The following is a 510,928-nucleotide window of genomic DNA, read 5'->3' on the forward strand; positions in this document are numbered from 1 at the left end:
CACCTGCAGGGGACTTCCAACTGCAACTCCCTTCATGCATGGACTATCTCCAGTCTGGCTGGTTACGTCTAATTCCCTCCTCAGTCCCTGGACAGCTGTTAGTTCTCCCCCTCTTTGGGGATTATTTGCTTCATTGGGCACTTCTCTCAGAAGAATCCAAGATGGCCCCGACCAGCTCCCTCCTGGGGAAACACACAGTTCATTCCCTGTTTAGCTCTCAGAATTTCAACTTCTGACACAGGTTGCTTCTACCAGACTCTCCTCTAGTGACAAATTTTGTAGCATAAACTTTGCCTGGTACCTTCACCTCAAAACGCTAAGAGGCACAGGTCAACTATTCTGAGTGTTTCTCTAAAGTTCCTTACATGGTCTTCCCTCCTGTATGGGGAAGAGAGGGGGTGACAGGCATACACTGTATATCAACAACTTTCTCAAAAAAAAAAAGCTTTCTTACCCAAAAAGGTCTCCCTTTTCAACCTCTCCAGTCTTAAGAGGTAGATTTTAATATTTGAATTTACCTTTAGGTAGATATTAAGATCTTAAAATTGAAGACTCAAATGTGAGGCATTTCATTAGCCAAGGGATCTATCAGCTTTGCTTTGATTACTCTCAGTCTTTGGGACCCTTAGCCCAAAATGAAATAGAAAGGGTCCCATATTGCCATCCTATTTTTTTTTTTTTTTTTTTTGCGGTACGCGGGCCTCTCACTGTTGTGGCCTCTCCTGCTGCAGAGCACAGGCTCCGGACGCTCAGGATCAGCGGCCATGGCTCACGGGCCCAGCCACTCCGCAGCACGTGGGATCTTCCCGGACCAGGGCACGAACCCGCGTCCCCCGCATCGGCAGGCTGACTCTCAACAACTGTGCCACCAGGGAAGCTCCATACTATTTTATATTGATGTAGCACCTGGTTATCCCTCTTGCTACCAGCTGGAGAACACCACAAATCTCTCCCAGAGTCAGACTACTACTTATGAGTTTGTGGGATGAAAATGTGCTTTTCAGAGTTGCTGTCATCCACATTCTAATCAGTTCTTATGCAAGGTTTATCTACCTCCCAATGACACAAGACAAAATTAAGCCTCCATAATAGGTATCTTAGACACCTCTGGGAGGACAGAAACATAAGGAGAAAGCCACCCTAGAGTAGAAGTAAACCCAACCAAGAGTGTATGTAAATGGAATCAGCTTGTGGCTATGCAATCTATGTGTTTAACACCCAGCATAATGGCTGGCATATAGTGAATATTAACTATGTTGCATTTTTCATGTCATCCCTACCGAACCTCACTTTTCAAATGAAGAAAACAATACCAAGAATTTGCCTATTTTTCCCCATTCTGAAGAGAAAGATCACATGATGTAATACATATATAAGAACATATAGCCTCTTTGTGTGTTGTGCATGTATGCCATCCAGAAATATTCCATGAAACTAATTATCTGATGGAATGGATTAAGTGCTAATTTTGAAAACAGGGTGAAATCTGCATCTACATCCGTCATGTGAAGAATGCATGAAAGATAATATTTCCATTTGACACAAGAAAAATAAGACTGAAGTGGTGGTTATGGGCCTTACTGAAAGTCGCACAAATCAGAGGCAGATTTCTCCTCATTCCAACACTAGACAGAACAATGAGGGAAGCACGAGGAGAAGCTCTACTTTCCAACTTTAGAAGAAAGGCTAGGAGTTGGGGTGGATTCCCCGATGATCCAGTCTCATTCTTATAGACATAGCTATCCACTAAGGCACCCATTAGCACAACTCATGACTGAGAGACAACGATGCAACCTGTTTTCATCAAAGAAAGAAAGAGAAGATTGCCAGGGAGTTGTACATAATTTAGGATATATTATAACATTTGTCAGGCTTTTTCAGCATTGCCATTTTACTTATAAACAGTTTAGAGGAGGAGTATTTATAGCCCTTGGACCTCTCCCACTGGCCCTGAAAGAAATTGGATTTCCAACCAAATCTATTTACAAGGAGAGAGCCATTCATTCTAATAAAACCACATGGTACGTACATTAAGTAGGAAAAAAATGTCTTTTGATAAACAGAGAGACATTATACCCACAGGAATGGCAGCAGACTCAGTGAACGTTAAGCTTGGCTGCTTCTGACCTCACCTGAAATTTTCCCAGCCCTTAAAGCATGGCAGTACCACAGTAGGTACTACAATAGACTGCTTCAGAGTTACAAGGTCAGGTAACCACAGGGCCCAATTTCAGCCTTGACAGTTGGGGCATGAGGTGATGTATGAAGAAGAAAAATGCCGCAAACCCCTTAAAAGGAATTTCCAATTTGAATCTACTTATATATAGCCTTAGCACCAGAATTAACATGGAGGGGTTACCAGAGGATATGGAATATGATATTCACCTTTGAAAAATGTTTTATCTATTTGGAGAGAAAGGACCAGCATATGCAAAATAGAACATTACACAACTGAACATGATTGAACGTTAAAAACAGACTGTCAACTATTAGAGCAATTTGGGCAAATTCAGATGAACTTCCTTGTAGTTCACCTGTAGGTGAAAAGAATATGAACTCAAAAGTTTGGAGAAAATATAGACTGAGCTTGGAAATTGAGAAGAAGTGAGAAAGAAGAAGGTATTAATGATTACACGCTTGTTCCTGACCTAACAGACTTAGTGAATGGTGGTGACATTCACTAAGATGTGTAACACAGGGTGAGAATTGGGAAAAACTATGATGGGTTAGTTTAGGTGTGTTGAGTCTGATTGTTCTACAGGGCACTCAACGAAAAAGTCCAGCAGTGGTCTGGTAATATAAATGGAGTCCAATAGACATATAAATGCTGGAGATGAAGAACTCACAGTTATTGGGAATTAAGATCAACTCTAAAGTATCAATATTTTGCTTTCCTTTCAGATTATATGCGTTCACAGTTCTTTGTTAACTTCACCAAATTCTAACCTTGTCTTAAAGAAAGATGTGTTATATTTAACAACACATAAATTGTTAAACAAATAACAATACATATACACATAATATTCAGCACACATAAAAATACTCAAATATTGCTTTAGAAAAGACATCCCCAGATTGTCCGTAATTTTTAGATGAGCTGTCAATGACTCTCTAGATTCATTTTTAGTTATTTCTGGCAACACTTCTGGAATTAAGTTCCTGAAAAGAATCAACGTTGGCTCTCTGTAGGCCAGGTAGCCTATAATTCTGTGTTTTCCAACTTGGGAAAGTCAAAGAAATATTCCACAAGATTCAGTTATTTGTAGCTGCTGAATTGGGGGACTGTCACACTCTGGAACTGGGTTCACTCGTCCAAATACTAGTCAGTAGAGTGTAGCTAGTGCTGTTTCTGCTGGGTGATCCAGAAGCAGCACCAAAATCAAAGAATATAAGTAAAACAGCACACACACAGATTTCAGCCCTCAGTGACTACGTCATAAATGGGCATGAAAAGTCCCAATTAAGCTTGGAAAAGACAGGGAGGAGAAATTATACATCAGGCAGCAAATGGGACTTGGAGAGTACATGACAAGAAGCAGTTGCTTCTTTACCTTACACAAAAGTCTTCCAATATCCCTAGGTACTAGAAACTAAAACTAGTTTCTTTACCCATCAACAAAATGAAAGAGCAAGTCTACATGTGTTCTGATGAGAAGTGGAAAGAAAATTCCAGTTTTTCTCAGCAAATCTAAGCAGCTGATTAACTAGACCAAATGGAACAAACAGGGGAAAATAAGTACCCTGAGAAATACCAACATAGAAGAAATGGACAGGGAACAGGATGTCTGCAAAGATGTTCCAGAAGGAGACAATAGGACTCAACTGAAATTAAAATAATAAACTTTGGGGTAATAAGAATACCTAGGGGATCTGATCTAACTGGTGGATAAAAGTGCTATGTGATTAAAATATTATTTGTATATAATTAATGCAACAAGACTGTAATTCAGTGTATAATATAGAAAAGAATGAGGTTAGAGGACTGTGTGTGCAGAGAAGAACCCAATAAGGACAAGATGAATCTCCCTAATCTCAGTGGGAAAGAAGTTTCTCTCACTCTGGAGATTTCAGAGAAATTTTTTTTTTTTAACTCAGGTGCTTGGATATAAACAAAGTTTAAATAAGCCATATTTATGATATTGTGTAAAATCGGTGGATTCTTGGCAAATGGAAAGTCAGATCCTAGCCCAATAAATGTGGAAGAGAGTTGGTGCCAAGGAAAATGAGAGATGTTCGTGGTAGAGCAGGAGAAGTGAGAAAAAATATTTGACCACGCCACCCTGTGTTTGGGGAAGAGTTTCTACCCTGCCTGTGAGTTTGATTTCCTCTTCAAGGTCACCATTACTTAATGAGATTGTTAATATACTTCTAAGGGGGCTTCTGATTCAAAGCAAGCTACGTAAACCCTGCTATCATATTATTTACTTTACTAATATCCTACGAAAACCTTATGTTAATAGGATTGTGCAACAGTAAAAATTTTTCCAAGTTCAGTGACAACAAACCTGCAGCCAAGTCCTGCCAAATACGACTCTGAAACTTTTAAATGTTCCTTATTTTTTCATTTGCATTGACTTGCTGCTGCCATTACTCTCTTGGACTTTTCTACCCACATTCTACATTTCTATCTACATTTCTCCTCTCTGCCATTCATCCTTCACACTGCCACCAGAAAACAGTGTTAAAATTATTAGTGATCTACATAAAAATAAATAACTATTCACCTTCTAAAAACAAAATGCATTTTTCTCCCCATGGTACTCAAAACATAAAAAACTGGTCCCAGCTTTTTTTTTTTTATCTGCATCCTTTATCGCTACTCCATCCTCCATCATCCCACCACTCCATCATCTTTTCCAGTTTGAGGGCTGGATAAATCACAGCTTTCTGTGGACTACTCTGCTATGAATTTATGTAATCTTGATGTTGGCTGGTATCTCCCTACCCTTAGATATTTTGGAAGTTTCGTTAGAGTTCTAAATTATTTACTTCTCCTTGCTGTAAAAAGATCAAATCTTTCCACCACACTGAGATCAGGCCTAGCTATGTGACTTGTTTGACCAACAAAATGTGAACAGAAGTAACATTTCTTTGCAGAAGGTTTAAGAGCCATGACATAATTCTGACACTATTCTTTTTCTTTTGCCATGAGAACAGCATGTCCCGGTTAAGGGCTGCTCCCTCAGCTTAGAAGACAGAATGGAGCTCTGAGGTACAGAGCTAAGTGAACCCACACCCAACATGAAACACAGGCTAGATTGCCTTTGCAAACTACTCAGCAAAAGTGGACTGATGCAGAGATCTGGCTAAATAAGGTCCCAATACTAGCTCCAGGGCTATGGCAATTCAAATCCCTCCCCAACTTTTCATGTCTTACTTCCTCTTACATACTCTTCTCTGGTTCACTTCAACGAGTCTACCTGAATTCTGTCCCATATAAAACCTACACTCAATGCACAGCCCCTTTATAGTCCTCTGTAAGAAATCTAATCATTCTCAGGAGTTTAAGAAGTTGGCAACATTCAGGAACATTTCTATGGTTGAGAGATTGGATGGCGTCTCGCAGTATACAGTCTTCTGTTCTCGCTGTCGCAGCTCCTCATATGCCATGGCCTTCCAAAACCTTGCTGCAAATCAGGACTCTCCACCTCCCACAGTGCTGCCCTGGGACGGTAAGTCAGCAACACACTCCTCTTGCGTCTCTGTCTTGCCCCACAGAGCAGCATGTTTTCCCCAGACATATTCCCGTTATTTATTTAAACCAAAATTCCATTTGCTATGAAACTGTATTTTAACGCTATTACAAATAATGTTCTACCTTGACAGATAATACCTAAAATCCTATCAGACTTCTCCACTGCAAAAGCACTTTTAAATCCATTATCTTATCATATCATCTCTATTTTTCCCTCCATCTCTGTGAAGGCAAGTGCCTTGACTCATAGAACATGGAGTCTGCAGTTCTTTGCACAATGCCTGACATATAGTGGGCACTCAATCAGTATCTGTGGGTAAATAATGAATGAATAAAAGAAAACATGAACATCGTTATTAAGTGACAAGCCAAGTATCTAAAGGTGCTTTTGCTTCTAAGGAAGCTAAGTAAACCCTGCTGCCATATTATTTACTCAGTTAATAGCCTTTGTAAACCTATGTGAATAGGATTATGCATAAGTAAAATTGTTTCTATCTCAATGACAACATAAGGGGCAGAAGTGGGATTTCAGCTAATGTCTCTGATTCCAGGCCCCACGGCCTTACTGCACTCTGCCTCTGCCCCAGACTCACAGCACTTTTACTGTGGAGGGGTGTGAACAGAGGTAGAGTGAACACAGTCCTCTGATTTCAAAGGGGGGTTAAAGTGTCAGACAAGAATTGAACTAAAAGGTCCTCAAGGTTACTTACAAACTGAAATTTTAATGAGAAATCTAAGAATAATCTGAGATTTGCTATAGGTAGCTGTGAAACTGGGTTTTCCTCTAGAACATATTTTGTTTACATTCATGAAACTGTGTGGATGCAGATCTTATAAATTCAGCTCACCTGGATATGCCAGAGGGACAATCTAGAATGAGATGTTAAAGTCATAAATTCTACAAGCAGACACTGTCTTCCTCACTCTGCAACGATAGATGACAAGTTGTTTTTGCCTGGTAAGTAATTCATCCTCCTCAGTGTTTACAGGTTGACAAACACAAGAGGATTTACACTTTCATAATCACACTAAACTCTCCATTTTGAAAGCCTAGAGTCAGTTTTTGTAAATGCACAGGTTTATTATTCCCTGGCTGTTGTTGTCACAGAGTGAATAGAGTCATAATTCTTTCCTAGAAACATATAATCTGGAATCAGATGACCTGTATAGAGGTTTTAGCTCAACTACTTATTGACTGCGTGACCGGGGGCAAGGCACACAAGTTTCAGGTTTGTGATCTCTAAAGCAGGATTACTAATAAACATAAGTGAGCAGTGAGGATCAAATGAGATAAGACAGTGACTTACAAACTCTATTCTATGGAGACTCAGAGGTGGGGAGAGGCCAAGGAAGAGAAGCCACAGCCCCTTCCCCATCCTCCACTGCTTGGACCAGAGAAAGTCAGCTTTTAGCTTTTCAGGTCTCAGCTTCAGGCCTTCAAATCTCCAATTTAATTTTTTGTCGACCACATCTGTGGTTGCTTCCAATAAGAACACTCTCTTGCAATTGTCCGATGCTGTAGAGTTCATAGAGCACATCTGCATACGTTATCTCATGTATAATCCTTACCATGACACAAGAAAATTATCTCTCCCACTTGGATGCTGAAAGACTGAGCCCCTAAAAGATCAAGTGACTTGCTGTAGTTCCCAAGATGAGGCCGCAGTAGCTCCCAACCAGAGAGGGGCGTGCTCTTCCTGCAACTCTGGGCGGCCTTCACACATTCCTGTTTTCTCCAATACATAAGATACCATCTTTAATTTGAAAACTATTTGCCTTTTCAGATGACCTATGTTCTCACAATAAATAAGCCACATTTTCATTTTTCTTCAAAGAATGAAACTTCTGGCTTATCTTAAGAAGAAGGTAAAAGCATTGATTAAAAATCTGATAGGACTTATAACACAGCCCATGTTTCTCTTTGTAAAGCCATAAAGAACACATTGTCCCCAGAGCATGGACAATCCTGGCCCCAGCAGAGCACACTGGGAGGGACAATTGTGACTAGATGGAGACAGCAAACGTATCAGCAGCAAGTGTCACAGAATTTTCTTGTCAATGATACTACTAACTTTCTTCCCATTTAAGAGGAGCAACTATCTGGAATTTTTTTTCCTAGTTAACATTCTCTGTCCATCTCCACTGTAATCCCAAATGTATGGATATATTAAGACATTTTCTCTACTCACTGAATTCATGAATCCATTCATTTATTAAATAAGCAGTAAGTACTTATCCTATGCAGGACATGGGGCTAGGAATTGTGAATACTGAATTTATAATAACCAGTTCCTGCCATCAAGATGTTCACAGCCTTGCTAGGAAGAACTCACATGTATAAACACAAAGCAGAATGAGGTAAGTGCATAAGAGAGGTACAAAGAGTTCTGAGAATGCAAAGAGGAAAGACCACTTTTGACCTAGGTTATCAGTAGAAGTTTTTGAGGTGAGACAGTCCAGGTGCTGCAAGTTCATGAATAGAGAGAATCTCACTAGGTGAAAATGGGGGAGAGTCTATTCATGTTGGAAGGAACGGCAAGGCCAAGGAGACAGTCTGAAAGGCTTGGAAGAAGCAAAATGTGATATTAAAAAATATCAGATTGTAGAGTTAAGGAGTCTAGAGTTCCAGCTCCAACTTACTCATCTGCTATGTGATCTTGGACAAGTTATTTGATCTTCCTTTACCTTAATTCAATCATTTTTAAACAGAGATTAGATGTCTTGTTAAAAAACATGGACTTTCAAGCATTGCTTCGGTTAACTTTTGAGGTTCAGCTTTAAAGGCCCCTGATAAGGCTTGTTACTAATTTAGATACATTAACTGGCATAACTGATAGGCTTCGAAGGGCTGGGCTGATATATAACCATTTAAAAACTGGACTTCCACATTAAAGCCAACTGTTAAAAAAAGGTAAGGTAAAAGATTATACAAATGCCCATGAAAATAATGAATTAAATGTGATTTCAAAAGTGCAAAGGCTTGGGCTTCCCTGGTGGTGCAGTGGTTGAGAGCCCGCCTGCCGATGCAGGGGACACGGGTTTGTGCCCCGGTCCGGGAAGATCCCATATGCTGCGGAGCGGCTGGGCCCGTGAGCCATGGCCGCTGAGCCTGCACGTCCGGAGTCTGTGCTCCGCAACGGGAGAGGCCACAACAGTGAGAGGCCCACGTACTGCAAAAAAAAAAAAAAAAAAAAAAAAAAGTGCAAAGGCTTGTATTTACCTAATATTATTCCTTGCATTACTCTAACAGCCTTTAGGGGAGAATGAAATTTTCCTATCTCCTTTAAGAGATGTTACCCATGTTTTTATATTAAGAGGAAGTAGTACTTGCACCTCCATAATGAAAATTAAATTACAAGAATCAAGAATGAAATCAAAGAAAAGTTTCTTTGTAGAAATTGACAGGCTGATTTTGAGATGTACACAAAAATTCAAAAAGTCAAGAGTAGCCAAGACAGCTTGAAGAACAATGTGTGAAATCTTACTCTAATGGATATTAGATTCCAAACTAGGTAAGGTTTTGTTTGTTTGTTTGGTTTTATTTTTCTTTTCTCTCTCTTTTCTTGCTGCCTCTCCACAACACACTAAAATTGCCAGAATGCTTACTTTTTATCCTGGGGAAATAATCTTTGGTGTCCTCAAGCTTATCCCAAGTTCTCAAGTATTCCCTACGGTCATCATTGGCTCTGCTCCCCATGTAAACTTGCATAGCAAAGACACTTCACTTTGAAAAAAACTATTTCCAGGTTCCTCATCCAGGACAGGAGGTTTAATGAGACAAAATGAACTTCTGGAAGTATCTTAGGAACCAATTAAGAGTGAGAATTTTCATAAAAGGAATCCAAATCAGAAAAGAAGAAGTAAAGCTGTCACTGTTTGCAGATGACATGATACTAAACATAGAGAATCCTAAAGATGCTCCAAAAAAACTACTAGAGCTAATCAATGAATTTGGTAAAGTAGCAGGATACAAAATTAATGCACAGAAATCTCTTGCATTCCTATACACTAATGATGAAAAATCGGAAAGAAAAATTAAGGAAACACTCTCATTTACCACTGCAACAAAAAGAATAAAATACCTAGGAATAAACCTACCTAAGGAGACAAAAGACCTGTATGCAGAAAACTATAAGACACTGATGACAGAAATTAAAAATGATACAAACAGATGGAGAGATATACCATATTCTTGGATTGGAAGAATCAACATTGTGAAAATGACTCTACTACCCAAAGCAATCTACAGATTCAATGCAATCCCTATCAAACTACCAATGGCATTTTTCACAGAACTAGAACAAAAATTTTTACAGGGGCTTCCCTGGTGACGCAGTGGTTGAGAGTCCGCCTGCCGATGCTGGGGACATGGGTTCGTGCCCCGGTCCGGGAAGATCCCACATGCCGCAGAGCGGCTGGGCCCGTGAGCCATGGCCACTGAGCCTGCACGTCCGGAGCCTGTGCTCCGCAACGGGAGAGGCCACAACAGTGAGAGGCCCGCGTACCACAGAAAAATAAAATAAAATAAAATGACAGCCCTCAGAATGGGAGAAAATATTTGCAAATGAAGCAACTGACAAAGCATTAATCTCCAAAATTTACAAGCAGCTCATGCAGCTCAATACCAAAAAAATAAACAATCCAATCCAAAAATGGGCAGAAGACCTAAATGACATTTCTCCAAAGATATACAGACTGCCAACAAGCATATGAAAGGATGCTCAACATCACTAATCATTAGAGAAATGCCAGTCAAAACTACAATGAGGTATCACCTCACACCAGTCAGAATGGCCATCATCAAAAAATCTAGAAACAATAAATGCTGGAGAGGGTGTGGAAAAAAGGGAACACTCTTGCACTGTTGGTAGGAATGTAAATTGATACAGCCACTATGGAGAATAGTATGGAGGTTCCTCAAAAAACTAAAAATAGAACTACCATATGACCCAGCAATCCCACTACTGGGCATATACCCTGAGAAAACCATAAATCAAAAAGAGTCATGTACCACAATGTTCATTGCAGCTCTATTTACAATAGCCAGGACATGGAAGCAACCTAAGTGTCCATCGACAGATGAATGTATAAAGAAGATGTGGCACATATATAAAATTGAATATTACTCAGCCATAAAAAGAAATTGAGTTATTTGTAGTGAGGTGGATGGACCTAGAGTCTGTCATACAGAGTGAAGCAAGTCAGAAAGAGAAAAACAACTACTGTATGCTAACACATATATATGGAATCTAAATAAAAAAGAAATAGTTCTGAAGAACCTATGGGCAGGACAGGAATAAAGACACAGACATAGAGAATGGACTTGAGGACATGGGGAGGGGGAAGGGTAAGCTGGGACGAAGTGAGAGAGTGGCATGGAGATATATACACTACCAAATGTAAAGATAGCTAGTGGGAAGCAGCCGCATAGCACAGGGAGATCAGCTCTGTTCTTTGTGACCACCTAGAGGGGTGGGATAGGGAGGGTGGGAGGGAGACACAAGAGGGAGGAGATATGGGGATACATGTATATGTATAGCTGATTCAATTTGTTATAAAGCAGAAACTAACACACTGTTGTAAAACAATTATACTCCAATAAACATGTTAAAAAAAGTGAGAATTTTCAAAAGAAAACATAAATAATCCACCAAGAATTCGGAAGAAAAAGAATAATACCTTGTTAGTCTTTAAAGGCACAAGTAATAGAAGGGAAATATTTTTCACCAGAATGATTTTATTTGATTGTAGCATGTGGTTTCTTATGAAATGCGTAAATAAACTTCAGATAAAGGGAGTAGAAGGAGGACATAAAATTGGGAAACGGAATAAATCAGAGTTTGTGAAAACCTGTTATCCCAATAGTATTGGGCCAATATGACAAATCTGTTATGTACACACAGTGAGCAGTGGTGTTCTAAAATAAGCATAAATCGATCCATGTTATGTCCTCATCATTCCACTTCATGTACTCTACATTCTGGCCAGCCACACATACTCACTGTTCTTCACATAGGCCCCAGACCACTTGCCTCCATATACTTCCTCTCTCTACAATCCTCAATATTCCTCTTTGCATTCACATAAATACCAGGCCCAGGCCCAGGTAACTTTTCCATTTATTTAATTTTAAAATAAGTATTCTACTCACATGTGTCAAAGTTTCACAGTCTCCCTCCCACTACTATTCCCCAGCTACCAGTTACCTCCATAGAAGTGACCAAGAATGTAGTTCCCTGTGTGTTCTTTAGTCAAGAGGGATATTTTATAAATACGGGTGTATGTTTCTATATTTTACACAAACAAGTCGTATTAACTGTATGTTACTTGGGCAAATTATTTAACTTTCCACAGCAGTCTCCTCATCTGTAAAATGGGGGAAAAGTAATACTACAGGCATCATAGTGTTATTCTGAGGATTAAATACGTTAACACTCTCTCTCTCACATACACATGCACACACACACATATATATGGCAATGTTAAAATGGCCTTTAAAAGAAATTTATAGGCAAAATGGCAGCATAAATAGACGTAAGAGCTTCTCCTCCAATTTCAAACCACCAAAACTAGAATTTATTTTTATTGCTCAAATTAAAGAGGAGGGATTTTCTAAGTCCCAGGAATGAAGAAGGAACACTTAGATGTAGTAGTGACCCCTACTTGAAATTATGGAGCCTATGGGGGACTGGAATCTGAAACACACATTAGGGACCAGACCTTTAACTTCTACATGGAAGCTAGAATTGGGGCTAGACATCCCACATGTCATAGGAATCTAGCAGTGGACATCAACTGAACTGGAACACACTTGTCCATTTCCCAGGATCACAGAAAAAAAGCAAGTCATTTATTCCAGGCTGTGATTGGAAAGAGAATCAACCACCAGAAATTAGAAACCTAGTTTTATCCCAAGTTTATATTAACTGAGTATTATTTCCAAAACTCTGGAGACAAGAACCTAGCCTAAAAGTTGGTTAACAGTGGATAATCCCATGGAACTGGCAGAGTCATCTGTGAGATCTTTCAACAGGGAGGCTTCTAATGCCCAAAGCATATGTGGAAATTTTATGAAATATCTACAATGTTAGTTTAAAAGAGCAGAGCACCAAGAAAGCCAGCCTATGGAATTAACAAGTGGAAGGATTACATTGCGGAAGTAGAGACGGCAAAACTTTAGAATAAGTATATGTGAAATACGCAAGGTAATAAAAAAATGTAAATATTCAAAAAGAAAACAAAAGAGATTATAAAACTAAAAGAAGCCAAGTGAAAATGTATAAATTAAAAAATAAGGAGAGGGCTTCCCTGGTGGCACGGTGGTTGAGAGTCCGCCTGCCGATGCAGGGGACACGGGTTCGTGCCCCGGTCCGGGAGGATCCCGCATGCCGCGGAGCGGCTGGGCCCGTGAGCCGTGGCCGCTGAGCCTGCGCGTCCGGAGCCTGTGCTCCGCAACGGGAGAGGCCACAGCAGTGAGAGGCCCACGTACAGCAAAAAAAAAAAAAAAAAAAATAAGGAGAATGTAACAATTCAGGGAAGTAATAAGGAATTTGGAAGGCATAGCTGAAAAAGTTAACAAAAACATAATACTGAAAGTTAAACAGGGAAAAAATGTGAGAAAGAAGTTAAGAACACGAAGAGCAGGTGTAATTTCTAACAAAACTTTAAAATGAGTTCCAGAAAAAGAGTAGAGAACATGGAAGAGAAGTAATATGAAGAAATTTGAAGAAATAATGGTTCTAATTGAAGGCAGACATAAGTCTTCAGATTTAAAGGGCACAGTACAAAACACTATAAATCAAACAGATATACTTCTGTGTATATTTAGTGAAATGTCGAGTTTCAAGAATAAATAGAAAACTTTTAAAGCTAACAAAGAGTAAGAAATGTTTACCCACAAAAGAAAAACAATAAAGAAGACAGTAGACTTATCATCAGCCACCATTAATGTAGAAGAAAATGGAAGAAAAAAATAAGCTTTACAAATATGTGTAAATATACCAGTAATCACAATAAATATACACATACTAAACTCACCAGTTAAATAAAAGACCCTCAGGTTTAGGCGGGATGAACCAGTTGTTAGTAGACAACTTCTCCCTCCTAGAACAATGTTAAAAGCCAGATAAAAAACAAAAATCATCTGCTTGAAGACAGCTGAAGCAAGAGTAGCTAGAGAAGCTATGACTCCCAAGAGAGAAGAAACTCTGAATAGTGACCTTTATGCAGCACTCTTGAAAGACAAAACTGAAAGTACAAGATATACCAGAATAGGAACTTGCAGACTATTATACTAATGAGCCAAAGATGGCCTCTGTGTGTTGGCCCCTAGGTTGTTTATTTCTTCACTGCAGGCTGAGACCCTTAGCTCAAAAGCCTGACTGCTCCAAATTCACATTTTTACAGATCCAATTATTTTTAAAATAGCTGAAACATGCAGATTTTTAGCCATTTAGAGTCTGCCTGCTTTGCATACCCCACAAAACCTCCCTGGACAGTTACTAGTCATAAGGCCCCAGATCACTGTTCTCCTTTGGAGCTCCCTGACCCTGATACTCCCCACCCTGCTGCTAAGTCTCCTCTTTGATTCTTCTGTCACTTAGGAGTTCCCTTAACCTCTTCCCTTTCTGGCTGGTGGCCTCCATGCTGTAAGTCTCTGGAGGGTCTCATAAAGTAAGGAGCTTCCCGTTTCATGCCACCCTGTCCAAATGCCACTCAATAAAGGTTGTTGTGTATTACTACCTTTCATGGTCATATATTTTAATGTGATTAGCCCCAAATCCCTCAAACTCCTTACATAGACTACTCCAGGCTCTCAGTTTAAAACTCTGAAAAGCCAGGAGTGAATTTATAGTAAGCCCAGCCTCTCTAGAGCTCACATTGGGACAGTCCCTGATTGAATGAAAGCAATAATCTATCACTATCTACTAGCTAAAAAAAGAATGAGCCCATTCTAGAGGGAAAATAACCTCTAAATACTTTCAGTATACAACCTTTGTCATTCAATCAAAAATTAATAGATATGCCAAAAGAAAAAAACTATATAACTGGAATCCATGCAGGGAAAAAAAACATTAGAAACAGATACACAAGTGATGAAGATATACTTCATAAGGATTTTAAAATAGGAGAAAATAGATATGATTGTGGAGGATTTACTAGAGAATTGTAATCTATTAGGAAAAAGATAGAAGTGCTTCCACTGACAATTTCTAAATCTGAAATTAGGTTAGATAATATTGTAAACTAGAGGTCCAGAAGGATAGGAGAAAAAGAATGGAGAAGAAGAGAGAATGACTGAAAATTTTTTCCTAAAATATACTATCCCACAGATTCAAGTATCTCTGAAGATTTTAGAAAAGAATATATACAAAGAAAACTGACCCAGAGCACATAATAGACAAACTGGTGAAAAACACAGGAAAAGAGAAACTTTTAAAACTAGCTAGAGAAGTAAGGATGCATTACCTACAAAGGAGAATATGAAACTGCTGACTTCTTGATGGAAAAAAGAAAGGAAAGATATATTTAAAATTCTGAAAGGAAAAGAAATGCCAAATGAAATTCTATATTCAGTAAAAATGTCATTAAAAAATGAAGATGAAGTTATCATGTTTTTAGATCAAGAGAGAATCTTCCACCAACAAACCTGCATTAAAATAAATCTACTAAAGAGAAATGTTCAAACAGAAGGAAAATGATCTCAGAACCTAACATGTAACTGCAGACTGAAATAAAGAGAAATAAAACAGGTAAATAATTAGGTAGATATAAATGAATATTGAGTATCCAAAATAATGATAATAATTGTGGGATTTAAAATGTATATAACATTAAAACACACAACAAAAAACATTCACACACACACACTTATAAAAATAAACAAATACACATAGAATAATGACCAGAAAGAAATATAAAATGATAGCAATGGTAATTGTTCTCGTTTGTTGGTGAGTTGCAAGTAACACTTTTTGGATAAATGATTCTAATTTTCTTTTCAGTGTATATATCTCTGTAGTCTCTGTGTGGCACCCAAAACAGGTAAAAATCTCTGCCTTACCTCATGAAGGTAGTTGGGGAAACAAACATTAAAAATACTTAAGTAAAATATATAATAGAGCAGATGGCAATAAATCTACAAGCAAAGGAAATACACACACATTTAAAGATGCTGATTACCAAAGAGTGGGAAACTCAGTAAACAGCCCTTGCAGCTCACTTTACAGAATGCTATTCAAAGAGCCAGATTTCCCCCTCCACACAGGCCGATCCCCTACCCCCACTATCTCCAAGACCTGGGGGCTTTATAAATCCCCCAGTGGATGATCAGGTTTGCCCCTGTACCCTGCCCTGCCCAGGGACTTTTCTGGTTTTAATATTTGAAAATCCTGTATCCCAGGAATCCCTTCAGTATCGGCCAAACCAGAACAGTTTGTCAACCTGCAACCTAAAAATAAAACCATTTGCTCACTCTGTTAGTTTACAGAGCTGTCACCAATGAAACTGTTGCCATTAGAAGCTGTGCTTATTGGTCACAGCATCTGCCTCTGGATGTGGTATTCAAAGTTAGAATAACCCCTTCACAAGTCATGGAGAAGAACTGAGATGTCTTCAAGGAATAAATTAAAATGGTACAGTGACATACATTGGATTGTCACCACTAAGTACTAAAGTAATCCCACATCTCTCTCTCATTATCCTCAGTTTTTCTTCCTTAATGTTGGATAAAAATATACCCCTGCTTCTTGTCAGTGTTGGCTCTCCTGAGAACTGTTCAGGATCATCCCCCCCTTTCTAAGCATGTTTTGTAGTAACTGACTGACATATCATTTTCTGAGCATAGATAACAGATGACCAGGGATCTAGGCATTTCACACATATAATCTCATTTAATTCCAAAAACAATCCTGCAAGATATATATTGCAACTATTTTACAGATGTGTTAACTGACATTCAGAGCGGTTCAGTAATTTGTACAGAGCCAAACAGCTAGCAAGGGCCAAGACGGAGAGGAAAACCATGGTCTAACTGCAAAGTTCAATTCCTTAATAATCTATCCTAAAATTTACTTTAAGAAGCTTTATGCGTCATCAAACACGAAACTGGGGTTTTAAAAGTGATTAATTCTTATAACCTTTAGTTTTTCTTTATACAATGCTTTCTGTTCTGAGCTGAATAGACTTAAATGATATGATCTAAATTAGAGGATCTATGCATCTATTTCACTCAGGCACACAAATGTCTCTCTGCTATACATTGCTCTCTAAATAGAAATTGCTTTAGATAAAAAATTTTAGTAGCTGAAATAATTATATAGTTTCTAGATGAGTCATTCCGCAAATCTTAGTCTTTGGGAAGATTCCATATTTCTGGTTATCTGCTATGAAATGGTTTCCAGCTACCCACTTATGTCCTTGGTAAAATTACAGCCCATTATTAAACAGTTTTTTTACTCAATACAGTTGATTTATTTATGCATCAAGCCTACAGTTAAAGTTCACACTAAAACCAAAGATGTATTTTAAAGTTTTGTCAGGGCTTTTCAATAACTTCATCAGGCATTTAACCACATTTGACTAGATAGTACCCTGGGAAAAGATTAAATTTAGGCAAAAGATCTGTTGATTAAATTTAATTGAATTCCACAGATATTTACTGCCTTCCTCCTTCCTATACAGTAGGCACTCACCCTGCTTCCAAAAATACAGAGGTGAGATGTTGCTTCTGTCTCAATGAACTCTCTATCTACTTGAGAGACATATCAGCAAATAAATGCTCAAATAGAGTGGCAAATGTATCAATAGAAGTGACACAGAGTAACGTGATACTGAAGGTGGGGAAAGAATATCAAGGAGGGCTCCCCAGAAGTAATGATGCCTAAGCTGGATTTTGAAAACGTTGTTATGTGGAAATCCCCAGGACCTACTAATTGATTTGATCCCTCTCCTTCAGTTTACTTCCAGTTTTGGTCAATCAGAATGATCACAGATGTCCCAGGATTTTTTTCTCATACATTCAATTCAGAATCAAATGTCATCATCCTGCTTTGCTTATAGTGCATGAATCCTACTAGGCCACTATCAGATGCTACTACTTTCTGAAAACGTCTCCTATCACAATTGTGCATTAACTTTCTCTCCCTTTAGAAATAACACTTAGATGCTCTGTTATGTCACTTATCAAAATCCTGCTTTGTGTTTGGGTTATCGGAACAATCGTTCTATCCTTAATAGGTGGTATGCTTTCTGAAAACTCAGAACAAACTTCATTAATATCACTACCTCTGTCTCCTCACATTCATTTACCCATCACTGACTGCAACACTGAGCCCAGTATCTGCAACAGAGTAGGGATTCCATAAACAGTACATCTTTGAGAAAGGAATTTTTGCATGAGAGATGAGCCTTGGCATCCCTTGGCAGGAAAACAGGAGAGGTTTTCACTCCTATAGCAGACGTGTGTAGTATAAATGGAATTTTAAATTAATTCCAAAATACACAAAATCAATATTAAAATGTACTAAGATGTCCCCGTATAAATGGATTCTTTCATGAAAAACTAATAATTCAATAATGCTTAGTTTCTGATTTTTAATCAGCAATAGAAGGACTGAAAGAAATTTCCTTTCTTGACTTGTCCCCAGGGCTCACACTCACTCATAGAACTTGGTTTATTTTAAGTTCTAGAATATAAAAGGGCTCTTGAATGCCTGGGATCTAGATGAGAGAACAAGATCTAAAAAAAATCAGGAAATTCAAGGAAAGAAAAGAACAAAAAAAAAGTGTTGAATGCTTCTGATGGTCAAGAAGAGAAAGGATTGTAGAAAAGGCATCAGGTTTTATGAGGCGGAGTCAGGTGGCAAAATCAACGAAACATGACAACAAATTTATTTCAGCAGGGAAAGAGGGGAAATAAACATTTTTTGGAAAGATAAATAAATTTGGAAGATGCCAAATAACTGAAATGTTATAATAGTGAAAGTTAGAATAGGATATTATTAAGCCCAGGAACTAGCTTCGCAAATAACCCAGTATCTCCAAGGACCCCATAAATGATTTATGTCTCTTCTTCAAAGGATCACAGCGCCAATTTCTTTTCAGTGAAAAAGGTGAGATATTCTCATTTCCTTATTTTATTAAAAAAAAACCCTGAAATTTAAAATGTAGGAACATAGCACATTCCTAAATTTCCCCCTTAATATTGTTCAAAATCTATAATTTTTATTCAAGTCTTGGCTGCCTGCCAAGAACTAAAACAAACAAACAAAAATGCTAGAAGAATTTCTTAGGAAACTTAGATTATGCATTCTACTTCAGTGCACAGAACAGTTCCTTGTAAAATTAAATATCTCCCTAAAGCTAATGGGGAAGGTTGATGAAAGACATACACTTTGTATTCAAGGTCATTTTTTACTTTATCCTTTTGATTATGTTCTATTCTTTTCTACAACCTGACATAATTCTTTTAATGAGAGAGATGGAAAATTACTTAGAAAAGATTTATATTTGTATCTATCATGAAACCACTTTAAATATATATTTAAGAACTTTGATCAGAAGATTTTATAAAATGAAAACAAGTCCAGAGAATTGCTTGAGTAACCTCTGAGGGAGCAGCCAGTAAAAGTCATAGGTAACCAAATATAGCTAGAAAATTGTCTCAGTAATACTCAGTGTGAGATTGGATTATTATTCTTTTCTTTCTATCATAGCAGGAAATAAAATACCACATTGTGTTCAGAGCTTGGAAAATACCAAAAAGGTAAACTATCAAATTCCAGTGTATTAGTTATGGTAGGCAGACTGCTATAACAACTAAACCCTGAAGTAAATATCAGCTCAAGCACAATAGACCCTTGTCTGGTCCTAGACTAGTGTAAAGGTCAGTGGAATGCCTCCTCTCCACACAATCATTAAAAGACCTAGGCTGTCAGAAGCTCTGCTATCATGAACATGTGGTTTCCAAGGTCACCGCATCCCTTGTAGGCAGCCAGAAGAGAAAAAAAAAATCATGAAGGAATACAAGTGTTTATGGGTCAGGTCTGGAAGTGACATATTATTTTGCTCACATTTGCTGGTCACTTGTCTGCACATGGAGGTTGGAGTAGATTTGCAGAGCTGTATTCCCAAAATTGGTAGACACCTCCCATAGTAATTCTACAATGCCAAGGAAGGGGAACAAGTATTTGGTAGACAACCTTCCATCTCAACCACAATCCTGTACATTGCAGGAAATAGTACCAAGTATAAACACTTGTCAGTGGATCTGTTGCTGTGGGTACCTGATCTGGAGTCAAATAAGTTTAGAATATGTCTTCAAGTTCCCCTTTCTCTTGTTTGTGGGTGCAAAGTTTATGCTTCTTGAAAAATTAAACATATCTATATAGATATATAGATATAGACAGCTATATAGATAGATATCTATATATCCATACACTTGAAGCTGTGGGCAGGATTCAGGAAGATTTCCAATACAGAGTTAATACAGACCCAGTCACACAGCACAAATGATGAATCTTGGGTTAATGTCATAACCTGTTTTTTCATTGACAGCTTTTTATGTCATTATTCTACAGCATTATTTAAATGCTGCATGGTATACTACCATATAAAGTTACCATAATTTATTTAATATTGCAGTTAAAACATATAAATATATTCTATGATCCAGGCTCCATTCTAATTTTTATATCATATCTCGTTTATCCCTCACAACCATGCTATGAAGTGGGTATTTTTATTATTATCCCCAACTAACAAATGTAAAAACTGAGATTCCATAACATAACAAAACTTTTACAAGATCATATATTGATTATATTTTTATTTACCTGCTTCTAGAATCTTTGTCTGGTTCAACTCTATTTCCCAAGTAATAACTGCATTTCAAGCATTCCTTTGTGCTCTAAATCTTAACTCCGCCACAGAATTGGGAGAACAAAAGGAATTTAGATCAGCACAGAAAAAAAAAATCACATTTATAAGCCTGCACCATAAGATGCAGTTTATTGCAGCCCCCAAGCTAGTTTTTAGAAAATACTTCCACATGATCTACGGCTTAATCCAGAAATGGACCAAGGAACTGGACTGCTGCCATGCAATGAATCTAAGAAGGCTATTTTAAAGTTCTTTTCTTGAGCGAACTCAGTAAAATAATACAGGCTTCAAATGATTGATTTTTTTAAAGATGACAAAGTTTTGCTCCATAAAGAAAGCACTGAGTTTACTTAATAGACTTTAGGAGTCCATTATTACATTAATAATGCACAGTTCTATTGCTGTTACTCATTCACAAACATGTTGCTGTGCAACGTTCACATCATCTGCAGGTAAAGCAGGTATCCTTTGGTCAGGGGAGACACTCACAGTCACCCAGTAGTAATATTGGGACTTTATCCTTCAAGTTCTAGGCTTAAAGTCCTCACTATTTTTTATCACTCCAAGCCTCTTTGCAATTTCCTTCCTGTCCTTCAAGTCCCAGGGAGCCTTATTAGTTTTATAGTTGTATCTTTTTTCTGTTGGGTTAAAACAGTAAATGAGGAATTTGAGTTTCATACATAAATTCTTGTTTGATGCAAAAATACTGGCAAATACCTTAAACCTTAAAACAGTCCCAGAAACAGAAGTCAACATAAAGAGTTCAGAAAAGAAAACTGAGACAACTTTTTAATCCCCCTTGTGTTAGGGTAGTTTGGCATAAACGTGGCATGCGTGCTTAAAGGAGGGAAAGATCATGCTTATTTGGAAGGATGATAAAAATCTTCTGGAGCAGGCTTCCCTGGTGGTGCAGTGGTTGAGAGTCCGCCTGCCAATGCAGGCGACACGGGTTCGTGCCCCGGTCCGGGAGGACCCCACGTGCCACGGAGCGGCTGGGCCCGTGAGCCATGGCCGCTGAGCCTGCGTGTCCGGAGCCTGTGCTCCGCAACGGGAGAGGCCACAACAGTGAGAGGCCCGTGTACCACACACACACAAGAAAAAAATAAAATCTTCTGGAGAAAGTTACATTTTTTAAATGGGTCTAGATGTAGTGCTGAAGGAGAGTCCCCATGCAGAAGACCATAAAACACAAGGTCTATGTGCCATAGAGTTTGTATCTAAATTCACTGAAAACTTTTATATGAAGAATGATATATTTGATACACGTGGGGACTCAGAAAATAAATCTTGATCTACACGCTCAAGTTGGCTTGGAAGAAACTTCTGTTAAGAATAAAGAGAAAATAGCACCACTGTACTTCAGTTCTTTAACATAACAAAATATCAGTGGGGAGGGAGGATGGGTCAGGATAGTAGACATAATATGGAAATAGAATTTGTAAAATTCACAAACTGAGCACAGAAATTGAATAGGCTTTTAGAGCTATTAATACACCAGATTCAAAGAGGGCCAACTATTGAAAGTTTGGGTATTGGTAAGATACTTTATATATCTCTAAGATTTTCCATTAGACAATATAAATGTTTCTTCATTTATCGATTCAATTACTTTCTCTATATCCTGGTAACGTGTCCATTTTACCAAGAAGGAACTCAAGGCGCAGTGAAGCCACATACCTGGGCAACTGAATGTGCTCCAAACTCAGCTAAAGTTGCCTGGACTCCTGGTTCTTCAAATGACAGACCACTGAACCACTTCATATTTTCTAAGAAAGCCAGGTGGGATGTTTTAAGTTTACTTGTGGAGTTCTCACATGAATAGCTCTCCTTTGGGAAAGGTTAATTAAGAGATAACAAGTAGAAATCCTTCACACCATATCAATCTTTGCAGGTAGAAAGGATTACTATTTTAGCTCTCCACCTTCTGAACTCATCTAAATAAGATATTCAACATCATTGATTAGATAGTAACTATGATGCACTCACTTTGGAATGCAGGGTGGCCTTGCTTAAGGAGAGGCAGCAGAGAAATGCATAGGGTTAAGAGTGTGGGCTCTGATACCAATCTTCTCAGGTTTAAATTCTACTTCTATTATTCTACTACCCATGTGACCTTGGGCAAGTTACTTAATATCTCTGTACCTCAGATCCCTAGTCTATAAAACTGAGATGGTAAGAATATCAGCTATTAGATCCTTCTGAAGTTAGAGGCAGTCTTACCTGTCCTGGTTAGAAGAGTGCCTGTCACATAACATGTTGAATATAACATGTATGCACCTGGTTTCCCTAACTAAACAAGTAAGCTCCTTGACAGAAGGGAAATGACTTAAGTAATTAATTTTGAACCTCCTATGATTTCCAGCATAATACATTTAGGTTGAATGAAACAAAACCATTCTAGAGAGCTTTTTTGGTCTGCAGAGATTCTCTGACAGCACAAACACTCAGTAGATGGCAAGGTCTAAAGGGGCAATACATTTTTTCTCATTGAATAAAGGACAATTCAGAATTCAGGATTCCCAGGAAATTGAGAATGTTCACAGGAAGTTGCTTTTGGTTATTATTACTTTGCCTTCATATACTTTAAGTGAACTGATAAATGCCACACTGAGGCAATAAGCCAGTTAAATATAGCTTGTTCCAAGAAGCTGGCCCTGAAAAGAAGTTTTCTGTTAAAAGCCAGCTTTTAACGTCACAAGCAAATCTATGAAGGGATTGAAGAAGAGAAGGAACTTCGATGCTTGAAAGAACGTAGAATTCAGTCAGCCAGACCTGCATTAAAATCCAGGTTCGACCACTTCTCAGCCACGTGACAAACATAATACCCATCCATCCTCATATATACCGAGTCACAGACACACACACACACACACACACACACACACACACACACACACACAATTTAATAGGTTTCCTAAGGCAAGAATTTAATGCATCTCTCCAGCCAATAATCCACATAGGTAGTGACTGTTTATACACATCACATAATTTTCTGAATGTATACTTAAAACTTATAAAATAAAAACTAAAATTTCTACATTTAACCTTAAATATCTATCACTTATTTTGACCTTAATATGACAACTCATGCATGTTTTCATGAATGATATGTTTCTAAGCATTTTTTATTTGATTAAATAAGCTATACACATTTATTAGCTTTTTAAAAATACGTTTTAAAGCTTTAAAAGGTGTCAAAATGGCTAGATCATGAATTAGATCTCAAAGAAATATAGATTAAATGTTAATGATACGTTAGGAGAGAGATCAAACAGATTACAGGATAGAGTTGAAGCTTTTGGTGATAAAGGACAGAGAACTCTGATGAAAGAAAAACAGTGATGGGAATGAGAAGAGCGCTCCCTCCATACTCATCAGGAGGAGGAATCACCCAAGCTGCAATGCGGATGAGCACTGCCTAAGAAATTCATGTTATTGTGGCCTAGCTGCAGGGCAGATTACTGGGGACAAGAATTCACTAAATCAGGTAGATCTAATTATAGTGTACTAATCACTACTAAGACTTGGTGAAGTGGAGTATGATACATTAGGCACAAATGACTGGCGACAAAATCCCTTGGATCTTTAGTTTCCTCATGTCTAAAATGAGAAGAATAATGACAACCTTACTTCTCCCTAGGAACTTGGCTGGGATGGTCAGTCATCACCATGGGGAGGGGAGTGGCAGCCCCTCCACCCATTGGCAACCACCCCCCTGGGAACGGCAGAAACTTGAAAAAGGTCTCTCCTTGCCCTGCAGACGAAGTCAGGTCTAAGTAAAGATGATGCGGCTGGTGTTTATTAAGTGTTTGCAATGTGCCAAAGGACTGTGATGAGCACTTTATGCACATTATCTATTTAATTCTCATGCCAACTTTATGATAAACATATTATAAATGTTCCTGGCCTAAGGATAAGAAAATCAAGCCCAGAGATTTGGCCCAAAACACTTAGTTTAGTAAGTTGCAGGGCCCAGACTTGAACTCAATGAGTAGGTCAGTCCTTGACCTTAACCATGGCACTACACCGTCTCTAGAAGAGATAGTTCCCCAGAAAGCTGAATTCTGAATCTCTCTGAATTCACCTTAAACCAGAGGTAATTCACCTTAAACCAGAGTGCAAAGCCTCACCAAGAATGAATCACATGAATTCTTATAACACCAGGTTCTTAAAGCCTCAGTGATCAGCTCAGCTTCTGATTCAGGAAACTTAATGCACATAAGAAAGGAAGTCCTGGTAAGACTGAGAGCCAGGTAATCCGTGGAAAATGGGTTAAATAGAAGATAGGTGAGCTTAACTTGTGATGAACATTTATTTCATCTTTATTCCTTTTTCAAATGTTATTTCTTGTGTTGTATTCAAAATTAATATATTGCTTATCCTTCCTACTGCACAAAGATTGCATTTTTTAGAAAAAGAACTAGTTGGGGTACTTTGACTCTACACTTGCCTATGAATAGATGTCTGTTTTGTCTGAGTGAATCTAACAATAACCAAGGCACTTCCTCAGAAGGCAAGCATCAAAAATCAGCCATTTTGTGCAGGACCTCAAACATAACGGCAAGTAAACAATACAGAAGTTACTTGTGCAAGCAGCTCTCATAAGAGAAAAGGCTTTAATGTTATGGGTCAGCAGACCTGGGTTCAAGGGCATCCCAAATGGTAATTAAACTCTGCAGCTTGGCATGGGAGTTCTTCTCACTCTGCTCTCCCAGCATCACTGAACTGAGAGCTCTCCTGGGAGCCTTTATCTTCCTCACCACCAGACGGCAGGTCTCACGCTTCCATAAAAGGCCAGTTCAAATGCTACTTCTTCATCAAGCATGTCTTGATTTCTCCTCCCCTGTCTCTCACAGGCTAGGATGCTCAATGCACTTGGCTGAAGCAAAAACCTGAAATCATAAAGAGAGCTCACCGTACCCACTGAACCACTTGGAAAGGAAAATGTTACAGTTATGCCTAGAACGTGTGGATATTTGAAGTGAAACGTAGAATGTAGAGATGTGAGTTATGAAAACAGAATGAGTTCACAAATGGTCAGGTGGCTTTTATCATTTGGGGGCATCTTTTATGTGCCAGGCGCTAAGCTCATGTGAGTAAACTATAAAACTAGACCTGAATATCAAATACGTGGAAGTCAGCCAAGATAAGAAAACAAGAACTAGAAAGAATGAGCAGAATGCTATGAACATAAAAAAGTAGAGACTACACCAAAGCAAGGGCAGCCACTCAGGTGGGAAGGATGGATGGATGAAAGAGGCCTCCTAACACACATGTGCTTTACCCAATTTACTTAGCCAGGAATTCCGGACTAATGAAAGCAAGGTCACCACAGCGCTATACAGAGCAGATGCCTGTTGGTCTGCAGCCTTTCCTTGACCCAGTGTTTACAACGGGCCAACTGCCTCTAGTGGCAGGTGAGGTGCACCTAGGACTGAGAAAGAAGCCAAATTTTTGCTGCATCCCCACCCTTTCATTTCATTTCATTTCATTTATTTATTTATTTAACTGGAGTATAAAAGCTGAAAGCATTTCCTCTAAGATCAGAAGCAAGACAAGCATGCCACTTCCTGCCCTTTTATACACAGGTAAACATCACCGTTTCTGAGTAGCTTACACTAGCATTCAATGCTCTTCCACATTTACATTTATACTTACAAATAGCACCAGTAAGGCCACATCCTCAGCTAGCGGAGAGAAAGCAGAATCAGTGCCCAGGGACCTCAATAAATTCCTTGCCTCTGTGTAGCTCTCCAGCACCCCGGAAAACTTCTGTCCATCCAAGCAGCTTTCAGAAACAAGGCAAACATCTTCCATTTGTGCCTCAGCTATTAGGATGTCCCTCACAGACCTCCAGTTAAAGGGACTATAAATGACTGAGGTCCCCAACTACTATGCTCTGACTTTGCACGAAGGTTCTGCAGGGATACTGAGACAGGTCCATCTCAGGGAGACTCAGTACTTCTTGGACCAAAATTGGCTTGAGGATTCTCCCACGTCCTTTCCCCACTTTCCTTAGGCTGCTCAGCAGACTAGGATGCTTTAACCTCCCCCCCATTTCTTCCCTCTCCTTCAGTCCAGGTCAGATTTCCAACAGTCCGATGGGCCTCCAACCTTTCCCAGCTCCCACTTTACTTTCTCTCACAGGTGTTTTCTGTAATAAAGCACTTCCACCTTTAATCCTATCTTGACACTTGCTTCTCAAAAGACCCAGGATAATATTTTCTATGTACAGCTATACATTTGCTCATTTATTCACTTATTGAAATAATTATTAAACATGTACTATGTCTCAAGCATTGTACTAAATACTGTATGGGCACAAAAAGGAGACTTAGCCCCTGACTTCAAAAAGCCAGGGGTGGGAGGCAAATAAATAGACATTTATAGTACATAGTAAGTGTTTTAATAGAGGGAACCACAGAAAAATGTGGAGGCTGATGATCTAGAACTGTAGAAGAGAAAGGAGGCGGGTTCTTATGGACTTCTGAGCAGAATTCTAAAAGAAGGAAGAGGAACTCTGCTTAAGTTGGTCTGCATTATGGTTTGTCCCCTTGAAATAGATCTTAATGCTACCTTGTTAGTTGGGCACCTATAGAGAAAGATCTATGGGCACAGAGTCTTGAGGATGAGGCAGATCTCTACCCCTACTGTTTCTGAGTAGATTTTACTTACCTTTAGAAAATAACCTAACTTGCATAATCTACAGACACTGCCTAGTCCTTAATCCTCCAAAACAATAAAGGAGCACAAAAAAACCCTCTACTTCTACCAAAAAACCTTTCGTCCCCAAAGTCATAATGTGCCAGAGCCATTAAAGCAGTAGTTAGTCCTCAAGCTTTATAAATATATATCAAAAACCTGGATTTTTAAATGGAACTTTGTGTTTCAATAAAAATAAAGAATCTCGTTTAGGGGAGAAAAAAAAATTTGGACTCCCTGGGAGGCAAGGTAGGATGTGTGGATACAGCCAAAGCTGCACCTCATCCTCATGCCTAAGGCTCCATCAGTGTCCCAGATCTGTTCTAGTTCCGGCACTGCCCGTCTCAGTGTGGCCTTGAACAGCTTGCTTTACCACTAGCCATGTTTTCTCATGAGTCTAATTATCTTCAAGTTCACTTCCAGCTCTAGCCTTTTAAGATTTTAAATTTAATTAACTCAAGAGCAAATGACAAGTTAGAGCTTCATGAGGAGAGAGTCTGAAAATGAAGACTCCAGGTGAAGAAAAGGGAATTCAGTACTTGGAGTAAGAGGAAACTTATGTGTTTGACATCAATTGGGTGGTTTCTGTGCCACTGAACGGACATAATCCTATGTCTCCTTTGTTGATAATTCCGAACAACACCTGACAGAAAATGTCCCCAGTATTGTGGGTGGGTAGCCAAAGCCCAAGGAGAATTTTAGATTCTAAGCAGCTACTGAAGGTGTAGCCTTAACTGAAGGTGAGATTTCTGGGCCTCATAGTTACAAGGTGGACAAGTATTCTCCAAGGGCAGCCTCTTATACACACAATCACACTTCAAAGTGTTGATCTGAGAAAGAAAATGACAAGGAGTCCCCCCAATGGGACCCAAATAAGAGAAAAACAGCCCTAAGTAACAGTCTGTAAATGAGATCAAAATATAATATTTTAAAATATATTTCTCAGGAAAGTTGAACACTTTGAAGTCTAACACTCACAAAGATCACTAAACACATTTTAATGGAATGTGAGTCACAGATAAAAGGTGGGTGTGCAAGAGCAAAAGCAAGAAGTTACACTGGAGGCAAGGTTGGGTGTTGGGGATTTGTTTTTGAAACATTCTTGTTATTTTGTTAACAGGAACACTCTTAGTCTTCCAACCCAGAATGTCAGGCCAGTGCCAACATCAAGTCACAAATCTAGGCCAAGTGTGTCTGTCTACACCCCTTGGAAACAGTGATAACTTTTAAAAATTAAAGATTATTTATTTTCAGGTCATAAGACTATAAAACATTAGATCTAGGAAATATCTCAAAAGTCATCAAGTCCTCGCCCCCTCATCTATTGGGTAAAGTCTAGGAATAAATGACGAGTCTATGGACATGCACTAGATTGGAGTCCGAGCTGAGGAGAGAATTCATGCCTCTGTTCCCTGCTTTTCCTACGATAATTTGCTGTCTGTGGGGAGAATGATCCCAGGAAGCAACATCATTACATTCTCCCCCTCAGGCCAGACTGGTGGTCATCCTACCCAGGGTCATGATGTGCTGAGGCTGCTCAGCCAATGTCCGACAACCAGATGAACAGAGACCACCTTTACAGAAACACGGCCAAACCATGATTTGTAGTCACTCTGAAAGCTCAAAATAAGCAAAGTGATCTGTTACATGCCACTAAGTAACAAACGACTAAAAGAAAACGGTTATGTTTTTTAGTTCATGTTCAGGACACTGTGGGAGTTATATACCTGAAACAGGTCTCCTGTATCCATTTTTATCAAAGCTATCATTCAGTCAAGGCAAAGTTCCTTAATACACTTAAATATTTGCTTTAAGTTCTTCCAGGACAATGTTAAAAACTTCCCAGAAGTGAACTTTTTAAAGGAAACAACAGTCCCTGGCATCAGAACCTTCACCCTCTCTACAAAGTTTCTGCTTTAATCTTAACCAGCCCACAATGTGCCCTTCTTCTCTGAAAGCAGGGCCCATTGGGTTGAACCCTGCATGTCACAGAAAGTCACAAACTCATAATTTAGACAGAATTATAATTTATGAAGATACATGTAAGTGGAGACCCAGAATGAGTCTGAGTAAGAATCACCCACCTCTAACACTTAGCGCATCTAAAAACATCTCTATCTCCACTCATGATGGTGATCTCAGGCAGTCTCGTGGCTTGAAATATCATTTATGTGCAGATAACAGCAAATACACATCTCATCTCCCACCTCTTCCCTGGGCTTGGCATCTATTATAGGCTGCATGTGTCCACCCCAAAATCCATGTTTTAAAGTCCTTAACCCCCATTACCTCAAAATGTGACCTTATTTGGAGATAGGGTCTTTATAGAAGTAATCAAGTTAAAATGAGGTTAGTACGGAGGGTCCTAATCCAGTGTGATTGGTGTCCTTATAAGAAGAGGAAGTTTGAATGCAGATGTGCGTTGAGGGAAAATGATGTAAAGAGACGGGGAGCGGGGGTGGGGGGAAGACAGCCACCTACAAGCCAAGGAGAAAGGCCTGGAACACATCCTTCCCTCACATTCATTAGAAGGAACCAACTGACCTTGATGTCATGGACATCTAGCCTCTTCAACTGTGAGAAAATAAATTTCTGTTATTTAACCCACCCAGTTTGGGGTACTGTGTTACAGCAGCCCTAGCAAATTAATACAGCATCTCTACTTGAATATCTAATACTAATACCTCAAACTTAAAATGTCCAAGCCCATAGCTTGTATACCACCTGCTCCGACCTGGTAGTCTCCAATATCCCCTATTTCTATAAACGGCAATTATAACCCATAGGTCTCTATGACCAAAAGCAGTGAAATCATGCTTGAAATCACAGCTTTCCTTCAGATTCCTTAAATAATTCATTATTTGATTACCGTACTTTTAAATAATATCCAAAAATGGACCACTTCTCACACGAGTCCACTCAGTCATCCAAATCAAACTACCATCACCACTCACCTGGATTTGTGTAAGAGTGTACCTGTCCCTTTCCTTCCAATCTGCCCTCTTACAATCCAATCTCCATACAGCCCCAAGAGTGACACTTTTAGGTGAGATCATCTGAATCCTCTGCTCAAGACTTCACAAACGTTTTTTATCTGTATTTATTTATTTAAAGTCCTACCAAGGTGTGCAAGGCCCTGCTTGAACTGTCATCCTGGGTAACCCTCAGTCCCCTTCTCTTATCTCTTTCTCCATTTCACCCACTCTGTTCCAATCAATGTAGCCTTCTTGCAGTCCCCAAGGGCTCTTGAACTGACTGTTTCCTCTGACATAGAATCATCTTCCCTTATATATCCATTGTTCCATCCCCTTTCCTTATTCATGTCTCTGCTGCAATGGCACCTGACCCAAGCCTTTGTGATCATCCCATCTAAATAGTACCCTCATATATTTGGTTACTTTTTGTTATGTTTCTCCCACAAGACTCCCTGAAAGACCAGACATTGTATATTCTGTTCATTGCTATGGTCCTACCATTTAGATAGCACCTGGCAACTGGTACGTTTCCATAAAATATTTGTTGAGGGAAATAAAGGAAGGAGGGAAGGAAGGAGAAAGAAAAAAAGGAAAGAAAGAAGGGAGAAAGGAATGAATTCATATGTATCTGAGCATATCAGTAAGATTATGGGGCAACCTTTCAGACAAGTACCTCCATGAAGAATGAGGAACTTTCTGAGATTAATCCTAAGCGAAGGAAAAAGGCTTCCTGACATTGAGTCAATAAGCAAATCCTGAGTCATTAAGGGGAAAATTTGATCTGACTATAACATGGAAACTATCTCTAGGACTTATCTTCTGGCCCCGTCCTCACTGGATTCAGGGGTGCTGTATGTAAATTCTGAAAGAATCTTTATACTAAAATTCTATACAACCTTGGGACGCAGGTGCATTGCTGTAACACTGGGGAAGATGTGCATCTTTCACCACATGTCATAGAGCAGCCTTCACATCTGGAAGGCTCAAGTATATTGGTAGAATCCTTGATAGAAACTGATATCACACTTTGCCCAGTGGAGTTTATAGTGTCCAGGGGGCCCAGCATGGCAACACAGTGGCCAGAAAAACTGCAGTGATAGGCAGAGCAAACACTGCACCCAGTAGGAGCAGAATTTTTTCCAGAAACAAGTAATATACTCCCCAGGGACTTCTAGAAACACTTAGGAGGGCAATGGTATTATATAAGGTGTATGTATAAGCCTGTGAAATTTCAGTTTCTATTCCTGTGACTTCGTCGGCCCCCCAAATTTCGGAGTCCTGTGAAAATTCAGCATATATGTGTGTAATATCTTCTAATGAAGATATCTGAGATACAAATCTTCCAAAGAATTAGCATGATTTAGCTTTTTCCTACCAATTGAGGATTTTTATTAGGAATATTAATATGCTGTTATCTGCCCTGAAGTCTCTAAAGTATGTGATAGGATCGCCCCTCAACTAAATGTCCCTATGAGTACTTGTGTTTACTGTTAATTTGTGTCAGAAGACATATTTAAAATTAGAATTATCAGTTGTCACTTTGTGTTGCTGTCAATGTGCCTGCTGGTATAAAATGCATATTTCCTTCTACTTTCTGTTTCCATTTTGCTTTAAGAAACCAAATCCCAGGCTACAATTCCTACTAGCAATTCAACAGATACATGGATAAGAAAAGTCCCTGCCCTGTCCTGCCCTCACAAAGCTTACAATCACTTATTCTTTGTAGTATGAAGAAAAGCCTTTCAAGAAAGTTGGAGGTGACAGAGACAAAGGGGCGCTACATTTGTAATGAAATTTTAAGTGGGCAAAAAATATGTTTTGGCAAACAGCATTGACTACTTTAGAGGGAAATTTGTTTGCCACTCAGGTAGCCTAAATCTGTTGGTGTGGGAAGTAAAGCAGGACTTGAGAACCAAAAGAAAGAAGTGATCTGTCTGCACTGTCCCCTCAGGCCAGCATGCTCAGAAGCTAGGGTGAGTCAGGTGGGAGGAAGGTACAAGGTTGTTCTAGGACCACTACCTCCTTCGTAACAGGAAGAAAGCAGAATGTTCTTCATTTTCTAGAACCAGATATCTTGAAAAGGAGCCACTGATCATAGTTCAAAGTCAAAGGAAGCCCTGGTCCCACCCTTCCTCAGTTCCTGCTAACAGGGGGAAGACAGGGTGTGAACAGGAAATGGTAGTCATGAAGGAACAAGGATATCAGCCAAAGCAAGAAGCAAGGGGATGAAAATGATGTTTGTCATGGAACCCAAAGTACTCCTGGCACTAAGGCAGAAATTCATAGAGCTCTTCTAAAATTCAAAAACTTTCATTTATGTATCTGTCTATGTAAGTGGAAGTTTCCAAAGAGGGCATCCTAAAGGCAGCCCTTGGCAGCCAGAGAAATAAGCTCAACAGAGCAATGGTTATGGATCTGTGTCCAGGACCACCATCAACAGTGCCCCATTTTAATGAAGAACAGATAGGCAGGAAAATTTTGATGTTGTGTATACATGTAGGGTGGAGACGTAGGTAGAGCTAAAGACAGAGATAGGATGAGAGAGAGAGAGAGATTAGCGCCTGTGTTCCTATACTCAACAAACCTTTTGAGCCCTAGCATCCTGTGCTAGATACTTGGGATAGAATCATAAATCAGACACGGGTCTGAGAAATTGTCACAACCGAGAGGAGCCTAAGGAGACATGATGACTAATCCTAATGTGGTATCCTGAATGGGATAATGAAACTGAAAAAGAGCATTAGAGGAAAACTGAGTAAATCTGAATAAAATACGGACTTTAGTGAATAATAAAGTATCCATATTGATTAATTGTGATGAATGTACTATACAAATGTAAGATGTTGATAATAGGGAAACTGGATGTGATATAGATGGAAACTGTACTCTCGCCTCAGAAATTCTCAAAATCTAAAGCTATTCTAAAACAAGAGGGCTATTTTTAAAAATTGGATTACGGTCTGAATAAAATCCAAATCCCTTATTACCATCATGATCTGGCCCCTGCCCACCTTTCCCACTTGACCTTGCACCTCTCTCCTTTTTGCTCAATGATCTTTAGCCAGATGACCCCATCACATCACGTTCCTTTCTGTTTCAGGGCCACTGCACATATTGTTGCAGCCTCCTGGGATGTTCTTCTCATGACACCTGATCACTCAGGTCTCAGCTAAAGTGTCCCCTCCTCAGAGAGAGGCCTGTCCTGAATCCCCAGCGCACCTCGTATGCCCTCACTCTGATATCCACTCTCTCATAAGTTTATGTTCTTTTCTTTCTTAGAAGGTATTATTAGCTGGAATTCTCTTTTTATTAGAGTGCTTATTTAATATCTCTCTCTCACCACATATTAAGTTCCCTGTGGGTATAAGTTATTTCTGGCTTTTTCACCATTGAACACCCAGCTCCTAACCTAATGCCTGCCCTATGATAAGTGTTCAAAAATATATGTGGAATCAATTAATTAAATGAGATATTGTGGGTAGGAGGGTCTATTTTAATACTTAAATCATTTTTTACATCCCTGTACACTAAGCATCCAACATAGTATCTATTATGCCATGCACATATGCTCAATAATGATTTCTTTATTGTGCTAGATGCCTGGGTTACAGATACAAATCAGACACAGGTTTCCTTTCAGAGGCCACCGATTAACAGAGAAGACTAGAAAGCAAATGAGTGATTATAATTCAGTGTGATACATGCCTTGGAAGCACTGAGGGTGGACATTTAGTCTGGAGGTTCAGTCTCCTTTCACAGAGTAATGCTGAATATTGAGGCCCAGCTCTATCACTTGTGTTCTATCTGGCTGTGGACAAATAACTTCATAAATCCATGCTTCAATTTTCTTATTTCCAAGTTGATAAAAATGAACTAAAGACAATCTAAGATCCATTATCTAACATTCTTCAATTCTCAGTGTGGTGCAAGCTTTATGAACTACTCTATAAATTTATAATACAAGGAGTTTACAAATGTGTGGTTCTTTATAAACAGGTAATTTCCTCAAATCTCTTATATATATAGTGGGAAAGCATGATGTCCAAAACTTTCAAGTTGTTTTCTGGTCTAAATGTTCTTCTTCTGGTAATCCTGGATCACATAGTGACAGTTCTTATTCCAACATAATTCATCTTAGTGGACTTATGAATATTCAAACTAAAAATCTGGAAAGAAGTGTAAAGGGTGTGAAATTAGGAACCTTCCATTTGGTGATAAAGTAGACTCTGTGTTGTTCTCGTAACAAGGGCCATGAAAGTTTCTCATTGCCAATAAATAAATTTTCAGCTTCTGTGAGCAAAATCAGCCACAAAAGTTTTGGCTTTTTTTTTTGAATTTTTGAATTTTATTTTATTTATTTTTTTATACAGCAGGTTCTTATTAGTCATCAGTTTTATACACATCAGTGTATACATGTCAACCCCAATCGCCCAGTAAGTTCTGGCTTTATTATGTTATCCAGCTGATATTTCTTTTTGAACTTCCATGAGTACCCCAATACATACCTTGTTATTAAAAATGAAAGTACTGAAATACGGCAAAATGCGTGGTTCTAAGAATAGCACCTGGCATGTAGTTGCCATTTAGTAACTATCTACTCATTTAATAAACATATATGAAGCACTGTATGAAGATTTGAAGATAAATGATCTGTAGGGATGTGACAAAGAGAGGCCTAGTCCACAGTCAGACACTTCAGAGAGATCAGGTAGTATGAAGACTAGAAAGTACTCCCTAGATCCCCAACATAGGGGTCAGTAATGACCTCAGAAAAACTACCTGAACTGAAAAATTGGACATCAAATCCAGATTACAGAGAGCTAAGGAATGAGTCACTGAGGAAGTAGGTAAAATTTCCATTAAAAGTTTGGCTGTAATAGGGAAGAAAGAGATACAGTGGTAGCTGGAGGGGTAGATAGTATTTAGGTGAAAAAAATGTTTAAACTGGGAGAGATTCATATAAGTTAAAATGCAGATGATAAAAAAGTCTACAAATAATAAATGCTGGAGAGGTGTGGAGAAAAGGGAACCCTCCTACACTGTTGGTGGGAATGTAAATTGATACAGCCACTATGGAGAACAGTATGTAGGTTCCTTAAAAACTAGAAATAGAACTACCATATGATCCAGCAATCCCACTCCTGGACATATATCTGGAGAAAACTCTAATTCAAAAAGATACATGCACCCCAATGTTCATAGTAGCACTATTTACAATAACCAAGACATGGAAGCAACCTAAGTGTCAATCGACAGATGAATGGGTAAAGATGTAGTATGTGGAATATTACTCAGCCATAAAAAAGAATGAAATAATGCCATTTACAGCAACATGGATGAACCTTGAGAGTATCATAATAAGTGAAGTAAGTCAGATAGAGAAAGACAAATATCTGTTATCACTTATACATGGAATCTAAAAAAATGATATAAGTAAACTTATTTACAAAATAGAAACAGACTCACACACATAGAAAACAAACCTATGGTTGCCAAAGGGGAAGTGGGGGAGGGGTAAATTAGGAGCTTGGGATTAGCAGATCACACTACTATATGTAAAATAAACAACAAGGTACTGCTATGTAGCACAGGGAACTATATTCAGTATCTTATAATAATTTATAATGGAAAAGAATCTGAAAAAGAATATATATATATATACATATATATAAAACGGACTCACTTTGTTGTACAGCAGAAACTAACACAACACTGTAAACCAATTATACTTCAATTAAAAAATGCAGATGATAATAGTCCCATAGAGAGGATGTTATTGTATATAGAGGAAGGAGAGAGGAGATAATCAATGTCTCCCTCTATATATAGAAGAATCAACATCAGGAGACAATGAGGGGCTCAGAGAAAACTAAGTTGAGAAACACATTAGGATGGATTATCCTTAGGCAGGAGAAGCAAGAGAAGTTCCACCATTTGTACTGTAACATAAACAAGGAATTTGAAAGGAATGTACTTAAGTTGGGAGGTAGCAGGAACATTTTCTAAGACTGACTACAGCTCTTCAGGCTGCTGTTTCCTTCCTGGACCTATTAAATCAATGGGTCCAGTAAGGATGTGCATTCATCTCTCTTCTTCCTAACAAAATTCTAATAAACACTTGGAGTAGTGGTAAGAAAACTGGGGTAGAAAGCATGAAATATGCTTTCCAGTCACGATGCTACCATTTATTGGGCTTTCATCTCTGAATATAACGCAATCTGAGATGTACAAAAATGTTTCCATATAGCACAGTGCTTGAACACAACAGTGATCCATGGGAATGGATGCAAATTCCCTACCTGCCTTATAGTGCTGTTGTATGGATATGTAAAATAATGAGTGTAAGAGTGCTTCATCACAAAGTTGGCAAAATCTATATACAGGTATAGGATTACTGGTTTCTTTGTTTTTTTTCCTTAGAGAATCTACATTTCAAAACAGTTTTTTAAAAAAGAGGAGAACAGTGAAAGCATTAACTTAGAGCACACCAAAGTGTGGGAGGCTGGGGGGGAAGGAGAGCATGCAGGCAATTCCTCTACTGCACATTCAGAGAGTAAACAACAAGTTTTGGAACTGAGAGCTATAGCCTTGAAACCACCCTGACAGGCAGGCAACCCAGCCAATGAGAGCAGCGCCCAAAGGAAGTGGAGCAAGAGTGGCCTTCAGCCAAGTGTAGATCTCACTTTCTAATCTGAGCTGTACTTAAACCTCACCTCGCTTCCCCTCTTGGCATATATCCTATCTTAAATAAAACAGGAGACAAAGTGCTCTGTGTGAGAAGGAGGTAAGCCTCAGGAAACATTATTAATGACCCACCCCTAACCTTCAGCCAGCAGAAGCTCAGCTGCCCAGAATTCTCTTATGAATCTGTATGGCGTTTGTCCAGAACACTGCATTTCCTATAACTACCTCCACTCTATTCACTGTCATTGTATGAACAAGGACAACAGTGAGACTCTATCCTTTCCCACTTGACTCCAACCCTCCTCTAGTATGGCTTCTCAAGCTCATTCACTACATACTTGCTTCCTGGCAAGGTCAGTGTTCAATAAATATTTGATGAATAAAGAATGAATGAATGAATAAATGAGTAAATGAATGACCCTTCTATGAACACCACCCTGTACTGCATGCTGGGGAATGACAGGACACTTAAGCTTGGCCCTGGCCTATGGGAAACTCATGGTGGCTTACCATGAGCCAGCTTGGTTTGGCCCCCATCAGACCTTGAACAGTTCTCATAATCAGTGTACTCTAAAGCTCTGTAAGTGGAAGGTGGGTTCAGATCAGTCCAGTAGCTTTTTAAGCACAGTGTCAGAGGAATGCACACGTTCATCTCCTCCCTGTCACTCCTCTGTTTTGATGTTGGAGGAACTGTGTCTCTTAGATGAAGAGTGTATGAAGAAAACCTATAGCAATAATAACTAAAACTTATTGAGCATTTACTACTCTTCTAAGCATTTCACATATATCCATTTGGTCCTTTCCGAGGATTCAGGATTTTATAACCTCCATTTTACAGATATAGAAAATGAGACAAAGAGAGGCTAAGATACTTGTCCAAGCCATACAGATTATAAGTGGGAGACCTAGGAATCAAATCTAGGCAGGCTAATGCCCAAGCCTGCACTCTCAACCACTACAGTTTACTGCTCTAAGAGGAGAGAGGAGGAAACAGCAGGACCCCTGAGGATAATGAAGCTTGGACTAGACTTCAGAGACAAACCTAAGCAAGTACACACTCAAGGGTAAATGTGTCTTGTTGAAGGCTGTGTTTTTGCAAAATCACATGGAACTCTTATTATGCACAGGGCACCCTACAAGGCGCAGTGAGATGATAACAGTCAGCAACAATTGAGTACCTGCCATGAACTTTACATATATTCATACCAATCTTGAAAAATATCTTGCATTTTACAGATGAGGAAGGTGAGACTCAAATACTAGACTAGGTCACATAACTGGCCTGGCAGGGACAGGATTCAAACCCAAGTCTGTCTGACCCTGCAACACCCGAGCTCCTCCATGGTAGCACATGGCTCTCCAGGAGAGAGATGAAGGTGTCCTGCTTCCCAAACTGGATTCTTGAGATCCTGATGGCGGCACATTGTAGTGTCCTGGGTTATCGTCCCTACTCCCAGGTTTTCCTGCCAGCCTCCTTTCAGGCTACTTACAAGCTAAAACATGACAATCAAGTGGACAGTCCACACTTGCATAACCCAGATATCCACTGAGGTATCCTGTCCTTTTCCATTTCTAATGAAACTGGCTCAAACATCCTTCTCCATGTGATTTTCACCCCTTATCTTTCCAATATCTCCAAGAAGTTTGGGTGTCTTCTGAGCATGTACAGACTTCTCTTCAAACATTCCCACATGAAATAATGCCAGGAAGTATAGGGGGCTTTTCCACCCAGATCATGGCTTGTCCACCTCCCTCCTTTGGCCAATTAGGAAACTTCCACCCGCATTTTCTTACTGGATGCTGGAGACATTTCTTCCCACCCTCCGCTCTACGGTGATAACATCCATATGGGGTCTCTTCAAACCTGGGGAAAGTTTCTTACCTTCTCATTTGTCCAGGACAGTAGGTTGAAGCCCAGCTTTGTCTCCCAACATTCCTCTTCACCCTTGGAGTCAGAACTCTCTCCTGGAGCTCTGACCTCCAAACACTAAGAGGTATTATTATGGAGGGTCACTGTCTACTCTCTCAGAGTCTTTACCTCCAAAAAAGAAATGGGAAGCTCTGGCAATGAGCTGGATCACTACTACAGAAATAGATGGCTTAGCTTTCCAGCCTACTTGCATATTCTCATCCTTCCCAAGCCTCAGCTTCCACATGATTCAAGCCAGATTCTCTTGGCAGTGAGATTCTCTCTCCCAGTGTGAGTCCATTCACCTGAAAATTCTTGCTCAGTTGTTTGATCAATAGCAAGCGTATTTGCTGTGGAACTCCTAAGCCCTCCTGGACAACAAGAAATGCAAAGAAAGTAAGGACACAGATTTTGGTTTCCAAGATTCTTTCATGCCTAATTGGCTAGAGGATTTTCTTAGCTAAAATGTTTGCAAAATACTGTATATAACTGATGATCTGTGTGAAATATGGAGAGAGAGATTAAACTATGAGGATAATCTTAGAATTGTTTCATAAATTCCCTCTGACTTTGGGCTGGTATTCCAAGGAGAAGTACAGCCCCCAGGTTGGTTAGTGTGTCTTCTCCGGTATCACGAAACTCTTTGGCAGCCATCATACGAACATGCTAGGCTGCATCTTAGAGTAAGAATTTTGTGTAAAATAGAGTTGAGTACGGTAAAGTGAAAGCTCGCTGACAAAAATTATAAACTGAGTGTTATTTGATGTGTTCTATCTTATGAAAAAGGCTCAAACGCATTTGTTTTCCAGTAATCAACTCAGGGGTAAGGAGGAGAGCAGTTGGTTTATGACTCAATTCTTGATCTTAGTCATGGTTTCCATAATATTAGTTGAGGTTTTTTGTTTCTTTTTTTTTTTTTATCATACCATCATCCCCGCAGTGGTATCCTTGTTATTCAATATGTTGACTCTGGTGTAGAATGCACCCCAGAGGCCGCCGGCTGCCCCACGGGCACGGGGCGGGCCCTCAGCGGGGAAGGGCGGCGTGCTGAGGCTGAGGGACGATGGGACGCAAGGGCTTGTCGGGCTGGATGGGGCGCCGGGGAGCAGACGGACGGAGCAGGGGCGGCCGGGCCGGGGGGGCTGGGCTGGCGCGCTCCGGCTGCGCCCTCCCGGGGGCCGTGCTGCGCCCGGGCTGGGGGCCGACGGCGGCCTAGGTCAGAGGGGCCTCGGCCTCACTCGGGTGTGTGTCTGGAGGAGGGGCGGCCGCTGGTCCCGAGCCCACGGGTGGCCCGAGCGCAGGGCTCAGGCGGGAGGGGAGACGGGGGGGGGGGCGGGAGCGGGAGCCAGGCCTCCCCTGAGGACCTGCTGCGAGCCCGCTGTGGCCGGGCGAGGCCGGGCCTCCCAGGGGTCGCTCCCGCGGGTGAGGCCGGCGGCCAGACAGGGGCCCTGTCTGTCTGGCACATTCATGAGATGAAAAATACGCAGCTTACTAAACAGACTGATCCAGATATAGACCGGCCTCCAGGACTTACTGCTATCTGTATTTCAGGGCGGTGGGGAAGAGCGTGGGGGTGTCTCAGTGACGACAAGCGGGTCACACACGTGGGCACCTGTGCTCCTAAGTTACACACAGCTTCGGGACGACGTCCAGGGAGCTGCTGGCAGCGCTTCTTCTGCGTTTGGAACGTGGTTCCTGGGGCGCAGAGTGGAAAGGGGGGCGAGCTTTTCACGAAGGCCTTTGAACACTCGGAATCGGCTAGAAGCAGCAAGATACGCACGTCTGACAGCGTCCCGGGAAGTCTTTCCATCTTGCTGTCTTGTGTGGCGGTGGATTGGCGTGTCAGCGGGAAGGAGGCAGAGCGCCGCGTGTGTGCTTTGTCATCCTGAAGATGCGGCCAGGCCGCTCCACCAAGATGCCCAGTCCAGCCGGCCCTCTGTTCTGCGGAAGGCTTCTTGTGTTCTCCCTGAGGCTGATATATTTATTCTTTTAGTTGGAATTCCAGTTGTTACAAGGCAAATCATACTTTTGATTTTGTGGACAAGCTAAAGACTTTATCTGAAACACTGCTGAACTTGTCCAGTGTTCTTCAGAGCAGCAGAAATGGTCAGATGCTCCACCAACTGCAGGAAGCCCTGAAAAACGAATTTATAAGAAGCCTTTCTAGAAAGCCAGCTGCACATTGATGTAGACAAAAGGACAGAAAAGCTCCAGACACTCGGAGGGAAGCTGGCCCAGATGCTGAACCGCATGGGTGCTGGACGCCTCCACTCCCTGGGCCGCATCCTGGCCAACCTGACCTTCTGTGTCCTGCTGACTCTCTTCCAGGGCCTGACCTTCGCCACCTCCCTGGAGGCGACCTCAAAGGCCCTCATGCGGAAGAACAGCTTCTTGGCCAGTATCATTTTTAACAGTTCCTTAGTGGGTAAGAACCTCAGATCAGAATCTCTCCAGCTGCCTCTCCAGGTTACGTACGGCATCTGGACAAGCATTTTGTACAGCATGAGGACGGATCTGGTGAAAAACCCTTTCTGGAAGTTCCACCCTCAGAGCCTCCCAGCCGATGGGTTCAAGTATAACTACATCTTTGTCCCATTGCAAGACATGATCGAAAGAGCTATCATCTCAGCGCAGACGGGGCAGGAGGCCCTGAACCCGGCTGTGCAGGTGCAGGCCATCCCGTACCCGCGTCACACCAGCCAGCTGCGAGTACCTGGTGGGACCGAGCTCCTGAGGGCCCCCGACAGTGGGAGAGGCCCTGTGTTTGGAAACCAGGTGGAGAAAAATCCTGGAGCTTTTGTATAGCCATTCCACCAAAGAGCATTTGGGGATGATCCATTCTCCTTTTTAATTTCCTAAGGCTGAGCCATCCAGATAGAAGAAAAATTGTGGAGATAATGTGGTCAGTTAGATTTGACACCAGGCATCTGTAGCTTCAGACACCCTTCAGAATAAATTTGATGAATCATATTCACGGGGGATTCCTCCCACCTGAACTAGGGAATCAGAGGAAGCTTATTTCCTCTTCATCCCAAATCCTTACAGTTTGAGCCTGTGCCACCCACATGCTGGGATGGAGGGATTCCCAGAGGCCTGGGAAGGGTGACCTCATAGGTGGGGTCATCTGAGAACACTCACGAGTTGAATTGGGTGATTCAGCGGGTGACTGTAGCTCTGACACTCCTGGGGTGAGAGTGAGGGGAAGCTCAGTCGAAGGGACTTGGGGCAGCGCTCACCGTTGGGACGTCCTTCCATGTAAGATGCTTCGGAGCCGAGACCCAGGCAATGTTTCGGGCGGTGCTGTGTTCAGAGAGCGGTGCATTCACGAGCCCCCTCCTCCCTGACTTTCCCAAACGGGTCAGCAAACAGCACTGAGCAAGAGGAGGACGGCAGCAGACCCTGCCCGAGGCTGGGGGGCCGCACTCTTCTGTGCGTGACTCCGGCACAGGCTGGTGGGAGGACACAGCCCAGACGTGAGCCTGAAGGTCCCTGATTCACCACTTCCTGTGCCGGGGAGGGCGGTGGAGACACAGGACCTGCAACAGCCCGCTGGCCCGAGGTTCGGGGTGGGGAGAAAGCTTCGGTCCTTCTCAGCAGTACCCCCCACCCACATTGTCCTGGGCCCGGGATCAGGGTCCTGGGGGTGGGGGGTGGATGGAGGGAGAAGCACAGGAGGCAGAGCCGGGGTGACATGGGGAGGGGCTGGGGGTTGGCCACCACCCTGCACTGGCACCGGAGTCATGCATCTCAAGAGACAAAAACAAAAGCTGAGCCATTTTTTTTTGGATTCCATATGTATGTGTTAGCATACGGTATTTGTTTTTCTCTTTCTGACTTGGTTCGCTCTGTATGACAGACTCTAGGTCCACCCACCTCACTACAAATAACTCAATTTCGTTTCTTTTTATGGCTGAGTAATATTCCATTGTATACATGTGACACATCTTTATCCATTCATCTGTCAATGGACACTTAGGTTGCTTCCATGTCCTGGCTATTGTAAATAGAGCTGCAGTGAACATTGTGGTACATGACTCTTTTTGAATTATGGTTTTCTCAGGGTATATGCCCAATAGTGAGATTGCTGGGTAAAATAGTTCTGAGGAACCTAGGGGCAACACAGGAATAAAGACGCAGATGTAGTGAATGGACTTGAGGACACGGGGAGGGAGAAGGGTAAGCTGGGATGAAGTGAGAGAGTGGCATGGACATATATACACTACCAAATGTAAAATAGATAGCTAGTGGGAAGCAGCCGCATAGCACAGGGAGATCAGCTCTGTTCTTTGTGACCACCTAGAGGGGTGGGATAGGGAGGGTGGGAGGGAGGGAGATGCAAGAGGGAAGACATATGGGGACATATGTATATGTATAACTGATTCACTTTGTTATAATGCAGAAACTAACACACCATTGTGAAGCAATTATACTCCAATAAAGATGTAAAAAAAAAAAAAAAGAATGCACCCCCTTTCCTTGATATCACCATCTCTTCATCTTACTCCAGTAATAAACAAACAAATAAATGAATAATGAATGAATACAAAAATAGAAGATACAAAACAGACTTTTGTTGTTCTTATGCACTGAATTTCAGCCCCCCACACCACATAATATGTTGAAATGTCAACCCATAGTACCCGTGTATATGATTTGATTTGAGTATAGGGTCTTTGCAGATGATCTAGTTAAGATGAGGTCATTAGGGTAGACCCTAATCCAATCTGACTATATCCTTATAAGAAAAATTTATACACAGAGACAGAAATTTGGACACTGAAACAGAGACATATAGAGGCATGATGACGTGAAGATTCAGGGAAATCAACATATACAAGCCAAGGAATACCTAAGGTTATCAGGAGTTAAGGGAGAGGAATGGAATAGATTCTACCTCATAGCCCTCTGAAGGAATCAACCCTGCCAAAACCTTGATTTTATACTTCTAGCCTCCAGAACTGTGAGACAACAAATTTCTGTTAAGTCACCCATTTCCGTGGTACTTTGTTACAGAAGCCCCAGGAAACTAATAGAGCTGAGTAGCAGATTTTACTGAACATTGACACACTGGCACAGGGGGAAGTTGGTTTACATGGTCATGATAATAACACTTAAAATTAAGTATTAAACATTCCTCCTCTTTTAATATCGCTCAACTATCTCTGTCATTTTAGGCAACAGTTCCCTTTTCCCCTTGCTCCTCCCTCCACCTGTGCTTTGCTAAGATTCAGGCATACATTTCTTTTCACTTGCAAAGCAAAGAGATAATGCTGTCCCTCCTGATTTCTGGACTCCAACCAATCCCTGGTTTTAAGGTCTCATCCTCCAACTTCAAAAAGCTAATGAAGGCATTTATCTGAACAAAGAGTATCATCTCCCTTCATCTCTTCCCCTGAAGCACTCTCCTTCTTTATTACTGAGTAGGTATTTCCAATAGACTCAATGCAGCCCATATACCACATGCTTATCTGAGTGTCTAGGCTTATGACCCATGCTAGGGGCAGAGTGACTGTCTCCGTGGTCTGAAGCACTCACTTTAGAGAATCAAGCTGGTTACATGTTTCCAGAAGAGACGCCAGAAGAGAAGCCATCTCTCAGATGAGAGCTCTGTTCCTACTTATTTCCTCCTCTTCCATTCAGCTGCTTTGTAAATCTCTCTTACATACCACACCTTTGTTTCTATCAGTCCACATATCCTTCATGGGAGCAACTGTCTGATTCTAATTTAGAAATACAGAAGCCAGACAGCACAGAAGAAGCCCAATGTTAATCTCTCAAAGTTCTTAGACATTAATTAGAACAGATAAATAAAAATATCCAGAAGAGACGCCAGAAGAGAAGCCATCTCTCAGATGAGAGCTCTGTTCCTACTTATTTCCTCCTCTTCCATTCAGCTGCTTTGTAAATCTCTCTTACATACCACACCTTTGTTTCTATCAGTCCACATATCCTTCATGGGAGCAACTGTCTGATTCTAATTTAGAAATACAGAAGCCAGACAGCACAGAAGAAGCCCAATGTTAATCTCTCAAAGTTCTTAGACATTAATTAGAACAGATAAATAAAAATATGACTTGCAGTTTTCTTGCAGTAGCAGTTTAATACCCCACGCAATTGTCTTCTTCTCACTTACGTCACTATCTTACCTTTCCTCCACAGCATAACAGTAGGTTTGTGAACCTGTAATTCTTCACTCCATCAATATAATTTTCTTCTGTAACCTTGGCTGTGGGTAAGTACTCATGATTCTTCATTCCTTTTCCAGTTTAGAGGGTATCAGAATCAGTGGGGCACTACTGTTTCTACCAAGTGCTGCACCTAAACAAAATCATTCAGCAACTCCTTCTATCATTCACTTCAAGTCAAAACAATGAAAACACGTTAGGGATCATGAGGTAGAGACAGTAGTCCTGAATTAAGAATCAGAAGTCCTGGGTCTGATTTTCTTATTCTGTGTGATTTTTGGCAAGTTACTTAATCTCTCAAGATCTCAGTTTTCTTACCTGTAAAATGGAGATTATAATACCACATACCTTGTTCTCTTCTCTACTTTAATAAAATTTTCTTGCTCCCCATGTAGAATGAATTTTGATCCATATCCCTGCTTTAACCTATCTCTATCCAATCCATCACCAAATGCATCTACTTCTCAAATTTCCCATAAATTGTCCAATTCCAAATTGTACTGCCAAAACTCTAGTCCAAGTGGTATAATCTCTTGCCAATAGCATTAAATATTTTCTCTATTTGAGATCCATTGAATTTCTCCAAGACGTTTTCAGGAGTGTTTTTTTTTAATATAATTCAGACCATGAAACTTCCCAGATTGAAAACCCTTTAAAAATGTTTTCCAGGGTCAGCTATGCTTTATTTACAAATATATCAATCAGTGATGGCAACCTAGAGGCTTGAGCCTCTGTTTGTTTTCCCTGAAGAGTATTTCAAGAGGATTTTAATTAGATCCCCGCATTTATAAATGAGGAGATTTCATATAAAATTCAGATTCCCAAGTCTCTTGGAAAATTAGAAGATTTGGTCACACTATGACTGATTTCCTGTGGCAACAAGAAGTTGGAACAGAGTAGTTATTCCAAACTTGGACAAGACATGCCTCTCCCAGTTTGCAACACCATCCACCATTATTGTCTTCTAGGGGGCCCACTTCATTGAAGAATATACCTTGCTGGTTTCAATATGCATTTGAGTTTTTAACCTCTAGTCTGGATCAACTGAGCTGGATTTTTCCAGTCTATGTCAAGTTCCCGGCCCAATCCTAGAAATGACTTTCTCAGGACTGGCATGTATCCACAGCTAGACATATTGACATAGAGCTTTCTAAGTCTTTATTCTAAAAAACATGTAGTACAAAGGCTCATTGGGGAACTGACAAATATACGTGTATTTTTCTTTCATAAAAATCATACCACACACCTATTTAAATGGCCAGAATCCAAATACCTGATAATATCAACTTCTGGCCAGGATGCAAAGCAACAGAAACTCTCATTTATTGAAAAATGAAACAACTATTTTGAAAGACAATTTTGCAGCTTCTTATAAAACTAAACACAGTCTTACCATACTATCTAGTTATCATGCTCCTATGTATTTACCCAACTGATTTTAAAACCTATGTCCACACAAAAATCTGAATACAAATATTTATAGTAGTTTTGTTCATAATAACCAAAAACCAGAAGCAACTAAGATGTCCTTCAATAGGTAAATGGATAAACAAAATGTGGTACATTTATACAATAGAATATTATTCAATGATAAAAATAAAGGTTTGAAGCCATGAAAAGACATAGATGAATCTTAACTGTTTATTTCTAAGAGGAAGAAGCCAATTTGACAAGGCTACATACTATATGATTCCAATCATATGGCATTCTGGAAAGACAAAACTATAGAGATAGTAAATAGATTAATGGTAGATCAGCTTGCCTCTAAGTTGAATGAATAATAAAATGAAGCAAGAAAAAACTTTTCCAAGGACTTGTCCTTTTCTCCTAGCTAAGGGTACCTGTCCCTTTACTGCTGCTGCTTAACTGGGATCAACTCTATTAGTGGCCTCCAACATCCAATAGTCTCAATGTGTGTACTCTCTGGTAAAAACTGGACTAAAAAATATAACTTGAACTTAATGCTACAATCACTACACCATTTTACATAGAGTTTAGAATCCAACCAAGAGGAGAATTTCTCTGGAGAGTAGATTTCTTGTCTGTTTTCTTACCCACTTGCAAGCAGAGAAGCTTACCACCTGCAGAGAGACACTGAAGATAGCCCTTGGCCCTCTTCTTTAAGAAGGAGGAGGAAGACAGTGAAATACAGAAATGGGATGGAGACAATCGACAACTTTAGAGGTCAAAAGTAACACTGCAATGTAAAATATAGCCTTATAAATGTTAGCTTCTAGACAACCAAAGTAGCCACTACCTCTCCTTTGAGGAAGAGCTACTAAATGGTAGAGAGAGAGGTAGAAGTTTCTTCCCTAGTACTTCCCTGAGTTGGAAGAACATGAGAAGAGAAGAAGGGCTTCCCATCCATTCCTGTTTGGCCCAGGCCAAAGGAATTTTGCCATTTCATATATAAACATTGATAGCAAATGATAAGTGAGGTTTGCAGCAGAGATGTTGCACAGTAAATCCCTGATGGAAGATTTGCAATGACCTGATGCAAAATTTGTAATGATGGTGGGAACAGAGAAGTCCCCATATCTTTATGCTATCCATATCATGAGGATTTTTTGTCTCTCCTTGCTTGCCAACCTCTGACCCCCTCTCACTGTCTCACACCCACCTACCCTCTACATATACACAGACACAAATTGAGGACAGCTCTGTAGCTTCAGTTTGACAAAGAAGAAAGCACACTCCTGAAAGCACATTGCCAGGAGAGGTCTTTGGTCATCCATATCCGGAAGAGAACAAGAGGCTTCTGAACCATATATGGTAACCAAATGTCCAGGTTTACCTGGGAATGAGGGGTTTCCCAAGAGACAGGACTTTCAGAGTTAAAATTGGATAAGGCCCAGGCAAGTCAGGATAAGTTAGGTACCCTAACTTAGGCAAGCTGATGAACAGCTCTTATCCTTGCTATATCAGACTTATCCTTGAGGCTTTAGGTTAAAGGCAAATACGAAAAAAGCCAAATTCCTCCTTGCCCAGCATGACTGGGATTCTTTGCGCTCCTTACTCTAGGTCAAGGAGAGCAGTACACTAGGCCCGTCTTGTGTATCTGCTGACAAATCTTCAGGAAAGAAAAGAACAAGATTATAACAGAGACTTAGAGCCTCTAAAGTACTTTTAACAATTTCCTCCCACTCCCATAGCTACAAAAGTCAAAGTTGGTAGGAATGTTATGTGGAAATCACACATCCTTATGCTCACAGAGTCAGGTCAAGATAGACTCCGAAGTGGAAGTGGATCCTGAGAAGGCAAAAGAAAATATGTCTTGGTGAGGGAGAGAAGGCAGCAAAACAGAGAGGTGATTCCTTTATCAAACAAATAGATAATGTGAAGAAGATAGAATAAATTACATTAATGCACTTCAAAGAAAATACAGCATCTTGAGAAAATGGAGGAAACTGGATAAGAATGAAGAAAAAAGGCAAGATAGGAGATGACAATTCTGTAAATTTTCACAAGACAAAAACAACAACCACCTTAGCCAAATTATATTTACAATAAGAAAAGTCTGCATGTGTGAAGATAAAAGTTTGGAAGGCAATGAGGGTCAAGACTATGCAAAGATAAATCATGCCAGACAAATGATTACTCTTAATATGGGTATTACAAAGCAGAGGAAAGAAAAACAATAACTGCAATAGATCTTGATTTGTATTAATTGCTTGACATTGTCTAATGAAATCACATTTGAAACATTAATTGAAATTGTCTCAAATTAAGGCAGGAATTGCAAAGAAAGCTTTGTGGGAAACGGTAATTAACTGGGTCTCTTGGGAGGTAAGTGGTTAGATGACATTAAGTTTGGTGCTGGATCCAGCTCAGTTTGTGTTTCCAGTAATGATGTATTGAAGGCAACCACAATGACTGAACTACAAGCCTCAGCCTTACTTAACTGGTGGTGGGAGGGTGAGGGAATTGAGTGGGGAGTTGGTGAAAGACACATTCATGAAAACAGACAAATCCCTTAGCATCCATCTACCCACAACAGGTGAGCACTAGCAACACAAGGTCATTTAATTCTGGACCAGCATTTCAGATAGGTTGAAGGACCTGTGGTTCCCATGACAGCACTGGGGTTTTTTAGGACTATGAGTGTTTCTGAAGAGTTTTGTTGTAAAAGAACTATCTAGAGAGAAATACGGGGTCTAGAAAGTCTATATTTTTAAATAGGGAAAAAAGTACCTTGCCATACATAGAAAAGCACTATAATCATTAACTTGAGATATCTGTTCTTGGTGACTCTCAGTAATTTTTCACCAAGATGTACACTCAACTGCATGTACACCCTAACAAAAATCACATATAAACTAGCTTCCCCCCTACATCTTTGGAGCAGTTCCTCAGAGCTATCTGAGAGGCTATCTCCTAGTTTATAGTCCTCAATAAGACTCTGAATAAACCTTTATTCACACACACACAAAAAAAAGTACCGCTGGTTCTTCGTTGTTATTGTTGTTTTTCTGATGGGAATGTAATAAAGAAAACAAAAGGAATTTGAGAAAAAGAAAAAATAATTGCTTGAACAATTTCATGGAGTAGACAGAAGCATTTAATCCTTTATAAGAGCACTGATAATTTATATCTAGTAAGGGAGAATATTTGGGAAGGATGCATGGGTAGATATATGTGATGGGTATGAGAGAGGCCTCTTCTGACTTCTCTGTTTTCAGGGATATGGAGCAGTGTCAGTAGATTGTGGCCTACGGACAGGCACTGGTCCACCACCCATTGTTTTCTGGCTCCCAATAAAATGAGGACATAATTGAGAGTATGTGTTTAGAAAGTATTATGACAAATTGTCAGAGTACTCTTATGTCTGTTGAATCTAATATTAAAAATCTAAGGTTCATTTTTTTGGTCTGTTCTTGTTTTCTTCTTTTCCTTTTTTTGCACATCAGAATAAAAGCTTATAGTATTTTTAAAAAGTAGCAGATTGAAAACTTTTTAAATTTAGAACTCATAAAAAGGAGCAACAGACTAGAAATAAAAAAGAAAAATCCTTCCCCACTCACAGTCTGAGAAGCGCTGATGCAGGATTCAAGGTCACCACCAACTGAAAGTGCGGATAATAGAAGAGGTGTTGGTAATGAGGCTAGAGGAGATATGAAGTAATTAGAAAAATGAAAGAATGAATGGACTTTGGTAGCAGATCTTGATGGGTGGTCATTAGACCAGCAGCATCAGCATCATCTAGAAACTTGTTAGAAATGAAAATTCTCCAGCTCCACCCAGACTAACTGAATCAGAAACTTACAATATGTGTTTTGTAAAGCCCTCCAAGTGACTCTGATGCTTACTAAAGGTTGAGAATCACTGGAATAGGAAAATGCAGTAGAATTACTGGGCACAGCACTAAGAATCCATTTGAAATCTGGACTCCTAAATTTAAAGTGAGTTCAGACAGCATGACTTGGAATTTTCTCCTTTTAACACTTCCATTTGAGGACTTCTGACTTCCAAAATTGTAAATTAATAAGTTTATCTTGCTTTAAGTCACTACGTTTATGGTTATTTGTTACAGCAACAGTGGGAAGCTAATACACACTCCTTCCAGGAAACCAGATGAACGTCCCACAGTCTTCCATACTCTTTCTTCCCCCACCCACAGTATAGGCACAGAGGATCCAGGAGAGGACCCCAAGTCCCTGCTGGAGGATGACACCACAAGATGCAGCAGCCTGAGCCCTGGAATCACCACTTAGGAAACCACCTGTATTTAACTGTTATGTAGGAGAGAAATAAACACTATTCTGTTAAAACTCAGGGATTTGGGGGTTTATGTTAGAGAGCAGCCAGCCTAGACAGACTAATATTGAGAGTGATCTTGATGGTGGTAAAATTGTGAGTGCTGGGAGGGGAGTGAGAAGCAAAAAGAAGTCTGACAAGAAGTGCACAGAATACTGCAGCTTTCTCTTCACTTCTGCCAAGGGTGCTATGGAGACAGGCCACAGGAGAACTGGTAGTATTGACATATAATAACTACAGCCTAGCTAAGGACTATAATCACATCAAAGGAAAATAATTAGCACATATATTAATGAGGTTCTTTTGTAGTCCTAATGTGAATGGTAATTGTTTGTATATTAAGACTTAATGCCTTGATCAGGTGCAAGAAATGTGAAAACAGTCACTCCCAACTCCCTGATGAGGATTATTTAAGTCCTCCTCTACACCTTTACTTGGGACACTAAAGACTGTCAGGAAGACAAAAAATAAATAAAGACTGAAGTTCAAGCAAATCAAGTGAGCACAGCTGGCTTAAGTGGGTAAGTGTTAACCAGTAACTGAATTAATTCTTCTTTCTTTCAGATCTATCTTTAAACTTGATTCCTTTTAAACATATACCCATCTGCACCAAGCTTCATTCTGTCTGCCTTCTAAATTTCCAAAGTTTGGTTTAACCAAAACACTAATTGCCTCTCCTCATTCACCTACACATTAGCCTTAGCAATAGATACATCAAAAATCCAAGAAAGCAGCACCATAGAAATGAAAAACAAGTTTCATACATTAGAATACTTGGAGTGTCTATAAGGAACAGCAACTAAGACAATGGGGTAAAACTCAGGTGAAAGTCAGTAATTTAAAATCAAGTTGTAAATAAATAATAGAAAGTTAAACTATCAAAAACAATTATGCGGTGGTAGCCTAGATTAAATAAACAATGGTAGTGATGGTGAGAACAGGTTAATCCTCAAAATTTGTTCTGAAATTTTAAAAGATTAATGATTGGCATTTAAAAGGAGGGAGTTTCATTTTCTATTTTAATGCAAAAAATAGATTTTAAAATAAAGGATAAAAAATTTTGTAAATTGAAACACATTGAGGTCATTGTCAAAGATCTTTGGGAAGACTAGAATAAAGCTGGATACTGAAGGCATAATAATACCAGAATTTGAGTGGCGAACCACACCAGGAATTTCGGGAAAGGAGTAACATTTCTTAATCATCTCTACATCTTCAGCATCAGTCACAGTACCTAAAACAAGTTTTCAAAAAATACATTTATTTTAATGAACAGAATATATGATCACTTCATTTGTACCACTTGGCAATATGGGTTTTCATTCCATTAGAATGAAAAGTCTCCATGCCAAAAAAAAAGGAATAAATCTAATAAAAGTCAGCCGTTTGCAGAAATGCCCAGTTAATTCCACTTTTGAAAGTGGCTGACAGAATGTAAACAGTCCTCATTAGACAAAGATAGACAACCGAATGGAAGTAGTACCTGCCATGCCACCACCAAGGTACAAAGCTATGACACGTGTATTCTCGAATTTGTAGTTTCTTTTTGTTCCTGTCTAATCATGATGTTTCCTTGCTGAAATCTGAAAGAACAACTAATATTAGCTGAGACTTTAGGGAGGATATTCATTTTAAGCTACAGCCAGCTGAAGGACAAAAATCATTGATTTTCAAAGGCATTTTGAACCATGACTAAATTATGTGGTCAGAGTTTGCAATGATGAGCAATAAGTCAAAGAGAGCAATTTTTCTTTTTTAATAACTGTGTAGACAGTGACGGCCCATGCTGACATTCAGAAGTCAAATTTTTAATAACTCAGGGGTTTTAATTTAACCTAGTCCCCACTTCCTACCAACACAACGTATATAGATGCAATCATACTTATTTCACTTTTATACTCTCACCCCCCCTCTCAAGAATTCCTGACGGATTTCTCTGACCTACCATGTTGTTTTGGGCTCAATTATGTTTCCCCAAAATTCATATGTTGAAGCCATAACCTCCAGATGGGCCTCAAAATATGACTGTATTTGGAGATAAGGTCTTTAAAGAGGTGATTAAATTAAAATGAGGTACTTAGAGTGGGTCCTAATACAATGTGACTGTTCTTATAAGAAGAGGTGATTTCGACATCCAGGGAAACACCAGGGTTGCAGGTGCACATGAGAAAGACCATGTGAAGACACAGCAAGAAAGCAGCCATGTGCAAGCCAAGGAGAGAAGCCTCAGAAGGAATCAAACCTGCTGACACCTTGATCTTCAACTTCCAGACTCCAGAACTGTGAGAAATTAAAGTTCTGTTGTTAAAGCTACTCAGTCTGTGGTATTTTGTTATGGCAGCCCTAACAAAATAACACGCATCAGGTCTGAACTCTCTCTGGCTTTAAAAATCTTGCCCCAGCCAACTTCTCTGATCCAAATTCCCAAATTACCAACATGCACCCTCAGATCTCACCTTAGTGTCCTACACACCTCTGAGAGGTCCTATATTACCTTTCACCTTGGATGCCCCTGCTAGGGATGCTCTTTCTCTTCTTATGTCATTCGTAAACCCCAAGTCAGGAGTATCACCAAGTCTGCCTTAGCCCAGCCCAGGCTCATCTCTTCCTCCTCATAACACCTACCTGGTGGTACTACACTGAAAATGGAATTATTCTCAAAATCCCAAACAAATTCAATTCTACTGAGAACCATGAGGACGGTACCACCAGTGCCTAAAACGAAGTATAACATAGAGAAGTGCGTCAAAAATACTGGTTGAATGAATAAACTATCCAGAGAGGGCTGTATTATTTCCTTATTTTTCACATGATAATTTTTATATTTCTTAATTTACTCATCTAGTTAAGCAGTAGTGCATGAGCCTCTTGTGTGTTTCTGGTTCTGCACTAGGCACTGAGGTTACAGAAATAAATGGTATGAATTAGGTCCTCTGACTTACAGATAAGTAAACTGATTAACTATTACCTTTAACCCTCTCAGGAACGTCAGGGTAGATACTGTACTGAAACTACTGAACAGATGAAGAACTTCAAAGTCTGAGAGGTTGCTTCACTTACAAATGATCCAGGATCATTTGGAGAAGAAGTGGCAGACCTCGGCAGAAGCACAGGTCTGTCAAATTCAGCTCCACTTGCTCTGAATCACTGGGCTATCATTCTGTTCTGGGGGAAGTGCAGGTGAAGAGGTGGTGCGGCGTGGGCTTGTAGGGGAGAGTTCTGAAGACCTTGCGGTGGAGCCCTTTGGGATTGGGGGCTGAGTGGTATGGGGAAGCAATGCTAACTTTGGAAATCAATTAAGAGCAGAAGGAAGTCCGAAAGTATGGAAAGGGCCTTAAAGGGCCTGGTTTTCTTTAAAACTAGACCTAGGCTCCCAAAGTGAAAGCAGAGAGGAGAGGGCTCAGGTAGGGTTGCCTGATAAAATACCAAATATCTAGTTAAATTTGAGTTTCATGTAAACAATGAATATATTTTACTATACGTATGGTATATATGTGTATATACATATACATGATGGGTTTTTTTGTTGCTGTTATTAAATCTGGCAATCCTAATTTCTGATCTTCTTTTGGATGTTTCTTCAGCTACATTCCTCGGGTCAGGAAGTAGAAGGGACTCAGGAAAGAGCCCCATCTAGAACGTAGTGTGCATTTGGTCACCGTGTTGCCCATGTGTCACCCCTAAAGACCCTGGGACTTCTGTGCCAGGGAGGAAGCTGACAGGCTGTAGGAGGATCAGAGGGCATTAACCCAGCTGACCTCAAAGCCTGAAATGTGCTTCCTCTTCCCACTTAATCCTATATTTAAAGATCAAATTTCCAAGGTAAACTCAAATCCAAAATACCTGATTATTAATTAGCTTCTGCTTAGATAGATTTAATGCACAAATCCCAATGTGAGCCAAAACCAGATAATCCCACAAAGTACATTAAGCATGACCTTGTTTCCATGCAATAACTCCTTATAAAATAAAACCCACACTATTTGGCATATATCCAAGGCTGACCTCAAACTACATTTCTAGACTCAACTCTCTCCACAACAGCTCCAGAGTTGTGTGAAATACAACAGGTCCTGGAGTACAGTCAAACCAGTGACAGCTCCAAGTCTGCCTATGCTATTCCTCTCCCCAACAGAGACCCTACACTTCATTTTTGATTGTCAATATCCAAGGTGAGGGAAGTAATGACAGTATCAATACTTCCCCACCCTTGCCTTCTAGCCCATCATACCACCAAGATACCAGCTGCATGCACTGTTATTATTCACACTCTATATAGCCAGTGTCACTGACTGAGAGTTCTCAAGGAAGTAGACATTGATATGGAGTTAAGAGTTCAAAGGGTTATTGACAAATAATACCTGTGAAAGGAAAAGGGAGGAAGCAATACTGGACAGAGGAGAGAGCTACCAGGGAGATGCCAATCTAATGATGCTTTGCCATCCCAACAGGGTACTCCAGAGCAAAAATTGCCCATCAGAGAAATCCCAAAATGGGCAGAAATGGTTAGGCCCTTGTACTACTGCGCTGCAGCCTTTGGCCAGAATCCAGCCTGAGAACAGCATGACCAGAGCTAGAAATGAGGCATACCCTGACAATGCTAATAGTTGAAAGCTATCAGCTGATCACATCCCACAAGTAAAGAGTCCTTTTTTTAAGGAGGACCCTGAGAGGAACATCTACATGGCTGTCACAGCCAGAAAGGGACTCCTAGGCAGGGTTAGTCCTTGAAATGACTTCAGAGGCATCCCACTCTGAAACATCCCCTAAAACTGACATAACACCTGAATTCTGCCATTCAAGTGTCATCTCTTTTAGGATATTAAAGATCTTTGGAATTTCTGAGATTCTCAGTGTATTTCTTAAAATACATATACACTCCTAGACTAAATCCATCAGCACATGTAAACAGAAAAAATTCATGACAATTGTGGCAGTATTGGATGATAACTGATGCCATGGGTGTACGGTTTGACAGCCCTGGATATGAGTGCTTGTTAAAGGAACACATAGTTAATTGTCTTCCGCCACAGGAACTAGGCAACAGTTGACCTGTTTGTTTGCGTTCAGGAATGCAAAAGGAAAAACAGAAGGCTAAAAAGAGGCAAGGTAGATAGGGGATTCATACTGAGCATGATTCTGACCCATATCAGGAGTGCTAAGATTCCCCAGTTTGCTACTCAGTGACCCAAGCAAGTTAGCCCTGCCAAAGAATCCTGCTGGAGAGGAAGGGCTTTCAATATATAGAGTCCATTCCAGGAGCACAGGACTTAGTGGAAGGATGTGAGCTGTTCAAGCTGAATAGGCGTCTATGGTTCTCTGGCCCCCGCTGGGGCAACATGACAGATGAGATAGAATCTCTATGGTAATGAAATTTCACACAGACCAAGAAGTAAATGCACAATGTCAATCAAGAATAAAGAATACTACTAAATATGTGAGAATAGGGTACTGTAGAGTCTCTCAGGAGGGCATGAAATCCTTTCTGAGAGTTCAGAGGAACCTGCTTCCAAAAGGGAAATTCAGAACAAAATTCTAAAATGTTTTAAATTTGGCCAGAATAGTGAGAAAGGTTTACAGGAAGAAGTATATGCAAAGGCTAAGAGGAGGAAGTATAACATGTTTGGGAACTGCCAGGTGTTTGGTATGCCTGGAGTAAAGAGGCTGAGAATTAAAAGAGAGGAAACAGAAACATTGAGAAATGTGGCTGGAGTGCTAGGTAGGGGCCAGATCCCGAAGGGCATCGCTCTTATGTTAAGGAATTTGTATTTCATCCTGACGGCAATAGGGAGTCACTGAGTGATTAGTGCCATGCCTATAACACATAGAAAGCACTTATTAATATTACAAGTTATTCAATCATTAATTCAACAAGTGCTTACTGAACGTTTAAAGGACTATGTGCCAGACACTTTCCTACGATGGGATTTAAAAAGATAGTGAATAAAATCTGGAACTGAATCTTTTTCCTTGGAGAGGCCTCCTATCTAATGGGAGAGTCAAACATCAATAAAAACTAACACACAAATGTAACACTGCAACCAAATTAGTGCCATGAAAGAGACATGTATAGTACTGTAAGGTTTCTGTGAAGAATTGGTAATGCCCTGAGATATAAAAGAATAGTAGCCATGACTAAGGAAAGCAGGTTAGTGGTAAGAGTGCAGAGCAATGGGAAAAGCTAGAATAAGGACCTTGAGTAGGGATGCTGCATGGCTCGACTAAGAGACCAAAAGAAGATCAGATGTCTTGAGCCCCAGCAGCTCAAGAAAGTATGGAAAGAGATAAGGCTGGAGAAGGAAGAAGGAATATCCCCATCCAGGGCTTGTATGCAAGTGATGAGAACTTAAGTTTTCATTGTGTGAGTAATAGGAAGATAGGGAGTTTTTTAATCTGCGTGCTAAGAGAGATACAACAGATACATGATGTAATGTGACTCCTGAAAAGATCTGTCTTGTTATAGTATGAAGAACAGAGCAAGGGAGGCGTGGGAGCCTTTGGAAACAGCAGTTTTGAAACTGAAAAGAGATGATTGTGACTTGCACTTCGATGATGGCAGTGAAGATAAGCAAAAAGAAGCAGTACGTATCAAAATAACAGGACTTTGATGGATCATATATCACATAACCGGGTGAATGATGCTGTCATTTACTGAGATGTGAACTCTGCATCAGACTTGGGGAAGTCATGAGTTCAGCCTGAAATATGTTAAATTTAGCTGATATTGAGAGAGATAAATAGAAATGTCAATTATGCACTGAGCTCTGACTTTATAAAATATATATATAAAGTATATATATATATATATATATATATATATATATATATATAAATCTGTGTGCAGTTCGTAATTGATCCTAGGTTAGCAGATGAGCTAACCTAGGGAGGAAGTGTAAAGTGAACTAATCTGATTTGCCTTATGCAAATGTCACATGGGCTACAGTATAAAGAATGGATTGGAGGAGGAGTTCCCAAGATGGCAGAGTAGAAAGACTCTGAGCTCTCATTCGCTCAGGAACACAGCAAAATTACAACTATTTATGCAACAACTATCAATGAAAAAGAAGGGAATCTACCAGAAAAGATCTTCTACAACTAAAGTTATAAAAACTGAATCACAACAAGATGGGTAGGAGGTACAGAGTCACGGTATAGTCAAGACCCAAAACCCCAGGTGGGCAACCCGTTAAAGGAAAAATAATGACAATTGTAGAGGTTATCCCTCAGGAGTGAGGGGTCTGAGGCCCACATCAAGCTCCCCAGCCCACAGGTGCTGCGCTGGGAAGATGAGCACTGAGAACATTTGGCTTTAAAAGCCAACAAGGCTCACTTTCAGGAGACCCAGAGGACTGGGGGAAATAGAGACTCCACTCTTAAAGAGCACACACAAAATCTCATGCTCTCCAGGACTCAGGGAAGAAGCAATAATTTGAGAGTAACCTAGGTCAGATGCGCCTGCTGATCTCAGAGTGTCTCCTAGAGAGGCAGGAGGCAACTAGAGGTCACCTGAGGATACAGACACTGGTGGCAGCCATTTTAGGGAGCTCGTTCTACCATGTGGACATTGGTGCTGATAAGCGCCATGTTGGAATTCTCTCTAGCTTATTGGCCTCAGGATCCAGCCCTACCCCCACTCACCATTCTGCTGGCACCAGAACTGGAAAGCCTCAGGTCAAGCAACTAACTGGGCAGGGACAGAGCCCCACCCACCAGCAGGGAGGATGCCTTAAGACCCCCAGAGCCCACAGCCATTCCTGGACACAGCCCTTCCCACCAGAGACCCCTGGGACCCAGCTCTACCCACCAGTGGACAGGCACCAGCCCCAGAATGCCCTGGGGCCCCAGCCCCACCCACCAGCGAGTGTTAACACCTATTTTTCTCAAACTATTCCAAAAACTTGCAGCAGAAGGAACACTTCCAAACTCATTCTATGAAGCCAGCTTCACCCTGATACCAAAACCAGAGAAAGCTATCATAAAAAAAAGAAAATTATGGGCCAATATACCTGATTAACATAGATGCAAAAATCTTCAAGAAAATATTAGCAAACCAAATCCAACAATACATTAAAAGAATCATACACCATGATCAAGTGGGTTTTATCCCAAGGATACAAGGACGGCTCAATATATACAAATCAATCATTGTGATACACCACATTAACAAATTGAAGAATAAAAACCATATGATCATCTCAATAGATGCAAAAAAAGCTTTCAGCAAAATTCAACATCCATTTATAATAAAAATGCTCCAGAAAGTGGGTATAGAGGGAACAATAAACATTAAAGAACACAGTCTTAAACAAGAAGTGGGCCAATTAAGAGATCAGAAGGGAAATTTGTAAATATCTTTAGACAAGTGAAAATGAAAACACAACATGTCAACATTTATGGCATGTAGTCAAAGAAGTGCTCAGATGGAAGTTTATACTTGTAAATGCTTACATTAAAAAAGAGAAAGGTCTCAAATTGACAACCAACGTTACAACTAAAAGAATTAGAACAAGAAAAACAAACTAAGCACAAAGGTAGTGGGAGGAAGGAAATAATAATAATAAAGATTAAAAATAATATAAAGATTATAGAAGAGATAAAGAAAGTAGAAAATAGAAAAAAACAATAGAATAAATCAATAAAACCAAGAATTGGCTTTTTGAAAAGATAAAAAACTGAAAAAAAATCCCTCAAAACTTTAGCTAGATTCACTAAGAAAAAAAGAAAGAAGACAAATAACCGAAATCATAAATGAAAGAGGGGACTACAAATGTCACAGAAGTTTAAAAAAAAAAAAAAGTGTGCTATGAACAATTATATGGCAACAAACTGGATAACCTGGATGAATAAGACAAAATCTGAGAAACAAACAACCTACCAAAACTGAATCATAAAGAAGTAAGAAATCTGAATAGACCTATAACTCATAAGGAGATTGAATCACTAATCAAAAACCTCTCAATAGGGGCTTCCCTGGTGGCGCAGTGGTTGAGAGTCCGCCTGCCGATGCAGGGGACGCGGGTTTGTGCCCCGGTCCGGGAAGATCCCACATGCTGCGGAGCAGCTAGGCCCATGAACCATGGCCACTGAACCTGCGCGTCCAGAGTCTGCGCGTCCGGAGCCTGTGCTCCGCAACGGGAGAGGTCACAACAGTGAGAGGACCGCGTACAGCAAAAACAAACAAACAAACAAACAAAAAACCTCTCAATAAGGAAATTCTCAGGGCCAGATGTTTTCATTGGTGAATACCAGCAAACATTTAAAGAAGAATTATTACCAAAACTGCTCAAACTTTTCCAAGAAATTGAAGAGAAGGGAACATTTCTTAGCTCATTTTATGAGGCCAACATTATGCTCAAATCAAAGTCAGACAAAGACACTACAAGAAAAGAAAACTACAGACCAATATCCCTTATGAATATTGATGCCAAAATCTACAACGAAATACTAGAAACCTGAATTCGACAGCATATTAAAAGGATTATATGCCAAAACCAAGTGAGATTTATTCCTGGAATGCAAGAATAGTTTAATGTACAAAAATCCATCAATGTAATACACCACATTAACAAAATGAAGGGGTAAAAACACATGATCATCTCAATTGATGCAAAAAAAGAGTATTTGAAAAAATTCAATACCTGTTCATGATAAAACAGTAGTCAATAAATTAGGAATAGAAGTAAATTACCTCAGCATAATAAAAGCGATATATAAAAAACCCACAACCAATATCATATGCAATAATGTAAGCTTTTCTTCTAAGAGCAGGCAGTAGAAAAAGATGCCTGCTTCCACCACTTCTATTCAACATAGTACTGAAAGTCCTAGCCAGTACAATTAGGCAAGAAAAATAAATAAAAAGCATATAAATTGGAAAAGAAGAAGTGAAATTACGCTTGCAGACATCATGATCTTTGGGGTAGAAAATCTTAAATTACACACACACACATACATACTCACACACCTCAGAACAAATGAATTTAGCAAAAGTTGCAGGATATAAAATCAACACACAAAAATCAATTGCACTTCTATGTACTAAAAATGAGCAAACTGAAAAGGAATTTTTTAAATTGCATTTACAATAACATCAAAAACAATAAAGTAAATAGGAATAAACTTAACCAAGGAGACAAAAGACTTGTACACTGAAAACTATAAAATGTTGCTGAAAGAAATTAAAGATTTTAAAAAATGAAATGGATTCTGCTCATGGATTGCAAAACTTAATATTGTTAAGATGTCACTATTACTCAAAGTGTTCTGCAGTTCCAACACAATCCCTACCAAAATTTCAATGACCTTTTTTTGAAGAAATAGAAAAAGTTCACCTAAAATTCCTATGAAATGTCAAGGGGGTGCTCAAACAGCCAAAACAATCTTGAAAAAAATGAACAAAGTTGGGAGTCTCACACTTCTGATTTTAAAACTTATTGCAAATCCACAGTCATCAAAACAATGTTGTACTGGCATAACAACAGATACATAAACAGTAGACTAGAACAGAGATACCAAAAATAAATCCTTGCATATATGGTCAAATGATTTTCAACAAAGATGCCAAGACAATTCAATGGGGAAAAGAGTCTTTTAATAAATAGTGATGGGAAAACTGGATGTCCACATGTAAAAGAAGGAAGCTGGATCCTTACCATACACTATATACAAAAAAATAACTAGAAACAGATCAAGAACCTAAACATAAGAGCTAAACCTATAAAATTCTTTGAATAAAACAGTGGCATGGACTTCCCTGGTGGCGCAGTGGTTGAGAGTCTGCCTGCCGATGCAGGGGACACGGGTTCGTGCCCCGGTCCGGGAAGATCCCACATGCCGCAGAGTGGCTAGGCCCGTGAGCCATGGCCACTGAGCCTGCGCATCCAGAGCCTGTGCTCTGCAACGGGAGAGGCTGCAACAGTGAGAGGCCCGCGTACCGCAAAAAAAAAAAAAAAAAAAAAAAAAAAAGAGTCTGTGAATAATTTAGTAATTAACATTGTCTATATTTGCATTTATTTGCATAATGCTTCTTAGCTTATGAAATGTTTCCACATCCATTTTCTAACATAATCTTTCCAAGATCCCTATGAGGTACAAAAAGCAAATACAATCAGCATTTTATAGAAAAGATTCTGTCTTGCCCAAAGATACAAAACTGGATAGTGGTGATGTTAGAAATAATACTCAGATTTCCTGTCATCCTGTGTAGAACTTTTCCCACCGGATCACCCTTTGACCAAGGTGAACAACTGAGCATTCACTTTGGAATCCAACCATTTATAGCTGTGGGCCTGAAGTCAGGTTTTTTAAATTTTTGAACTTCAGTGTCCTCTTTTGTAAAATTGCAATAATTATTATTAACCTGACTTCCCCAATCAAGTCACATTTACTAAAATATCTATTAATATTAATCTGCACTAATATAATACGTTAATTTAATAATAGAATTAAATAGTATTACTAGAATAATATTAATATTTATTGAGTCATATTTATTCTTTTTATTAAAAATAAAAGTGCAAAGAAGATAAAATACTGACTGAATCCGATGTAAAAGTATTAAAATTCTGAGGAAGAAATGAGAAATCTTCCCCAAAAAGCAGAGAGATTTGACAAGTAATATCTTTCCTAAATTCTTCTCCTTGTTTTCTTCTGAGCCTAGGAGTCTAGTGGGGTAGAGCTGTCTGTTATGCCAAAGCAGCCCTCATCAATAATTTAGGAAGCCTCCAGTATCCAGCCTGGTTAGCTCTCCCTGCACTGCAATCCAGGATTTGAGCTGCACTGCTGATTCTTTAACCTAGCTCTTCACTACCATATTAAGAATGCCTTTTGGTAATTATTCATATTTATGTAGAATATCTCATATATCCAAAAAGGGGAGCTGCTTTAGATGGTTCTTCAGTGGGCTTTCTAACTGCCAGACAAAAAGTCACACCCGTTTGCTAGCTACTGACCAGCATGACCTATGGATTAAGAATATACTACCTTATGACGTTATGGGCAAGCATCAGATGGTTTTTCCAGTTCTGAAGAAATTTGTATTAACTTCCTAGGATTTCAAGGGTAGTCAAATCTAATTTGTAAGAACACACGAAGTCAACAGGCCTATGAAAATGTCAGGAATTCCTTGCTGAGGATAAATGTATATGGGTCAAATGGTGAGTCTGAATCCACCCAAATTTCTCACTGCCTTCAATGTAAATCCTCAACTCAAGCAAACAGCACTATTCACCTACTTCTAGCATCCTCGCTCTGCCTGTGATTAAACTCACTCAGGCCCGGAATGCCTTTTCAACTCCTCTGCAACCATAAAAGTAATGGTTGCCATTTATTATTACCTAATAGGGTGCACCAATTCCCAAACTGAAGTCACTAAAGGAATTGTTGTCTCCATTTTACAGATGATGAACCAGAGGCTTGAGGAAGTTAAGCAGTGTATGCAAAATGCACAACTAGTGATGGAAGCAGGATTTACATTTTGTTTAAGTCAAATGCATGCTCTTCCCGTTATGCTTCTTCTCTCAGGACTAGCTCAAAGCCCACCTCCTTCCAGAAAGTTTCCTTTGAGCATGCAACTCTGAATGACCTCACACTTCTTTCTTCCCCACTCACTGAGTACTTAGCACACTCTGCCTGGTGGTGACTCCTGGTCTCTAATGCTGTCTTCCACTCAGCCACAGAATTCTTGGGGACAGAATAGGCTCTTATATTTCTGGTATATCTTACCTCTCTTCCACCATGTTTTTTATCCCATTAAAATAAAACTTTTTGGTAAAGACAAACATCTACTTGGATGTCCTCTTGATCTCTGCATACCTTTAGATGTTTTCAATAGTGCTGTGTACAAAGTAGACATCTAAAAACTGGATGTTGACACGAATATAAATTGGATTTAGACTAAATATCCATTTGAAAGACAAAGAAAGTAGGATGCAAAGAGGTTAAAAGCCAAAATTCTCACAGAAATTTTCTGCCAGGGCTAGGTCTCTTGATTCACTGACCAGTGGATTTTTTTCCCCACATTATATCTAGGGCGACCTTTCAATTTATTGCCCAAACTTTGATATTTTTAAGAGTCAAAGTGAGTAATATTTAAAATTTTTCTAGGACAATAGGCATAAACTACAATGTATCATCACCTAATTATTTCTCACGGCCTTCACCAATAGCAATAAGGGCTGCACATGCTTATATACAGTGCATACAATGTGCCAAGTGCTGTTCTGAGATTATAAATACTATCTATGATATAGTTATAGATATACATGTACATATAAAACAACTTGTGTAATCTCCATAAATAAGTACTATTATTATTCCATCGTACAGATGAGAAAACTGAGGCACAGAGAGGATAAGTAACTTGCCTAAAGTCATACATCTAACAAATACTGGAGCTAAAGATTTGAACTCAAATAGTCTAGCTCACAAGCCATTGCTCTTAACCACCAGAAAATAGACAGCAAGTACTCAATAATATCTGATGGCTGTTTATTCCTCAGATCACTTCCCTTGACCAAGGTGCCATATTATGGCATAGTAGAAAGAGCCCAGGGTCAGGAAGCAAAAGAAATGGAATCCAGTGTCCACCCACCCTCTGAATCACCAGGTCACACTCCTCAGTCTTCCATCTTTAAGAGTATTAGACTACTCTTGAAGTCCACTAGCTTGAGAGACTCCGTTTATAGGATCGATGGATATGATTTTACTTCAGGGTTTAAAATGGCCTAGCACATGATGGGTACTGAGAGAGAACTCACCTTAATCTGAGTCCTGAGGGACAGTTATCCTTGACTTCTGAGGGCCTTGATGACAGTATGCCAGGTTACTCACAACAGCCTGTGAAATTGGTACAGCATCTCCAATTTCAGATGGGAAAGGAGAAATTCAGGAAAACTAAATTATTTACCCAACGTCACACAGTTATATGGAAGTATATGGAAGACCCAGGATTGGAAGCCAGTCTATCTAACTCCAAAGCTGTGATCATTGTACTAGAGCACTCTGGCAGACAAATATCACCTAAGTTCACAAACACAGCTTGTTTTTCCAGCTCCTCAATTTCATGATTCACTAGTTCTGTGGGTCAGAAGTAGTAACATCCAGAAAGCACAAGAAGCATTGTTTGCGGGGGAGGCAAGGCAAGAAAAGAATTCCATCCAATTCAACCAGCTTTATTTAGTACCCGTGCCATTCCTATTGCTCACACATACTTAGAAACTAGATATAATAAAGGTGCTTATGGAGACACCACAGAAGTATACTGCTGAATTTCTGAGGTTCTATGGTTGCCAGGGAAACAATGATCTTCTCTTACTTACAGGAAAGCTTCTTTGAGAGTGGGACATGACTCAGAGATACCAGGAACTGGAATCTTTACAGGGGAACTGTCTGTGTGAAGCATGCAGAGTCATCACCATATACCTGTCTGACTTGAGTTTCCCAAAGTCCATCTCCATCTCCCAAAGATTCTTCCTGCACAAATGCTGGAGTTTGGGTCCCCCCACTGTTATTCAGTCTGCTGAGAACAATGGGTCCCAAGCCCAGTCTGGTTCCTTTAGAACTCTTCCCCCCTCTTAGTGAGAGGCACCAGGACCAGAACAAAAGGGCATTTTGGGGGATAAGCAGGGCTCTCAGATATAGATCCTGAACCATCTTCCTGGCCCACCTTAGAACTGGCTCCATTCCTGACTTTCTTTGTGGCTGGCTTCTCATTACAGTTTCTGTTTATGTCCCAATTTCCTTTCTGCTCTGACCTGCAGTATCTGTTCCACTCCTGGAGATCTCTGTCTTCCCTCATCCAGAATTTGGGATTCTGCAAGACAACCCTACAAGAAACGGTGTTCCCCTACCCCTGTTTTCATTTCAGCTCTCAGAAACTTTTAGGTAACACTTGCCCTTTCCCTAGTAGCCAGAATGCCTACTGCCATGGGGCAGAGTCAGCTCAAAGAAAGGGTCTTAAGAGTCACAATTCCAGTGCTCAGCCTGATGACATCCTCCCCTCTCTACCATCTCAGTAAGAGGACAGCCAGCCCTTGCTGTCCTGCTTGGGCTGTTCCCTGTCAACCAGCTTTGGACAGCTGTCAGAGTGTCTCCTCATTGGTCTTGGTCCTGCCCTTTAGGCTGCACAAAGTCTAGCCCCACCCCTCTGGCCCAGGAAGTTCCTTGAGAGGGGTGCTGGCCACCCTCAAGCCCCCTGCCCCAAGCCCTCTCCTCCAGCACCTGCCCACAGGACCACACACCATTCCTGATAGGAATATACAGATAGTGCTCTAATCCCTCACCAGGACTTTGGTTTCTTGATGGAATGACCATAGAACATCCATGGGACAACACGGGAACATCACATCCCATTCTTCCTGAGGTTCCTCACTGACATTTCTCACACAGGACCTCAAGTCCTGACTTGTGTTTTCAGGCTTCCTTGTGCCTCCTTTCCCTCAGTCTGAGTGCTGTCTACTAGGGAAATCTCAGTCCTTTCCATGCCCATGTTTCTATTTTCCACAAGGAAGCAGTAACTTTCCACAGGTCCTTTTCCCTCCCCCTCTCTAACACCATCCTCTCAGAGTCAAACAGCACGTATTGAGTACTTACAGTCATCTCACTTCTGACCAGCTTTATGAGGATTTCCTGGGGTAGATACTCTGAACTCTGCCGTTAACACCCACTGGTGAACATTGCCTTGGGGAAAAGAGAGTCCCTTCCCTTCTCAGCTATAAGAGTATCTGCTCAACTTCATGCTTTTGAACCAGACCAACTACCCCGAACCCTATGGACTACTCCCTAGTGGCCAATAAAAATGAGCCTTGGACATTCCAGCCCCACTGATGACAAATGTCTCTGAACTCTCCCTTCACCCTTCTCCTTCTCTCTCACCTCTGGAACCATCCTTTATCTCCTTGACTCCCAGCTTCCAGAATCTGCCCCACACTAGTCATGCCTTGGAATGAAACCCAGGTTTGCTTTTTGGTACTGCTCTTGACATATTTCTCTGACAAGGTATGTGTTCACCCTCCCCATTGTGTTAGCTTGCTTGCCCGGCTACCTGCACAGTTTGAACTAGGCAGGCACCAGTGCACACCCTATGCAATGGGTCAAGTTTTGAAGATACAGCTAGACACGTAAGATCCACTTTAGCAGTGACACCAAAAAAAGACCTTGTGTGGAAGTCACAAGCAGTGGCCCTGCAAAGCTTCTTTGGTCAGTAGGAGCTTCTCACCGAGTTTCTAGCCGTCACTCCATGCTCATGCCCTTGTCTCTTTTCCAGGCAGGCAAGTTGATTTCCAAAGCCTAACGCAGAGGCAAAGGACACACTGTACATCCAGAATCACTAACCTCCTTCCTGGTCAGCCTCAAAGGTGCTTCTGTGGGTGCTGCAGCTGGCTCTCTACCACACAGGCCAAAAGGACCGATACCCACTTAATGAAACCTCAGTCTGGCCAAATGTGAAATCATTTCATTCACTATGCAGAGGTTAGTTACACCTCATGAAATTTTGGCCAGAAAATTTTGTTTTCATTTTCAGAGGTAATGATGGCCTGACTGAAAAAAATTATAGCATTTTAAACAATACTCCAGTAATAATTTATGCATCCATCACACAGAAGTCTTATTAGATATAGACTATGTTTGATGGAATCAAAATCTAATCAGAAGCCCCTCTTCCAAAATATCCAGCTGAAGACCCAGGTGGGAAAGTAAGTCTGTGGAAGGACAAAAATGAAAGCAGCAAACAAGCAGAGTTTTATCCTTAGAAAGCATATGTTGTTACAATTTTTAGTCACCATTGGAATGTTGGGTTGTCAAAAAGAAAAAAAATATATATATATATATATAGAGAGAGAGAATTAATTAAAAACAGCCATCTTAGGCGCCTATCAGTCTTTTCCCCAGGAGAGCACAAACTCCTCGAGGGCTAACTCCCTAGCCAGGCATGAGACTCAACAACTGAACTCTGTGTCCTTGTTCTCCACTCACCCCTTTCACACCTTAGGTTTCCTCTGTTCTGAGCACCTCATCATTCTTCAAACATGACTGAACCTATTCTAATGTCTGGACCTGGATTCCTCCACCCTATATACAAGGCTTCCCAGCTTTGCCCTTCCCAACTCTTCCCATTAGTGAATTCCAAACTAAAATTCCTCCTCCCTCAAGAAGGCTTCCTAAATAGATTCAACCCCCAAACTTCTCCCCCTCTTCACCCATAGCGTATACAGACTGTGCCAGTAAATTAGAAATAAAATTGGCCCTTCCTTAGTACACTGTCTCAGATTATTGTCTCATTGAACTCCTGAATCTCCTAATTTAAGATTGATCTCGCTCACTTTCAAAGACATCGGCAACCACTTCACATCCACTAGGAGGGCTATTATGGGAAAAACAGAAAATAAGAAGTGTTAGAGGGGATGTGGAGAAGTTGGAACCCTCGTGCACTGGTGGTCGGAATGTAAAATGGCACTGCCACTGTGGAAAACAGTGTGTCAATTCCTCAAAAAATTCAAAATAAAAGTACCACATGAACCCTATTACCATATGGTAATAAAATTGTCATATAATGTAAGTGAAAGTAATTAATGCCACTGAAGTCTACACTTAAAAATTGTTAAGGTGGTAAATTTTGTTATGTATACTTTACCACAACAACAACAACCAAAAAATAAATAGAGAAAGAGACTGAGACTGAAGGAAGAAAAACTGACTTTCTTAATGTCTCCTGTGTTAAGTGATTTTCATAGACTATCCTTTTTAATCTTTGTAACAACTTTGATTTTAACCCCATATTTCAGATGAGCAGATGAAGCTGAGGCTGAGTATGTCAGTAATTTTCCTATGCTTTCCAACTTGCAGAAAATGCAGATTTCAACATAGGCCTATCTGACCTATGACCACTGCTCATATGTTCCTCCTCAACGTTTCTCCTTCCTTATACTTATGCTCCATCTCCTCACATACAGCTTACTACCCTGAGAAAGGGGAACATGCCTTAAATGCTGGTGCCTCCTCATTAGCATAGCCAAAGCTAAAATGGGTGCTTCATAATTGTTTATTGAACTGATTCTCCTCCTTGCTTACTTAGGCAATGAATGACCCAGAACTGGTGGGTGCTTCGGTGTCATTTTTACCTGAGATTACTGGACTCAACTCATGGCAAATCTGTGGTCAGCCAGGCTGCCAGGCTGTGCCCTTCTCCATTGCAATCTATGATCTGACAAAAGAAAGAATCTATTTTAGGATTTCCCACGTCCGCTGTGGTTCTGAGTAATGCCTGAGATTTGTTATCTAGCAATTAAGCAAGAAAAGATGGGAAATTGTATTTACATTTTCCACACTGTTGAGCTTTCTATACCTAACCTTGAATACTTAATACTGTGCTGAGTTATGACTCATCAAGGAAAGATAGTTTTATTTATAAAAAAGGAAGCAAAGCTTAACTGTCAGTAGGATGGTTACCTCACAGAGAAAAGAGAGTAGAACATACATTTTTAAATTGTAAATGTTGAAAATGAAAAATAAACTACTTCTCTTACTGAAAGCGAGGACTTTTCAGAGCTTCTCTTGATTCCTAACCTTCATCAAAATAGTAATAATAGTACTAATTTCTCATTTTCATGACTTATCCATCTGGAAAGCCCCTACCCTAATAGCTGCATACTCAAATCTCATCTTCCTTCAAGGTTCAGCTCCATACCCTTCTTCCACGAAGACTTCTCTGACCAGCTCCCCATCTCCCTTCTTTCCTGCCATTTACCTTGTCCAGTAGTCTGCACTTTAATTTGCTAATGCTACTTATTTACGTCTCACATCTTCCCTTTAAACTCGGTCCTATTTCAGAATAAGAGATTTTATTTCTTTAAACCATAGCCCAAGACATTGTAGTCACTCAGTAAGTATGTACTGTTGACATATACTTCACATATTGTGTTTATTACATTTCACTTGTATATATAGAATGCAGAGTTTAAATCTATCCAGTTTCCTTTAGAACACAGGGCAGAATATCTACAGTTATTGCCAGTAATATGGTTTTTAAAGGGCTGCCAGTTTTACTTGGGAAAACTATTTATGATGAAATGTCCCCTCTTATGCATTTATATCACTGGACCCAGAAGAAGCCAGGACAAGCACAGACAAGGGTGGACAGGATGTGGTACTTCCTGGGAATGCTGTTAGATTCCATTTTTAAGGTTCTTCTAATGTTAAGGGCAGGAACTTCAAGAACATGTAGTAACCTGGTTAAATATTAATGCTCCACAGGCTAGGAGATGAGACTGATGTTTAATTTTCAGTGCTTTACTTCCCTGCCATCTTCCAGACAACAGAAAATTAAATTCTGACTTTACTGCAGTGCTTTTCAACCTACTTTCAGTTTAGAATAATCTGAGGTGATATGGAAAAACACAAATTCCCCAGCCCTACCTCCAGAGATTTGGATGCAATTGATCTGGGCATCAGTATCTGTTGAAAGCTCCCAAGGTGATTTTAAAGTGTAACCAGAATTGAGAACCACTGATAAAATGTTTGATTTATCAATTCCTCACTCTGAACCTACCCTAAGTGCCAAAAAAAAAAAATTAAAAAGTAACAATCCAGCCTCCATGCTGCCTCAGAAAAATGGGAATTTATTAGGTTTTAACAGAAAGAATATAGTAATAAAAGATATGGTACAGGATGGGCAAATGTCCAATGACATTTCCAAGTCTGGGTACCTTGGGTCTTAGACACTTCCTCCTCTGCACAGAGCCACACTGTGGCTGTTAGAATAAATACCTATGATTTTTGAAATCAACCAAGAAAAGACTTCCCTGGTAAGAAGTTGGCAGTCCTTACCACCCAGAAAAATGACACCAACATATCACTAGGCATTTCAGTCTTCATTGCTTATGAGTGATGGAATATTGAAGCCATGTAAAACCATTTCTTGCTAAAAGCAGAGGAAAGGTCATTTTTTATGTCAAGTACTCCCTTGAACAATTGGAACAAGTTCACAACTGGGATAGAGATGGAGGCAGAGATATGGGGACTTTATGAGAAAACACAGATTTATTGTTGACCAAATTATGATCAGAAGAAGCAGAAGGCATCCCCACCAGCAACATGGACTAAATTAGACTTCCCAGGGTAGGCTGGACTCTTCCAGAAAGAGTAACAGACCTGTTTGCTTGTTGCGTGAGATGAATCACCCTTTAGTGTTAGTCAACAAACAATTGACTTGGTTACAAGGGGACTCTTGGTTATAAGAAGAAAGCATAAAATGCATTCAAAATGGTCCATTTTGCAGGTGAGATGATTAAAAGAAACATTTTAACTCAGAACATATACAAAATGGGGGGATCTAAAGAGGTATAACAAGAGCATTGGGGCAAAAGCCCCTCAGACCATATATTCTTTGGGTTTCAGTTGTCCCTACATGTCCCTCAAGCACCTAAAATTCGGCCAGTGAAAAATTGAACCCAACTCCTCTCCTCTATTCTCAGTCTTGGATGGTAGCACTACCCAGAAGCCTATGTTAGAAGCCTAAGCTTTACCTTGATTTTCCCCCCTCCTTCCTCCCATCCATGTCCAATTGCTTACCAGGCTTTACTAGTTTCTCTGCCTTGAACTAGGCCTAGTTGAAGTTAGGTCTTTATCATTGCTTGTCTAAATCATGGGTTACCAAGCCAGAAATCTTGGAACAAATCCTGGCCCTCAACCTGTTTTTGTAAATAAAGTTTTATTCACATATCATCTAGGACTGCTTTCAAGCTACAATAACAGAGTTGAGCAGTTGCAACACATAACACACGTAGTCCATAAAGGCAAAAATATTTACCATCTGGCCCTTTACAGAAAAACCTTGCTAACTCATGGTCTATGTCACTGCAATATTCTTCTAAAAGGTTATCCTAGTCCACCCTCTCCCCTACATCCAAACTTTATCCCTCACACTGTTAATAGAATAGTATTTCAAAAATAAAACTCCAATCATTTCCCTCCATAGCTTAAAAGGATGGCTTCTCATGAAAAGTAAGATCCAAATTGTCAGCCTGGCATTCAAGATCCCACACTATATCTTCTCACCCAATCCCAGGTTCCCTCAGCTCGTTCGTTCTCTCTTCTGAGCAGCATAGCTTTTCTTTCCTTGGGAAATCTATGCTCCAATTTGACATGAAGTCCATTCAGGCATGTTTCAACTCACAGAGGGCTTATCATATCATCACTTCAAAAAGCAAACACTCCCCTAAAGGAATTTACTTTCCAGTTTATTCTACTTACTTTATTATGTAATGGCCTTGATAGAGAAGATGATCAGAAAGCTTTAACAGAGGTAGATCTTCAAGTGGCAAGAGTTTACCAGGTATTAGAGATTAGAGAAGGGCTTCAGAGACAAATGTTGGAACAAAGCTAAAAAGGGAAGGTATTCTTGAGAAACAACAAAAAGTTTGCTGTGTGGTGCTGAATAGCCCCAGATAAGGACGGAAAGGTAATTTGTAAAATTTTAATGTCATAGTAAGGACCTTGTACATATCCGATACCAGCCAAAATTCTAATGATGGTAGGATCTTGAAAATCATCCCACATGTGGAAAACCAATCCAAGACTGCTAAGCAAGGAAATTCAAGGATTAGATTCTCCTTATAAAAAGGAAGCTGGTGAGAGTGAGAAATAAGGGAAGAAAAAAATAAAGGCAAAGAATCCAGTATAGAAGTAATTATAATAGCCCAGTGAAAAATGAAAAGGCCTGAACTTGGGTGGTGGCAGCTGAAATCAAAGATGAATTAGCAATTAACTGGATCTAGGAACTCTGGATGAAAGAATGAATGCTGAATCTAAGGTTTCTAGTTTGTACAATTAGCTAACTGGATAGAGGGACTTGTAGCCAAGATCAAGATTACAGGAGAAGGACCTGATTTGGAAGGCAAGTGGCAGATGCAGATAATAAGTTTCATTTATACATGTTAAATCCCAGATTCTGGAGATTATCTAGGTGGAACTACCAAGGATGAAGTTAAAAATGTGTACCTGGGGCTTCCCTGGTGGCGCAGTGGTTGAGAGTCTGCCTGCTAGTGCAGGGGACACGGGTTCGAGCCCTGGTCCGGGAGGATCCCATATGCCGCGGAGCAACTGGGTCCGTGGGCCACAGCTACTGAGCCTGCGCGTCTGGAGCCTGTGCTCCACGGCAGGAGAGGCCGCGATAGTGAGAGGCCCGCGCACCGCGATGAAGGGTGGCCCCCGCTTGCCACAACTACAGAAAGCCCTCGCACAGAAACGAAGACCCAACACAGCAAAAATAAATAAATTAATTAATAAACTCCTACCCCCAACATCTTAAAAAAAAAAAAAAGTGTACCTGTTCCTCCAGTGAAAACCTGATGCTAGAGATTAAAATACCATCAAGTTTGGGGAGTGGTAGAAAGCTTGAGAAAATGTAGCCATGTCATCTTGGCTTCAAGGTTGCCCATAAGCATCTTGGTTCATGATCTTGGTTGGCTCCATGAGCCTTAGGAAAAGAAATTGTAAACCAATCAGAGAAAAAAAGTTCTGATTCTCTCAACCAGAAACTTTAAAATGAAATAGAACTGAAGAGAATGAGACCACTTAGAATTTAAATTCAGTGTATGTTTTTGAAAATAACCCACAAATAAAGAAAAGGGAGGGGTATTATATAAGAAAATGTTAAGAGAGGATTATTCATGAGTAGATCAAAGGCCTAATTATCTGGGTACCAGTAGATCTGGAAAGTTAAAGAGATACAAATTCTCCACATGAGATGAGGAGGTAGCTGCATCTCTGCTTCCTGGGAGGGGTCATCCCAGTTTTGCTGTAACAGGACCAGGAGGCAGAATGGTGAGCTGTACCCTCAGGGGTAAAAGCTGAGAGAAGAAAAATGTTCCTACGGTCACCTCAACGGAGTCAGGAACTAAAAGCCAAGGGGAACGTGAAACTGGGAACTTTGATACTTCACTTTGAAATTTCGGCTTTCCTTTGCTTCTCTCTCACCGAAATCATCCATAAAGCCCTTATAATAAAAAAGGCCTGTAAATGTATTTAGGGGTACAGTAAAGAAGCAGATAACTCTCAGCGGACAAGACCATGCTCCGCTCTACAGCAGTCTGAAGAGAGGGAACCCAAAGAGATCAAACAGGCGGGGATAGCCATTATAGGAGAGAAATGCAAGCTGAATTTCTAGGTTCTACATCAAAGAAATAAAGGAGATCCTGAAATGTCAGTCTATAATTAAGAAAGGGGCCAAGAAATAGCTCTCATTCTCTCTCATATTTTTAAAGAGGATATTATGGAAGGTACCAAAAAGACAATGCATCTAATGGCAAAATATAGTGTGTCACATCTTTACCAAGGAAGGGTGGAATCCAGAAACCACTAAAGTTTCCAGAGACAATCAAGGGGAATATTGAAGGGGTTCAACGGTCAAGCAATGGCTAGATCCAATACTCAAGTTGAATAATTCTGATGGGATAGAATTAAGGCATAATACTCAAACTAAAGTTGGCCTCCTCTTCTCCATGAAGAATAATCTCAGTTTGTTCACTCAAGAAACATTAATTAATCATGTATTTGTACAAACTACTGTATTAGATATTCACAGAAACACACACAGTCTCTACACTTCAAAGGGATCACAGTCCAAGGAAGGATACTAAAGCCAAGTGAAGACAAGGCCACAGACAAAAATGAAGTCATATGAGAGCACATGGGCACTGTCAGGCCCAGTCGAATCCCCCAACCCTAAAGTGTGATACACAGCACAGACCCACTGCTTGTGTCTCTGAGGCACAGAAGGGGATGAGGGAGATGCCCAAGACTGCAAATGTAATGACAAAAAGAAAAAAATATACGCCTCATCAACAGAAGACCCACAGGTTGATATATTTAGACTGGTCAGCTGTCAGGGCCAGCCAGGCTAACAGGGCCAGAGGCTACATCTTGGCTGCATTCTGATTCTCTGTTGTTCCTTCCTCTTTCACATAGACTCCTGGAAAAAGAATTTTTGCTCCTTCTTATGAAGTGACAAGACACAGTGGAAATAGCACAGGCTTAGCAGTCTGACCAATCCCTCATCCTTCACTTGTTATCTATATGATCTTGGCTACATTTTTTAACCTTCCTGAAACTCTGCTTCTTCATCTATGAAATGAGAATAAAAGTTCTGTCCTCAAGTTTGTTGTAAAGATTCACTGAGAAAGTAAATTTAGTATTTAGTTCAGTGTTTGGCAAATAATAGCCAATCGATAAATATTATTCGTTATTATACTGTCATCCCTTTGCCCTCAAGTACAAGCATACTTCCCTTACCACCTTCTGTCTGGTGTAGCTTCTCCCTGTTTGACTAGGAAGTCACACAGGTGTATTTTTGTGTAGCAGCTATAGCAGCTCTGCCACCATCATAGCTCAGGGGATGATTGTCAGATAGGAACCGTGGACACAGTTCCCCAGCCTGAAGACCTTGGTGGTCCACCCCTCTCCACGCTGCCCTCTGCTGACCACAGACAGTCACTGCAATTGGCCTTTCAGGTCCTAGCAGTGTCAGACTATAGGAGAGATCCTTACCGCTGACAGATTTCTAGAATTAGTTTTTGATAAACAGGTCATCTACAGTCATATAGCAAAGAAGGAGATGACCACCAAGAGTCACAATGGACTCACTAAGAAAATATCTCCTGCTAAATTAACATCATTCTTCTGTGTAATGGCGTTATTAGTCCGATTATTAGAAAATATATTAAACAGAATTGCCATAAAACACTTGCCAAATGTTTTCTAATAACCTTGTGGAAAAGATGTAACTATTAGGTGAAATAAATATCAGACAGGAGGCTCCACGGCATGGATGAGTAATCAAACTGTAGAATTTATGTTAATGAATCTTGAAGGTTGCTCCAAGGCTCCATCAACAACCCTATCCCACTCAACATTTTTATAATTGACATGAATGAAGATAAAAGATATATCATATTCTCCAGTGATACAATATTAGGCTGAACAGCTCATGTGAGACACAGACTCCACCTTCCAAAAATCTCACCAAACTCAATTTAGTAAATAGTTACTGAGTTGCCTCTATCTCCCAAGCACTAAAGACAGATTGACAAACAAGGACTCTACCCTCATAGAGTAAATGCCTTGTGGAAATTCAAAACTGTATTTGGAATCACCTGAATTAAAATGTTGGAAAGCAAGTTATTTTTTAATATTTGGCCTAAACAAAACATACCTGTTGAAAGATATAAACCACAAACAACTAGTTTGCAATACACAGTCTAAATCAGCAATATTTACTCAGTGACTAAAATCACTATTTAATCATAGGTGAAAGTCACAGAAGAATTCATATAAACATGAAAGCTCCCTGGACATCTGTCCTAGTTGGACCATATATGGGTAATTGTAAAATGGAAAGAAACCTATGCTGACAAACTAGAGAGTGGCCACAGTTTGGTGACCAAGAGGGATCTAGATACCTTGCCTCAGGAACACTCAAAAAAGACCATGTTTGTTGGGTTAGAGACAAGAAAACTAAGGAAAGAGGCAATGTGTGTTGTGTATGTGTGTGCACACATGTGGGCATATTTGTGTTAGGGATTAAGAAGCAGCATAGCTTTTTTCAAACACTGAAGATATGTCATATCTTTCACCATAGTGGACTGTGGTAGATGGATACAGTTTTCACTACAGGTACACTTTCCTTTCACTGTGTCTTCTAGTAATGGAAGCCTTTTTCCTGTGGGAAATTTATTCCACATCGTCCAGTTAGGGCTAAGTGCTAGGCTTCCCCCACTCCAAGCAACACCCAGCTCCGATTTGGGGTGTCACATGACCCTAACCTTCTTCCACTAAAGTTTTGCTCGTGTTATCAGGAAAAAGGCACTTTTCATATCTCTGAGAGTCCCACTAAGGTTCACATAAACCAGGAGCTACCAAGGATCATCTTTCCCATCACTTAGAGCCCAACAGAGAGGGAAAAAAAAAAGAACTAACAGAGAAAAGTAGAGCTCAGAGATTTAAAGAGGGGAATTGCTGTGACATGGTTTACGTACCTGTATCCATCTTACATGATGTTAGACCCATCACTGTATCTTTTCAATAAGTTATCTTTTGGTTTAAGGTACTTTGAGGGGGTTTCTATTATTTACCCTAAAAAAATCCTGACCATTATTTTCACTAAACACTAAGTACTTTACGAACTGTGTCTTCCTTACTCATCTTTATAACCCAGTGTGAAGCAGAGACCTTAAGATATAGTAAGTACTAAACATATATATATATATATATATATATATATATATATATATGTATGTAGTAAGTACTCAATAATTGCTGTGATAAATTGCAGTGAACCAAAACTTGAAGGAGGCTGATTTTGACTCAGTTAAGGGCAGTCTTCCTGAAGACTGGCATTGTTATGGACTGAACGTGTCCCTTCCAAGTTCATACGTTGAAACCTAATCCCAATGTGATGCTATCAGGACTTTTAGGAGATGATATAAGCTTCGAGGGTGGAGCCCTCCTGAATGGGGTTAGTGCTCTTATAAGAGACCCCGGAGAGCTCCTCCGTCCCTTCTGCCATGTGAGCGCATAGCAGGAAGACAGTCATCTATGAACCAGGAAGGAGGTCCTCATCAGACACCAAAGCTGCCGACACCTTAATCTTGGACTTCCCAGACTCCAGAACTACATGAAACAAATGTTTGTTGTTTAAGTCACCCCGTCTATGGCAATCAGTTACAGCAGCCCGAACTGACTAAGATAGGTATGGTCCAATATCAGTACCACAAAAAGCATCACTAAAGGTGTTCAAGCTGAGACTGTGACTGTTCAGGCTGCTGAGGGTGGGTACTTGGGGAAAGCATCCTATAAGCGGGTTCCTTCTGGTCCAGGGTCTGTGATTCTAGGGAATATGTACCTTCTTTCCATCACTGAAAATACCCTTTATGTTGTTTTTCTATCCGATTTCATTAAAATTAACTTATCTTTTGGCCTTTTATTCATTTGCTTTACTCTATAAGTTCTATGAAACAGTAGTTCCTGGAAAGGTTGGCATAAGGCAAGCTGAAAGAAAACTGAAGCAGCACTGAGAATAGCCCCATTAGAGTCTCAGCTCTGCTTGAGATTCTGAATGATCACAGACAAGGTGATTTAGGCTTCCTATCTATATATGTTCTGTTAAAGAGATAGCATGTAAAACTATTTAAAATAAGAGTAAAATCAGAACAATGTGTGACAAGGTGATTTACACTTCCTATCTATACATATTCTGTTAAAGAGATAGCATGTAAAACTATTTAAAATAAGAGTAAAATCAGAACAATGTTTAGTTGTGTTTGAGGACTGTCTGAAGGAATGAATATATGAGAAGAAAAGTAAAAGATGGGGAAGACATAAATAAAAATTGGAATATTCAGGTGCAGAACTGTCAAAAACCAATCTTGTTTGATTTACTAATCTCTAGGTAGATACCACTGTATCAGTCATATATTTTCATATTAAATAGTTTCCATAATCAGAGCATCTTTTAAAAAAGAAAGTTTAAATGAATTCAATCTTTAATTTTATTGTCTTAACTATGCTCTCAAAATCCTATGCTGACTATTACGTTTTTATCCTGGACATAAATAAATGTATAAACAAAAATCTGAAAACAAAGCAAAGGTTGGTTAAAGATTTATTATAAAATATAAGCCATGAAGCATTTTTACCATCAAAACTGAGACTTTGTTTAGTGATTAGAAAATGTGATCCAGGGCTTCCCTGGTGGGGCCGTGGTTGAGAGTCTGCCTGCCGATGCAGGGGACGCGGGTTCGTGCCCCGGTCCGGGAAGATCCCACATGCCGCGGAGCGGCTGGGCCCATAAGCCATGGCCACTGAGCCTGCGCGTCCGGAGCCTGTGCTCCGCAATGGGAGAGGCCACAGCGGTGAGAGCCCCACGTACCGCAAAAAAAAAAAAGAGAATGTGATCCTGTATACATCGTTATCTCCACACCGGCTTAATGGTTCTGCATAGAAAGTAATCATCAGAAATGATCCTCACGGACCGTTGTTCAAGTTCTTAATCTGCTTAGCAGTTCCTTCATGTGTGATTTACACTTTCCCTTATTGCCAGGCAGCTGCAGCAAACACCTTTTTTTTCTGGTCTTTGGGAATCGTTTTGTTGCAGTTGGTAATACTAACTCCGACAATACTATGACATCACTAATACTATTTGTGATGTGTGCTTGCAGCTCAATCCTGCCACCTTTTCTGCAGAGCAAACTTGACTCATATCTACGCAGATAAAATCGCAGCCTTATGTCCTCACTGAAATAAGTGAATCACTGTGATATTTCAGTAAATATTGAGAAGTATCTATTCTTTTTTTGTACCTAACTATCATCTAGAATTCTGTGTGACATGCACAGGCCAGAGATGGCAGGGTAGAAAGAAAAAGAGGCAGCGAGCCTGGGCAAGGGAGAAGATGGAAGAGGGAAAGAGACATATTGCAAAGTATAAGGATATGAGCATTTCGTTTTTATAAGAAAATTACCCCCGAGTTCTAGAATAAAACTAGTATTGCTATCATCTACTTTGCTACCCTGAAAAGGAAGACAAATGTGCTTACAGGAAGGAAAAGAAAAAATTATGCTACAAGATTTAATTCTACATTCTGACCATTCTCTTTTTGGTCACATCCACTATACAATCATGTGAGAATATCATTTTAAATGACCTTAAGTAAAAGGGAAAGTACAAGATGAAAATTTATATAGGACCAAGGGCATTATTTCTCTCTTTTGCAGAGCTGTCTTATTGTTCTTGTAATAAAAAACAAAAAGACCTTTAGATACCAGCAAAGAAATTTTGCTTTTGACTACTATTTTCCTAGCAACATGGCAAATATTTGGTGGGGTAACATATACATACAAAAATAACTCATGAGTCAAAAAATCATTCCTGTGGGAAGTACTTTTGAAAGTATATAATTAACCTCAAACAAAACCAAGTGAAGGACACCTTTCAAAGGAAACATTTCCGCACTGGAGAATTAGTTTGCTTTTCTTTCTTTTCCAAATACAAAATGACTTTCCTTGATTCTCCTCCCACACACTAATTCAAATAAACCATGCAGTATGAAGCTTTTTAAATACTGAGATATTTCAAAGGTCATATTAACATCTGAAAATGGTCCTTTAACATTTCGCAAATATTTAGAGATTTTGCACACAAATTCACTAATTTTCTAATTTTTGATTGTCAGCATTCCCTAATAATTGAAACCTTAGAAGATTAGAAAATGCTGTGCACGTTGCTATCTTGTCCTCAGCATCATCAACCATGCGTAGGGACATAGCTAAGGGAAGATGTCAATATTCCAACCTGAGAGATAGCAGAAGAAATGATCATCTTGCCTACTCTTAAAATAAGGGCTGAACTCGGTGAAAAGAATTTTGGCAAAGCAAAATTATAAATATTTCACCATACAAACAGTCAAACAAATTAACATAGTAAATGAGTCTACTTTTCAAGATACAGGAGCACAGTGTCCAGGGGAGGACCCTGAGGTTATTCTGCCCCTGACTTTTTTCTTCTTGATACTGTCTACACGGCAGATATTCCCAGTGACACCATTCCTACCAGGATATCACCAACATTGCCAACTCAACCTCAGAAATAAAGTGTTTTCTTTCTGAAACTGGTAAAGCATACTTTTGACAATGCCAGGGTATATGTCAAAGACTAACTTGGGCCAACAGATAAACAGAAGATTGTCACATATAGAAGTAAGTTTTGTCACAGGTGCTTCGGGGCTATCATTTTTAAATCTGACCCCACATTAGAATCACCCAGAGAACTTTAAAAATGCAGATTCCAAGGCCCGGCTCCAGAACCAAGCTTTCTCAGGGCACCGGAGCTGGGGGAAATGGGGGTCAGAGGCGCCTATGAGGCTTTCTCGTGTTCAAAACCACATGGCAAGCAAGAGACAGAACTAGAAGAACTCAAGTCTCCTATTACCAAAGATATTTAGTCACCATCTTCTCTGTGCCATAATACACACTTTATCCCAAATTAACGAGCTGGATTACGTGATTTCTCGGTCTTCCTCCTGCTTTTATTCCAATTGCTTCCAATAGCAATAAGCACAAAATCCAGCCTCCTCACCATGGCAGGGCCTGCTTCATGGGTGGATGGCTCACACAGTCACACCGGGCCCACAGTAAGAAGGGCCCGCGCTTAGTTAATGCTGTGTGGTCTTCGTCTTGAAATCCTTAATAATTTCTTATAAAGGGGCCCTGCGTTTTCATTTTGCACCAGGCCCCACAGATTATGCAGTCAGTCGTGCCTGGCAGGACCCAGGATCTGGCCCCAGCCTCCTCTCACCCCACCTCCCTTGGTTCTTCTCCTTCACTGGGCTCCAGCCACCCTCGCTTGCTTTCTGTCCCTCGCACATGCTAAAAAACTAGGTCAGACCACCTAGAGGGGTGGGATAGGGAGGGTGGGAGGGAGGGAGACGCAAGAGGGAAGAGATATGGGAACATATGTATATATGTATAACTGATTCACTTTGTTATACAGCAGAAACTAACACACCATTGTAAAGCAATTAGACTCCAATAAAGATGTTAAAAAAAAAAAAAAAAAACTAGGTCAGAGCATAAGGCTTAGCTTAGAGACTGCATGAGGTCTCGTACATCCCTTAATTGTAACTTTAGCTCTCAGGATCCTACCATCCTCTGACCAACACCAAAACAATGACGATGTGCTTAGTGGTGTTTGCAAAGAGAGAGATGGTAGAGCTCAAAAAGGGGCCTTGACTCTGCCTGCCACCCTGCCACGTGGTCAGAAGGGAGACAAAGTGCTACTTGGTACTCCTGCCTTTTGATCCTTGCTGGTAACAAAGAGGAAATGTGTCCCAAACATTGACCTGGGAATTGAGCAATCAGGTTATCAATGATTCCTGGAGGGACGGGAAGAGAGAACTGGAGAGACTGCAGGGGGCAATAAAGAGACGAGGTGAAACAGCCTCTCCTGCCATCAAATAGATTTTAAAATACATTCAAATGTATTTCTAAGCCACTATAATATAAGCTAATTAGGGAGAAAGAGAGGCTAAATGTAGAAAGTCTCAATTATGCTAAATTTCAAAGAACTTAAGAGAATTGTATAAAGCTGCTTAGGGGCTCTGCTTCAGTGAACCACAACAAAGAATTTCCAAGTGTGAAAAGCCAGTTTCCTTGAGTAGATAAAAAGATCCTGGCAATCTGGCATGCTATTAATTTGGTAAGCAAACCTGTTCCTTATAAATTGAACAAGAGTGACTGCACATTTCAAATCAGTGGGTACTGAATCCCTGTGTAGTACATTTCTCCTCTCCTTAGTGCAGGACGATTCTAGAGCCAGTGCTATACTCACACACCCACTACTCCTGGAAATCTGAACTATGAAATCCCCAGGAGCACCAAGAGAAGCTAGTGTTTCAGTTAGGCGCTATGCCTTTCCGTGACAGCTTTCTCCAAAATTGCCCCATGTTAGGGGCATGGCAGAGAATATATTTTAAATATTATTAGAGTACTCCTGAGAGACTGAGCAATCCTTGAAAGGCTTGAATCCCAAATGTTGACAAGGGAGTTGAGTTCAAGGACAACCCTCCAGGAAAGACAGCAAAGAGTAATAGAAAGACAGTAGTCTTTAAAGGTGACCTACTTGAATGCCAACTCTGCCATCAGCTCCCTGGAGAACACAGGAAAGATATTTTGACAGAGAGGTTTCATCTGGTGAATGAAGGAAGGACCCTGTCTTGAAGAGTGGCTGGGAGAACCAAAGGCGCTAAAAAAGGTAAGATGAGCGTGGGTGATCTCTTAAACTATCATTACATAGGTTGAAATTCATGCTATAGTTTTTCTTTAAGCATCTTCACTAAAGAATATAGGAGCTGGAAAGGATCAAGAGAAGCATTTCAAATGATGCTTTCATGTAGCAGATGAATATCTGAGTCTTGCCTAGCATCACATTGATAGCTTTGGAATCATGTAGGGGTTCAGAACAAGTTGCCCCAAGATGTGGCACTCTGGCCTGCAAATTCATATGTGCTGAAAACAATCAAGGCCCAAAAGACTTAGGAAGAACCTCTGACCTTCCTCCTCATGCCTAAAAGAATTTAGATAGAGAACTTATTCCAGGAAGGCAACTATCACCATGGTTCCCTTGGAGCCTTCAGCCTTCCGTATCCCGTGTTGTACAGTCAGCATCCTCAGATTCAACCAACCCAGACTGAATTTCTACACCATTTTATATAAAGGACTTGAGCATCCATGGATTTTGGTATCTGTGGGGATCCTGGGACCAATCTCCATGGATACAGAGAGACAACTGTATAATATGAATTAGGTGCAGTGGATAGGTAAGAATCTAGCAGAGCCTGTTTGATCAAAGGCCTCTTTATGTCCCATTGTTTCTGGATGACCCTGTAAACGTTTGTTTACCAAACATTTACTCTTTTCATTCTTCTTGTGAATTGCCTTCCTTCCCTTTGAAATCCAGACCCCTAACACTCTCTCTTTAGTCCGGAATGACATATAGACGTACATACCTCATTTTGCCTGACTGTCTTTGGAGTCTCCCATGTTTACGCAGATTCCCTGTATGTACATGATTCAGTTTAGGGTATTTTTTCTCCTGTTAATCTGTCTTATGTCATTTTCATTATTCAACCAGCCAAAAGAACTAAGAGGAAAGGAGGGAAATTTTCCTCTCCCCAACAATAGCAAGAGGACATGAACCCAAGGTCATCTTGCTTGGGGCCCTTTCTGTCACTTCCTTCTTCACTGGGGGCCAAGTCGTAAGGACGAAGACTGCCTTAAGCAGCAAAGCTAAAAGGAAACTGTCTTCGTCCAAAGTTGTACACAGCCCAGCCCATCTTGCTAGATAATAATAAAAATGATAGCTCCATTTTTTGAGCGGCTGACAGGTGCCAGGCACTGTGCTAGACATCTTACCTTGCCACCCTCCTCACCCATTCACAGCAGCCCTGCCTTTACAGACAAGAAAGGTGCCACTAGCAAGTGTCAGTTATGTCCTCAAGGTCACACAGCTGGTACCAGACAGAACCTCGATTCAAATTAAAGTCTGCCTTTGCTATGGACCCTGCTCTTTTCAAGTAAGGGAATGGAAGAGAAAGTGTGGAACCATGAAGAAAGTGAATCCTGCAGGAGGTGACAGCGACCCTGACAGGTCCTCAGAAGATGAGAGCCCCAGCACCGCTGGTGTCCACTGCAGAGGCTATATAACACTGGCCTGCAGAAGGAGTGCCCGGTAGGCTGCAGGTGCGGACCGGCAGGAGGATGTTGCTGCGGCCTGGGAATTGTTACCTTTTTTAAAAACCACCACGCTGCTCACCGCAGAGAAAAAAAGGCAATATCAAGTTTTCAGAAACTCTGAATTGGAGATCAGCCAAGGGGAACTCAGTTTGCTGCAGAGGATTCGGTAATAAAATGCTGTGTGCATTTGAGCCGGATGTATGGGGAAAAGCAAATGCAAGAGGGCAGAGTTTTTAGCTCTAACATTGTCTTCAATAATTGGACAGTGGGGTTTACAGTTATTGGAAGTCCTTGATGGGGAATTTAAGAGAAACCCTCCTGCAGGAAAAAGAAAGGAAAAAAAAAAAAAACAACCCAGAACATTAAAGAACCCACAGCTGTTTTCACCTTGGGTCCAGTTCTCCAACTGAAATTGTTCTCCCAGCGGCAAACCTAACATGATACCAGCACTGTTCTATAGAAAACATTTGTCTAATCAGGAGTTTGGTTTTGGTCCCATCTGTTTAACAGAATTGCTCATCACCTCAAAGTTAACTGAAATCTGTTTGTTATCAACAAATTACATAAGAACGTGGTAAATATTTTATAAAGAGAATTGTAAATATTTCCCTCTCTGTTCAAGGAATGAGTGATTATTTACCCGTAGCCTGCTTGGCCGCCTCTTGTAGGTGATCAAGAGGACATTTTCAAAGCTGCTGTGGCTCATCATGAAGGGGAGAGAAATTTCCAGCCTCCAGGACACGATTGTCGCTGTGAGGTCAAAGAGTCCGGTAAGTCGAGAAGACATAACATCATGATATCAGCTTAACAGGGCAAAAGAAAATTCGAGAGGGAAATTATCATTGCCTTCAGAGATTATGCAGTGTGGTCCAAAGAATACAGACTTGAGAGCCAGACAGACCTGGGCTTGAATCCTGGCTCTGTCACCGACTGCTCTGTGGCCTTAGGAAAGCTACTTTACCTCTTGCAGCCTCAGCTCTCCGCACAGGGTTGTTACCATCTGGTACGCAGGTTGCCTAGAACAGTGCGGGGCACAGAGTAATAACAACAGCAATGACGATACCAGTAGAAGCACTTGTTCAGTAATCACTCAACACATCTGACTGGCCTTCCTCCAGCCTCCTCTCTTCTTTGTTTTTTTTTTTTTTTTTTTTGCGGTACGCGGGCCTCTCACTGTTGTGGCCCTTCCCGTTGCGGAGCACAGGCTCCGGACGCGCAGGCTCAGCGGCCATGGCTCACGGGTCCAGCCGATCCGCGGCATGTGGGATCCTCCCGGACCGGGGCACGAACCCGTGTCCCCTGCATCGGCAGGCGGACTCTCAACCGCTGCGCCACCAGGGAAGCCCTCCTCTCTTCTTTTCAACCAAGTGTTTCCTGCGTTAGGTAGTGAAACCAGCTGACCTCTGAAGCGTCTTCCAGCTCTAAGGTTCCAAACAAGTCCACCAGGCCATGTTAGTTACTGGTCTTGTCACAAGAGTGCAAGGCAGAAGAAGTGCTTCTTGGGAATGACATCCTGGAAGATGGGCCCCCCACTGTGTCTTTTCATCCATTACTGCATGAATGGATGAATGGATGGATGGAGAAAAACATCCAGCCTAGGACCTTGACTTGCAATGAACAGTTGTGTGGCTTGAACCTAGCCCTATAGGAGCCTAGGTTTGTGTATCAGCCTTGGAAAGGCAGCAGTGAGAGAGTGGAACCAAATGAGGCACAGGACACGTCAATGGAAAACGTAGGTCCATGTTTTCAGCTACCAGGGACTTCTCTGCTTGGACCAGGAGGTAAACCCACAATCCTTGAAAATCAGCAATGCCTGGGTTCTCACCACTGAACCCCATCAGCACACAGTTCTCCATACCATACCCATGCCTGTGCTCTGCCTTTCTATTTTCCAGGGGTGCCTTGGCACTTGTAACACTTTTTAGCACATATTTAAAACTCTTCTGCTGGACTCTTTGGGTTCCCTGAAGTTTGGAGTGAGCTAAGAGGAGCCTGCATGTCTATCTATTAAATGTTCCCTGGCACAGAACAATCCTGGGAGGCCTCAGTCAAGGCCTTGCAACTTCAGGAGACCTACTCTCCATTCTCTGCCCACATGGAGTCCCCCAACTCCACACAATCTAGCTCCTGATGACAGATATGCCAGAGTGTCTTGTGTCCCAGAGCCCTGCCTATCCCCATGAGAGTGAAGGCTCCTTGAGGGGAGGCACAGAGAACACATCTGCTTCCTTCTCTCAACTCTCCATTTCCCACACATAGAAGGTCTGGCTGATTAACATTCTGCTGCAGCATCTCTGCCTCCTTCCACAGGGGTTAGATTCTTCCTCTCTGAGTCGAGGACCCGCAGCCTTGAGAGCCTAAGGGGGAGGAAGGGGTGAGATCGAAGGCTGAGGGACCTGGGCTGCTCCTGCCCCCAGTGAAGATGCGTGTGCATTGCAGGGGGAGGTCTATGGACCAGGGCAGAGGAGGGTGAGGGCCAGACCATTTGGCCCCCAAGGACATGCCCAGAGTCAGGGAACCTATACTGCAGACAAAAGATAATCCTCCAGAGATTTCCATGTGTTAAAGGCACAAAGCTCCTTTCCCAAAGGGTGAAACTCTGGACAAGCCCATCCCAGAGGCCAGTGACTGGCCTCAAATGGCCTAGAGGACATGAGCAAACATGGAAAGTTTGTGGATTCAGACCCATCCTCTGCTCCCACACTAAAGAGGGCAGTGGGACACTGGACCCTTGAACACAATTTGTTCATTGTCCTCATCTTCACAAGACAGAAATAACTTGTGATATAGAGACAATTAGAACAGAACTGTCTAGCAGCAGTCACTAAATGACCTTGAGTTTCCAAAGCCTCATGCAAGTAACTACTTAACAGGAGGCTGGAAGAGCAAACCAAAGTCTTTCCTTCCACTGTCTTGCTTGCCAACTTTAAATATTCTCCATATTTTTTTCTATAGGATTCTTCCTGGGCTTGATGTTCTGACTAGATTTCCATGCTTTGGAAAGACCTGAGTTGTACCCAATAATTACCAGTTGGCTGTTAATTACCTCCAATTACTCACTTTTCACCTCTAGCCTCATCTTTACCACAGAGCTTCCAGCAAACAAATCTATTAGCATAAACCCACCTACACTGGGCCATCCCAACGAAGTAGGTAGTTTGACCTTATGAAGTAAAGGCTGTTTTCCACAGCTCAACCCTCTGAGGTTTCTACATCCCTTGGGATGTAGAATTTGATCCAGGGAATTTGATCCAGGCCTTTGGGGCTATGATCAAACACGGCCATGTTTAGCTACTCCCCACACTGTCATTTACCACTGGGTTATGCTCCCACAAATCAAGTCTCCTGGGAAGGTTTTCAAAGAAGGTCTTTATTTGAAAATCAAGTTGTTCCCTCCCTTCTTTGCCCAGCCCATGGGAGCCAGAAGATTTTATTTCAAGGTGAGAAGCGGGGCAGCTAACAGACTATATTCTTCTGAATTTTAGAGGCAGCATTCATTCTCTGCCAAAAATAGGGGCTCCAACTGCCAATCTGCTCCATTTCCAGGGCATTCATTGAACTCCTTAAAACCACTAATTATATCCTGTGGAAATCATAATCCTTCCTACTGGCTTTTGGGCTTGCCTATTTTCAATGAAGTCAGTAGGCCCCAAATGCTGACTCTCTATGAAAGTTCTTCCATATGAATAGAGGGAAAGTAGAAGGAAGAAATAGTCTTGCCTTGGAAGTCGGAGACCTGGATGTTAGTCTCAGTTCTGACATTAACGGTTCAGGGGACTTTTATTCATGTGCACCTATTTCCTCAATTCTAAAATGAAAGATTGGGAATGATATTTTCAGTGTCACTTCCAGTCCCAAACAATGCTAAATTAGCCCATAGAGTCATCCTTCCATGGGCTCTCAAAGTTTCTCTGAGCAGAGAAGCAAGAACTTAAGCCCTGGGTCTGAGGCAAGGGGAAGCAGCTAGTACAAGGGAAGAAAGGAAGGCAACGAATAAAAGCTAGGATATGTAGGACATCGTTTGCCAAAATATATTCCAGGAAACAACATGGCCCTGGAAAACAACAGGTGCTGCTATCTTTAAAGGGTGTTCTATGGTCAAATAACTTCGGAAAATATTCAGTTAACAAATGGCTTCCTTTACCCCGGGTCTTCTCACAGTAATTAAAATGCTAGTATGAATTATAGATCTCCCAATGGTGCACACAGCATGTATGACATCTCAAAGTTATATTCTGAAGAAACCACTCTGGGAAATGTTAACCTAAGAGAAGCTACAACCATCAACAGAGCTGTTAGCAAACAGGGCAAGATATCCCTGGAGATAACATCTAGGGAAAGGTAGATTGTCACTGTAAATGAAATAATAATGGCTATGGATTCCTTCTGTAGTAAAGATTTGAATATCTAGGAACTCAATTCTTTCAATCAGTATTTATTAAATGCTTCCTATGGATTTAGGCCTGTGCTGGGAAAGAGAGAGTATTTTTAAGTGAGTGTGTGTGTGTGCACGTGCACGTGCACACACGCATGCATACACTGGGCAGAGGTAGGGAGTGGAGGAAGTGTGGTAAAGAGAAATACTTGATCAAAGGCCTCAAGACGTAATCTGGTGAGTTAACCTAAGTTAATTATAGAAAACTATGCAGGGTACCAAGCTTTGTGGTCAAGACAATGTAAGAATGTGTATCAAGGAGAGCTGGCACAGGCAGGAAAATCTTTGTGGAGAGTCAAGGCTCATACTGGTCTGTTAGAAATTCAGTTAGTATAGATCAGATGATAACCTGACACCACTGACACGTAAGATTTGTCTCCATTTATAAGTTAAGAGCTGACAAATATTTCTAAGCACCAACAGTTAGAACAGAATAATTGGAAGTGCTGCCATAAAGTGTAGAATTACTTGTCTCTGCCTCTAGTAAGTTGCAATGTATGGCCATTTCTCACTACCACTTTAGTATATAATTCTTCCTGTTCTCCTCCTACTCTATGCTATCAATCCCACTCCCTGTACTCTGGGTTTCCCTCGATTCATGTAAATTAATGACCATTTCAAGCCCCAATTTGTGGCCAGTCTCTTAAGAGGTCCTGGAAAAAAATCCCATGCACCTCGTTTATTCCTTCATTCTTTTCCATTGTGGATTTCCTGGTTTCGTGTGAGCTCACTGTGTATAATATGCTCACAGGGAGTGTGCTCATGAGCATTCACCCCACTTAAAGCTGAGATGAGTCCTCCAACACATACTGGGAAAAGGAGATAGTTGACCATCCACGTTCTCCACAACTGTCATGCCGAAGAACCCCACGTGCTCTCTTTGCATAGTATTTACCAGGGTATGTGAGTGCTGAGAACTTAACCTGGTAAATTTCAATAGGCCAGACGATTAAAAAAAAAGAAGATCGGGCTTCCCTGGTGGCACAGTGGTTGAGAGTCTGCCTGCCGATGCAGGGGACATGGGTTCGTGCCCTGGTCCGGGAAGATCCCACATGCCGCGGAGCGGCTGGGCCCGTGAGCCATGGCCGCTGAGCCTGTGCATCTGGAGCCTGTGCTCTGCAACGGGAGAGGCCACAACAGTGAGAGGCCCGCGTACCGCAAAAAAAAAAAAAAAAAAAAAAAAAAAAAGATCATGCTCAATCAATTGCTATGATACATAACAGGTCTTCAGGATGACCCCCCATGAGTCACACCTCCACGTGTTCACTTCCTTTGTAGTCCCCTCTCCCAGTGAATTTTAGGTGGCCTTGTCTAACCAATAGAACATACCAACAATGATACTCTGTGACTTCTGAAGCTAGTTCATACAAAGCCTTGAAGTTTCTGCCTTGGTCTCTGGGAACAATCACTTGAAATGCTCACGCTAGATGAAGTCAGCCTTCATGTAAGCATTTTGACTACCCTGAGACTACTAGGCTTCAAAAAACTCAAGCCACCTGGAGGCAAGCTGAAGATGCCAGGTGGAAAGAGTTGATGCTACAGAACACTGAGGTGACAGAGGAATGAAGAAGTCATCCCGGAAGTGGATCCTCCAGCCCCAGGCACCCCAGCTAAGGTCCCATATATCAGAGGTAAACTGCCAGATGAAAGCTTTCCTGAATTCCCAACCCATAGAGTCATGAGCCAAAGAAGATGTTTTCGTTAAGCCACTAAGTTTCAGGGAGTTTATTATGCAGCAATAAATAATGAGAACACTTGCTCTCATCCAATGCAGGAGTTAACTTCAAATGAAAGGAACACACAGAATAGGTTTTGATTGTTGACATAAGAAGAAACGGAGGGCTTCCCTGGTGGCTCAGCGGTTTAGAATCTGCCTGCCAATGCAGAGAACACGGGTTTGAGCCCTGGTCTGGGAAGATCCCACATGCCACGGAGCAACTAAGCCCATGTGCCACAACTACTGAGCCTGTGCTCTAGAGTCTGCGAGCCACAACTACTGAGCCCATGTGCCACAACTACTGAAGCCCACACACTTAGAGCCCGTGCTCCACAGCAAGAGAAGCTACCGCAATGAGAAGCCCCGCGCACCACAACGAAGAGTCGCCCCCACTTGCCCCAACTAGAGAAAAGCCCACGTGCAGCAATAAAGACCCAACACAGCCAAAAATAAAATAAATAAATTTATTTTTTAAAAAAAGAAAGAAGAAGAAACTGAGATGAAAGTTTAACTGCCTGACAAGGGCAACGGTATCCATATTTTTCCTAACTGAGAAACTGTCAATTCCAATAAGAGCAAATGAGATCTAGACTATCAAGCAGTGTGAGTAATTTGAAGGAGCACCATAGAAGGAAACGTGTGTGGAGCACTTGATATTTTCAGGTATGGTTGCATGAATTCTCTCACGTAAATCCGCATAATAACCTTGTTTTAGAGTAGTATCATGCTGCTCACTTTATAAATCAGGAAACTGAGCCAGAGAGAGAGAAGAATGGGCTGCCGGGTCACAGAGCTTGAATGAGTATGCTGCTTCTCACAGGGCTGAGAAGTAGACCTCACAAGCTAGCAGCTAGGTATTATTCTGAGTGCTCCCTCAAGGTTGATTCTGAAATTAAAGGTAGTAACAGAGCTAGCAGCCTGTGGGTAGAGACAGGATCACTTCCAGGGAACCACTTAAGAAAGGGATAGAAAATCCAAGCCCCATGTAAAAATCCAGTTTTAACTCCCTGAACTCCTGCTGAGGAAATTCCTTTCCACATATATTTATTGAGTGCCTCCTGTGCTAGGGCTCCAAAGATGAGTCAGAACTACCCCTGACTCAAAGAACTCGTAATCCAGTAGAGAAAGCATTCATGCCAATTCACTAGTGTTAGGAGGGCTGTGCAAAATGTCTCAGGAGCAGCTGCCCTTTGCCCCACCTGAGGGGTCTGGAAGCGTGTTCTAGAAGAGCTGCTGGCTACACTCATCTCTGCAGGACTGCCAGAAGTCAGCCAGCCCGAAGGGACTGAAGATGTCCTCCTTGTAGGCAGACACTCCGCCTTTGGCCTCCCCGCCTCTCACTTCTGGATCCTCTGTGATAAACCTGCAGAAAGGTATGACTGCTTCTTTCTTTCTATTAAACCTGTCACTGGAGTTTCTAGTACTTTGTCAAAATATAATGCACACATGAAGCCTGAGGAGGATGATAAATTGAGAAAGCTGAATTCTCTGTGTGCTTTGAAAATAAAGCCCAAAGGAAAATACCTTGAATACTGATGGGAGGTTTAATACTTCATTTTTATCTTTCTCTCAAAGCACACTTCACATGCCACTGAACTAGTTCCTAGATCCGGCTGAAAATCTTCCATTTTGTGCGCCTCTGCTGGACATGGTCGTTTACCCCAAACGCTCCTACCTCTCAACATAAAACTTCATTTCTTATCCCTTTTTAGAGAAGAGCTCTCGCTAAACCCAGACATGAAGAACTGAAGAGGAAAAATGCTATGTCCTCCAACTTTGGTTCTCCCTTTCTCTTTTTTCTCCTTCCTCCCTCTATCTCTCTCAGCACTTCTCTCTCTGTCTAGCCCTCTCTCTGCCTCTGTCTTCCTTTCCCTCTTTTTCTCTTCTCTGAAACCATATCTCCAACTCCCTTTTCTCTTTATTTTCATCCACCCTTTAAATACATTTGAATGTAATGAAAAAGTCAGCTTTTGAAATCAAGTTGATTCCAATCTTCTTACTGAACTTACACACACACACACACACACACACACTTGCACACGAAACACACATTTGCATGCACATGGCACCATGTTCTTTGCATATTCTCTGTTCGTTCTCTTCTCCCTCCTCTTTCCCTTTCCAAATCCTTCTGTCCTTTCAAGTTCATATCCTAGCTCCTTCAGGCAAGTCTCTTCAATCCTTCCAGAAGTTTCTTCAATCCTTCCAGGCCACAGAGACCTCTCCCTCTTTGGAGTTCTGATAGCATTTATTTCTGTACCATCTATCACAGCATGAAATTAACCATTGTCTAGAATTGTTCTCCCATAATACTTTTATTCTTGAGAAGATCGATTCTTCTCCATAGCTAAAAATGTCTCCTGTACTGCAATCCCCTGCTCAAGAATCTTCAATGGTTCCCTGTGGCCTATAGCAGTGTTTCCCTAACTCTTCCAATGAAGCACAGACCGCTAAATAGAATGTACGCATACTGTTCGTGATTCTGGGGTAGGTCCCAACTGCCCCCTCTCACAAAATGTACTTAATAGCTCATGGTTTCACTTTTTAAATGCAGGCAAATTTAACATTATAACTTATAGTAAAGCTTTCTGTAAATCTGTACAGATGAACTCAAATTCATGAGATATGAAAATGTGGGAACATTCGAGATAATTCAGTCTAAAGCCTAATCCTTTCACAGAAGGGTAGCAGTGAGGAGAGGAAGCCCATGCTTTAGAGACCACTGCAGGGCCAAGAGTGGCCATATCAGTGCTGTAAATTGCTCTGTGGCTTCCTAGCACTTGCACGATGTAGACCAAACTCTCTAGCATGACATTCAGTACCATCTGTGACTTGGCCACTCTCTGCTTCTCCAGCCTCACCTTTCATGCGCATCTCTCTGTCCTCATGCACACTCCACTCTAGCCATAAGGAAGTGCATGCAGTGTCTTACATACACCTTGGCATTCACATTTCATGATGCTCTTTTCCTGAATGTCCTTTCATATCAACCCTCCACACACATCTCTCAGTCCCAAGCCAGCTGGTGAACACTTTCTCCAGGAAGGTGTTTGGTGCTAACGATGTACCAAGCACCATCCTGTTTTTCCACTTTCTATTACAATGTCTCTTACACTATTTCACTCATTTGTTAAAAGAGAAAAGAATTGCTCAAGCCCCTCACCCAATAAGGAGCAGGTGAAGCATAAAGCAAGGCAGTGCAGTAATACTGACTTGTAGGTTTTGGTAGAGCAGTTGGTACGCGAAAATATGTACAAATAAAAAGTCAGCTTTTCATGGAATGGGAACTTTTCCCATAGAATGGGAAAATCATTTGATGTTAAAAAACAAAAACAAACTAAAAACTTTGTTGGGGGAGGGGAATGCAGAGGTTCTGTATGTAGCCATTCATCTAAGATGCATAATGCACACTAGAACAACAGGTGCTAATCCTGGGAAATAGTCCAAAGGGGAGCAGACCTGTCTCCTGAGTGTCTCAGGCAGCCTGGAAACTGGCTCTTGCTCTCTCCCTTCCTCCTCAGCTCTTCTCCCACGAGGTGCTAGAAAGAGAATACAGCATGTCCCAGACACTCAGGAGCTTTCAGGTGAGTTGAATGGCTGAGTCATACACATATACTTTAAAAGCAGTGTAACAGCTTTCCAAGAGCTACATAAAGTGACCCAAGAGCTACAGTTTCTGAGGGAAGAAAAGAGTCCAGTGCTGGCGGGTTAGGGAAATCATCCTGGAGGAGGGCAGAATCCTTCAGAGATGGGAGCTGGTCTTGGAATTTTTCAAGGCCATTTTTGCTGCTTGTGTATTCTGATGTCAAAGGACGCAGCCTTGATTTCCACTAAGTTCTTGTTTAAATACCATGGCTCACAGTGGAATGGTCCTTTAGTACTGCTGGACTTAGGGGATGGGATTTCCATGAGGAGCCACTATCTTAACCTATACCCTCTGCACTCCCACCCCCCAAAGAAGAAAGGGGCTCACATTTCTTGAGTATCCACCAAGTCCAGGAACACATTTAGCATATAAGTACACGTTTACAGTAAATCCTCCCCAAAACCTGTGAGATATGCTCATTTTATAATTGAAGAACCTCTGGCAAAGCCCAGTTAAGCAACTTGCCCAAGGTCATACAGCAGGTAAGGAGCATACCTGAGCTTTAAACACAGTTTTTCTGATTTCAAAGCACATATTCCTTCTACAACATCAGGAACTGCATTGGTGTAACATTATTCTGTGCTTTATTTTATTGAGATACAAATGTCATTGAGCTCATAACTGTACATAACTACTGTCCAAAATATATATTGTATTAATATACCCCAAACTCTCTAAGTTTAAAAAACATTTCCATCAACTTACTCTGGGCTAAAGCTTTCCACAGTTACATCATTGATGAACTCTGCAAAGGGTAAACCATGATTTATCTGGCAGTATTTTGCATGATTCCTCCAAACTTTTTTATTTAACTCAATGCTATCCCTGAACTCCTGTCTACCTTTCTGGGAAGAAAATGCAGCAGAATCACCTGCCTTAAGGTTAGGCATAGCTAAATGTTAGCCATAAATAGTATGTCTTACAATCCCCATGTTGCTAATGATTTTCTTTGGATTTTAAAGCCAGCTAATTAAAGAGCTGAAAGCAATGTAATATTGCATAAGTCAACCTTTATATAACATTTAGTCCTTGGTTTTGGCCTCTCACTTATATTGATCACCTTACGCATGAAGAAATTAGTTGGGGTTAAACAAATGTATGAACCATGTAAATATTCACTGGCAGTTCTGCCTTGCCCCCAGAGTACTCCTAGAGGTGGGCAGCACATCCCAATTAGACCCTGGGCACAGTGCTGCACAAAAGCAGTCATTACATGGGAAGCTCATCATGTGACTCCCCTTAGCAAGCCTGCTTAAGGGCCTTCCTACCTGGTCCTAACACCCTTCTCATGGATAGTGGGTCTAAAGGAAGTTACATGCAGGGTCCTCATCTGATAAGCTGGGGTCCCATGGGATAGTGGGATCAAACCAGGATTCAGACCAGCCTGCTGGAGTGAGGTGGGCTGTGACAGGGCACAGGCGACGTGACTACTATGAAGTGTAATGGAAACTCAGGGAGGCGTTATGAAGAATCTAATCAAGGGGGGACTTTAAGTAGGACTGGCAGCAGATAATGGGCCCCGGGGTACATTACTCAGTGGCCATGGAAGGAATTATGAGTGGACAACAAGGTAAAGGGGGTCCAGAAGTACCAACCAGAGAACAAAAGCACAGAGGGCGAGGCAAGATGGAGTTTCTGAAGAGAAGGATCCCAGTTACCAGAGTGAAGGTACAAGTTAGAATAGCTCAGGCACTGAGAATCACTTGATGTTGAGCTACTGATTTAACAAAGTGTGTTTATAAATATCTATGCCTTCTTATTCATTTTATTTCAAACACTCATACTGCTTTCTGTGCTTCAGTCACCTTTTAAAATACTCACAAACATTTATTTAAAAGCTGTAACAACCCTTAGAGGCAGATACTAGTATTATCCCCACGTTATTAGTTAGGAAACTGAGGCACAGGGAAGTTAAGAAACTTGCTCAAGGTTACAGAGTTAGAAATTAATTATTATTTTAAATTTTACCTAGAACATGGTGAGCCTTTTCAATTTGCAAACAAGTGTTCATTTCAACTCCATAAAATTATATATCTAATATATTGTTCATTATTGTCTACAATCTGTCGCTCAGTTTACTTTTTTCTTCAGAATGACTATTTTTCAAGGATTGGATATTTACTTTGTGATCCACACATCTATTATCTTTTTGTTCATGTTTTTATTTTGTCCTTTTCTCTGCATTTGAAGAAAGTATTTCAAATTTATCTTTGATTTCTTTTTTTATACCTTTCACTTCTCTTTTTTCCTTCCACTGCAGATTTTTATTTCAATATTATATTTTTACTTTCTCAAATTCTTTTATTTCAACCAGTCTTTTTTTATCTCTACCTTCCCTTCAATTTGGTCTCACCTTATGACTGCCTATTCCTTAGATTGAGAACAGGCCATCTTACATTTTATTAAATGCATCTAACAAGGGGTTTCTGAAATTGTCTTCTAGTTTCTGGAGTAAAATTTGTTTTCTAAGGTATCTTATTCTGAGTATTTTAGATTATTCTACTTTCTTGGAGGTTTAGAGAAACAATATGTGGAATATCCTTCCAGCCACCATCCCCCATATATACACACACGTGCGCACGTGCACGCGCCTACACACATGCCCATGGTCCACTTAGGTTTCGTCACTCAGATATATATCTGGAGTAAATATTGATGTGTATAACCTTGAGTCCAAATTCTGAGACCTAACACAATTCAGTGTAGCTCTGGTTGGTCTAGTAGGAGATGTTTTGTTCTTGATGTCAGGTTTCCTGTCACACCACAAAATTAGAACAGGCTGTAGCTCTTCATTGAATAACTATAGTATTCAAATGGCTTCTCATTGCACAATATATTGTACAAAAGAAATTCTAGGGGAAGGAGAAATATGTTTTCACACACACACAACAAGAAAAAACCTGGCCAGAGGAGAAGGAAGTATCTGATGGATGTGGTGTGCCTTGGGGCAAAAGATTTTTACATTCCTTCTGATATATTTCATACTTGGAAAAACAAACAAACAAAGCCACAATCCATCAGACCAGTGATAAGGCACTAGATGCCTTCTCGCTCCCATAGTCCCTAAGAGTTTAAAGCTGAATGAGTAGATACTACACTTGCTCCTTTAAAAAGGAGGTCTATCCTGTTACTGTAGCAGATGGTACCATGCTCAATATCAGAGCAGTTTTCAACAGTGAGAGAATTCATGCTGGCTAGTTCATTACATACATATCTGTTCCATTTCTTCTTTTGGGCAATCAGGCATATGGGAAGTTTCGATTTTGACAATGAATCTTGTTGAATGATACATATGAAAAGATATCTTGATATCAAGGTAGCATGTTGGTCAGGTAATGACCTAGTAACAGAAAGAAATGTCTAGGAAGAGGACTTCATTGATCATACTGTGAACAATATTCTATATTCTATCCTTGTCCTGTTGGAATAGTAGCCTTAATGGTATGGAAATTCTTGGAGTGACATCTCAAAAACAAAAACCAGTTTGGATGAAGAAATACAAAAAGAGGTCCAGATGGCTTTTGTTGTGCTCACCATTGTAAATGAGGGTGGCTGTCCATAGCAGCCAGAGTGCATCTGTTCGCCATTTTATTCAATTACTCAATTAGAATAATGTTCTCTCCTTAATTGTCACTGTTTTAATAAAACAGAATATCAAAGTAAAGTTGTTATTCGATATTTTCTAAGTAGAGTTTAAATGCATAGGAGGAAAGCATCATCCGATATTTCACTGAGTCTCAAATACATGTCCCTCTCCCTCATCCTATAGAGTTAATTCTCCCATCAGATGTGTAAAGCTTCTGTTTAAGCAGAGGAAAATTTGGGGCCAAACTTCTAATGTTATCCCCTCCATCAGATCTATCACTGTGTTGTTGAGGAGAGAAAGTTGGCAGCAAGGAACAGCATGATTAATCACATTGTTGTTTCTTTAACTTAGATAAATCCATCTCACATGCTTTGTGAGAGTTGTCCACTTGGTAAAATAGGATATAAATGAGCAAGCCTAGGAGTGGAAATCCCCTGGTAATATGGCAGATATCCAGAAAAACACTGTCTACTTCTTCGGAGTTATGACACTTTTCAGAAACCATTCTGCATCTCCATAGTTAAATGCATTTATAAGGTTGTTATGAGAAAGGGTCTGTCCACCCTAAAAGTTAAAAACAATTCTTCAGCAGCGAAGCAAGACTGATAAGCTATCAGGAGCCCTCTGAATGCAAATCAAAAAAAAAGAAAAAAAGAAAAAAAAGAAAAAGTTACTGCATCTTCCATCTATCATGGGTGGGCTATGAGCTCAGGATCTTGAGACCTATAGATTCACAGCGCTGAAAGAGACCCCAAAGTCCATTCAGCCCACATGCAAACTCCCTGGGATGCATTTTAAGAATACTGATACTTTAACCTCACCTCATACTACTAAATCCAAACCTTTCAGGAAGGGACTGGATATCGGTGTTCTTAAGACACCCCCGGGAGATTCTAATGTGCAGCCAGGATTGAGAACCACTTGCCTCTGGCCAAATGAAGCAAAAGAAGAATCGGGGAATTCAAATCACCCGATTGGAGAAAGACCATCATAGGGGATGCAGATGGCAGATATGGGCGTCTGAAATATCTCCCTATCCAAGCTGAATGCAAGTTGCACATGTTAAAAAGAAATGATGATGGGGCAGTTGAAAGCAACAACAACAAAAGACTACTTTAGTTTTATTTAGAAGTGCCTAGAAGGCAGTTTAAAGTCTCTTTCTTTCAGTTAGGAGCTGTTGATGAGAAAGTTGCTCTCAAGGACCGAAGCAGCCCAAAAATGTGTGTGTGCCCTTGAAAGAATCAAAGGTTCTAATTTAGTAAAAGTCAAAACAAAACAAAAACATTAAATTTTACCTAGATTATTTTAATTCTTAACCCTTTCTCTGATTTGTATATTTCCTTTATATTATTTAGTATAACCATTTGGAATTAATAAGTAGTTAATTCTATGATTTCAAGAGGATATTTCTTTTGGTGGAGAAAGCCTGAGTGGGTATTAGAGAAGCCAGGGGATGGGGAGCATAGGGGACTTACTGGGCCATGGGAGTGGGGAAGGAAGCAACATTAAGAATTCATTTTTTTCTTTTACTAAATCCAAGAGAAAAGAGCCATGGTGTCAAGGCTGAAATTTTATTTTGGGCCCCTCAGCACACATTTCACAAATGGTGTCTTTCTCCTAGACCAACTGCAAGTCTGTAAGTCCATTAACTGCCCTGGTAAAAGTTCACAACTACTGGGCTTCCCTGGTGGCACAGTGGTTGAGAATCTGTCTGCTAATGCAGGGGACACGGGTTTGAGCCCTGGTCTGGGAGGATCCCACATGCCGCGGAGCAACTAGGCCTGTGAGCCACAACTACTGAGCCTGTGCGTCTGGAGCCTGTGCTCCGCAACAAGAGAGGCCGCGATAATGAGAGGCCCCACGCACCGCGATAAAGAGTGGTCCCCGCTTGCCACAACTAGAGAAAGCCCTCACACAGAAACAAAGACCCAACACAGCAAAAATAAATAAATAAATAAATAAACTACCCCCAACATCTTAAAAAAAAAAAAAAAAAAAAAAAGTTCACAACTACTGCCTAGAAGCTTCCAGAAGCTGAGTGGAAAGAGATCAAGGAGACCCATGAGTCAAAGTGGGCTAGAAATTCAGGCTCCAAGTCTCAGGCTCCCTCCAAACCTTCTGACCTGCTGCCGCTACCCACTGGGTCCCAGGGAGGCCCTATACCAGCAAGCTCTGCCATCTGTCCAGAAGTCCCACGTGGGACCAACTACCATTTGTATTTCAATTTCACCACTTGGTCTTCTGTAGAGGTTTACCTGCATTCGTTTGTACAAGATTTGATTGGGATTTATTTGATTTTGATGAATAACTGACTTGTGGTTTAGTCTTAGAACTAATGATGCCAGACAGTTCCTAAAGAATCTGTCTTCTGGGGAGGGTGGGAGGGAGGGAGATGCATGAGGGAAGGGATGTGGGAACAGATGTATATGTATGACTGATTCACTTTGTTATAAAGCAGAAACTAATAAAAAAATAAAATTAAATTAAAAAAAAAAAAAAGAATCTGTCTTCTATGATTCACAGCCAACTTCATAGGAATTTAGCCCAGACATAAATGTAATAAATCCGAGATTGATCTGAGGAAGATTACATCATTCATGTTTCTCTCTGATATTTGACATAAGCCTGTTTTCTGTTGAGGATACCAGTGTATCCACTGTAACTTATTTTTGCTCTGAGCATGGCTTAAACTGTACTGATGCCCCTCCTCCTTGGTGACTCACATAAGACAGTTCAACTGCCCTGAGCCGAGCAGGATCTATTATGTCCCCTCTGGCTAGAGCTGCCCAAGCCACAGTCCTTGGCTCAGAGAAGTAGTGGCAGCCCAGGTCTTGTACAGAGCTGGTGACTCACTGAAGCAGCACTGGCTCCTGACCCAGACGCTGGACTCCCATGGCTGGCCAGCAAACCATGAGAGAGCCTATCATGAAGGCACGGCCAGCACAGGTGATAGATACTGACCAATCAGAGAAGCAACCTACTGCCTTTGAATTAGCAACTCCAGAGAGGACTGGCCAGACAGGAACAAACTGAGCATGAAGCACTCCCACGCAAAGAAGCTTAGGCCCCACAAAAAAGAGAACTTATGGGTCCCAGAGCTGCCCTGGGCCCTGAATAGACTCCCAGTCCCAGAACCACTCCACCAGCATTCCACTCCAAACCCACTGTTTCTCTGTATGGCCTGAGAAAATCTCTATTCCCTACAACTATAGATCTCACGCAATGGAATGAATTCTAGACTTGGAATTGTGACAAACTGGATCAGAGTTCTAGTTCTGTCACTTACTAGGTAAGTCAACTTGTTTAATTCTTTTGAATTTGATTTCCTAACTTGTAAAAGAGGAGAAATGTCAATTACCTGGTCCCAATGTTAAAAAGTTGATGTGAAAAAAATTTTATATTAAACTTAGAGCAATGTATTGCACATAGGTAGTCAACAAATGTTAGATATTGTTTTTATTGTGATGATTATATAAAATAAGAACTGCTTCAGGCACACAGCAGACACTAATACATGGTAATCATTAGAACAGTCTCTACAAATAGAAGACAGGCTCTAAAGCAACATCTCTATCATTAGCAAAGAGTTATTTGTTACTCAAGTTTTTCTCTTTAACAAGTGGAAACAAGGGAGGAGGGTTGCTGAGAAGCCCACAGCCCAGTGCTCTGCTGGCAGGCATGGTGAGAAGCCCCCTCCTGCGGAAGAGGCCAGCATGCACTGTCTTACCCACTTAACAGAGAATGTCCTATTGCTGTCACTACCACTCCTTCCTACTAGAAGAATAAGTGTTATTGATATGGAACAATTTAATTTAAATCCAATCTAACTGCAATAGGAATATCTATTTTCAGCAAGACTCCCAGCCAACTGAGCTAAAGAATGCTAACAGGGCTTCCCTGGTGGCGCAGTGGTTGAGAGCCCGCCTGCCGATGCAGGGGACACGGGTTCGTGCCCCGGTCCGAGAAGATCCCACATGCCGCGGAGCGGCTGGGCCCGTGAGCCGTGGCCGCTGAGCCTGCGTGTCCGGAGCCTGTGCTCCGCAACGGGAGAGGCCACGACAGTGAGAGGCCCGCGTACCGCAAAGAAAAGGAAAAAAAAAAAAAAAAGAATGCTAACAAATTTGGGAGGAGATCCTTGGAGAAAGAAGGTCATGAAAATGTGGCCTCCTGCTCTGAATCTGTTACACAAGGAAAGTTGGGAAAGGGGGCTGGTGGAACCTGATGGTCGCCACTCAATCCCTCAAGTTCTGACAGAGGCGCCCCTGGCCTGCCCAGTTCCAGCCTCCTGTGGGTGTGAGGAGGAGGGCAGGTGAGTGAGCTAAGACACGAGGCAGAGGAGTCTATGGTCCCTTCTCACAGAGTACTTTTGCTGTGTCTGTGGATGCTGTTCAAGCTCAGAAGAAGAGGGGCTGCAGATTGGGAACATTTGCCAAAGGATGAAGAATAGGAAGGAGCTGAGGCTTGGAGTGTGACAGAGTGAGCACAGGAGAAGGAGAAAAGTAAACCTTTTTAACGTTTATGTAAACATAAACGGTAAACATTGATAGACTTGATTCGTTTCTTAAATCTGTAGCCTCTTTCACACTTTGGGCAAGTTGCTTCTATAATTTTACCTGTCTGAGCCCTGCTAAGATATTTTCTGATCGTTCAGTTTCAAAAAAGAAAACGGAGAACCAGAGCCAGGCACCTTACAAAGTGCAATGAGATGCGCTAACCGTCCATTGCCTTCACCGTGAGAACAATGCAAGGGAAGTAAGTTGATCATGACCTAACATAGTCTGTGTTTGCAAAGTTGGTTTGGTTCACACTTTTAGCAATTTTTCAGAACAGTGGCTATTATTAAACCAATCTGGATTCTTTTCTCTGTTATCATAGTCTCTTAGAGATGAAAGAAACATTGGAGCAGTGTTTTTTTACAAGCTGTGTTCCGCAACAAAGTAGTTCCAAGAAATATGATGGGTACTACAAGAAAAGAGGATTCTCTTTGCCAGAAAAGTTTATGAGATCACAATGTGCATAAGGATATTAAAGGCTTTAGAAGTCCTACAGTAAAAAAAAAAAAAAAGAAAAGAAAAACCAAAAACTATGAAGCTTGGTTTAACTCAGCATTTCCTAAGCTTATTTGATGAAAGTATCCTATTTTCATGAAGCATTTCTCTAAGATCATGCAGAACAGGATCCACATAACATTGGTTTAAAAAACACTTCCTTCAAGTGTTTTCTTACCAAAATATCTGGTCCTGTAACCCACTCAATTAAAAAACAGCTTCTTTAACATCCCTGACAAAAAGACTTTCAGTTCACACTCTGCTTAGCCATGTCCCATGACTAGAAAGACTTTACCTCAGGGGACATCTAGTTCCATGTCTGAAAAATGATGTGACAAGAGCACGGAAATTGGAGTTAGAAGACCTGGACTCTAAAACCCTACTGGCCATAAGCTTTTCTCCTCTGAGCCTTGGAGTCTTTCTGTGTAAAATGGCCATGATGACACTACCTACTTAAAACTATATAAAAGTTTTATAGTTTATTGTCTCTACTGGTATTCTACTAGTAGCCAAGAGTTGCTTCCTGTAACTTTATTTCTGTCATCCTTATCTTGTCTTCTGGAGACAAACAGAACTGAGTGAAAATTGTCCCGGTTTCACATAGTATTCTGTCAGTTAGATCACAGTTACATTGAACTTCTCAAAATTCCCTTTTCTGGGATATACTCATGTTATTTAACTACAGCTTGTAAAATAAGAAGACATAGTACCAAGTTCCTTCAAAATCATGGGATTTTTCTCTGCAGATACAATTGCTTAAGGCTCTTCCTAATATTTTTTATCAGGAATTAAACCTCATATTTCAGGTTTGATCTCACACCAGCAGAAAAGAGTATCACTCCCACCATGCACCAATTAGTAAAACTAAGTTTAGGTTCATGTATTAACAGTCTTGGGCTACTTAGGGCTCAACTGATCTTGTGGTCAATTAAAAGCAAAGTCTTTCTGGCAGAAGTGCTACCAAGCTGTGTCTCTCTGGCTTGTTCAGTTGACTATTTAAACCTAAAAGCAGTACTTTACCCTTTACCTTTTAAAGGTCAAACTTGCTGGTTTCAACCCAGCATCCTGGCCTCTTGTTTTCCTCTTTGATTCCAATACAAAGGCTGTGTCATCTGCAAGGCGGATGAGCGCCTCTCTCTCTTACACAGCCTCATCCAAGTCTTAGCTAAAAATGTTGATCAGAGGCTCATCAGCAAAGTCAGTTGTCCAGCAACAGCAGCGTCCTCAACTTTCAAACCAGATTACAGTGAGGAAGTTATGCCATTTGACACACACAGGGAGAAGGGAAATTGCAAACTACTGCCAATAATCCACTCTTCCTGAAAGTAAATAGAAATGGTTTTTAAAAAAATCCGCCAAAATGAAGTTGAAGATATATTAAGTTTTTCTCCTTCAATAGTAGGCAAAAAGAATGCCTGAGATATTGCTTCTTTGTATTCCTATGAACTTTCGCTGTGAATGTCAAACAGAATAAGCAGTCATCTGCACAGTCTCATCTGAAGAGGCGCAAAAGACTTTTTATTTTATTTGTGTATTCATTCATTGTCAGTCAATAAGTCATCAAGCATATATTATGTGCTTGTTGTATTCAGGAAGTGTAGTGGGCTCAGGACATTTAAGATAAAGCATATCTCTGCCCTTGGGAGCTTAATCACATAAAGGGGGTAATAGAAACTCAAATGAGTGAAAGAAGCGTTAGAGAGCTTTACCACCTATTAGAGTTTAATAAGGTGATATAAAATTAGGATACAATAATACATAGTGTATCTATATATCTTTTTTTTTTTTTTTTTTTTTTTTTTTTTTTGCAGTATGCGGGCCTCTCACTGCTGTGGCCTCTCCCGTTGCGGAGCACAGGCTCCGGACAGGCAGGCTCAGCGGCCACGGCTCACGGGCCCAGCCGCTCCGCGGCATGTGGGATCTTCCCGGAGCGGGGCACAAACCCGTGTCCCCTGAATCGGCAGGCGGACTCTCAACCACCGCACCACCAGGGAAGCCCATCTATATATCTTATATCTAAATATATTTCTACATCGACATCGATATCGATATAACAAGACAACATGGGAAAGGATTATGGAAGTTTTCATTTAAAATCTCAACAGATAGAACAGATGATCTCTGAAGCAACAATAATAATGTGATGTATTTTATAAAATAAAACTATACAATGTTTTCTCACCAAAGTCACACACTTAGTAAGCAGTAGAAAAAGACTGAGGTGTAGGCCATCCACCCCCTGAGACTGCACACTGAACTACGACTTTATCGTATTTCACCTTCTAGAATGACAAAGTTCAAAACAAGGATTAATTCTCAGTGGTGTTGAGGATATTTGAAAACTCTCATGAACTGATAGTGTGAATTCAAATTGCATGGTTTTTGTAAGACAGTCTCCATATGAATTACAATATAAAATGTGCATGCCTAACCTATAAAATACTCAAAGAGGGTGTAAAGGTATTTGCGCCCTGATGGTCATTGTAACATTGTTTACAATAGAAGATTAGCTAAATAAATGTTGGTGTAGCCACTTAATAGAACTCTATGCAATCATTTAAAAAGACAAGAAAAGCAAAAGTGTAGGGACAGAAAGCAGACTAGTGTTGCCTGGGGTTGGGGTGGTCATGGGCATTGACTGCAAGCAGGCAGAAGGGAACTTTTAAGGGTAATGGAAATGTCCTAACACTGAATTATAGTGCTGGTTGTGCGACTGGAAAAATGCACTGAAAGCTCATCAAGCTCTACACAAAGTCTGCAAGATTAGACACCAAATTATCACCAGGAGGTATCTCTAGGTATGGAGATTATGAGGGACTTTCACCATAAACATTTTATTGCTAAGTGTTATCATTATGAATTACTTTTGTAATCAAAAAAAAGTTCTTAAGTAATCCCTATCTCATATCAATAAACAATATTATATATAATTATGAAAATTCACTTTCCCAATAACAAGATAAAGATGACAATTCATACCACTATTTTTTAATGAACAAGGCCCGAGTATCAAAAATAATGAGATACAGGATCACTATTATTGATGATGTCTTGATTGTCTATTTGAAAAACCAAAGAGAATTAACTAAAAGACTATAAAATTTTAATGAAGTTAATAACAAGGTTAGTTATGAAATAAATGTTCAGAAATCAGTATTTTCCTATCTATTAACAATAATTAAAGAGAAAATATAACAAAAACAGAAACTAAAAAATACTCTAGATTAACTCAATAAGAAATGTATAACAACCTGTATAAAGGAAACCACAGACTTCCTGGAGGTTAATAAAAGAATTACAGAATAAATGCTATTTTCCTAGATAAGATGAGAAAATTTTAAAGGAGTCGATTATCTGCATAAGAATAAAGAAGACTTTTCTAAAATCAAAGCAATCGATGTATATGAATTAAGTATTAAAATTTATCATATAGTCATAAATTTTAAAAGAGGCATTAACATTCAAATATATGACAGATCAGAGGAGCAAAATATCATTTCTCAAATATATATGTGAATAAATCCTATGGTAAAGATGATATTTCAAATTAGAGGAAAAAGGAAGATTTAGTCAATAAGTACTCTGGGACTCAGCTAACCAGTTAGAAAAATAAAGTTAGATCCCCTCATCTCACTTTACCCGCAGAACAAATTTGATGTGGATTTAAAACCAGTCCAGGATTCCAAAGGCAATGTCTCTGGTTAAAAAATGCAAACCCAGTGATAATAGTCCTGTGAACACTGTGGTTTTTAATGTCATGGGGATCTAACCTAAACATGAAGATCAAAACTACAATAAAAGTAGAAGCATCCAGACCTTAGGGAGAAACAATCAACTGTCTCCAGCAGTGTGGGATACTGAAAGGACTGGATTTTTAAATCAGACAGATTATGATTGAAATCCTGGCTCTACCACTTACTGGCCAATCACTCAATCTCTCTCCTTGCCTCAGTTTCCTTTTAGGTAAAGTAGAATAAGTAAAATTAATAATATATTCCACATTAGATATTAGAATTAAATGAAATAATCCATGCAAAGTACTTTGCTGTCACTTAGATATTAAACTAATATACTCCCTATCCATCTGTATTAGTCAGCTTGGGCTGCCATAACAATATACCATAGACTGGGTGGTTTAAACAACAACAATTTATTTCTTAAGATTCTGGAGACGGCAAAGTACAAGACCAATGTGCTGGTCAATTCAGTTCCTGGTGCAAGCTTTCTTCCTGACTTGCAGAGAGCCACCTTCTTGCTGTCTTCACTTGGTAAGGAGAGAAAATGAGCTCTCCAGTGTCTCTTCCTATAAGGACACTAATCCCATCATGAGGACCTCATCCTCACGATTTTATCTATTTCTGCTTATCTCCGAAGGCCCCATCTCCAAATACCATAATATTGGAGATTAGGGCCTCAACATATGAACTGGGGGGAGACAAAAACATCAAGTTCATAACACTCTTCCACCCCCTTTTATCTCAAACTATTTGCAGGACAAGAAATGCTTAGCTATGATTTTTATTTTGTTTCCCTAAAACTTAAGATAGATAAGAACATTTGGCAAAACGTTCCCTGATTTATTCACCAGACATTTAATAAGCACCTACTTTCTTCCAGATATTGTACTAGGTACTGGAGTTATAAAGATTAATTAATCAGACAGCCTTCAAGGGGTTCAAAATCTAACAGCTGCCTATTGATAATGTCTCACTTCTTCCTTAAAAATGACCATTTCCCTCCCTTTGTATGACAGTCTTAATGTTAAGAGCTTTCAGGTTTCTCTGGTCATTTCCTTCTTGGATAAAGCAGCACAGGTAAGCAGGCAGCCTTTATTAACTCAATTGAATACATAAAGGAAATAGGTGCTTAGAATTTAAGGACATGAAATAATCTTTGTATATGCTCAGCACTAGGGGAAGAGATGAAATGAAGAAGAGTTCTTTTTAAAGTCCATGTGTTTGAATGTTTTTGCTTTCTTAACAGACTGTATTCTTTAAGGGAGCAGTCCTCTTTGGATTCTTCACAAAATTAAAGCAAAGAATCTTTTCTAAAAATATTTACTAAAATAACTTCTCCATTTGATCCTCAAACAGCTTCATGAGCAAGAAGTAACTCTCCTCATTAGTAGCTTCATAAAACTGAAGTGAAAAAAGGTCATAATATCAATGATAACAGGCCTTAACTTGGAAAACAATATTTTATCAGTATCCGGCCATGCCACAGGCCATTCCTTCTCAAAGGAAAGGTTTTCATTCGTTTTGTTTATGATGATGCAGCCCAAAGAAATAGGGAAATTCCAGGCAGTAATTACTGAAGCAATTATCACTGATTGTTTCAGGTAAAGAAACTGAAGTTCAAACCATCAAGTGCCATATAAAAGGTGCCACAGCTGATGTTTTTGTACATTTATTTAATGTTCCTTTTATTTTTTATAAAAGCGATACTAGCTCGTGAAAAAAATAATCAGACAAACACTAAGAAAAAATATAAAATGAAAAAGGTAAGTCTTCGTCCATCTCTCGCAAACTTTGCCCTACTATCCAGAGGTAAGCATCCTAGCCTATTCCTTGTGGAAGAGTAGGCAACTAACATCAATGAATATAATACCCTTTTTTCATATGTAAATTGGATTAGCTAATAATAATATTTTGCATCATACTTGTATCAGTAGCAAAATACTTTGGAGAGCTTTCCAGAAGAGCACATGTAGCTCTATCTCATTCTATTTAATGACAGCTCATTTCCATAAGAGTCCAAAACGGGATTCGTTTTTCCTGTCTCTTGGTAACCACTGTCCTTTGTACCATGCAAGTAACTCTCTTCCTTAATAAATTCAAGAATTGAATTGAGAAAAGGTCATAATATCAATTTCAACAAGACTTGACTTTAAGAACAGTACTTATCAGTATCTGTCCATGGCAGGGACCACTCCTTTTCAAAGAGAAGGTTTTCATTCACGTTGTTTATGAGGTAGCACACACAAAATAGGATAATGCCGGGCAATACCCTCTCTTTCACACACACGGCAAAAATTGAAAGACACAACCTGTTTACTGTCTGTGTCAATGCAACACAAGCTTCAAGTAACTTTTCCTCAGACCATGCAGCTCAAGATAACTATCCTCAAGTTCACAATAATAAAAATTAAAAGAACAAGAGAAAAAAACTAAGGTTTCTTCACACTGGAGATACAAAGACCAAACAAATCTGCTAGTTATAATTCTGAGCTGTTAGTTTGACAGACATAGACTTTATTTTTTTTTATTTTTATTTTTTTTAGACATAGACTTTAAAAGACAATTTCTCAACATTCAAGTGTAGCCAGAGGTAACAGAACCTTCTTTTCCCCAAACTCAATCAGGGCCTTAAAATGCTGCCTTGTTCGATTCAAAGGGTGGAGTTCCAGTTACAATGAGAGCAAGAGAAGCAGACAGAATCCCAGAATGCTCAGAAACATGCAACTCAGCAGGTTTGCTAGAAAAGAAACCTCATTTAGGTAAAAAGATTAAAACTCCTATTCAGCAAACATAGGTTTTTCTAGGAGTACAAAACCCAAAGTAATCATTTCGCCTAATCAAATGGGTGTCCTGTTGCTCTGTAATCAATGATAATGAATGGATTCTGTAAACTAGAGTATTTATAAGCCTTTTCAATGCAGGAAAGCAGCATTGCCCTTTGCAGCCTCTCAGAGGAGGGCAGAAATGGAGAAGATGCCCATCTTCCTGCCTCCAAGGTCTAAAGGCCAACAAGGTTCGTTAGCTATTTATCTACCTGTGTAGAGCCACATTCAACACAAGATGCCATTCTACAAACCTCACCCAAATGGAGACATGCTGAGAAAGAAAAATTAGCCAAAAAAGCCAGACATTCAAACTTGAGAAAAAAACAGAGCTAAAAGGAAAAAAATAGTGATTTAATTCATTCAGGTGTCACATTTTTATTACGTGCCTTTTCCGACAGGCACGGTATGTACTAAGGATCTGGGTATAATAAAACTCAATCTCCATACACAAAGAAATCCCAGTTTAGAGTGGGAGACAGAGATGTAAACAATTAACCATTCAGTGTTATAAACACCATGATGAAGACAAGTCATGGAGCCATGGGAGGAAAGAGAGAGACTCCCTAATCTTAAATGATACATAGAATAAGCACAAAGAGAAACTATTTTTGAATCCTCACTGGGAAACTGATCACAGTAGTTGACTGAGGAGGGGAAATATCTACTGAAAGATAGAACTAGAGAGACTTACTTTCGTTGTATACATTTATTTTTCAACCTTTGAAATGTGCACACTTTGCATGCATCACCAATTCACAAATTAATTAATTAATTTAAAATAAAATGGTGGGTAAAAATGATTAAAGAAATTAATCCTTGTCCAGGGTAAAGAACAATAACTATCTAATATCTGTTTATTCACAGTCAAAAAAAATAAGAATGCATTAGTACCCATGATTAAATGATAATGCATCTGAATTTTTATAAGCATGTTTGAAATTCAAAAACTTGCATTTTATAACAAGGTCCCATGTTTTCACACAATCAAATCATAGCCTTAGCAAAATATGATGCTGTTCATGGTGTAAATTGGTAAACCACTTGATAGAACAGTTGGACTTTATTGAGTAAAGTTGAAGATATGCATCACCCATTTCCAGTTCTGGGTAGATACTCAAGATGGTTCTCAATCTTTAATGTGTGTCAGAGGACTAGTTAAATCCCAGATTGCCAGGCCCCACCTCCAGAGCTTCTAACTAAGTAAGTTCTGGGATGTGACCAGAGAATATGCATTTCTAATGAACTCCCAGGTGATGATGCTGCTGATGCAAAGGTCACACTTTGAGAACCACTGCTTTGGAGATAACCATGCACATGAACAAGGATATTCATAGCAGCATTTTTCATAATACATCAAACTGGAAATGACCCAATCACTATCAGTAAAAGGATGCTTAAGTTGTGGTAAAATGGTACAATGGATTACCATATAGCAATAAAATAAGCTGTAGCTTCCCACAGTAATGTGAATGACACTCAGAAAAATAATATGTGACAAAAAAATGCAACACAAAGAACATAGTCAGTATGAAATATTAGTAATGAAATATTAGTATAATGTCCCAAAATAGAAAAAAAAATGAAACTACTATATCATTTACAGATGCAAACATAGACAATAAAAGTATAATGCAAAGCAAGTAAATGGTTATCTCATGAGTCAGAACACTGGTTACCTCAAGGGTGGAATGTAGAGCTGTGATTGGGGAGGGTCACATGGAGGTCTTCCGGGTGCTGGCAATGCACTGTTTCTTGACTTGGGTGGCAGTTATCCCAGTACTGGCTTTGTAATTATCTGTTAAATTGTACGTATGTGTTTAATGAACTTTCTTTACAAATGTTATATTTAACAATAAAAGAAGGGGAAAATATAGCCAAAAGGGAGACAGTATTAAAAAAATGAGTTAGGCAGGAAAGGCTTCATAGAGATGCTGAGATATAAGATCCAATAAAGGAAGTTTAAATCTTTTTAATTAAAAGAACTACTATATTTGGATACTTGAAAATAGAGTTGTTAAAGAATTTTTTAAATATATTATTCTGTTGATAAGTTAAAATTTTAAATTACCAATTTTATAAAATTCAATGAAAGGTTTCTTAAATTAATAACAATTTCATCTCTCTGCCAACTCAATAGGAATACATTTTTTAGAATAATCTATTTTATTACTGCTTTTAAGATAAATAAAAGTTTAATTGATTATAATTAAATATGCTTTAAAGCCAAGAATCAGGCCATTTTCTGTGTTGGGTAGGTTCTAGGTGCCAAATTACAAATGGAAAAATCATTTCTGGGATTGAATCTTTTCAGCAAATGATTACAAACCAACCAGCATTTTGTGATCCAGCACATCCTTCTCTCTTCTTTCCCAGAAATAGACAAGAATTCTTTCCTTCTCAACACATAATCATCACTTTAATCCATGAGAGGTAAAAGGTTTTTCAAAATATCTACCTCTTTAGCCAAAGTTTTTAGATGAATTAAAGCACATCTGTTATATTGGTTTGGCCCAAAAGTTTGTTTTGTTACTGAGGACGTTGTTCAATAAATTTCTTGGTGAAAATGAAAAACATCTTTTATTGTTATGTAAAACCGAACGAACTTTTTGGCCAGTCCGATACTTCTCAGTTTCATTTTGCTGAATCATTCCTATTTGCTTCTTAGGGGCACCATCTTGAAGTAGAAATTAGTGTTCCTTTTGATTCGTGTATCTATATAATGATGTCTTGATTATTCCTAAAGTTAATAATTACCTCATTATTCTAACGACTGAGATGATGAACCACATAGCTCTCCTTCTAAGCTTCTCCAGTCTGTACCTTCTCCTGACTCAAGAAAATCATAAGTTGACCCAAAAGTTGTTTGTCTCTAAAAATTCAGGGACCAATACATCTTTCATTCATATGTGAGTTCCCACAAATCCACTATTAAATCCATCCTTTTGGGTAGAAGAGTAAGAATGATGGTAATTCAAACATCTGATTGAATGTAGCAAGGCACTTAGAAACGTATTCAGGGAAAGGGCATTTGTGGCAGTTAATTCCAGAATATCATGATACCTTGTGACCTTACCTCCCTCTCTCTCTCATTTTCAGTTTCTTCCTTTACTCTGGATCCTTCTCCCAAAGAACAACAAAAATATCACTTACATTCTTTATCCCTTCTCCACCATAAAGCTTCTCTTAATGCTAGTACACATCCAATGTTACTGACTCCTCCAAGAAGCCTCCCCTGAACTGGCTCCCTTCTCTCCAGGAGGAATTGTGTTTTGCCTCTCTGTGTTCCCATGGCACCTCTTACTGGTCTCTTTTACAATACCTTCCCAATGTATTGCAATTACTTAACTTATATGTCCGCGGCTTCCACAGCTCCTTGAGGGAGTGGCTATGTTATATTCATCTCTGAATCTACATATAACACAATAACAGATACTCAATAAACATAGTATTGAACTGAACTCTCTCAACTTTTCCACCATCTTAAAATAATCTTCTTCTGGCAAAAGGAAATACTGATAGCAGACCTACTGCGTGTAAAGTACTTTCTTAGAAATCTGGGGATGCCATCATGGAGATTTAAAATTAAAATTGCCACTAAATAAAATATAATGCAAAGGATAAAAAGTGTTATAAATGCTGAAATAGAATAATGAACAAAATATATGAAAATGCTGAAGAAAGAAAAACCTTTTCAATTAATGAGCAGAGGAGGATGGAAAAGGAAGTCTCCACCACAGAAAGCACCACCACATAAATGACAGTCTGACGTTCAACCCCTAATTATCCAGGTTTGAATTACTTGGAATTACTTTTTATTCCCCACCTCATCTCATACAGTCAATTGGAAACTCCCAAACATTCCTTTTTTGGTCATGGCCCCTATATCCACCACCTCCTTTGCAATTGCACTCCTACTGCCTCATCCATTACCTCTGACATGAAATGAACAAGTGCAATAAGCTTTTAGCTAATCTCTTTCTTCCTTCTTTCTCTACTCTATCAATATATCTTATACAGTCTTTCAGGATTATCCTCAATGTGGAATTCTAATCCTATCATTTCTCTGCACAAAAGCCTTTAATGACTCTCATTAACTACCAAATTAATTTCCAGTTCCTCAGAGCCCAAGCACAGCACAATGTGGCTAAAATTTAGCCTTATCTCCAGCCATATCCTTACTCTGACCCTGTGCTTTGGCCAAACTTGGCTGTTCAACATTCCTCAACAGTCTCTCCATCTTTCTGCCTCATTTCTCTTCCTCTACCTGCTGTGGCTTCCCTACCCATTTCCACTAGTCAAAATCCCTGCCCACTTGTAGAAACGGCTAAAGTGGCTCAAGTGGCATTTGCTTGATGTAGCCTCCTTACTGGCTATTTTTTCTACAGAACAACCAGTGTGATCTCTTCCATTCTGAATGTCTATGGCATCATTCTTTGGATTCTGTGTTGTTTTCACTGCCCCATTGATGTGGACTCATAGAGCTATGTAGGGACTCCCACACTCTACAAAACACACCCCCTTCCCCAATCCTACCTCTGCCTTATGCCTGGAATTGCTTTAATAAGGAATTAAATTTTTATTTGAGAACAAAGCAGCACCTCCTTTCTCTCAAGAACTCCTCAAGCACCTTGCACAGGGTCTGACTCTAAGAGTCTTCCATTCAAGTTCAACATCAAAAAATGGATATTACTACAGAAACACACCCTCATGGCTAGATGAAAACATGTAAATCTAAGATAACATTTTACATTATTGTTTTAGGGAAGAAATGTAGGTATCACTAGCAGGATGGGATTTGGTGTTAGTCACCTTTGTTCCCCCATGATCCTTATGTCAAGTTGGCCATGGAAAGCATCTGCCTAGTGAAAGGACACAGACTAACAGTAAGTCTTTAAAGACAAATTAGTTTGGCAGACAAGAATTCTCCTTAATTCTTGGAATAATTTAAAAATCAGAGTCCAGCCAAGAAGAAATATTGATCTGAGGAGCAGCAGCTAACACCAGGATGCTAAGTGGGAACTGGGCAGCCTAGTGACCTGGGTATTTCTGCTGGTGAGGATTATAAGTCAAGATGGCTCTGCTATTGTCATCCATGCCTTGCAAGCCTTAAGAAGTTAGAAACAAACTGAGAAATGTAGGAACCTTGGACCCCTTCAAACCAATATTCCTTAAATATATGTTCATTCTTCTAGTGGGAGTAAGTAACTTTTTACTAATAAGAACTATACACATAAACAGATTTAATTACTAATCCAGTTCTAATGTCTGAAGGAGAGTCAACTTCTGGAAAAAAGAATGATCAAAACAGTTCCCCATTTTTGTAGAGTCCTGTCCTTATAATTTTTCCAAACAAGACACAACCTGAGAGGCATATAAAGATTTGGAATTTAGATAACATGATAAATCATTCATTCCCAATAAACAGAAGCATGGCCTGCATCATTTGGTTTCAAAATCTCAGCTGACTCTGAATGCCAAGGATGAATGCATGTACCATGGTGCAAAATGATCAAAGATCAATGATCAATGGAGCTATTATCCCTTCTCCCACTTAAAGAGTGATAAAAATTTCCACTGGATAGTATTTTCAGTGTCAGTGGGAGTGGGAATACATTTAGCCATTTTATTCTGGTGATGTTTAACAGCCTATCTCTTATATACTAGTGCTCCAGAAAACTGCCCAGCTGGCCTTCCCTGTTAATGGGGCTCCTAAGCAGATACGAGTTACTTTGTGTGCAGGCATTGAAGACTCTCTCCTCTCCTCAGTTATTTTCCAGTCTCTCTATGCAGTGAAAGTTTTATTCCTTGTTAAAGCAATTTCGTGCATCAATAGACAGGTAGGTGGTGGGGAGGCCCTACCTAGCCTGTGCTCACTACATTGATGCACAAGGTTAGAAAAAGCTTTATGTAACTAATACACCTTTCTCATACCTGTACATCTGTTCAAGTTTGTACATCACTTCTCAAACAAAATCATGTGTGTGAGAAGAAAGATAGAAGTTACTTGTCAGGACTTCCCGTTCTAGACATTAGATGGGCTATAAAGTAATCAATGTAAATTACAGAATGTCACAAAGGTGTGAGCCAAATCTGCACAACCCCTCATTTTAAAGATAAGAAAATCAAGTTCCAGAATGGGGAAGGCACAGTTATCTGATGACACAATGGGTTAGTGGTAGAGTAGTACTCACAGCCTCAGAGATCCATGTTTCCCCCAGTGGTGTTGAGCCGGTCAATAAATCCCTAGGAAGACCAGGAAACCATCTTCATGACATAAATTAAGGGGCTGATTCATCTCCCATTCACAGTCTGATGCCTAAAAAGCCCCCATCAAATTTCTGAGGAAAACAAAAAGGGAAAATTGGTGGTACTATACATATATGAGTGCATACATTTTAGATCCTTATTTGAAATTAGACGAAAAACAGGCAGAGAATGGAGCATGAGGACCCTTGGAGACTGAGAAGCCAGAGTGAATACCATCAGAGACATAAGAAGCTCAGAAAGGAAAAGGTTGGCAAACACTGGAAATAGGTTTCACCTACCCCAAAATTGAGGATGGAGAAGGCAACTCTGCATGTACATGTAAATCCCACCTGGAGAAAAACAGCCAAAGAAGCTTGTAACAGTTTTAGGGGGAGAAATTGTTTTTAGAAATGATATGGAGTTTATAAAATTTTGCAGACTGGGTAGTTCAGGAAAGTTCTAGAACAGGAACCTATGTGGCAATTTCAGTGGACATTATCCATCTGTTAGCCTAAAGTGAAAGGTAGGACAATAGAACAAAAAGAGAGGAAAGAGACAGAGACAGACACAATATCCATGGTTGAGAGAAAGGTGCTAACAGTACCTCTCCTGGCTGCTCTACTACATCTGCCCTAGTGCTGACCCTCCCCATCTGGACTGATTCAATTGCCACCTCCCAAGCAATACTTTTGCCTCCAGCTTGAGCCTAACACTGATGTCACAGGGCTCTCAGACCCTTTGTGCTCCAGTGACTTACTCATTGCTCACCCCTCCTCTTGAACTCACCAAAGCTAACTCCCATTTATCTTTCAAAGACCAGGTCAGCTGTTATCTCATCCAGGAAGCTTTCTCTGATCCCCCAGTCTGTCTAAGAAGCCCCTCCTCTGTGCTCAGATAGTACCTAGGTTTACTCATATCTATAACCATACCCAAAACACTATCCTACAAACCTTGATTCACTGGTCTCTCCTTCTAATTAGATTGAGAACAACTTGAGGGCGGGAACTCTCTTCCCTTCTTTGGTATCCTCCACACTTACCACAAGGCATGGCATGTAGTAGCAACTCACTGAATGTTTCCTGAATGAAAGAATATTCCTAATGTTAAACCTGATGATGTAACACATCTGCTTGCAAGTTCTCCAGGGCCGATGATATAAAAAACATCCAAATTCCTTTGCCTACTGTACTATTCAAGGTTCTCCATGGTAGGAGTCCAGGATATCTTTCCTAAGCCAGGTAGCCTGGATAAGCTGATGTTTCCATCATAACTGAACTCCTGTACTTCACATAAATTGTCTGAATATTCAGCCCAAGCAGTGGGGAACTCCCCTTGAGGCATTTCTACTACAGATGAGCCAGAGTGACGTAATGGATGCCCACCAACAAAGGCTCAAATAAGCTGTCCAACACACAAGGTGCGGCCTTCAAACATGCTGATGAAACAGGGTCATAATACTTCAGGAAATCATAATGCCTATTTCACAGCAATGCACTTGAATCATTTGTCAGTAACCACTGGCTTACGCAGAGCCTGGTAGGCATCCAGACGATCCAAGCTGGACTAAGTGCCCTGTGTGAGTTTCAGCAGAAGAATGTCTAAAGATCTCTGATGGGAAGAGAACCTTCTCACCCACCACTACCCCAGCCTTCTCCTCACATATTTATCATTGTGTTATCTTGAAACACAGGGTTCTTTGCCAGGGAATTAAATTTTATTTTGATAACCTATAGGAAGTTCATCTACCTGGCCCCAGGGAACAGTTACAAGGGGCGATCAGAAGCGGGATGTAGGGCTTCCCTGGTGGCGCAGTGGTTGAGAGTCCGCCTGCCGATGCAGGGGACACGGGTTCGTGCCCCGGTCTGGGAAGATCCCACATGCCATGGAGCAGCTGGGCCCGTGAGCCATGGCTGCTGAGCCTGCGCATCCGGAGCCTGTGCTCAGCAACAGGAGAGGCCACAACAGTGAGAGGCCCGCGTACCGCAAAAAAAAAAAAAAAGAAGTGGGATGTAATTTTTCAGCAGTATAACTTAAAGCCTCCCTAATGGAAAACAGGGACCAAGAGAGGTCCCAAATGACTAGCCAGGGTGCTGTTGACATAGATGTGTAAGCTGATTATAGCAAACAGAGAATCCACTTCCCAGGGGCCTCACTTAGAAGAGGTTGAAAGTTAGTGCTGGAAAGTGAACTCTCAACCTGAACCAGGCTGTATTTATGACCCTGACCCTTAACAGATAGAAACACAAATGTGCTTGCCTTTTCCACAGCATGGTCTCTATGTTCACACCCAGAGCCTTTGCACAGGTTATTGACTTACTTATCTGCTTAACCCGGTCTTGCTCATCTGTAAAGATCCACTTAAGAGGCCAATAAGTCTCTCTTTATTCCCCAGTCAGGCTTGATTACTTTCTCCTCTCAAAACCCTGACGAACATCTATTCAGCACTCGTGTCTTTACGCCCTGCAGTACAGTCTTCGGTGTTCATATATTCCTCCCTTCTGGACTATGAGTTCCTTAGGGCAGAGAACATTTCCATTTCATCTCTTTGCCCTGCTGCTCCCTAGAGAATAGGGCCTGCCTAAGAGTAAGGACTCTCTTCCCGACAGGCACACACCATACTAGCCTGGAGCAATGTTCTGAAGAGCGATTTCCTAGATGAACAAGGTTCATGAAGAAAATTAATAAAAGAGAAAAGACTCCGCTGACTCGAGGCCAAGGTGGCCACTCTCTCTCAGGAGTTGCAGAAGTGTTTATAAGGCAGACATGATAATAAATGATCATTCCACCACTAAGACAATCACAGCTTCTAGGATTCCATAAGTGCCTCCTTTCAGTAACATCAGAGGGCCAGCCTGGACAATGCCACCCTATACAACGATGGAAAACAGATCTTTTTCTGTACTTAGTCCAGTTGGATCAAAGTGTTTAGATGAACATCCAACCATTCCTAAAGAGAAAGAGAAGGATGTGTTGGCAGAAATATGGTATCTAGAGATAAAGATCTAAAATTTGGCTTTACCACTTAACAGCTTAATTCTGCATTACATGTAGTTTATCACTTGTAATTTTCTTATGAGGAGTCTTTTGCAATCTTGGGTCAGTAGGAAGTTGATGACTACTTTCTAGGTGTTTTTTTCTTCTTTACTAAAAAATGTAATAAATACAACTTATTTTCTCTGTTTCTCTTATTTTCCCTGGCATTATTCTATGTTTGTATATGTTGCATCTTCCTTATTGCTAATTTCTGAGCACTATGTAATTTCAGTTTTGATTTGTTCTCTGGCCAAGTGTTATTTGGGACAGTTGGCTTTGTTTCAGTATAGTTTATCATTATTGGGGACTGGAAGTTTTGGTTAACTTTTGTTATTATTTTTAGTTTTATTTCATGGCCAGAGGGTTGGGCTTACATAAGTTAGGCATTTTACCACTTATGAGCTTTTGATTGTTAAAATTATTTCTTATACAAGGTGGTGTTGGGGGGAGCCATATTCTCTCTTCTGGATCTTTGAAACCTGGTTCTGAATTAGTTAGAGAAAAACAAATTCATAACCCACCATGACAAGAAGACACCACAAACATCTCTTAACCCCACCTACCTTGGCTTGAACCACTTTGCTTTGGTCTGCACACTATGAATCTGTTAAAGTAGAAGCATAGTTTCTACAGAATATAACGGCTAGACTCATACAAAAGTGATGTCTGGAAGCAAAATTTATTCAGCAGTGAAAATACTAGATGCTCTATAAATTTCTATCGTTTAAAATTTTAAAGATCCTTTTTTATATACATCTTTATTGGAGTATAATTGCTTTACAATGGTTAGTTTCTGCTTTATAACAAAGTGAATCAGCTATACATATACATATATCCCCATATCTCCTCCCTCTTGCGTCTCCCTCCCACCCTCCATATCCCACCCCTCTAGGTGGTCACAAAGCACTGAGCTGATCTCCCTGTGCTATGCGGCTGCTTCCCACTAGCTATCTATTTTACATTTGGTAGTGTATATATAAGTCCATGCCACTCTCTCACTTTGTCCCAGCTTACCCTTCCCCCTGCCCGTGTCCTCAAGTTCATTCTCTACGTCTGCATCTTTATTCCTGTCCTGCCCCTAGGTTCTTCATAATCTTTTTTTTTTTTTAGATTCCATATATATGTGTTAGCATATGGTATTTGTTTTTCTCTTTCTGACTTCACTCTGTATGACAGACTCTAGGTCCATCCACCTCACTACAGATAACTCAATTTCGTTTCTTTTTATGTCTGAGTAATATTCCATTGTATATATGTGCCACATCTTCTTTATCCATTCGTCTGTCGATGGACACTTAGGTTGCTTCCATGTCCTGGCTACTGTAAATAGAGCTGCAGTGAACATTGTGGTACGTGACTCTTTTTGAATTATGCTTTTCTCAGGGTATATGCCTAGTAGTGGGATTGCTGGGTCATATGGTAGTTCTATTTGTAGTTTTTTAAGGAATCTCCATAGTGTTATCCATAGTGGCTGTATCAATTTACATACCCACCAACAGTGCAAGAGGGTTCCCTTTTCTCCACACCCTCTCCAGCATTTATTGTTTCTAGATTTTTTGATAATGGCCATTCTGACCAGTGTGAGGTGATACCTCATTGTAGTTTTGATTTGCACTTCTCTAATGATTAGTGATGTTGAGAATTCTTTCATGCGTTTCTTGGCAATCTGTATATCTTTTCTTTGGAGAAATGCCTATTTAGGTCTTCTGCCCATTTAAACATTCTTAGCAAAGAATGCCAACAGTATCACATGTTGATTTGACTGCAGCATATTCACATTATTTTGTTTATGAAACACCAAGATAATTCATAATTTTTGTTTTCAATACTGCTGCTTCCTTACCCTTTCTCTTTCTTCTCCAGATTTACTTTTTCTCTTTCACAGCCTATTTGGTGCTGGCATCCTGTCTGCTATCCTGTCTTTTTCAGATAACATTTGAAACCCAGCAGCTTCCTAAGAGGCTCATCGAACCATGTGTTTATGTGGGCCACCTTTCATCTGAGCAGCTCAGGCTGTCTCAAAGACATGAACTCATGGCTCCTCTGGGACATCTCAGTAAGTCATAATTATATCCACCCTGAATGGAGGACTGCTCAGAATGCCGATGACTAATGGAAACTTACCCAAGAAACTGGATGAACTTGGACTGAAATGAAAGTCTCTAACTAACAGCCTGGGCTCCACATTAGAAATTACAATTTTCTCTATTAGGGTTTGAAGTTATCTTTCCCTTTAAGTTTAGAATCATGAATTTTTGAGTTGACAAAAACCTTAATCCCTATCATTTGTTAGCTCAGACCAAAACAAAGAGTTCCAGGAAACGTAAGAAATGAAATAACAAGTGCTTGAAACAGAGTAGGTCTCTCTGCTCTTACTTATAGATTTATAATTTTCTTCATGGATCCATGGGATTTTTTTGTCTTTTTTTAAACCATCCCCTCCTTTCCTCCCTTTCTCTCATCTCTAGTACCTGTCAGATGGTTTTACACAAAAAATTGTTTATTTTACCTTGCATGTACAAAATACAACACAACATAAATTCAAACTAATTATGTGCACAAATCATCTTAACTGACTGAGAAGAGATAATAGAATCTCTTTAAAGAAATTCAGTTTTGTTCTGCTTAGACCCATAGGTAATTCAAATTAAGCTATTAAAATGCTCCCTAAGAGATACGTTCTTTGAAGTTAGGTATTAGAGATGACCACATTTTAATTATGAGCCATGGGTACTGTAATGTTAGGCCTGCACTGTTAACAATATCACTAATCACGTGCATAGTAATGATGCACATCCGTGCATTAGTTTGCAGTTGACAAAATGCTCTCAGACCTTTTATCCCCTTGGATTCTGCAACTCCCATATCAAGAGAGGAAAGGACATCATTAATCCCATTTTACACAAAAAGAAACTCAAAGTCCATAAGGTTAAATGATCTACTAAAACCAGACAACCAAGAGAGAGGGCAGGACCAGAGGCTGAGATCTGCTGCCTCCACACCCTTGTCTTTTCAGTAAACGGCCCCATGCTTTGGTTCCAGCCCCTGGCATAAGTTTCCCTGCTAAGACTGTGCTTCTGGAGGACAGGGGCTGAGTCATAGCCACCCCTGTACTCTCCACAACTCTACACAGAGGTTGTGCTCAATAAATGTTCTTTACACTAAATGTAATTGCATTGAAAAATTGGATTAAGTTGTACCAAAATCCCTATGGCCATCCTTTGGGTTAATGCTGCCTTATTTTCATAAAATTCCTGCATTAAAGGGGCTAAATAATGAAGCTCTTCCTGCAGGGCCAACTCTGCAAGGAAGAAGCCTCCTGTGCTCTGGCTCCGGGGGAAGCTGGCAGGGCTCCAGCTTCCTTGACACCTGAGTCTTCTCATCCTCTAACGTTTGATTCAAGGCCCACCTCCTCCAGGAAGCCTTCTCCACTTCACCCTTCCTAAATCTTTTCAGATTCATGTGCCCCATGCTGGATACTTTACACTCACAGCTTTAATTAAAACCTACTCTACCTTCCTTGTCAAACAGACATCCACAGGGACCAATTTTAATTTCTCTGCCACTTGCCAGCATTGACCAGAGTAGCATCTCATTTTTGGTAGGTTCCCAATAAACACTGACTAATAACTAATAAACTCTGGGTTCATTAGGTTCTGAGCTCAATCTTGGCCAGATGTTGAAGCGATCCTACTTCTAGCCTTACCCCAGCATCTCACACCTCCTTGGACAGTCCAGGGTATGCCCTCTACTTGGCTAAATACACAACCAAACACAAAGGGTCATGGCTCCACCTCTGAGCTGCTGCTTCTTCCTATCTGTGGGCTTTGAACAATAAAGCACCCTGTCTCCTGCTACCTTGTATAGTCTTCAAACTCCAGACAGCTATAGCTGGTTCTGCATGCAGCAAAGAGAGAGCCCCTAGTTCCACTGTATCAGTGCACAGAGTTCCCTGAAATCTAAATAGCCTCTGTACGGCACATCCATATGAGCGGCTAGGGAATGACATAAACTCACAGTACTCTCATGTTCTTTAAATGGTTCCGCTGCAATGCAGCACTCAGCCTACTCGCTCTCTAGGAAAGGGTGGCTCAGCTCTCAGTGGTGTGGAAGGAAGTGCTGAGAGCCCAAGGGAAGAGCTAGTGCTGAGAATGCTGTGGCAGAGTCGTGATGCTCACAGCTTAGGTTCTTAATGATGAAGCACTGACAGTGGTAATCAGAGACAGAGATAGAGACACAGAGGCAAAGGGGGAGTGGAGAGAATGAGGGAAGCAGAGTAAGGCGGGGGCGGGGGCTTAGCAAAAGACAAAGGGGTAATGCTTGCTGAGAAGTTTCCAACTGAGTTCTACAAGTTTCCAAGCCAGTTGTCTGGTGGAACCTTGTTCTTTTTGTTACTCCCTCACAGGGAGAACTGAAACCACCTATCCATGTAGCTGAGCTATATCTAAAATTCCAAGAAAAAGAAATCCCAGGAAAGCAGAGCTGGAGCTTAGCTGCAGGAGGCCAGTTTACAAACTACCTCTAAAAACCCATCCCTCCCCTTTCTCCACTCCACATCCCCAGTCATTTCCTGTTTTAGGATACCTTAGTGCCCTCCTCCTCCTCCAGAATGAAACTGGTTTTCACAGAAGAGTGTCCACATTTGTCAGGTAAGGTTCTGAGTGACCCATACTTTCCTACCCCACCCCACCCCACCCTAAGAAGGTTGATCATGTCAAGCCTGATCGCTTAGCATGGGACATTAGTCTCTAGCCCATGAGAAAGAGACTCCAGGCCTGGTCTGCAAGCTAGAGTCCGTCTCTGTCTGGGAACTCCCTCCTGATGTTTTGGGTGCTGGGATTGTTGTCCCATTTCCCCGTGATGGAGGCCCTGCTCCTAAGGATAACATAGCTCCTGGCCATTTATCAGCTTTTCTTGCAATGTGATTTCTTTTTCTCCTGAAGTCATTTCTTGGCCATTTATTTTTTTTTTCTTTTTTCTTTTTTGCCCTTCTAGTTCTGCAGGTATTTATTGGGCACATATTGTAATTATAAACACAGTTTCAGTACAGGGAGCAGAATAAGAGTTCATTGTAAGCCAGATCTAAAATGACAATGTGGGGTGTGCAAGAAGCTCACGAGCATAAGAGGCCAGGACCCCACGCCCCCAGTCTTTGGTGAAAACTCACAGCAACAGAAAACTCACTCAGAACCTGAGTGCCAAGGAGCACAACTCTGAGACATCGAATTCCAGACATAAGTGGCTAGAGGCAGTCGCATCCCTCATTTATAATTTATACTTAAATAACCTGATACAGCTTTTAGATGAACTGGGTATGGCCTACAAAGATGCCTGTGTGAAGGGGAGCAGAGTGAGAGGTCAGCACAGAGCCAGGCCACAGCCTCAACTAAGGTAACACAGTTATTAAAGGAATAGTTGGAAATGAAGCAGGGGACTCAATATGGCCCTGACATACTGTCTAACAAGACACTGACATTTTAGCTGGAACGGAAGAATGACAGGAGCTCACCAGGCAGTAGAGGGAGAGGTAAGGCAGGATGTTCTAGAAGGGATATCAAGGATGGAGTTGTGCTCTGACACAGTGGAGGCTGGAATGCAGAACGCACAGGTATCTACGTTCCCAGGCCTTGGAAATCCATTGTTGGCTTGACTAGAAATTACTGAAGCACCTGTAACTTTTCCTTTATAGCAAGTCTCATGGTTTGTTAACTATGTATTTGTAAGCTTTGCTCATATTTGTCTCCCCCAACCTCTACTCTATCCAAAACCTACTCCAGAAAGGCAAAAATTCCAACTGTTTTGCTCACCATTGTATCCTCAACACCTAACACAGGCTTTAGTACTTAATGGGATTAACTAAATATTTGACAATGAACAAATAAAAGAGTGGACTATAAACTCTCTGAGAGCAGCCCTATCGGAGCACTCAATGCTGTATATTAATAAGGCATTTTTATTTGTTTGCAATTGAACTAAATTAGACATCAATTCATATTAAAAGTACCATGGACTATGCACACAGTATTAATTTTATCATGTTTGAAGAGAACTATTTTGTGGACTGGTTTCCCCTCACCTAGCCCCATTTTTCCCTTCTGTAGGATGAGACCCATCTGGAATATATATGCATTTTTTCATCTTAGATAAAAGGCAGCTTCCTTAAAATGTGTTCTAACTCTCACCAATGTGCACTAAAAGTAGTAAAAGGCTAATGATTCACCTCATACGCCTGCTGGTGGGAATGTAAATTAGTGCAGCCACTGTGGAGAACAGTATGGACGCTCCTCAAAACACTGAACATAGAACTACCATATGACCCAGCAATCCCACTCCTGGGTATATATCAGAAAAAAGCAAAAACACTAATTCAAATACCTGCACCCCAATGTTCACAGCAGCATTATTTACAATAGCCAAGATATGGAAGCAACCTAAGTGTCCATCAACAGAAGAACAGATAAAGAAGATGTGGTATATACATACAATGGAATACTACTCAGCCATATAAAACAATGAAATTTTGCCATTTGCAACAACATGGATGGACTTGGAGGGCATTATGCTAAGTGAAATTAGTCAGACGAGAAAGACAAATACCATAGGATATCACTTATATGTGAAATCTAAAAAATACAACAAGTAGTGAACATAACAGAAAAAGGAGCAGGCTCACAAATATAGAGAATAAGCTAGTGGTCACCAGTGGGGAGAAGGAAAGGGGAAGGGGCAGGATTAAGAGGTACAAACTATTAGGTATAAAATAAGCTACAAGGATATGTTGTACAACAAAGGGAATATAGCCAATATTCTCTAATAACTATAAATGAAGCATAATCTTTAAAAATTGTGAATCACTATATTGTGCACCTGTAACCTATATAACATTATACATCAACTACACTTCAATAAAACATAAATACATAAACATTTTTAAATTAAAAAGAGAATCCAATAAGTAACTGACATTGTAATTCCATTAATATGAGCCACTCTTGAGCCTATATTTTGGAAAAAACAGGACAAAGAATTAGGAGAAAAACATAGCAGACAAACAAATCACACCATAGTTTTTGTAACTGCATGCATAAATAAAATTTTGGCCTGATAAAAAATCAAAGGCCTTCTTTATTTGGTCTTAGAATCTATTCTTGCACATATATTGAAAAAAATAAATTAGTTAAGTTTTGCAACTGTAAAAAAAAAAAAAAAGGGTAATTGTTCAGAAGAATACAGTGAGGATATTGACACTCAGTCCCTACATTAAATACGTGAAACTTTAGTACATTTATGATTTGGAAAGACCAAGAGAACCAAAAGATGTTCTTGGTGCATAACATAAGGATGCAAGAGAAAATTCTCTCCAAGGCAAATCTGTATTAGAGTGGGCTGGCCTGGGGAGAGGGGAGAAAATAAAACAAGGCTGATTTCCACTGGTCTCCCTCCTGGCTCTCAGCCACAACCTTTCCGGTAGTGGCCAGGCTCTACACTGGGTGTTCCTTACCTGGATCTGCGCATTGAACTGTTTCCTTGCCCTCCGCAATCCATCTACATAATATGCTTTGGAGGCAATTCCCCACTATAGATGTCACCAGCTCCCAGTGAAACAACACAGTCTCATTCTCAGAGACCTCTGCTGACTACTGAAAACCGTCTCTAACTCTGTATCTCTCAGGGATGTAGGGGTAATGCCACATATCTGTTCTGGTCTTTACTTTTCTGGTTCTACTTGACAATCTTAATAGCTCCTCCCAGCAGGGAAGGCCAAGATTATGAACCAAAGCCCAGAGAAGTCTAGGTATCCAAACATCCCCATTTTGCAGATGAGGAAACTCAGACAGACCTAGAGAGGTTAACTGACACACTAAGGTCACCAAAGGAGAATGAGAACACAGATCCCTGCCCTTAAACACATGCTCCTTCTTTTCTCCTCCCCTGCATTTTCTCCTTTCAATAGCATCTCCTTATTAACATTTCCTACCTCTACACTTTCTTTCAGTTCCCACTGCCATTATACCACTTTGGTGTTCACATTCTTTCTTGTGTTCTCAATACTTTGCCCATGTCATCCCCACCACTTCCACCAGCAGGCTCTTCTCCATTCAAAATAAAAAGTTATCATCACTGGAAAGCCAGTGCAAAGCCTTTCCCTTCCATAAACCGTCACAGTACACTGGCCCAAGAATCCTTTCTACTCTAACACCTAAAGTCTGGACCCTTCTCTGACACTTTGCATGAACTTTCTTTATTTCTTATACTGTTATCCTTTGTTAAGGGAAATGCTTCTTCCCCACTCAGGGTAAATCTTTCCCCCCAGAAAAGGAGCTTAATTATTGATATCTCTCTACCACTTATTCACTTCTCATCAGGGGAAAGTAGCAAAGAATAAACTCATAATTATAGACTCAGGTCCTCTCTTTTCTTCTTGGAAATAAGCTCTTGTACAAAGAGTGGTTCCTCTCTGTTCCCTGGGGAAAGAGGCACTGCATGGCTAAGAGTGTAAATCTCTCTAATTCTGGACTTCAGGGTCAGGTCACCTACTGGGAGCTACGTGCACCTCAGTCTAGCCTTTGTCTACTAGAAATAAATGTACTTTATTGCCCTATATGCATTACCTTTGGTATGTTTCTCAACTCAGAGAGGAAGGGAGGGAATTCCTCTGGATACCACAGCATTTATATGGATATTGAAGTCTCACTTTACCATTTAATCACTGCTTTATATGCTTTGTCTCTTCATTGTTAGTGTGAACTCCTCAGAGGCAAGAACAAAGGGGTGTAATTTTTCATATCCCCCAGAGCACTCAGTTCCAAGCTTTGCACATAGCAGGTGCTCAATCCATTTCTATTCAGTGAAATATTTGTTGAAAAACTGTGATACCTCCCAGCAATCAAGTAATTTTTCTTAAAGTGTTTTCACCATAATTCCACCACATATAAAGATCCGTAACCAAGGAAACATCTTTCCCATTGCAGCTAAAACGGGTCCTTTCAGTTTTAAAAAATCTCCTTCCATAAGTACTTATCCTCCTCCTCCATCATTTCTCTGACTCTCTCTGCCTGTAGAAATAAGAAAAAATATTTTAAAGCACTAATAAGGTCTTGCAGGAGAGCCAGCTAAGGCATGGTAGTTCTGATTACTCTCCCCCTCTCTTTTCATTCATAATCCCTAAGAAGACATGCTTGCTTTCAGACACAATGATGCCTAAAGTTGGTAGAGCTTAGAATTATTATTTTTCTGCCAGCAGACCCCATGTCAGTATGACCTGGATGAGCTTGAGACAACCCTAGAGATTCCCAGTTGCGGTATTTCCTATCTTCTGTCTCATGCTGCTCCAACTCATCTCCCTGGGACTGACTCTTCCTCCTGTGCCCACTTACCCAGAGCCATACTTCTGTATCACCCCACCCTGAGTATGACCTAATGACTGTGATTTTTCTCTGCCTTGCCCCTTTTGGGAATTTGCTACCACTTCCCCACCGCCCCAGTTCTGTTAGTGACATGTTACTATACTTCACCTAATTTTGCCAAGCCATTCGGTCCACGTGTAGAATCTCTGAGTAGTCTCCACTAGGACCTTTTTGTATAAACAGGTTAATTCCTCAGCTTCCATCTGACCTGAGGCATTTCCTCTAATTCATCCTCTTTCCTAACCTCAATCAACCCATCATCATCATAACAGCCTGAGTCTACCAAATGTAGTCCAAAATATAAGATCAGAGTGTGAAAGAGAAAAGGAATTTTTAAAATGTCTAGTCTGACCTTTCCTTTTCTTCATTTTATAGATGAAGACACCAAGGCACACAGAGGTTAAGTTACTAAAGTGAGCTAAAGGCAAATTCAGGACTAAACCCCACTACACCTGACAACCAATTTTATACTCCAATATTTTTAAAGAAATAGAAAATAACACAACAACTGATATTGATTTACCATTATTGTATAAAAGAGAACTGCCAAAACGATAGATTTCTCACAAACCAATGCCTCAAATTCAAGGTATTTGCAAACTGAAGATTGATTTTCAGCAGTTTTTATGAGATGGATATTAAACTATAGCACACAACAAGGCTGAATGTTCTTCTATCCTGTGAGACCAACAATTCAGTCTTTTAATAGTAGACAGCTGCAGTAAGAGAAACTCTAGAAGCCTCCAGGGTCTAATATTCCATTAGGAGTATAAATAGCAGTTATCGATCTTAAAGCAAAAGGATTTCACCATAATATTAAAGGAAGAAATACTCTACAAAATAACATCAAGAGAATTTAATAAAAAATATGACTCTAAAGAAAAAAATCCAAATCCTTAAACTTTAGCAAATATGTAATAGGTTCATAAAAATAGGACAAATCCTACCTCTACCATAATGAAATCATTTGCGTTGATACAAAGAAAAGTCTATCACCCTCCAAATGCAACTTTTTAGACAAATTCTATATCTTGTGATGACAGGTTATAAGATTTATAACTTTACCAGCATGATGTAAACCAAAAAATATCCCTAAGACTAAAAATATATTTACACTAAGAACACTGCATAATTTTGCTGTTAATTTCCCACCATCAAACCAAAAACTGTGCAAAATAGTTTGTCAATTCAGCTCTGTGTTTTCATCAATAAATGACACTTGAACTATTCATGTATTTGCTAAAATTCTCACAAATTTCACATGACAAGTAATGGTTCAATTCACAACCATAACACTTTGCTCTATATGCAAGAGAGAGACAGAGATAGGAGAGAGACATATATTATCCATGAATTTGGGCTCTCAGATTCAAATACAGCCATCTCATTCCTGAAAATAATTGTACCCTGCTCCCTATAAGCTCTCTGTCTTCCTGAAATGGGAGATAATGGCGGCACTGTTGGGAGGTGACTGGGCACTGATGATCTGTCAGCACTCGGGGAATGGGTTGGCTGAATCACTTAAAAAGAGTACAGCAATTTGTCAGGCCAATGCTTATAATGCAAAGGGCTCTCTGCATGCTAACATAGAAGCTTGTCACACAAACCCACCCCAACTTTAAACCAATAAGTAGTCTCTCACTTGAGCCACTCACTGAAGAGGGCAAAGGTGGGCCAGGACTCTATAGAAAGTACATTTTTAAGGTGGACTATTTAAAATCTTCTATATTTGCATTTGGATTGTAAGATTTTGACCTTGCCAGTCACTGCTTCTTCAATAACTGTAGATGGAATGATAATAAAGCCTGGCTCTCTTTTGAGTGTTTGAATAACATTAATATATTTAATCCTCATCTAATTCTTAGATGAGAGAACTGGGAAGAGTTTTCTTAGATGAGAGTCACATGGAAGCTAAGAAATTTGCCCGAGACAAGTGGCAGAATCTCAATTCCAACTCAGTCAGTCTCACTCCAGAGCTCTTATCACAAAATGCAATGCAGGTGAATCGATAAGGAAAGAAATAAAAGGCTGCCCAGGGGAAATGACATTTCAGAACAACCTCCTCAGATTCTCAGGACCTTCGTAAGTGTTTTTCCAACAAAATGTACTCCCTCTTACTCTGTTTTCGTATCTGTAAAATGGTGAGACTATCTATTCTGTTTTTATTTCTAGGTAGTTGTAAGATTCAAAGAACATAATCTATATCTTTTGGAAAAAAATAAAAGAGCACAAGCAAGCACAGATTTATATGGTATCATCTATGAATCAACATAGAGTATAACGTTCAAGAAATGTTAAGTAGAAATAATGTTTAAATTAATAATAATAGGTCTAGAAGAAAAAACACACCACATCTACCAATGTTCCAGTAAACACAATTCAAATATAAGAAAACTCGGGGCTGCAGATCCAAGTTCTCCCAAAGGATCAGCATTGCCATGGTCATCCACTGACACAGAACCCTCCGCAGAGCAAAGCACCAGGAGCCAGTGACAGAGCTAGCCTCAGTTCCCCACTCCCACCCCAAGATGCATGAGTTGGGGCAGGGCACTCCCCCTGTCTTGTTTTCAGTTTCCTCATATGAAAAGCTTTATCAGCCACAGCTCTTTTTTCTGTATCACATTACCTCGTTGAGTGCTGGGGCTCAATGCCACAGCAAATACTTATAGCTCTAGAATTTTGAGCTCCATCTCCTAAGCCAGGGGCTCGATTCTGTAAAGTAAAACCTCAGTGACTCCGGAACAAAGAATAAACAAGAGGTAGGCCATTATTACCCAATCCTATGGGTTCAACTTCTTAGATTTCTCTCATCTCTACTGCTCCCTGATCCACATGTTCACAGCCATGGCCCTGATTCAGGTCGTCATCTTAATTGGGATTCTGCCAAGAATACAGAAGACTCACAGCTGATCTCTTTTCCACCAGTCCCTTTAGACCATGCAAAACCTTCCTTGCCTCCAGAGTGATCTTACTAAGAAGTAATTTCAGCACTTCAGTGTCTGTTCTGAAACACAGTAGCACAAATACAAGGCAACGCTGAAGTACCTTCTGAGCTTGGCGATAACATGATCTTCTGAAGTAAAACAAGTAGAATGGTTGTATTATAGATGAGACTGATGATCTCTACTAGATATTAAGGAACAAGATCGATTGTAGTGGGATGATCAGGCAAGATTGGCATTTTGTTTGGGTTGTCCTAAGAGAAGATTCTGAGGCAAGATTTTGGGTACAAGAAGTGTATTTGGGAGGTGCTCCTAAAAAGCATAGTGAGGGATGGATAAGTGACTTATAAATGGGAGGAAAGCCAATAAATGTGCATTAATGAATATATTAAGGCACAAACCCACAGGAGAACTTCTGTGAGAATGTGGAACATACCTCAGAATTGTTGCACTGAGAGGTAAGGAAGTTGGGATATTAATCCACCAACTCCTGACTCTCATTAGCCAGAGAGTCATTCCCAGGACTTTAATTCACCAGAACTCTCCTTCTAGTGAAGGCCTAGCATGGTCCCAGAGATTACCCTCAGATAGGTCTCTCCTATAGCATTTTACCAATAATAACATCATCTATAATTTGTCATCTACTATGCCAGGCGCCTTGTTAGACACTGAGTACTTTATGTTTATCACCTCGTTACAACAGCAAGCAAATAAAGGAACTAAGATTTGGATGGATTAATTGATGTTTCAAAGTCACAGAGCTAGTAATCTCAACCCCTTACTAGCTCTATGACCTTGGACATACTGGACTTAAACTCTCCCATTAAGTAGATGGCCTCAGCTTTCCTCACTATAGAGGGAGGATATTGTGCTTAGAGATCTCTAAAGCCCCTTACAGCTCTGACAGCCTTATGCACTCTGGAATATCCTCGCTGAAATTCATGCCTGCCTTAGGTGTGCAGAATTGAACATCTACTGATGTCCATTAAAATAACCACCACTATAACAATTAAATTCTGAGCTTTCTCAATCCCCATTGTCTAGGATTTTTCCACTAACTAGTCTTTTTTCCATATATCAAAGGACATGCCAACTTTTGACAGAACTATTTCCCAAGATTATCTAGTTCCCTTTGTTCTAGTACAGCATTCATACCATGATCACCACTCTCTAACGCTAGGAGGAATCTGGATACGCAATGTAAAGTTTATTCTATCCAATTCAACTTAACATACATTTACTGATTTCCTATTCTATGAGCCAAGCTATATGCCAGACACATTTGGCAGCACAGGGAGAGATAAAGCCTGATTCCTGTCTTCAAGGGATTTATAACATTGTGGTGTGAGAGAAAAGTGATATTTAAAAAGCTCCTTCTCATCCATTATCTTTAATTATCATAATGATCCAATAAGATAATACAGTAAACATCTATGCACTATAATGGTGACAATTATAGATTATTTTCTCTTTATCCTTTATCCAAATAGAGTTATATTGATGTTATTTCATGGTTAAGACTTCAATTCATAAGTGTATATTTGAAATAAATATTAGTAATAATTTGTAGAATTCCAATACTGACTCTAATTTGCAGAATCCTCATATGGATCTTGACCTACGGAGAAAGAACTACATCAGAATTTGAAGGACAAAATGAAAGCATTGACACTACCTCCATCCCTAAATATGATTCAAAAGAAAGATTTCAGGGAACCATAGAAATGTCATTTTAAAATGCCTGAAAGATGCATATGGGATGCTTCTTAGCAGATCCCCCATTCAACTCTAGTTTGGCCACTGCAAAACATTGATGAAAATAGAAAATTGGTGATAAATGCCTATTGCAGGTGCTTGCCATATTAGTTTCCTTATGGGAGTTATCTGCTCCTAGTTTGCAGTTATTGATAGAGCAAATGCATTTTTATCCATTCTCATAAACAAAAAACACTAAAAGTAGTTTGCTTTCACTTGGTGGGACAAGTCCTAGCTTTAATGTCCTCGGAGTAACAACTCCGAGTTGTCAGCTCCCCAGTTCTGTGCCACAACTTAGTTTCCCAGAACCTTTCACAGTCCTGTAGGATATCATACCAATGCAGCCCATTAAAGACATCATATTGGTCTTTGGAAAAATGTCTATTCAGTTCTTCTGCCCATTTTTCCAAAGAGGAAGTGCAGGTGGCCAATAAGCACATGAAAAGATGCTCAACATCACTAATCATCAGAGAAATGCAAATCAAAGCCACAACAAGATATCACCTCTCACCTGTCAGAATGGCTATCATCAAAAAGGACACAAATAAATGCTGGCAAGGATGTGAAGAAAAGGGAACCCTTGTACACTGTTGATGGGAATGTAAATTAGTGCAGCCACTGTGGAAAACAGTATGGAGTTTCCTCAAAAAACTAAAAATAGAACTACCATATGACCCAGCAATTCTACCCCTGGGTATATATCCAAAGAAAACAAAAGCACTAATTCTAAAAGACCCATGCACCCCAATGTTCATAGCAGCATTACTTACAATACTCAAGATATGGAAGCAAACTAAGTGTCCATCGATAGATGAATGGATAAAGAAGATGTGGCACATATATACAATGGAATACTACTCAGCCATAAAAAAGAATGAAATTTTGCCATTTGCAGCAACATGGATAGACCTGGAGGGTATTATGCTTAGTGAAATAAGTCAGACAAGAAAGACAAATGCTGTATGACAAATGCTGTATGATATTCTACTTCTACGTGGAATCTAAAAATACTAAATCTAAATACTAAATCTAAATCTAAATACTAAATCTAAAAAATACAACAAAATAGTGAATATAACAAAAAAGAAGCAGACTCACAGATATAGAGAACAAACTAGTGGCTATCAGTGGGGAGACGGAAGGGGAATGGAGGGGCAAGATAGGGAGTAGGGGATTAAGAGATACAAACTATTAGGTATAAAATAAGCTACAAAGATATATCATACAATAGGGGGGATACAGTCAACATTTTATAATAACTATAAATGGAGTATAACCCTTAAAAGTTGTGAATCACTACGTTGTAGACCTGTAACTTATATAATATTATACATTGACTACAATAAAAATTTTTTTGATTAAAGGAAGGAAGGAAGACATATTCATGGAACAACATAGCAAGTTGTTCAAGAAAAATGTGTTGTGTTTGGTGGACATTGTTGGGTAAAAAGGCAAGTTACATCACACATAGGTGTTCTACTTGGATCATTTTACCAAGTAATTTGAAAAGCTGACCACTCTAGTTGGGGCCTAGGGCAACAGAAGATATTCAGACTGGTCCTGACTTCAGAGCAGATAGCTCTGATATATGCCCTTATAACAGTGCATCTTTTGGACCAGAGTCCCTTCAGTTTTGGAGAATAGCTATATGCTCTACAACAAGTAAGCAATCTTCTTTTGAGAAATAGTTCTTAACTTACTACTGAACTCACAACAGCGAGAACATGAGCCCTCCTCACCCGTGAATTTTTGGACATTTCAGCAGGACACTGGATCATCACAGAGTGTGATATTGACTCCAAAATCAGGCGGAACTACCCTGTTCTCACCTGAATTACACACAAAAACTAGATTCCTGTTCATTTTCTAGGTTTGTGTTTTAAGTGCCAATCTGTTGCTTAGATAAGAAAGCATTAAACTTACTGTTCAGCATTCTGTGGAAAGTACAGGGTACCCTCAACTATGTAATGCTATAGCTCTCCTTCCCTCCAACGTGAGCTTCCTGTCCTACAACTGTGTTTTCTTTGCAGCTGCACTAACTCTGTAAAATCAGCATTGTCTGCTCACTGGATACGAGAACATTGTTATTAAACACTCTTTGGTGTATTTTCAAAATCACACACTTTCTTTTTGGAATTAAACTAAAACGAAAACCCCATTTCGTATCATTATGACCATTCCTGTGAAGCCCTATTAAATATGATGCTGCTGAAACAGGAGCTCATGATAATTGCTCTTTGATGGCATCAAGTTCAATTCCATTGCAAAGAACTCCCTCCAGAAATTATACCCCCAGCAAGCAGAAATATTTGAACCTGCCAGCATTTGTAGCTAAGTAATATGGTTAAAATAAAATTGTTAAATGGCAAAAGCAGTATCCACAGGCATTTTAATAATCTGCGTTCTGACCATTGGTTTGTTCGTTTTAAAATCTTGGGATGCTTTAATTATATACACTGCCTAACATAAAGGGGAAAATGTGACCAACTTCACAGCCTGAGGATTCCTAGTGGTCTTATCATTGACCTTACTAACAGGGGGACAGGCTGGGACCTGAGACCCTTTGCTGCAGTGCTGCAACGCTTGCACCTGGACACACCTTTCCTGGAGCCACAAAATACAAAGAAATTATACGGGACTAAAAATAACTGCAAGTATTGCAGTTGGGCAAATTCTGGACAAAAGACCAAAACACCCAACTGCTACTTTTGAAGAGCCTGGAGCAGAAGCAGCGTACTGCGCATGCTCCCTGCACACAACACCACCTAAGCGGTGGGCAAACCACCTAAGCTACCCCTCCTGCCTGACCACTGGACACACCCCTACCCTCACCCCATATAAGGAGCCAGCTTGCCCCCCACCCCGCCGGCCTCGGGGAGCAAACAAACAAGGGAACCGCTGTTTGTTCTACCTGCCCCGCTGCTGCAGCACGGGCCCCAAAAAAGCCTTGCCTGAATTTCCTGTTTGACCTCTGATCAACTTCTACTGATTAAGGAGGCCCAAAACCCTGGTCAGTAACAATAGCATACAGCATAATTAAGAAAAGTACAGAACGTACAATCCTAGGTGTGAATCCTGGTAACATCCTGACTGTGTGATACCGAGAAAATGACTTAATCTCTCTGAGCTTCAGGGTTAGTTTATGTTTTAAATGAGAGAGTGTACATTGAATGCCTGCCTCAGTACCATACCAGACACCAACCAAACAACACCTGTTGTTAGTGTCCTCTGTGGTCACTCTGTTGGCAAAGATGCCCCCAGAGATGCCCTAAAATAGTTCAGCTTAAACTGGGAATAAGGAAGAAGTTCAGAGTGATGGGAAGAACTGAGACATCATGATGGTGATTAGCATGCACTCTCCCGTACTTACTTCCCAAGGGAGATCTAAAGCGTTCTTTTGGGGCTTCCCTGGTGGCGCAGTGGTTGAGAGTCCGCCTGCCGATGCAGGGGACACGGGTTTGTGCCCCGGTCCGGGAAGATCCCACATGCCGCGGAGCGGCTGGGCCCGTGAGCCATGGCCGCGGAGCCTTCGCTTCCGGAGCCTGTGCTCCGCAACGGGAGCGACCACAACAGTGAGAGGCCCGCGTACCGCAAAAAAAAAAAAAAAAAAAAAAAAAAAAGCCAATAAAGGGCTTCCCTGGTGGCGCAGCGGTTGAGAGTACGCCTGCCAATGCAGGGGACGTGGGTTCGTGCCGCGGTCTGGGAAGATCCTACGTGCCGCGGAGTGGCTGGGCCCGTGAGCCATGGCCACTGAGCCTGCGCGTCCGGAGCCTGTGCTCCGCAACGGGAGAGACCACAACAGTGAGAGGCCTGCGTACCGCAAAAAAAAAAATAATAATAATAAAAAATAAAGCGTTCTTTTGTAGCTGGTGGTCAATCCTACGTAACAAAAAGATGGAGCTATGCTAAGGAGGCTTTAAGCCTTCCAGGAAGGAGGAAATCTGAGCTGCTGAAGCTCAGCTGCCTAAATAACAAGCAAGACAGCTGGTGGGAGAGGAAGTCAGGGAAAGTCAAAGAATAATACATACTGTGAAAATCTGATGCGCGTGTACAGCCACAGTCTGGAGAAGTTTTCAACCTCTACTGTGCTCATTCTAATTACCTGGTTTGACAGAAAACCTTTGCCCCAGTGGATTCTATAAAAAGGTTCAGGGAATGAATGTTCTGCTGAGGCTGTGTAATGACTTTTCGTCTGGAAGCAATGGTCAGAAAACAAAGTCTACACTAGAATCAAGTCTATTTCCAGGGATAAAATTGGGTGAGCTCCAAAAGCCTCCAAGTGCTTTTCAGGGGAGAAAAACAGAGTTAGAGGTATTTTTCATCAGCTCAGGTGGAGACAGATACGCACACTGTTTTGCACTTAGCCCCTATTTGTGGAAGTAATGCTATGTGCTTCATCCTTAAGCCTGCAGTGACCACTGTGAACAGCATTTTTCCACTTCCATATAAAATAATAAATGGTAACATTTACTGAGCATTTATGATGCTCCAGGCACAAAACTCTTTCAAGAAAAAGGATAGAATTTGTATGTGAATCAGCACAGTCAAGATATAAGAAGCTCCCCCAGAGACTCTGCAGTCAGTTTTCTCCTGTCACATGTCAGCACACGTGAATATCGTTCAGGTTTTCATGAGGCCAGAAACGAAGGATTCTGCAGTTCCACCATCACAACAGCCTCAAATTATTCAGAGTCTTTCAGATTAGTCTTTCCTGAATGAAGAGTTTGTTCTCTGATACCAAGCCCTGCAGACATCCTCCTATCGCACTGCCATCATTACCTTGATTTTCCACTCTTTGGCTAGCTGCAGTATTAGTGTCAGCAAGCTCTGTGCATTTTAAAGCTCATGAAGGGATTGTCATTTCACCCTGTGGACTTGCTCCTTCTGGCAATACTGACAGCTGACTTACGTCCTGGTTATGATTAATGACAACTTGCTAGTGGTTTTACATAGCACATTTCACCTCCAGATTACAAAAGCCTCTGTAACAATTCCCTCCCAGTCCCTCCCAGCAGGATGGAAAGATTTAAGAAGCCAGAAAGCTTCAGTTGCATGCCCAGTAAACAGTAACAAAAGGAAAAATAGAAATCAAGTTCCTCTGGGTTTAAGCCACTGCATCTATGCGAGGAGCCAGGATGTCTCCCCATAAAGGAAGAGACATGAAAGACTACTGTTATTCTAGTTTTTGATCAAGGATCCTGAAAAAGGCTTGGAGAGTTGTTACTAGTTTGGGGTTTTGTGGTTTATTTATAAGCAGGAAGTTTTGTCACTCTTGTTTCAAGATCAACAATAAACAGGGAGAGAGACTCACTTTGTGTGTTTAAACTGAGTTCAAGACCTGTGTTATAGGCCCACCGAAACCACAATGACTCCCCAATCTCTCCTTCTTTCTCAAACCCCATCAACTTGTTCTCCAAGATGGAGAAGAGGCTCTTGAGGGCTATTTAGGACAACTTCTGACTCAGCCCTTTAGCAGAAGGAGGCCAAAGAATTCAGTAGAAAAACCTCTGAACTCTTAGAAGACCTGACTTCAAGCCCTGCCTCAGACCTGGCTTTCTATGGGACAGTTTTGTTAATCTTCCAATGGGCTGTCTCCTGGAAGTAGAATGAAAATTCTGTTCCAAGAAAATTAAGGAATATATATATATATTTTTTAAAGAATCAAGCTGAGTCAGGACATTGACCAAAATGGAGGAGGAGGAAGACATTGAGCTCACCTCCTCTCATAGGCACACACCAAAATTACAACTATTTACAGAAAACCGTTGATGAAAAACACCAGAACCTGTCAAAAAAGATCTTCTACAATTAAAGGCATAAAGAAGGAACCACAATGAGACAGGTAGGAAGGGCAGAGTCCTGGTAAAGTCCCATATCCCCAGGTGGCAACTCACAAATGGAAGAAAAATTACAATTACAGAGGTTCTCCTAAGGAGTGAGGGGTCTGAGCCCCACATTGGGCTTCCCATCCCAGGAGTCCAGCTTTGAGAAGATGAGGCCCCAAAACATTTGGCTTTGAAGGTCAGCAGGACTTACTTTCAGGAGACCCAGGGGACTGTGGGAAATAGAGACTCCACACCTAAAGGGTACACACAAAATCTCACATGTTCCATGACCCAGGTCAGAAGCAGTCATTTGAAAGGAGCCTGAGCCAGACCTACTTGTTGATCTAGGAGACTCTCCCAGAGAAGCAGGAGGCAACTAGAGCTCACCCTGGAGACACAGACATCGGAGGCAGCCATTTTGGGGAGCTTGTTCCTCTACGTGGACACTGATGCTGGCAAGGGCCATTTTGGAATCCTCTCTCTAGCTCATTAGCCTCAGGACACAACCCCATACCCACCAAACAACCTGTAGGCACCAGTACTAGAACACCTCAGGCCAAGCAACTAACTGAGTGATGACATAGCCCTACCCACCAGCAGACTGCCTTAAGAACCCCTGAGCCCACAGCCACCCTGGACACAGCCCTGCCCACCAGAGGGCCCAAGACCCAGCCCCACATTCCAGTGTGCATGCACTAGACCTGGGACCCCCAGGGCCCTGCATTCAGAGAACGGGGGACCCAGTTCCACCCACCAGTGGGCAGGCACCAGCCCCAGAATCACCAGCAAGCCTGCTAAAGCCTTAGGACCAGCCTCACCCACCAGCAAGTGGACAACAATCCCAGGAGAACCTCATCCCCCCAGCCTGCAGACACATCCCACCCACCTTCAGGCCAATACCCACTCTAGGACCTGCTGGGCCCTAGCCCATCCACCAGCAGGTCAACACAAGCTTCAGGACACCCTCAGTCATGTGTATCAGGAAACAGTGGTCTGACACCAGCTCTGGGACCCCTGAACCCTGCATCCAGACCCTAGGGCCCAGCTCTACCCACCAGTGGGCCAGCACTAGCCACAGGACCTTTCTTCACTCACTGTGGGTGGGCACCACATAGGCAGAACACTCTTTGACATAAATTGCAGCAATATATTTTTAGATCTGTCTCCTAAGACAAAGGAAACAAAAGCAAAAATAAACAAATGAGACTTTATTAAAGTTAAAAGCTTTTGCACAGCAACAGGAAACCACAAACAAAACAAACAGACAACCTACTAAATGGGAAAAAATATTTGCAAATGATATGACCAATAAGGGGTTAATATTCAAAATATGTAAACAGCTCATAAAATTCAATATCAAAAAAACAAACAGGGCTTCCCTGGTGGCACAGTGGTTGAGAGTCCGCCTGCCGATGCAGGGGATGCGGGTTCGTGCCCCAGTCTGGGAGGATCCCACATGCCGCAGAGCGGCTGGGCCCGTGAGCCATGGCCGCTGAGCCTGCGCGTCCGGAGCCTGTGCTCCACAACGGGAGAGGCCGCAACAGTGAGAGGCCCGCGTACCGCAAAAAGAAAAAAAAAAAAACAAAGAAGAGAGGAGGCTGGAGGAAGGCCAGTCAGATGTGTTGAGTGATTACTGAACAAGTGCTTCTACTGGTATCGTCATTGCTGTTGTTATTACTCTGTGCCCCGCACTGTTCTAGGCAACCTGCGTACCAGATGGTAACAACCCTGTGCGGAGAGCTGAGGCTGCAAGAGGTAAAGTAGCTTTCCTAAGGCCACAGAGCAGTCGGTGACAGAGCCAGGATTCAAGCCCAGGTCTGTCTGGCTCTCAAGTCTGTATTCTTTGGACCACACTGCATAATCTCTGAAGGCAATGATAATTTCCCTCTCGAATTTTCTTTTGCCCTGTTAAGCTGATATCATGATGTTATGTCTTCTCGACTTACTGGACTCTTTGACCTCACAGTGACAATCGTGTCCTGGAGGCTGGAAATACAGATGGACAACAGGCACATGTAAAGATGCTCAACATCACTAAGCATCAGAGAAATGCAAATCAAAAACACAAAGTGATATCACCTCACCTACCATAATGGCTATACTCAAAAAGAACACAAATAACAAATGTTGGCCAGCATGTAGAGAAAAGGGAACCCTTGAACACTGTTGGTGGGACTGTAAATTAGTGCAGCCACTGTGGAAAACAGTATGGAGATTCCTCAAAAAACTAAAAATAGAACTACCATATGACCCAGCAATTCCACTCCTGGGTATATATCCAAAGAAAATGAAAGCACTAATTGGAAAAGACTCATGCACTCCAATGTTCATAGCAGTATTACTTACAATAGCCAAGATATGGAAGCAACCTAAGTGTTTATCGATAGATGAATGGATAAAGAAGATGTGGCATGTGTATACAATGGAATACTCAGTCATAAAAAAAGGAAATTTTGCCATTTGAAACATAAAGAGACCTGGAGGGTATTATGCTTAGTGAAATAAGTCAGACAGAGAACGACAAATACTGTATGACATCACTTATATGTGGAATCTAAAAACTAAAACTAGTGAATATAAAAAAAAAGATAGAGAACAATTATAGAGAACAAGCTAGTGGTTATCAGGGGGAAGAGGGAAGGGGAAGGGAGGGGCAGGATAAGGAGTAGGGGATTAAGAGGTATAAACTATTAGGTATAAAATAAGCTACAAGGATACGTCATACAATATGGGGGATATAGCCAATATTTTATAATAACTGTAAAGGGAGTATAACCTTTAAAAATTGTGAATTACTACATTGTACACCTGAAATTTATATAGTATTATAAACCAACTATAACTCAATAAAAATATTTAATTAAAAATTTAAAATATATTAAAAAAATAATAAAGAACTAGTTACAGGGCTTCCCTCGTGGCGCAGTTGTTGAGAGTCCGCCTGCCGATGCAAGGGACACGGGTTTGTGCCCCAGTCCGGGAAGATCCCACATGCTGCGGAGCGGCTGGGCCCGTGAGCCATGGCCGCTGGGCCTGCGCGTCCGGAGCCTGTGCTCCGCAACGGGAGAGGCCACAGCAGTGAGAGGCCCACGTACCGCAAAAAAAAAAAAGAACTAGTTACACCAAAATTAATTAAATCAGAAAACAAAATTCCTAAAATGTAGAATATCTAAACATCTATATAGATATACAGCTATATCTAGATATGTACATAGAGAGATATGATCATTTTGGTGCTATATATTTTTTGGTCAGAAGGATTATCAGTTGAGCATCAAAATTGAATACAATAAAGTGAACTGGAAAATGAAAAAATTTGTAAATAAAAATTATACATTTAAAAAAAGAGAGAGAGAGAAAGAGAGAAAGAAGAAGGAAGAAAGGAAAAAAGGAAGAAGGAAGGAAGGAAGGAAGGAAGGAGGGGAATGAAAGAAAGAAAGAAACAAAGAAACAAAGAAAGAAAAGAAAGGAAAAGAAAGAAAGGAGGAAAGAGAAAGGAAAAATTCATTCTACTCGAGCTTATCTCCTAGGAGTTATTATACATATTAGATCACCAGGATAAGAATGTACCAAGCTCTTTCAAGGAAATTGATGGCCACCAGATACAATTTAAAATATATAATAAAGATCAGTGGACAAATTTTATTAAGCATATATTATGTACAAAGCAGTGGGTACTGAGAAGAAAATAAAAGTGTGAAACACAGTTCCTGTCATTCTATATTTCATAAGCTTGCTTAAATAATAGACAAGCACACCCTTAAAAAGTAATTGAAAACCAACCTATGCTGTATAGCATGTGACTAAAAAGAGATTCAAATGCCATAGGAAATATATGAGAAAGAGAGGACATAGAAGGGACATAGAAGTGGTTTATGGAATTGAAGGTGAAAGAGCAGGAAAACAGAAAACCAAGGTAAGAGGGTTACTTAAGCAATGCTGAGGTATTGGGAAAATATAAGGTTCCCTGGGGTCAACTGTAAACCATTTTGTTGGAGATGAAGATTACAAGTATAATAAATAAAATAGAAAATAGAAATGTCAGGTTATGATTCAGGCTGTATTGCACATACACAAAGAAAACTCACTGAGAAGAAATAAGGGAAGGAAAACCTCCCATTTATGATATAAATAAATAAATAACTTAAGCAAACACTTATTAATAAATGTTCAAAATCTACTGAAAAAGACTATAGAACTCTTGAAGGACATAAAAGTAGACTCGTACAAATGAAAAGACATATCATGTTCTTGATTAGGAAGACAATGCAAAAAAGATTCTAATTCTTACTGAGTTCTAAATGCAATGTGATCCCAGTAAAAAAAAAATACCATTTTTTTCTAAAGCTGGACAAGTTGATTACAAAGTTTATTAATAAAAATAATAATATGCAATAATAGCTAGAATATCTCTGGAAAGGAAGAGCAATGGGATGGGATAAGAGGTGGCTAGCCCTAACATATGGTAAAACATAAAGTCTATTAAGAGTAAAACAATGTGCTATTGCTACATGGATTGAAAGACATATTAATAAAACAGAATTAAATAACTAGAAATAGGACCAGTGGATATTTAGTATTTTAGTATATTTAATAAGCAAATCAGTGGAGGGAAGAAAAATGTTTAATATGCCATGTTGTGGTAGCTGGCTATTCATATTACTAAAAAATAGATTAAACTGGATTGTTCCTCACACTACAGACCAGGACAATTACCAGTGGATAAGGCATTTAAATGTAAAAATTGAAAGCATACAAATATTAGGAAAAAAGCATTGGTAAATTCTCTATAGTCTGGAAGAAGACAAATTTAAATAAGAACCAAAAAATGAGAGATTAATAAATTTGATAAACTTTTTAAAAATTATGGCAAAAATAACTCATAAACAAAGTGGAAAAGACAAATGACAAACATAAATATTTGCAACATACATGACAGGTAAGGATTCGTATTCCTAAAATAGAAAGACAATAAATAGGTAATCATCTAATATACAGAAGAAAAACTCCAATAATCCTATTGAAAAATGAGCAAGAGACATGAATATAGATTTAGTAGAAAAAGAAATGCAAATGACCCTTTAACATGGAAATATGCTCAAGATCATTCAAAATAAGAGAGCTGCAGAGCAAAACTACAAAGATACCATTTTCACCTATCAGACTGTCAAAAGTTCAAAAGTTTAACAATATATTCTTCTTGGTAAGGATTTGGAGATATAATTTCATACACTGCTGATGTGAATGCCAAATGGTACAATCACTAGGGAACAGAATTAAGCAATCTTGCTGATTCTAAATCTGGAGCAATAAATGTTTTGAAAAATCAAGGAAGTTATCAAAGTCTGCTGGAGTTGTATCAAGAGAACTCAAAAGCCAACTTGAAGGAACTCTCAACTAACTAAAGATAGGATAATTTGAGCAGCATAATCAATTAATGTCTTCATGAGATTTAAAATCATCATATATGTTTTAAATAATTCTAAAAATTAAAAACCAGCTTATTAGTTACCACTGGAGGATATTAGAAGATTCAACACATAATTCTGAAAAATGTTAGCTAAATTCAGAGAACCCAGCCTTTGTCCTGCCTTTCATGAACTCTACCTCAAGGTAACTAAATAGTTGATGATGGAAAGTTTCTCTTTAAAGTATTACAGTTAATTATTAAAGAACAACACCACTTTGCAACCTGTAATGAAACGATGGAAGCAATGATCATCAATGGCTCTGAAGCCATTAGGTGAAAAGCTGATCGGGAACTTTATGACTGGGTCAAGTTGAGCCCTGAGCCCACTGATTAATCTTAACATCAGAAAAAGAAAGAAATCAACTATTATATTCCACCTGAGGTAATGAAACATGAAGTTCTCACAACTATGAGGTTTTTGTGCCAAAAATTTGAAGCTAAATCTGATTACATCTCCAACTTTAATTATTAAGTTGAAACATAAAATGGCCAATACTTGACCATTTTGAACTACAAAAATACAATTACATTTGGTTCAATCGAATAGAGAGGGCAGAGAAGCATGTTAAGTTAAATTTAATAGTGAAGCAATTGGCAAAATCTACATAGTTCAAATCACTCCGTTTCCTCAACAACAGAACAACAACAAATTTATAAGGAAATTTTAAAAGGAGGGGGGAGAGTACTTATAGACTAAAAAAGAACTGAGATTTATTGATTAAGCAGGAAGTGTGGCTCTTATTAGGATTCTGATTCAAATAATCCAACTATGAAAAGAAAATGAGACTAAGAAAATTTTAAAACTGAGTATTTGATGATAAAGAATTACTGCTAATGTTTTGGTACTTTAATGGCATTGTGGTTATTTTTTAAGTACTCATTTTTTAGAGATATATGCTAGAGTATATTACAGATGAAATTTAATTAGTCTGGGATTTGCTTTAACATAATCTAAAGAGTGGCTATGAGAAAGAAGAGATATGAGCATAGATGAACAAGGTTGACAATACGTCGTAATTATGGAAGATGGGTGCTGGGTACATGGTCGTTCATTAAACTATTCTGTATCCTTTTGTATATATGTATGACTTTTCCCATCATTTAAAAAAATGGGGAAAGTATATTTAGACTAATCATTGGAGGGTCATTGAAAGTCTCTCATCAGGGAAGAAGAGATTCATCAAATTACAAAAAGAAATGACACACTCACTCTTGTCTTGCATTTTTCTATGGTACATATAGGAGCCCAATATAACTGCAATTCCTTTCAACCTGACTGTTTGAAGCCCAAAGCAAAGGTATCTCCAGAACAAGTGGGTGGCAGACACACTTGCCTTACAGCTATTTTTTTTTTTTCAAGAGAGAAATGAAAGAAAAAAGTCAACATGCAGGTCAGATCTTTGTGATTCTCTAATGTTCCAACAGATCAGCTAAAGAAAGTTTCCCCAAATAAATTGATGTTGTATAACTCAAAGACAGGAAAGGTTGTGCAAAGTTGTACATGTTTTTAACAAAACTTTAGAAGTGAACCAATTTAAACTACCTGAGCAGAAAGTTAAAATAATATATTACTTTCTTCTCTCTCAAATAAACAGTCCTATATTTTCACATACTCTTAGTAATCCAAGACACATTAACATATTCTCTGTACAAACTTGTTTATGCTGTTAATTTCCTTAAGAAAGATTTCTTCCAAAGATATAAGCATAAACTTAAGTTTATACCTTGGTATATTTTCTATTTCTTTTAGATTTCATACATGGCATCCAAGTATTTTCAAGATTTGATTCCTGCCATCCTTGGAAATATCAGCTTCATTTTCTGTTTTTCCCCTACCACGCGCCCCTTCGCTGTGGTGGACAAACCCAAACGTGGCCTTAAAGGACTTCTGCCCCCTGATGTTCAAGCTATTGTGTGATCCCCTTCACTTGACCTGTGACTTGCTTCTACTCAATATAATGTAGCAGAGGTGACTGACTAGGTTACACTGTATTACAAAGTGGTGAAATTTGTCACTCCCATGATTAGGTTATGAAATATATATGACTCTGTCTTGTTAGCATGCACCAGAAAGGCTTTCTTGTTGGCCTAGAAGAAGCAAGTTGCTATGATGTGATTGGAGAAGGCCACATGACAGGGCCTCTAGGTTTTGAGGGCCTTGATCCTATGATCATAAGGAGATAAATTTTGATAACAGCTATGTAAACTTGGAAGAGGATCCTGAGCTCTAGAAAGGAATGTAGCCCAACTGATACCTTGATTACAGCTTTGTGAGATACTGAGCAGAGGACTCAGGTTAGCCACGCCCACACTGCTGATCCATGGAAACTGTGAGGTGATAAAGGCCTGTTGTATTAAGCTGCCAAGTTTGTGGTTGTCTGCTAGGCAGCAACAGAAGATAATATAATTGTGAGCACACCTCCTGGACCCCACCCCGTGTTCAAATGGGTTTTTCTGTTTGGAATGACCTCTCTCCTTTATTTACTTCTTATATGTTTGCAAATACATATAGCATCCTTTAAGATCTTGTTTAAACCATCGTCTCTGGTAAGTTTCTCCAACTCTTGCTTGTAATCATGCTCCCACCATCAGCCTTTATGTATCTGTAGTTGCCTTAAACATACATCTATTGTTGTAAATATCACCTTACTCATGGCCTGCATACTGCATCAGACACTGTTTTTCATTCATTCATTCATTCACTTATTCAACAAACATTTATTTCCTGCAAACAATATTCTAAATAGTATGCTAAGTGCTGGGGAGACAGATTTGAAAAAGTCTTTTCTCAAAAGACAGAGATCAATTTTTATTCATTTTTATGTCTCTTGATGGCTGCCTGTGGAACATAAAAAAATGGGGGCTCTAAGTGAATTTGCCAAAACATCAGTTTTCCAAGGATAGTTTGCTAAATGACCAATTCAATTCATCAAAAGCTGCCAAGCACCTTAAACTGGTTTCTCACATCCATTTCACTTTGGGAGGCAGAGACAGGTTCAGAGTTTAAGCGTGCAAAACTGAGAACTGTATTTAAAGAAAAGCACCCTTGAAGTCTGAGATGCCTTTGTATTCTCCAATATGAATCCTGTGAAATAGAGATATTCAGCCAAGTGGAACTCTGTGGGGAAAAGACTCTAGCAAAAATGAGTAATTTGATCATCTGGTGAATTAACTGCAGTAAATTGGATTGCAGATTATTATTCTAATCTCTTTGGTAGAAACAATAAGAGCAACGGTGAGTTTAAGGAAGACAAGATCCACATGGGCAAGAGTACTTGGAGAGACCACTCTGGAAGATTTATTTCATAAGTTGAGCTTTGAAAGAGGAGAAGAATCTAAATGAATGGAGGAGAACTTTGGGAAAAGCTAATTATTTACAAAGACAATGAAGCTACATTTTCATCAGAGGAATTAGGCTCAAATTTAATTCATTAACTATTGGAAATACTATAAATTAATTATTTTATTAATTTATTCATAGGACATTAAAAGAAAACAAAACCAGAGGACTTTCCTGGTGGCACAGTGGTTAAGAATCTGCCTGCCAATGCCGGGGACACGGGTTTAAGCCCTGGTCCGGGAAGATCCCACATGCCGTGGACCCACTAAGCCCATGTGCCCACTGAGCCCGTGTGCCACAACTACTGAGCCTGCGCTCTAGAGCCCGTGAGCCACAACTACTGAAGCCCGCATGCCTAGAGCCCGTGCTCCGCAACAAGAGAAGCCACCGCGATGAGAAGCCCGCGCACCGGGATGAAGAGTAGCCCCTGCTTGCTGCAGCTAGAGAAAGCCTGCGTGCAGCAACGAAGACCCAATGCAGCCAAAAATAAATAAATAAATTTATTAAAAAAACAAAAAAAAACCCAGACATTCACAAAGAGACCTAAGAATCAGAATGTTGAATGAAAGACAAAATGCTGACCTTGAGGAGAATTGCATTGCTCTTACAATCAATTTTAGAGGACTTAGAATTAGACACTGGGGAATCATTTATTCTTTATAAGCCCATGTTTATATTAAAAATAAAAACAAATGCAATGATATTCTCCTTAACAACAACAATAAGAAAAGTACGAATACACCCTCCTTGCTTGTTGTTTGGTCGTACCCATGTCCTACATGTGTCTCTCATGCGAGTATTACTCGTTGTTTTTATTGCTTCTTGATCTCAAGTCTATCATCAGATCCTTGTTGCTTCACAAAATGAGTTCAAACTATTTCTTTTTTGCTTTTATTTTGTGTTTTATATTTTGGGGAGCTGTGAAATTTGGAACTATGTCTTCTTTCAATGATTGGTAGAACACTTCGACATAACCATTTTGGCCTGGTGTTTTCATATTGTTATAGAAATATTCAGGTTTTCAATTTCTCCCTAGGTAATTTAAATTTTTCTAGGATTTTTTAGATTCCACCTAAGCTTAAATATATTGGCATAAAATTGCTCATAATATCCTTATACTATTTGTTTAATTTCTATAGCATATAGTTATGTCCACTTTTTACTCCTAATGATATTTACTTGTATCAATTCCTTCTCTCTCTTTTTATTGATCAATATTGCCAATTTTATTTATCAATTTTATTTTTGTCCAGAAAATGAACTTTGTCTTTATTGATTCTCTCTACTGTATCTTCACTCTCAATTTCTATTGATTTTACCTCAGTATTACCAGTTCCTTTAATCTACTTTCTTTGCATTTATTCTGCTTTCCCAACTTTTGAATTTGAATGCTTAGCTCATAATGTTTAATTCTTTAATGTATGAGTCACTTCAAAGTCTATTTTTTTCTTTTCTGGATGCATTTTTCCTAATATGTTTTTAGTTACTGGTTTCTAATATAGTATGATTTGTTTGAAATTTATTGAATCATGCTTTATGGCCTAGTACGTGGTCAGTTTTCCTAAATACCTCAGATGTACTTGAAGGAGTTTCCAATTATTAGGTGCAATCTTCCATATGTGTTCATTAGAACAAGATTATTATTTGTAATGTTCAAATTTTGTGTCTCCTTACTGATATATTTTTGTCTGAGTTCATATACTGAGAGACATATTATAACCTCCCTGTATCACAATAGATAAATCAATTTCTCCCTTGAATTCTATCAAGTTTTGTTTATGCCTTCTTAAAGGAAACAAGTTTAGAATTATACCTTCCTGAGGAGTTAAACCATTTACTGCTAGTGATGTTTTTTGCCTCAAAGTCTTCTGGTGTTAATATAGCTAACCCAGTAAATTTTGGGTTTGTTTTCATCTTTTATATTTTTTCCATTCTTTTATTGTTTATTTTTCTGTATCTTTATGTTTTAGGTATGATACTTGTAAAAACATATAACCTCATTTTGTGTTAGTTTTCCAATCTGACAAGTTTTGCCTTTCATATAGAGAAATTAGATCATTTTCATTGATTTGAATTACTGATGTATTTGGATACATATGTATTTAAAAATAAAATACTATTGTATTTTGTGTTATTTCTACCAGCCTTATTTCCCTTTTTTTGTGTTAATAGTCTTTCTAAAACATTTTAACATGTACATTTAATGAAGACAAATGTTAGTAAATAAATTTACCCTGCTCCAAACAAGACAAGGATGTGAGCAAGTTTGATACCTGCTATGGAGGCTATAGAAGGGCACCTCTCAGACCACTGACTGAGGAGCACAACGGCCTGAAGGCCTAGCTTCCATACTCAAAAATCCATTACTGCATGTGCACAGGCTGTGGTGACCAAGTGTGGTAAGGATACCAAGGCAGGTAGGTCTATTTCTGGATGATGTAGGACTCTTCTGAAGAAAGATTTTGCTATTAGGCTCAAGGAGTCAGCACTAACCGTTTCAAACTTCTTAAAAGCTGCATACAACCTAAGATTATTTTCATCTAGCTCTTCCTTTACAAGGGTCAGAACATCATTATGGTCTCATTGTGGTCTCATTAGGGTCTCCCAGCCTGACCCCACTTCCCATTTTTCCTCATGGACATTTCCCCTAATGAATCACTTGCATATCTAATCTTTTGGAATTTGCTTCTCAAATATCCCAGACTAACAAAAGTGGTACCAGAGGTGGTCTAAGAAAACAAGTGGTATGATGAGAATTTGGGGCTGGTTCCGCTACCATCAGTTGGGTAAACATGACAGCACCCTGGTTGGCAGGTAGGACACAGACTATCACTGGCACAAGGTGGTAAAAAACCCTAGCTCAGTATTTAGTAGACTCAGCACTGAATTAGTCTAAGAGCTCCTATACTGGTCTTGCAATCAAACGCTAGCAGCTTTACTTTTGCTTTATCAATACTATTCCACTCTTTCTCTGTAACTCAGTATTTTCTTTCTCTTTGCCTGGGTCCTTGCCTTGACAGTCTGCCATAATCCTATTTTTTTCTAACACTGAGTCCCCTATTTAGCTCTAGAAAATCTGCTCACAATCCCTGATGATATGGTTTCCATTTACTGAGAAGCCTACCTACCATATGTCTGGTGTTATGTTATTGCACTAATCCTCACATCTCTGCCAGTAGTTATTTTACCTCATCTACAGCTGAGACTCAGAAATATTCAGTGAATGGAGCGAGGCTGTAGTTTTACCTGTGTTCCCATTTGGCTATGTTCATTTGCAAAAGAGATGAGGAAACTTCAGGGGAAAATCTTGAACCCTGAGTAGTATGGACACATACAAGGTGTGTCCAACAGACTGAGGCCAGTGTTGCCAGAACAAATTTGCAGAGGAGATTATAAAGCCACGGAAAGAAAATTCACCAGAAGGAAAGAATGAATGTGTCGCAGTAAACTTGACTCATAAACCATGCATAAGGATCAGAAGGAAGAGGTATGCAAGAAAGAGCATGACAGCTGTTACCCAGCCTAGTCCTTTTGGAAACACACTGGAAGTGTGCTCCTTGGAGAGCAGTGGAGTTATAGATGTTCAGTGAAAGAGCTGTCACAGTATTTGCTGAGGAATTTGGGAACAAGGCAATCCTGCTCTGGCAATTCTACCCACTCCACTGCCCCCAGCCAAGCAAAATAAATAATACAGAAGGAAGGGGTAGTCTCTCATTTTGTAAAAAGCATGGGAAAGGGAGGAAGGGAGTTGGGAATGAGCACAGAAGGGGTAGGAGCAGCAGGGGAGTGGTCAGGGGCCAGCACCAGCGCGTTGCCAGGGAACTGCACCTGGTGGCAGTGGCAGAACCACCTCACTCTGGGCAGCAAGGATGTATCAGAAGCAGAATTCCCACTAGAGTGGTACCAGGCAGTAAAGGTTGGGAAAACGTTCATTCACTTATTCAACAACTATTTATTGAAGAGCTACTGCTTGCCAGGCACTGTGCAACATCCTTCTGTTGACTGGCAATGAGACAACAGAGGTGTTTGAGGCTAAAACAAATAGAATGAAAAAAAAAGGAGCTGTACTTTGACCCCCAAAAGCCCTTTTGGAAAATCTCACTTTACCAAGCTTCCTTCTTTGTAAATATTCTAATCATAGTCTTGATCCATTTATCTAACAAGTTGTCCTTTTCTTATTGGATTATCAGAGACTTTTATTTGAAGGGATACTAATATTTTATTGATTGTATGGATCGAAAATATCCTCTCCTTGTCTGTTATTTGCCTTTTACATTTATTTAATGGCAGAAGCAGGCATTCACTGTTTTGTGATCTAATAACTTTATACATGTCTTTGTTACAGAGCTAACCTCCTTGCCCACAGCATTTCTCCTTTAAGGCTATGGAAACAAGGCTAGACTTAGAATTGGGATATCTGGGTTATGACAAAAGTCTTCTAACATTAATAGTATGTGACTTCGGGTAAGTTTCTGAAGACTAACATTAAATCCTAAAACATCAGACACTCTGCTGGGTATATCTTATATATGGTATCTGATTTAACCTTTACAACTATTTGCCTATTTTTCAGATGAGGAAATAGTCTCAGAGAAATAAAGTGACTTACCCAGTCATACATAGCTACTTAATGACATCCTTGGGAATCAAATTCAAGTATGACTCCTGAATCTATGTTGCTTTCTTCTCTTAATGTGTGTTTCAGGATTCTCATGTGAAAAATCACACACACTCAAAAAAAAAGGAGTAAATGGAACTACGATCCCTAAATCCCTCACTGCTCTGAGATTCCATGATTCAAAGCATCTATTGGAAACCAATAACCATGAGACACTCTGGAAAGGGACTACTGATTCTAAATCCGCTGGTCCTGTAGAGGAAGACAATTAACAGCAAATGACAATGGAGTGACTGATATCTTGATTTTAAAAACCATGCAACATTGACTTTGAACAGGATTACCCCATAAAGATAGAATAAACTTTTTTTTCTGACAAGCTTTGCAATTGCACTATGAAAAGTACTTGATGTATAGCAGCTATATATTATTGAAAATCACTATTCACTAAGAACTTTACCTATACCATCTCCTTTAATTTTCAAGAGAAACTCGTGAGGTATTTTACTCTCCATTTTAAAGATGAGCAAACTGAGACATAGCGAGGTTATATGACCCCACAACTAGTAACACCCAAGTCTCTCTCCAAACCACCACCAAACACCATGCAGCCCTGGACTTCCCCTTGTTAGAAATCTACAGCCAGTATCAAATCTTTGCCAAGTGAGGTTCTCTTCTTATAGCAACTTAGTCTTTTATGACATTGTCATCGTTGAAGAATCTCATTAGATCTTCAATATTAAGGGAGTTTTCTGAGTTAGCAAAGTGAAAGAAAGCATATCAGAGAGAATTATAGGTCTTTCACAGAATGAAAAGTCTATAAATAGACTTACTAAACACTTAAGGAAAACTTTAAAAGTATTTTTATTGCTGACTTTTCAAAAAGGAACCTATGTTGAAAATTTAAGGCTGACATTTACTTTTTGAACAGCTAAAATTCTCTTTTTCCTTTAAAGGGTCTGCTGAAAATTTTGTGTTTCCTACTTCTCTATTAAAGTTCCCGAACCTCACTTAATATGAATTCCTGTGAAAATTAGAGTTACACATTCCATAACATGATGGCATTGAAAACTCCCTCATAAAGGACTTATCTCTCCTAGGGCTTGTGAGCTAATGAAATGTAGAGTGGCTATAGAAAGCTTCATGGAAAGCATACATTCCAAGGAATAGAAGGTGAAGAGGAAAACAATGCATCAAGTTTGTGTGCAGTGTAAGTTCCAGAAGAGATTCTAATTATGACTTCTAAAGTTAGGCTTGCAGTATGCTTTCAGAGCCAGGAAGACTGTGGGTGTAATGCGATGGCTAGCTTGTATTGTTTATACCCCTCATAATTTATTATTGCATAGGAAGACTTACCTACACCAAGGTGACCAGAGGATAGTCTAGGTAAGTACGATTGCTCTTGAACACCCCACCAAATAAAGTCTAGATCAAAAAGTGTAGCAACCACTGTCCTGTGTTTTGCTGCTTATTGCTCAAATGTATTTGGAACTTTCATTAAGCTATTTTGGAAACTGTCAGAGAATCATCCTGATTTTACCTTATGAACCACAGTCACAGAACTTCTGAGAAGCTTTTGATCCCCTATGACATTTGGTTTTGGGTTACTTTTTCTAATTCTGCCTTTAAGAAAAAAGGTCTGTTGTGGTCCTCTCAAATGCCAAAAGGAGGAAAAACACTTATGATGATGTTGCATAACATTTACCTTCTAAATACCAAGCTTAGCATATACACAGGGTGATAGGGCATAAAGTATCTTCCTATTATATGTGTGTGTGTTTTATATTCTTTTATAAAATGTCATGGGGTGATTTAAAATGCACATTTAAGTACTATTTCCCAAGAAAATGTAAAATTCTAAATATAGAAAAGTTGAGCCCTGAACAGAATTAATCTTCCTGAAATGAAATACCTTTAAAAATACAAAAAGACTAACTGTCCGAGTCATCATTGACTCCTTTCTTCTCCATCATATCCAATATCCACTCCATCACTGGATCAGGTTGATTTCACCTCAGAAATATCCAGGGGGCACACTCTCTCTCTCTCTCATCTTTCATTAGGACTATTTCAACAGCTTCCTTACTAGTCTTCTAACCATCTGTTTCAACCACTTTAGTCCATTCTCTCTGTAGTACTACCAGAGTAGTCTTAAAACTGATGAGTTTGTATCCCTGATTGATAACATTTCCTAGTTCCATATTGCCTATATGATTAAAAAATACAAAATTCTTAGTGCAGTGTCTCACAAAGTGTGATTCTCAGAACAACTGTATCAGAATCTTCTAAAGTCCTTACTGAAAAAAAAAATGCAGATCCCTGGCCCCAGCCCAAGACTACTAAATCAGAATCCTTGGGTCTGAGTTCAGTAATCTACATTTTAACTCAGAAAGAATAAGTCTCCTGGAGAGAAGAGAAAGCATAAAATATTTTAGAAGTTTTGGAATTTTTCAGTATCTGGTAGCATTATGAATAAGAACTCCTAAAAATCATGACTGAAAAATTCCTAAAAGTACTAGATAAAGGAATGAGGTAATATGTAAAATATTAAAGGAAATCCATCCAGTCTAGAAAAGAAAAGGAATAACATGGATCCAAAGATGTGAAACAGAGTAGGAAATTTGATCGCAAAGTTTCCATAAAGTCAGACCCAAGTCTCAGGAAAAAGGGGAATTTAAAATATATATATAGCAAACTCAGAAATAGATAGGAAAATTCCTCTTCTGTCTTAGCCTTGGTTCTGAGAAGAAAGAAATAAAATCATTTTCCCTGAGCATTCATAACCACTACCTGGTTCCTTATGTGAGTTGATGTCTTAAATTCACACTATTTGCTTGGAGAAAAACATAAAGGCAAACTATTTTATTTTATAGTAGACCCAAATCTGCAGCATCCCCAAAGGCAAATCTCTTTCAGATAAACATGGAGTCAGTTCAAGCAACAAAGAAGTCACATAGATAAATTTCCAAATATGAACTACCAATGAAAAGCTATAAAACACACAAGGAGACAAAGAATTATGGTGAGAGTCATCATTTACAAAAAAAACAGAATGCAGTTCAGAAGGGCTTTAAACGTATATGCTAAGAGATATAGAATGTAAAATAAATGTTTACAATTAGCAAAAAGATTACAGTCTATAAATATTATTTCTCACTAAAAGGAACAGTGGTTACTTGGAGAATTGGCTGAGCCAGATCTGGAAAATAAAGTATAAATGTTGATCTTGGAACACCTTGTCCTATCAGAAAGCAATGAAGCTATTAAAGGCTAATATAGCCATGTCAAAAAGACTCAAGGAACAACTGAAGAGGCCCCAACTGAAGAGCCATACAACTGGCCAACAACTCCCAAATTTATATCACCAGCTCAAAGTGCTCTCTTAAACTTCAGACTAATATATAAAACTATCTATTCAGTATATCCACTTGAAAAATCTCATATACATCTCAAACTTAGCATGTCCAAAACGAACTCTTGAATCTTTCCCCAAAATCTGTCTCATCCACAGTCATCCCTACAAAAATTATTGCATAAAACCTTAAAATTACTGAAGCCAAAAACCTTGGAGTTACCTTGACTTTTCCCTTCTCATTTCTTATGCAAATTCTTTTTTTTAAATAAGTTATTCACAAAAAGAAAACCAGAATCGACTGATGACTCACCACTTACACTGCTACAGTGAACCAAGCCACTATCATCTCCTATCAGGATTATAGCAACCCTTGTCCATTGTAATCTATTACGCCCAATATCAAACAAAATAAAAGCCAATGTTTTTACAATGGCCTAAAAGATCTTACCCATTCTGCTCCCTCTTACCTTTCTGGTTTATTCTACTTCTCTTTCCCTCATTTACTCTGCTCCAGCCATGTTGGCCTCCTCGCTTTTCCTTGAACACACTGTAGGGCCTTTGAATTGACTATTTCCTTAGCCAGGAATCTTATTCCCCCAGTTATCCCCTGGGTAATGTGCTACCTCTTTCAAGTCTTTGTTTAAAAGTCAGTGCGGCCGGGCCTCCCTGGTGGCGCAGTGGTTGAGAGTCCGCCTGCCAATGCAGGGGATACGGGTTCGTGCCCCGGTCTGGGAGGATCCCATATGCCGCGGAGCGGCTGGGCCCGTGAGCCATGGCCGCTGGGCCTGCGCATCCGGAGCCTGTGCTCCGCAACGGGAGAGGCCACAACAGTGAGAGGCCCGCGTACCGCAAAAAAAAAAAAAAAAAAAAAAAAAAAAGTCAGTGCGGCCTACTGGCACCGCCTCCAACTTCCAATCTCTATGTTCTATTTTTTTCTCATAATACTTATTATCTTCAAACACACTCTAATTTATTTTGTGTGTTGTTGTTGTTGTTTTATATAAATTTATTTATTTTTATTTATTTATTTTTGGCTGTGTTGGGTCTTCCTTGCTGCACGCAGGCTTTCTCTAATTGCGGTGAGTGGGAGCTGCTCTTCATTGAGGTGCGTGGGCTTCTCACTGTGGTGGCTTCTCTTGTTGCAGAGGATGGGCTCTAGTCAAACGGGCTTCAGTAGTTGCAGCATGCGGGCTCAGTAGCTGTGGCTTGCAGGCTCTAGAGCTCAGGCTCAGTAGTTGTGGCGCATGGGCTTAGGTGCTCCACGGCATGTGGGATCTTCCCAGACCAGGACTCGAACACGTCCCCTGCATTGGCAGGTGGATTCTCAACCACTGAGCCACCAGGGAAGCCCTGTGTTCTGTTTATTGTCTGTCTTCCTCTATTGGAGAAATTCAATAAAGGCAGGGATTTTGTTTTGTTCTGTTTTGTTTTGTTTTGTTTTCCAAAGTAGTCCAGTATTTAGTAAATGTTTATTGAATTAATCAGTAAATCAATGAACATATAAATAAGAACTTCTATTCATCAAAAAATATCATAAAAGGTAAAAAATTGGCCACAAAATATGAGAAAATATTTACAACAAGTAATTAAGGAAGGATTAATATCAATAATATTTTAAAATAAATACTATGAATAAATAAGAAAAAGATAAATATCCTAATAGGAAAATATGCACAAAATAAAATAAAAAAGGAATAGGCATTTTCTAAACAGGAAATGTGAATGTCAATAAATAATGAAAAGGTGTTTAGCCTCATTAGTGATCAAGGAAATGCAAATTAAAGCCATAATAAGATATTACATATCTACCAATTGGTAAAAGTAAAGTTTTCTGGCATTAACATAACAAGACACCTTTATTTCCTTTCTCGTTTAGGAAATTCCAAAGTTTTAGGAGCTGTGTGACAGAAATGGGGGTGAAAACCAAATATATATTTCTTATTATAAATCCCAATATCACAGGTGTTTGTACTATTTGTTATGCTTTAGAATTTATATTGCATATATTTATTTTAATATATATATATATATATATATCATTACTTAGTGTTGATTAAAAGTGAATAATAGATCAGAAGTTTGCCCAGAAAATAAACCATCTCCTTGAAGCTAATAATGCTTTGTTAATTCAGGTTCTGTGCTGAAAATTGCTTTACTCTCTGTTGATAACAAAGCTGTCTGATACAGAATATTTAAGACCCAATGATCTACATGAAAAGAAACCTTAGTTAAGGCAAATATTTAGAGTGAGATTAAATTCAAGCAGGTTTATTATAGGTTATAGATATTTTCTGTTGCATTTTACTGATAGTCAAAATAAAAGATGATTCCCTAGATATCAAGGTGTGTTAAGACAAAGGCTGTATTTACCCATCTGGTACATAACCTTTAACCCCAAGGCTTGTGCTATCATCAGAAATTTGTAAATATATTTTAGAGAATTACATGAGTCATAAGGCATGTTTATTATAAGAAAGCGCTGTTAGTTTATGAAATATCCTGGTTACTTAATTTGTCAATTATCTCACCATTTTTTTTTCTCTCCTTTTCTGGACAGAAAAAAATCATAATTCAGTGGACTAATCATCAAATAGAATTGACTCTGGCTATTTCTAATTCAACCAAAATACAAAATTCTGTTTTCTCCACATTTGAGGTGACCTTTAAATACATTTAGTTTGATAATGATTGCTTTAGCATAAGAAACAAGATTCTTCTTGTTCTGAACCCTATCCGCCCCACTATATGCCTTCATGCACCCTTCATTCTAGTTTATGATTTCTGTTATAGACCCCCTGTCTCTAGGCCCAAAGTCATCCATCACCCCCAACTCGGCATATGAAGTTCTTTACCATTCACCCTCTGTCTTTACTTACCAATCCCTGACTCAATCCACACATTTAACTTTCACTGTTTCTCAAATCTAACAAGTCTGCTATAGCCTGAATGTTTGCATCCCCCAAAATTTATGTGTTGAATCTAGTCCCCAGTGGAATGATGTTTGGAGATGGGGACTTTGGGAGGTTATTAAATCATGACAACAAAGCCCTCATGAATGAAATTAGTACCCTTATAAAAAAGTTCTAGAGAGCTTTCTTGCACCTTCCATCATGTGAGGACACAGAGAGAAGATGACCATCTATGAACCAGAAAGTGGGACTTCATCAGACACTGAATCTGCTGGTACCCTGTTCCTGGGCTTCCCAGCCTCCAGAATCGTGAGAAATAAATGTATGTTGTTTATAAACCACTCAATCTGTGGTATTTTGCTATAGAAGTCTGAAGGGACTAAAATATAGTTCATTCATATAAGCAGGATTTTGCACACTTGATCCTTCTGACTGAAAAACACTACTCATCTCTGAAGACCCTCCTCAAATCATACACCTTCCATGAAGCCTTCCTACTCCTTTACCTAACAAAGCAAGTTGTTCTTTTCTTTAGGTCTTCATTGCATTTTGTGCTAGCTTTGATTAACAGTGTAATTATTTGCTTAAGTATCTAGCTCTCCAAGTGCCGTGGGAGAATACTGTCTTTAAATCCAGGCAAGCAGAGCCCCTGCCTTGGCCCTGCACCACTGCAGGACCCTCCTCTTTTACAATACCTTCTTGAAAACTTCCTAAGTCTTTCTCCAGTGCCTGGGATTAAGCAGAGTGGGAAGTGCTCTCAGAGCCTGACATCCTGAGCCCAGAGCTGAACTCACATGGGCTGGGTCCTATCTCCCATTTGGAGGGCCTTCTGATTTCTAAATGCCAGCATGACATTGATCAGATGCCCCAAGATTTGAACTGTCCAATCTTGGTTCTTTCATTAATTTGCTCTAATGATGACTTTAGATAAATTAAAATGGACTTAAATTTCTTAATCGTGAAATTAGAGGATTGAACCCTAGATAATATTTGAGATATCTTTCAGATAAAAGAATTCATGACCTTCCATTCATCTAGTCTTATTACTTTAATTGATTGAATATGTAATTATCATAAGGAATGAACACTCACCGTATCCTTAGTTGCATCAATAAATACCAAGAGCTGGAGAATGAAATATTTGCCATAATATTTAAATTAATAATAAAACAAAAATACATGGTATATTGTATTTGGGGGCATATATTCTCAATGATCCATCTCCTAGGATTCTTCCGTTTGATTTTCTAAAGTATATTTTTTAGTGATTTTGAAAGGGAGTAGAATATGCCACTCCAAAATATGCTACTTTGTCATGTTGATTACTTTGAGCTGAAGGCCATCAAGACCCAGCCAACTCAGGAAAAAATTTTCTCTCTCCCTTAACCACCTAAAAGAAGTTAGAGAGGTGGCCTGTACTAGAAAAAGAACTATTACCAGAGATAAGTTTTTACCTGAAAGACTTATCTGCATGGCAGGGAAAACTTCTAATTAACAAACACCAGCTTTTCTGATTGTCCTGTGATTCCCCTTCTCCCCTTTGAAGCCCCAGGCCACAATCCCCTTCCTTACCTCAGGATGGCATAGAAGATTCAATTACCCAACTTATCCCTGAGGCTAGTATCTTTGGAACTTCCAGACAAATTAAGTTAAATTTGTTTTTTCTCCTTAATATGTCTTGTGTCAATTTAATTATTAGATCAGGCAAAGAACATAGAAGAAAAGAAGGAAAAATATTTCTACTCCTATAATTTATTATTAACCATTTGGAGAATTTAATTTCATTTTAAGATTAATTAATTAGGGTATGCAGTTTTAATAATCTATATTTTTTCTTTTATGAGAATTCTAAAATCTAGTATTTAAATAGACATAAGTAGATATTAAGTATAATAAAAAAGAAAAATAACACTTAATCCTGAAATTTATTATGACAGAAAAAGCACTACAATGCCAACAAATATTTGACATGTGTTGAACACGTTGACAGAAACAGCAGCTAAAAGATAACATAAAACAATCCACATTTTCAGCACTAAGCATGCTATGTTTTATTTGATTAATTTCAATAATTTTGCAGTTAGTACTTGTAACATAATTTTGGTATCTGTATGCAGTAATTTAAAAGAAAAGTGGATATTAGAAAGAAAATGAAAAAAGTAGAAATAAGCTAAAAGAATACAAGGGCAAAGGAACTAAAAAGTAAACATGAGAAAAAGGAGTACAAAGATTCACCACACAATCCCTACGTGTATTGTTTTCAATGTACAAACAAGTTCATTCTTCATAACATTCAAGTTAAGTTGGCAAAACAAAGCATGATAAATTTTTTATAAGGTTCTCGACAGAATAATTTTTTTAAAGATTAAACAGTATCATTTAAATGCTTCTAACTTTATATTTGTTCCTAATTAGATTCTAATTGGTTAGTAGTTTCCCACTTAGCCCCAGAGAAAGAGGGGAGTACCTGACCTATATTTAGTGACTACTGTTTCTGAATTTTTTGATCATAGGAATGATAAAATGGTTTTAGAAAAGCAATATTAGTAACTATATCCAACACTGCACTAAAAATGTGACCCCTGCAGAGAAGATCACAACTTTGTTTCTCTATAATACTTGAATTTTTAAAGACTTTGGAATGCTTTAGCTAGCAAGGATCCACAAGGGAAAGTTCCACCCTCCATGTGAAATGCCTGAGCCAAAATGATTTTGGAGTATAGCATATCCATTCTATGGAGTTACCTGCTCAATAGGAGAGATGAAGAACCCAACCAACCTTTTAAAACAAAGGAGTAATGTCAGGACTGCTTCTCTAAACGTGGTCTCCACTGAGAGAGTGACTTGGAGTTTCACCTTAGGCATCAAAGGGGTATATGTTCACTCTTTGAAAGAAACCCTCCAACTGTACATTCCCATCCATTTAAAATGTATCCATGATTTACCAAGCCCCATACAAAAGGAATTTGGCAAGTCACACAACTTTGGGGATAAGAACCTATTTATATCAGCTGATAGCTTTGCAGGGATTTAAGAAATACAAAGTAAAATAAACAGGATAGTGTTGATTTACATGTAGAAGTAATGCTTATGAAATGTTAAGCAATGTGTAGCCTTAAAAGGATGTATCACAACTTTCCCACTGGGACGCTATGTATTGTACTGCATTAAGATGTTTAAGGGAGACTACACAGATCCACATTTAAGATGGAATGTTGATTACAGTCAACACAGAAAAATTGTAAATGTAAAACATTAGATGTCTCAGGATGCCCTTTGTAAAAATTCTCTGTGCCTTTTCTTTTTCCACATTTTAAGTTGTAATTTTCTTAGGCCACCTCTTTCTTTCCCCTTTGACGCTATGTAATGATATTACAGTGCTAAGATTTGAAATTGCATGTGCTCCTAAATGCTGGTGAAAGAAATCTCAAAAATATAAGAAAGAGAAAATGTTTCTCTCTCCCTACTGGTGCAGAAAAAATATTATTCTGCCTCATACAGCTAGTTCTGATAAAATGGTCAATGGAGAACATCTACAAGTATAAGATCGATACATCTTATACTTTGATAGATGTATCGATCTTATACATCTATCAAATATGTGTGGAAAAAGTGTAATCTATTCTAGGTTAGGTTATTGAAACTGTCCTTAGAAGTGTTATTTGTACAAAGGAGTCTTTTGGGACACCTGGACTTTAAAGCTTATTGTTCTGCCCTGAGAAATATAACCTGTTAGCCTTTCAAGTTTGCGATTCTGATTGTGAGTATTTCAATGATTATTTGCCCTGGTCATAATATTCAAATTGGCATCCTTATAAATAGTTGTGAGGTTTCTATTTTAACAGTGCTCCAGAAGAGCACTTTTGGAATTCCCTTTCTTCTCCATTTATACATAAATGTCCCAATAACACCATGAAAATGCTGAATTCTTCATTCAAAGGGTTCAAGACTCTTTGTCTCATCAGTTAAATCTAGTATATCCTGGGGCATTCTGAATCACAGTAACAAACATAAAAATCCTGAGACTATATAATTTTTTAAATGCAGGGGGAAGATAATCATTTCTAGCTAAAAATATATTTAGGGAGGACCTACTTAGCATCTTTCTTGTAGCCTGGAATTTGACCAAAAAACAGTATACCTTGAACTTCTCTTTTCCTTTTAACTTGAATTTCCAGCATGTATTTGCAAAACCATGTTTAAATATAGCATGCCAGTCCCTCATGGGAATCTCCTGATTTACAGATGAGCAAATTAGAGAGCAATGGGGTTAAGTAAGAATGTCAGAATCATACATAAAGCAGGAAAAGAGTAAGACATTAAGCTGCTAAGTACTAATTTCAGGGTGTGTGACCCAGCAGCTGCTTCTGAAGGAATACAATTAATTCTGTATGAGATTTTATCTAGTTATTAATGCCTCAGTTCTAGTGCTAGGGGAAAAAATTCTGAACTGTTTCTGAAATGTTACAGAAATAGACATAGTTAAATGGAAGAGAAATCCTTTGCTATATTACTCATAATGAGTCTTTTTCTAGATCACTCATAATAGCTATCATTTTACTTTGTTTTTCTCCAATTTTACTCAGAATTATTATTAGTTCTCTTCCCCTTACAGTATATCTCAATTTAACTAAGATTAACATTTCTATAAGCATATTGCCATAAACTGGATTTTGTTATCCATGTAGCATTGTTGATGCTTTCATAAAATGACATTTAGAAGGAGAAAATACAGGTATATAATGAGGTGGAATAGGAAAAGCACTTCAGCCCTCAACTAGAAGAAAACTTAAAAAAAAAATAAAGTGATTAACTGTTATTTTATTTATTCTTTCTGTTAACTACAATGAGGAAGGAAAAGATATGATTAGTTAAACCAAATCCATATTTCAAGTAATCAAGGAGAGGAATGAGAGAATCAATTGTCCAACCAACTGATAAGAAAAGCAATTGTGTTTTCAGATGTTAATTTGACCTTATTGAGCCAAATCGTTCTTTCAATAGTATGACACAAATTAGGAAAGGCCCTTGTGGAGTGTGTCTAGGAGCTGAAACAACAGACACAGACAAAAATAATCATGATAAAATGTTCTGTGACTGGAAATAGTGCTATCATTGAAGAAAATACTACAGGAACATAGAGGAGGAAAACATTATTTTTGTTTAGTGGTAATGAGGCAAGGGTGAGAAAAGACTTCAAGGTGATAATGTTTTCTACCACCTTGTCCAAATTATCCCTTGCTGTGATGAATAGGTTAATAGAAAAATTACTTATAAACTATGCATTGTGGCACAAGTAGTAAGCTCTCCTCTCAGCAAGATTTAACAAAGTTGGATGGTTAAACTGTACATTCTTTTACAGTTACAGCCTGCTGACTCAAGCAGAAACTCCTCTATCAAAACCTCTGTTGTCTGGCTTTAACGTATATTTCTAATTTTATGTTTCAGTAAGTCACTTTTTACTTACTACACTCCAGAAAACCAGAATATTCTTGAATTTTCTCCCCCTGTATACAATTTTACCATTTCCTCTGTCTAAAATGTCCTTTTCTAATTTTAATTTTGTCTGTCATAATTATCAATCTCTCATTCCAGACTTAACTCAAATGCTATGTCATCCATCTTTCTATTCATCTGTAGTGGGTTAAAGACTCAAATTCTTTGTCATGGGCTTCCCTGGTGCAGCGGCTGGGCCCGTGAGCCATGGCTGCTGAGCCTGAGCATCCGGAGCCTGTGCTCCGCAACGGGAGGGGCCACAGCAGTAAGAGGCCCACGTACCGCAAAAAATAAAAATAATAATAATAATAAAATAAAATAAAAGAGGGATATTAAAAAAAAAGAGGGGTATTAACAGTTTCCCAGATAGGGGGAAAAAGAGATTGTAGGTTTAAAGACAAATAATTATAATTCTCCAAATGTTCCCATGTATTTGCATTTGCCTGTTGACTGCTTTTATCACTCAGTAAAACTAATGGTCTTCTGCATCCAAATACAATAGAAAATAATCTTTACTGAGAAAAAAATTAAAAATATGAATTGTTATGTGGTAAAGTCTTATTGAAACATTTTGGCAATTTCTAATTGCCAAATTAGAATTGACTGAGGCCTCCTGAGACATGAAAACAACATTTGCTGATAGCAGAATATATTCTAGATAACAACAGGACTCAGTGTTTTGGCTTTAAGTATTTGTTAATTCAAAATGCGTAATGCCCATTTATAAATGGGAGCATATACCTCTACAAAATCAAAACAAAACTTCTTTCCCAGAGATTTTTCTACTATTCCAACAATCCAGTATAGCAAAATAGTATTTCCAATATATCTTATGATTAAAACAAATATCCATATCACCTGGAACCTCAGAGGAAAGTATTTATTATAATAAAATAAGCAGATAATATTTTGATAAATGTGAACCCATGTGTGTTCATGGAGTCAATGACAAAATTTTGTCTTCATGACACCCACTGCTTATAGGACAAGCTTCAAATTCTTTCCATTAGCATTTAAGGCTCTCCTAATTCCAGCTTCTATCTCTTCATTCTGTCTTGTCTCTCATTACTTTCCAACATAAATAAATTTTTAAATCTAGGAAACTATTTTCCTCACTTGCTCATTCATTGGTTTATTCATTCAATAAATGTTCATTAAACCCTCGCTATGTATTGGGCACAGTTTTAGGCACTGGGGATACATAAGTGAAATGACAGACAAAAATTCCTGCTCTTGTGGAGTTTGTATTCTTGTGAGGTCAGGGGGAGACAGACATTAAAGCATAAATTTAATAAATATGTAAACCTTATGTCAGAAGCCAAAGATTATGGAAGTTGCCCAGAATAAGTGCTAGCAGGAGTACATGGGAAGAGGGAGGGGTGCAGTTGATCCAGCTCAAGCTGTTGGCTTCCAGTAAAGCCCTTCATAACTTCTCCAACCTATAATGATTGTTGCATCCTATGAACCACTGTAACACTACTTGACAATCTGCATCATTCAATTGACTTTTCTTAAATACTGTCTTATATTGACATAAGAAGTAAAGCAGAAGCAGGAGGCTTGGGAGAGCAGTCTAGGAGTCTAGTTCTAGCTCTTTTACTTGGTACATCATATAACCTGTCTGGGTGGTTATATGATGTACCTTTAAAATGAGAGGTTTAAACTAGATGTTATCTGAATATCTTTCGAAATTAAAACATCATTATTTTTATGTTTAGTGTTCTTCTCCCCTCATCCACAATTTCACCATAAAAATCCTTCCTAAGTGTCCTTCCTTCTAGAACCATCCATATATGTAATGCGTAATAAGCTGTAATACATGTTAGTTGATTTACTGGCAAAAACATCTTCAGTCTCATCATCAAAACAGCATTCATGAGCTTCCCTGGTGACACAGTGCTTAAGAATCTGCCTGCCAATTCAGGGGATGGGTTCCAGCCCTGGTCCGGGAAGATCCCACATGACGCAGAGCAACTAAGCCCGTGTGCCACAATTACTGAGCCCATGCTCCGCAACAAGAGAAGCCACTGCAATGAGAAGCCCACACACCTCAACGAAGAGTAGCCCCCGCTCGCCGCAAATAGAAAAAGCCCGCACGCAGCAACAAAGACCCAACGCAGCAAAAAAAAAAAAAAAAAAAAAAAAAAAAAAAAAAAATTAAAAACACCATTCAGCAATGGAAACTTTTCAGGCACATCCCAACTTTTCTACTGGCTGCAAATATTTCATGCAATGAACTCTCTCTCTCTCTCTAGTCTCTGAGTAAGGTCTGGATTTTAAAGGAATTTAAGCTCAAGTACTTATGGTTCTCAAACTCTATTACTAATATTCTATGGATACAAATGGTTTATTTAAAAAGCATGTGATTCTCTCTAGGAAAATCTGCCCCTGCAAGGCTTCCACATCATCTGGAGTTTGTATTACCACATAATCACTCCCAGTCGCTAGTCAGTCTATAACTCTGGAAAAGAAATTAATCCACCAGACTGCCCAGATGAGTGCTTTGCTGACTTTGATGTGCATAAGAATACCTGGGCAACTTGTAAAAATGCAGATTCTGACTCAGTAGGACTGGGGGGTGACACTTGCATTTCTAACAATCTCCTAGGTGGTGCCAATCCTGCTTGTCTACATACCACACTTCCAATATTAAGGGGCTAAAAGAAATGATGGCATTATTAAACACTTTCAAGATGGAAATATGACTTGTTCATTTTTACCACCATTGAATTGCTGAAGCTACTTTTTTCTCCATTTAAAAAATATGGTCTTTTCTTATAGTCTATCATATTTGTGGATAGTTCTACTGAAGGATGCATATTTATATTATTCTTAATCTATCAAGGAGTGGACTGAGGTAAAAACATTATTTACATTATGTGGTACAATTAATCCTAACAGGAAAATGGTCACTCTGATTCAGTAAATAGAGTTTGGGCCTAACATTTTCTTAAAAAAACAAAATTTTATTGATATAAACCACATCATAACTGTCAGGGATAGGAAGGAAAAAAATATTGTTTCTGACTATCCTCCAAGACTTGTCCAAGTATTTTTAAAATTTTTCATAATTAACAAATTTATTTTTTTCCGTTTAAGTTGCTACAAAAATACTTACTGCATACAATGTTTTGGCTTCCATGCTATGTGCAGATGTGAGTGAGTCAGGAGAGGAGAGTTCATTCAGTCAGGCAAGGTTGGAGTGGGGAATGGACCTATGTCTCACCTTAGAATGAATGCTTACAGATAAAAAAATAAATATATAACTGAATAGAGCCTGAGAGAAAGTGCCAAGGCTGAGCCAAAAAGTTTGTCAGATGAATCATCAAAGCCAAGAGATCTTAAAATTTGGAATACAAAATACAGAACTAAATAGGCTTCAAAAAAACAAGTAAGTTAAGAATAGGAAACCATGGTTCAGAAAGGGTAAGACCAGCCATGGTCTATATCAATTCTGGAGAAAATTAATACTCACACAAGGCTTTCACTGCTCCTATAGATAACTGTGTGAGTAGATCAGATTTATTTATCAAGAATCGGATTGATACTAGATAAAGCAACTATTTATCTTGCATAAACCTTTATTTTAATTAAAATAAATTCAGCCTTACCTGCCTGTGCAATTTATTATATAATCTAAGTTAGGAAAATTCATATTAACAGATTAGATAACCATCGTCCATTAAAATGATATTAGAATTGTCTATGTAGATTAAATAATAAAAAGCAATCTGTACTCATCTGTACAAATTTCTTAAATGACTAGTAAATAAAAATGAAATTTTCATCCACTGCTGTTGCCCAGTCTAGTTACTGAAAAAAATTCTGTTCCTCAAAAGATACCATAAGAACTCTTAAAGTTTTAATTATTGACACAGAGTTTACTGTTCATCTTTTTATTGTTCAATGCCAGTTTGAAGTATAAATATCAGAACATTTAACTCAGATGTGGAATCAGCAGAGTTACACAATTTATATTTCATGGCTCATTCCCAGAGGGTGTCAAACTGGCCAAAAAGGAAAAACACAAGCCAGACTCTGAAAGGCTGGAAGGAGAAAGATTGTATATCCTAAGCACAGAGCCTGTTGAAAGAGAGCTCCTGGTCAAAGGTATAGTCATGGGGTGAGAGTAGAGGGCCCTAGGGGGTCCGCCTGCCACATGAAGCAGGCATGTTCTCTCTTGAGCCTGACCACTGCCAGGTTCGACGGCTTAAAGCCCCTGAACTGACACATTATGCACCATGTTGGGATGGAGTATGAGGAAGTCAGGCTGTTCCCCTTCTCGAGAGACTGCTACCCCAACCCAGACAGACAAGAAACCCCTAAGGATATTTCACCCTTTACACGAGAATATGCTTGGTTTCTGGATTAGGGGTGAATGAGGGGCTTATCCCCACAAACATGAAGCTTCAAGCTGGCAGCCTAACAAAAAATGCATTATGGTGCTCCCAGCCAGAGCAGGAGGGAACACTCACCACGCCCTGTCCCAAGAGGATGCAGGCAAGCACACCAGGCCCTGACCCCCCATATGTCCACATCAAGGATCCTGCTGTGAGCAGAGGACACCACGGGTCTCAGAAAAGGGCACTGAGAGAGAGGCTCTGTGGCCAGGACAACAGGGTCCCTGGAGTGAGCAGTTAAGATCTCATTTAAGAGAGGCAGCAGAAAGTGAGACTCAGCATGAACCAAGGCTCCAAACCTCAGGGTATATTCAGTTGTCCCATCAGACTTCTTACAAAACATAAATTCAAAGATAGAATTATTAAGAATTTTAAGATAGGGGGCCTGACGTACTGCACTGCCCACGCCCATGAAGACTGTCCTGCTCTAGATACCTAAGAATACAACTGTATAACACCATCAACATATAGTTGCTAAAAACTGGGAGGGGATTAGTTCTCCTTGGAGAAATGACGGATTCCAAGTCTGGGCCAGGGAAAGTGCAAGTAGAACATGGACAACCTAGTATCAGAAAGCAAAGAAGTAGCCAAAGACTAAAAGGAATGTAGCAAATGGACATAAGAGCCAGTGTAAATGTGCTCCCATTGCCCACATTTAGGATAACTTGAGCATCAAAATTTGTAACTGTAATTGATTATAATATGTTGAATAAATAAAAATCCATAAGGACAAATGATACTCAAAAAGAAAATAAGAGAGAACAGGAAAGAAGGCAGGCAGGGAGGGAGGGGGGATAGAAAGAAACTCACTTGCTTCCATTGGAGGTAACTATTATCCTAACTCCTTACTCTGAAAATTGGTGATTGGAGGGAAAAAATTAAGCATTTACCCTGCTTTTTAAAAATGAACTACAGTTCACTGCCAGTTGATGAATGAAACCTCTTTTTTACAGAAGAATGATGCATAATAAATGTAGAAGGAATGATAGTCTTAAAATGTAATTAAAAGAAATAGTTCAGTCAAGGATCATCAATGGATACTAAAACCATTTAGATGGAAGGTTGATGGGGAACAGGATAGCAAAATGGAAAACTTACTTTTATAATGGAAAGATCTTGTGATTACCAGCTCAACCACATAATCAGACCTAGCATCACAAATAGTGACATTTTATAGCTCTTGATGTGCTACAGTATACTTGTGAGGACCTCTTTGCCAAAAATGATCAATGGAATCTAATTAAGCCTTTAGACACAATCTACTGTTATAGGAAACACAGGGGGTAGAGAAACAAATGACATCATAGGAGGCAGAGAGACAAACCCAAAATGTAGACATTCTATTAGGCAATTGATCTGGTCTCTTCAGTAATTCAATGTCACAAAAAATAAAATTGAGAGGGGGATGGTATTACACTAAAGGGGCATAACCCAAAATTTAACATGAAATTTGATAGATTCCAGGTTCAAAAAAGTCAGTTATAATAGCCATTTGTGAATAGCTGGAAAGGTTTTAAATATCTAGCTTTGGATAATATATGAGAATTGTTGTGAATTTTCTAGGTGCAATAATAGTATTTTGCCTGTGTGAGAGAATGTCCTTATCTTTACAAGACATAGGCTTAACTGTTTAGGTGGGTGACTTTCTCCGAAATTATTCTGCAAAGAGGCTAAAAGGTTAACTTTTGAATCTCAAAGGAGGGCATGTGGAGGTTGACTGTATTATTCTTTCAGCTTTTCTGTGTCAAAAAATTTTTACAGTGGAAGTCAAAGTCTTATTAATATACCTTACAAACTTTCTCTTTAACAGCTATAACCTTTTTCAAACAAATCTTACAAGGAGGCACAGGAAGTAAAGCAGACAACAGCTGAGCTGTTCTGACTGGAGCAGGTTGATGAACTAGAAGTCCATCCTTATCAGCAACCCCCTTGTTCCTTGAAGGGATCCCTGAAGCATTCAGAGGAACTCAGTTAAAACCCTCTGGCTTAGTAAACCATTTCTCATAGTGAATAGAACGGCTAGGATGGCAGAAGAGCATGAAGTACCCGAGGAAAAGAAAAGTGTACTTGAAGAAAGGGCATAAAAAAGGAAGATGACAAAATAAGAACTTAATATGTATTTCACATTCTTATTAAGACCAGTCCTCTCCTAGGACATTATGGGGCACCTAGGTAAATTGTCACTGAAGGCATATACAAGACCCAACTTCAAAGAGAAAGAGGCCTCTCGTCACTGGGTGGCATTGTCATTAAATCAGTGGAGGATTTACCGTAGAACATAGAGCCCAAGTGTCCATCCATTCAAAACATCTCACAAACAGATCCAGAGGGAAGTTCTAGCTTCCCATGGTCTTTTTAAATTAAAAATGGACATATCTTATATATCTTTTGATATGTACTCTTAAAATTCAATTGAATGCACTTTAATTACTAAAAAGTTTTAGACTTGGTGTAGTCTCTTTTGTAAAACAGCCCAACAAGTCTTTATTTACTTCCTATTTGAAATACATTTCACTTTAAGAAAGTAGCCTACTAAGTGTATGCATGTTTTAATTATGCTCTGTTAAAGCATAATTAGATAGTATGAGTTTTAATTAGGTACTGAGCTTTTATTTTCATTCTTTTGTATGCTATTGGGTATGTGCGGGTGTTTATGATGTTAAAGACCTGACTCTTTCTTAATTAGTTTCCACCCATTCTGATTTTTCTCTGAAATAATAAACCCACATCATCTATTGTGTACAGATAAATACACACAATTTTCTAAGAGAGAAAGATTTTCTAAGGAATTGAATTTGTGAGCATAATAAAATATTTTTTCTAGGTGTTTTACCTATGGATAGTTGCTTGGGTTAAAGTTTCATAGATCTTCACCATTATTCTGAAAGCTTAGGAATTACTTTTTTAAAAATAATAACCAGTGGAGTTTCTTGAAAGCATACTGTCCCACTTGCTTCTAATGGCATTCCTACAATGTAGGTATTATTTCCCCCTCTTGAGAAAGTGCCTGGACTGGAATTAAACCATACATAAGACGTACCTGATTCGAAAATTCATGTGCTTTCTGAAATATCAACTAGCATCATTAGAAATTAAAATTTAGAAAGTAAAATGAGAATATACCACATCAACAAGTTTCCATACATTTGGGGGCATATAATGTGAAATAGTTTTTGTTGCTGGTAAGAAATCATAATGAGACTAATTAAGCCATGAAAACAGTTGTTTTTCAACCTGTCTTAAATATTGAAGGGACTAGGCACTGTGAAACTACAGGAACAATCATTCTCTCAAGCTATAAGAGAAACACTAAGCGGTGATCTTTTAACTTGCTTTTTCAGAAGTAAAAATAGTCATGAGTTGAAAAGAAACATATTTCACATGCTTAAGCAAAAGAGGAATACCTAGAATATGTCAACAAGTAAAGGTTGCATAACCGTCTCCAACCTTGCCAGTGACCCCCACAAATGCATCAAGACGTCCCACTTTGAATGGTTGTACGACTATGCCAGAAAAAATCATTTTTTAGGCTGGTGTTTGCTCAGCATGTTATACTACACTTCCATGAATAACACTATTGATTTTTTAATCACAGATATAATTTTTAAAGCCAAAAATTGGACCCAAGAGCAATATCAAAGTAGTTGCCTTCTATCAAAAGGACAAAGTAATCTGTATTTTGACATCTGTAAAATTTGGATATTGTTACCTCATGGATCTAGTATTAGAATTAAATAAGAATATACACACGAAAGCTATTTTGGTGCTTAATACACAGTAGGTTCTTGCAGTGGGTTGAATGGTGGCCCTCCAAGAGACATGTCCATGCCCTAATTCCTGTAATCTGTGAATGTTACTTTATTTGGAAAAAAGGTCTTTACAGATTTTTGCCAAGAATCTTGAGATGAAGAGATCATCCTGGATTATCTAGGTGGCCCCTAAATGCAATGGCAAGTGTCCTTATAAGGGAAATAGGACACTGATAAACAGTTGTGAAGATGGAGGCAGAGATTGGAGTGATGTGGCCAAAAGTCAAGGACACCAAGGAATTCCTTAGGCCACTAGAAGCTAGAAGAAGCCAGAAGGATTTTACCATATAGAGCCTCCAGAGGGAGTGTAGCCCTCCTTACACCTTCATTTCAGAAGTCTGGCCTCCAGAACTGTATGTGAATTTTTTCTGTTTCAAGCCACCCTGTTGTTGTAATTTGTCATGGTAATGATGGGAAACTATTATAGTTCTCACATGGTAGTTAATAATAATTAAAGTCATTGCTCTGTCTTCCCGTTGGTTTAATGCAAGGGTTCTCAATCTTCAATGCACACTTAAATCACCTGGAAAGCTCCTAAAACATGCAAGCCCAGACCCCGCCCCCTAAGATTCTGGTTTAATAGGTAGCGGGCACGGAAGAGGTATGGTTCTCAGTGGTTTTTAAAATCTCCCAGTTAAATATAATGTAAAGCAAATGTTAAGATACATTGTTAACCTTGCTACTCAAGAGTCTGTCTTCCCAGACTTCCCTGGTGGTGCAGTGGTTAAGAATCCGCCTGCTAATGCAGGGGGCCCAGGTTCGAGCCCTGGTCCAGGAAGATCCCACATGCCACAGAGCAACTAAGCCCGTGCACCAAAACTACTGAGCCTGTGCTCTAGAGCCCACAAGCTACAACTACCGAAGCCCATGTGCCTAGTAAAGATGATCCAAAATATAGTAAATAGAATGGAGAAAATACAAGAAACATTTAACAAGGACCTAGAAGAACTAAAGAGCAAACAATGATGAACAGCACAATAAATGAAATCTAAAATTCTCTAGAAGGAATCACTAGCAGAATAACTGAGGCAAAAATGGATAAGTGACCTGGAAGATAACATAGTGGAAATAACTGCCACAGAGCAGAATAAAGAAAAAAGAATGAAAAGAATTGAGGACAGTCTCAGAGACCTCTGGGAGAACATTAAACACACCAACATTCTAATTATAGGGGTCCCAGAACAAGAAGAGAAAAGTAAGGGTCTGAGAAAATATTTGAAGAGATCATACATGAAAACTTCCCTAACATGGGAAAGGAAATAGTCAATCAAGTCCAGGAATCACAGAGAGTCCCATAAAGGATAAATCCAAGGAGAAACACACCAAGACACATATGAATCAAACTATCAAAAATTAAATACAAAGAAAACATATTAAAAGCAGCAAGGAAAAAGCAACAAATAACATACAAGGGAATCCCCATAAGATTAACAGCTGATCTTTCAGCAGAAATTCTGCAAGCCAGAAGGGAGTGGCAGGACATATTTCAAGTGCTGAAAGGGGAAAACCTACAACCAAGATTACTCTGACAAGCAAGGATCTCATTCAGATTTGACGGAGAAATTAAAAACTTTACAGACAAGCAAAAGTTAAGAGAATTCAGCATCATCAAACCAGCTTTACAACAAATGCTAAAGGAACTTCTCTCGGCAGGAAACACAAGAGAAGGAAAAGACCTACGAAAACAAACCCAAAACAATTAAGAAAATGGTAATAGGAACAAACATATCAATAACTACCTTAAATGTAAATGGGTTAAATGCTCCAACCAAAAGACATAGATTGGCTGAATGGATACAAAAACAAGACCCGTATATATGCTGTCTACAAGAGACCCACTTCAAACCTAGGGGCACATACAAATTGAAAGTGAGGGGATGGAAAAACATATTCCATGCAAATGGAAATCAAAAGAAAGCTGGAGTAGCAGTTCTCATATCAGACAGAATAGACTTTAAAACAAAGACTATTACAAGAGACAAAGAGGGACACTACATAAAGATCAAGGGATCAATCCAAGAAGAAGATGTAACAATTGTAAATATTTATGCACCCAACATAGGACCACCTCAATACATAAGGCAATAACAGCAGTAAAAGGGGAAATGGACAATAACACAACAATAGTAGGGGATTATAACACCACTTTCACCAATGGACAGATCATCCAAAATGAAAATAAATAAGGAAACACAAGCTTTAAATGACACATTAGACCAGATGGACTTAATTGATATTTATAGGACATTCCATCCCAAAACAACAGAATACACTTTCTTCTCAAGTGCTCATGGAATATTCTCCAGGATACATCATATCTTGGGTCACAAATCAAGCCTCGATAAATTTAAGAAAATTGAAATTCTATCAGGTATCTTCTCCAACCACAATGCTATGAGACTAGATATCAATTATAGGAAAAAAAACTGTAAAGATACAAACACATGGAGGCTAAACAATACACTACTAAATAACCAAGAGATCATTGAAGAAATCAAAGAGGAAATCAAAAAATAACTAGAAACAAATGACAATGAAAACACGACGATCCAAAACCTATGAGATGCAGCAAAAGCAGTTATAAGAAGGAAGTTTAGAGCAATACAATCCTACCTCAAGAAACAAGAAACATCTCAAATAAACATCCTAACCTTACACCTAAAGCAATTAGAGTTAGAGAAAGAAGAACAAAAACCCCCCAAAGTTAGAAGGAAAGAAATTATAAAGATCAGATCAGAAATAAATGAAAAAGAAATGAAGGAAGCAACAGCAAAGATCAATAAAACTAAAAGCAGGTTCTTTGAGAAGATAAACAAAATTGATAAAAAATTAGTCAGACTCATCAAGAAAAAAAAAGGGAGAGGACTCAAATCAATAGAATTGGAAATGAAAAAGGAGAAGTAACAACTGACACTGCAGAAATACAAAGTATCATGAGAGATTACTACAAGCAACTGTATGCCAATAAATTGAACAACCTGGAAGAAATGGACAAATTCTTAGAAAATCACAACCTTCTGAGACTGTGCCACAAAGAAAAAGAATATATAAACAGACCAATCACAAGCACTGAAATTGAGGCTGTGATTTAAAATCTTCCAACAAACAAAAGCTCAGGACCAGATAGCTGCACAGGTGAATTCTATCAAATATTTAGAGAAGAGCTAACGCCTTTCCTTCTCAAACTCTTCTAAAATATAGCAGAGGGAGGAACACTCCCAAACTCATTCTATGAGGCCACCATCACCCTGATACAAAACCAGACAAAGATGTCACACACAAAAAAAACTATAGACCAATATCACTGATGAACATAGATGCAAAAATTCTCAGCAAAATACTAGCAAACAGAATCCAACAGCACATTAAAAGGATCATACACCATGATCAAGTGGGGTTTATCCCAGGAATGCAAGGATTCTTCAATATACGCAAATCAATCAACGTGATACACCTTATTAACAAATTGAAGGAGAAAAACCATATGGTCATCTCAATAGATGCAGAGAAAGCTTTCAACAAAATTCAACACCTATTTATGATAAAACCCTCCAGAAAGTAGGCATAGAGGGAACTTACGTCAACATAATAAAGGCCATATATGACAAACCCACAGCCAACATCATTCTCAGTGGTGAAAAACTGAAACCATTTCCTCTAAGATCGGGAACAAGACAAGGTTGTCCACTCTCACCACTATTATCCAACATAGTTTTGGAAGTTTTAGCCACAGCAATCAGAGAAGAAAAAGAAATAAAAGGAATCCAAATTGGAATAGAAGACGTAAATCTGTCACTGTTTGCAGATCACATGATACTATACATAGAGAATCCTAAAGATGCTACCAGAAAACTACTAGCACTAATTAATGAATTTGGTAAAGTAGCAGCATACAAAACTCTTGCACAGAAATCTCCTGTATTCCTATACAGTAATGATGAAAAATCTGAAAGTGAAATTAAAGAAACACTCCCATTTACCACTGCAACAAAAGGAGTAAAATACCTAGGAATGAACCTACGTGAGGAAACAAAAGACCTGTATGCAGAAAACTATGACACTGATGGGGCTTCCCTGGTGGCGCAGTGGCTGAGAGTCTGCCTGTCGATGCAGGGGACGCGGGTTCGTGACCCGGTCCGGATGGTCCCACATGCCGCAGAGCGGCTGGACCCGTGGGCCATGGCCGCTGGTCCTGCGCATCCAGAGCCTGTGCTCTGCGGCAGGGGAGGCCACGGCAGTGAGAGGCCCGCGTACCACACACACACAAAAAAGACACTGATGAAAGAAATTAAGATGATACAAACAGATGGAGAGATATACCATGTTCTTGGATTGGAAGAATCAACACTGTGAAAATGACTATACTACCGAAAGCAATCTACAGATTCAGTGCAATCCCTATCAAATTACCAGTGGCATTTTTCACAGAACTAGAACAAAAAATTTCACAATTTGTATGGAAACACAAAAGACCCTGAATAGCCAAAGCAATCTTGAGAACGAAAAATGGAGCTGGAGGAATCAGGCTCCTGGACTTCAGACTATACTACAAAGCTACAGCAATCAAGAGTATGGTACTGGCACAAAAACAGAAATATACATCAATGGAATAGGATAGAAAGCCCAGAGATAAACCCACGCACATATGGTCACCTTATTTTTGATAAAGGAGGCAAGAATATACAATGGAGAAAAGACAGACTCTTCAATAAGTGGTGCTGGGAAAACTGGAGAGCTACATGTAAAAGAAAGAAATTAGAACACTCCTTAACACCATACACAAAAATAAACTCAAAATGGCTTAAAGACCTAAATGTAAGGCCAGAAACTATCAAACTCTTAGAGGAAAACATAGGCAGAACACTCTATGACATAAATCACAGCAAGATCCTTCTTGACTCACCTCCTAGAGAAATGGAAATAAAAACAAAAATAAATGAATTATACCTAATGAAACTTAAAAGCTTTTGCACAGCAAAGGAAACCATAAACAAGACAAAAAGACAACCCTCAGAATGGGAGAAAATATTTGCAAATGAAGCAACTGACAAAGGATTAATCTCCAAAATATACAAGCAGCTCATGCAGCTCAGTATCAAAAAAACAAACAACCCAAGCCAAAAATGGGCAGAAGACCTAAATAGACATTTCTCCAAAGAAGATATACAGATTGCCAACAAGCACATGAAAGGATGCTCAATATCACTAATCATTAGAGAAATGCAAATCAAAACCACAATGAGGTATCACCTCACACCAGTCAGAATGGCCTCATCAAAAAATCTACAAACAATAAATGCTGGAGAGGGTGTGGAGAAAAGGGAACGGAGGCATAGAGGGTGTGGAGAAAAGGGAACTCTATGCAGTGTTGGTGGGAATGTAAATTGATACAGCCACTACAGAGAACAGTATGGAGGTTCCTTAAGAAACTAAAAATAGAACTATCATATGGCCCAGCAATCCCACTGCTGGGCATATGTCCTGGGAAAACCATAATTCAAAAAACCATAATAAGCCATGTACCACAATGTTCACTGCAGCTCTATTTACAATAGCCAGGACATGGAAGCAACCTACGTGTCCATCAACAGAGGAATGGATAAAGAAGACGTGGCACATATATACAATGGAACACTACTCAGCCATAAAAAGAAATGAAATTGAGTTATTTGTAGTGAAGTGGATGGAGCTAGAATCTGTCATACGGAGTGAAGTAAGTCAGAAAGAGAAAAACAAATATCGTGTGGTAACACATATATATGGAATCTAAAAAAAAAAAAATTGTTTCTGAAGAGCCTAAGGGCAGGACAGGAATAAAGATACAGACGTAGAGAATGGACTTGAGGACACGGGGAGGGGGAAGGGTAAGCTGGGACGAAGTGAGAGAGTGGCATGGACATGTACATACTACCAAATGTAAAATAGGTAGCTAGTGGGAAACAGCTGCATAGCACAGGGAGATCAGCTCAGTGCTTTTTGACCACCTAGAGGTGTGGGATAGGGAGGGTGGGAGGGAGGCGTAAGAGGGAGGGGATATGGGGATATATGTATACATATAGCTGATTCACTTTGTTATACAGCAAAAACTAACACAACATTGTAAAGCAATTATACTGCAATAAAGATGTTAAAAAAAACTATTTGTTATAATGGGGAAATCTACATACTACCCTGGAATTCTTTCACACCATTTTATTCCTCTTTAGAGCTTTCAAACCATCCAGCAGACACATGCAGAAAAATCTGTTTGAAAATTATAAGTGAGAGATGTTTTATAAACTCCAGATGGAATTTGGTGTCTAGTCAGATCAAATATGAAAAGACATCCAGCACCAGGGTAGATATCTAGCAAGTAAATTCTGTCTGACTTTGTGAATAGAAATTTTCTGCATTTTACTAACTGAACTTTAGTGTGGAAGCTAAGCAATTATTCTGTTATGGGGGGACAGGGAAAGTGGAGGAATGGTGAAAGGTTACTATCATTTATTGAGAACTACAACATAACAGGCACACAGTGATAGATATTTTATATCCAATATCTCATTATAACCAACCGCCTTATGACCTGAGTATAACTGAAGTTCAGTAAGGTTAAGTGTCTTGCCCAAATCTTGGATGACCAAGATCCAAAATCCAAAATCCAACTCAAAAGTATTTTCTTTTTCCATACAGTTGATATGCACTTTCTTGTCCAACCAGTCACTCACGAATTCCCATTTCACTCTTAATTCTTCACTACCAATTTATTCCATCCAACTTTTAACCAAAACCTTTCTCTCTTCTATTTAAACAGATGTTTCTAATTTCAATATTCACTGATTTTCTTCTCCATGTCCAAGTTATCTCACTTCCTGACTTGTGATGTTACATATAAACATTTCAAATTTTATGAAAAAATGTATGAAAGGAGTTAACATGTACCATTTTGAAGGCTTCCCAGTTTTAATTGGCCTTTGCATAAAGAGCTGCTGATGGATTTTAAATTTCGTCCTTTCTCTTTTCTGCAGGTGCTTGCTTATGCATCAGTGGTGGGCTGAAATATATGACAACGTTCCTTGCTCAAGGAAAATTCAGATCAATCTAGGCACTAAGTCAATTGTATACCACCTAATAGAGAATGTATTTATTCAAAAAGTATTTACCAGATGGCAATTGTGAGTCAGGAACATACAGTACTTATCACAAGTTGTCACTTACGTTCCTCATGCTCCTAATCTATCTTTCCAGCTTTTGCCTCCACCCCTCCATCAAAGGCAATTGCAAGTAACCATATTTGGACTACCACCATTTTCTAAACACACTACAGGTTTTCCCCATCTGAGGTTTTATTTACTCCTTTCTCCCTACCCAAAAGCCTGTCTCACATCTCACCTTATAGAAATCCTATTCATTTTACAAAGCTCCTCACAGCTCAAAGGTCACCCCTTCAGGAGACCTTCTCAACAACCATAGCTGGAAGTGCTCTCTTCTTCCTTCCAACGGCTATAGCATTGTATTTGTTTTTCCAATCACTTTTATTTATCTTTTTATGGTATAATGATTCACACAGATACAAAAAATCATATAAGCCATTTGTATATGGCTCCATTTCCACATGGATTTACTATAATAATTGCCAGTTATTGGGCTTCCCTGGTGGCGCAGTGGTTGAGAGTCCGCCTGCCGATGCAGGGGACACGGGTTCGTGCCCCGGTCCGGGGAGATCCCACATGCCGCGGAGCAGCTGGGCCCGTGAGCCATGGCCGCTGAGCCTGCACGTCCGCAGCCTGTGCTCCACAATGGGAGAGGCCACAACAGTGAGAGGCCCGCGTAATGCAAAAAAAAAACAACAACAACAAAAAATAATTGCCAGTTATTCTCTTGCTTAATTTTCTGATTATTTTCCTTTATTATACCCAAATGTCCCATTAGATATGCCATATACTTACTGTATAATTTTCAAATGTTCAAGGATTTCAAAACATATCAATTCCTTTTTTCTGGATAATCTCTCTCCAGAGCACTCCTACTCTGCTCTGGACTGGTTGCTCTCCAGGCCTGTGACAGAGCTGTTCTCTTTGGTCTTCCTTTTCCCTTCATCCTGATCACTTCTGGAAAATTCCATGATAGATTCATGATTTCCTCTATCCCATAATACTGCTTTTTAAAATTTAGCATCTACACTCCAGTAGCTTTCTAATAAAAATGAATGGAAGGTAAATTTTCTGAGTATTTGATATCAAAATTATCTTTATTTGATTAAAAGTTTGGCTTGTTATAGGATGCTAAGTAATAAATTATTTTCCATCAGATTCTTGAAGGCATTGCTCTCTGTCTTTCTATTCCCAGTTTGTAATAGTATACTTCCAGTAGTATATCTCCAGTAGCAATAGTATACTTCCATATTACTTGGTATGGTGTTTTCTTATTCTTTAAGTATCTACTGAACACTTGTTGTGCACCATGTGCAGAATCTCATCTACTTAGCAAGGCAGTAGAGTGTTACAGTTAGGCACATAGACTGGAGCAAGGCTACCTGGGTTCAAAACCCAGCTTTGCCCCTTTCTAGCCTGTGAGCTTGGGCAAATTGCTTTACGTATCTTTGTTTCAGTTTCCTCATCTATAATATTCAGAAAATTAAATGAGTTGTTCCCTGATGTTCTGGCACATAGTACACACTTAATAAGTGTTTGCTATTATCATCCAGGCTCTACTTTTCTTGTGCTGTTAAGTAAAAGTCAGACTTTGCTCAGGTATGCCTTAATAAGCCTCTGCTGTTTGTAGGGTATGTTTGTTTCCCTTAAAGTCCAGTTTGTTATTCTTTTAATTATGACACTAGACTTGTCTAGACAAACTAATGCAAAATATTTTTGGTGAGTCCAGGATAATTACCTCTTTAACAGTCCTAGAGTTCTAGGATATGAGGAATTGCTAAATGGGATTTCACACTGTAAAAAGGTTTAATTGTTTCACCTAAGTGAGCATATACCTTCAGAGGAAATGCATTCAAGAAGTGATTTGCTAAAATCTTTTCAGTGTTTTGATTTTACTTGAGTCTTACATCAATAAACACTTGAGAAAAAAAAAAAGCAAATTGATTTCCTGAGATTCTATTTCTCTTCACAATATTTTTCCCTAGTAGAGTTTACATTTTGCAAGGATTTTCATATTCAAATACTACTCTCAAAAAGAAGGAATCGAAAGTTCCAAAAAGGAAAAAAAGTCAAAAGAGAATAGGTAACATGGAAAAGAATAAGAATACTTAAAAAGAAGGGTTAACATGTAACTCAGTTAGTGAATGAAGAGAAATTAATTTTTTAAAAAATTTAAAAGAAAAAGTGGCTGGGAAGCAGAACAAAAATGAAAACATATCTATGAAACTTATTAATCAGTTTATAGAGAATAACATCTAAAGACAATGTGCACAAATTCCTGAGTGGCTCTGAAGGTGCTAACTCTTTATGTTTGCATTTCCTTAGCTATTAATCAGTCAGCTTTTGTTAAATAGTGTGAAGCTCTTGCTCAAGGTAGAGTCATCCCCATAATGTACTCTAGGCCAACTCTTATACCCCAGACCACCTTTATCCTTCTGAGAAAGCAAAAGAAGATATGGTTCCCCCCAGGCAAATGCTTGATGGATGTGAAATATTAAAGTCTGAGGCAAAACAAATCAAATCACATTATGAGAAGCACTGAAGGAAGAGTATTGTGAAAATTCCAGTAATGGCTCTTTGCAAGAATATAGAAATCACATTCAGAAAATGTGCTGACTCTGACCATAGTATGTCTCTTGTCTGCATGTCTCTCAAAGGATACTGGAATCAGAGGCCATTTCCATGGTTTTTAGCATATTTCACACAGCTTTACTGAGATATATTTCACAAATTATAGAATTCATCCATTTTGAGTTTACAATTCAATGATTCTTAATAACTTTGCTGAATGGTGCAACCATGATCATAAGTCAGTTTTAGAACATTTCATTCCCCAATAAGATCCCTCATGCCCATTTAAACACATCCTATCCACAGGCCCAAGTAACCACCAATCTACCTTCTGTCTCTGTAAATTTGCCTCTCTGGACATGTTATATAAATGGAATCATACAATATGTCTGGATATTGTATGGATACTTTGAATAATGTTTTTGAGGTTCATTCATGAAGTAGCATACGTCAGTAGTTCATTCCTTTTATCGCTGAATAGTATTCCATCATATGGATCTACCACATTTTGTCTACACACTCACTTGATGGACATTAAGACTGCTTCCAGTGTTGGGCTATAAGAATAATGTTGCTGTAAACATTCACTCACAAGTCTTTGTTTGGACATATGTTTTTGTTTCTCTCGGGTAAAACCTAGAGTAGGATTGCTGGATCACATGGTAGTTTTATGTTTAACTTTTCTAAAAGCTGCCAAACTATTTTCCAAGTGACTGCATCAGTAATGTATGAGGATTCACATTTTCCACATCTTCACTAACATTTGTTATTGCTTATCTTATTTATTATAGCCATTCTGCTGGGTGTGAAGTGATATCTTTGTGGTTTGGATTTACATTTATTTCTCTAATAATGATGTTGAGCAGCTCCTAGCATTTTAAAGTTGCAAGCTCTTATTTTACAAATTAGTAGACTGACAACTAGAGAAATGATGTATCTAAGATGATTCAGAAATTTAGTGGCAAAAATAGAATTCACATCTCTTGGTTCTTTAGTGCTTATTTTTCTCTATGAAGGAATAAATATAACCATTTTAAAAAGAAAGTTAGACCCCCCTCCAGTAGATTACAACTTTAAGCAGGAATCAAGCTCTGGATCTGTCACTATACTCAGGTCAGTTTCCACGTAACCTTTACTTTTTCTTTCCTCTTGCTGTGTATAGAATCTAGCCTATGTTTGATGTCCATAAATAGCTAAGTGAATGAATGAATGAATGCCAATAAATGTTAAAAGTACAATAGCTATCTGAGGAAAAGCCAACAGTGATGGAAAGAATGCACAAAATACGTATTGTGAAAGTATACAATCCACAAGTGAAATAAATAATTTCTTCTTACTCCAAAATTGAATGAGTGCTCACTGCCCCACCTACACTTTCTAAGTGAAATCTTTCATCATCTCTTAGTTATATTACAACAATAGCAACAAAATTGTCTTTCCAGCACCAGTTCCCCCCAACTCTTGGTCACTGGTACTATAAATATCTGAAGTCATTCCCCTGCTTAAAAACTGCCATTGTCTAGCCAGTTTTCTTAAGACAGAGTCCAGGTTACTTAGGATGACCCACAAGCTCCTGTCACATACTCAGTGGGCCTTTAGGACAAGGTAGATAGCCTGGAGATCATGGATGGGCCAGCACCAACAAGAAAATCTCCATTCTGAGGCAAGTTTTCAACCTAGCATCTCTTAACTTTCCAAGTCTGGGAAAAACAAAACCAAACCAACAAAAACATGCAATTAATTGCTCCTGCTTGGGCTATTTGGGTGGAAAACATGAATGCTTTCTAACATACGGCAGTCCAGTACCTACGCCTCAGAATCGGTTATCCTGTTGTCTGTCTCCAAAACCATCTCTATTTCTCATCTCCTTTTAGAACAGAACCACCACTCTGACAGAAAATAAGCCCTGATCCAGCATGACTGGTATAAATCCAGTGCTTCCTGAGGTAGTTAAGCTGAGCTTAATGCTTTTCTGAGCTCACAAATGGAGAAACTCTGCTGATATTTTTGTTCTTCAGCACAGTAATCCAGACTCTAGGATGACTCACTCACTGTGTTCACATGCATTTTCACAAATATTAACATGGATTAATGCATCAACTCTCACTTGGCATGAGTTTACAGTTTGTGAAGAGCAACTGTGAATTAGATTGTGACAGAAGATCCGTCTATGCAGAAGAACACCATGCTTTTTCCAGCTCCTGGAAAATGTAATGCTGCAGACAGGCCAAGGTAAATACCACATAAAGTAACAATATATTTTTGCCTTCTCTTAACTTATCAGATTTATTATAGATGCTTTAAGAACTAACTCTAAATCCTTTTTTTACAACACATTTGATCAACAATTTTGAGGACTCTTCAGTGTGATTTCATTTTTGCCAGAGTCAATGCCTTTTTCATGTCTTAAAATGACCCACAGCTTTTGTGAAATAACAAATAACATAGATATTTGGTGAATGTTTTTAACAATACCTCTTGTTATTCAAACCTTATAGAAGTACAATTATATGTATATTTAAGTATCATGTAAACTTGTGGTATATTTTTATATTTTTGTAGACATTCCAGATGGTTGAACACCTAAAAATCTTTAAATAATTTTTAAACCATGGCACAAACAGTTTTTGCTGGCATTCTAGAAACCCACTCATTTTACTAGCATATGCCTCCCTGTCATATTTTAACAGTCCCTAATAATAACCAAAACAGTTAGCACATACATAGCATTGATAAGCTGAGGCAAACTATAATGTGGAGAGAAATTATGGTGCGGTGGCAAGAACGCTATAAAAGTATAAGGGGATATTGTTTCTAATGTTGACTTTAGCACTAACTGTACGACCTTTGACAAGTTACCTCACCCTTCTGGGCCTCCATTTCCCTATCTCTTGGATGAGCAGTGTCACCAATAGGGTTTCCTGAAAACAGAGTCTAGAAAAAAAGCCTACATGCTAGCAGTTTATTTGGGAAATGATCTCAGAGAGCAAGAGGAGTGAAACAGAGAAGGAGGAAAAGCCAACAGAAGGATCTGTATGGTGTCAAGTTGGCCACTGTCTTGGGTGACTGGTGCTCAGAACCATCTGGGAGCTTCATGAAATGAGCAGTCTCAGGGCAGTCCACCAAGGGGACAAAAAGGGAAAGGAAGCATTTATTCATCAACTCAGTACTTCAACAATCAAGGGTGGCCCTAAGGGTGCTAAAGGCCCCACATTTCAGGTTTGCACTTGCATGAGTGTAGAACAGGGTCCCACCTGTCCACTCAGAGCTGTCAAAGAAGCCCTGCTCAGGAAGTGAGAGGTGTGAAGAGAAGCCTGAAACAAAGTGCTCTCAGGTTACACTGAAGGGTAGCAGGTCAAATCCTGCACAGAAGTGGTCACCTGAGCAGTAACCAGCATAAGGAAAGCCAAGTGCATTTGAAACAGTGGTCAACGTGCTCTCAGAAACCTTCAGCTCTTATATTATTTAATATTAATATTTATAACTACCATCTATTTAGTTTCACTGTTTACAGTATTATCTAATTTTTGCTGCTCAACAGACCTGTAAGTAGATATTGTTATCTCTGTTTCATAGATGAGGAAACTAAGTCTAGAAAGGTTAAGTAATTTTCATAGGACAAGTTTCCTCAACATTCAATACTTTTGACACTCTGGGTCAGATTTTTTTTTTTTTTTGTAAACATCTTTATTGGAGTATAATTGCTTTACAATGGTGTGTTAGTTTCTGCTTCATAACAAAGCAAATCAGTTATACATATACATGTGTCCCCATATCCCTTTCTTCTTGCATCTCTCTCCCTCCCACCTTCCCTATCCCACCCCTATAGGTGGTCACAAAGCACCAAGCTGATCTCCTTGAGCTGTGTGGCTGTTTCCCACTAGCTATCTATTTTACGTTTGGCAGTGTATATATATATCCATGCCACTTTCTCACTTTGTCCCAGCTTACGCTTCCCCTCCCCGTATCCTCAAGTCCATTCTCTAGTAGGTCTGTGTCTTTATTCTTGTCATACAGAGTGAAGTAAGTCAGAAAGAGAAAAACAATACTGTATGCTAACACATATATATGGAATCTAAAAAATAATTAAAAAATAAAATAAAAAAACTGTCATGAAGAACCTAGGGGCAAGGTGGGAATAAAGACACAGACCTACTGAGTCAGATTTTTTTTAATGGGGAGGCTGTCCTGAGCACCATAGGATGTTTCACAGCATCTTCGGTCTCTACCCACTAGATGCCAGTAGCACCCCTAGGGTCATGAGAATCAAACCCTCTGCTGGATGTCCCCTGACAGGCAAAAATCACCCCCATTTAAGAACCACTAGCAGAAAGTCAAAATTGCAATAAGCAACATAATTGCAATCTGAATGCAGAAAGGACTGACTCCACACTTCATTTGAAGCACAGAAGTGTCCCTTTAACTGTCACAGATTAACCCAGCCATCTGTTTTAAGGGAATCAAAGCATTATAGAAATCAGATGGTTAAAAACAAATCTGTTCTTAAGATTATGTTTGAGTAAATGCAAAGGTAGGGACACAGAGTTAGTAGTAAGAATACTGATGTAAGACACAAACATCCCAGCACACTCCTGACAATACAGGAAGTGAGTGGGGTGTTCAGACTAGATCAGAATTACTTCCTAGGAACCCATAGTAATTGGTTCTTATCACCTTGGTAATAAAAAAAAAAGGAGCTGATATCAGAACCTTTATTAGTCTTTATATATGCACATATGTACAAAATGAGTTATTAATAAAGTAAGTAAGTGGTATTAATATCTCCTTTCTCCTTCCCAAAGGAGAAGGCAAGGAAAGAGAAGTCGATATTATATTTCTAAGATCCTAAGGGATCCTTACCTCCTCACCTCCAGCAGAAAGCAAACAGTTTTGTGTTTCAATAGTCCCTTTTAGGGAGTGTGCTAAGTGGGTCTAGAGTAAAGGGAGAGAGAGGCTTCTGGTGGCACTGAAAAGAGGAAGCCAGACCAAGGAGACTAAGGAAAAAAATGGGAATATCTGATTTTCCCAAATGCAAGACAGGCTTGCCCGCTTAGAAGAGACACTAGGAATGCGGAGATCGCAACAAGACACACGGCAGCCTTGAGAACAAGGGCATGGGTCTCTGGAAGAGCGAGCAGTCTAAGCTTGACTGAGATCAGACTTCCTGCCAGCCAAGGTGGGCAGCAGTGAGGACCGTTTAGTTTGATTCAAAAAAAACTAATTAATGTGATAATTTTCATATCCTAGAATTGGTGAACAAATATTCATACTTAACTACATATATGTAAACTGTAAATAGTGTTAATTCCAGGTTGACATTCTAAACAAAGGAACTGGTCACCTTTATAAGGTCTGAGTTTAAAAGCGTCTTTAGTTATAGTTAAATATCTGGTCTAGTGGTCTGTACAGTCTATCTAATCATAACAAGCAAGTCTGGGACCTATGGGGCAGAGGCAGGAAGGCGACCCCTTTTCTGAATGCTACTCTAGCCATGCTAATGTGTTTATCATAATTGGTATGTATATTCTTTAATTCAATTTAATTATTTAATTCAGAAAGTATAATCACTCCCTCAACAAATACAAAAGAGTACCTGCTGTGTACCAGGCACGGTGCTAGAAGCTGGGATTCAATATTGAGAAAAGCAGATAATCACGGTTCTCATGGATCTTAAACTTCTAGGTGGACTGGTGGACACCAGTAAAATAATCACACAAATAAATATAAAATTATAGTTTCAGGAAGGAGGCATACAGGCTAACATGAGAATTAAAATCGGAAGGTTTTCCTTGTTCAGAAGTCAGGGAATATTTGTCCAAGATGTGAGTGAGAACTGAAGAGATGAGTAGGAATTAAATAAGCGAAGAAGGGAGGAGAGGGGGGCCAAGTTCTAAGCAAAAGAAAGAGCCTGTGCAACCTCTGCTGAGAGGGAAGAAAATGGTGGGAGTGCAAAACGAAGGCCGGAGAAGTAAATAAAGATGAGAATACACATTTAAGACCATGTTACAGACTTCAGTCTCTCCGAAAAATAGGACACCACTGAAGCAGTTTAAACTGAGGATTAGACGAGAGGGTGGAGGTGGGAAGTGACATGATCAAACTGACACCACAAAACTGTAGCATAAGCTATAAAGGTCAATGTCATGGTCCTAGGATTTAAGAGGAGAGCTGATAAGGGAGAGAAAGACTCACTTTAAAGGTCAAAAAAAATTAAGCAAGGAGAAGTAAACTGCTATAATGGGTCCATTATGTGCCCTAAGAAATCTTATATGGCAGTGAAAGATAGGAAATGCTCAGAAGAGAGAAGCTACATTGGAAAAATGACTAACCAGTTTTACCAGAACTGTTACAGTTCTTCTCACATGGTCCTCCTCTGGCTAGAATTATCTGTGATATTTTAGGATGTGAACATTTTTCTCATTTTTTTGTTGTGTTAGAATTTTCATAAAAGTAATTCATGTTCATTAGGAGAGTACAAGTGTGAAAATGTAGATAATAATCGTCTATAATCTCACCAGAATTTATCATGACATTATTGCTGTCTGACTCACCATTCTCTAAGGGAAACTAAGCCCAGCCCAGTGGCCAGGGTAGGTCACTGGTTCTGTGAAGTACAAAGTACTTGAGGGAACAGAAGACACTTAGATTACTGGATAAGTCAAGCCACAGCCACTAGAGAAGAGGTCAAAATCCAAATTCTGGAAAAAGCGCATATGGACACCAAGTCTAGAGGTGTCAGAGATAAGAACTGAAGTTAGTAGTACAATATGGAAGCCATTGGAGTCAGAACTGTCCTTGAACACCAGCTGGTATTTGAAGCTTATTATTACAGGCAGGCAGGTTTTTTTGGTGCATGGGAAAATCCACCTAGTGCTAACATCTAGCCAGGTTTCAAACTGGTCTTTTTAAAACCAGTATCAGAACTATTGATACTTAAGATATTTGTCAAATGACACATAAAACTCCTAGAAGAGAACATAGGCAAAACACTCTCTGACATAAATTGTACCAATGTTTTCTTAGGTCAGTCTCCCAAGGCAATAGAAATAAAAACAAAAATAAACAAATGGGACCTAATCAAACTTACAAGATTTGCACTGAAAAGAAAGCCATAAAAAAAATAAAATGAAAAGACAACCTACGGAATGGGAGAAAATATTTGAAAATGTTGCAACCCACAAGGGCTAGATAATCTCCAAAATATACAAACTCAACAATAACAACAACAAAAACCCAATCAAAAAATGGGCAGAAGACCTTATAGACATTTCTCCAAAGCAGACATACTGGTGGCCAGTAGGCACATGAAAAGATGCTCAACATCACTAATCATTAGAGAAATGCAAATCAAAACTACAGTGAGAGGGCCTCCCTGGTGGCGCAGTGGTTGAGAGTCCGCCTGCCGATGCAGGGGACATGGGTTCGTGCCCCGGTCCGGGAGGATCCCACGTGCTGCGGAGCGGCTGGGCCCGTGAGCCATGGCCACTGAGCCTGCGCGTCCAGAGCCTGTGCTCCGCAACGGGAGAGGCCACAACAGGGAGAGGCCACAACAGTGAGAGGCCCACGTACCGCAAAAAAAAAAAAAAAACACTACAGTGAGGTACCACCTCACACCAGTCAGAATGGCCATCATGAAAAAGTCGACAAATAACAAATGCCGGAGAGGGTGTGGAGAAAAGGGAACGCTCCTACACTGTTGGTGGGAATATAAGTTGGTAAAGTCACTACGGAAAACAGTATGGAAGTTCCTCAGAAAACTAAAAATAGAATTACCATATGATCCAGCAATTCCACTCCTGGAAATATATCCAGGCAAAACTATAATTCAAAAAGATACACGCACCATTATGTTCATAGCAGCACTGTTCACAATAGCCAAAACATGGAAACAACCTAACTGTCCATCAACAGATGAATGGATAAAGAAGATGTGGTATATATATATATATATACCACATCCATGCAGCAACATGGATGCAACTAGAGATTATCATACTAAGTGAAGTAAGTCAGAAAGACGAACACCATATGATATCACTTATATGTGGAATCTAAAATATGGCACAAATGAACCTATCTACAAAGCATAAACTGACTCATAGACATAGAGAACAGACTTGTGGTTGCCAAGGGAGAGGGATGGACTGGGAGTTTGGAGTTGGTAGATGTAAACTGTTACATTTAGAATGGATAAACAAGGTCCTAATATATAGCACAGGGAACTATATATTCAATATCCTGTGATAAACCATAATGGAAAAAAATATTAAAAAAGAATGTTTCTATGTGTATAACTGAGTCACCTTGCTGCACAGAAGAGATGGGCACAGCATTGTAAATCAACTGTACTTCAATTTAAGAAAAAGAAAAAAAGATATTTGTCAAAAACACACATAAATACACACACACACACACACACAAATTCCTGGTATCTTCCCCAAACCTAGTGAGTAAGTATCTCTGAAGTTAAGAATCAGAATTATACATTTTCAACAAGTTTAGATAATTCTTTTGTGTACTCCAGTGCCAATATCAGGGGTCTAGGCTATGACTACCATGAAGCCTGCTGCTAAAAAAAAGCCCATGACTATTAAGAGCTAGTGACTATTTGAGTAACATTGACCTACTCTGCCTAGTAAGAGAAGTTCGTTTTCTCAGTAATTAGAAAGAAGCAATTAAGGTCCATAAGCCCTGGTCCCTGCCTTCACTATAGCCTTCCCAAAGCCCAAAGTCTAATACTGTAGTTCATCAATTGCATGAAATATTTTGGATCAGTATTCTTTTACAAATGAATTCAATTATAAGCTACCAAAAGCTAAATGGAATAAGACCTAGCTTCATTTAAAATATCATTTTTTCTTATTACATTATGATATTCCCTAAACCAACATAAAACCAAAAGAAGACTCACTTTACTTTCTTTTCTTAAATTTTCACCAAAGTATTAGGAGGTAGATCAAAACTTTCTATATCAGTGTTTTATAGCTATCTCAGGTTTATAAAGTGCTTAGCTAATATTGGAAGAGCAGAAACCATCAAGTGTCACTTTTTGTTGTGGATTAACACATAGAAGGACAGACTCTGTGTGAGAATAATAGAACAAGACCAAGAAATCACAGAAGATAAAAAGCTGAATAAGCTTTTATTGAATAATAATAAAAGCTGAATCAACAAAATATCAGTCGTTTCTTAAAGCAAGCACAACTGATATTCATAAGTTAAGTATAGGATTTAAGAATTATAAAATAATCTTCCCATGATATTCAGGATCAGTCAGATTCTCAAACACTGGATCTAATTCTGAAGTCCCCAAATCCAAGAAATATGTGACATATTTATAAAGCATTCAGAACTAAAACCTGAATATAGGCTTGAAAATATTTACTTTAAATCACCTTAGCTGGTGAAAAATAAATAAGTGAACTATTTCATGTATAGCCAGGTAGAAATGTTTTGTTAAAGCAAAAATCTTAAAGGGTGATGTTTATTTGGTTTGTCCTCTCTAAATATTAGAAACAACAAACATAATAAGTAACTAAACACAATAATCTTTAAGATAGCAATAAGTCTTTGGACAAGAATAAAACTGGAGAGGAATGGAGAAATGTCTACAGGGGGCTAAAGGAAAAGGTGAAATTCTTTGCCCAGATTAACTATCATTCAAGTATGAGGACAAAATAAAGACGTTTTTCAACATGCAAGAACTCAGAAAGTCTTCTACCTGCATTGGTTAGGATTATTTCAGGTGCAAATGAAATAAATCTAATTCAAATAAGTTTAAACAGAAGAGGGACTCTATTTGCAACTAAGACCCAGTGCAGCCTAAATAAATAAATAAATAAATAAATAAATAAATAAATAAATATTTTTTAAAAAAGGGACTTCCCTGGTAGTCCAGTGGTAAAGAATCCGCCTTATAATGCAGGGGACACGGGTTCGATCCCTGGTCAGGGAACTAAGATCCCACATGCCGGGGGCCAACTAAGCCTGCGTGCCACAACTACTGAGCTCAGGCACCTCAGCTAGAGAGCCTGCGCACCACAAACTACAGAGCCCACGCGTCCTGGAGCCTGCACACCACAACTGAAGAGAAAACCCACGCGCCGCAACGAATGATCCCGCATGCCACAACTAAGACCCAATGCAGCCAAAAATAAATAATAAATAAGTCTTAAAAAAAGAAGAGGGACTCTATTGGCTCAAACAACTGGGAAGAAAGGGGGTCATGCAGGTCTGACTGTGCCCAGAGTCTCAACTATTATCATCAACTCTTCCTCTCTCTCTCTTTTTCTCCTCAATCTGTTTGTTTGTTTTTCAGTCTGTGGCATCATTCTCTCTCCTACTGAATATATCCCACCTCCAAATTGTGGGAAAAGAAGAAAACATGGTTGGAACTAGTCTGATTTTATATCATCCCACTAGTAAAAACAAATCAAAACTGCATCGTTATATATAAATCCCCTGGAAAGACTGATCAGACCTGAGCCACCTCTTTTAAAAAAAACCCTGTGCTCCAGGTGATCTTGTACTATGATGGGCTACACATTGATCAGATACCCATGTCTGTGGTCACAGACATAGAGTATAGTGACTTACAGTGCCACAAGGGTCACGTCAAATGGCTAGGGCTAGAGGAGTAAATTTCTAAAGAAAAGCATGTTATTGCCATAAGAAGGTAGGAGACATAGTAGGCAGCTAAAACAGCAGTAATGCACTATGCCACCTATTTATCCTTTCTGAAAGAAAATTCTGGAAATCATAATTCTGCAAAACAAACAAACAAAAAGAAAAGAAGAATAAAAATTCACAGAAAGAAAAATGCACGAGCAAGCAGAGAAACAAGGAAAATGTATATTTCTATCCAAATAATTGTTGATAATATGCTTATGAAGTAAAATACAGTTAAGATATATATGTATATTATTATGTAATTATGTATTTTATATACATTACATATATAATTGTTAAGAAGGGAGTTATAAAAGCATAATAGACATTTAAAAAACTGAAAAATTGCAGATGATTCAAGATCATTGTGTAGGGGGAAGGAAGTGCTCAAGAGCAAAGAAAAGGTATCCTAAAAATCTCATCTTATTTAAATGGATAAAAGGGAGAAAGTTTTATATGTATTGTTCAGTTATCTATGTTAATAGGAAAACGTATGTTTAAATAATATACGTTGGAATTTTAAAAGTAGCACGAAAATAGTGGCTCTCAAATTTTTAAAGCACTAGAAGAGGAAAAACATGGGAAAAATGATCAAACCAGGACAAGTCACAAAGTGAGTTAAATATGGGCAAATAAGAAAGCATAATAAAAGGAAGAGACAAAAGAAGATGGCAGAAAAGAGAAAACGTATAAGTAATTACAGTAAGTAGAAATGCATCACATTCCCATATTCTAAGAAGACTGTCACATGAGGTTTTAAAAAAAAGCAAAATGCAAAATTCAGTTTTATTTTAAATCAAAAAATATATTATGTTTAATTTTTTGTGTGTGTGTGTGGTACGTGGGCCTCTCACTGCTGTGGCCTCTCCCATTGCACAGCACAGGTTCCGGACGCGCAGGCTCAGTGGCCATGGTTCACGGGCCCAGCCGCTCCGCGGCATGTGGGATCCTCCTGGACCGGGGCACGAACCCACATCCCCTGCATCGGCAGGCGGACTCTCAACCACTGTGCCACCAGGGAAGCCCCTATTTTTAATATTTAAAATATTTTTAAAATATTTTAAAGGAATGACACAAAGAGATTGAAAAGAATGGAAATATCAAGATATTCCTGTCAAATGATACCAAATTTAAATCAAGAATGGCATTGTTAATATCTAAGCAGAGGTAGGGCAAAAATCAATGTGACAAAAAGGGAAATTTTATATTGAGAAAATATAAAATACCTCAAAAGAATTTAAACTTTTATTCACCAAACAACACAATAACAAATTATATAATGGAAAAAAGTTAGATCCAAGGAGATTCAACAAAAATTAAATCATGAAAACTTTTAACATACACCTCTCAGAAGCTGAAAGAAGTACACACACAAAAAAAAGAATTGTAATTCTATAATGACAATGCTAGACTTTTTCAACATTGAACTTTGTACCTAACATCTAAAATATATACATTATTTTTAAATGTCTATGGCATATTTATAAAAATTAATCATGTACTAGGCCACGAAGAAAATCTCAATACACTACACAATGTAGAAATAGTATAGGCCACATGGTCTGCCCATAAAGCAATAAATATAGAAAGTAACAAAACAGGAATGTCATTAACCTCTTGCCAAGCTTGGAGACTCAGTAACAACCTGCAACACTGCTGTGGGGATTCTCCCTTCTAGCCTTTCATAAGGAGTACAGGGCCCTGACCCCTTATTCTTGATCATAATGGAGGGTCTCTCTCCTGCTGGGGAAGGGGAAGGTATGGATGCTCTTCACCTAAAGCTAATGGAAAGAATAGGTAGGGTACTCTGACACAAATTTCACTCAAGGAAAACTGGGAAGGATTGCAGGTCTTTCTGAGGATGTCCATTATTCTAAGCGTGTCATTTTTAGTGAGAAAATGATAGCTAATTTATTTATAAATTCACTGGGTGGCTTAAAGTACAAGACAGAATAGGAGCAGACATGAGGTGGAAGGCACAGTCTGGGACACATTCCATGAAGCTGTTGAGAGTGCTAAGCACAGGTAAACTGGCCTCAGTTTCTCCCCCGTCCACTCTTCCTCCTCTGCATGCTCAGTTATCTTACAGTCTCCAATAACTCCAATCAATTTCCAGCCAGCATCAGTCTTTTTATTTCTGCTCCATGAATCTCTTCTCAAACGTGTCAGCCTCTTGCTGAAACTCCTCTACCTTACTGGACTGAGGGAAACTTGGCTCTCCCCTAAAAACATTGCTTCCCATGCAGCCTTCTCAAAAGGAGGCTGGTGTTTCTCCCATGGCACTTCTACCACTGATTCAGAAGTAGGGTAAATGTCCTTCATGTTTTCATTGCAGCTTTCAAGAATTTGCCCTACCTCCTTCCTAAAACCCCATAGCTTTGAAACCAGGTTATCAAATTCATCCTCTAAACCATCATTATTGCTGTCATCTGAAGTCCCTAGGTCATACCCCTCACTTCTGAACAATTTTAGCCTGGCTCACCATCACTCTCTAATACTACTCCTTTCATATTTGTGGTAATTTCAGTGTACATTTAAATAAATTCTCCTGGCACTCCAACCTGTTAGTTACTTGAATTTTTTCCTATAATAATAATCTTCTCGTACTACCTCAGTCACTCTTTCCCATTGCCAGATCTTAGACACAGCAATCTCTCCATAATCTCAGTTTCATACATCTTATTCTCTGCCACAATCTCCTATCTTGCAAGCTCATTTCCTATAGTCTTCCAGACCCAATAATCCTTTGATTCCACTGGGACTTCCAAGTCATTAATCCTACCACTCTTTCACGGTCCCTCATTCCTTTTGATGTCCTTACTCTTCTCCTCACCCAGTTTAGATTACATAGTTAATCCTGATGATTAATCCTTGTTATATTCCTTGCCCTTCTTTCACTGATTTGAATTTGCTTGGTGAAATTTATGCCACTGGTTATATCCAGTCCTCTACCAACTCTAAGTCTGAACACATGAAGCTGAGCATGACTGGAGAAAAATGCAATTCCACCCATGACTGCTCTCACTTTAAAATTCAACCATGAACCTCAAATGGGACCCTAATATTGCCAGACAAAACAACTCATAGATCTTTGTCTACTGATTCTCCTACTCTCCTAGACAACTATTTCAGATGTTCTTCTCTCTTTGGAAATCCTACGAACACCTCCTTTATAAACATCAGTCTCAGCATATAATCAGTTTCCTATATTATGAAGGCTTTGAAATAATCAAAAGAGAACATCCAGAGACTTTCAGCATCACATCTACACACATCTGCCTTCTCACCTGTTAGCAGAAGTAATAAACTTTCAAGCTCCTATCTAAAGCCAATCTTCCACAAGTTCACTAGATAACCATCTCTTTTTGCCTCCTCGTAGACAAGTTTCTAGCAATTCTTCCCTTTCTCTCCTACATCAGTTTTATGCTCTTTATTCTCCATCAGCATACAAAGAAACGATCATTTCTCCCATGTTTAAAAAAATCCTCTTTTCACTCTTCCCCTATAACTACTACCCCCATTTCTCTGTTCCCCTTTCCAGCAAAACTCCTTTAAAAGCCGTTGGTATTCACTGTGGCCTATTTCTCTCCCACTCTTTCTTAAACTCATGCCAATCAAGCTTTGCCCCACTGCTGCACTGAAACCATTCCACTCAACATCATCAGTGATCTCCACATTGCTAAGCTCAATTGTCAATTTTTTTTTTGCAGTACATTTTTTTTTATTGGACTGTAGTTGCTTTACAATGATGTGTTAGTTTCTGCTGTACAACAAAGTGAATCAGCTATATGTATACATATATCCCCTCCCTCTTGGACCTCCCTCCCACCCATCTAGGTCATCACAGAGCACTGAGCCGAGCTCCCTGTGCTATACAGCAGGTTCCCACTAGCTGTCAATTTTACACATGGTAGTGTATATATGTCAATCCTAATCTCCCAATTCGTCCCACCCCCCTTCCCCCACTGTGTCCACGTGTCCGTTTTCTTTATTAAGAAAGGAGTGATACACTTTCTTCACTTGGCTTTCCATATACCACACTCCCTTGTTTTTTCTATTAGCTCACTCATTTCTCTTCTCTCCTTTGATATTTTCTCTTCTTTTTATTGATGTTTTAATATTGGAGTGTCCCATTGTTAAATCTTTAGTCCTCTCCTCTATCTACACTCATTCTCTTGGTTATCACATCCATTTCCACAGTTTTAAATACCTTCAATAAACTGCTGACTACCAGATTTAAATCTCTAAAACAGGTGTTGCTTCAAAACTCCAGACTAGCCTATCCTACCCTTAACATTTCCACTTAGATATCTAATAAACATCTCAGATTCAGTATTAGTTAGTTAGCAGGCTGCCATAATAAAAAACCACAGACTGGGCTTAAACAACAGGAATTTATTTCTCACAGTTCTGGAGAATGGAAGTCCAAGATAAGGGTGACAGCAGGGTCAGCGTTTGGTGAGAGGTCTCTCCGTGGGTTGCAGATGGCCACCTTTTCTGCGTGTCCTCACATGGCCTTTCCTCGGTGTGTGCAGATCTTTATCTTGTTCTTTCCTCTCCACCATCTATTTCCAACAATCAGAGTGATCATTTTAATCACAAGTCAGATCTTACTCTCTCATTTCCTTCAAGGCTTTGTTTCAGTCTTAATTTTTCAATGACCCCTACCCAGACCACCCTATTTAATATTAAAACCTCCTCCTCCACATACATTGCCCCTCTCCCTCACCCCATTCTGCTTTTATTTAACATCTTCTAACATATTATATAATTTACTTAATTGTAATGTCTATTGTTTATGTCTGCCTTGATTAGCATTTAGGATCTATAAGAGCAGTAAATTCTGACTATTTTGTTCACTGACATATTCTGAGTGCCTAGAACAGTGCCTTATACATAGCAAGTACCCAATAAATATTTTGGATGAGTTAGTAAGTTAATTCTTTTCTTATATTAATGAATAATAATAAGTATTTGAGCAACTGTTCATGACAGTGCTTAGTTAAATATTAATTGTCATCATTTATTAAATGCCTACCATGTACCAGGCACTCTGTTGGACAGCTTACAAACTTTATAATTCTGATAAAAACCTTGAAAGTTAGGCCTTACTATCAACAATTTGGAGATGAAGAAACAGAGAATCTAAGAACTTATAACGGGTTGGAGCCAGATCTATCTGTCTTCAAAACCCCATGCTTCTTTCTGCTACAATATGCTGCTTCTGCTTTCAGTTTATTTGTTTCACACCCTTTTGGAAATGCAGGGTATGATGTAACCAAAAGTCATAACGTTGCATTTATTTTCATCTCTTGCCCGACTCCTTTTCTACCGAAAAACCAAAACCCAATCTGCTGATTATGTCTCCATATGTCAGAGAAAGAGGTCCACGTTTCCCATAGTACTCAAGTCAGAGGAAAATATTTAAAGAACTAAGTATTAGATCAGAAAGAAGAACTTTCAACATAGACTCTTAAACATCAGTGAAACTGAAAATTAGCACATAGTTATCAGGAGAAATATTTTTATTTCTCCATTTTGCTTCAGAATAGAAAGTTAAGGCAGGCATATTTTGTCAGAATTTCCAAAACTGAAAAGACTCTCATGGCTGAAGTTCGAGGAATGTTAAAAATTTAAAAACTTAAAGAATATTGAATCTATCTATTCAACAATCCTTTTAAAATGTTTTTTTAACTCCTATCACTAAATAAATTTTACCTCTTATAAATCTGCAATTAAGAATGGGATGAGGTAATAATCAATTCATCATAAACTCATTTTTAGGGACTAACTAATGTTAAATAAAATCCTTTCTCACATATAAGAACATTGTCAAATATGACATTACTTCTATTTTGTCCAATGACGACTTGAAAAAATTTTAATAAGGTCATGTTTTAATTTTTTAAATTATATGTTCAATGTAATAAATTTAGAAGCTTTGCCACCTGTTTGTCAAGCTACGCTTCAGCATAAATAAAACTATGGTTAAAATATATACATATATGTTTAAAGTGATAAGAAATGTGGACATGAACATAAACTGATTGTTTTGTGCAACATTTAAACTATTACATAATCTTATATGTCTGAGTTAAATATTCATGTGCTGATAGATTTATTAATGTCTCATTTATTTGCAATCTTCTTTTTAAAACCCAGCACTGGCAAGGTGCTAACATTTAACTAATGAGTAAAGGAGACAAGATATTCAGAGTTCCTCAAGAGCCCATAAACCTTACTATCACTTAATGTCATGCCATGCCTTTAATGTTTAATATAAAAATAGTTTTTAATTAAGGAAATTAAATTTAACATTTTCATTAAAGTTTTTTAATTTTAGCCAATGCCCTAAATTATGAATACTCAAAATATAGATTCATAAATAGAATTATAAACATGTAGAAATGTTTTAACATTTAAAGATTAAGATACTATGCACTATGATTAGATACATAACTCTACTTTTTTGGATTTCTTCCTTTCTACTTAGTCTGTGAGATTTAAGAAAAAAAAGAGAATTGACTTTATTTTTATTTAACTTTTATATGTATGACTCCTGTATCTTCCCAACCAGGTTGTCAGCCTCATGAGAACAACCAAGTTTGATATTCATTGTATATCCAGGAGTTATCCTGATGTCTTGCATATTGTAGCACTCAAAAGAAAGGAGAATAAAAGGAAGAAAAGAAGAAAAGCAACATTAAAGCAGATAGCAGTTATAAAGTTACTGGAAAGAGCATTAGCCTTCATTTCAGTTCAACAGCATTTACTATGTGACAGGTACTGTGTTAGGATCTAAAGTCTTATAATCTGCTTACTTGAAAAAGTCTCTTAAACTAAACATTAGTTTCATTATCTGGAATGGGGATGAAAATGGATTGGTAAGAAGATTTAATGATGCAAAATATAGAATGCACTATAAACTTTTCAAAAACTATACAAATACACATAAGGATGATAATGATAAACTTGCTACAATTCTGCACTTCTGGTTTAGAGAAAGAATTTTCCAAAGGCATAGGAATCACTAGAAAATGAGAGCATTCATTATTATTATTATTTTTTTTTTTGCGTTACGCGGGCCTCTCACTGCTGTGGCCTCTCTCGTTGCAGAGCACAGGCTCCGGACGCGCAGGCTCAGCGGCCATGACTCATGGGCCCAGCCGCTCCGCGGCATATGGGATCTTCCCGGACCGGGGCACGAACCCATATCGACTACATCGGCAGATGGACTGTCAACCATCTGCGCCACCAGGGAAGCCCTCATTCATTATTCTTTATTGGAGGTATAATGTGTGAAATATTAAAAATTAATTTGTTCTAAATCCTGGAATTTCAGTACATTCTTCCTATCCCAGAAAACCTCTTTTAATCTTCTGATTTACTGAACACAAATCAATTTCTCAAATTAAAAGGAATTTCAAAAAAATAAAATAAGGAACAATTTTTCACTATAAGAAGAGGATTAAGTCCTTCAATATATTTTCTTTTTAATCTATAATCCCTATGATTTTATATAAAAATCATAAAATGAAAAATGTATCATTAACAAATGTATAAATCTCCAGTTAAACTAAATTTTTCATCTTCAGGCTATTCTGAATAGAATCTTCTCTGTCCGACCCCTAATGTATAATAATTAAAAATCTTAAGATTTAGTTTAAATTCTACATGTTTCATATAAATTCTCACTCCCCAGCCAGGTTCAATCTTTCAGATTGCTACACCTCTACAGCACAAAGATTGTTCACTCTGTTCTGTATTATCTGTCAATATGTTTTTCCCTTCAATTAGATTAAAACTCCAGACCTTGTCTATCTCTATAAATACCACAGTACTTGCCAAGTGTTTTGTATATATCAAATACTCAAGGAATGTTTATTCAACTAAATAATGTGTTTTATCTATTTTAATCTAATAATGTTTCATGCTTTCTTTCAAAGTTACCAATATGCACTATTTTTATGCCTAAAGATTACTAAGTATTTTGCAAATTTAATTTCAAGTATAATCTCAATTACTTTCATAATTCTATCTCAATTTAAAACTTATCACCTTGATGTACTTGTCTTTGTAAGAAAAAGCCGTTAAGCAAAGGAACTTTACATCCAAGTTCTAACAAATTCCCAAGCAGTTTTCAAAGACACATAGGAATGTGTTAGCCATAGCTAAGAATTCTACCATAAAATCAGTTTGAGTCAAAAACTGGAAAGAGTTGCAAAAATGAGAGTTTTTTCCCTTCTGTTGTTATGAAATTATGATGTCACTCATGTGATAAGAAAGGAAAACTAAGCAAAATATTTTTAAATAAAGAGAAGTTCAAAAGTGCTATATATAAAACCATGAATGTACTTAATGTCGCTGAAATGTATACCTAAAAATGATTAAAATGGTAAATTTGTATTATGCATATTTTACTGCAATAAAAAAACTGCTATATCCTTTTCAAATTTGTTTTACAGTAAAAGGACTTCCATGGGACCTGGCACAGAACATTACACATGTTAAAGTAAATTGGCCAAACATGTATAATGGTTGAATTGTGCCTTAATAAAGAAAGTGTCCTGGAAAGTAAATATTCAAAACAAATAGCAGACTTCAAAGCATAAGGGTAAATATTCCTCAGCCTATGCTTCATATGTGGAATCCTTTAAGGCAGGATACCTTATTAGTAACTTTTTTATTTATAACCTATAAGTGATGATAAAACTCCTTTCTAAAATATTAATAATAATAACTATTAGTAATTACATGCTTGCTATGTACCAGGAGCTGTGCTAGACATTTCATGTATATTATCTCTAATGTTAGTCCCATGAAAATCGATCACATAACCCTTACTTCACTCCACTAGTCCCCATAATCACAAACTTTAGAGCTACTGAAACTTCTTTTTTCAGGTGTGGAAAACAGACAGCTTCCATAGTATTGCCTTTATAAAAGACCTCAGAAAATCCAAGCCATCATTCTTATGATATAGAATAGGAATTAATTTAAGAGGGAGTTCCTTACAAGCCAGACAGGCCCAAACCATTCCATGGGTAGGTTCCCTTGAAAGGATGGCTCCTGTATAGAAAGAATGATGAGTAATACGATCTGAGTTTTACAAATGAGAGGATTTATAGAAATGAGGTCATTTATTCAGTTCCAAACTCATCATATACCCTCTGTAAATGTTTGTTGAGAGCATGAATAAATGAATGAGTTAGGAAACAAATCATATACTTCCTACTTGAGATACATGAGAGATAATGATGATCACTCCCCTAAATCTTTATTCTTTTTCTTTTCCATCATCCTTTAATAGCAATTAAAAGTTGCTAAAGTACCTAAAAATATTTCACATTCTTTGTTATCTACATTCAATAGCTTTCCCTCTTGGTATTTCTCCTTTTATTTCCAATTAGGGTGTTTCATTTGCAGAACAACAGAATATCAGAAGTTATTTTAGTGATTACAGTATACCAAATGAAGAAACATTTGAAAGTCAAATGAGGCTACATGACATATTCAAGGTCATGCAGAGAGAGTCAGAATGAAATCTCAAATCTCCTATTATATTAGCTGTTTAATGGATTTTGCCTCTTAGATTTTTTGGGGGTGGGTGGGTGTATTTTTCTTTATTGAAGTATAATTGATTTACAATATTATATTAGTTTTAGGTGTACAACACAGGGATTCAATATTTTTATAGGTTATACTCCATTTAAAGTTATTACAAAATAATGGCTATACCTGCCTCTTAGATTTTATTAGCTAAATTTGTATACTCTCTTAATCTGGAACCATAATATATACATGAATATTCCACACAGTAGTTGGCAAACTGCTGGACACTTATTGGGTCTAAATACATACTTGATGGTTATTAACATTCATATAGTCACGGAATTGGAATTACTAATAGTATTTGGTTGTCCATGCAGCACATCATAGGGTATTCATTATACATCACAAAAGTAACACATTAATATATTCCCTTATATTGGTTAGTGGTTTTGATTTCCACTTAGTAGAAACTCTCCAGGCCTAGCATAGACTTTTACAGCTCCATCTTAATGTTGACCATTTAGTCTCTGGTGCATTTTGGCTCCTAAGTGCAGCTCTTGCTAACAAAATAGAAGATAAAACTTGCTTTGGAGCAATTTTATCATGGCTTAAAATGCTTTGAAATGTCTCTGTTCAAAAAGAAAAGCTTTTGTTAATGTTGATAGTGTAATTCCTTTAAAGAATCCCCAAAAAGAAAATCTATGAGAGAAACACTTTCAGAAGTTGATAGGTAGACACAGCCACAATTTAAAATGAACTATAATTAGTTCCTTTTTCCTTAAAAGAAACTGTATTGATAGAAGGTGAAGGCCTAAAATATTTGAAACCTAAGTCTTCTCATATAAGATCCCTGGCTAGAAGAGTTAAGATTATAGGAACCTTAAATAAATACTGCTAAGTGAAAGAAGCCAGGGTGCAAATATGTAAAACATGACTCCAACTATATGATATTATCGAAAAGGCAAACCTACAAATACAGTAAAAAGATGAGTGGCTGTCAGAAATTGTGGGCATGGGGGAGTGAAGATGGGTGAATAAGTGGAGCAGAGAGGATTTTTAGGGCAGTGAAACTATTCTGTATGGTATTGTAACAGTGAATACATGATTCTATGCATTTGACAAAACTCACAGAACTGTACAACACAAAGTATGAACTCTAGCGCAAATTGTAAATTTTAGTTAATACTAATGTATCGATTTTGGTTCAACAATTATAACATATGTACCACAGCAACACAAAATGTTACAGGGAAACTGGGGAGGAGGAGTGGGTATTAGTATACAAAAACTCTGTGCTTTCTATTTAATTTTTCTGTAAATCTAAAACTACTTTAGGAAATAAGTCTATTAATTTTTTTAAGTTAGTATTATAAAAATGTTAATGGTTATAAAACTATACTCTCTCATTTCTTAACAAGAGTTTTAATCTAGCATGAGAGTGTTATATCTCTTCAGATAAACACACGTTCAGCTCCATAAAACTTTATAACATTGTATATTTATGAATCGTTGGTGCAATTACACTTTCTGTGTATACAGCACCTTCGAAAATATTCCTAGATGCAAGTCCAACTTTGTGACATTCTAATCAAAATATGTTCACTTAAAGAAATTTCTTTCCTGTCAAAAAAAAGTTTTAATTATTAAATAAAAGTTTAAAAAATACATGTGATTTAAGTCTGTTTTAGAGAAATAAATCAGTATGTACTCAGAATTATACATTGAGCTAATTTCTATACCACTCTGCAACATTCAAATTAAAATTTTCTATCCATAAGTTTGTCACTCCCAAAATAGGAGGGGATTTAGATGTGTAGAGAAATTTTGTGAAAGTATATAAAATGTTTGAGCAAAATGCTACTCAAGTGATTAGAAAATGAAGTAGCAGCTGGAAGACTCTGATCCACCCAGCAGGCTATGAAAGAACCCTTTGTTCTGCCCCATTACAATAAGCTGCCTCTAAATGTTGGTTATTCCCACGAAGCCCATATGTCCTATAGCAAGTTGTCCTACCCATAAAGGTACTTGATGGCTGATAATGACAATAACAGTAATGCTGAAGATAATCATTCCAAGTGTAGCATTTAGAATAGTGGTCGATTTGTGTGGTATTGTTTTGTGAAACAAACTTTAAAAGACACAAAATATAATTTTATAAAACATTGATTTTTGCCTATAGGTGAAAGTACATAAAAACTTCATAAAGTTTTGTTGAAAATCAGTGTTCTCAAGAATAAACAATAAGGGGCTTCCCTGGTGATGCAGTGGTTAAGAATCCGCCTGCCAATGCAGGGGATGCAGGTTCGAGTCCTGGTCCGGGAAGATCCCACATTCTGCTGAGCAACTAAGCCGTGCGCCACAACTACTGAGCCGCGTGCCACAACTACTGAAGCCCACGTGCCTAGAGCCCCTGCTCCACAACAAGAGAAGCCACCGCAATGAGAAACCCGCGCACCGCAACAGAGGAGCCCCCACTCGCCACTACTAGAGAAAGCCCACGCGCAGCAACGAAGACCCAATGCAGCCAAAAATAAATTAATTAATTAAACAAAATAAACAACGAGTGTGTAAATCAATTTAAGTAGGTGTTGTTTGTTTTAAAAGGCATTTATACAAGCCTTGTGAGGAAAAAGTTGGGTTCTGCTTTGAAGCTGGCCTAAATTCTGAGGGAGACAGAGTAAGCAAGAAAGAGCCGAAGACAAAAATGTCAAAAAGCCCCATTGGATTTAGCTATATTCTCTTCTGCAAACTAAAAAGGCTACAAACTTAGTAGATTAATCAATAAAAATACAAAGCCAAGCATAAAAAAATCATGAAATAAATGCTATATTAATATTCAGCATATAATCAATAAACATTTTTGAATACAAGACATTGATAAAGTGCTTTAGAGACTAAAAAGAAGTTCCTAATATGATGCCTATGCACAAGCTTAGATAGGTGAAGAGATAAATAGTATGACAGGTGTAATAAATGTTTTATGAGTGAATTTTTAAAGAAAGCACTAATGTTATTTATGGTTCATAGTAATTATAACATATTCAAATAGTTGGAGAAAGCATTATAGAGATTGTAATGTGAGGCTGGATAAGATTTAAATAGGTAAGAGAGGAGAGCACTTTAAGAGCGGAAAGAGCATTAGTAAAATGGGAAAATATTAGTTGGATTGGAGAAAGAGAAGCATTAAGAGACTAGTTTAGTTATAGGGAAGCTGTGGGGTGATCACCCAGAAAGTTACATTAGGTCAAGTCACATTATAAAAAGAATGGAAAAGGATGAATAGGTCAGAGAACTCCTTAGGAAAAGAAAGCAACAGGATTTGAGAGCACTAAATAAATGTCAGGTAGAAGAGTGAATGATGACTGATAGAATTTTAGATATGAGTTGAAGTTATTGACCTGTAGCAATGTGGAAATTAGAGCAGTATACGATAGCAGTTAGGCACCTTGGCCCTGAAGCAGGCTGCCTGGGTTTAAACTCTAATTTTGCCAGTTAATACTTTTTGAACTTAGACGAGTTATTTAAACTCACAATGTAAAACAGAGATAGAAATCTGTGAGGTTATTTAAGGATTAAATGATTTAATATATGTAAAGATTCAGAATAGCTCCTGACTCATAGCATACATCTAATGGATATTAGGTTTCTTTATTATTGTTATACAATTGAAATTAGAATTTGAGAAAGATATAATTTGGCACCTAAACCATAAATTTGGTATGGTAAATGATCCCATCAAATTGAGGAAATTTCTAAGGAACACAATACAGAAGTAAAAAGCAAAAGTCCATGGGCTAAACTTTGGAGTTTGCTTATATCTAAAAATCAGAGAGTTTAAAAAAATAGTATGGTCAGGAAAATAAGAGGTAGTGTATTATCACAAAGCAAAGGTATCATAGGTGCTAGGCAGCTAGCAATGCAAAGAAATAAGAGAAAAGGCACACTGAAAAATGGCCAAAGTCCTCAGTGACTCTTAAGAGTGCTTTTTCTAGTGAAGGAGGCAGGGAAGGACAAAGAGAAATAAAGACTCTGAGAAGAGAAGGGATATGTATATATATACATGAAAGATTACAAAATAAATGAGTAGGAATTAGAGCTACTGAATGTAGAGCAATGACATAAGGGAAAGAAAATGCAATGGCAATTTGCCAGGCAGCAGAATCAATCACAAAGATTTTTTAAGAAGAAGGAGATATATGGATTATATAATTAAGTATGTCAATAAAATTATGTTTATTGAAATATGAATATTATGTTAAATTGGTATTAAGACTATTTTTAAAAGTTAAATCAGAATTACTATAGTTGCTTTAAAAATGGTTATTTTAGTCAAAATGTCAGATACACTAAACCCATTTGACTTTCCATGTTTCAGCTTCTTTAGCATTAAGTTTTTTCTCCTCTTAATCTCAAATTTTTAACATGTTGAAATACATACATTATTGAATTTATTAAGTATTCTGTAAAAAAAGTATGGCTACAGAACAGATAACAACTAAAAATACTTTATGTGCTTATTATAATAAAAAGTTATTGTTTCATAGAAATATGTAGGGGCAAGGAACTGTTAACAGTTGTTTCCTCCATCAAGAAAAATCGGATCGCTGAGTGTCAAAAAGTAAGAGAAGGACTTATATTCACTGTTTCTTTTTTTTCTTTATCCTTTGCATTTTGTACCATGTCTAGATATTAACATTTCAAAAACAAATAAAATTTAAAAGACTATTTAAAGGAAAACATAAAAGTAAAAAGGCAAAAATAAATAAAAACTTGTTCTAATAGCTGGTTTTTTTTTTTTTTACTAATGCAAAGGGAATATGTAATTAGAAAATTTAAATGTATTAAACTGATTTTATAAAAAATTTAAATGGGATAAGAGATAGGACATTGAATTTTGACAAGTATTTTTATACTTGTTTTCAAAATTATTTAGAAATTATATATGCTATTACTTTCTTCTACCTTATTTTTCTCTTCATAAAAAAAAGAGGAAGACCTTTAACATTCTGACAAGCTAAGCAGCTGAATTTCTGAAGCAAGATACACAGTAAGCGATCTAGAATCAAGCTTTGTTTTGACATCTTTGGCTCAAGGAGAAAATGCAACAAAGAAGAGCAAAGAAGAGGGGAGAGAACTTTAAATGCCAGTACTTGCAGAACTATGTGCCTCAAGAAGAAAAGTTTAATCAAAGTGATACATTTAAGACATAACTATTCTTGTTCACTTTGAAGACATGACTATTCTTGTTCACTTCGTTGATTCTTGCATTCAGCTAACACCTATGGAATACTTATTGTGTCAAGCGCGGTTCTTAGGCACTGGAAACACAGTGATAAATAAGAAAAACTTTTGCCCTCCCAGAGTTTAAAATTTAGTGACAAAGGCAGACAATAAACAAGATAAATAAGTAAAATACAGTCTGTTGATGGCAAAGTATTAAGGAGGAAAAAATAAAAGCACGGAAGGGGCATATGAATGTCAACAGAAAGAAAAAGCCACACTGAGAAAGTGACATTTGAATAAAGTTCTAAGGAAGAGAGTGCAGGGCAAGCTATACAGATATTTTAGGAACAAGCATTCCAGGAAAAGAAAGCAAGTGAAGAAGCCCTGAGGCAGGGACATTCCTAATGTATCCAACAAACAAGGTCAGTGTGGTTTCAGTAGAATGTAGAAGGGGAAAATAGTAGAGAGGAGTTTAGGGAATTGAGGGCGTCAAATCATCACATACCCTTGTACATAAGAATTACGGCGTTTTCTCTGAGTCAGTCGGAAAGCCTTTGGAAAGTTTTGAGCAGAGTTGTGATGTGCTATGACATATCTTAGAGAATCATTCTGGCTAATGTGTTCAGAATAGATTGAAGGGGAGCAAGTACTAAAAGCAAGGAGACCAACTGGGACTCTACTGCAATCATCCTGGCAAGAAAAGCTAAAGCCAACAGGATTTGGTGGTGGGCCAGCTGTGCGTAGTGAGAAAAAAGTGTCAAAAATGACTCCAAGATCTCTAACCTGAGTAACTGAAAGAATGAAGTTACCACTCACTGAAATGAGAAAGCCTGTGGGAGGAGGGGTTTGCAGGGAAGTATCAGGAGCTCAGTTCAGGACATGTTAGGTTTGAGATGCCTATTACACATCACAGTAGAGATGCTGAGTAAACAGTTATGAGTGAAGTTAAGAGAAGAAGTCCTCAAGGCTTCTTCTTTTTTTAAAAAAATTTTTATTTATTTATTATTTTTGGCTGCATTGGGTCTTCGTTGCTGCGCGCGGGCTTTCTGTACTTGCAGAGAGCGGGGGCTACTCTTCGTTGAGGTGTGCAGGCTTCTCACTGCGGTGGCTTCTCCTGTTGTGGAGCACAGGCTCTAGGCGCACAGGCTTCAGTAGTTGTGGCTCGCGGGCTCCAGAGCTCAGGCTCAGTAGTTGTGGCACACAGGCTCTATTGCTCTGAGGCATGTGGGATCTTCCCAGACCAGGGTTTGAACCCGTGTCCCCTGAACTGGTAGGCGGATCCTTAACCACTGCACCACCAGGGAAGCCCAAGGCTTCTTCTTCTTTTTTCTTTTTTTAATTACATGTGCTCAAAATTATAAAATTTATTAAATTACGGAAACATAATTGTAGAGACTTTTAGATTATGAGTTTATTCTTTTGCCCGTACCCCGGATAGGTAAAATAGTTTAATGACTATTTCTTCTCAGTTTGCTGTTATAGCATGTGCCCATGCTTAAAAACAAAAACAACAGCAACAAAAACATGAAATGGGAATATTTGAAGGATAGCTTCAGTGATATATTTTACAACTATATGGAAAAAATATAATTTAGAACCCTTCTGATATCTTTATATCCTAGTCCCCGTAGCGCAAAAGATAATTTTTAGTAGTATAAATTCTGTCACAAGCTACTGTATGTCTATGTAAATATGTATAATGTCTGTGTTATTAGAAAAATTTCCCAAACCGATGGCTGACTCTACAAATATCCTTTCATGTGGCCATTTAGATGGAACTAAAGATCAACTTTAGTACATATTTTGTTTTCTATTTTGATTAACTAAATAATGTTAAATGGATGACATTAACTCGGAGGCTTGCATACTTAAGGCACTGACTATCAACATAACTTTTTCAAGTTGATTTAATGGAAGGCTCTGCTTCTCTTCTCATGCTCACTGTTAATGCATCCAAAAGCTTGTTACTTTAAACTGAAGTAACACAGAGATTTATTCTAAGGTTGAATAAAAGCAAGTATTTTTTGAAGTGGCTTTCATCCTTTGAATATTTTTCTTCTTATCTGAAAGCATTCAACTTTTACATTTTAAGAACAAACATAAAAAGAACAACGTGGAGAGAGGGTGGATTTCAATTTTAAGTGTCTTCTACCATAGCCCTCAATGCCGACTCTTCAAACCTGGCTATGAAGACAAAAGCAAAAGAGCCAAAATGCTACCTCCCTCCTATCCTCCAACTTTCTAATTCCAGAGACAAGGATTCACAGGACTGGGGAAAAGAGGGAAGCTGGGGTCTGTTTCTGTGTGCATATGTGTGTTTGGGCAGGTGGTATTGGGGGAAGGTGTACTTGAGTAATGACACTAGCACGAGCAAATCTTCCATTTGAGGAGGTGTAATCTTCCTCAAAATTTTAATGAGAAAAGCTCTACAAATCCAAGTAGTAGTGGGGTAGCGGCATGGAAAACCACTGCAGCAGTATGTGTTAGGCATTTAAACTTATCACGTAGTTCAGAGTGTGAAAGAACCAACAGTGGTTGTAAATTTATATACTATTTATTAGAGAAAGAATGAAAGCATATGTAAAACCTCCTAAAATTAGGAATAAGACTGGAGGCACAAAAACTTGCCCTAGAGAAACTTAAATTCAGTATTCACACACAGCAACAAGGAATAGGGAAAAGGACAAACCTTGGTTTGTGAAGACAAACCTTGATTGTGATGAGATCTGCCTTGTATAAAGATAAAAGAAAAATCCAACATGGGACTTATAATAACAATAAAAAGAAGGAAAAGGACGACGAGAACCCATGTAGAAAAAAAGTTGAAGGAATATCTTCATCAGACTCAAAGGAATAGGCATACTCTTAAAGATAACCTAATTCAGGATACAGGAAAAAAATTAAAGAACAGGTCAAACATTCTAAATAGTTATTAATTATTGAGTATTTACTATGTATCAGTATATTGTTATTCATTACTGAGGAGTTCTGTCAGAGCTGTTATAAATATATCACATGTATTAGCTCATTTAATCATCACAATGATCCCATGAGATATTATTATCCCCTTTTTAGATATAAAGACTTTCCCAAGATCATAAAGCTATTAAGAATTCAAAAAGGGCTTCCCTGGTGGTGCAGTGGTTGAGAATCTGCCTGCCGATGCAGGGGACACGGGTTCGAGCCCTGGTCTGGGAAGATCCCACGTGCCACGGAGCAACTAGGCCCGTGAGCCACAACGACAGAGCCTGCGCGTCTGGAGCCTGTGCTCCGCAACAAGAGAGGCCACGATAGTGAGAGGCCCGCGCACCGCGATGAAGAGTGGCCCCCGCTTGCCACAACTGGAGAAAGCCCTCGCACAGAAACGAAGACCCAACACAGCCATAAATAAATAAATAAATAAATAAATAAATAGAAATTCGTTTAAAAAGTACATTAATATTTTAAAAAAAAGAATTCAGTGGCTTCCCTGGTGGCGCAGTGGTTGAGAGTCCGCATGCCGATGCAGGGGACACGGGTTCGTGCCCTGGTCTGGGAAGATCCCACATGCCGCGGAGCGGCTGGGCCCGTGAGCCATGGCCGCTGGGCCTGCGCCTCCGGAGCCTGTGCTCCGCAACGGGAGAGGCCACAACAGTGAGAGGCCCGCATACCGCAAAAAAAAAAAAAAAAAAAAAAGAATTCCAAAAGACATAGCTATTATGAGCAGGTGTAGAAATTTATTCATTTGTATACTCAAGTAATATTTTATGGGTACTTACAAGGGGCAGGTACTATTCTAGGCACTTGGGATATATTAGTGGGGGGAGGGGAAAGAAACCTGCATTCAAGGAGCTTGTATTCCAGCAAGATATAAATTATATAGTGTGTGAGAAGGTGATGAGCTCTGGGGGGGAAAATAAGAAATTAGAGCAGGATATTGAAGTTAGAAAGTACCTGGTGGGGGATCAAAATTAATGTATAGAGCTGAGTTTGAAATGGTTTTTAATGTGTCTGAGAACCTTGGCTGTAATGCAATAGTTTAATCCAGTCATATTTATTTTGTGAATTGATATGTCAGTCTTCCTTCTGTCATTGTATGCTTTCTGATTTTTATCTTTTCTTGATGCTTCCTTCTTTCCTTACTTTTTGCTAAGTAGCCCACTTTATTGTTATTTCTCTGCCAAGTGTTTTGAAAAGTATTACTCTACTAATGGTTACCTTTAAATTATGTATATCATTTATTTCCTCTATGTACAGAAACTAAGCTCCACAAGGCCAGTCTTATACATGTCTTCTTACGTATTCTATTACTGAGCCTAATACAGTAGCAGGAGTATCAAAATATTTTTGTTTTATGAATAAACAAGTTAATAGTAGGTATTAACTACATGATCATAATTCTGTTCTGGGGTCAAACATAGACTCTGGAGGGGGAAACTAAAACTAGAAAGTGAATACAAAGAAAGGTGAAAAAACTGCTACAGAGGAGAGTGCCTCTATCCCAATCCTGACTAAGTGATCTTGAAAAACTTACCCATCCTCTTTGCACTTCTGGTTTTTTTTTCACTTTAAAAACAGGGAGAGTGGATTTGAACAGTGGTTCATTACCTTTTTGTGAGTCATAGATCCTCTTGAGAAACCAATAAACACTAGCAATGTTCTCCACAAAAGCTTTATATACATATATCATGAAAAATAAGTTGACATATTTTATGATTATGAAAAGCCCTTAATGTGAACATTGTTTTTTTAATGTGAATATTGTTCTACCAAACGTAAGGTAGATTGCTAGTGGGAAGCGGCCGCATAGCACAGGGAGATCAGCTCGGTGCTTTGTGACCGCCTGGAGGGGTGGGATAGGTAGGGTGGGAGGGAGACGCAAGAGGGAGGGGATATGGGAACATATGTATATGTATAACTGATTCATTTTGTTATAAAGCAGAAACTAACACACCATTGTTAAGCAATTATACTCCAATAAAGATGTGAAAAAAATATTGTTAATGCAATATGAAACACTAAAGAAATATTTTATAACATTTAAAGGTAGATATACACATTAGATACATAAACACAACATTCTCTCCATATTTTATAATAAAGAAAGCCCAAAACTCTTAAGCTGGAAGGAAGCATTTATCCAAAGAAAGAAACAGAAGATTTATAGATGTGAAATGTTTTAAAGTATTAAAATCCAATACCTTCTTCTAAGTTCTCATAACATATTTATTGCAGATAGGGATGAAGTTGTCTAAGCTTAGCTTTTCTTGACAAACCAATTCTGATTGGTCGACTGCATGTCTTAAGAGGTAGTACTCTTGAAATTCCATATGAAAAGTTACCACCTAAAAGTATAAGATGATAAAAGTACATAAGGGAGTAAAAATCACTCATAGTTTCTATGCTTAAAAATTTTTACTGACTTCTAATCATGATACTAGCAACATTTACTGAGTCACTGAGCTAAGTGCTTTGAATGCATTACTTTACTTACTCCAATCTCCATTTTTTAAAAGTGGAAAACTCAGCACAAAAAATTTAAGTAACTTGCCAAACGTACAATAGAATAGCAGCTAAATAAAATCAGCGTTCCAGTCAGGAAATCTGACTTAACAACAACAACAAAAAACTATATAGGTTTTAAAGTTAACTTGATGTAGTCGTTGTAAAGACCATGTTGTTTTTCTATTAGAAGTTACTAGACCATACTGTTAATAATTACATTTGGCTTCTAATAGAGATTATTATCAATAATATAGCACAAATGTATTTCATCTGTTATGTATCAATGGAGGGCTCTAATTTTGAAGTTTTTATTTAACATCACACTAACATTTTCTAAAAAGTTCAAAACATTTCATGGAGGTATGTATGTTACTAAACCAGTTAACCAAACAAGTAGAATCAATTACTCTTGATAATGAGTACCTCTCATTAACAAAATACCTCTTACTTTGAGTACTTTTTAAAAAATAAACAGTAGGGTACATATGTAAAGCTAAAAATGTATCAAGCTTTAATGAATTAGTGTGACCTTAACATAACAGCACATTATGCTAAAAGCAGTGTAATCAACCTAACGTTAAATATGATAAAAGGTAAACAGCATGATTTCTACTAAGCTGAATCAAATAGAATCTGTGTGTATCTATGTAAACAATAATGAAATAAAATACAAAACTTAGCTATATGTAAATAGGGAGAAAACACAAAAATAGCTATAAATCAGTTTATGATATTTTATTCAACATTAAAATTATAAAGTTAATTATAAAAATAAGAGGAAAAATGTATTGCTAGATTTTTACATTTTTTTAAATGAAGAAGATGGTCTAAAATAAAATTGTTGGATCATGAGTGATACACTAGATTTGGTTATAAATTAGGTAATTTCAGCAAGTGTTGATGCTAAGTGTACTTCTTTATTATGAAATTATTGTTTCAGAAAAAAGCTATGATTAGTCTATTTGATTACTTTTTCAAAGTATAGCTTTCCTCTTTCACATTCTAATACAATAGATACTTCTGGTAATTTTGCAATGGATGGGAAATGGGAAATCACTGAACCAATTTGTATCAACAGCAGGTCTTTTGCAAAGCACATGACCTTAAACAGTAATTAAATTGCGGTTATAAGAATATGCTTCTTTGTCTCCTTGGATTTCCTACCTTTTTTAAAAAATAAATAATGATCCCTTTTATTATTGCTATATACTAGATTAACTTACTGCTTTGTATTGTGTAACAATTCTAAACATCCAAGAGTACCAGAAATTGCTCATTTTAGAAATCAATGTTAAAGAAAAAAGTCATGAAGGTTGTTAGTGGTCTTTTAGAAATAATGCCAAGTCAGTTGTTTTCTAAATCCTTGTAACTCAAATTTCCAGCTCAACTCAAAGTCTAGCAGCATCTCCATTTGCTAGGAGCTTGATAGGAATGCAGAATCTTAGAGCCTACCACACAACAAAATCAGAATCATTTAATAAGACACCCAGGTGATTCATATGTCAGATGAAATAAAAACTCACTTGAGAGCTGTGAGTTTCAGTTTTATTTGGGGACTTACTGTGGGCCATAACCCAAGATACAGCCTCTCAGATAGCTCTGAAGAGGTAAGGGAGGAGGTCAGCATATATGTGATTTTGGAGAAGGGGTACCTGCAATCAGACACGCATCTTGGTAGAAGGTTACTGCTAGTCAGGAGGAACAGATATCTTAGTTAATTATTTTAGTGCTTTTCTAAGTATGGGAAGATGCAAGAAATTGGATTCATACAATTTTCCCCTGAAAATATCTATCTGAAGGCCTGTTCTGCCAGTTTTTCCAGAGCACAGAATGCCTCATTCCTGATCTCTGCCCTGAACTCCTTTCAGGGTGTGCTACAGGTCAGCAAGTGCGGTGGCTAATGACTCAATCCTTGTAGAGTCGGGTGACTAGTGACATTCTTTGTCTGTGACATATATCCACATTAAAATTAGAGAAGTATTGGTGCTAAATGATATATAAAGCACCTGGCACACTGGCTAGCTGGCATTTAACACGCTCAAAGTACTTGCCTTCTCCATACCACAAAGAGAGAAAAGAGAGACAAGGGGAGATAGGATACCCTGGAGATATTAGTAGTAGAAACTTTAATTGGAGGCATCATGATGACAAGTGGGTAGGTATCAATAACATTTCTGTACAATCAGAAGTTTTCCAATACCTTTAAAATCACCCTACATAAGCAGGCACCCACTCTCCCTAGGGAGTTAGTCCATTATTATCCCTGCTTCACAGTATCTCCCAACTTTTCCCTTACACTATGGATTTTAACAAGCCTCAGGAAGATCATTCCATTTTTATGCACTTTGAAAGTGGATTCAAGACAACGATCCTAACATAGTATTAAATAACTCTGGCTGACCTCACACATTATTTTTCATATTTCATGACAAGGAGAAACTTTTCCTTGTGAAGCCACAATAGAGTATCATGGGTTCAGATATTTCCAACAAGTGTAACATTTCTTTCCCAATTTAGGCATATACTTTAATCTGCCTCAAATATCCTTTTTATTATCACAATTAACATCATGATGACAATATGGGTTTGTGCTCCCTAATCTTCCTTTATTCTATCAGAGAATATGTTCCTAAACCCAATTTCTTCCTTTCTTCCTGTCCTAGAAGAAATAACCCCTATCCTTTTCAGGCCAATTCCACCATCCCGCTTTAGTCTTAGAGAGTATTGTTCCTTTAATTATTTCCTTTATTTGTGGGAGAAGAAATTTCCCATGGGCTTTTGATCTTCCAAGGACTTGGATTAATTTTTAAGAGTATTTCATTGTAAGCTAAGAAAAGAGGAAATTATGCAATTCTGAAGTGACTAAATAAAAGTATCAGGGACAGCAATTCTACTGATGAGAAGCCAGGAGAAATGCTTTGAGAAATGATGCATGACTGAAGATATTTTGTTAAATATACTTCACCTACATGATTATTATTTCTAGATCTAGTCTTATTATGTAATACCAGCAATTTCTGACCAAATGAAAATGTAGTTATTCAGAAAATAATTCCCTAATTTTAATCCAACTCTTACCTCACCTCCATTGGTACTACAAGTTAGAACAGGTGTTAGACTTAGTGTGTCTTATTCTGATATTAAACACCTCTTAGGCAAAGGATAAGGTTAGCTGTTTTACTTTTCTTCAGTTTGATTTTCTATAGTAAGCACAAGTTTAAATGCCATAGTCCTAAATCATGTTAATATATGTAAATGATGCTAATTTCTTTCAAAATCACTACATAAAATGTACATATAAAGAGCCTCATAATCTTTCAAGAATAGAAAACAATGATAATAAATGTATAATTGGGAGTAACATCAACATAAATCCAACTTAGATAAATGCCTTTTTCATTTTTGCTAATTAATGTTACATCATTAGATGTGTATATTAGATATATATATGTATATATATATAAAACACCTATTTTATCATATAGTTATTGCAATGCATCACTGCAAATATTTAAACAGTTTTAGAGTGCATTTTCTAATTACATTCTAAATGATATTTTAATCTTTAGCCAATTTTTAACTATAGGAATTTGCATCAGTAAATTATTAATGTTTACAAAAGTATTAAATTTTTGTATTTATTTGTTAACACCCTAAGTATTTTTTCCTTATGCTAAAAGTACAAAAATGCAATAATCATCTTAGAAAGTATTATAGAAAATAACTAAAAATCTTACCTCCCTTCAGTAAATAATTAAATTTTTCTTCATTAAATTCATCAGAGAAAAAAGCTGGTCTTTCAGGTGAAGTTCTTTCACAATCTAAAAATAAAGATCAATGTGTTATAGCAAAAAGTAACTTTTATATAAAATGTTAATACCATTAAAAAATTACTTTTTCAGGAATATTTCCTCCCATTGGCTCCTAATATTTAGATAAGTAAAACAGGACATTTCAAAGCTCCTTTCAAAAATTTCATCACTTGTTCCCATCAACTTCAGTATATTATTTAATGTTTGAACAACCTTTATAGAAAAATAATAATGCATCAATAAACATTGTCTTATACCTTATCTTCTTTTTTGCCAAAATTATATATTTGGCCTACAGAAAAAAAAAGCAGCATTTTATTTTAACTCAGAAAGTATATTTTAAAACTAATTTCATACCTTTCTTAGAAGTAGAATAGAGTAATTCTTCCTCTGATGTTCTTAGACAGCAATGTTCATTAGGAACTTCCTGTTCTCCATTTTTGGGTACTTTTTTCCATTTAAATAAACTTTGGTGTTTTTTATGCGTATTAGGACCTGCTATCGTATCGCAGAGCAAAGAAGATGAACATATTTTGTTTTCTGTACCCATTTTCAAGCCTTTTTTAATCTCCGTTTTTACCTCCTCAACATCATTATTTTCTACAAAGTCATTTTCTTGCCCATTGTTGGTTTCCACAGTGCTTAGAATTTCATTTTCCATACTAATTTCATGAAACATATGAAGTTCTTCAAGTACTAAATCAAATTTACTCTTCATCTCAAAATCCTTTACTATTGTCAGAGCCTCTCTTGATAAACACTTGGCAGATAAGTCCTGAAAACATTCATTGTTCCCAACACTCAAATGAGTTTCAAATTGAAGATTAAAACATTCTGAAGAGTCATTCTTTGGATGAAAATGCTTTGAATTAGCTAACTCACTTTCTTGAAAAATATTCTCAGATTCATTTCTGTCAGCTACATTATTTCGATTAACATATTTAGTTTCTTCCACACCTACTTTCTTACTCATTAATGAAACTGGTTGCACAAAAAATATGCCTTCCGTTGAATAAAAACTCTTTTTCTCTTCCTTTCCTATCTTAATATCTTCATGAACTTGGCAACTGTTTGTTAAACTTTGTGCTGTGACTTTTACTTCCTCCTTCAAAATTAAGTCATATTTTTTTCCTTCAATTTCACTTATCAAGTCCCCAAAATTTAGCACCGGAGTTATAGTCGTCAGATTGGTTTGTTCATTGTGTTTTTTGTCGTGGCTTGCCTGTATAGCCTGTTGCCTAATATTGAAGAAATCTTCAAATATGCATTTAAAATTAAATCTGTTGATCTTATTATGCTTTTGTTTTCCTTCAGAATATAAATATTTGTTCTGCATATTTATTTCATAAGTTTTTTTATTAATATATTTCTGGATCTGTATAAATTGAGGACAAGACTTAACATGTGTTTTAACAGTTTTAGGACTACAGTGCACCCAGTTTCCCACACTCATGAGTCGTTCAGGACAACTCTTATTCTTGTAACTAATTTCTTTTGTCAAAAAAATTTCATCGATGTCATCAAAGTCCATTAAAAGGGGAATTTTTTCATTTGTTTCAAGAATTGGGAAGTGTATGTTTTTAATTATCATACTGGAGGAACTGATAAGTTTTTTCACTGTAACGTTTTTTGGATAATTCAAATATATTACCCATTTGCATCTTTCTTCTAATTTAGAATCATTTTCAATTATTGTTAAAGAGTCAAAGTTATTGAGCAAAGATGTTATGTTGGTTTTCAATAAAATATTTAGAAGGTCTAAAACACTGGTTTGTAAATATATGCTTAAAATATCATTATTTCTATTGACATTCATATTCTTAGTTATTAGATTTTGAACATCAATTTGATTTTTACACTTCAAAATTCCATACCAGGTTAAGATATTATCTTTTTGATTTCCTGAAATACTTTTAAGGAAATAAAAAATTCCTGTAATGAAATTTTCAAAAATACTGCTTAAATGAAAGTCTTTTTGTGTAGTATAACATCTCAACTGTAGCATATTATCATTTTCTCCTTTACCTTTGAACCAAAAAATTTTTATTAAAGGTTTTTGACTACCCAGTGTTTCTATCATGAGAGGCTTTGACTTTTCATGTGTTTTCATGACTTCTGTATTGTGATAATTTTCTTTGCTTACAAGATCTGCTTCTAATAATTGTTGCAAATTCAATATTTCTCCAGTTATTTTCATATTTTCACATTTAGTTTTGTAACTATCCATAATCCAAAAATTTTTCCTATTTTTTCTCAAAATATGTCTAATGTTACAGTCCCAGCTTTTCGATTTTTCCAATCTGGTAGATATGTAGCTGTCCAGGCATGTTTTTGCCTCTCCCCAATTTGCATTTTCTAGTTTTATAGTGAAATTCTTTGCAGAGTCTATTGCATCAGACTTGATACTACAGTGATTATAGTAGTGTAAACTGATCAAGTCTTTTTTTCTCGCACAAACACTTTGGTTGCTGAGTGACTGGTGGTTACTTCCGTAACATTCAGAAAAAATATTTTCTGCATCCACAATTTTTTTATCATCCTGTAACTTTTGCTTCTTAACATCAGGTCTATTTTGGGACCAGTGAATGTTTGTGAAATCCCTCATATATGCCTCATTTTTGTCATTTTTCTTCATTATTTCCTTTAAATAGACAGAAGACATTTTGCTATTTAAATCAGTTGGAAACTCAGGGATACTTATCGTGCTATCTCTAAAATAGCTGGGTTTGGCAATTTCCATGCTGGGCTGGGTTTGAGATTTTGATATTTTTAGTGTAGATGCTGAAATGCTATTTTCTTTTTTATTTGATGGCATAACGCTGTCAGCTTTACGTCTGTTCTTAACATCAGGAAACGTTGATTTGGTTTCCTTGTAAAAGGTAACATCTAAAAATGAATTTTCTGTCTGTTTTGTGCAATTATTGTCTTCCTGGCTATTGTCTCTCCCCTGGGGTAAATATTGTTTTCCATTCTCGTTTTTAATTGCCTGTCCATCATGCATAGAGGCGTTGGGCAGCTGACCAGCCTCTGTTCCAGATCTATCACTGCAATGCACACCGATGGACTCTCTGTCATACAGCCCTGGTTCACAAGACGTTCTAAAAGCCTTCAAACCAGAATCAAAACTTTGTGAGGGGAGAGACCGCAAACAACTCTTCATCTCAAATTTGCTATTTTGGCATACCAGATTACACATCTGCTTCTCACCGACCGATTTCTCCACACGCGAGTCTGTGGAGTTACCAAAAATCTCCTTAGCTGAAACCAGGAGCGCCTTGAAGGGCCTGGCCGGCGACTCCCAGGCTTTTTCCACCTCAGACAGGCGAGGCACCAAAGGCAGCCTCCACCCCGCCTCAGAAACACCACCGGGCTCCTCAAGACGGGGCCGCTTACTACGGGGTGGTGGGGAATCAGGGTCGTCAGGAGGCGGTAAAGGGGAAGCAGGCTCCCCGAGCTCCACAACCTGTGGCGCGCGCTGCGTGAACGACATGACAGCGAACTGACGGAATCTGTCAGAAGCTCCGGCCAGACTCGGGTCTCTCAGCAGGCGCAAAGTGGCTCCGCCCCACCGCGCCCCGCCGAGCCCCAACCCCCGAGCCCTCCTCGGTCACGCCCCTGACACGCCCCTTGAGGCCTGGCCTCGGCCCTAGCCTCAGGGCTAGCCCACCTCGACCACGCCCCGCCCCCGCCCCCGTCGCCCAGGTTTAGGCCACGCCCCCATCCACCGCACTCCCGCGAGTCCCAGGTAGTCTCTCCCTCAAAGCACCGAGCGCCTGCTTTGAGGGAGAGACTACCTGGGACTCGCGGGAGCGCCTGGGACTGTTACTTTGTCTATTTTTAGCGCCCTTTGCTATTGCTAGGGTTGTAGCTGATTGAAACATTTTCTTCCCTCTGGTAGAATTAATGAGAAGAGTCAGAATCTCTTCTTTTTAATTTGTGAACGGAAACAGCTTTATTTTTTTAATTCTAAAACTCTGTGTTTTCCTCAGAAGCGACTTCTCCACAGTTTCTCCCGAGCGTCTTGTCCAGTAAAACCATGTAGTTCTGTAAACACCAAACCAAATCTCTCTGTGTGAGGAAAAACTTTCCAAAGTGCTCTTAATGACCCCAGTGGCATTGAAAATCAGGTTTCCACTTCACTCATGAAGTGTGGTTTGGGAAGGGACGGCACTGGTACTTAACGATCTGAATATTTGAGGAAAAAACGTGTGTAGAAACTATTATCCAGATAAACTATTAATCTTCATTCTAAGACTGTAGAAAAAAAAAGTTTTCGTACGCGCTGTGGAGTTTTCTTTCCCAATATTGTGAATGCCACTACTTAAAGGTAAAAATTATATGTTTCAGCTATTCTGTTTATTGTAAGCATGAATAATCATACAGTTCTGAGTCACACATAATAAATTTTGTAAATGTTGTTTTTCTTTTTCCTCTGCTTTGAGAACAATTTATATATTATCTTCAGTCAATTCTGATTTTTGTGAATGTTGTACTTATAAAGAAGAAAATGATTTTCAAAATATTTATTAAGAAACTTGCAATTACTGCTCAGTAATCAAAAACATCAGTCCCCTTGATGATTGTTTCAAAGTTGATAAGTTGTATGTTCCCTACTTTAAAAAAAAATTATAAGGACTGCAATAATGTGCAACAGGAATCCTAATTTCATAACCCATAGGCGTATAAATGGCAAAATATGACTGGCATAATACTTTAGGTAATAAACTGTTCATCTGCCTCCTGTCTTGTAAATACTTAGATATGCTGTGATTCCAGTTCTAGGCATTACTTTGGCTGTGAATTCTTCCAGAGAAATGTTTACTTAAATTTGCTGAAAGCCTCACAGTATAAGCACTTCATCAATGCTGTAAATAAGAATGTGGCAGTGGCTCAGATTATACCTCAGGGAGTTCTCAAAGTGCTGCTTCTATATATCTTTAGTTCCATTGTGTTTTTTATCCCAGATTTTCCTCAGTTCTACATTCCATTCAAATGCACTCTGTTCTATGCTTTAATCAGCCTCTAGACTGACTTGCATAGCCAAGGTGGATGTAACTGGTACATTAACATAACATTAGAAATAAGCTTTCTATCTGTATAGGAAATGCCATAGCTTTGTGATTCTAGATTGATTTGTAACTTGGTGTTTGTTTCTCATCTTGCTAGTTTTCCCCAGAACACACTATTTTTTAAATCTCTATCACACCATTAGTTGTTTAAGGACTAGGATTCAAATAAACCCAGAAGTTTTCAGTTTAATTCAACAATTGTTTGAGAACTATGTCTAAGATGCTCTTAAGTGTACAGAAATGTATGGGTTGTTTTTTTTTTTTCTGAAGAAACACAGCAAGGAAGACAGGAAAAGAAGTCTTTTCTTGCACTTACTTATGTCAACATTACATTAATGACCACTGTCATTTTAATCAATGCCTACTGAAACTACTACGTGTCCTTTTCCTTTATTTTTAAAATGCTACCTTGCAAATAGTTATGAGAAACGCAAAAAATTGTATCTTCAACTCATCTTAATCAAAATATAAATGAGACGTTCAAATCTTCCCTACTCTTCAAGGCCCATTTCAAATGTCACACTTTTCTATAGCGCTTTACCTGTCCTTCCTTAGAAAACTCCTACCTCCTTAAAAAACAGTAAACGGAGCTTTAAGGCCAGCACCTGTCATTCCTTTCAGCTTCGTGTCCTATTACAGTTCAGCTCTGAAGGAATGAAAGAATGAGATCAACCTCATACTTAAAATATGACAAAAGTTCCTGTTAGAGTTAAGTCAGAAATTCACTCAGTACCGCAGGATGCCTGAAGTCCAATATCCTTAGTACGGTATGGCAGATCTTCACAACTAGATCCTACCTTAACTTTTTTGGCTTCATCTTTTTTTACAATTTGCCCTGTGCTGCCTACACGAGGCTGTTCGTTATTTTCTTGTCTTTTCATGCATGTTCTCAATGCCCTTCTCTTTCTCCACCTGACAAATTCCTATTCAGCCTAAAAGGGTTCTACCCAAAAGCTACCTCCACTGTGAAAGCTCTACCTCATCCCTGCCCTATCCAAACCACAGGCAAAATTATTTGTATCCTCATCTGTGTTCCTGTAGAACTTAATTTTCAACTATACTATAACACTTACAACATTGTATTGAGCTGTTTACAAACCCTCTACCAGACTCTGTGTTAATCAGGGCAAAGATCTATTCATTTTTACATTCCCAGTGCCTCAGTTAACGTCAGTTAATGAGAAAAAATGTAATTATATTACTGTTACTATACCTTTACCAATCCAAATGGATTTTGTGGTGTCTTAAGTGTGTTTTAAGCTTCTTGTTTTGGTTTTGATTTTATATGTTAAAATGGAGACTTGGGGCTTCCCTGGTGGCGCAGTGGCTGAGAGTCCGCCTGCCGATGCAGGGGACGCGAGTTCGTGTCCCGAGTCGGGAAGATCCCACATGCTGCGGATCGGCTGGGCCCGTGAGCCATGGCCGCTGAGCCTGCGCGTCCGGAGCCTGTGCTCCCCAACGGGAGAGGCCACAACAGTGAGAGGCCCGCGTACCGCAAAAAAAAAAAAAAAAAAGGAGACTTGCTTGAGATCATACCAACATAGAGCCAAAACTTGACTTTTAAATATTACCAGTATTAATGTCATTTAAATTTCATGGTAAGAGCAGATATTCAACAGGACAGTTTTTCTCTTTTACGTCGTTTAATAAAGCATGTAAATGATGAATAAATACACTCAACCTGAAACTTTATTTCAGACTGACAAGATAATCAAATATATTTTAAACACTTAATAAGAACAACTAACAAAAATATTTAAACCAGGGCTTCCCTGATGGCACAGTGGTTAAGAATCTGCCTGCCAATGCAGGGGACACGGGTTCGAGCCCTCTCCGGGAAGATCTCACATTCCGCGGAGCAACTAAGCCTGTGCACAACTATTGAGCCTGTGCTCTAGAGCCCATGCTCCGCAGCAAGAGAAGCCACTGCGAAGAGTAGCCCTGGCTTGCAGGAACTAGAGAAAGCCCACGTGCAGCAACAAAGACCCAGCACAGCCAAAAATAAATAAAAATAAAAATAAAAAATTTATTAAAAAATATTTAAACAAAATACAGGGGTTAAAGAGGAAAATATCACTTACTAAAAATATTTAAAATAAATATGGCTATAAATAACACCAAAAGCATTTTTTATCAAGTCACTAAGAAGTTCTAGTTGGAAAAATATTTCAGAAAACCATGGTGTTCTGTATATCCACATATGCAATTAACCTTTCAGCAGAGCAACAACTGTAACTTAATAAAATGGTCTTAAATGAGACAATGTATAAGCAAATACTTTAGGCTTTAAATCACCTCCTTGTTGTCAATTTTCATTAATGACATCATTATCTACCCACTCTCCTAAACTAGAGACTCTTAGTGTTATCCTTAATTTTTTCTCTCTTTTACAGTCTTTCCCCATCACCCAACCCCTATGTAGACATTCATCAAATATTGTTAATTCTACATCAAATATAACCCAGGAATTAATCTTCTATTCTTTATCCATAATGTTTCAGCTTTATTTCAGGCCCTCATCATCTCCTGCTGAGAATAGTAAAAAGAATGATCTTTTTACTAGTCTCCCCTCCACTTCTACCCACCACTACCATGAGACTTTTCTTCTTAAAACATTAATCACTTTTTTACATGTTTCCTGACATAAGAACTTCTTTTGACTCTTTGATACATACAGAATAAAATACAAGCTCTTTAATTTGACATGCAAAGTTCTTCATAGTTCATCTCCAAACTGTTTTTTCAGCTTCTGTATACTTCCACAACACAACTAGCTTTCCTGCAGCACAAAGCTTCTCATTATTCGTCAAATATATAAAGCCCTTTCACAATTCCAGGTCTTGGACCTATGCTGGTTCATTGGCCTAAGGTGTAATGTCAGGCCTTACTTAAATCTTCTTAAGTCCTTCCAGTTTAGAGCCATGTTGTATGTTTAGACATCCAGTTTCATCTGCTCCCCTTTCTTTAGTTCTAAATATTATTTCATTAATGTACTATTATATTTACTGCACATTTAGCTATTCAAAAATAATCATTTACCTGAGCCCTCAGCGTTGGAAAAACAGGGCGGGAGGGGGATGCTGGAAATGTTCAACTATTTCCAACACTCATCTGATGGTCTAATAAATTTCAGCATCAATTAAAAGATTCTTTGCTGCTGAAATAAAAGCAAAAGTCTATTATTTTGGAATTCATGTAACTGTAAATAACACCTCTTTTAAAAATTAATTGTGAATTCTTTTCAATTAAACTTTCACAAGAATCTTTTCAAAATTTTGAGATAGCAAAATGTCTATCATTTTTTTTTTTTTTTTTTTTTTTTTTTTTTTTTTTCTTTTTTTTGCGGTATGCGGGCCTCTCACTGTTGTGGCCTCTCCCGTTGTGGAGCACAGGCTCCGGATGCACAGGCTCAGCGGCCATGGCTCACGGGCCCAGCCGCTCCGCGGCATATGGGATCCTCCCAGACCGGGGCACGAACCCGTATCCCCTGCATCGGCAGGCGGACTCTCAACCACTGCGCCACCAGGGAGGCCCTATCATTTTTATCATACAAACTTGTAATTACTTAGATTGCTTTCTCCTTTTGTATATTTTTTCTGCTGAGATTAGTCACTTTGTTTTTGGTTGCATAATAAATATTTAGCTGGACACGGCAAATTCATAGAACTACAATTTACTTCAAATTTTGAAGGAATTACCTACATTTACATTAAATACAAAATACATTTAACATAAAAACTATGCTAAACATAATTTTTTATCCTGAAAGCAAAATAGAATAATATTTAGGTGAGTAGGTTCTGGAGTCAAATTGTCTATGTTTGAAGCTATGGTCCACTTCTTCCTAGCTGTGTAATGTGAGCAAATTACTTAACCCTTCTGAGACACAGATTCCTATAAATGGGAATTATAAAGTAGAACCTACCTCATAGGCTGTTGTGTGATCTAAATGAAATAGACCACGTAAGGCATTTAGAAGAGAGTTGGCTGTGTAAATAGATATTCATTAAACATTTCTTAAGTTATGATAGTTATTATTAACAACACACTAGCAAGGTTAGACTGGCTCCTACAGTTTAATGAATTAAACACTGGCATCTCTTCCCAACCCCAAATGTCAGTCATTTCCTGTGGGTAGCTTGGAGTAGGTCATGATGGAAGTATTTCTATTTAAATTGCTAAAATCAGCAAACACTACCAACTAGGGAGTTTTTTTGTTTTTCTTTCTAGAAAGCCAGTTGTTAAACAGTTACAAGCATAGTATTGAATCAAACTCTATTTCACAGTACTTTAGAAACATTACTGTATAAATCAATTCTCACTACAGAATTGTAGCCTTATCAAGCCAGGCAGTTTTTTCTTTCTTGTCTGGCTAAGGTCAAAGAGAGGAAATTTGACAGAGTCTATATTGGTGCCAAGACACAGTGTGAAAACTTTATTACAACAAAACAAACAAACAAACAAACAAGCTATGTTAATTTGTTTTCATCTCATTTGATACTTTTTCATGAGTGAAGAGCCCTCAAATTTGCCAAATACAAAAAAGTAACTGTACTTTTCAATATTTTAAGTTTGCTTATGGCTCTATGATTTCAGAATGGCAATAGGTTTGGTTCAGAGGAAAATAATGGATCAAAAGAATCCTTTTTCTATCATTATTTATGGCAGAGTGTAGTCACTGCTTACTGTCAATCAATAACCATTGACAGCTAAATAATAACAGTTTTCAAAGTACCTTAAGTAAATGCTCTCATCTGATGATTTAATTATCCTTTGACTTGCTGAATGAATATCTATTATCTGCAAGAAAGCATGCCTGGTACTGAAGTAAATGCTATGACATATAAAATGTAATCTTTGTCTCTAAAAAATTCATTCTGGCCAGAAATATGCATATTAAAAGATAAATATGCATATAAAACTAACACTACATGGCCCATTATGTAGCCTAGTTAATCAGGTCATTCACAGCTTTGTGCTAGTCTATTTTCTAGCCTGATCTCTAGCAACTTCTTTCCCTTCTCCCATGCCTCTCACCAAATTGCTTACAATTCCCCAGATACTCATGTTTTCTTTTTGTTGTTCAGTTTTTAAGACATTTATTGATTATCTATTATGTACCAGGCACTGTGTTGGCTATTAGATATTCAAAATTGACAGTCCTTTTCCAAGAAATTTACAGTATAGTAGGAGAAACAGACATATAGAGTTTATTACAATATAATAAGTACTACAGTAGAGGAATATCCAAGCACTGAAGAAAGAGGACCAAACCTAGTTTGGAAGCTTAGAAGGTGCTCAGGAAGAAATGGTGCCCAAAAGCTTATTCTTGAAGGATACATTCATTCATTCCATTCCTATGAGCTGTAATTTTTTATAAAACTCCCTTTCTTCTCCATACTACTCAATTTTTATCCATGTCCCCACCATTTCAGACTTCTATTGTAATACTTATAAAATTACGTAATGGTTGGTTGTGTATATACAATCTACTCCACTAAATTATTAGCTCCTTGACACTTAGAACAGTTACCTTGTTGAACTTTGTGTTTCCAGTGTATAGCATGGGACCTACCATACAATAGATAATAATATTTTTCTAATTGTTGTAGAAATTTTCTGTAATCATAGTAAGAACTTTAAGGTGGAGAGTAATGTCCAGAAATATATTGAGAGGCGATATAGAGAGTAGTTAAGAACATAGGATTACAGACTCTTTACCCCAGAAGTCCTCCTCATGCTTCAGTCCTCTACTTCTTTACCTGGGAAGTTTGTTCATTTTGTGATAATTCATTGTGCTGTACATTTATGAACGATATTTTTCTGTATGTATGTCTTATTTCCATTTTTTAAAAAAAGAAAGGGGCTTCCCTGGTGGCACAGTGGTTGAGAGTCCACCTGCTGATGCAGGGGACACGGGTTCGTGCCCCGGTCTGGGAAGACCCCACATGCCGCGCAGTGGCTGGGCCCGTGAGCCATGGCCGCTGAGCCTGCGCGTCGGAGCCTGTGCTCCGCAACGGGAGAGGCCACAGCAGTGAGAGGCCCGCGTACCGCAAAAAAAAAAAAAAAAAAAAAAAAAAAGTGTTGATTCTGGAAGTAAACTGCCTAGATTTGAATCCTGGTGCCATAACTTACTATCTGTTTGACCTTGGGGTAAACTCCTTAACCCTCTGTGCCTCAATTTCTTCAACTGTAAGATGAGAATATTAGTAACAGTACTTGCCCCTTGTGGTGGTTGTAGGATTTTATGATTCTATATGTGTAGGATCTTATATTCTATATGTAAAACACATAGAACAGTGCCTTACACATGACAAATTCTATATAAGCATTACAGTTATTAACAGTAACCCATTCACTTCTTTAACCATTCTAGAATAAGAATCCTTAGATAATCCTTTAAAAAATCATTTAAGGGGATTTCCCAACTTCTAGATTTTTTTCATTGATTTGTCAAACTGATCATTGTTTCCCCTTTGTTTCACAGAGAGCTCCATGGGAGATAATTCTTTTTCATTTTCTCTCTAGATTTAATATAAAAGGAAAAGAGACTAAAATATATACCATTGGATATTTCCAAATATCTTCACTGATATATAGCTATCACTGTTTTTCAAATACACTATTAAGTCTGCTTTTTAAAGTGTCTATAACATATGTTTATTTATTAATCCTCATTTAAGAATAATTAGCTTAGCATTTTTGTGACTATATCCTGATTTTCTCTTCATCAGTTGTTATCATTTAGAGTTTTTTTAATGGTTTTCCTAAATACAGCCAAATACGACCCTCATTCCTAAGGACTCAAAGGTATTTACTCTGGGAACCAATTTTTACTCAATGGAACAGACATTAAGTACTGAGTATCTATTATATATTCAGTATTGTGCCAGGTGCCATACAAAGAAGCTATGACACAGAGACAAGGCATTAATAACAAAAAAATTTAATAACAATATAAAGGTTTAAAATTTTTTGTATGTAATTATAAATAGATTATATAAATAATATATACTGTGGTTTAAAAGAATTGAGTTATTAAGGATTAGAATGGGTATAAGGCATCATAGAGAATATTTATGATTTGGGTAGAAACAGAATAGTAAAATGTATTCCAGATGAGAACAAGAGCATGAACAAAGGCATAAATAAAAGTGTAAGATATAATTGAGCAATAGTGAGTAAACAGGTGTTTTTGAGAGAGAGTGGTTTTGTAAGGAGGTAAAAGAAGACAGACAGGAAAGAGACTTGAGGTCAGCATGTTCAGAACCTTGAATGCCAGGCTTAAAAGAAAGTGTGAACTTCGTGCTATAGGAAAGACTATATTTGTGGGTTTGCTTCAGGAGAAAGAGGTATTTAAAATAGCCTTTCAGAAAAATTCACCTAATGGCTGCATTTAGGATGAATTAGAGACAAGTGGGAGAGAATGCTGTCCCTAGCAGAAATTAGTTAAGAGGCTATTGCCATACACCTAGAAATATTAAGGATCTGTATTTGAGCATCAACCATAGGAATGAGAAGGGAAAAAAAGGGAATGATATTTTAAAAAAAATATGATTAGAATTTAATTACTGTTGTGCTGTTGTGGAGGTAAAGAATCAGCAATGAGTCCAAAGTTTCAAGTTTAGATGATCAGGAGAATAGAGACACCATTAAAAGAAGAGAGAGGGGGGAGAGGCTGTAACTTGTTTGACGATATATCACAAGGGTAAAGGCTAGGAGTTTGGTTTATGTATATTGCATTGAAGAAATTGCTAAATGTTATTGCACTAGACTTCTGGTTGGAAAAAGAAATGGAGCTCAACAGCAGCAAAGAGCAGAAACTAGGAGGGTTTTGGTTTCATTTAGGGGCCTTCATTTGCTGGAGTTGAAGATGAAAAATTCTGGCAATCTTCCTTTCAGGTAACTCATCTAGAGTGTTAGAGCAGGTTTGACAGATTAAATCTAGAGTGGACATGTTTCCCATCCCACCCTGGTCCTTTTTACTGGAAGGAGAAGGGCCTGGTTCAGTCCACTAATAAACAGAGTTAAAAGCTACTGAGCGGAAGGAAAACCAGAACTTTCTTTTAAAAAATCTGAATTTGATTGTAATAGTCATGAACAGGTTCATCAGATATTTTGTGTGGGAGCCAATGTTTTGTTCCAATCAACAGGCATTGGAAAAGCCCTAGAAATTGCCCAATAAAGTCATCTAGTATTAACCAAAATTTGAGAAACAGAGACCTGATTAAAATAAAAAGGGGCTTATTTGGGGTTTGTTAGGACAGCAGCCTGGGAGACATAGATTGAAGAAGCGCTTGAACTGTCAAAATGGGGGAGGATTATAAAGGCAAGAACCACAAGGTTACAGTTAGTTATATGAATTGTTTATCAAGAATTATAATTGGAGCTGGCAAGAAGTAAGGGTGCTTGTTAAGTAAGGATTGGTTGGGCTCTGAAATGGTTGCATAGTTAGAAGGGAGAACAACCTTGAAACACAATGTTGCAGCTAGCAGACGTTTTAAAAACCTTGGGTTAGGTATAGTTCACAGAAAGTTCCAGTTCTTAGTGGTGCAAGGATGTGCCTGAGACCAGGTGCTCAATGGCTGCCCAAATCCATTTCTGTATGCCTGAACTATGATTACTCCATTATAATTTTAATTTGTCATCACTAGCAATTGCCCAAGCCTGATTGTACAATAAGTTAGAGGGCTGGTGTTCTGGTTCTAATTCTAGAGAACTTTCTGAAAATTTTAAACTGCCTGATAGACCACTAGAGGGCTAGCAAATGGATTTCATACAACTTCCACCATCACATGGATATAAACGTATTTTAATCACGGTGTGTATGTTTTCATGCTGGACTGAAGCCTTCCCTTGCAGACAGGCTACTGTGTCTTCTGTGGATAAAGTTCTGGAAAAAATTATCCCTACTTGGGGAATTCCTCTTGAACTTCATAATAATCGAGGAATCCAGTTTCCTGGTCAGGTGCTTTGACAAGTCTTCACTGTTTGGCCAGTTTTACAGTATTTTATTGCACTGAACACCCTAAATCCTCTTAGTTGAATAAGCTGACAGCATTATTAAGACACCACTGGCAAAATTTGTAGAGGCCCTCCTAATACCCTGGCCAGAAGCATTTCCACTTGTCCTTCTAAATCTCAGATCCACCACTGTTGGAACTCATAAACACTCACCCTTTGAGATAGTCACAGAATGCCCAATGCACTTGGTTCCTGCTTCTTTTTTTTTTATTTTATTTTTTTGCGATACGCGGGCCTCTCACTGTTGTGGCCTCTCCCGTTGCGGAGCACAGGCTCCAGACGCGCAGGCTCAGCGGCCATGGCTCACGGGCCCAGCCGCTCCGCGGCATGTGGGATCTTCCCGGACCGGGGCACGAACCCGTGTCCCCTGCATCGGCAGGCGGACTCTCAACCACTGCACCACCAGGGAAGCCCTTGGCTCCTGCTTCTTTTGACCCACAGCTAATACTGTGGCCCACTGGAAATTTCATCTACTAGAAAAGACCCCTCCAGAAGAACTCTCCTCAACCTTGCTGAAAAGGCTCCTATCAGGTACTGCTAATCTTCCCTTGTGCTACCAAACTCCAAGGAATAGATTCTTGGATTTATATGACACACCTGAAGAAAGTGCTGAAATCTACCTGGATCTGCACATCATCTGGTGACCTGAGAGTAAAGATTTTCCAGAAATAAACTAGATAACATCTGATGAGACAGATTTCCCAAGATATCTGAACCATGCCTCTTAGAATTTTGTCACCAAACCTTTGATGATAACATAAGGCTTCAGATGCTCTCCAATGCCTATGCTCTTGATAACATATGGACTTTCGATAAAAAGTGCCCGAGAGGCTGTCCCTCCTACCCCTCCTTGTTACTCAGACGTGACTTCAATATGTTTCCCATCTGTGTACTTTCCCTCTGACAAGACACAGAACGCTCAGGAAAGGCCCTTCCTGGCATTGAGGGACAAAAAGCCACTGAAACTGGAAAACCTGACTCTTGATCAGTGATGCTTTTAGAGAAAAATCTTGATTAAAAGGGAAAAATATGAAAAATTAATAAACAGAAACCTAAATTAAATAAACTCAGGAGACCAGAAGGGGGAATTCTCACACCATATGACAACAGCAGAGCCCAACAGGAAGAGGAAAAACTCCTCCTCTTCTTTGCTGGCAACAACTCAGCCAATGAAAAGCCACGGACCCTGTTTACTGTAGCCCTCCCAACCTTTACCCTCTATAAAAGAGTTCTCCCCCTGGTTTGTGCAGCACTTGCACGTGGCTCACCGTGGTTGCAGACCTCAATTGCAATTCTCTGTAGATCCTGAATAAACCCATCTTTGCTGGAAAAATAACTGGCTGTCTATTTGTTTTAGATCAACAAGTGTAACCTACATATAGACAATCACTTGCAAAATATTAAAATATATGACATTTCCTTTAGAAAGTATAAAAGGGAAAACCATTTAAACTTTTAAAAGGCCTTGAAAAGCTATGATCAGGTCCAAGGAACAGTCAGAGAAAAAAATAGTCTAGCACAACTTTCATTTGGCAGGAGGAAGAAGAAGAAGAAGGAGGAAAAGGAAGAGGAGGAGGGGGAGGAGAAGGGGGAGGAGGAGGGGGAGGAGTGGGGGAGGAGGGGAGGAGGGGGAAGAGGGGAGGAGGGGAAGAGGGGAAGGAGGGGAGGAGGGGGAGGAGGGGAGGAGGGGGAGGGGAGGAGGGGAGGGGAGGGGGAAGGAGAAGGAGAAGGAAGAAGGAGGAAGAGACATCTATCAATACGTAAGGAAGAATATAAACATTTTCTTAGCTTGCAAATGATTATACTGGTTGCTAAAACATGGTTTGGTTCCAGTGTCCAATGCCAATTGTAAACACTATTGGCCAGTCAGATAAATCTAGAAACTCCCTTTTGTCAAATATAATGTCCTCTTTCTTTCATAAATCTAATCACATGGCATTCACGGAAATTAATTCAAGCACTAAGTGACTTCTTGTTTAAATTCCTTTTTAATATATTCCACTACATATGGTACAAACCTATATTGAATAATAAGAAATATAACTACCTGCTGGAAGATGTTAAGTTTTCTCTTAAAATCAGTATAAAAACAACTGTTTTTCATTATTTGGGGTTCTGTAAACAGAAAATTATGTATCACACTTAGTATACCAATTATGAAACAGAATCATTATTAAGTTATAAAAATAATCTTTCCAATTATCAGAATGCTCAACTGAATTTTAATTCTTCTAGATAGTAAAATCACAGAAAAATAACCCACTGAGAATGAACACTAAAGAGATAGATGAAATTAATCCACCAAATAATTGCCAAGCTTTATTATGAATCAGGAATGTGGCATTTTGAATGAATCAAAGTAGAAATACAAGACAGCTTCTGCACTAAGTAGCTTTAAAATATAGTTGGATATTAAAATCTAAAAGGAAAACTATGTGTCTTGGTGGTATTTCATTGATTATTCCATGCATCTTAAGTCTAATGAAAACTGAAAAGAAGAACTATCACTCTGGAATAGATAATCAGGGAAGTCTTCACGGTATTTGAACAAGAACTTGAAGAATAAGTAGGAAATGTTACAGCTATCCAAATTCAGCAATGCCCTGTAATCTGACTCTTTGGTGGAAATCTGCCAATCCATTCTAAAATTCCTCATTTGGTGGTACAAATTGGTGAGTCAGGAGATCTTTGTTTGAGAAGATCTTGCCCTGCTCAGGCTCATTTAAAAGATTCGACAGTGGGCCATTAGTATCTATGGGTTCCACATCTACAGCTTCAACCAACTGAGGATCAAAAATATTGGGGGGGGAAATTCCAGAAAGTTCCAAAAAGCTGAACAGGCAAATATGTACATAGCACTTACATTGTATTTACAATTATTTACATAGTATTTACATTGTATTCAGAATTAAAAGTAGTCTAGAGCTGATTTAAATTATATGGGAGAATATGCATAGGGTATATGCAAATACTAAGCCATTTTATATAAGGGACTTGAGCATCCATGAATTTTAATATCCAAGGGGGTCCTGGAACCAGTCCTCCATAGATACCAAGGGACGACTGTATTCTACTCTAATTCCAGATCTAGGATCTGGTCAGAAACTACTACCACAGCCTGTTACTTGCCCCAGCTCCAGTTCACCCCACAGAAGAGTATCACCATAACTACCAAAGAGGACAAGTTTCTGTTGGAAAAATATTTTGTCATCAATCTGAAGAGATTCATCTTTGTCATCTTTCTATTCATTTATGCTATTTTTGAATAAAACGCATCACCAAGAAACAGTGTGATCCTTCCTATGGGAGAAGCAGGAAAGAAATATTCAGAGACATAAGTAGAATAAGTACTCACCTGACAGCAGCAGGGACCTTGTGTCTTAACTGCCTTGCTCCTGAATAAGGCTTTCTTAATTACTGTTAAGGTGACCCTACAAGTTATTTTAACAGCTGCTGGAGAGATACAGACTACTCAGATGAACACTGGTAGTTTCTAAAGACATAACTAGAGCTGGGTTACTGTATTCTTTCCTCCTGGCCTAAGTGGAAAATCGTTCACACAGCTTTTAGGATAGAAAGAGTACAAGCATGAGTAATATCATTAATGGTCCATTCTCATAAATAAGATTTATTAGCCCCTAAAGAGAAAGAGCTTCAATCTATTTAGAAGTATTTAGAAAACCTTATTTTTAAAAATGCCTGTTGAATTCATAAAAGCCAAAGAGTAAATTTTAGCTGTTTCCAAACCGATCCTCATCTGTTGGATTCAAATTGCTTTCAAAATGGCCATGATCTCAAATGTCAGTCACTTATTTTTCAAGTAATACAATGATGTATGAACATTTTCATGTTTCCAGATAGCAGGATTTTAATAAAATGTGGCCTTTATAGATTTAATCTTTGGGCTGTATCTATTTGTGAATGACTCTGAAGGTTATAATGACAGTAATATGTCATTTGCTAAAGCTCAAATGTAAACCTTATCTGACTATGAAGCTGGTGGTTGTAATTAATAACTAAATTAAGAAATCTGGTCAAATGACCACCCAGTGTCTGCACCTCAACCTAGCTTTGTTGTGCTTATTTAATTTACTGTCTCACTTAATATTCTATAAATAGGCAATATGGCTTACTTTACCAACAAAGCAGTTTTATCCTAGAGTGATATTCACATAATAGGGAGTCAGGAAGGTCTTAGGACACATCCCTCAGGAATGTTAAGGGTCTACATTATATTAAGAAGCAATACCATTATTCTGTTATTTAGTCTTATTTTTTATCCAATCGAACATCAACATGCTTGAACTTCTAATACTATATTACAATCTACACAATCAGAACCAATAAGGTCTATCGTCAATGAATGTTTCTAAAAACATTATATGCATTGTGAACTTAACATTGCTCTAAAAAGTAAAGTCTATTTAAAACAACATTATATTGGCAAAGTGTTATTTATATAAGTCTAATTTCAAAATACTGTTTAACACTACAGTGTTATTAATACTCAGTTTTAATAGAACATCGATAAACTAGCCTGAGAAATCTTAAACCAACTTGTACTAGGTCTAGCAGTGGTACTCTGACCACTGTCCCTAATCTGATTTTCATCAAAAATGTATGAAAGGTCTCTAAGGAAATTATTTTAAGTGAACTCAAAACCATGAATTTAATTTGGTTTTCAATTGGAAGAAACTGGCTCAATACTATCTTAGATGTAAATTAGCACTATTAACTTACTGTCTGGAATTTTGTGGAGGCCCAGTATCTTGAAGTTTTGAACTATAGAGCTCTACTTTTATAAATGAGGAAATCAAGTTAGGAAGGGAACTTCAGTGATTTTCCCAAGTAGCAAAATTGGTTCTTAAATCACTGTCTCTTAACTCAAAATCCAGTGATTTTTTACAGAAAAAAAAAAAAAAGAGGGGGATGGGAGATGTCTATTTGTAGAAAAGAAAATTTTATCTTTCTATTATCTCAATGCCAGAATATTCTTTACTGTAGACCTATCTGCTGAATACTATATTCAAATGCAGTTATCCTCTCTATTAATTTCCTAGGGCTGCTATAACAAGATACCACAGAATGGGTGACTTAAACAACAAAATTTTATTCTTTCACCGTTCTGGGGGCCAGAAGTCTGAAATCAAGTTGTCACTAGGGTTGGTTCCTTCTGTGGGCTCTGAGGAAGAATCTGCTTCATGCCTCTCTTCTAGCTTCTGGTGGTTGCTGGAAGTCCCTGTCATTCTTTGGCTTGTGCGTAACTCCAATCTCTGCCCCCATAGTCACCTGAAATTTTCTCTCTGTATGTCTCTCTCTGTCTCTGTGTCTTTCCTCTTCTTATAAGGACACCAGTTATTTTGGATTTAGGGCCCACTCTAATCCATTATGACCTCTTCTTAACCTGTAGAGAACCTATTTCTAAATAACATCACAATCTGAAGTTTGGGATGGACATGAATTTTGAGGGGATATTATTCAAGCCAGTACATCTGACCTAAATGGTGATAGGGGACAGTTATGAAAGATTTTTTTTCTATCCTGAGTTAACTTACCTTTCTTTGGCTAATAGATTTTTTAAAAAGAATTTCAACATTTTATGGAACATTAAAAAGGATTTTCAATGTGTAATAATTACTAGCCTCTCAATAATTAACCAAATTAAATAATTTCAAAATTATGACCGGTATGTCCTGTGGATTCAGAATTCATAACATTAGATATGATGTACTAGTCACAAAATTTTAATCAAAAATAAAGAAATTGGAATTATATTTTGCCTTTCTACAAGAAAGTAGACTGAACTAATGGCTAGGCATATCTACCTGTCCTTTAAAGCTGGGTCTGAGAGAAGTTACCAGTACCCATTGAATAGTGAGAGAACCTAATGTAAATATAAACTCAACTCTGTTGGAAAATTTTAGATCAAATGGTGCTCACCAAGGAGGGATAAACAACAAAACAATATTGTACCTATGCATTGAAAATGCAAAGCCAGGAAAGAGGACGTTGCCCTAAAAATTCATGGGAAATTTTTATTTCTAAAAAATAAAAAGGGAAGAAAATTTCAGAAGACAGCTATTTTGCATCTTCAGAAAAGAGAAAAGAAATGGCCTCTGGAACTAAAGCAGGGAGATAGCAAACTGAGATAAAGGCAGAAATGCTAAAGCTGAAAAAGAAAACATATGAAATGTATTAACAGAATTAAAATCTGTACTGGACATAAAAGAGCAGAATTAACACTACAGAAAACCAAATCAATGCTATGGAAATCAAAGATTCAACCCTCCACAGTACACAGAGAAAATGGTCAAAGCTAAACATGATGAGAAAAGTTTACACATTAAATTTTCTGGCTCATGGAGAAAATGACACAACTCTCTCCATGTCAAGTTCAAATTTCCAGGATTAAAAACCCAGTTGGCGTTCCTAGGTTCTAATGTCCAAACAAGCAACAGATAGTAGCCAAGGACCTATTTCTTCAGACTAGAGGAGAGACCAGGGAGCTGTTTATTTGTGGCCCAGGCATATTGCTCCAAAAGTATCTACTACAGATCCCAAATATGAAAACAAAAAATTAGATGGATGGGTGGATGGATAAATAGGCAGATAGACACAAATATGTATTTATATATCGATACATTCATAATCATTAATTTAATTATTAATATTTTCTAAAGCAATTCAACCAACACACATATATTTGAAACATATTTTATTTATTAACTATGGATCATATTCCCTTTTAGCTGGGTTAGATACACATAAGAACCCTTAACAATCATTATTTTAGTTCCACAAACACTTTTTTAAAGGCGATATCCTAAGTGCTGCTTAAAAAATACTAAAATGAGCAAAACAGCTATTACTTTCCAGGAGTTTGCAAACAAACATATAATGAGAATAACAAGTGCACAATAAACTCTCCCAAATTCCTTTTCCCAAACTTAGGTGATTCCTAGTTTTACCATTCTCATGCCTTCTCTCTATACTTGCCCCTTGTCAAGCATATGGAGTCTCATGGCCTCAACCACTACCTGTATTAATAATTAATAGACAAACTGCTATTACATAGTATCTTATGTTTAAATAGAGCTTCATATTTCTCATATATGCTATCTCAGTTAATCTTCACAATAACCCTGAAAACTGCCTGCTATGCGCTAGGAAACGAAAGATTCTTCTGTCAGGAGATAATATTTTAGCTGAACTTGATGGATTAATAGAAATCTTCCAGGCAAAGGCAAGAGAGTTTCCCAAGAAGAGAGAAGAAGCAAATACAAAAGTACTGAGAAGTACAACTCCACAGTATGACGGAGCAAAGAAGAGTGAAAAGATGTAGCAGGAGATGAGGTTGGAAGGGTATAAGCAAGAGCTAGAAAATAAAGGGTCTTGTAGGCTGTGCATTTTTATTTTTACTGTATAAAGTAAGAAACCACTTAATGGTTTTATTCAAGGGAGTGATGTGATTTTATTTTTTTTTCAATAGCTATGAGAATGAAAAACAACAAGTCTCCGGAGTGAGATGACGAAAGGCTGAACTAATACAGTGGCAGTGAGGGATGAGTTTGAGAGACATTCAAAAAGTGGGATTTATAGGACTTAAGTAATGATTTGATGGGGAATGAGAGAGATGGAGGAGCTGAAGGTGATACCCAAGGTTTGATTTAAAGGACTGGGTTGACAGGGGGCACCTTCAAAGCGCTAGGGTGCACAGGGAGATCAGTGGAGGTCGGAGGGTGGGGGGGAAGGGGAGATAATTATTTTGTACACTTTGAACCTGAAGTATCTGTAAGAAATTCTCATGAAGATGTTCTGTAGGCAGTTGTAAATAAGGAACTGGACAGTAATGTCTGGATTTAAGATCATCAGTGGTCATTTTTTCTCTTCTTGAACACTCCCTCTTTAGGATGGTAAAATGGACTTAAAGGAGATATATAGTAAGGACAGAAAAAAAATGAGGGAGGCTTCTGTTTCTGTTCTCCTTCAGGCAGTAGATGAAAAGGCAGGAATGCTGGGAAAGGTAGACTTTTATCTGAGCCTGTTTCCTTCCTGCATCCCCTCACCCAAAAAATAAATAGATGCTCTGTGGTTAAGGCAGCCAAGTAGCAGTCTGCCACATAGTGGAAGATTCTGAATACGTGACTTAGGGTTTGAAGTTTTCTCAGGAGGAAACGGGAGATTATTGAAGAGAAATAATATGATCACGGTATACACAACACTTATCTTGCATAGGTATATTAGGTGGATAAAAAAGTAGTAATTTACAGAGGGAGAATCACAGTATTATTTGGAATGGGGTAAAGAAAAAGGAGGAATTAAGGCCAACTGAAGAAGGCATCTGGAGATGTTACTAATACATATGTTGTGTCAGTTTCCTCCTCATCTGTAAAGTGGATTATAATAGTACCTATCTCACACTTCATAGAGTTGTTATTAAATACAATATTGCATATAAAGTGCTCAGTACACTGCCTGACACAAAGTAGCTGCTCAATAGGTGTCTGATAAATGTATAATGAATGAGATCAAAAGAAATTCAGCCTGCAGGCACTACTGAACACCACTACTGGTTACCGAGCATTTTCTTTCTTTTTAAAAAATCAGTACAATCCACTCTCCTAGAGACTATGGTACAGGTGCTAAACCTACGTTCTGAAAAAAATCAAAGGTCATCAATGGTCACTCTTTCTCTTCTTGAACCTCCTTAGGATGGTAACATGAACTTTAAAGGAGGAATATGATAAGAACACTAAAAACTGAGAGAGCCAACTGTTTCTTTCCTCCTTCATGCAGTAGGTAAAAATGTAAACTCCACCGTGAAAATACTTTAGTAAAGACTGTGGGTTTTTGTTGGTTGTCTCAGACGGGGTGTAGAATTCATTATATTTATATTTCCCTTAAATTATATGCTAAGATTCTCTGTTGAGTCTGAGTAAAAATTCAAAAGAAGTGTAATAAGGAAAATAGAGATTGAAGGCAGAAACAAGTCATTAAGATCTGCTTTAGACAGGAAGGGCTTTTGAAGACCCTTCAGGATCAGATGTCTCCAAAGTACAGAAGTTCCAGAATATGAATCTATGATTATACTGGCAGTGGCTAATCACACAACTAAAAAAGAGTACAGCCTAGACAAAAGGACTACCTAAAAAGTCATCAAAGAAAAGGAACAGGGGCCATATATAGTCCAATTCTGCTATCATAATTTCTTTTGTGTCATCACTAACAATAGTGGTGAAAATGTCCAACTTAAGACCACTGCTATAAATCTATAGGTTAGGCCCAAATGTAGAAGACATGGAATGAATGGAAAGAATGGAATAAAGCATTTTCTATCTTTAAATAGTCACAGCAAGTGCTGTAGATCACCTGTGCTCGCTATGACTACTTCTGAGATTCCAAGAAACTTCTGGAAACTCTAAACTCTGGCTATAATTCATTCAGCAGGGACTTTAATTTTTATTGTGGATTGTTCAAATTTTAAGAGAAATTGGTGACACAGCAAAGAATGATCTTTCAAACTGAATTTAGATTCAATCATGGATTACAGAGATAAATCAGGAGTGGGCTGGGTGAAATGATCAACTGAGTCCATTAAAACTAGGGCTTTTAATCCCTCTTCTGTGTAGAGAGGCATGAAACGCTCCCTCTAACTGCATGGGAATCACTCCTTCATGGTCTTGCATTTTTCCACCTATTTTAGGAAAAAAAAATGTAGAAAGAGTCCAGACATATTCAATGAAACACTTTATGTGTCCGAAAAACTGCTGTACAGTTTTATTCTAGGTGATAACTTCCTGTTTGAACTTCCTGTTTGTCTTTAGGGACATTATTTTATTTTGTTGGTCTCTCCATATATTTTTAAAAATAGGATTAAAAAATCAGGATACACATAATTATCTTACATAATGCCTCTCCTCTGTAATGATTCATACCCTTAGCTTTTTGAAATAAAGGCACTTTACCCATACAAGAAAATTACTATCATTATTCTTTATGAATTTAAATGAGTATAAATCCATTTTTCCAATTCCTGCGTCTTTTCATTTTCTAATGTTGTCTTCCAAACACTTTTTCTTCCAATTTCCTAAATGCCCTCAGGCCTTAAGGTCCACCCTTCTTGGCTCATATATTTTATACAGAGCATGTCTGATAAATAATATTACCATGAGGTCACAGGGGCACAGGCTTAGACCTGTTATATCACTGGCAATTTGCACTTTTACTGCCATTCTCGGTTTTCGACTTGTCTATGCCACAAATAAAGTGGATGGAAATATTAAATGAAAGTTGTGTACACCTGAAAAATCGTCCTTGGTTTTATTTTGTTTGTTTGAATCTAGGAAGGAGTGAGGTGGAAGTAAGGCTACTTCAGGAAAGAATATAATTTGTAACTGAGGAAAGGAAAATGGCTTCTCAGTTGTTTCCGGGCAAGTGAGGCTTCTACCAAGTACTCCAGAAAAAACAAACAACCCTCTCCCTAAAGCACCTTTCTCCCCTTCCCTCCTCCTGCCCCCGACGGACCCCCTCTCTCTCTCCCCAAAATCTCCAGGATGTGAAAGCTGACACCGCGGGCGGTCCGCAGTGCTGGGGACATGGCTTCAAGTCATGCGACAACTGCTGCAGCTGATAGCTTCTTTACTAAACACCGTGCAGTGTCCCAGTCCCTCTACCCCAGGGCAGCGCATCTCTGCTCTTCTGTAATTACATCTGAAAATGACTGAAAAAGGGAAGAAAACAGGGCTCCCTCATTTTTTAGTGTCCCTGCCACAGTCCTCTTTTAAAGATCATTCTACCATCCTATAGAGGGGACCTGCTTTCTGTAATTTAAATGATAATTATCCCTTCGGTGTTTTTAGGAGGGGCTTCCCTACTGTGACTTCGTGTTGCATATATAAAAGGCATCACACACACATACAATTTTTTAAACAACAAATGAGCTTAAAAAGATAAAGCTGCACAATAACTGGAGATTAAAAAATAAGATATCGCCAAACAACGCTTCAGTGCAAATAGAACAAGCAAAATCTTGCCCAATTAGACAAAGCTGCTTCACAAAAGCGCACGCTTCTCAATCAGATCTCCCCTACAGCACAACACGGTCTAAAGTATCAGTGTTCATTTTTCCCTACACACAAGTTGTCAGTAAGTCATCAACGACCTAACATTGCCACGAAAGAGACCGCCAGGGCGCGATAAATAAGTACATCTCCTCGAAGCAAAGAAATGGCATCACGACCCCTACGGTTGATACGGTTTGCAGCGCGGAGACTGTTCTCCGAAGAGAAACCAGAAAGCACAGCGTAAAATGCTAGAGTAGGGGAAATGACAAAAGACTGGAAATCACTTTGAAAGCTTTGGAGGTTGTGTCCGTGACCGAACAAAGCGACTTATCGAGAACTGACTTTTGCCCCCATCCCATCCCGAGAAACGGAAAGAATCGGGCCGGGCGAGCCCCGCTGCGCAGTGCGTATCGCGGCCGGGGAGCGCAGCGCTGGCGCCCGCCAGATTCACAACCTGCTCGGCTGCCGCAGCACTCCGGGGCCGCGCGCCCTGCTCCGCGCTAATCCACGCTCCGGGTTTCCGCGGTCACCGGCACCGCGCGGAAGAGCCCTGCCGGGAGGGCACCTCGGAGGGCCTTGTCCGGGGAGTCCCGGGAGCGCTCTCCCGCTCTGCTCCACCTGCCCGAGGCGTCTGGCCCAAGGGCGCGCGTTCCTGACCTGTGGGCGGTCCAGGTTGGCCTTGAGCTCGAGGCAGCGGCTTAGGCGTCACCGTAGAAGCCCTCACCAAACACTAGCCTTCTAAAGCCTGAGAGTTGTCCGGCGGAGTTTCTTTTGATCTTTGCTTAAGTAGCCTCAGGTTCTTCCAAGCTGGACGCCCCCTACTAGCAGTCAGGGGTAAACTCCCTCCTAGCAATGGAGGTTTGTCTGCCTCGAGCCCTTTGGCCAAGGGAGATACTCATGGTGTCCTCAGAACCGAAAACGGCAGTTTTCCTGGACGTGATAAGGTATTTGAAGGCACTCTGCAAATCGTAAAACTCTCTGCTTAAAGAGAAAGTGGATCTTCACTGCGCCTCCAGAATTTCCCTCTCTTGAAAATTCGCACCTGAATGTAAACCTCAACAGGGATTTTGTTCGCTGCCTTTATCCCCAAGGCATTGAAAAGTGCCTAAAGTCAGTAGGCAGGTGGTCAATGAATAATTGTTGAAATAAGCGAATGTACAAACAACACACCTGAGGAAACTGATCAGGTTGGGAACATGTAAGAATTCTTGCTTTCCTGGTAGGCAAGCCACCAAACATTTACTGGGCACTACTCCTTGCCAGGTCTTCCAGGCTTTGGCTAGGACAGTCAGGCTCCGGGGAGGGCTGGCAAATGCACGTGTCCTTCAAGGACACAGAAAGGGGCTTTATAAAATGGCTTAGTCCAATCCCTCAACCCTGGATTCCGAGGAAGTTTCATTCCCTCCCCTTCACTATCCCCTCCCCAGCCCCACCCAAAGCACCTTCAGTAAAATATATTTAGTGCATAAACAAGGCGCTTATTATTAAACGTTGGTTGATGATTAGCATGATTTGCCCAAGGTCACCCAGGACAAGAACCTTCAGAGCCAGCTCCCTTCAACACACATTTCTCCAACGCCGTTCTGGACCAGGACCCTCCTAAGTAGTGGGGTACTAGAAGGCCTGGCTCCCTGTACTCCCAGTATAAGACCCTCGGAAGAAATGGCCCGCACAAAGTGCCCACCATAAGAGTTTCCTCGACAGTGAGCCGGGAAGACGCGCTCACAGCTTGCTGGGAACTCTTCCTTCAGAGAAAGGAATTTCTGCAGTTTTCTCCTTCACCTTGCAGCCCGACAAAGAGTGGGCCGGGGGCCCTCTAGGCATGAGGGTGGCGGGAAAAGCAGGCTCCACGTGTCCCAGCTCTGGCCTCAGACTTCACCACCAGACGGGGTAACCGCGGGGCGTGGTGAGCCCAGCCCGCTCTGCCAGTCCAGGTGAAGGTTGCTCGAGTGGCCAGGCTCCCTTTTCTTAGCTACTTTCCTTCTGAGTTTCTGCTAAAACCTGGAGACATGGAATCCACTCTCGGAAACTCCGAGCCCCTCCAACTGAGCATGCGCCAATGCCTGACTGCTTTTGGTCACGGCGCCAGATCTCTCCGAGCTGGGCTGCGGAGCCCGGAGGAGGAGGGAGGAGAGAGGGGGGAGGAGGGAGGAGGGAGGGGGGAGGAGGGGAAAGGGGAGGGGGTGCCTGGAGAGGCGGCGGCTCCGGCGCCTGCGCATCCGGCTCCAGGGACCCTAGGTTTTCTATGGGATTCCCAATCTGCACCAGAGACTTACCGGAGCGTGCTGCAGCGACTGCTGGGCTTGCAAGGCGCGACCCAAAAGGAATTTAAGCAGTCTAGAGCTCCACAGAAAAAAAGAGCGTGAGAGAACCATACACGGAGACGGCTTAACCGTTTATCCGAATTAAATATATGTACATATATTTATTTACAAAGAACTGTTGAGTTTTATCATTTTCGCTAAGTGGCCGTGGGCAGCGCTATAACAGTAAGTGGAAAATACGATCTTCGTGGCATTTCTGCATGTGTAGTGCAGCCAGTTGTCTGGGAGATGCTTTGACTACTTTGCTTTGCATAGATACATCTAAATGCACGGTGACAATTGCTTTGGTTAATGCTGGTGATATGAACGTACTGTTAGTCCATGAGAGACCTTTTGGAATAACGGGGGGCGGGGGAAGGGGGAATGTTTATATGCAGCGTGTTTGGGGGATTGTCTTAGGCTGGATTTAAGATAGGTGAAACAGCGGCGCTTTTTAAGTTTGTCTCTAGGTAGGCAGATTTCCTTACACAGATTTAAGTAGCTAATTGACCGACTGTGAAGTTTTCCGGTTGCTGATAAAACTCTTGAGCGGTTGCAGTCAAGTACCAACCTGTCATCCGTGGGGCTGGTGCACCATTTTTCTCACCGTGGAAGAGCAGCGAACGTGTTTGCTAAGTAAAACTGAGTGGACGAGATGGTGTGGAAACCAGGGTTGGTTTCCAAGTGGAATGTTCGTGTTTAGAACCACAGAGCTAGGCGCTAGAAGCACATTTCTCTGTTAGTATTTAGAAGTGAGTAGGTAATTTTTCGGGTTTGATTTTTCATCACGATGGTGAATGGGCAAAAAAAGGAAAGATGTTCAACCGCCCTGTCAGCCCGGTCTATTCTGAACAGAGTCTGAGACTCAGAGCCTCTGAATGGGGATTGTCAGACCCAAACTAGTTACCTGCCTTTGCATCCTGTATTCGCATTCCGGAATGCAGGGTTGAAAAATGTAAACCCAGATGTTTTACCTTTAGTAGTGTTTCTTTAAAGGAGAAAAGGTCGTGCTGTGTTTTGAGTTAAAATGGGTTCTTCCTTGCCCAGAAACGGAAGAAGGGTCTTTGCAAGGTCAAACCCCCGTGGAAATCAGGGACTCTGGTGAATTGGGGGAGGGGGCAGGAAATGGTGACGCGCCCTGGGGGTGCTCAGCACTGCACGATCAGTGCCCTGTGAGATGTCAGAGTGGGAATCCATTTTTCTAGAGTTGCCCTCCTGGCCATATTTTGGAGACTGAAATGAAATGGAAATGCTAGTGGGTGTAGTAAAAACAAGTGTATACTCTCTGTGTGTCATAGCCCACTTGGAGACAGGAGGAGCAAGGGAGCTGTGTTTCTACCTATTAATTTTTTCAATTGAAAGGGGTCTCACGTTGAGACAAATTAAAAATGAAACTCCTGGGAAGACGCATTTTATCCTCACAGCCATTTAAACTGCCTACATATGTGTGTTGTGGCTGGTGAGGGGGGAGGGGCGTCCTGCTTCATTGAACACCTCACTCATGAGTATACGGTCATTAAACTTGGGTGTTAATAACCCCAGAAAATGCTGCACTGAAGCAGGCTGGCAGAAGGGCATGAGGCAGGCAGACGAGAAGAGCATGACCAGTGTGTGATGGATTTCCATGGAAAAAGTAGATCCAATTTCTGGGATGAAATGAAATAAATTTTGCCCCGAATAGGATAGATCATTATAGGACTTTTGGCTCTTTAGTCAGTCTGACTATCTGGAACCCTCTGAAGGAATTTATAATTTATTTAAATGGATGCAATTTGAAATAGAAAATTCGAGAATATCCTCTCCTTGGAAACCCAAAGTGTAAATCATACTGCCTTCTCGGTCCCTCCCTTCTTTACTCCAGGGAAGGAGGACCAATCATTTGTCATAATTGAGCCATACCCCTCATCAGCCCTGAAAGTTGGAATCAGCTCCCTGAATGGTGCAGGTGTTGAACTGCATTGATGAATGGGTGGTGGAGAAAGAAGGGGAAACCTGGTGTGAAAGCTCATAGATGTTTGCTCTCAGATACCCTGCTTCATAGGCTGACAGTTATAGAGGAAGACATTGGGCAGAGACCTTCGAAAGCATCTAGTCCAAACCCGTTGTTTTACGGATGAGAAAACTGAGGCTCAGAGCCATGGAGCTAGGAGAAAGTCAATTAACTGCTAGTCTATGGAATAAAGAATTAAAAAGTACTGTTGAGTGGAAGTGTTCCCTTCTCTCTGCACTTACAGCGTCCTCAATGACATAAATAATTGCCTGCTCCCCAGCACATCTTTCGAGAGAGAGTCCCAGGGTTCCTTTTCATACCGTTGCATCTCCCTTCTCTGCCTTTTTCTTTTTTTTTTTTTGTAAGGTCTCCATCTCTTTTTTCTATTGTCCCTCACTTCTGATATACCCACCTCATTAGATGTGTACTCTGGTCTTCCTAGCTTCTCAGTCCATTTCTTTAGAATCCTTCAAGTTTTGGGAGAGAACTGGCAAACCGGTTGGAATCTTCAGCTCCTGTCTGAAAACTGTCCAGGCCCATCTGTATCCCCTCTCTGCTCTATTCCCCAGAATCCTTTAAGGAATCCAGCCTTCTGAGACACTGCAGGTGCCTTCCCTCTTTTCTACCTGTTTCACCTCCTCCAGCGCTGCTGCAGCTACAGGCACTGGGACCTAGTGGAGCGAGGAAGCTGCAGTGTAAACACACAGCAGGCTCTGCCAGCTCTCCTTTGGCTCCTAGAAGGCAGAACCCAAATCCAAGCTGCCTGTCTCCAGCCTTCATGGAAATCCTCCAGATGAAGCCACCTGCAGAGAAAGGGGCGGGGGGCTGGGCGGGAAGACTGAAGGAAGACGCCTGAATCATTCTACGTGAAGCAGGCGCTATAGAGGAGAGCAGTGCAGCTTTTTAAAACCTTTAGAGCTTTTAAAGTGCCGTCTTGCTGGACAGGGACTGCAAAGCAGGCAATAATACCTGCCTAATTGGCCCTTCTCTTTCCTTCTTTCTTTCCTCCTTTCTGTTCATTTGCTTTCTCTATTTCTCCCTCATTTTCTCCCTTCCATAAAAATTTCCTGAGTGCCTGTGCAATAAAGCTCTAGTCCTTTTAAAGATAATCCAGGCATTCCTGTCCCTTCTCGCAGGCACTCAGAAACTGAGACTGAAACTATCACAAATGTCTCCTTTGGGGAAATGCCAGGAATTCTTACCTGAAAAAGCGGAGACATTAGTGGAGGCTTGAGAAAGACAAAGTCTGCGTCTCTTCCTCGTTTGAGAGATAAGCTAAATACACTTGGAAATTGTTGAGGAAGCTAAGGAAGCAAGGTGGTGAGTTTCTCAACACATTCCCCAATCAACAATTTAATTTAACCACTTCCCTCATGGTAAACCTTTACTGAATTGGGATGAGCTCTGTCCCATAGAGTCTGTCCCTGACAAATGCTCTTGGGTCAGATGTCACCTGGTCTTGCTATCCTGTTCTGAAAACAGGCATGTCCAAGCTATTGTGAACACCACATAGCTTCTGCAGATATCAGAAACTTGTAGCTGCTAAGCGTCCGGCTTTGATTTGCTCTGCCGTGAGTCTCATTCTGTAATAGGATAGCATGGTTAGAAATGTTGTCCTGGGCAAGCTGTAGCTTTTCTATTTGGGTTGCATATAGGTATGGAGTCCAAACATTGCTGAGGAGCTCCCTGTGGCATTTCATAGAATGACAGCTTAATATCAATATGAAATGTGTGGTTTCCTAATTCGCAAGGGCCAAATATATTTAATGTCGTTCTAAACATCTTTTTCTTTGTATGGAGTAATTTTTATGCTCCTACGATTAGTGATTATTTAGGAAGACAGGAAGGTTCTTCTTATTGAGGGATCACATTCAGTTAATCTAAGGTTGAAACTGACAATGTCCATCTCAGTTGCATTTAGTAGATATAAATATATTAATTTTCTAAAGTATCAAATGGTGCAGAGATAAATTAATAAATGAGTGATATTTCTACTATCCCAGTGGTTAATTCACATAATTTATAGAGTATATGAACTGGATGGGATACATATAAGTTACCTAATCCATCCCTTCAGCATGTAAAAAATATAGTAGAGTAAGGAACATTTTTATCTTAAAGACATATCTGCAAAGCGAAAGCACATTTCACAAGGGCAGAGATTTTAATGATCTTTTTCATATTTCCACAATATCTATACAATGTCTTTTATAGTAGATACTCTGTAATATTTCTCAATTAAATATTTGTTCTCCTAAGAATCAGTTACATGTAACTTGTTAATTATGTCAAGAAATTAAATCATTTATACTAAAAGCATGCACAGAATTAGAATTGCTTTAAATATCTTTATGTTACTAAAAGGAAAATCTAGACTAAAAGTTATTTTATAATTTACTTTCAGTAAAGACGTAAAAGCACTATATTAATACCTTTAAGCATGCTTTTTAATCCACTTACAGAGTATACTCCCTTTTATTTCTTAATAAGTAAAAATGTATATTATTTTTACCTGTCTATAAGAATTGATATCAATATGTAAATCTAGACTATGGTAGTAGATATGTGTACCAATTACTTAGATCATGGGTCTCATGAGCTATGGAATTATTTTAACGTGTTCACACTGTGAAGGGACCATAACACTGGATTTCTCATTTACAGTTTGTTTCTAAAGACGGCCTATGCTCTTTTAAGTGATCAAAATAGTTTGAGTTACTTCCAGCTTCATTCATTGAGAACTCCACAAATGGGATCTTGGGGGTGCTTTAGAAACTGCTTAATGAATGAAACAGAAATGGAATAGCAAGTTACTGAAGAATCCTCAAAGAGGTTTGACACTTTAATAATAATGTGTCTGTGAATACATAAAGAGATGTTCTATACCCTTATCAGCTAACTTAAAGCATGCAAGTCAGATAATTTGTCCATGATTCTTTTGTTTTCTCTGGATTTCTCCACTGCCTTCCTTTACTGCAGTTCTAACACAGATGACCTGCTGTGTAGCCATCATTTGTTTTTTTGGTTTTTTTTTAAGACAATGCACCGCATTTCTAACTATTTGTTGTATTATTTTCAGGTGAACAACCTATTTCCTTTTGTTCTAAATTACAATTAAGACTTGGAGTACTCTCATTCACCAAGTGGCTTTCAAGCTCAATATATCTAATGCAATAATTGCTGAACTTTTTATAGAAAGAAGGACTCTCTTAATTGAAAAGATTTCATTTTTTTGAAGTATTGCTCATAAAAGGCAAAGTGTTAACAAATCAGTTAAATTTACTTGCAATTATTATAGATCTATAGAATGAATACTATTTTTCTTTATTCTTGCTCGAATAGGGATTTTTCTGAAAAAGAAATCTGTCACTTTAAGTGTATTTTTTTTCTCCTTTCTTTGGATCTTGTTTATTATCTCTTGGGCTCTGAAACTTTTGAAGAGCTGAATGTAAATAGATTTTTTGCAAATTATTAACATGTTAAATGTGCTTTGTAGCCTCGGTAAATTTTTTCCAATGTTAACAACTAGATACTAATATTTCTGTTGTTTCATACTTTAGAATGTTTATTGCATTTGAAGGCTTCTTAGAATAGTAGATTCTGGTGCTGCTGGAGTCTGGTGTTTTACATTTTGTCTTGGCTTTATTAATTTGTGATTAGCATGTTTATTTCTGATTTCCTGAAACCCAATCTTAAATTGAGTGAAATTTCCCATTGGAGGCCCATTAAGCATTATCAATAAAGTTGACATGTTTACTAATGTAATATTTTATTTTTAATGTATGAAATAGTGTTGTACAAGTCTGATTTTCAATTAGCAACTTCTGGAATTCTTTGGCTTTTGACGTGATGAGTTAATGAAAGACTATCAATTTTGTTTATTCCAGAAGTTCAAGTGTTTCTTAAATTTATACATAAGGTGCTTGGTGTTTGCTTTCTTACTCATATGGGAAATTTTATGAAAAATAAAAAAGAAATTGTGAAATAAGTTTAAATTCTAAACAAAATTGTTAGTTTTTCTTTTAAATGTTTATAAAGGTATTTATTCCTCAGAGTGAGGTGAAAACCATCCATTCAGTCTTCCCCCATTTTTAGTTAGTAAATGGAAAAATTCCTCAACCCTCACGAGGGTTTCAGTTGACTCAAAAGAAACTACAGGAGGAAATGTAAAACAAGAGTTTTCAAGCTAGATACATTTAGATAAAAATCCCCAGTTCCACAGTTTATTAGTTCTGTGACCTTGAATACATTGTTTAACCTCTTAGCCTCAGTTTCCATTTAAAATAGTAATTCACAGGATTCTTGAACAGAGAACAGAAGACTATGTATTAAAGGATATAATATAATGCCTCATTTTTGAAAGTGTGCAATTAATGATAGTCATTGTCATCACTATCATTCCTTTCATCAGAAATCAATGGTTCATAAACCACTTTAGTCTCTGAGCTGTAGTAATTCCACTCATAATGGAACCTCTGAATAAGGAATTGAGCTATGACCAGTGAACAGTTAACAGTGCTTAACCTACCTTGTAAAACAAATATCTATTAAGTAAGTGTGCCAAGCACTGTGTAGTCACTGTGGAATCAGCATTAAATAAAATACAATGTCAGCCTTCAAGGAATTTATTCCTAATGAGGAAGATAAGTACAGTTCAGTACGTCAAGTGAAATAAAAATGTGGTATAGATGCATAGAGGAAAAAATTTCTAGAAGAAGTACCTACACTGAGACCTCAAACTTCCCATTTCTCATTCTTTCTTTAAATGCATCCGATTTCCATTATACCTTTTCTTTACCATCATCTCCCTACCATATAATACCAGCATATAATTAGCCACAACAGAATATGGAACTAAGAGGACTTTTTTTTTTTTTTTCGGTACGCGGGCCTCACACCCCTGTGGGGCCCCTCCCGCCACGGAGCACAGGCTCTGGAGGCGCAGGCTCAGCGGCCATGGCTCACGGACCCAGCTGCTCCGCGGCATGTGGGATCTTCCCGGACCAGGGCACGAACCCGTGTCCCCTGAATCGGCAGGCGGACTCTCAACCACTGCGCCACCAGGGAAGCCCCTAAGAGGACATTTTTAAGCTTGTTTCCTTATTGAATACATTTTAAGGTCATCTATTAATTATTTTCCAATGTAGCTAAATAATGTGGCCCTTGCCTCCCACCCAAGCCTCCAGTGGGTCACTGAAACTCAGTGAAAATATTTCAAGAGCCTTGCCTTTGGTTTAAATATTATACGATGATACTTCTATCCTTTAATACCTTCCAAAAAAGAGATTTCTGTCTGATACTCTCTGCTCACCTCCCTTATTACTCCAACTAATTTCATGACTAATCTTTCAAATGTATCTGTGGGAGGACTCATATGATCATACAATCTACTCCTTCATTTTTTTCTCCTAGGGCTTTTATGATAAGGAAAATACACCTCCTAATACCTCCCTTTTTCCCACTGAACTGAAAACGTGTTTCCAAACCCTATACACATACACACACACACAAATCCAAAATGGCCTTACTGTCTTTAGGTCTTCTAAGAGCCTTTTCACTTCTCCTCAGCTTTTTCCTCCCTTCTCCCCCTATTTCCTGCCCCACTTACTAAGGAATTTCAAGTATATTTCTTATCTGGAGTTAAAAAGGAGCATCCTTTTCTCCTTTTGAAGTCTACAAAAGTTGCACCTAAATTCGGAGGCTATTTTGTATAGTAGGAGTATTGGATGATTCACAGAATTGGGTAGGACTTTTTTTTTTTTTTTTTTTTTTTTTTTTTTTTGCGGTATGCGGGCCTCTCACTGCTGTGGCCTCTCCCGTTGCGGAGCACAGGCTCCGGATGCGCAGGCCCAGCGGCCATGGCTCACGGGCCCAGCCGCTCCGCGGCATATGGGATCCTCCCAGACCCAGGGCACGAACCCGTATCCCCTGCATCGGCAGGCGGACTCTCAACCACTGCGCCACCAGGGAGGCCCTGGGTAGGACTTTTGATTCTAATTAATTTGGGGGGCTTGTGAAATGGGATCATATATTTACCTTATAGGAATCTTAATATACATATATATATATATATATATATATATATATGATGTCCTCAAGATATATATATATATATATATATATATATATATATATATATATGTATATCCGTACCACCTAAAAGAGCTTAGTGCATAGTAAATAATTCTTCCTCCCCCTTCGGACCTCTACCTTCCCTCCTGCATTTCACCATTTCTCCTAGCAGGACACTTAGGTGTTCTGCTCTTTCCAGGTAGATTTGTCCTAATTTGCTGGTGGTTAAATAATAGCTAATATACACATATCCCAGGTAGCATGGTGAGTGTGGTCCTAGAGAATGTATACTGACTGAATCAACGCCTTAGCATAGACCCGTGTTCCTGCATCTGTTTGGAAAAGTTCCCCATTCATTTAAGACATGCCTCCTACTAAAGTTCCCAAAGCTTCTTCAGTTAATGAACTTGTTCAGTTAATGAACAATCCATCCCCATCCAGTGATTTATAATGCTCTTCATAAATTATGTTGGAGGATATCTGCTAACCTTTAATTATCTTCCAACCTTTATCCTCTCCTTCCTTTACCTTTTCTGAGGTGCCCTGAGTGTGTTTGAAACATTCTGATGACATCCTTACTTCACTTCTTTGTGTCAGGTCTAGCATTATCAAACTTACATATTTTTGGTCCATCAAATGTCCATCAGATAACATCAAATAAATGGAAGAAAGAGAATCCTTAGTGGAGCACACCACATACTACTGCAGAGCATGTTCGAGGCAGGGTTGGCCTCTCAGAGCCTTTGTTTGTTGAGCATTTGTAGAAGTGTGCACTAATGCATGTTGGCCAAGGGCAGAGAACGGCTCTCAAAGCGAGGGTGAGGGAGAGGTGCAGCTACATACAGATACACACCTACCTACCTACATACATACACATATACATGATAGACACACAATAAGCTCAATATACTGTCATAGATTGTTTTACATTTTAAGCAAAATATTTAAGAGCAAATAGCTTTATAACAAATCAGCACTTTTGAGATGGCATTACAAGGAAGCCCTTTTGAAAGTTTTCTCATTCTAGGTGAAGTGGCAGAGTTGAAAGGGAAGGTGGTTTAAATTTGGTGGTAAGGACATTTTAGACTTTGTTTCTTTAAAGAAATATTTCCAAGACACTGATAGTTATTTCCCCTCAAAGAGTTTTGTGGAAATGTTTTTCGAGGAAACTAGTGCTTCCTACACCCCACTCTTAAATATTTTCAGTGCATATTTTCATATTAATAATAAATCTGAGTGGTCCTGTTGTAAAGACCCAGTATCTGCTTACTTTGCTTCACCTTATGTTTCCCAACCTGTTTGTACAGAGAACTTATGTTGAAATATGCTTGTTACCATCTTATTGTAGTTCTGAAGAACCCAGTCAGAAAAGAAGGACAAAAACTGAACTATGTAATAGAAAGTACATTAAGACTAGGAGTCATTAATTGTGTGTTTTAGGCATCACAGCCATGTTTTAGGTATCATAAGTGTGAAGTCCTGGAAAAGTTACTTTACTTTTCTGAGTTTTAGTTTTGTCATGTGAAAATAGATATGAGATTGCCTACCCTCTCTAGTTAGGAGTTATTGTGAGATTGATATGACTTTGAACTTACTCTGTAGATTGTATAGTGCCATGTAATGGTAAGAAATTTATAATTATTATTCAACTTTAGAATTTAAGAATCAAAGTACTGATCTTGTGCAAATTATTGCATTGAGGGTATGTCTGCCAAAATAAGTCCCCTGTCCCCTATCCTCCCCCACCTCAGCTCCTAGGATAGAATAACAAATACATGATAACTGTAACCAGGTTTTCACACAGTTAAACTGAAAACGTGATTTCGAAATAAAATAATTCTGGAGGGGAAAACCTAAATTATTTAAGATTTGAGATACATCTATATCTTTTATATTTTTCTCAGGATTTCTCCTGTTGTAGTTGAGCCCATAGCATTTTTCAGTGGAGTAAGCATGTCTCAATTTTCAGAGAGAGTCTAGGGGAAAGAATGGCAGCCATGGCATGCTCATGTGTTTGTTCCAGCAGGGAAGCTTTGGAAATAAGATTTTTATCCTAATGGGGTAAAGAGGTCTATCAGAATAACTGGGCCTTCCATTCCTGGATTCAGCAGGTATATGTAGATCTGAACAATGTAAGAGCAGGGAAAACTGATGGAAGAAACAAAAGAGACCCACACGTGCATATGTCCAAAGGGAATCCATTTTAGACAAGCTCTGTGCCTCTTAGTGCAGTCCAGCAGGGACAATAGCTTCTCCTCAGGGACAATGGAAATCATTTCTCATGAGCTTCCACAGCCCTGATGATAAAATCTGATTCTTTCCTAGGAATCCTTCTCTAGTCATCCTAGCCAAGCGTTATCTCTCAGGCTTCTTATCGCATCTAGACTCATAGTCACTTGTATATGTGCCAGCTGTCCTCTGAAACTGGAAGTTCCTTGAAAGGAGATATGTCTGATAAATTTTTAGGTCCCTTTTAGAGAGGTGTGCCACTGCAGGGCAGTTGAATAGGAGTGGTAGCAAGTCAAGTGTACATTGCCCCATCCATAAGTTGTAAAGTTTGGAAATTTATAATCAGGAGCTATTAAAGAGTTCACAAACACCCAGGATTATGAGAAGCAGCATCTGGGCATCTGACTCACAAAGGGTGTCAATGACCAGGTTACACCAGTACCAGTCAAGTAAGACTTTGCCCATTTCCTATCTAACCTCCTTTTCTTGCCCACCTCCCTAGAGAAGCAGAGCAAATGATGGAGGAGGGAAGCAAGCAGGATAAAGAACAGATTACAATCTCTTCTCCACTGCTTAGTTCAAAATTGAACTGAGAAAGGAGAGATAGGGTTAGATATATAGTGGAAATTTACATTTAAATTAGACTGAAATTTTTAACACCTTAGAAACAACCACTTTTCTGTTACCTGAAAAGATATAGATCAGCCCAAAATATCATCCTGGAAGGGGAGAGTAGAGCGTATTTGAGGCAGTGATGAGAAAATAAAGCTATATAGCTAACCCATTCAATAAACTGGTTATAAAAGGAAGAATACAAAATAGCATATGATTCATTCATAAAACAAGAGGTGTAGGCCAGAATTGCTGGTGTAGGTATTAGAAAGAAGAAACTGGTGTGAACTGGAGTGGCAGAGGAAGGTGGTCTGGATCCAGGTCACCAGTGGTACAGGAGAAACTGGAAAAGAGACATTCTTCCAAAGAGGGGTTCTGTAGATGACCATGTACACAGAGGGCTTATATCATTCATCTTTGGCTCTTAACCAAGATCAGATTCATTTGAATATTGGAAGTTATCTCTAGGCTAAGTCAGGAGAGCAAGGAAATGAAAACAGAGATAACTTATACTTTGTAATAACATTAAATAGTAATGGTGTAAAGCAGGGGTCCCCAACCCTCAGGCCACAGACCGGTGCAGGTCTGTGACCTGTTAGGAACTGGGCCGCACAGCAGGAGGTGAGCAGCGGGTGAGCAAGCGAAGCTCCATCTGTATTTATAGCCTACACTCCCCATCACTCACATTACTGCCTGAGCTCCGCCTCCTGTCAGCATTATGGTGAGTTGTATAATTATTTCATTATATATTACAATGTAATAATAATAGAAATAAAGTGCAAAATAAATGTAATGCACTTGAATCATCCCAAAACCATCCCCACCCCTGGTCCATAGAAAAATTGTCTTCCACAAAACCGGTCCCTGGTGCCAAAAAGATTGGGGACCACTGGTGTAAAGAATTTAGAGTGTATAGGGCACTGTGTTGGATATTTACACACGTCACTTCACTGAATCCACATTACAGCTCTGCAAGGTAAGTGTCTGCAAGGTAAGCTTCATTTTATGACTGAGAAACTGTGTCTCAGAAAGTAATTTGTTCAAGGTCACACAGCTACTATGTGATAAAGGTGTTATTTAAACCCAGGACTCTCTCTACCTTTCTACACAGGCTTTTTTTTCCTCTTTTTAAAAACGTTTGATTATGGAAAGCATACACATTTGAAGAGAATGATGTAATAATGCCCATGTACCCATCACCCAGCTTTAACCATTATTAAAGTCACTTTGCTTCACTTCTGTACCCATTCTTCCCCCTCCAGTGGTTTAGTTTGAACAAATTAAGACACTATATCATTGCATCTATAAATATTTATATATGTATCTATAAGGACTCTTTAACACATGTCCACAATACTGTTATATACCCCGCAAATTATTTAATATCATCAAATATCTAGTCAAAGTTCAAGCTCATAAGTATTGTTATAGTTTTTCTGAATCAGGATCCAAATAAGGTCTACACATCCCAGTTGGCTAGTAGATAACATCCTGTTTTGTATAAGACATTTATATAAGACATGTTTCTCACTAGAGGGAAGTATGGTATGGATAAAAGAGACATGACTTCAAAGATGAGGCTAGTTGCTCTGAACAAGTTATCTAACTTTTGGAGAACAATAATTATATTCCTGAGATTAATTTCAAGGATTAATAACATAATGTCTATGAAAGCACTTAGAACTGTCTCTGGCATATACAAGGATTTTAGTGAATTTTAGTTTCCTTTCTTAAAAGAATTTAAAGGGAAAAAAAAAGGTATACTAGGCCAAAAAGCTTGAGGAAACTTCTTGGAGTACTCTGGCTACTGATCCTTTGAGATCACCCATTTTGTTTCTGGATTGAAATTTGACCACAGTTGTGCCAGAGTGGCTAGTGATTAATAGCTCTGAATCCTCCCCACTGACATGTTCTGTATGGTTTCCCACATCAAAAGGAAGGAAATATGTGACTTTAAAATGATCTCAAGTTCAGAAAAATGATTGTAAGATCTATATTGAATGTAATTTATAACCTGTCTCACAAAATTGTTGTGAAAACCAGAGGTAATACATATTAAATGCCTAGCAGGGGCTTCCCTGGTGGCACAGTGGTTGAGAGTCTGCCTGCCGATGCAGGGGACACGGGTTTGTGCCCTGGTCCGGGAAGATCCCACATGCCGCGGAGTGGCTGGGCCCGTGAGCCATGACCGCTGAGCCTGTGCGTCCAGAGCCTGTGCTCCGCAGTGGGAGAGGCCACAGCAGTGAGAGGCCTGCGTACCGCAAAAAAAAAAAAAAAAAAAAAAAAAAAAGCCTAGGAGAAACCTATCATTTAAGTGATAATCAATTTTTAATAATGAAGTAGTATTTGCTATTCTCAAAGAGCTTTTAATTTAAATTGAGAAATTAAATGAATTCATAATCAGGAAGTATAGAACTAAGTACAACTGACAGGCCACCTCCTGAATTGGGTACATCTAAACCATTTGTGAAGTTAATGGGTACTTTATTCTAGAACATGGATATTTGAACTCAGAACATTGTATTTATAAAGACTCATAGCCCAATGACAGTAACGTAATGTTCTTGGAGTGCTTATGCCTGCTTATTTAGAATATGTAAAGTGAGCAGTTTCTTCTATGTTATGTGGGAAACACTTCCTAAAATGCCAGCCAGAGGTTGCTGGTAAAGAGTACTCAGATTTTCGTAATAGGTCTATAAGGCTATACACCTGTGAAATGAAACTCACTGGGAGGTAATACAATAGAAGGAAGGCTTAAAATTCATACAGCATTCCAGCTAGCTTCTCCAAATTTTTATTTGTTATTGGTTCCTATAGTAGATAATCAAGAATCACGTTATTTCTCTGAATTTGGATCTAACTTGGACACCACTGATTGTTAACATGGTGATTGAGTCTGCCTCATTATAACAGTGAGAATATTCCAGCTTTGTGGTTGTCTAGGATTAGATATGAGTGTAGAATTTTTCTTTGTTAATTAAGTGAAGGAGAGATTGCTTTTTTCTTTCGAAAAACTTTTTAAATCTAATTTTAAAAACTCAGTTGACAAAACTCCAAAAACTAGAACTAAAGAGGGCTGCTGTTGGCATTCCAGGTAATTCATTGAACAAATACAGTACTTCAAGCCCCAACTCTTACATGACAGCTCTTAAGTGAGCTTCACTGAAAGCCGGGAATTTGCTCTTTTTAAGTACTTTTTCTGAATAAAAAGAATAGTATTTACTCATTGTAGAAAAATTAGAAAGCAAAACATAGAAAAAATAAAATCAGAAAACAAAAGAAAAATCAGAGAAAAGAATAAAAATCACCTACAATCTATTATTTATAGGTTATATTGCCCTCCTTTATATTGTTTTCTAATTGAGACTACTCATTTCTTTAAAATTTGTATTCTACTTTTTTTTCTTAACACCACCCTTGCAATTAAAACTCTTCACAAATGTAATTTTGAGACATTACACTCCACCATATGCATAGACAAGGTTTACTTCACTATTCTCTTACTGTTACACATTTTAACTTTTTTTTTTTTTTTTTTTTTTGTGGTATGCGGGCCTCTCACTGTTGTGGCCTCTCCCGTTGTGGAGCACAGGCTCCGGATGCACAGGCTCAGCGGCCATGGCTCATGGGCCCAGCCACTACGCAGCATGCGGGATCTTCCCGGACCGGGGCACGAACGCGCGTCCTCTGCATCGGCAGGCAGACTCCCAACCACTGCGCCACCAGGGAAGCCCCTAACTTTTTAAATATCACTGAATGGAATATCTTTGTGCACAAAGTTCACTGCCATTTTAAGGATGGACTGGACAATGTCCTTGGTGTAGATTTCTGGGCATCACTAACAGAGTGAGTAATTTCTTTGGACCCAGGCTTTGCTGCTTAGTGACAGAGAATGGGATTCTAGAGAAATAGTAGGCCTGAAGAGTCATAACGTTGAGTACTTTGCGGAAAATTCATCAAAACTAGTTTGTAGTTTTCGGAGCCTACTTTATGAGCAGATGGCTGTATTCCTTTCAGAAGCTCTGAAAAGCCTCTTCTGATCAAAACCTACCTGCAATTCCCTGAAACTTCATCACGTCTGTCACTTGGTTTTGGAGCAGGAAACAGGAAAGAGAGCTGAATCTAGGCTGACATCCCAGAACATTATTTTATACAGGTTTTAGTAGCATACTTTGCCTTTATTATCAGATCTGTGCTCTGTCCACTTACTTCACCTTGCTGCTTTTAGTTCACTCTGTTGCTTTTACATGAAGTACCATCTCTGTGTTTCATTGATTCATTCACTCTTTCAACAAATACCTATAGAACATCAACTGTCTGCTTAGTACTAAATATACAGGGTAAACTAAAACAGCCATAATCTCTGCCCTCATGAAGATCAGAGTCTAGTTAGAGAAACAGATATTAAACAACTAATCACAAAATAGCATACAATTGCAAATAAGATTAAGTACCATGGAAGAAAAATACATGATGCTGTAAGAAAATGTAACAGGGAGACCTGTTGTGAGCTGCTTGAAGTAATAGATTCCAGGGAAATCCACTGAGGTCTACATTTCCAACTCACCCTCCTGGGATTGCTACTAAGACATGTTTACCATGGCTGGGTCTTGATAAGGAGACGGCTGCTCCCTTTCTCTTTGAGAAGAGAGGAGTGGGTCTTCTCCCAGCTTTTAGCATCTCCTACTTTATCCATCTCTCACAAGGCCCCAATAATGAGGACAACAGAGCTTTTGTTGACAGCACATCTCCAAGAGAACCATACTCTTTGATGCATAGTTCACTGGGATAGTTTCCAGATAAAGAAATCTGCAAGCACCTGTGTGTCAGGTACTCTTCCCAAACCCTTGGTTGTTTTCATGTGATATAGACATGTGGGTGGAGACAGATAATTGGTAGTCTGATAAGAACAATCATAAGAGAAGCAGCGTGTGTGGTGGGAGCACTTCTGGGGCACGCAGACCCAAACCTCCATAGGATAAGGGTTGGAGGTGGGATAATTTCAGGGATGCCAAGATTAGGAATTAGGAAGACAATGGGAAAGAGGAGTAAGGATACTATTATTGACAGGGGAGCAGGAACCAAAATAAAGTATACGATAACTGTAAGAAAATACTTTCAAATGCGTGTGTCTGACATAATGTGTTAAAGGGTGATAGAATCTTGATCAAATGTAATGGGGAGCAATGTGGATTTTGTAATCAGGCTCTATCACAAAATATTCCGAATGATGTGAATCGTTTTATCTTGAAACTTAGAAAATGATACCTATGGGACAGGATTATCATGGTAATTAAATTGTAAATATTGCCACATAAGTATATTTGATACCTGGACTTTAGAGGTAGTAGTAGTGATGATTCTAATGATAAGATCAATAATACTACACGTGGTTAATTTATATTGACTTCATTACATGCATTTATTTTTCTCATGGTCACAAATCATGCTAAGAATTTTTATTCTGACTATAAAAAAAAGAGGGAATGGAGACTTAGAAACAGTAGGTGACATGCCAACTGTCACATAGCCAATAAGTGGCAACACCAGAAAATCTGACTTTAGAGCCCATTTCTTTCTTTCTTTTTTTTTTTTTTTTTTTTTTTTGCGGTACACGGGTCTCTCACTGTTGTGGCCTCTCCTGTTGCGGAGCACAGGCTCCAGACGCGCAGGCTCAGTGGCCATGGCTCATGGGCCCAGCCGCTCTGCGGCATGTGGGATCTTCCTAGACTGGGGCACGAACCCGTGTCCCCTGCATCGGCAGGCGGACTCTCAGCCACTGCGCCACCAGGGAAGCCCTAGCGCCCATTTCTTAACTGCTGTCCATAGTCTGCCCACAGTAGTCAATTCACAGCTATTATTATCATTATCATTATTTTAAATTTAAAGCTCTCGAGAATATAACCAGAATTCTATTAAACATCTATTATGCTTGTTTTTTTTTTTTTTGAGCAAGAGCTTACAGCCTTGTAATTTACTAACAAACCAGTTAGAATTAGATTCAGCTTAAAATGATAGAAAACCCCAAATAACAATGACTTAATAGGAGAGTTTTTTTCTTACTCATATAAAAGAAATCCAGAGGTAGGCAGTCCAGGGTTGATAGGGGAGCTTCACAAAGTTCTCAGGGACTCAGTCTCCTTCTTCCCTTTACCTCCATGATCCTTAACATGTCACTTCCATCTCATGATCCAGCATGGCTGCAGCCATCACATGTGCTTTCTACCAGTAAGAAGGGGGAAGGGGAGATGAAGGGTGCATCCTTCCCTTTTAAGGATCCTTCCCTAAGTCAGACCTCCTGAAAATTGACGTACATGCCACTGGCCACAATTTAGCCACATTTAGCAAAACACCTGCTATAAATTAGGGGTTTTATTATTAAGGAAGAAGGAAATGGATTTTGAAGGAAACCTGACGCTTCTGCTGTGCTAGTAATAATAAAACTTTTAAGTTATAGTAAATATTTTTATTTTGATTATCAAATTATTTCTTTAAATGTAATATGAAAAAATCAGCACACAAAAAAACAGTGTTTTAAATGCACATCTAAAATTCTAATTAAGAACGTCTTTTATAAAAAACATTGTCCCAGAGGTCATAAAATCTTGGTATTCATGCCTGAGCTTTGCTTCTAGCTTTTTGTCTTGGTCAAATCACTTTCCCTTGCTGGGCTTTAGTTTCATATGTAGAATGAGTAGGGTTAAACTAAGATATCTCTAAGTTCGTTCCATCTCTGCCTACTTTTACCAAATGTAATAGGTAAATCTCATACGTTTTCTTACTAGAATTTTAAAGTAGTATAAGTGTTATAGGGCAAAAATCTCACAATGAGCCACTTTTCTCAGGAATAGATACAGATTTATCTCTGTACATTTATACCTTGCCTTCTCTGAGAAAAATTAAAGACTTCTATTGTTCTTTACTTGTGCAAAAGAAATATGATTACAAAATGAAATAAGCAGAATAGACACTGAGAAAGAGATTAAGCTATCATTTTTTTTTGCTGAGCATATTTAGAGAAAATCCAAAGTTTCAAGTATAAACAAATATTAATAAATATTTTAAAAGGAGGCTGGATGCAAGATAAGTTACAAAAACAAATAGCCTTTTCTTTTGGTCTATCAAAAAAGCTTTCAGAAATGAAAATTGGAAAAATATTCTATGCACAATAGCAAGGAAGATGACAAAATATTTAGGATTAAAAATTATAAGAAAGGCTAAGTGCCTTATGGATGATAACTATCTGAAACAAATCCGTTTTCAATAGATTTCTTAAGTTGCCTCTTTGGGACTTGAAAATTTCTTCTGTGAGAGTACGACAGTTCATCCAGTTCAGTAGACATTAATTGATAAATCCAGTTTAACAGGTTTTAATTGAGGGCTTATGTGTGAAGCCCTGTAATGGAAAAAATTAGAAGCGGAAAAAAAAAGGACTCTTTCATGGAGCTTATGGTAGGGAAAACACAATAAACAGATGATTAAGAATTGATCAGTGGGAAAAAAGGAGGAAGATTATGCTCTGGTGGGCATGTATAACAAAGAGACTAACCTAATCTAAGGGATTCAGGACAGAGACAAAGTGAGACTTATGCTGAGGTCCAAAGTAAGAATGGGAGTCAGCCAGGTGAAGGAGGTACAGAAAGAGTGCTCCCAACACAGGGAATAGCAGGTGCAAAGAGCTGGATTTGACATTGAACCTGGTGAGAAACTGGAGCTTAAAAAGGAACTTGGAAGAGTGGCATTAGATGAGGCTGAAGAGTTAGGTAGCAAGCAGCCGGGTTTCATATTGCGATGAATCTTATAAGGAGTGTTAAGGGTTTTTTAAACTGTGTTCTAAGAGGAATAAGAAGCTATGGAATGTTTTAAAAAGGAAGTGACTTGATCAGACTTGCATTTTCAAAAGATCCTTCTGGCGAATGAATTAGGGAGGAAGTAGATGGAAACAAACCAGTTTGGAGACAGTCATAATTGTCCACATGAGAAGTGATATTGGCTTGGGCTGAAGTGGTACAGCACAGATTCAGAGACTTGTACAAATTTGGGTGATATTTAGGAGGTAGATCATACAGGAGCGTGACTGTATTTGTGAAAAGAGGAAAGAAGATACTGTGTTTGTGGGCGGATTGATGGTGGTATAATTCTTCAGATATATCTATTTTTTTGATAACCAATGTCAAGTATCTATTTTTTGGTGACTCTTAACAATACAGCCCAGCAGTTAATAGAGAAACTGACACTCCCTTTATGTTGTTCTAAATAGGTATACTCATCAGAGTAAAAAATGTGACTCACACCAAATGCTCTAACCCAGCCAGCAGGGTCTGCAATACTCCCAGCCTTCAGAATTAATATTCTATTCTGTTGAGGATAAATTCAAACCTACTGAGGTTTCCTCAGACCTACAGTTTGTGTCAGGTGTTCCCAATTTTTCCAGCGCTCTTTTATACCTCTAGGACTTCTTTATAATGCCAACGCTTTTTCAAGCTTCCAAGGTTAGTAATTGTGATTTCATTATTAGTTGATTGAAAGAACACAGAGTGACAAATAGCTACTATAAATTCAGTAATGCTTAAAATTTATACATTATTAACAGCAGTAGTGCTGACATATATTTGAAAAATAATGCAATGGGATGTGAAAGACACACTCTTCCATTTCCAAGGCTTAGGTTTCATATGTATTCACAGACCCTGTGCAATAATTTAGTGGATTTTCCTACTTCCACACTTTACCCAGAGATCCACAGACCAAATTTTATCTTTCAGATGATCATAAATGTTTTTGTTTCAAATAAGAAGCAAAGGTCCTGTTAACATGATCTCTTTAAGAACTGCACATTCTTTAGAAATCAAAGAATAAATTGTTGCTCCCTCATGATGGCATTTAGACAGGGCCATGAGATTACATAAGCAGGTATTGTTTCTGCTCCGGCATAAAAGAACCTAGAGTTTAGAACCTGGAGTTCCTCCCCAGTCAGGGCATGCATTGCATTAAAGCAGTTTGTCTGCCTCTGAACATTATTATACAAAGAATACTTATTTTAAGAATACACATCAGAACTAGACCTAAGGAGCCATCGGGAGCCAGCAGACCTCTGAGGATTTGCTGCTGCCTCCTTTTCTTGGTCTTGTGGAATCCAAGATGTTCCTCTCTCTATACATAGCATCTCAGCTTCTCTCTCTGCAGTTTAGCTTTGCAGTCACTATTGATGAAGGATGCTATACCATCTGTCTTCCTTTCCAAATCCCTGAAAGAGCAAGTCTGATTACTTTTATCTCTATTTGCAGAGCTCTTCCCACCATCCACCCTCATCAGCTGGCCTGTGCTGTGCCAACTTTGATTGGGTTTTTTTTCTATAAATTTACTTATTTTTGGTTGCGTTGGGTCTTTGTTGGTGCGCGCGGGCTTTCTCTAGTTGCAGCGAGCAGTTAGTGGTGCATGGGTTTCTCATTGCGGTGGCTTCTCTTGTTGTGGAGCATGGGCTCTAGGCCCACAGGCTCAGTAGTTGTGGCTCACGGGCTTAGTTGCTCTGCGGCATGTGGGATCTTCCTGGACCAGGGCTCGAACCTGTGTCCCCTGCATTGGCAGGCGGATTCTTAACCATTGCGCCACCAGGGAAGCCCTGATTGGATTTTTAGGTCATCTCTGCCTAAGAAAACCTTAACAATACTTCCCTGAATATGAAATACAGATAAGACCATCTCAGCTAAAAGAAGAGATGGGACATATTAATACCGATGTGTCCAGTATATCTGGCAAGGAATAAGCAGGAAGGTGAGATGAAGAGGGAAGGGAACTATTTTGTGACAAAAGTAATTTAGGCACTTCCCATACATCTGTAACACAACACATTATCTTCAGAGCAAAACCAGCGAGTTTATAAAGTTTCTCCATTTAATAGAAGACAGTGGGGCGTTGAGGGAGTGAACACTATGCTTTGACATCCAGCAGATCCGGGCCTTTTTGACTCCAGCGCTTGAGCTGTTTGCAAACTCATTCTAACCAGGAGTGTTTAGCTGTCCCTGGCATCAGTCAGTACTGTATGCTTAATTCTAGGGAGAACACTGGTTAATCAGTCAACTTGGTTAAGTTTAGGTCAGTCGAGACAGTTTTTAAGATGTTAAGCAAATATGTAATTGCTAAACATTTGAGAATTGCCTGTGTACTGTCTAAATGTGTAAGTCCTTTAAAAACAAGGTATAGTTTCATTATAAAGATAGTCTTTGACAATCTGAAAACATTAAAGTAGAAAGAAATTTAAATCATCATCCTAATGTTCAAAGTTAATTATTGTGATTTTTTGACATATTTCGTTCTGATCTTTTTCCTGTATGCCTACTTTCTTACATAGTTGTGGTGTAGATAAAATTTACCCTTTTACTTCCAAGTATTCCTTTTTAAAACCGATTCTTTTAACTATATCATGTGTTTTTCTAAAGTCATACTCCTCTCTGTTTTCTTTTATCTAGTCTTCTTCCATGCTTCAGAAGGGATTTCAGTTCGGTTTAGGAAATATATCGAGTACAGTAAAATAAAACAGAAAAAAAAAGTGAATTAGAAAAGAGATTTCAAAAAAGGAAAACAAGGAAGTTTTTCTATGTGGCTTGGCAACCTCTCCTCTGTACCGTCCTTGAGTCCTTCTGGCCCCAAATATGTTTCTAGAGCCTGTAAGCTGAAAGAAACTATGCCTAGATAGTTGGCCAAGGACTGTGTTCTATTTCGGCAGTGAAATGCATATTTATCATTAAGTGGACTTTATTACACCATTCCATGACGCTGTTCAGAGTGACCTTTACAGAATTATCCCAATACTCGTGCTTACAGTTCTGGAAAAACAAAAACAGCAACTACAAACAACTACCTCCTCATTTTATGTGCTTAGTACAATGGCAGGAAACCAGATGACTCAAAGAGTTACTATCATTCCAACTTCATTGATTCAGAGCCTCAAAAGATCAGCCTCTATCAAGATTCCTTGCAAATGTTTTGTTAAACTGTTGTATCTGATATCCCCATTCACAGATGAAAATTGAAATTTTATAAACTCATTTTAAAAACGCTTACTGAATGTCCATGTGGTAAAGGTGTTGATGAGCAAGACAGGGTTCCCATCTTCAAAGTGTTCCAAGGGTCTAGCAGAGTCAGGCAAGCAGACAAGTAATTGCAAGGCCCAAAACGACCTTGAAAGTGTTAACTGCAGATGCAGTGGTAACGCCAACAAAGCAGTTATAAGACTACGGAAATTAACTGGATTTCCATGTTGCGTTATGAGACCAATTTGTGTATCACAAAAATGAAGCCACTTGAGAATTAACAACGGAGAGTAAGAGAAATGTATTTGTTTCCTAAACTTAAAAGGGACATGCTTTAAATTATTCAGTAAACTTCTTAGAGTCTGGCACAATTTTCTCCTCAATTTTCTGCCACATGTTTTCTTTGAAATGAACAGGATTACTCTGTATAAGAGCTGGAAGAAAACATCGTTAGCCAAAATCATAATGGCACCCAAGCCATCTGATTACTTAATCTTCAGCAACGAAGTATACCTAGGAAAAGTCAGTTGGGATTAGAGAGAAATCTAAATTACCAACTGCTTTAAAGGAAGATATCTTAATTTTTTATTGTGAAAAATTTCAAACATACAGAAAAATTTAGAGAATAGTATAATAAATATCCATTGACCTACTACCTAGCATTCAAAAATATTAATGCCATCTCATATTTTGATATTATCATCATTTTTCTTCTCAGTCCCACTCACCTCCCTTCTCCCTCAGAAAAATCATTCTGTTGAACTTGGTATGCATTTTCTTCATGAATACTTTTATTCTTTTCACTAAATATGTATATCTCTATAGTATCATTTTGGCCTTTTTTTTTTTTTTTTTTTTTTTGTGGTACGCGGGCCTCTCACTGTTGTGACCTCTCCCATTGAGGAGCACAGGCTCCGGATGCACAGGCTCAGCGGCCATGGCTCACGGGCCCAGCTGCTCCGTGGCATGTGGGATCTTCCCGGACCGGGGTACGAACCCATGTCCCCTGCATCGGCAAGTGGACTCTCAACCACTGCGCCACCAGGGAAGACCCCATTTTGGCTTTTTGATATTTAAGTAGATGACATCATATTGTATGTGTCATTCTCCAACTCACTTCTCTCAAAATTATTTTTAAATCACTGTTTTTATTCATATAATATCATTCATTCATTTTGACTACCATATAGTGTTTTATCATGTGACTATACTTCAAATTAAATTACTCATTCCCTATTTGATGAACATTTAGGTTTTTGTAACTTTTTTTTTTAATTTGCTATTGTAAACTTGTAGTGTACATCTTTTTCACATGTCCCCTTGTGTGTTTGTGTGAGTTTCTCTAGGGTATATATGTCAAAATGGAACTGCTGGATTATGTTCTATATGCATCTTCTGCTATATTAAATATTGCCAAACTATTCTCCAAAGAAGATGTACCAATAAATAGTCCCACGAGCAATATATTAGAAAGAATTCATTTTTTTTACATCTTTGAAGACACTTGATATCAGCATATTTTCAAAAAATATTTTTACCAAACTGATTATAAAAAAATGGTCCTTTGTAATTTTCTGTTTTCTTATTTTTTATTGGCCATTTATGTTTTCTTCTCTGTAAATTATCTATTCATATGCTTTACCTATGTTTCAGTAGGATTATCTTTTCCTCATTCGTTATTTGGAATTCTTTATATAATCTGAACACAAATCCTTTGTTATATACATGTCAGATATCTTCTCCTTGCCTGTCACTTATTTAACTTTATCCACGGTTACTTTTGTCTTAAAAACAGTTATTAATTTTGAGATAGTCATACTTATCAACCTTTTACCATGATTTGTGTGTTTTATTTAGTTTTGGTTTTAATCCATCTGAAATATAATTTTGTGATTGGTGTGAAGTTTTGCCCTTTAGACAATATTTTCCTAACACAATTTTATTGAATATACTTTTGCCAGAATTTCAGACTAACTGGGACTAGGTAGGGTAGAAGGAATGATGAAGCATATACAGACATCTAAGTTTCTGACTTGGACTTGCAAACTCATGGCTCTTCCCTGAATTATTGAGACAGAGATGAGGTCCTGCCCCCTCTATTCTCCATTGCCTTATGCTTCTCTAGAAGATAAGTAGCTCATTTCTTCTGTCAGCTACTTCATGCTTTTGTTGATGGAATCTAGGTGTAAGTTTCATTTGACGAGAACGGTAGATTTGCAATCAAGAGATGAGGCTCTGGAACTACATCTTCCATAGATATTCTCTACACTCTTAGAAAAAGCTTGTGTCTTCTCTAGGCCTCAATTTCTCATCTGGAAAAGAAAAGCATTAATCTAAACTAGGATCTATTTATTTACATTCTCTGGATCTCAGCCTTCTCAACTTTATAAGTGGGAAGATTAATTAGATTTTACAAAGATCTTTTCAAGTTCTCATATTTTAATGTAAGTTAAAATGGTAACTTATAGATCTCTCACCATTAACACTAATGTGCTACCATAGAATCTTGTACATTATAGAAATGTGTAATCACTCCATATTATAAATTGTAATTAAATTTTTTATATATTATTTATATCTTCCACTGGGTCATTGGTTTCTACAGGAATTAAGAAGCTTCTTATTCATCTCCATATCCTGATACATAACAAGGTTGCTGCACATAGTCTGTATTTCGTAAATCAACTCTAACATTTTGTAAGTCAAAAAATAGTAATAATAAACAAATTGTTTTTGATAATTTCTTTGATAATTCCCCTCAATATTTTCTCTTCTCACTCTTTCTGAAACTCAGACTAGTAATATGTTTGATTTTGTGGAATAGTCTCTATTTTTCTATTTTTTCCTCACCATTGCCTGTCCTTTTGTCTGCACTTTTTATTGATGTGTAAGGAGGAAGACAGGAAAACAACTGACTTCATTTTTTCAGTAAATAGTTGTAATTATAATGTGTATTTAATATTGTATGTCTGCTTTTTCTACTTAACATATCATAAGTAATTTGCCATGTTTCAGCATTGTATTCACAACTTTATATTCCATTGAGTAAACATGCCATAATTTACTATACATTTCCCGAATGGGACATGGTTATAGTTCTAGAGTTTTTACCATTATTAAATAAAGCTGCAATAATTATATCCCTATATGCAACTTTTTTCTCTTGGATCATTTCTTTAAGATAGCTTCCTCTGGAAACAAAAGTGTTGATATTTAATGCTTCTTGATTTCTAGTACTTTCTAGTGGGTTGTACCAACATACAATTTTACCATGTTAGGTTATTTAAACGATTGAAATTGGCCACTGATATTGTGTCTTTTGTTCTGTTCATGTTCATTGCCCAGCTTTCTGTCATATTCTCTTCCCATTTATTTTTAAGCACATTTAATCCATAAATGACATTTATGTGACATATTTTTCACATTTTGATATTTGCCTTTTTTTCTGGTGTTTTTAGACTCTCTAAACTTTGAATTTATATAGTTATATTTATCAATCATATACTTTATAGTTTCTGCCACTGCTTTTATGTTTAGAAAGTTTAATTTAACCATCATAAATAGGTTAAATATGTTTCTCTGGTTTTGTTAACTATTTGTGTTTACTCTGGCATGAATTATCTTTTCACATTCTGATCATTCCTCTTTTCTGATTCAAATGGTTTCCTTAATTACTGGTAATTGCTTTATATGTAAAGCTATATGTATATGTATATAATAGCTATTAACATTTTGTCTAACATATTTTCAGTTTCTAAGAGTTTGCTTTGACTTAATTTTATATTAAACTGTTTATTCCAAATGTTAGGGATGTTTTAAAAGATGTACATGGTGTGGTTCTGACTTACATTTTTCACCTAACTGCTATCAAGTGGTGATGATGGCATCCCTTACAAAATTACATTTCCTTTCCTCCTTGTTCTAAAAATCTTCCTTGATCATACATTAAGTAATTATGTGTAGCCAGATCTATTTCTAGACTCTCCGTTCTGGTATGCTGATCTATGTCTGTTTTTGTGCCAGTAAATCCTTCACTTATTTGAAGAGAGCTCAAATTTCCTCTCTTGAGCCTTTGCTGCTCTAGCCTAGACATTCCCAGCTTCTTCAATTGCTGCCCTTGTATTTAGCAACCAACCCTTTCCCCAGCACCCTGGGGGCCAGGAGATAACTGACCAAGTCACCTCACTTGGGTAAAGAAATGCATAGATCAGGGCAGCACCCAGGCCAGAAAGGAGAATAATGAACCCTTACATTGAAATAACAGTTTTTGCCCTGGAAAGCACTTTCCTGTTTCTCATCTCCTGTAATAAGGCAGAATAGCTAACGGTGGATAAGCGCCTTCCAGGATTCAAATCCCAATGTTTTCTTACTGTGTGACCTTGGGCAAGTTTGTTAAAGTCTCTGAGCCTTATTTTCCTTGACTGTGAAATGAAGACATACATGGTGTCTACTTCATTAAATTATTTTAAAGATATCAAAAAAAATTATTGTAAAGATAAGCATAATCATAATTAACACATGGTAAGTACTTACTAATATAAGCCATGATCATTACTGCTAAAATATTGATTGTATAAATTTATTATTTCATTTAACATTTTGAGATAGTTATTAACATACACAATTTAAAGTTGCATGCATGGGATAAGAAAGGTTCAATAACTTTCCTAAAGGCACCAGCTAATAGAAGTGCCAGAGTTGGGGATCTCACCTCATCTTAACTCCAAGGTCCATGCTCTTTTCTGTAGATGACACTACTGCACAGCATGATGTAAAGTACTTATAACCAGTTCTTTGAGTTCTGCAACAGTTACATAAGTGAAGCTGTAAATTCTTAGGTAAAGGTAAATATAAGGTTCAACTATATGATCGTCTTGAGATTTCCTTTTGGTTTCAACATGGAAGGGCATTAGATGAATGGGAAGGATAGATACGGTTTTATCTTAATCTACAAATTAGCTGATGTGGAAACAGATTCCTTCAAACTAAGTATTACTCAACCTACTGCTCCAAGTGGCAGTGACATAGGCCCAGAAGCATTTGTCATCCCCACGGGGTGCCAGAGGAAACAGCACTTCCTTTCCTTCAGCACATGTTACCTGTGCTCTCAGAAGGCCCACGGCCGGGAGGGAGGCGGGTGGAGGATGCCACGTTAGCAGCCTGTGCACACAACGGCAAAGTCAAACAGAACCGGAAGGTCTAATTTTAGCCCTCTCAGCCTTGGCATTGTTCCTTTTAGCCAAGATATTTTTCATGCACCACAGTAAAGTGCTTTGTTCCAGCCTTACTGGATACTTCACAAAGGCCCAGCAAGGACAGGTTGAGTATGATTCAGAGCTGGAAATACATCAAAGACAGGAACCTCAATGTTGAGGGCCAGCTCTCCTCTGGCAATTTTTGGTAAATAGGCTCTTTCCAGCTACCTCCCAAAGCCCCAAGAAGGAGTGTGCGGTTGCCTCTGCTTCTCTAGCTTCTTTGTGAAGCTTTAGTTGGCTGCTCATCAGCAGGTGTCTTTGCTCCGTCAAGCCTGGGATTTGCACGTCACTCTCTCTCTTCATTCCTGCTTAACAAAGCCCACTTCTTTCCACATGTCTGGGTCTTGTTTTCTTTCCCGAGGTGTCCTGGAAAGCCCTCTAGATTAAGAACTGGAAACACTTTTACAATTTACAAGCTGCTTCTGTGGTTTGTTCCCTACAATGACCCGGTGAATTAGGTGAGGCAGAAACTTTCATAGAACTTTTGGAGATGAGAAAAATGGAAGCTCAAAGAAGAAGCCAACTGTTGCCAAGGTCACACAGGAAAACATGGGCAGAGTTGAGACTGAAAACCGGCTCTTGTGTTTTAGGAAAAGGCATGGTCACATGAACCTATCAAAGCACAGAAAATCCACACAGGTCATTTGGCAGGGCCCTGGGAAACTTTTCCTGAGGATGTCAGTGGGTTTCATGGCGAGAAGTTCCAGGCTGGGAACCCAGGATGGTGGTCTTTACCTTCAGGCAAATCACCGTTTCCTTTTTCCTGGGAAAATGGCAGGGAAGCTTGATCCCAGACACATCCAGAGATACCATTGTTTCCAAAGCCTTTGTAAGGGAGGAAAAATAATTTTCCTTCTACCCTCTAGGTTCTTAGTTAAGACAGATTAACGGGAGAAAAACATAAGTTTAATAACATGTATAACTTCTTATACAAGTGAAATATCCAAAAAAATGAGTAACTCTCTGAAATGGTCCAAGCCATCCCCTTAAATACTAACTTCAGCTAAAGATAAAAGAAGATGTTGATGGGAAGGAAAGCCAGATGTGAGATCCTATCAGGCAAAGCACAGTAAGCAAGGGTATGGTTGTTATGCAGATTTAAGTCAGTTACCTTCTCCATTGATAAGAGTTCCTGGAGATTTAGTCATCCTCCTAAATTCTGTACAGAAAGGGAGACACCTTACAAATGGAGATTTCCCTCATAAATGTAGATGTCTCCTTCAGAAGGGTAACTTCTCGGTTTTCAGAGATTCTCCTATGTTTGCTGTTTTTTAAAAATAATCAGCCTAAAATAGTCCTTAAGCGAAAGAGACATGTTTTGAAGTGGCTAATTCTGTTCCCCTTCACCTTCTGAGGTCTTTCCTTTGACCTTCAAATAGATCCCTCTCTGGACCTCATTGGACAATCCTGGATCTGACCTTAGGCACCCAGAAGTTATGATCTATGGCATTATCATCTTTCTCTATCTTTGAATTTTCCATCTTTTGAATTTCAATTTCAGTCATTATAATGAACACCGGATAGTGTATTGACATTTACAAAGCTCTTTCCTATCTTACACCTTGTGGTAACACATCTGAGATTGGGATTGTTATCATCAATCTCACAGATGGTAGAATTGAGCCTCAGAGGGGTTTCCCAACAGGGTAGATGCTGAGGGTCAGAGACTCTGACACACAGCGCTCCCCTCCCAGCACTGTGTCTCCCCATCACTGCTTCTCCATGTGCCGAGATGGGTGAGGAGGCAGTGGACTCAGATGTCTCCTGAGCTTCTCCCCCGTTTTCATCCTTTCACCCAGAGCTAACCAGGGTGGGCTTGAGAACTAAATGTCTTTGGCCTACAGGTGAACCCTGAACTACTGCTGTGAATTAACTGTTTGAAATAAAAGTGGCTTTAATTGAAAGCACCACGGCAGTTCTCTTTCCAGGATTCCTGAGACTGTTTGTGAACAAAGGACATTTTGTTTGTTTGTTTGTTGAAGTTATTTATGTACATTTTTTTATGATTACAATGTTATATGTGCACATTATAACAATTCCAAAATGATACTGGGGGGAGTGAAATATGACCATTATACTGCCAGCAGTTACAACCACTATTAATACTTTGATGTAAATTATGTACTGCCCAAAATTTTTGTGCACACTAACTTGAGCTTGTGTACATATAAAGGAAAAGCAAGGCGATACTACGTATACTGTTTTGTGACTTGCTTTTTTACTTAACAGTTTATTGCAATTACTTCTCTCCTTTTCTCTTTCTTTTTTTGGACCTCAAAAGTACACTTATGTTAATCATATTCTTCCATTCGTGGCACACAATCATCACTGTCTATATAAAGCCCCTCTTATGTTTTATTATGTTTTTTATCTTCTGCACTCACTTCCATTCTCCTCCTCCATTCTGTTGTATTTAATATATGTTCTCAGGTGTTTATCCTGAGGTGAGAATATACAGTTGTTTTATGTTTGTGTGTTTTAATTTAAGTAAATGACATTGACCCAATACTAGTTCAAAGCAGTCAATGTAGATCTACATAACCACTTCTAATGGCTTCATCATTTCCATTGTATAGTTCTACCAAAATCTATCTAACCAGTTTCCTTTGATGGACAGTTAGGTTATTTTTTGAAAAGGTTTTGCTTTTAATTGTTTTAAACAATGCTGAAGTAAACATTCTTATATATATATGTCTCTGCAGGTTTGTGATTATTTCCTTGTGATAATTTTGAAGGACCACTTTGTGAAAAATCCTTCATCCAATTTTTCATTTTTCAGGTCCTAAGGTAGTTTTGTTACTGATTCCTGGAGGTTCCCCCCCCCCAATTCTCTTTCTCTGTCTCTCTGACTTTGTCTCTCTTTCAACACTTTGCTGGTCTCTCCCTAATGGCATTTAACACAGTCATCTTTGATCTCTGTTTCATAGGTGCTTGCTTATCGCTCAGTTGATAAGCTCTAGCTCGTTGTTGACTGAGATCACATCATAATTGATTCAACAGCGTTTCCTGTGCACCTGTTCAGTGGTAGGCTCTGAATTGGATGCCAAGGTGAACGTGACAATCACTTTCCCCTTGAGGAAACCCAGGTCTGGTGAGATAGCAGACATGCCTTATGGTGACCATGCCATGGCAGGTAGCATGGTGACAGCAGTGTGTACAAGAGTCAAGGTGAGAAAGAGGAAGCCAGACAACAAAGTCACAGAAGGTGATTCCCGTCCATATCTGGAGTATGGATTGGCGTTTACTGGAAGATCAAAGTGGACCTGATGGGAACTGCCCTCACAGCAAAAGGAACAGCTAGTAAACAACCAGAGAGGTTTGCGATGATACAGGAAGTTGAAGCATAGGGTGGGAGCATGGGGAGTGTGGACAAGAGGTGGAGTGGGGACAGAGTAGGTCCAGGTGAGGATTGGATTCAGAGTAAGGATACTGGGAGTCCACTGAGGGGTTAGGCAAAGCAGTGATGTGATTGGATTTTGTGTTTTAGAAAGGTCATTTTGGCTGTAGTGTGGAAGATGGAGGGCAACACCGTAGAGGGGAAAGCAAGCGAGTTAGGAGGCTATTGCAGTAATCAGAGTGAGAGATGGTCACATCCTGCACTAAAGTAGTGGCAACAGAGAGAGGTAGATGAAATCTGAGAGAGAGTTAGGAAGTAGAATCTACAAACTACTTAACTGGATAATTGATTAGATACAGGATTATGAAGAAGAGAGCAGAGTCCTGGATAACCCCCAGGTTTATAAGGGACCCTGGGCAGGTGGTGGGGCCATTTACCCAGAGAGGAACACAGGAAAATATGCTGAGTTTGATACGGTTGTAGGATATAAAGGTAGAAATGTCTAGCAGGTAGATGGATATATTCTCTACTATTCAGGAAAGGCCTACCATAGGGATTTGGGAGCCACATTTATCTTTTTTTTTTTTTTTTTTTGCGGTACGCGGGCCTCTCACTGTTGTGGCCTCTCCCGTTGCAGAGCACAGGCTCCGGACGCGCAGGATCAGCGGCCATGGCTCACGGGCCCAGCCGCTCCGCGGCATGTGGGATCTTCCCAGACCGGAGCACGAACCCGTGTCCCCTGCATCAGCAGGCGGACTCTCAACCACTGCGCCACCTGGGAAACCCCACATTTATCTTTGTAATAGATGATAATATTGAGTAAAAGTTTGTTAAATAAGTGAACAAATTAATTTTTAGTATCATACTTCCTTCAGATAGAGCATTTTACTTCTATCAAGTCACCTTTATCTGAGAATGTCAAAGTTCTTTGTCCTTAAGGCCCACCAATGTGAGTTAAAGTCTTTTTTAGAATTACTGGACAGATAAGCATTTAGGAACATGGTAAGAGCAAATGGTTCTCAGAGGGGAAAGACCACCAGCCTAAGAGTCAGAAGACTTGAGTGACTCTGCCACTACTGGTAGACACTTGAACATGTCACTTGCCCCTTGGGATATCCAAGTCCTTACTCTGAGGGCCAGGAGAGAGCTTGCACCACTGATGCTCCAGGCTGCTCCTAGCCCTGTGACTGATGATGTGCAGGTGATAGCAGCGCCCCTGGCCTACACTTCTCGCACGCTCCCTGCTGCTCTGAGATAAGGGCCACGGTTCTTTCCCACTGGGGCATGGTAGCACAACCTGGAACACAATCTGTTGGACAGAATAGGGTGATTATTAATGAAAGCATTTCCTCTGTTACCTCATGGAACTAAGTGAGGTTCTGACACTGCCAGAGATGGCCTGTTTCCTTTCACAGAAATTGATGCTCAGAAACACACAGAATGGTCAGAGGCAAGCCACACAGGGAAGTAGAAATAAGATACAGAAAAGTGGGTGGCTGCTTGAAACACTCCCAGATGAAAGGTTACCAGCTCTTAATCAGCTCACACTTATGTTCAGTGGGTGAGCAAGGAATTGGATGGAAACTTCACTCAACAGTTGATGCTTCGTCAGGGTCGTGGGGTCCTCAGATGACTTTCCTCTGTCGGGTTGGATATGAAGCACTTTTTCTTAAAGGAAGGAGAGTAAATAGGACCTCAGTAAAATTCTCCATGTTTCACAATTTGTGTACTTCTGTTTACACATACCAGGCCTGGTGTAGGTGGCGAGGTTGGGATGATGCCGGGGTGTCTAGGCCTGAATCTTGAAATGATTTCCTCTGCATCTTCTGGAGCAGCCCAGTTTGCTGGGTCCCACGATGAAGATAATAATAGCTACTGTTTGTTGAATACCTGCTACGTGGAAGGCACTGCTGGAAGGAATTCAATGTTCTCTCATTAATTCTCATAACAAGCCAGTGAGCAAATGTCATCATTTCCGTTTGACAAATGAGTGAACCAAGGCTCCAATGGGCAAGTAACTTATCAAAAGTCACACACCTTGTATGCAGCAGGAGCATCATTTGATCCCAGGTCTGACTCCAGCACACATTTTTTCCCCACTAAACTAAGTCCACGTGCAAAATAAAAGAGGCACATGTCCTGCTAGAAAGAGCAGGGAACCCACAAAATAGGGTCAACGGGAAACTTACTCTGAGTAGAAACTTTCCCAAAGTCGTAGCCCAGCACCTGGGCACCAAGTGTGGCTTTGGGCTAAGTGGCATTGCCCAGGTGCTTGAGAAATCTTCTTTGTGCCTGGGAAAGGAGGGAGAAGATGGCAGTTGAATCTGACCCCCAGGGGCTGATCAGGCCACTGATTCCTTGTGGATCAGAGTCCCTGAGCACCTGGCCACCTGGTTACCAGGTGGGTTCAGTTTGGAACCACCTAGTCAGATCCAAGGGCTAATGTCCACTGGCAGCTTCCGTCCTGGGGTCAGGTCTGTCCCATCCAACCAGTGCCCCAGGGCCCCTGCAGGCTCTCGGCCCCTAAGCGGTAGAAGGACCGCTCAGGTGGCAACTTGGAGCAGGGCCACTCTTCACACCCGTCACAGGGACATGGATTGGCCCGAGGATCACAGGCCTGGCCGTTGCAGCAGCCTCGAGTCTTATTGCCGAGGCTTGGTAGCCAGGACACTGCTAGAGCCTACTACTAACTTGCTGTGTTCCCTGGCGTAAGTCCCTTGACCTCCCAGGCCGCCTCTAGAAAACAAAGGGATTGGATCAGGTGGCTGATCCCTGAGGCCCACTTCTGCTTTCACCTTCATGTACCAATTTCTTCTTCTTTATGGAATAGAACTCTTGTCACTTGCCCTAACGGTGCCACCGCCACCGCCATCGAAACGTTTTTCCTCATTTATGACAAATCAAGTAAGTACTCTTGCCTTATCTTGAACCCCCAAGGATGTAGTCGGTGCCCCCTGCCTGTTTTATGCTTGTGGGGTAGGATCTCCACTGTCATCCCAGGAGGTTCCCAGTTGGAGGGAAAGTCATCAGAGAATGCTACTAGAAAGCCCGTCTCCCCTTTTCTTTTTTTATTTTTGTGGTACGCGGGCCTCTCACTGTTGTGGCCTCTCCCGTTGCGGAGCACAGGCTCCGGACGCGCAGGCCCAGCGGCCATGGCTCACGGGCCCAGCCACTCCGCGGCATGTGGGATCTTCCCAGACCGCGGCACGAACCCACGTCCCCTGCATCAGCAGGCGGACTCTCAACCACTGCGCCACCAGGGAAGCCCCCATCTCCCCTTTTCTGAAGCGGTTCTAGTCCCCAGAGGTGGCATGAAAGGCCAGCCTGTGATCGACACTCTCCCTGCCCCCTGGGAAGAGCTGCTGGGGACTTGTGAGCCCTGGGCTTTAGGAGGATGAAGAAGAGAGGAGCAGAAAGAGCCAGAGGGCCAGATATTTGCCTTTATTAGAAAAGAAAACCCCACACAATGTGCTGGGAAACTTTGAGGCTTAATTTTCAGGGTTGTTTTAACAGTCTCTGGAAACTAGCAACCTAATGTCATTTGTTTAAGGGATCCAAGAGGGTTGGTGATGGCGATTGTTTCAGCATCCTGACACAGAGGTAAACATGCCTCCTTGCTTACGGGCTATGTGTGTTTGGCGTGGGGACAGCACACTGTGAGTGTGGGAGGGTGGGACCGCCCAGTTAGGTCAGGGGACTGGGGTTCTCATCCTGGCTGTGCCATCCGTTGCCTGTGTGATATTGGAAGACCTCAAACTCTCCAAATGAAACCAAGGGCTTAAAACAGAAGAACCCAGAGTCAGATCTTTACAAGCTTTGGTCTTCCCTAGTTGTGTGATTTTTAAAATCTTAACGCTAGACCCCAGTACAGGATCTTGAAACCATGTCGAGGATGCCAGATGGAAGCAGTGAGGAATCAGAGACAACTTGGGTTATGTTTGTGCTGCTTTGGGTGTTTTCTCATTAGACCATCTACCTTGATTTTTATTCATGTTTTTCATCGGTGATTCCCAAGTTGACTGAGAACCATATTCACCCGAGCTGCTTGTTACAGACTTCCCTCTAAGGGAGGGTCTCATGAAGCTGTATTTTTAACAAAATAACCAAGGATGATTCTTGCACTTAGGCAAGTTTGGGACACAACTGCTTAAGAGTTTTCACCTGGGGACCAGCCACAGTTGAAGTTGCCTGATGCGGGTGGGAATTTGTCTCTCTGTCCCTTGTGCCCCCTAGCTGTTGGCTGTGAACATTCATCTCTCCAGGCCCCATATTCCAAGAGGTGAATGTCTCCTGCATCCAGTTCTGAGCCCTTCAAGGCCGGAACCATGTCTTCTCTTTACACCCCACCGCGCCCAGCACAGGGCCTTTCTCATAGACGATGCCTATAAATGTCCACTGAACTGAGTTGCCCAGAGAGTTTCTATCTGCCTCAGTTAACCAGACCATCAGCCATTATTGGTACAAATCCATGCCTTTAAGGACAGGAGGAGAGGAGATTAGTGAGAATTTGTAGAAACATGTCACAGAGAAGACAGCATTGGAACTGAGCCTTGCAGAAGGAGTAAGATTTGGGCCAGTGGTAAGGAAAAGAAAGGGGGATCCAGGCAGAAGTCTAAGCACAAGCAAAGCCAGGCTCTTCCAGTTATTCTCATGTTCAGGTGAGAATCCCAGAGCCCAGAGAGAAGGCCTGATATATTCAAGGCTGGCCCAGGTAACTTGACACTAGAACCAGATCAACTCCATTCAAGACTCCTTCCATACCTGGCACTATTGTGTGTTGCATAGGCCTCCCACCTGAGCCCCTAAAGCTTTTTCAGCCTCTGCTCTGAGCCCTGTTTCCGGGACTGTTTCCCCAGCAATGTGCTCATCCTGCTGTGTGTCTGCATGTGTGGTGGTGCTACCCCAACTCAGCCCCCCAGTCTTTCCATGAATCTCACCAAGCTTCAGCCAGGCTGATGGTCCAATTACCTAGGAGAAGCCAGGCGTGCTGTTCTGTGTGCCTCATCGCATGCAGCAAGCCTTGGTGTGTCCTGAGAAGCTGGGCTTAGGTATCAGAGTAGGCAAAGGACAGGCTCAGGGCAACACACACACACACACACACACACACACACACACACACACACACACCACATATATATTTTATTTGAATCCTCTTTAAGGCCAAAAGGGTCTGTGGAGTAAAGATGCTCATGGGAGCTTCTCGGACCTTCTGGTGGGTCTTTTCTCCCTTCCAGGAAGTTTCCCAGTTCTCAGAGCATTCTTACATGTTTTACCTCTTCTGCTCTAGAATCCTGTTATCAAGACAGGGTAGGAAATGGATGAGAAGTGGCCAAACCCAAGGCAGGAAGACCAGTTAAGAGGTGGTTGAAGAATCCAGGCAAGAGATAAGAGCCTTTATCAGGAAACCAATGAGGTTTGAGACATCTTGTTCTCTCTGTACTAAGCTTTTTACTAGCTGGTTGAGCTAGGGTAAATTATGTAGTCTTTCTGAGCTTCAAATTCCTCATCAATAAAAGAGATGATAATTATCTCTTTCTTACAGCATCATTATACGGGTAAATATTGTTACACAAAAGCCTTTTGTGAACTGTAGTGTATAAAAATGTGGTCTTCTCTGGTCATCATTTGCAATTTGATGCCGTGCCCATGGGCCTGTTCCTGGTGGTCTTCTCTTGCCCATCAGAACCTTTCTACCAGTCCCATTTTGTGCCTAGCACTGAGTCTCTATGACAACTCAAAGCATGAGAAATAATTTGATTTGGGGCTGGGCTGGCTTTTATCTTACAGCCTGGAACCCTAGCTTAAAAATACTATACTCTGGTATCTTTCCCCTCCCTTAGGTAACAAATGCTCAAGTACCACCAGTTTTCAGGTAAAAAATGCACAAGGCCCACATGCACCGACTCTTTTGAGACAAGCCAGTTTGAAGTCTGTGACTCATATTTTCATACTTAGAAAACTTAGGCTGCCAATCAATGAGTGGTGGGGGCACAAGGACCTTAAAAATCATCTTGTCCAACTCATTTTTCAGTTGGGGAAACTGAGCAACAGGGAAGGAAAGAATCTTGCCCAAGATCACAGATTTAACTAGAAATAGAGTGGGGATAAATCCTCCCCATTATGTCATGGAATCTTTTGGGGAACATGTTAAGCTTTACTGTCATTTTACCCTTTCTTTCATCCCAGTCTCATAATGAAAAAAACTACTTGGCCCATGTCACTGCAGCCCCAATATGGGGAGGGCATCAGTTCATTTATCAGACATAACTGAGAATCACCTTTATGCCAAGAACTGAGGATGCTGAAACAAAGGCACAGGCCCTGACTTCAAGCTACTTAGAATTTAATGATGAAGACAGACAAGGAAACAATCTCTAGAAGGTCAGGCTATTTTCTATACAGTTAAATGAAACATTCCTCCCATTTGCTGTCTGCACTTTATACTTAGGATTGCATTGACTCTCCTCATGTATAGATTATTATGAGGCTGATTTTCCCAGAAAGAAACATACCAAATCCCATAATGGGACTAATGAAGACCAGTGACAAGATCCTTCATAGTGGCTCACGTCCCATTCATTCATCTCCTCAAAAAGTATTTGTTGAGCATCTAGTATGAGGTACCAGGGTGCAAAGATAAATAAAAGCAGTCCTCTCAAGCAACGAACAATCCAGTAGAGAAATCAATCATGATCATGGAAGCTTTTATAAGGGAAAGGAGAGGCCGAGGACAAAGGATGCCTAAGTCAGCCTTGGAGAGTCTGCAGAGATTTCACAGAGGAGCTGGCACGTGAGCTGAGACTACTTAAAGAAGGAGAAGAAGCGTGCTGAGCAGATAAAGGGGGATGACATTCCAGGAGAAGAAACAGCACGTGCAAAGCATGAATGTGTGGAAGCATGCAAGCCCTGGGACCTGTAACAGTTGATTATTACTGGTATATGAAGTGAAAAGACAGGTTGGCAGAAAATGAGGCTATGAGTCAGCAAGACTGTGCCACGCTAGCAAGCTGGGACTACATCCTGTAGACAATGGTGAACTGTTGAGCGTTTTGGGGAGAAGATCAGACGCTGAGGTTTGCCTTTCAGAAATTCATTCAAGCAGCCATGCAGGAGGCAGGTTGGGGTAGAGAGCCCAGGGAGGATTATTAATCCAGGCAAAACCTGATGAGGGCGGTGGCAGTGCCACTCTGAGCCAGGTCAGAACTTGATTTTGTACATGATTCACTCATTTCCAGGCACACCTGAGTGATGGTGCTGTAACCAAGATGCATGACGTTATGCATTTGAGTCCCCAAAACTGCGATTCATGGTGCTGACCATGTTCCCCTTGTGTGTAAGAGACCATCCTCTCCCGGGTCAACTGAACAGTTTAAGGCATCGCAATGATCCGTAGAGAATCCAGGCTCCCTTGCTTAAGAGAGAAGCTGACACGTTGACCTTCTAAAGGCCCTTGGGGGAGGTGGTTTTTAATAACCCTTAACCCCTTTTCCCATCATTCATACAAACTCACTTCTGAGCTTGTGGTTTTGGTAAATCTAACGGGCTTTTCCAAACAAGAGCTTGGCAAAGTGATCCCTCTCTCATCCCTCTTGCAGCGCCAGAAAACGCTGATTCAGCCTCTCAAACCTTCCTGCTTTCGCTGTTTCTGTTCCTTCTCCTGCAATGCCTTCCAGCCACCTGTCTGTCGGTAACTGTGCGCTAGAGCCTTGCAGATCCACGTTCAAATTCTAGCTCTGCCACTCGTTAGTTGTATGATTTTGTACAAGAGAGCTGCCCTCATTGTTTTGCTGAGTTGTCACAGGGTTAGAGGTCAAGTTTGTGAAGTGTCCATCCTAATGCCTCCCCCGCAGCCACTCAGGGTACAGTAGCTATTATTATTAGGTGAGATTCTGGTTCAATAATGAAAATTTGTAATACTGTACTGAAAAGAACAAAGAGAAGTACTGAAAGGTTGGTAATACATCTTTTGATTATCAAGATAACCATGAATTACCATTTTCGTACCCAGATTAATTAAACCTGACACCTGAGTGCCCACTTGATTTCCATATCCAGCTGTGGAATCCCACAGTAACTTATAATTAAGAGATGGTTTTTAATAAGAGACTTGAAACTTGAAATTCAGAGCAAAAATATGTAGAGAAACTCCATGAGAAAGGGCATAGTTGCTGGTCCTCAGGCCCTTTTATCAAACAGAAGAGTTTGGAAGCAAATGGCCATCTAAACAGTATCTTTTCACCATGCTGTGTGCTTCCGAAAAGGAAGCTTCCCCTGAAAGCAGCAATAGTGGTTTGGTTTCATTGTTTTGAAAGAAGTGTTCAGTGTTAGGGCAGGTTACTGACAATGGGTGTGGAATCTGTTTTAGAAGAAGGTAAAAAAATAATAACAGCAGGGTATGTGGTAAGATTACCCCTTCTGGGCTATTGCAAGTATGGACCTGCTGAGAGCCTAGTAGAGAATTTGTCTCAAGCACTCTGAAGGACTGGCTCCACTTGGGTAAATTCTCCAAAACCTAACTCTGGCTCCTCTCACAGGGCTTGAAAGATCTCGCGATACTTGCCTTGTTCTGGTGATCCCCCAGATTTTCAAGTCTAACTTGACTTTTTTAATTACTCTGTGGTTAATTTGTTTTGTTTTACTTCTTTTTTGTCACAAAACAACTACATGAAAGGGAATTTTTAAAAAATCATCTTTAATTTTCCTGCACTGATACAACTGTTTTAATTTTGTAATGTTTTTTGGTCTTTGTTTACCTACATATTTCTTAATTAGCCATCACAGTAAATCTGAAAGAGTTTTTTTTTTTATGTGTGCTTTATTGAGAAAGAAATAGAAGCTAAAGCAGTTAATTAATATTGCTGTAAGCAACACATAAGGTAAAGGGCCAAATCAGGGATAACTCTAAACCTATGCTCTGTTCACCTACACTTGACTGTGATGTTGGCCACACAACCTGGCATATAATCAATGTATTTTATATTTTATGTTATGAACTATTATTTTGACTTACTAGCAGTAATAAGAATAGAATGGAATTATGTCAACTGAAATTCACTAACTAATCTTTAAAAAAAAAACCACCCAGAAGTTGTCAACACTGAAGGCAATGTTGTAGGAAGTTTCTGAAGCTGAGAAGAGAGATAGAGAATTAATGAGACGAGTAAAAACGATCTGTTGGCATTTGAAAAAGAAAAAAAAACAGCAGAAACTTTGGAACTAGAACAACGCATTCCCTACCATTGCTGATCAGATTTCCAAAGCCACTTTTCTTTTTTCTTTTTTTTTTGTTGTTTTTGCTGTACGCGGGCCTCTCACTGTTGTGGCCTCTCCCGTTGCGGAGCACAGGCTCCGGACGCGCAGGCTCAGCAGCCGTGGCTCACGGGCCCAGCCGCTCCGTGGCATGTGGGATCTTCCCGGACCGGGGCACGAATCTGTGTCCCCTGCATCGGCAGGCGGACTCTCAACCACTGCGCCACCAGGGAAGCCCCCAAAGCCACTTTTCGATCATTTGGCTATAAATCCTTCTTACGGTTCTTGTCAATAATGTCACTTAATATCCCTGCAAACTACATGTAGAATTAGGCACCTGTGTAGTAAGTGCTAATGAATCATAATTCGTAAAATGAGAATACAAACATTTTCCATGAACTTGACATGAGTAGCATAAAAAGGGATGTTGGCTTTCCATGTGGGAGTCAGTGCTGTGTAAAAGATGACACATGAAGGAGGAGGATGAACCCTACAGCCTTTTGAGAAGTCTTTTTCGGTCATCTCTTTTCTAGAATATCAAATAGAAGGAAACAGACTTGGGGAGACTTTGATCAGACACGCTGGAGGGACTTCAACCAAGGGACTGCTCAGAACTCTAGCTTGGCTCTTAATCAAGCTTGAAATGATCACAGCCACGGCACTAATTGCATTAATTTGCTTTTCATCAGGCAGAATGGGGAAACAGAATAGCAAACTGGCCCCCGAAGTGATGGAGGACCTGGTGAAGAGCACAGAGTTTAATGAGCATGAACTCAAGCAGTGGTACAAAGGATTTCTCAAGGACTGTCCAAGCGGGAGGCTGAATCTCGAGGAATTTCAGCAGCTCTACGTGAAGGTAAGTTGTTTTTCAACTTTTTTTTTTTTAATCTTCAGGCCAGAAAACATTGTCTTCATCACATGTAGCTTCACATGGAATTATAACTCGAAGTAGCCAATTTGTTTCAACTCTGGTGGTTTTCCACCCAAAAAGAAAAATGGTCATTTTTAAAAATACAAAGGGATGTGTTTTGTTCCAGCCATAAGTCAAGCAATTTCTGAACAAGAAGAGCAATTGTTCAATCAAAACACCCAACAGTTCAGAGGATGATAGCATCTGGTAAAGCACAGTAAAAATCTCAAATAGTAGCATTTGCTGATGAGTATTGACAGGCGGCTAATTGCACCATTGTCTGGCTTGTTAAAGGTATCTGTACCTCTCTCAGTTAGCAAGAAAGTATCTGGGAGGGCTTTTGCACCCAGAAAGGTCCCCTTCTTTGCAGGTAAGAAAAATATACAGATCTCCACAGCTTTGCATTTAGAAGAAAGTAGGGAGTTCTGGTATACATCAAGGTCTACCAGGATGGTCTTCTATCCTTTTATCAAGGTCTAAAATATGGACTTTCCCCAGGATTTCGTACTGTTTAGAAGTTAACATTCCCCTGGACATTAGATAAAACTGTTCCGTGTAAGGTATAATTTGTACTGCAGTGGTATTGCTTCGGTTTGTCTGAGTTTATCAGCTGTAGTTGTTCTAGATTTGGCATGATCTAAGACATTCCGTTTTGTTTACACTTCGATAATGTGAGGCTTGTGGAAAAAAATGCATTGTTTCTCTTCTAACTTTTTCTGACTAAAATACCAAATAGATAATAGTGCTCTTATCATTCAAGTACAGCAAGTATCAATTTGAGCAATATGAACCATCCACATGCATAATATGTGCATGGGATGATTATATAAAATATGAAACGGTGTCATTCTCTCTTGAAGTTGAGCATCTCATATAGCCTTTGCTCCAGCAATTCCATCCTTGCATATGTACAAGAAGGAACATGTATAAGAATGTTCATAGCTGCACTGCTCCCAATAACAAAACTGGGAAACAACCCAAATGCCCATCAAAGGGAGAGTGGAAAATAAACTGTGGTATACTCACATGGCAGTCAAAACAGTTGAACTGCAGCAACACTGAAACATTAAGTGCAAAAAGTAAGTCTCAAAATACTTTAAACACAGATAAGGTAAAAATATGTTTTATAGAACTACAAATAAAAGCAATAAAATCGCATGAAAAAGAAAGCAAGAGAGTGATGAACACAGGATTCAAACTGCATCACCCACCCTGCAGTTATGATGGTTACATCCAGTGCATAAGAGGCAAGGGGGCTTCCCTGGTGGTGCGGTGGCTGAGAGTCCACCTGCCGATGCAGGGGACATGGGTACATACCCCGGTCCAGGAGGATCCCACATGCCGTGGAGCGGCTGGGCCCATAAGCCATGGCTGCTGAGCCTGCGCGTCCGGAGCCTGTGCTCCGCAATGGGAGAGGCCACAACAGTGAGAGGCCCGCATACCACAAAAAAAAAAAAAAAAAAAAAAAAAAAGAGGCAAGGGATGAGATGGAAGTTGAGCCACATGGTTAGATAGTTGGACAGATTGTGTTAAAGTCTTAGCTATGGCTTTGGGTGCTCGGTTTGCAGGTGGTTATTGCATTAATAAAAGCTTGCTAATCCTGCATGGACCACTAATGAATGTTAAGAATCTGTGATTATCATTAATCCAGTGCTGACCACCTGAGGGCTCAAGGTATCTATAGCTATCTTTTTAAATGTGTGTAGAAACGTACACAAAAAGTGGTATGTGCACATGTTATAAGTTTACTGTGACACTTCTAAGGATATCTGAGTAATTAGTTTTTAGTGTGTAGAGATCTTTTACATGGAAGCACTGAGAAATGCATTTACCATTCAATTGACATAAATTGCTCTTGCCAAGAAGTGGGATGGTATGCATTTTCCTAGATTTTTATACAACTCACCATAGTTTTCAAAGTCACATCTTCTACCATTTTATCACCCAGAAGTTAGCCTGTGCCTCAGAACTGTCTTCCCTCAGCCCCAAGGAAAGTACAGACAAATGAGATTTGTCAAAGCCACTTTCATATCAGTAAAAGCCATGCAAGCTGTCACTCTGTGTTTAAGAGCTCTATGTGCCATGTTTCTCACTATTTGTTCAAAATGAGAGTGGTTTTGCCTTTGAAGAAATAGTTCAAATGCAGGAAAGGAAGTATTTTTATTTACATGCTGGAAGTACTCAGTGCTGAAAATAAAATCCACCTCAAGATAAGGGAGGGGGGTGTGTAAACATCAAACATCCCTCAGTGTTTTATGGTACAACTGATATATATGTACCAATATCAACCCCTACTCCTACCTCCCCCACTCCACCCCAGAGTGGACTTTTTTTCCAGGAAGAGGATATATAACTTTGTGGATGAAGTTTAGATTCTTGGCAGCCTCTTAACAGCCATATTTAAACTCAGCCTGTGCTCTTGTATCAAATAGCTAGAAAGTAGGCAAAGCCCTCCTCTCCTTCCGGAGTTGTCCAAGGACAAAATACAAAAGAGAATCGCAGAGGAAATGTGCCACATCCACAGGAAAAAAAAAAAAAAAAAAGAAAGAAAGACAGGTCTGATAGGTTAGAAGGGAGAATAACAGAGAAAGATGTGTATTATGTAATAAGGCCCAGAGAAGGGCTGAGAAGAAAAATCTTCCTTTAATGCAGCTTGAAAGTACAAATGTTCAGCAAGACACAGTCTTTGTCGTGGTGAATAGGCACTTTTCAGTAGTTCCTTCTATCTCAGTGTGGACATTGAGACATCCTGGAATCCAGCTGAGTGAGCAAAGCCACCGGTGGCCTCTGCCCTCCTGCCTGTGTGGTCAGCCCGACACATCTGCTGTCACTGACCTAATCCATTTTAGGCTCCGGGAGAGTCACCTCATTGTGTGGAGTCGGTTCTGATGAGGGTATGGGGGTGACAGGATAATGGGAGAGACCCCCCCACAAGGCCAGGGGCCACAAACTGTCAACTTCAGAAGCCTTTGTATCCAAAATATAAAGGAATTCCATTAAGTCTACATGTAAAACTGTCTAAAACTAAGGTTCAGAAAAATGAGGTAATGTGCCCAGTGCAGCAAAATGAGTGAAATTCAGGACAGACATTAACGATGGGTATGCTGACTTGCACTGCAGCACACGGCCCTGCCTCTCGACTGGATTCCCCTGGCAGCCCCTCATCACCCTCCCTCCAAGCCCCTCCACCATACAGCTGCTGGAGTGGGATTTGAAAAACACAGGTCTGGGCATGGACCTTCCTAGTTTGTTACCGAACCAGGCTCATTTGCCCAACATGCAGCAAGCCGTACACTGAGATGCTGAGGTTTGGAGCAGAGAGTTTATTCACAAGGCAGCCAAGCAAGGAGACAGGAGAAGAAGTCTCAGATCCACCTCCCTGAAGGCAAAAGGCTTGAGATATTTATGGGATAAAGAAGCAGGGTGGTCTTAGGCATGGGGAAAGGTGATTGGAGGTGGGGAAAAGGTGAGGTAATCGGCGTTCCGAGCCGGAGTATTGGGTTACATGCTTCCTCATGGGATGCGTGTTCAGGAATGGAGGCTCTTAGCATGGTCTGAGGGTAGAGTTTTTGGCCCTCTGACATCCAAAGGTCATTCATCAGACAACTGTGCAGGCCCAGTTTTAGGCTCAGTGGTCCCATCCAGCTTTTGTCAGCTTGACTAGACAGGAGTTGACTCCAGGTTTCTGGAAAACAGCTTAAGTGCCTGTTACTCTAGTGACCCATACGTCAGAGGCATTATCTATAAGGGTGGTTAAGAAGTCTTGTGATATATGACCTAGCTACGTGAAGCTTGGAGGGTATGTAATCAAAGAAGGAAAAAAAAATAGCAAGCTTAATCAGTAAAGGCAGGTTACAAGCAGAGGGGTTTTTTAACAAGCTGTTCCCTTATCTGCTGTTCCATAAGTCAAGGATTTCTGTTAACCCTATGGGGCATGGTTTCACAGGTTTCATTCTTTAGTCATGTAGAGAATAGTCACCTCACTTAAATCAACATACGACCCAGTGGCTAAGACAGGGCCTGCCACAGAGCAAGCATCAGTGTTGATGAGTGAATTGTATTGAATGCTGGCTGTGTGTATCCTTCTCAGGAAGCCCTGTGGTGGAGGCATATAGAAGTGACTAAAGGACAGTCCTGCCTGCTCTCCAGGGTCTCACAGGCTAATTGGAGAGACACAGTTAACCACAAAACAAGGCAGAGTGACATAAATGCTGTTGGTGGGGCACAAGTGGAAAATAAAGGTTATTTCAAAATGGGATATTAAAGTTAGAAGTTAATTAATGCAGTGATGAAAGGAAGACTTTTCTCCTGGCCTTTCAGAAGATAAAGCGTCTCTGAGTATATAGCTTTTACCTTTGACAAACTTGGTACCTATGAAAGGTGCCCACCCACCCCCAAATTCATGTGTTGAAATTTTCATCTCCAGTATGTCAGAATCTGACTGTATTTGGAGAGAGGGCCTTTAAAGAGGTAATTAAGTTAAAATGAGGTCATTAGTGTGGGCCCTAATCCAGTATGACAGGTGTCCTATAAGAAGAGGCAATTTGGACACAAACATGTACAGAAGAAAGGCCACGTGAAGACACAGGGAAATGATGGTCGTCTGCAAATCAAAGAGAAGCCTCGGAAGAAACCAACCTTACCAACACCTTGATCTTGGACTTCTACCCTTCAGACCTTTTATTGTTTAAACCACGCAGTCTGTGGTACTTTGTTATGGCAGCCTTAACAAACTAAAAACAGTACTCATTCCTTCTCTGTTACAAACTTCTCATGGGCAAACCCAGAGCCCTCTGTATCTGGTATAAGCACGCCTTCTGTCAGGAATGTTCTAACGCTCCTGGCACACACAGAGATGTCCATGTTACTGCAGATGTTTCATCATCCCAACCACAGTACTGCTGCTGAGAGGTTGGGGAGAGAGATTTTGCATTTTGTCACCAAGAACCAAGTACCTGATTTTTTCCCCCATGAGAATTTCCTGTTTCCAATAATTATAAGGATTGCCAAGTTGAGATCACAAATTAAGACTGAGCGTTTGCAATTTGAACTGTATTTTCAGAGAATTTTTAAATTTAATCTTAAAAGAAAACCAACCCTGTGGAAGAGCAAGCAGCTGCATGAGAGAGGAAATGTCCCTATCCCAGGTCCTCTTCCTTGGAAGGCTGATACCATTCCTGCTTTGTTTAGTCTCTGTGACATCAAAGCCAAAGAAACCAAGTAACAAACCTGGCAGAGTCCTGCAAAGCACTACATGCATTTTGATATTTGTTTGGTGTTCGACTTTCGGGATTGTTTTCATCAGGATCATTGGGTGGATTCAGGTTGAGTTGAAAAGGGAGTTAGTTTAAAAAGGTCATGGGATCTACAGTCTGACAGCCCTGAGATTCAGTCCTAGCTGTGTTAATGTTTGCCAGATCTCTGCCTCTCTGAATCTATTTCCTTATCTAAGTGATGGAAATAATAAACCCTGTCCTGTCACCTCAGTGGTGTCCTAAAGGAAAGAAGGAAGTAAAAATGACTTACAACCTATGACAAGATGTTTTTGCCATCATGATTGATGATCTGCTCATTTACTCTCAGAGAACCAAGGTAGAAAACAACTTTTATTTCCATGCCAAAGGCAACGGCTGCATAGAATGGTCTACAGAAGAGGAAGTGAAGCTCTATGGAGGTTCAGTAGCATGTGCCTGAATCAAATAGTGTGTCTACCATGCTTTCCAGGGTAACAGGACCCACCACGAGGCTACACCAGCACCATTTCCTCCGTAGATTCTTAGACACTGAGCTCTGGGTCCTCTCCAGCACAAAGGCCTCTCCCAGATCCCTGCTACCAGACAGGCGAGGCGTGGCATTCCAGACCTTCTTTATTCGGCCCCACCAACCACTTGCTGTCCTGTCTCTCATGTATCTCCACCTGCTCAATCTCTACAGCGTATCATTTTGCAGGTGGAGAAAGAGATAAATTCTACCTCTTTAGAAAAAGGTAATTAAATGGCCAAAGATTGTTCTTCCGGGGTCTAGCCCAATTCTTCTGAGCCACTGCTTTTCCACCAAGCAAAAACCACTGTACCAAATTTTCTTCTCAAGAGTGTTAGGTGTTAGGCAACTGGAAGGTGTACCTGAGGCAGGTGGGAGGGCCCTTGAGTGCCGTTTGATCATCCCTAATCCAACAGTTTGAATTTTAGTAAAACTTATTTGCATATAACGAAAGAGTTCCTGCCGAGTCATTCCGTGTGTCCATCCAAGTGGTCGTTTCCTGAAGAGCTTCTGTAATTGGGTTATTAGAAAATGCCCTTGCAGCTTATCCTTCAAAGAGTGGGTTTATTCATTCATTTAGTCATTCAAGACCCATTTCCTTTGTGCTTTCTGTAAGACAGATGCTGTCTTGAGTTTTGCTCTCGGTAAGCTCAGAGCCTGATAGAGCTGGAACATCATCTCATTTTTTTGTATGATGCTTTTCACTTCGCAAAGCCATGTTTATTTTTACAACAAAATGTAATTGGAATTCCATTCAATGAGAAATTTTCTAGGCCTAAAACATAGGAACGATAAATCTAGTCACCAAAATTCTATTGATACAACTACCAAGAGACGTGGATTAAAACAAAATAAAAACAAATTATGTCATAGAATCAGGAGCACCTAAACATTTGATGATTAAAGACATTTTAATAGAACAAGAAAGATTTTCTCGTTAATAAAGTATTATTACCTAATTCTCTATGTGGCTTTATAATTTTACTCTCAAATTGTATTCTTATGTTTAAAAACCTACTATTAGGAGGAAAAGGCATACCTCCTCAAAGTTATATGAAAACACATGATAAATGTAGGCTTTTAGGCATGTAATCTTTGTTTTGTAGAATTATGAAATAAAATATGTGCGTCTAGTTTTGCCCTGTTTACTGCGTAACTTGGACAAGGGACTTTTTCTCTCTGATTCTCAGATTCATCATTTGTGCAAATTAAAAAAAAATCAATCTCTATCGATGGCTCTCAAACTTGAGTGGGTATCAAAATCACTTGGGCAGACTACTCAGTCAGCAGGTTGCTGGGCCCCTTCCTTAGGGCTGCTGTTCTACTAGGCCTAGAACAGAGCCCCAGTGTCTGGATTCTTAATAAGACCTCAAAGGTAGTTCTAATGGAGAAAATCCATGAATGACGTTTTGAGAAACACTGGCCTAGAGCTTAACCTGGGAGTATCCTGGGATAGGCTTCCGGAGTTCTGTACACACTGAAATTATATGTATAATTTTGTATCTACACTCTCTTGAGATAACTTTCCTCCGGTATATAAATGGTTCTTTGCAAGCTCCCCAAATGTTAAGAATCACTAAAGATACTTGTAATCATTGGCAGGCCTAACATTCTAGTTTCTGTGACCGTAGGGTTATTGGGTCTCAACTGACAGTAAGACAAATGGAGAACATTTCCCTTCTAAACTAGACTCTCAAATAAACGTTACAGGCAAAAAGAGAACAAAAGTTTCTGGACTGCACTTTGTGAAATTTGTTTTCAGTTTGTTGTGGGATGTTTTCCTGATTCATTCAAGGCCCATTAATTAAGCTGTATTTTGTCCAGAGCCCCGTGAAAATGCAAATGGCAAGGCCCCAAGGGGATGAAATGCACCCCTGCTTGCATTCATTCTCCTAAGCACCTATGTGCCAGATGCTGTAAAGACCCTGGGTCTACAGAGACCGTCACAGATCCCTACCCTCAGGTGGCTATGGTCTGGTGCCAGCAAGAAGTCTATAGGTCAAGTGTATGGTATATACCATACACACACACACATCTGTAATACAGGGACCATTGTGATCAGAACCATGAAAGACAGGGAAGGACATGGAGGCCCAGGGAGGGCTGGTGGGGAAGGTGACATTGACGCTGACTCTCAAAGCAAGGGTGATTTGAACATGAGCTGTCAGTCTGTCTGGAAGCTCATAAATCTCACTGACCAGCATCACAAAAGCTAGAATAAAAAACAGCTAGTGTGTTTGAGAGCTCCTCTGCATGGTGTTGGCAGGAGGCCCACCAGATTGAGCGTATTAGGTTGAAACAAATGTACAATGAAACAAAACAAAACAAACAAACAAACAAACCAAAACCTCTTGGCAGACCTGCTGAGATAATCTGGAAAACCACCTGTTGAATATAAAGCTCATACCCCCGGGGCTCCTGCCACAGGTCTCCTGTCTCATTTTTCCTTCTCTTCTCTCTCCCTCCCTTTCGTCCCTTCTTTTGTGATCATTCTAAAAGTGCTTTAATCTGACCGTTAGCTCACTTGATTCTCACCATGGCCAAGGAACCAGACGTTGGAGGTAGCATTTCCTTACTCCAAGCTGTATGGGTTGGGAAGTCAGGAGACTTGACCAGGGCTGCAGAGGGGCCAGCAATTGAACACCTGGCCCACCTTGCAAGCAGCATTCTTCCCTCCTGCTGTGCTTCCTGTGGCCCCTGGGTCACACGCAGGAACAGGCATCTGGGAGCTTCTCTGATCTACTTTGCTGTGAAGCAGATGCATCAAAAGCTCTCTTGTTGCTCCATTTCAGCCATCCTTCTAGGACCAGCTCAAAAGCTTCTCCCTAGAAGAGCCTTCTTTGATCTTCCGACTCTCAAAGCCAGAGGAATCTCTTTCTCCTCTGAGTTCCTAAGCCTTTGGTTCCCCACTCCCCCTCACCTCTGTTAACAAGGACATTATAGTTTTGCAACACAATTCTGTGAGCTTTTCTCACCTCCTCTCTGGGTAGAGCGCTTCTTCATTCCCCAGAGCCTACACTGCTATTACTGTTTTGCCAGAATATACTTAAATGTGATGTGGTTTAATCAGAAGGCTGGATGTGTATCTGGCTGTACCATACACTGGTCGTGTGAACTTGGGAAAGTCTTATGCTTAAAGGTTGTTAAATAAATCAACAAACCACTCTGACCCTCAGATTCCTCATCTGTCAGATGGGGAGAATATTCTGAGCCCTGCTTCATCATGCTTGAACTTAGGCATCTGGGCATGGAAAGTCTTCCAGATGCCAAACAGCCCAGTCTCTTGGCTGTGGCATCAAGCACTGGCTCCCCTATCAAGTATTTTATCCAAAGAAAATGTGACAGAGGTGACTATTATCGCTTCTCAACATCTGACTCAAATCAATTTTGAAAATAATACTCTTGGCTCAAGAAAAGCATGTTTGGGTGATCGATTTTCAGGGCTTCAGATTCTGCTTGTTCATAAGAGGTAATTAGGAGTACGCCTTATTAAAAATTTGTTGGGCAGAGCTATATACAGAAGCATTTTAATTCCTTTGGGAAATAGACATTACATAAGACACAAAATGTTAGCCAGATTGGGCTAGTGAAGACATTGCAATTTTTAGTGAGAACCTGGGAATTCATTTCCATTTGGAATGTTTGCCAACACAATCTAGGCTGCACTTCAAATTGAATTAATGTGGAAAACAAGAGCTGGGGTCTGAAATCTCAAGGAAGAGATGACAATAAAGTTACAGTTCTGGGAAAACAGTGTCCCATGTGAGGCTCCAAAGACATTTTATTACAGCGAGATTGTCTCAGGGAATAGCTAGCTACTACCCACATGTCTTGCATTAGAGAGAGCATTTATCCCAGAGGGGTGGAAGTGATAACCTTCTCCTGTCTCAACGGGTGTGAAATTATTTTGAATGGCTTCCACACCTTGGGATTTTGCTTTCCCATGATAGGGCAGGTGTCAGTTAGAGAGATATCAGTGGTCATTGCAGCCATGCCATCCAAAGGAATGCTCTTAGAGGATACCTCAACTTCTGTGTCCTCAGGATAAGGTTAGAAAGAGCCCTTTAGAAGTCTCTCAGTCCACCCTGCCCCCATTTTACAAAAGAGGAAACAGATGCCCTGGAGCGAGGAGGGCTGTCTGAGAACCTGTTTCCTAATGGCTCCAATTAACATCCAAAAGGATGTGTCTCAACTCCAGCCTGATAATGAGGTTTTAAAGCCAGAAGGACCTGCTCTCCAGTTAACTATTCTCTTCAGCTAATTATTAAAGGACAATACATTTCTAATTGGAAATACAGGGTTGGACTTGAAGATAAGAAAATCATATCTGGATCTCTGAATGTAAAGCTGTTTTACATTATTGGATTTTTCTGACCCTTTGAAAGGGTGATAGGGCTTGGATCGGGTATCCTTGACCCACCTTGGTGGAAATCATTTCCTCCCCTCCTGTGGCCTATTTAGCCCCTGCCGGAAGAAAGCTCTCTGTCTTATTGATTATGCACTCCGGTGTCTCCCCTTGGAATGGTTCTTGGACCCTCATCTGTTTCTCTCCGAGGGTGTTATGGAGCTTAGCGTCCCCTCCCTGTGACAGTGATGATGTTGCTGTGAATTGTGTCCTGCGCTGGGCTAGACAGCTTCTCCCCTCGCACATGCAATGCACTTCTCTCATCACAGTGGAGAGATTGGGGGGGAGGTGTGGTCAGCCACAAAGTACACCTAAATCCATCTACGAAATGCCCAAGGGCCTCCTTAGCTATTTTAGGGGAATCCTTTTGTAGATAATCATCCATAGTAGCTTCTAGCAACCACCCACCTTCAACAAACACTACCTAGCAGCATCTATAACAAGTCTGTAGCCAAGAGCTATGGAGGATGCAGAGTTTGAGTCAGACACCCTCACTCCTTTAAAGAGCTTGCAGCCTAGTAGAACAATCCATGTAGATAGCTAAAAGATCACAGAGAAAGTGCTATCTGTCCCAAGACTCGTGTAAATATTCTAACGTAATGAGTTTCTATATAAATATCTTCACTGAAGATTTCACGATGCCTTGAAATATAGGCCGGATTTGCAGCTGCAAGGATGACAGTCCTAAGAGCGGGGACACCCTAAGCAAGGGTACAGGGCAGGGAGGCAGGGGAAGGTGTGGGAAATAGCAAGCCACCGTGTTGGCTAAAATGTCGGATCACCAAAGAGGTATCAGGGGAAAAGTGAGGTTGGAGATGTGAGTGGGCCCCGGTCACAGAGGGCCCAGACTGCCAGAAAAGCTCTGAAGTCCAGAATGTTGTAGACAAGGCAGAGAGATGGCTTCCTGCTGGGATTTGTTCGATGACCATGGAAATTCTGGTGACCTGGTATTGTCTTCCTCTTAAAACAGCATAACGACAGTACCAGGAAGGAAGCATTCTTTTTCATTTCCCTTATAAATGGTCCCCGTGACTCCGTGGGTGAAGCTGCAGGAGCTCGCAATGTGCCCTTGAACGAATGACTTAACATCAAAGTTGACTGAGTTATTCATCAAGTATTTACCAGCTGTACCTTGTCTGTGCTGCACTGAACCCTGAGGGGAGCAGCAGGTAGGACACTAATGGAAGTGCCAGGCCATGTGGGAAGAGGCAGCCTTCCAAGCAGATAATTGCAGTGACAACCCAAGAGCTAAGTGAGGTTATGGGTCAATCAGAGCTTTGAGAGCTCAGGGGAGGGGAAGGAAGAGAAAAGGCCGGGGAAGGGCTGGCGAGGCTTCCTGGGCAGGGAGAACGGGGGCAGCACAGGAACTGGGGGCTGAGGCCCCAGGAGAGACTTAGACAAAGAGGGTAAAAACATTTTGCCTCCACAGAGCTGGGGGTGAGCAGTAGGTGGGCAAGGCCCTGATCTTGGAATGGTTGGCACCTCCTGGAATGCTCAGGGGGACTTGGAATTTTCCTTGCCATAGTCCTCCTGCCTGGACAGCCTCTCTGCCTCCCCACTTTAGCAGTAGAGGCTGACCCCAGCCCACAAGACCAGTCCTGTCCTGTTGTCCTGGCCCGGTTTCCAGCCAGAGCTTCCTGCTCTGAGCCCTCCACTCGCTGAGAAAGAAGTGGATGAGTCAAAACTTTTGGGGTGAAAACAATAACACTGGGTGATCCAGGAAGACCAGCTGGGTCTGGCTGTTACAGGCAGCATCCGTGGCGTCACACCCCACGGCCACATCTTCTGTAGATGAAATCCCTTCTCTCTGAAGTAAAGAAGCAAACTCAATGTGTTCTGACTTGAAATGAAAAACAAATGGGTTGTTTTATCAGGGCAGTTCAGAGCGTGTTCAGGGAAAAGTGCAAGATGGATGTGGTCCTGTGTTTTTGTGTATTTTGTAAAATAAATGTGTTTATTTGTTTGTTTTGTAGTTTTGGCTGCATTGGGTCTTGGTTGCTGCACGCGTGCTTTCTCTAGTTGCGGCGAGCGGGGGCTACTCTTCCTTGCGGTGCGTGGGCTTCTCACTGTCGCGGCTTCTCTTGTTGCGGAGCACGGGCTCTAGGCGTGCAGGCTTCAGTAGTTGTGGCTTGCGGGCTCTAGAGCGCAGCCTCAGTACTTGTGGCGCACGGGCTTGGTTGCTCTATGGCATGTGGGATCTTCCCGGGCCAGGGACTGAACCCGTTTCCCCTGCATTGGCAGGCGGATTCTTAACCACTGTGCCACCAGGGAAGCCCCGTGTATGTATTTTTCACTAAAGGGCATAAAGATGTGAGTATTATCATTTGGGGCTTGGATTCCTCCCTCTATCAGAGACACAGAGAGCAGCTTAGAACATGTATTAAGTAAGAGCTGAAAAGGCAGCTGCTTTTGTGGAAGGAACAGCCCTGGAGCTGACTCTGCAGTTTGAACCCAGGGTCTGCCCCTAAGAGCTGCGAGTTCTTGGACGAGGTCCTCCACTTCCCTTATCTTCAGCTTCCGCCGCTGTTAGATAATTCTTCATATCTACCTTACACGTGCTTCCACTGAAGGTGCTCAATTAATACTCGAGGTCACTTTCATTATTACTGGGGCCCCGGGGACTGATGAGAAGAGTGCAGGGGTGAGGAAGCTGGCCTCTGCGTGCCAGAGAGATCCTTCTGGGACTCTTCGCCTCTCTGCAGCCTCAAGTCACCATTCGCCCCAGGACACTGTCCCTCCCTTGTGGGGGAGAGCTGTCTCAGCTTCCATCGTGTGAACCAGTCTTCCCCAGCATGCCCTGCCGGCTGGCAAGGCATCCTGCCCCTGTGGAGAAAGAGGGGCGAAAGGGAAGAGAAGAGATTGTCCCCGGGTGCGGGTGCCAGCGGGAATTCTCCCAGCGGTTGGGGAGGGAAGCCAGCAGACAGGGAATTCTCTCCCTCCCTGTGCTTCTCTGCTGCAGACAGTAACAGCCTCGAAGGTGTTACACTGACTCCAGAGTAGAGCTCTGGGAGAAGAACATGCGGTCCCGTGGACACCCCGGTGGGGTGTTTGGGGTGTGTGTACAGCCCCCTCTGAGGGCTGAACTGGAGGAGGAGGATCCCATTTGAGACAAAGCATATTAACACTAGATATTGACGTAGGTGTCAGGGACGGTTTCTGTTGTCCCTGTGCAATCCACACATTTACTGTCTGCTCCAGGGGACTGTCACACCCTGGAGGTGAGTAGAAAAGGGGCACGTTGTCATTACAACAAAAAATACAGTAGGAACCAGGCACTTATGTCCTTTCTAGAAAAAAAATCAAAGTGTGACTCGATGCATAGATGAACAATGGATAGATGACAATAGCCAACATTAATTGAATGCTTATCGAGCGTCAGGTACTGTTCCAAACACAACATTTTGTGTATATTAACTCGTTTGATCCTCACAAGGGTGTATGAAGTAGACATTATTATTCCCCCCATTTTACAAATGAGGCACAAAATGGGTAATAACTCTCCCAGGGTCACATGACATTCACACCCAAGCTGTTGGGCTCCATCGCCAGTGCTGTTTACTAGGTAGATGGATCCCTGATGGAAATCTCAGAAGGAGACTTGATCGCTACTAAGAAAGGTAGTTTGTATAGTCTACCTTCCTATGGTCTTTCATTGAAAACATTCAGATAAACAACTGATATGGTTCCAGACGACTTCTAGGTGGAGTGGAAGGAGCAAGGAGTCCAGGGGCCTGTTGGACGGAGGCAAGTTCTTCAGTCTCCGAGTCTGAGTTTCCTCGTCAGACAAGGGAAAAGGCCAGGGTACTTGTGAAAGCCAGCGTGGCAGAGAGTCTGACGGTGCCTGCATTTCCGGTGTGAGAGCTTCTTTTCAGCAGTGTCGGAGTTGGGTCGGTGGAAAACCAGGGAGGGCTGACTATGTATACGAGGGTGGAGAAGCCCACCCACCATGAGGAAGCACAGCTTCCTTCTCGAGCTGACTTAATGACTACAAATTATGGGACTGTGCCGCCTACTGCCAGGCACTGACCAGAGAAGACACAGGGGTGGCTGGATGAAATGAGGTGCCAGATGTTGTTGGTTATATACCTGGTGGCCATGGTCCTCTTCTTACCCTTTCCTCTCTGGCCATGGCCTACTTCCCACTGCAGAGGCCAAAAATCCAGGTCCATCTTGTATCTGGGATGTGGAAATGTCACCCAATCCTGGTCAAAAGGGATCTGAGAAAAGCTCTGCTGAAAGCTAGGGAGGGTTCTGGAAAAGGATTTCTTCACTTGTAGGAAGACTAGCATGCTGGTGTTTGTATAGTGTCTGCATGTGATCCCTGGAATTGCTATAGCTAACTGTCAGAGGCGAAGGAAGATACTGATTCCAAGCTGAGTGTGGCAGAATGGAAAGATAGAAAGAACCCGAGCCCTTGGTGGTGTCCCTGAGCTGTTGACTAAATCCTAAAACAGTATCTGGACCATGCACTGTATGGGATAATTAACTCTCTGTGGTTTGGGCCATCTTTGGTTGGTCTTCTGTTCCTTGCAGAAGAAAGCATCATACTTAATACAAGGGAGAATGGAGCTGAGAGCCAGGAGCCCCTGGTCCTGGTCAGGACTCTGCTGCTAATAAGTCGTGTGATTCTGGGCCAGTTACAAACCTCTGCGAGTCATAGGGTCTCAATTTATTTATTTATTTATTTATTTTTATATTATACTGTTTTATTTTATTTCATTTTTTAATTTGTTTTGGACATGCATGAGGTACGTGGGATCTTAGTTCCCAGACCAGGGATCAAAGCCACGCCCCCTGCAGTGGGAGTGCTCAGTCTTAACCCCTGGACCACTTGGGGGAAATCCCAATTTATTGAAGAGGCAAGTAATACCTGCTTTACCTCCTTCTCAGAACATTTGTGAGGCCACATGAAACATTTTTAGCCCCACTTCCTACTTTGTTCTGAAGATATAGAAATGAATAAAATATAGTGTGGATAAAAATGAATGAATAAATAAAATGAAATAAAATAAATGGATAAAATGAATTTTAAAAGACAGATATGGGAACAAACTCCATGTTCCATAGACAGAAGAAAGGAGTTCAATATGGCTGAGCAGAGAAGATGAAGGGACCAGGGATAGAAGGTAAGAGCTAGAACAGTAAGCACAGCCTCAGTTTCTACCTTTGAAAAATGATGGAGAGAACCATATGACCTCTTAAGTTCTCTTCCAATGCCAAGATTCTAGAAGCCGAATGGAGCTGTCACTAGATCTCTGCTAGATGTGAATGTCCCTGTACCACATGTCACATGGCATCATAGCAGTTTTCCTGCCCAACTACCCTCAGGGGCAGGGACTGTGTCTTACTCATCTCTGTATCCCCAGCAGCCAGTAACAAAAACTAATTGGCTAATAGAACAAGTTAATAAATGAATAAAAGACTCTGTCTTATAGATTCACTGAAATTCATTTTAAAGAATAAATGAAAGGAATGAAACATTTCCCAGTGTGTTATCCAGAATAATAAACCCACAGAGATTCATAATGAACCATTTTGATATAGTGTGTTTAACTAAACAGGATGCAACATCATGTAACAGGATAACATACCGTCCCCATTCTGAGTCAAGTGGCTAATCTTCTTATGAATATGTGAAGCACTTTCCAGCAAGAGAGTCGTCATGAACTTCCTTAAATACTATGTTTCCCAAAGATGAAATGAAAGGCTAAAATGTAAAACTCGAGATGTCTACTATGAACAAAACTATGTGATGACTTGAAAATTAGGCTGCTTACGTTTGAGTTTGTAGTGAGATTGTCAAAAACAAAACAAAACAAAACAAATCTGTGAGAACTGGAAGGATTTTCTTTTAGAAGAGGTGCGAGGGATACCATAAAAGACATAGACGGACTCTGAAAATAGATGGCTGTGTCTGCTTTCTAAGTAAATCTCACTGCATAGTCAAGGTAGGACTTATGTTTATCCATGTTCTTTTAAAAAATGTGACATGTCTACCAAGAGCACGATAGATGATGACACTGTGTTAAAGCTAATACATTGTGGCTTCACAGCTTGGCCCCAGTAAAATCTCTTGCAGACTCAGAAGCTGGTGCTTGGAGACATCTTTCAAGATGACAGAGCTGGGTTGCCAGGGTAACTCGCTGGATGAGGATCTGCCTGACTTTGGGAGAGGTTACATAAGACAAGACCAACGGGGAAGAGTTAAGGGATGTCCTGGAGTCAAGGGATGAAAAGAGTTCAGGATGAGGACATAGGACCTGGTGGGGACATTGGGCAGGGGATAGTGTTAGACACCTGGATCAGCCACCTAAATGGAAAAAATCTTAGAGTCCTGACTGATGAAGAAGGCTCTGGGTAACTGAGGATTCCAGCTGATAGAAAATTCATATAATATATAAAAGCAAAGAAGATCATTTCCCTAAGAATCAGTCTCAGCATTTCCTTTTAAGATTTCAAAGATATTGAAGAAGATGCCCTGTTATTTCATGTAAATATATTTGTTTATATGGGTGCCTTTGTTAAGATAAAAGTTCAGCTGAGTATGACAGAGACTCACCTGGTTTCAACATGACTGAGGATTATTTTTCTCTCGTGGGAAGTCCAAGCTGGCCCGGCAGCTCTGCTCTGCAAGCCCTCAGGGACTCAGTCTTCTCCTCTCCTGGTGCACCTTCCTAGGGTGTTGCTCTGATTCATAGGACCCCAGGTGGCTCCCCACAATGTCGCATTGCAGCTAGTGGAAGGAGAAGAGAAGAGATGGGGGAGTATACCCTTCCCGTCAAGGGCAAGACCCAGAAGTTGCATATATCACCTCAGCCATATCCAGAGCTTAGTCTCACGGCAACGCTTAGCCGCAAGGGACACTGGGAAAGTAGCCTTCATTTTGGATGGCCATATGCCCAGCTAAAAAGTCAATCATCCTGGAAGGAGAGAAGACCAGATATTGGGAAAAGCTGGCAGTCTCTGTCCAGAGGGTACATTTTGGGAGCCTCCTTTCTGTCATCAGCCTCTCTTCTAAGGTCAGGTGCAAGATGTGAAGCTATTTGAGCTTCTCTGTGGTTGAGATTTGAGGCCATGACAAGCAGAAATGGACTCACTCTGTGTGTGCTTTTGTTTTACCAAAAGTGTGTGATGCCGTTACCCTATTCTGCTGCCTGGGCTGGACCTCACTACCTCCCCAGGGCTTTGCTCTGTCTGATGCACCAGGACTTGATGGAAACGTCATCCAAATAGAGTGTTAAATGTGGTCATAAAGATACCAACGATTAGTCACTCTGTATGCTGCAGGCAGTGGGGTTCATTTTTTAAACATGAGAAACTGTTGTCCATAATTTGCTAACACAAGAAGCCCCTGTCACCTCTACCCTTTTCCTGTGCCTGCTCCCCAAATCTTTATCCCCACTGGGGCGCCTCTGCAGGACGTGCCACTCGACTAGTGGACCATGATTAGTGCTTGTGTTTCTCTCCTTGTGTCAGTTTATTTGCCCACTTGACTTGAATATCACGTGAACAGCGGGCCTCTGGTGGCATTAGGCAAATGCAGCATCATGTGAGGGACAAACACCTAACAGTGGGTGAGAGATATTGAGACATAGGACCTGTAATCACATTCATTGTAAGATTTACTGATGCAGAATGACTGTCTGGTCTTTGTATTCCTTCCATCTTTCCATTCATCCATCAGTCCATCCACCCATCCATCTAGTTATCTATTCATCATCCATCCATCCATCTAGTCATCCATCCAGCCATCCATTTATTCATTAAAACGCCCTAGAAAAGTACCAAATTAGGAACTTCCCTGGCAGTCCAGCCGTTAAGACTCCTCCCTTCCAATGCAGGGGGCACAGGTTCTGTTGCTGGCCGGGGCACTAATATTCCGCATGCTGCACAGCACGGCCAAAAAAAAAAAGTACCAAATTAAGAGCTGGGGATATTGAAATGAACCAATAGCCATGGCTCCTATCCTCTGAGCTCAGTCAATGGGAGAGAATGTCAAGTAAACTGGTATTGATAATACAATGAGGTAAATAGGCTAGAAGCAGTGAAAAATGAGTAGTGCTTGGAAGAGGATCTTGGGGGTCGGGGGTGGCTTCCCAGAAGAAAAACACTTGAGCCACAGCTTAACATACTGAGCCGGTTGGCAACGAAAAGAAGGAGCTCCTAACAGCAGCAAGCGTTTGCAATTTTTTTTTTTTTTTTTGCCTGAGATTTATTTCTTCCTAGTCCTAGTCCACAAAGCCAACATGCAAGGCAAGATCCTAGATACTTCTCAGCCACACTAAAAATACATACATAATCTAGTGGAAACAAGCACACTGGCAAAATGTTTCCCTTCCTGCCCATTAGTCAGCCTTTTATCAGAACAGCCCTGTCAAGGACCCAAGAACATGACGTTGGGTTGCAATGTGTCAGTGATATGGCACTGGAAGCATCCGGGTGACAGGGCCTTGGCTCTCCGTCTCCGCTGTGTGTTTCCAAGGAATCTTCCTCTGAACTCTAGCCAGGCAAGGGCCACAGCTCAAAGCCTGAGCTATGCTTGCTTTGATCCAGTAGTGCCCGTGTTGGCTTTTTCTCCCGAGGAACATGAAAGTCTTTGTTTCATAAAACAAGCAGTTGTGTCTCTTTTCTGGTCCTGATGGCAGTTTTCAGGAAAAAGAGAAAAGGGAAAGGGGGAGGGAGCTAATATTTACCGAGTTCCTACTATGTGTCCAGTAGATGCTATGAGAGAAACCGAGGAGATAGGACCCCCTTGGAAGCAATAATGAATAGTAACAATAGCAAGGACGAGTACAATAATAATAGCAAACACTTACATAGCACTTACTATAGGCCAGGCATTATTTAATTCCTACAACAGCCTTTTGTACTAGGTACTTTTACTGGCTCCATTTTACAGATGAGGCAACTGGGCACAAACAGAGAGTAGTAACGTGTCTATGGTCACACAAACAATGAACTGGCTAAGCTGTATGCAGCCTTTAACTTTGGAACCCCCAGCTCTGGCCTTCACTGTGTGACACTGGACAAATTACATAAACTCTCTCAGCCTCAGTTTCTTCATCTCAGTGATGGATGTAGCAATGCCTGGTCGTGTTCAATCATTATGCCGAGAGACCAAGCTTGTGTGGAGATAGAATGAAGGGTGACCATGCCTGTAACAAATATGCAGTGGAACGTTCATGTACGACTGCTCTGGGGTTGGCTTTATCCAGGAAGTGGGGCTTGAACTGGACCAAAAAGTAGACCTTTTCAGGTTAGGATGAGGTTTGGAGGATTATTCTGACGAGGACAGGGGCGGCTCCAACTGTGACATGAGCCAGTTTTGAGCCCAGCGTCTCCCCTCCATTTCTCTGGGCCTTTTTCTCTCTCCCCACACTGACCTGTCCATGCTTGCCGTCCCCTCATCCTAACCTGCTCCCCAGATGTTTGTAATCAATTTATTTATACCAACATATCAATGACCGATTAGAGTAGTGTGGACATCATGCTAAGAGACTTATATCAATAGTTTAGCAGGAAACTCAGAGTAATAATGGTGAGATTTCAGGGCCTGTAGAAGGAATCTTTTCTATGTGCTGGAATTCACATCACATCACACAGGTGAGCAGCACAAGGCAAGATGCTGTTAATCATCAGGGATGGGAATTTGCCAAGCCTTGTGCTTCACTCCAGAGGGGTGTGTGTGTGTGTGTGTGTGTGTGTGTGTGTGTGTGTGTGTGTGTTAGGGGCGAGAAAAGGGACGGGTGTTTTGAAAGTCTTGGCCTTCACTGACTTTGGCTCCCTTCGGCAAAAAAAAAATCTTGTTGCAACGAGGTTCTTTGCTGGGGCTGAAGCTCTCAACCCTGAGGAGGGAAGCAGAGGGCGGGTGGCCACAGACAATGCTTGACACCCATGCAATCCCTGTGGCTCATGTGGCAAGGATCTCCCTTCTCAAAGTGTCCCCAGTATAAAGGCCCCCTTCTCCCTCCACAGATATCCCATCAGTCCTTCCTCAGAGGACCCCGAGGGACAGGTGAGTGTGAAGGTGGGACACAGAGTAGTAGTTCCTGTGGTTGGGAAAATCCAAGTAGACATTCAGTCCCACCACATTTGGATCACCCCAAATATGCCAAAGTGACGACTCTACAGCCATTGCAAGGCCATCTGCAAGGGGCCAGGGAAACTGAAGAAACGAAAAGCGCAGCTCCTAGCCTCAGGGGTATGCATTCTTTTTTTTTTTTTTTTCTTTGCGGTACGCGGGCCTCTCAGCGTTGTGGCCTCTCCCGTTGCGGAGCACAGGCTCCGGACACGCAGACTCAGCGGCCATGGCTCACGGGCCCAACCGCTCCGCGGCATGTGGGATCTTCCCGGACCGGGGCACGAACCCGTGTCCCCTGCATCGGCAGGCGGACTCTCAACCACTGCGCCACCAGGGAAGCCCAGGGGGTATGCATTCTTGATTTCTGTGTGCCTGCTGGAGCCAGCCCCTCCCTCTTCTGATTCAGTATAAGGGAGGTGAGATCCACATCTATACTGTGAAAAAGCTCCAAGATGACTCTGAAATGCATCCCACTGGGTTTTAATACAACACCGATTGGGGACCGATGACTCTGGGCGACAGCAGTTGTTTCATTTCCCAGAAGGTGGGTTTTCCCACGCTCCAGTTCATTCGTCCACTCAGCAAAGAGTTCCCAGAGCCCTTCTCGAAGCCAGGCCCAGGCTCAGTCCTCAGTGCTGAGGACACAGAGGTGACTAAGACACGCAGTGCTGCCTTGGGGGCCTACGGTCTCTTCCCCCCGCCCCTCAGCACCCCACCTCCCCTTCTTTCGCTTTCCTCCCCAGGCCAACCCCCTTCTTCGTCCTCGCCCCCAAATCCACTACCTTCACTGTTTCCATCTTCCCCTCCCGTCTCTCACTTTCGGGAGCTCAGACTGTGCACTGCAGCACCCTTGCCCTGTGATCCATCACAGTCCACCAATGGCCAGGAAGGCCAGCCTAAGTGGGCCAAGGAAGAACATGACCCTGTGACAGTACCGGCTACAGGAGTGACCTCGCCAGTCTTCAACAGGAGGTTATTCAGTGAGTGCACGGAAAATATTAACTGAGGTAGAAAACAGGAATTGTAAAAAACAAATTGGTTGAAACATGGGGTGAAATTCTTGGAAAGCGTTTGATGAATTATACATTTGTCTACATTCCTCAGATCATTATGGCCAAATTCAGATGATGGCCACGGGATGGTAAACAGAAGCAGCCCGGGCAGCCGAGTGAGCACTGGGCTGAAGATGAGCAGACAAGGGTTCTCGTTCCAGCCCGACCACTGACCCCCATGAGACTGGAGACCAGACAGACCTCGTCTCTGGGTTTGTTCTCTCATCATGAAAGGTGTCAGGACTAAATAACCTCTAAGGACTCTCCTTCTTGGGACAGTCACCCAATGTTTCCTTTGGGTTGAACTCCCTTCTCGCTCATGGCAATGCCTAGGTGACCGCCCCCCTGACCCCCTGCATGCAGAAGGCGGGGCCCTATGCAGGAGGATGCTCAGTTTTCCCCTGAGCAGGACAGAGCTACTGGTCCATAGCTCATTGGCTCTTCACTTTCCATCCTTGGCCCAGAAGCAAAGGATACATCTTTCCCCAACCAGTTATTCATTCATTCATTCATTCCACCAAAACATAAGTAGCACGTGTCATTTAAATGGCTCTTTGTGGGGTGATCAAGACAAAAATCGATCCAACAAGATCCTGCCCCTAAAGAGCTCCCAGTCCCTGGGGTAACGGAGAAACCGTTAACTCTATAAGGCAAAACACGCTCAGTTCCCTTCAACAGGGAAGTCACAAAGGTTTGGAAAGTAGGGAGGGAACTGGGACACATGATGGGGAGGGGCTGTCAGAAGAGATTTCATGAAAGAGGTTGCATTAGAGCTGAACCAGGGTAGAATTTCCCCAGGGTTGTGCCGGGGAGGGTATTGCACCAGGCATTCCTTTCATGAGGGCAAAGCCCCCTGGGGTATAGCTGAGGCCACGAGAAGACTTGGTGACCTCTCTCACTACCTTTGCTTTTGTGGCAGCAGAGAAGGGGGCATTGAAGCGGCACTTCCTGCTGTCAGACTTCCTAGTTGGGGGAAGCGTTGGCTTAACAATGTTCAGTAAATTACATATTCACAATGAATCCTGTTGGCAGATTTTGCCAGCCCTGAGCACCAGAGAGTTCCTCTGACAGCGTAATTACCCCTCACTATGAGTTTGCCAGTTGTCATTTTCCCAAAAGCTTTGCTTAACAGTCAGCAGGGAAGCCAGGCTGATGGGCTCCACACGGCACTTCCTTTGGCTTTCTCATCCTGTCCTTCTTTTCCTCCAAACCGATGCCACTTTGTCCCTGCCTCACTTGCTCCGCTCTGGCCAGCACCCAAGGGGGCATGGACCCTCAGGAGCAGGTCCAGAGCATTTTGCTTCTTAGCAGAACCCACCAGGAAGAGGCTCTCTGGGTGCTCACTTTGCATGATGCCTCCCCGTCAAGGCCATTCGTATATTTGCATCTGGAAGCATGAAACATGTGGGCAGTTCTGAAGGACCATCTCATGGAAAAATGCAAACCTGCTTATTGGTGAAATAGAGGAACCAGGCGCTTCAGGGTCAGATAGGACTGGGTTCCAATTCTGAGTGAGCCTGTTTCTTCATCTGTAAAACAAGAATAACCTCACAGAGGAGTTGGGATTAAGCAAACGTGCCTAGCATAGCGCTTGCATTTAGGAAGTTACCAGTACAGCTCAGTTTCAACTTTTTCTTTTCAGAGGGAGGGGAGATTTTGTCTAATTTTGTTTATGACCTCTTTATAGATTACTGAGTACATACCAACTTCGTCTTCCTTAAAGATATCCCATGATATCCTACCTTTCCTCAAAAGCCTCCTCTATCCATGCTATATCATTAAATGAAAAGAGCCAGTTGCAAAACACTATACAGAGAGAGATGTATAGCACGATCCTATTTTTGCAAAATGTACACATATCTCTCCTCACACCCCTCCGTCTTCATAGTGTTTACCTTCAAGAAGTGGGGCTTCTTCACTCCTTCCTTTATATGCTTTTTTATGGCCTGAAAGTTTTCACAACACACATGTATTTCTTTTCATTTTAAACTATTCTTCAAAACAGCAACATAAGCCCTTCTAAGGGGTCCCTTTGTGCACCGGAAAAAGTACCGATTCCATTTCCTGAGACCCGTGTCTCAGTTACTTGGCTATGAGTAACCAAAAAAAACAGAGGCTTAAATAGACAAGAGTTTATTTTTCTCACATAAAAAAAATATATATCTCTGAGATTTTCTTGGCCTTGCCCTCATGGATGCAAGCTGAGTGCTGCAGTTCCAGGCATCACATCATTATTCAGATCTGCCAGAGAAAGGGAAAGGGTACCAGCTGCTTCAATCCTTTTTTATCAGGAAATCGAAAGATTTCCAAGAAGTGCCTCCTACCCAACCATCTTTAACAGACTTAGTCTTCTGTCTCTTTGGCCTAAACTCTATCACATGGCGATGATGATCACGATGACGATGCTGGTCATGAAGATAAAGCAAGAAACAGGATTGTCACGATTAGTTTTAGTCCAGGCGTCATCCAGTGCCTCAGGCTGGGAACACTGATGCTTTGAACAAAAGCCAAATTAACAAAAACCCTGGGAAGGGAGAGTAGGAGGTGACTTAGACTATCTGCTGAAGGGCCCAATAACCTTCCTTTCTCACAGCATTGGTCCACGCACCAGCTAACACAGGCAGCTTAGAGTCATCAAAAAAGCTTCAACGTTGCACCTCCAGCCCTGCACTCCAGCTGTTCTCTTGGCCTATGACACGCTCCCTTGGGAGGTCCTGGTGAAGGGAACAAGGCACTCACATACTGTGAACATCATCACAGAATGAAATCCAGCAGCTACACACTGATTCTTGGCTCCGGGTGGTCCTGCAGTCAGCCCTGTGGCTCCTGTCGGGCTCTCGTGGTGAATTGATAAACTCCAATTTATTTATTATGAAGTGTTATGAAATGACACAGTGTAGCCTTGCCCCATCAGCACTGCTAACTCCCTGGACCCTCTCTGCAGCATTGTCCCGCAAAGATGGGGAAGGACAGAGGGAACATCTCCAAACACCCCATGCTGATGAGTAGCGCAGTGCTAGGTGGCATGAACTGACGGAGCAAAGTGAATTTGCTTTCTAAATGCACCCTTGGGGCTTCCCTGGTGGCGCAGTGGTTGAGAGTCCGCCTGCCGATGCAGGGGACACGGGTTCGTGCCCCGGTCCGGGAGGATCCTACATGCCGCGGAGCGGCTGGGCCCGTGAGCCATGGCCGCTGAGCCTGCGCATCCAGAGCCTGTGCTCCGCAACGGGAGAGGCCACAACAGTGAGAGGCCTGTGTACCGCAAAAAAATAAATAAATAAAACAATAAATGCACCCTTGGCCAAGGTGAGCTCCATGTAGACCCTGGATTGGATAACCATGTACGTCTCAACTTCTTTGCTTGACTACAGCTCCCAGAAGTCAGGAGCTAGCTGAGCATCCTTAGAAAAGTTAACTGGTCAGTCAGATGGGTTGGAGGAGTCTCTCCTGCTTTGTATTATCAGGGCCCCAGAGTCCATTCTGGCCAGGAGCAGGGCTTCAGAGCTATGACACGGTCCCCGAGGAATAAATAGCACAGGGAGCAAGGTCCTTGGAACTCAACAGCAGGGGGTCTTCCAATGGATGGTGGCAGGAGGGTGGATTCATTGCCCATTCTCCTACCTCATTCACTGTGGAATGGGACACTCCTCTGAGAAGAATGGAGACTTGGGATAACACAGAGAGCAGCATCTTTTGGCACCCAGCTGTCCCCTGGGGCTCCCCCTCCGAGTAGAAAAGGCTAGTTTTCAGGAACACTAAGAAATAGCCATCAACCTGACTGTTCTTTAGCTCCACCCCAGTCCTTAAATTCATTGTCTCCAGGTGAATTTGATCTCACAGTTGTTAGAGGAGCTCTCAGGCACCCTCCTGGGCAAACCCCTGTTCATCACACCGAAGAGGAAACGGGGGCTCAGAGGGAAAGGACTTAACGAGGAGATCTTGAATCCCGTGCTCTGCCCATTGTACCTTGCAGCCTCCTATCCCTGCTCTCAAACCAATTGCCTGGCTTCTAGAATCCATGTAGTTAATTTAGAAAGAGGGAAAATAGCTGAAGGGCTCCAGCCTTGTGGTAAGCCGGACCCTGGCATGATGAGGAACTGCCAAGCACTGGGAGATGACTGGATTGCACAGCAGCAGAGCTGTGCTAAGGGGGCAGTGAGCAGACGCCAATGGATGATGTTTCCATGGCAACTGCCTTTCATCCTCGGCTTGCTGGGGTTGGGCATTCTGGAGTCGAGCAGGGCTGAATTATCGCCCCATCATGTAATATTGTTTTCAGTTTTGAAAATACCTTTGTCTACACACATACACACACACACACAAGTGCACACACACACCTGCACCTCTTCCTCTACCTTTGCTCTGGGAAGGAAAAGCTTGGTTCTCAGTGGCACATTTCAAGTATGGATGTACCTTCCCAGCACCAGACAGCATCAGCAACCTGGGGAAGAGATGTGGGGAGTTGGGGGGTGAGAGAAGTGTGAGGGGGACCAGCTATTGTCACGGTACCTAGTGATCAGAGTTTGGTGGTCATTGTTGCTGTCGCTGTTCAAGATTGTCGTCACCTGGTGTATCGGTCTCCTACTGTTGTGACAACAGAATACTACAAACTGAGTGGCTTAAAACAACACAGATTTATAATCTTACAGTTCTGGAGGTCAGAAGTCTGACATGGATTTCACTAGTCTAAAATCAGGGTGTCTGCAAGGCTGTGTTTCTCCTGGAGGCTCTGGGAGAGAATCCTCTTCTTTGGTTTTTCTCCCTTCTAGGGGCTGTCTATATTCCTTGGCTCATGGCTCCTCCTCCCTCTTCAAATCCACAAGTGTAGCATCTTCAAATCTCTGTCTGCTTTTGCTTATGTTCTCACATCTCCTTCTCTGACTCTTTTAAGGACCCTTGTGATTATATTAGGTCCATCCAATAATCCAGAAATAGTCTTCCCGTTGCAAAATTCTTAACTTAATCATGCCTGAAAAGTCCCTTTTTCCATGTTTGTATAACATATTCACAGATTTCAAGAATTGGAGTATAGACATCTTTGGGGGAGGTATTATTCTGCTTACTACATCCAGGCTCTGTGAATGTGGGTTTCAATAAGAGTGATCTTTCCCACATATAGAGTACCTAATTTGTAATGAGCATGCCGCTAAACTTTTACACATATTAGCTCATTTAATCCTCAGTAAAGCACAAGGATGATGTAATTTTCCTAATTTACAAATGGGGAAATGGGATGTAAGAAACTCAGTGATACATGTAAGCACATGTCTGGAACTTAGTCATCTTGCATACTTGTAATTTTTTTCTTTTTGGCCGCACTGTGCAGCATGTGGGATCTTAGTTCCCTGACCAGGGATTGAACCTGCGGCCCCTGTATTGGAAGCGTGGAGTCTTAACCACTGGACCACCAGGGAAGTCCCTGTATAACTGTTACTTCATACTTATTGAACAGCTCCCCGTTGCCCCCTCCCCCAACCCTGGCAACCACCATTCTACCTTCTGCTTCTATGAGTTTGACTATTTTAGATACCTCGTATCAGTGGGATCATTTAGTACGTGTTTTTTTTTTTTTTTTTTTTGCGGTGAGCCGGCCTCTCACTGTTGTGGCCTCTCCCGTTGCGGAGCACAGGCTCCGGACGCGCAGGCTCAGAGGCCATGGCTCACGGGCCCAGCCGCTCCGCGGCATGTGGGATCTTCCCAGACCGGGGCACGAACCCGTGTACCCCCCCGCATCGGCAGGCGGACTCTCAACCACTGCACCACGAGGGAAGCCCCCAGTACGTGTTCTTTTACTACTGACTTCTTTTACTTAGCATAATGTCTTCCAGGTCCATCCATGTTGCTGCATATGATAGGATTTCTATCTTTTTGTAAGGCTGAATAATATCCCATTGTATGTATATACCACATTTTCTTTATCCATTCATCTATCAATAGACGTCTGAGTTTCATGTTTCGATTTTTAGAAGGAGACATTTAGGGAGTATAATGCATATTTCACATAAATGTTAAATAATATGTGAAAGTTCAAACTCAGCAGCCCCCGAGCCTGCTGAGGCCACAGGTATTCTCTACTCTTAAGTGTACACTGGAGGAAAATCTGAGCCTCAGACCTCAACATGCTCAATCAGGTTGATTTTCTCATATTTGCCTTTTTAGAAAAGGTCGGAAGTAGAGTAGCCCAGTTACGAACAATATTAGAACGTCTTGTCCTGACTCCTATCTGGTGCTCCTTTTATTTCATCAGCTGCATTTTCTCACCTGAAAAATGAGGGTGACTCATTCACTCACTGAGTAAAGGTTTACTGGGCACCTGCTATGACCAGGAACTGTACTAGAAGTCAGGGATTCAAAGACGAGTTAATGTCAGTCTTAACAAAAAATTAAAATTAGATGCAGTCCCTACTCTTCAAGAGCCCAGGGATGTTACTGGGCTATTCTAGCACACGGTTGGCACCATGCTGGAGTCCTGTTTGGGGTGTTAGAAGACATGGAGGAAGGGCACCCCTCCTAGCTCGAGTTCAAGCTTCCTATGTGAGCTGAGTACTGGAAGATCTGTAGGAAAATGCCAGCAGGTAGGAAGGCATCAGAATGGAAGCTTTCCATGTAATGGGAGAAGCATGGAGGCGACACACCCCCAGCCAGACCTTGGGAGGCACACTGGGAAGCACAAAAGGATATTTTACTAGAGCAGAAAGTGTTGATCAGGCAGGGAGGGCACCACTGTATGAATGGGATAAACCCTGGAGAGGTGAACAGGCCCCTTTTTGAGTAGTTGGTTCTGGCAACAGTGTGGACAATGGGTTGGCAAAATGAGAGGGCCAGACTGGAGGCTACAAGGCCAGCAGCCACCGGCCAGGTGACCCAGGTGGGAGGTGGGTGGGGCCTGTCTCTTCCCTCGGGGAAGGTCAACTGAGCTCCCAGGAGATTACCCTGCATGGAAGGTTTTCAGGATGGAGGACTGTCTCTGGTTTTGGCCTGGGATCCCTCACCCACAGATCACTCCTGTAATTAAAACCAAGGGGCCACCAAAAGAGTACAGTCATCTCTGCCCTCCTGGAAAAGTGGGCGGGTAGGTGAGTAATATGCTAGTCATGATATTATCTTTTGAGAAAAAGATTTTCTCGCCCACCATTGTCTTTTATCTAGTGTCATTACAAATAGATTCCACACCTCAGAAATCAAAGGGAGTGTATAGTAAAAAATAACAAAGGTCATACAATATTTCCTTGCTTGTGTTATAAAAAAACACAGAGTGTAACTCCCAATAAATTCAGGAAAAAAGAGTGAAATCTCTCAATTTAAACTCACTGGGGAAGGCTCATTTGAATTTTACGTGGTCCCTAAGAAATGGAATTATAATCCTCTCACCTCTAAGCATAAGAAAAGTGTAAGAGAATATTTGTGTAATCAGATGCCAATGAGTAGAATAAGGCAAGTGGATATGAAAATATAATAGACTGTGTTACATAATGGTGAGTCATGAGCAGTCTGGTCATATTCATATACAGGAATGAACTTGATGAAGGATAGCTTTCTTAAAACAATATCCAGCATCTCAATTAACAGGGAATCTCACTTACCAGGTAGCCCTATAAAAATCAGCAGTTTCTGGGGAGGCTACTGATTCCTAGGTTGGATTCTTCTGGACAGCTGGGAAGCCTGGGAGGAGTCACAGTGCAAGAGGGTAATCGGAACAGGGGAAGTCTTCATGCAGTCTCCTCACTTCTTCTGGGACCCTTTCTTGCCTCCCCCTTCCCCCCACCCATGACAGAAGTCAAACCCAGGGGCATCACAAACCATCAACCTCTTCCAGCTCATCTCTTAATCCAGCACCAATCTCACCTCTAAACATAGATAGAAAAACTTCCATGAATCCTAGTCAGCAATATTTAATGCATATTAAAACAATCATTCACCACTAAGTTCTTTCTTCCCCCAGGAGTTTAAGGATAGTTTGGCCTTAGAAAAAACTATAAATACTTCATAATTATACCATTTTTTTAAAAAAAGCATAATCATTTGTATAGATGCATTTAAAAACAACATCATCTAAAAGAAAAAAATAACTAATAACTGAAGGAAATTCTTCAATTTGAGGAAGGTTCACTATCATGAACCTACATTGGTATCATCATCTTTAATAATAAACAGTTATTAAAGTCAAGACTGAGGAAGACACTCATGATCTTCGACTACTGTTACTTATTTTTGTTATGGACATTCTCCTCTATCCAGTAAGACAGGAAATCAGCACTAGTATCATAAATTAAGAGATATATTTATCATGATTGAGGGACCATGCCCCCCCCAAATTCATGAGAATCAACAGAAAACTTTATATTAATAATGATTAATTTTAAACTAACTTAGACTAGATCTAAGTTATAAATGTAGTCATTATATTTGTAACTTTCCTATATACCATCAATAATTAATCAGAAAACAGATGATAGATAGAAAAAATAACACTTATATTAGCAATAAAATAAAATACCTAGTGGCAACCTTTAGAAAAGAAGTGTGGGACTTGTATGATGAGGGACATAAAAAAGAGTTACGTAAATGAAGAGAAACGCAATGTTCCCGGATAACAAAATTACATGTTATAAAGATACCAGTTATTCTGTAATTCATTTTAGGTGCAATTAAATGTCAATTTTAGATAATTCTGAGGTCCACTTGGAAGAATAAATGGCGGAGAGCAGCTGACTTTTAAGTAAGCGGGATACTTGTTACCTCAGATATGAAAACATGTTTTATAACTTCAGTACTTAAAACAGTATGGTACTGGTGCCCACCACAGAAAAATGGCACAATTAAGTCAGAAACAACCCCTCGCCTACATAAGAATGGAGCATGTGATCAGATGCCATCGCAGACTAAAGACCGCTGGGTCATTTGTTGGCTTTGGTATTTTGTGGGGAGAGAGCAGAAGAGAAATTGAGATCCTCTCCCTCCATCAGACACGAAATAAATTCCAGATAAATTAAAGATCTGATTGTTTAAATTAAATAAGCTGGTCTTGGCCTTTAATTTGGTCTGTGGTGTTTTTGGAGTTACACTACTTTTAATTTGTATATAGTCAAACTACGAATCTAACAGATATTTTCCACTACTTTTACTTTTAGACATCACCCCCTCATCCAGGCAATTAACATCCACTTCTGTTCCCTTATTATTTAATTTAAACAATCAGCTCTTTAATTTATCTGGAATTTATTTAGTGTCTGATGGAGGGAGAGGATCTGAATTTCTTTCCAGCTCTCTCCCCACAAAATACCAAAACCAACAAATGACCCAGCGGTCTTTAATCTGTGATGGCATCTGATCACATGCTCCATTCTTATGTAGGCGAGGGGTTGTTTCTGACGTAATTGTGCCATTTTTCTGTGGTGGGCACCAGTACCATACTGTTTTAAGTACTAAGGAAACTAAGGAAATAGAAGTGGCTGTTAATTGCCTGGATGAGGGGGTGATGTCTAAAAGTAAAAGTAGTGGAAAATATCTGTTAGATTCGTAGTTTGACTATATACAAATTAAAAGTAGTGTAGCTCCAAAAACACCACAGACCAAATTAAAGGCCAAGAGCCAACTGGAATTCTGCTGTAGAAACACCTTGTGCTGAGTTACCATAAGGACTAAAGGAGCTGATCAAAAATACAGATTTCTGCAAAGCAACTCTTAAGAAAGGAAGCGCTCAAGTCTCCCAGACTTGTTTCTGGGTTAAGGCCACGGTTGATTTAGCTGATACGTGTCACACCCAGTGCTTTTGGGAAGCCAAGGCTGTTTGTGGACGGATACCTCCAGTGTGTGGTTATCAACTGGTCTGCAGCTTGCTAACTGGGTAAACTTGGACGAGTCCCTCTGCCTCCCTGTGCCTTTTGCCTCCTGTGGAAAATGACAAACGTGGTAGGCAAAATAATGCCCCCCAGAGATGTCCACACCCTAATCCCTAGAGCCTGTGAATATGCTACATTGTGTGGCAAAGGAGAATTAAAGTAGTAGATGGAACTAAGTTTACTAATCAGCTGACCTTAAAATAGGGGGATAATCCTGGATCATCCAGGTGGGCCCAGTGTAATCACAAGGGGTCCTCCGAAGTAGAAGAGGGGAGCCGAAGAGAAGATCATAGACGTGATATAGGGATTCCACCGCCCATTGCTGGCTTTGAAGATGGAGGAAGGGACCCCAAGCCAAGGAAGGTGGGCAGCCTCTAGAAGAGAAAAAAATGGCAAGGGAATGCACTATCCCCTAGAGCTTCCAGAAGGGAATGCAGCCCTGCCAACACCTGGATATTAGCCCAGGGAGACCCATGTCATACTCCTGACCTCCAGAAGTGTAAGATAACATATTTGCATTGTTTTGGGACTACAAGTTTGAGGTATTTGTTACAGCACCAGTAGGAAACCAATGCAACAAATAACACTCAAATGTATAACTAAGATATTTTCAATGAAAGCACCTACGTGAAATGCTGCTATGATGATCGACATCCAGATGCTCAACTGAAACTACCCTGGTGACCGTAACAGTGGCAGCTGTAAGGAGACTCAGTACTGGTAACCAGATTTCCTGAGGAGTCTTGAACTCCTTGACTTCTAAATGTGAAGTGGTTTTTTCCCCTTATAATCCCACATGGCAACCATGCTACTCTGTCCTCTAGTAGTTGCTCTGACAGCGTCTTGGCAAGATTCCCTAAGTTTGCAGTCACTTTCGGTTATTAGAACAGACTCATTTCAGGTATTTGAGACTCAGTCCTATTCATTAAAAAAAAATTCCATCTCCATCTCAAGTCTGGATCTCCTTCCTTCTCCTACGCTTCTCCACAGCGTAGGCTGACTTGTCTGTGGCGGCAGCTTCTAGGGATGGGGGCGGGAATTTGCAATGATCAGCTCTTGGCAAAGCACTCCTCCTGCCTTTACGACTAACTAGCTCCTCCATGTCTTCAGTACATTAGGGCAGGAGAAAACAGAGAAAAGGTAGTCCTCTCCTTACTGAACCTGGCAGGTTACAGTCCTCTCCTTGGCTGCTCTTCTGACCCAGCCCATTGATTGACCCAGCCTCCTTGAAGGATGGCCATGACTCCAGTAGGCTTCCCCAACAAGAACGGAGCTTATGACTATGTGTGCGGTGCCCCTAAGCATTGGTTGCCCCTTGGGAGTCATGGATTTCATGCTCTTTCCTGAGGACTCAGGTTGTACTCCCCCTCAGCCACCCGCAGGCCACCTCTCACGCTAGTGGGCACATGCCAGATCCATTGTCCAACCCCCTTAGGAACTAAGAACTGGAAAGGGGGACTGGAGTGGGGAGCATCCAGCTTAGGCATTCTCTACCACATCACGTGTCTCCAGTGCTCCCCAGTCAGAAGCACAGGGGCCACTAAGGAACCGCCTACACAGCACTCATCCAGGGAACAAGATGCCAGTCTTTGCTTTACGCGGAAACCACTCTTCTTTTATATTAATTCCTTTGGAACCACCCACTTTTTAATTTTAATTCAATTAATTTGTGTATTTTTTTTCCTGAAACAGAAACTGCTTTATTTTTTTTATCAGTTTTTTATTGAAGTGTAGTTGATCTACCATGTTGTGTTAATTTCTGCTTTACAGAAAAGTGATTCAGTTATACATATATATACATTCTGTTTTAAAATATTCTTTTCCATTATGGCTTATCACAGGATACTGAATATAGTTCTCTGTGCCATATAGCAGGACCTTGTTTTTTATCCATCCTAGATATAAAACTTACATCTGCTGCCCCCAGCCTCCCACTCCATCCCTCCCTCAACCCCCTCTCCCTGGACAACCACCAGTCTGTTCTCTATGTCCATGATTCTGTTTCGGTTTCATAGACAGATTCATTTGTGTCATATTTTAGATTCCACATATAAGTGATATCACATGGTATTTGTCTTTCTCTTTCTGACTTACTTCACTTAGTATGATGATATCTAGGTCCACCCATGTTGCTGCAAATGGCATTATTTCGTTCTTTTTTATAGAGTCACCCACTTTGATGGTGAGGAGGGGAAGCATGGGAGGAAAGGGATCAGACTCTCTCAGCTGACCTGGGAGACCATGGTTGGATGCAAGACTGGTTCTTGGATTAGCACCTTCTCATACACCCCTATCAGCATATGGCTGACCCCAACAGCCAGCAGCTCTCTGCAGTTAGAATGAGGAGTGCTTAGCACCTTTGATTCCCAGTTTGGGGCATTGGCCACAGTTCCAGGACACCAGGGAAAATCTGTCACTGGCTAGAAGCTTCATTGGATTCTCGGAAGAAGCACCGGGAAGATTCATTAATGTATTCACACGATGAAGAACTACAGCACTCTTAAGCCAGCCCCACTTCCCGCTGGGTCTGACCCTTGCCAGGGCCTGCTGGGTCCAACATCCCTGCCACAGAGACTCAGGATGGGGTAAGCGCCAAGCAGCAATAAATCAATAAAGGATTATTTTGCCCAAGGCCTACTGTTCCTAGCCTATCCCAGCAACTCCACCCTCATTTTAACAACACTGCATCCAAACAGCTTCATGGCCAGAGTTCAAACCCAGGTCCACGTGACTCCAGACTTGGCCCCCTTCTACTACACCACTGCTGTGAAGGTTCCTTGGTGTTACTTGAGGAGATTAGGGGAGCATACCTCAAACACTCAGGCATATTCACACGCAGACAAGACCGTAATTGCTTCCAGGGCTCATTCAGTTATTCATTCTCTCAATGAGGCACCTATCTCGTGCCCTGCTCTGTGCTTTGAGGGATACAAAGAGAGACAAGAAATGACCTTTTCCCCAAAACAGATACCTACCTGTAAAATAAGCTACACTGGGATAGGAACCCTAAGAGAAGTATAAATAAAAGGTTAAGAAAGCACACATCCAGGATAGAGATTATAACCTGAGTCAGCAAAGGCACAAGAGTGTGAGCTGAGGGCAGCCCTGCGTCCTCTCTCTGTCTCTGTATTCGTCTGAGTCTAGTACGGTGTCTGACGCATGTTGGATATCTAACATTTGTTCAATTAACCTAGCATTGGAGGCATATGAAGAATTTGAATAAAACAAATAATTCAGTACGTCTAGGGTACAGCATAGAGAGGAGAGAGTGTGTGATGAGAGATCAGTACCCCATTTTGAAGGCCTTGGAATGCCATGCTTGGGAGTCAACACTGATTTCCTCTGGGCAAGAGGGGGCAGGGAAGATGTTAAAGAGATCCGAGTGGCTGTGAAATGTGTGTTATAGAAAACAGTGCCCTTGGGTGGTGATTAAAGGCAGGAGGTCTGGGAAAGTAGCTTTGTTCAAGGGAGAGAAGAGATTTGTGACGGCTGCAGTAATCTGTGTTCGGATGTGGGTTTCAGTTTTTTGGAACATCTTTTAAACGGTGTTATCGACTGAAAGAAAAACGCACGATGTAAGAGCTGTGAGTTCTGTTTTTTCTTCAGGGTCTTGCCAAAGACTGTAATCCAGGAGACAGCCTCTCGGTAGCTCTGAGAAACTGCTCCAAAGAGGTAGGGAAGGAGCCAGTGTATATATATGAATTGTTTTGGTTAGGAAATTCATGAAGTCAAGTGTACGTCTTGATAAAAGATGCCTGCTAATCACAAAAACATATGTCTCAAGTTAATGATTTCAGTTCTTTTCTATGTATGGGAAGATGCAAGAATCTGGGGTCATTGAAATTCTTTCTGAGAGATACATCAAACTATCTATGGGCCCTTTTTCCAAAGCACAGAGAGCTCCGGCCTAATTTTTCCATCCTGAATTCCCCTCAGGGCACACTGTTCCTGGGTTGTGACTTAACCCTTTGTAGAACTGGATGATGAGTGACACTCTTTGTTCCTTTTTTTGTTCACAGTGTTAAAAGAGAAAGTCACAATCCCACAGCCCTGGAACAGGCTACCCACCTCTGGGGTGCGAGGGAGGTTACTCCATAATATCCAAAGTCCTTGAGTTTAGAAGGTCAGGGAAGGCCCTGGACCCTGAGCTGGATGCGAAGCTTGGCCTCCTGCCTGGTCTGCAGCCCTATCAGTGACTTGGAGGTGCCAGCGCTAAGGACTCAGCTCCCTGCCACCCGCCCCAGGCCTAGAGGACTCGACCCTTGTCTCCAGGTTCTCATCCTTGCCTCTGCGCCACCTGTTTCCATGCTGCCCTCCTCCACAGACACGGAGCCTCGGCTCCAAACTCCTGGCTCCCTCTGGACAAGGGAAATGGCTGCCTTCCACGTGGAGCTGAGAGCCAGGCGAGGCTTCAGTGTGCCGGGCCTTCCCCTGTCCCTGCATTTCTCTTGGGTATCCGCCCACCTGGCCCCTCTCCCAGGCATCCAGCCTGAGGCTCCGGAGCTGCCCCCTCCCCCTCAGTCTTCACCCTCCCCCAAGCTGGGTTTTCAGACTGTTCTTAGGTCCCATGATGATCAGGGCGATTTAGTGACAGGCTTAGAGCCAGACAGATCTAGGATCCAATCCCAGAACTTCAGCTACCAGGCCTTGGGCAGGTCACCAAACCCTCAGCTCTGTCCCTGTTATATGGGGCGACATCACCCACCTCCAGGGTCAATGAGAAGATGCAATGAGACGCTTACATAAAGCACCTGCCCTAGGAGGTGGGCTCAAATTAGCAACCCTTCTCCTCTTGGCTCAGAAGAGGCCTCCTGGGTCACCCCTGCTGAGATCTAGGCTGGGGCTGTTCTCCAGAGAAAGACATATTTATTCCCGGGGCAGGATTCTCTAAATTCCTTCCCTATGTATGCCCTTCCAAGTCCAGCAGTATTGACTTACCTGGTAGTGGATTACAGCTACCCCTGGGAATTCCAACCCAGAGTCTCTCTTGGGTTGTTCCGAGAGCTCAGTGCCTCCACTCCAAGCTTCGAGGCCTGGAGCTCTGTGAGATAGGGAGCTGTCTGTTCACACTCCAGCAGCCTGATCCGTTGGGCAGGCATAAATAAGCAAATGGACGCTCTTAGTTCTTGGATAGGAAGATGCAGGATTGCAGAGATGCCAGCTCTCCCTAAATGAATGTAGCAGCTCAAAGCCACCCCAATCAAAATCTCATTGGGTTTTGCTTTGTTTGGTTGTTTTGAAACTTGACCTAATTATTTTGAAGTTCCTCTGGAAGAATATATTTTCAAAATAATCCAAAATAGAAGAGTAAAGGGAATGATTGCCACATATTAAAATTCATTATAAGCTTGTGATAATTCAGGCAGTACGCTGTTGACAGAGGAATAGATTGCCTGCCAGCCAAAGAAACAGCATAATAAGTGCAAACATATGCCCCAGGATATGGGGGAAATGTGGCATTTCAAACAGGGAAAAAATGGACTGTTCATTAAATCGTATAACAGTTGTCTACTCATTATATTCACAAATGGGACTGTTCAAGGGTAACTGAGAGAGAGAAAGAGAGAATTAGAAAAAAATGTGAAGGAATATTTTAAATCTTAGTGTGGAGAAGGTCTTTCAAAGTATGACCCCCAAGGGACTTCCCTGGCGGTCCAGTGGTTAAGCCTCTGTGCTTCCACTGCAGGGGGCACGGATTCAGTCCCTGGTCGGGGAACATCCCGCATGCAGCGCAGCCAAAAAAAAAAAAAAAAAAGTATGACCCCCAAACCAGAAACCATTTAGAAAAGTACTGATGGATTTGACTACCTAAAAATTAAAATTTTGTATAGAAAAAAAAAAAAGAAAGAAAATTATAACCACGCTTACTTATGATTTTCTCAAAGGAAATACAAAAGATATTTAAACTTACCAGGAATCAGAGAAATGCACAAATGCTTAGATAATAATGTGATATCATTTTTCTTCTACTAAAAGAGGAGAGATGAAGGAGAAAGCTCATATCCAGTGCTGACAAAGATGCAGGACAGATTAACACTTTGGTTAACTATTGGAGTGTCATTTGACAATATGCATCAAAATTAAAATTTGTGTACTCTTAACACCAGCCATCTATTTTAGGAGGTAACCTGATCAATTTTATGAATAAAAAAAATTCACTAAGGTTTTGATGACAGTGGCGTTTTAAACAATTGTCCAAGAGTTAAAATTTGATTAAAGAAAATTACAAAACATATTGACCATGAAAAGAGGGTCATACATTTAAAGCCACTGGCATGAAAAGATTTTTATGGCATATCACTTAGTAAATAAGCCTAGTTTGAAATTGCAAATATACATACTTATGTGTGTATGTGCGTGTGTGTGCAGAACTGTACATAGACATATACATAAACACTGGCTAAAATGAAGAAGAGGCTTTTTGTGGGTCTGATTCACTGCTCTATCTCCAAAGCATGAAACATAGTCAGTGTTCAATAAATACTTGTTGAATCAGTGAATGAACTGTGAATAACGGCTCTCTCTGAGTGGCAGAGTTTTGGATAATTATTCCTTAATTGCTATGTTTTACATTTTTCTTTATAAATGTGTTTTTTCTTTATAGTCAGAAAACAAATTGCTATTTTCATTGAATGAAAATAAAAGTGCTTTTCTAAAAACATCAACAATGAATCTCCTTCAGTTATACGTCGAGCAGAGCCATCTATGGAGAAGAATTATAAAAGAAATGTGGACTAGAGCTTGTAAGAAGTTTCTCTTGGTTAACTTCATATAAAGTTACAACAGAACTGTAAATGACAGATGTGGTGGAGGGCTTCACCCATTAAGTAGATCAAGAGCTATTGATGGAATATTCACTGTACTGCAGGCACTGGGGACACATAAATGAGTCAGGCACAGCCCTTCTCTGGAGGACCTCACAGCAGAGCTGGAGCAGGTGTATATTACAGATCGTGACAATGATGAGTGTCCGGTACACACTGATACAGGCAGGGCTCCGTCATCCCTCAGAGGGTAAGCTTAGGTGGGGAGAGTGTGGGCTCTGGGCTTGAAAGGAAAGAGCAGTCTGGGAAGACAGCTCAGAGGAGGTGACCCTTGAGCTGAGTGACAAAGGCCTAATGGGAAGTAGCAGGGAGTGAGAGAGAAAAGGGAGATACTCCTGGCAGTGAGATGCAAATTCGAAAGAATGCTTTGGGAGGAATTTCCAGTGGATCATACAGGCATGGAGTGCCCAAGGGGTGGGCTGGTAAATGAGGCTGGAGAGATTTGCAGGACCCAGGTCCAGAAGGATCTGTGTGACTGAGCTAAGCGGGGTGACTTTGTTCCTGGGGCTGTGGGAGCCTGTGGTGGCGAGGACATCAAAAAGCTTTCAGTAGAGACCTGAAAGGGTTAGATTTGCTTATGGATTAGCTCGTTCCAACAGCAGGGCGGAGTAAAGACTCAGGGACGGCCTCATGGGTGTGCAGCCAGCACAGCGGCTCAGGACTCCATGCTCAGAAGGGCCCGCGCTCGGTTTAATGCTTAATCGTTGTTGAGCAAGGGGCCAGCATTTTCACTGTGCTCTGGGTCCCACAAATTATGTAAAAGGTCCTGCCAAGGGCTTCCCTGGTGGCGCAGTGGTTGAGAGTCCGCCTGCCGATGCAGGGGCCACGGGTTCGTGCCCCGGTCCGGGAAGATCCCACATGCCGTGGAGTGGCTGGGCCCGTGAGCCATGGCCACTGAGTCTGCACGTCCGGAGCCTGTGCTCCGCAACGGGAGAGGCCACAACAGTGAGAGGCCCACGTACCGCAAAAAAAAAAAAGTCCTGCCAAGACCAGAGGCCAGCTTTGTGTGGCAGCGGAACAGAAGAGAAGGCAGTCCAGGCTTCTGTCTCTCCCTCCCGCAGCCGTTGTATTTAAGGGTCTTCTCAACACAGTGTACATGGCAGGAGCAGCAAATAAGATGGCAGTGAGTGGTCTTGCCTGGGAAGATGCCCTGCAACGCAGAAGTGGGAGAACTGAGTCCAAGGCGCACACTTACTGTGGCCCCCCTTCTCCTGTCCCTACACCCTCATTTCACTTCTGTGTGGAAATTGGGATCAGCCTAGCAAGAATGAGCTTCTCAGTAGGAGCTGGGAGAGGAGGGAAGACAGGTATTTCTGTGTATTTTTTGTGGGGGGAGCACAACTACCAAAGAAGAGGAAACCTGTCACCTCCCTGCTCTCCCATCCCACCCCCTACCTTCCCATCTCCCGCAACCCGTGCTTCCCTGATGCTCCCATGTTGTGCTGGGGTCCTGCTGCAGGGAATGAGTCCCAAAGGCAGCGCGCTGGTGGGCAGCTGGGCCTGATTGGGTGGGAAGCTCACCACCCCCATCCCCAGCTCCTTTAAACACACACACACACGCACACGCACACATGCACGTGGCTCTGGGAACATGAGGGTTTGTTTTTGTCACCATGAGGGTTTCCTTCCACACATCTCATCGTGCACCAGCAGCTTAGCAACAGGCCGTTGGGCAGAGCTGGGAATTAAATGCCTCTCTGGCTGCTGCAACTGCAGGTACCCCAGTGGGAGGAGAAGGGTCCTGGGGAGGGACTTGAGCTGAGGGCAGGGGTGTGCGGCTGCCAAAAGGATGCCCCAGAGACCGTACGGCGCTGGTGCTGGGCCAGGAATCTCAGGGACCTGCCGGGAATGATGCTCCAGAAAATAGAATGCTGACAGAAAGCGATGGGCAGCGGGGAAGCTGCGGGGATGGCTGATAACAAGTGACAGGCGAAATGTAAAAATTCATAAATATCTGCCTTTATGGGATTTGCCTTGGCAGGGTGATCTGGGTTCGGGTCATCATTCTGGCCACCTTAAACGATTCCACGCTGGTTTGTGGCTCTTGTCTTTGGTGCTTAAGGTCAAAATCTCTCCCCTAAGAGTCCTGCCACTGGTATAGCAGCGGGGCAAAAGGGATCAGCCCCAGGTCTCTGCAGGTAGATTTCCTAGGTTCACACCTCCACTCTGCCATTTCCTGTGTGACCTTGAGAAAGTTACTTAACCTCTCTGTGCCTCAGCTTCCTCACCTATGGGCGCTACCTCATAGGACCGTTGTGAGAATTAAGTTAAAACAGGTAAGAGGACTTGATGTCTAGCTCACGGGTGTGAATCGATGTGTGGTCAGTTACACTCCTCTGGGATGATAAAGGTACTTCTGGTCAGAGATGGCACAAACCGTAATGTCAACTCCAACACACAGACATCCACCAGCCTAAGGGCAGCAGGAAGAGTTGTAAGCTACCTTTTTATCTTTTCTCTAGTGTCTTCCACGTAGAGCCTGGCACTAACCTGGCTTCTGGGAGTATCTGTTGAATGAATACTTCGGCAGAAAACAGTTTTTGGGTTCACCGTTTCTAATTAAGGGGAAATATCTCTCTCCTTTTCCCATCCATATGACCAAGTGCATGTACTGCTCTGGGGATGATTCATACCCTCATGAATCACCGGCTAAAGCAGTAATGGGAATGACAAGTTTTAAGGCCAAATGGAGAGCCTTCTTTAGCATGGCTGACTTAAGACAACCTACGGAACACATTTCAAGCCTTTTACTGGTCTTTGGGTAGATTTGTTGCTGTCTCCTCAGGCTTGAAAAAGACCTGTTGTGCTGAGTCACGTGTTCATCCGACACCTCCTGTGTGCCTGGCCCTGTACTAGGCACCAGGGATCATAGCGATGGGCAAAACCAGACCATTCCCTGCCTCTATTTAGCTTATAATCCACAAGCAATGCCAGGAACATTTCTCCATAATGTTGATAAATGTTACCAAGGGCTAAATGTTACCAAGAGACTTGGTGCTATGCATGTGTGTAGTGGGGGGTTCCGACCTCAGCTCAGGGAAGGTGTTCTGAATGTGAAGATTGAAGCAAGGTCTAAAGAAGGAACAGGCATTAACTGGGCTGGGGCAGAAAAGGAGCATTCCAGACAAAGAGAAAAACATGGCAAAGGCCCCACAGCTGTGGTAGAGAGTCCAGCAAGGTCCCAGGTGGTGAAAGAAGCCCGGAGGGCAGAGGAGTGGACCCGAAACTGGACACGGAGGCTTGGGGATAATTCTGTTTCTTGTCCTGAGAACAATTAGATGCTATTGGCAGTTATGGGAAGTGGACATGAGCCAACTCGGGTGTGAAAAGTTCCCTCTGGATTTGTGAGGCCTTGTGGGCGTGATGAGCCTAAAGCCAAAATCAAATACCAAGTGAATCGTCAAGGACACCAGCTTGACCAGTAGCCCTGGGCATGTGTGCTGAGACCCCACCTATAACCTCCTGCTCACCCAGGTGCCATCTCCGAGCATCAGGGGACGGGATGCATCTCAGCAGCCTTGAAGGGAAAACGGAGGGGAGGAAGCAGCCTCCGACCCCCAGGGGCCCAGCTCCTTGCAGCCTCAGAGGGCTTCCACATGTGCCGTCCCCACTGCGTCTCACGGCAATCCTATGTGATAGGTATCAAGTAGTATCGCCATGGTTTGTGGATGAGGAAACGGAGGCTCAGATGGGTTAACTGACCTAGTTAATATCACAGAATGAGACAGAACTTGGTTCACCTCTCACTTCTGCCTCTCGTGAGCCTGAGGTGGGTCCTGCTTTGTCTCAAGGACACCACACTCCTGCAGCCCTGCGGGGAAGACAGAGTATCAGCACCGAGCTGAGCCATAGCCAAGGTCCAGGAGGCTGACTGTAATCCTCGGACTCGGGCTTGGTTGGCACTTCTCCCTCCACAGCGGCAACTGTCCCAGAGCTAGGGGCCACAGTCCCCACCCCCCTGGCCCAGCCTTTCCTGCTGCCTGGAGTTGAGGGGATGCTCCCTAGGAGGGGCAGGTGTTTGCCTCCTTTGTCCCTAATAGTGGGTGCCTGCTCCCTGTGGGCCTGTTGTGAGCTGGCCCAGCCTTGATGACAAAGACTGAGGCTCCCATGAGCACAGTGCAAAGCAGGAAGAACACGTGGGGAGAAAGAAGCAGAGGGGTGGGTGCGACGGGCAGAGCCTTTCCAGATCCTGGTGCAGGAGGCAGATTGCAGCTCCATCTCGGTGCTGAAGGCCAGGCAGACTTGGCAGGTGCAGGAGAGGCAGTGTCTGCAGACCTTGCTGGGTTTGGTCCCAGCCCACCTACCCCACTTAGTGGTATGACCTTATGCCAGTTACGTAACACAGAATGATGGCCCTCACGTCCTAAACGTGTTGAAGGACCCTCTGAGGCAGCACATGAAAAGGACCTGCCTAGGGCCTCGCTCCCTGATAGGCTCTCATGAAACGATAACGACTATTCTAGTAGCAGGGCCTGGAAAGGCGGGACTGAGCCAGGATACCCAGAGGAGGCCTCTAGCTAATTCCAGCAGAGGTGAGGGGAGATGACCTTGGAAGCAGAGTAGCGATATTTCAGGGGTGCAACAGAGAAGACTCTGTCACCAAGGCCAAGCTCATACTGCTCACTGCACGACAGGCCAACTCATCAAGAGACGAGTTGTTGGACAAGGAATAGTGACTTTATTCGGAAAGCCAGCAAACCGAGAAGATGCTGGACTACTGTCCCAAAGAACCATCTTGCTCCATTTGGATGCTTAGTTTCCTTTATAGAACAAAGAAGGGAAGGTGAGGAAGTAAAGTAAAAAAGGTGGTAAGTTGTTGCAAATATTTCCTGGTTGCAGCCAGACCAGACTCCAGAGGGGATGTGTTAATTTCTTCTTTCTTGCATCCAATCACGGGGGGGCCTGGTCAGGATGTTTCCTGTGAGCTTAAACAAAGGTATTTTAGCTTAATGCTTAGGCAAGGGAGGCAGGGTTCCTGGAGGTGGGCCATTCTGTTACTTTAAGCCATAGGCAACATCCCTTTAATAATTAACTTGAAACAAAAGCAATAGAATAGAAAGGTTAAAGTAAAAGAAACAGACAGAAACAGACCCAATGTGGAGCCAGATTTGTTCTTCCCTATTACCACTCCACCCTTGGGGAGGGGATTCTGTTGGTGGGTTCATAAGCCAGACAATATAGCCTTCTGACATTTGAGAACAAAGGAAAACAGAATTGACCTGAGTGAGGACATTGTAAAAGGGGCTGTGTCTTGTGAGAGATTGGATGGCAGACCTCTCCACGACAGTGAGCATCAGAGAGGTCTTCTATCCTTTGATCCCATCATGAGCCCTATTTCAGGCAGAGTAATGGGCAGAAACCTATTCTGAGGTCCGAGGGCTGCCCAGCATCGGCTGGGAGCTGGAGAGAGGCCGTCCTCCTTGGTGGTCTTGCAGCCACTCCCTCCTGACGCTGCCATGTCAGCCGTCACAGTGGGACAAGGCCATGCTTGTGAAAACTACCCCAACCTGAAGGTTGGGCAGAGAACTTCTGGGGGACCTGCATTCTCCATCAAATTGAGGCAGGCACCAGTGACACTGGGAGAGGGGAAGGATTCATGGGAAATGTTACAATGTTTTCTTGGAACTTAGTACAACTTCTAGAAGGATGAACTATACGCAGCAAGATGGTGCGGAGGGATGGGGTAGGGGGTGGAAACGCACTGTTTTGAGGCCATTTCTTAATGCAGCCACCTGTGCTCACTGCGGGTGGAGGGCCTGGGGGTACAGACGCATATTCAGCATGAGGTGTCTGGGGTCATTCACCATCTCTTAAGGAAACAAACCTTTTAATATTCAAACTGGATAGATTATTGAAAAGGTGGAAATGTGGGGCTTTGGCTCACTATCTGTAAGGAAAACCTCTGCTGTGGCTTTGGAACAGGCAGGTTAATTTGTGGAAATTCTCCTATTGCCTCCCTGGGGAGAGACACAAGTACATGAGCATTTCCTGGGGTTTTCCTCTCCTGCACATTTGTCAGTTCCGAGTAAGGATGTGGAATACAGGGGGATACAGTGTAAGCTTGTGTAATCCCAGAAAGTTTCAGACTCTGAGACCTTTCCTAAACTATGATGAAGAGCATATGATGAAGATCAGCCGCCTGAATATTAGGTGGGGAAGGGGACCACACACTAAATTTTTAAGTTTCAAACTCATAAGATCATCTCCATTACTCTTATTTGTGGCTCTATACACTTGTATCATAGTATAATTTTATATTTATGTAGTTGATTGATTAGTGTCTATTTCCCCCACTATCCTTAACAGTCTTTGCATTTTTTTCAATTTTATTCAGCACCTAACACAGTGCTTGACACATAGTAACTGCTCAGTAAAAGTTTGTTGAGTTAAAAGTATGAATCATGAAAAATATCCCTCAGTGGCATTTTAGTAATTTCCATGTAGTACATCATCCCGCCAGGAGGTGGCCATAAATACACACAGCCAAGGATTTCAAGCATTAGAGGCGATGGAAGCTAAGAATTACATAATGCAGCAAATTTGTTTGTTTCATCAGATGTGAACTTGGGTTTATTTCCTCAGCTAATACTTGATTAATAGAAACAGAAAGATCTAGCAGAAATGACCAGACAGATCTGCGTTCAAATCCTGCCTCTCCCATAGCCAGCCAGGCACCATGAGCAAAAGCCTTGACCTTTCAAGCTTGTTTCCTCGTCCACAACAAGAAACTTACGATGGCAAGTTTTGTTATAAGGATTAAATGAAATAGCATACATTAGAAGTATTAGAAGTGAGTTCATTCCAGTGCTGCGTGAAAATCATGAAAGTATTCCAACAAATGATGAGGCCGACGAAAATTTTTCACTTTCTACCTTCTGTTTTGTATTCAGTGGTCCTTCAGCATCCATGGGTATTTGTTCCAGGACCTCCACCAGTACCAAAATCTCAGATGCTCAAATCCCTTATATAAACTGGCCTAGTACAGTCAGCCCTCCATAGCTACGGGTTCCGCATCTGTGGATTCAACCAACCACGGATCAAATTTCAAATTTCAATCTGCAATGGGTTGAATCCACAGGTGTGGATACACTGAGCCAACTCGGTAGAGCGTGAACAGTTCTTACTACTCTGCAAAATGGTAACAGATTGACACAGTGGGAGGAGAACTTAAGAGTTTGCTGGACCTTTCTGAGTCCACGTTTCCTTGACCATGAAATGGAGCTGCGGGTAACTGCTTGGCAGGAATATTGTGAAAGCTAATGACATAGCATAGATCATACTAGTCAATACAGAAGCCCCCTTGCCACGAGTGGTTATGGAAAGTATGAATAATATGTAGGGACTTCCTTGTGGTCCAGTGGTTAAGACTCTGTGCTTCCACTGCAGGGGGTGCAGGTTCGATCCCTGGTTGGGGAACTAAGATTCTGCATGCTGTGCAGTGCGGCCAAAAATAAATAAATAAATAAATTAGTTTTTTTTTTAAAGAAAGTGATATGTAAGTTAAATGACGTTCAAATATTCAGTTCTTCAGGTACTCTAGTAACATTTCAAGGGTTGCTTCCCCACTGTGCTCAATGCTCTGTCTTTTTTTCTATTTTATTCCCAGCACCTGACACAGTGGTTGACACATATGGCCAGTGGCTGTCATTTTGGACAGTGTGGCTTATAGAATATTGCCATCATCGCAAGAAGTTCTACTGAACAGAGCTGGCTAGGTTATATAAATGTCCACTAGGCGGTAACAGTTTTTAGCAGCAGTGTTTGGTCACCTGGTTACCTTCCAGCTGACACCGACAAGGTAGTAGGCAGCACCTACTATTTGCAGGACCTGTGCTATGTGTTGTGAATACAACGGTGAGCAAGTAGGTTTGTGTTCTGGGGATTCACAGTTCAATAATATATACTAAATAAATAATCCCTTAAGTAAATAGGTATGACAGATGGTGTTAAACGTCTGTCCTAAAAACCTGCTTCTCTGTTATTAAGTAAAAGAAAGGGCAACCAAACCATCTCCTTGGGTTGCCTTGAGGATTTTAGGAGATGCTGAAGTTGTAACTGACTGTTGCCGAGTCCAAGCTCATACTGCTCGCCACACAACAGGCCAACAAATCTAGAGATGAGTTGTCAAGGCAAGGGATAGTGACTTAATTTGGAAAGCCAGCAGGACATGCAATGTTTAAGGTACATATCATCGGGTCAGGTATGGAAGCCCTTGAATGACAAGCAAAGGAGCTTGCACTTGATTCCACTGAGTGTTCATGTGAAGAGAAATTACACAATCAACGGGGGTTGGGGGGGGGCGTGTGGGCTCTGGCCGAGGCAGAAGGGAGAGCAGGGCTTACCTCTGTGGATCCTCCCACTGGAAAGTGGGCGGGAAGAGGGCATGTGGAGAGAAGCAGAGGAAGTCTTGAGCCACTGGGCCCTTGCTGCAGGGGACTCACTGAATGAGAGATGAAGGAGGCGGTCCATGGGAACTCTGAGCCCACTTTCCTCCGCGGGGCCAGAGTGGGCGCAGGGAGCTTGCCCGTGACCCAGCTCTGCAGGCAGATGACCCCCACCGTCAGGCTGTGCCCACCTGACTGGGTTCTGCTGAGAGTCTGAGTGGAGGGTCCTGGAAACGTCTCCCTCCCCCTGCTCCAGGAAGAGGAGGCAGGGGTGCAGCCCTGCTTTGCCCCAGCTCCCCTCGACTGGTGGCAGCTGGCAGCCCTCATTTCCAGGCATCCTGGAGAGGGGGAGTCAACAGGGAAGAAACATGTGCAGCCCAGAAGAATGATCTCAGAAACTTCCAGAAGTCAGTCCAGGGAATGCCATGGGACAAGGGCACCCTTGTCCTGCTCGTCAGTCAGCAGGAGGCGGCCGGCATGCACACCAGCCCTCTGCCACGCCAGACGTCCCCTGCAAATCTGCTGAGAAGCCCTGTCCCTAGGGCCCCACTAGAAAGCCTTGTTCCACTTCCTCTCTCGGGATGGGGCAGGAGGGCTGTGGGTTCCTTGTTCTCTACTAGTCTTGGCCCGAATGTGGGCTTGAGCACGGCAGAACTAGGAGACCTCACGGGGTTGGCCTTTCCTCAACTCCTTTGTCCTGATTTCCAAGGTTCTCATCTTCGGAGGAACCTCCCACTGCAGGCTTTGCCGGTTTTCTGCAAGCAAAGGCTCCTTCACTTGGTTAACAAAGATGGTGCAGAGAACACAGAGCTGAGCGAAGCAAGGAATGTGTGGTCCAGCAGAGGAAAGCCGCATGTACAAAGATAACTCGGATGCAAGGAGAGAGGGGTTGACATCAGGCTGCGTTTGCAGAGAAGGGCCCCGCAGGAGGTGGCATCCGGGCTTCACTTCAGATGATGGGGAGGAGATAGAACTGAGCAGTAGGCGACGGTCCCACAGACAAAGGGCGCCATGTGGGCAAAGACAGAGGCAGGAAGGCACAGGGCACTTATGATCCGTGGGTAATTCCATCTGCCTTCCACAAACAGGCGGTCCTGCCCCAGCTAGAAACAGCGCAGGGGGACTCCCCTGGTGGTCCAGTGGTTAAGAATCCGCCTTTCAATGCAGGGGACGCCAGTTCGATCCCTGGTCGGGGAACTAAGATCCCACGTGCCGCGGGGCAACTAAGCCGGCACAACTAAGCCACAACTAGAGAGCCCACATGCTGCAATGAAAGATCCCACATGCTGCAATGAAAATCCCACATGCTGCAATGAAAGATCCCACATGCCGCAATGAAAATCCCACACGCTGCAATGAAAGATCCCTCATGCTGCAATGAAGATCCCACGTGCCACAACTAAGACCTGACACAGCCAAATAAATAAATAAATATTTTTAAAAAGAAAAGGAAAATAATGTCTATACTTAGGCAGAATTTGGAAAAGAAAAAAAAAAGAAACAGGGCAGGCCTCTAAAATTCACCTGTGAGTTGGTTTTTCCTACGGACATCATGCTACACCTTGTAGCTGGGTCCTGGTCCCACCCGAGGCCAGCAGCCTCTAGAGCCCCTTCCCTCAGAGCGTAACCAGAGCACAGGATTGTGTCTGTGGTAGGACAGGGACACATCACTGTGTGGCCTCAGAGTCAGGGTCTCATCAGCAGGGCCAAAATTCACCAGGGACAGAGGGTCTACTTTCTGGCCCCACCTTCTGCTACTAGGCTTTGAGCCCCCCAAGTGTCAGAGCAAAAGAGCTGTGGGCTGCACAGGGGCAAGGACAGGACCTGAGAAAGCAGGCTGTAGGGAGTCCTGGGAAGACTGCCTCCAGGGCACTGGCCCAGCCACCCATCACCCCCAGCCAGGGAGCCTGGGAGACTGGCCAGCTCACTGACACCCCCAGAATTAAGCCTAGGGCTCTGCTGGCCAGAACCTGGAGCAGACGCTGCTCCACTGCCAAGCCCTGCCCTTCTCTCAGACACCCTCAGGAGGACAGGCTGCCCCACAAGTGCCAAACCCCAAAGGATTTCTCCAGGAACCATACCACACAGCTTCTGGGGTCAGAAGGGTTCCTGGCTTGGGGCCTGAATTCACATCAGCGGACATTAATTGACCATTTGCAGCTGCTTCCCAGATGATGATTTCTTTTCCTTTTAGTGGAAATATAGGATACACTTGATATAACATTTTTGACCAAAAGTAGAAAAACTCTGTGTGCGTGTGTACATAGGCATAAAAGAGAGGCTGGAAATTTATTGAAGATTAGCTATGTTAGATTATCTAATACAGTTTCTGAAAATTTTCATAACTAAATTTATTTTCTTTCAAACAAGTTGCTATGGGCTGAATGTTTGTGTGTCCCCAAAATCCATATGTTGAAACTTAATACCCAAAATGATGGTGTTAGGAGGTAGGGCCTTTGGGAGGTGCTTAGATCATGAAGGTGGAGCCTCATGAATGAGATTAGTGCCCTTATAAAAGAAACCCCACAGAGTGCCCTTGCCCCTTCCACCATGTGAGGACACAGCAAGAAGTCGACAGTCTGCAATGAAGAAGAGGGCCCTCACCAGTACCCGACCATGCTGGCACCCTGATCTTGGACTTCTAGCCTCCAGAACTATAAGAAATAAATGTCTGTTGTTTATTAGCTACCCAGTCTGTGATAGTTTTTTATAGCAGCCTGAACTACAAAGATGTAAGTGAAATATATATAATTATATATATTAAAAAATTTCAACCTCACCGTTCTTTTTTCTATTATATTAAAAGGTTTAGATTATTAAGACCACCAAAAATTATTTCCACACCAATATTTAATGCAGGAGCTGAAGCAAAATACATTGAATTTTAAAAATAAAACAAAACACCCCGCAAGCAACAATACCCCCAAAATACTTGTACTTCTCAGGCACTATTTTCCTCCAAGAGAAGTGAATATGAGTTCAAGACCCTGATTTCTTCCTACAGAGATTGAAGGGAGTATGGCTTCATTTTTCTGTGATGATCCATCCAGAGTTGAATTATTCCATCAAAAGAAGGATCATTCCCCTGATTAGAAAAACTTGAAGTACTCGGAACATGATAGGATGAATTTTCTAAAGGAAATAACCCCTCCAGGTATCTGAGGGCTTTTGATCACACACTCAGTTCTTCCAAAGTAAACACGTTGGCTATAAAAGTCAGTAAATAGACCTTCGGCAAGGCACATGTAACTTTTATAGCTCAAAATTTACAATCGATTTTTTTCTCAAGGCCTTCCTGATCTAAATTAATTTTTAATATACTGACATAAGGTGCCCAGTTATTTTTAGATAAAACTGTCAGAGAGCCCTTAACTTAAAAGTCTGCTGTGAGGTATGAGATGGGTAAAGGATTACATCGCCAGAAACCTACATGGATGGAGAGAAATTATACCCAATGGCCTCATGTCATTGCGTGTAGAAAGGCTGATGGATAAACATCCCTAAGGAGACTTGGGAATCCACCAGGGGGCTCACTCTGCTCTGTTCTTGGGCTATTTCACAGGTACCCGCTCTGCCCAAGACCACTGAACGTGAAGCAGGTGACACAACAGCAAACAGCACACCCCTAGAGAGAGATGAAGACCACTCATGCACAGGGCACATATGATATTGAGAGAGAATAAGAAATACATACTTGGTCTTAGTCCCCGGTTCCTGACACAAAAGCTTCTAAGACTCTTGGAATCTCTGGAGTGATAACAGTGTCTTTTGTATGTTAATGAGATAACTGGTGGCTGGGGGACCCCTAGCTTCAGGACTGGAGCAGGGTTGGGAGGGGGGCTGGTCCCAGAAAGACGACGGCAGATTAGAGAATTGGAACTTTCAGCTCCAACCCCGACCTCCGGGGAGGAGAAAGGGTCTGGAGATTGAGTTCAATCACCAATGGCCAATGATTTAATCAACTATGCCTACATAATGAAACTGCAATAAAAACCCTCAAACTACGGGGCTGGGGGAGCTTCCAGGCTGGTGAACCCATCCAAGGGCTGGGAGGGCGGTGCACCCAGAGAGGGCATGGAAGCTCCACACACCCCCGTGCCCACACCTTGCTCTATGCATCTCCTCCGTTGGGCTGTAACCTTAAAACAAACTGGTAGTAGCAAATAAAGTGCCTTCCTGAATTTAGTAGTAAATAAGGAGTCGTTCTAGCCAATTATCCACCCTGAGGAGGGGCTGTGGGAATCCTCCAACTTCGTAGCAGGCCTCTCAGAGGAACAGGTGGCAACCTGGGATTTGTGACTGGCGTTGAAGGTGGGCGCAGTCTTGTGGGACTGAACCCTTACCCTCTGGGGTGTGCCGTAACTCCAGGCAGTTTGGGTCAGAATTGAATTGAACTGTAGGACACCCAGCTGGCGTCCGGCCAGTTGGAAAATTGGTTGTCGTGAGGGGAAAAAAATAAAACAAACCTAAAAAACCCACACACATATGGTGCCCTCAGAGTTACAAGGAAAGGACAGTTCAGAGTACGTGAAGCTCGTAGTCACAGAATAAGCTCTTTGATTAGAAGAGACTGTCAGATTTTTACTTTCTGAGATGAATAAAAATGATTCATGCAGTTTCAAGCCACTAAGTTCTGGGGTGGTTTCTCCCACAGCCACCGCAGCCAGAACAGATCCTGGCATCTGGAAGTGGGAGCTACTGAAATACAAGCCGAAGTCAGCTTCTCCCCTGGAACACTTGCCTTGTCCTTGGCCCGCCTGTATTGGCTCCTGATATGAAATGTTTATTTTGCTTCTGGAGGGAAATTTTCTATTGTCCGGTGTGCTTCTCGATGTAGGAGGAGTAGGCAGCCGAGCTCAGCAAGCCCCAGGTCAGGATGTACAGCAAGAAAGAGGACACAGCCCAGAGGGGGCACGATGCCAGCCACAGCCAGGCCCACTGAGCAAGTGGCAACACCTACGCAGGAACAGGAGCCCCAGTGGCTCCTCAGGAATCTGCTTTGGATTTTGTATTAGCGGGATTTATTCGTCCAGAAACAATACACACCTTCTCTGCTTTAAAACAGCGCGTGGTGTGCTTTGGTTTGGTTTTGGGGATGGGGTGAGGGTTATTCGCTGGTTTCCTGCGCTCCACCTGGAGAATGTCCTTTAGCTTTGCTGGGTAGGAGGATCAGGTATCAGACCGGGATTCCTGCTGTGTGTCACCGGCCCAGACGCGCGTCTGGGGCCGGGGCCACAGCCTCGGGCTCCGTGTTCTCCCCACCTGTGCGATCTGCCCCTCCTCCCCTTCCTGTGCCCGTCCTCGGTCTCCTACAGTTCCCCGTCGGCTCTGAGAAGTCACCTCTTTACGTCTCTCAGAAATAAGCCCAGTCGTGTTCTATTTTTAGTGGCTCTTAAATGATCTGCCCCCCAAAAAAGTGCCCGTAAGAAGAAGTCACACCCTGGACCCTCACCCAGGGAGACCGTTGCAGGCTGGGGACGGGGGAGCCGCTGGCTGGAGGTCGGGGTCATGTCGCTCGGGCCTGGATTGTCACACCCAGAGGCACGTGGAAATCCAGGTAGCACCACCCCGTGCGGGAGAGAAGTCGGCTCCGAAGCCGGAGATGTGGAATCCTAGCGGCCCCAATCCAGGCCCCGCCAACCCAGACGTGTCCCCAGCCTCACCCACAGGAGAGAGCGAGGGGCCTGGGAGTGAGGATACCCGGGCAGATGGCCTCCCTGGGCCAGCCCTTGGCCTTGAGCGCTGGACCGAACCCTGTCCGGGCAGGCGAGCCTGTCCGCAGTCCCGGGTGGCTGGGAGAGCCTGGGCTGTGAGCAGAAAGCAAGCGAGTGGTGGTCTTTGACTCGGGGGCCTGTGATTCGTCCCCTCCCGACACCTGACCTTGTGTGTTTTGCTCTGTAGTTCTTCCCGTATGGAGACGCCTCCAAGTTCGCCCAGCACGCCTTCCGGACCTTCGACAAGAACGGGGACGGCACCATCGATTTCCGAGAGTTCATCTGCGCCCTGTCCATCACCTCCAGGGGCAGCTTTGAGCAGAAGCTGAACTGGGCCTTCAACATGTACGACCTGGATGGGGACGGCAAAATCACCCGCGTGGAGATGCTGGAGATCATCGAGGTGGGGAGCGGCCCCGGGGTGTGGCCAGGACCGGGGCTGCTGTGGGCACGGCTGGCAGGCCCCTGGGAAGAAGCTCCCTGGGGCCCAGGCCCACGGCAGCTCCCTTCCACCCCCCAGCCAGGAGCCCTGCCAGACCTTGACTTCTCCGTCCCTGTTCCCTTGCTCCGTCAAGGCGCTGGGAAAGGTCACAGGTCCAAGCTGCTGGGTCCTGGCTGTCAATCGCCCTTTCAACCAGCCGTGCTCACGGTGTGACATCTCCCATAAACGTAAGCCTAGTGGGTGCAAAGGATGGTATCAGGACTCAGCTTCTCCAGCCCTTGTGTTAGCGCTGCCCTTCTGGACGCCGCCCTCTGACTCAGACCCGCTCGCTCCACTGCCCATTCCTCCAACGGCACAAGATCCTGCCCGCGGCCCCCAGGCTCCCATCATTCCATGGGAACAGGCATCTTTCTCAGTTGCCTGTGCAGACGTCCCAGGACCCCCTGCCCACTGCTCTGACCTTAATCTTCCACACTCCTCCCTACACACCCTGCTCGAGATGCCTGGGCTTTCCTGGTTTTCCCAGAACACACAGCCTCACGTGGGGGCCTTGATGTCCTCTCTCTCTGCCCAGGGCCCTTCCCCGGGCCCCTCACTCCACTCGGGGCTGTGCCCTCATCTCACCTCCCGGCAGGCCTTCCTCCCTGCGTTCCCCTCCCCAAAGAGTGCCCATGCCCCACCCCAGGGCCATCTAACCTCTTACCAACATGATTTGTTGTCACAGCGTTTATCACTGCCCCAAATAACCTGATATGGTAGAACGCAAGCACTGTGAAGAGAGGACTCTGCTCACTCACTGCTGCATCCCTAGAACCTAGAACAGTCCTGGAGCCTGGTGGGCACTCAATTACTGATGAATGAATCAGTGCCTTTTCACTGACTGACTGTCTTAGCATGTGTGTCCACCTCTGCACTGGCCAGTGTGACCCAAGGGGGGAAATGCACCACTTGCCACAGGCCAGAGCCGTGTCCCATCCTGGAGCTGGGGTGAGGCCCCGTCCAGACCACAGAGCTGAGATTCAGGGAGGGTGGATCCCCAAATGAAAACTGGGGGCTGATGGGAAGAAACAGTAGCCAAAACCCAAGTGACCAAATCCCCAGAAGCCCACCATGCTACGCTCACTCTCCTCCCCTGGGGTGGCTCCCCAGTGCAGTTCGCTCCTCCTGTGGCCTCTGGAGCCCTGCCTTCCACTTACCCACCCTCCCCTGGCATCTTTAGTCCCTTTTCTCCCTTTGGTACCCACTTACCTTCCCAAGTAAACTGGAAAACCCAACAGCAGCAAGGGTCAGGCCTGGCGTTGCTGCTTTCCTGACTATAGGGCTTTGAGGGCACCAGAGCCTCAGTGTCTTCAGTGAAAAAATAAAGGTAATAAAACCTACCCCTGGGCTTCCCTGGTGGCGCAGTGGTTGAGAGTCCGCCTGCCAATGCAGGGGACACGAGTTCGTGCCCCGGTCTGGGAAGATCCCACATGCCGCGGAGTGGCTGGGCCCGTGGGCCGTGGCCGCTGAGCCTGTGCATCCAGAGCCTGTGTTCCGCAACGGGAGAGGCCACAACAGTGAGAGGCCCGTGTACCGCAAAAAAAAAAAAAAAAAAAAAAAAAAGAAGAAGAAGAAAAAACCTACCTCCCAAGTCTGTGGTAACGATTAAGCACGTGGCACGCTTCCTCTCATGTAGGAAATGCTCAGTAACTGGCAGTTAGCTCCCGAGGCTCTGTCTCCCTTGGAAACACCATCTGCCTCAACTCTCAGCTTCTTTCCTTCCAGTCAGCCGTGTCACCTTCATGTTCCCTCCGCATGTGGCTCCCCTTCTCCATCTCCAGTATTTTCACCAACTTCTGGCCCTTTGCACCTGCACCCTGGCACCCTTTCTGGCCCCTAGGTTCCTTTCTGCTGAGCTACCTTTCCAGAACCAAGGTATCAATAACTGATACAGTCTTTACAGCATCTCTGTGCTTCAAGAGCTGCTCATTCATTTGATCAAAAGGCTTTACAGAGCAGGTCCTCTGTACCAGGCACAGGCACACAGATCTCTGACAGCTGGTCCAGCCAACGTCTGTTTGCTTGCATGTCTTCTCCGGCCTCACTGTCCATCCGGGGCCCCTCACTCTTGCACACGCACAGCTGGCCACTTTTGCTTCTACCATGCTTTTCCCCTGGAATGTCCTTCAGGGCTCTGGGCCCATCCAAATCCTCTCACACTTCAAGGTCTAGGTTATCTTGCCATGTCCAAGAAGGCTTCTTGGCCCACTTCACCCCAGAGTTGCCCACCACCCTCTAGGCTCCTGTAGCCTGTAGTCAGCTTTCCTGCTGGCGCCAACCTCCTGCAAGGTGGAGGGGAGACAGACGTGAAGAGACACAAGTGCCCACCCTGGAGGAGCTCACTGACCCAAGGGCCTGTGTCCACACAAGTGATCAGGCAAAGACAGCAGAGTGAGGCAGGTGCTGTGATGGGGGAGGGTCAGTGCGAGGAGAGACCAGCAAGGGCCACGTAACCCCAATGAAGGACAGTGCATCTGCCCTGGAGTGTTGGGCACAGGCCTAATGGGTCCACAAGTTTTGGTTGAATAAGAGAGTACCTGAGACAGTTATTTCTTCCTGGGAAAGCACCTGTGATAACACGTCCTCTTTTCAGAGAAGACAGTGCTACATATTTCGTTGCATGCCGGAGTACCCCATAAAGCCTATGCGCCTACAGGGATTCCTTACATTTGTCAGGGAACACGTTCATATTTAGTTCTGAGCCTGATATGCCTTTGGCCTAGGTTGGTGTGAAGTGTGAGTCTGCATCTAGAACGTCATTTCCTGGTTGTCATGTTCATGATCCCAATTGCAGGGCTGCATCTTGGATACGGTTAATGAGACCTGGCCATGTTCAGAGTTGTTAGATGTGGTCCAGGGTGGACTTTTGGGGTTTACGTTTCTTTTTGCCGTGTCTTCATCAATGGTGCATTTGTCGTGCTAACAGCCTTTCTACCCATTGCTCCTTTAAGCCCTTGTCATTTCACCCTTCAGAGGATGGAGTGAGAGTAGCAGCTTGCACGTGGATGACCCATCTGTCTCTTTTTTAAAGTCCAGGCATGTCTGCTTTTCCCTCACATGCCACATCAGGCTTCTAGGTTAATCAGGACCCCCTCTACCAATTGTCCCTCAAATGAAATTTCAATAGTCTGATTCTTTCTTTCTTTCTTTTTTTCTTTTTTTTGGTTGCACCATGCTGCATGTGGGATCTTAGTTCCCCAACCAGGGATCGAACCCGTGCCCCCTGCATTGGGAGCACAGACTCTTAACCATTGGACCACCAGGGAAGTCCCAATAGTCTGCTTCTTCTAAAGTCAAATGTCCTAGATTTTTTTCTACCACAAATCAACACACTCTAGTTACAAAAAATGAGCAAACAAAATATATTTTATCTCAGTAGACATCTTACTTGTTCAATGAAACTCTTGTTATGATTTACTGTTTCTAACTGGCATTCTTTGAAACTTTATTGAGTTATAATTAACAGGCCATAACTTCACCCATTTTAGCTTTACAATTCAATGATTTTTAGTAAACTTACCGAAGTATGCAGCCATCACCGTAATCCAATTTTAGAACACTTTAATTCTCCCAATAAGGTCCCTCATTCCTGTTCATACCCCCAGACTCTGGAAACTACCCTTCTACTTTGTCTCTATGGATTTGTCTTTCTGGACATGTCATATAAATGGAATCGTACAATATATGTTTGACCTTTTACATCTGGCTTTTTTTTTTTTGAGGTTTATCTATGTTATAGCATGTATCAGTATTTCATTCCCTTTTGTTGCTAAAATAGTATTCAGTTGTACAGATATGTCATATTTTGTTTATCTGTTTACCAGTTGATGAGCATTTGTGCTGTTTTCACTTTGGGGCCATTATTTTAAAAGCTGCTATGAATATTCCCCTGCAAGTCTTTGTGTAGATGAGCATTTATTTTTCTAAGGCACTTTCCTAAGAAAGAAACTCATTTCTACATTTAATTCCCATTTTGAGAATTAATTGTGCACAATTAATTGAACTGGAAGATGGAATCTTCCTACTCTGTTCTTTGACTTATGAACAGAGTCCCTGATTCACAGATCCCCCTAAACTAACTTCTTTCACGGCTAAATTTTACTGGTCCACCTTGCTTGCTTTCTTAAAAGATTGTAAGTTGGGACCACACTTCATCTTTTCCTAAATCTCCAAGGAGTAGAACTTGTTGCCTCTCATCTGACCTCAAACTCAGAATGTTTAAAACTGAGCTCATCGGTTTCCTTCCTGAACCTGTTTCTAATCCATTATTCTTGATCTCACCACTACCCTTCCTAATCACTTCCTCCAGTCAGAAACCTGGGAAGCACATGAAATTCTTCTCTATCCAATTGGTCATGAGACTCACAGAGGTTTGATTACACCACTATCTTACTTAATACCATTTAAGGAGTCCTTTGAAGTAAATTTAGATTCTTTACCCTATCATAGGAGAACTTTATGGTCTGTTTCCTGTTTTCCCAAGGCTATCTACAAAATGGTGGGCACCGTGATCATGATGAAAATGAATGAGGATGGCCTCACGCCTGAGCAGCGAGTAGACAAGATTTTCAGCAAGATGGATAAGAACAAAGACGACCAGATTACACTGGATGAGTTCAAAGAAGCTGCAAAGAGCGACCCTTCCATCGTATTACTTCTGCAGTGCGACATTCAGAAATGAGCAGAGGTCAACACTATGGACTGCACAAAAGTCTCAATGTTCCATTCAGTCTGCAGCTATTAACACACACACATACACACACACACACACACACACACACAAATATTGCTTGGACTACCTATAAATGGACTTGCTTCTTGTGTTTGAAACACTTGTGTGCATGAGAATGTCATTTGCTAATGAATTTTAAAAGCATATATTATAAAACAAACAACCTGCCACAATGTGATATGTGTGATATCATTTCATTAAAAAAACCTTCCTCCTCCAAAGCCTGGGCAGAAATGTGCTGCAAAGAGTTATATGATTTCTTGTTCATGTTTTGCTAATGCTCGTGTCTCCTTGATTACATAATGTTAGTAGCACTGAAACCCTCACGGTAATGTAACTGAATTATAAGCTGTGTCACCATTCTCCTGTAAAATAATACTGGACAGACACACAGAGGGGCCCTTGACTCCTCTGTGTGGTCCACACACAAGAGCTTGTATTATCAGTGAATATAAATGTACGAAATTTGCATGCCTTTTAGGTTTGCCTTAATTCTTACCTCATTTGCATCCTATCAATCTGGAAAGAGCTGTGTTGGAATTAATGCAGTATAAAACTTAAAAACACTGCTAAATGACTCATTAACTAAATATATCTATCTATATATACATATACTCAAAGATATTATTTATTGAAAGTAAAGAAAAGATGTATGTGTATTGATTTTGCTTGAATTCTCAAAGGCTTCCAAAGAGGTGGCAATAGATGTCCCAAATAAATTTATAACATTTGACTTTTTCCCTCAGTTCTTATCTCAGAATTTTAAATTTGAAACAGATGTTCATAATTGTCAAGGGTCCATAGCAACAACTTATTAAATTTACCTTTGAACACACAACTTGGGAATTCAAAGAATCAGTGACAACCAAAGGGAAAAAAGCAACTTCCCAATTCTTCATCCTGGCCCTCAAAAGAGGGACAATTAATATGGCGTGTAAAGTTTAAATAAAACATAAAACTTGCTCATTCTCAAAAAATGCTCACTATATGACAGTAGATGTTTTCTTAGTGTTACTGTGGTGCTAACCATGCACTACGTTTTACACAACTGTGTGGAGGACACATTTAGCTGACTGAGAAGCGTCCTCCAAAAAGCTGTCTTTCCAAATCAAAATGTGATGGCTTAAAATAGAAGCAATCATTTTATTATTCCTCATGGCTTCTGTGGGTCGGGAATTTGAGAAGGTACACCTGGATGATTCTAGCTGGGGGTGTCTCGTGCAGTTGCAGTCACATGGAAGCGTGAGCTGCAAGAGGTGCCTGGAGAAGCTGGGTGTTAAGAGGGCATCTCTCTTCTTCCAGCCTCAGGGCTTTTCCACATGGGCTAGTTTGTTCTTCGTCACAGCATGGAGGCCTCAGAGCAGGCATACTACTTGCCTGATGGTTCAGGTCTCCAGCACAAGTATTCCTGCTAAGAAACTGGAAGTTTCATATTCTTTCCTGACCTAGCCTCAATAGTCATGAAGTAACACTTCTCCAGCATTCTATTGGTTACAACAAAGTCACAAACCTATTCATAGTCAAGAAGGAAATTAAACTCTATGTCTTGATAGGTTACAACAAGTTTCTAGAAGAACAGGAGAGATGTTTCCACCCTCTCTGGAAAACAATCAGCCACAGTCTGCCCTGTAGCCACATTCACATCTCTTCCACATACAAAATGCATTCACCTGCTCCCAGGCAACCACAAAAGCCTTATGTCATTATGACTTCAGGGTCAGGCTTGAGGCCCCGAATCTCATCATCTACAGGCTCCTCAGATGTGGTTCATCAGGTATAGTACACTGAGTACCATCCTTTTTGATCCAAAGGCCTGTGAACCCAATGGGTAATTATTGCCCCTTTTCCCCCACAGCATAGAATGTTGGGACAGGTGAAGTATAGCTGCAGTAGAGACACGCTTTCAAAAAAGGGGAAACTGGAAAGCTCACAGCAGTCTCTGGTCCATAGCAATTCTGAAATCCAGCCATGTACACCTTGTAAGTTCCTTGATTAGGGCTGAGTCCTATTTTCTGCAGGTTGGTCTCCGTGGCTTTTGGCTCTGAATTTTGTGTTCTTGTTTCTACCCTCTGAGTTAGCCTTCCTTTTTTATTAAAAAAAAAAAAAAGTAGTCTGTTTATAGCTGAGTAGTTTTGTCTGCCTACTGCCTGCCCATAAAAGTTCAGGAGTACAATACCTTCTTTTCATTTTTGTACTGTCTCTTTCAGTCTAAGCTGATACAATTCTTTAAAAAAAAAAAAAAAAACTCTTAAGGGTTTTTATGTATCAATTTATAAAATCCACTCCATTAGAAGGGGCTCACTGTGTGATTCCTAAGGAACAAAACCCCTAATATTCTCAGAAGCCTGTTCTTTAATGGAGAGGACCTGAAAGTCACGCCCTTAGAAAAAGGCCTTTTCACACTCGCAGCTCGGCAAGGATGAACCAAGGCTGGGGAGCCCAGCCCAGGAAGCCTGTCCCCCGCACCCCACCAAGGACCCCCCAGCCGCACCGGCCTCCCCACACGCATGGGGCTCTGTCTCGGCAGGTGTCCTTGTCACACGGCCCATGGGCCTTCGTCTGCAGCCCCTGCATCCACTTGCCCCCAAGAGAGGCAGCCGTGAGGGAGCAGGCCAGCTGTCACCGCCTTAGCCCAGCCAAGGGGAGCCCAGCGATTGACGTGGCTGATTGGCAGTGGGGTGGGCACTCCCAGTGCCCCCCGGCTGTGGGTGGAGCCCCCTCCACGGCCCCGTGATGACACCTTCCCCTTGCTCTGCGTAACGATGACAGATGTGGTTCTAAGATTGGTTGTTGGCCCCTGCCCACCACGTGCGGGCCCTGAGGGGATTACCTCTGTTTGGCCTGGAAGTCACACAGGGACGTCCCCGTTCTCTCTGACGGCTGCCTTCATTCCTCCTGGTAATCCAGTCCCGCTCCAGTTCCTTCTAGATTTCTAACCTCATTAAGTCTTTCATATCAGAGCCACTTTCCTTTCTAAACAGAATTAAAGCCAGTCCTGCCCCCGCCCCAACAAAAAGAAAAAGGCCCTTTTTCTGTCTGAAAAGGTCTAAAAGCACGGCCTTAGATCTTTCTGAAGTCCTAACCAAGGGTCTTACAGTTCTACCCTGGATTTAATTTTGCACTGAAGCCACTCTGTAGTTTAAAAATCGGTTGTCATCTGGAAGAGTGTGGGAATAAAAAATGGCTCCTTATATGTAACTGCTTGCTCTTTAGTTCATCTCTCCCCTCTCACATTTTGTCACAGGCAGCAAGAAGCCAGGAGGTACTTTTCACATTCTACCTGCACATGTCTTCAGCTAGATCACCAGTTTCTTAGGTACGTTTCCTACTTTCAATGTTACTGTGGCATCAGTGATGCCAGCTTTCCACCACTACATAACAAGGGTCCCCTTTGCTCCTGCTTCCGATGGCATTTTCCTTACTTTCTTTTAGCTTTCACCAAGAGCATCCTTGAAAGTCTTAAGATTCTGCTAACACTCTCCTCAAGGCCCTTTAGGCTTCCAGTAGCATCTTCCTCAAGGCCCTTCGGATTCATGCGTTTGTGACTCTAACCGTCCTCAAGGTCCTTCCAGCCAGTGCCACATGGTTTATATTTATTTTTGTTTGGGTACTCTTTTTTTCAGATACCTAAATCTGTTTGTTACTAATGCTATGTGACAAATCACCCTGAAATTTAATGGCTTGAAATAATAATTGTATTATCTCTCATGGTTGTTTGGCCCAGGATGTCAGAAGGGACTCTGTTTGGGCAGTTCTGGCTTGGGACGTCTATTGCGGGTGTAGTGAGATGGGGGACTTGGGAGTTGCAGCAGCTGAGGGTGGCTGAACACCCCTCTTCATGTAGTCCCAGGGCTTCTCCGTGTGGTTTCTCCACACAGACTAGTCTAGTTCAGGCTTCCTCATGGTGTGGCAGCCTCAGGGAAGTCAGACTGCTTCCACGGTGGCACAGGGATCCAGCATGAGTGTTCTAGAGACCAAGGTGGGACTTCCACTTCTTTTCATTGCCTTTTCTGACTTAGCCTTGGAAGTTACACATTTCTGCTGTCATTCTAATGGTTATAAGTGAGATACAAATCTGTCTAGTTTAAGAAGGGAATTAGACTCTGCAAGGCAAGGTTTGGGAAGGACACAGAAGGGATCTCTTGCTGTGGTCATCTTCAGAAAATACAATCTGCGTCAGGGAATGAAGACAGGAGGTGAAAGGAAACAAGTACGGCATGGACCAGAGATGAAGGTGAGCCATGAACTGAAGGGTGTGTTTAACACAACTTCTGTAACTGAGTTCTGTTTAGAGACACACACACACACACCCTCAGCAACGGGCATCCTCCAGAACCTCAGTGTCCCTCCCAGCCTGTGGTCCCTTCAGAAAGGACCAGCTGTGGGCATCCTCTCATCATTCAAGTGGGCCTGGGTTCTATCAGTTCCAGCTTATACTCAGCTACTATTCTGGTTACCATGTTAATTGGCTCTTTAACTCCTGCTGCTGTTCTGAAAGGAAAATGCCCCCAAATGTCTTACTTTTATTCTAGCCTGAACTCCTTCTGCCTTTAGAAGACCTAAGTTTCCATATTTCCTCTTTTTTATTTCTTAAATAACTCTAAACTGTTTTTATTTATTTATTTATTTATTTTATTTATTTTATTTTTTATTTTTTTTGTGGTATGCGGGCCTCTCACTGTTGTGGCCTCTCCTGTTGCGGAGCACAGGCTCCGGACGCGCAGCCTGAGCGGCCATGGCTCACCGGTCCAGCCGCTCCATGGCATGTGGGATCTTCCTGGACCGGGGCACGAACCCTTGTCCCCTGCATCGGCAGGCGGACTCTCAACCACTGCGCTACCAGAGAAGCCCCTAAAGTGTTTTTAAAAGGGAATCATATTGCTTTAAGGCTTCCTTTTCCCTGTAGTTCCCTCATTCAGGATCACGGTCTCTAGATGAATAACATGAACCACTCTCTTAAAGAGGCCAGATGCTGATTTCCTCCACACCATTGGAAACCATGTCAGGAAGTAAAACACACGCTTAAATAGACGTCTTCAGAGAGCCTTACTGCACCAGACGTGTAGCGGTTTAGTGAGAAAATGACAGTCAACTAGAGCTTCTAAATAAAATGACACACTGTTCCCTTAGGTCCATTTGTGTAAGCAATTCAGTTTCCCAAATATTTTGGGCATACGATTTGGGTTCTTCCCAGCATTTTGCAGGCGGAATATAGATCTCTAGACTCTTAGCTTATGTTATTGTTTGCCAGGTTCTTATATTTACCAACGTAAAGTTACCCATCAAATACCCGATTAACTAAATGGTTGTCTCAAACGCCGCCTGCTCGGATCAGAGCTGCTGTGCGTCTCCCCACCAGCCGTCCATCGCTCTCCTCCACAGCCGCCCGGCACCTTCCCCAGCTCTGTGAATGATACCACCACTCGTGCGGTTTTTCAGGCCCCAAACCCCAGGCCAATGATCCTTGATTCCTCTTACAGCTCCACAGTACAGCTGACCCCTGCACAGTACAGATTCAAACTGTGCAGGTGCACTTATAGGTGGATTTTTTTCAATAGTAAATACTACAGTGCTGCCCCATCCACAGATGTGCAAGGGAGACAGGAGGAACTGCCGTGTACGGAGGGCCAACTATAAATTAAACTCGGATTTTTGACTGCCCCTAACCTCTGTGTTGTTCAAGGGTCAACTGTATTCTCATCAGCAAGTCTCACTGCCTCTGGACTTCGAATCTGAGCACTTCTATCTCCACCACTCTGGTCCAAGTCCCCATGACCTCTGACCTGGATCACTGCCAAAGCCTCCAGATTGCTTGCTCTTTCCATGTGTGCCCAGCTGTAATCCTAACCTATTCACACAGCAGCCAGAGGGATCCTTTGAAAATGCTTACCAGGCCGGGTCTGAAAAGCTGCCTAGGACCTGAAACCATCTTACTTCCTTGCCTCTGAACCTCATTCCCTATGCTCACTAAGCTCTGGTCTTGAGATTTTTGGGCGTGAAGTTCATTCTCACCTTAAGGCCTTTGCACTAGCTTCCTCTGCCTGGAACTGTCAACCCTACATCTTTCCATGGCTCTTCTCTCGCTTGTGTCAGGCCTCTGCTTAAACACTACCTTCTGCAGTCTTTCCTGAACACTTCATCCAAAATACCACCCCCTTCCACACTTAACTCCTTATCCTGCTTTATTATTATTCATAGCAATTACCATAATCTGATATAATACATGGTATTATGTTTTTCTAACTAGACTTTAAGCTCCATGAGGGCAGATTTCGTATTACAGTCAGATTCCCAGTGCTTAAAATAGTCCCTAGCACATGGCAGGAACTAACTCATGTTAATGAATTAATCTCTATATCCTTAAACTGAAGAAAACTTAGGCAGCAAAAGCCCCTTAAGCTTGATGATTAGTGAGTATTCTCAGGCCGCTTTAGTATCTATGGATTCTATCCAGATGTCATAGTCAAAATGAAATAGGCTAGGTATCAATATTATATAAAATTAAGAAAATTTCATTTGCTGACTCAAAGAAACAACTAATTTATATTCACTCTTTAAAGAACAAAACTCTTCAAAGATATATCAAAAAATATTTTGATATACCTTCAAGTCCACAGGCATTTAGTTCAAGTTATGAAATATCAATAACTGTTTAAACTTTTAGAACTCTAGGTTTCAAACCAATTCTTCTGAAAATCTGAGTTATGCAAAGTATAGGCCTCTAAGCAGATGAATAAACAAGTCAAAAATCTAACCAGAAAATTATTGACTCAGGACATAATTTGTACTAATTTTTACCACGTCTAATTCGCATTCAGGGAAACTTTTAATCAGACACTCTGGATCACTTGGTTTTCATCATAGTCAGCAACAATTCTGATCCAGTTTGTGAGTCCCAGGCAATAGTTTCTTATGCAGAATTGAAGCATTTTGGTCTCCATATATCAACAGCCCAGACACTTTGAAGACATGCAGAAAGGCACCAGGGGGCTTTCCTGGTGGCGCAGTGGTTGAGAGTCTGCCTGCCGATGCAGGGGACACAGGTTCGTGCCCCAGTCTGGGAAGATCCCACATGCCGCGGAGTGGCTGGGCCCGTGAGCCATGGCCGCTGAGCCTGTGCTCTGCAACGGGAGAGGCCACAACAGTGAGAGGCCCGCGTACGGCAAAAAAACCCACAAACAAACAAAAAAAAGGCACCAGGGAGTGGGAGGAAGGGAGAAGGGAAAATTTGGAAAATACTTCAGAAGAATGCAATGCCTGAATCTGTAGTGTTGATGATCAGTATGAGTAACAATATTACTTAAATGTTGGTTTATTAAAACTAATCACATTTTTTTTTTTTTTTTTTTTTTGCGGTACACGGGCCTCTCACTGTTGTGGCCTCTCCCGTTGCAGAGCACAGGCTTCGGACACGCAGGCTGAGCGACCATGGCTCACGGGCCCAGCCGCTCCGCGGCATGTGGGATCTTCCCGGACCGGGGTACGAACCCGCGTCCGCTGCATTGGCAGGCGGACTCTCAACCACTGCGCCAGCAGGGAAGCCCCACATTTGTTATTTTTGAGAACGATTTTAATCATGTCTAACCCAAAGTTATGAGAAGGTAGGATTTAAAAGCCCAAGGAAGCATTTCTTCTTTGTTTCCCAGGACTTCATGACTCATTTCAGTCATACCTGCCCTGCTGATAAAACCAGGGGTGGAAGAGTCATCTCTATGAAGTATTCAAGTCACTATTCATGAAGAGGTTGATTCTGTCAATTATAATATCCTCCCCAATTCACAAAAGGATGACTTTAACTACAGGTAAATTTAAAGTTTTATTTTTAGAAGTTACACATATTTCAAAAAAGCAATTTCTTTTTATTCTAATTAATATTACCATTAATTAGAATATTAATTGAAAATATTTTCACTTATGATAGTTAAAACCCAAACTTTGTGAGGCCAAAGCAATGAATAATCTTCAACTCAACAAGAGATGCCTGGATACCTGAGGATTCTACTTCCCATTCTGTGTTAAGAAGCACAACATTAAAAAACTACCACAAAAATTCAGACACTGAAATCATTTAGCGAATAAAAGTTTATGCATTTGGTATATGCTACTTCATTTTTTTATTTGAAAAAGCACATGTATGTTAAAATAGTTTTGATACAAATGAATTATAAATGTACCTTTAAAAAAATCAGACTTTGTTTTGTTAGTGGACGGTGTTTAAAACATGCGGCACACGTTTTCTCTCTCTGTAAATTCTTAGATTAGAAAAGCACAGTTTCTGGACTTCTCATTTACCAATGGATCTCAACTTAAGATTAAATCAGACTCTCTCCCCTCACCAAAAACAAAATCCAGTTTTTCTCAGAAACTACAGAAGTGTCGCTGCTTTTAAAATACTGTCTTTTTCTTAAAATACTTCCTCTCAATTTCACAAATATTTATCGCTAGCAATATAGGGAATTCTTCTTGTTGGTATCCACGTCTTTTTAAAAAGGTTTGCACTAATCCTGGTATCAAACATAGAGAATGCAAGCAGGAGTTCTACTCATGTTTTCTTTAAAAAACAGTTCATAAATACCATTGCTTACAACAGGCTATATCTCATCATTCTAAGAAGCACACTTTTTAACAACTCTGAAATCAGGGTGTGTCTTATAACTGACATCAGCTCCCTATCAGCAGCTGGGCCTTTGGCTCCAGCTACTTCTCTGCTCCAGGGGGAGCTGTCCTCTGCCCCAATTTCCCCAGCCCTCTCCTCAGCCTGGTCTGCACAGTCCCTCTGGTCTGCGTCCTCTCGGCTGAGCCAGAGCTTGAGACGCTTTGGACTGCAAACTGCGGGACTTTAAAGCAAGCAAGCAATCAGGCTGCAGGTCAGGGTGCCCCAGTGGGTCATAACCCAGTTCCGACACAGGCTGGACACTTAGTAGGGTGGATGATGGTTAAGGGACTCAGAGAAAGGCACCGTGTCAGGACTGGCGGTGCTTTAGTAAAGCTCCGAGAATGTGCCTTAATAGAGAGCATCTTAAATGTGATGAAACACAATAATTAAAACTACCGTCCAAATCTGCAATTGTATCTCTAGGGTTAAAAATCACCTGTGCAGGGATTGTGACCAAAGTTCCTACAGTCCTGGGTGGGTCCCTCCTCATTAATAAGCGCAAAACAGACAATGAATCTATTGTAAACTGGTCCCTGTTCACAGCCCGCCTGGGCGCTGCCCCACCCCTGCAATGAGAATAATGTAATATTCTGGAAAAGCAAAACTAAATATAACCGGGTGATCAAATGTTTATTTTAATTCTTACAAAATACTATAGAAATGAACCCAAACTAAACAGATATGTACATGTACATATGTACAAAATTTTAAACTTCTGAAAAAGAATCTATAAAAGTAGATGGTTAAAATGAAAAACAAACAAACTTAAAAAGATTTAAAACCAGTACTATGAAGCTGATTTTCTCAAAGCAAAGTAATTATAATTTTAAATTGCGGGCTGTGGCCGGTCTTCTAGGCTTATTATGTCAGATACATGAGTGAGTTTCCTTCACCGCAGAATGTCTTCAGTTTCATTTTATTTCCCATAGTCCCGGGCGTCTCCCCTTACACGTCTTTCAACATGAGGGTGTGGCACAGTCAGCCACAGTAAATCAACCCCGGTCTTCTTCTTCTCCTTGAGACACAGGTCGGAAAGGCAACGTAGTTTGTCCTCTTTCAGGATCAGACATTCGAAGAATTCTAATCAGTTTACTTGGTGGAAGTGAACTAGAGGAAGCAAAATTAATTATTCCAATTTCCAAGAAAATTTTTTCATTAAAAAAAAATTCTAATACTACCTCATGAAAATATAAGTCTAAATGGCTGCTAATGGGGGGTATGTCTGATATCTGGAATTCTAGGAGAAATATAACTTGCAACAGGGAAATAAATTTTCATTTTTAAAAATTAACTTCCTGCTAAATGCCATGGGTTTTCAGTTTGGAGGAAAAAGAAAATGAAGGAGATTTATGTATCAACTATCTCTAACTCTTATTCTTCTTGTCTAGTCAGGAAGGAGTCACCTGAATATTTCCAGTCATAAACTTGAGTCCCCATACGATCGAGTGACCACTTTAGAGAAAGAATATCAACTTTTAAGTGACACAGAGCCTGACACTATGGAGGTACCTAATAAATACTGATTGACAGCAGAGCAGCATTCTCCATTTAGGAAGACTGCTACTTTTAAGTCACCAGGAAAAGAATCAAGACTAGGGAAATCATGAATTGCTTCTTCAGTCTAAGCAGAATTACTAAAATTACTTTATGTTAGTTGGGTCATGATAACCACAGAAGAGCAGATTCAAAACAGAAATATTAACAAGTCAATAATCATATTCAATTAAATTGCCTCTGTTAATGGGAGATAACACAAACAAAATTTTAAATATCTAATACGGGAAAACTACGTTCGATCTCTGGAACTAGTTTAGGGGTTAATTTTTCTTTTGACTGGTCATTTATGCATTTGCATTTTAAAATTAAGAATATAAAAGATTTCTCACCCCCTTTTATATACTTGATATATATATAATTCATAGAAGAGTTTTAAAAAGTTACCTCATGCTTTGAGGGGTAAGCAGGATAAACTGTCTGAAGCGCTGGGAATCTGCCATCTTGAGTATCATATCCATCGCAATTCTCCGGTTAACCATATCCTGGAGAACAGAGGCAGAAGTCAGAGTTGCTGCTGTGTCAATCATGTTCCTGTGAAAGGAGCATTCTACTGGTTGCTACGAACCCCTGGATTTTTATCCAAGGATCATCCATTATCTTATCTATGATGCCAAGCAATTCATACATACTGTGAAAGACAGTATCTAAAATTATTAGGGGAAAATAACTGAATAACATGTATCTTCCAGGAATTTCTATAGTCAAAGTATAGCCCCTTGCCTCAAAAAATACTTAACAATTAAAATAATCAGAAAATAGTCAAAAGATACAACTAGATGTTGCAGAGTGAAGCTAATTTCTACAGTAATATTTAATTACTCAGGAGAACAGTGTCAAAGGTGACCAGATTCAAACTTACTAAGTCTCTCAAGTTTTCCCTCAATGATTAAGGTGTTCTAAAAACTCTGTCCCCGTCACCTTCTACAATTTGTACAATGTGAATCAATTTGAATTTACAGACTAATTTCTCAGCTGAATCTTTAAAATACGTTAAACGGCACATCCACGTATAGGGAAAAAATGCTTGGTTATAACAGGTTTTGACTACAGGAATTAAACTGTGTGCTTACATTTTCTGAGTTAAATAACAGAAAAAACAAAAATCAAAGTACCTCTCTCCTCCCTTGAAAACTCCTGAAATTTGAAAACACAGACAAATGAAACCACATGTGGCCGTACTGTACGGCGTGGCGGTTTAGAACCTGGGCTCTGGAGACAGACAGGGGCCCTGCGTCCCAGCTACACTGCTCAGTGGCTCTTACTCTATAAATTCTTCCATCAGGCATATCCCTAAAGTAATCTAACTTAACGTTAACAGAAGTGACCGGAGCTTGACCAAAGTGAAAACTGTCCTTTCAAAACAATGCCTTGGGGAAGCCCATCATTTAATAACAAAGCTGCCAATGCACCAAGAAATATTTATTCATTTCCACTGGATTGGTTCTCAGAACTTGGGTACATTTTTCTGAATAATTTCAATGAGGCAAAATGTCATTCTGACTAAGAACCTGTAAGTTTCTGAAAGAGAAAGAAATTGCTCAGGATTAAATTTGACTTATAAGATGGGTGATAAGTCTAAATAATAGCATTTTGGACAAAAACCTTATATGGAAAGAGCAATCATCTTCTATGATTTGTGAATCAGCTTTGAAGCCAAATCTCAGAGGAATTTCTAACTAATCTTCAGCAGTGACAGCACAGGAAAAAAAACCACTGAAGGATTATATAGCACTTACAAATATGAATTCTGATTCGTAAATAAGCATTTTCTAAATCCTAATTATGGGCTAGGCATTAGGAGTTAGAAATATGATTAAGACAGAGTTGATAACTTCAAAACTGAAAATTTGGTGGGTGACTCAGACATGAAAATAGGGGATTGCAATAGAACGCAAAATATATAAATATATATAATAATAAAATGTGTATAATATATAATAGGAGATACTATAAAATATAAAAATGATATAATTGCACGAGTTGATGTCAGGTGGTGCTGAGGGAGCTCTGAGAAGTCCCTAATCCTGCCTGGCAGGGGGGTGGTCATGGAGGCTACATAAAGGGGACATCTGAACCGAGTCCTGAAAGATGAGTCGGAGTGTGACATACAACGAAGAAGAGCACAACGGGCAGAGGCGCAGAGTCTGGAAAATCACAAACAGCTCAGTCCAGCTGAAAAAGTCAGCGGCTACTGTATCATGAAGGGTTTCAAAGTCACCCTTCGGAATTAAACCAAGGATTTTCCAGCAAGTGAGTGACTACAATTAGATTTATTTTAGAAATATAAACCTGGCAAGACAGTGAAGGAGGAACTGAGAAGGGGCCGGATTAAAGTCTGAGAGTGTGGACAGGAAGTGATGACAACAGGCGAGAGGCGAGGACAGGAGAGGCAACAGGAAGGAGAAGAGGCGGGGGCCACGGAGATACTTGAGAAGAGGAAGACGTCAGAGGTCAGACAGAGGTCCGACGTCATGTGCAACGAGGGAAGAAGAATCACAGATAAATCACTGGTTTTGCAGTTAGGTGTTGGGTTGGAAATGGCAATTTGCAACTAATCAAGGAAAAGAATTCAGGAAAAGGAAGGTCTGGAGTAGAAAAATTCAGACTCAGACACACTGAGTTTGAGATGTGGGTTGTTCACTAGAGGAGGTCTCCCAGGCAGTCAGGCACACGGGTCCAGAGAACAAGAGAGATGTCAGAATGAGAGGCTTAGCTTTGGGAGGGACCCAAACGTAGACAGCAGCCTGTGGGACTGTGTGTGTCTGTGTGCGGGGGGGCCGGGGGTAGGTAGAACATGATATCCAGGAAAATTAACACCACTATGGAAAACAAAGAAGACCTCAAACTTTTAAGGGCACCCGAATTAGGGGAGGCAGACTGGCACACGGAGAACAAAGAGGAGGTAAGAAGACACAGAGTTTAAGAGATGGAAGGTCAGTCTGTGGTGCCATATACTTCACCAAATTAAAGTTCTTATGATTTTTGCTAAACAAGTTTTGCTGGAGTATTGTCGTCTAAACCCAGATTACGGTGGATTTAGTAAAGAAGGAGGCATGAAGCAGTAAAGAGAATGATTAACAGCTGATTTGGGAGGCCCTACTATGCGCCTGCACCACAGTGAGCACATTACAGATAGGACCTCACTGGAGCCTTGCTCTAACCCTACGAGGTAGGAAAGGTTAATAACCTATTTTATAGATGAAGAAACTGAGGCCCAAAGAAGATAGAGATCTTGCCCAAAGTCAGCTGGATAACTGGTGACAGAGGTAGGTCTCAATCTTTGGTTTTTTAACCTTGGAGTCCAGTGTTCTCGCTCCCTCATGTTACACACACTGCTGTTTTGAAAAGTGTGGCTGTGCAGGAAGGGAGAGAACAGTGGCGAGAGTCAGGGAAAGCACATGTGGGGAACTGCTTATAATTCTGTGTAAAAACGGAAGATGGAAGCAAACTGGGGAAAAGGCTGCAAATCCAGGGTCCCTGCCAGTGTGGTATGTTAGCAAGGGAGAGAACTGGAATTCTTTGGTTCTCCTCTATCACTTATCACAGACAAAACTGTCAGAGCAGGATCTTTTCTGTTATGGGTAAAACTAAAGAATGAATTGCTTCCTTTGAAAATATACATTTCAAACAACCAAAAAATTAGAGAATTTAAAAGTCAACACTACCATGTAGACATCAAACTCATCCAGGCATCTGAAAGGAGATTCAGCAATGGACCACAGAGACAGGATGAAGCAAACTGTGGAAAAAGAACGTTCACCGCCAGATAAGGCCCTCATGTCATTGAAAGCGGTTTTGTTTCCCTCTCCAGGCTGAACCTTGAAAGAGTTGACAAAAAACAAAGTATAGGAAAAAAACAGATTAATTTCTTTACAAAAAAGATTGGCTACCGTTAGAAAGGATGAGTTTATAGTAAAAAAGAAGATTTAAAAAAAATCATTTAGTGACTTAGAAATGACATCTATTCTATCCAAAATACTTTAGAGTAAAACAGTGAGCTGTGTGACGGTAGTTTCTGTTTTACTGTGAGAGAATCAAACTGAAAACATTTTCTTGCCATAACCAGATCTAACATACCAAAAGTCCAAAGGCTTAATAATAAAAGTACCAACGTTAGTCCAGTTTCATTTTTTGCATGTAGTTATCCAGTTTTCCCAACACGACTTATCAGAGACTATCCTTTCCCCATTGTATATTCTTGGCTCTTTTGTCAAATATTAGTTGGCCATATATGCCTGGGTTTATTTCTGGGCTCTCTATTCTGTTCCATTGGTCTATTGTGTCTATTTTTATGCCAATAGCATACTGTTTTGATCGCTATAGCTTTGCAACATAGCTTCAAATCAGGAAATGTGATGCCTCCAGCTTGTTCTTTTTTCTCAAGATTGCTTTAGCTATTAGGGGTCTTTTGTGGTTCCATACAAATTTTAGGATTGGTTTTTCTTTTTGTGGACAATGCCTTTGGAATCTCGATAGGGACTGCACTGAATCTATAGATAGCTTTGGATAGTATGGACATTTTAACAATATTAATTCTTCTGATTCATGTACAAGGGTTATCTTTCCATTTATTTGTGTCTTCTTCAATTTCTTTCATCAATGTCTTAATAGTTTTCAGTGTACAGATCTTTCACTTCCTCGGTTAAATTTCCTAAGTATTTTATCGTTTTTGATGCTATTGTAAGTGGGATTGGTTTCTTTATGTCTTTTTGTCAAACATTTTAAGTGCCAAGTTAATCTTTTGTTACTTGAATTCTAGTGACCTCTAGTGGTTAAACTGCTTTCAGAGTAATTACTGAATGTCAAAAGGACACAGGACCAACTTAAAGAGGCTCACACTGGCCAAAGAGTAACAGCAGCAATCAATTGAAATACATAACTCTCTTTTAAAAATTTCTCTTAGTAAGTGTTCACGGGAACAATATAAAAGTAATTAGTGAGATAACATTTTCATATAATTTCCTAAGAAGACAGTATAAGTAACATTTGAAGGCACTTGATTTCATTTTAAGAGAATTCCAGATATACATATATGCACTCAAGTTGAAAAAATAGAGCACCAACCAGTTTTATCATATGTGTTTTAACAGATACACAGCTTCACGTATTTTCCAAAACACTATTTGAAAAATTATTTGGTTCTCAAGCGAGCATTCACTTATATTTTAATCTTCTAAGGGTTATAAAAAATTCTGAATTTAAACATACACTGAAATTTTATATTTATCATCTGAAGTCTGAATTCTCTATGAAAATCCAAACACAAAAGCAACATTAACATAAGCAGTAAAAAGCCAAACAAAACCAACCAAACACACACACACACACACACACACACACACACACACAGAACAGTAAGAACTAAGAAACAGGATGCGGTCTTTGGCTCCCAAACTGCATCTTGTATCATTCTAATGAATGAAGCCCCAGATAAATTACGGAGATCTAAATTTTATCCCTGGCCTATTAGTAAACCTATCATGGGACTTCTGCCTCAGTTTTCTTATTTGTAAAATGAAGACTAGAACACTTGAAGATTCTTAAAGCAATAATATTCTGTTGAATAACAGGGATGATAATGTCAGAAAATCTAGTTTCAGTTGTCTTGAACAGTTATGGCTCTGGGGATAAATTATCCAAACACCTAATATGTTCTTTTTTTTCACTTTTACTAGAGTATAATTTATATACAGTAAAGAACACAAAGCTTAAGTGTTTAGCTCAAATAATTCTGACATATACGTACACATATGCACACACACCTGGGGAACCACTGCTCAGATCAAGACAGGACATTTCTAGCATCTCAGCAGATTCCCTGTGTCCTCTCCCGTCAACTACCAACCCCTAAAAGGTAACCACTAGTTTGACTTTAATTACTGTAGATAAATTTTACTGGTTTTTGAAGAGTTCTGAAAAGTGGAATTGCTTTAATAGACCCTGCAAGACAGGTTTCTAAATTAGTTCTACCAAATTATATTCCCACTAGCAAGGTATAAGGGTTCTAAGTCCACAACCTCACCCACACAAGGTATTATCAGTCTTGTTCATTTTAATCACAATAATAGGAGTGGGATAGTAACTTATTATGGTATAAACTTGTATTTCTCTGATGACTAGCGATACTGAGCACTTTTTCATGTGCTTATTCACCACTTGGCGAATTAATGACTTTTAACCATTTTTAAATGTATGGTCATTCTTTTTCTCAATTATTATTATTCTTAAAAATTTTTAGATGGGTTCTTAGTTGCATATCTGTATGGCAAATTATTACTTATTCTAAGTATTAAAATGGAAGTATAAAATTTATGGCTACTAAGAATAGTATGCAAATATTTGAAAAGTTTGCCCCAATTATTTAGAGCGAGTAGTTGCTTTTGACCTCCTGACTACACTATTTTTTTTTTTTTTTTTTACGGTACGCGGGCCTCTCACTGTTGTGGCCTCTCCCGTTGTGGAGCACAGGCTCTGGACGCGCAGGCTCAGCGGCCATGGCTCATGGGCCTAGCCGCTCCGCGGCATGTGGGATCTTCCCGGACCGGGGCACGAACCCGTGTCCTCTGCATCAGCAGGTGGACTCTCAACTACTGCGCCACCAGGGAAGCCCCTGACTACACTATTTTTAATGCTATATCCCACACTCCTCCTTTAATGCATGTGACTATGATAGAATCCAGACACACAGACTCCACAATTTGAAAGTGGTGGCTTCCTTTATACAAAAGAGGCTAGATCTAGGGATACCTTCCAAAATAAGTAGCACAAAGACAATTACATGGGGTTGAACATTCTTTGAGAAATTCTTTTCTGGCTTCTTATAGTGGGGCCAGAGAATACAGACTTTCTATAATGTCCCAGGTAATTTAAAATGCTATATGAATTTTAAAAAGGAACCAGTGGAGTGAAAAGAGAAGGTAAATATTTATCACTGAAAATAAAATTCCTAATTATCACCATAAGAGAATAATGTGGCTGTCTGGGGAAAAAAAAAAAAAAAAAGCTAAAGTAATGGCTTTAGTCAGTAAAATCAATTTAATTTTCAACACTTTGGCAAAGACTCTCTTTAACTTCAAAGTAAGTTATTTTGTTTTCCAATGACAACAGATCAAAATATCATCAAAAGAAACGAAGCAGCTAATTCTCCTAATGACTAACATGCAAAGAGTTAAGATACTTACAGATATAGTAAGAGTTTCATTCTTGTGGTCAAAATTCATTTTTCCACAATAGGCCCGCTGAGACAGTAAGTTGTCAAAGTACAGTTTGCATCGTAAAGTCAAACACCTTGAAAAAAGAAATTGGGCATATTAAAAAGATTGCAGAGAGAAAAACAAAAAAGATTACAGAGATACAGAACTGTATATTCAGCATGATCTTCACACCAGCATGTAAGGCCAGATGAAAATATGCCAAGATGTTAACACTGGTGCCCATTTAATAGGTAAAATTTTAGATGATTTTTGCCTGTGTCTTTATATTTCATTCATGTCTCCACATTTTTACCACTTCATTTCCTTTTATAATAAACAAACATCTATAAAATGAATAAAGATGTCATCCCACATACAATGAAACCCATTATACGACAGTCAGTCCATATGAATGTATCGATCATTCAACTAATTTATATATCACCCTAATACAGAAGACATGAATCTTGTCCTTGAGAGGATTCAACTCTAGTAGTGTTAAGATAATGGTAAACTGCCTATTCATTTGCCTGTCTCCTCCTAACTTTACAGTAGCAAAAAGGGCAAAGGCAATCTCTTAATCATGTTGTATCTGTAAGACCTTACGCACTGTCTAGCACAACGTGAACTTCACTTATTTGTCATATGGCATTCTGCTGTAAGGAAGAGCGTTCCCTTCTTCCTCACTTATTTACTTACCACCTTTCTATTTATAAGGATGCAGTCACAGATTCTTATTTTATTCACTGGGTTATCATCCATTACTGTTCTTATTTATTTTGGTCTTCAAATGGTCCCAGATTTTGCCAATGGAGCCCCTCCAAGCTGCCTGCGTCCTTTTATCACGACTCCACGTTTCTGGGGGGGGCACTTCCTTATGTTCCGGCATAGCAAGAGGCCCATCTATACCCTTCCTGCTCTGCTCTGGTATCATCAGCCATTTCTCAAAGGAGCCTTGATTCCTTTTGTTGGGGAATGGTATTTAGAAAATAAGATCTAGGTGACAGGTGACTGGCTATTTTTCTTAACATCTTTGCTCCTTAATGAGTCTAAGGCTCCTTTCTTCAGAATAACTATCGCTTTATTCTTTTCCCTCCCAATTCCCTTCCCAAACTGTATTAAATCTCCACATTAGAAAATACTGGTAGTCTGAGTTTTCTTCTGCTGCCGCAACTATTGCTAGCTGGTTTTCAGAATTTTCTGTTAACTTTTCTTTCTTTCAATACTGATATGTATTCTTCAATTGCTTCCACTCATGGGATGACTAAAAGAGACTGTCCTCATAAAATGGCAAGGTTCTCCAGTGTAAAGGGATAAACAATTTTAAAAACGTGACCATTTTTATTGTCCTCCCAAGATTGGATAAACAATATAAAACATGTCAGTGGTGAAGAAACATATCAAGATAATAAAATAAGTAAGACCAATACCTTTACAGAAAATATTCTAAAATTTTCTGAATAACAATATGAAAACGAACCTTACTGCTTCTGGAAAAGACACAGTAATAGGCATTAGATTTATTCTTCTGCGTGAAACAACTAGAAAACTGGACAAAATCTATGAAACAAGAGTTTTTGGACTCTGGACATCAGACATCGCAGACAGTTCCAGTCAAAACAATCTCTGAAAGATGGGAAACAAACAAATTGAGCCCTGTGAATGCCCCAAATTACTTTTATGTTGAGAGAAAAGGGGAGTGGAAACCCAAGCAGAGTCCAGAAGTCTTCCTGTTTAGGAGTCTGCGGTGGCCAGGGCACCTCCAGTTCACGAAGCAGAGTGCGGGAAAGAGGGCAGCACAGAGAGAGTTCTAGAGGACCACAGAGGCGGGTGGGAGAGCCTCAGGCTGAGTAGCCTCCTCATCAGTGTCAGTGTGAGGATACTGCCCGAGGCTGGTGAGAGAAACACCCAACAGAAGCAGAAACAACCCCCGAGGTCACCCAGAGCCAGGAATAGTTCATATTCCCAAAGGCACGAGTGGAATAACCTCACAACATATCAATAGAGGACCCAGAAGAACGCAGCTTCACAGGTTGGAAAAAAATCAGTCCTTCACCAAAGCCTGCTCTGGTCCCACCTAACAAAACTGCAGGGCAGCTTCAAGAGGATAAAATTAAAAACTCTTTAAGTCAAGTCCTAATAACATGCATATAAAACTGAAATACACATTTCAAGAACTAAGCTATAGTTTAGTTAAGGAATATGGTCAAACGTGCAAAGCCTGTTTCTCATTACGGCTTTATTTGAATTTCCCCATACGTACTAGAGCTAAATTTTAAAAAAATTTCTATAGTCCTAAGATTATAGTTTTTGGTATAAGTACAGTTAAAATGCATGTTACTGAGGGAATGTCATGGGGAAAATAGAGGTTAGGTGGAAAGACTAGGGCTGCCTTGGATCCAAGTATATCAGAGGGCAACCCTACCCTATAAACTGTCCTTTATTTCTGTTGCTTGTGATTTTAGCTGAGGTTAACTTATCTCTGTCAGTCTGCACATTTCTGGGTATATTAATGACATCCAGTTTTGCTGATCCTGTATTCATTCATTCAACCAATATATATCAAGTTTCTACTATATTTCAGGCACAGTAGTAGGTACTGGGGATACAACAGCAAACAAAACATAGATTCTGCATCCATGGAGCTACACCATTCTAGTAGATCATGGTAATCAACTGAGAAACTGCCTTAACATGTCCCATCAAAGCTCGTATGCCTTAAGAACATGCAATGTCCAAGAGTGAAACAGTCTGTTAACAGAACCAATGAGCTTCCAAATGACCCATTTAAGCACAGTCTGAACAGCCAGCTATGAGTTACCCAGTAAAGCATATCTAATGCAGTTTAAGTTGAAAAAGCTCACTATAGAAGTCCCTTCAAATCCAGGATCCCAAGCACTACCACCATTTCTTTTCTGAATAAATCATGCAAGTTCTTTTAATTTAATTTTATTATTTATAAGGGAGAATGTGAAAACAAAGAAAAAACAAAAATGTACAATATGTGGTAATATTTTTTAATTCACTTACCTTCTAAATTGTTGATATGTTTTATATCTATGGGTCATTATTTCTTCCAGTAATTTAATAAACCTTTTTAAAGTCCTTACTTTGTTATCCAGATCAAGATAGGTTTCTCTTGCCTCTTGATATTGCCTATTTTATGAAAAAAATGTTAAGTAAATAAATGCCATTCAATGAAACATAAAGTAAAATCTCAAATATATTTAATAGGAAGAACTGGGAGCACAGGGAGTGCTGAGAGGGCCCAGCAGTAGCAGGTTTCATAAATCTCCAGACAAATACACTGGCAGAATGCGAGCGTGCTGCCCTCACTGGGCAGAGCTGCTAGCAGGGCTGGGCAGAAACAAAGTGCAAGCCCTAGAGAAGGCAGAGAAAGTGAGTGAAGACAGTGCTCAAGTGGGGCCCAGAGTGGCAGATCGTAAGAGAATACCAGCAAATACAGATCTTCTAGCAAGGAAGGAATCACACCGGAAGGCAAGAAATGTTCCCCTTAGTGACAGATGCCAGTGCAGGAACAGAAGAACACAGGTTGGGCATTAGGATCCCCCCAGCCCCAGCCTGAACAAGACAAGGTCAAAGAGGCCGGGAAGACATGGCTTCTCAGAGTGCTACTGTGGAGGCAACAGCTCATTGCTGTAGTGAGGGAGAGAAAGATCCTGACAAAGGATGAAGGGTGAACCCTGGCCAAGGCTCTCAGTGATCCGTCCCATCCTCCTTCAAATGTCCACTCCCAGAAAATCCAACCAATTAAATAACGAATAACGAAAAAAGCACAAACAAAGCACACATACAAAGATATTTATGGGGGGGAAAAGCACTGGGAAAGAGCAGCAAAACTCTCTCTACAGACAAAGAAAACTCATTACAACAATGTTGTCACAAAGCAGATTAAAACTGTAATTGAACACGATAAATTAAAACAAAAGAAAACAAAACAAGACACAAGTGCTACCAGGAAGGAATACCTCAAAGCAGAAATGAAAGAACTGAAGGAAAAGATAAATCAAAGAATTCAAAGCTAACCGACAGGTAAACAACAACAGGTTACAAACAGACAAGAGGAGGAGAAGCATGAACTTGCAGAACCCAAGGTGGGGCAAGGGAGTGTAGACAAAAAGAAAAAAAAAACAAAGACATGAGACAAAATGAGATGATGCATAGAAACAAACAGACAACACAGAAAACATCAACAGACAGATGAGAAATGAGAAAAACAAACAAAACAGGAAAAAAACCCAGATAAAATGGTTAGACTAGAGAAGAATGGTTAACTAGAGAAGAAAAAGTACATGCAACATATGTATAACTGAAGACCTCTAAAAAAGAACACTAGACAACAGAAAATACTTAAAAGTAAAATACCAGAAAACTTTTAAGAAGTAAGACTTAAATCGATATATTTAAAAAAAAAAGCACTGTGTATACCAAGGAAAGGATCACAGAATTTGACATTCTGGATAAGTTATAGAACTTAACAGATGAGCATCGTCAAACACAGGTACTCAGGAGAATGAGGATTTTACACTAGGCTAAACTCTTTCAAACTCAAAAGCTAGAGACAAATAGTTTTAAACTTGCAAAAATACAAAAAATATTACTCCTGTGGCCATTCTAAAGGAAACAATTAGAGGACCAATAACTTTTCAAATGGCTAAACAGCCATTTGGAAAAAGATAAAATACATTCCTCACATCAAAAATATTCACAGATGGGCTTCCCTGGTGGCTCAGTGGTTGAGAGTCCGCCTGCCAATGCAGGGGACGCGGGTTCGTGCCCCGGTCCAGGAAGGTCCCACATGCCGCGGAGCAGCTAGGCCCGTGAGCCATGGACGCTAGGCCTGAGCGTCCGAAGCCTGTGCTCTGCAGCTGGAGAGGCCACAACAGTGAGAGGCCTGCGTACCGCAAAAAAAAAAAAAAAAAAATCACAGGAAAAGAAATATAAATAAACGGTCCTTAAGACATGAAAAGATGTTAACCACATTTAATAGAAGTGAAATGCAAATTAAAATTACACTGAGGTGTATACATATATTTTTAGGAAATATATCTATCAGCAAAAAGAATCTAAGATAATCACACATTGTTTAGGCTGTGGGGAAACAAGCACTCATTGCTGATAGGAGTGAAAAAAGAGTACAATCCCTAGAAAGGGGACTCCACCAAAATGGAGTTTATCCTATTAAAAAAACAAAAACCAAAAACCCGAATTTATACAAAATAGTGCATGTATAAAATTATTTGTTGTGTACCACCATTTATAATAGCAAAAAATCAAGTTAAAACTCAACTATCCATCAGTAGGAGATGACTAAATACTGTGAAACATAAAAACACAATGAGAAAATGCCTATGTACTGATATGGAAAGATCTACAAAATATATCATTAAATCAAAGAAAGCAACCTAAAACAGTTTAGTGTACTACTTTTTGTATCTGCAAGGATAAAAACACATACTCATATCATCTTGACTTTGCATACAGAAACACTGAAAGCATATTTAATAAATTAATTTAATAAACGTGAAAAATTCATTGTCTGCCCTTTCACATTATATTTTTAAAACATGTAAGGTATTACCTATTTTAAAGAAAAACTTCTGTTACTATTTTTGTTTCTTCCCCTTTTTCCCCAGTTTGTGAAAACAGAATTGAGATCACTCCTGTTCCCTGCCTTTTTTAATATGAAAAATTCTTCATAAAGTTTAATAGCTATAATTTTCTACTGTAATTCAATCATTATCATCCAGTTACACAATATTTCTAATTTTTTAGTGTTATACAAACTACTATGTATAAAATAAATAAGTTACAGGAATATATTGTACAGCACAGGGAATATAGCCAATATTTTATAATAACTATAAAGGGACTACAATCTATAAAAATTCTGAATCACCATGTTGTACACCTGAAATATAATATTATAAATCAACCATATCTCAACTAAAAAAAAAATACTACTGCTGCAATAAACATCCAAGTACAAATTGTTTTTTTCATTTTGGATTATAACAACAAAATTACTTGGCCAAATTGAAATTTTTAAAGGTGTTTAACATAAACTACCTTAAAACTTTTCAGAAAGACTAATAACAATAACATCTAACATATTGTGTATCCTATACATCGTTTATTATGGGTTACCTCATTTAATCTTCATAACAACTCTATAAGGTAAGTACTATAATTATACCCATTTTATAGATGAGAAATTTGAGGTTCAGAGCAATTAGATAACTTTCCAAAGTCAGTTTAGTAGGTAACAGAATTGCAATTCAAACTGAGGTACTCTTGCTTCAGAACCCGTGCTCTAACTAAGCTAGAGCTTCCATTTTCACAAGTAATATAAAAATATCCATTTCACTGAAATCTCACTGACATGAAATATGTGTTCTTTTCATCTTGATATATATGAAAATGGCTTCTAATTGTTTTGCTTTGCATTTCTTTGATTACTTCTGAAGCTGAATATCCTCATGTCTATATGAATCTTACAGGTATAAAAATGGCAACTATGTTAAGATGTCATTCTGTAATGAGTTCTGTAACAATTCCGAAGGAAAAAAGTTTATTATTAATAATACATGTATGAAAGGCTAGTTTAGCTATAACTATACGCCATAGCAACACTTTACCCAAATTTAAGATTTACATATAAATGTTATTTTTTTCTCACTATTATATATCTATGGATGATATCATAAAGTAGAAAAGCGAGCAATCACTTACCTCATTATTTCCTCTCGATCTCCATGACTAGCATGTTCTGCCTGTATCTTTTGTCTTAATCTATTAATTTCTTTGTCCAGAATTGATGCAGATTTTTTTACTTCTATCCGCTCTGGGCAGATTTGTCTTGCTTGTGACATTTTCTCCTAAGATAACAGATGTTTAACTTTAAAACTCTTCTTTGATATAACAATTCACTGTACCACTTGTGCCAAAGTATGCAAAACAGAATTCTGAACTTACGTTTAAGACATGCACTTTAATTACGTTTAATACCACTATTGTTCTAAGCTTTATACTGAGAATACGGTCCAGAGTTGTCATAACCTTTAAGAGAAAATTGCATTGGTGTACGCAACTTTAATAATTTGTAAGAGCTCCATAACTTCCCAGTGAAACAAATTCCAAGTAGCAGTTATGAAAGGTTTGGCACCCAGGGTGCTGAGGTCAGACATGGATTCTGAACATCAAGTAGTACTGAAAACACAAAGACCCTCGTGTTTGTAACGTATTAAACATAGTATTTATATTCACGACATTTGTAGTGCAGTAAGTTTTAAGCAAGTAGGGAAATGAATTACAGAGTTTAAATCATTTTCCTAAGACATGTAAAAGCAAAGCTGGAATTCGTCTCTTTTAGGTTAAACCACGGTTGCCCTCAACTTACTCTCCTCTAAAAACAGGGCTGCTGCTTTCAGTTGTCAACAAAGGTTATCTAGTAAGTGGGAGCTGAACTGCAACCCAGCTCACACCCAAGTTACTCAGAGGCAGGGGAGCATTTTTCTGACATGAAGCTGTATGCACTTGCCAAGCTGGGCATTTAAGGAACTATTTCAGCAGAGGGAGAGCCATTTTCCAAATCACTCAGTGACACTACATGGGGCTGTTACAGTGCTGCCTAAAGTCCTCTTCGTGTTGATCTAAGAAGTCCCCACACTCTGAGAGTCCCTCAGTCTTCTCCTCTGTTGATTCACTGAAACAGCTGTTACTTCATACGAAACAGTCATCAGACAACATGTCTCTGTTTGGAAAACATGGCATTAGGAAAACACACTTTAATAATCATGATTAAGGGTGTAAACAAAACATTTAAAAAAATGATGGATAACCTCTAGTTCTTTTTCTTTCATATCTAATTCTCGTTTCTTTTTATTTAAAGTATCCAAGTGTTCTTTTTGCTTGTCTTCATAATGCCGTTTCCCTCGTTTTTGGTTATCCACTTCGGAATCAGCAAGGTTTAATTCATCCTGTTTAAATAAAACCAAAATAATCTATAAAGATTACTTTAAAAAATTATCAGCATAGGCATAAACTAATTGACAACTCAATAAAGTGGACAGGATTATGCTGCTTTAAGAGGCAAGTGTTATTAAGTTCATATCCATATGTTTCTGAAGAGAAGTGAGGAGTTTCCCAAATTGAGAAGTCACATTATCATATTAAAGTTCTTGTATGAAGTCTCCATACCTTATGGTGATCTCAACTTTATTTTGGTAAACAAGGCGGTTTCCTGGGAAGCTATGTTAGCCTGAAAAGACTTAAAACAATGTAAGTGTTGTATATTACAGAGGTATCTGACAGGCGAAACCTGGTTTTAAAAAAAGGTGAATTGGGGTGGAGGAGGAAAAGATGTGAAGAAATTTAACACTGACTTATTTGGTCATCATTTCTGGAGGTGTAACCTCATAATTTTGAGAACAAAATATAATTGTAAAGAAGCTATCCAAAGATCACTTTAAAGGGAAACAGTAGTAAACTATAAGGTAAAGATGCATACTGTAACGCACAGCAACCACTGGGAAAAAAACAAAAAAAACAAAAATTGTAGCTAAACAAACTAGTAGAGGAAATTTTAAAAAGGAACACTAAAAATTACTTGGCTAATCCCAAAAGAAAGAAATAAAGAGAAGAAATACAAACAAGAACAAATAACAGCTAACCATTACTTTTAAGACGAAATATCAAGTGCTTTCTCTCTTTTTTTTTTTTTTTTTTGCGGTACGCGGGCCTCTCACTGTTGTGGCCTCTCCCGTTGCAGAGCACAGGTTCCGGATGCACAGGCTCAGCGGCCATGGCTCACGGGCCCAGCCACTCCGCGGCATGTGGGATCCTCCCGGCCAGGGCACGAACCCGTGTCCCCTGCAGTGGGAGGTGGACTCTCAACCACTGCGCCACCAGGGAAGCCCAAAAGATGATTTATTAAAAGTGCTATATTTAAAATAATATAGATGAAAGAGAAGATCAAGAGCTCTGGAAAAATCCATCACTCAACTCTACTAATTACTCAAAATATAGCTCTAATCACCGTAAAGATGCCAACGCTGAAGACACATGAGAAAGGTTAAAAAAATTAATTCATGAAATGTAAATGGAAACAAAGAAGTATTTCTAAATGTTAAATATATCACTTTGTACCTGTGATTTTGTGTTCATGTATAATTAAATTAGTAGACCTAATGTCAAGTACACATCTTGATTATTTTGCCTAATAATTTCATATATGAATGGCGACTAAAATATATTTTCCTTTGTTACTGGATTTTTCCCTTGTTATGGGAATCTGCCTTCTATTTGAGTACATGCAGTAAACAAATTTCTTTAAAGGAGGCATAGCCTAGTGAAAAGATTTTATTTAGAAGATGGTATATATATATATACATAGCCAGCAATTGCGGCAGCTTTCTCAAATACTGATATACAGATTGACTTCTTTATCATCAATTTGGATGTTTTAAAAAATATACAGATTTCCAAACTCCACCTTTGGAGATTCTGTTTTAGTAGGCTGAGAATCCCTGAACCTCAATTTTTAAAATGGCTCTTGATTTAATAACCACCGAATTAAATTTTAGTCCGTTTGTTTTTTGAGCCTAGTACTGGACGTACACACTATGATGGTCATGTTCAGCCTCAGGAATCACAGTTATAAGGAAAAAGAAACTAACACAAACCAAAACAACAGCACCAAGGAAGGCAGAATATTTGGAGATATCCCGAAAAGAAAAAGAACATGTGAAGTATCTAAGCATTTCAAGGATTTACCTCATATAAAAGAATAGATTTAGGCTATTTGCTGACCTAAGGCTACAATTTACTGCATCTTGTTCGTACTGCTAAAAAATAACTATCACCCAAGGTGGACGCTTAATAATATACAGCTTTTATAGCAGAGTTCTATTAAAAATAAAAACATTGTTATATGGAGTAGGGAGATACTCTGTTCCTTTACTTTGAGGAGAATAAAAGAAAATGGGTGCAATTTACATAGTAGGAGATACTACAGTTAGAAATTGCAATACCTTATGAAACAGAATGGTTGAACACTAAATTTTCGAATCATTTTTGGTAGAAACTTTCAAAATAAGTATGTCCACATTTGCTTTAGGGAACCAAATCAGCTTTCTAGAGCCAAAGGGGTCAATTATATCAGGGCAGATTTGTGCTGCTTAATCTTTTCTCCTAGCAACTTTAGAAAGGGAAAGACTTGGCTTATAAAATAGGATGAAAAGAATTTAATGTTCTTTTCTCCACGTTTATCATGGCTTTTGACTTGTCCTTATATATTTAATAAATTTATATCATAGGTAGCATCAAATTTAAAACTAAAAAGGAATCAAGAGAGTATTTCTTTTAATTTCATTTTGTTCATGGTGAAACAGAGACTTAGAGATATTAAAAGCCAGTTAGTGACACTCATCCTGGTTTTGGGGTGAGGACTAGGTTGGATTAGATCTAATATTAATTCTGATGTAGCCCTAGAAAGTTCAGCCTTTAAAAAGACAGGCTGAGATGCTAGAAGGGAAAGAATCACTGAAAAATTTTATTCTCTTTGATGCCTAAATAACCAATTTTAGTTACCCGACAACATTAGATAAATTGCTACAGTATGTATTATAGCCACTTGCTTCATATAACTCTACATCAATTATGAGGTTTTAAAAAGCTATAGATCATTAGATCTTGGAATTTTCAAAAGCATAGTCAGACTCAATCCAAATAAACACTCATTATCTCTATCAGAAACTGAGAGGCCCTCCTACTCCAAAATGCAGACCATCATTTTTGATGTAGGTCATGCTCCGTGTACAAAAAACTTAATTTGTAACTAAAGCATTAAGTTTGCAGTGTAAATCAAAATAAACTGTTCAAAGGGAGAAAAATGTTGAAATCTTATGCGAAGATTTCAATGACTACATATTTGAACAGAGTATTCCACTCCTCACCACTCTTCTGACACAAAATGAACAAACATCCTGATAGCAAACAGATTATATTTAGAAGCTGCCAATATATCACAAAGACAGTTTCTGAGGAATTAAATTCTCTTGTTAGCCAAATATTCTTGCTCCTGTTGTTACCTATTGGGATGGCTGTTGGGATGTGATATTGCAAAGGAAAAACCCTCTTGGCTACTGGCTGACTGCATGCAGGTTTACTGAAGGACTCATCTAGCTTTCACTTATTTGCAACCAAGGCAAAGAACTTAAGACCAAGAATTCTTACTGCCTTCTGCCCATATTTTCTGCTCTTGAACTTATCTACGCACTCCCAATTCCAGGAGTTGCGTTAGCCTACACATCCCTAAAAGAACAGAACACAGCTTATCTTTCATTGTTTGTTTTTAATTTTAAGCTATCTGGGACAATTTGGGTGCTAATTATTTCTTTTCCTATATTGTTTTAGCATACTTTATCATTTTAAGTTTCCCTGCTCAATCCTTCACCCATTTAAAATTTTCTATTACCTCATCCTTGTTTTAACTTCACTGCTCTAATTTCTGAGTTTTGAATTCTCTCTCTCCTATTCTTGACAGTTTTCATACTTATTTTATTTCTTCTTATTCTATTTTCTTTTAAAAACTAATTTTGTCTTCTTTTTTATCTTGGACTTTTTGTGTTTTTAATTCTAATTTCCTGTAGTAACTACTATTTGTCTTTTCAATAGTATCCTTAATACTTTTTTCCTTCCTCACAACTTTATTATTAAAATTTTTTATTCTCTTAATCAGTAATTTATCACTCTATTTTCCCATTTTTTATTCTTATCTCAAACAGAAAAAAAGTAAACCACCTTGCATTACAACAGCAGGCAGGAATCACAGCTCTATGGAAAGCAGCTATAGAGAGGCCACCGCAAACAGAGAAAAGTTGTTTCTGCTCGGCTCCTCCTCTAACTTCCTTTAATAAATTATGTTTTCTAAAATTGTCAATGGAGACAATTACAGTAAAGCTCATATGCATACAAATTCTTTAAAAATTTTTAAATATCTAAATACATTTTGATTCAAAGGGGTAGTTTTCCTGCAAAAAAAGGGGGTTATATCATCAATAAACCTTTCTCCTCTTAAAACATACTATTAATTCTTCTCAATGTCTTATAAATAAAATTTGAGGTTTCGAGAATAATTGAGCTATTCATAAAAATGAGAATGATAATAAGCTACTTGACAACAAAGCTATTAAACATGATGAAATTTACAGAATTTAATTGTTAAATAACTTTATTTCCCTAATTTGGTTCCAAAAAGTATGTGCTTTAAAAAAAAAAAAAAGCCGATTGAATTCTAGTTGGAATATAATGCAGATATGTTAATAAATGGGAATTGGGTAGCATTTTATTTCAAGCTGGCTTTTATATCAACTAATTCTTCAGCTATTGAGGAAAAGTGGGACAAGAGAACAGATAAGCACAGAAACAGTATAGACAGATAAGATGTCCGGCCTCTAGTTCTAAAAGAAGAAAAAATCTCACAAAATAAAAAGGTAACAAAAGCTGTAATCTTCTGGGGGGTCAGAAATTTGGCAATTTATTCTCTTTAAAGGCGTGAGCAGAGTGTTTAATTCTAATTGATCTAATGATGAAAAGTTGGTTTACAGCCCGGTTTTATACAGTTACATTTACATTTAGCCATAAATTCTGTTGAGGTAATATCTAGTCGGTATACCGCGTATATAAAACTGAAACATAAAAAATATATATAGTAGAGTAACAATAATACATACCTTAAGTGGATCTGCTAGCTCTGATAGCTGATTAATTTTCTGTTTAATTGCATCATACTTGTTTTCCACTTCTATTTTCAGACTTTTAAAATGTTCCATATTCTCTTTTTGTTGTTCCATGTTTTTCTCAACCATTTTCATTTTGATTTTATTTTCTTGAGCTTCGTCTTCCTGGCAACATTTACAGAGCATATAGAATTAATTAAAACACTTTTAAGTAATCAAATGGAAAAACAGTACAAACAATTCCAGAAGAGGAGAAACTATAGGCTACAAGTAAATCAGATTAAAGACAAATACAAAGAACAAGTTATGCTATTTTCATACTCTTAATGGTAAATTAGGAGGTAGAAGAAATAGGTTCAAAAATAGAAAAGGATTACATTTAGAAGACAAACTACATTGTGCTCGAGGTCATAATCAAAAGGGGCAACTTTTATTCTTATCTACTCACTTTTTCTTTCAAAATATAATGTATATAAATATATATCTTATGCCAGACAATGTGTTAGATGCTGAGTAAACAAAAATAAACAAGACACAGTCCGTACCTTTAAGAAATTTAGTCTATCAATAAAAGTAATGAAAGCAGAAAAACACTAAGTGGAAAACCAGATTACTAATAAAAAATGAAGACAAATTCTTATTAGAGTAAAGCTCTATCAGTGCAGGGACTTGATCTGTTTTGTCCACTGTTGTGTCCCTCAGCATTTAACATGATGCCTGGTAGAGAGTAGACAATTGGTAAAAACTGATTCATTTTAACAAGACTCTGCAATCTATCTAATTCACTACTGATGGTAACCCAGAGAGCTAAGCTGAATGCCATAAAAAGATGTCTAAGAGAAATTAAAATAGACTAACAAATATGCGGTAAGTTAAAACCATTAACTTGGAAAAGAGAAAACAATGCAAAGAGACCAACTTCAACTGACTAAAAGATATCACTAATATTGATACTGATTAATTCTGAAAAAAACTATGCTAGGTAGTTTGGTTTGAAAGGGCACTATTTACATAATAAACTCTGATAAAGTTTTAATTTATGTATCAACAGAAGAAGACAAAACCAATTACAATGCATGCAAGTTACATATACAAAATATTAAGGAACTTGAAGGCCATACACCAGGTAGTTTCTACCTTATTTGTAAATGGATATAGCAATCATAAAAAGTAGCCTCAAAAAAGGATTGTTTTATAAAGCTGAGAGTAGATACTCTTAAATTAAATGACAGATTTGTCCTTTAACATTACATTTAAATTGAGGAAAAGAATCTTACCAAGGTTGCAATATCTACAGACTGGTGTTCTTCTATATTCTCAAGTTCCCGAATTTCAGAAATACTTCTTCTTATTTTCATCTTTTGAAAAACAGTATTTAGATTTTAGTAATTAGAAATAAATGAAAAATAAAAACAAAAACCCTGGGGAAGGATGTATTAATCAACAAAGTTCTACTCTGCTTTATGTTACAGAAGGATTCCATAGTTAATGAAAGAGACACATTAGTATTAAATGAACCAAAGAAATGTATGTATAAAGTCTGCCTTGATCACCATTATTGCTAATCCACTCTCATGCAAAGCAGATATAAGTACTCCACCTTAGCATTTAAAATGATGACAGTGTTGAGTCCACAGAGAAAGTACTTTCCTGAAACATCCAGTCTCAAGTTATGGAAAGATTACTCCAGTGGTTCTTAAAGTCCAATCCCACTATCTCCTGGGTGTCTCTGAGACTCTTTCAGAGGGTCCATGAAGTCAACACTATTTTCATAAAAACACTAAGGCATTATTATTTATTTATTTAAAAGCCTTTTTAAAAAAAATTTATTTTATTTTATTTATTTTTGGCTGTGTTGGGTCTTTGTTGCTGTGCTCAGGCTTCTCATTGTGGTGGCTTCTCCTGTTGCAGAGCACGGGCTCTAGGCGCGCAGGCTTCAGTAGTTGTGGCATGCGGGGTCAGTAGCTGGGGTTCGCGGGCTCTAGAGCGCAGGCTCAGTAGTTGTGGCGCACAGGCTTAGCTGCTCTCTGGCACGTGGGATCTTCCCGGACCAGGGCTCGAACCCGTGTCCCCTGCATTGGCAGGCAGATTCTTAATGCCTGCGCCACCAGGGAAGCCCGGCATTATTTTTTTTAAGACCAATTTTACTATCTATTTCTTACAGGTGTACAGGAGGTTTATAGCTATGATGTGTAATATTGCAACAGACTGATTATAGAAGCTGATATGACAGTTCAGGTGAATTTTATTAAGCCAGATGTTAGAGATTTAAAAAAATATAAAAAACATCAATCTTTTTACTATATCTTTTTGGTTTTGGAAAATAGTTATTTTTCATAAAAATGTTATTTACGTTAACACATAATGTACTTATTATTTTTAAATGAATTAATAAACATTCTTAAATTTTGCTTTAAGTTTTAATAGTATGAATACTGATAGATAAAACCCAAACAAGCAAAAGCTCTTTTAAGATTGTAAAGGGGCTTGAGGCCAAAATAGTTGAGAACTATTCGTCTAACTAAGTGAATGTTAAGACCTTAAAAATAACTTGGAAATGTTTAAGTTGAGAAAAGAAATGATGTTTTTTACCTTTAACTCTTTATAATGTAGTTGGCACCGTCTAAGAAGTTCTTCATTCTGTTTAATATCCTTTTCAAGGGCAGACAAATGTTGCTGAAGATTTGATATCTGGGCTTTCTTATTTTCAACCTCATTCTCCAAGTCACTTAATAGAGAGAGAGGGTACAAAAATACTTTAAATTTACTTCTGAATATTACAAATATTTAGATCTTTACAAAGAAAGCCCTATTTTTAATAGCTTTTTTGCAAAACCTATGCAGTTAAACCAGTTCTGTATTCCTACCAAGTAATTCATAACATGAAAATACAGAGGTTTCAAAAAACATCTTCTAGGGGCCTCCCTTGTGGCGCAGTGGTTGAGAGTCCGCCTGCCGATGCAGGGGATACGGGTTCGTGCCCCGGTCTGGGAGGATCCCATATGCCGCGGAGCGGCTGGGCCCGTGAGCCATGGCCGCTGGGCCTGCGTGTCCGGAGCCTGTGCTCCGCAACGGGAGGGGCCACAACAGTGAGAGGCCCGCATACAGCAAAAAAAAAAAAAAAAAAAAAAGAAAAAAAAAAAACATCTTCTAAACTGGAATTAAATTTTACTTACTTCATTGGTAAGTATTTATGATTTATCTGTGGTAGGCACTGTGCACAGTGATAGGCAGAGGTAGAAAAAAAAATTAAGGCATAAAGGAATCAAACAAAAAGGCAAAACATCAGGAAATAAACCATAACATTGAAATGTGAACAGGACACTGCACTATATGTCCACAATACCACGGGAACCTAAGAGTAAGTCTGGGAGAAGTGACAACTGACTTGTGTTCTCTTAAGTTTTCACCAGATGGACCATCTAGAGGAGAAGATGGAAAGAAATACACGAAGGCACAAAGAGGTGAAAAACGAATAAGACTGAAGGTCAGTAAAACTGAAGGTCAGCTCAACATTTTCTGTGGCGAATAAATGCTATGAATGTGTGGGGAGTGAAAGGGAAGGAGAGGAGGACAATGAAAAGAGGTGGAGGATAAGGTCGGCAGATGCCAAAGCCATAGAGGGTCTCTATGCCAGCAGAGGCAACTGTCTTCAGAAGTGATCTTTTCCTGTCTCACTGACTCTGTCTTCTAAAACTCTGTGCCTGGTGGAAGAGAACCACCTGTGCAATTAAGCACAACTTTTCTCTGATAAAGAGTGTATGCCAGATTTCACTAAGATGCACATTTTTCCACATTTTAACATCTCTGAATTCTGAAATCATCTTCCAGTCAATGGTTCAACTATCAATACTTTTCGTTTTTACTGGTATATAAAATAATAGAACCTCTTAAATTTGATGAACTATTAGCACTGTGCTACCTTGTGGAATTCTCAAAATTAAAAACAAAAACCAATGACGTTAGCTGAATGAATGATAAACAAATGATAAAATGAGAAAAAGGGGAGAGAAAGTGTGGTATTTCTGGTAAAAATGGAGCCAGATGCAAAAACGTTTTCAGAGCCATCTTTCATCAACAGGAACCTGCCAGTGCTGAGTTAATGAGGGTACAGAAAAGCATACTTCATATACTCATAGTGTGAGAGGGGATTAGGGAATCAATTGTTCTGTAGTCATTTGGCAATTGCTATTAAATGATCAACTTATATAAGAACAAAGTAAAATTTAAATACTTATTTTAATAAGTATTAATAAATATTTATTTTAATAAATAAATAGCACTTGCTATTAAATGATCAACTTATATAATAATAAAATAAAATTTAAATATTTATTTATTTATTTAGGCTCATTTAATATTATTAAGTATTAAAAATATTAGTAATTGTTTAATGTTATTAAATATTTAAACTCAGGCCATAAATTGTATGTTAATCAATCAATGACAGTCATTTGGCAACAGCTATTAAACAATTTTAAACCTCACGTATCCTTTGGCTCAGCATTCTCACCATTCAGAATTTAACCTATGCATATACTTTCAGAAGTATGCCAAGATACACATGTGCGTTCTCATTGCAGCACCGCTATAGTAGGAGCAGACTTCAGGTAACACGCATGTCCACCAGCAGGAACTGGTCAGGCAGATTATGGAACAGCCATACCAAGGGGCAGCTCTAAGTGTCCTGATATGGAACAATCTCCAAGATATAATATTGAGAGACAAAAAGCAAGACACAGAAACCACATGCGTACTTATACACAGCACAAATGGATGAACCTTGAAAACAGTATACCTAAGTGGGGGCAAAGGGCTTCACTTTTTTTTTTTTTTTTTTTTTTTTTTTTTTTTTTGCGGTACGCGGGCCTCTCACTGTTGTGGCCTCTCCCGTTGCGGAGCACAGGCTCCGGACGCGCAGGCTCAGCGGCCATGGCTCACGGGCCTAGCTGCTCCGCGGCATGTGGGATCTTCCCGGACCGGGGCACGAACCCGTGTCCCCTGCATCGGCAGGCGGATTCTCAACCACTGCGCCACCAGGGAAGCCCGGGCTTCACTTTTCATTGCATTCATTTCTGTACCGTTTGAATTTTCTCACTATATGCCTATATTACTTTTAATCATTTTAAAAATGTCAACAGGGACTGTGGAGAGATGGAATTATGAGCTACTTTTGTTTTCCAATTTATATTTTCCGTATTTAAAAAACACCAGTGAATTTTTTTAAATTTCCAAATATCAGACAACTATCATATTGGTTCAGGTCAAAACAGATGACACAAATATCATTTAAGTATCATGATAACTTAGTATATTTTCAATCAATAAAGTTTATCAAGGTGAGAAACAATTTTTAAAAAACCAATGTTCACCTGGCTTTTAAAACAAAAGCTCTGTCCACTACACATTGATGCAAATATTTTAGCTAAAAATGAAGCCAATTATTAACTTCATAAATAAGTCTTAAACCATTACTACTAAAGTGCTAGGATCAGGGATCCTGATTTGCTGCTGATACACTTACTACCTTTTCCAAGAATGTCATACTTTTTTTAAAGATGTGGAACACAAATGCACAAGGCATTTTTTGTTGAAAGAAAAAGCATGAATTACGTAACACTACCACAATATTGTTTATACATTTGCATTCATGTTTGCTTGAGTACTATATAATTTAGTCTTACCCAGTTAAGAATTAGAATGGCCTGATTTAAGTGTCATGGCACAGCGGACAAAAATTTATCACTTTACAGGTCAATTTTATACAGGTACGTTCAGACACTGATGAATTTTCATCTATCCTATCACAAAGATTCAGTGTCAATTTAAAATGTGTGTTGAGTGCTGTAATAACAAGTTGCAGGTCATTCAACAGTTTTCTGTTGCTAAAAAAGAAATTTTTACTAAATTTCCCAATATCCACTATGGTTATTTTGCTTTATGCTGCTCTCATAATCATACAAAAATAACTAATATAATTTGAAAATCAGATATCTATTTTAAAAAAACCTCATTTCCCCCTATATATAAAACCCATTTAGAATACTTTCACTTTTACTCAGTTTTCTTAGATAGTGCTTTTACCTAAGTTCTATGTTCTTCTGCTTGAGGTCTTCTAGGTCATTAATTCAGCTCCACCCTATCAATTCATCAACTGACAGTTCAGTTGGGAAAATCATGCTTTTCTCGTACCAAAAGTTCTTTTTGCACGTGTTTGAATCTTATTAAGTACCTTTAGTTTTTTGTTTGGCTTCTCACTGCGTCTCCTCTAGCAGCTCTGTCTCCCTAAGCATTTGATTTAACGGTGCCAACTGATTTTTCTTCTAGAACAGTGCGACTCAAAGTAACAGGCAGAGACACAGCAAGGACCTTGAGCCAGAATGTATACCCAGCACACTTGTACTCTCACTGAGAAAAATCAGCAAAACTAAACAATGGTATAGTGATGTAGCTGATTTACATTCTGAGTTAAGCTCCTTACCTCCTTGCAGACAGGTAATAATCAATGTGCAGACCAGCTCATCAAGCCCAGAATACTGTCATCAAAGTCATGATGGAAAATAACCATCAATCTAGAATTCTACATCCAGCTAAATGATCTTTTAAGACCAAACAGATTACTCACAATTCTTCACTGACATAACTACTAATAGAGTAATATGAAAAGAAATGAACCCCAAAGAACTAGTGGGAATAATACAGTAAAGCTACACTGGACACTAACCTTATTTCAGAATCCACATCTCTGCTGAGAAACTTAGGTCTTCTATATTCAGATGAATAATAACGCCCTGCAAAAACTTGATCACCATCAGCAGTAAAAGCTTCTCTACAATTCTTGGGTGGCTTTTGGGACTGCATTACTGCACGAGCTACAGAATTATTCTAAAAAAATAGAGGGGAAAATACATTTTAAAAATATGCCGAAGCATTTCTGTTGTATATAATTTCAAAATATTACCTATTATCACTTTAAGATTCAAGTATTTTTATTTAAACATTCAAATGAAATAATTCCATGAGAAAAATAAAATAATTTAAAAAACAACTTTCAAGATTCAAAGAATTAAACTATTAAGAGTCTTAAAAACATAAGAAATAATGTTTTATGACAAACTGATACATATTTTTTTGAATTTTATTTATTTTTTATACAGCACGTTTTTATTAGTCATCCATTTTATACATATCAGTGTATACATGTCAATCCCAATCTCTCAATTCATCACACAACCCCCCCCACCACTCTCCCACATTGGTGTCCATACCTTTGTTCTCTACATCTGTGTCTCTTATTTCTGCCCTGCAAGTCGGTTCATCTGTACCATTTTTCTAGGTTCCACATATATGCGTTAATATACCATATTTGTTTTTCTCTTTCTGACTTACTTCACTCTGTATGACAGTCTCTAGATCAATCTACATCTCTACAAATGACCCAATTTCGTTCCTTTCTATGGCTGAGTAATATCCCACTGTATATATGTACCACATCTTCTTTATCCATTCATCTGTCAATGGGCATTTAGGTTGCTTCCATGACCTGGCTGGTGTAAATAGTGCTGCAATGAACAATGGAGGGCATGTGTCTTTTTGAATCATGGTTTTCTCTGGGTATATGCCCAGTAGTGGGATTGCTGGGTAATCCAGTAATTCTATTTTTAGTTTTTCAAGGAACCTCCATACTGTTCTCCATAGTGGCTGTATCAATTTACATTCCCACCAAGAGTGCAAGAGGGTTCCATTTTCTCCACACCCTCTCCAGCATTTGCTGTTTGTACATCTTCTGATGATGCCTATTCTAACTGGTGTGAGGTGATACCTCATTGTAGTTTTGCTTTGCATTTCTCTAATATTTAGTGATGTTGAGCAGCTTTTCATGTGCGTCTTGGCCATCTGTATGTCTTCTTTGTAGAAATGTGTGTTTAGGTCTTCTGCCCATTTTTTGATTTTTTTTTTAATATTGAGCTGCGTGAGCTGTTTATGTATTTTGGAGATTAATCCCTTGTCCGTTGATTCATTTGCAAATATTATCTCCCATTCTGAGGGTTGTCTTTTCGTCTTGTTTGTAGTTTCCTTTGCTGTGCAAAAGCTTTTAAGTTTCATTAGGTCCCATTTGTTTATTTTTATTTCCATTACTCTAGGAGGTGGATAAAAATATATCTTGCTGTGATTTATGTCAAAGAGTGCTCTTCCTATGTTTTCCTCTAAGAGTTTTACAGCGTGCGGTCTTACATTTAGGTCTCTAAACCATTTTGAGTTTATTTTTGTGTATGGTGTTATGGAGTGTTCTAATTTCATTCTTTTACATGTAGCTGTCCAGTTTTCCCAGCGCCACTAATTGAAGAGACTGTCTTTTCTCCATTGTATATCCTTGCCTCCTTTGTCATAGATTAGTTGACCATAGGTGCATGGGTTTATCTCTGGGCTTCCTATCCTGTTCCATTGATCTATATTTCTGTTTTTGTACCAGTACCATATTGTCTTGATGACTGTAGCTTTGTAGTATAGTCTGAAGTAAGGGAGTCTGATTCTTCCAGCTCCGTTTCTTTTCCCTCAAGATTGCTGTGGCTATTCGGGGTCTTTTGTGTCTCCATACAAATGTTAAGATTTTTTGTTCTAGTTCTGTAAAAAATGCCACTGTTAATTTGATAGGGATTGCACTGAATCTGTAGATTGCTTTGGATAGTATAGTCATTTTCACAATATTGATTCTTCCAATCCAAGAACATGGTTTTCCTTCCACAGGCTGCAGAACTGTAGTTCTTCTTGCTTCTGCTGTCTGCCCTTTGGTGGATGAGGCTATCTAAGAGGCTTGTGCAGGTTTCCTGATGGGAGGGACTGGTGGTGGGTAGAACTGGGTGTTGCTCTGGTGGGCAGAGCTCAGTAAAACTTTAATCCCGTTTTCTGCTGATGGGTGGGGCTGGGTTCCCTGCCTCCCCGCCCCCACCCGTTGGTTGTTTGCCCTGTGGTGACCCAGCACTGGAGTCTTCCCGGCTCTTTGGTGGGGCTAATGGCTGACTCTGGGAGGGCTCACGCCAAGGAGTACTTCCCAGAACTTCTGCTGCCAGTGTCCTTGTCCCCACGGTGAGCCACAGCCACCCCCCACCTCTGCAGGAGAGCCTCCCACACTAGCAGGTAGGTCTGGTTCAGTCTCCTATGGAGTCACTGCTCCTTCCCCGGGGTCCCGATGTGCACACTACTTTGTGCGTGCCCTCTAAGAGTGGAGTCTCTGTTTCCCCCAGTCTTGTCGAAGTCCTGCAATCAAATCCTGCTAGCCTTCAAAGTCTGGTTCTCTAGGAATTCCTCCTCCCATTGCCAGAACCCCACGTTGGGAAGCCTGACATGGGGCTCAGAACCTTCACTCCAGCGGGTGGACTTCTGTGATATAAGTGTTCTCCAGTTTGTGAGTCACCCACCCAGCCGTTATGGGATTTGATTTTATCGTGATTGCGCCCCTCCTACCATCTCATTGCAGCTTCTCCTTTGTTTTTGGATGTGGGGTATCTTTTTTGGAAGGTACCAGATACTGGTGAGTTCCAGTGTCTTCCTGTCGATGATTGCTCGGCAGTTAGTTGTAATTCCGGTGCTCTTCCAAGAGGGAGTGAGCACACGTCCTTCTACTCCGCCATCTTGAACCAATCTCCCTGATAGATTTTATTTTTAAATTCTGATATTGCTATCCACTAAAGTTAAAAATTTTAAGTACTTTTTCACATGAAAATATTTACCTTCGAAATATTATTTTTCATAGAAAAATGAAATCTTATTTTTTCTAAATGTCTTTTACACCCTAGAAAAGATGAGTGAACAGCAAATTCCAATAAAAGATTAGTACACTGAATTATGTAGGGAAAGCCTGGAAATATTTAGTATTTTACTTCCTAGAGGAAGTAAAAAGAGGATTAGGCTTAACTGAGGCCTAATCAACCTTCCTTGGAACAGACCTTTACAAGAGGACTTCATTATTTTCTTTCAAGTATCTGTCTAAAATATGAGAGGGCCAAGCCCACAAATAATTACAATATGAACTTGCAATTCACATATACACATTTGGATGACTGATGTCATTGCCTCTCAGGTTCCATTAATGAGAAAAAGAGACTCTGTATTAATTACAGATTTGTTTTGAATTCCCTTGTCCCTTCTCAGCAAATTTATGCCAATAGATGACACACAATATTGGTGATCTAATCTAACAAGTACATATCAATAGAAATATGTATACTGATGAACAATAAACACTGATTTATTTTACAGAACTCAAAGTTTTTCTAAGAAAAAGAATTCATAAAATATCAAGTACTTAAGCAGAATAGGAATTTATATAACCAACCTCAGTTTAGGAAATTCAGAATAATATAAAATACAGCAAGCATCTGGTCTTACTTTGATCAGCAGCACTGTCTCTATGCTTCTCATGTCAATTAGGCTATTTGTGACAACTGCATTATCTATTTCTAAAGCTGTCAGAACCGTTGGGAACTCTGGATGATAAGCAGCTCTAGGAGACAAAAATATATAAGGATTAACTTACCAAACGGTAATTATATATGTATATTTTTTAAATGGGTGATGAGATGATGGATAGTAACAAGACATGGAAAATATGTGATAACGTTTGAAAACATCTGTATTAGGTTTATTTTATTTTATTAGCAAACATTTATATATTACTATGTGCTGGGCACTGTTCTAAGCATATCATAAATACAGTTGACCCGTGAACAACACGAGTTTGAACTGCATAGGTCCACTTAGATGTGGATTCTTTGTCAACGAATACAGTATGCACTGCAGTATCTGTGGTTGTCAGAATCAGCAGATGCGGACTGTGGCTTCAGAGGACCAAGTATGGGGCTTGAGCATCCACAGATTTTTATACCCACAGAGGGATATCCCTGTGGAAACCTATATTAGCTCATTTACTCCTCAAAACAACTATATGAGATAGATAATATTATTCGCTCTATTTTTTTTTTCCCCAAATGAGCTGCAGAGAGTTTAATAAGTTCCCCAATGTCATAGAGGTAAGAGGTCAGGCTAGGATTTAAACCAGGCAGCTCAGCTCTAGAACCCAGATTCTCAATCATTATGTCCTATTGCCTGTTATACTTAATCATTACAGTTTTCTTAAATCTTATACTCTATCATACCAACATAAAAGTCATTTAATTAAAACACACTGGGAAAAGGCAATGGCATTCTTACTGCTTTCTTAGTTCTAAAATTCCAAAACAAAGAAATATCTTTGCATATATATGTTTTCCACTTATTCATTCATTAATTCAACATGTATTTACTGAGCACCTACTATGTGCAAGATGCTGTTCAGAGGATAAGGAGATAGCAGTTAACAAAACAGACTAGATCCTTCTCCCCATGGAGCTTACATTCTACTGAAGGGAGCCAGAAAAATCAAGAAGAAGTGGTATACTGTGCTTTTTCCCACAGAAACAGTCAGGAAGAGCCTCACCAAGGTGTCAACAGGCAGACAGCTGAGGAAATGGGAGTTACATGAGCATACTGAAGAAGAGCATTTTGTGCCCAGGGAGCAGCATTTGCAAAGGCCCTACGAGGGCTGTTGGAGAAGCCGGGAGGCCAGTGTGCTGTGGTGGATGAGAGTGCTGGGAGTGCTACTGGACACAAGGACAGGAGAGATGGCAAGAGGACGGGTCGTGTGGGCCTGAGAGGTCGCAGTTAGGCCTAAAGAGGATGAGAACGTACAGGACGACTTGAGCAGAGGAATGACATGGTCTGACTCTACTCTGGCTGTGATATTGAGAGTATGGATGGAAGGGAACCAGAAGCAAAACTCACTTGAGATATGATAATGGCGTGAACCAGGGTGGCACTGCAGAAGTGTTTAGATCCTGGATACATTTATAAAGTATAGCTAGTAGGACGTGGGATGGCAGAAAGAAGTCAAGGATGACTGAGGTTTTGGCTTGAGCAACTGAAAAATGGAGATGGGGATGACTATAGGAAGAGCAGTTTTTAGGGTGGATCTCAGGAGTTTGGCTTTTAGATATGTTAAGTTTCAAATGTCTTTTGGACATGAAAGTGGAAAATATAAATTGAATGTATTATATTCTGGAGTTCAGAGGAAAGAGCCCAGCTAGAAACATAATGTGGTGATCATCAGTGTATGGACTATATTTAAAGCCATGAAACTGGATGAGTTCACCCAGGAAGTAAGTGCTGGGAGTAGGTGCACATGGAGAAGAGGTCTGGAACACTGATACTGGAGGTTCCCAAGTGAGGAGAAATAAGCAGAAGACATTAGAAAAGAATACCTAGAGATTTGGGAAAACAAGAAGAGTGACATCCTAGGGACCAAGTAAAAAAAAGTGTTTCAGGAAGAATTAAACGATCAACTGAATCAAATACTGCTGGTAGGTCAAGTCAGCGGGTAGGAAGGAAGGTCGACAGGACCAAGCCACGCAAGGCTTACTGGCGCCTGGACCAGAGCTGCTCTGGTACATGATGAAGCTATAAAAACTTGACTGGAGTAGGTTCAAGAAAGAAGGGGAAGAGAGAAATTAGTGACACAAACAACTCTTCTGAGAAGTTTTTCCTGTTAAAAAGAGGCAGAGAAATAGGATAGTAACCTTAGGACAGAGTTCAAGTGGAAGTAAAAACAAAGATAGGAAAGAACAGGGGGTGGGCGCTCTAGAAACATCAAGCAGTGTCAATGAAACAACGCAGGGAGTGAGGGGAAAGGGGATAGGGAGCCCGAGTCTAAGAGGGAGGGGATGTGGGAGGGGATGGTGGTGAAACATAGGCTCTGGCCAGTCCACTGAAAGCACAGGATTCTATGCTAGGAAGGAGCAAGTATTTTGGAGCAGGCACATGCCACTGCTAGACAGGGCTGCTCCCACCAGCTTGCTCTAAAGCACCCAGTCACAACCACCCCTTCCTTTTGCTCTACTTCCCTGGGATGCACTTCATATTTAGTTTATATCACAATTAGTTGCCCGCTGAGAGATGCTGTAAAATCAGTCGAGGAAAACTAAAAGTAGGAAGGAATAGTAGCAATAATGTGTCAGTGATGAGACAAGGAAAGGACAAGTATGGAATAGGCTCACTAAACAACATAATGTAGAAAGCCTAAAGAGGACGAGAGGGACAAAGGAAAAACCACGCATCAATTCTAGGTGAGCACGGGGAGCCTCACTGGTAAGAGGAATTATAGGACAAAATGATTTGATGATCCTAATTAAGCTTAGAAGAAAGCTTTAATAAAAACGTGATTTCTAAAACCAAGTAAAAGGAAAAATACCACAATCAAATTAAACACAGAAAAAACATGCTTAAAATGAAGGGCATTTTAAATGTTTCCAAATATAAGGCAATTGAAAAAAGCAAAAATTGGATTTATAAGAAAAAGTGGAGTGGGAGAGATAAATTTTAAAACAATCTGTTAATAGGAATATAAATATATAGGAATATATATATATAGGAATATATATACACATAGGAATATATATACAGGGATATATAGAGAGGACTATATATATGTAGGAATACACACACACACATACACGTATATCTTTAAAAGTAAAGTGATTAGCGAGCCAGCGGCTAACAAAGAAGGCAGTTTGGGTATGGTGCCCTTGAGGTTTGTTAGGGTCATTAAAGAAAACAATCACAGCTCTTTATGGAATCTGTAAACCACCTAGAGTTGAACTGTGAGTAATGAGTGCCAAAGTTCTTCTGTACACCCTCCCTCTTAACGTGGCCAGGTCTGCACCATTTCCCTCTTCAGTACAATTTCTAAGCCACACAACATCTACTTCCCAGTATGTCTCCCAAAACAGATCTCATGTAAGGACCTCAAAGGCAGGGAGTATCTCTCATTTATCTATGTATCTCCAATGCCTAAGATTCAAATTAAAGACGTGGCTTGATGGAATTTTACAAATCAGTAGTGTAGGTATGGTTAACATTAAAAATGTTTTAACTCTTTCTGAGCTTGCACGTAACTAAGCAAAACCAGAAACAGTATTTAATTACTGATGCCTTACCTGTGTCTTACATCATACACCTCATTCCGAAACTCAGAAACTATTATCTGTGGCCGTGACGTCCCTGGTGAGTAAAACCTTTTCATCAGTGCCTGAAGCACTCTTTCATCAGCATGATTATGACAACAATAGGCTTGCAGAAGTCCTTTTAAGCAAGATTCAATAGCCAAAGCAAGCTCAGGGTCCCGAAGATGAATGCAAGCTCCTAAAAGTGAGAGAAAATTATTAAAAAGCCCATAAATACTTGAAATATTAATGTAACTATCTTTATAATAGTTCATAAATGACTTTAAAATATTTTCATATGAAGCAATTTAAATGATATTATAGATCTTATTTTAACCAAATGGGAAATACCCCATCCCACTGGATACACTGGGGAGAAAACCCACCAAATCCTGTAAAAAGCTGTCTCACTCTAATGTAAATCAACAGTATTTCTCCTATGTGTATGTATGTATATATATATATATATATATATATATATATATATATATTATATATATATATATATATAATATATATATATATAATACTCTTCCAGCCTCTGAATGGTGTTTTGAAAATCAAGCCAAAAGGGTTATAGACTGTTCACTATTTTCTGTAAAACTGATTAATATTGAAATTTTAGATTTAGAGAAGGAAAAAAATACCTCATCTATTGAAATGGATCCTGGTATAGAGGTACATATCATTTAAATGAAGAGACATTACTACAATACTTAATACAGTACATAATCCTGTATTTATACAGTACTTTACTAAAAAAGTATATTTATATTTATAGCATCATTTTCACCTAATGATGTACAGAATTAGAGATAACTCCTCAGAACTCAATTGATTTTTTTTTCTCGTGTATATATGAGGATAACTAAATAACCTCAGGCTTATAGTTGAAAGAGGACTTAGAAGTAATATTGTCCAAACCTAAATAGAAACTTAAAAAGACAAGTCATTTTATCAAGTTTTACACAAAACTCAGGTGATTGGCCTTTTAACTATATCTTGATATCACTGAATTTTCCTACTAATCAATTACATGCAAATTAGTTCATTGATTTATTCATTCAAAAAAAAACCAAAAGCAGATTATTCAACTCTATAATTACTTTTCCTTTTCCTAAGTTCTCTTTCTTTTGGCTTTTTTATGCTTAAAATATACAAAAGGAAAGTTACAAAGTTTAAAGTGATTTTATCATTATTTCTTAAAATATGTACAAAGTCTACATATAACTACACGGTTCTTCGATAACAGCGTTTAAAATTATATTCAACAGACTCCTTCCAGAAAATAAAAATGTACTTCTAATTTTTATTATATACTGACTAATTGGTGACAAATACCTAAAGGGCCTACAGGTTTATAGGTAAAATGCCTCCGTCTGTAAGCATCATCTATGGCTTCCAGAAGAGCTGGAACATGAGGGCCAAATCTTTTCAGTCGATCAGTTTTACTATCTTTCAATTCTTTCAGTTGCCTCTGATTATAGTTCAGTGTATTCTTCACATCTAACTCTTCTCTCCTACAAAAATACAAGTGGAAAAACAAAACAGATATGTGATACAGTTAAATAGAAATACTCAGTCTTTTCCCCTAATACCTGCATACCAGTGAATGACACAGCTGCCCTAAAAACTAAAAGCGGATTTCTTCACTTGAAAACAACTGTGCTACCAGGAAAAAACAGTCAGAAGACCTCAAAACTTAGCATGGAAAAAAAAAAAAATGCAATCGTGACGAGGACTAGAAATCCCAGAAACTGTCCAATTCTACAAGTTTAAGAAGTCTTATTAGGAAAGTGATTTTAAAAGATACTTTATTATGAGGAAGAAGAAGAACAACAACAACAAAAACATGTATTCTCTTTTCATATAAAGAGGAAAACTAGATGATTTTCAAATAATTGAAAAAAGTATAAGAATGTGGACACTTACTTAATTCTGGTATGTTCTTCTTTGTCCTTTTCTATGGCTTGCTGAAATTGTTCGATCTCTTGATTGACTGAACTTTCTTGATCCTGTAAGACCTTTACTTTTTCTTTTAAGCAAGATATTTTTTTTTGCCTTTCCAACCGTTCAGGTTCCAAAGACTGATCAGCACTAATGGTAAATAATACAAAGTGGAAAATGTTCAATGAAAAACCTAACATTGAAAAAACATAAAGCAATGTGATAAAATTCCTTTAGCAATAATACAGAAAATAAAATATTCTATTTCACCTGGATTACGTTATTACAAAATGAGATAACTATGAAAATTGTAAAGTAACTATCTTACCTTTTTCTCAGTTCTTCAATTCTTTTGCAGAGCTGCTCATCATCTTTCTTTAATGCTCTATACTCGTTTAGGGAATGGTTGTATAAAACCTAAAAAAAATTAGACATTCTTTGGTAAAATGAAAAAACAAACACCCCATTCAAGACCACTTTTGCCAAATCGTCAAATCAGAGGTTGAATATATGCAGAAATATATTTTTAAAACAACATACATATATGGCCATATGAAATCATTACATTTTTTAAAGTCTGAAAGCAACACAATTACAAAAACCTCTACTTTTAAAAATAAATGAACAGTATTTATAGTTGATATGCAATTTTTAATACTGGAAAATTTCTCTCACCTCAGCTTCATTATAGGCCCTTTTCTTAGAAGTAAGATCTGCTTTCAATGCCATACATTCTGGTGCTCGTGCATTTGTCTCTTGACTAATCTTTTCTAGTTTATCTTGAATATCCTTGTATTTTTTTTCTGCTTCATTAAGTTTGACCTTTAAGAAAATAACATTGTTGGAGTATATTTTATTTTTCTCCAATAAACAGAAAAAATAAAAAAATAATTATATATGGTTCACATTTCAAATAAACTTAATTTTGCTCTAACTAAACTCGAGACATTAATTAGGTAAACAAACATAATTATATAAAGTGTTAAATAGGTATTTTTTTAATGGAAATATTGTTGATTTGCAATATTATGTTAGTTTCAGGTGTATAGCAAAGTGATTCAGTTATACATATACATAGATATATATAGATAGGTACATATCTATCTATCTATTCTTTTTCAGATTCTTTTCCATTATAGGTTAGTACAAGATATTGAATATAGGTTCCCTGTACTATACAGTAAGCCCTTGTTGTTTATTTTATATCTAGTGGTATGTATACATTAATCCCATACTCCTAATTTACCCTTCACCCCTTGCCCCTTTGGTAACCATAAATTTGCCTTCTATGTCTGTGAGGCTGTTTCTGTTTTGTTAATAAGTTCATTTGTATCACTTTTTAGATTCCACATATAAGTGATATCATGTAATATTTGTCTTTCTCTGTCTGACTTACTTCACTTAGTACGATAATCTCTAGGTCCACCGATGTTGCTGCAAATGGCAGTATCTCATTATTTTTTATGGCAGAGTAATATTCCTGTGTGTGTGTGTGTGTGTGTGTGTGTGTACCACATCTTCTTTATCCATTCATCTGTTGATAGACACTTAGGCTGCTTCCATGTCTTGGCTATTATAAATAGTGCTGCTATGAACACTGAGGTGCATGTATCTTTTTTAATTAGAGTTTTCATCTTTTTTGGATATATGCCTAGGAATGGGATTGCTGGGTCATATGGTAACTCTACTTTTAGTTTTTTAAGGAACCTCCATACTGTTCTCCATAGTGGCTGCACCAATTTACATTCCCACCAACAGTGCAGGAGGGTTCCCTTTTCTCCACACCTTCTCCAGCATCTATTATTTGTAGACTTTTTGAGGATGGCCATTCTGACTGGTGTGAGGCGATACCTCACTGTAGTTTTGATTTGCATTTCTCGAATAATTTGAAATGCTAACATATATTTTAATTCCACATCTAGCTTTCCAATAAATGTGCTATATTCTGGGGATGCAAAGATATAGTAACAACTGTCTTCAAGTAACACAATTAAAGGGAGACGGACACAATTTAGCAGAGGAACAAACATGAAAATAGATCATGCAGTTTGGATGCAATAATGCTTAAGTAGGGTATGTATATTTGTAATTGTGAAAGCACGAGGAAGAATTCATAGGTCTGTCAGAAAGAGTTAGGAATGCCTTCAAAGAAGCATGTGAGCTGAAATTTGGAAGATTAATCAAAATGTACCAGGAAAAAAGCTAGGGAAAGGTGTTACGGGGAGTTGGAAAAGCATGTGGAAAGGCATTAAAACCATTTTAGGAATTAAAATTATTTCTGGAGCTTGAACTGAGGGGGTAGTGGTGGGAGATGAGATGAAGGGTGGGAGGGCTTTGAACTCCATGATCAGCTTTTACAACTGAATCCTCTAAGTAACAGGGAAACAAGATACGGAACTATATGTAAATCTATACGTACAATCACTTTGGAAGCTCATGGAAGGCAAGGGAAAGGGAAAAATTAAAGGAAATGATGTCAGTCAGAAGTTAATGTAATGTTCTGGGACAAAAATAATTAGGGACCAAAATGTCACACTGAAAATAGGAATAGATTAGAAGGGACAAATATGAGAACTATTTGGATCAGAGATCAGCAAATTTTTTCTAGAAAGAGCCCGATAGTGTATACTTCAGGGTTTGTGGGCTATAAAGTCTCTGTCACAGCTATTCAACTAGAAATGCTAAGTTTGAAGTGTCTGGAACATGTAGGTAAAGATGGGAAGACAAATATTTGAACCAAGGGCTCAGGATAAAAGTTTGATTAGGAGATACAGATTAGGGAATTGTCAATATGTAGGCTATTTAGGAAACATTATATAGAATGGTAGTGTAGTTCTGTTATTAAGACATCAGTAGTATAATCTCTATGTTTTTTATAAAAATTGAAGTTGGTCTAGGTGTTATACAAGCTAAATATAATTCATCTATCTTCAGTTTAAATTAGGTTAATACAAGTTTAAAGTCTGCTTTAGACACTATTTCTTCAGAAACCTTCCCTTCAATAGTTATTCTATAATCAATAAACAAGCATATACTATGTGAAAGGTTTTATGTAAGACATGGTAGGAAGGATATAAATATTAGATAGTCCAAACCCTCCAGAAATTTACCAGTTACTACATAGCATGGCCAAATACTTAAGTAGAGCAAATAGCCACAGAACTAAATATCATCCAACCTCAAGATTTTCCTTTCCCCACTTGAAAAAAAAAATGAGTGTTTATTACTAAGACTGGATTTCACTTTTAGACTGGGGAATATCTAAAGAGGAAAGCAACAAGGTCTTCCCCTATGACAAGCTAAGAAATGAAGCTGAGAAGAATTGAATGAAAATTTCAGAATATTCTCTCAGATATGAAAATCTAAGGTGAGAGAGGTGGATGGGGTTGAATTTCCATTTACTACCTGAAGAGGGAATAAGAAATTCAGCCCAGAGATCACTAAGTAAATGTACTGTCTTCACCATTTCTGTTACTTTTACACATTCATCTATTACCTTTCACGGATTAATGTTATAACCCTTAAAAGGAAAAAGACTGACCTGCTTATTATCTTAGGGGTAGACAGGAAAAAGTAAGGTGGGAAAGATTACACCCTGTACTACAACTAAGCCTGGGAGCCAGAAGCTCGTAAGCTAAGTAGAACAAAATACTAAGATGTAAGTCAGTCACACTGAGTACACCAGGGCTCCTATAAGGAAATAAAAGGCTAGGAGATCTACTTCCAGCACGACGGCAGAGAAATTCCACAGTGGTGGCTGTACAACCCTGGAATATACAAAAAAAACACTGAACTGTAAATTTTAAATGGGTGGATTGTATGGTATATGAATCATATCTTAATAAAGCTGTTAACAAGAGAATGGCAAGGTAAATATAAAGAGCAGGTCTGCTCTGTGGTACAAAGGTCCATGTGGAAACCCTCAACAGAAAATTACTCCCTTTATTTACCCCTCAACCAACTTCTACCTTTGTATAAAAAAAATATAATTACCTGCTGTTCTTCCATTTTCCTCTCAAGTCTAGCAGCACGATCTTCTCCAATTTTAATGTTATCTCTGATAGCATTCAGTTGTTTTTCAATTTCATTGACCTAAAAAGAAATTATATAGCAAGTCACATATAAGACTAACTACAACCAAGTATATTCTGTATCTTACAAATATGTGTGAATAGGTAATTAAGTGAAAATTACCACTGCCCAAGCCATTTCATGTTTCAAGCATTCCAGATTGGTCTTCATTGTACTTAAGCCAGCAATACTTTGAAAACGTTCTTCTTTCTCCAAACACTGGCGCTTTAGTTCAGTAAGTCGCTTAAAAAAAGAAAAAAGAATATATTTCTTAACAACATTGAAGAGACAAGACTTTCTGCAAATGTATTTCATTTGAATACTGCATAAACAAGTACTGAAAAAGATGTGCTAGGAAATGACTTCTTTAATTAAAGCAAAAATAAAAAATATTTTTGGTTCTTTGGTATACTTTTACTAAGTACAATCATTTTGTTAATTTCTGCACTATAAAAATGACCAGATACTCTTCAAATGAAGAAGAGCAAAGGAATAAAAGTTTCAAGACCACACAAGTATAGACAAAACTCAGTTTCTATCAGTTCCCTACCTGATAGACAGACGGGACTGTTCTCCTGGGCGAAGTATACCCAGGATCCATTCCAATGATAATGGAAGGCTCAAAAGGAATTTATTTCTAAAAATCAAATGTTACATTTTTTCTTATCCAAGCTTTCTCTTAATAATTAATCAATAAAGCAAAAACTATAGTGACGTATGAACAGCTTCTAAAGCTGCACACCTGGGTAGACAGCCTCTCCTCTTCATTCATGGTTTCCATGTTCAACTAAGGTCTTCACTATGGATCTTAGTGTGTTTCCCTATCCAAGTCACTTTCCCATTCTTCAGGATTATTTCAATCCATCATCACTCTTCAAACCTCATGATAACTGCCACCCTAATCCCTTACTCCTTCTCCCTGATGCCTATTTCACAGAATTCAGAAGCTATCAGAAAGAAACCGTCTCCAGTGTTCAACAACCTTATATATAAACCTAAAGCAGTCTTTTCCTCCTGCTAAAACGGAAGAGGTGGCTTCATTATACTTAAGTCCAGTCCCTATCTCTTACTTAGATCCTACTCACTCCCCTTCTGCCTTCTCAAGAGGTCTAAATTAGTTGATTTTTCATCCCATCTTTTTCATCTTTTTTCCACTTAATCCTCCTCACTGACTCCTTTCCATGATCACATTTAAAACTTTACTTACTTATCTTTCCAATTTACAAACAAAACCACCAATATCCACCCCTGGATGCCACCTCTTCCTCTAAAAGCTGTTTTCCCTTTCCATCCAAGTTTCATGAAAATTATCTCTAGCTCTTCAGTTCTCTCTCTGGTTTTCAGCCCCACAAATCTGGCTTCTGTTTTCACCACTACCCTACATGTCCACAGAACATTGGCCCAAACCATTTCAAAGCTCTTCTCTACACTACCACTGCCACTACCCTAACTTACATCCTTATCATCTGTTTGAACAACGGTAATACCTTCCTTATTGATCTGTTTATTCTTTCCTTACAGCAGTTCACTCTCTTCTGCAGTAGAGTGATCTACTGAAAATATACATTTAATCAAGCCATCCACTTCCATATGTTGTACTGCCCTTAAGTTTTACAAGGTCTTCCACAATCTGGCCTCTTAACTCTCATGCTCGTGTTCTCCACTTTAGACAATGTAGAATTCTTTCAGCTGTTTAAAACCACCACGTGATCTCTTGCCCAAGACTCCATTCATGCTTATTTCTTGGAACACACTTCCTCACTCTCACCATCCTTTGCCTGGTATTATTCACCCTTCAGTTCTTACCTTAGATATTACTTACTTAACAACTATACCTCTCCCACTGCCCCTGCCTTGTCCCTAAACCCTGTTGCCAGTATCCTATTAAGTGCTTTTGCACAAACTAATCTTTAACTCCTTTAGTAGTGCTCACCATAGTCAATTATCTACCATCTGCTTTCTGCTGAATAGTTAGGTGTATGACCCCAAGAATCCTGCTATGTATTTGCCATTATATGGTCACGGCCAAAGCACAATGCTAGCAGGCACATGGTAGGAACTTAATATTTGATGGCTGAATGACTTCCAGTTTCTAATCTTCACATTCTATTTCTTTTTTTGACTTGTTCATTTGTATGTCCCACTGTAGCCTTTTTTGTTGGCTTGGGGTTTTTTTGTTTGTTTTTTAAATTTTTATTGAAGTATTGTTGATTTACAATGTTGTGTTAGGCCACATTCTACTTCTTAAAGATTAAACTATTCAAATCCAGAGCTTATTTTGAGAATACAGTGCATTTAATTAATTAGGAAAAAATTTCCTATGAAGTGCATATTATGCATAAGCAACTCTGATACATGATATAGGGATGCGCTTTTTAAACTTCATAAACAAAGTATCTTCAATCGCTTATGACAAAGTATACCATGAAGAAAGTGGGTATTTAAACACCAAGCTGTTTGAAGCAAACAAATTCCTTCAAAGTCCTGATTTATTGTTTTTAGAATAATAGATATTAGTATATACTATGTACATTTGCTTGAATATACAATATTTCCTTTCCCCAATAATAACACTGACACTCCAATAACACTGATACTCCATTATCAATTCTGTGGTTTATAGTACAACCTTGCACACTATCACATACCCCAGGTTTGAAGAAATAATATGGGGAATAAAAATAAATACACTCATCTTTGCTTTTTCAGTTTTCACTTAATGAACCATACAACTATAAACCCAATTTTAAATATGTATGCCTCAAAGACTTGAAGTAAAAAAGGTCAGTGTATGGGCTTCCCTGGTGGCGCAGTGGTTGAGAGTCCGCCTGCCAATGCAGGGGACACGGGTTCATGCCCCGGTCCGGGAAGATCCCACATACCGTGGAACGGCTAGGCCCGTGAGCCATGGCCGCTGAGCCTGCGCGTCCGGAGCCTGTGCTCCGCAACGGGAGAGGCCACAACAGTGAGAGGCCCGTGTACCGCAAAAAAAAAAAAAAAAGTCAGTGTAACATCTAATAAAGTTGACTTAGGTCAATCATTAATACAATTCTATCTCAAAAGAACATGCTAAAAAGTTGCTGAAAGCAACTGACTGTATAAAACTGACTAAGGGACAAAAGAAAAGGATACAGAATCATACAAAAATTGGTGGGACTCAATGTACTGGATGAACAGCTGAAACATAAGCCTTATAACTCTGAGATCTCTGATTATCAAACAAAGGTTTGCTCTTCAAGAATCAGAAGAAGAAAGTACAAGAACAAACTATAGCAGATGTAAAAACAAACCTAAGTAAAAAAGTCACATTGGCTTGTGTGATTTCAAATTCAAGCACATTCACATGGCTGCCAAGCTGGTGAATACTGATGTGACAGCTGCTACCAAGCTATCAGTGCTTAAAGAATGTTAACATTTTACCAGTGTAATGAAAGAGTTATCTATTGTATATAATGATAAATGCATATTATGTTTAATACCAACTTGAGGCTTGTGCTTATTTTCCCATCAAAAGAAATATAGCTTTTAAACTACTTCCGAGTGGGAATCAGTGATATCTTATTGTGGAACTAAGGGATAAGTATGTTAGATACTGCCCTGTCCTCTACTTTATAGCCTCATAGAAGAATTAAGACATGGACATACCCATTAATATAAAACAAAAAAGTAAAGGCTAATAAATACCCTGAATGTAAAAAAACCACACTTGTTATAGTTGATAGAGTACTATAAAAATGTTATTAGTTTTATATAGATATACATATATAGATATGTAGGTATATAATTTTACAATACCATTTACCCGATAAGTACTATAGGAATTTGACTGATCTCTAAAATAATTGCATTAAGTGTTTACAAACCTCTTCTCCTTGATTTATCTGCTCCTTTGTTCTTTCTTTGGTTTCCATGATGTATGAATAATCTTCCTTCATTTGTTCCAGTTGGGTTGCTTTCATAAAGAACTATAACAACAAGAAAAACACAATTAGGAGTTGGTAAACTTCCATGGGACTATGAAAAAAAGAAGAATTTGGTCTCTAAAAACTTTTAGACCAATTATGTAAAAAGACATTAAAAACATACTTAAGCAAGTAAATACATTGGGTCTCCATTGCTGCACGCGGGCTTTCTCTAATTGTGGAGAGCGGGGGCTACTCTTCGTTGCAGTGTGCAGGTTTCTCATTATGGTGGCTTCTCTTGTTGCAGAGCATGGGCTCTAGGCACACGGACTTCAGTAGTTCTGGCACGCGGGCTCAGTAGTTGTGGCACATGGGCTTAGTTGCTCCGTGGCATGTGGGATCTTCCCGGACCAGGGCTCGAACCCATATCCCCTGCATTGGCAGGTGGATTCTTAACCACTGTGCCACCAGGGATGTCCCAGTATCCTTGATCTTAATGCATCATAATTTTTAGCATAGGGAATACGAAAACCCATTTAAAAGTCACACTGTAAGCTGTAGTAGTAGTCATATATTTTGTTGGCTTTTTAAAAAGTTTTAAATAGGGGCTTCCCTGGTGGCGCAGTGGTTAAGAATCCGCCTGCCAATGCAGGGAACACGGGTTCGAGCCCTGGTCCAGGAAGATCCCACATGCCGCACAGCAACTAAGCCCGTACGCCACAAGTACTGAGCCCGTGTGCCAGAACTACTGAAGCCCACGAGCCTAGAGCCCGTGCTCTGCAACAAGAGAAGCCACTGCAATGAGAAGCCCATGCACCACAACAAAGAGTAGCCCCTCACTCGCCACAACTAGAGAAAGCCCACGTGCAGCAACAAAGACCCAACGCAGCCAAAAATAAATAAATAAATAAATAAATTTTTTAAAAAGTTTAAAATAATCTAATGTTTAAAAGTTATTATGTATGTTTGGGCAATCATTCCCTTGTATTTCCATAAAGATAAATTTTAGAATTCATTCTCTTTCAGAATTAAAGCAAAGAAGTTAAAGCAAGGATTTACCAAAAAAATTATACTTCCATCTTACTTAACAAGTTCCTAAATTAGTCCTACAATATGACTCTAAATAGTGACTTAAAAAAATCCTCGATATTTACTATGTGACCAAGATTAATGTTCAGTATAGATGCTTAATCTATAAATGTATTCTTTTCGGTGAGGTTTATGTTCACTTCGGTGCATCTTACTTTGTATTTGTCTCCCTCATTTTTAGACTGCAAGAACTGCTTGCTCATCTCTTGCGTTAAGACAGAAACTGGATTATCTACCTGAAACAAACAAACAAACAAACGATTATCTTTAAATGTTTCATTTTAATTCCTTAAAGAGAAATGAACTAAAACATCCATTACAAGTGATCTAAGAGAGAAAATATTTCAAAATTTCATTATATTAAAATAAATATCAATAATACAGCCAAAATTAAATATTCTGCCATTACATGAGGGCACAAGCACAAGAACTTTCTAAAGAAGTGTGTTTTTTTAGAAAGCTTTCATTCCTTTCACTGGTTTTGTAGAGTACCACTCCTATGCTACTGGTTAACCATCAGACCACAGAGCTGGAAGAGCTCTAGCATGAGAGTCAGCTGACTCGGGTTCTTATTTGGCTCTGTCTGAACCTCCTATGTAGCCGCAGGCGAGTTAGTTGTTTCCTCCAACTAAAGACAAGAAGTCCAACTCAGTTACTTCTAATCAGAACTATAATGACAAGTATTGTTTATTTTTTGTACAGCAGTTCTTCAGATTTCCTATATCCTGTCATTTCTTCATGAGGATATTGTAAAACAAATGGAAATACTGGGATCATTTCTATCTTTTGAAGAAGTCATTGTAAATAAGCCATTACTTGAATTAAACTACCTCTGGCTAACAAATTAAAGTACAGTTAAAATAACAATATAGTAACAGTTCAAAGTGGAGTTGAAAAAAAAATTTTTTTAATTCAACTTGTTTCAAAAAGATTCAAGTTCATTTCTCATTTACATCTTTGGTGTTAATAACAAAGTAATTTATATGTTAGAAAATAATCTTGTTTATAAAGGTATAGAACATGAAGCACCACTATAAAGGAAAAAAATGCTTAACTCCTTCATTTTACCATCTGTAAAATACTGATTGTACTTTATTTAGTATACCACTGGTGAAAACCTTCCTGTTAAGCAAGATTTTGGGTCTCATCTTCTAAGATGATAAAAAACTTTTATGCAGTTATAAAGAAACCTCTACATATCACCTTTTTCTCATTATATAGGTAGACCAGACGCTGATTGCCACGTATTTTTTTTAACAAGGTCTGGTGGTATCTTAATTTCACACAGTATCTGACTTCTGAAAACTAAGACATAATGCACTAGCTTTAATGACAGACATTTTATCACCAGCTTTGGATTAACAGCTTCACCAAAGTTCATATTCTTTTTTCTACATCCTCTGAAATGGGGTTCCTAGTTTCTATACTACTCCAGAGATTATTTAAAAATCTGGCAGCTTTACCCATCAAGACCCTGGAGTAAGCAAAAGGCAAGCACACACAGGTAAACTTCAGAGAAAAAGTAAGAAGAGGCACAGGGGACAAATATAATCAGGTACTTAAAGACATTAAACACTCTCCTTCCTCCTGGTAATTCTAGGCCAGCACTGTCCAATGGAAATATAATGCAAACCACACATATAATTAAGTTTTCTAGTAGCTACATGAAAAAGATAGAAAGAGACAGGTGAAATTAATTTTAGTATATTTTTAATCTAATATATCTAAAATATTATCATTTTAACATGCAATCAGTATGAAAACTGAGTTATTCCTTTGCATTAAGTCTTCAACCTCCAGTGTGTACTTTATACTAGAGCACATCTCCATTTGGACTACCCACATTTTGAGGGCTCAATATCCATCACACGTGGTTAGTGGTTACTCAGTAAGTATAGCTCTAGACCTTTCGTATTTTGATCAATGAACTTGAACCTTTAGTTAACTGAATTGTACAAGAAGAGGACTAATGGAGTTATAACAATCTTTAACTATTTCAAAAGAAAAGAAACATATTTTATATTCCCCAAGGAAGTGGGAGCTTAGAGAAACTGACTTTATTCTTTTCCCATTAACAACAACTTTCTAATAAATATAGCCACCTACAGACAGAATCAGCAGCCTCAGGCAGAGGTCATTTCCCCACTACTACCCACTCAAGTACCCGCTGAAGGAACATCTGGTGGAGACTGCGCACAGGGTAAGCATGCAGTGTGATACTACACTGGATGCCCTTCGAGACTTTCCCAACACCTGTGAATCCATACGCTCTAACTTTTGGTTTTCCTGATTTTGCTTAACAAATTGACCTGTGTTCTAGTCTCAAATTTATTTGCTGTATCTGCTTTTCTCCAGATTTTACTAATTATTTTTCTGAACCTGTGCTGCCCAGTATGCAAGCTACTAGCCACATGCAGCATTTGACACTTAAGTAAAATACAATAAAACATTTGATTTCTCAGTCACACATTTCAGGTGCTCAAGGAGCTAGTGGCCACCCCATCGGACACCATAATACAGAATATTTGTACCATTACAGGAAGTTTTTCTGGACAACTTGTTCTAAACCAAACTGGGAAAGAGACCCATACTCATAATTATTCTTTTTCCTTGGTGACTACCCTTGGTGTTCTTAATCCTGGAATAAGGCAGGGTGATACTGGATAGAGCATTAGAATGGAAAGGGATGTCTGGATCCCAAGGCAGGCTCAACCAGTACCCACGCCTGGACAACTGTAAGTGCAAGTTTACTTTTGCTGGCTCCCAGTTTCTCACCTTCAAAATAAAGGGTCCAGATTAGATGACCTCCAAAGACAATTCCAGTGCTAATGTTATAGGACTCTATGAGCCCCATTTCCAATTATTCAGTCAAAGTATCTTAGCAGAATGGACTCAAGTCTTGTCTCCTATAGGTATGATGAAATAACTCCAAAATACATAAAGAGATGCTTTCTTTATATGGCTAGAGCAAACTTCCTTTCTACAAACATTTAGCAACTGAGTTTAGGAAACTATGATGCTATTCTGACTTGGACAGCAGAAAGCAAAGAAACTTTATAACATAAATTTTATTAACATAACTTTTGGCACATACTAGTATAGACAAGATATTCTTGTGTGTTCTGTCAAATTAAAGACGTTATATTATATATTGAAGGTTCCTGTTGAATTAGGAAGCCTTAAGGAACTTCACTAACCATAGTTAAATATATTTGTCCTATGGTCAATTTACTTATATGAGGCCATTTAAATTCTTTCCACACCACAAATGAAACCACACAAAAAAGTAACCAGTTGTATTTATTAATCTGAAACGCAAATTTAGCAATTACCTGTATGTTAAAATGATCAAGAATTCCAATCAGTTCTTCTTTCCTAGTGGAAACCACGGCGCCTAGTTATGAGAAACACAAAATGACCAGACTGTTTCTAGGGCAATAGTATGTTTTTTTAAAATGAGCAATTATTTATAAACATAAATGTTAACTAGTTTTCCTGATGTCATCAAGAAAGGTACCAGTGCACATACACACATTTGAATGAACTGGGGTGACACACTTGTTATGACACAAGTATGCAGGAGGCAGAAACACACAAATGCAGTGGCAGGTGCTTCTCTTCTTCCTGTAGCTAAACAATTCCTTTTCCTTCTCATCTGTCTCTTTAGTAACTCTCCACACCCACCTCCTCTTCCTTTATGCCTTTTTCTACCTTTAGCTAACTTTCTCTTTCCACATGTGATAGAAACTATGGGGGTGAAAGGAAGTCTGCAAGTGAGATCAAAATGACTTATCACAGCTTGTTTCAAACAGACCCAAATTCTGCTAATCATGCTTTTGCTGTAGAATGTCCTGAGGTAAAACAACTATGTATGGATATATACGTGTGTGTATACATATATGCAACCAACCAATCCTCTTGCAAGAAAGCAGTTTCAAGAGATGAGAAGTATCCTCTCAATGATACCAGCACAATCACTTAACTCTTTTTAACTGGATGTTTACTAATACTTTATATGAAATAAAGAGAAATTCATAGCAAACCTGTTTCACTTTTCAGTTTATAAGATCGACTTCCATCCATGCTGATGTGCTGTTGCACAATTATAGAGTCACCGTACACACTGGCTCTATAGGCATCGTCCCCTCTGTTCCTTAATGTTATTGAGATATCTGCTGAGCTAAAGCAATAAGGTTAAGCTAAGGCACATGACGGTACAGGGCAATTACAACACTAGGTAACCATAATTTTAAAAACCTCCAAGAAATTTGGCTAATTCATTTGAAAAGCAGCTTTATACCAGCAGTTGATGGCTGACAGGCTACTACAGAATAATGTTAAAGATACCAAGCAACAAAGTTGAGAAGAAGAGAAACTTTATAAAAAATAATTGACTACTTTATCCACAACAGAAATACATTTGCACAAAATCCATTTAAGTTTTGGTTGTTTCACATAATGTAGATAAGTTACACATTTTCCCAACCGCTATGTATAATCAATATTACACTGCCTGACTATGCTAAATTATATGATAAAGCATCATCCTGACAGCAGGCCTCTAAGAAAGATGCAGTAAGAATTAAAGTGAAGTTATATATTTTCTAAGAAAATTAGGATCAAGGGAAACAACTTCAATTCTTCTATTACTTGGCAATTAAAAAAAAGCTTAGTATTTGATATCAAGAGATGTAAACTAAATCTCAAAGCTTCTTAAAGTTTTATTGGTATTACAAAATAAACATTTTTAAAGTTTTAAAGACATCTGAAGCATTTATAGCCATGTATATTTTAACATATTATGGGGGGAGGAATCCATCTTTATTTTTCTACTCTAACTTCTGTTCAAATAAGACTTTGTAGAAAAATTTTTTAAAAATTAATGAAGGGCATTAATAAATACGTACTTATAATTTCCTTAAACATAAAAGCAGATAATACTTTCTCCGGTTAATATAAATATCTGCCAAAAATGCTAAAGTCCTTTAATTGCTTTAATTGGTGATTAAATGATATATTTAACAGAATAAACTTGTTTTCATCAATTTGGAGTAATCATACCCCAAAATAGTTCCTATTTGCAGGAAATGTAGGTAAAAATACTCAAGATGAATTTCACCATAAACTTACACTTGGTAGACACCCTGAAGGGTGCTCAGCTCTTGCGCCCCCGTACTTCTGTGCAAGTGCCCTCACAGAAAGATGGCTTAGCAGCCATTATCAGCCCCATCCCTCCCTCCACAGATTGGGCTAAATATAGAAAGTGAATGCTAACTGCGCCACGTTCCCTTCTTTAAAAATTCAAATTAAGAAAAACTAGTAAAATCCAAGTAAGGTCTGTAGCTTAGTGAATAATATTGTACCGGTGTTAACTGCGTAGCTCTGATAAAAGTACCTTAGTTGTTTAAGATGTCAACATTAAGGGAAACTGGGTAAAGGCTGTAAGGAAACTGTACTATCTTTGCAATACTTATGTAAATCTAAAATTATTTCCAAACTACAAGTTTTTAAAACAAACTCAAATCAAGACACATCAAGTGGAAAGGTGGTGATTCCTTGGAGATACAAAGTTCTGAGGCCTCTGGGACTAGAGAAACCAATTTGGGGCATTATATTCCGATGAACAAGTATAAAGCCTGCAGAGTTGACAGAGAGAAGCAGGAGCACAGAGCAGATAAGCTCTTGGGAAACCACCTGGACAGACTGGCAGAGACACATAATCACAGATACCGGCTGTGAATCAGAGACCCAGAGAACTTGAGAGCACTTCCTTCCACGCGCAGCCCCGCACACCAAGACAGTAAGACGTAAACACCTGCCCACGAAGACAGAGAGTACCAAAGCCCTGAAGAATAAGAAAGAGCACACACGCTCCAGAGGCAGTGAGAGGGAAACACATTCACCCACCTCCATGCCTGTCACAGGAGAGGGAGGGAGGAGGGCACAGCACAGAGGGCAGCCACTGAGGAGCGGCAGGGAGGCGGCGTGGCGGAAGAGCTGGAGCACACACCCGGCTAAGGAAGGAAGGGAGACGGGGGCCTGGAGACAAAGACACAGAGAAAGCCAGAGACACAGGAAAGAAAGACCTAGAGACCGAAGATCTTTGGTTCTGAGTCTCTCAGTCCTGGTCACTCATGAGATCCAATTACGCTGCCTCACTGAAGTTTCCAAGACATATATATCCCTGCATCTTTATGATAAATCTCCTCTTCTAAAGCTACCCTGAGTGGTTTGGGGGAGTGTGTGTTTTTAATCAGAAATACCTAATTAAGACAGATATGCTCCTGAAAAGTTGTAATCAATGAGATTTTTGAAAGCTCTCTGGGTTGATTCTAATGAACAGCCAAGGTTGAAAACTATTAACTAAAGTATATGATAGGGGAAGGGTAGCTGGCCTACAACATGGAGCAAACAATATTTATTGCATTAACTAGCATGATTACCTAGTATTAAGTGAATGTACCTCATGAAAACATTTTAAAAATAAAGTGACATCTCCCTTGATTAGCAAACATCTACTTTGTTATTTTCCTTCCTAGCTACTCCTTGCATTTGAAAGCTATCTTTAGTATTGTGAGAGCTTTGGAGGCACTGGTATCCTACTGCCATATGAATTTAGTAAATATAAGAAAGGCAAGTTATTTAAAAAAATAAAGTTTACAAAAAAAAAAACCCTCACAACAACTGCTCAAAAAACCTATACAAGGAGACAGGGATAACCGAGCTGAGACTAACTGTTGTCTCCCCACCTACTAATGTGACTGCTGCTGAACTGGGGTCAACAGCCATAGAGCCCAGTGTGTGTAATTAAAGAGACCCGGGCTTCCCTGGTGGCGCAGTGGTTGAGAGTCCGCCTGCCGATGCAGGGGACACGGGTTCGTGCCCCGATCCCGGAAGATCCCACATGCCGCGGAGCGGCTGGGCCCGCGAGCCATGGCCGCGGAGCCTGTGTGTCCGGAGCCTGTGCTCCGCAACGGGAGAGGCCACAGCAGTGAGAGGCCCGCGTACAGCAAAAAAAAAAAAAAAAAAAAAAAAAAAAAAAAAAAATTAAAGAGACCCTTTAGTGAGAAGAGAGACTGTCACCGAGAGTTCCTTCAGAACGACAACACACACAAGAAGCGCCACCATAAGGATGTGGCTGCTTTCTTGGCTCCAGGAGAGCCTATCTGCACAGAGGTGACTGGTAGCATCAGGCACTGATGGGCACGAGGAGCAAGGAACAGGGGAAAAGTCATGTAAAAGCAGGATGCATCTGTTCCTTCTCTGGGTGGCCAGCTCATCTGCAGTAAGTTCTGTAACCTTGACCAATAAGTCAGGAACGTACAGCAGGAGCAGGAGCTTTTGTCCCCCCATAACCCACGCCCAACGCCGCAGCTGAGGTCAAAACCAGGCCTGCGGCAAAGAGCCCAGTGCCACCAGGACTAGGATTAGGAAGGCCGAGGGAGGCAACAGTAAACTGAACCTGTTGACGAACCTGAATAGCTAGGGGTCTGAGACCTTGGTCACGGGAGAATTCCATCACGGTCCCTGTACCACTCACTGCAAAGCCTCAGTGGATAATCAGAGGCTGGAGCGCCAAGGAAAGAGCCTCCAGGCACAGTCCTCTGGCTTCTCCTAACCATATTCGGCAAGCGTCTCTAAGCGAGGAGCTGAAACCCTCTACAAAGGTAGCCCCGAGCCCAGGCGTCACACATGGAGAGTGTACTGTTTCAGATGTGCGGGAGGGACACAGTCCTGAGGACGACCTCAAACCCCTGCCAGACTGAGAGACATTCCTCAGGAAAAACGGGATAGCCTCACAGATTTTAGATGCAGCATAGAACCGAAAAGCTCGATGAGCTGATTCTGTAAAAAAGTGATGACGGAATCAGAGACTGTAAAAGAAGAGAAATTTTATAGATACCAATTGTTTTAACTGAGGAAGGGGAGGACAAGAGGAATAGTAATGGGTTTGGAAAAGCTCATTTTAGCTCTTTCTTTAGATGAGGTCAGTAAAAAGGAGGCTGAGCTCAGGTTAAAGCTTTGAACTGTTATCAACTCTGTTTAAAATATTTTAATGTTCCTGTCTACAGGCAGCTGTGTCCTTCAAAGTTGGTGATTTGTGTAAGCTAGCCTTTATCTTTCTTTCTTTTTTTAATGCTATTCCAAGGACACATCTCAGAAAGAAGTTTCTGCTTTGATCCAGCTACTTCCCATATGGAAAAAACATTTAGAATCTTTAACTGAGACATAAAACACTTAATGGTGCAGAAAAAAAAAAATTTCTTCCTGAGGCTTCTATTTGAAAGATCAATATGTTATCTAGCTAGGCAGACTAGGTAACTATTTGGACACCTAAGAAATGTAGAGTTCAGTATAATGAATTGAAGCAGAGTTGAGACCAGTACCTTAAAAGTGTTAAAATAACTAATTTTTGACTTCAGCCATAATTTTGTTTGGAGACTGTGGGAGAGAAGACCTTGCTGGGCTGGCGCCCAAGTAAGGTAAGGAGAGACAGAAAATAAGCTGGAGAATTGTTACTAAACAGTTCTTTTTCAAGGCCATACAGCACAGAAAATGATTTTTTCTGTATCTCTTCTTCCCTTCTCCCTAGTCAACTTGGAACCCTGGCTTAGGGTTAAGATTCCCAAGGTTTCTGACAGATACATAAAAAACCCGCAATCCTGACTCACATCCCGTCCGCGTTCTATTTTTTAGAAATAAAATGGACTATGGGGGAAGTTAAGTGGATACAACACTGAGCAGGAGGAAAGTCTGTTACATGAAGGGAAAAAAAAAAAAAAAAGGTATCACTGTTAATTATCAAAGTTCCAAAAGTTCTGGGCACTGGGCGTGTGAAAGAGGAATGGGCAGCGGGAGCAGCCTGTCTCTGGGAGCTGGTATGATGGAGTCTGGGACGTGCAGCTGTCAGGAGAGATGAGGATCCCTCAGAGGTTTCTGAGGCAGAATTAAAAAGAGTAAGGAGATCAGCCTGAAGAGAGTTTCCTCATGGGCAAAAGGTCACAAGTCTATGATGATGCAAACTGAGCAATTAATATATAGTTAGGTGATGGCAAACTATAACAGAAAGAAATACAAATGTAAAGCCACAGAGGGTTGTTATATGACCATTCACCAAGGGTCAAGATGGACCCCAAAGAGACTTGAGACTGTGGTCCTCAAGTCAAGCTCACTGGTGAACGCCCTGAGTAAAGGATATACAGTGAGAGACAGATGGAATACTTTTTTGAAATTCTTGGAGCTGGAGGCAGAAATTCTGTTTAGGGACATCTGGGCTGGTCACTAACTCTGCCTTAGCCCACATCATACCGACGTGGACTTGCTGAAGCTGGGTTTGGGTCAAGAGCCAGCAAAGTCCCATATTTATAAATATTCCTTTAAACAGAAGTACGCAGATTTATCACTGCTCATTCTTCCAGAAAGGTAACAGAAATGAGTGTTAGTGGGCAGGCACATGGCACTAACTGACACAAGCATCCTGTCGGGAGAGGTGAACAGGCAACAGTGGGCTATGCTGGCAACAGGGGGCAAGAGAAAGGAATGAAAAGGTATGATATCGCTGCTCCAGTTCCGGGAAGCCAATTCATTTCCTACCATGTCTACATGAATTGGGATTCTAAAGAGGCTGCTTCTTATTAAAAAACTGAAAAATACACGTAGAAAACAAACACTTACTTCTGTCCATCTTTCACAAAACCTTTCAAAGAAGATCCTCGGTTAGTAGCAACTGCTTTTCCACCAAGACCAACTATGAGAGCTGTGAGCACTGCACTCTTCCCACCTAAAGAAAGAGGTGTTGAAGAAATCACACTCATTAGAGGGAGAAAAGAGAAGTCTGACTCCTACAATTTGATGTAAAAAAATTACTGAAATAAAGCATTGTACTTCAATTATAATTTTCTTCCAGTGCCAAAAACAAACAAAAAGTTGTACATATCATGAAATATTTAGCTGCTGCTATTAGAAAAAAATCAGTACATTTCAGGAATCAAATCTTTGCCACTAATAAGGAAATGGAAAAAATGGTTGATACCTTTCCAACCTAAAACTCTCATTGTGTCATCTTGGCCCATCAGCCTATTAAATGAATTTATCTTTCTAATTACCCATATACATTTAACTCATCTAATTCTCCTTACATCCTAATTTAATTAAAATTTACTTTTTCCATAAATTCTCAGAAGCCAGAAACTGCTTTTAACCGTGAATGCAAGCTCCAGAGGGACAGGACTGTTGTTTTTTATTCACTGCTTTATCTCCAATATTAGCCCATAATGGGCACTCACATATTTATTGAATGAATGAGCTTAAATATGAAAAAATTATCAGTCACATAGACAATGTTTTTATATAATATTTTGACAATTATTATTCCTAATTTGAATATTATTCATTTGTTAGCTCTTTGAAGAGCATACTTCGTTTTACCCTAACAGACGTAAAATATCACAAGCTAGAATCCCAAAATCTTTAACAATTATGGTAACCGTTTTCTCAACTCCACAATCAACCAAATTAATCAACTCTTATCAGCTCATCATCTTCCACAATATACTCCAAATTAACCAAAGTACACACTGGTTAGCCCAATTTAGTTCCTTTCAAGAATGCCTTTCAAGTCCCTATCCTAACTCTCTCTCCTTTTTCTTCACTTCCATATTCACTGCCTCCACCACTTGCATTGTATTAGTAACTTTGCTATTTCAGGAGTGAAGATCTAACCCGGAACCAACCCACCAGTCTGTCTTTACTTCTTGTCCTGTTTGACCTCCCCGTAGCTCTGGTCCCTTTGTCTGTTCCCTCCTTCTGAAAGTACTTTCCTCTTGACCGAACAGAGTAGGGAGAACAAAGAGCAACAACTAAACAGACTGTGGAGCTACCTGTACTAGTTTCACGTCCTAGCACGGCCACCAGTCGTGGCCCTGGCAAGCTCCTCTCCCTCTGTACTGGCTCAGCCAAGCAGTCAACACCTCACATCCGGCGGGGGTCTACTACAAAAGCTACCTATCTGGTCTAACTCCTATGTCTTCCCCCTTCTACTCTCTACAATGTGGCCAGTTTGTTTCACAAATCTTCACCATGTCACCTCTACACTCTGAAACTTTTTTTTTTTAATAATTTCAGTTTTTCCTAATTTTTTTTTAATTCTTTATTTTTTTTTAAACCCCACATTTGTTTATTTATTTTATTTTTTTGGCTGTCTTGGGTCTTCGTTTCTGTGCAAGGGCTTTCTCTAGTTGTGGCGAGCGGGGGCCACTCTTCACTGCGGTGCGCGAGCCTCTCACTATTGCGGCCTCTCTTGTTGCGGAGCACAGGCTCCAGACGCGCAGGCTCGGTAGTTGTGGCTCACAGGCCTAGTTGCTCCGCGGCATGTGGGATCTTCCCAGACCAGGGCTCGAACCCGTGTCCCCTGCATTAGCAGGCAGATTCTCAACCACCGCGCCACCAGGGAAGCCCTATACTCTAAAACTTTAACTGCCTCCCCACGGACTTGCGAACGAAATCCCCAAATATGTATCATGGCAGTCAGTATCCTCTACAACATCACCTACAGCTGATTCTCCAGTGTATGCTTCCGCCCCTCCCTACCACGTATGATATGATAAAACCCAAAACCCTAAGAGACTGTTCACCTCTCTCCGTATACATCTGCTGCTACCCCTCCCAACCTTTGGTGATGAGGAATCTCTGCCCGGAACATCTCAGCTTCTTCTTCCCCAATAAGATCTAAAGAATCTTTCATTTTTATTCAAGTACCACCACAAATACCACCTCTTCTTAAAGCTTTCATTGGCCACAACCAGAAGGATTAGTTTCTTTCAAGTTTGGATTCCCAAGGCACTTTATGCACGCTCTTACAACATTTAATAGATATAAGACACAGGCCTGTCTCAGCTGCAATGAGGATAGCTTGCCTGCTCTTCTGTGGTATGAATTCCAAGGTACATAGATTATTCAGAAGAATAAGCAGGAAATGTTTATCCCTGTTGCATAATGAGCCTAAAGTTAACTCATTTCTTCAAGGGCAGACCGGCAGGCAATCCTGAAAACATTCATGACCACAAATCAGAGGTCTAAAACTGAGATTTATCAGCACTAGTAGTCACCTATTTTTAAAAGTTAATGCATTCTGATCTCAACGTACTGTTCAAAGTCGAATAAGAAGGAGGCAAAGCACTTACTTCCATTATTGCCAACAACGAAGTTGACATTAGAACCAAATTTAAAGGGTCCAAGCATCGAATGACACATGAAGTTTCTGAGCTGAATACTCTCAATTATTCCAACTTCTGCTGCTGTCTATTAATTTAAAAAACGAGAGAAAACAATCAAATTCACTCACTACAATCAACCAATCATTTGCTAAAGAGAAAGATTAGCAGTACTACCAATGAAAAAAGTTACAGAAAGGATAATTTTTTTTTTTTTTGCGGTACGCGGGCCTCTCACTGCTGTGGCCTCTCCCACTGCGGAGCACAGGCTCCGGACGCACAGGCTCAGCGGCCACGGCTCAGGGGCCCAGCCGCTCCCCGGCATGTGGGATCTTCCCAGACCGGGGCACGAACCTGCGTCTCTTGCATCGGCAGGCAGACTCTCAACCACTGTGCCACCAGGGAAGCCCAGAAAGTATAATGTTAAATGTTAACTTTAGTCAATGAGTAAATGATATTAAATGGAGACCTTATATGATTAACCACTCATTCTAAAGTCCTTATAGGATCTAATAAGTGTATCAAGGTTTCTTAATACGGACAATACCAACATTTGAGTCAGAGCATTTTTTTGTTGGAGAGAGGCTGTCCTGTGCATTGTGGGATGTTTAACAGCATCCCTAGCTGCTACCCACCAGATGCCAGTAGCCCTCTCCCCCCACCCTAGCTGTGACAACCGAAAATATATTCAGACACTGCTAAATGTCCCCCACTGCAGGGAGGATATGTAATTATAATTCTCATATTGTGAATATATGTCATAATTAAATTAGAGAAGGTTTATGTTTCAAGCAGAAGTTCGCCACACAGTGGTCAGACCTCGTAGTTAAAAATACGAAAATAAATCAAACATATTTTACCAAACCTTCCAAATTATTTTAAAGAACACTTAACTTCTCCAGCCTTTTTAGTCATTTATTTTAAAAATCCCTGGCTCTCTTCTGCTAGACACCAGCTTATTAAAAAGCAGAAAACATTTACATCCTTGTATGAGCAGAATACTGGAAATCGTGGTTGAAGACTTTTTAAAAATACATTTTATTTTGATCTAACTGAAGACTCAGATGCAGTTGTAAGAAATAATACAGAGATCCTGTGAATCCTTTATCCAGTTTCTGCCCAAGGTCACATCTCGAAAACTACAGTACAATATCACAATCAGCATACTCATATTGATCCAGTGACAATACAGAAGATTTCCATCACAAGTATCCTTCATGTTGTCCTTTTAGAGCCCCATCCACATCCCACCCAATCCACCCCCTCCTTAACCCCTGGCCCAATTATCTGTTCTCCAATTTCTGAAACACTGTCATTTCAAGATGTTATATTAGTGGAATCACACAGAATGTAAGCTTTTGAGACTGGCTTTTCTTTCACTCAGCATAATTGTCCATTTTTGCCTGTATCAGTACTTCACTGCTTTCTATTGCTAAGTAGTATCTCAGGGTATAGATGTACCTCAGCAGGTTTAACTACTCACTCACTGTGTGACATCTGGATTGTCAGGTTTTGGCTATTACGAATGTAGCTGCTAGGAATATTCATGTACAGATTTTTGTGTGAAGATCAATCTTCTTTTCTCTGTGACAGATGCTGGGTTATATGATAGAGTTGCATGTGAAGTTTCTTAGAGAAACTACCCAACTATTTCCCAGAGTGACTATATCATTTTACATTCCCACCACTGAATGATCCAGCATCTCTGCATCTTTGCCAGCATATGGTGTTGTCACTTTTCAAAAACTTTTAGCCATTCTGGTGGGTGTGCGGTGATATCTCGTCGTGGTCTTAACTTTCATCTCCCTGATGACAAATTATGCTGAACATCATGTCATGTGCTTATTTGCATCTGTATATCCTCTTCTTCCGTGAAATGTCTCTTTATGTCTTCTGCCCATTCTCAAATTGGATTATTTGCTTTTAACTGCTGAATTTTGAGAGTTCTTTATACAAACAAGATATTAGAACTTTGTTGGATGCGTGATTTGCAAATATTCTCCTGGCTTGACTTTCCATCCTTATAACAGGGTCTTTTGCAGAAGAAAAGTTTTTAATTTTGATGAGGTCCAATTTATCAATTTTTCATTTAATGGCCTGTACATTTGATGTTAAGTCTAAGAATTGTTCCTGAATGCTAACCCGAACCTGAACCTGAATCTGAACATTTGGTACAATTCTCCAATCAAACCAACTGGAACTGAAGATATCTTTTTTGGGAGTTTTTAAATGATGAATTAAATTTCCTTTATAGTTACAGAGTGATTAAAATGATCTATTTCATATTGAATGAATTGTGGTAGTTTGTGCTTTTCGAGGAACTGGTCCACTCTATCTAAGCTGTGAATCTATGTGTGTAGAGTTGTTAACAGTATTCCCTTATTATCCTTCTGATGTTTGCAGAGTCTGTGGTCGTATCCTGTTTCATTCCTGATACCAGTAATTTGTGTCTTCTCTCTTTTCTCCCCTTTGGCAATCTTAGTAGAGGTTTGTCAATTTTATTGATCTTTCCAAAGAACCAGCTCCTTGTTTCACTGTTTTCTCTACTAATTTTTTCTAATCATTAACATAAACTTCAAAATTAGTGAGATGATTTTATCTCAGCTTTTTAAAATTCATATTACTTTTCCTCTGCAGAGACCCAGCTCCTGATACTGAATTAAGAATATGACATATAAACCAGACATGAGAAACATGCAAATCAAAAGACATAATATTGTAATTTTGCACTCACCAAAGGAGAGGTACCATTAGTGAAAGAAACTGTACATTCATCTTCGTCACCATCTTTATCAAAATCATCCAGCTCTTCATGTCTTGGTCTTTTGGCATTTCCAGGAGAGAAGAAATTTCCTTCCTTTCTTTTGGCCATCAGGTCTAAACAAATATTAGTGACAATGAAGAAAATCATGTATAGCATCCATAAGATTGTTCCATATACATTAAAAAACTTAACAAAATAAGACAGACAAAGCTTAAGTTTTAGTACTATATCCATTCATTTTTACTTTAGAAAAAGTAGAACTATCATCTGCATGGAGGGAGGGGGCCGTGAGCCAAAAAACACAGGTGGTCACTAGAGGCTGGAAAGGCAAGGACACAGATAAGTCAAGAACCTCCAGAAAGGAATGCAGTCCTACTGCTCCCTTGATTTTTGTCCAGGCAGACATGTTAGACTTCTAACCTACAGAAGTGTAAGATAATAAATTTTTGTTAAAAAAAAAAAACCTGCATATGCTACACTAGTTGATTTTACTTCAGAATGATTCATGACCAAGGTTTTTACTCATATGGGCCTACCTAAGTGTTTTAACTCCTAAGCTCACAAAAGGTAAAAGACCTTATTTGTGAAACTGTGGATCTATTGATAGAGATGGCATAATGCCTCTGAAATGATTCCAGAGCAATCATCCAATTTTTATAAGTTATAAATAGTGAACCACATAAAACTAATTTTAATTATTTTCCCAAAGAAGCATACTTGGAGCAGTGTTGCCTAGCATCAAGAGTGTCCCTTAACTCTTCTCCAAAGAAACAGCCCATGCTGATTGTCTGGTTTTTTTTTTTTTTTTTAACTGATATACTATAAAATTTATACCTAGAAAATGAATATCATCAAGATTTTCTAAACATATAAATGCTGCACCTCAAGTCAAAGCTGATGGTCTTTGATTGAAATTAAATGGTTGACTACTCCAAATGTTGCTTTCATTTTTCTCTTAAAAATTCACTTAGAGATCTAAAATGATAGGTACCCAATAACTGTTTGCTGAATAACTGGAAAGAAAAATCCACAGCATAGGTAATAAAAAATTTCTAAGATGTAAGAATATGAAAAATAGCTCTCCTCTCAACCCATTTAGGTGCCCCTAGTGCTATACGACAGCAGCCCTGTTTGTACCAGGTACACGGCAGCAGTGGATTAAATGAGATTTTCTCTCTCATGCATTTGGATTGAAAGAGCCAAGTCAGTTCTCAGTAGAAGAAAGGAAAGCTCCACTTGCTGATGTACCTGCAGGGCAAGACAGCCAAGCTGAAGTGTGTGTGTGTGGGGAGGCTGGGGGGCTAGTGGAGCGGTGTTACAAAGACGGCATGAAGTAGACGGAGAACAGGCACCCTAGAGCAGGGATGCGAGAGAAGGAGGGTGGGCGAGACACATTTGTACAGTGTTTAATTTTTATCCACTGCTTTCTTAAGTTACACTGACAGAACCGATTTTGCAGAAGCATCAAACATCTATACGTACTGTGTTGGAACTGCTTTGGGGAACTATCTTTGATAGGTTTTATTGTGACAATGCATGCTTCATTAAGTGAACTGGGTAGTTTCCCTATCTTTTTTTTTTAATATATTTATTTTTACTTATTTATTTTTGGCTGCGTTGGGTCTTCATTGCTGTGCGCGGGTGAACAGGGGCTACTCTTCGTTGTGGTGCGTGGGCTTCTCATTGTGGTGGATTCTCTTGTTGCGGAGCATGTGCTCCAGGCGTGCGGGCTTCAGTAGTTGTGGCATGCGGGCTCAGTAGTTACGGCTTGTGGGCTCTAGAGCGCAGGCTCAGTAGTTGTGGCTCGTGGGCTCTAGAGCACAGGCTTAGTAGTTGTGGCACACGGGCTTAGTTGCTCCGCGGCATGTGGGATCTTCCCGGACCAGGGCTCGAATCCGTGTCCTCTGCATTGGCAGGCAGATTCTTAACCACTGCGCCACCAGGGAAGCCCTCCCCATCTTTTTAATGTTCTGAAATCACCACTCTGGCATGACATTGAAATGTTTTTTGAAAGTGAGAAAGAACTAAGCTTAAAGCTATTAGATATTGGAGACTATTTTAATTTCATGATATCATTTCAATTCCTTTTTTGTACACTGGTTGTTAAAGGTTCATAATATCTTCCTAGAACAAGTTTGCTATAGTTTTATTTCCCAGAACACTGATAATTTAAAGCTTCAAATTTACTACACAAAATTACCTTGTTTTGTAAAATCCTCAACTGTGGTCATGACTCCTTTCACACCAATTCTATTTAATTAAATTTAAACTTTTTTCTCCCAATAGTAGTTACTTGTGTTTTTCAAACCTAGTTTTTCTTTAATGAAAATATTTTAATGTTTATTCATATATTTTTATACAACCAAATATAAGAGATATGCAGTGGGGCTGGAGTTCAGTCTCTAATTCTTTATTTCAAAGTGCAAGTTAATAAAAGCAATCAGAGACTTCCACTTCCAGGAAGATGGAAGAGATGTAATTTTCCCTATTCCCCTTGCTTAGTAAAACTAAAATCCTTGAAAATTATATACTAGAAAACAAACATAAGACGACTCTGAAGAAGGAGGCAGATTGGCTAGGAACCACGTGACCCAAGGAATGACATCGTGGTGGTTCCCTGAGTTTTTGTTTTGCCTCAACTATCCCAGACTTGGAGAAGCCAGCAACAGGGAAAACACCAACAGGTGCAGGGTAAAAACAAAAATGCCTAACGAGGGCTTCCCTGGTGGCGCAGTGGTTGAGAGTCCGCCTGGCGATGCAGGAGACACGGGTTCATGCCCCGGTCCTGGAGGATCCCACATGCCGCGGAGCGGCTGGGCCCGTGAGCCACGGCCGCTGAGCCTGCGCGTCCGGAGCCTGTGCTCCGCAACAGGAGAGGCCACAACAGTGAGAGGCCTGCGTACCGCAAAAAAAAAAAAAAAAATTCTTTGTCATTCCCCTACCAAGAGGTGGGATCTATTTATCTACTCCCTTAAACCTGGGCTGAGACTGTGACTATTTTGACTAGTAGAATACAGCTGATATAATATTGTGTCCGTTTTGGACCTAGCCTTTAAGAGAAATGGCAGTTTCTTCATCCTCTGTCACAGTATGTTCCCTCGGAGAAAAGCCAGCTGCCACGTAAGAGCTCCAACGGCCCTGCCATACTGTGAGGAAGCCTGAGTTACCCATGCGGAGCGGCCACATTTAGAGTGAGATGCCCGGCCAGGCCCAAGCGGTTCCCAACCTCCCAGCTGATGCTGGGCCCGTGAACCATGGCCGCTGAGCCTGCGCGTCTGGAGCCTGTGCTCTGCAGCGGGAGAGGCCACAGCAGTGAGAGGCCCTCGTACCGCAAAGGAGCAGGAAAAGGGGAGCCTAACAAGACAGGAAACTTTTAGACAATCATCACTCTACTCCAGTCAAATATCACTAAAAGAACTGTCGGCCCTTCCTCTTCCCCCGCAACACCAGCAAAGGCCAAGTGGGCAGCCTGGACTTCCACCCTGGGGAAGCTAGTTTCAGAGAAGACTGTGTAGGCCAAGTAGGGAGCCATGATGATGGCATCAGGTGGAGAACTTAGATGTCCACCCCCAACAGGGGGTAACAGGATGCTACTTACTCCCATTCCCCCTTGGATGGTGTCCGGGGAGGCCTTTTACCACTGCCCAGAAAGGTGAGGAGGCCACCCCACTGCAGTGTCCACGTGGGGGGCTGAAACTCCCACCCTAGCCGAACAGCCACCGTAAGCTATGGAAAGAGCTCTGGTAAAGTTTTAGCTGTGAGTCTTTGTGTCCATGGCCTAAAAAAACCATAGGGCAGCAGTTCTCAAAGGTTGTGGTGTCTTAAAAAGTACCAAGGACCTCAAAGAGGTTTTGTTTAAATCTATCAATATTTACCATATTATAAATTAAAATGGAAAAACTTTTAAAACAAGCAACACACAAGTACACAGTCTATCAGTCATCAGAGCGACGGCATCATCACATGTCTGTAACCTCTGGAAAACTCCACTGTACAGTCACAAGTGAATGAAAATGAAGCAGGGAAATAACATCTTACAATAATTATGAAAACAATTTTGATCTTGTAGACCCTTTGAAAGAGTCTCATGGATCCCTGGACCACACTTGGCAAACTGCTACTGGAGGGGATACTATAAGCATGTCCATGACACAGTGCCATAAATGACAAGGCATAGCTACCAGTAATAAAGTTAGGGCAGCAGAGAAGAAGCCAGCCATAGAATGACTGGTAGACTTGATATTCAAAATGTGGTCCAAGGACCATCAAGCAGCCATCTACAGCTCCGAGGAACATATTAGGTATCCAGAATCTCAGGCCTCAATTTAAACCAACTGAATCTGAAGCTTCATTTTAACAAGGTCTCAGGTGACTCACAAGCACATTAAAGTCTGAGAAGAACTGTTGTAAACAACATTAAAAAACTTGGGACTTTATCCTATCCTGAAGGCAATAAGGAACCTAATTTAGCATGATAAATCAAATACCACTTAAAAGGTGTATTAGTTAACATCCAAAGAAGGACATTTAACAAATGCCTTTTGAGACAGTACCAGTGTTACAGTCACAATTACATAATATCCACCATCTTTTTTACAAATAATTTAATGTTTACTTTGAATCTCTTACACAAGTCAGAACTTGAAAATCAATTATCAAATTATTTAATAGCAAGAACTAATGTATATTACTTTCAGCCTGTTGCTAATTTAAGTTCCCTAGAATACCACCAGGCTATTATTTTCGCAACACTTCCTTCTCTCCCACCCATACCTCTATTCCTTTCTCAATTACAGTAATTTATTTATTATAGAAGAGCAAAGAAGACGCATTACTTTTTGCTTTTCCCAACATTAAATGCCCTTTTAGACACTGTTTTTATTAATGCTTAATACACGATCTTGCAGTTAGCAGACACGTCAGCTGACTGATTTTAGTATTTTACCATTAGAAAATGGTAGTTTTTCAAGTAAAATTGGGGGGAGCAAGGGGCACGAAGGTAAATGTGATTAGCTCCTCAAAACGAATGTGAGATTCTATACAAGACAGAAGACAGTGTGCTACATGACAATGATGTTTTTTTATTTGCTCTGCTTAGCCTGGGATTTGCAGTTTGCTGTTAGGTTGCCATGGTAACTTGCATCTAACAGACACTGAAGGATCCTACCCTTTAAAATAGGAATCACTTTGTAATTTAATGATAATGGATTTTTAAAAACACACATGAATGTCCTGAGAGTTAGTTTTAGGTTACAATAGTAAAATTGTCTCTAATAGGCTAAAGAGACATATAAACAGATGCAAAGAAAAATACTTTTAATATCTTGCAATATATAAAAATAGAAAAAAAGCTCCTCTGGGATTTTCAATATATCCATAAAGCTCTTCATGGTCTTTAATATTTGTTTATTTACAATAAAAAAAATTAAAATTAAGGGACATATCATTTCCCCCTCGCAGAAAGCAAACTCCATCAGAGCAGGGATAGTAACAAATATGCAGATTCTCAATAAAAAAAAAGTTCAAGAAGAAAAATCAGTCGCCAAGGGTTAATTACAGCAAGCATGTACATAGGAAATTTGATAGAGACCAAAAGCATTTTAACAAAGGACTATAAATTTCTGAATTTTCAATTTTATTGTAAGTATGTAGTAATTCACACTTCCTATTCATATCAAAGTAGGGGCTAACAGCAGTGAGAACAGTCATAACAGAACTGGAATTATTAATAGAAAACAGTGGTTTAAAAAAAGGCAAACTGCTGCTGCTTCTGAATCTGCCATGGACTATTTACCTCATTCCCAATTCCACTTCTCCCACCACCACAGACAAATTCATTCTGCATTATACCACCTCATTTTTAATGTACTGAATTAACTAAGCACACTACTTGGAATATATCATGAAGTAATGTGAGATGCAATAGATAATCAATAATATAAATAAGTGAAAAAACTCATTAGGCCATCCATCAAACAATTCCAGATGAGCAAAACTAGGAAGTACTAAGCACAGCACTTCAGATAATAAAACGTGAACACTCAGATTTGTGTTTTAAAAAATCCCTGTGATGGGCTTCCCTGGTGGCGCAAGTGGTTGAGAGTCCGCCTGCCGATGCAGGGGACACGGGTTCGTGCCCCGGTCTGGGAGGATCCCACATGCCGCGGAGCGGCTGCGCCCGTGAGCCATGGCCGCTGAGCCTGCGCGTCCGGAGCCTGTGCGCCGCAACGGGAGAGGCCACAACAGTGCGAAGCCCGCGTACCGCAAAAAAAAAAAAAAAAATCCCTGTGACCTCAATACAGAAGACAAACAAAACGGAGAGAGTAAGAACAGGGGCAAAAGAGACCAGTCCCTAAAGGATAAGGGATTTTTTGAACAAAAAAATTTTTGAACAAAAGCAGTGGCATGCACACCAATGTTCACCGCAGCATTATTTACAATAGGCAAGATATGGAAGGAACCTAAGTGTCCATCAGCAGATAAATGGATAAAGGTGTGATACACACATACACACACAATGGAATATTACACAACCATTAAAAATGAAATCTTGCCATTTGCAACAACATGGGTGAATCTAAAGGGTATTATGCTAAATGAAATAAGTCAGACAGAGGAAGACAAATACCCATATGATCTCACTTATATGTGGAATCTAAAAAACAAAAGAAACAAAACAAAATGAAAACAGACTCACAGATTCAGAGAACAAATGGATAGTTGCCAGAGGGAGAGGTCGGGGATGAAGTAAGTGAAGGGGATTAAGAGGTACAAACCTTTCCTTTAATCCTCAACATCCTTCTAAGTATTGTCCTTATTTTACAAAAGGGGATATTAAGGCTCAATTAAAAGATACCCAGACTTATGTAGCTATAACTTAGCAGAGCCTAGATCCAAACCCAGGTTGTCAAAACCCAAAGTCAAACCTCTTTAACGTCCAGGTTCCTCGTGGTATGAACTGAGTTTAACCAAGTTTGACTATTTATAGGCAGTGAAATTGGATATTAATCTGTTCATCTTCTTGTCCATCCTTTGTTAATGTATAAAACTACATAAAGGATTCTAATGTGGTATGTCCCTCTAATGTTACTATTCAAGCCAATTAAAACCTGGGCTTGCTTTATAAAATTTTACCTTGTGTTTAATTTTCAGAAACAACCTTTACTCTTAATACTAAATGCCATTATCAGTAGACTGAGCAGGTTTGGAAAGGAAGGAGGATAAATAATACATTTATGTTATTTGAAAACACTGAGTTTGAAGTGCTCCTGAGATAGAGAGGCCACTAGGCAGTAAAATATACTCTGCAGTAGAGGCAGATTTGGGAGTCGAGCTAAGAGAGCCACAGGAAGTATTCTGAATTTGGTCACCAGGGAAACTATGTTTAGTGAGAAACATGTATCTCATTAACTAGTGAATCCAAAACGCTAACATTACTGTAAGTATCTACCCTTGACCCTCAGTCATCTGGACTTGTGTGTGTGTGTGTGTGTGTGTGTATAAAAAACTGTGACATTTAATTATGCCTTAAATATAATGCATACTATTGTGGTAAAATTTTGAGTTATTTATTAATTCCTGAAAGTAAGCCAAGTACGGCTTTGATTAATTTTCCTAACTTAGGTCTAAAAATGATAGTCAAAATTTAGGCAGGTTTTATACAAAATTCTACATCCAAGCACTCAGTAAAATAAATTTTGGGGGATGAAACTGGTTTTTCACGGTAACCACTTTAATATGCCATTTGTGCTGACTTTTTGCCAGGCTCAATTCTAAATACTTCATACTAATTATAGACAGGTACAGAGATAAAACTCTAACTCTCTCTCTCTATCCCCCCGCCCTCACATGTTTAAGAATCCTGTGAGTTAGGGACCATGTTATTTTTCTCCAACTACAGAATACGAACTGAAATTTGCAGGGGTGGTACCCACTTGTCGGAGGTCACACAATACTGGTTCTGTCTTGCACAAAAACATGTTTTTAAAGCAATATTCTAGTAATCTCCAAACTTCTTTGTACTTACAGCCATTCAAGGAAAAAAAAAAAAACAACAACACAACTGTAAATACACATTCTCATAGGAAATTATTACTCTGCATATTTCACACAGTAAAAGAACGAGATAAAGTAAATCTAGGTAGTTTCAATATGGTCCCTCTCCACTCATGTACCCATGGAACTCCCTGCAAGCAAGTGCATGTGCCAGTGAACATTTTAAAAGACTACACAGCAGCCGTCTAAAAGCCGTCAGCGAATTTGGACTTTTTTTCTTTTGAATATACATTCCAGAGTAGCTTGTCTTTAAAACACTCGCTTGGAATCGTCTCCTCATGAAATATACAGAGTAGTAAGCACTCACATAAGTTCTGTCTTCAGGGTTTAAACAGCAAATAGTTGCTCTTTCTAGGAATTATCCCAGGATCCTCTCAAGCCCTTTCTCTACCCTTGAGTCCTGTGTTCCGCAATTCCCAATAGTGATTCTTCTCCAGCTCATCTCCACGAGATAATCAGGGAAAAGAAATAACATCATAAAACCTCCAAACATCACAATTTAATTCTTCCAGGTACAGAAGAGTTTGCGTTCTCATGAAACTGGCATTTAGCAACAAATCCAATTTAAGTAATATTTACATACATCTCTTAAACATACTTAAGTTGCTACTTGAGAGGTACCATCAAACGGGTGATAAAAGCCCGATTCCCGAGCCCAACCTCACCCCCCGACCCTTATGCCCGCCAAGCCTCTCGTCAAAGCCTAAAAGGCCGTTGGGGCCGGGCGCCGGGTCCCGCAGCCCGAGCCGGGATTGGCAAGCCTCGCCGCCAGAACCGCTCGAGGGCGGAGCCCAGCGGACACACGGGCAAGTTTCCCGCGGCTAAGGGGACCTGTGCCGCCTGCGGAGAGGGCGCGAAGATCCCCGCCGGCCGTGGGCCGGGCCGCCCGGGCCCCCTGGACACTGCCGCAGCTCCGCTGACCCGGCTGCCACCAGGTGGGCTGGGGGCGCCAGCTACGAGTGCGGTGAAGGGGCATGGACCCGCAGCAAGGGAGAGCGACGGCGCGCTCCCTCACCCTACCTCGAACAAGTCCAAGTCTCCCGAAGGAACCCGATCGGCGGGGCGGCCGCGGCGCAACAGGACGCTAAAGCACCCTAGGGACGTCTCGGCGTCGGCCGACCGCCGTTGGCCCGCGGGGTTCCGCGCGCCCACAGCGGGAGAAGGCAGCAGCGCGGCCGCCCCGGCGCCCACCGCGGGACACTCCGCGCCTGCGCCCCGCCCCACCTCCCGCGGGGACTCCGCCCGCGCGTGCGCGGTTCGGGGTTTTCGCGCCACTGGAGTCTAAGAGGAGGGGCCGGAAGTGCCCCAGGGCGGACGGAGAAAGCTTGTAGAAGCTCGGAGCTCGGCGATAGCGGGACGCGGGGGGCGGGGCGGGTGATTTGCCTAAGTGAAAGTGAAAAAAACTCGGAGTCTCCCGACTTCAGTTCCACCCATGCGTACAGCGACCGGCTGGGAGCCCGGGAAGCCGAGCGTACGGCCGCGGTCGCGGAAAGGGGACAGTCACTTCCCGGAAGAGGCGGGGCCGTGGGCGAGAAGACGCCGAATTCAAATGCTCCCCAGGAGCTTTCCGGGGCAGGGTGCTAAGCGCCAAACGGTCGACTTTGCTTGGGGAAGGAAAGAGAAAGTCTTTCCTTTTCTTTTTCTTATTTTTTGAGAAGAGAAAATTTAGAAACTTGTAGACAGTAGTAGTTAGGATTCAGGCCAAACTGGTAAATCACGGAAGGGCGTCTTTCAAAACCAAGGAGGAAGGGTTGTCCCGGTAAGTCCCGCAGAACGGTGGAGAGACGGCACCGCCCGGGTCCTTCCACTGGCTCCTTTGCAGTCTGGGTTGGGGGCGAGCTCTGTGTTCGCGTCCCTGTCGCACCCGCCCCTCCTCCCAAAACACCGTCAGAGGCTCCCTTTGGGTCCAGGAGGACAGCGATCCGAAGCTCCCGGCCGGATTCAGCCCTGCTTTCCGAGCTCGGAGTCTCCCCGTCCCTGCGGTTCGCCCCGGCGCGTGGGAGCTGTCCGCCGCGGCTCCGCGCTCTGGCGGCCGTGCGGAGGCCGCTGGGTCCCGAATGTCCTTCCCCCGGGCACCGTGGGGTACACTCCCACGCCTGGTTCAAGGCCATCCTGGGCGAACCTTCCGTGATCCCCGTGGGCACACTTGGGTGTTCCTCTTTTTTGGTGTTAACTTTGTGTTTTGGAAATACTTCCATTATAGCAGTTATCTTAAGGCATTGTGGTTGTTTATTTACAATCTTTCTTTCCGCTGGCGCGTGCCTACATTGTAAACCCTCTCAATAAACATCGGAACTAAAGAAGTTTAAGTTCCTTGGCTTAGCTTTCAGCGCCTTCTCAACCCGACATTAAGCTACTACACAGCTCTTCACGCGGCATGCTGATGTAGCTACGCAATATACTTTCTATACCCCAAAATCTTCCTTTCTAGATGGAAAAACGGGGTATTTACTGCTAACCCAGAACACCCCCGAAGAAACTGATATCAAACTTCTGGTCTCCAGTAAGGAAATTCCTACCCTTTTACTTCCAAAGATAATCAAGTATATGTTCCTATCCTGGCCTTTGCCATGATACACATATGACATAGTCAAAATAGGTGAAAACACTACGACATCTGGCCCAGGTGGTCCTTGTGGGTAAAAGATGGGAAGCACAGTTGGGAGGTCTCTGCTTATATGTCACTTCCTTTAAGAAGTCTTCCTTGGCTTCCCTGGTGGCGCAGTGGTTGAGAGTCCGCCTGCCGATGCAGGGGACACGGGTTTGTGCCCCGGTCCGGGAAGATCCCACTTGCCGCGGAGCGGCTGGGCCCCTGGAGCCATGGCCGCTGAGCCTGCTCGTCCGGAGCTGCCCTGCACTAGGTAGGATACCTTCTTTAGCTCTGTTTACTCTTATAGTTCTCTAGCCTTACTTCTGTGCCTGTACTTGTCACATTGTTATAATTCCCTTTTTATCTCTAATCTCACCTAACCACGGTCCTTAAATGCAGGGCTTGATCTTTCAATATTTTATCTCCAGCACCAAGAAGAATTCTGGTAAATAGTAGGCATTTAATAAATATTTATTAATAACAAGTAATTTAAGCCTGGGTTATATTATTATTCAAAGTTTAAGCTAAATTCATATGAAAATAAAACTGAAGAAATAATAAACACAGCATTAATTAGTGAAATTATGTGCTAAGTCCTATACAATACAATCCTGAACTGAAATAAGCATTATACAGTTTACCAAACTTTATATGAAATAGAGTCATCTGCATGGGAATTGGGAAATTTAAAGTAGTTCCTGCTTTATTGTTAAAAAAAAATTGTTTCTAATGTTTCTGCTTAAAACTGAAATAAAACTGGAAAGCTGTTAGTTTAATAAAATGTATATTTTTGCATATCAAACCATTGACCTCTTTTATGTTCTTTAAATTTGATTCATTAGTGGAATTAGCAAGGTTCTGTGCTTTTCTCACCTCATTCAGTTTTATAATTAAACAATAAAGCTTATTAGCTTTTAAGGAAGTTTTAGGAGCATAAATTGATTTATGGGTACCATATGGTTACATCAAAGGATTTGGTTCTGTTTTAACTTGAAGGGGATTCTTAAGCTCTTTTTTTAAACTAGAAATTCATGTTCTTTCTACCAAAAAATAATATCTGAAATAGAGTGATTTGTTTTTAATACCAAGCTATCAGAATTGGTGATGAGATTCAAAAGATATCAGAATCTTGTAATTCATTTGGTTTAATACCTCTCATTTTGTAGATGGGTTAAATGTCCTCCCAGGGTTGTACAGCTAGTCAGTGTATATCCAAGATCAAAATTTTAGGTTTTCTATCCCAAGTCCAATGCTCTTTCACTAAAGCATATAAATTGAAGCCACTAGTAGGCTATAAAGTTATTTGCTATGGGTTGTTCTAACTTCGTTGATTCACATAAGTATTCTTGCATCACATTAGTTCTTGAGAACTATATTAGGAGACTTTTTAAAATATATGTAATATACATTGATTGCATGAGCAGATTGATGTCAATGAAATCATTACATTAAGAAAGATAGGAGTAGAGACTCATCAAATCTTACATCATAAGAAATTTCAAATTTCACCCTATTAAAATAAAAATGGAAGATAAAATTATACACAGTTTGGGGTGAGTTTGCTATGTGTAGCATTTTTAAATTTTACTTAATGCCGAGCTATTTTCAAGCAACCTTTTCAGGTTGCTCATGACCTCATGCAAGAACCATCTGTTCTATCTTTGAGTGTAGTTGTACTTGAATATCTTAAAAGTTGTTGCATTCTGTCCCCTTTTGGAACTTTAAATGCTTTTACAGTCTTACCATTGCTACTTAATATCACTTCAAAGGAAGGGCTAGTGCAAAGAAAGTGACAAGGAATGGGAAATAATAGATCGTGGAAATAGACATTTTAGATTAAGTGCATTCTTAAAACATGGGGAGTTCCCTGGTGGCCTAGTAGTTAGGATTCTGGGCTTTCACCGCTGTGGCCCAGGTTCAGTCCTTGAGTGGAGAACTGAGATCCCACAAGCCACACGGCACAGCCAAAAAAACCAAACACACACATGGTGTAATTTTTCATAAGATATTTCACATAATTTTACCCTTTCAGAACTATTGAGGTATTCGTTTAATATTCTGGTTTTACAAGTGATTTTCAAAAGGAGCACAAAGACCTTAGGTTGTAGATCTATTGAAGATAATCCTAAAATAGTATTTTAAAAGAATGTATTACACTTAGAATGCTTTGTAATTTTACATTAATATTTTTTGCATTTTACAACTGGCTATAAGATAGCACCACAAATGAAGTAAATTAACTGGTAACAAAGAGAAGTTATGTCACCCTTGAGGAAATTCACTAACCATTACCAAAGAGATGAAGATTTTTAAATATGTTTTAGGTTTTTAAATAAGATCATTGTGACTTCTATGGGGAGGATGATTGCGTGGGTGGCGGGTAGTAAAAAGTGGAAGCAGAGAGGCCGGTTAGCCGACTTCAGGGACTAGAAGAGTATCTTTAGAAACGGGGATTTAGGATGTGTTTTGGAGACAGGGGACTTGTTGATCAAGTGGCTGTTAGAGAGTGAAGTAAAGAGAACAATCAAGAATGACTGCTAGGTTTTTGGCCTAAGCAACTGGATATTTGGCAATGACTAGGGATAGAACAGTTTTGAGGAGAGATGATGGAATCAAGAATTAGATGCATATTATGTATCCATGTAAAGGTAAAGTAGGAGATTAGATGTTCTTATCAAGAATTCGGAGAAGTTGTCAGATGATGAGGGATAAATATTAAAGAGGGAAAGTGAAGAGAAGTTTCTTCATTATAGAGTATTCAAAGGAGACTCAGCTCTCTGACTCTAAAAATAATCTTCCTGGGAGTCTTTCTGTTAACTTTCTAGTTCTTATGCCTGCCACCAATCCTTTAAATAGTGTTGCTTGGCATAGTTCTAATCTATTATTTTTTAGTTAAAAGTGGTGAAGGCTATATAAAGTCTTGCAGTTATTCAAGAAGGTCTAATGGAAATTCATTAACGGTAAGTTACTAAGAGAAAGAAAAAAAAAAAGACTCATTGGGGTATGTTAGAGAGAGAGGCTAGCTCCTAAAAATTGTCCCCTTGGGTCCTATCATTCAGAGAAAAAAGTGGAAAAAAGCACATTTCACGATAGCAGCAATTATTTCATGGTTATGAAAGAAACAGCAGAGCATTACTACTTTATAGGAGTATGCTTGGGGGACACGAGAGATTTTGAACCTTTTTCAAATGCACTTCAGTAGATATATTGGGACTCTAGGTCAAGGTACCAAAGTAGTTTAAAAAGGAATTGGATGAAGGTGGTCAGAGGTACAAACTTCCAGTTATAAAATAAATAAGTACTAAGGGTGTCGTGTACAGCATGATTAATATCATTAACATTGCTGTATGTTATATGTGAAAGTTGTTAGGAGAGCAGATCCCGAGTTCTCAACACAAGGAAACCATTTTTTAATTTTGTATCTTTATGGGATGATGGATGTGGTAAACTTACTGTAATCATTTCATGATGTACTTAAGTTACATCATTATGTTGTACAACTGAACCTTACGCAGTGCTGTATGTCAGTTGTATCTCATTAAAACTGGAAGAAAAAAATGTGGTGACCAGGAAGACTGGCAATGAAAGAGACTTTTTCTTCCTAGAAAATGTCATATAACTAAGGAAAGTGGAGAAGAGAAAACCTTAGCTCAGAGATAGTAACTTAATTTTTACTTTCTGGGGCCTAAATGATAATTTTGTTACAGACCTTTTTTCTTTTTGCCTGCGTTTTTCATACTAGCTGTGTTTACGAAGCCATTGTTACAGCTTTGTAGTCTTTGCTCATATTATAACAAAGGAATAGCCAAAATAGATGTCCTAGGTACATATCTGTTCAGCTGCCAGTGCTACTTGTTCCGTAACATAACCACAGATGCTCATTCTTTTTATTTATTTATGTCTGTCTGTCTGTCTGTCTGTCTGTCTGTCTGCATTGGGTCTTTGTTGCTGCGCGCGGGCTTTCTCTAGTTGCAGTGAGCAGGGACTATTCTTTGTGGTGCGTGGGCTTCTCATTACAGTGGCTTCTCTTGTTGTGGAGCACGGGCTCTAAGTGTGCGGGCTTCAGTAGTTGTGGCACATGGGCTCAGTAGTTGTGGCTTGCGGGCTTTAGAGCGCAGGCTCAGTAGTTGTGGCACACAGGCTTAGTTGCTCTGCAGCATGCGGGATCTTCCCGGACCAGAGCTCAAACCTGTGTCCCCTGCATTGGCAGGTGGATTCTTTACCACTGCATCACCAGGGAAGTCCTGGGATGCTCATTCTTTAAACCAGGTTTATTTCTGACAAAAGAAATTAAAATAACATGAATAAGTTTTAAATGTAATGATCATATTCTATTAAAGACATTACTTATGGGATTAGTTAACAGCCCTCTTTGTCTTGCTTAAGGGATCCAATCCAATCTGGGAATCTTAAAATATTAATAGAATCAGTTCTGGGTTTATTTTTATTTTTCCAGGCGTGGCTGCCCCAGTGAATAATATATTCCGTTAAGATCCTTAAAAATGTTCCAAATGTACTTGAAATAGAGGACCACAGTTTTTAAGATTGAGTCTACCTCATTAGTGTTTCTCCAGTTTTTTTTCCATCACCCTCAGAAGGAATACAAGGTACATCACAGTCCTGTACATAAATATGTGTTTGTGTGTGCCATGATAACACTGCACCATGCAACAGTCTTTATTCTTACTATTCATTTATATATGTGTAGTCAGCTTATGTAATGAAACATTAGAGACATGGTAGGAAGGATTGAACTTTAGAGATGGAAGGGCCAGAGAAAAGATGCGCCTTGCCCAAGACCACATAACTCATTCCTAGGCATTCTGGAGGAAACCAGGAAAAGTGAATCTCTTATCCTTAAAAAGACATACTGAAGTCGTATTTGATATTCAGGTACTCATAAATATGTAGAGCATTGCTTTTTAATTGACCCATGAACTGTGTCCATATTTCATTACTTAATATTTAGGCAAGACATGAACCATCTAAAGATTTCTAGTTTATTTGCCCAACCCTTTATAGATAGGGCCACATTTTTTAGCTTTTTTTTTTAAATTTGAAAAGTAATGCAAGCATATAGTTATTTTAAAAAATAAACATGCAAAAAAAACAACACAGAGTAATTTTTCACATCTCTCAACTTAAGTCATCCCTAATAAATAACCTATTTTGTACCTGTTTTCATTTCGAAACTTGGAGACTATTTCAGCAGTTCAGGTAGATGTATCCATTTTTATTTGCTGCATCATCTATTCCATTGTTTGAATATACCATAATTTGCTTAAAGATATGTCTGCTGTGCTCATTTGGTTCTTCCCAGTGTCTATTATAAACAATGTTACAATGAATATAAATGTGTAAACACTTAAGAGCATATCTTAAAGTAGATTCCTAGGAGAGCTATTGCTAAATCAGGAGATACTTGCATTTAAAAATTTGACAGCTAGCGTCAGGGTCAAATTTAAATGAACTAGGATCAGTTATGATAACGTTCCTCCAGAGAGAAGTTGCTTAATTTCCTTCAGTAGCAACACATTCCAGTATCCAGCGTGAGTCATAAATAAAAGGAAAGCACAATTATCAATAAGAACTTCCCCCTCAAACTTTCTATTTCTGAATTTTACATGTTGTGGTGGTTAATACTTTATTTTTTTCTTTTCTTTTAAATTTATTTATTTACTTATTTTTGGCGACGCTGGTCTTCGCTCCCGCACGCAGGCTTTCTCTAGTTGCAGCAAGCAGGGGCTACTCTTCATTGCTGTGCACATGCTTCCCACTGCGGTGGCTTCTCTCGTTGCGGAGCACGGGCTTAGTTGCTCCGCGGCAAGTGGGATCTTCCCGGACCAGGGCTCGAACCCATGTCCCCTGCATTGGCAGGTGGATTCTTAACCACTGCGCCACCAGAGAAGTCCTAGTGGTTAACACTTTAAAAGGCTTGTTTCCCTTCATAATAATGCCTTAGGGAATACATGTGCCCCCGCTCTTTTTCCAGAATTTACTACAACTTTTCACTAACAAAGAGATAAAACCTTGACTCTGAATCCATGTCACAGTGCCACCCACGTTCTATCTTTGGGCCTTCTTGATGTGCAATAGACTATATTAGCACTGGAATCACCATTACTACCTAATGCTTTCTTCTCTGTATTTAAATCTATAACTTTCCTTCTAAAGTGACGTATCGGCAAATATTTGTGCAGCTCTTCATACAAAGGAGTGCACAAAATACTACTTAGGGTTACACTGACCACGTTTAAAATTAAGATTCAGAAAAGCTCAGAGAAAATGACAGATAGCCACATTTCCAACATTTATTTTCTTTGTAGCCATGTACAGTTTGAGAACATATGCTTTTACTATGGACCCTGTTAAAGGAATAGACAATACAGTTACATTTTATTTAGAATGGCTTTACATTGTGGTGATAGCTTTTTGTCTTAATATGTCTTGTATCCTACCTTGTGTTTATAGAGTGAATTAAGGTCATTATTCAGATGATACATAGTCAGACTTTTAAATAGACTGAATCTTCAATGCAAATGCTACATAATATTTTTTATCAAATAATAACAAAGGAAAAGAAAAACAGCTATAGATGTTTAATAAGGAAAAACTGGCGTATAGAAAATACCAAAGCAGGTTACAATAGCAGGGTTTAAGCCAATTTTGTTTTTAAAATGTATGTACATAGAAAAGAGTTTAACATCAGTTTTCTTTGGATAGTGGAACTATAGGTGATTTTAAAATATTTTTCTTTTAAAAGATTTTTTATTTTCCCACAATGAACATGCATGACCTTGCAATTTAAAAAGCCAGTGCTCCTTAAAAAAAAAAATTATGTATTCCTTCAACTCTTCCTTTTCTATCTCCACCCCCCCACTTTTCCATCAGTTTTCCTCCATTAATCTTTTGTGTTTTTTTGTTTGTTTGTGCGTTTGCATTCTTCCTTGCTTTTGTCTTTTTGTTTTTCCTGATTATGATAGAGGACTAGTCCTATTCTCTCTTTCGGTATGTAAATCAAGGAGTGAATTCTCAAGAAGACAAATATGCATTGCCACATCTGTGGATTTTGTACCCGTCTCTGCATTTGTTAGCTCTTATTAGGTGGGAGAAGCCAATTACCACCTTTTGAGATGGGGGTAATTTTTCCTTTTATTTTCCAAATTTCATGCAATGTTAATGTGACCATGTGAAAAATTTTATTCTCAGCCACTGCTAAAGACTGCGTGGAAAAGAGGAAAGAATGAGGAGGGACAAGGCAGCCATTGGCATTGGTTACATTAAGTTTAAAAATAACTATTTTTCAGTACTATAGAGAAACATATTTGGTGACATGAGTGGATTTTAAGGACAAATTCAGCATGCTATAATCTGTTAATAACTTTTCATCTGTTAGTTGTCTCAGTATTTTTGAAGCCACTAAGTGTATTACCACCATTTTTAACGTTTCAGGTGTTCTTGATTCATTCGGAAGAGCTGACCAATGGAAGAAATAAGAATACTCTATTATTTATGAATCACCCCACACTAGCTCAGAATACACTGTTTGAATTTCTGTTCTGAGCTTCTATGTCTTTTAACAATCTTTTGAAAAGTGTGCTGCAGATAATCACCAGGATGGGAGTGAATGACTTGTGGCAGATTCTGGAGCCTGTTAAACAACACGTCCACTTGCACAGTCTTGGTGGGAAAACCATTGCGGTTGATCTGAGTCTCTGGGTATGTGAAGCACAGACAGTCAAAAAAATGATTGGGACAGTCATGAAGCCCCACCTCAGGTAGAGTAAACGTGCTCAGAGTATAAATAGATGATTGCATAAGCAGTGGATGTCTTGGTTTTGTTTCCACTTCATTTCTTTTGTTGTTGCTGTTTTACCTTTTGAGATTTTAAAATGTATTAACGTGTCTCGATCTGCCATCTGCATATTGATAACACACATTTGTACCTCGTACCCTTTGAGCTTCAGACTCATATACTTGGCTGCCTATTTAACATATCCGCAAGGATGCTTCGATGACTAAAAGCCAGACATATGGGAGCCATTCTCCCCCTGTTTTGTCCTCCACACATCCAGTCCGTCAGAATGTCTTGCCAGTTCTACTTCCAGAATATACCCTGCATTCACAAACTTCTCTCGACGTCCAGAAGCACTGCCTCAGTGGATGCCAACGTCTCTTATCTGCCCTGCTGAGATGAAATCTTCGCTAGTTTCCCTCCCTCCTCTCTTGGCCTCCCCCTCCAAACCATCTTCCACATAGCAATTAGAATAATCATAAATCTCCTTTGCTAAAAGACACACAGTGCTCTCTCAGTCCAGTCTATGTAAAATAAAATCTTAACAAATAAAATGTTATTGCATATAACATTTTTGATACTAATGTTCTTGCCATTATGTCATACTGCTATGTTGACTTCTGCTATCAATATATGATGATTCATGTATTATTAACTTTTATATTTCAGGAACCTATTTTTTCGTATCTCATATTTAACACTAATGGATGTAAAACTGGTGTTCGTTATGGAAGGGGAACCCCCAAAGCTGAAAGCTGATGTCATAAGTAAGAGGAATCAGATTCGGTATGGACCTTCGGGAAAAACATGGTCTCAGAAAACAGGGAGATCCCATTTTAAATCAGTCTTAAAGGAGGTGAGCATTCAGATATGATCTAATAATTCTGATTTGAATTATAGAGTATATTTTACTCTGATAAAGTTTTTCGTTCAGCATCCTTAATACTTATTAACTTTACTGTGACTAGAAGGACAGTGTGAATAGAGAAGGGAGTTTAAGTTTTGGAGTGAAACTCACCTGCGTTCAGATTCTGACTGGACATTAGAAACTCTGAGACAGTGGGCAAGATTTTTAACCTGTCTGCCTCGTTTCCTACTCTGTAAAATAGGATAGTAATGCTTTACAGGGATATGGTAAAAATGAGAGGAAATATATCTAAAACAACCGGTACATAGTCAGGACTTAATATGTAACATTTTATGACATCTTCAGCACTTAAAGAATTCCCAGAATAGAGGTCTCATTCATTCATACTTTACTCATTCAGGATTAATGAGAGTTCATAGACAGAATACATATTTGGCTTCCTTTAGGGCTTTGTAATTTTAAAAAGTACTCAGTTATATTTTAATATATTTATACGTTATAAAATATATATTTTTATAAAAATTTAAAAAGAAGAAAAATCTATAATACGATAAAGTAAGTAAAATGATAGGAAGCTATTATTATCTTGTCTCTTTATTTTATTTATTTTTTTATAAATTTACTTATTTATTTTTGGCTGCGTTGGGTCTTCGTTGCTGCGTGGGGGCTTTCTCTAGTTGCTGCAAGCTGGGACTACTCTTCCTTGCAGTGTGTGGGCTTCTCATTGCAGTGGCTTCTCTTGTGGAGCATGAGTTCTAGGCACACGGGCTTCAGTAGTTGTGGCTCGCGGGCTCTAGAGCACAGGCTCAGTAGTTGTGGCGCACGGGCTTAGTTGCTCTGTGGCATGTGAGATCTTCCCCAACCAGGGCTCAAACCCGTGTCCCCTGCATTGGCAGGAGGATTGTTAACCACTGCGCCACCAGGGAAGTCCCCTGTCTCTTTTTTAAGGGTATATGTTTTTAAAACTTGCAGTAATCATGCACAAATAATTTTTATCTGGAGTTTTCACTTAACATACCCATGTTTCCCTGTTGCCATATTCTATTCAAAATCATTACTTTAATGATGGTACAACATGTATGAAGGTATGAAATCATTCCCCATGATTTTATATTGTATTGTATATTGTTTGCTTTTTAGTTCTTCTCTATTATACAGGAAATTATGATGAACATTTTTTGTAAGCATAGCTTTTTCTTGTGATTTTAAGATAAAATTACCCAAAGTAGGATTGATAGACCAAAGTTTAGGAGTGATTTTATAACACTTGCCAATTACTTTCTACCAGTACAGATATGAGATAGGCAATTTCATTGCACCCACAAGATTATTGGATATTAGGAGGTTTATCTTTGTACTATTTAGTGTGGAAAATCGAAGACATTTCTTTGTTTATATAATATGTATAAATACATATAATACATATTTAATATGTATTGTTCTTTTAATGGTGAGGTTAAACATTTAACTTAGTTTTAGTCCCTCTCTGGGTAATGACCATCATATCCTTTCCCCACTTACCTTTTGAGGTTTTACTTTTTCTTTTGTTCATATTCTTTATATACTAAGGAATAAACCTTTTATCATATTTGCTTTGAGTTCCTATCCCTGTTTTTCTTTTTAATGTTGTTTAAAATTTTAATTTCTTTTAAAAGGTATTGCATAAATTAATAAGCATTTTTCTCCAGAAATTCTATTTTCTATTTTTATGTGATTAAAAATAATAATTTTCAGTTAGTGACTATTCTACCTTAATGACTATCAGTAATTGAAAAAAATATCTGTACTGAATTCTAATTATTTCTTATGTAATCAGTTCCTGGAAATATCTATGGTTTACATACTTAAGGCATTAAATACCCAGTATAAAGCAAAAAGGTGTTTATATCCTTTTGAGAAAATTGCTCTATTCCTATTTCTTTATTTCTCTAACTCTGGTGTTCTTAGGCATTTTGTATTGGTTCAATGCTGCCTGACCATTAATCATTATCATATTTCTGTACACTCAGTTACTAAGCCTTACGTTCTCCTAATCTACTGCCATTTTTAGTTACAAGCATGAAAAGCACACATTAGTCCTCCAACACAACCTCCACCCCACGTGATAGAGACTTAGGGGAGAGAAAATTGCAACCAACCTCATCACAAATTCTGTGCTGGTTTTTGAAAAGAGTTGGAACAGAATCTGAAATGACTTTTAAACTCTTGTTGTTTTTTATGAAAGGATACTTTTTATGTATGGGTGAATTAGCAACAACTATGGTGTTGCAGTAAAGCAGCAACTATAACAAAACTGTCTCTAAAGTCACCCAGCCAGAGTTCTGAAAAGCACCTTTTTTTCTGACATAGTACTTTGTCCTTCTGAACCTTGTCCACCTTGGGCAACATCTGGCAGAGGTTTTTATTACATCATATAGCATGCAAACAATTAGTTAAAGCAAAAGAGATGATATTGTTTCTGTCTCTAGAAACTAGGTAAATAGCCTCTTTTCCTCACCATATCCAGTATTCCTCAGTGATAGAATGAGAGTGTCACATACGACAAGAAAGAATGCACTAGGCTGTAAAGCTAAACTATAAGCTACTCAGCTGGGTTAAATTCATAACCCCAAGAAAACCGCAAATTGATATAAACATCCTTTACAGACATTTGACTTACTAGGAGCACACCAGCAATGGACCCCTGTGTGGTTCCCCATAATGTGAGAGTTTCATCGTACAGGGGAGGTGATAAGAAGTGCACTTTAAGGTCTCAAGCCAAAATTGCGTAGTAGCGTCTTCTTTGGAAGAGCTCATATTGGGCTGATCATCATGTGAGAAGAATTGCTGTCGTTTTACAGATGTAAATGTTAATGTGATTAATTATTATTATGTCAAGATATTTCCAGACTCTTGAGATAATAGCATTGAACAAAACAATGAAAATTGCATAGTCACTACTTTTAAAAGTACTTTTTGAATTAATTTTTTAATCAAATATGGATTACTTTTTAATTGACATTAAAATTTTTAGCTTTTCCTTACAGAAAATTTTAAATGAATATAAAAGTAGCCCATCACCAATCTTTAACAATTATCAACTCTTGACCAATTTTGTTTCATCTATACTCCCGCCCACTCCTTTACTCCCACATTTTTTTTTTTAACATCTGTATTGGAGTATAGTTGCTTTACAATGGTGTGTTAGTTTCTGCTTTATAACAAAGTGAATCAGCTCTACATATACATATATCCCCATATCTCCTCCCTCTTGCGTCTCCCTCCCACCCTCCCTATCCCACCCATCTCCCTCCCACCCTCCCTATCCCATCCCTCTAGGTGGTCACAAACCACTGAGCTGATCTCCCTGTGCTATGCGGCTGCTTCCCACTAGCTATCTGTTTTACGTTTGGTGATGTATATATGTCCATACCACTCTCTCACTTCGTCCCAGCTTACCCTTCCCCCTCCCCGTGTGCTCAACTCCATCCTCTACGTCTGCGTCTTTATTCCTGTCCTGCCCCTAGGTTCTTCAGAACCATTTCTTTTTTTTAGATTCCATATATATGTGTTAGCATACAGTGTTTGTTTTTCTCTTTCTGACTTACTTCACTCTGTATGACAGACTCTAGGTCCAGCCACCTCACTACAAATAACTCAATTTTGTTACTTTTTATGGCTGAGTAATATTCCATTGTGTATATGTGCCACATCTTCTTTATCCATACATCTGTCATTGGACACTTAGGTTGCTTCCATGTCCTGGCTATTGTAAATAGAGCTGCAATGAACATTGTGGTACATGACTCTTTTTGAATTATGGTTTTCTCAGGGTATATGCCCAGTAGCGGGATTGCTGGGTCATATGGTAGTTCTGTTCTTTAAGGAACCTCCGTACTGTTCTCCATAGTGGCTGTATCAATTTACATTCCCACCAACAGTGCAAGAGGGTTCCCTTTTCTCCACACCCTCTCCAGCATTTATTGTTTGTAGATTTTTTGATGATGGCCATTCTGACTGGTGTGAGGTGATACCTCATTATAGTTTTGATTTGCATTTCTCTAATGATTAGTGATGTTAAGCATCCTTTCATGTGTTTGTTGGCCATCTGTATATCTTCTTTGGAGAAATGTCTATTTAGGTCTTCTGCCCATTTTCGGATTGGATTGTTTGTTTTTTTCATGAGCTGCTTGTAAATTTTGGAGATTAATCCTTTGTCAGTTGCTTCATTTGCAAATATGTTCTCCCATTCTGAGGGTTGTCTTTTCATCTTGTTTTTGGTTTCCTTTGCTCTGCAAAAGCTTTTAAGTTTCATTAGGTCCCATTTGTTTAGTTTTGTTTTTATTTCCATTTCTCTAGGAGGTCCCACGTTATTTTGAAGCAAATCCCAGACATAATATTGTTTTAGTATTTCAATACCTTTCTCCAAAAGATAGGGGCTCTTAAAAAATAAAAACATAACCACAATATAATTTTTATTATTGCATCTAACAGTTTAATACTAATAGTTTGCCATTAAGTATTCAGTGCTCAAGTTTCCAGTTGTTTCTTAAATGTAATAACTTTTAAAATACCTAAATAACTACTATTAATATTTGTGATATAGAAGTAAGTTAAACACTGAAAAAAGCAGCAATAAAAATGTTCTTAGGGCTTCCCTAGTGGCACAATGGTTGAGAGTCCGCCTGCGGATGCAGGGGACGTGGGTTCGTGCCGGTCCGGGAGGGTCCCACATGCCGCGGAGCAGCTGGGCCCATGGGCCATGGCCGCTGAGCCTACGCGTCCGGAGCTCCGCAATGGGAGAGGCCACAACAGTGAGAGGCCCGCGTACCACCAAAAAAAAAAAAAAAAAAAAAAAAAAAAAAAAAAATGTTCTTAGATTTGTTGCACTGACTTTTTCTTTTCAGTGTCTTGATATGCTAGAATGCTTAGGAATTCCCTGGGTCCAAGCTGCTGGGGAAGCTGAAGCCATGTGTGCTTACCTCAATGACAGTGGTTATGTAGATGGCTGCCTCACCAATGATGGAGATGCTTTCCTTTATGGGGCCCAAACTGTTTATAGAAATTTCACTATGAATTCCAAGGTATTTTTTCTTTCTCTTTTTCAGCATTTGTTTTACACACTACTTTTTTTAGAGGGATTAATTCTTGGCACTTAGCAGTCGCTAAGTAAAATGTTTACTGTTACTAAAAATATCAGTGCCACATAGTTCATTCTCTTTGAAATGTGGATTTGTCTCCTAAGGGCTTGACTTTTTTCACAAGGTTTAATTCTAAATCAGTTTCAACTATATATTATAAAATTGCATACAATATGTATTGCCTTGACCCAGAATTTGCACTTTTAGTAAGCCTCAACAACACCTACAAATATGCAAGGAGAGATATACAAGGATGTTAACTGCAGCATTGTCACTAATTACAAAAATTTGGCAAGCACCCAAATGCCCATTGATAGAGAATGGCTAAATACAGCCACGGTTCTCATGGAGGGAGGTAATACATGGGACATTTTCGTTGTAATTATTCAAGGTTGGGCAAGGGAGACTATGGACCTTTGGTGGATTAGAGCCAGAGAGACTAAACCTCTTGCCAAAAAATTCTGTTATCTTTCTGAAAATGCTCCCAGTATCCCCATTGAGAAACACTGCCTTAGAGTCCATCTAATGTAAGCAATCATTAAAAAGGTATGTATTATTGATATTAAAGATATCCAGTTATATTAGTGGGCAAGAAATATTGCAAAATAGTATTTTTATATAATCCTATTTTTACTTAAAAATAGAGTAATAAATATTTGTATGCATGTGTCAAAATATGTGTATGCATATGTTTCTTAGAAGAATATGCCTGATGCTGTTAATGATAGTTAACTTCTGATGATGTAATTACAATAATATACAATTTCTATAATATACATTTTACAGTGCTTAATTGTACAAGATGAAAATCTACTTTTGTAGACACCAAAAAACAATAAAGAGGAAAAAATGACTACTATAGTTAATTTTTTAAAGCCATTTTTGAAACTATGACTTTATTTCCAGATATTGAAGTGTTAGATTTTATGAAGATTCTGGTGATCAGGATAATTTTAAACTTTTAGGAATAAACATTTAGAGACAGCTTTGACAAATTATTTTTTATAATGTTGTTTTTGTTTAGTTTTTTGAAGATGAAACTGAATCTGTTCTTTCTTCTAGGACCCACATGTTGACTGTTATACAATGTCAACCATCGAGAGTAAACTAGGTTTGGATAGAAATGCTCTGGTTGGGCTAGCAATACTACTTGGCTGTGATTATCTTCCAAAGGTCTGCTGAAATTGTCATATTTATTTACTCTTCATAATGGGGTTTTTTGATACCTTACATGATGCATAAATATGAATATAATATCATATAATTAAGAACCTAATTTAGAATATAGGTGTAATAAACTATTCAGTAACTAAAATAATCAGCATCTCAAGTGGCATTAAACAGCTTGCTCATCATTATACTGAATTATACTGAATGTTATAAATGAGAATAGAATCATAACTAGTACCACAGCTTAAATCTCAGTAAACCATTCCTCTAAGAGATTCACATTCATGTTTGACTATCTTTTTAGAGAAATGTAGGAATTACTCTTTCCTTGTCTCATGCCAATATTAGTTTCTATCACTGTTGTCTGAGTTTTGCGTCTCCATTTTAGCTTTCTTTTTGTGCACATGCTCAGTGTTATTGTTACTGTTGCTAGGCAACATGATTATTGGGTTAAGCCATTCACCCTTCCATGCCTCTTAGCATTGCATTGAGTTTTGTTCATGAAAACCTTTTATTTTATATCTTAAGATACACAATATAGTTCTCTGTAACAGGTATAATAGGTGAGGGATAAATTAAGAATTACAATGATGGGATTCCCTGGTGGCACAGTGGTTGAGAGTCCGCCTGCCAATATAGGGGACACAGGTTCGTGCCCTGGTCCGGGAAGATCCCACATGCCGCGGAGCGGCTAGGCCCATGAGCCATGGCCACTGAGCCTGCGTGTCTGGAGCCTGTGCTCCGCAACGGGAGAGGCCACAACAGTGAGAGGCCCGCGTACCACAAAAAAAAAAAAAAAAAAAAGAATTACAATGATAACCACATTCATAAATATGATGTTTAAAACTATAAAATGACTTGTACTGTAGCTCCTACTATTTTTATATAGTCCCATTATTATGTTCCTGCTGATCATCTTTGTATCCTTACTAAACCCCTCATTATACTATAGACTCTATCCCCAAGAGAAGTCTAAAGAAGGATGACATATAATTTTTTTTCACTAGAGCTTGGGAGAGGAAAAAATAGTAGGATAGTAAAATTATTAACTCTAATTTCTAATCTGTGTCACCAGTGACCAAATAGAGAAGTCAACAATTTTTTTTTAACTAGTAAGAAAAGAGAACAGGAGGAAAAGAACTGTTAAACAACACAGAAAATAATTATTATAGTTCTCATTCTGAAATAGATTTGTTTCCCATATGTAATTGTATCATAATTAAAATCTAAAAACAGCTCAGTGTTGAATATAAGAAAAAATTTGCAAACTTGAACTCACAGAAACCAATTTTAGCTGCAATGGTATTATACACTAGCCTTACCTATTTTGATTTTTTGTTTCCTTGCAACCAAAACTGCTATCTATTTATATCATTGTACTTAATGATCTTTAAGTCTCTACTATCATGATTTGCCTAAAAAATTTAATATATAACTAAACGCTAACACATGAAGGGTGACATACAAAATATCCAGCAACTGTTTTACTAAAGACATAGGCTGTAGAGATGGAAAATGCTTCTGGATACCCTCTATTGTGCTATATGTTACCCTTTTAGCTGAATCCTGAGTGTAGGTGGATTGGAAAGGGAATTCATTTTAAGGGGGAGACCCCTTTGCTGGCAGGCACTCAGGGTACATGGGCATTGGCTATTTACTAACCAGTTTAGAAGTATTTTAACACTGGTATGTCTCTCCTGATGCATATCGGCTAAAGAACAGCCTTGCTTACAAAGACATATTAATAAACCTTTATAGGAACTGGAAGACTCCATTTAAACCAGAAATTGTCATGTGAATATACATTTATTTATATATTTTTTGTGTAGGAAACAATGCTTATTTTAATTTTCTTAAGTTATTAATTTCAAGAGTTAACTTAGAATTCTCTTTTGTTCTCTTTGGTTGTCTGGATCTTTAAATATTATATGTTCATATAATCAAATGAACATGCCTTTTCCTGATTACAAATATAACATAAAGTTAGGTCAAATTAAAATACTGTCAAAATAATTAACATAGAAAATGAAAGCCCTCTAAAATTCTGTTCCTCCCTCTCCTAAAATAAACAGTCAGTGGTTTGGTATATCACACTCTGACTTTTTTGTTTGCATAAGTTAACAATATAATTGTTATTTAACTTACAAATCTAAATCATACTGTATGCTGTTCTGCAATTTTCATTTTACACGTAACAATGTGTCTTGCACACAGTTACCTCATTCTTTGAGCTACACAATCTTACATTGAATGGACGTCTCACCCTTCATTTATCGATTCCCTAGTGATTAACGTTTGAACTTCTTTTCCCACTTTCTGAAAGGGAGTCCCTGGAGTTGGAAAAGAGCAAGCATTAAAACTTATAAAGATTTTGAAAGGGCAAAGTTTACTTCAGAGGTAACTAAAAATTACTTTTTCTTGTGACATTAGTCTTTTATTCTTGTTGAACTTAATAGTGAATACAAAAAGTATTGTGCTTTCCAAAAAAAGGTTTTGTATTTTTGAGATGATCTGTATTTTTATTTAAAATCAGTTATTTTATTTATTCAGAAGTTTTCCAAAGGAAGCTGAAAAGTATATGTCCTAAGCCATATTTTGGTTTTTTCAATATTATTAGCTCATTACAAACACAAGTAGTAAGATGTCAAATGCGTTTATTTATAACCATGGGTATTTGCCACAGGCTATTGTAGACTATTTCATCAACAAATAAAGATAAACTAACATTAAATTAATTTTATATTTTAAATTACTTTTTATATAAATACTTTGGTACTATATTTTTCTATAAATGAAATGCCTGATATGTTGCAACTATTTAATAACACTTGATCAGAAGTTTTATTTGACTGCCCTTTGTTCTATAGCCACAAATTTAGTAATACGTTAATTCTAATGAATTAACTGTACAATCTGAGGATTCAAGACAGTTAGGATACAGAGTATATTAAAGTTTACAAACTGTGCTGTTTGGTTTTGAAAGCATGTCAGTTATATTTACTTGATGAGGGCAATGTTTTATAAAAATTAATATTTATGATGATAAAGTATAAAATGAATAAAAAGGAAAGGAACTAGGACACTGGGAGACTTAAAATAGTCCTTGCCTCCAGTAGTTATGAGATAGTGAGTACATGAAAGGAAACATTAAGTGGTAGAAATGAAGAAGGGGTGACCATGAGAAAGATTTCGAATAGCCATGCTCTTTCTTTTAGTGCTTCTCTTTCAGCTGTAAAGCTACGGATAGATCTAAGACTTTAATAAACTCATTATTAACATCAGTGATTACTGTTTTCCAAAGCAGAAAAACAAAGGTATACTTTGGCATGGGGGTGAGTTAAGGAATCATTTGGGAATTGTGAAGAATAAAATAAAAAAGGAAAAGCAAGCAAATATGGCACTTGGCTAACTACAAATCATTCTTATTGAGACAGCTTCAGCAAATATGTACTTTTGGCAACATTTTATAAAATGTTTGCCTTCACGCTTGAAAATAATGAGATTACACTTTGTTATAATTATCTGTCATTCCAATTTTTATTAATTTAGACTAAACTTCCCCCTAGTTATTTTTAATTTTTTTATGTTTTTATGTCCCCAGACTGGGACAGCAACTTCACCACCAAAGGAAAAATAAGTAGGCAGGTGGAAAGGAATAGAATAGCCTGATATTTGAGAACATGGCATTTTGGTGACCTTATTCTTTATTTTTTCTTTTTAATACCATTTTCTTTTAAAGGTTTAATCAGTGGAATGAAAAAATTTGTTACTCTAATTCACAACCAGCAGTTGTTAGCAAACTGGCTCATTGCTCTGTATGTTCCCATCCAGGTAAGCAGACATAGGGAATGATAGCTCTAGAATATTATTGTCTGATACCTATGTTTTCATCTCTGTTCTTATAGTACTTTTTACATACCTACCTGCCTTACCAGATTGGGAACCCTCAGTGTCAGGAGTTGTGTCACATACACACAGTAGGCACTCAATAAATATTTATTGAATGAAATAATGTGATGTAAATGATAAATATAGGATATGTGCAGTTTCGAACTATGTTATCAGATTACTTTGATCCTAAAATTATGTTTTCAATATAGAAATCCATTTTAAGAAAAAAAATTGTACTGATAAATCTTAGGGAAAAATGGAAGTGAAATCATTTGCTTATGTATCAGTGATTTATATTTATATATTTAAAGAATTCTTAACTGTCCTATAGTGCATTTTTATTGTGTGTGAAGATAGTGACTTAAAACTAATTTCTAATACATGTTCACTGTTAAGTAGCTTGGACCCTGTTCATTAGTCTTGATAAAAAAAATGATGTCCCTGACATGTACTGGGTTAAAAAGACCTTTTGCTCTCAGGAGAGATTAAGAGATCATGTTAGCTCATCTTTTAAAAGAAATTCTACTTTATCTATTTGTCTTAATATGTTTTCATTAGCCTTTTAAAATGATGGATGAAACCATGGAAGAAATCAATGTTTTTATAGATAAAATGCCATTCTGTAGTTTTTTTGGTACCTTATAAATGATGATTTAGGTCATATCAGTTATGTAGGTTCTTTGTGTTCTCAAAAGTGTTGAAGGTAGTCATGCTTTCCTTTTACTGGGCACTAGGACCCCACACCCAGGCCACAATCAGAATTTATGTTCCAAGCATAGTTTAAAAATAGCTATATAGTAACTGAGAGCTAGCCACTAGCAGAGGTAATTAACTGCTCTATTCTTTTCATATTCTTATTAAAGAAACCATTTCATGAATTATTCTATTAACTAAATAATGTTTTACTAGTAATGTCCTTCTTTTCTTGTATGTAGCTACCACATACACCACAGTTTTCCATTTGAGATTATTATAAATGTATAATTTCATATTACAAATGAACACTTTCAGACAGAAGGGTAATTTACAGAAAAAAATAGTGCCATGTGATAGTAATAGCTAAAGATCTACTTTATCGTAAGAATTATTATTGTGTTCATTACTCTATTTGGCCTAAATGTATTGAAACCCTTCTATAGGCTAGGCATTGTGCTAGGCAGTATTTGTTTTTGAACATTTGGATAAGGGCAAAAAAAAAAAATGTACATAGAAGGTAATTCTAAAAATCAGTGAAAGTCATACTTTTTGTGTCTCCATGAAGGTTCACGTAAGGATCATGAACGTAATGGATGCAAATTATGTAAAACTGATCGATATTGTGAGCCACATGATTATGAATACTGTTGTCCTTGTGAGTGGCACCGAACAGAACATGAGAGACAACTAAATGCAGTAGAAAACAGTATTAAGAAGTAAGTTTTTTAGGGAGGGTGGGAGGGAGGGAGACGCAAGAGGAAAGGGATATGGGAACAGATGTATATGTATAACTGATTCACTTTGTTATAAAGCAGAAACTAAAAAAAAAAAAAAAAAGAAGTTTTTTATGCTCATTGTTTCCTGCTGTGGCCTATCACACACCTGTGGTTGAATTATTTCCGCATAACTTTCCCCCATGTAGATTAATAACATTTCACAAAATCCTTTTCTAGATTCTGTTCAAAAAATAGGCTATCTTAGGAGATAGTAATTTAATAATGTTTCATTGAGAAGCTTGATGACTAGGATACTATACAAGGACACTTTCCATTAACTGAGAAGAGATTAAATGGATGATTTTAGAGTATATCTAAAATTCCCTGATTGTATTAATAACATGTATATAACTTATTTTCAGAAAAGCTTGCAGTTGTGAGGGATTCCCATTCCATGAGGTAATGAGTAATAATTCAACCATGTGTTTATCTCAGAAGCTTTTTTTAAAAGTTTGACATGTCAATTGCTACTTTCTGTTCTCTTGCTAGGTTATTCAAGAATTCCTTTTGAACAAGGATAAACTGGTGATGGCAATCAGGTACCAAAGACCTGATTTATTATTGTTTCAGGTATCTGAAAATAAACTCTTATTTTACAGTATGAAGGTGGATACTAGGAAGATAAGAAGGGGTAATCACTTTGACTGATCTGAGAGGAGTTTGAAATAGATGGCTCTTGAGTGCACATGTGTTTTTCAGCATTTATATCTAATCTTCATTCCTTTGCCACACAGTAACTATACTTTGCAGCCCATAAGACAAATCACAATTATGCTGTTCTTTACAAGACACCTTAAAGACCATGTACAGATGTATTGTATTCAGGGATATGTTGGGGGAGAGATGCTAATAACCAGAGAATGTAAAGATATATATTGTTGTTGTATATTGTTATGGAAGACAGTATATTGTTATGGAAGACAGTATAGTTTACAAATGCATTGGGATTTGTAACCAGTGACCTAAATTTAAATTTGGACAGTCCGTTGCTTACCATGTGACCCTGGATATGTGTTTTCCTCAAAATAGAAATAATATTACTTATCTTGTGAAGTCACTATGCAGATTAAATGAGATTATTTATATTAACCCCTAGTATAGTAACTAGAGAAACAGAGTGGCTCAATAAATTGTAACTACTTGTTGCTTAGCTCAACAACAGTAGTAATAATGGCAACCAACATTCATTGAACATTTAAAATTTGCTGTTATATTTACCACATAACATGTAATCTTCCCTAACTTTATAATGTGTGTGCCAGATTATATTTTACAGAGGGAAAACCTGAGGCTAAAAGAGGTTAAGTAATTTAGCCAAATCTAGGAAATATTCTGGCCTTCAAACCCAGAACCCTCACGCTTACATCATTGTGCCATATTGCCTCCTTAGGAGGCTCACTGTTCTTTCTGGGAATATTCTTGTTGATACAACTTTAACTAATGTTATCTCTTAAGGAAAAGATAATATCACCCCGAGAGTGCTGTTTGTCTCCAAGAGATAACAAAATCTTGTTTTATTTTTATTATATTTACAGAGATTTACTCTTGAAAAAATGGAGTGGCCCAGTCACTATGCATGTGAGAAATTGTTGGTACTGTTGACCCACTATGACATGATAGAAAGAAAGCTCGGTAGAAGGAACCCTAACCAACTACAGCCACTTCGGTAATATAAAGAATTGTATGAATAAGTCCCTGTGTTTTCATTGGAATATCTTATCTAAAATATTCTTCTTAATATCTTCAGTAGTGGGATATATATCTCTGTGTTTTATAAAAATGGAGAAAAGGTCTACCTGGAATATTAAAAGCTTATTCAGGACTTACAGTCAAGATAACATAGTAAGTTCATGCTTTGACACACTTCTCTGCCTCAAACATATAGTAATAATAGACTATTAAAAGAAATAAATATAAAAAGATATAGATTAACTAGATAATTATTTCTGTGGACCAGAAAGGGGAGAGAAATGTAAAGTGAATGGAGGGACTGAAACTGAGAATTGGTGGCTCTCAGTGAAGGGTATATGATTATTCCTTGTACTCTTCTTGAAACTTTTCTTAAGGTTTGAAAATTTTCAAAACAAAAAGTTTTGGGGAGGGCTTCCCTGGTGGCGCAGTGGTTGAGAGTCCGCCTGCCGATGCAAGGGATGCGGGTTCGTGCCCCGGTCCGGGAAGATCCCACATGCCGCTGAGCAGCTGGGCCCCAAAGTTTTGGGGAAAGTATTAAAGAAAAAAGATAAGCTACAAAGGAGTGACAGTCTGCTAGCATACATCTTTCATGACAATAGTAGATTCCAGAAGATGATGGAGTAATATTTCTAAGCTTTGACTAAAAATAATTGGCAACCCAGACATCATTAAAATTATTCACTGTTTGGCAAGGCATTTTCAGACATATGAAGACTAAGAGTTTTCCACTCACAGACCCTCATCAAAAGCACTGTTAAAGGATGTCTTCAGCAAAAGAAAAATGAACTCAGGGGGAAGATGTGGGTAACAACAAACAGTGGCCAGCATAGAAACTGATAAAACATGTTTAGCTAATTTAATAAATGGAATGGAAAAAATTTGTATATAAATATCTTAATAATGCTTGATGGTTAGTATATGATGATGATAATAAACTAAAACTCCCAAAGTATGCATGTAAACAGTTAAGGGTAACCACTAAAACATTAGAAATACAATCTCTATATTTAAAACCAATACATAAAATAAGAAAGTAAAACTATCAAACCGAGAGAATACAGGAAGGTGAAAGGTGGAAATAGCATAGAAAATCTTAGTAATCAAAAACACAAAATAAGATGTATGAATGAATCCAACTATATCAGTAATCATAATAAATGTAAGTGGATTAAACTCATTATTAAAAGACATTATATCAGATGAGTAAACAAAATTCAACAATATTCTGCTTTATAGGGCATGTGCAGAATAAGACTATGTTAAGTTTGAAAATAAAGAGATTTAAAAGATTTAACCAGGCAAATATTTACCAAAATGATGTAGCAAAATTAACAGAAGCAAAAAGGACTTTAAAACAAAAATCATTATTATGGAAAAGAGGAACACTGAATAATAATGAGAGGAAAAATCTACTGGTAAGATCTAACAATTATAAACTCTACCTTTTAAATAAACAAATCAAAGGAATCACCATACAATAATTCTTAAAACATTTTTAGAATATTATTAAAACAGAATAAAAATTAATGGGAATTGAATTATTCAATCTACAAATTGAAAGTTTCCAAATAACTCATGCAATTAAACCTCATTATATGAGTTTTTTTTTTTTTCAGAATTGTTAAAAACCGAATCAGAAATGGAGTTCATTGCTTTGAAATAGAATGGGAAAAGCCTGGTATGTATACACTTTAAGCAAAATTTATAACATTTGGTCATGTATGTTTAGCAAATATCATATACATAGGTAAAACATATGTATGTATATAAAAAGTAAAGACAAAAATATATCATATACACCAAGGATTAATTTCATAGTTTACCTGTGCTATGTAAACAGCCGTTGACTAATAGTAAATATTTAAAACTTAAGTAATTTTATTTCAATGTCTTAAATTGATATTTCTTTTGTAATTAATGTTTACAAAAACCATATGGAAATAGTTTTGATTTATATTTCTCAAGAAAATACTGCTACAAATGGTCTAGTCATTGGATTTCATTGTATAGCTGGGTCTAAAGGAATCAGGGTTTCTGAAAAGCACCTGGGGTGCTCTTCCTCTCCTTCCTTTACTCTGTTTAGTTTTCATGGGAATTTTTAATTTTTTTATTTTTGGCTGAGCTGGGTCTTTGTTGCTGCGCGCAGGCTTTCTCTAGTTGCGTCAAGCAGGGGCTACTCTTCGTTGTGGTTCACGGGCTTCTCATTGCGGTGGCTTCTCTTGTCGCGGAGCACTGGCTCTAGGCGTGTGGGCTCCAGTAGTTGAGGCTCGCGGGCTCTAGAGTGCAGCCTCAGTAGTCATGGCACACGGGCTTAGTTGCTCCACGGCATGTGGAATCTTCCCAGACCAGGGATTGAACCCGTGTCCCCTGCATTGGCAGGCGGATTCTTAACCACTGCGCCACCAGGGAAGCCCTTCGTGGGAATTTATAATGATCAAATTACTCTTCTCTTCTACAGGCAGAAATACAGTGAACTCTGAATTAGCTCCAAAACTGAAGGCAAGGAAAGCACAGATCATTTAAAGTGGAAAATAATACCAAATTCATTTCTATTTGGCTTTGAATTCAGATTGTATAATTACATGTGAATGAGTGAGAGAACAGATTTGAAATGAAATGAAATGAAACGAAAGTTTTAGGTAACTTTGAAGAACTAAATGATAAAGAATTAGATAAGTCGTTCTAAGCAATAATAGGAAAATAGCTAAAGAATTTTGAAAACTGTTTAGGAACAGTTCCACCAACTGTAGTAGATTTTCAGGAAAGACAATGGCATTAACCCAGTTTGGCAGTGCATCTCCTTTGTTAAGAACTGAGGATTGGGTGCCCACTTTCACTTATCCTTGTAGGAGTCATCCCTTAAGGGAAAAAATGTACCCCACACTGCTTTAACTAAGAAATATTCTAAGTTCACTTGTTTCCATTGTTTCTGCTTTAAACTCATCAACTAATAGTTTCATTACAGTTTGGCTTCTTATGGAGTTTTGCCCTCATATAAGATAAATACAAGAATCTAGTCTACTATTTACATATCTTATTGTAAGTTTACATATAAGCATTCTCATTTTCATTTATCAGGTGCTTGTGAGTCCAGTAAGCCCGGGTGTGTCCTCAAGAGGTTGATAACCTTTGAAACAACAATCTGGAAAATAGTGATAGTTTTGATGACCATTTCAATTCTGTCCTTTTCAGAAGCTACCACTAAAGAAAGCCAGTGTTTTAGGAAGTTTTAGGAAATTGTTTCCATTCTTTATCTGAAATTTTACACTTATTATATGAAATTAAAACAAACTAGCCTTATCTAAATAAAGTTTCCTATTCTCTAAGCTGCTCCTACCATCTCTGAAGCAAGAGAAATTTAAAGTTCTAATTTAAAAGGAACCTCTTTTCAGCTCTTCCCAAGTGGAATAAAATCACTTCTGTACTAGTATCAACAGATTATTAGAATAGAGCTGTTGTAAAGCAAGATTTGCATGAATTATCCATTTGTGAATGACCTAGTTGACTTGGTAAACTGAAGTTACCTGGAAAAATGTAATATTTCAAATCTGTAATTAAAGCCGTTTTATTGTATTTTTAATCCTTTAGAACATTACGCTATAGAAGATAAACCTGGAGAATTGGTTTTACAAACAATAGAAGAAGAATCATTGTTTGAAGCAGCTTATCCTGAGATTGTTGCTGTTTACCAAAAACAAAAGTCACAAATTAAAGGCAAGAAACAGAAAAGTAAGTGTCACATTTGATGACTATTTAGTCTGCACATAAATATTACAAAAGAGCGACCCATCTTATTTCAATCTATCTTGTCCAAATTTTGCTGAAAGTTCTGTAAAATCAAGAGTAAGGATTGTACTTTTTCTTCTTTGCCTCGACACAGTTTGTTTTAAAATCTAAAAGCCAAGAATAGGCCATTCTGCTCCGAGTCTGCTAACTTAACTGTTAGTAATTACTAACCACTTACTGAGCAACTAGTATATATAACATATTTTGGATTATAAATACATTTTCTTTATTTCCAAGAACTCAGTGAGGAACTTACCACATTATTTTATAACATGCCACTCAATTATAACATTGTTTCCAAAATAAAATATTTTATAATATTTTATTAATAATTATTTTGTTATAATTATGTATAACACAGTTTTCAGGAATGCTCTGAGACAAAAAAGGCAAAAATTGATCATACAGAAGATTTTTGATCTGAGCTCTTTAATTTGTTTACCCATATTAGGAGAATAAAATAGATTTTAATTGTATTATATATATTTTTTTCTTTCAGGCATGAAAACTAAGTCTAAAGGAAACAATTTGCCAGAATCAGATGATATGATGACTTTTCAATCACACATGACTTTAAAACCCACATGTGAAATCTTTTCTAAGCAGAATTCCAAGTTAAATTTGGAAATTTCCCCTGATTCTACATTACCCCAGGAATCTACTTCTGTGTCATTGAATACCTTGCTTTTACCTGAAGATGCTCCCTGTTTGAATACACAAGAACAGTTAATATCTTCTCCAAGACCTTTGGCTGTGCAGCAAATTAAAGCTATCAGTAAGTCTCTGATTGCAGAATCTAATCAACCCAGTTCCTCATCCCATAATATATCTGCAATTGCTGATCTGCACTTGAGCACCATTGACTGGGAAGGTACTTCTTTTAGTAATTCTTCAGCTATCCCAGGGAACACTTTTGCTCATGGTGTAAAATCAGAACTTGAAACAGCTATCCCTGATGGCTTTAAAAATATTACAGAGCAATTGTCATGTGAATCAGAATGGTGCACTACAAACATTAATAAACTGTTCGATTGGGATCTTCAAAAGACTGATCCTGAAGAGCACCTACTTTCTGGCATTACTGATTTACATCTTCAGGATTTACCTTTAAAGGAACGAATACATATAAAATCATCATATCCTCAGAATAATGTACAACCAGATAATGATCTGAAAACATTGTCCCTACTTACTGTACAAGAACACTGTATTGCTAATAGTAGTTCTGAATGTCTATCACATCTTTCAAAAGATCTTCTAGGAATTCATGTGCAAAATGAATCTAGAAACTGTAAAGTCCTAAAAGGAAACCAGCTGTTTCAAGAAAACTATAAAGCAAATACTTCTATACCTTATTCTGTCAATAACCCAATAGTAAAGACCTCCAATGTTAGAATTGGACCACCAAATACTGCTTTAGATTATAGTAGGAAAGTTGATGTGCAAACCACTCGGAAAACTGATATGAAGAAGAGTGTTTCCCTTGACAAACATTCCTCTGGTGAAGAAATTATTCCAGAGTCTGGGAAAGCTAAGGCCACAACTCAAAAAATGAAGCAGAGCTCTCAGAAACATAGCCCAGCCCAGTTCAAAAAAAATGATGCCCAAAAATTGAGTAACCCTAAAGCACATATTAAAGAAACTGAACAGTGTGTCCAGCCTTATAAAACAGCTGGAAATGAAGAAACCTGTTTCCAAGATGCAGCAAAAGGGTCTCTGAGTTTTCTACAGTGTCGTAAGGAAAAAGACGTCTCTGGTACCTGTTTGGATAGTCCTCTTCCTTTAAGTCAGAGATTAAAACTAAGGTTCCAAAACACCTGAAATTAAATTTAAAATATTCAAGTATAACTTAGTATTCTAGTACTGTTGGCATTAGCAGAAGCAGAAGGAAGGTATCTAGTTAATGTATAGTAGAAAAATTTAATGTGATTCTATATGTTGTGAGATACTTGACATTTTAATCAAAACTGTAATAAAAAATGTTACCTAAAACTTTGGTTTTAAAAGACTATCCTCTGCAGTGAAAACTTCAGATAATGTATATTTTTATAACATACTTTTTTCATTAAAAAAATCTTTATTGATTATTCTTAAGTTATATCCTTAAAATATTTGTATACTACTAGACAGAGTAAATGCTCCATTCATTTACTCATTTTTACTCATTTCTTCCACAAGCCCCTAAAGCATTTTTTGATATTCCAACTTGTTCCCAAGGGATAACTCTTTATAATTGCCTGCATTCTCACAACATCTTCTGTTGTGCCTTTCTGAGAGTTATATTTGCTTTCAATGTGAAGATACTTTCAGCTGCTCTTCCAGTTTCAATAATCTTATTCTCTTTTGTGAGGGACAAAAAAAAATGGAAAAGGAGGATGATGATCAATATATATAGTGAAAATCATGGTTGTGGTAGCTGAATAAACTGAGGAAATCTACTTCTTACATATCCCCAGAAGTCCACAGGTATGCCAAGTGGAAAAAGATTTGGAAAATAGAATGTATAACCAGAAGAGGATTAGGAACTTGCTCAGGATCATACATGTAATTAATAGTGGTATGGGAACCAGATTTCTTGCCTCTCAATTCATTGCTTTTTCTGTTAAAATTTTTCTTTGATAGCACTTTTTTCTTCCCCTTTTGTTTTAACAATGCATCTATACAATATCAACTACAGTACCTCCAAATATTAAGCTATTCATTTATTTATTTAGCATTCAAAAAGTCTAGAGGGAACCAGATTGGAAAGATAAAAGTAAAACCGTTGCTACTTGCAGATGACAAGATCTTGTGTTTATGAAATTCTGAGGAATTCACTAAAAGCTATTAGAACTGATAAATGAGTTCAGCAAGGTTGCAGGATACAGGATCAATATATAAACATCAGTTGTATTTCTATACCCTTCTAATGAATAATACTAAATGAAATTAAGGAATTTTTTTTACAACAACAACAAAAAGAATAAAATACTTTGGAATAAATTTAACAATATAAGTACAAAATTTTTACTCTGAAAACTATAACATATCATTGAAAGAAATGAAAGAAAACCTAAATAAATGAAAAGACATCCTATGTTCGTGGATCAGAAGACTTAATATTAAGATGACAATACTCCCCAAACTAATTTGCATATTCAATGCAATCCCCATCAATTCTGGCTAATTTCTTTGCAGAAACCAATAAGCTGATTCTAAAATATATACGGAAAATTAAGGGATACAGAATAGGCAAAACGATCCTTAAAAAAAAAAAGAAATGGCAGGACAGGACTTGCCCTTTCTGATTCTGATTTCAAAACTTACCACAAAGCTACAGTAATGAAGAATGTGTTGAATGGCATAAAGGTAGACATACAGATCAGTGGGATTAGAACTGAAGGTCCAGAAATATGTCCTCACGTTTATGTTCAGTTGATTTTCAACCAGAGTTCCAGGACAGTTCAATCGGGAAACAGTAGTCCTTGAGCAAATTGTACTGGTACAACTGGGTATCCACATGCAAAAGAATGAAGTTTGATCTCCACCTCATACAATATAAAGAAACACACAAAAATGGGTCAAAGACCTAAATGTCAGATCTAAAACTATAAAACTCAGAAGAAAACATTGACATAAATCTCTGTGACTTTGACTTAGGCAAGAGTTTCTTAGATATGACACCAAAAACTCAGGCAACAAGAAAAAATAAATTGAACTTCATCAAAACCAGAAACATTTGTGCTTCAGGGGACATCATCAAGAAAATGAAGAGGCAGCCCACAAAATGGGAGAAACTATTTGCAAATCATAAATGTAATAAAGGGGCTTATATCTAGAGGGACTCATGTAAAGAACACTTACAACTCAATAATAAAAAGACAAAAGTGGGTAAAATATCTGAATAGATATTTCTTCAAAGAAGATATACAAATGGCCAACAAGTGGATTAAAACATTCTCAACATAATTAGTCATCAGAAAAATACAAATCAAAACCACAAAGAAATGCCACTTTACAACAAATAAAATGGCTAGAATCAAAAAGACAAAGTGTTTGGTGAGGATGTGAACCCTCATAACCTGTTGGTAGGAATGTAAAATGGGTCAACCACTATGGAAAAAGACTGTTGGTTTCTCACATGGTTAAACATAGTTAGCATATGATCCAGCAAATCCACTCCCAGGTGTATACCCAAGAGAAATGAAGACACACCCACACAAACTTGTAAATAAATGTCCATAGTGGCATTATTCACAATCGTCTAAAGGTGGAAACAATTCAAATGCCCATCAACTGATTAATGGATATACAAAGTGTGGCATTTCAATACAATGAAATATTGGCAATAAAAAGAAATGAAGTGCTGTTACATATTACAATGTGAAGTTTGAAAACATGCTATGTGAAAGAGACCAGTCACAAAAGACCATATATTATATGATTCAGTTTTATAAAGTGTTCCAAACAGGCAAATCTATAATATATAGAAACACAAAGTAGACTCATGGTTGCCAAAGGCTGGCAGGGAGGGGAGGTTGAGGAAGGAGAAGGGAAATAACTGCTTGTAAGATGGGTTTTGGGGGTAGTGGGTGATGATGAAGATGTTCTAGAATTGTTTGTGATGATTGTGAAAGTTTGAATATACTAAAACCATTGAATTCTGCAATTTAAGTTGATAAATTCTGTGGTATGTGAATTATATCACAATAAAGTGGTTTTAAAAACAAAAAGAAATTGTGGAGAGTTTTACCTGTCCAAACTCTTTAATATCTAAAATGTATATAGTCTAACCTCACTGTCATATATGCACTGCCATCATTATTGTTTAGATTTGAAAATAAGTCCAGAAAAGTGAAGAGATTTATTTTCCCAAGACTGGAGATGGAATTGTGTTTATTTATCTAGTATTTATTTCATTATGCCATGTTGTAAAATTAGGATCAAATTTGGAATACATTTGAAGTTTTGTGCTTTTCTGAAGTTATGATCTTGGGGTTTTTTTGAAAATTCTAAAAATATATAAAATACTTTGAATCAAGTGTAACATTGTTTTAGAAAAGTGTCTTGTCTGCAGAGAACTTAATATATATAAAATCTTACTGGGCAAGGAGAGTACTAAATAAAGGCAGTCAGTCTGCTGCTCTCAAGAAACCCACCTATTCTAATTGAACTGATACATTTTTTAAAACCTAGTGATTATTTATATTGATATAAGTGTATACCTTTAAGCAATGTGGAGGATTAGGGGCACCAACACTTACCCCCACGCTGCACAGTCAAAAATCCTTACAGAGCTTTACAGTCGGTCCTCCGTAATTGCAGTTACACATCCCAGACTCAACCATCCACAGATCATGTAGTACTGTAGTATTTATTTATTGAAAAAAATTTCGCCTAAGAGTGGATCTGCGCATGTGTTGTTCAAGGGTCAACTGTATTTACTTTTTAAGGTAATACTTCTGTGTGGTTAATTAAAAAGGTGAAACACCTTTTTAATTAATTAATTACAGAGAGTGAAAAAGTCAATCTCCTTTCCATCTTTAATGCTCAGACTCCAATTCTTGCATCTAGAGGCAAACACAGTTTCTAATTTCTTGTAGATCCTTCCAGAGGTGTTCTGTACCAACATATTAATGTATCTTAGAAATTTCCCATATCAGTAAATACGATGTCTCACTCTTTAATGACATCAATATCCCTATGTGTATATCTTTGCTCAGAGGCCTAGAGCTATATAGTAGATGTGAATGTCATGTTTGATTTTAACTGTTGATAAATGTACAATTGAAACATTTTTAAATCTCTAGAGCTAACTAAACTATTGAAATTCAGATATGTGAACTAAATCATGTGAATGCTTTTAAAACTCATATTTGACTTTGCTGTAAGCTTCCTCTTTTAAAATTTTCCCATTTGCCCTTAAATAGTTAAGCATAATTGTAAATGACATGAATTTACATATGAAAATAATAAATGTACTTTGAAGACCTGACATTAGAAAAAGCTGACAGTATGGCTACCAAGAGTGTTATTTCCATGGTAAAATCACATTTTAGAGTTTGACCAGTTTTGAACTAGTACCACATATTTTTAATAATCTCAATTTTAAATGCCCATGTAATGTAAGTTTTTAATTTTTCAAGGAATCATGTTTTTGACATAAATTGGACATTAATTACTTCGTAGGTGTGTGTACAGCTCTAAGTTCTGAGGTTAGAGTTGTACAAAGACCCAATACTCTACATTGAAGGGGATGAGTATGAAATTTTACTTTGGAGTAATTAATTTTGTTTTGAACTGCTCACCTGATCCCACACCCAGTCAATTTATGTTCTCAGAAATAAACCTAAAGACTCAATTCCTTTTTCACTGACTTTTTTTCTTTTTTGAAGTTTAATTTACATACAGCAAAATCCACTCATTTTAAGTGTAAAGTTTGATGAATTTTGGTAATTGTATACAGTTGTGTAACTTCCACCACAATCAAGATATGGAAAAGTTCCATCACCCCTAAGTTTCCTTAAGTTCCTTTGCAATTAAGCCTCTCTCCCAAGCCTTGATCCCAGACAACAACTGGTACTCTTTTCTCACTATGGTTTGCCTTTTCTAGAATTTATATACATGGGACCATATAGTATATAGTCTCTGTATTTGACTTTCTACTTAGCATGTTTTTAAGACTTATCTATGTTGTCTATATTAATATCTTGTTCCATTTCATTGTAGAATCATATGACATAATATTAATATACCATAATTTTTTATTCTTTCATCAGTTGATGGAAAAATAAGGTTGTTTCACATTTTGGCTATTATGGATAGTGTAGCCATGAATATTCAGATATTAGGTCTTTAGGTGGACACACATTTTCATTTCTTTTGGATAAATATCTAAGAGTGAGATTGCAGGTTCATGTGATCAGCATATGTTTAATTTTTTAAGATACTACCAAACTCTTCCAAAGAAGCATTGTGTTCCCACCATAAGGGTTTCAATTATGCTACATTATCACCAAAACTTAATATTGTCAATCATTTTCACTTCAGTCATTCTAATTAGTGTATAGTGGCATCTCATTGTGGCTATATTTGTCTTTTCCTGATAACTGGTGGATTAATTAACATGTGCATATTGGTCATTCATATATCTTCTTTTGTGAAATTCAATTCTTTTTGCCAATTTTTAAATTGGGTAGTTTGTCTTCTTGTTATTCAATTATAAGTGTTCCTTATTTTTTTCTAGATACAAGATGTGTTTTGCAAAAATTGTATCCCTGCGTCTGTCATTTTAACTGTGTCTTTCAAAGAGCAAAATATTTAAAATTTTAATGTCTACTTTATTAATTTTTGTTTCCAGTGGCCTATTTAAGATATCTTTATCTAACCTAGTGTCCCAGATATTTTTTTGTTTTCTCCTACAAGTTGAATGGTGTTTACCTTTTATATTTGGGTCTGTGGTTCATTTCAAGTTAATTCTTGTGTACAATGTGAGGTAAGGATTGAGGAAAATTTTTTTCCCATACAGATATCCAGTTGTGCCACCATGATTTGTTGAAAAGACATCATTTCCCTCATTGAATTACCTTGGCTCCTTTGTTGAAAATCAATGGACCATGTAAGAGTGGGTCTATTGCTGACCTATTCTTTCCATCGATCTGTATGCCTTTCATCACTCCAATACCACACTGTTTTGATTACTGTAGCTTTACAGTAAGTCTTGAAATCAAGTACTGTATTTTTGTTCAATGCTTGTATTTTCCTGTCAAGATCACCAACTGACCTTCATGTTACTAAAGCTAATAAACAATTTACAGTCTTAAATTTAACTTTCTGCAGACTTTGGGACTATTGAGCTTCCCTCTTTCTTGAAAATTTATGTTCTCTTGTTTTCCATGTCAAAACTGCCTCTTGGTTTATCTCCCACATTCTTGGCTATCGTTTTAAACTCCTCATAGGCTTAAATATCCATGCTCATTAAATACTTGTGTTCCTTCAGTTCTCTCTCTGGCTCTATTCTCTCTAGATGTTTTCTATACTCATGACTTCAACTGCTTATGTGCTTATGACTCTGATATAGATCTTTGGCCAAAGCTTCTCTCCTACTCTATAGATCTGCCCATTTTACCAATTTCTGACATCACCGGGGATGAGTATAGTAATAGAGATGACAGAGGCTCTGAGGTGCTCGACACGCCTAACCCAGGATGTAGTTCCAAGCCTTGCTGTAACTGGTTCCTAGTTGCAAGTGAAGTCATTTTGGTAGTGTACATTCATTCAACCCAGAAACATTTATTCAGAGTCAAATGAATAAGTATTACACACATCAAATGCCAAGGGCTGCCAGGAAAGACAAAGTGGAGTAAAGCCCAATTTTTACTTTCAAGGAATTGACAAGCTAGAGCAAGGTAGGGCAGTGTGGCATATTTGCATCCAAGAAAAAACTATATTGGCTAGCACAGAATTGTTAAATGAATGCAGTAGGCAATCAATATTACAGGAATCTTTCAGAGGAGGGAAGATTCTTTTAGCAAACTAAAAGCATTTGGGCTTTGAAGTATAGGCAGCAGTATGATTGGCAGAATTGGAGCAGCATTACCAGCAGAAGATATTTCAATGAATGAGTGAATAACTTGAAGTAACCTTGACAAAGATTAAAGAATGAGAGTTGGCATGTTTAGGGAATGGTGAAAAAATCCCTTTCAATTGAGGAGTTATTTGGAACTCCAATCTCTAGAGAACAAATTGCTATGCAGGCAAAGGAATCACCAGGAACTGAGGAGAAGTAATGTGGAATCTGGAGCAGAAAGCAAGCTAGGCTATCTTAGGGCAAAGAGAAAAAAGATATATAGCAAAGAACCTGACCAGGATGCTAAAGGATTCTGAGTGTATAAACCACATATAAAAGTTTATGTGTGTCCTTTTTGACCCACCTCCTAGAGAAATGGAAATAAAAACAAAACTAAACAAATGGGACCTAATGAAACTTAAAAGCTTTTGCACAGCAAAGGAAACCATAAACAAGACAAAAAGACAACCCTCAGAATGGGAGAACATATTTGCAAATGAAGCAACTGACAAAGGATTAATCTCCAAAATTTACAAGCAGCTCATGCAGCTCAATATCAAAAAAACAAACAACCCAATCCAAAAATAGGCAGAAGACCTAAATAGACATTTCTCCAAAGAAGATATACACGTTGCCAACAAACACATGAAAGGATGCTCAACATCACTAATCATTAGAGAAATGCAAATCAAAACTACAATGAGATATCACCTCACACCAGTCAGAATGGCCACCATCAAAAAATCTACAAACAATAAACGCTGGAGAGGGTGTGGAGAAAATGGAACCCTCTTGCACTGTTGGTGGGAATGCAAATTGATACAGCCACTATGGAGAACAATATGGAGATTCCTCAAAAAACTAAAAATAGAACTACCATACGACCCAGAATCCCACTACTGGGCATATACCCTGAGAAAACCATAATTCAAAAAGAGTCATGTACCACAATGTTCATTGCAGCTCTATTTACAATAGCCAAAATATGGAAGCAACCTAAGTGTCCATCAATAGATGAATGGTAAAGAAGATGTGGCACATATATACAATGGAATATTACTCAACCATAAAAAGAAACGAAACTGAGTTATTTGTAGTGAGGTGGATGGACCTAGAGTCTGTCATACAGAGTGATGTAAGTCAGAAAGAGAAAAATAAATACCGTATGCTAACACATATATATGGAATCTAAAAAATAAATGGTTATGAAGAGCCTAGAGGCAGGATAGGAATAAAGACGCAGACATAGAGAATGGACTTCAGGACATGGGGAGGGGGAAGGTTAAGCTGGGACAAAGTGAGAGAGTGGCATGGACTTATATTAATTACTACCAAATGTAAAATAGATAGCTAGTTGGAAGCAGCCACATAGCACAGGGAGATCAACTCGGTGCTTTATGACCCCCTAGAGGGGTGGGATAGGGAAGGTGGGAGAGAGACACAAGAGGGAGGAGATATGGGGATATATGTATATGTATAGCTGATTCACTTTGTTATAAAGCAGAAACTAACACTTTTATTCACAAAGAAAAAAAAAAGTTTATGTGTGAGTTCATCAATTCACACACATTAAGTACCAAAGGTGCACCCAACCTGCATAGAAGGGAAGGAAAACAAGGACAAGGAATTTTAAATCACTGGGCAAGGGACTTCCCTGGTGGTGCAGTGGTTAAGAATCTACCTGCCAATGCAGGGGACACAGGATCGATGCCTGGTCCGGGAAGATCCCACATGCCGTGGGGCAGCTAAACCTGTGTGCCGCAACTACTGAGCCTGCACTCTAGAGCCCGCAAGCCACAACTACTGAGCCCATGTGCCACAATTACTGAAGCCCATGCGCCTAGAGCCTGTGCTCTGCAAGAAGAGTAGCCCCTGCTCACTGCAACTAGAGAAAGCCCACGTGGAGCAGAGAAGGCCTACGTGGAGCAACAAAGACCCAATGCAGCCAAAACATAAATAAATAAATAAATAAATAAAATTTATAAAAATAAATAAATACATCACTGGGCAAGGGGAAAGCTAACATTTCTTGAGTACCTACTATGAATGTGCAAAGTAAGGTTCCTTACAAGATTTTTTATCCTCTCAACAACTCTGTAAGGACTATATTGCAATATTTTGTGCCCCCAGAATGTTGCACAGAGTTTGATTCTTTACTTCACTAATTCTTATTTACTGATCAAGACTCAGTGTAAACATGGTCTTCTCTAAGAAGGGTTTATATAGCTTCTTCTGGATCTATACTAGTTCCTATACATATCTAAGATATTAGCTATAAGTAGTTTTGTGTTGATTGATTTGCATCTTTGTCTCGGGCACCAGGCTGTGAGCATCTTGTATTTCTGAATCTGTAGCACTTAGCAGAGGGGCTGGCATAGAAGGCATTCAGTGAATGGGTGCTGATTGCCTGGTAATGAATTCAGGGTCTTAGTTCTTCCACTGACTGTGGAGAAAGATCAAATCCATTTGGATGGTTCCTTGATCACTGGTCCCATTTAGTCATTTTAAGATGCCATGGTGAGATGCCTTGCTTTCTGAAGGTGGGGGGCTAAATCACCTGCGGACTGTTCCTCTTGTGCTGGTAGCATTTAGGGTAAAACTGCTTAAATAATATTCCTGCAGTCAGCCTCCTTTCATCTGCAGATTAACGTGGCAACGTTTATCACCTTCTTAGCCAGGAAAAGCTTTCATCAGGCTCAGCTAACAGCTCGCATTAGCCTCTTGCAAGGACTTGCCACATTGCCTTTAACCTGAGACGCTGCAGAGTCAGCCCAAATACTCCAAAATGTGGAACCTTGGCAGATGATTGCCAGAATAAATAGCTTATTTAGGCCCAGACCTGATAAATTCAATAAATTGTCTGTTTGGCAATGGAGGGGAGGGTCATCAGCAAGGCAGGCTGACCCTTCTGTGGGCAGAATGACTGAATATTTTGCGAATATTTGGAAGAATTCTTTTTGTAAGCACTAAAGCAGAACTTCTTTGGTGAGGATTAAGTGTCTGGGCTTCCTCAGCATTATTCTGTGCCAAGACCTGAAGAGGAAGATATTGACCTCCCAAATGGCCAAAGGTGCCCGTATGTTTAGAATTCTCTGATCAAAGACCTAATGAATGAATTCTATAGTGTTTGCATCATCATAACTTAAATCTCTTCATTTACCACTCAATAGATACCTGCCTTTCAGCTGTGAATAACGTCTAAAAGGGCTCTCCTTTGACTCTGCAAATGAGAATGAGTGGTTTATTCACCATCCACGTGAAGATAGACTACAAATCCTTTGCCTTTTTGTCTTGTTTTGTTTTAAACCAATACTGGTTGCAGTAACTGCTCCAAAGTAATTATTATGGCTTAAATCATTTACATTTTTATTAAACTGAGAATGCTGATTCTGTGGATGCCAGATGCCAGAAGGCTTATTTTACAGGGCTGTGTCCAAAGGCAGACGTCTCTCATCCAGGCCCTGTGAAGGCCCCACGACTTCACAGCTGGGATAGTTCTACGGGAGGTGTCAAAGGACTCAGTACAACCAGGTTGACATCCTGTGAAACAGACCAAAGGACACTCTCTTTAACCTGGGAGGCAGTGGTCTGAGTAATTGTCCTAGTTCTGAAGGAGACTAGCTGCCTTGGGCAAACCTCCCCAGCCTTCAGCTTGCTTCTCTTCTTGTAAGTGAGAATGATGTTTCTGCCTCTCTTTGCCCTCATTTATACACTGAGGACAGATGGCTTTTGAGAGACATATATTAATGTATACATTTAGCATACATTTAGCATGATTTTGATATGCTAAATCCATTGATGGTCCACAAATGAGGTCATTAAACTGTGTTCCACTATAACCTGTATAATTTTTTTTGAGAAGGCAATTGTCTCTAGTTTACATATGAAGAAAAGAGAGGCAAAACATACTGGGCAGTAAAGAGTGTGAGGAGGTTCACACAGTGATGCAAAGTATTAGTGAATCTTGGAAAAAGAGAAATGATTGCTTGTTTACTATTATGCCCGCCCACTTTACTGATTCTTCAAATTCCTCCTATATGCCCCTCAGAAACTCTGAAAGGCAGGCACTTTTATCCCCTGTTTATATATGAGGCTAAGAGAAGCTAAGGAATTTATCCGAGGTCAAAATCTATTAAACAGCAGGACCAGGATTTGAATCCAGAGCTAGTCTAACTCCAAAGTTTCTTTGGCAAAAATTAAGGCTTCTGTATACTCCACATTTATCTAAGTCTGTGTCACTTTTTTTGTTTGTTTGTTTGTTTTGCGGTACGTGGGCCTCTCACTGTTGTAGCCTCTCCCGTTGCGGAGCACAGGCTCCGGATGCACAGGCTCAGCGGCCATGGCTCATGGGCCCAGCCGCTCCGTGGCATGTGGGATCTTCCCAGACTGGGGCACGAACCCGTGCCCCCTGCATCGGCAGGCGGACTCTCAACCACTGTGCCACCAGGGAAGCCCAAGTCTGTGTCACTTTTAAAGAAACTGCCCATCAGAGAGGTGCAAGGACTTCTACTAATCTTATTTATAGGCAACTGGCCACTAAGAGTAGTTCAGAAGCCCAGAAAAGCAGTATTGTGAACATTCAAGACATGATCACAAAAGTTACTTTAATTTTCAGAATTAAAAAATAATTATCACAGTTAACACTTGGGGAGGTTGGGGATTTTTGTGTGTGAGGAAAGAATAGCATGTGAGGGACAGGCAGGACACCAAATATCCCAGAATTTTTGTCCCCTTCCTTCAAAGCTCTAACCACTAGGGCCAGATATCCTCAAGACGAGGTTGTCTGCAAGTTCTCAGTAGAGCATTAATTAAGAGTGTCTCCTTTTTAGCATTCATCTCTGACTTGAATCATCTTTGCACAGTGCCTAAAATAGGCCAGAGGCCCCATAAGAATCAAATCAGTTAAGCATATTTGTCATTAATCTTGAAAGCAATCTAAGGGAGTAAAGCAACTCGCCTGTGGTCACACTGTTAGTCCAAACATCTCCTCCCAGCTGTATTGCTGCCTCCAAAGGGCAGGTACCATCATCTCTTGCAGGAACTCCTAAAAGCGCCTTCTGATTGATCTCTTTGCTTCAAAGCACTCACTCCCTTCCTTCGTGGTGCACACATCAGCCAGATAAATAAAATGCAAATCACTTTCTAACAGCCCTCCTGCAAAAGCTTCCCATCCCTCTCAGTCTAAATTCCAAAGTCCTCTACAGAGCCTGTAAAGTCCTCTGTGGCTGACCCCTGCTTGGCCCCCTATAGCCTCATCTCCTGCCTCTTTCCCCTAGCTCACCTGGCTCCAGAGGCACTGGCTTTCTTTTGTTTTCTTTCTTTCTTTTTTTAATTTTAACATCTTCATTGGAGTATAACTGCTTTACAATGGTGTGTTAGTTTCTGCTGTATAACAAAGTGAATCAGCTATACATATACATATATCCCCATATCTCCTCCCTCTTGCATCTCCCTCCCACCCTCCCTATCCCACCCCTCTAGGTGGTCACAAAGTACTGAGCTGATCTCCCTGTGCTACGCGGCTGCTTCCCACTAGCTATCTAGTTTACATTTGGTAGTGTATATATGTCCATGCCACTCTCTCACTTCATCCCAGCTTCTTAAACCCATGAAGCTCATCCTACATTCCAGCTCCTGAACCTGCTGTTCCCTCTGTCTGGACTTCTGGCAGAGCTCTGGATGGTAAGCGCCTCCACGCCATTCAGCTAGAACTTCTGTGACCGTGCCAGCTGAGTAGCGGCCTCACCTCCCCACTCCAACCCCACTATTTTCTTCACAAATAATTAGATCTTGTTTGTCTCATGTCATTAGAGTAACAACACAAGAGAAGAAACTTTGTCTTGTTCTTTTTATATCCCCCGAGCTTGCAGCAGCGTCTAACATGTAGCGCACATTTAATACATCCTTGTTGAATGAATGAGTGGATGAAGTTAACCTTTGAACCCAAATCTTCCTGAAGCCAAAGCTCAAGCTTTGACCACCAACATGCTGCAATTTTTTTTATCATATCATCATTTTATTTCAAGAGTTTATCTTCTTATAATTTTCCCCTAACAGTCCTCATCCAATCGACACACTCCACCTGCCATTTTTAGCTGGAAGTTTCATATGAAATAAGTGATGCGCTGCTTATATTTACCTGAAAATGCAAATGCTGCAATTTGTGATTGAACTTGAGATGGATTCAGTCCTGGCGAGGCATGGTGCAGAGCCCACAGGAATAATACTCGGTCCTTCTCTTCAAGATGTTTATAACCTAGTTGTGATACCAGACTCTCTGTTCTTGAAATAACAGATTCTACAGATAAGTGCCGGGTGAAAGAAGTGGCACCAGAATGCAGACGTGAGTGGTCAGCAAGGACCTAGGTGATCCTCAGAGGCTCCCTAGTGGTGACTGACTTGATAGGAGGCTTGAATGGCAGATGCAGTTTAGAGCTGGGGAAGGAAGGCTGTCAGGTTCTTGGATAAGATGAAGTCAGGTGAGTTGGTCCAGGAAGAGTCTCGTAAATGACATGTGTTTTAGGGCATTCTAGGCTGGACACATTTGTTAGATTCTTTTATCTTAAAAAAAACCCAGTCACCCATTACGTACAAGTACTATTTCATGAGAAAAACAAGGCCAGCAAGGGAAGAGGAAAGGAAGAAAAGGAGTGAGGTACCATGTTCCTGACTTAGGATGGTGGTGGGGGACCAGGACCTGGCACCTGGTGTCACATAATTATTGGCTCTCTTACCCCTGAAGCTCTCCTCTGTAAGATTTACCTGGAATTCCATACTTTCTCCAGAAATAAATCACCAACAGGGACTCATATGAGGAAGCAACATTTTTGGGGCAAATGGGAGGGAAAAGCCACTCTGCAGCATTATGTGTGCCCAGGTAGGGGATGCACAGAGCCCTGGCCACTGGCAGCATCCAAGCGTTTCTCAGAGTGCCACAGTTGCCCCCCTCATGGGGATTCCCCCCCAGAGGGGACGCCCCTCCACCTCCAACCATGGCTCCCAGTGAAGTGTAGATAAGGAGATCCCTGAGGACTAGGTCAGTAGCTGGTGAAGACAACTTACTATGCCCAGAATTAACATCCATCCATCCATCCATCCACTTATTCATTCAACAAGCAGGTACTCTATGCCAAGTGCCATGCAAATTGCAGGGGCTATAGTAAGGGTTAGACAGTTCCCTTGAGGAACTCATGGTCTATCCACAAAGAAAACCATATGCAGTTACTGTCTTAACTGTCTACTCAGGTCAGAGTTGAATGAAATCCAGGCTTGGCTACAAAATCACGCCAAACCCAACCAAAGCACTTCATGAAGGGAAAAACTATACTTCACGTTTTTTTCTCTCAGGCTCTTCCCAGAAAGGTGATAATGGAAGATTTGGTCCCAACAGGGCCACAGACAAGGGATTTGCATTTTAAAGTTTGACAGATATTTATAGGCCTTTTGATCTCCTTTCTCCCCTCTACCCACCCACCCCCAGCCTTGCCTGCCTTCCCCACCCTCAGTTCTCTACACTGTCCCAGGTACAAACTTGAGAAATGATGGCTCCAGGCCCAGAGGTTTCTAGGATATGTGCCCTGGGTGCTACGCTCATACTCATATTATAAATAAAGCTCCTATTTATTGAATACCAGCTATATATTGAGTACTTTTCTTAATTTCTAATCCCCACAACCTCCCTGCAAGTTTTATTATTTACCTTTTTTGTTGTTGTGAAGGGAAAAGGAAAACGAGGCTCAAAGAGGTTAAATAACCTGCCCCAAATCACGGATAAGAAGTAATGGCGACAGAGTTAAAACTCAGGTGTGTATCTCCAAACCTATGACCTTTTCATGAAGCCAGCCCGACTCCAGTCACAAAGCCTGGTTATGGTAGGCTACTTAGCTGAGATCCTTCTTGGAAAAGATTATTCTGCGTTCCAGTTTTCTTGCTGGTGTTATTCTGGAAACAGCCCAATAAACGTCACAATTTGATTTACTCGGGACAAACTTGCAGCTGTCTTCCTTTGCAGCTCTTCTTGGGCTCTTGAGTTTTTTCCCTTCCTTCTTCTACTCGTCTTTCACGCAGGCCTCTGCAGCCCGACAGCTGCATGGCTTGGTTTGGAGCCGTCCTCTGCAGGTCCATAGGATTTGCTGAACAGAGCTGCCTTCTGCCTCAAAGAAAGCCTGTTGGAAACAAGCTCAGAATCTCAGACCCTTACTTTTTTTGCAGCTGGAAAGGATCCTAGAAAACATCTAGGAAACAGAGTTTCCGAGAACAACTCATGCAAGGTAGCTGGTGTCAGATTTATGAGAATACCTGCTATGTATTTGCTATGTTAAAAGTGAAAGATAAAAGAGACAAATCACATGGACACCTCCACGTGCTGGGTGCTTTGTCTTATTTAATCTCCACTACAACCCAGTGAGGTACAATTAATTATTATCCTCATGTTACAGGGGAGCCCTGGCTCAGAGAAATAACTGACTCAAGGTTCCACAACGAGTAACTATTGGAACTGGGATCTGAACCCAGGCGATGGTAGGACTGTACAGAGCCTTCCTTTCCATGGCAGGCGGTGGGATGTGCTGAGGAGCCCAGACAGTATCCTGGCTGGGGTGACTGGCCTGTGAAATGTGCTGCTGTGCTGAATTCAGAGCAAACAGCAAGAGGACAAAGAGATGAATGCTATCATTTGGTGGATTTCTTGGGACGTCAAGTCTAGACTAAGGTTACCTGGTGTTCACCCACCACCCCTGGGTGGTCTTTTGACCAATAAGGCCTCCCCTGGAAACAAGGACCACTCGCCTACTTGCAGCCTCTCCCCAGCCTTTCTGAGACTGTCTGCTACAAATCAGAAGGTTCTGCAAGTCCCCTTCCTCCTTGGAAAATCCATCCCCCACCCTCAAAGAGGAGGCCTTAGAAGTGCCAAATTGGGAGCCATAAGACAGTTGTCGCTAATGCCGAGTCTTCCTGTTGAGGTTGAGAGATCAGGTTCAAAGCTCAAGCCGCAGCTTCCCCACCTTCTCTCCCCATCCTGTCTCCCATCCTGAGAGGGGATGCTCCTTCCCTTCCCCCGCTGCAGTTCCTGTAAAGGCCTCTGGATTGTGCTGAGCTGCCGGTCAGACTGGGGGTGGGGTGGGGTCTGAGGCATGCTCTCGGCTCTCTCCAGATAGATACCATAGCAGAGGCTCTTGGGACAGTTCCTCTCCAGGAAGGATGGCTACAGAAGCAGAGATCTCCATTCCTGAGCACCAGGGTGGGTTCTGGTGTGGATTGGGCTGCTCCTAAGAGAGCTCTTTTCTGAATACTCGCACTGACTGCAGCTATGGGTCCCAGAACAACATGGGTAGGAGATGACCCTGGTGCAGCGGCTTCAAATCTTACCCAGCAAAGCCCTGGCTCAGCCCCAGCTGCTCTTAAGGTACAACTCACAACCGATTTCTCCCAAAACGTTTTTCTTGGCCATCCATCCAGGCTAATCTCTATTCTCCTCAGAAATGAGATACACCCACACGTTAACTATCAGGAAAATAGACTGTCATCGGTGGCATTTAGTTGTGCGACCAGGGACTTTTTTTTTTTTTTTCTTTGACAAGGGACACTTTTTTTTTTTTGCGGTACGCAGGCCTCTCACTGTTGTGGCCTCTCCCGTTGCGGAGCACAGGCTCCGGACGCGCAGGCTCAGCGGCCATGGCTCATGGGGCCAGTCGCTCCGTGGCATGTGGGATCTTCCCAGACTGGGGCATGAACCCGTGTCCCCTACATCGGCAGGCGGACTCTCAACCACTGTGCCACCAGGGAAGACCCCAGGGACACTTTTGACCTCAGTGCATAAGGAAACTTTTCTGCATCTTGGTATCACCCATTCTGGAGGAAAGAGATGACCTGCTAATGACCGTGTTACTGATGATCCTGATTTGGCATCATTTTGCTAGGTTGCAGTGATGACATCTTCTCTTTTTAGAAAGCACTCAACATTGTTATCAATCCATCCAGTAGCTTTTAGCCCTTTTTCAGTTACGCCAAACCTTGAAAACTTTTTGAAAACTTTTACCTACCAGTAAACTTTACATGAGAACATACATGATTATTATTGTGTGCTATATTTGACACCCTGAAGCCCATCTCTGACGTCTATCACACTGCGAACCTCTGTTCTAGAGAGAGAGCACCCTGGTCCGGGGACCTCGTCTGGTTCCTTGTGTGTCTCCAGAGTGTAGTGGGGTTTCTGGTGCATAATAGATACAGTACTTGGGAAATGTGTGTTGCAAGTTGCATGAATTAACTGATCTGGAAGTGAGTTTGTGAGAGCAACGCTGGCTTGGTGATAAACCCCATGAAGGAGGCCATTGTTCTATTGGCCCAGTAAGAGTGACAGTAAGTGACACTGTGCATAGCTCAAAGGTAGTCCCCAAGGCTGCACTTGGGTGGAAATGAGAGAGGGCAGGACAAACAAGGCTGACAGCATTGACAAGGGAAACACCTTGGGATGGCACAGACTGGAAGAGGTGCCAGGTGAGTACCCTGGGGATTGCAAACCTCCAGACCAACAGTTCTCAAATTCAGCCTTCTTAGGACTTGTCTGAAGAGTCTGTTATACGAACAAGCTGTTGGACCCCACCACCATAGATTCCAAGTCAGGTGGTCTTTGGATCACACTTAGAGAAACACTGCTGTAGATCAGAGAAAGATGTAGAGGCTGAAGAAAGAAAAGAAGGAAAATAATGTTGTTTGGGGCACAGATCCATTCACCATAGCACGATAAGGATAATGAATTTCTCTCTCTCTCTCTCCTCTCTTTCTGTCTGTCTGTCTCTCTCTCCTTTACTCTCATTCTATCTCCTTCTTTTGATCTGCTGCAGCTATAAAGAGCTTTTGAAAGTTTATGACACATTGCCCAGAGTGATCAAATATTAGCCTGCAGAGTTGTTGTTTTTTTTTCTGAAATCACTGCTCTGACAGAGGCTGGTCACTGCGCAGGCAGGAGCCTCTCAACAAGTTCCTCACGTGGTAACAGGAAGGAGAACAAGCCTACAGAGACCTCCACTTTGGCTCCCACGAGGGGAAACCAGCAGACCCACCCGGGACATGAGCTGTTTTTTTGAGCTCTGTTTTTCAGGTGCTTCTCCCCGAATGACATATAACAAGAACAGAAGATGCCAAGGCTGCCTCTAACCATGGATTATGGGAGGCCCACCACAGCTGGCCTCCCAGAGGCCCAAAGTTGATCATTTGCACCTGGCATTTCCAAATGCAGCTTCCCGGACTGGAATCTTTAAGCTGCGGGGGGAGCACCCATGGAGCTTTGTGAAATATGGATGTCTGGGCCTCATACCCTTGAACTCTGGCTCAGAAGGTTTGTGGTGATCCCAGGAACCTGTGCTCTTTTAAAACCACCAGGTATTTTGGATGGGCAACCAGAGATTTGGAAACTTTAGGAGGACTGTAGCACCACAAAATCTGTTTCAGTCCTCCAGCCAGCTGAGATAAAAGATTCACATCCTAGATCTGGTGTGGATGCCTCCAGGCCTTTCCCCTATAATCTCATTTTAAGACCCAGTTCTGATGTCACTTTTTTCAGGAAGCCTTCCTGGAACGTCCAGATGAAATTTATTATTTCCCCCTTCTCTCTCCTCCATGGCACATTTCCAGTGTCTTTCATGACACTTTATAGCGTGACCCACTCCTCATATGACATTTGTCCACCAGTGCTGTGCAATGAAAATATAATGCCAGTCACATATATAATCTTTAATTTTCTAGTAGCCATATTTTGTTTAATGGAGATAAATAGGTGAAATTAATTTTAATAACATGTTTGATTTAACTCAATATATCCAAAATGTCATTTCAACAAGTAGTAATATAAAAATCATCAACGGGATTTTTAAAATCACACTGAGTATTTGAAATCTGGTGTGTATATGACACTTAGATCTCATTTCAGCTTTGCTTACATCTCAAGTGCTACATGTGGCCACATGTGGCAAGTGGAGACCATACTGGGTAGCACAGTCCTGGTTCTTTGAGGGCAAGTCTGTGACTTTTGCCTCTGGGTCTTCAGAAGCAGAGCCTTTCCCCGGACCCAGTATAGGAGCTTAGAAAGGGTCTGAGTCCATTCAAATACAAATTCCTCCTGGACCAGATCCTTTGGCTTTGTGTTTGGTTGTTTGTTTGTTTGTTTGTTTTAAGGCACAGTATCTCTGTAGATGAGAGTGGATAATGGGTACATCCGGAAAGGGGAAAGCAATCCAGAGCAGGTTTCATTTAAGAGGACTGAGTATTGGGAGAAACCTGGGGGAACAGGTTATTCATCAAAGGGAGCAGAAAAAGGCAGTGGATCCCAAGGGGTAGATACCAGGGTAACTTCTCCATCCTACACTGTGGGATCCAACCTAGCAGAATCGGGCGATGGTGGCTCTGAACCATATGTTCAGTCTCCTTCTGCAGGTTACCTTGAGCTGCCTGAAGAACACCACCTGCCAGAGGATTTGATTGAGGTGTATGTGGTCAGTTAAGTCTCTAAAAAAGAGCTGCAGCAAGAATGTGTTCTCAGCAAAGATGACTTCTGAAAACACATTGAGCCCGTTTGTACCTTGGCCACAGGCTTCCCAGGAAAGTTCACTGGCTTACCTCATAATTCACTCATAGTTGGTTCAGTTAAGAGAACAGGCTACCACTTTTGTCAAAAAAGAATTGCCTCCAAGCCAGTGCCTACAGATACATGATCATAGCTACCCAGGAAACAGATATCTCCTGAGGAAATCAGAGTTCAAGCCCCTTTCCCTAGAGCCTCTGAGTTCAAATAATCGATGTATAGAGGTACAGGGACAGGAGCTCGGTACACCCGTCCACTCCCTCCAAGCTGCTTGTCACCAGCAGTGTAGTAAGTTTCAACCAGGCATCTAAGGAAGAACAAACACTTGGTTGGACCATATCGGTCCTAGGTGAGGCTTGGGATATGGTAGCAAGAGCCCGGCCTTTGGAGAGGAACACCCCATTCTCCAAATGCCAGCCCACCCATTTATTTGGAACATCTATTGTATTAGAACTGTTCATTTGTATACTTCCTAGAAGGGCTTTTTGGTGTTTTATGCAAAGCACTATAACAAATGGTTAAGATCTTGGACCATGAGCATGTGACTTCCAGCAGGTTACTTTACCTCTTTTAGCCACAGGTTTTTCACTGTGAAATATGGGTACTAACAGTCCCTACCCCCTAGGGTTGTGTACTGATTAAACCAGGAGATAAAGTAGTAGTCAAAATGTATGGAAAGTGCCCCATAAAATTTCATAATGATTTGAAAATTCAACCCAACATAAGACAGGATAGTTTAAAGTAGAAAAATGAGTTTAAAAGAGTAGAGAAATAGATATTTTCAAGCAAGTGGGCACTGAATACATATGATTACAGCAGTAAGTGATGGGCATCTGAGGGTAATTAGAAGAAAGGAAGCCTGTTCTCTTAGTGTTCAGCTTACAGTCTAGTACAGTGGACTGTACCACAGGAGGATAGCCTTGTGTTAGCCCATGTAGCACCCACTATTAACACAATAGAGGCCACCACCACGGGGTTGACTGGTAGTCAGAGTAGACCAGAAAAAACAGTCCGGCTCTGGAGAGGCAATGGGATGGCCCCACTCACCCCAGGCAGGAAAGCTACACCAGCCCACGTATAACAATGGGATGAGCAGCCTGTCTTCTAAGGAGAGTGAGAAGGGAAAGTCCAAACTGAAGGAAAGAGACAGGTGAGAAGGGAATAAGAAACTTTAGTGAGAAGTAAGCTGGGTAGTAAGAATATCAAAAGAGAAAACAGACCAAGGGCTTATCAGGAGGCACAGTCTCCAAAACATCGGAAAATGTTGCTAAGATCCATAAGATGACAACAGCTTGCAACGTGGGGAAGGGATGGGAGGGGAGGGAGAGGGGGAGTGGGAAATTTATCTCCAACCCCACTGTCTGTTCCTTAGCACAGACACTCCCAGGGCTCCCCGGCTCTGCCAAGAACACCCTTCTGCAGAGCTGATCACAAATGCTGACGACTGAAAAGTTGTGCAGTCCTCAAAGCCTCGGCTTTCCGTTCCTACGAATGTCCAGGAGAGGCTAGTTTAAGACACTTACCTTCTCTCTGCCTGGCTTTCTCACTTGTGCTCGCCAAGCCTGGTCTTCCTACAAGGAGTAATTAGATTAAATCTTTAGGACGTTTTGAGCCGCGAGAAGGGAGAACACCAGCACGTACATACAGGCACAGTTATTTTCACAGAATTCCATTTCCTCTGTTCTCTTTGAATTCACCTCCTGGTGACAGCTGTCTGGCTCCTTAAAGCAGCAACAGCTGCAATAACGAACCGACCATTTGAGCCTGTGGATGACACCGGCTCAGCCCCAAAATGCAGCTGTTCTTTAAAGCCTGATGTCTTAGCCCTCCCCAGGTCTAGACAACAAAGAGAGCCATTCATGAACACCCCACATTTCAAGTTTTCATATGGGGGATCCCCTATTCCTTTTACCAGGGGCACAGTTTCTTATTTCTGCCACTTATTGGTAGTTTTACTGAAGGCAAGCTCAAAAAGCCTCTCTAACCCTTCATTTCCTCAATTCTCTGATGGTGATGATAATATTAACCACCTCGTGATGCTGTTTGTGAAGCTCCAAAGATATAACAGATATGAAAATCTTTTACATGTTATAAGGCAATATTCTTGTATTAGGTATTATCAAGGTCCTTGTTTCTGAGTTTCACAAGTGAAAAATTATTAAACAATATAATACACTTCTGAATAATAATAAACTTCTGAATGGGCTGTCAGTATAATAAACTTCTGAATGGGCTGTCAGTATAATAAACTTCTGCATTGGGCTGTCCATATACATGGTCTCTGAGGAGTGGAGAAATCACAGAGGTTTCTGGAGAAGACACTTGGCCCCGGCTTAGAGGGACTGGTAGAATCTGAGAGGTTAGGGGAGAGAGAGAGATTTGGGTGAGGGACACAGCCCAGGCAAAGGGTGAGAGAAGAAAATGTGGTCTACTGACAAAGTGGGGCCATCCTGGAATGGGGCAGAGAATGTGCCTGAGGACCAGGGGGATGGAAAGTTGGGAGGGTCAAGATGAGCCAGAACATGGATGGCCTAAAATGACAGGCAGAGATGTTATCAGGAGAGATTTTAATAGCATGAAAACCCGGGAGGTCACCCAGTCCTCCTCCCTGCCTCCAAGGGTTTATCTCTCTCCAACAATCTAGACAAAGGGCCTGCACTGGACATGCTCTTGGCTTTCTGGAGCCAGGCTCAGTAGCTCTTGGAGCCCTGGAGGTCTTCTCTCTGTCCGAGTGATTCCCAGCTCCCCTGCTTATTAAAAAACGAGATTTCTGGGCTCCAGCCTAGACTTATCAAATCAGAGCTTCAGGAGAGGGGCCTAGGAATCTTCCTTTTCAGAATAATTCTTCCTCTCTCCCAAGGTTATTCTTGTTGTCATGGAAGTGTGGGAGGTGTGCATGTGAGCTATGTGCCACGTGTGCTAAACGTGGAGCCCCAGAAAGGACTCCAACCTTAGCACATCCTACTAGTCGATGTCCTAGTGTCTTTACAGAGTCCCTCCCTCCGTCCCTCCCTTCCTTTACCCTTGTGGGGATCTCAGGGGCTGTTTGAGGATATATTTTCACTTTGTGATTATTTCACTTTAGATGCTCTTTTTTTTTCTTTTTTTTTTTTGCGGTATGCGGGCCTCTCACTGCTGCGGCCTCTCCCGCTGCGGAGCACAGGCTCCGGACGCGCAGGCTCCGCGGCCATGGCTCACGGTCCCAGCCGCTCCGCGGCATGTGGGATCCTCCCGGACCGGGGCACGAACCCATGTCCCCTGCATCGGCAGGCGGACTCTCAACCACTGCGCCACCAGGGAAGCCCCTTTTTTTGTATTTTTAATGGGGGTAGCAGCTGGACCATCCACCTTCCCACACCCACTGTCCACCCTGCTGTTCCCCCCGCTGCCCTGGCCCTCCCTTCCTTCCTTCTTTCCCTCCCTCCTTCCGACTTTGTCTTTTCTTTCTTTATTTTTAAGTAAGTGGACTACCCAGATGCTTTGATTCAACTTGAGGGCAACTGTGATCCTCAGGTCTTTGTACTGTACATGGACCTACTCAGGCCAGCCTTGCCTAGTCACTGCTTTGAAAATTCTAATTTTTAAATTAATAATTTTTTGAAACTTAGAGAATACTGACAACTATAAAGTACAGTTACTTTATAATAGCAACTACAAATAATTGAAATTTCTTTACATGTATTAATCTTCACAGCAATCCTGTGAAGTAGGTGCTGTTATGATTCCCATACTACAAATAGAGAAACTGAGATGCAGAGAGATTAAGTTACCTGCTTAGGATCATATAGTTACAAAAGTAGACAAGTCCAAGTTTAGACCTAGGAAGCCTAGCTGCAGAGTCTACACTTTCTAACCATGACACTAGACTACCCCTCAAGAAGAAAGATGAATGAAGAAAACGTACCCTCAATTCCTATTACCAGAAATAACCACTCAAACACTTAGTCTTTTTCTATAAAAAAAAAAGTAATTGTATCAAAGTATTAATTTCATATATCTTGCTTTACAATTCTAATATTAAATTATAGTTCCCATATTACATGTTCTTCATAAATATGTTATTTATCCACTATATAGTATGCCATCCTATAGAGAGGACATAATTTATGTAATCACTGTTTTGTTATTAGATGTTGAGGTTGTTTCTAATTCTTTACTCTCATAATAATACTATGATGAACATTCTTACTCATAAATATTTGACTGCAGCTTGGTTTAGTTCTATAGAATAAAGTTCACGTGTCAAAGAGACTTTTAAATCTCAAATGCATTCTGGAGACTTTAAAATATTAAAAAACTCTAACCAGTTTACCCTCCCACAAGCGGTGTGTGGGAGGGACCATTTCCTCACCCTCTTGCCAACTTTGCCCATTTGGGAGGTGAAAAATGGCCTCGCCTTGTTGCTGCATTTGCATGTCTTTGATTACCAGTGAGGTGAACATTTTCTTCCGCGTTTGTTAGCCGCTGGGTACCTCTTCTTTTGTGAGCTGTTTATTTATGCCTTTGTTCATCTCCCCAAAGGCAAGCCTGTGTTTTTCTTGCTTCATAGCAATATCCTTTTGACTCATATTTGTTGGAAATATTTTCCCAATTTGTTCTTTGCCTTGTTTCTGTCTTTTAGGTGTCAATTAAGTTGCAAATATGGAAGTCTGAATTGAAAATGGTCCAAAGGAGGGGCCAGAGTTTCTGAAAATGAGCAGACTCGTTACACAGATATCTTGCTAAAAACATTGAGTATTCATTTAATACCAGGAGTTTCAGCAGCTTAGTTATTGGTATTGGCAATGACTAAAGAAGAAACTTGGCACTTTTCTGCTGTTCAGGCTGATAAAAACGGAGGGAAATCTTTAGAGAACAGCCTCAGTGCAAATTGCTTTCAACTTTTTTGACATGGGTATTAAAATGCCACCCCAAATACCAGTGGTAATAAAGAATCCAACTTAAAAGGGGGGAATAGGTGTAAATGTAACACATGAGGTTTTTTTTTTTTTTTTTTTTTTTTTTTTGAATCTTGCTAGGCTGCTGCTGAAGAATCAGTGGTGAAGCTCTCAAAGCTGCCTCTCCTTCCTTGTGTGGAAAACCCCAGGCTATATGTGGACTAAATATTGACATGAGATTTTGAAACAAGAAGAACTGCTCATATTCCCTTGTGATAGGAAAAACCCACACATTCTGCCCCGCTCCTCTCAAGGGAGAATTCGCTTAACTTCCCCTATTTATTACCCTCTTCCCCTGCTCTGATGTTCCTCCGCCCCACACATCACATGCCCCTCTCTGCTACCTTCCTGTCTTCCACCGAACTGCCCATTTTGTGCAGACATGGTGACTGGATATTTTTCCCAAATGAACACATTTAGTCATATATTCAAAAGAGAAGGTGGCTCATATTCTGATTAGAAACCATAGGGATGGGGCTTCCCTGGTGGCCCAGTGGTTCAGAATCTGCCTGCCAATGCAGGGGACAGGGGTTCGATCCCTGGTCAGGGAAGATCCCACATGCTGTGGAGCAACTAAGCCCCTGCGCCACAACTACTGAGCTCTGTGCTCTAGAGCCCGCCAGCCACAACTACTGAGCCCGCGTGCCACAACTACTGAATCCCGTGTGCCTAGAGCCCATGCTCCTCAACAAGAGAAGCCACCGCAATGAGAAGCCCGCGCACCACAACGAAGAGTAACCCCCGCTCGCCGCAACTAGAGAAAGCCTGTGCACAGTAACGAAGACCCAACGCAGCCAAAAATAAAGTAAATAAATAAATAAATTTATTAAAAAAAAAAAAAAAAGAAACTGTAGGGACCCCACAGGGACATGGCTATTTGGGAATAGCCTTTTTTAGGCTTTTTTTTAGAGAAAGCCACACTGCCTTGGCCTCCATCTACATTCATTCGGCCAAGAAAATTCACCCAGCACTTGGCTGTGGAGTGGGTTGATGAGTGAGGATCTTGAGCTCAGGTCATGCAAGCGCTTGAGGAGAAAGAAGTCTCAGACGAGTTTGGGAGCAAGGGTGCTGCTCTACCTCATGACATCGCTTAGCCAAGGGGATGGAGATAAACATAGTTTCAGGTCAGGAAATCCTCCTCAGGGACTGCTTGAGAAGTCCTCAAGGGTTTTCTCTTTCTGCCCTAAAGGATTTCTACAGTTTAGCATATTTATCGTCTGTCTCTCATCTCTCCTACGAAGTCAGCCATATGATTTCATTCCTATTTTTTTTTTCTGCTACTTTGTCCTAGTTTCAATACTCAGCTGGTGAAAGTCATCTGTGTGCACGTTGCACAATGCTTCGCAATTTATTTTTAAGAGGACGAAAACAAAAAGATTACTCTTTGGCTTTCCAATGAGCCTCAAACTCAAATCATGAGAGCCAAAAACTTTTATTATTTTCCTAGTTTGTAGAGAGAGTGATGCCAGTGACGTGAAAGCGATGCTGGGAAGAACCATCACTGGCTTCGCTAGAACCCTCACAGGCTTCACAGCGCAAGAGGCTGTGTTGGTCACCAACTAGGAAACTGCTACTTTTATTTCTCTTTACCAGCTCAAGGGCATAGGAAGATATCACATTGCACTTAAGTGTTTTCTTTAAACACACACCCAGACACACACACACACACACACACACACCCTCTGCCCCATGAGAAGTATCTATTATCCAAGTGTGAGCTGGGTGCTGAGGTTGTGAGATAGGGCAAACGGTCCAGGTTTTTAACTTAGTCCCAACTGTGTTCAAGCACCGTCTGTGTGTCTTGCCAGCGGGAAGGCCAGGAGCTAGCATGGACAGTGGGGTTCTGTGGGGCCGTGGCTAGGATAAGGGACTGCGGATTATACAAAGGTCGGGGGAATGTGTAGACCCCAAAGGCCAAAGACAGCTTTTGAAACCAGGGCCCACTGAGTGTCGGCGTGCCAAGCACAAGGCTAGAGGCAGTGAGGGCTGGAAGTGGCCGCATGACTGGGCTGTGGCTCTGGGGGTATCTGCTGCACATGTGTTGGGTAAGGCTGGGCCTCCAAAGGGGTCGCTGTGTCCTGTGAACCTTGGGCGATGTCGTGAGCATTTGAGCTTTGCATCTGCTCTTGTAAACTGAGGATGATGCCTACTTTACTGGGTTGTATCGAGGATTACGTGAGAGTGTAGGCAAAGCCCTCATTTTTAGCACCTAGAACAGAGTAAGTGTTGTAAGTCTTCAAAAAAGGTGTTATTGGACTTCCTTGGTGGCTCAGTGGTTAAGAATCCACCTGCCAATGCAGGGGACACGAGTTCGAGCCCTGGTCCGGGAAGATCCCACATGCCCCAGAGCAACTAAGCCCGCGAGCCACAACTACTGAATCCTGCGTGCCTAGAGCCCATGCTCCACAACAAGAGAAGCTGCCGCAATGAGAAGCCTGCGCACCGCAACTAAGAGTAGCCCCCACCCGCCGCAACTAGAGAAGCCCACGCACAGCAATGAAGACCCAACACAGCCAAAAATAAATAAATAAAATAAATAAATTTAAATAAACAGATAAAAATAAAAAAGACATTGGTGACTTACAAAAGAAAAGCATCTTTAAAAAAAACTAGCTTTAGAAAAAAGGTGTTATTACTGCTGTGATTGACGTATATACATAAAAGTGTTTTATCTATACAAAAAGAATTCTTTCTAAAAATTGTAATTATAGGAAAATATGTCTAAATATCACCCTTACCTGCTTGATAAAGATAATTTTGTGGCCTAGGTCTAAGTAGAAAGTGGTATGGGGTGACAGAGGCCTTTATTTTGGAACTGCAAACGCAAAGTTGGAAAACAGTGGCAAACCTTACAACAGTCTCCAAGGGGACTTCCAAAACCCTCCCTCACCTACCTCTTCCCTCAAGATATAAAATCACTCCCTGGAGCTTGGTGCTCCAGAGTCAGACTGCCTGGGTCTTGACTGTGTCTCCTCCACGGGTTAATCTTGTGACTTTGGGCAACTTTTTCAACTTCTCCAAGCCCCAGTTTTTTCTTTAAAGGATTTTTTGTAAGATTTAAATGGAATAAACCATACAAAGCACTTAGCACTAAATACGGTTATTATTATTGTTTCATCACTGGGATAACTGTGTATGGCCAAGAAAGGGAGTGCTTCACACACACACACATGCACGCATGCATGATACTCCTTTTAGACTGTAAGAATTATGCCTGTTCACTAACATGGCAGAGAGGAGTGCCTATCTTATGTTAACATCTAATTTAGGAGTAAGGACAGCAAGTCTAAACCTACTTCGTGTTTTTAGCCCCTACAGCGCCAATCTCAGGTGCCCTGTATGTACTGTCTACATGATTGAATGGCACCAATCTATCAGGCTTCTCGTTATTGACAGAGTTGAAGTTCAAGCTTGAGTTCTGGCTTCAAGGGCACTACAGGGACCATCATGCTGATGCCTCTAATTCTTCTCAGGTGTTTTGGCCAGTGGTTAAAAGTCTGGACCCGAGGCAGTCTGCTTAGGGTTGAATCTTAGGGCTACCAGTCATTAGGTGTGGGGTCCTGGACAAATTACTTAACCCCTCTGTGCCTCAATTTCTTTTTTGAAAAAAATGTTATTGAAGTATAGTTGATTTACAATGTTGTGTTAATTTCTGCTGTACAGCAAAGTGATTCAGTTATACATATAGGTATTCTTTTTCATATTCTTTTCCATTATGGTTTATCACAGGATGTTGAATATAGTTCCTTGGGCTATACAGTAGGACCTTGTTGTTTATCCATCCTATAGATAATAGTTTGCATCTGCTGATCCCAAACTCCCAACCCTTCTCTCCCCTCCTCCCCTCCTCCTTGGCAACCAGAAGTCTGTTCTCTATATCTGTGAATATTTCTGTTTCGTAGATATGTTCATTTGTGTCATATTTTAGATTCCACATATAAGTGATATCATATGGTATTTGTCTTTCTGACTTACTTCGCTTTAGTGTGATAATCTCGAGCTCCATCTGTGTTGCTGCAAATTGTGCCTCAATTTCTAATATTAGTCAGAGAGGATTGGTGATGATCATGGCACATACTTCATAGGGTTGTTTCGAGGATTAATGTGAGTTAACCTCTGTTAAGCACCTAGAATAAGACCTGGTGCAGCCTTGGCCTCCAGGCATGTTCCACTCAAACATGTCCTCCACAAGCAGCTGGAGTGATGGCTCCAGGGCTGCTGGCCAAATCCGGCCTCTGCTTAAATCTCATCATGATGACTAGAAGCTCCTGTCGTCTACAAGATAAACTCCAAGTGCCTTATCATTATGAGCAAGGCTCTCCTCTCCAGCTCCAACTGACCCCCTGGGACCATGGAATGACTGGTAGTTTCTTGCACAATTCATGCTAGGTCTAACCATCAAGCAGTGGCTAGAATGCTCTCCTCCAAACTTTCACCTTGTTAAAAGAGCTCTCCTTTGAAAGGAACAGCCTTTTAAGAACCCACAGGAATGTTACTTAAAAAGCAAGGCTGCAGACGTCATACCTTACAGAAAGCCCTCCAGATTCTTTTATCGTGGCCTCATCTGTGTGCAACTATTTCTAAGATTGGACCCAGGTTTAGTCTGCCTCCAGTGGCTCTCCTCTTGACCCTGATATCACTTTCTAGCCACATCCACCAGTGTTTGGACAGCCACTGAAGTACTACAACTGCTAATATTTCAATGGGGACACAGAGGGCCCCCAGGGCTGCCACACACAGTTATGCAGGTGGTACCCTATGATTCAATTTATCATAGCACGTACACGTGGTTTTATAAGTATTTTTACTTCTTTATCTCCACCCTCAATACTCTCAGCAACACAAAGAAAAAAAGGTTTTTAATTTAGCTTTCTGTCCTCTGCACCCAGCGCAGTACTTGGTATGCAGCATGTAGCAAATTAAAACCCACAGGCTAATCCATGATTCCTTCTCAGCTCCTTGTGCCATGCTAAGACCTGGCAAAATAATCATCCATACCTTCAAGGAACGGCGATGTCTTTGGAAAAGTAAGTTAGACTTATGGGACTAGATAACTCGAACACCAGGCACTAAGTATTAGTAGTGAACGAATGGGGTCAAAGCTTTGTACTGTCTGTCCACCAGAGAAGGGAGAATTTCTAAGAACTGAGGAGATGGGATGTGAGCCAAGCCTTGCATCTTGTAGATGCTCCCCGTGACTACATTACATGGATGACTTCTTCTGGGAGGCAGTGTGTGCGACGGAAGGAGCCTTTGTGCTCTTAGGTTGCATCCTGCCTTTTCTATCTTCTTGCTGTGTTTGCTGGGTCTCTTTCTGAGCCTGGGTTTCTTCATCTTTAGAGGGTGGTTTATAACGTCTACCCTACAGAATTGCTATGAAAATTAAGATGAACTAGTGAATCTAAAACAGATGAGTGTAGGGAATTCCCTGGTGGTCTGGAAGCTAAGACTCCACACTTTCAATGCCAAGGGCACGTGTTTGATCCTTGGTTGGGGAACTGGAGTTCCGCAAGCCTCGTGGAGTGGCCAAAAATTAAAAAGCAAATTAAATAGATGAATCTCATTCTCTGCACACAACAGGAATTCAACAGAGTAACTCTCATTTTAACTAGACTCCAGGCTTAGATTTGTTTTGGTTACTGACCAGATTCTTATTTATTGAAGGCTTTTCTGCAGCTTCCTAGGAGGTTGCAATCCATCTGAGCCTTCCCTCTGCCTTGAGCAAATGGCCCACACAGACTGCCTCATGTGTACAGGGATCCAGGAAGTCACAAGGGAAACAGATCCTCTGCCTTGCTGCTTCTCCAGGGTCTGGTGACAGGAGATCTCTCTCTCTCTCTCAGGAGATAGGCTTTAAAGTGTCATTGTCTATGCTGCTTTATCTGCTCTTACAGAGCATGGCAATATTGATTTTATAGGTAAAGTAGTTATTTTTGTTAATCTTGGAAATAGCATAACATATTCCTATAGCCCTTTATGTTTTCCAAAGGGAAGCTTTAGTTTTCAGTCTTCTTAACTTTCTAGCAGCAAGGTATATAGAATGGTCCAAATTTTCACACAAGGAAGGCAAGGTCCATAAATGAATGAGTCACTCAATGTTCCACAGTAGAGTAGGGTCAGAACCCAGGTGCCCTGGGTCGCAGTTCCAAACTGCTGGGCTAAATTTAAAGTTCTCTTTGGCAGTGGTACCAAGGATGGGGTGGTGGTGGAAGTGGGCAACCCCAGCACAGAGTAGTCATTTTATTATTGTCATTGTTTGGAATTGACACTACATAGCAGTAATAAAACACAGACCAACTTTCAGTCAGCTTTATCATTGTTTCTAAATTATCTATAGGTAATGCATCCCTTTATTAGGTAATGCATCCTCCATCAGCACTGGAGGCTGATTGACTCTGACCACCCACCCAGGGTAACCATTGATCTTTGGTAAAGAACTCTGTCTAAATTGGCTTCATCTAAAATTATCTATCTATCTATCATCTATCTATCATCTATCTATCAGGTTGCATTTGAAGGAGGGATTTTTTTTTTTTTTTTTTTTTTTTTTTGTGGTACGCTGGCCTCTCACTGTTGTGGCCTCTCCCGTTGCGGAGCACAGGCTCCGGACGCACACGCTCAGCAGCCATGACTCACGGGCCCAGCCACTCCACAGCATGTGGGATCTTCCCGGACTGGGGCCCGAACCCGCGTCTGCTGCATCGGCAGGCAGACTCGCAACTACTGAGCCACCAGGGAAGCCCTGAAGGAGGGAATTTTGATTTCTAAGCAGAGGTGACTTGAGGTCAAAGAAAATGGGAGAGGTGCGTTTGTGATACATGTATTGTGGCTCTTGTCTTGACTCAAGCAATCAAGAATTGACTGAGCGCAGTTCTAAGCTTTTTGGCATACATACAGCATACCACGTGTAGACATGGTGAAGGGGCGGTCTCTATGGGGTCAGTATTAGTATTTCAATTCTACAGACAAAAGCTGAAGCTAAGAGAGATGCATTAACACGTCCAAGGTCACAGTGACTCAGGAGCCAAGGTTAAGGTTAGTCTGGCTCCAATGGCTGCATTCTTGTGATAGTACCACATTCCATCTGTCCACCAATGTCTGAACAGCCACTAAAGTACTAAAACATGCTAATATTGCAAAGGAGACACAGCACAGAGGGCTCCCAGGGACACCGTTTGCGGGGTTGAGCCTTGCAAAGAGGTGCTTGGCCAGAGGTCCGTGGGGCTGAAATAGGTCCAAGCTCTGCATTTTCCTAACCTGGTGCCGAGATGCCTTATGGGCTAGTGGGGCTATGGGACCACTGGTAGTTTCAGACTCAAGCACTGAAGCAGCCTGTTGCCTCCTGTTTCCAGCTGATTCTTTGCGTACTATTGTCAATTTCCTGGAAGTGGCTCTACCTGGCCCTTAGATACAAAGTGTACAATCACCCCTGGCTAATGTGATATGCCCAGTTGTCCATGCCTCTGTCATGACTGTTATTGGGGCCATGACTGTCATTTCATTCCCTTAGAAGCTTGTCATGCTGAAAATTAGACACCAAACCACTCATTAATCTGTGTAGCAAATCCTGGGTCCTTTTCTATGGGTATAACTACAGTGAAAAGTTTACTGTAACAACCTGGGGTTTGAAAGCTGAGACAATCTGTACCTGTATGTTACACTTTGGAAAAGAGGACCAGGACATTTTAAAGTCCTCTTAGGACTATGCCTTGGGGTTGGAGACTTCTTTTTAATGGGTTATAATCATAGTCAACAATAGCTAATAATATTTTTTGAATGAATGACATTTAAGTTCATATTAAAATATTTATTCCAATAACTCAGTACTGTGGGAACTATGCATTCTGACTGATATGAAAACTTATTTATCACTTAATCTGTATTAGCTTCAAGGGAAGAAAAATGACAGATCTGGGAGTCAGGCAACTTTGGCTTTTCTATTCCCATCTTTGCCACAGCCTTTTGGTGTGACACTGAGCAAGTCATTGTCATCTCCAGAATGCAAATAAAAGGATGGACTCAGTGGACTCAGAGGTCCCTTCATGGGTGTGATCATGGGTTACTTTCGATCAAGTACCATGTTCACACAGTAATGTGTTTCATCACATCTTAAAGCTGGAAGGGGGTTTAATGATCCTCTGGTCTACACTCCTCATTTTACAGGTGTTCTTTGCAAAGTAGAACAGATGTTATTATCCTCCTTTTACAAATTAAAATTCTCAGGCCCTGAGGGGGTGAGTCATTTGCTCTAAAGGAGGGTGAACATCTTCCCCCTACACCACACTGTCAACGAGGCTTTACTGGGTCCAGTTTAGTCTCGTCCACTTTCTGTGGCCTGGTCCTCAATGCGATAAAAAAGCACCAACTAGCATGTGCTCAGCTACAGGCCTTCGCATGCTAACAGTATTAGGCTGTCCTATGCCTCCATTTTCCTCTGAGGGTAGAAATGCTTCATTGCAGGGTAAATGCAAGTCTGGTTCTGGTTTGTTTCTTACCAGAGTGAGAGTCTACATTGACAAACATGGAAACCAGGCAGTTTTCCTTGTTGTAAGAGCAGGTTTTCTGGGTGACCAGGGTCAGGGGAGAGAGGAGTCAGAACCCAGTAAGTCGTTCTGGTACCGGTTAATTTGACCTCGCACATACAGTAACAACGAGAACAAAACCTACATTTATTAAGTGTCTATGTATACCAAGGATTTGACAGGTATTGTCTCATTTAGAAAATGAAATTTCTGAAAATAGAAGTTTAAGAAATCAGCAATTTTAGAAAGAAGCTTTAGAGAGGGAAAAGTATGATGGCGTCTGGAAGCAGAAATGGTCTTACGTGGTTTAGAATATAAGGCCTGAAAGCCCACGGTGACGGGGACCACCACATCCACCTGAGGTCCGCTGAGAGTATCCTTCTCTCCAAGTCGCAGTCACGTCACCTGCCTCTACCGAAACCAAAGGGTGTTTTTTTTTTAAAGGTGGGCTTTGGGGTCTTAAGAGAGATCTTGGGTCAACCACTTCCTAGTGGTACTGCCACTTCCTACCAGGGAAATCTTTACTGATTCTCTTAACCTCTTCGAGCCTCAGTATTTTTATGTGTAAAGTGTGTTTTGTTCTTTTTTTAGATAAAGTTTAGTTATAACAATATATAAAATGCCTTGAATAGAATCAACAGATTCTAGGCTTTCCAATAAGAGTTGAAGGGAGAGAAAGAGGAGAAGGGGAAGGAGAAGTCATTTATTACATTTATTATGTTTCATTAACGTTATTATTCTTCAAGATATGGCTTAGGGTCTTTTAGTAAATGGCAAAATTAAGAGCATTCTTCCACAGATTACCTGCTTGAGCTTTTCGTCCCCCTGAGCCAAGCTAATTAAAAAATACCACAAATGTTCTAATTATACCATTGACATTTCTTTTCGATAACTGCAGAGGGACTTTAATAACCATGTTAAAGGACACATTAATATGAAATGTAACTCACTGTGATTCTGATGTTCATACTAATTTGTAGAATTAGTTGCACAGAGAATAAGTTGCATTTGTGGGACAAATGGGGAATCTGAGACCCCCTTTCCAAAGCACAGGGTCTATCTCTCAGAGCATTAGGAAGTGAAGCAAACTAGCAGGACCATCCAACTTAACACATTCAGCGGCATTTGGAGCTATGGTGGGGAAAACGGGCTCCCTAGTTAATTTCACACTTCCTCTATACATTTCAAAAAACAAGGTGTGACTCTGCAGCTGGATATTACAAAGACCTTCAGAAGGCTAAATGCCAGGTACTTTCCTAACTCCCTGCCCTAAAGGAGCTTTCTGCTTCCCGGTGTCTGTTTGCTGGGGGGAAATCCCGAACTGCTCAGTTAAAGCTAGGGCTTTAAGCTTCTCGAAGGATATTTCCTGCTCATTACGGCTCTGGGTTTACTGGAGCTGCTGGCTTTTGTCATTCTCAGTGTAGGAATGCTGGGGGCTTGTCTGCACTCTGCAAAACCCAAGGAAATTTGCTAAAGAGGAAAGAAAGGAGGAAACGGGCTTCCAAGGTGTGCCTGTGTTCCCTCCTCCCAAGAGCCGCATGAAGTAAGAGCTGTTGTCTGCGTTTGAAAAATGAAGAATCCAAGCTCAGGGGGGTTACCTTGTCCCTAGAGCACACCGCTTCTCCAACACTGCACCCCCTTTGCTCCGAAATATCTAGGCGGTCGTGGCCCCTCTGGGGCACTGTCCTCCTCTCCACCAGGCCCCTCGCCACCACTTCCTTGCTGCAGATTGCCCTAGGTTTGTTTTTCTTTGCTCCCTCATTAATGAGTTCCACAGGACGATGCTAAGTCTAGTTATGCAGCTTTAATTGGTTTAGTTACAACAAGATAATTCCTTTTTTCTTCTCTCGGAGGCCTTTCTGTTTAAAGACATTTTAGCTGGAAGATGCTAATTATCAATGAGGAGAAAGTGACACCTGAAGAGTTCATTTTCCATCTTGGTCCTTGGTTTCTCCTTTGAACTCCCCCTACCCGGCCCTCTTTCCCACTTCATCACTTCTCCCCGACCATCATAAAAGAGACCTCTGCCCTGGCCGGGCAGCAGAACTTTCCTTCTCACTTGCCAGGGAGTCGTTCTCTCTGCAGTTGTGTCGCAGGCATGGACACCCTGCGTGAGACCTTCCTCAGCCTCGAAGATGGCTTGGACTCCTCCGACAGCCCTGGCCTGCTGTCCTCCTGGGATTGGAAAGACAGGGCAGGGCCCTTTGAGCTGACCCAGGCCTCTCCCACCCAGAGCCTCTCTCCGGCCCCATCGCTGGAGTCCTATTCTTCTTCTCCTTGTCCGGCTGTGGCTGGGCTGTCCTGTGGGCATGGAGGTGCCAACCATGGGGGCGGCGATGACTGCAGCGGCCTTGGGACTGGCGGCCTGGTGGAGGTGGGCTATGATATGTTAGCTTTCCAGCCTGCCTATCTGCAGGGCGCTGGTGGCCCCAAAACCCAGAAGGGCACCAAAGTCAGGATGTCCGTTCAGCGGAGACGGAAGGCCAGCGAGAGGGAGAAGCTCCGGATGAGGACCTTGGCTGATGCCCTGCACACCCTCCGGAATTACCTGCCACCCGTCTACAGCCAAAGGGGCCAGCCGCTCACCAAGATCCAGACGTTGAAGTACACCATCAAGTACATCGGAGAACTTACAGACCTTCTCAACAGCGGGCCCCAGAGCACTTGAGCTCTGCCCAGGGACTCAGGGACTTACCACCCAGCCCCCTGGACGCGGGCAGAGGAGCTTTAAAGACCTGGACCACCTCACGGCACGACAGCACCTGTACCTTTATACAGTGAGCGTGGTGACCTTGTTGTCTGAAAAGTTCTAAGGGAATTTCCACTGGACTAGTCAGGACCACCAGAACACTTAACTGCCAGGCAGCAGGTACTTTTGCTTCCAGTTTTCCCACCATTTCTCAAGAGACTTGCCCTTTGCAAAGAGGCAATTGGCTTTGCCCTTTTCTGTCTATTCAAGGTGTTTTAAAGGGTCAATGATTTCAAATGTATTTTTTCAATCGTGTAAAATTGTTACAATTAGTCTTCTCCTGCCATTTTTTTTGGGGGGGGCTAGCTTTCTTTCTGTTGCTAACTAAACCTGTATTTTGTACGGGATCCAGGGTGACACCTGGATTCTTATTTAGAAAGATTAGTGTCAAGTAAAGGGCTACAGTGCTCCTGTTTTATTTTGTTTGTGTGCATGTGTGTGTGTGACTAAAATCAGGCCTTTGCTTTCGCAGGGAACAAAATCACTTAAATGCAGAAGAAATTAGTGTCATGGTAAATAGAAACTCACAGGCAGACAGACTACATTAAGACAGAGTGGAGAGTTTAAAGACCAGCCCCTTCTCTCTTAAGGGAAAGAAAAGGAGGCTTTATAGGGCTCTTGGAGCCAAAGGAGGAAAAGGGGGAAGACTCAGCATCACAGCCGGGGCTTGAATAGAGCTGGGAGGGTGGGCGCTCCCTGAGCCAGGCCTGGTGTGAATATGACCTCACTGAATCCCTTCACTTACTCATTTCTCAAATGAAGAGTTTGGCCCAAAAAGAATAGGAGACTAGTATGAGTCTAGAGATAAGTGAAAGGGTCAGGATTAGAACTCAAGTCTATATCTAACCCCCCCCAAAGGGATTATTTCTTTATCCATAGCTCCTCCTACACACCCCAAATCACCTCACATGCACGCCCACACAAACACCCCCACCCTCTTCCCAGTACCTCATCTTAGGGTGGTGACTGTAGCACCCTCAGCTTGGCTGATTTGATGGCACATGTCATTGAAATGGAGGCTTGGAATTAAGGAGTTTCTCAAAAACTAGTAGGCTTTTTTTTTTTTTTGCGGTACGCAGGCCTCTCACTGTTGTGGCCTCTCCCGTTGCGGAGCACAGGCTCCGGACGCGCAGGCTCAGCGGCCATGGCTCACGGGCCCAGCCGCTGCGCGGCATGTGGGATCTTCCCGGACCGGGGCACGAACCCGTGTCCCCTGCATCGGCAGGCGGACTCTCAACCACTGCACCACCAGGGAAGCCCTAGTAGGCTTTTTTAGGGCTGAATTTCTCTCCCAATTGTTATTAACCAGCTGCTTTTTTTCTTTCTTCTTTTTTTTTTTTTTTGGTGAATTGTCTCCCGTCATTTTTTCTACTGGTTATTTTTCTTGTTTTTAATACAAATTAAAAAGGCAGTAGATGTGTTCACAATTTAATATATAACTTCTCCACTTTCTTTGCTGATACAAATGTATACAAATAAATATAGGCGTATATACATTTTTTAAGATTACCTTGAATTCTGCAAATTGATTTTTTTTACTTAGCAGTATATAGTAAAAGTCCTTCCAGTTTAACACAAATAAATCTGTATTGTAAATACCATTATTTCTTTGATTTTATAGATGAGGAAATTGAAGCACAGACTTGCCCTAAGTCACACGTGAAAAATATAGGGGAAAGTAGAGGTTCAAACAATGTTCCATAGCACAGGTATGCTATGCTAAACACAATTTGTTTAATTAATCACCTTTTGAATGAAATTTAGGTTTTTTTCAGTTTTCTATTACCAAAAACTGCTGTTAACAAACATCACGGACAACTAGCTCTATTCACTGATATTATCATTAGCCTGAAAATTTTCCAGAAATGGGATTCCTGGATCAGAGTTGTGTGCTTGCACATTTTAAATTTAAATAAATACAGTTAGGTGTAGAAAAGTTTGTAGTTACTTACACTTCCCCAACATTATGGGACAGAAACAGCTGGTCCACATTGTCCCTGGATATTATCAATCTTCTGAAATTTTCAATGGATAAAAAAGGGTTATGCTGTTTTTGTGTTAATTTTAATTTCCCTATGTACAATTTGTGATGGCTCACCTTTTAAAATTTTTTTGTGACTATTCATTTTGGTTCTTCTATAACTCGCCAGTGTATGTTCTTTGCCATTTTTCTATTGGGTTATTTATCTTCTTGTTAAGAATTTGGGAGATTTCTTTGCACACTGGATGTATTGAAAATTTTCCTTCCAGTCCCTCATTTTGTTATCCTCTTTGTGTATGGTATCTTATATTTATGATTTTGATTCTGATATCTTTTGTTCTTTGAAGCTTTTCATTTGTATATGATCAAATCTCTCCTCTTTTTTTAATGGCTTATGTGTTTCTTCCCTTTGCTTAACTTCTCCCAGTTCCAAGGCTATCCAAATATTTTGATTTTTCAAATATTTTAATATTTATAAATGGATCTTTAATATACCTGCAATTTATTTTTGTCCATAGTGCAAAGAAGGAATCTAACTGTATTTCTGATTAATCTTTTTATAACTGCAAAATAAGTATAACTTGTCATTAGGGGTGGTGGGTGACAGTGGGGAACAGCTGCTAAAATGTCATCCTATGTATACAGATCTTCATCTACTTCTGATGTATTTCTTGTTGATGCCTTAGAGGAGAAACTAGAAAATGTTGAATAATATCAAGATTTTCTTCAAGGGATTCCACCCTGTGCATGTACAGGTGTTCATGTGAGCGTGTATGTGTGTGCAGATGTACGTGTATTTGTTCCTTTGTGTGTGTGTGTGTGTGTGTGTGTGTGTGTGTGTGTGATGTTTCATGTGTCGGGGGAAGAGACTTAGAGAGGATAATAATATGGGAAAGGAAGTGTTCAGCCTTTCATCAGCGTCTAGACCAACTGGTATTTTCCTTGCCATTTTAAAGAGAGTGGAACCCAAATGTGCTTGGCTTTTGATTTTTTCAAGCTCAAGCTTTAAGCATGGTTTATAAATCGCTTGAGTAATTTTGGTTGCCCTGGGGACAAAATACTGTGGATGGGTTAGGAGGTCCTATCTTTAGTTTCAAAAGATTCTGGAAAGCCACCAACTCAACTACTATGTGGGCTTGCCCTCAGGACCCCTAAGGTCCTCCCCAGAGGGGAGGCATTTGGAAAGCCTGGAGAGGGTGACAGCTTCCTGGGAGTGGGCCTCTGGCCCAGGGCCTGGTCTTACAGTCACCACCTGCAGCCCCGGCAGGCTGTCACCAGGAGAGGCAGCTGCACATCAGCATTCAACTCCACAGTAATCGCCAGTGAAGTCGCCTCCCGAGTGGGGAGGCTAGCTAGCTGGACCGGGTCCCTAATTCCTCTAGAAAGCAGTTAAAAGCAGTTGGCTCAAGCGTAGCTCAAGATTAAGTTAGTTCTGGTGCTTGGATAGGGAACCACAATTTGTGTGCCTCCACTGTGTTGTGGTCAGAATTTTCACACTCATAATTTCATGTAATCCTCCTAACCGCCCCTGGAGGTAGACGTTATCAGTCCCATTTTGAGGATGAGGAAACGAAGGTTTAGGACCGCTAAATGGTGTAAAGCCACATGATTAGCTGCGGGCACGTGGTTGGCTAGTGAGCAGCGAGTGAGTTCAGCTCTGACTCCAAAGCTTGTGCCCCTCCTGTAGAATCGCGCTGCCGTTTCCTCCAGGCGACTCTGTGTGCCCTGGGCTGAGCAGACAGAGAGCTTTCTCGGCAAATGCTCACCGCCAGCCTTCTCAGCTTTGTCTCTGCCTCGCCATCTCTGGGGCCCTCATTTCTTTTACTGTCTGAAGCATGTCTGAAAGGGCTCTTCATCTTGTCCTCTAAACTATTTCCCTTTGAACTTCTCTGCCTGTGCCCCAAACATTTCCTCCAAAATTCCTTTCACCTCCTTGCTGGCGCCTAGAGTCCTTCTTAATCCACAGAGAAACCTGACTTCTTCTGTTCATTTGTGTTCAATAAAATGTTCCACAATTCACACCAGGCTGAGGTTTCTTTGTTCTTCTTGTAGTTTCGGCCGCATCAGCTAATTGGGAGAGAGGTCAGAGCTGGGGTGGGAGAAAGCCTCAGCAAACTGACAGGTCGACAGAATTACCCTTACTTTAAGACGTCTTTTTTTTTTTTATTAGTTTCTACTTTATAACAAAGTGAATCAGTCATACATATACATCTGTTCCCACAGCCCTTCCCTCTTGCGTCTCCCTCCCTCCCACCCTCCCTATCCCACCCCTCCAGGCGGTCACAAAGCACCGAGCTGATCTCCCTGTGCTCTGCGGCTGCTTCCCACTAGCTATCTACCTTACGTTTGGTAGTGTATATATGTCCATGCCGCTCTTTTGCTTTGTCACAGCTTACCCTTCCCCCTCCCCATATCCTCAAGTCCATTCTCTAGTAGGTCTGTGTCTTTATTCCTGTTTTACCCCTAGGTTCTTCATGACATTTTTGTTTTAATTCCATATATATGTGTCAGCATACGGTATTTGTCTTTCTCTTTCTGACTTACTTCACTCTGTATGACGACATCTTTAAAAAAAAACAACAGCAAAAGAAGATGCATATGCAAGTGAGTTTTGGTGCTGCCGCTCTGAGCTCCCATTACAGTAGCTTAGTATGTTATGTGACTCCTCTGAGGCGTTGTTTGATTCCCATACAGGCTCCAGGCTGCAGGAAGGAGACTGGACCTGGGCCTTGACCCCTGTGGGCGCAGTCCAAGCTGGCCTGATGGCAACAAGAGCTTGGCAAACACCTCTTGTCCTCCTGCTGGGAAGCCAAGATAACCTCTACCTTGCAATGAAATACTGAAGACTAAGCAGTGCCTCTTAGAGCAGCGTTGGATGGACTTGCTCTTATTATTTTGGTTCCAGAAAGTCCCAACCCTGAGGAGGAAGAAAGCAAAAAACTTCTGAGAAGGCTGGGGAGAAAGCACACTTATTTGTTTGTCTCTTGGGGTTGGGGCTATTGACTCTCCTTCCCTTAGCAGAGTCTCCCATTAAGTTCTTTCTCATATAAACTCTATTGACTTCTACTTCTCTTCATTAAGTTAAGTGGGGAGCCCAGCAGGGCTGGAGGTCAGGGCTGTGCAGGAGGGAGGAGAGTTTTTAGAAGGCACCGCACAGGCTATTATTCCCAGCCCGGCCAACAGTAGTTGTAGATTCATCATCTGAGGTGTCAGTCTCAGGGGCAAAGACTCAATATACTTTTTCTCTTTTACTCTTAATAGCCAACAATAGGAGATCACTAATATTAGCCCATTTTGCAAATAAAGAAACAGGCTCAGAGAAGCCAAGTCACCTTGCCCAAGGTCACATAATTGGTGCAGGGCTCAGGATTCCACCCAGGGCTGCTTGACTCATTGTTTTGACAATACTAAGCTCCAGGTGCCGGAAATGCAGCCAGGAACAAAATAAGACACAGCAAAGTCTCCGCATTCAAGCCTCTCCCACTAGTCTATGCTCTCATTTGGAGAAGGTTTGCATTTGCATGTTCAAGCAACTTTATAGGATGTACAGAGATCAGGGCATATTTAAACTGTGATACCTTTTCTACTCTCCTCCCACATGATATGGAGCGTGATCATTCTTTCTTTCTCTCTCATAGACTGGAATGTGAGAAAAGTATGGGAGTTTTGTAACAAACTTGGGGCATTTGTATGCCTCCAAAGGGATCACAGATCAGATTTCAGAAGTACTTGTTTCCAGGGAGTACAGTTTACGCATCATTTCCTTCAGTTTCTTTTGGGTGCAAAATGACAAAACAAAAAATGGCAATCATAATATTAATAATAATGGCACAACAATGAATACTTATTGGGTGTTTACTCTGGGTAAGGCACATTATTATTAATAATAATAATTAATAATGGCACAACAATGAATACTTATTGTGTGTTTACTCTGGGTAAGGCACTGTTCTAAGTACTTTGCATGAAGTAACTATTTTAACCCCTTATGAAGTAAGAAATAACTACTTTACTACCCTATGAAATAAGGACTAAAGTTTTCCCCATTTTATAGATGAGAAAACTGAGGCACAGAGAAGTGAAAACTTATCCAAGTTCACACAGCATATCAGCAGCAGACCCAGGAATCAAACGCCAGCACGTTCCACACCAAGCCCTTACTATTACACCAGGTGTGTCTTTATATTGGTTTAGTGATTTCAAAGCATTTTACATACATTATCCTATTTAATTGTTTAATTCCTATTTAACCTAATTGTATATGAAGTTGAACAAGGATTGTTATGTCCAGTTTACAGATGAGGCTATTAAGGCTCATAATGACAAAATATCATAACTATGAATAAATGACAGCTCTGGTACCAGAATCCAAGTTTTTAAACTCCTGGTCTGGTACTTTCTGGCTAAAGTCTTCTGTCTCCAAAGGAAATCTAGTTGTGCCTTAAAGCCTGCCCCTAAGGGGATCCTCATAACAACAGAACAACAAAATGTGCTCTGTGGTACATTTTTTCAAGGTGGGTTTTCCATGGAACTTTTTCTGAATTTTTGAATCTTATCAGTGTGCACACAAAACAATCTGTATCTGCATGTAAGGAAGGGTGATGAAAGCCTAAACCCTTGAACAGAATTTTATTCCCCTTCATAACTCGAGAATTTGCATCCCCAAGAGATTCCCATCCTTGTTTTTACTGCACATCTAATTACTTCCTAGCAGAGAAAGCAGGTGACATTTAAGTAATTTAAGTTCCAGGATTCTAACACACATCAAAAGCCTAATATATTCTGGGGCAGCTGAGAGTCAGGCAGTGAGCTGAATACCCCGGCACTGAAACAGAGGGGAGACATGCAATAATGGTGGGAGATGCGAGACCAGATATGAGGGCTAGGGAAGCAGACCGGAGTCAGATTTCAGCGGCAGCCCTTCGGCAGCGGCGCAGATGCAGAGCGGAGATGCGCGCAGCCCAGCGAGGGAGAAAGACAAGTAAAGAGATGAAAGGACCCGATGCCCCTGGCGGGACTCAGGGAAGGCGTCACACAGGAGGAGGCTCTTGAAGTTGTCCTCTAGGGAGCCAAGGGCATCCTGAACAGAGGAAACAGCATGTGCAAAAGCACAGAGGTCTGAGAAAGCGCTGGGGTTTGGGGATCAGAAGCTGGCTTGTTTGGTTGAAGCTCACAGGGTGAGTTTGGCGGGCAGGGAAGGGAGATGGACAGGATAGCAGGACCAGGAGGCTGAGGGCTTGAACCTCCTTCCAGCTGTGGGGAAACTGACTCTCAACATGAGAGAAGCCTCTCTCACCCACAGCCTAACTCAGGTGGTTACTTATCCGCGTCCCGATCAACACACCTGGCATAGAACATCACACACTTGTAATGAGCAACTGCCGATGTGATCCACTGGCTCAGTTACTAAATCCTCAAGTTTTTCTTGTTTTACTTCTTATGTTGTACTTTTTTACATATCCACGAACAAATCCAGTCTTTAGTGATATTTCTTAGAATCATCTTTCCACTTCTGCTTTTCCTGTATCTCACTCATATTTTAGTTTTTCAAAAACATTTCCTCCCCACTTTTGTCCTTCCCCGCTCCCGCTCTCCCCACCATCGGCCCCTCCTTCTGTTCTGATCACACCTGTCCAGCTCAAGAGCTCTCCTAGGGAGGGAAAGGGGAGAAATGAAGCAGATAAAGCCAGAATCTTCTTTCATCACTAGGTACAGTCAGGCAGTGTTCATCCTATGCTGCTTGTGAGCATAGACCTCCATGCAGCATTGGCTTGCATTTAAGGGCCCCTTTCATTTTTTAATCATTCATGCAGTATAGATTATCAAGCATATGTGAAGCTAGCTGAGTACTAGGCCTTGGAGCAACAAGTGGGTGAAGGGTGATCAAGATGACACAAATTTAACACAAGTCACGTTGTGCTCTTTCTTTTTCCCCCGCCCCCACAATCCTAGTATATTGATGATACCTGTTCTCTGAGGGCAGAAACTAGACACAAAATCCATACAAGATGCTAACAACAACTTTAGTTGGTCCTGAACTATGGAACGTGGGATGTAGGAACATTTATTAATTTATTTATTTTTGCTGTGTTGGGTCTTCGTTTCTGTGCGAGGGCTTTCTCTAGTTGTGGCAAGCGGGGCCACTCTTCATCGCGGTGCGCGGGCCTCTCACTATCGCGGCCTCTCTTGTTGCGGAGCACAGGCTCCAGACACGCAGGCTCAGTAGCTGTGGCTCACAGGCCTTGTTGCTCCGTGGCATATGGGATCCTCCCAGACCAGGGCTCGAACCCGTGTGCCCTGCATTAGCAGGCAGATTCTCAACCACTGCGCCACCAGGGAAGCCCCTGCGCTCTTTCTTAACCTACATGATCTCATTTAATCCTCATAATAACCTTGTGAAGACAAAATGTAGTCTTTGTTCTCAAGAAGTTTAAGTGGAGTTGGGGGAGATAGGCCTGTACCTAAATAAGCATATACAGGCAAAAAATAAAGCGACAGACATTTTTAAAGGGTGCCTAAAATCAGTGGGAATAAGGGGAAGAAAGAGGGGTTCTGTTAGATGGGGTACCTGGCTTCATAGGTAAGCTGGCACTGAACTTGAACCTAGATGGAGAAGTGGGATCTTGATAGGGCACAAGGGCAGTTCGAGAGAGAAAGAACAGCAAAAGCAAAGGTCCAAAGGCAGGAATCAGTGAGAGGCATGGTATGAGGGCACCTGGGCTGAGATAGAGAGTAGAGAGTGAGTTTGGATACAGGTTACAAAGGGCCCGGATGCTAAACTAAGGGGTTGGACTCAGCAAACACCTTTGTTCTGTAAGACTATGTGAAGATGAATTTATTCACCGAACAAGAGTTGATGAGCTGATGGCATGTTTCTTAGCCTGTGTTTGGTTTTTGGGAGAGAGACAGGCCTCTCATTTGAAGATTTGCATTTGCAGATTCAAGCAACTTTATAGGATGTACAGAGATCAGGGCATATTTTAAACTGTGATACCTTTTCTACTCTCCTCCCACATGATATGGAGCGTGATCATTCTTTCTCTCTCTCTCATAGACTGGAATGTGAGAAAAGTATGGGAGTTTTGTAACAAACTTGGGGCCTTTGCCAGCTTACACTCTAGTGGTGGAGGAATAAGATTCAATGATTGGTTGAGAGGACTGTGGCTCAGAGAGTGAGTCTGGAGGGGCAATCTCTGGGGATTGGAAGTGCAGAAAGGAAGGGTTGAGGGGTTACAGAAGGAGAGCTGAGGCTGGAGGGCTGGGAAGGACACAGAAGGCAGAGCATCCCAGTGGAACTGGAGAGGAGGGTGAATTGAGGGACCAGGAGAAGCGGTGAGAAGGGAAAGGTGGGCCCTGCTTTGGAAAGCTCTGGACAAGCCAGTGCAAAAGACATTTCCAAATTCTGATCCACCCGTGAGCATTCTGTTGTTCCTGAATGTTCGCTTCAGTGCATAACTATCAAAACAGAGTGCTTGCCCAGTGCTTCCACATCCGAACACACTCCCAGCAGGTCTGTGAGGTCAATGCCACCATCGCCATTTCACAGACGAAAACGAGGCTCAGAGAGACGAAGCAAGTCTTTGCAGTAAAGGGCTAATTGGTTCCAGAGCTTCCCCAAGCCCCTCCAGCAGCACTACCCTAATTCAGATAAAGACCCTGAACGTAGAAACTAAAGAATGATGATCACACAGGAGGAATGATTACTCAGGAGGCTTCTGAGCGTTGCACTATCTGTGATTAATTCTTAAATGATAAACTTCAGGCATGGGGGAGGGGCAGATGTATTTCTCCATTTACAGCGAGTTAAGGAAATGCAAACGCCCCCCTAGTTTGATCTTTCCGTTTTCTTGTTTAAGGGGTGACCCAGTGGTTTATAAAAGCATGCAAATCCAAGTAAAACGCTCCAGTCACTTCTCAGGGTCTCTGGTTCTTGCAAAAGAGGTCTTTTCAGTCCGTCCTGCTCCGGTGTCCCCTTGCCCCTGCCCTTAATCACCGCAGCGGGCGAGCCTCCGAGGGGCTCCCAGAGCGGGCTTTTCACGCTGTTGACAAGGCTGGAGGCGCCAAAGTGGGCCCCTGGGGGGCCGGAGGGACCAGGGGCTCCGTCACAAAGGGCTCTAGTTAAAAGGAACAAGAGGTGCCGGAGAAACGCCAGGGCCTTGTTTTCTGTTTGTTTGGTGTGTGTGTATTTTAAATACCAGGAAGGAACAGCAGTTTCCATTCCGGAGCCCGGAGTACGTCCAACAACGCCGAGGACCTGTAGCCGTAGGGCAGCGCGTCTTTGCGGAAGCAGGAACCCGAGGCAGATCCCATTTCCCCCACTTTTGGAACTCCCCGTCCATCCTGTGAACCGAGGCTTTTTTCCTGAAATGCTGAGGTCAGTTTCCCTACCCACCAGGCACCCAGTCGCGGCTTCCAGACCCAGCTGCCCCCGGGTATCTGAATTGGGCGGCGAGGGGACAGCGAGCCCTGTCCCCGCAGTCCGGCTCAGGGCCCGCCAGGCTCCCTTCGAGGGGCGTTGGCCGACTGTTGCGCTGTCAGGGAGGCCCCTTGGCTAGAAAACAAGGAATCCATTCGGAAAGCTTTATTTCTGGGCGAGTAGGCAATCCTGCAGACCTGGTCCTGGACTGAGGAGAGGGAAAAGCAGCGCAGGTGCGACCCTCAGCGGTGCTCAAGCGTGAGCCTGGGGGCGGGAGGGGGAACGAAGGCCACGTCCCTTCCTCTCAACCAGGCTCTGAACAGACTTGGTACCAAAGCAGAGGAACAGCTTTGTTTCGTGGTCCGGGAAACTGAGAAGCCCGGTGGTTTAGTAAAAAGCGCTCTGTTTTGGAGTTCCTTAGCAATGCCTCCAAAGTCACAAGGTTCATAAACTCCAGATAATTGTCTTATCTGCAAAATGGGGGAACAAAACTTACTTCATGGCCAGGAGCGAGAGATTAAATGGGACAGTGACATGCACAGTGATGGATGAAGCAAATGCTAATTTCCTTCCCCTTAAGTTCAGGCGCTCTGGTGAATTATCTGACATTTTTCTCAAAAAGTTAAATCAGCAAGCTCAGCAGAGGAGAGTTGGCAGTAGGTGAATTTCTTGCCCCCAGTGGGGCCAGCAGGGGGTAGGTGACCTCATGATGGCAGAGACTGGGCTGGCTCTAAATGATCCAGCCTGGAGGCAGAGACTCAAACTAAACTACAGAAAGAAGCTGTTGCCTTTAATTCAGTCTTGAAATCATAATATTACTTAAAATGTTTCAATTCATTTCATAGCAAAATAAAAAGTTCAGACAGTATGGAGGAACTGAAAATGCAAAGTACAGTTAGCTTTCCTCCTTGTTTAGACAACTACTACACTTTGTTTTTTCTTAATATTTATTTATTTATTTATTTATTTATTTATTGGCTGTGTTGGGTCTTCGTTTCTGTGTGAGGGCTTTCTCTAGTTGCAGCGAGCGGGGGCTCTTCATCGCGGTGCACGGGCCTCTCACTGTTGCGGCCTCTCCCGTTGCGGAGCACAGGCTCCGGACGCGCAGGCTCAGCGGCCATGGCTCACAGGCCCAGCCGCTCCGCGGCATGTGGGATCCTCCCGGACCGGGGCACGAACCCATGTCCTCTGCATCGGCAGGTGGACTCTCAACCACTGCGCCACCAGGGAAGCCCAAACTAAAGCATTCTTTACTGCTCCAAACTGACCACCCAAAGCAAAATTAGTGAGGAGAGAAATTAAGCAAAAAATGAGACAGATGGAACAATATGGTATGCTTAATAATCAGCTTTCATCCATAGATTTCTTCGGTTGTGAATTCCTTGTTTAAGAGTTTTTTTTTTTTTCTCATTTATAGAGTGATATAGCTAGTGTGTCAAGCATGGAGCTTTACATTATAAAAGTATAAAAATATCTTACCTATTAATTGTTCAGAAGAGAAGGGATAAATAATAGACAAACCTTTCATATAAGCAAGGGTTTGACTGTCTTTCAAAAGTAACTTTAGTGAAGCAGTGATTCTGGAAAGACTTACCTCCTAGGTGAGTACAGATTATATGTGGAAGAGATTTCCAAAGTGGTTTCAGAGTAATGAAGGAGGGGGGTTAAAATATCATTTTCTCTTTTGTGGTGATTTTGTCCTCAATCCCACCCTGTACACAGGTTCTAAAGTCTTCATGGTTGTTGTCTAGTTGGCCTCAAGGGAATGTGGGCAAATAAGAGCTAGTAGGTTATGCAGTCAGTTCTGACACCAAACAAAAATATTCATACAAGAGGATTCAGAGTCTAGACTATATGTGTATATGAAGAAAACTTACCATTTAGTTTAGGTGCTAGAGCTGATCTGAGCCTAGGTGATGTCTCAGTATTATGTATCTAGCTCTGTAGCTTTCTTTCTAGTGGTTCGATGAAAGCCTCTGGCTAAACTGTTACCCATAAATTCTTTCAAATGTAGATAATGTAGCAAATCTGACTGGGAAGAAACAAGCTTCCATTAATGACTGAATCATCATAAGATGATAAAAAAAATTAACATGGAACCATCAAATCTCAACATTTACCTCAAAGGTCATGGACTCCTTGGGTAGGGGTCCAACTCCAGCCCTGAGTGGTGCTTGTGTCTGACTCAGCTGATGTCCTTTCCCCAGGAAAGGGCTTGGGGAAGCCAAGGGTGAGACTGCTAATATATTAGTAACTCGGGGAAGATCCCAAACTCCAAGCCTATAGCCACTTCCAAGGCTAAATGTGCCCCTAGAGGGCTTGGGTCACACCTGTACACAAGTGTGGTGGTTGAGGAGAGATGCCCACACTCTCCCAGTGGTCCGAGAGGATGCTGTAGCCACACTGGGCAGCCAGGGCCTCATCTATTTTTCTTCCTGAGACAAATTGGTCTGAACAGAGCCCCAGACACCTTCTTACCCCCTTCTCCCTATTCAGCTTCAGGTGTCAATCTACCAGCCCCCACTTTATAGATGAGAAAAATCTTGCCTAAATTACACAGCTAAGGAGAGACGGAGCCAGAATTCAAACTCAGGCACTTGACCCAAGGCCTGTACTCTCAGTCTTTTTTTTTTTTTTTTAATAAAAATAGAAATTTTTGTAGTCTCATTGACCCCATCTCCCTCAGCCTCCAGGAAGTATCTGGTATACTGTAGGTGCCCAATTATGGCTGTTAAGGAATAAGTTACTATGATGTGGCAGGGGCTCTGCTGGACCCCTGACAAGTATTTCATCCATGCATCTCCCTCTGCAAAACACAGGACATCATCTGTCTGCAACTTCTGGGGAAACTGAGGATTACAAGGTTAAGTACCCTTCAAGGTCACACAGCTAGTGAACAACAACCCTTCAAGGTCACACAGCTAGTGGACAGCAGAGGTGAAGTTAAACTCAGTTTTTAGCGCTCTCCATGATATTTTGTGGTTTCTATAAGACACATAGCTCCTTTCTGAAGTGTGGGCTGTTCCTTATTGGTAATAGGCAACTGTTTATACACATATATCCACCCACATGTGAAATCTGCCAATTATGCCATGGCTAGAGGTCTAGGATTTAGTGAAATACTCTACAGATGGCAAATCAGGGCTGTGTTGATACCGAGGAAGCCAGGAAGTACCAGGGATTTGTGGGAAACAGGAGGCCTTTCTGAGCTCTACTTGCAAAATAGGCAATCCTTTGGCATGATTAAAACCGAGTGAGATAAAGACTCCCCCTACCCCATGAGAATGAAGTGTAGCCAAGACTGTCCCCAGATGACGAGGCTCACCAACTACATGCAAGTCCAGATACTGCCTCTGCTATGTGCAGACTCCGCGGTTGTTCACATGATGCTCTCCACATAGTCCAGGGACAGGAAGCTACGTGAAGCAAAGACAAGGGGGGCAGTGAGCCTCTGAATATCACTTTTAGCCATACCATGCCCAGGTGGACAAGAAAAACCTCATCAACTACCTGTAACAGGGGCCCCAGGTCTGAAAACTGAAGCTCCAAGAAGAATTAACCTGTGATCAAAGACAGCACAAACTCTACTGCTAAGTCTGCACTTGAATGCCTTCCCCTGCATCCTGCTTTGAGAGGCATTGAGAGAAATTTACCAAACAGTGTCAGTAAGAGGGGCTGAGCGGGTGAGGAGAGACAGAGATAGAGAGACAGACAGATAGATATGCATAGACAGATGCAGACACACACACACATACAGACAGATGCAGAGAGAGAGAGGGAGAGAGAGATATCAAGGACAGGGACTAATCTTCCAACTCGTATTTTCAAATAGCCAAGAGCCCTGAGGTCCTGTGGCCTCTCTCAGCTGCAGACCTACAGTAAGAGCCAGGCACAATTGTTCACCTCACGGCAAGACATGCAGCCAGGTACAAGATGAGGCCCAGCCCAGACTTTTGGCCTTTTATCTCTGCAGACAAGCCCCGCTTTCTGCTTGACCTGTCAGCATGGACCTGTCCTCAGTGGGGCTTGCGATCACTAGGAGAATCCACTATAGCGGCCCTTCCCCCTCTCCCCAGAAACAAGGCAGGGTCCAGAACAGCTGCCCTGCAAGGAGGCCTCCACCATCCGCTGACTCCTTCCCAAGGCTTCCCTTTTCACAAACACTGAATGTTTTGGAATGTTCCACAAACACTCCAGGAGAGGCCCCCAGGTAGGGCTGCCAAATAAAATACAGGATACCTGTTAAATTAGAATTTCAGATAATCTGGGGAATATTGCAATTATTATATTTGCACGATTTAGGACATATTTATGGTAAAGAGTATCCATGTTCATCTGAAATTCAACTTCAACAGGGCATCCTGTATGTGTATCTGCTAAATTGGCACCCCTATTGCAAGGTCTTGGTTTTGCTGAGCAGGAAAGGAAAGCTAGGATGAGAAAGAATATATATTTATCCAAATTAAAAATTTTTTTCTGCAACTTTTGGTTCAATGTGCATATTAAACGGGTAGCTGAGAAAAACCTGTGAGATATTTGGCCAAGACTAAATGGAATCAGCCCGGGAGCGAGTGAACCTGACTATGTGTGTACACATAGAGAACTCCTCTCTCCTTATTGGAATAAGAACTTTCCATGGCAGGAATCTGTCATGGGTTAAGACCCTTTTAATGAGGACCTGCTATTTACCAGGGATTGCGCTAGGAACTGGGGATATGGGGGTGAAGTTAATCTCCCCTGGTAACCCAGCCCCTAGGCTCTTGTGTGAGATCTGAAACTGGCTCCTGCACACGGAGGTCAAGGAGAGACCAAAGAAGAGGCGGATCACTCCAGACTGGTAGGCTGCAGGTTTAATAAGCAAGGGAACTTACATACCAGGCTTGTCTTGGGAGGCTGCAAGACAGGTAGGTCACCACACCTGCCCCCAGGAATCTTCAAAGTTATATAGAGACCTTAATAGGGTTCAGTCATGTACGTCGTCCAGATGGTCTCAACAACACAGGGCTCTGTCAAGTCTCTGTCATTGGAAACGATTCCCACTGTGGGAACAGTGGGCAGAGTGTACCTTCCAAGGACAGGGAGGGGGTGAAGAGACTCTGCCCTGAGGGCAGTGTGAGCGTTCATTGGGGGGAACTGTGGCAGAGCCAGAGCCATTCTGGATGAATGTGTAAAATTGATGCAAAAAACCCTGGACACTGTCCCAACTGATATCCTTTAATGATACCATTTCCAGGGGTAGGAGGAAGCTCTAATTTGGCAGGTCTAGTATCTCAGGGCTTTGGGATAATGAAAGTGCTTCATTCCTGGTCTTGACACTCATCAGCTGTGTGACCTTGGGAAGGTTACTTAACTCTTCTGAACTGATTTTTTTTGTTGTTGTTAATCTGTAAAATAGGGATTTATTGTGTCACAGTGTTCTCATGTAAAAAGTGCCTGGCAAATTAGGGACGCACTCAAGAAAGCATGTAAGAAACTCCCTTCTCTCCTTCCACCTCCAACTTCTACTTGGAAAAATAAAGATTCCCTAAATATGTGTGTGTGTGTGTGTGTGTGTGTGAGAGAGAGAGAGAGAGAGAGAGAACTATTCAGTGTAAAACAAGTGATCGTTTCTCAGTATTTTAGCAAGTTTTTCAATACTTTGCACAAGGAATTTTTTACATTAAAAAATGCCCAGGAGTAGCAGACTTAAATTATATTGGGCAGTTAACTGAGAAAAGAAGGACATAGATCTTCATACTTTCTGTGCCCATGGAAAGCCTACTAGGAGTAAATACAACAGAATGGTAAATTGAGGATTTTTACCTGTAGGATTAAGAGAGATTTGAATTTTCGGAGGCTGTAATCCTGCGCAGGTGCAATGTTAGGAGTCGGCCACAGGGCGGAGCCTGTGCCCCTCCGATGGCTTTTAGGAGGCGCCGCGGAGATGCTAGTGAACAACTTGAACGCAGAGAGCAGAGTGAGACCTGACCGTCCTAGATCCTGGAAGGGCCCCGCCCTGAAATAACCCCTGTCCTAAGCCCTCCTTTATAACATTCGCTGGCCCCATTGAGCGAGGGCGAAGTGCCTAAAGGAGGCTGGGACGGGGAAAGGCATTCTCGGATCTGAAGGGTGTAGCTCGGAGGCAGGAGACCGGGCACCCTCTGCTCTGTTGGGATATGTAGGGCTTTTCCTCGGGCCCCTACATATCTCTAGGAACCGAAGTGCAAGGCAAAGTCCCACAGCACGGGTCAGAAGCTGGAGGCTCCTGGAGATTCGGGGAGGAGACTGAATGAAGGTGAGACTGGACACCTGGCTGAACAGAGATGCTGCAGATCCACCCTGAGCCACCTGAGCGAGAAGAGCCCTGGGGAGAGGCGGCGGGGAAAGCACCCCCCCACACACACACACAATGCTTGTCTTTTTCCCTTTCTCTCCTCCCTGCCCTAATACAGGGAGGCCTTGCTCCTAGAGAAGAAAGGGGGGTGATGGGAAAGAGCAGTCCCCCCTTCCACTCCTAGGCGTCTCTGACTTGGGTCCCTTCAGCCTCAAGACCAGCCAGGACCTGGGGAAGTGAAAGCTGCGCATTGGCTATCAGACTATTGCCTGTTTGCATCTTTTATTTCAAACTATCCTGGACTTTTAACAAACACAACTACCTGACAGGTTGTGGCATTTCCCCGGGTGTCACTAAGGGCAAAAAAGAGCCATGTGACGGGATGAGGTTGAATTGATGATTGGAAAAGAAATCCTCTTCAGGTTTATTTATTTATTTATTTATTTATTTATTTATTTTGCGGTACACGGGCCTCTCACTGTCGTGGCCTCTCCCGTTGCGGAGCACAGGCTCCGGATGTGCAGGCTCAGCGGCCATGGCTCACGAGCCTAGCCGCTCCGCGGCATGTGGGATCTTCCCGGACCGGGACACGAACCCGTGTCCCCTGCATCGGCAGGCGGACTCTCAACCACTGCGCCACCAGGGAAGCTCTTCAGGTTTATTTTTGAGTCGGGGCTGATCAATAAGGCTCCTGGCCTCAGTTTCCCCTTCTTTAGCCACTGCTGGGCAGTGCTCTTTGCACCGCTGCCCAGAACTGAGGAGGGGGGCAGGGGGCAGCTCAGGGGTAAGCTGCAGTGACAGGGGGCACTGTCTGCCCTTCTAGTGATGCTCCTGCCCCTAGATCGTCCCATTTCAGATTACGTTGATCAATAAATATACCCCTGCATGTTCTCTGCAGACAGTTTCTCTTAAAAACCACGTAAGTGGGTGAGCAGAATGCAGAGGACATTATAGCTCCCCACAGACCCTTATTCCAAACCTCCCAGGCTCCCAGCGCAAGGACAATGCTGCCAGCCCCCTCCGTCAGGCATCTTGGCTCCGCTTCAGGCCTCCTGTCCTCTCTCTTGGTTGTGAAATCCCCAGAGGGTAGTGGACTGTCAGCCTCAGTGATGACTAACTTGGGGTCCTGCAGAGCGTGTGTGTGTGTTCGGTGTATGGAGTGTGTGTATGTGTATTGCATGTGTGTGTAATTCACGGAGGAGCATCACATGTTTGAGAGAGGAGAGAGCGTCTCCTCTAGTCACCTCTGTACCGGGGAGAACACTGGAGCCCCAAGAGGGAAGCAATTAACCCAGGATTATCAGTAGGCCAGCCGCCAGGTGAGGACTAGGTAACAGTTATGTGAACCTGCTTTGGAGAGCCATCTGTGGCTCAGCGCCCTACTAAGTGCAGTGGGGAGACTGATGGTACGGGTTTTCTGAGGACCCTCTACTCAAGGGCATAAACACAGAATAGTGATGTTTCTTACAATCACTTTCCACAACTGGAATATGACCAGCCCCTTTCGCCACATCCTGGGCAGATTTCACAGGCTCTGGTTATTTCCTTTGATTCAAACTAGTCCAGTCCAGTTCATGATGCCAACCTCATATGTGATTCAGAGTTGTTCTTCTGGCCCATTTTAGGTCACTGCCATGCTCGAAGGAAATGGAGTAGGGGGTGGGGCATGGCCTCCCTCTCCTCTTTCTCTTCCTCTGTTTCTCCTGCCTGGTCTAGTCTTTAATCCAGCAGAGTGTTGGGCAGGGAGGTGGAAAGTGGGCAGTGGTGTGCCGGTAAATGTTTAACAACCAGCTCCCTGGAAAAGATTTCCTGATCTGCAGAGCTTGCACATTTCCATGGGGTAAATGCCCTCCACCCCCCCACCCCACCCCAAGGCTGATTTCAAGTTAGTGATGTGGAGTCACTGGAGGTCGAGTTGGGAAGAGATGTGAGCTGGAGTGAGCACACCCCTGGATGAAGGATAAAGGACTGGTCTCTACCTGAGCGGGCACAGATACAGTCTTCTCCCTGCTGGCCACCACTGCTGCTCTGGCTGACACTGATGGCCCTGATGGCCTCAGGGGGCTGGGTGTTTAGTGGGTCCCCAGGCTCCCCACTGCTCAGTCCCTGCCCGTGGGAAACCTAACTCTTCCCTCCTCCTCAGCTCCTGCCACCAGAGCCCAGTTCATGGCCTCTTGCTGATGGAGTCCCTCCCCGGGGGGGAGTAGTTGCAAGATGGCCCGCGCTGAGCTGCATCCCATAGTGTCTGCCCGATGCCTTACCTCAGCCTCTGGGGAAACAGCACATCCCTGACACAACAAACCACAGGAAGGCGGGGAGTTTAGTCCCTTGCATTGTCCCCACCCCCGCTTTTTCTATGAACTGTTTTTCATGGTCACAACAGTTCTGACACCAAATGTATGGGTTTTCCACTCCAAGCAATTCTCCAGTTCTCTGTAGACATCAACTGGGTCAATTCAATTCTGACACGAACTACCCGGCTTCCTTCCATCACGTGAAGACACGGTGGGAAGATGGCCATCCATGAACTAGGAAGCCGGCTCTCGCCAGACACCAAATATGCCACCACCTTGATCATAGACTTTCCAGCTTCCAGAACTGGGAGAAATAAATTTCTGAGCTATGCAGAGAATTTTATAACTGTATGTCATTCAACATGGGTTTTTTTTTTTTTTTTTTTAGAGAAAGTTGGATTCCTTCAGGAGAGAGGTGAGCTCTTCAACACCATAGCAGAGTTAGTAGGAGGACATGAGCAGACACTGGATCTGTGGTCCAGCCTGGACAGCCCCAGGACAGCAGTGTGGATGCTACCAGTTTCCTAAGGGTACGGATTTGTGTGCATATGTTGAGGGTTGGGGTGGGGCGGGGGCGTGCAGGGGATGAACTGGTAGGAGATAGGTTACCAGATTTAGCAGAAGACAAAGTATCTACACACTGTATGTGTGTGTGTGTGTAGAGCAGTTATAGGCTGAAGGTTTGTGTCCTCCCAAAACTCATATGTTGAGGCCCCAACTTCCAATGTGATGATAATTAGGTTTGCATTGGTTCATTAGAGCGGAACCCTTATGATGGGATTAGTGTCCTCAAAAGAAGACAGAGAGCGTTCTCGCCATAGCACATACCAAGGAAAAGCTGTGAGCACAGAGCAAGAAGACGGCTGTATATAGACGAGGAAGAGAGTTCTCGCTAGGAATCAAATCTGCTGACACCTGGATTGTGCACTTTCCAGTTTCCAGAACTGTGAGAAATAAATTCCTGTTGTTTAAGCCACCCAGTCTATGATATTTTGTTATAGCAGCTAAGCGGACTAAGATATATGTGTGTGTATATATATAAATAGATATACACACATATATATGTATATATATCTATATATGTATAAAACATTGAATTGGTGTATATATATATACCAATTACATGTTTTTAGTATAAGTATGTCCCATGCAATATTAGGTAAATTTTCTAAAAGAATTATTCTCAGAGTAATGATTTAAGGAAGCATATTAAAGAAATCAATGACACCATATGCACATCTTAAATTTGCATGTATCCCTACTCTCATTTGAACACAAAAAAGTCTGAAAAACTAAAATATGTGTGAAGTACTGGACACTATATAAATGGATTAAAAATGTACACAAGTTTGGAATACCTTAGTCCGTTTGGCAGAGGGTAAGTGGTTTTCAGGGTTAGATTTTAGACGTATCACTAGATGAATTCATGGTTGAGGAAGAAAAGGAACAGCCTTAATTTTTTTTTGAAGAAGATGATGATGATGATGATGATTTTTTCATTTTGGTCTTCTCCAGAGTGCCAGCCCTGTTCTAGCAGCTAGTTGAGAGAATTCTCAGGAATGTTAACTGTTTGGTGGTGCTTGCATATTTCATTTTATATAGAAGGAGTTGGAGGGCTGTTAGAAATGGTTCTCTGAGTGCCAGCCTGCCCTGAGGAGCTAAAGTTGGTACTTTCTGACAAGTGTGAATTCTCCAGCATCTCAGAGATCGCTGAGTAGCAGGCAGTTTTCTAACTGTGAGTGAGCTCTGATTGGTAAAATTTCCTTCCAACACCAAATGGACTGGGATCACCAACGGAGAGAACTAAATCCACTGGGACTGGTGTTCAGAGGATAGTTTGGACAATTTGAAAAGAGTAAACTAGGATTACAGGTTTCTCACCAGCAAACAGACTGCCCAGGTGCCTGCAGGGAGGCGATGGATGGATGGGAACGTCAGCCTCTGCACCTGCTCAGGAGAGAGATGAACTGAGGTCTGTGAGAAGCAGTCTGAACTCCAATGAATGGCTAGACAAGGATTCCATGTTGAGGTCCTCCTGTCCTGCCAGGCCCACCCTCAGACCACTGGCATCACTTCCAGTGAGACACTTGGGCCATCTGGAATGGCAAAGGGACCCGTCTCCCAAAGAAGGGGGTATGGCTAACAGCCATGTTGGAAGGAACCAGATATTATTCCCAAGTTGTGGATGAGAAAACTTAGAATTTCTCAAGGTTTTAAAGGTAGCAAGTGACATTTTAGATTCATGTCAACTTCTGTAATTATCCATACTTTTTTTTTTTTTTCGGTACGCGGGCCTCTCACTGTTGTGGCCTCTCCCATTGCTGAGCACAGGCTCCGGACGCGCAGGCTCAGTGGCCATGGCTCATGGGCCCAGCTGCTCCGCGGCATGTGGCATCTTCCCGGACCGGGGCAAGAACCCGTGTCCCCTGCATCGGCAGGCGGACTCTCAACCACTGTGCCACCAGGGAAGCCCTATCCATACATTTTTATGGAGTCGGCTCCCCATATTTGTTTCTCAGTTGATTTTCAGATAGAATGCTCACTTCTTGAGAGCAAGGATTAAGTTCCTTCATCTTTGTGTTTTCCAAAGTCCTTAGCACAGCATGCAGTGCTGAGCAAGCTCTCAGAGGACTGGGATCAGAGCCAGGGTGAGTTCTAGGAGACATCAAAATATACAAGCAGGGATTGAGTCAATTGATACACTTATTTAGGGGAACAGCCCTGGAGAGAGGACAGAGACTCAGGTAGGAGTGTAACTCACACTCTCATGGAAGTATCCCCCCTGAAGGTGAGGCCTCATGAAGTCCAGATTGCCCCCCTCCCACACTCATCAGGATTTTCCTTCTGACCCTGAACCATATGGGGGAGGGAAGGGGATCCTCCTCTTCCTGCTTGGCCATGAGGGCACCTCTGTGGTCAAGGATTGACTGACCGAGCTCTCTTGCTCTTGCTTGTTATGACTTAGCATTCCACTTCCAGTTCAGGATAGAAGGTTATTGAAAATAACTCATATAATAGTTTAGTGATCTGATGAAGGAGAAATCTGGGGCTTTCACAACCTCAGGGAACCACCGGAGCTCTCACCGTGTGTGGATACGAGAATGTACCTGTGTGTGGCTGTGAGTGTGTGTGATGCATATGTGCAACTTCCTGAGAGTATATGTGTGCCCCATGCAGGTGTGTGCATGTGACTGTACAGGCATGTGGATGAGGGTGCATGTGGACCCAAGTTCTGTACGGCAGATTTACAGTCCTAGAAATCTACCTACTAGTTCAGAAGGTAGAATTTTCTAGACTTTTCTGTCCTAAAAGGACCTAAGCCCAAACATTGATTTGGGTCTCCTGGTTGTGAACATACCTGTGATGCAATGCTGTACCACCATGAAACTTGACATTTCAGAAGCTAAAAATAAATCCTTGAATTCTTTTTTAAAAAATAAATTTATTTATTTATTTAATTTTTGCCTGCGTTGGGTCTTCATTTCTGTGCGAGGGCTTTCTCCAGTTGCGGCGAGCGGGGCCCACTCTTCATGGCCGTGCGCAGGCCTCTCACTGTCGCGGCCTCTCCTGTTGCGGAGCACAGGCTCCAGATGCGCAGGGTCAGTAGTTGTGGCTCACGGGCTTAGTTGCTCTGCGGCATGTGGGATCTTCCCAGACCAGGGCTCGAACCCGTGTCCCCTTCATTGGCAGGCTGATTCTTAACCACTGCGCCACCAGGGAAGCTCCCAATCCTTGCATTCTTGAAGGGTCTTATGTTTTAAAAAATCTCATAAGATCTTTAGGAACTAAATAAAATAGTAAGTAGGTATAATATTTTTTAATATTAAGTATTTCTTGTGCCAGTTGAGATTAGAATTGGTTGCATTAGCACACATATACACACGTAGTCCTACCAATACATTGTTCATTGTTCTCTCAGGTAAAAGAAGTGTAGCCTTGACATTGATATAATAGCTCTGTGAACTGGTGAGGGCCCCATATTTCAGTAGCTCACACTCCACCATCCCTAGGATGTAACTTGTTCTCTTGGATCAGAATGGCTGCTAGAGCTCCAGCCATCTCATCCACAATCTAGACAGGAGTTGGAGGAAAGTAGGAAAAAGGGCATACCTACTCTTTTAAAAAAGACTCTCTGGAGACATCTTCAAAGACCACTTGGGCTTACATGTTACTGTCTAAAAGTTGGTATGAACTGATTCACTTTGTTATAAAGCAGAAACTAACACACCATTGTTAAGCAATTATACTCCAATAAAGATGTAAAAAAAAAAAAGTAAGTGAAAACAAATGAGCAGACTCCCCCCCCCCACCAAAAAAAAAGTTGGTATGGCCACTCTAGTTGCAAGAGAGGCTGGGAAATATAATGTGTTTGGTTAGGGATGTGACTGCCTTGTACATAAAAATTGAGTGACAAGTGGCAGTCCCTATCACATTCTCTAGTGCTCTTATTTCTCAATTATATTATCCTGCTAAGTTATCGTCACTCCCTGCCTGGTGCATAACGCAGGCGGTATCATCCCTCTGAATTGTGAGCTCTTGCAGGGAGGGACCTGTTATCAATCATTCTGGTCCTTTCTCTTCAGCTCCCTTCTTTAGCTTGGTATCTGGCATATTATTCAGCTCAAAATCCCCATTTTACAGGTGAGAAAACTGAGCCAAAGGGAGATGGAGTGCCTTACAATGCCATTTCAATTATGAGTGACAACATTTCTTGTTATACTAAGAAGAAGAGAGATCATTTTTCTATGTGTTTTTTCCCTTCGGCAAGGAAAACATGAAACCAGTCAGCATGAGGTAGGTCTTTGCAATAGGGTTCATTCCCACACGACGTCTAGCAGTGTCCCAGCCTCTGGTGAGAATACCTCCTGCCCGTGGCTACATTCCCTTTTGTTTTCTTCTCTGTTGGCATGAACTTCTACCAGAGCAGGCATGATGATACGTGCTTTACATATATGATTCACTTTAATTTTTTAACTCTTTGAGATAGGTGTCTGTTCTGATCACCTCCTATTCACTGCTCTGGTGAAGGAGGGATCCCCCCCCCCAACTAAATATGAGATGGCTGAACCCATAACCCCTGACACTGGACTGGTGAGGCTGACTGCAGGTCATTGCTCACATATACTCACAGCCCTGGGGAGGAGGACGCCACATGCCAAGCAGGGCGACACAGGGCTGCATTCAGGAGCGGTGTAAACCAGCGGGCTTTGAGGTGACAAGAAGATGAAGTGACTCCTGCTTTCCACAGGAAGATGTTATTGGCTAGTTTGAGTAGTTTTGTGAACTGGCAGGGAGGTGAAACCCATTAGGCTGAGGACCCAGTGGAGTAAAGCTGGTCCCGCTGATATAGGAGAACTAGCCAGGAGGTAAGCCTTCCCCATTGGGTGGGGGCATATCTGGCCAGAGCAGGGGAACTCATAGCTAAGCTTCTGTGGACCTGTGAAGTTCAACAGTGTTAAGGCAGCACATGGAATCTCATAATTGGGGGGTACAATACAGTGTAATTATTCCCATTCTACATGGGAGGAACTGAGACCCGGGGAGGGTCAAGGTGAGACAGCCAGTAGAATGCTGAGTTTAATACCAAAAGGCTTTTTCCGGGGCCTCCCTGGTGGCGCAGTGGTTGAGAGTCCGCCTGCCGATGCAGGGGATACGGGTTCGTGCCCCGGTCTGGGAGGATCCCATATGCCGCGGAGCGGCTGGGCCCGTGAGCCATGGCCGCTGGGCCTGCGCATCCGGAGCCTGTGCTCCGCAACGGGAGAGGCCACAACAGTGAGAGGCCCGCATATCGCAAAAAAAAAAAAAAAAAAAAAAAAGGCTTTTTCCCTCCTTGATATTGCTGTGTATCACATCATTATCTTATTTGAACCCAACTCCCACCCTCTGGGGGAGCATCTTTCCAAGGATGAGACTGAGGGTCAGAGAGAGAGGTGAAATGCTCCAAGTCACCCAGTTAGAGAGTTAAAACTCAGGGTGCTGAGTCCAGGGTGCTTCACCTGCTGGCACAGCTGCCTGTGGTGTTGGCCCTGAATCAGGAGGGTGGTCACAACCTGCTGGCTCCCATATATCTGCTTAGCAGAGCATAGGACATGAACTTGGGGCTGCAGATGGGAACATCAGCAGTGTTTCTATAGCTCTGAGAATTCCTTAAGGACAGGACAAGAGACTGGACTGAACTCTTCAGGTAAGGGTGTTTTTGTCTGTTTGTTTGTTTTTGGTAATAGGATCATTAAATTAAGCATATGCATATCCAGCGGTGATATTCAAAATACTCATCAACTGCTAGAAAGACTGTCAGTTCTCACTGGGTCAGGCATTAACCTTTAGTTGGTGGATGGTGGAAATTTCTGGGGCTCCTGGAGAAGGGGCTGGGGCAATGGGAAGGATACTCAGGAAGCTTGGGGGCAGGGCTACTTACCAACAAGTATGGAAATAT

The 510,928-nt window shown here is 40.2% G+C and overlaps 5 protein-coding genes across 9 annotated transcripts; 3 read left to right on the forward strand and 2 right to left on the reverse strand.

The window, feature by feature from the left end:
- Positions 1-196,468: 196,468 nt before the first annotated feature.
- Positions 196,469-219,597, reverse strand: RAD51AP2 (RAD51 associated protein 2; the record flags this gene model as incomplete). Its single annotated transcript, XM_082642376.1, has 4 exons — positions 196,469-196,601; positions 211,992-212,135; positions 216,033-216,116; positions 216,465-219,597. The coding sequence occupies 3 exons, from the start codon at positions 219,595-219,597 to the stop codon at positions 212,017-212,019; spliced, it is 3,336 nt and encodes a 1,111-aa protein (XP_082498502.1). The 3' UTR covers positions 196,469-196,601; positions 211,992-212,016.
- A 24,039-nt stretch (positions 219,598-243,636) lies between these two features.
- On the forward strand, positions 243,637-341,562 carry VSNL1 (visinin like 1). Of its 3 annotated transcripts, XM_082642613.1 has the most exons (4): positions 243,637-243,752; positions 284,033-284,199; positions 336,503-336,718; positions 341,280-341,562. In XM_082642613.1, exons 2-4 carry the CDS (start codon positions 284,038-284,040, stop codon positions 341,475-341,477), a joined length of 576 nt encoding a protein of 191 aa, XP_082498739.1. In that variant the 5' UTR covers positions 243,637-243,752; positions 284,033-284,037; the 3' UTR covers positions 341,478-341,562. The 3 variants fall into 3 exon arrangements, with proteins under 3 accessions (XP_082498739.1, XP_082498738.1, XP_082498740.1); XM_082642612.1 differs by lacking the exon at positions 243,637-243,752 and having other exon boundaries at positions 283,961-284,199; XM_082642614.1 differs by lacking the exons at positions 243,637-243,752; positions 336,503-336,718 and having other exon boundaries at positions 283,961-284,199.
- Positions 341,563-350,803: 9,241 nt separating this feature from the next.
- SMC6 (structural maintenance of chromosomes 6) lies at positions 350,804-420,984 on the reverse strand. 2 transcript variants are annotated; one of them, XM_082643106.1, is made up of 28 exons: positions 420,789-420,984; positions 420,076-420,210; positions 411,684-411,826; positions 408,920-409,037; positions 406,413-406,518; positions 400,781-400,917; positions 400,070-400,131; positions 396,893-396,973; positions 395,610-395,711; positions 391,870-391,989; positions 391,669-391,767; positions 388,351-388,497; positions 388,004-388,092; positions 387,661-387,825; positions 387,070-387,248; positions 385,723-385,927; positions 382,085-382,199; positions 378,420-378,580; positions 374,288-374,423; positions 372,973-373,053; positions 371,690-371,860; positions 366,797-366,934; positions 365,688-365,833; positions 361,965-362,090; positions 358,923-359,028; positions 355,407-355,559; positions 352,126-352,223; positions 350,804-351,291 (listed from the first exon to the last, which is right to left on the reverse strand). In XM_082643106.1, exons 3-28 carry the CDS (start codon positions 411,819-411,821, stop codon positions 351,177-351,179), a joined length of 3,294 nt encoding a protein of 1,097 aa, XP_082499232.1. In that variant the 5' UTR covers positions 411,822-411,826; positions 420,076-420,210; positions 420,789-420,984; the 3' UTR covers positions 350,804-351,176. The 2 variants fall into 2 exon arrangements, with proteins under 2 accessions (XP_082499232.1, XP_082499231.1); XM_082643105.1 differs by lacking the exon at positions 420,076-420,210.
- A 47-nt stretch (positions 420,985-421,031) lies between these two features.
- On the forward strand, positions 421,032-452,844 carry GEN1 (GEN1 Holliday junction 5' flap endonuclease). 2 transcript variants are annotated; one of them, XM_082643107.1, is made up of 14 exons: positions 421,033-421,527; positions 429,954-430,136; positions 430,823-431,009; positions 435,908-436,084; positions 437,204-437,314; positions 439,635-439,708; positions 441,051-441,142; positions 442,464-442,614; positions 443,037-443,073; positions 443,164-443,244; positions 444,210-444,340; positions 445,983-446,044; positions 447,955-448,095; positions 448,652-452,844. In XM_082643107.1, exons 2-14 carry the CDS (start codon positions 429,976-429,978, stop codon positions 449,971-449,973), a joined length of 2,727 nt encoding a protein of 908 aa, XP_082499233.1. In that variant the 5' UTR covers positions 421,033-421,527; positions 429,954-429,975; the 3' UTR covers positions 449,974-452,844. The 2 variants fall into 2 exon arrangements, with proteins under 2 accessions (XP_082499234.1, XP_082499233.1); XM_082643108.1 differs by lacking the exons at positions 435,908-436,084; positions 437,204-437,314 and having other exon boundaries at positions 421,032-421,527.
- A 31,993-nt stretch (positions 452,845-484,837) lies between these two features.
- Positions 484,838-485,407, forward strand: MSGN1 (mesogenin 1; the record flags this gene model as incomplete). The annotated part of the gene is made up of 1 exon (XM_082642520.1): positions 484,838-485,407. The coding sequence occupies one exon, from the start codon at positions 484,838-484,840 to the stop codon at positions 485,405-485,407; it is 570 nt and encodes a 189-aa protein (XP_082498646.1).
- Positions 485,408-510,928: the final 25,521 nt, after the last annotated feature.

Source organism: Mesoplodon mirus, assembly GCF_964341445.2.
Source record: "Mesoplodon mirus genome assembly, chromosome: 14".
NCBI classification, from domain to species: Eukaryota; Metazoa; Chordata; class Mammalia; order Artiodactyla; family Ziphiidae; genus Mesoplodon; species Mesoplodon mirus.

What these genes read in the sequence shown, in the direction of transcription:
- VSNL1 (XM_082642612.1), top strand. Translation starts at nt 283,987, where the DNA reads ATGATCACAGCCACGGCACTAATTGCATTAATTTGCTTTTCATCAGGC. An exon ending in TTCAGCAGCTCTACGTGAAG is followed by an intron (nt 284,200 to 336,502) that starts GTAAGTTGTTTT and finishes TTTGCTCTGTAG; the next exon opens with TTCTTCCCGTATGGAGACGC. An exon ending in AGATGCTGGAGATCATCGAG is followed by an intron (nt 336,719 to 341,279) that starts GTGGGGAGCGGC and finishes TGTTTTCCCAAG; the next exon opens with GCTATCTACAAAATGGTGGG.
- SMC6 (XM_082643105.1), bottom strand. Translation starts at nt 411,821, where the DNA reads ATGGCCAAAAGAAAGGAAGGAAATTTCTTCTCTCCTGGAAATGCCAAA. An exon ending in TTTGTGAAAGATGGACAGAA is followed by an intron (nt 400,918 to 406,412) that starts GTAAGTGTTTGT and finishes TTATTGCTTTAG; the next exon opens with CTCAGCAGATATCTCAATAA. An exon ending in ATGAGTTTGATGTCTACATG is followed by an intron (nt 352,224 to 355,406) that starts GTAGTGTTGACT and finishes TCTGTTCTCCAG; the next exon opens with GATATGGTTAACCGGAGAAT.
- GEN1 (XM_082643107.1), top strand. Translation starts at nt 429,976, where the DNA reads ATGGGAGTGAATGACTTGTGGCAGATTCTGGAGCCTGTTAAACAACAC. An exon ending in GTCATGAAGCCCCACCTCAG is followed by an intron (nt 430,137 to 430,822) that starts GTAGAGTAAACG and finishes TTTATATTTCAG; the next exon opens with GAACCTATTTTTTCGTATCT. An exon ending in GCTGTGATTATCTTCCAAAG is followed by an intron (nt 437,315 to 439,634) that starts GTCTGCTGAAAT and finishes ACTTTCTGAAAG; the next exon opens with GGAGTCCCTGGAGTTGGAAA.